Consider the following 496281-nt stretch of genomic DNA (forward strand, 5'->3'; position numbering starts at 1 on the left):
ACCAAATTACTCCAGTGTCATTCACGGGTTGAAGTGGTGATGACATGTGGGTACAGTCTGCCATACCAGTTGCAGTTACATTAACATATTCAACAGGTACAACGCTAGCCAATAGGTCTAATTCCTGCAAAGGTAAATGATGGGGCTGATTTAAAGTCTCAATAACCGTCTTCTGCCACGCTGCATTACGCATAGAAGGCCAAACATATTGCCCATTTGGACTCATACACGTACCATTCTGATTGGAAGTCAGATCCACTGTTTTAACATTCCAAAAACCATCAAAATTTGTTTCATTCTCTTGCAGGGGAATACCAATTAAACAAGTTCTAAAGGGGTTTTCTGCTTGTTGCAGACTTAAACAAAAGTCTGTTACTCCCATGATATTTGCGCATGTCACCCATATGTTTGTCCTAGGCAAGATGTCAAAAATACTTTGGCCAATGGGTAAAAAATTCATCAAGACCGTAAACCAAGTCCACCACTTAAACATGTTTAGTCCTACAATTTCCACCTTTTTTTTTTTTTTTTCACATTCCACCCCACAAATCTGTGCTTTCACAGATTCTGATGATGTATGCTGTCTCCAATCAGCATGGTATTACATTAGTCGTATGCTTTCCCTTGCTTCATGCCCGGTTACTAATCAAACACATACACTCTTTACACCATTTACATTTAAGCTTTGGCTTACAGAACCATTTTACCCCACAGAGCATACATTGGCACAATACCCGTGGGTTACATCCCTTACAACATAGACAGTTTATTCCATCTGCCCGCTCTGAGTCTTCTCTTCCGTCTTCTGATCTTGACATACAGGTCGCACAAACTTGCTAGGGACCCATATAGGTCCTTTATCTGTGGAGATACAAAAATAACCTCTACCGATAAATAACACCGGATTAGGTCCTTCCCATACACCTGAAGCCATATTTTTATACAGAACATTCAAACCAGGAACTGTAGTTGTTTGGTTCCCTCGTGCTGTTTGGTGATGTATAACAACAGGTGGTCCCTCTCTACCCTCCGTAAGGGAGAGACAGTTTAAGGTAAACACCTTAGTCAACCGTTTAGTTACATCTATGTCCTGTGATACTTTCTGTCGCTGAAGATAATCCTTCAGGGTACGGTTTGCCCTTTCAACAACTGCTTGCCCCATTGGGGAGTGAGGAATCCCTTTAACATGTTTAATTCCCCAAGTTGTCATAAACCTAGTGACTAGTTGACTACTATACGCTGGACCATTGTCTGTCTTTATTTCTACAGGTACTCCCATGACAGCCAAACAAGACATTTAGTGTCTCTCCACATATAATGCCTTTTCACCGGTTTGTGCAGTGGCCCATATAAAATGAGAATAGGTGTCAATTGTGACATCCGCATACTTAAGCTACCCAAAGTCAGGTACATGTGTTACATCCATTTGCCAAACCTGAAGTGCCTTCAGACCTTTTGGGTTAGTGCCCACCCCTGAACCAGGTCCATGATGACTACATTGAGGACAGGAGCGGACAATACCCTTTGCATCTGCTATGGGTATTTGATACTGTCGATGTAAAGACTTTGCATTCTGATGAAACATCTTGTGGCTGTTACGAGCTTCTTCAAACTTATTTGTTGGAGGAGTTATTGCCAGACAGCTGACTGCTTCATCAGCTCTAACATTACCTTCGCCCAACCCAATGGTCCACTGATGACTTCTAATATGCATAATACAAAATTCATGTTTTCTCTGTCGAAGAGTACTACGCAGTTGTATAAACATTTCACCAAGATGTTGGCTCTTTGTCTCTCTCAACAAGGCATCTTCAATGCGCTGTACTACACCAACTACGTACAATGAGTCTGATACTATGTTTACAGGTGTACTGTTCCAGCTTCCCAATGCCCAACACACTGCTTTCAGTTCTAAGGTTTGAAGGTTGTCCCGTGGTTCACCGGTGATCACTTGTTTCTGCCACTGATTATCGGATTGCCAAACACATGCAGCCTTCTTCATCTTTCGTCCTGCATCTGTAAACACTGTTGGCCCATCAACTGGTCTTTTTGAGCATAACGGTCTCACAATCCACTGATAATGTTCTAACATCTTCCAGAGAGGTCCTTTTGGCCAGTTGTTGTGTACAACACCTGTATAGCCCATCAAGGCTTCCTGTATGGCTGTTGAATGTCTCAGAAGCCACTCATAATCGTCACCACGGACTGGAATACTGATAACTGCCAGTTCAGTCCCATCAATTTCAACCATCCTGTCTCTTCCTTTTCTCACCAAGGCCGCTACTGCTTCAGGGCGACTTAAAATACGATGTCTGGGTTGCAATGGCAAAAACAACCACTCTAAAACGATCGCCATATTTTCCCCCTTTTTCTTTTGCCATTGCAAAATAAGGGCAAAAGGTGAAGTGGCAACATTACAAACCAAAAAAGATAACGGATGATTCACCATTTGGCGACCACACCAGCCAGTCTGAATCTTGCAGGACACAACTTCTAGGGCAGCCCGCTGCTCTGGTGAACAAGTTCGAGGACTGTTGGCTTCGGTGCCACGCAACAAGGATCGGAACGGTTGCAAATCATCGTTAGTGAGTCTCTTTGTATGTCATCACGGTGTAAGGGAATCGTGAAAAAAACAGTCTTTCAAGTCTATCACAAGAATTTGCCAAATCTGAGGGATCATCATAAAAGGTGGAAGAGCAGGTTGCAACACTCCCATCGCTAAAATCTGATCATTAACCTTCCAAAAATCATGTCCCAGTTATGTGCATCAAGATTATTAATCAGTACTGGACAAGCTAACGAGCTGGTCACTTGCCAATCACCCTCCAAAACAGCATCATGAATAACACCAGACCAACGCTGTAGAATTGGATCTTTTCTCCAGTTCAGCATCGGTGGGGTAGTTGGGCTAACTGGAGGAATTACAGGTATTGAAGTAGTAGGCAGGTTCATTTTGAGTCGCTTTACCAGATTTCTTAATTTATCTATTACCTCCTGTAAGGATTTCTCTGTACTGTTATCACAAGGCTTCTCCCCGCCTTCCTCCTCAGACCCGCCCGATGACGTCACCGAAGGGGTACGTCACCGCACGGCGCTGCTGCCCACCCTGACGTGATTGGTGCAGCAGGACTCGCTGCCCCGCCCTCCTGGGGCGGCCCGGCCGCCTCTTCCGGGTTCGGCTCAGGTACCGCAGGCTCCCGAGGAGGAATTTTCGGTTTGTCCGCTGTCTTATCTAAAAGCTCCGGCACTGTTGAACACGCAGGGGCGGACATACCCTTCATAGGACGAGCATGCCCAACTCTGAAAAATGTAGCCAAGAGAGAAGGCTTAGGTCAATCACCCTTCTGCTCTGTTGGCTTTTCTACCACATCTCCCCCCAACGCTTCTATGGCTGCCGCCGCTACTTTTTTTTTCCGCCTTGATAGTTTCCAGAGTGTTAACTATCGACCGCCACGTAGCTCCTAACGCTTTAGCTTCTTTTCCTTCTTTGCCTCCCTCGATCATAGCATCCCAGAGGCAATTTCCCACTTCTCTCCATTCCGCAATACTAAACAATAACGCGGGCTCGGGGATCTTACTCTTTTTTCGTGCCCAGCGAACTAAGGTCTCCACTTCTGTCTCTTTAACGCCCTCCCCTCTCTTAAGGAGGATGGTAGTTAAGAGTTTAGTTGCCGCGTCTAATTCCATCGCGGTCTTCTCAGAGCTCCCCCCTCTCACAGAAACGATATCAGCGGAGAAGCCCCGCCGCACTCGTTGCGGTCTTCGGTAGTGCCCCCCCCCCCCCCCCTCACAGAGAGGGAATCAGCGGGGAGCCCCGCTGCTATTTACTGTCGTGGTCTTCCTTAGTGCCCCCCCCCTCACAGAGAGAAATTTAGTGGAGAGCCCCGCCGCGATTTACTCTACGCGGTCTTACCACCGGTGGGGGTGCGATCTGCAGCTCCACACCGAACCCTGGACTCCGCTTTTCGCCTTCCAGGTTCCGCCCGCCTCTGACCTCCAGCTCCCTAACCGGACAGATTCCCTTCGGATCCGATGCACGGAGACTGCCGCACTTAAGCGAACAGCATTTAAGCTAAACCGCATTTAAGCGAATAAATGGGTCCCTGTTTGGGCACCAGACGAAGAGAGTCCCCCATGGGGAGTCGGTCAAGTCACGACAATCACACCAGTATGGCTACATGCCGTGCTCACTTCATTAAACAAACAGGTCATATTTATAACTTAAACTGACCGCTCACCCGACTTTACACACAGGTGATTGGATAAAAGTCTCTGGGCCACGTGGGGTCCGTATCGCTGACTGGTGGGCATGCTGCAGGCGCCTGACCAGAGTGTGCCGATGAGAGTGTGATGATTTCGCAGTCCTCGGTCCTTTAAAAATCCCTCTACACTCCCCCTCTGTGGGCAGTGAGTGGGGCACCCAGGAACACCCATCCCAGGGATGGGCACCCTGGGATGGCCTCCCCAAGGGTGATGTGCACCCCCGGGGTTGGGCACCCATAAGGATGGGCACACCCCCAGGGGGATGGGCACCCCCAGGGTGATGGGCACCCCCGGGGCTGGACACCCCCGGGGTGATGGGTACTCCCAGCGTTGGGCATCTACATGGATGAGTCCCCCCGATCCGTGCCAAGTGCCCCCCGAGCGGTGGTGCCCACCCCGTGCCCTTTTGTAGAACAGCTGCAGGCGCTGCAGGTAGAGCTGGCTGAGCTGCAGGCAGCGCAGACCGCAGAGCTGGGAAAGCTGGAGCAAGCGCTGGAGTTGGTGCGGGCAGAGCGGGCAGCGGAGGGGCAGTGGTGAGGCAGCAGGCAGCAGAGGCTGCCCAGCTCCAGGAGGAGGTGGCCAGGCTGAAGGCAGATCTGCAGCACATGCTGCAGCTCTGCGCCCAGTACCAGCTGGAAGCCACCACGCTGTGGATCAACACTCACCGGAGGGACCAGCAGCACCAGGACATCACTGCCCAGGTGGCACAGCTCCAAGGTACTGCAGCATGGCAGGGAGGAAGCTATGGCACGGTGGGATGATGGGCATGGCACTGAATAATGGGCCATATATGATTTATTTAAAGAACGGTGTGCTCATTTTTATCTGAGGAGACCCTTATTGTTGACATGAGGATGTACTAAATCCTTAAATGGGTGACATAGGGAGTGTACTAATTGTCCAGGCACAAGATATGTTAATGTTGTTAACTTGAAGATATACTAAATCCTTGAATGGGAGTGTGCTAGTTGTCCAGGCACAATATATGTTAATGTGTTCCCACGAAGTTAATGAATAGACATGAGTGACTTGTATAAAGAGGGGGCTGAAAGATTCCCTTGGCGTGCATGACTTTGGTGGAGTGATCCCCCATGCACCCAGCACTGCTGAATAAAGATAACCTCTGCTCGCTTGAATACTGGTGTCTGACTCTTCAACTCAGCACAGTGGGGTGGCAACTGCAGTAGGCTGGTGAGCATGGTACAGTGGGTTGGTGGCCATGGCATGATAGATTGGTGGCCATAATGCAGTGGGACAGTGGGCATGGCATGGTGGGCATGGCGTGGTGGGATGGTGACCAGAGTGTGGCAGGGTGGTGGCGGGACACTGCAGCACAGGGTGCTGTGAGGCTGAGGTAGGGGTGCCATGCGGAGGAGCTACACAAGCTGCAGGTGGAGAAGGAGGCACTGGGCGAGGAGCATCAGGCACTGCAGGAGTGACACCACTGCCTCTGGTGGCAGCTCCACAGGTGCCACCTCACAGGCCCCCCGTGTCCCTGCCCTTATGCTCTCCTGGACATGGCCCCATACAGGCTTTACAGTCAGTCATATTCTGTTTTGCCTCTGGAGGCGAGGCGAGGCGAGGCACCACTGCCTCTGCTGGCAGCTCCACAGGTGCCACCGGTACCACCTCACAGGCCCCCCAGGACCTTCATGTCCCTGCCCTTATGCTCTCCTGGACGTGGCACTATACATGGCCCCACTGCCCCCCAGCCATGTCCTGTTGCAGCACCAGCAAGCTATCAGATTGCAACAAGGCTTTACAGTCAGATTCTGTTTCACCTTCCTCCAGAGGCAAGGCAAGGCAAGGCAAGGCCACACTACTCCTTCCCCACCCAGCTACCCTTCTCCCACACTCCTCAGGGCTATTTAACTAGCTAGCGGAACAAGCCACAGGTGCACATCGTCCATGTCAATCAACCCACTGCCGGTGAAGAAAGGCCACAGCTGCATATTATCAATGTTAATTAACCCACTATCTTCATTCCTCTACAATTGTTTTTAACCAAAAAGGCCGTGTCGATGATCCGCTGCAGGGCCCTTGTACAGTCACATTAGAATGCCCAAGGAACTGCACGCTCAATTTTTTACTGTGGTGACATCCAATCGGGCAATCCCAGTGACATCCAATCCGGCGATCCCTGTTATTCAGGCTGCGAGTTCACTGCATAAACTGGGCTTGTTGTGGAGGTTCCTCCCTGCGTTCCTCCCCCCATTTCCTGCCCTCTGTTGCCACCTTGATCTACATTGTTTGGCAAAATGCCCTGGTCTGTTACATCCATGGCACACCAGACCTGAACCATCAGCCCTTCCCAGCCTCCATCTCTTTGGGCAGTCCTTCTTTAGGTGGCCTTCTTGCCCACACGTGTAACAAACAGCAACAGACCGATGCGAGGTCCCTGTGAGTGGTCTCTGCAAGGGGTCCCAGTGAGGTGTCCCTGTGAGGGGATCCTGTGAGGGGATCTTGTGAGGTGTCCCTGCGAGGAGATCCATCAGAGGGCCCCTGTGAGGGGATTCTGTGAGGTGTCCCTGCGAGGGGATCCTGTGAGGGGATCCTACAAAGGGCCCCTATGAGGGGATTGTGTGAGGTTTCCCTGTGAGGTGTCCGTGTGAGGGCATCCTGTGAGGGGTCCCTGCGAGGGGATCCTGCGAAGGGCCCCTCTGAGGGTGTTACTGAAATCTCGGAATGAAGAACTTATCAACACCAATGTGATGTAGATAAGCAGACACTTCTTTATTGATGGCCGGGTGCATGAATGAGTCCTCTCACGATCAACGCACACCATGGTTCAAAATCATACACCTTATCTAGGACTTACTCATACACATTCATTAAGTATTCATGCATAAACATAGTATTTCCCAAAAATCATTAACATACTCTCCTCCCATATCCGATTCTGCGCAGTAAAGGTTAGAAAGGTCTGGAAATGGGTCTGGTGTATTATTCAGGTAGGTGGTACATGAGTCGGTGGTCACATTGTCCCCTGCCGGAGTTACCTTTCACTTAAGGGAACTGTTTCTTGGCCGGTAACGACAAGTTGCTTCACTCGACTCTCCCCAGTTCACATTAATTCTCATTTTGACATTTTAGTACATTCTTCTAGGTTACATATAAACAATCATCTTGAATCTTAAGTCTGTTATCTAAGTTCTAAACATTCCTACTAGGTGATTCTGACCAATTCCTTCGGCCTTGGTACGGGGTTATACAGAGGATTTCATTGCAGCTATTGCTGTACAAATACAAGTTTCATTAAAATATTTCTTATAACTCTATATTCCTATTAAAATAACTCTATAAAATCAAATGTGGTTAATTAATCTAACTTATTAGCAAATCTGCAACAAGACGGGGTGCCTAGGACAGGGTGCTGCAGTCCAGGGGGGGTCTGGGGCAGGGCATCGGCTCCAGGGGAGGGCCCAAGGCAGGACATCGGGTCCGGGGGGGGCCTGGGGGAGTCCCGGGCAGAATAACAGGGATCCTGAGATAGGATGGGGGAGTCTGGAGAGGGGTCTAGGTCAGGATAATGGGGATCCTAGGGAGGTCTGAGGCAGGATACTGGGGGTGGGCTGGGGGCCTGGGTGTTGTGTGGACACCAGATTAATTCTCTCCTGATATTATGAATTGGAAGAACTATGAATTATTATTATTTTAGTGCATTAGTTGTGGTTATTTACGGTTCCATATAAGATTAAGTTGATTATTAGTAGAAAAACACGATACGAGGGTCTGCGGTGGGGTCCTTGCCAGGACACCAGGGTCCAGGGGAATCCTGAAGGAGTCTGGGGCAGGATACTGGGGCCCCGGGGGGGTCTAGGGCAGGATACTGGGGTCCGGAGGGCGAGTCCTGGGCGGGGGGCGGGTCCAGAGCAGGACACCGGCACCAGGAGCTCCGGGGGCGCTATGCCGGGGCCCCACGCTCCCTCACTGCACGGCGTGCTGCGCATGCGCCACGCGCGGCCGCACCAAGCGCGGGGGTGGGGCCAGAGCGGCGGGGCGGGGCCATGGGGCGGGGAGGGGCCAGCGGGGCAGGGGCGGAGCTCGAAGGCACGGCTTGGGCGGGGCGACAGCGCAGTTGCCCGGGCGACGGGGCCAAAGGAGGGGGCGTGTCCTCCGCAGTGGCGCATGCGTAGCGGCCACCGGTATCGGCGAGCCGGGTGCCGGTGTCGCCATGTCGGGCCGCGGGAAGCTGATCGCGGTGCTGGGGGATGAGGACACGGTGACCGGGTTCCTGCTGGGCGGCGTGGGCGAGCTGGACAAGCACCGGAAGCCCAACTTCCTGGTGGTGGAAAAGGAGACCAGCCTGGCCGAGATCGAGGAGACTTTCCGGTAGGCCCTGCGGCGGGGGGGGAGGGGGACCGCGGGGCCGGGCGGGAGGGCCAGGAATGGAGGGGGTCCTGGGGCCTAGGGTGGGTCCCAGGGGTGGAGGAGGTCTGGGGTTTGGGGAAGGTTCCCGGGGGATGGGATGTCCCGGGAGTGAGGGAGGCCAGCGACACGGGGTGGGTCCCGGCCAGGAGTCCCCGGTGGGGAGGAGGAGTCTGGAGCGGGACAGGGGGTCTCAGCAGTCCTTGGAGGGGGGGTCGGTGTCTCAGGGGTCCCTGTCAGGAGTCCGGTGCGAGGTGGGGGGGGCCCTGGGGGTGGGGGGGAATGAATCACGGGGGTGCCTGGCGAGCCCAGTCCCTGACCCTCCCTTCCCGTCCCCAGGAGCTTCCTGAACCGGGAGGACATCGGGATCATCCTGATCAGCCAGTGCCTGGCAGAGCTGATCCGGCATGCAGTGGAGGCGCACGCCCGGCCCCTGCCCGCCATCCTGGAGATCCCTTCCAAGGAGCACCCCTACGACCCTGCCAAGGACTCTGTCCTGCGCCGCGCCCGCGGTGTCTTCAGCCCCGAAGACCTGCGCTAGGGACCCCTATGACACCACCCACCCACTCCGGGGTGCTGCTTAGGGGGGGGTCTGCGGGTGCTGGCACCCCAGCCTGGGGTCCTCAACCCACCCCAGGGTCCCCACACCACCCCAGCGTGCTGCTGAGGGGGTCTGTGGGTGCTGGGGGGGTCCCAGCAGTGCCTGGTGACACTTGCTCAGCTGTCCCGTGACAAGTGCTGGAAGAGGAAGTGGCACCACAGCCCTGCCTATCGCTGCCGGATCCTGCCAGATCCTTGCCTGCTGTGGCCGGTGAGGGCAAGGAGGAGACAACCTTGGAGGGATGTTGATGGTGGGGGACACCCCAAGGGCACCAGGCACTTGTGCTGTCACCATGACCCGCCCCATTGGCAGCACCCTGGGAAGTGGGGCTGGTATTTATTGAACTCCCCGGTGTGCCCAAATGTCTTTTGTGTCTCCCCCTTCAGTGTCCCCAAGACATGCTGTCACTGTTCACTGCGTGCTCTGCTCTGTGGGTCGCACGGTGGGGCTGTGGGAGCTAGCAGCGCCTGGAAGCTCGGTGTCTTCCTGGGAGGGTGAGGGCGGGGGGACTGGCATGTGGCATGGGGACACGCTGTGGGGTGTGGAGGGACAAGAATGGGGCACATGGGAGGCTGTGGGGCACAGGGGGTGGACAGGCTGTATGTAGGACAAGGACACGCTATGGGGCACAGAGGGAGGACACATGCTATGGGGCACAGCGGGGGTGGAGAGAGTGGTGTGTCTTTAGGACATGCTGTGGGGCATGGGGGGAGGACAGGGACACGCTAGGCACGGGGGGGGGCAGGCCATGGTGTGGGGACATGGGACAGGGCTGTAGTTTGGGGACATGCTGTGGAGAGCAGAGACACACTATGAGGCAAGTAAGGGGGACATGCTGTGGGACAGGGGGCAGAGGACAGGCCATGGTGTGGGCACTGGAGGGACTGGGATCCCCAGCAGGTGATTCCTCACACACACCCCCAGCATCCTGCCCCCTAGCCCCAGGGGTATGTGCCCCCCAGTTCCCCATGCCCACCCTCCCCCTTGTCCCCATCCTCCCCATCCTGCTGGCAGTGGAGTCGGGGTGTAGCAGCCCCCTGGGCTGGGGTGTGTGTCATTGGTACCTGGGGAACAGCTTGGGGGCCAGGTCTTCTCTGTGTGTGTGTGTGTGTGTGTTCAATGGGGACCCCCTCTGTCCCACGGTGTGGGTCTGGCTATGACTGGGGTGGGGGCGGGGGTGGAAGTCCCCCAAACGCCTGGCTGCCCCCTAAGGTCGGCGGGACAGCACTGCAGTACTGGGCATATATACACATGTGTGGGCACACACATGCATGGCACACGTGTGCAGCTAGTTGCATGTGCAAAGAAAGCAGCCAATTGCACACATACACGTGCTTGCATGTGCAAATATGCGTGCACACACCATGCATGCACACACAGCTGCATGCACAAATGTGCATGCATGCACACACATGCACATACATTCGCATGCATGGCCACATGCACGAATACACATACCTGTGCATGCAAATGTGCATACACACATTGCACATGCAAATGTGCATGCATGAATGCACACAAATACACAAATCTACACAGACACATACACATGCACACACATGCACACAGACACACATGTATGCACACCTGTTTGCATGCACACCCCCCAACACACACCTGCCTGCACACCCATGCACCCGGGGGGGGCTGTGGGTGCCCCCGCCCATCCCCACGGCCGGACGTGTTGATCCTCTTTGTCCCCAAAGCAGCTTAGCGCAGCTCAGCACCAGGACGCCCCAACACCCGCCCTTGCACACAGACCCGGGTGTGCACACGGGTGCTCATGCCCTGACCCTGGCCCTTCGGGTGTGTACACGTGTGCCCACACTTTGACCCCAGCCCTTGAACACGCACCCAGGTGTGCACGTGGGAGCTCATGCTCTGACACCCACCCTTGCACACACACACAAGTGTGCACAAGGACAGGGCGTGCAGGGCTGGGGCCACACGTGCACACACCCCTGTGCAGGCAGCCTGGCAGTGCAGGCAGGTCATGCAACAGGCAGTAGAAGCAGGCTGGCATGGCAGGTAGTGTGGGCAGCACAGGCAGTGCAGGCAGCCTGGCAGTGCAGGCAGCCTGGTAAGCGATACTCCAGGCATTGCAGGCAGTGCAGTCCCAGCAGCACAGGAATTCTGCAAGCTGTACAGATAGTGCAGACAGGTCATACTTGCAGGTAGCAGAGACAGTGCAGATGGTGCAGGCAGGGGATGCTCCAGGCAGCACAGGAAGTACGGGCAGCAAAGACAGCACAGGCAGGGGAAGAAGTGCAGGCAGGTGAAGCTCCCAGACAGTGCAGGCAGCACAGGCAGTGAAGGCAGCTGATCTCCCCAGGCAGTGCAGGCAGCAGATACCTCAGGCAGTGCGGGCAGGAGACACCCCCAGGCAGCACAGGCAGGGTAGGCAGGCGGTACCCCGGGCAGGGCAGGCAGCGCAGGCAGGGCAGCCCCGCCCGCCGCGGCTCAGCCCGCCGCCGCCCCCGCTGATCCGCCCCCCCGTCCCGGGCCGGGCAGGGGCAGCAGCGCCGGGGGCGGCGGCGCCGGGCAGGTAAGGGGGGGCCGGGCCGGGGGGGGGGGAACCGGGGGGCCGGCGGGGGGGAACCGGGGCCCCGGGGTTGGGGTCCCGGGCCGGGGGGCAGCCTGCGAACGGGGGGTAGTCCAGACTCCTGGGTCCTCTGCCGGGGGGTGGGTCTGGCTGCGGCAGCGCGGGGGGACCCCCCGAGGGATCCCGGGGTAGGAGGGGACCCCGCGTCTCCCCTCTGCCCCCCCACCGCGGGGGGGACCCAGCGGGGCAGCATGGGGACCCCCCTATCCCGCTGTCGGGGGTGTCGGGGTGGCAGATGGGGAGAGCCCCCCTCCCCCTGCCCTAATTAGCTGCAGCTAATTGCGGGGGGGGCGGGGGGGTTGGGGTGGCAGCACCAGCATCTGGCTGGTGGGGGCGCCATATGGTCCCCACCCCCACAGACGGGGAGGCTGGAGGGGACCCCAGCCCTGCAGACCCCGCGGGGGTGCACAGCACAGGGTGTAGGGCACGCGGTGCGGGAGGGGGCACACACGTGGGACGGGGCGGGGGGTACGCAGCTGTCCCACAGGGAGCGGGGCCGGCCTGGCATAGGCACATCACCCCCTGCATCGCCGGGGCCCAGCCAGCCCCCAGTCCCCGAGGCTGGTGAGACCACCGGGACGGGGACACTCTGGTAACAGGGGCACCCAAGCACAGGGTCCTGTGGTGGGGACCCATGGGATGGGAACAGGGACGGGACATGGGCATGGGGACCCCAGGAGAAGGGAACCCTGGGGACAGGGACCCAAGGGTGGGGACAAGCATGAAGACCCCAAGGGAATAGGACCCTAGGGGAAGAGAACCAGGAATGGGGACCTGAGGGTGGCAGGCATGAGTCCATGGCTGATGGGACACAGAGGTGGGGGCACAGGGGGCAAGGGATGGGGACACAGAGCCGGGGTGCCAGCCCTGCTCCGTGCCAGCCCCACTCCTTCCTTCCCGGCTGCAGGCTGCCACCGAGGGCCCCGTCCCCGGTTCCCGGTCCCCATGGAGGCACCGTCCTGCCCGGCCCTCCTGGCTGCCTGCCTGGCACTGCAGCTGGCCACAGGTGAGCATGAGCAGAGGTGGCACTGAGGATGCTGGGGACACCGGGGGTGGCTGGGGGCATGGAGGTGGGAGGGATGCAGTGGCTGGTGAGGACAGTGACCTGGGCCATGGGGACCTGGGGAAGGGGACCCTGGGGGTGGCAGCCATGAGAGGTGGGGACCCAAGGAAGGGCATCCAAGGTACAGGGTCACCAGGGAATAGGGACCTGGGGAAGGGGAACCTGGAGGTGGAGACCGTGGCGGTGGCAACCATGAGAGATGGGGACCAAGGGGACAGGTTCACCAAGGAACGGGGGCCTGGGGAAGGAGACCCTGGAGTTGGGGACCCTACGTTATAGGGACCCTGGGAGTGGCAGCCATGAGCAGGGACCCAGGGGATGGGGTCACCAGAGAGTGGGGACTTGAGGAAAGGGGCCCTGTAGTTGGGGACCCAAAGATGGGCATCTGTGTGTAGGGACCCTGGGGATGGGGACTTGAGAGTGAGGGACTTGAGGGCATGAGGACCAAAGGGTGGGGACCCAGGGGGATGCTGTGACCCAGAGATGGGGGTCCAGGGAGTGGGACACAGGTGACAGTGACCTAGAGGCATGGGGACTGAGGGGTGGGAAGTTGGGAGTGGGGATCATGGACATGGGGACCTTAAGGCGTGCGGACCTGGGCGTGGGAATATGGGATGTGGGGAACCAGGGGCTGGGGGCCCAAAGATGATCATCTAGGGGACAGGGACCTCAGGGATGGCAACCAGGAGCTGGAGACCCCTGGGGATGTGTACCCCATGGGCAGGGAGACAGGGGATGGCTGGACACACGTCCCTGTCCCTGATCCCACGGTGGCAGCAGCCTGGGGCGACGGGTGCAGCAGCTTTGGGAACCTGTTCACGGAGATCGCAGAGAACAGCGCCCATGGGAGCCTGGTGGCCCAGCTGCCGGCGGCAGGGGACACGGGCAGCGCTGGGCTCCAACTCTGCCTGGCTGGTGCCGATGCCATTTGGTTCTACCTGGATGGCCGCAGTGTGCGGCTCAACGTCTCGGCCGAGCGGGCCCTGGACCGTGAGGTGCTGCCACCACCCTGTTCCAGTGCACTGCCCTCCATCCTGCACCCATCCTGCACCCATTGTGTGTCCACCTGCCTCCATCCTCTGTCCATCCTCCATCCACCTGCACCCACCCATCCTATGTCCATTCTCCATCCATCCTGCCTCCATCCACTTGCCTCCATCCTGCCTCTATCATGTGTCCACCTGCCTCCAGCCACCATCCATCCTTCAGTCATCCTGACTCCACCCTGCACCCATCATGTGTCCAGCTGCATCCCTTCTCCATCTGCCATGTCTCTACCCACCTCCATCATGTGTTCATCTGCCTCCATCCTCCAACAGTCCCGCCTGAATCCTCTGTCCACCCTCTCCCCACCCTCCATCTATCCTCTGTCCATCCTCCATCCACCTTCTATCCATTCTCCGTCCATCCTCTGTCCATCTATCCATCTGTACATCCATCCTGTGCTGCCCTCCATCTCATGTCCGTGCTTTGTCTACCTGCTACACCCTCATCCAGCCAGCACCCAGCCTGCACCTACCTGGGTGGGGGACCCCTTGGGGGTGGCCCCATGGGGCAGCCCTCCTGTGTCCCCCTGCCTGATGCCCCATCCCTTACAGGAGCTGGAGTCCCCGGTGTTGATGGTGGCCCTGACGTGTGCCGAGGATGGCTTCTCCCCGGTATGGCCACCATGTCCTTGGGAAGTCCAAGGGGCACTGGCCGCTCCATGGGGCATGGTCCCACTCTCGGTCACCCCTGTGTCCTCCCTCCATGTCCCCTGACAGGTTGAGTACCGGATCATCGTCCAGGTCCTCAATGAGAATGACAACCGGCCTCACTTCCAGGGAGCTACTGTCCTCACCCACAACATCAGTGAGGTGCCAGGACAGGGATGGGGACAGGGATGGGCACCAGGACAGGGGTGGCCATGGCCATGGATTGGGGATGTAGATGGGGATGGGGATGGGGACAGGGATGGGGATGGCCACCGGGACAAGGGGTGGTTGTAGGCATGGGCATGGGGACAGGGATGAGGGTGAGGACAGGGATGGGGACAAGGATGCAGATGGGCACCAGGACAGGGGCATCATAAGCATGGCCATGGGGACAGGCTTGGGCACTGGGACAGGAATGGGGACACAGACAGCACTGGCCATGGGCACAGGCACAGGCATGAGAATAGGGATGGTGGGGATGGGGACAGGGATGGTGCTGGGAGAAGGTGGGGTGCCCAGGAGGGATGGGGATACTCAGGAAGGACAGGGACACCCAAGAGGGGTGGGGACAGCCAGAAGGGACAGAGGACACCCAAGAGGGATGGGGACACCTATATGGGTCTGGGGCCTCTGGTGTGTGTTTGGGGGTGCGGGTGGTGACGGGTCGGTGCCATCAGCTGGCGGCCGTGCACTCGGTGGTGTTCAGCACACAGGCGGAGGACGCGGACGGGGACACGCTGATGTACGTCATCGACACGGCCTCGGTGAGCCCGGGGGCGGGGATGAGGGGGGATGAGGGGGGATGCAAGGCCACGCGGGGGCGGCGGGGGGGGATGGGGCCATCTGCCAGCACTGAGCCCCTTGCCTGCCCCCAGCCCGATGCCAGGTTCTTCCGCATCGACCTGCCCAACAGCGGGAAGGTGGTGCTGGCACGTGCCCTCGACTTCGAGAGCAGGCAGCAGCTGGAGGTGGTGGTCACCGCCGTGGTGAGCCCCCCGTGACCGTGGGAGCCCCTGCCCATGCCAAACTGCTGACGTGGGGATGGGGACCCTGCACCTGCCCTGTGTCCCTGTGTCTCCTCATGCCCATGCCATTGCCACCCCGTCTCCAGGTAACCCCACTGCCATGGGTCTGAGGACCTCATGGCCATGCCATGTCCCCTCTGCCTAGCCCATCATATCCCTGCATCCCTCACGTCCCTACCATCTCCACCCTGTGTCCGTGCAGCCCCACTGCCCTGGGTCTGGGGACCTCATGGACATGCTGTGCCACTGTGTCCCCTCTGCCCACACCATCTCCACCCTGTGTCCATGCAGCCCCACTGCTGTGGGTCTGGGGGCCTTGCAGCCATGCCATGTTTCTGTGTCCTCTTTGCCCACCCCATCTCCACCCCACGTCCCTGCATCCCTCATGTCCATGCCATCTCCACTGTGTGTTCCTGTGTCCCTTGTGCCCACTCCATCTCCACCCTATGTCCATGCAGCCCCACTGCTGTGGGTCTTCAGACTTCATGGACATGCTGTGTCACTGTGTCCCCTCATATCCCTGCCACCTCTACCCCACATCTCCCCTGTCCCCACCATCTCCATCCCAGGTCCCTACATTGCTTGTGCCCATGGCATCTCCACCCTGTGCCCACGCAGCCCCACTGCTGTGAGTCTGGGCACCTTGCACCCACCCCATATCACTGTGTCCCCTCTGCCCATGCTATCTCCAGCCCATGTCCATGCAGCCCTGCTGATGTGGGTCTGGGGACCTTGTGGATATGCTGTGTCCCTGTGTCCCCTCTGCCCATGCCATTTTTACATTTTACATGTCCCTGTGTCTCTTGTGTCCCTGCCATTTCCATCCCATGTCCCTGTGGCCCCTTATGCCCATTCCATCACCACCCCATGTCCATGCAGCCCCACTGCCATGCATCTGGGGACCTCATGGCCATGCCGTGTCACCTCTGCCCATCCCATGTCCCTGCATCCCCTCTTCCCATGCCTCCACGCCATGCCTGTGCAGCCCCACTGCTGGGGCTCTTGGGACTTTGTGCCCATGACACATCCTTGGGGGCCCCTGTGCCCACCCCATACCCAGCACTTCCCACTGCCATGCCACAGGGACAGCGCACACGTGTGGGTGTGACCCTCACCCCAGCACGGCCCCCCCATGCCCGCTGGCCTATCCCCACTGTCCCTGCTAATTGGGGGTGACATGATCCCGTCAGCCCCTGGCACCTGCCCTCAATCCCCCTCATTTCCTTAATGGGCCACTGGCATCTGCCCCCCCGCACCAGTGGGCACTGCTTGGGGGGGCACCACCCCTGTCCCACCCACCAGCACCCCATACCCAGGGCTGAGACCTCTGGGACCCCCCACCATGTCCTGAACTGGTGACCTCATTCCTGCTGCAGCCTGGGGGTTCATGTCACATGGGTGTCCCTGTCCCCTGGAGGTCCCTGTGCCCTGGCCAGGCAGCACCCCTTCCATTTTCCAGCAAACTCAGTGGCTCAGCACAGGCAGGGCTTGCCCCCCAGCAGGGGAGCCATCTGCCCCCAGGGCATCCATCCATCCGTCCATCCGTGTGTCTGTCCCCAGGAGATGAACACCAAGGAGCGGTTCAATGCCTCTGCCCACATCCGGGTGAATGTACTGGATGGGGATGACCAGTACCCCCAGTTCCTGCCCTGCACTCCCCGCACCCACCATGGCCTCACCATCTGCACCAGCCCCGTGTACACCGCCAATGTCACAGAGGGCCAGCTCCAGGTGGGGACATGGGGACATTGGGGGTGGGTGGCCAGGTGGGGGGAGTCCTGCGGGGCTGAGCTGGCTGTGTCCCCCCCACCCAGGGGGGTCCCCTGAGCTTCAGCCCTGGCTCTGTCTACGCTGAGGACGGGGACAGGGGCTTGAGGGCGGCCATCACCTACTCCCTGCTGGCAGGTATGGGCACGGGTGGGCAGGGACACGGGTGGGCAGGGACATGTGGGCATGGTGGGTAGGGATACACGGACACATGGACACAGGTGGGCAGGGACATATGGGCAGGGCACAAAGACATAAGTGGGCATGGGTGGGTGGGTGTGCATGGGCAGGGACACCCAGACACAGGTGGGAAGGTACACGGGCGGGTGTGGGTAGGCGTGGCTGGGTGGGTATGAGTGGGCATGGACATGGGTGGGCAGAGCTGGCCACAGTGCCTGGGTTAGGGGTTCACAGGGCAGTGCCCTCCTGCACCCCCCAGTCCCTGGGGCAGGCAGTGCTGGGGGGGTCTGTGTCGGAGGGTGGGTGCAGGCACAATCCAATTGCCGGGATCCAATGGGACCTTGCAAATGCAAATTGTATAAAGGGATTGAGAAGGGGGGGCCTAATCCAACCCACCCATTACAGGGGGGGCTGCAGCGTGACCGGGGCGGGAGGGCACACTCTGGCACACCCAAGGGTGCTCCAGCACCTGAGGGGTTAAACACCCCATATTGGTGTTCAGTGGGTTAATAAGGGACACACACACCATGTGCCCCTCCAAAATAGGGGGGGTGCCCTCCCAGCCCTGGGGGGCCAGGTATGAAGGTGAGGGGGATGACACACACATTAGGGACCCTCCCTCAGGAATGGCCAGGGCAGGGGGGGGGAGTTTCCCACAATGCCTTTTGGCAGGGTGTGGGTGACGGGGTGTGGGGGGTTCCCCAGCTTAGCCTCAGTGGGGGCCTGTGTGTGTGTCCTCAGGGCAGGAGAGCGGCCGCTTTCACATCGACAACATGACAGGAGCCATCACGCTGCTGCAGGCGGTGGAGAGCAGCCGGAGCACACCCGCTATCAGCCTCAGCATCATGGTGGGGGGCTGGAGGGGCTGTGGGTCCCTGGGGTGGTGGGTGCTGAGGGACACCCATGGCGTGGGGGCTGGGGTGCTGCCAGGCAGCACCCATGGGTGCAGGAGACTGGGTGGCAGCGGGTCAGACCTGGGTGTCCCCCACCCCTCAGACCTGGGTCCTCCCCTTAACACCCCCACCCCCCCAGGCCTCGCAGGTAAACGATGCCAACAAGTATGCAGTGACACAGGCAGTGGTGCGGGTGCTGGCTGCCAACCGGCACCCGCCACGCTTCGCCCACCCGATGTACCAGGCCTTCGTCCCCGCTGGCGCCCGTGAGGCTGCCCTCCTCCTCACCTTCGGCGGCCACGTGCTGGCCCTGCGCGCCCACGACCCTGACTTCCCTGAGGTGGGAGACCAGTGGGCGAGCGGGCGGGGGTCTGGGCAGGGGATGTAGGCAGGGATGCCGGTGGGGATGCGGGCAGGGGTCTGGGCAGGGGATGCAGGTAGGAATGCAGATGGGGATGTGGGCAGGGGTCTGGGCAGGGGATGCAGGCAGGGATGCCGGTGGGGATGCGGGCAGGGGTCTGAGCAGGGGATGTGGGCAGGGATGCAGGCAGGGGATGCAGGTAGGGGCACAGGCAGGGATGTAGGCAAGGGTGCAGGCAGGGTTGCAGGTGGGGATGTGGGCAGGGCATGCAGGCAGGAGATGAGGGCAGGGGATGAGGACAGGGGTTTGGGCAGGGCTGTAGGCAGGATGCTCAGCAGGGTGCCCCCCCCCCCCCCCCCCCGCAGGGTGTGAACCCCCAGGTGCAGTACAGCCTGCGTCCCAGCACCAACCACAGCCAGCTCTTCCAGGTGATGCCCAACGGGCTGTTGGTGGCCCGCGCCGACCGCCTGCGGCCTGACCAGACCTACCACCTGCAGGTGGGACATGGCGGGGCAGGGGGGCACCAGGGTTGGGGGACACAGGGGACACTGGGAGGCATTAGGGTCACCAGGGCTGGGGGGCACTGGGGGGCTGGGGGTACTGAGGGCTAGGAGACACTGGGGGAAGAACCCAAGTGTCTGGGGGCAGGGCAGGAGGGACCCTGTGTCCCCCCTCTGGTGTCACTGCTTTGTCCCCAGGTGCTGGCAAGGGATGAGGAGTCGGGGGAGACAGCGAACACCACAGTGGAGCTGGAGGTGCTGTGGCCAGGGCAGGCGGGTATGGAGTGGGGGGGGCTGCCTGTGCCCCCATGGGGATCCCCTCCTGCCCCATTGCCCTGTGACCCTCCCAAGGGTCCCCCCTGCCCCTTTGCCCTGTGACACCACCCCCAGGGTCCCCCCCGCCCCTTTGCCCTGTGACCCGCCATGGGATGGGGTCCCGTCTTGCCCCATAGCTTAGTGACACACACTCCCAGGGTCCCCTCCTGCCCCAAAGCACCAAGGCCCCCCTCAACAATGGGGTCCCCCCCGTCCCTTTGCCCTGTGACCTGCCATGGGATGGGGTCCCGTCTTGCCCCATAGCTTAGTGACACACACCCCCAGGGCCCCCTCCTGCCCCAAAGCACCAAGGCCCCCCCCAGCAATGGGGTCCTCCCTGTCAGGCCCCCCCAATCCCCAGCAGCGTGCCCCCCGTCCCTTTGCCCTGTGACCTGCCATGGGATGGGGTCCCGTCTTGCCCCATAGCTTAGTGACACACACCCCCAGGGCCCCCTCCTGCCCCAAAGCACCAAGGCCCCCCCCAGCAATGGGGTCCTCCCTGTCAGGCCCCCCCAATCCCCAGCAGCGTGCCCCCCCCCCCCCCCCCCTCTCACCTGTCCCCACAGCCCCGCGGGACCCTTCAGAGATGGGGCCAGGCCGGAGCTCGGTGAACACGGCAGTGCTAGCAGGGGGGCTGGGGGCCCTGTTGCTCCTCACCGCCGCCAGCCTCTTCCTCATCATGAGGCTGATGAAGAAGCGCCAGCGGCAGCAGGAGACGGCTGACCGGGCAGCACTGGCCATCGAGAAGCACCCCAACGTGGTAGGGGCCTCCCAAAAGCCCCCCCACAGCCCAACGTCCCCCAGCACCCACCCTGCACCCCCAAACACCCCCGGACCCCCCCAGTTCTCCCTGCACCCCAAGCCCCCCCATCCTGTCCCTGACCACCACCCCCAGCTATATTCCTAGCTCTACAGCGCGGGGGGTGGGGGTGGGGTCTTCAAAAGTAGAGTCGAGCTGGGAAGGGCAGGGGCCCCTCCGTGCCTCAGTTTCCCCACCTGACGCCTCTGTCCCTCTCTCCGCTCCCACAGAGCCTGAGGTGGTTCCAGCCGGTGAGTGCTGGGGGTGGTTCCAGCCGCTGACACCCCCCCCCCCCCGCAAGGGTGGGGAGACTGCCCTGACAACCCCCTCACAAAGGGTGCTGGGGCAGGGCCAGCACAGCATCACCCTGTTCTGAGCCCCCCCAAAAGGGTGCTGGGGGGTCCCTGTGCTGCTGCAGGGTGCCGGGGGGGTGACCCATGGCGGGGGTGGGTCCCATGGGGGGGACCCCTGACCCCTCTGTACCCCCCTGCAGGTCCCTGCCGGCAAGTCGTCCCCGAGCCCCCCCAACCTCTACTACCCCAACGAGGGGTACAGTGAGGGGGGCGAGGCCGCCCCACCACCACCACCACCACCGCCACCACCACCACCACCGCCTCCCCCTCCGCCTGCCCCGCAGCTCCCCCCAGTCCCCAAACCCCAGGCCAACTCAGTGGGGCGGCCGGGGGGGTCCCCGGGGGGATCCCCACAGGAGTCTCCTCCCCCTGCTCCAGCCAGCCCCCCCAGCCCAAGCGAGGTGGTGGGGGGCGGCGGGGAGGCAGGGGGCAGCCCTGCAGTGGGGGGTCGGCGCGGGGGGCCCCCAGCGGTGCTGCCAGCGCTGGAGGAGGTGAGCGAGGAGAGCCTGGAGGAGGCGGCGATGGGGGGCCCCAGGGTGCCCCCCACCCTGCTGCAGCTGCTGGAGGACTCCATCGAGTGCTGAGGGGGGGGCGCAGGGTGGCCGGGGGGAGCGCAGCTGCTGTCGCGATGGCACCAATAAACACCTGGAGCGACAGCGGGGGCTCCCTGGGGCGGGGAGGCACTGGAGGGGGGGTCACAGCCCCCAGCCGGAGGCACTGGGGAGGCACCGGGATGCACTGGGGGTTCGGGCCCCCTCCGGCTCCGCTCGCCCCCGGCGCGCCCCCACGTGGCATCTCCCGCGCTCCCGTTCCCTCCGCCACGCCCCGGGGCGGGGCCACCATCGTCCCGCCCCTTAAAGGCCCCACGCGCGTGAAGCGGGCTCTGCCCCACGGCCCGGTCGCGCGAGTCCCGGGGTGCCACGGGGTTTGGGTGCTGGGACGCTGGGGTGCGGAGGGCCTTGGGGTCCCTGGGTACTATGAGGGTCCATGGGTGTCCGCTGGCTGCCACAAGGGTCCCTAAGCACCATGGGGGTCCTTGGGGTTGCCATGGGGCTCTTGTCCCGTGCATGGGGTGGGGGTGTCATGGACTTTGAGTGCTGGGTCCCTGGGGTGTAGAGAGCCTTGGGGTTCCCCTGGGTGCCACAGGGGTCCACTGGGTACTATGAAGGTGCCAGCATGCCATGGGTGTCCCTGGCTGCCACAAGGGTCCCTGTGTGCCGTGGGTGTCCTTGGGGTGCCATGGGGTCGCTGTCCCGTGCATGGGGTGGGGTTGCCATGGGGCTCTTGCTGAGGTCCCTGAGGTCCTCAGGCACAGGGGTCAGGGGTTGCTGGTGTCCCCTGGGTGGGGTCCCCATTCCCCCAACCCGTGACCCCAGGGCTGTGAGTGGCCGTGGGCGGCCCTTGCTAAGAGGCTTGTGTGGCTGTTTGTCACTAATCTCCGGGGTCACCATCACTGTCACCCCACCAGGACCCGGCACCCATCCTATGCTGGGGGGCACCCACGGGTGACACACCCAGGTGTGCAAATATGCACGTGTGGGTGAAACATGCCTGTGTTCACCCGGGGGTGGGCACACCTCCTGACACTGGGGACCACCTGTGCTGGAAGCACTGGGAGCCCTGGAAGCACTAGGGTGCAGTGGGAGCACAAGGGCCACTCACGGCCCTGTGCCTGGCACAGCCCTTCCTGCCTTGCACACCTGCCTCCCACTCTGCGCCATCCCCTCCTGCCTCACACACTTCTTGTTTCCTTTGCGCACTCACTTCCCACCTTGCACCCCACACACACATACTCCCCTTTTCCCTTGCACACCCCCTCCACCTTGGACACTCACCTCCTACACCCCTTCCACCCCATTCGGTTCTAATCCACTTTGCACACCCACCTCCCACCCTGTGCAATCCCCACCCACCTTGCACCCCCCACCTCCTACCTGGCATACTCCCCTTTTCCCTTGCACACTTGCTTCCCACCTTGCACACTCACTTCCCGCCTTGCACACTCCTCCCCATCCCACATGCTCCCCTTTTTACTTGCAACCCCCCTCCCACCTTGCACACCCCCTTCTGCCCCAGGAAATTCCTGCCCACGTTGCACCACCCCCCTTGCACACCTACCTTCACTCCATTCAATCCCCTCCTCCCTTGCACCCCCCACCACTGCCTGTCCTACACACTCCCCTTTGCACTTGCACACCCAGTGCCTGCCTTGCACCCCCTGTTCTGCCCTGAGCAATTCCCTCCTGCCTTGCACCCACCTCCCACCTTGCACACTCACTCCCTGCCTGGCACACCTACCTCCTACCTTGCACGCCTGCCACCTACTCTGTGCAATCCCCTCCCACCTTGCACCCTCCCCTTTTCCCTTGCACACCCCCTCCCACCTTGCACACTCACCTTGCACACCCTCTTCCACGCCAGGGCAATTCCCTCCCGCCCTGCACCCCCTTCCCACCTTGCACACTCGCACACCCACCTCTCCCCCCGGCAGTAAATAGCCGGGCAGCCCCGCTAATCCCCCGGCCGCTCTAATCCCCGACAGCTGCCACGGCTGGGAAAGGCCCGGGGGAGGGGGGGGGACACACAGCCCCCCCGCACCCCGCCAGGGACCGACCATCCCCAGGCCTCCCCGCCCCGACCCCCCTGGTGCCTCAGTTTCCCCCGGGCCGTGTCCAGCCCCCACCCGGGGGTGGGCGGGGCAGAGGGGGCGTGGCCACCCCACCCCCCCTCCCGCCCCGGGCACCCGGGGAAGGAGCAACCGGAGCGGCCGGGCCTCACCGGCCCCCGCACCCACGGGCACCCCACGTGCACCCCCGAGACCACATCCCCGAGCACCCCCCGTGTGCCCCCCTCGCCCACCCGCGACCTGACCCCCGCCCCATGGAGGCGCCCCCCGAGCCTCCGGCGAGGTCCCCCCCGGCCGCCGGGGTCCCCCACGCGGGACACGGTTACGAGACAGTGGCGCAGCGCTGCAGCGCGCGGCTCCTGCGGGCCGGCCAGGAGGGCAGGTGGGGCCGGGGGGGGGAAAGTGGGGGGGGCGGGGGGGAGGGGAGAGCTGTGCCACGCGTAGGGGTAGTGCCGTGGGGGGGATGTGCCGTGGCTACGGGGCCGTGGGGGGCAAGTGCTGGGGGGGTTGTAGTGTGTGTGTGGGTAATGCTGGAGGGGGACCGGGGGGGGGGCGTGCCACGAGTCGGGGTGGGGCCGGGGGGAGAAGCTGTGCCGTGGGGTTGCGACTTGGGGGAGCTGTGCCGTGGGTAGGGGGCCGTGGGGGGAGAGCGCTGGGGGGGGGGATGTGTGTGGGGGAGGAGGGTAGTGCTAGAGGGGGACTTGAGGGGGGCTGTGCCATGCGTGGGGTGGTGCCGTGGGGGTCCTGTGCCGAGGGGGTGCGGTTTATGGGGCCTGGGCCGTGGGTAAGGGGCCGTGGGGGGCAGGTACTGGGGAGGAGCGATTGGGGGGTGGGGCTGTGCCACCGGTGGGGGGCCGTGGGATCTGTGCCGTGGGAGCAAGTGCTGAGAGGGGAGGGCCTCACACATGTGTGTGCCCTGGTGTGCCCAGCATTGGACATGTGTGTGCCCTGGCGTGCCCAGCATCACACACGTGTGTGCCCTAGTGTGCCTTCCTTGCACACGTGTGTGCCTTGGCATGCCCAACCTTGCACACGTGTGTACACTGGCGTGCCTGGCCGCAGCCCTGACCTTGCCTGCTGCACCGCGGGGGCGGATTAGAGCAGGCAGGGAGCGGGCAGCGCTAATCCTGCTGCCTGCACCCTGCCTGTGCCCTGCCTGCAGCTGGTCCGGGGGGGTCACAGTGGGTACCAGCACCCTCTTGGGGTGGGGAGGCATCCCCAGGGCCTGCAGGCAGGGTGCCATCCCCGGGGGGCTGCAGGCAGGAGCTGTTTTGCTGCCTGCGTCCCGCAGGGCCTTGTTAGCCGGAGGGTAACGAAGCACTGTGGGCACCGACACCTGCGGGCACCCAGTGGGTGGTGGGTCCCGCGGCAGCGTATGCATGGCGTGGGCTGCTGGATGCAGCTGGAAGGGCGGGGGGCACCCGAGGGAGGGGGCAGCCCCTGAAGGGAGCGATGCAGCCCTTCCCCTGAAGAAAAGGGGGCACCCCAACAAAAGGGGGAGCACCCAGAGAAAGGAGGGGGACCCAAAACAAACACGGGCACCCAAAGGTAAAGCTGGGGGGGGGGCACCCAAAAGCAAGGATGGGTACCCAAGAAAACGGGGTGTGTCTGAAAAAAGGGGCAGAACCCCCAAAAAGGCACAGCAACCCAAAGGTAAAGCTGGGGGGAGGGCACCCAAGGCAAAGGGGTGCACCCAAAAGGAAGGATGGGCAGTCAAGAAAAAGGGGTGCACCCAAGAAAAGGATGGGCACCCAAAAAAAGGAAGGGCACCCAAGGCAAAGGGGTGCACCCAAAAGCAAGGGGCGGCACCCAAAAAAAGTAGAGGTATCCCAAAACCGATGGTGCACTCAAAATACCGGGGTGTACCCACAAATCGGGGGGGCACACTAGAAAAAAAGGGGCACCCAGAAAACGGGGGCGGCATCCAAGCCAGAGGAGAGCACCCAGAGAAAGGGGCCCCCCACATGTGAAGCCGGGGGGTCACCCAGGCAAGGGGAAGGCACCCAGACACGGGGAGCGCGCGCACGGTGCTTGCACACACGCGGGGCTGGCGCAGGGCGGGGCCGTGGGCGGGGCCATGGGGTCTGCCCCGCCCCCTGCCCCGCCTCGCTCCGGCGCTCAGCGCCATGGGCGAGGGGGAGCCCAGGTACCGGGTGGGGCGCGGGGGGAGTTACTGGGGAGGTAATGGGAGGTTACTGGGACGTGAGGAGGCAGCATTGGGGGGATACCGAGGGGTTACTGGGACGTGGAGGACAGCATTGGGGGGATACTGGGGGGTTACCGTGAAATGGAGGAGCAGGAGGGGGGGGGGTTACTGGGAGATGGGGGGACCGGAGTGTGGAGTTACTGGGAGATGGAGGAGGTAGGGTAGTGAGGAGGCGGCAGTGGAGGGGGGACTGGGAGGTTACTGGGGCCTAGGGGCGAAGCGGCGGGGGGGTACTGGGAGGTTATTGGGGGATGATGAGGCAGCACTGGGGAGTTACTGGGAGGTTCTTGAGGCATGGGGGGCTACTGAGTAGTGGGTGAGGGGTACTGGGGTGTTACTGGGGCACGGGGAGACAGCAGTGGGGGGTACTGGGGCATGGGGGGGGCACGGGGTAATGGTAAGGCAGCGTTGGGGAGTCCTGGGGGGGTTACTGGGAGGTGGAGGGGCAGCAGTGGGGGGGTACTGGGGGAATACTGAAGGATGACGAGGCAGCGGTGGGGGGTACTGGGAGGTGGAGGGGGAGCGGGGGGGGGGTGGTGATGGAGGCTCCTGGGGATGGGGGGGCTGTAATGGGGGGTTCCTGGAAGTTACTGGGGGACGTGGGGGAGCGGGGGGCAGGGAGAGGAGTGAGAGGGGGGGTCTCGCTGTGCGGCGGGGGGAGGGGGCGAGGGGTAGCGGGAGGGCACTGGGGATGCGGGCAGGGTTACTGGGAGGCGCTGGGGGCTGGTAGTGGGGCCGCTGGGCGGTGGCGGGGGGGTACTGGGAGGCGCTGGGGCAGGCTGGGAGCGGGGGGGGGGGGGCTGCGGCGGCCGGTCCCGGCTCTGGCTCCTCCTCCCGGGCAGCCTCGCCCCGGCCCCGCCCCTGCCCCGCCCTGCGCCGTGGCCGCTGCGGGCACCGGCACCGCAACGCGCCTCCCGCCCTGGGACCCCCCCCTGCCCCGGGACCCCCCCCGCCCCCCCGGCACCGGCCTGGCCAGCCCAGGTGGGGGTTCGCGGGAGGGGTCCCGGTGCCGCGGGGGGGGCGGCGTGGTACGGATGGGGGGGTCCCGGTGGGGGGCTCCCGCTGGCGGCAGGGGGGTCCCGGTGCCACCCCCTGTCCTGCAGCATGGCCGACTACCTGATCAGCGGGGGCACCGGCTACGTGCCCGAGGACGGGCTCACTGCCCAGCAGCTCTTCGCCACCTCCGATGGCCTCACCTACAAGTATGTGTGGACCCCCCCGACCCTTCCAGCACCCCCAGATACTCCAAACCTGGGGGGGCATCCCCCACCCCATCCCAGTGGGGTGCTCTCAGCCCAGCACCCAGCGTGGCTGGATGGGGCTGGGGCACCCTGGGCACTGTGGTCCCGGGGGTCCACTTGGGGTGCCCCCACCTCGGCCCTGTGGCCTTCGTGGGATCAGGGTCCCTGGGCACCATTGTCCCCAGGGGACCTCCCCTGGGATGTGGCACCCACCCCCTGCAGGGACTGTGTCACTTTGTGGGGGCTGGGGGACACGTGTCTGGGGGGTTGTGGTCTGCTGGGGAGGGGTCCCAGCCATGGTGCCCCCCCCTTCCCTTCATCTTCTCTGCAGTGACTTCCTCATCCTCCCTGGCTTCATCGACTTCACAGCAGATGAGGTGGTGAGTCCTGGCCGCCTTGGTCTGGGACCTCCCCAGGGTGATATCTCAGTGTCCCATCCCCATGGGGTGATGTCCCTGTTGTCCCCCCACAGGGTGATGCCCCCATGTCCCACCCCAGGGTGACATCCCTGTGCATTCCAGGGTAACAGCCCTGTGTGTGTGCGTGTTGGGGTGATGTCCCTGTCCCTCTTCACCAGGGTGATGTCCAGGTGTCCCCTCTTAGCATGATGTCCCCATGCCTCCCCCTGGGGTGATGGCAGGACGTGGTCTGGGATCACCATGGGGTTTTGGGGGTGTGGCAGGGGGGCTGCACCCTACAGCTCAGCAATGGCGGGGGGAGGGGGAACTTCTGGAACATCCATGGGCCCCCAGGGGGGAGGGACAGGGCCTGGGCAGGGCTGGGGGGCACAGGGGGTGGTCCCAGCCAGTGGGGTAGGGTGAGACTGGGAGGCAAGGGGCTCCCCCCACCCTGCTGACGGGGGCCAGAAGGGAGAAGGGTCTGTGCTCCCCCCAGGACCTGACCTCGGCGCTGACCCGCAAGATCACCCTGAAGACCCCCCTCATCTCCTCCCCCATGGACACAGTCACAGAGGCCGACATGGCCATCGCCATGGCTGTGAGTGGGGGACACCCGGGGGGCGCACCCTGGGGTGGAGGATGCCCAGTTCCACGTGGGTGCAGGGGGAGTTGGAGCCCTGGGGGTGGGGCAGGGGGGACATAGGGGCAGGGGAACTTGGGGGCTGCAGGCCCCGCACAGTGCGGGAGGAGGGCAACCCAGGAGGGTTGGAGGGAACATGGGTGCAGGGGGGAGGTGTACATTCCCACGATGGGAGTGTGTGTGGGTGCCCATACCCAGGTGGGTGCAGGCTCAGGGTGCCCACCCTACTGAGGGTCAGGTACCTACTGACCCCCTCCCTGTGCCCCCCACCCCAGCTGATGGGCGGCATTGGCATCATCCACCACAACTGCACCCCAGAGTTCCAGGCCAACGAGGTGCGCAAGGTGAAGGTAAGGGGGGTCCCCGCCACCATGGTGCCCCCCTGCCTGCTGCCCACTGCCCACAGCACTGCCCATGCCCCCTCCCCAGAAATTCGAGCAGGGCTTCATCACGGACCCGGTGGTGATGAGCCCCACACAGACGGTGGGGGACGTGTGGGAGGCCAAGCTGCGGCACGGCTTCTCAGGGATCCCCGTCACCCAGACGGGCAGGATGGGCAGCAAGCTGGAGGGCATTGTCACCTCCCGTGACATCGACTTCCTGGCCGAGAGGGACCACGGCACCCGGCTGGGCGAGGTGTGTGTGGGATGTTGGGGGGATGTGGGGCAGGGGGGTGGGATGGGTGGGATGCAGGGCAAGGATGTGGGACAAGGATGTGGAGCAAGGGTGGGATGCAGGACTGGGATGGGTAACAGGACTGGAGTGGGAGAAGGTGGGATGGAGAAGGTTGGAGGATGTTGGTGGGACATGGGGCAGGGGTAGGAGGTGGGTGGGAGAAGAGGGTGGGATGTGGGGCAGGGATGTGATGCAGGACTGGGATGGGGAACAGGACGAGTGGGAGAAGAGGGTGGGATGGAGGACAGGGGTGGAGGGGTGAGGAGCATTGGAGGACATTGGTGAGACATTGAGCAGGGGTGGGATGCAGAAAGAGGTGGGATGACGGGGGTGATGGGATGGGAACAGGGATGGGGTGGGATAGGAATGGATTGGAAGAAGGTGCAGGGACGGAGTGGAGTGGGATCAAGGATGGACTTGGACAGGATGCAGGGATGGGAGGGAGTGGGATGCAGGCCAAGGGTACAATGGGGTGAGACACGGGGATGGGATGGGACAGAGCTGGGGTAGGGTGAGGTGGGACACGGGGATGAGATGAGATGCGGGGAGGGGATGGGATGGAATGGGACAGGATGGGATGGGGCGAGGCGGGATGGGATGCAGCAGTGTAACACAGGGGTGGGATTAAGTGTGATAGGATGCAAGGATGGAATGCAGAGGTGGGATGGGATGAGGTGGAGTGGGATGCAGGGGTGGATAGCCTGGCCAAGGCCAGATGGCTGGGGTGGGAGCAGCCTGCAGTGGCCCCAGGGTCCTGCCAGCTCCCATGTGGGTGATGCTGGCCTCACAGGTAATGACGAAACGCAATGACTTGGTGGTGGCTCCTGCTGGCATCACCCTCAAAGAGGCCAATGAGATCCTGCAGCGCAGCAAGAAGGGTACCAACCCCACCACAGTGGGGCCCAGCACCCTGGCACCATCCTGGGGGTCACCTCTGTATCACTCATCCCTGGGGTCACCTCTGTTTCCCCAACCCTTGGGGTCACATCCACATCACTCATCCCTGGGGTTACCTCCACGTCATCAGTCCCTTGGGTCACCTTTGTGTTACCCCATCCTTTGGGTCACCTCCACGTCACCCCATTTCCATCCCTGGGGTCACTTCTGTGTCACCCCATCCCCATCTCTTGGGGTCACCTCTGCATGCCCCCATCCCTGGGGTCACCTCTGTGTCACCCCATTGGGGGGTCCCCCCTGTGCCCACCAGGGAAGCTGCCCATCGTCAATGACAGTGACGAGCTGGTGGCCATCATCGCCCGCACGGACCTGAAGAAGAACCGGGAGCACCCGCTGGCCTCCAAGGATGCCCGCAAGCAGCTGCTGTGCGGGGCAGCCATTGGCACCCGCGAGGATGACAAGTACCGCCTGGACCTGCTGGTGCAGGCCAGCGTCGACCTGGTGGTGCTGGTGGGTGGGGGGCTGCAAAGGGGACTGTGGGGGGCCCAGGGATGGGCACCCACCCTGCTGCACCCCACTCCTGCACCCAGCCCCATGGCATCCCAAATCCCTGCCCCAGGGCACCCCAAGTGCCCTCCCCAGAGCACCCCAATTCCCTTCCCAGCTCTCTAACCTCGGGCACCCCAAATCCTTGCCCTGCCCTGCACCCCAATTCCCTGCCCAGCTCCCCACCTCATGGCACCCCAAATCCTTGCCCCGTGACACCCGAGTTCTCTCCTTGCCTGGCTCCCCACTCCATGACACTCCAAATCCTTCTTTACCCCACAGCACCTCAGTGCTCTCCCTGCTTTGTACCCCACCACACGGCACCCCAAATCCCTGCCCTGCTTGCCACCCTATGGCACCCCAATACCCAGCTCCACAGCACCCCAATCCTCCATCTGCCCAGCTCCCTGCCCCACAGCACCCCAAATCCTTGCCCTGTGGCACCCCAGTCCTCCCCCTGCTCTGCACCTTAAACCTCTGCCCTGCTCCCCACCCTGTGGCACCCCAAATCCTCCCCCCAGGGCACCCCACACCCCTGCCCCCCATGCCATGTGTGAACCCCCTAACGCCGTCCCCCCCCATGCCGTGACCCCACATACAGTGTGTCCCCATACGGTGCCCCCCATGCCGTATCCCCTAGGACTCGTCCCAGGGGAATTCGATCTACCAGATCAGCATGATCCACTACATCAAGCAGAAATACCCCGACCTGCAGGTGATCGGGGGCAATGGTGAGCCAGGGCTGTGGGCACCCCACTGTGGAGGGTGGACAGGGGGCACAGGGGGCTGGAGTGCTGGGGGGTCAGCAGGGGAGGGTTGGGGGGTGGGGCGAGGATTTGGTGTGCTGTGGGGCAGAGGGCTGAGCAGGAGGAGGATTGGTGTGCTGTGGGGCTGGGTGTTGGGGTGCTGTGGGGTGGGGAGCTGGGCAGGGATTTGGGGTGCAGGGCAGGGGGAGGATTGAGGTGCTGTGAGGCAGGGAATAGGGGTACCGTGGGGGGGGGCCTGGGCAGGGAGAGGACTGGGGTGCTGTGGGGCTGAGTGCTGGGGTGCTGTGGGGCAAGGAATAGGAGTGCCATAGGGTAGGGGGCTGGACAGGGAGAGGATTGGGGTGTCGTGGGGCTGGGTATTGGGGTGCAGGAGCGGGGTGCCTCGGGGGGGTTGTCCTGTGGGGGAGCACCCCTCGCTGGCAGGTGCCTGATGTGGAGGGTGCCCTCTCGCCGGGGCGCAGTGGTGACAGCTGCCCAGGCCAAGAACCTGATTGACGCTGGCGTGGATGCCCTGCGGGTGGGCATGGGCTGTGGCTCCATCTGCATCACCCAGGAAGGTGCGTGGCGATGCACCGGTGACCCCCCCGGTGTGGTGACCCCCCGGCACGCCACGGCGCCACGGCGGGTGCTGACCCCTCTCCGGCAGTGATGGCGTGCGGGCGGCCACAGGGCACGGCAGTCTACAAGGTGGCTGAATATGCCCGGCGCTTCGGCGTGCCCGTCATCGCTGACGGCGGCATCCGCACCGTGGGGCATGTGGTGAAGGCGCTGGCGCTGGGGGCCTCCACCGGTGAGCAGGGGGGCACAGGGGGCACGGGCACCCAGCACCCATCCTGCTGTCACCCATGGGGGTCCCTGCTGTCACCCCAGCACCCATCCTGGTGCCACCCTGGGGAGGTCCCTGCTGTCACCCCGGCACTCATCCTGCTGCCACCCTGGGGAGGTCCCTGCTGTCACCGCAGCACCCATGTTGGTGCCAGCCAGGGGCTGTGACGGCCGTCCCCCTGCAGTGATGATGGGGTCCTTGCTGGCGGCCACCACGGAGGCACCGGGGGAGTTTTTCTTCTCGGAGGGTGTGCGGCTGAAGCAGTACCGGGGCATGGGTTCGTTGGACGCCATGGAGAAGAGCAGCAGCAGCCAGAAACGCTACTTCAGGTATGTCATGGAGCTGGGGGGGGGGGCACGGGGGGTCCCAGACACTCAGCCCTAACCCCCTTGCTCTGTGTCCCCCCCAACAGCGAGGGTGACAAGGTGAAGGTGGCGCAGGGGGTGTCGGGCTCTGTCCAGGACAAGGGCTCCATCCATAAATTTGTCCCGTATTTGATTGCGGGAATCCAGCACGGCTGCCAGGACATAGGGGCCAGAAGCCTCTCTGTGCTCCGGTGAGCTGGGGGTGGCATAGGGGACAAGGAAATGGGGGGTGGGGGGTGGGGGTGTCACCCTGCCCTGCTGACCCTGCCACCGCCCTCCACCAGGTCCATGATGTATTCGGGGGAGCTGAAGTTCGAGAAGAGGACCATGGCAGCTCAGATCGAGGGGGGGGTCCATGGGCTCCACTCGTAAGTGGGGGATTGGGGGGAGCACAGCGGTACAGGGGGGCATGGGGATGCTGCGGCAGGCACCACGTCAGATCTGGCTCGTGTGCCCTTCCCCAGGGCATGGGGCAGGGGACAGGCACCCAGTTACACCAGTGCCAGGGATGGAGGGGCACCCAGTCACCACAGTGCTGGGTATGATGGGGGGGCACCCAGCCAGTTTGGGGTATGGGAGGTTCCCAGGCCTGCCTTTGCCCAGGTACTGGGGGGGGCAGGTCCCTCCTTGCCCCAGCACTGGGTGTTGGGGGTCCCCGGCCCCCCCTTACCTCAGCACTGGGTGTGGGCTGGTGTGGCCGCACTGGGGGCTGTAGGAACCGATTGGATGGACCCTCAGCCGAGCCCCCTTCGGCTGTGGGTCACCCCCTATGCTGTGCCACTGTGGGAACACACTGGTACTGGGGGTGCTGGTCCAGACTGGGACTAGGGGAGCAGCCTGGGGGGATGGGGAGCCTGAGGCACATGACAGGGTCCAGGACACAGGGGTTCCAGGCAGAGTGTGGGGGCTGTGTGTGGGGGTGTTTCACCCAGGGGTAACCCGCAGCTGGGAGTCAGTGCTGTGGCCCCCCGCCCCAGTGACAGTCAGGGTGCAGAGTGGCTGCGGCAGTTGTTTTAATTCACCCCGTGGGGTGCCCCAGAGTAAGGATGAGCATCCACAGCCACCCCAGCCCTGCCTGGCACGTCCCCCCCTCCCACCTTGGTGACACCCCCTTGCACTGGGGGCTTCTTCTCCGGGCCCCCCCGGGATGCTGCAGCACCTTTGGGGTCCAAGGGGAGGCAAGGCTTGCACAAGGGGGTGTGGTTTGTGCACGGGAGCAAGGCTTCTGGTAGCCACCAGAGCTGGCTGGCTGGCCACTGGGTGGCCAGTTGGGTGGTGGCTCATGGCCAGTTGCTGGTTGGTCAGCCTGTGGGGCTGCTGGTTGCTTGGCTGGGATACTGGTTGGCTGGCCAGGATGCTGGTTGGCTGTGGTTGGTTGTCTCATTGGCCAAGATGCTGGTTGAGGTGCTGGTTGGCTGGCCAGGCTGCTGTTTGTTGGTGATCGGCCAGCTGGTTGGCTGGGTGCTGGTTGAGGTGCTGGTTGGCTGTGAGTGGCCAGCTGGTTGGTTGGCTGGGTGCTGGTTGAGGTGCTGGTTGGCTGTGGTTGATCAGCTGGTTGAGGTGCTGGTTGGTTGGGTGGCTGCTTCTTTGGCCGGGATATTGGCCAGTTTGCCCAGAGGCTGGCTGGCTTGGTGGTGGTCGGGATGCTGGCTGGCTGGCTGGTCGGCTGGCCAGGATGCTGGCTGGCCAGTTGACCACCTTGGCCATGTTCTCCATGAGCCATGACCAGACAAGGTTGGGTAGGCTCGAGCAACCATGGCATTGCTGATGTCTTCAGGGTGAAGCCGGGCAGTGGCTCAGGGCAGCATGTCCTCGCCGGCAGCCGTGGGGTTGCAGCACCTACCCAGTGTCCACCTCAGCATGGACTGAGCTGGGGTGCTGGTGCTGGGCGGCTTGATGAGAGTGTGGTGCCGGTGCTGGATGGCTCGGTTGGAGCACAGTGCCGGTGCCAGGAGTCCAGTGCTGGTGGCCAGCCAGCCTCATTGGAGTGCATTACTGGTGCCAGGTAGCTTGGTCATGGTATGGTGCCAGCGCCAGCCTGGCTTGGTCGGAGCACAGTGCTGGTGCTGGGTGGTGCCGGTGCCAGGAGGCTCTGCCAGAGCGTGGTACTGGAGCCTGGTGACTTGGTCAGCTTGTGATGCCAGATGGTGCCAGGGCCAGATGGTGCCGGTACCAGGAGCCTTGGGCAAGTGCAGTGCTGGTGCCAGGTCACCAGGTTGGAGCATGGTGCTGATGTCCAGCTGGATCACGGTGCCGGTGCCAGATGGCTTGGCGCAGCACATGGTGCCGGTGCCAGGTAGTGCTGGTTCTGGGACACTCAGCTGAGCATGGTGCAGCAGCTGGTCACAGGGTCAGACCAGGGTGCTGATGTCCAGATGGATCATGGTGCCAGTGCTAGGTGGCTTGGCTGGATTGTGGTGCTGGTGCATCCGGGTGGGGGGCCAGGGGGATCGCCGTGCCATGTGCCGGGCCAGGGTGACCTTGTAACCTTCTCTCTCTTTCCTGCCCATGCCGCTGCCATAGCTTTACAGTTCTGCCACGTAAGTACCAGCTAGCACCCCACTCCCACCGGGGCTGCGAGGTGATGGGGGAGGGGGGGCAGGCAGGGGGGGCTGCCATTGATGGGGGACCTGCAGCCCCCCAGTGGAGATAGTGGGGTGGCTCAGGGTGCTGGGGGGGCACCTCTCCATTTACCAGCCAGGATCTGACGTGGTGCCGGTGCAGTGGGGGGGAGGGGTGGGGCAACCGTGAGGTCTGGGGGCCCAGGCCCCCGCCCCACTGCTCATCCCCCACTTCTACCCCACAGTTACGAGAAGCGGCTGTACTGAGGAGGGGGCACGCGCTGGCCCCCCCCGCCCAGAGCTGGCTGGTCTCCCCGCGGCCCCTCGTCACCACCGCCGCTAGTGCCACGCTGGGATGTCGCTGGGGCTGGCTTTGCACTACGGGCTGGACCCCTGGCCAGCCCCTGCCGCTGGCACCCCCCAGCCATAGGGCTGTCAGGGCCCCCCTGCCTGCCCCCCCGGCACCTACCTGGGACCACAGGACTTTTGTGTGGGCCCTGGGGTGCTGCACCCCTCAGGTGGGTAGGGCATGGCACCTGCTGCTTGCCCTCCGCCATGACCCTACTTTGCCCCTACAGGGGGGGCAGGGGAAGGGACTGCCCCCCGCCCCCCCCGCCTCCCATCAGGACTCCCTGCCAGTGCAGAGGGGGCTGCCCCTTTTCCCCTTCAGCTTGGGGTCACTGCAGGGGCAGCAGCAGCCCCCTGCACCTGGGGGAGCCTCCCATCCCCCCGGCCCCCCTGGCAGGCTGGAGGGGGGGGCACCAGGGCCGACACCGTGCTGTATCCAGGTATTAATAAAGTAATGGAGCATCCAGTGCTGCCACTGCCTGTCTCCCTGCCTGTGCAGGCAGCACCGGGGGCAGGCAGCACCGTGGCACATGTTGGCATAGCACAGCATGGGGTAGCACACCATGGCACATGTTTGCATGCCATGGCACAGCCTTACACACGCTGGGGATAGCGTGGTCACCTTGGGCACAGCATTGTGCACTGGCCTGGTCTTGCACGCTGTGACACAGGTTTGCACACCAGGGGCACGAGGTAGCACGCCCTGGCACGGCCTTGAATACCGTGGGACAGGTTTGCATACCACAGGCACAGCCTTTGCACACTGTGGCATGGCATTGCACCCTGTGGCACAGGTGTGCACACTGTGGGCATGTCCTTGCACGCTGGCGCAGCCTTGCCCACCATGTCACAGCCTTGCACACCATGCCATGGCCTTGTGCACTGTGGGTAAGGCTTAGCACACCGTAGCACAGGTTTGCACACCGTGGCATGGCCTTGCACACCATGGCACAGCTTTGCACACCATGGCACGGGTTTACACACTGTTGGCATGTCCTTGCACACAATGGCATGGTCTTGCATGCCATGTCATGGCTTTGTACACCGTGGGCACAGCCTTACACACCATGGCACAGGTTTGCACACCATGGACATGACCTTGTGCACCATGGCACACCTTCGCACCCTTGGCACAGCTCTGACCCTGGCACCGCAGCAGCCAGCCGTGGTGCCCTGTGGCCTGGTGGTCTCACATGGGCTGGTAGTGCCACTCCGTCTGTTCGTCCTGGGGTGGGATGCCCCCTGCTAGAGCCTGGCCTTGGTGGGAGGGGGGCCCTCCAGTGAGCGCAGGAAGGCGAGCAGGGTGCGGCAGTACTCGGCGGGGTGCTGGCGCAGGTGGGCGGCATGGCGGGAGTGTGGCCAGCCCCAGGCATGGGCACGGATGCCCTGTGCCCGCCAGCCCTGCAGCAGCGCCCGCAGCACTGCTGGCTGGCTTAGCCCATCATCCAGGCAGTAGAAGAGGAGGAGGGGGCAGCGCAGGGGGGGGCTGGCGAAAGCACCTCGTGCCCGCTCAAACTCCTGCCCCCCCCAGCACCCCAGCACCCTCAGGTACAGCCAGGCACCAGCACGCACCAGGGCCCGCAGGGACGGCGTGCCCACTGTGCCAGCGATGCCTGTGGGGAGAGAGCTGTGTCAGTGCCAGTGGGGGTCCTCGGTGGCACCTGCAGTGGGTATTTCCCCCCCCAAGCCACACTCACCCTGCGCCATGTCCCCGAAGCCACCAGTCACCAGGCTGTCATAGATGATGCCGCGGAAGCGCGGTGCCAGGCGTTGGCACTGCTGGGGCTGGTGGTGGAGGAGCAGCAGCACCTGGGCAAAGGTGTAGGCACCGGCAGAGATGGCGTGCACCAGCAGCGGGCGGGTGGCCAGGCCACAGCCACCACTGCCACCAGCACCACCGTTGCCACCAGCACCACACCCGTCACCATCGCTGCCACCACCACCAATGCCACCATCTCCACTGTGGTCCAGCAGCCGCAGAAGCTGCCCTGCCAGGCGCTGCCCTTGCCATGGCCACAGGATGTGGCACACCGTTGTCCCCACCACCAGCACGTCCATGCCATGGCGCAGGTAGAGCGCCAGATACCGTGCCAGCCCCCGTGCCCGTGCCCCCAGCCAAGGCAGCAGCAGCAGCAGCGGTCTGCCGGGCGGGGCTGGAGGGGACCCCTCAATGGCACTGTGGTAGAGGTGGATGGTGCCCGAGAAGGATGTCACCGTGACAGGGGGCAGTGGTGGGGAGGCACAATGCAGCCCCACGTCCTCCCTGGGGGAGACAGGGCAGGCGGTGGGCATCAGGGGGACACCTCCAAATGTGGGTCACCCCCCCAAACGTGGGACACCCCCCCAAAGTGGGGCAACACCCCCCAAACGGGGGACACCCCCCCCCCCAGACAGAAGACCCTGCAGTCTTGCCAGGTAACACCCGCACCCTGGGGGGATGGGGCAGGGGGGTCCTGTCCTGCTGCCCCCCTCTGTAGGGTCGTCTCCCCTCCACGTGCTGCCCCAGGATGGGCTGGGACCTCCCCCCCCCCCCACGGGATCCCTGCACCGTGAGGACGTTTGAATGTCCCATGTCCCACAGACACTTGGGGACACCCTGCCCACCTTGTGCCCTCCTCCGTGTGCCCCAGACCCGCTCCCCCCTCCCCCTGGCCTGGGGACCGCGCACCCCCACCCTGGCATCTCCCCCCACCCTGGGGGCACTGGGCACGGGCTGAGCCCCTGCGGAGACATCGGGGCGCTCAGGTCCCTGCAGCTCCCGCCAGACACACACACGTCACCCCCGTGTCCCCTCCCCATGCTCACCCGGTGTCACTGGCTGTGCCAGGGGGGTCCGGCAGCATCAGAGGGTCCGGCTCTGTGAGGGGGTCTGGCTGTGGTGGGGGGTCCAGTGTGCCAGGGGGGTCCGGTGTGCCGGGGGGGTCCAGCAGTGCTGTGGTGCTCTGCCTGTGCCTGGGGGTCCGGCAGTGCGGAGGCATCTGGCTGAGCTGGAGGAGTCCAGTTGTGCCAGCGTCCAGCGGTGCCGGTGCAGGTGCCAGTGCGGGTGCGGGTGCTGGTCCGGGTGCCGGTCCGGTGCCGGTGCGGGTGCGGGTGCGGGTGCCGGGACACAGCAGGCAGATGCTGGCAGACGCCGGGATTAGGCCAGGCCGCGGTTACAAAACGCCTTACACAACGCCAGCGGGCACTGCGCCACCGCCGGTGGCATGGGGACAGGCCCCCGTGGTCCCCCACGGCTCCCCGTGCCCCTCTGCTATGTCAACCCCGCTATCTGGTCCTGGGGGATGGTGGCGACCTGGTGACAACTGCCATGCCCCCTCCCCAGCATATCCGCCGTACCCCCGCCCCCCCCGCCGGAGACAGACAAACACCCCTCCCCCCCTGCCCTCCCCCAGGAGCCACCGTGGTCCCCAGTGCCTCCCTCTGGCATGCTGATGAGGGGCTGGGGGGGGCAATGAGGGTGTAACAGGGGTGTGTAAGGGGTGTACAATGGACCGGGTTCCACACTGCCCAAGCACCTCGGGGAAACCCCACCCCCACCCTGGAGCCGGAGCTTTGGGGTCCCAACTCGAGCAAAGGAGCTCGCATGGTGGCACACATGGCACATGCAGTGGCACAGATGGGGGCACACACAGTGGAACAGGTGGTGGCAATGGGCACTGGCATGCATGGTGCCACACTTGATGGCACACACGGTGGCACAGGTGGTGGCATGGGTACCAGCACACATGGTGGCACACTTGGTGGTGTACATGCTGCCCCCGTGGCAGGGCTGCCTACAATCAGACAGGGCAGAGGTGACCCAAGTGGGTGTCCCCATCCCTCTGCCAGCCCCTCCAGCATTGGCAGCTCCCAGCGTGCCATGCCGTGGCCTGGATGGCAGTGGCGGCTCACCCGAGCGTGCAGTGTGCACCGTGCAGAGCTGCTGACCCACTTCCCTGCTTCCTGCCCGCAGGGCCATCGAGCGGCTGTGCCCATCCCAGCACCTCTGCATCCCCCCCCCCCCCCCTCGTGCCTCTGTCCCCCCTCCTGGCTCTGCCCCATGTTACCCACCCCTGGGGGGCTGCTGGCATGGCCTTGTCACACAGCCAGGTCTTGGGGCTGCCGATGGGGCACAGGCTGCGGTCACCCTAAGCATGAGGGGTACAGTGAGTGCACGCAGCGAGTGTGTGCAGCTCATATGCGCAGTGTGCGTGTGCCCACAGCATGTGCATGCAGTGTGTGCAGGGAGTGCAGTGCATGCCTGCAGTGAGGGTGTGCATTCAGTGAGCGTGCACAGGGCATGCCTGCAGTGACTGTGAGCAGTGTGTGCATGCACTGAGTGTGCATGATGCATATCTGCAGTGTGGTGTGGTGTGCAGTGAATGTGTGCAGCATAGGCCTGCAGTGTGTGTGCAGTGAGTGTGCACAGTGTGTGCCTGCAGCGCCTGCAGTGAGTGTGCACAGCATGTGCATAAAATGGTGCATGCACCGTACATGGGCAGCGTGCAGTGCGTCACGCAGTGCGTGGGATGTGCAGGGAGTGTGGGCTGTGCACAGTGTGGACGTGCGGTGAGTGAGTGTTGTGTGGGCAGGGTGTGAGCAGTGCGTGTGTGAGCAGTGTGCAAGCAGTGTGTGAGCAGTGCAAGCAATGTCCACACAGTGCAAGTGTGAGCACTGTGCCTGTGCAGTGTGTGCGCAGTGTGCCCATGTGCAGTGCATGTCCGTGCAATGTGTGGAAGCCGCGTGAGCAGCGTGTGCTCTGTGTCTGTGTGGTGTGTGCAATCTCTGTGCGATGCGAGCAGTGTGCAATGTCTGCATGCAATGTGCAGTGTGTGCAGGCAGTGTGCGCAGTGTGAGCAGTGTGTGCATTGTGAGCAGCGTGTGCAAACTGAGCGCTGTGTGCAGTGGGAGCAGCGTGAGCAGTGGAAGCAGTGGGAGCAGTGTTTCCATGCCACGTGCAGTGGGAGCAGTGTCCGTGTGCCAGTGGGAACGAGCCGGTCCGGGCCGAGCCGAGCCGGGCGGCTCCCGGTGCCCGCGGCCGTCGCGGCAGGGCCGGGGGCGGAGGAGGAGGAGGAGGGGGGAGGTTTGGAGAGGAGGGGGGTGTGGAGAGGAGGAGGAGGAGGGGGGGTGCAGCCCGCGCCCGCCCCGCCCGCCGCTGCTCTGCCGCTGCCGGTGCTGCCGGTGCTGCCGGAGGTGCCGGTGCCGCGGAGCGGGGCCGGGCCGGGGCCAGAGCCGCGGCGGAGGCCGGTGGGTGCGGGCGGGGCCGGGCGGGGGGGGCCGATCCCAGGGGACTGGGGGTGCCGGGGTGCCCGGGGTGCTGGCGTGCATGGTGCTGGGGTGTCCAGGGTGCCCGGTGAGAGAGTGCTCGGGGTGCTGGGGTGCAGGGGGCTGGAGTGCCCGGGGTGCTCAGTGCGGGGGTGCTGGGTTGCGGTGTGCGGAGGTGCCCTGTGCGGAGGTGCTGGGGTGCAGGGTGCAGGGGTGCACGGGGTGCTCAGTGCGGGGGTGCTGGGTTGCGGTGTGCGGAGGTGCCCTGTGCGGAGGTGCTGGGGTGCAGGGTGCTGAGGTGCCTGGGATGCTGGGTGCTGGGGTGCCCGGGGTTCCTGGTGCTGGGGTGCAAGATGCTGTGATGCCTGGGGTGCTGGGGTGCAGATTGCTTGGGTACCCGAGGTGCCTGGTGTGTGGGTGCAGGCTGTTGGGGTGCTGGGTGGTGGAGTGCTCACGTTGCACGTTGCAGGGGTGTGCAGGGTGGAGGGTTGTTGGGCTACCAGGGTGCAGGGGCACAGGGATGCTGGGGTGCCGGGGTCCTGGCTGCCTGGAGTGGTGGGGTGCTGGTGAGCAGGGGGCTCAGGTGCGCTTAGGAGGTGCTGGGGCAGCGGGGCTGTGTGGGACCCAAGTGTGCCAGGTGTGCAAGTGGGTGTAGCAGAGCTGGGGGCGAGTGTGTGAGTGTGTGTGTGCATCCCATGCTGAAGCGGCAGCACTTCGGGCTGAGGCGAGCAGTGCGCACACACAGAGCCCCCATCACACCCCCACGCAGGCTGGCTCATGCACACGTGCTCACACACGATGTCATGCACACCCACGCCTGCACACCCGCACACGCTCACTGTGCTGGGCAGGTGGGGGAACAGGTGGGAGGTGTGCAGGGGTGTGCACAGCTGGGGTGTGCAAAGGGGGTGTGCACAGTCGGGGTGTGCACAGTCGGGGTGTGCAAGGGGGTGTGTGCAGCTGGGGTGTACATACAGGTGTGCAAGGGGTGTGTGCACAGCTGGGGTGTGCACGGGGGTGTGCACAGGTGTGTGCACAGGGATATGCATGGTCTGGGCTCTGTGCGTGTGCATGGCCAGGCTGGCTCAGGGTCATGCGATGCCGCGTGCATGGGAGGTGCTGCGCTTCCCCCACCACATGCATGTGCACACCTGGGGGAAGTGGTGTGGGGGAGGGGGTCACCCATGGGTGCCATGCTGGGGTGCGTGTTGAGTTTGACCCAGCATGCAACACCCGGGGGACCAGCACCAAGGAGGGCAGCGGGGTGCTGGGGGCTGGGGGGCAGCCCCTGTGCTGGCAGTGCTGGGGTGCGTTGGCAGCAGTGGGTGGCAGAAATGACAGGTCCCCGTGTGCCCCGTGAGCCCCTGTCACATCGCATCCATCCCTGCTGCGCTGCCACTGCTCTGATGTGCCCCAATGTGACACCGTGGAGACAGGCTTTGTCACAAAGATTAGGGCCCTGGCACCAGGTTGGGAGGGCACTCCACTCCCTCGGGTGGCCCCAGCTTAGGGGACAAGCCCCCCCTTCAGCAGCCTGAGGGTGGGGGCCTGCTCCATGTGCCCCCTGTCCCCCTGTGCCACCGCATGCCCTGGGGGTGGCAGGAGCATGGCGGGACAAGAGTGGCGGGACAAGCCATGATGCCCCCCTCCCCAGTGCCCACGCTGCCTGCCCTACCCTCAGCCCCGGGGGGTGGCGGGTGCTGGGGCCACCCACGCCGGGCAGTGCTCTGCCTGGGGGGGACCTGAGCCACGGGGTGTCGGTGGGACCCAGTGCGCCCTGTTCTGCCCGATCTGGTTTGGGCAGGGGCTGCTGGCGCAGGCAGGGCATGGCGCGGGCAGGCTGCCTGTCCCCAGGGATGCTCCTGTCCCCATCCTGCCTTGCCGGTGTCCCCAGACATGGCCCCCCAGCAGAGCCACGCCAGCTGCCGTTGACATGGGCATGTCACCATCCTGCAGGGGACACCAGGGCTGGAATGGTGCCGTGGGGCTGTATCGGTGCTTTGAGGCTGGCTGAGCTCCATGGTGCCTTGGGGCTGGGTGTGCTGTGGGGTTGCCTGTGCTGTGGGGCTGGCTGTGTGCCGTGGGGCTGGCTGGGTTGTCCTGCGGCTGGCTGGCTGAGCTGTGGGGTGTGCCGTGTGCCGTGGGGCTGGCTGTGCTGCGGGGCTGGCTGTGCTGTGGGGTGTGCCATGTGCCATGGCGTGTGCCATGTGCTGTGGGGCTGGCTGTGCACCATGTGCTGGGTATGATGTTGGTGCTGGTGTAACTGTGCCCTCTGCCCTTCTTCACAGCGCTGCTCCCACCGTGCCACTGTCCCAGATGTCCCCCATGGGGCTGGGGGCAGCCCCTCACCTGCTGCTGGCCCTGCTGTGCCTGGCCCCCCTCACTGCTGCCCCGCCGCCCCCCACAGCACCCACCAGCCTCCCAGGACCCCCGGGGACAGCACCGGGACCCCCAGCACCCCGCAGTGAAGCCCCTGTCCTCTCCCTCAACCTTGGCCTCAACTTCAAGATCAAGGTGCGAAGCCAGGGCAACCCCCGCCCCGCTGCCCCCTCTGCCCCCCCAGCACCCCCCTATCCACTGCCCCCTGGCACTACTGGGACCCCTGTGCCCCCGACCCTGCTGCCATCAGGCTTGGGCTGGCCTGACTCCAGGGATGAGCCGGGCTCTGGGGTCCCCCCGGAGGAAGTGGGGGGGTGGGGGGGCCCTCCTCTCCGTGCCAGCACAACCCCCCCGGCATCCCTGGCTGGGGAGCAGGACAAGGAGCTGGAGCTGGACATCGCCATTGACCTGACGGCAGGGCTGGAGCCTGAAGTGGGGCCAGGGGGTGCCGTGCCCCCCACCAGCCTCCTGTGGGCCCACCCCAGCCCCCGCCGCCCCATCCCGCTCATCCCTGGCATCAAGGCCGGCATCTCAGAGCTGGCCAGCAAACTCAGTGCTGCTGGTGAGTGCCACAGCTGAGGTGGGCTGGGGTCCCCCGGCATGGCCCCCCCATACTGAGGGAGCCCGAAACGTGTCTGTCCTCCCCTCAGGGTTTCTGGTGCCCACGGCGCCCTCCAGGGTCGGCCACGAGGTGCCGGGGGGCAACGGGTCCCAAGAGCAGGATCAGGCTGGCAGCGGTGCTGAGCCAGGTGAGGGGGGGTCCTGGGGGAGGTGGGGGGATCCTGACACTCCCACAGTGGCTGGTGTGATGGGGGGGGGGGGGGGGGCTTGGGGAGCCTGTGGGTGTGCATGACACGGTGGGGCACAGGAGGGAAAACGGGGGTGCTAAGCATGCGTGGGGCATGAGTGATGTGGGGTGCACATGGAGGGGAGTGGTGCACATGCTGCCCTCCCACCCTGACCCCTCTCCTCCCCTACAGCCCACCCCCCTGGCCGCCAGCCCCCCCGGGGCACTGTGCCCCCCTCGGCCGCCGCCTCTGCCTGCACCCAGGGCTCCACCTGCGGCTCAGGGGGACCAGATCCCCAGGGTGCCCCCACCACTCCCCTCTCCTGGCCCCCCCACTTCGTGGCCCTGCAGACCAGCTGGTCCGTGGCCACCGCCACCTGGGGCCCGGCCTGGGAGGCCCACATCTACGGGATCGGATGCCTTTTCGCTCTACTGGGACTACTGGGAATCGTGGTGCTACTGGGGGGTCCCTGCAGTCGGCCACCTGCTGCCCGGCTGCTGGGGGGGCTGTTGGCAGCAGCGGGGGCTGCCCGCGCCTTCCCCCTCTTCTTCGACGCCTACGAGCAGCACGGCCGCCTGCCCCCCACCGCTGCGCGCCTCCTCTTCGAGCTGCCTTTCCCATGCCTGGGCTGGGGGCTGGTGCTGGCCCTGCGCTTCCCCTCTCGCTGCCGGACCCCCGCCGTGGTGGCGCTGGGAGTGCTGCACGTGGCGGGGGTGCTGGGCACCGTGCTGGCAGTGGCGATGCTGGGCCGGCTGCCGGGGCTGCTGCTGCTGCCGCGGGGGCTCTTTGCTGGCCTGGTGGCTGCCCTGACCCTATGGGTGCTGCCCTGCTGTGGGGGTGGGGGGCGGGGGGGGGGAGCCCAGGGCAAGGTGCGGGGGGCTGGGGGGCTGGGGGCGGGGGTGGCAGTGGGGGTGGCAGCACTGGGGGCCGTGCTGAGCGCGGGGCTGCAGGTTTTTGGGGCGCTGCAGGTGCTGGGCTGGGGGGGGCCACCCCCTCCCGGGCCCTGGGTGTGGTGGGGGCTGCAGCTGGGCTGTCGCCTCGCCGAGGCCACCATGGGGCTGCCCCTGGCTGTGCTGGCACTGGTGGTGGCCCCTCCTCCCCGGCAGTCCCCTGCTGAGCCCCCCAACGGCTGTGCCCTGAGGCCGCGGGGGGACACGGAGGCGCTGCCGCTCTGTGGGGACCACCCTGAGCCCCCTGAGGCCGACGGGGACCCCACAGCCGGCTACCGGCCCCCCTCGCCCATTGACCTGCGCCGCAGCATTGATGAGGCGCTGGGAGCACGGCCCGGAATCTTCCGTCACGGCACCGTGGCAGGGATCAGCGTCATTGGCACAGTGGGAATCGGCACCGATGGCACGGCAGGGAGCAGTGCCACCAGCATGGCTGGGATCGGCACAACAGGCTTGCCAGGGATCGGCACCACCAGCACGGCAGGGCTCAGCACAACTGCGACACCAAGTCTTGGCACAACCAGCACAGAAGGGCTCACCACAACCAGCGTAACAGGGCTCTGCACAGCTGGCACGCCAGGGATGGGCACCGCTAGCATGGCAGGGATTAGTGCAACCAATGCATCAGGGTTCGGCACAACCACAACACTGAGTCCTAATACAACCAGCACAGCAGGGTGTACCACAACTGGCACACCTGGGCTCAGCACCACCAGCACCCTGGAGCTCAGCACCACCAGCACACCAAGCCTCGGCACAGACAGCACACCCGCGCTTAGCACTACCACCGTGCCGGGGCCCAGTGCAGCCGGCACAGCGGGTCTTGGCACAACGGCTACACCAGATCTCAGTACAACCAGCACATCGGGTCTCGGCACCGCCAGCACACGGGAGCCCAGCACCACCAGCACACCGGGGCTCACCCCTGCAGGCCGCCCCCGGCCCCTGCAGCGTGCAGCCTCCTTGGGGGGGTGGTCTGTGATGTCCCCGGGGGCACGGGGGCGGCGAGGTGGTGGCAGCCCCTCGGCCCAGGGACTGTCCCAGGGGGGGCTGGCGGCGGTGCCAGACCCCAGCCCTACTCGGCGGGGTCCCCCCCGGGCAGCCCCTGTGCTGCGGCCCTCCCAGAGCTGGGCAGGGGGCAGCCCCTGCCCCCCCCCAGCCCCCCGGCCCCAGGGGGGACACCCTGGTGGGGGGGTCCCTGCAGCCGGGGGCGTCCCTGAGCGCCCCGGTGACTCCAGCTCCAACCGCCACAGCCTGGGCAGCGACACCATAGACTTGTAGGACACGGGGTGTCCCCCAGCATCCCTACGGCTGCCATGGAGCCCCAGCGAGGCCAGCAGTGCCCCAGGGAGAGCAGCGCAGAGCCCAGCTTGGCCCACCCAGCACGCTGCCTCCGGGACCCTCCGCCCCCAACTGACCAGGGGACCCCCCAGAGTCAGTGATGCCCAGGAGACACCGAGGACCCTCAGATGCCTGCAGTCCCCAGAGACCCCCAGCTGCCCCCCGAGTCCCTGTGACCCCCAAGTACGGGTGAGAACTTGGGGGGACACCCCCCCAGCTCCCTGAGACCCCCAGCTCCCTGAAACTCCCAAGTACGGGTGACAACCTGGGGACACCCCAGAGTCCCTCAGACCCCCCTGGTCCCTGGGACCCCCTACATACGGGTAACAACTTGGGGACCTCCCATGTCCTTGAGACCCTCAAATACAGGTGGCAACCTGGTGCCCCCCCATCTGCCCTGCAAGTCCCCGAGACCCTCAAATACAGGTGAAAATCTGGGGACCCCCTCCCCCCCCAGGTCGCTGAGCCCCCCTAGTCCCCAGTCTCCCCCCTGCCATGCCCTGAAGCCCCCCCAGTCCCATGCCAGACTCCCAAAGTGCCCCACAGATCTCCCATCCCCCCTCCATGGCCTGGGGACCCCCCGCAGCCCCACACCACATCACTGGCCCCCCAACATGCCACTTGCCAGAGACCCCCCCAGCCCCCCCTTGTGCCCCGGGGACCCCCCTCTGCCAAGGCTCCCCAGCGCTGGGGGGACATGTGGGGCCGGCGCCCCCCCGGCCCGCCCGTGTACCCAATAAAGTGCCACGTGCGAAGGATGTGAGTGTGACCCCGCGGGACCCCCGCGATCCCTCCCCACCTGGGGCAACCCACAGCGAGGAGACACACACACACACCCCGCTCCCTGTCCCACGGCCACGGTGATGGCCCCCTGTACCCCACCGCGGCTCTCTGGGCTGGGACCCCCGACGCCACGTCTCCTGAGCTGGGACCCCCCCAACCGTTCCCCCCGCCCCCACCGGACCCCGCGGTTCCCCGCCGCGCCGCCAGGGGCCACTCGCCCCGGCAGGCCCCGCCCCCGCCGGCCTCCCGGTAGCCACCGCGCGGCGCGTGCCCACGATGGCGGCGGCCGGGGGCTCCGCGCCGGGGCGCACCGTGCTGGTGCGGGGGCTGCCCGCCACCGCCACCGCTGCCGACCTCGAGGGTCTCTTCGGCCGCCTCGGGCCTCTCCGCCGCTGCTTCGTGGTCACCGAGAAGGGTCGGGGGGGTCGCGGGACGGGGCTTGGGGTAGCCGGAAGACGAGGCCTGGGGCGGGGGGAGGGCCCAGGCACCGGCGTCTGGTGGGGCTGAGGCCTGGGGCCGGGGCCTGGGGGAGCCTGGGCGGGGCCCGGGGTCTAGGGGGGCCTGGGTCTGTGGTCTGGGATGTCTGGTGTAGCCTGGGGCTCGGTGTGTGTCTGTGTGTGTGAATCATGGAGAAGGCCTGGGGCAGGGATGGGGTTGGGGGCACCCGAAGCCATGGGCTGGGAGGATTTTGGGGAGGGACGGACTGGCACATGGTGGATGGGAATTAGGGGGGGGCAGGGATGTGTGTACTGGGAGCAGACCCATTTGGGAGCAGGAATTTGGGGGGATCAGGATGGAGTAGAGGGCTGGAAGGGGGGATGTTGGGAGGTGGAGGTCAGGGCTGGAGTGCAGGTTGAGGGGGGTAGTCAGGAGAACTAATTATTTGGAGTATTGGGGATTGGGACAGGAGATCGGGGGGCAGAGGCAGGTTGGGGGAGCCTGTGAGGTTTGGGAGAAGATGCAGGGGGGACTGGTGGGCATTTTGAGGGGCTGAGTTGGAGGGCGCAGGTTGTCAGGGGAGTCAGGAGGAGCCCTGCAGGGGGCAGCTGGAGACTGAGTGTGGCCCCAGGGATGGGAATGGCCTGACGTGACAGCTGGGGAGGAGGCACAGGGGAGGGGGGGGGGCTGCAGGGCCTCACTGCTTTCCCCGCTGCCCCCAGGCACCAAGACCTGTCGTGGCTTTGGCTACGTCACCTACTCCTTGGCTGAGGATGCCCAGCGAGCTCTGCAGGAGGCCACTGTCCTTGGTGCACGTCGGCTCAGCGTGACGCTGGCCCGGCAGAGGCTCAGGGAGGGGAGGAAGAAGCTACAGCAGAAGGAGGAAGCAGCAGTGGGTGAGCTGGGGGTCCTTTTCCCTGCCAGCACTCTCAAGGACTGGCAGCTGCCCTGGGTCCATCCCTGGGCTGTGCTGTCTGTGAGTCCCCACTCTTTACGCTGCAGAGGCCCCCAAAGCTGCTGCCGCAGTCCCCCAAAGACTGAAGAAGCCCAGGGCTGCCTCCAGGAAAGCCCGGCTGATCATCCGCAACCTCAGCTTCAAGGTACAGGGGTCCAGCCCCACATCCTGCCCCCAGCTGGGGCTGGCATGACCACAGGGGATGCAGGGAGGGATTGCCACATCCCTGACTGCCCCCACGGAGCATCCTGGCAGGTGCTGCTAGCTCCTGGGCCCCCCCCAGCCCCTTCCCTCACCTGGCTGGTCCCTCCGCAGTGCTCTGAGGACAACCTGAAGTCTCTCTTCTCACCCTTTGGCACAGTACTGGAGGTGAACATCCCCAGGAAGCCAGGTGAGCCCCTGCCGGGGACCATTTTTGGGGTGGTGCCCCCCCCTGTGTTTACAGGCTGGCCCTGGCCATGGAGGGGCAGCTGTCGGCAGGCACAGAACAGCTCTCCTGGCTCTTGCAGATGGAAAGATGCGGGGATTCGCCTTTGTGCAGTTTGGGAACATGCTGGAAGCAGCCAAGGCACTCCGGGGGATGAACATGAAGGAGATCAAAGGTCTGGCTGTGTTTCTACCCTTTTTCCCCTGCTGCAGTGGGGCTCTCTGGGGTGAGACCCCCTTCCTTCTTTCCCCCTCCCTGGGGGGCTTCAGGAGACTCCCTGGGAAGCCTTGGTTTGCCAGGGGCAACACTGACAGCGTGCCCCCGCATCCCTTTGCTTCCCTAGGGCGGCCGGTGGCGGTAGACTGGGCCGTGGCCAAGGACAAGTACCAGGCGATGCAGGGCAGTCAGCCCGATGGTGAGGGTCCTGGCTCCCCTAGTGTGGCTCTGGGCCTGGCTGGGTGCCCCCCACCTGGCGGCCTGGGGAACGGTTGCCCCCACTGCTTGTCTTAGAGTGGGTCACTGGGGGTGACTGTCCCTTCTCATCCCTTTTTATCACACACCACAGAGAGCAAGGAGGAGGAACCTAGGGAGGGCAAAGAGCAGAGTCTGGGTGATGCTGAGAAGAAGGAGGAAGAACAAGAAGAGGAGGAAGAACAGGAGGAAGGGGAAGAAGAGGAGGAGGAGGAGGAAGAGGAAGAAGAAGAGAAGAAAGATAAAAAAATGGCTGGAAAGATTAAGATCAAGCCTTCCTTGTCCCAGGCACGAGGGTGGTGAGTGAGAGAAAAGATTCTCCTAGCGGGGAAGGGATGGGGGTGATCCTGGGGGTCTCAGCCTTGCTGTGGGGTGCAGGCCCCTGCTGCAGGGCTCTGGGATGGAGCCCTGGGCTTGTCCCCCTGAGGGACCCCTGGACAGAGACCTGTCCCCCCAGCCCTGCTCAGGGCTATTGCGGGGCTAGGCCAGCTCAGCCCTGGCTATAACAGGCCTGGGAAGGGGACAGCAGCCAAGGACAGCAGTGATGAGGAGGAGGAGGATGATGATGATGAAGCAGGCAGCGAGGATGATAGCAAGCAGGAGGAAGACTCAGATGAGGAGGAGGACGAAGAAGAGGAGGAAGGTCTGTGCCACTCTGGGTGGATGAATCTGGCAGGGTGGGCTGCTGCAGGCGGGGTGATTGGGTTAGCAGCTGGGGGGCTTTCCTGGGGTCAGGGAGCTGCTGCAGTGCAGCCACAGGGCACCAACCACTGTATCTTCTGTGGTTCCAGGGAGAGCTGTGCCCAAGAAGCAGCAGGGTAGGGCACGGCAACTCTCATCAGATGTGAGCGAGGGCAAGACTGTCTTCATCCGGTGAGCACTGGGATGAGGGCTGGCATGGGCTCTTGGGGTGCAGAGTGGGGTGCCCCGCACTGTGCTGATGGATCTGGGCTGGGGGCATGCTGGAGAAGGGGGCTGCATGCCATGGCAGCCCCTGACAGTCCTCTGCAATGGCAGGAATCTCTCCTTCGATACGGAGGAGGAGGCTCTGGGGGAGATGCTGCAGCAGTTTGGGGACCTCAAATACGTCCGTATCGTACTGCACCCTGACACAGAGCACTCCAAAGGTAACAGGCAGCAGGAGGGGGGGCATTCTGCACAGGGGGACACAGGCACCCCTCCTGTCCTTGTCCCCTTGTTGAGCCCTTCTCCATCCCCAGGCTGTGCCTTTGCCCAGTTCCTGACACAAGAAGCTGCCCAGAAATGTCTGCAGGCTTCTCAGGAGGAGAGTGAGGTGAGTGGGGCAGCAAGGGACCTCCCTGGGGGCTTGGGGATGGTAGCAGCCCTTCCACTGTGGGTTTGGGGGATGCCTGTGGCATTATCCCTCTCTCTCTGGGGTGATTCCAGCCCCTGGGATCCCTGCCTGGGTGGTGTGAGGTCCTAGCTGCCCCACACACCCCCAGCTGTGCCCCTTTGCAGGGCGGGGGGCTGCGGCTGGACGGGCGGCTGCTCCGCATTGACCTGGCTGTGAGCCGTGAGGAAGCCCAGAAACTCCGTGGGCAAAAGGTGAAGAAGCCAACGGGCACCCGAAACCTCTACCTGGCCCGCGAAGGCTGTGAGTACTGGCCCTGGGGGTGTCCTGGGCACTGCCTGCCTTTCTCACTGCCCACCCCCTTGCCAACACCCCCCATCTTGCACCCCCTGCAGTGATCCGGGCTGGGACAAAGGCTGCAGAGGGTGTGAGTGATGCTGACATGGCCAAGCGAGCACGGGTGAGCCTTGAGCAGACCCCAGGAGTTGTGACAGCTTGGGGACAGCGTCTCAGGTGTTCCAGGGGGGTACAGGCCTCACTCACAGCCTTGTTTCTCCCAGTTCGAGGAGCTCAAGTACCAGAAACTGCGGGACCAGAACATCTTCGTGTCCCGCACGCGGCTCTGTGTCCACAACCTGCCCAAGGCTGTGGACAGCGTCCGACTCCGGCGCCTGCTGCTGCAGGTGGTTGGCAGGGGCAAGGCTGTGCACATCAAGGAGGTGCGTGTCCCCCAGCCCTGCCCTGCTCCGGTGTCCCCTTGTGCTCTGTGTCCCCTCTGGCATGGGTTTGGGGGTGCAGAGCAGGTGGGGGTGCACCCCTTGTTCCCTCTGGGGTGGATTTTGGGGTAGCTGGGGGTGCAGAGCAAGTGGATGTCCCCCCATGTCCTCTTCGGGGAGGGTTTGGGGGTGACTAAAGGTACAGAGGCGGTGTTGTTTCCCCCCCCTGCTGTGTCCCCCTGTATTCTGTGTCCTGTTTGGGGGTGGCTGAGGGTGCAGAGCAAGTGGGTGCCCCTGGTCATGTTCCCTCCAGGGAGGGTTTGGGGGTGCAGAGGAGGTAGGTGTCCCAGGGTGCAGTGGACCTGCAGGTCCTGGTGGTGGCTGGAGGTCCTTGGTGTGGGTTGGCAAGGCGATGCTGTGCCCCCCCCTCAGTGCCGGGTGATGCGGGAGCTGCGGGGCAAGGGGCAGTCCCTGGGCTACGCCTTCGTGGAATTTGGGGAGCACGAGCAGGCACTGGCCGCCCTGCGGAGCATCAACAACAACCCCCGCCTCTTCGGGCCCCAAAAGGTGGGTGCATCCCTTGGGGCAGGGGGGAGGTTTGTGGGGGCTGGCCACCCCTGGGATGGTGGAGGAGGTCTACCATGTCCTCCTCTTCCCAAGTCCCCCTTGTCTCCCATGACCTCATGTGGGATTCACTCATGACCCTGTTGTGTGGGATCCCCACAGCCCCCCTCAAAACCCTACACCTTATGCCCCCCCCGCAAAGCCTATTTCCTTTCACCACCCCCTGCACCCTTACCCCTCATAATGCCCCCCTCCCCAGCACCAGGGTGTCCCCATCCCCTCCCTCTGCCCTACAGGGCCCCATGGGGTCTGCCCCCATCCCCTTTCAGGTTCCCCCCCCCCCATCCATCACCCTATAGCCCCATGGGGTCTCCCCCACTTCCCTCCCACCCTGTGGGGCTCTCCCCATCACCCCACTTGCCCCCTGGGGCCACAAGCAGGGCAATTCCGGGGTCTTGGGGGTGCTCCTGGTCTTATTGGGGGGGCTGCCTCCTGCCATCACCGTGGCCTGCCCCCACCCCTTGCTCCACCCACAGCGGCCCATTGTGGAGTTCTCGCTGGAGGATCGTCGGAAGCTGAAGCTGAAGGAGCAGCGAGCCCAGCGCAGCCTGGTAGGTGTGTCCCCCCACCTTGCCACCCACTTGGAGGGTCTCTGCTCCCCGGGGCTGCTCCTGGCACTGACCTGCTGTTCCCCCACAGCTCAAGCTGAAAGCAAAGCCAGTGGAGAAGGAACAGGCTGCTGCCGGGGTAGCCGAGCCAGCGGGACCCCCTAAAAAGCAACAGGGAAGGAAAAAATCCCTCTCCAAAGGAGCCAAGGGTTCCTGCGGATCCCTGGTGGGGGGACAGGAGGCTGTACCCTGGTCCGGCTTCCGCACAGAGGCGCAGGTGGAGCGGGTGGAGCTGCCAGACGGCACCACAAGGAAGAAGGTGCTGGCGCTGCCCTCACACCGCGGGCCCAAAATCAGGTACGGGCAGAGCAGGGGGGACACCCCCTTGTCCCCCAGCCTTGGTGCTCCTCTTGGTGTCTCTTGGCTTCTCCCTTCCCTCCCTGGGGGGCCGTGGCTTTGGGTGCTGGTGGGCAGCTCCTTGGGTACTGCGTGGCACCCATGGGTGTACCTAGTGCCCACGGGCACCCTTCTGCTCTGCCCCACGCAGGAAGCGTGACAAGGGGAAGGTGAAACCCCTCCCCACAAAGCAGCCCAAGGCCAAAGTCCAGCGGCAGAAGAAGCGCAAGGAGGCCCCTACCCAGGTAGGGATGGGGGGTTTGCGTGCCCCCCCCCAGCTAGTCTGGGGTCAGATCCTTCTAATCAGGGGGTGCAACAGGGAGTGGTGGGGTCGTTTCTCCCACATTACTGCACCCCCTAGGCCCCCCTGTTTCTCTTGCATACCACCCAGCAGTGCTCAGGGACTTTGGCTTTGCCCAGCTCGGCACTGTGGGGTGGGGGTGTCCAGGGACCCCCATCCTCCCCTCTGGCCTCTGCCTGCAGGCAAAGCAGCGGCGGCGGGAGGGTGGGGGCTCCGAGGCCCGGTTCAGCGAGCTGGTGGAGCGATACAAGAGGAAGATCCTGGGCAGTGATGCCCCCACACCCAAGAGGAGCAAGTGGTTTGAGAGCTGAGACCCCTGGCACCCTGACCCCCTGCCCATGGGTGCTGCTCTGTGGTTGGGTGGGTGTGTGTGTCATTGGTGTCACATCCCATCGTGGGGTCAGGGTGCTGTCCCATTGGGAGACCTGCTGGGGTGAAAGGACCAAGCCCTTGTCCCCTCCCTGGGTTTTGGAGGTGCCCCCATTGTCATCCCCCTGGGTTTTTGGGGGTGCCCCCATCCCTCCCCCTCCTCTCCCAGGGGGGTTCATGTGGTTTGGGACCCTCTGGGGCAGGGCTGGGGGGAGGGGCCGTTGTTCCCCTCCCAGCACCCCCTACCTTGTCAGCGACAGGGTGTTGTAAAAATATATAAATATATTTTAATAAAGAGCTTTTTGGAGGAAGAATCCTCTTCTCACCTACAGCTCCTGGGGGTCCCCCCAAGCCCCCCAGCCCTGGGCCAGGCTGGGGTGGTCACAGCCCCCTCGACCTGATGGCCCAGGGTATGGTGGGGCTGCAGCCCCATGGCCTGGGGGGGCAGGAGGGAGGGTCTGGGGGTGCTCCCAGACAGGGTGCTCTGGTCCTTGGTGGGGGGGGAGCAGTAATTGGGGTGCCTGTGGGGTGAGGGGAAGTGGAGCCCCATTATTTAAGACTGGCCCAGTGGGGTTGGGGGGGTCTGTGGGTCAGCCCCCCAGTGGGTGTCCGTGCGGCTCAGCACATGGCTCGGCGGGGGGGAGGGCAGGTGGGGTCCTGGCTGAGTCAGCGGCCGCCGCAGCTGTGCTGGGGCTCGAGGCCAAGCCGGCCTCACCTGGCCAGTGGCCTCCAGCCTCTCCCGCAGCGTGAGCGACGTGCGTCTGGGCCACCGGGACCTGCCACTGCCCCACAGCCACCCCCACGCTGGGCAGCCCGCAGAGCTGGGGGGTCCTTGCCATGGGGCTGGGAGGGGACAGCGCTGGGGTCTCTGGACCAGAAAAATCTTCCTCTGGTCCTGTTGGGGAGGGTGAGAGGGGTCTGGGCTGGGGGGCGCAGCACCAGGAACAAGGTATGGGGACAAGGAGACAAGGGACTGGGACCAGGGATAGGGATGAGGGGGAAAATCCAGAGACCAAGGATGGGGACCAGGCACGAAGGACAGGGACAAGGGATGACGGGTAGCAGACCAGGGATTTGGGGCAGGGCCAGGTGTAGCCCTGCACGGGGGACAGTGAGACAGCTCTGTACTGTCCCCCTCCTTGTGCCATCCTTGTCCCCTCCCTGGCCCCGTCCCTGGCCCCACTTTCCCTGGGCTGGGGGCCGGGAGGATCCAACCATTGGCACCCCACACCCCATGGCTGCTCTGCCAGGCCCAGGGAGCCAGGGGCTCTGAGTCTACCTCCCCACCATGTGTCCCCGGGTGTCCCCCCTGGGTCCCCGGAGGTGTCAGGGTCACACCAGGCCGGGGAGGCCAAGCCGGGAAGCCACCGACCAGCTCATAAACCACTGCCGAGCCGCCAGAGCCTGAGTCAGCTGGCACCGTGTCCTCGCATGCTCCCATGTCCCCGGGGTCCTTTGTCCCCAGCTACTGGGCTAGGGGACACCCCCTGCCCTCCTTTGGGGGTCTCTAGTCCAGCCTGTGGCATCTGGGGGAGACACCCCATCCCCTGTGCTCTGTGGCTGAAGCTGTGGTGAAGCCACCAGGTCCTGGGGGGCCGGGGTGGCTGTGCTCGCCTGGTGGGTTGTCTTGGGGCTTTGATTCATCCCTCCCTGCCCTGCCACATCCCGGGGGACATGTTTTGACCCCCCCCAACACCCTGAACCCTGGCTCCCTGGGGACCCCAGTGGTGGTGACACCAGCACCCAGCCTGGCACCCAGCCTGGGCCCGGTGCCAAGTGGAGTCAGTAGAGACATGGGACGGCACTGCTGGAAAACTTGCTTTATTTTAAATAAATGTGGGAGAAATAAATACAAATACTGAATAATTAATAATAGTAGCAATAATAATAATGGCAATAATAGCAACAAAATTAATAACAATAATAAAATTATTAATAATATTAATATCATAGAAAAGGAGGAAGTCATGCGACTGGAGTTCTCTCTGGTGCTGGTTGTGCCAGACTGGCCGTGCCCGTGCATGGGGACAGCTGTGGCCCTGGGCTGAGGGCTCAGCCCAGCGTGCCTCTGCCCGGGCGGGAGGTCCCCATGGTGTCCCTAGCAGGCGGGGAGGCTGTCGAGGCGGGCGGCGATGCCGTCCAGGCAGATGCGGAGCCGTGCCAGGGCCAGCCCGGCAGCGGTGTGGGGTGCCTCGGCCAACAGGTCGGGCAGACCTGGGGGTGCCGGGGGAGCGTGGGGCAGGGGGCAGCCCAGGTGGGCAGCCAGGGCGGCCAGGAGGCTGCGGAGGTTCTCCATGTCGTTGGCGATCTGGGCCAGCGGCAGGCCGCCTGCTGCCAGGCCACCCAGCAGGCGCTGGAAGAGCTGGAGGCGGTGGTCCATGGCCCCCAGCCCCTCAGGAGCCCCCTCCCCGGGGATGGCCTCCAGCCCGCTGATCTTCAGGCTCAGGGGAAAGAGCTGGGGGGGCAGCAGGGGGAGTTAGGGCTCGGGCGGGGGTCCGCCTGCTGTGGGCAACCCTTCCTGGGGAGCCCCAGCTGGGGCACAGAGCCCCCCCCATCCCACCCAGCCATGGGTCACTGGGGACCCCCCAGCGGGGGCACAGAACCCCACCATCCTACCTAGCCATGAGTGAAGCTCCCTGGGGACCCCCCATCAATCTGGGGCACAGAGCCCCCCACCCAGCCATGGGTCCTTGTGGGTCCCTGACCCTTGGGCCCCAGAGCACCCCCATCCCTGGGCATCCCTTGGGGCACAGACACCCTCCCAGCTGTGGGCATCCCTCCCTAGGGACCCTCCCCATGGTGTTCCCCCCTCGCCCAGGGACCACCCTGGAGCACAGGACCCCCCACCTCACACCCCAGCCCCCTCCCCTGTGTGACTCCAGACATGGGAGGGTCTCATGAGGGGGTGCCCCTCCCCCGAGCCCCCCGCCCCCCCTTCGGGCCAGGCCTCGCCTGCAGCTGCTGGATGCGGGCGCTGAGGGTGCGGGTGAGGTTCCTGGTGTCCGCCCGGACCTTCTCCAGCCGGACGGGATGGCCACTGGCCAGCGGCAGCCACAGCCACAGGACACCCCAGAGGGACATGCCAGGCCACCGCATCCTGCCAGGCTCTGCACCGGGTGGCATGAAGGGGGTCAGGTGCTCCTGCACCACAAAAATGTGTCCCCCCTGTTCAACAGGGGAGATGTGGGGTGCTCTGACCCCTCACTGGGGACACATGCCATCCGCATCCCTCATCCCAGGGGACAAAGGGAACGTCCTCCCGTGGTGGGTTGTCATAGGGAGGGGACACCCTGGTAAGATGGGGGTCCCCAAGCCATGTGTGCTCCCGCAGCCGGCACCCCCCAGGAGGTGGGAGCAGGTGGAGGTGTGTGATGACATGCTCAGGGAGACGGGGGAAGTGGTGCCTATGGCACGTGGACAGCCACATCCCCGCCGTGTGCCAGGCCCTGGGACAACTGGAGCAAGGTGCCAGTCACCGTGCCACCGTGTCCCCCTCAGCATGTGCCAGCACAGCTGTGCCCCGCCACCTTTCCAGAGCTGCCCTTTTGCAAGCGCCACCTCAGCCACCCATGACTGTGACCGTGCAGGTCTGTCACCGGAGTCTTGGTGACAAAGGACGCTGCTCTGAGGTGGGGTGGGGCTTGGAGGGCCAGGAGTGGGTGCTGGCCCCCCAGTGCTGTGTCCACTCCCCAGGGACCCCTGTTCTTAGTGGGCAGGATGAGGCCAAGTGAGGAGCACAGGCAGTGGATGGACTCTGGGGTGGCACGTGTCCCTGTCACCCGGTGCTTGGGGATGGGGACAGGACAGGGACACAGGGATGGGGGATGGACACGGGGGCAGGGGGGAGTGGGCTCCCACCCCAGTACTCACCGGAGACTCGCACTCACTTGCTGAGCCTGGAATGAGAGAGCCAGTAACAGGGGGATATGGGGACCTCTGCCAGGACCCCCGTGTCACCGCCCTGCCGGTTTGGGCAGGAGGGGTCCGCAGGGCTGGGGGACGGGACGGGACGGGGGGACGGACTGCAGCCCCCTGGGGAATGTGGGATGCTCGGGCATCCCCCCGTGCTGGGGGACACGGCTGGCAGTTTCCCTGCTGGCCAGGGCGGGGGCGGAGTTGGCAATGGTCCCTGGGGACAGGGACAGCTTGTCCCCGAGGTGCTGTGCCGGGCATCGAGCAGGTGAAGCCGGCTCAGCACGCTGCCCACCTGTCCCGGGCTAAGGGGGCACCCAGAGCCCCTCGGGGGGGGTCTGTAGCTGTCGGCCAGGCCTAGAACAGTGTCGCTGCACATCCCCTGGGGTGATGGGGGGACACTTGGGGTTCCCCCCACCCTGCAGCCCCAGGGCTGGGAGGTCCCTCGGGGTGGGGCAGCCCTGGTTGCCTGTGGCAGCAGCCTGGGGAGCTGAGGGGGTGTCCCGGAGCCGGGGTGTCCCGGGGCAGGGGTGTCCTGGGGGGGATATCCCAGGAGAAGGGGGAGTCCCATGGTAAGGGTGTCGTAGGGGCAGGGGGGTCCCCAGGACAAGATTTCCCTCGGGGAGGAGGGGTCCCAGGAGAAGGGAGGTTCCATGGCAGGGGGGTCCCACGAGAAAGGCGGGTCCCATCGTGGGAGTGTTACTGAGGAAGGAGGGGTCCCAGGACAGGGTGTCCCAAGAGAAGGTGGGTCGCATGGCGGGGGGAGCCCCATGGCGGGGGGGTGTCCCGCTTACCTGGGCCGTCCGGTGGGTCCGGTCTGGTCGCGACGATGGCTCCATGCCCCGCGGCCCCCCCTATATAGCGAGCGGAGCGGGGCCGTTGCACAACGGCGCTGCCCGCCCCCGCCCCCGCCCGACGGTGGCCCCACTGCCCGTCCCGCTGTCCCGCTGTGCATCCCGCTGCCCATCCCGCTGTCCGTCCCGCTGTCCCGCTGTCCATCCCGCTGTCCGTCCCGCTGCCCGGCCACAGCCCCTCGCGGCGACTCGGGGGTGCACCGGCCAGGGGCGGGGGGCGAGGGGGCAGAAGGAGAACGGGGGTCCGGGGATGCGCCGAGCACGGGGGGATCCCAAGGACACACGGAGCACAGGGGGCCAGGAGATGCGCTGAGCACGGGCGTCCCGGGACATGGGGAGCACAGATGGGGTCCCAGGGATGCACCGTGCAGTGGGGATCCCAGCGCACACATGGGGAGGGGGGTCCGCAGAGGCACTGAGCATGGGGGTGACCCGGGGCACGGCGGGTCCCGAGGGGACAAGCTGCAGCTGCAGGGAGCACGGCCCCGGGGCCAGCACCCAAGAGCCAGGGGAACCCCAAGAGCCTGGGGGACCCACACACCAACACCCCAGTGCCAAGGGACCCTGCCCCACAGTGTGACCCACGGTCTACCGTCCAGCCCCACTGCACAGTGTGCCCCACAGCCTGCCCCATGGCTGGGCAGGAGTCCCCTGCGTGCCTACGTGCCCAGGTGAGCAGCAGCCCCGTCCGTGTGCAGCGTGACACATCCACATGCACCAGCGCCGTGCACACATGCACACACGCCGCCCACACATGCACACGTGCCTGCCAGGCTGGGCGCTCCCCAGGGGCAGGGGGTGCCCCCCCAACTCCATATCCCACCTGGACTTACCCCCTTTTCAACCCAATCTGCCCTAGATTGGGGCATGCATGCTGGGGCAAAAGAGGCTGGGGACCCCCTTCCATCCAGGCTGGGGTGCACTAAGCACCCAGATCCAGCATCCTGCTAGCTGGGCTGGGCGCAGGTGGGTGTGCAGGGCTTTGTGGGGTGCACCCCCCCTCCCTGCCCCACTGTAGGGGTGCCCGGGCATGGGCTGCAGGCAAAGACACGCACAGCTGCATGCACACCTCGGCAGTGTGCTGGGCAGGTGTGCGTGCAGCCCTGCACACACATGCACACACATGGCTACATGTGTGACCTGGCTGAGGAGGGTGTTGAACCCACACTAGGCACACGCATCCTGGTGGTCCCACTGGGGAAGTGGGAGCTCAGGGTGTCCCTCGAGGAGATGGCACTGTCAGAGCAGGTGAGCACCGTGCACCCAGGGCAGCACACACCCCCTAAGCATGCACACACACACACTGAGCACAGGCACATGGGTGCACACATATCTGGATGCCTGCACACATCTGGGTACCACACAGACACCCAGGGCATCTGCACGCGCACACCTGGCACATGCACACTTGGGCAGATGCACACTTGGGTACACAGAGATCTGCCCCTAGCCACAGGTGGGCACACGTGCGCACACATCTGAGGACACAGAGACCTGGCTGTGTGCACATCTGGGCACACACACACACTGGGCACACACACATCTGGGCACATGCACATCTGGGCACATGCAGCTCTGCCCCTGTGCACACTTGGGCACACTCACACATCTGGGCACATACAGACCTGGCCGTGTGCACACCTGGGCACACACATCTGGGCATGCACATCTGTGCACATGCACACATCTAGGTGTACGCACACATGTGGATCCACACGTACTCAGGCAAGCACTCACCTAGCACATGCACCCCGGGGACCCCGGGCACTGGCAAACACCAGCACACCCAGAGTGGCCTGGTGTCCCCAGGGAGGGTGTCCCCAGAGCTGGCAGAGGAGCTGTGGGGTCCAGCAGTGGGTCAGGGGCCAGGGCTTGAGGTCCTCAGCATCCCTCTGCACCCAGCACAGAGCCACTCACCCCTCCCTGGGCTAGGAGTGTCCACGGGTCTTTGTCCCTAAGGACCTGCTGCAGCTCGAGGAGGGTGACAGGGCCACAGGGACCTGAGTAGACAGTCCTCTTCCTGTGGCAGGCAGCTGTGCCCCACAGCACCTCTGCTCGCTCAGGGGCTGCTGACAGGTCCCCAGGCTCTGGCCACAGCCACAACCTCCCTGTACCTTGGTGGCCTGTCCCCTGTGGCCACATCAGGGATGGAGGTGGTGACAAACAGTCCAGGATTGTCACTCCTGAGACCGGCTGTTGCCATGATGTGGACAGGCTGGGTGCAGGGGTCAGGCACCCCAGGACAGGGTGCACAGCACCCCGCCACTGCCATCCTGCCCCTGGGCTGGAGGGGTCCCATTCACCATCACTCCAGACCAGATGCCACCATGGGACATCGTGTGCCCTATGACACCAGGGATGCAAATGAGACCCTGCAGGTGGGTGAGGGCAGGGGGTCCCCCTCCACTGCTGTAGCCTGGCCGGGGCTGTGCCAGCTCATGGCAGCTGCAGTGGGTCCAATCCTGCTCCACAGCCTCAAAAATGCCTACGGGGCCACACTGGTTGGAGCCATTGGCACCAGGAAGGGACAGTCCCCGAGGTGTGCCTGCCATGTGCCCTAGCCCAGCACCAAGCCCACCGGCCAGACTTGCTCGTGCTCTTGCTGGTGACTCAGGGCCTGACACACGCCGCGCCAGCACTGCCCGGGCAGCACGCAGCACGAGAATCCCAGTGCTGCCAAGCCCTGGCCTTTGCTCGCTCCGCAGCCAAGGGGACACTGAGGCACAGCAGGGATGTGCCTGAGGCCACGCAGCTGCACCGTGGGGGTCAGCCCCAGCTTGGCACCGAAACGGTGGCAAGCCCCGGCACAGGGGTGGGGGTCAGGGCACACCAGCAGAGCCAGCCCTGTGGGGAGCTCCGGGCCCTGGCAGCACAGAGCAGTGGGGTCCCTGGTTGTCCCAACCTGGTCCCTGGGGACAGGGCACTGCGGGTGTGGGGTGGCACGGGGACAGACTGCAGGCAGGACACACTGGTGGGTGCCCTGGCTGCAAGGCCTGGGGTGGGGATGGGGATGGGATGGAGAGAGGGATGGGAACAGGAGTGGGGTGGAGGTGGGGATGGGATGGGAGCAAGGAGAGGGATAATGTGGGGATGAGGATGAGGATGGGAATGGAACAAGGATGGGGATGGGGTGCAAGTGGGGATGGGAACAAGGACAGGGATAGCATAGAGATGGGATGGGAATGGGGATGAGGATGGGACAGGGCAGGGGCTAGGCTGGGGTCTGGGAGGGGACAGGGATGGGGAGTGGGATGGGGAACGGGATGGGGAATGGGTAGCGATGGGATGGGGCTGGGACAGGGACAGAGATGGGCCTCCACTATCAGTGAGAACCCTGGGCAGCCCCTGCAGCCTGTCTGAGCTCCGCAGGGGCACAGGCTGCTGCCCCCCACACCCCTGAGCCTCCATATCCCCATCCCTTGGGGCCACTGTGTCCACATGCTCTGGGCTCCCCTCAGCAAGAGGGGGTCCCCAGAGCCTGGTCCCCTCCAGGGCCAGGACCTGAGCCGGATTCATCCCAGGGACTCTCAGGGCCCCTGGGGAGTGTGCCAGGAGCCGGCAAACCCCACCCCTTGGGATGCTCCTGGGTGCTCCCACTGTGTGTCCCCTCCCCGCCCTGTTATTTTTGGTGCAGAGAAGCCCCAGCTGATTCATGGCTTTTACGAGACGGCTGGAGCTGGCGGGATTGCTGCCCGTGGAGCCCGGCGGTCCCGGGGGAGCCCATGGCCAGCCCAGATTAGCTCCCACGTTCCTGTGGTCAGGACTGATGGGCTCACCCTGCCTGACACTGGCCCTATTGCGGGGTCCCCGGCAGGCAGGGGGACACCGGGACAAGGTGCTGTTCCCTGTTGCAAAGCCAGGGATGGTGACAAGGGACAGAGCCCACCCAGGGGGGCTTCAAGCCCAGGCCAAGAGGTCATGGGAGTGCCCTAAGGGTGTCTCTGCACCCTGGGTGGGTGCTGGGTGCAGTGGACTGGAGGCTGGCCGGTGTCACCAGGTGTCCCCAGAGATGCTGGAGCCCCCAGACCCACAGGATCCCATCCCTGGATCCACACACAGGGTCAGGTGGGGACACAGCCAGGGTGGCACAGGGGGGCTTTATTGGGGGGTGAGGAGCATGCCCATGGCATCAGATGCTGGCAGGTGAGGCAGCCAGGACCCGGTCTGGGGACACAGCCGTGAGCAGAGGACAGCCAATGTCCCCATCACATGTCCCTGTCACCCTTCCTGGCAAGCTGGATGGGCACGAGTGTCCAAGGAGCACAGTACATGCTGCAGCACCCCAATGCACCACAGCACCCCAATGCACTGCAGCACCTCGATGTGCCACAGCACCCCAATGCACTGCAGCACCCCAACACACCACGGCACCCCGATGTGTTGCAGCACTCTGACGCACCACAGCACCCCAATGTATTGCAGCAACTGCCGAGTGTGTGGCCCCGTGCATGTCCTCAGCCCCCCCAGGGTGCCCAGCCAGGTGCTACAGAAGCTCCCCAAGTCCCTGTGGTGTGGCTGTCACCGTGCTGGCCGGGAAGGTGCCGGTGGCTGGAGCATGAGCTGCCCCAGTGGGCCGGACTCCGCAAACATTGACACAGCCCTTCCAGGAAAGGGCGGTGGTGTCACCGGCTGCCCGGCAGCTGCTGGCAGGGCCCCAGGTGGCTGCCCTGGGGACGCTGATGCCAAACGGGGTCCCCTGCAGCGAGCACGGCTGCCTGGTCACTGTCACCGTGCCCTGTCCTGCCCCGCAGTCAGCATCGCTCACGTCCCCAGTCCCTGTCCTGCAGCCAGCCATTGCTCACGTCCTCAGGCTCTGTCCCTGAGCCCTGTCCCCCTGCAGTCAGCATTGCTTATGTCCCCGATCCCTGTCCCCAGTCCCTGTCCCCCTGCAGCAAGCATCGCTCCTGTCACCAAGCCCTGAGCCAAGCCCTGTTCCCTCACAGCCAGTGTCACTCATGTCCCCAAGCCCTGTCCCCTCACAGCCAGCATCACTCATGACCCCAGTCCCTGTCCCCTGCAGCCAGCATTGCTCCCACTCATGTCCCCAAGCCCTGTCCCTCCACAGCCATCATCACTCACGTCCCCAAACCCCGTTCCCTCAAAGCCAGCATTGCTCATGTCCCCCATGCCTGTCACCTTGCAGCCAGCATTGACTGTGTCACTGATCCCTGTCCCCCTTACAGCCAGCATTGCTCATGTCCCCAAGCCCTGTCCCAAATCCCTGTCCCTCTCACAGCCAGCTCCTGCCCATCCCCAGTCCCTGTCCCCCACAGTTAGCATCGCTCCCACTCATGTCCCCAAGCCCTGTCCCCCCCCACTGCCATCATTGCTCATGTCCTCAAACTCTGTCCCCCTGCAGCCAGCATCGTTCGTGTCCCCAATCCCTGTCCCTCCCAGGCAGCACTGCCCCCACCCACATCCCCAGTCCCACCAGATCCCCTGCCAGGCCACCTCTCCCAGTCCTTGGGTGCCACAGTGGGGGGCAGGGGCCACCGGGAGGGGCCATGTCCTTGCCCCCCTGCCCCCAAAACCTTTGCTCTGCTTGGGGAGGTCCCAGCCCAGAGCTGGGCTTTGCCTCAGGGGACATGTCCCTTGTGTCACCAGCCTGGCTCAGCATCGTGAATGCATGTGCATATGTGTGTGCATGCATGGGGGGTATGTGTGCACGCATGTGTGTGTGCACGTGTACGTGTGCACGTGTGTGTGCATGCGTGCACGTGTTTGTGCATACGTGCAAGCGCCACATGAAACCATAATGAGTGGGTTGCAGGCAGGCCCATGCTGGTAACCAGGGATGCAATGGGCACGCAAACTGGGAGCACCGGGAACTTGCTGTGCCCTGCTGAGTTCCAGGCACCTTCCCCTGCCTGCTGCCAGGAGCTCTGTCAGATGCCAGGCATGCTGTGCTGCCGGCTGGATCCCGGCAATGAATATTGCAATTACAGGGTGTCACTTGGGCAATTCTGGTCCCCGGGCAGGGGACAGGGCGATCGATCCCAGTGACATCTCCGCATTAACCACGAAGCAATGATCTCTGTGCAGCGCCTCCATCCAGTAATTTGGTAATTAAGCTGTCATTAGCTGTGCAGCAGGGCCTGAAGGTCACGGCTGATGCTGCTGTGGGACGGGGAGAGTCCAGCTGTGCTGGGGACATGAATGTTAGTGGCAGACAAGGGGACAAGGGATATGGTGGTGCTGCACAGCCCCTTGGGATGTGCTGTAGTGGGTTGTGCACCCAGGGGTGTGTGCACCCTGTGCGCACACACACGCGTGCACGGGAAGCCCTGGCACACCAAAATGCCACGGGAGGTGGCCGTGCCCAGCCTGGCCATGGCTCAGCACACGGTGGCTGCCGTCCCTCCCTGGTGGCAGTGAGTCCCTGGGGCCCCCAGCCTGCCAGCACCATGGGGTGCTGGTGTCCCCTCTGGAAAGGGGCAGGAGGAAGACACACACCCCTCCCCCCACACTGGTCTGGTTGTTCCCATCCAGACAGCTGTCACCCGATGCAGCCACTGTGCCTGAGTGACGGGGTGTCCCAAGGGTGCAGTGACCTCCCTCAAGTCTGTCTCACCCCCCGGCTGCCCTGCTGCAGCACCAGGTCTTACCCCAGGACCCCTTTCCCCAGCCGAGTCCCCACACCAGGGGGGAAATGGCTGCTCGCCCACGTGGAGCAGGGTCCACATCCCCAGGCAGCCCCAGTGCCACTGCTCCCTCCCCCAGCAGTGCTGGGGGGGGTCTGGCTGTATCAGGGAGTGGGGTAGCTTTGTGCACTCTCCCGCATTTCTGCACCTGCCCCATGCCCGCTGTCCCCTCTGTCCCTAGGCTGTCCCCATGTCTGGGGGGTGTTGGGGCTCCCCCAGCCCCTCGGACCCTCCCGGTGTCCCCACACTTACCTGGTCTGTGACTCCCTGCAGGCCTCCCCGCCGACTTGATCCCTCGCAGATACTTTTTGGGGTAAGGGCTTCCTGACTGCTGGCGGGAGGAACAGCAAGCCCAGACCGCAAAAAGATCCGAGAGAGACAGGGATGCCCGCAGTGGTGGCTGTGATGGCAGGAGGTGACAAGGAGGGACACAACAGGGATGCAGGGTCTGGGATGCCCGATGCTGCGCAGAGCCCCCAGGGATGGGTCCTGCAGTGGGACATGGCCCCCACACCCCGAGGTCCCTGCCAGCCCCAGGCTGACCCCTGTGCTGGGGATGACAGCCGCTGGTGTCACCCGTGTGCCCAGCACAGGGCACACTGCCACCCCTCCACAGGCATAGGGACACCCCACGTGTATACCACTGCACTGCAGGCATCCACGGGAGATGGGGGGGGCCCTTACTGTGGGCCCCTACAGCACCCCAGCCCCCTGCCCAGGCTGGGGCTCCTGGTGCTCACTGGTCCCTCAGGGTCCCTTGTGCCAGGAGCCAGGATCCTCAAATGACGTTGGTACCACCGGAGCTGGGTAGACCGAGGGGACATGGCCGTGACCGAGTCAGGACGTGGCTAATACTGATGGGGATACACTCGACCCATCCCGGTGTGGTTGTGGCACAGAGAAGAGGAGCAGCCCGGCTGAACACCAGGCAGCAGCAACCCCTGCCTGCGGGCAGGGAAGTGCAGCATCCCATCAGCTGCAGGCAGGGAAGCGCAGGATCCCATCAGTTGCAGGCAGGGAGGGAAGTGCAGGATCATGTTGGCTGCAGGCAGGGAAGCACAGGGTCATGTCTTGGATCGGGTTTTGCTGGTGGAAGATGCTTGCTGGCTGCTGCAAGCCCAGCACAAGCTGTGATCTGTGGCGACCCGCACCACTGCTGCCTATTGGCAGTGAGCAGGCTCCCCAGATCCCTGCCATTGCTCCATGAGTCACATCGGGCATCACCAACGCCAATGGCAAAGCCCAGCTCCTTTTCCTCAGCTGCCAGAAAACCCAGCCAGGCCCAGGAGGCACCACAGCAGCCAGCAAGAGTAGCCGGTGCTCGGCATTACCACAGGCTGCCGGGCTCAACCATCCTCCAGTTCCGTAAGGAAGCTGCTGACAGATGATCCCATCCTTGGTGGCACCGGCTGCTTGGCGGTGGGGCGAGGGCTGCCTGAATTCTTGTGTCTCCGAGCCATATCCCCAGCACTGGCGGCAGGATGAGGCCATGGATCCGTGGCTGGATGGTGTCGGTCCTCAGCTCAGCTCTTGGGAGAGACATCAGAGGTTTTCAGGGTACAGGGTCTCCCTGAGGGCCTTTTGGTGGGGGACACCTGGTGCTGCCACCCATGGCATGGGGCTGCGGCAGAGCAATCCCTGGGGACAGCCGGGGAAAATGGCTCCCAGAGCCGCAGCAAAGCAGCCCAGCTCCTCATCAGCTGTCACGCTGAACCTGAGCTAAGATGACACCATCCTTTGCCTGCAGCACACCTGTCCCTTCTCCATTGCAGTTATCTCCATCCCCTGGCCCTGCTTCCACCCTGCTGCTGCATCTCCATCCCACCACCATCTCCACCTCAGCATCATCTCCATCCCACCATCATCTCCATCCCACTATCGGCTCCATCCCTGCACCATCTCCATCCCAGCACCATCTCCACCCGCGGCCCCGACAAGCAGGGTGTCAGGGAAGATGCTTCACAGAGAAGGTGATGCTTTGCAGGCTGCATCGCCCGATCCCTGCATCTCCCTGCACGGTGGGGCCGGGGTGGGTGATGCTCTGGTGTGCAGCTGAGCCGTGGCATCGCCTGATTCCTGATTTATTTGCAAGCTGCATAGTTCCAGATCGGAGGAGGCTGGGGGGTTGTTGCCAGGCTCCGCTGGCCTTGCCAGCCGTCCCAGTCATGCAGTGGGAGGTGGAGAGACCACCACTCCCCGGTCACAGTTTCCACCCTGGTTTGGGGGGCTGGACGGGCTGGAGGGGGTCACTTTCTGTGGCAGTGGCAAGCTGTGCCCGGCACTACACCTGCTCCAGGGCCTTGCTGAGCTGTGCTGAGAGAGCAAGGGGATGGCCCATGCTCACCTACACCCTTGGGCGCCCTGGGGCTTGCGGGGGGACACAGGATGGTGGCCTTGCTGAGCACCAGCAGCCACATGGGGATGCAGCTGCAGCACACCCAGCAGCTCCAGGGAGCAGGGGCTGGATCCTGCCGGCACCCACCCAAGTCAAGCACCCTGGTCCCACTGGCCCCCAGGACCCCTGTCCTCCCCAACAGACCCCTGGAGCTGGGGACCCAGCCTAGGGGCCAGCAGGCACCCGGGGGTGGGTGTGAGCGGGCGAGGGCGTGGGCGAGGCAGCGTGCCCGTGCCGGTGTCGCACAGACCTTTCTAGATCGCCGCAAGGCTCTGAGGCTGGTTTTGGGGCCCGTTGGCTCCTCTGACACCACCGGCGTGCAGAGGGGACCGCCACCCTACTGCCACCCCCCTGTGTCCCCACCACAGTGCTGGATGGAGCCCAGCATGGGAATCCCCGTGGCTTGGCCAGCCAGCGTGCCCCCCAGAGGCGGTGCAGAGCTGGGGGACCCCTGTGCCCTCCGAGATGGGGGAGACTTGGGGGGGGCACCGCATGCAGTGGGGTGCAGGGACGTGTGGGACAGAGGTGCAGGCAGGTGGGGGGGGGGCTGTGGGATAGGGAGGGGCACCCCGGGAGCATTTCAGGGGGGGCCCACGCAGAATGGAGGGGGGGGCATGGGTGACCCTATTAATGGGGTGCGCGGGAGAATGGGTGGGGATACGGGGTGCTGCAGGGGGGGTGCACGGGTGGCCCCGCTGAGCAGTGCATGGAAGGGGAAGTGGGGGGGTGATACTCGGGGATCCTGGGGCACAGCAGGGAGGGGGTCAAGGGTGGCCCAGGTGTGTACGGCATGGGGTGGGGGGGCCGGGGCACAGCAGGGTGCGGTTCACGGGGTCATAGGGTGCTGCAGAGGGGGTTCCTGGGGATGCGGGGGTCCTGGGGTGCTGCGGAGGGGGTCCTGGGGTCCTAGGGTTCTGCAGAGTGTGCGTGGGGGGGGTCAGGGTGCTGCAGAGAGGGGGGTGGCAGGGTCCCGGGGGTCCCAGGGTGCTGCAGCAGAGGGGCCTGGGGACTCGGGGTGCTAGGGATGGGTGGCCGGGGACCCCGGCATGCATTGCATGGGGTCTCGGAGCGCTGTGTGTGCGGGGTGACCCGGGGGGCGCGGGGTTCCCGGGACCCCTGTGGTGCCGTGGCGGGGGGTCTGAGCGCCCCCACCGTGTCTACTGCATGGGGCCCGCGGGGCAGGGGGTCCCGAGGGGCCTGGCCGGGCGTGGTGCGGTGCTCCCTGGGCACGGGGCGGGGGGGGGGCAGGGGGGCATCCCCGAGAGCTGCGGGGTGTGGGGAGGGGGGAGCCCCGGGGGCGGGGCGGGGGGGGCAGGAGGATCCCGGACCCACCCCCGACCCCCGCGGTCCTACCTGCCGGTGCCGCCGCGGTGCGCGGGGGGGGCCGGGGGGCGGGGGGGCCCCGGTGCGCGGCGGCGCGAGCCCCGGCGGCGGCGATTGACCCGCATTGACGTCACTGCGTCATCAGGGTTCCCCTGGAAACACGCGCGAACTAAAAATAGCCGCGGCGGCGAGGAGGGGGGGTGGGGGGGGCGGGCCGGGGGGGTGGGGAGCGGCCCCCCCGCCCCCGCCGTCTGCCGCTATTCTGGGGACAAAGGGCTAAATATAGCCACGCACCGCCCCCGCCCCGGGGACACCGCCCCGGGGAACAGCCCCCCCAAGGGGGGACACCGCTCCGGGGGACACGGCCCCAGGGGACCGGCACCCACGAGGAACAGCCACCCCCAGGGGGAACACCGCTCCGGGGGACCCCGCCCCGGTGGACAGCCACCCCCCGGTGGACAGCCACCCCAGCTGGTGACACTGCCCCGGAGGATACCGCCCCCGCGCTCCCCGACTCCGGACCGCCCCGTCTTGTCACCTGTCTCGAGGACACCGGGACACGGGGACACTGGGGCATGGGGACACGGGGGCATGGGGACACGGGGATACTGGGACATCGGGACACCAGACGCGGGGACATGGGAACACCGGGACACGGGGGACCGGGGCTGGCCCCGGAGCGGCCCTGCCCCCGGAGCGGCCCCGCCCCGCGGCGGCCGGGGACCCTCGGGAGGGAGGACGGGGACGGGGACAGGGACAGGGACAGGGACAGGGACCCCTCCATGTCACACGTACCCCTCCGCACCTAGACATGGTGTCACACACAGCCACCTCGGCCACGTGGCAAACCCACCCGTGCAATGCTGCCTCATGCTGTTAATTAACCACTTTGCCAATTAGCGGTGACAGCTAATTACCGCACTTCAATCAGCCCAGAGCCGAGCCCCCTCATGCCCCCCGGTACCCACGGCCACCGTGGTGGGGAGCGGGCACCCCGCTGCACGGAGCCCACGCAGCACAAGCACCCTGCCAGCACCCCAGGGACAGGGGACACGGGTGGGTGCGCGCTGGTGACAGGGATGGGCAGCACATGGGGTGCTGTGGGGCAAGCCCACGTCTCGCTTGCTCCTTGCTGGTTGTTGCATGCCGCCCGTGCTCAGTGGGTGCTTGGGTGGGTGCTGAGCATGGTCAGGGGTCCCCACCCCAGCAGGAGCAATGCCCCAGCCTGTCTCAGTGTGCCACCACGCAGCCCTACACGTGCTCCGGACATGGCCAGCTTTGCTGGGAGAGGCTGCAGCAGGGACCCCCACCCCAGGCTTCTTGATCGCCACCCCCCGCACCCCCCCACCCCCCAGCTTTGTTGGCTATAAATGCGCTGAACAACCTAATTAAACTGGCAACTAATTGCAGGGCCGTGCATGGCAGGACCGTGGCAGTTGTCACCGGGTGTCACTCGCTTGGTGGACGCATGGTGATGCACCAGCATGGGGGAGGCGGGGACAGACCCGAGCTCCCCAGGCTGTGCTGGGGTGCCCCTGCACCCCAAAATCCACAGGACAAGGGAAGCTGGTGGGTGCATGGGGAACACGGGGCCGGTGCTGGCAGTAAATGAGCTGTCATTAACGAGACGTGTTAATTACCTGCCTGCACTTGGCCTGAGATGAGCTGCCACGAAGTTGCAAGTTTGAATGAATTTTTTTCTATTCTAGTTCAATTCCAGTTTAATCCCCTCTCCACTCGCTCCCTGGGCTCCGGTCTGGGGCCGGGATGGTGGCACTGCAAGACAGGGACCAGACCCTCTGCGGGACATTGTCCCCTGGGCATGGTGGTACTGGGATGGGCAGGTACTGGGACGGGTTTGTGCTGGGACGGGACTGTACTGGGATGAGACTGTACTGGGCTGGTGCTGTACCGGGACGGGACTGTACTGGGATGAGACTGTACTGGGCTGGTGCTGTACTGGGGCGGGACTGTACTGGGATGGGAATGTATTGGAATGGCGCTGTGCTGGGACGGGGCCGTGCTGGGATGGAGCCGTGCCGTGCCGGGGCCAGGGCGGTACTGGGACGGGTCCTCACTGGGACGGGGCCGTGCTGGGATGGCGCCGTGTCGTGCCGGGGCATGGGCTGAGCTGGCTGGGGCTGTGCCGGGGGGTCCGTACCGGACGGGCTGTACCGGCGGGCCGAGGCCTGTACCGGCAGGTGGTGCCGTTTCTCTCTCCCGTCCCGGCGCTCAGGCTGCCGGAGACCGGCCCTCTGCACCGCCCAGCACCGCCCAGTGTAGCCCAGTACCGCTCAGTACAGCCCAGCACCACCCAGTGCGTCCTAGTCCCGAAGAGCACAGTCCCAAGCCAGCGCCAGGGTCCCCAGAACCAGCACCCCCCACCCCTCCGAGTTCCCAGTTCACTCTGGCGCCTACTGGGCTGCAACTGGGGGCTCTTTTGTTCCTGTGCCAGAGCCACGGGGACAGCACGGCAGCTGTCTGTCCCCTCCACCCCTGCTGCCAGCGGAGCGCGGGGGTCCCCGGTGCTTCGGGGCAGGGGCTGAGTCACTCCTGCCCCGATGCCATGGAGGATGTCGGGCTGGGGATGGGGGGGTGACAGGAGGAGCCCCAAGAGCCCCCCGGGGATGGGGACACAGGCAGTGACGGCACAGGGATCACCAGAGGGAACGATCCCTGTGCCATGAGGGGACTGGGATCCCCTGGCTGGGGACATGTGGTCCCCTGCCATGGAGGGCTCTGGTGTCCCCAAGGACACCATGGGATGCTCCCTTCTTACCTGGGAGCTCGGGGTGGGGAGGTACCCAAGGGGCGGGTCCTGGTCCCTTGGCCATGCCATGATAGGGGGGGTCCCAGCACCTTCTGTTTGAGGGGCACCCCCCCCACCCCACCCCCGTGTGACAGGAAGGGGTCATGAACACTGCCACCTCCTGTGACACCCATAGTGTCACCCGTAGTGGCCGCAGCCCCACTCATGACCAGAGTGTTAATTAGCAGCAGAGGCGATGAGCCCAGTCTCATGTCTGGCTCCAATGATGGTTTCAAGGACAAGCGCCAGAGAGGAAACAGGGAAGAGCCAGGAAAAGTCATTGGACAGGCGGCTGTGCCGGGCTACCGGGGGCTGCTGCCTGCCAGCACCCAGGGGTCCCCACTGAGCCCTGCCTGCCCGCCGGGGACCAGGCAGGAGTCTCCCCATGGGGACAAGGATACTGAGCGGGGTCCCTTTGTGGTTCTGGGGCCACCCAGGGATGGAAGCTCAGGGTGACCCCAGGGTCACCACCTCCACAGGGTACCCTCCAGGTACCTCCTAAAGACCCCATGTGGTGTTCCAGAGACCTCCCCACCCCGAGACACCTTCCAGGGACATCCAAGTGCCTTCCATAGACCTCCAGGGACACCAATGGGATGACCTCAGAGACCCTCAAGGACCCCCAATAGACCCTTAGGACTCCAGTTACACCTCAGAGACCTCCAAGGACCCTCAAAGACCCTCAGAACCCTTCCTAGGTATAGCCAGAGACCTCTAGTGACCACCAAAGATCCCCAAGACCCCCCAGAGATAGCCACAGAACTCCAGGGACCCTCAAAGACCTTGCTGGGGCAGGTAGAGCTAGTCAGGCTGGGGACAGGACACAGGACAGGGATGTTCCATCCCTGCAGCTGCAGAAGGGACAGCTTATGGGGACAGAGGACATTCTGGGGGGGTCCTAGCCCAGGGTGGCCCAGATCAGGATGGAGGAGCTGGGTTGGGCTGAGAGCAGTGGGGGACAGTCAGGGCTGGGACTGGGCTGTCCCCAGGGACTCCAGCCCAGGGGTGGGCTGCAAAATGCAGTGATACAGCTGGGGGGGGAGCAGCCACCCATGTCCCAGCAACCCCTCCCCTCCCGCTCCACAGCCATGTCAGCAGCACCCCCACCAGCTCTTCCTTTAATTATGATCATTTGCTGGTGTTAATTATTGAAACTTGCCACACAGTGCACTCCACTGTAATTGTGTTCAAATTAAATTAGTGCAGCCCTATAATTAGCTCCCCAGAAGCAAGGTGGCCAGCGGGGATGGGGTCTCTGCCAGCAGGTCTCACCAACACCCCCCCCGCTTCCTCCATCACAGTCATCAATCAACAGTGCCGTGGTGCCAGGGACAGTGGCACCGCCATGCAGCTGCCCATGGGGTGGCACTCACAGGTGTCCCCATGGACACATGGCAGTGAGAAGACCAGGGACCAAGCTCAGCATCACCCGGGGATTGGGATGCCTGTGGGCTTGGGATGGAGAGGGCACAGGCACAGCACCCATCATGGGAGCCAGTGGCACCCCACCATGCACCAGGGTGCAGGTGGCAGTGGGAAGCCCATGCGACTTTTTGGTGGGGCTGCTGCCTGCCCCTGCCCAGCTCAGGTCTGGGGGCTGTGGTGCAGGGTTGAATTGCGGTGAGAGCTGAAGTCAGACCTGGGGTCAAACATTGACACCTGGAGTTGAAATTCAGGGTTGGGGTCCAGGATTGGGACTTGGGGTTCAGGTTCAGGGCCAGGAACCACACTAGGGACTGGGAGTTAGGGGGTCATGGTTGGAAACCAGGGGTTGAAGTGCATGGTTGGGACCCAGGGTTGGGACTTGGGGCTGGTGTTCAGGTTGGGACCCAGGGTTGAGTTCCTGATTTGGGAGCTGGGGTTGGGGCTCCATGGCTGGGACCCAAGGTTGAGGTCCATGGTTGGGACCCAGTGTTAATGACCATGTTTGGGAGCCAGAGTGGAAGTCTATGATTGAGACCCAGGGCTGGGGTCCAAACTTGGGACTCAGGGTTGAGGTTCAGGTTTGGGATCTGCAGTTGGGGTCAATGGTTGGGACCTGGGGTTGAGGTCCACGTCTAGGGGCTGTGGACAGAACCCACTGTTGAGGTCCAGGTCTGGAGTACATGGTTAGAGACCCGAGGTTAGAGTCCAAGGTTAATGACCACGTTTGGGACCCAGGGTGGAGGTCCACAATTGCATCCCAGGATTGGGGTCCAGGTTTGGGTCCCAGGGTTGAGGTCCACGGGTGGGACCTGCAGTTGGGACCCCGGGCTGAGGTCTAGGATTGGGGTCCCAGGCTGGGACCTGGAGCTGCAGGAGAGGCTTGGACCAGACTCCACAAGGTTGCCACTGTCCTAGGGGCAGCCCCCACATCTCCCTCCACCCACCTTCCATCCAGGCACCTCATCCATGCCCCTGGCTGGTGCTCAGAGCTCACTGGGGCAGGATGAGATGGGGGTTGGGGCCTCTGGGCTGCAGCGCCCCATGGGTGGGGGACCCTCCCCAAGACCCCACAGCAGGGAGGGCATGCCCATGCCTGAGGCATCTCTCCCTTCCCAGGCAGACGAGGTGACACCCTTGGGGGTGGGAGGGGGTGACACCAGCACAGAGGGACCCCCCCGGCAGGGAGAGGCCACGGCTTGACGCTTGACTACTTTTATTTGGCCTCTGAAGCTTTAAATACAGGCCGGGGGGGCGCTGGCTGCGGGCAGGACAGAGGGGGGGCAAATTCAGCTGTCAGTCAGACCAAGGCAGGGGGTTGGGGGGCTGGGGCCACCCCCCACCCCAGCATCCCCAGGGTATGGAGCTGCGGCCTTCCCCTCAGCTGCCCCGGCCCCCAGGGGACAGGGTGAGATGGGATGGGACAAGGGCGAGACAGGACGTTAGTGTGGTGGCGGCGGTGGGGACGTGGGCCCCGAAGCATCCCTCAGCGGCTGTAGCCAAACTCGTCTGCGTCGTCCGCGCGGAAATCCCCGTAGCGCCAGAGGTTCAGCTGCAAGACAGGGTGCAGGATGGGGCCACATCCAGCATCAGCCTGGAGATGGGGGGGGCTGCATCCAGCATCATCCCCAGAGATGGGGGGGGCTGCATCCAGCATCACCCCAGAGACAGGAGGTACCACATCCAGCATCACCATGGAAATGGGGGGCTGCATCCAGCATCACCCCAGAGACAGGGGGTACCACATCCAGCATCACCATGGAAATGGGGGGCTGCATCCAGCATCACCCCAGAGACAGGGCGTACCACATCCAGCATCACCCCAGAAATGGGGGGGGGGGCACCGCATCCAGCATCACCCCAGAGATGGGGCGACTGCATCCAGCATTGTCCCTGAAGATGGGGGGTACCACATCCAGCACCCCCCAGCCAAGGGGTCTGCAGCAGACCCTCCAGAGGACAGAGGGGCCAGCTCCCACCTGCCCCCCCTCACTTACCCGGGCACTCTTGGCTGTCTCCTGGGCATTCAGGTATTCGGTGATCTGTGGGGACAGAGGCCAGTGGGATGAACCTGTGCCCTCTCCTCTGCCTTCCTGGGGGGGTTTGGGGGTGGTGCAGTGCTGTGCACCCCTGGCAGGGTCTGCCTGGCCATGCTGGGGACACACACCCCACTCTATCCCTCTGTGGCACACATTACCCTGCACCCAGGGTTGGCGGAGAAGGATCCCCATGGAGGGCAGGGAGGTGAGACCCCCAGCCAGCACGGTTCCAAGAAGGCGGCCAGGCACTGGGGTGGATGTGACCAGTGCTTGGTGTCTCCCTTCCCCTCCCCGTCCCCAAGCCCCCAGACAGCCACCAACCACCACCAGGCCAGGACTGATACAGTATCAGGTATGCGAGGGATCAATTACCGTGCAGCTGCCCGTGTGGTAGAGCCCACCCTGCTGAGAGCAGAGTAGGGACCCCTCATCACCCCAGCAGGATAGAGGGATGGATGGGTGGATGGATGGAGAAACGGATGGATGTGTGTGTGTGTGTGTGTGTATGGATGGGTGGATGGATGGATGGACAGACAGGTGGATGTATGGATGGATCAATGCATCCATTGATCCATCCATGCATCCAGATGGATGGATGGATGGATGGACAGATGGACAGACAGATGGATGGACACACCCCCACCCCAGCACCTACCACTTTCTGGAACTGCTTCTCCTTGCGCACCTCCACCATGACCAGCCCCTCCTTGACCAGTCCCAGCCCCACATCGCTCTTGGAGTCAGCGAACTGGAGGGTGACGTGAGGACAACCTGGTCCCAGGTGCTCCACGTTGAGCAGGCACTGGGTGTTCTGGATGTCCCGCACCACGCTGTCCACTGCGTCTGCCCGTGCGTCATCCTGCAGCACCACATGGTGTCAGATCCCACAGTCCCATCAGAGACCCAGAGCCACCCCCTCCCTTCCCTGGGCACCCCCATACTTACATCCTGGGGCACCTGGATGAAGGCGAACTTGTATTCAGTGGCTTGTGCCGGCAGGACGCGGGTGCTGAAGGCTGGAGGCAGAGTGGCCAGGCGCGTGGCAGGCAGTGTCTCCTTCTGTAGGGGCAGAGAGGGTGCCAGGGTTAGAAGGGCACCCAAGGGTGCTGGGCACCCCAGCACCCAGCCACAGGGATGGATGGATGGACGGACGGACAAATGGATGGATGGATGGATTGATGGACAGATGGATGGATGGATTGATGGACAGACGGACGGATGGATGGATGGATGGATGGACATATGACTCTTCACCCCAGGACCCCCTGTCCCAAAGGCAAGATCCTGCCCCTGCCTGATGCTCGGCAGCTGGGGGACACAGCCACTGCACCCCTGCACAGCTGGAGCTGGGGGGCTTCAGTTGGCACCCCAGGGTGCCCCCCACCCATGCCCCCTGCCCCAGCATGGTGAGCACTCACGTTGCCATAGTCAATGTAGAAGATATGGACTTTGGCGGCTGACTCCACCTTCTCCACCCGGGCCCGGTACCTGGAGGGTGGGATTGGGTGTGTGTGTCACCCCAAAAACACACCTCAGCATGGGGCAACGCTGCCCCACAGCCCCACGCCAGGGGGAGCAGGACCTTCTCCTCACCATTCTCCATCGACAAACTTGGCAATGCAGAAGTCTCCACGGCGCGGGGCATAGGAGCCCTCCACGGGTGGGTGGCTGCCCACCTCGGCACGCATGTTCTCCATCAGCTTCTCCAGCTGGGCACCTGCAGAGGAGCAGGATCCAGCACCCGCCTCCAGCCACCCTCATCATTTGCCCCTCATTTAGCCCAGGACATGACTCTTTGGGGGGGCTTCACCTGGCACCCTGATGCTTGGGTATGGCAGGGGGGTCCCCTGGGAGCTGTGTGCCCTCTGGGTGGGGACACACATAGGGACTGCGGGGACCCCAGCCCTGTCCCCGTACCTGTCTCCACGTCCTGCACGTAGAAGTGGAGATCGTCCGTGATCTCCGTCACGAAGACAGGCTTGTAGTTGGTTGCGCGCTCCTTCTCCTCCAGCACCGGCACCACCTCCTCCACTGGGGTCTCCTCATAGTGGGACCATACCTGGGATTGGCAGGGGGACATGACACACACTGGCTGGGGGACCCCATGGCCATGCTCAATGCCACCAGCAAGGGGATAGTGGCTGTGCTAGCACCCAGCAGCTGGAGCATCCCTGGTCCCCAGCACCCTGGATCCCATCCGCCTTGGGGTGGGGACCTCCCTCTGGGCGGGAACATCTCTTGGCCTGGGGACATCCCTTGAGGTGGGGGCATGGGGACATCCCTTGTGGTGGGAACATTATTCGGGGACAGTCCTGCCCCATGCTCACCTTTTCCTTCTTCTGCCTGGCAGCCTCCTCGGCAGCCAACAGCGCCTTGTAGTAGGGGCTGCGCTCAGCAGTGAAGTGGACCTTGGAGAGGGCATGCTCCACCAGAGCCACTGACAGGTTGAGGCCCTCGATGTGTAGCCATCCGATGAAGTTCCCCGCCTTGTCCATGCTCTCCACCTCCACCTCCACCTGTGGGTGCCCGGTGGGGAGGGTTGTTAGCCCTTTGCACACTCAGCGGTAGGCAGGATCCATCCACATACTCGTCCCCACCTCACACCTGCCCTCCCAGCCACTGCCTTCATCCCCACACGTTTGGCTTCATCTTGGCTGCTTAAAACTTCATCGAGCAATAAAATAAATGTCTGGATATGACGGAGTTTGACTGGCCAGGTGGACGTGCGTCAGGCATGTGTCCAGCTGAAGGCCATCCCAGCGCGGGGTCTGGCAGGCAGGGTCCCCTCTGCTATCCCCCCTGGCACCCAGCTCTGCTCCCTGGCACCCAGTTCTGATCCGTGGCACCCAGCTCTGCTCCCTGGCACCCAGCTCTGCTCCACAAACACCCAGCTCTGGTCCATGGCACTCAGCTCTGCTCCCAGCAATACCCAGGGAAGGGAATCAGCAAGAGATAAGGGAAGGAGGGTGCAAGGGATGAGGGCAGGAGCATGCTATCCTCTGCATCTCCAGCTCCCTGCCTGCACCCAGGAGCAACTGGGGAGCACAGGTAGAGCCTGGAGTCATGCAGAGCCAGACAGGGGACTGAAACAGGGCTGCTGGGGCAGGCTGCGCCCCCAGCCCCTTGTCCCCCAACCACTGCTTGTGCAGGCAGACATGCCTGTGCCATGGCTCTGCCTGCATCCCGTCCTATGGTGTCTGCTTGCCAAGGAGACCTGGAGCTCACATGGCACCTAGAGTAAACCGGAGAGCAAACGAGTGTGCAAACCAGAGAGCTTACTGGGGTGTGCAAATGAGTGATAGCAAACCAGGGAAAGCAAACGAATTCGCAAGCTGAAGTGTGTAAACCAGAGGGAGCAAAGTGGAGTGTGCCAGCCTGTCAGAGCAAAGTGGAGTGTGCAAACCAGCCAGAGCAAACTGAAATGGCCACCTTGCACACCCCAGTGCAGGTTGCACACCCTCATGCACCCTGCACACCCCCATGTACCACTTACACTCTGAACATCCCTGTGCACCTTGCACATCCCTGTGTGCATCCTGTGTACCACCCTGCACACCCCCATGCACCCCATGTCTCCTGTACACCCCGCACACCCACGTCTGCATCGCCCCACACACTGCCACAGTGCCCACGACCTCCGGGGTCCCTCTTCTGCCTTCTCCTTACCTTGGGGACAGTGTCTGTCCCCAAATTCAGTGACACTGCCCAGGACCTCTGCAGACTATTCTGCTCTGAGCTGGGGACCGGCGAGGACCCCCAGAGACCCCCACATCTCCCTTTCCAGCAGTTCTGCAGGGGCTGAACCAGGGCCAGCTCCAGACCACCGTGGCAGCATGGCAGGCGTCCTCACCACCCCGTGACAAACCTACCAGGTCCCCTTTCCCAGTGGCACCCGTTACTGCCTCAGCAGCTCTGCCGGGACCGGTAATCTCCGTTAATCCTGTAATGGGAGTTAAAGCCTCAAAACAACGAAATTTGTAAAATAATGCTCCCTGCAAAACACATGGCATCAGCTGGCATCTCACATGGCACAGGGTGTGCAGGTATGGGGGAGCTGTGCAGGAACGGGGGGAGACACGGACACTGCTGGGAGATGTGTCCCCCATTGCCATTCCCGGGCAGCGATCTCAACCATCTGGCACCAAACCCAGGTGCCAGCAGCCAGCACAGCCAAGTCTGGCTCTGGAGACATGTGTCAGCCCTCCTGGGGACAAGCTTGGTGTCCCCCAGAGCTCCCTCTGGTCCCCAACCTGGGGGCCTGTAGCCTCATGGTGCTTTGGGGGTGGGCAGGCAGGGGATGTCATGCAGGCAGGAGATGCCAGGCAGGCAAAAGACACCATGCAGGCAGGAGATGCCGTGCAGGCAGGAGGTGGCATGCAGGCAGGAGATGCTGTGTAGGCAGGAGATGCCGCAGATGAAGCACACAGAACCAGCCGTGCCCAGCATCCTGGGCAGCATCTGAACCCTGCCCCGGGGTGGGGGTCTGCCTGCCTCCTGCCCCAGGCCAACCCCGCTGTGAAGAGCTGAGCCCTGGCATAAGGAACACCCCCCAAAACGGGTCATCCCACCATGAATCCATGGCGTTTCTGCGCACATAAAGCCCCTTTGAAAGCATTCGTGGGGCGGCAGCGAGCCAAGGCTCCCCGCACGTGCCCGGCATGCTGATCGTCTCCACTGCCTGCCTGCCTGCTGCTGCTGCCGATGGAGAGAAGGGAGCCTGGTGCCCCCACAGCATCCTCCCTCTGGGGGGGCTGGACCCCTCCTGGTGTGCCTCGCTGTGCTACAAGGGCTGTGCCTGTCCCCCCCGCCGGCCACGGCAGGTCCCGCCTGGGCTTTTCCAGCAGTCCAGAAATTCGTTTGCTTGGTACTACGAGTGGGTGATGAGCCTCCCCCCAGGCAGGCCACCCCGCCCCGGGCAGGGTAAGTGCCGTGCCCCCCGCCCGTGGTGGGCCCGGAGCCATGGAACCGGCTGCACCGCGCCCGGAGCAAGGCTCTGTCGCGGCCTCGGGCACAACGCTGCATTCCCATCTAGCGGCAACCCGACCGAACGGCAGCAGGACGCGGCGCTGCCCGTGCGGCACCCCACGCGTCGGCGCTGGCCAAACGCAGCCCCTGGGCAGCCCCTTCCCAAACGACCCCTGCGCTGGGCCAGCACGGCTGTAAGCATAGCTGCCAGCAGCGCACCCAGTGCTGGCAAAGCCGGGGCACCCATGGGTGCGTGCAGCCTCAGCTCCCGCACACAGCTCAAACACGCGTGCACAAATGCACACGCTCAAGCACAAGCAACCACGTGCCACACAGACACGTCTCCTGCCAGGATGCTGGGAACCTGGACCCCGCCGCCTGCTGCCTGCACCCACCGGCCTGGCCAAGCAACATGGGGTGCCCCCACCTGCTGGCACCCTGCCAGGAGCCAGGGGTGCTCTCTCCTGCCTGCACCCCTGCCTGCTCCAGCGAGCACTGACCCCAAGTACCACAGCATCGTGAGGTCTCCCGGCGCTGCACCGACCTCCGCTCCATCTGCCAGAGCATCGGCACTTCACTGCCTGCATCCCTCCACCATCGATCCCTTATCAGGGGCTGGTGGCTAATGGTATCTGCCTGGCTGGCAGCTGCTCACCCAGTGCTGCAGCGGGGCCGGCAGCCAGCTGGTGAGCGGCAGCGGGTGCGTGGCTCGACACCACGGTGCTGCTGGGGACAGGCAGAGGGTCGTCGGTATCTTCCTGCAGCCCCTTCCAGTTGCTGGAGCTGAAGCCCAGGACAGGGTTTGGCTCGTAGCCAGTGCGGCCACCGGGATGGCACCAGCCACACCACCCCCCACCAGGGATGTAGGGAGAGGCGAGGTCTGAGCTGAGCAGGAGATAGATGGGCCCTTTGCTGCTTTACAGGTGCCACGTTGTGATAATTTAATTACCCTGCCGTAGCCTTCTGTGTGGTTAATTGTGTTTGGCTCCACTGGTGCTGCCGGACATGGAGCTGTTTCCCCATCCTGAAGCTCATCAATCCTGTCATAACCTTTCCCTGCCACTTAAAAAAGCCTCGCAGCATCCCTCTTCCCTTCCACCGAATGGGCTGTCGGCACAGCGCCTGCCACAGCACATGCGTGGCACAGCCTGGGGCTGCTGGCATACCAAGAGGCAGGATGAGGCCGCTGGGTCACCTGCTGGCCCAAGGGATGCTCATGCCACCTCCAGCCAAGCTGGTCCCCAAGAAGCAGCACCCCATGCACGTGTGGTGTGACCTCCATAATGTTGCAGGGCGATGCTTCGGTGGCAATGTCATCCCCGTCCCCTGTGCCACCCCTCTAGAGCAGGGTCACTGTCATGGGGATGTTAATGGACTCACAAGAAGATCTCTGCTTCAGCAGGGACTGGGTACAACTGCTGGTCTCTGCTGTGGGTCACACAAGGCCACCAGGTCCTGCAGTGCCCAGGGGACATCACTGCCACACCTGGCAGTGGGAAACACTGAGGGGGCTGCAGAGTGGCTCCCCAGGGATGTGCCACCAACATGGGGACAGTGACCCCAGCTGGGCTCTGGCACCCTGCAAGGAACAAGGACAGGAGAGGATTGTGGAGTGCCCCAGGGTGCTGTCACATGGGGTGACCCCAAGAGGCCAAACCTGAACACCCACCAGCCCCACAGGGGTGCCTAGCCAGTTGGGTGGCACTCGGATGACATGCTCCACACAACCAGGGAGCAGGGGGTTGGGGGTTGGGGTAACAGGCCGACCAGTTGGGGGTCCCTGCCTCCCATCCCTGAGCCTCCTCTGCTCCCCGCCCCCAGGCCGTGCTGGGGTGGGACCAGGTCCCTGCCAGACTGTGCCAACAGCCTGGCCCTGCACAGCCCTGGTTTGGGTGCACAGCCCCTGCTCCCAGGGTGAAGGGTGGGCTGCAGTCCCACTCCCTTGCGTGGTTGGTGCTGTTGGCATGTCCCAGTCTTGTGACCCTCCCCATCCCACCCCATTCCATCCTGACACAGGGCTGGGAGCCCCATAGACACGGAAATCCTGCATGGGGTCCCCAGGGATGCCCACCCTCACATGGTGCAAGCACGGCTTTGATCAGACACCAGAGAATCCACATAAGATTGGGGTGGGTTTTACCTGTCCCTCTCCCCCCATCACCTCACCCCAGGTTGCCCACCTCCAGCACCTCCTCGCTGCCAGCCTGGGGGGCTGGGGCACCCCCTACCCAGGACCCTGAGGTCACCCATCCAGCAGAGGAGCCCACCTGCTTTGGCACTGCTGGCAGTCCCACAGGGACCTGCTTGGTGCAGCAGCCCACGGGGGTGAGCCAAGCTGGGTGCCACACTGGGGGGCCCCTGGCCCCCCACCTGCACCCTCCATCTCTTATACTAATTAAAACTCAGCAGAGGCTGCTCTGGAGCTGCCGCTCAGGATGGATCGGTGCTGTCGGCAAAGCCCTCGGCCACTGGCTGCTCACCAGGGGTGTAAAACAACGATGTGGGGGGAGGCTCGAGGGTGGGGGCCATGGCCCCCTGGCAGCTCTCTCCGATCCCACTCTGCACCCCCCCCCATGCAGCCCAGTGGCAATGCGCAGCGGGGTCCCACCCTCACCTTGCAGCAGGGACCACGCCAGTGCCAGCACCCATGGGACCCCAGGGGTGCTGGTGTTTGCCTCCCACTGCTGTCCCAGGGGTTTGTTACCTGGCTGGCACTAATTATCCACCCGCACTGGGACACCCCGTGGGTGCCAGCAGACAGGGGCAAGGCAGAGGTGGGGGCAGCCCATACCCCAAAAAGCTGGTGGCACCCACGCACCCATCACCCTGGCACTGTGCCCACTCCCCAGCCAACAGCGGCGCCAGACCCATGCGCCCCCCCCCCCCCCCCCCCCCCCCCCCCGCCAACCGCTGCAGAGCCGGGTTTGGGGTCTCCATCAGTGTCCTGGCTTGTGTCGGGTCTCAGACTTGTGTCCAGCACGTGCCAGGGGGGCTGCGCCCGGGGGGCTGCGGACCCTTACTCAGCTGGGCAGCCTCGCATGGGGGGGCTGTGGGTGGGGTGGGGGCCGCCAGCCGCGGAAGGAACCGCATCCCCCCCCATCACCTTAAAGTCGCCGAGCTGCTCCGCTAGCACCGCGCCGCCTCCGTCCATCCGTCCGTCCGCCCGCCCGCCCGCCCGTCCATCCGTCCGTTCCGTCCTTCCTCACCCCGCGGCCGCGGCGCTCCCCTCCTCCGGGGTCAGGGGGCTCAGGGCCGCCAAGGCTGAGACCCCCCCCCGGGGGGGGGGCTGCGGGCAGGGGGGGCAGGAGGAGGAGGAGGGAGGAGGAAGAGGAGGAGGAAGCCCATCACCGCATCTTCCTTCCCGAGCAGCCAGACCGAGAATAGCTCCCGGCCGCCGCACCGGCTGAACCGGGGCCCCTCCGGAGTGGGGCGGGGGGGGGGCGGAGGGGAAGGGGGGGGGGCGAGGGGGGGGGGTGTCGGAGAGGCCGGCGGTGCTCAGCATCCCCCGCTGCTGCTGCCGGGCTCCCAACACGATGCGTCAGCAATCCATCCGCGCTCCCACTGAAGGACAAAAGGATGAGAGAGCCGCCTGCGCGGCTGCCGCCCGCACCGCCCGCACCGCCCGCACCGCCGGGGCTCCGCGGGGCCCGCACGCCCGCTAGGACCGGAGGATGCCCGCCGGCCCCGGGGCCGCCACCGCCACCGCACTGCGCGGCCGCTGAAGGCGACACCCGGCCCACGCCGGGACGCGGGACACAGACGAAGGGGGGGGGGTGACGGGACCCCCCCGAGCGGACCCGCTGCCCGCCGCCGCCGGGGCTCTCCCCCCGCCGGCAGCCCCCCCCGACGCGGCCTCTCCTCTCCGCTACCTGGTGTTTTCTCCCCTCTCCCGCGAGGGCTTTTCGCTATTTATTTATTTATTTTTATAGATTTCTAATATTTTTTAATTTTTTTACATTTTTTTTAATTTTTACCTCGATTTTTTTTTTATTTTTAGCTTTGATTTTTATTTTCTCGAATTTTCATTTTTTTCATTTTTTTTTTCTCCCCTCCCCCCCAATTTTTTAAAACATCATTACCGATCCCCCCTGCCTGCCAGCTGCTCCCCGCGGGCGGGGGCCGCCATGCCGCGGCGGCCGGGGCGGCCGGGGCGGCCCCACGGGCGGAGGTGCGAGGCGCGGGCAGCGGCGGCGGCGGGGCTCGCCGCGGCGGGGGGGTGCCGGGCCCCTGCTTAGCCGGGCTGCCCCCCCCTGCACCGCAGCTTCTAGGAGCCATTTTGTCTTTTTCCACCCCCCCCCCCCCCACCCCGAGCCGCCCCCCCCTCCTGCCCCGGCCCCACTCCCCCACCTTTGCTCGGCGCCGAGCCCCCCCGGAGCAGCCCCCCAGCCCCTTCCCCAGGTAGGTACGGCTGGAGAGTGAGGCTCGGCCGGGAGGGAGGGCGCCTCTTTCCTCCCCATCCCCCCAGCACCTATTGTTGCTTTTTTTTTGGGGGGGGCTAAATTTTCATTTTTTCCTTCTCCCTCCCCGGCCCCCCACCCCCCCAGCACCGCGACCCCCACCCCCCCCCTCCGGCCAGCCAGGCCCAGCTTGTCGGAGCCAGGAGAGGGGGGGGGCCCTGAGCCAGTTCTCCTTTTCACGCCGACATCCCCAGACGATGGTGAATGATGAACGTGCCACATCATGAAGCTCTTGTGGCAGGTAACTGTGTACCACCACCGCCGCCGCCGCGCCTGGAGAGCTGCCCTGGTCTCCTACCTGACGGTACACGCGTGGATTCTATACGTTGCCGCCGCCTCCCCCGGACCCCAGAGCTGCCCCTCCGTTTGCTCCTGCAGTAACCAATTCAGCAAGGTGGTCTGCACCCGTCGCGGCCTCGCCGAGGTTCCCCCTGGGATCCCCTCCAACACCCGGTATCTCAACCTCATGGAGAACAACATCCAGATGATCCAGGCGGATACTTTCCGCCACTTGCATCACCTGGAGGTCCTGCAGTTGGGCAGGAACGCCATCCGGCAGATCGAGGTGGGGGCTTTCAACGGGCTGGCCAGCCTCAACACCCTGGAGCTCTTTGACAACTGGTTGACCGTCATCCCCAGTGGGGCCTTCGAGTACCTCTCCAAGCTGCGGGAGCTGTGGTTGAGGAACAACCCTATTGAGAGCATCCCCTCGTACGCCTTCAACCGGGTGCCCTCCCTCATGCGCCTGGATCTGGGCGAGCTGAAGAAGCTGGAGTACATCTCTGAGGGGGCTTTTGAGGGGTTGTACAACCTCAAGTACCTGAACCTGGGGATGTGCAACATTAAGGACATGCCCAACCTGACGCCCTTGGTGGGGCTGGAGGAGCTGGAGATGTCGGGCAATAACTTCCCCGAGATCAAACCGGGCTCCTTCCATGGGCTCAAGTCCCTCAAAAAGCTCTGGATTATGAACTCACAGATCAACTTGATTGAACGGAATGCCTTCGATGACCTGACAGCACTGGTGGAGCTCAACCTGGCCCACAACAACCTCTCCTCCCTGCCCCATGACCTCTTCGCCCCGCTGCGGTACCTGGTGGAGCTCCACCTGCACCACAACCCTTGGGACTGCGACTGCGACATCCTCTGGCTGTCGTGGTGGTTGCGGGAGTACATCCCCACCAACTCTACCTGCTGCGGGCGCTGCCATGCCCCCCTGCACATGCGGGGCAGGTTCCTGGTGGAGGTAGACCAGACCTCCTTCCAGTGCTCGGCACCATTCATCATGGATGCCCCCATGGACCTCAACATCTCCGAGGGACGGGTGGCTGAGCTCAAGTGTCGAACTCCTTCCATGTCCTCCGTTAGGTGGTTGCTGCCTAACGGGACAGTCTTGAGCCATGCGTCCAGCCACCCACGCATCTCCGTCCTCAACGACGGCACCTTGAACTTCTCCCATGTCTTGTTGACGGACACCGGGGTTTACACCTGCATGGTGACCAACGTGGCGGGGAACTCCAATGCCTCGGCCTACCTCAACGTGAGCACGGCCGAGCTCAACACCTCCAACTACAGCTTCTTCACCACCGTGACGGTGGAGACCACCGAGATCTCCCCGGAGGACATCTCCCCCAAGTTCACCAAGCCCGTGCCCACCACGTCGACGGGCTACCAGCCGGCATACACCACCACCACCACCGTCCTGGTCCAGACCACGCGGACGCCCAAGCAGGTGGCGGTACCCACCGCTGACTCCGGCGACAAGATGCAGACCAGCTTGGATGAGGTGATGAAGACCACCAAGATCATCATCGGTTGCTTCGTGGCGGTGACACTCCTGGCTGCGGCCATGCTCATCGTCTTCTACAAACTCCGCAAGCGGCACCAGCAACGCAGCACCGTGACAGCTGCACGGACGGTCGAGATCATCCAGGTGGACGAGGACATCCCGCCGGCGGCGACGGCGACCACGGCGGCTCCCACTGGCGTATCAGGTGAGGGGGCAGTCGTCCTGCCCGCCATTCATGACCACATTAACTACAACACCTACAAACCGGCACACGGGGCCCACTGGACAGAGAACAGCTTGGGGAACTCTCTGCACCCCCCTGGGACCACCCTCTCTGAACCCTATATAATTCAGACCCACACCAAGGAGAAAGTACAGGAAACCCAGATATGACTTTTTTTTGGGGCTTTTTTCTTCCCACCCCCCACCCCCCCTGAAATTACAAATGCAATAGAATGCACAAAAACAGAACAAAAAAAACCAAACTACAAAAAAAAGGAAAAAAAAATAGACAGCAACTTTTGTACAGAGCGGGGGAGAGACTTTTTTTTCTTGTACATGCTTATATATTAAATCTATGGGCTGATAAGCAGATTATATTAAAATTTAAAAAACAAACAAACAAACCATAAAGAAACTATTTTCTAACTCGCAAGTTCTATTTAAAAAGAGGGAGAGAAAAACAATTCAAATTTGTAGAAACCGGAGCAGCGGCAGCAGCGGCAACGGCAGGGCCCCGTGCACGGTACAGCGCGGTGCAGCGTGGCGCGGGGGAGATGCCGTAGCGGGGAGCGCAGAGAGAAGCCCGGCGGGGTGGGATGGGGGGGGACTGCGGGGGGGCAGGGGGCGGGATGCGGCCGGACCCCCGTTCCACGGCACTGCCCTGGCTGCGTGCCACCTTCGCTGGCCATGTTGGCTTCAAAGCAGAGCAGGGAGTGGGACGGCGGTCTGAGCCGCCGTGCTGTGCCAAAATCTACCAAATGCAATAAAGAAATTAATTTTGGGGGTTATTTTTTGGGGGTGGGGTGGGGTGGCGGGGTGGTGCAGCCTGTGGACCGGGGATGGACATCTGCAATGTATTAAAGCAAAAAATTAACAAAAAACCCAAGACAAGGGGAAAAAAAACCCCAACAAACCCCAGGCGGGTGGGTGCTGGGCGTGCGGGGGGAGGCCGGTGGTGGGGAGGGGGGCCAAGGAGCGGGTGCCCCCCACCCTGCTCCGCGCCCCCTTTCCCACTGCACCACATCCTGCAGGCCCCGGCATGCGCCGCCGCACCGGTGTGTGCCGCCGGCACAGGGCTAAGGCTCCTGGGGGGCTGGGGGGCCCCTGCTGGGAGACCTGACGTATGATTGTAGACCACCTTCAGCAACACGCTGCGAATTTTAGTCCCTTTCTTTTTGGGGTGGGTGGGGTGGGTATCCCCCCCTGCCCTTCTCCAGGTAGGGGCAAGGATGGGGATCCCCCCCCAAGCCTACCCCGAGGGCTGCTCGTGGAATGGGGGGGGCTGGGAAAAATTAAGGGCTCGGGGTGGGGGGGGAATGCTCAGCCCGGCGACAGCAGGGGGCCGGGGGAGGCCACCAGCATCTGAGGTGGCTGCCGGGGGGGGGGGGGTCCCGGCGGGGACGGCAAGTGCCTCGTGGGGGTCCTGAGGGGCTAGGGGGTCCTGGGGGGGAGCACGGGCAGGGTCGGGCAGCGAGGGGGCCCTCCCCGGCTGCTCGAGCACTGGAACTACTTTAATTTCTTATTTTAGCTTTAAAAAAAATTACCTGAGGGTGTCACATTTGAAATAAAAGTTGGGAGGGGGAGGGGGGGTGTGGGGCGGGGGGGCTAAAGGCGGGAAGGAGACGCAGAAGTTATATCTATATCTATATCTCTCTATATAAACACCAGAACGATCTGACTGTACTCTGAGAAACAAACAAACAAACAAAAAAAAACAAGTGTATTTTTGTATTTTAATAAATATTGTTCAAAATTTGTAATGCCGTGTCCCTGAGGGGTTAAGCCAGCGGGTTGCGGGGGGGCTGCTGCGTGTCCCCCCCAGCAGCCTGCGGCCTGAAAGGGTTTCTGTTGCTGCTTTTTTGTCTTCCCAGCAGTAAAAAGCTTCCAAAAAATCGCGGAGGGGGAGGTGGGGAGGAAAATGGAGGGAGCTGGCGATGGGGGCAACACGTGGGGGGCTGCCCCAAATTGGGGGTGGTGGGGGGAATGTGCTGGGGAGAGGGGGGGACATTGCCAGCTTGGTGCCCCCCAGCTCGAGCATCCAGCTGGGTACCCAAGTGTGGGACCCCTGGCGTCACCCGCTTTCAGGCACCGCCACGGTGGGCACCCGGTTAAAGACACCGGGGCACCCCCCCACTGCGCAACCCCCCAGCCAGGGCACATGGGATGCCCCCCCTGTCTGGGGGGCTGGGAGGGGGGGGCGGGGCCGTTACCCCTCGGATTTATGGGTTCCCTGGCTGGAAAAATCTTAATTCGCCATTAAAGGAGGGAGCGGGCGCAGACGAGAGGGAGGATAAAGCCGGGAATGAATCACCCAGCAGCGGGTCCCGGCTGCCCACGCTCCAAGATGGTCGGGCAGGGGAAGGGGGATGGAGGCCATCCCCAGCACCACAGCAGGGACAGTGGGACCCCTGGCTCTGTAAGGACACCGGGACGCCAGGACCCCCAGATGCCGCCAGCAGGGACACGAGGTGCCCTGGGTGATGGTGGTGGGGATACCAGGACCCCCGGCTGCGTGGGGAAATGGGGACCCCTGGGTGCTGGTGGCAGGGACATGGGGTGCCCTGGGTGCTGCTGGTGGCAGGGACATGGGGACAGCTGGGGGCAGCAGGGTCCCCAAGATGCCGCCCCCATCCTAGCCTTTGCGGCAGTGCTGGGATGACTATGCCTGCTGGCAGCCCCAGGGCCACCCTTGTGCCATGCCCATGTCCCTGGGCTGCCTCTGGCATTGGGGTTGGAAAAGAAGCTCCCCAGGGACCCCATCACCCGGCTCGGGGATGCTGAGGGGAGGAGATCCCCCAGCACCCAGCTTCACCGGCTCCCGTGCTGGGACCGAGCCCTCACGCAGTGCCTTGCCACCACAGAGCCATCACGGTTATTGCGTCGGGAGTTAAATGTTGGGATTTTAGTTTTGGGTTTCTTTTGTTGTTGTTTTTAGGCTTTTTTGCCTTATTTTGGTGAAATCCGGGAAGGTTTCTATCAAAACCGTATGTCTGGTTTTCTCTTTATTCCCAGCTTTTATCACTCCGGCTGATCTGCTAATGCAAACATTGCTCCCCTTCTTCCTCATGTCAGGCTGAGCTCCCTCAGCCAGCCCCGGCTTTGCTGGGGGGCCTTCCTCCCTGCCGGCACCTCTGCACTCCTCCTCCCCGTGCCAGCCTCCGCTGGGGCCCGGCCGGGCAAGCGTCCCATTAAAACCTTTAATTCAGCAGCAAAGCAGGAGGGGATGGAGTTGAAGTTGACATATTGATTTTATTTAAGCACTTAGCTTTAATTTTAGCCTTAAATTAGAGCACCCGAGTAAATCAGCTTTCCGCCAGTGTAAAAAAGGGCTGGAGGGGAGTGTGGGGGGGTGCGAGGGGTGATTTGCGGTGGGCACGGAGGGGCTGCAGGTGGCCAGGGCATGCGCCAGCTCGGCGGGGCCAGCAGAGGTGGGCTGGGGGCTGTGGGGCCAGCGGAGCCAGGGGCTGCAGGGGGATGGGGCCGCAGTGGGATGGGGCTGTGGTGTCATCAGTGCAAGGGGCTGTGGTGGGATGCAATGGAGGGGGTTGCAGCATGATCAGTGAGGTTGCAGTGTGATCAGGGGGCTGCAGTGTGACCAGTGCAAGAGGTTGTGGTGTGATGCAACGGAAGGGTTGCAGCGTGAGCTGAGGGGCTGCAGTGTGAGCAGTGGGGTGACTCTGGTGTGATTCAGTGGAGGGGCTGCAGTGTGATCAGGGGGGCTGCAGAGTGATCAGGGGGGTTACAGAGTGATCAGAGAGGTTGCAGTGTCACTGGGGGGGCTGCAGTGTGAGCAGTGCAAGAGGTTGTGCTGTGATGCAATGGAGTGGCTGCAATGGCATCAGGGTCTGTAGTGTGATCAGCGGGGTTGCAGTGTGATCAGGGGCTGGAGCGTGATCAGGGGTTGCAGTGTGATCGGCGGGCTGGAGAGTGATCAGGGGCTGCAGTGCTACCGGGGAGGGGGTTGCAGTGTGATCAGTGCAAGGGGTTGCAATGCAATGAGCTGGAGGGTTGCAGCATAAGCAGCATAAGGGGCTGCAGCGTGAGCAGGGGTGTTGCAGCATGATCGGGGGCTGCAGCGTGATCAGTGCAATGGGCTGCAGCGTGATGTGATGGAGGGTTGCAGCATGATTGGGGGGGCTACAGTGTGAGGAGAGGGGCTGCAGAACGATTGGGGCGGTTGCAGTGTGATCAGTGCAAGGGGTTGCAATGTAACTGGCTGGAGGGTTGCAGTGCGAGCAGCCCAGGGGTCTGCAGTGTGAGCAGGGTGGCTGCAGTGCGAGGGGCTGCAATGCAAGCAGGGGGCTGTGGTGTTATCAGGGGGTTGCGGTGTGAGCGGTTAAAGGGGTTGCAGTGCGCACGGGGGGCTGCAGCATGCTTGGGGGAAGCTGGGGCAGTGCTGGAAGTGCCACAGCACCAGAGCCAGCCGGTCCCTGCTCCCAGGGCTGGGAAACTTTTCTCCCTGCATCTCCCACTGTCTCTGCAGGCTGGGGGGCTGGCAGTGCTGACAGAGGGCCAGGGCTGCGGGCAGGGGGCTGGCAGCAAGGGGGCCAGGGCTGCAGGGACAGAGTGGCACTGGAGGAATGCTGGCAGTGCCGAGCGAGGGACAGACGGATGTCCAGGCATACGGACGAGGGCGGGTGGGTATTTGCAGGCAGCCCCGTGCAAGCGCCTTCGTCACCAGCTTCGCAGAGCCATGCAAAAACCGGAGCGACAGGAATATAAAAGCCTTTCATTGGCAGCTCCGGCGGCGATGCCAGGCACGGGCCCCCCCCTCACACACACGCCATCCTCCCGCCGCCCACCCCTTGCGCTTTTTTTTGGGGGGGACGGGAGATTTCAGCTGCCGGAGATGCTTTGCCACTCGCTGCCGACAAGCAGCCTGGCTGGCAAGGGCACGCTGGCCCCCGGCACAGGCAGCAGCCGGCAGAGCAACGAGGCGGGGGGGGGGGGGGGGGGGGGAGGGGGGAGCTGGTAGGGCTGGGGATGCCCCATGCCGAACCCCACCAGTGCATGGGTACCCCCTGCAAACCACCCTATGGCTGCCCCACGGCCACCCTATGGCAAGGTCTCCATCCCGGAGGGTTTAACGAGGAAAACAGCCCGGAGGGGAGCGGGGGCTGAGCAGCAGCTGCAGCATCCCGTGATTAAAACCTATAGGCTTGTTAAGGATAATTTCTATGGCAACCTCACTGGTGGGGACCGGCCTCTACACTGGCACGTGCTAGCGGGTGCCAGTGACTCTGCCAGCACCCTGAGAACGGGATGGGTTGCCCCACAGCACATCCCCGGCACCACTGTGGCGGGAGGTTCCTGACAGCTCCCTACTCCCCCCACCGTGGTGGGCGCAGGTTGGGGCACTCAGCCGGCGCTGGGGGACGATGGGCAGGTGCCGGGGACTTTTCTTTCACCGCCTGCACAGGCAGTGGCAGGTTTCAGCAAAAGCAGCTTGGTAATTAGCCGCCGTGCTTGGGAAAAGGCAAATATTTACTAAATAAGAATATGCACTTTCAGGAAAAAAGCAAATGTCACAGCAGCCACCAAGAAACCCCCGCAGTGACGGGACTGGGGGGGATGCTCCCTGCGCCTGCCCCGGCAGCTGCGGCTGGGAAGCGGTGGGATGCAGAGGTGCCCACCAGCATGGAGCTGGGGCACCCAGCCCCTTGTCATGGCATGGGGCACCGCAGTGGCACTCCCGGGGGGTGCCCCTACCCCAGTGTCACCGGGCAGCCATCCAGGGCCATACCCGCCACGGCAGGCAGCCGTTACGGCAGCGTGGGCTCCCAGCCGCTCGGCACACAACCCGACATGGGGCTCCCGTTAATTATTCTTATTGCTGCGGATATTTTTGGCTCTGGTGCTGCAGATGCGTTTTTTTTCCTTTTTTTTTTTTTTTTTTTTTTCAGCTCGGCGGGTTTGCGGCGGCAGTGTGCCGTTACATGCCCTGAGACCAGCGCTGCTGGTTGGGCCCGGCGGGGTTTGGATGCTCTCAGAGGAAGGACGCAGGAACGGGACAATGTGTTCACACGCAGGAGATTTAACGACCAGTAATTTCAGGCTGGATTCATCAGAGCATGACAAAAAAGCCCGCTGGATTTGGGGCCTGAGAAATTCCACCAACGGGGCAATTTTCTGGTAATCCCAGAGGATTGAGCAACTCCTGCCAGGACTGGTGCAGCAGCCACCACAGCAGAAGACTGCTGGGGTGCTGGGAGGCACATGGCACAGGGGGTAACCCCCCACTGCCCACCTGAGCTGGGGGACACACCTTAACACTGCGATCGCAGTGGGGGTACCCATGGGGATGGCTGTGGCACGTGTGGCTACTGGTGCCGGCATGGTGCCGGCATGCATCCAGATTATCCGAGTGCAGAGCCGTGAGCTGTTGATCCTCCTGGAGCATCACCAGCGGCACTGCGGCTGCTGCCAGCCTCAGCCTCCTCCTGCCCAAAATGAGCCAGGGTGGGTTAGTCACCGGCCCGCTGGCTTCACCTGGCCGGTGAGTCAGCAGCCACTGGAGCCACCGGGTTAAAAATATACCCTCAGCCTCCTGGCAGGCGAAAGGATGGGGAGGAATTTGGCTGCCCCCTGCCCTGGCATGGGTCTCCCCACCCCTGGGCAGCACACATGTCCATGTGCCACCGTGGGAGACTGATGAACCACTGCCGGGACCCCCACCCCAGCGACATGTGGTGGCTGGCTCCTGCCCTGCTGGGTGGGGATCTGGCACCGGCCACCCCTACAGCCCCCCCAGCCTTCTGCTGTCAGTGCTGGGGGGAGCAGTGCTAGCAGTGTGCCTGGCGGTGCCACCCAAGTCCCTGGGGATGTGGCCAGGAGAGAAGTACCCCCTCCCAGACCAGGGCTTGGGGACCTCTGCCCTGCGCCGTGTCGCTATCCCAGTCCCCACCCTCACCCAGGGACATCGCTGCAGCAACTCCCTGCATGGCAAAGCCCCTGCGAGATCCCAGCCCTGGCTGGTGATGGGGACCCGGCACAGGGTCCCCACAGCTGACATGGAGACCCCCACATGTGGCACGGGGAGCTCAGCCAGGAGGAAGAGGAGGATGAACAAGGGCAGTGGAGGAAAGAGGGTGGGTGAGCTGGCTGAGGGCTGCACTGGCAGCACCGCAGCCCCAGGTGGGTAGACGATGGACGGACGTCCTTGTCAAGATTAAAAATACCCAGAAGCAAGAAGCTGCAAGACGTCTGAGCAGCAGCCACCAGCCCTCCCACACGCCGCTGCTCCCCTCCAGCTGCATGCCGCGCGCCGGGTATGCATGGCACTGTCCCCGCTCCAGGTTCCACTGCAGTGAGTGGGGAAACTGAGGCACAGCTGCTGTGCTGTATCCCAGCTCCCACAGCGGCAGCACCGCGGGGCTGTGCTGGCACTGGCCAAGCTGCCACTGCCTTCCAGGCCGCTTTCCCGGTTGTTTTTTTTTCCCCAAGCCTGAGCTGCAGACTGCGGCAAGTGCTTTTTTTAAGGGGGAGAGGATTTTATTTGCCATTCCCCCGCCCCAAGTAATTAGGATTGCAGCACGGGCGGCTGCCGGGCCCATTTGCATAAACAGTTTAGCAACTGCCGAGGCTGCTTTGCATAACGAGCCGCTGTGCTGCACCCCATCCCCACCTAATTGGCCTTATGGGTTGGAAGCTCCTAAATTGGGTTAATGCCGAAGCAGGTCAGGAGGATGGCACAGTGTGCTGTGAGACCCCCCCCCCCATCCCATGTGGGGTCCCCCACGGCTGGAAAAACCTATCGGACAGAGGACGTGCCATTGTGGTGTGACTGCAGCTCTCCAAAGCTCCACCTCGACATCCCGGGGCAGCATCCCAGCTTCCGCATGGCCTCCCTGCTGTGGCCACGTGTTGGCTGCTGCGGCCGGCTCCTGGAGGTGGAGCACATCAGTGCCGGGTGAGCAGCCTCCGCGTCGCGCCGGTAAAGCCTGGCGGGACCCTGCGGACGGCTGGCACCGTATAGACACAAAATAGTCTGCACCTTGGGGAAAGCCGGCAGCCTGGCCGATGTAATTAAATCAGGCACCTTGTCAAAATAAGGCTGCTCATTTGCACAACATGAGCACAAGGGGGGAAGGGGTGGGATGGGGCTCCAGTACCTTCGCAGCATTGCCTTGGCGCAGGCGACTGCAGCTGCAGAGTGTGCCCGTCCAACACTGGGCACCCCACCGCATCCCAGTCCCATCCCATGCCACGCTTTGCACACCCTTGGTCCCCATCCCCAGGAGCTAGCAGAGCCGGCACGGCTGCGGGACGGCCACCCCTTGGGCCACAGCAACATGCTGGTGCTTGGCTGGGTTGTGCCAGGATGTGACACTTAAAGGCAAGGGCTGTTGCAGAGGCTCCAGTGTCACTGAGGGTGATGGGTTCTGCCACCCAGAATGACTCCTTCCTATCACGGCAGGAGAGGTGCCTTTGAAGGGGGAGCACCATGCCTTGGCTGGAGGCAGTTTTTGCCCACAATTCAATAACTGGTCCCTCCTGCGGGATGACGACCCCGGCAAGCACAGCGGCAGGTGCGGGATGCTTGGAGGGATGCTCTCCTGCTCTTTGGTCTGTGGTCTCCAGCCCTGTTTTTTTCTCGAAGGCTCCGGCAAGGAGTGAGGGCTGAGACCTACTGGCATGGGCTCATTTTGTTTTTAACGAGCCCTGCCAGCATCCAGGCCAGAGCTGTTTCTCCCGGAGGACTCTGGCTCCCTGCATCCCAGGGAGGGGGTTGGCAGTGCTGAAGGCAAACAGGGACTGTCACCGGGCTCGTGGCACACAGCAGCGAGGGGCTGGCAGGCAGGCAGGCAGGGAAGCTCTCTGCCTGCTCTGCAGAGCAGTGCCTGCCCCTTCCCAGCTCGGCACAGAGCTGTGGCCTCCAGGGCTCCCGCAAACTGCTGACACAGCAGCTGGAGCCTCTAATTAAAGCCATAATGATAAAGGAAAATGGGGGCTCCACAGCAATCAATACAGGAAGAAACTCCCCCTCTCCTGCAGGGCTTGGGTTGCTTGGACCCCTGTCCTGGGGGGATTTACAAAGCTGATATCGAGATGCTCACAGCAGGATTAGCAATTCCCCATGGGGTGAAGCTGGGTTCAGCCCCACACATGGCAGGGGGACAGGGAGGGGACAACAAGCAGCATAGCAAGGATTTCGTGACAGATGCCTGGGTGCTGCCCATTGCTTTTCTCTCCACCAGTGAGGGGTGTGTGTGCAGTGTGACCTGTGATCCCCAGGCTCCTGCTGCAGCCCCACAGTTTGGGGGAAAAGTGGGGACTCCCTGCTCTGGGCAGGGATGCAGGTGGGTGCCAGCACCTGAGGGGACCCTCATCCCAGGATGTTCGGGTGGCTGCCACATCCCTGCGGGACGGGTGTCCTGCTCCGGGGAGGGGGGGGTACTGGGTACTGGTGCTGGGGAAGGACCAGCTGACACATGGCCACCCAGCCCAGGCCACCAGCAGTTGTTAAGCCCCATCATTGCCTGCAAATAACGAAATGGCTTGCCTGCAGGGTGTCAGCGGCTGTGCGCCCAACATGCCCCCGGGTGCTGTAAAGGAATAAATCCGCTATTCCATGTAATGGATTGTATATAATGACTTGGAGAGGTCACCGAAGGGAGCAGTATTGTTAACAGCACGGAATAATTCCCCTCCTCTTCTCAGCCAGGTCCTCAGAGCTGGCCCTGGGAAATCTTGGACAAGCCACACATGTTGCTGGAGCAGCACTGGTTCATCCGGCAGCACCATCCTGGGCGGCTTTGCCGGCGGAGCCGAGCTTTGTACCTTGGGGTTTTCATGGGCATCAGTACTTGGGGCATCCCCAGTGTGCCTGCAAAGCGTTGGCACTGTGGATGGCACAGCACAGCTCTGCCAACACGGTGCAGCTCTGTGCCGGCACAGCTTTCCAGCTCGCTCCTGCTTGGGTCAGCATGGATGGAGGCAGCTGGTTCCATGCCACTGCGCTGTCCCGGCTAGGGGGGTGCATAGAAATGTGCCAGCGGTGACCGAGTGCTGTGCCAGCACTGGCCCTGGGTGGGTGACACATTGCCAGTGCACCCATTGCATGTTTGGGTACAGGGTGTGAAGATGCATATGCTGGCACAGAGCCGGGCGCCATCGTCTGCCACCCCAAGGAGCAAACCTCCTCCTTGGAGCTCATCCCCTGCCAGGTCTGGGATGTCACCTCCTGTCCCTGTCCCCAGCTTCTTGCATTAAAACCCTGCGTTTGAAGTGCATGAATGAAAGAGGTGAGGAAAAAAAAGGGAATAAAAAATAAAAGGCTTCTTTCTGCTCAGTTCCTGCAGGACTCGAGCATTTAGCCGAGGAGTTTAAAAGCCTGCTGACCCGGCACGCGCCGGCAGCCGCGATTATGGAGAGAAAACCTTCAAAGGGCCCCAGGGGCTGGGGGGACGTGGGCAAGGGAGGAAGAAGATGAGGTGCTGCTGCCCCGGCCAGGCGCTGCCTGCGCTGCCCGTGCTGCCCGCGCCAGGCTGTGCGCAGGGAGGGCGAGCCAAACGCTCTAAAAATATAGGCCTGACCCTGTTCTAAAATTACCGCTCGGCACCCGCCGCTGGCAGGAAAATCGGCCCCGAGCTGCGGATCCGTCAGCGGGAACGGCTCCCGCCGCACCTCCTGGCTGGAAATGCTGCATTGCAACAAGGGCCGGGGGCTGGCAGGGCAGGAGCGGCTGGGGGCGCTGGAAGGGGCTAGCAGGGGCCGGCGTGGGCAGCTGCCTCGGGGACAGGGGACATTTGGGGGCCATTTCCCGCAATTACAGCACCAGGGTTTTTTGCAAGGAGGGTGTTTGGGGGGCTGGGGCCATGTCTGTCCCCCCAGCTCCACACGGGGCAGCCATGCTGTGTGGCCCCACAGCAGTGACACGGCCAGCGATGGATGGATGGATGGATGGGCAGCTGATGGGGGATGTCCCCATCATCCAGTTGCCACGGAAACGGAAGGGAAACCCTCCAGAGAGCATCCATGCCAAACCCCGGGACCCCCTCACGCTCCAGGAAAGCAGCAGGCATACAGGCAAGGACAGCACTCCCCCCCCCGCCACCTTGTCCCCCCACACCCTGCAAGAGAGCTGCCACAGTTTAAGAGCCCCATTGTGCCCAGGGACAACCGGAAGTGTGGTGGGCACCAAACCCCAAAGCCGAGCCGAGGTGGCAGCACCAAGCCAGGTGAGGGGACACCGTGGCAGAAGCCACCCCCAGCAAATCTGAAATGAAGGTGCCCATCATCCCCTCCCTGGCAGCTCCCTGGGATCACAGTGCCTTAATCCTCCTCCTGGGGGATATTTTATTTATTCAAGCCAACCTATTTAGCTGCCATCCTCAGAGGAAGGATTAAGCTGCCGCAGTCTTGAGACACGTGGAATCTGGGGGTTCCTCCAGCCAACGACCCTGGGGCAGAGGGGTACAGGCAAGACCCCTGCCCTGCTGCCAGCCAGCACCATGAGTAGCTCACCCCAGCTCAGACCCTCTGGGGAGTGTTCCTGAGGGTCATTTGCGTCCCAACCTCATACAGATGCTCCCCCGAAACAGCCCAGGTCCCCCCCCAGCTGCACCCCAAACCACAGAGCTGGCAGCGTGGGGCTCACCCTGCCCTTGCTGCAGCTGCGGGAGGGCAGCGCTGATGCCTGACACCTCCCAGCCGTGCCTTGCCGGCTTTTTGCACGCCACTGATTACGGTGTGAGCCAAACCGGTCCCCTCCATCCCCAGGGAACCCTGGCAGCGCCTGCCCAGCCCAATGAAAAGCAGCAGCAGCAGCAGCGTGGTAGCGGGCAACCTGCAGCCCTGACCACCGTGCCTGCCAGGCTTGACGTCCCTGGTGCCATCAGCATCACCCTCCTCCTGGGCTGTTGATCCCCGGCATGGTGCCACCAGTCATGCCAGGAGCAGGGTGAGAACTGCAGCAGCCACCGCGGTGTGCCAGGGGGGTCAAAGCCAGCACCCTTCTCATGGCACCATGGGAGGGGACCATCCCACCACCACCACCGCACCCTGGGGCAGGGGGCTGCCTGCCTGGGGGGACACAGGGGCTGGCTGGAGCATGGCCCCCTCCCGAGTGTGTGCCAGTGCCGAGACCCCACTCAGCTCAGCCCGGGTAGCAGCTAGCCAGCAGCTGCAGCTTTGTTAGAAGCCCGATCAAAATTCCATGTGCATCGAGGCCAGATGGGGTGAAATACTGAAGGGGTCGACACAGGAAGGAGAAACACAGCCGTGGAAGCGGGGATGCTGAGGGTGAGGGGCAGGTGCCCACGCTGTGCCACCTCAGCTGCCCGTGACCACTGCCAGTTTGCTGGCACCGTGGGGCTCAGGAGCCCAGGGCAGCTGCCTTCCCCATGGGGCTGTGAGGTCCTAGGGGTCTGCAAAAGCCACAATGGCAGTTTCCCCCTGCCAATGGGCTGAAGCGGGCAGGACTCCCTGAGAGCAGGCAGGCGGGCGAGCAAGTGTAATGGGATGTGACAGGCTCTGGCTGGTGCGGGGTGGCGAGCACCGGCTAAGCCAGAGCCTCCAAGATGTGCTAAGGAAGCAGAGCGATGCCCCTGGGACGCGGGTCAGCAGTTTAGAGCAGCCGGCTGCACGCCGCAAGACACCGAGGAGGGACGGAAATGCCTGCCGTGTCCCCGTGTTGCTGTGTCCTCACCTCCCCGTGCCCACCAACCTGCGGCGTTCCAGATGAGCGCAGGCTCTCGATCCCCACAGCCAGCTGCACTGCCCTGCAGCTGCAGGCACATCTGCATCTCTGCCCACACCTGCCTCTCTGCCCACATCTGCATCTGCATCCAATGCCCACAGCTGCATCTGTGCCCACATCTGCACCCATGCCTACAACTACATCTGTGCCCACTACTTCTGTGTCCACATCTGCATCTGTGCCCACAACTATCTACAGCCACATCTGCCTCCAATGTCCATAGCTGCATCTGCAGCCACATCTGTATCAGTGCCCACAACTACATTTGTGCCCACATCTGCATCCATGCCCCCATTAGCATCTGTGCCCACAACTGTATCTGCATCCACGTCTGCATCCATGTCCACAGCTGCATCCATGCCTACATCTGCATCTGTGCCCACAGCTGCATCCACAGGCACATCTGCATCCCGCCTACATCTGCATCTGCAGGCAGGCCCCTCCAGGGCAGCCCTGGTTCCCATCCTGCCGGCGCCCCGTCCCCTGCCCAGCACCACAGGGCAGGTGCAGCCTGTACCAGGACACATCCATGTGCTGCTGGGGCCAGGCACAGTCCTGCACTCGAGAGGGATGATGTGGATGGTGCAGTGTGGGGCAGAGCAGTGTGGCCCGGCCAGCCGGGTCCTCACGCTTGTGGGCTTGTCAAGTGGAGGTGAGGCGATGCTCAGTAGGAGGAGAAGGCAGCCAGGGGAAAGCAGGCCACGGTGCAGGGGCTGAGTGTGCACGAGTGGAGAAACCCCTGGCCACGTTGCCACTGCCCACACTCCGCTGGGGAGATGGCAGCTCATCTGCCCCAGCTCCCTCCATTCCTGCCTCAGCCCCTCATTCCTGACCCAGCCCCCCCCAGTTCCTGCCCTAGTTATCCGAGACGGGGCAAGAGGAAGGTGCTGTCTCTCCACATGCACTCCCACACCGGCACCACAGCAGGTCTGTACCTCACACCAGGAGCCCCCCCGCTTGCCTGGGGACGCTTGTTTCATCACACTGGGATTTAAGTGGCAGTAGTTAAACCTCCCGAAAGTGAAGGGCACCCCCCCCACACGGATGGCAGCTGCGTGTGCTGGTGGAGGACCCCCTGTGCGGAGCAGCAGCTGGCACTGGAGCAGCGGCATCCGCTCAACGCTCCGTGCCGGATCCTGCCACCTACCGCGAGTGGCCATGGTGGGGGTCTGCGAGGCCATGGGGGCCAAGCTCCCGCATCCCCCTCTCCGAGCTCCCGCATCCCCCAGCCACAGCGGGACGGAGGCGAGGCCTCACCTGGTAATGATGGCTGAGTTAAACAGAGCAAGGAATTACCGACGGCACTGATGCGAAGGTGCAAATATAGCTGGCAAAGGGAAGGGGTAGAGTGGGGAAGAGCAAAGCGATCTGTGCATAAATTGCAGAGTTTTATCTTGACAGTCACTTGGGGAGATGGCTAAAGGCTGCAGAGGGCATTTTTTATCCTATATTGAAATTATGAATCACGGCGTAATTACACAAAATGGATCTCGCGCTTTGGTTGACACAGAAGTTTCAATCAGAGAAGTTGCATGAGTTAGTGAATTTTAATATCAAGAGACCTTAATGAGAAAGCATTCAAACCAGGGGGAGGCAGAGACAGGAGGCAGGTTCATGGCAAATCCCTGCGCACACCCTGGGTGCTCGGCAGCCTGGATCTGGCCTTGCCTGCAGGATGCGGCCATGGCATTTGCATTCCCCAGGAGAATTGGCAGGAAAAGCACAAAGCAGCACCCAAACCTGCTGCCCTCCAGAGCACCTGGGAGCTGCCCATCCCTCCTGCTGGGAATACTGCCTGGGGTGTCCGGCCACAGCTTGCTGGGCACCTGGATACTTTCTCCTTCAGAAGATCAAAAGAAAGTAATTTACAGTTTTTCAGCTAGGAAGATAAAGCTGCTCCCCTGCAGGGCAATTTATATAATTAGTATTAGCTGAGGCCATGCAAGGTCGTCAGCCGCTCCTGCCGGCACTGCCAGAAGCCTGCCTGCAGACGGACCTCGTGCCGGTGCCATGAAGGTGCTGCATCGTGCCTGCTGCCCACAGCAGCTCCGGCATTTGCCACACATTGGCTGTGCAGCCACTGCACATCCATCATGTATCTGCCTTGTATCCACCACACATCTGCCATCACCCGCTGTGTGTTTGCTGCGCATCCTCTCTGCATCTGCCACATACACCGGGCATCTGCCGGGCAGCTGCTGTGTATCTACCTCACATCTACCATACATCCACTGTGCTGCTGCTGTGCAACCCCACACAGACACTGTGCATCTGCCTTGCATCCACTGTGCATCCATCCTGCATCTCCATGTACCTGCCCCACTTCAGCTGCGCAACTGCCACATGTCCACTGTGCATCCACCCTGCATCTGCTGTGCACCCACCATGCAGCTCTGTGCATCTGCCGTACTTCTGCTGTGCAACCTCAAACAACCACCCTGCATCCGCTGTGCACCACCATGCAGCTGCTGTGCAACCCCACACAGCCACTGTGCCACCATGCATCCACTGCGCATCTGCCCTGCATCTACCCTGCATCTGCCATGCATCTGCCACGCATCCACCCTGCACTCACTTTGCATCCACCTTGCAGCCGCCATGCATCCATCATGCAGCACAGCTCTGCAGAGAGCAATGCAAACCACTGCAGAGGACTTGGATCTGCTCTAACTTTCTGCCTTGGCACATCCCATCTGCCTGGAGGGGTGCCGGTACAGCTCTACCCCAGTTCACCCCATTCGCACGGTGGGTGCAGGGAAAGACATGCCAAAGCAGAGAGGCAGCGTGCAGGGGGGACGACAGTGCAGCACTCACTGGTGCTGCTGGCATGGCTGTGAAGGCAGAGAAGGTGCTGCTGGCTGAGGTGATGCTTCGGCAGAACCCCGTTCTCAGCTTCCTCCTGCTCCAGTGGCAGGGACCAGGGCGAAACTGTGCCCCACTGTGGGGCTGCACCAGCACAGGCAGGTGCTGAGCAGAACTCTCTGGCTGAGCCAGGTGCTGCGCGATGGAGGGCCACTGTTCGCCTGCTCCCCTGAGGAACCCGTGGAGGGGGGACTGGGCTGGCAGCCCTTGCCACAACAAGTTCCTCAGCCAATTTAAACTGAACGGCTGGGAAGAGGCACAAAAGGCAGTGATGCACGATGGATCCATCAGTATTCCTCAGCCAAATAGCCGGGATCCCTGTGCAGGGGGCAGCTGTGGAACCTGACATCCTGAGCTGCCCCTTCCCACCGGAGCAATTCCCACTCTGGGCAGTGCCGGAAATGGCCAAGCCCTGGCCAAGGTGGCTGCTGTAGGGGTGGCCCACCCTGTTTGCACCCCAACCCACCGGACAGACCCCACAGCAGCAGCAAACCTTACTCCCCAGGTGATGAGCTCCCCCTGTGCGGCCGCATGCTGCTTCGTGCTTCCTCTGCACTTTCCTTTTCTGCAAACATCATCTCTCTGCTTGCCTGGTTTTTGCAGGCGTCATTCGCCAGGTGCTTTTTGGGGTCACCGCTTTTGCAGCCTTGCTGGGACACGTGCAGCACCCTTCCTGAGCACCCAGCAGGATGCTGATGCTGCCCACTCTGCCAAGCTGGAGCCCCTCTGTGCCGTGTTGCTCTGTGCCCAAGCCAGCAGAACTACTCCAGACAGATGTGGCTGCGGGAGCAGGGAGAGCAGATGTCCAGTTGTGCAGTGCAGCCTGGCCTGACTCCTACCATGGAGGTGGGGGTTTTTAGTCCAGAACCAGGTCCCCAGTCCTCCCCAGTTCTCCCCAGTCCTCCTTGGTGTGAGACTGGTGGTGTGGAGGAGTGCAAAGGCAGGGCCATGGCAGCAAATGCAGCGCACCCGGAGCCACAGCCACCATCGTGTTCAGAGCAGAGACCATGACTCAGTATTGATTTCCACCAAAAATAATAAAATAATAATAAAAAATTAAAACAAACCAAAGCAAAACAAAATAAAACAAAACAAAAGGGGAGAGCTGTCCCCACCGGTTCAACGCCCAGTGCTGCTGCCAGAAGAAGCCACTGACAGCCTTCCCTGTTGCTGCCTTCAGCGAGGGGAGATTTAGGAGCAGAGCAAACACAATGCCTTGGCGATTTATGGACCGACCACAAACACCCGGGGATGCGCTTGGTGTCACCCAGTGCGTGACGGTGGGCAGCACACAGCTCCCACCCACCGTGGGAAGGGTGAAGCCCCCGAGTGGTGCCGGAGCTGCAGGGATGGGGGTCCCACGGGTACTACCCTGCCCTGGCAGCCCCTAGGCACAGCCAGCTGCGAGGCCCTGGCTCAGAGCCTTGAATGCCAGGGCATCACCAGAGCCTGGCCGTGGCACCATGGCGAAACCACAACGCACCAACACGAGCGCCTCGGAGAGCAAAGCGGGGCCAAATCCGGCCCCAGCACCGCGAGAAGCTTTGCTGGCGCCATGAGCCGGGTCCACGTGGCTTTTCACAGAGCACCAAACCACTTGCAGAGAACAGGGACAAGGTGGCTGCGGTTCAGCAGCACGGTGCAGGGCAGCTCCCCTGACCCCTTGCCTTTCCTTGCAGCCTTTTGGCAAGATCCGTGCCCCTTGGGCATTGCCAGCCCCTCCCAGACCAGTACTGAGCTGGTGCGCTGCAGCCCCCGGCCCACACACAGCCGAGCATCCCCTACCTCTCGCTGCAGCACCAGCTCCTTGGTGAAATGCGTGGCCTCCTCGCTGAAGGGCTCACCCTCCTGAACCAGCCCAGGGAGGTTCCTGGCTCCCCGGGGACACTCGATGCCTGCGGGAGGAAGAGGAGGAAGAGGAGAGTGAGGTGCGTGGAGGAAGCCAGCAGTCACCCACATGCCATTGCTGGGGATGTCACCTGAAATAAAAGTTTTGGGGAGGAAAGGGGCCACTGGAGTCCAGGTGGGATGTGACCAACCCCTGGGACATGGGAGGGTCCCTGTGCCAGCATTTCCCTGGCACCAGGGCAGGGAGAGCCTGGGACAGCCCTGCGGCCTGCTGGGATGGGGACATGGGGATAAGCAGGGGAAGAGCCAGCAGGGATGGCGACACAAGGACAAGCTCCCTCCTCTGTCCCAGGCTGGGGGCAAGGAGGAGCCCCTGTCCCTGTCCCTGCCCCCAGACTACCCACTCTGCCAGAGGAGCTGCCTTGCCTGGCTCTCTCCCTGCTGCAGCTGGCCGCACCAGGGGGTTTTGGGGATCTCAGGGTGCAGCTGGGGTGCGACACTCCACCCATGCTGTGCCATGGGGAGCCCCAGGCTCTCCTGACCATGCAGAAAGCATCAGCCTGCCCATGGTGCAGACCCTGCAGCACTGGAGGCACCAGCTGTGCAGGGTCCTCTCATGCAAGGTCCCGTGCAAAGTCCTGCTGTGTGAGGTCCTGTGCAAGGTTCCCCCTTGTGCAAGGTCCCATGCAAGGCTGTCCTGTGCCAAGTCCTGTGCAAGGTCCCCATCACGCAAGGTCCTGTGCAAGGTCGGTCCCACGCAAGGTTCCCCCCATGCAATATCCCCTGTGGAGCAGCAACCCATCACACTGTGGGAAGCTGCTGTGGGGGCGAGCTGGCAGGACCCCCAGCTGCTGTAAGAGCCGTGCATGGCTCTGGCTGCTCTTATTAACCATACCAGATGTCTGTGCCAATAACTGGCTGAGAGCCCCTGATAAGCAGGTATTAATTCTGCTGTATTATTACAGCCACAGAGGCAGGTCAAGCCCCAGCCCTGCAAACCATTACTAAAGATTAAAATACTTAAAAAAACAGCAGGGAAGGAGGACAAGCACGGCGGTGGTCGCCCCAGACTACATGTGGACCCTCACATCCAGACCTCCTCTCTCTCTGACTCAGTATTCCCACCTGCAAACTGGGGTAACCACCCTGGGCTCCCCTTTGGCAAAGCTGCCAGCACCGACGGTGGCACAGATTATTAAACTGGGAAGTCCTGCATTATTAATTTTATTTTACATAATTCGTTATTAATGAAGTGCCGGGAATTACACTTAGCAGCTGTCTGAGCACTTGGTTTGTGATGGAGCAGCAATTGTCACGTTTTGGTGAGGGAGGTGGGGGGGAACAGGCACTGCGAGGCTCAGCCTGGCTCACAGCACAGCTGATGGCAAAGGCACTGGGGACATTCTGGCCCTGCCACTGACCGGGGACTCCACAGCCCTGCTCCCCACCGGCTGCATGCGGATGAGGATGAGGAAAGGGATAGATGGCTGCGGATGAGGATGAGGAAAGGGATAGATGGCCATCGATTAACTACACACACACCTCTGCCACGACCTGTCACATTCCCAGAGCACCGCAGTAAACCATGCTGGCCTGGCTGGCCCTGCAGTGACAAGGTGTTGTGTCCCCAGGGCACTGGGTTTGTTGTGAGCACCAGCTGCAGCGATTCCAGTCATCCTGGGGGGCACAGGGGATGTGACCCTCCCCTGGAGCAGCCCACCCTGCAGCTGTGAGGTTCCTGAGTTACCAGGTCCCTGTATCACCTGTGACAGCAGCCCTGACCTTGCCAGTAAGGCTCGGGGGACGGTGGCTGCCAAGCACTTTGGGGGTGACTCCAGTGCACCCCTCACCGGTGGCTGTGGGGTTTCTGAGGTCTGGCGCAGTGCGGACCTGCAGCTGCATCAGTGACCAGGTGGCTGCTTTGGACACCGGGGTGGTTGGAGCAGTGGCACTCACTGGGTTGCCAGAACCGGGGCACAGCTTGGTGCCTGCTGGCTTGGCACCCAAAATGCTGCCCTGCTCTGGCTGGGAACACCCAGGGTCACCCCAGGAAAGCCCATGGTGACACCCGCATTGCTGGCATCATGTGAGGCTGCAGCACCCAACCTGGGAAGGGGTATCGGTTCTTGCTTAAGTAATTAATAAAGTGCTGGTTTTACACTTTCCTGAAGTGCTAGGCTGTTCTCCAGCAGTGCCTGATGCAGGTGGAGGGAACCCTGTGCCCCCCCAACCCCTTCAAGATGGGGAACTGGGGTAGACTCACCACATAGCATAGGCATGGGGGCTGGGAAGCTCCCAGTGAATTCAATGTTCCCTCTGCTTGACACTTTAGTGCACGATTAAAACAGGTGATTTGCATCACTCAAAATTAAACCCCTGGGGGTGGGGGGCTATAGGGGAGGCTGTGGGACTCCCGACTCCCCCCGAGGCTCTCCTCACTGCATTGCTCCTGGGAGAGGCACAGCCACCTCAGCTGGGACTGGGGGGGTCTGGTGGGGTCCCCAACTGTGCTTCAGGGACCAGTGGGGTCCCTGGTTGCTCACAAGCCCTGCAGCAGCAGAGCCGTGGGGGTACCCCCCACCTCAGCACTGCAGAGCACCCAGAGGAGGAGCCCGGAGCATTGGGAAGCTGCACTGCTGCCACCTGCACCCCGGCTCTGCATCAGCCTCCTGCTGGACCCCATTGAGGTGGTTCCACTGCAGCCTGGCTGGGGGTGTGATCCAGGAGGATGTGTCCTCGTCCACATCCCTATCCTTGTCTCCATCCCCATTGCATCCCCATTCCCATTCTTGTCCACATCTCCGTCATAACCCCATCCCCATCCCTGTCCCTGCTGTATCCTCATCCTCATCCCTGTCCCCATCCATCTTCATCCCTGCCTTATCCCAATCCCCATACCAAAACCTGTCCCATCTCTGTCCCCATCACTGCCACTGCAGAGCCCAGTGCTGGTCAGGCAAAACCCCCTTTCCCACCCCACCTCCCCGGCACAGTCTCCGAGGGAAGCGAAACAGTTCAAGGGAATGTAGCAGGAGCCTCGCTGAGGTGACAGGGCAGGCAGCTGCCAGCCCCCACCCTGCCCACACCCCCTGCCCCGACCTCGGTGGCATTGATGTCCTCTGCCATGAAAAAATGGAGCAGGAAAGGGAAATTTCTGGAAACGCGGCAAAATGTGGGGCAAGGAGAATGGGGATCCAGTGATCTTTGTTAACGAGCTGGAAACCAGCAGCTTGGTAACGAACTGGCCAGCGGCTGGAGGGCTGGGAGGCTCCTCCCATCTGGGACCATCCCAGGAGCATCCAGCCCCTCCCGTGGTGCAGCTGGGGGGACCCCAAGCACATCCCTGGGGAGAGGGAACCCCCCTCCAGCCCAGGGGGTATGGGCTTTCAGTGGCAGCCCCCCAGCTCTCAGACCCCAGACTGGCCCGGCACTGGCTACACCACGCACGGAGCCAACAGACGGACCCCGGTTGTGAGCAAGAGGAAGGAGCAGAGACACATCTCCTCCTCCTCCTCCTCCCTGCACGCTGGCACTGGGCAGCAGCAGGCGGGCACAGCTCCAGCGTGGCACCGCCAGCGCTGCGGCGAGGCCATGGCACGCATCCTGGCCATGGTGCAGATCCCGTGCAAACATGCTGCTAGCGTCTCCAGCAAGGAGCATCCTTCAGCACCACGCTGGGAGGGGGAAATGAGGAGCCAGAGCTGCCGAAGAGTGTGTCTTCCCTTCCTCCTCCTCCTCCTCCGCCAAGCAAGCAGGGGCTGGGGGAAGGGAGCTGCCACACGGGCTCATGCACCACAACGGCATTTTTTTCCTAAAGAAAATAATGAAGAAATAGCTGAGGAAGTGTCGGAGTCCTTAAACAAAATTAAAAAGCAAAGTGCAGTGTTTCTACAGTGCAGTGAAGGGCTGACGGCTCCATGGCACTGGGGGATCCTGGCACACAAATTCTTCGACCCCAGACTGTGCAGCAGCTCAGGATGCCACTTTGGATCCTCTCTCTGCCTCTGATGCCTCCTAAACCCACATGGGCAATGCCTGCTTTTGGAAAATGAAAACCAAAAAAGGATGGGATGAGCGTGCTCAGCCCCAGGAACACCCTGGCTGCGTGTGGCAAGGGGAGGTGGCCACCTGGCACCCACCGGGAGCTAAGCAAGCCCAGCAGTGAACTCACTCAGCACTTTAAAAAAAAATAAACCCAAAGCTGTGGCTCTGTTGCTCTTCCTGGGAAACTGTAATGTATTAATCCGCACAGATGAGGGATGCACTTTAAAATGCTACAGCGTGTGGCTGCCACCGCTCTCCCCTGGGGTCTCAAAAGAACTCCGCTACAAATCACTTTTGCTAAATGCTTTTGCCGAGCAGTGAGACCCGGTGCAGCCAGCGCGGCGGGGATGGAGGAAGCAGCTGCGGGGGCTGCAGACAGTGCTCCAACCCTGGCCTCACTCCTGCAGAGCTGGAAGTTGAGGGCTGGGGGCAAAGCATCCTGCAACATCCAGGGTATTCTACAGCATCCTGGGGCATCCCACAGTGTCCTGGGGTATCCCACAGTGTCCTGGTGCATCCCACAGCATCCCACAGTATTCCAGGGTATCCTGCAGCATCCTTGGGGCATCCTGCAGCATCCCAGGGTATTCTGCATCATCCTGAGGCATCTCACAGTTTCCTGGGGTATACTGCATCATCCTGGGGTGTGCCACAGCATCCTAGTGCATCCCACAGTATTCCAGGGTATCCTGCAGCACCCTTGGGGATTCCAGCACCAACCTGGGACATCCCACAGTGTCCTGGGGCATTCTGCGTCATCCTGGGGCATCCCACAGTGTCCCGGTGCATCCCACAGCATCCTGTAGTATCCCAGAGTATCCCATGGTATCCTGCAGCATCCTTGGGGTATCCTGCAGCATCCCATAGTATTCTGCAGCATCCTGGGGCATCCCACAGTGTCCTGGGGCATTCTGCATCATCCTGAGGCATCCCGTCCTGGAGTATCTCACAGCATCCTGGTGCATCCCACAGCATTCCACAATATTCCAGGGTATCCTGCAGCATCCTTGGGGCATCCTGCAGCAACCTGGGCACCCCACAGTGTCCTGGGGTATCTCACAGCATCCCGGTGCATCCACAGCATCCCACGGCATCCTGCAGTATCCCAGGGTATCCTGCAGCATCCTGGGGTATCCCACAGCTGGGGGTGTCGTCGTTCCCCACCCCCACCCCTGCCCCAAGTGGGTTGCTGGCAGCCTGGGGTTTGTTTCAACCTCCTGCCACCGCAGGCCAGCCCAGCACCATGACATGTACAGGGTGTATTTCTACCACTCTGCCCTGCGGTGCCAGTGCCCAGGCGCTGCAGGGGGAGTGGGGAGGGGGGTTGTAATGGGTAATAAAGGGGGGCTGGTGCTCCCGCACCATGCCGGGGCTGGCGGAGGGGCCAATCCTGTGCTGCCAGGGAGCGGAGTGTGGGTGGGATGTGTATGATGATATGATTGTCCACGGATAAACTGTCAGGGAGGGTGGAGGGTGGCAGGCAGGACCCCCTGGCACAGCCACGAAGCCACTAATTGAATGCTGCCAGTCTCACGGCCTCACCAGGTACAATCCAGGGAGCCAGGGGCAATTGCCACGTGCAGCATGGCACAGCACCCATGTCCAGCATCACCTGCCTCTCCCCGCCCTCCCGGAGCTCATAAAAAACCTCTCTCCAGTTTCTCCAGGGAATCTCTCTCGGTTTTACCACTGATTTCCCATCTTTCCTGGAGTGGGACGTTTCCAGCCCTAATTTCTGGGGTCTATAAACAGCTTTATTCCCTGCATTGCTGTGCCGTAACCATGACTGGCACAGTGAGCTGGGGAGCAAGGATGGTGCTGCGCGAGGTTAGCCCGTCCGGGAGTGCCTATGCCTGTGTGGAATACCGCAGACTGATATCCGTGAGGATTTATGGACTTGGGGAGAAATAGAGGAGGTGAGCAGAAGGGAGGAGAGGAGCCCTGTGATAGCATCAGTCACCAGGACAAAGCGACCTGATACCTGCAGGCAGCACGCTGGTGTGCGACCCAACTGCCCAGGACCTCTGTCAGATGCCGGTGGCTGCACCGCGGCTGGCAGCAGGTGGGATGCGAGTTGCTGCTGCAGCACCAGACCCTGGGCAGGCGGTCCAAAGGCTTTGGGCTGGATCCTGCTGCCACAACTGGCAGCATGGGGCAGGATGCTGCTGCCCATCCCCAGGGGAGCTGAGCTGGGCCTGGTGGTGATGCCGGGGAGCTGTGCCCCAGGGATGCTGCTGCCATCCCCTCCTTCCCTGGCAGCCAGCAGGCAGCTTCCCCGGCACTGGCAGGCACACGGCTGGCCTCCGAGTCGTGATGGCAACTTGGCTGCTGCCGCAGAGCCCGTGTGGGAGCACGGCGTATTTTTAACACTAGTCCCTACCAAAATAGAGGCTGTCGGGAACAGCGAAACAGACGGTACCGGGGAGGCGGGAAGTGGCCGGGCACTGCCGAACCGTGCCAGCTCCTGCTAACGCAGCCCGGAGCAGGGTCTGCCTGGGGACCCCCTGCCCGGGCCCTCAGTGGAGGGGTGCAGCAGCCAGCAGTGATGCTCAAGGCATCCAGGGCTTGCAATGCAGGGATTGATGGACATGCCAGCTTGGCTTCAGCCTGCAAGGAGCTGCTGCTCTGCTGCATCCCAGCATCGCAGGGTTACAGCTTTTGGGGTCACCATGTCCCCAGGTGGGAGGGAGGTCACCATATCCATATCTCAGCATTTGGGCCCATCACATCCCGACACCCCACCTGCAGTATTTAGGGACAACACACCCTGACACTGCATCAGCATAATTTGGGGTCCCTGCACCCCAGCACTGCACACCTGCACCCTCCACTTGTGGGGGATGCTCTGCCCCACGGTCAAGCAGCAGTGCCTAGACACCTGAGCAGCCCCTGACACCCCTGGGATGTGCCACCATGGTGGGAAGGGGCTCCCTTATCGTGCCACCCTGGTGCTTCCTGCAGTGGAACAAGCCAAGCTGTTGTGATGCTATTCCCGCTGAACTCAGCTGCAATGGACAGCACCTAGGCTGGGGGCCAAGAGGCATCACTGCCTGTACAGCACCCTCTCTGACATGAGCAGCAGGCAGGGAGCGGCACCCCCCAGCACCCCCTGATGCTCTCAAGGGGACTGACCGCAGCTCCAGCGGCAGCCCAGGCAAGTTGGGGAGGCTGCGATCCCCCTGCCAGAAGCCAGAGTGAAAAAATGAGGTAAAACAAACAAAAAAAATCACCTTAAAAATACACCAGTTCTCAAAAAACCAAGGCATGATAGGATGGAAAGGGGTTTGGGAGGTCTCTCATCCAACGGAGGGTGGACTGCGGGGTCAGGACACAGACTGCAGTGGGTACAACCTTGGGGGCTGCAGCTATGCCCTGCAACTCAGGCAGAAACCTCATTTTCACCTCCTTTTCCCCCCAAAGCAGACATATGCCCCAACTTGGTACCCTGAGGGTGCATGGCTCCTCATGGCATCCCTTCCCTGTGGGCTGCTGGACACGGGCCGCCACTTCCCATGGCAGCCAGGCTCACCTCCTCGCCCCCGGCTGCTGAGACGGTGGTGAGTTACAGCAGCTCCCTGGGGAGATGCTCGCAGCCCATATATGCTGATACACATCAGCAGGCGCCCACGGATAAATGCCGTATCTCCAGCCCCACCTCATAAATAGGCAGCTCTGCCATCTCCTCTGTGAGATTTAGGGGCACCCGCAACCCAGCAGCTCCGGGGGTGCAGCACGGCCCCCTCGCCCCTCGGGGCACGCTCTCCCCCGGGGGCAGATCCCGTAACGCTGCAGCCGGCCCCCGCACCAAGAAGGCGTCAGGCTGCAGAGTCTCGCCGGGAGAACGGAACCTGGGATTAAATTAGCACCTCTCTATTTGCACATATTTATAGCACTCAAACGTATATATTTTAGCTGGAAAGACGGGCTGAGGCTCCCTGGAGAGCATCCCTGAAGTCACATTTACAAGGGACCTGTCTTCTCTTTATGATGCTCATTTGCATTTGATGTATCAAAAAAAGGAAGGCATTGATAAAATGCAGATATTTATCATATTTCTGGCTCTAAGTGATGAGCAATGGCACCACGTTGAGTGAGCAGAAGAGGGGCCGGGGAGTACTGGACTAGCACCGCGCCAGCTGCTGCAGTGCTGCTCTGCTCAGGAGCACCGAGAGCAGCTCTCAGGAAAGGCACCGGCTGGAAAACCCCGAAAAAGTAGCAAAAGTAAAAGAGCGTGTGTGAGCAGAGGGTAAAACCCCTCCCAGCCCTGAAGCCCACGCCAGGCTTGCTGCCACCAGCCACCGCTGTCCTGCAGCTTGCCGTGCCGTGGCCCCACTGCTGCCTCCCAGCATCCGCCCACGTTATTTTATATGATGCAATTATTTTGGCAATTAATCAATTAGCCAAGGAGCAATCTCCCCGCGGGGCACAGTGTGGGACCCCTCCAGCAGGTCCCTGTCCGTCCCGTAAGTCCAAGTGGGCCAAGTTAGCATGGGAGGATGTGCGCGGGGAGGATGAATGGGGGGAGGAAGGTGCCTCATCCACACTGGGATGACCCCCCCATGCTGGGACCCTCCCAGACTGGGAGCCCACCCACTGGGACCCCCTGCTCTGTCAGGGGCCTGCACAGTGCTTGCAGAGGGTGCCCTGGGGTGGGTGCTGAGCCAGTAGTGGGGACTGAGGGTGGAGTGGGAACCTTCAGCCCCCCAAGGCACGGGTGTAGTATTGGACCTGATGCCAGATGGGGAGCTTGGGGAGTCAAGAGGACACCCCAAAACCCAGCTGCTGGGAGCGAGCAGAGGCTGGGAGGAGGGCTCTGGAGGCTTGGGGGATACCTATGGGGGATGATGGCTCTGGGGTGCCACGGAGTAGACCATGGAGCAGGGACCTCCATGGAGCAGAGCCACGGAGCAGGGGCTTCCATGGAGCAGGACCACTGAGCAGGACCATGGTGTGGGGCTCAGACAGATGCAGGCACCCTGGGGTGCTGATGCTTGCAAGTAGGGGACAGGGACAACTCAGCTGCTTTGCCCGTAAGCTCAGCTTGGTGCAGGCAGGGTCCCTCCCAGCAGGACCCCCCCTCTTCTCCCCTCTCCTCTCGCAGCGTTTCACCCTCCTGGTGCAGCCAGCAGCTCATCACAGTCTGGGGAGTCCCGGAGCCCCCGCAGCCACCTGACCTTTCATTAGCTGTTTCACTGAATAATTGATCAGGGCTGTGCAGCGCTCATTAGAGGTAGAGCTGCTTCAATAACCAAGTTTGCCTTAGGGTAAAAGTTTAATTTTCCAGTGCTGCGATCTGGGAGAGGTGCCAGCCCCACATCCCACTCCCCAGCAGTCCCCACGGGCATGGTGGCGAGCACGGCACACCAGTGTACACCAGGAGCTCTCCTGCAGCTTTCCAGAGAGCTACGAGTGTGGCTGGGGATGTGGGTGGGATGCCGAAAACACCCAGTGCTGGCCCTGCTGCCAAAGGGCTGCACCCAGTTGGGTACCTGCCATGGCGTGTGTGTCCCTCTGCCTGCATCACCCCAGCACAGTGTGCCAGGGCAGCCAGGAAAGGTGGCAGCAGGGGCTGGGAAGTTATTCAGATTACCAGCATGATCAACACTCCAATTAATAGATGAAAGGGAAAACAGAGCAGGTAGGGCGATAACAGTCCCACCCCATCCCTCCCCTTGCCGGCTCCCACCGTGCTGCTGCTGCCAGGTTTCCACTCTGGCAGGGTGCAATGCCAGCCCTGCCCTGCCTGCACAGCCCTCCTGGGCTCAGGGCCACCCTGAAACCTCCATCCCTAGTGACCATGCGCCCCAGGGGAATGGGCCACCCTGACCCCACCAGGGCTGCACCCGCAGGATGCTGGGCTCTTGGTTCAGAGTTTGCTGCTGGCTGGAGTGACAGGGGGGCAAATCACCCTGTGTGCCAGGCCAAGGAGGGGACAGGGCTGATGCACCAAGCTTGCCGGCATCAGCTATGCCAGCTCTCAGCAATGCTGTCAGGATGAAGGGAGGAATCCAGCCAAATCCCAGGAATATCCACACTGGCAGATGTGCGGGGTCTACAGCGGGGGAAGACAGAAGGGGCGCGTCATCTTCCACACACTAATTGGCATGTTACCTGCCTTTTTAGCCTGTAATTAATGTATACAGCTTGATTAGAGAGCCTCAGCTGGGGAAGGTCTCCCTGGAGAAGAGCTGGGGGAGAGCAGGAGCTGCATACTCCCCCAGCACTAAGGGGAGCAGGAAGGAAGCAGGACAGTTTGCTCCAGCACTCGGGAATTGTCTCCAGCAGCACCATTAGCCCAGCTCAGCATGCTGCAGCTCTGGGATGTGCAAATCAGGATGGTCCTGTGCAATGCAGGATGATCCTATGAACACAGGACAGTCCTGTGCAACTCAGGATGCTCCTGTGCAACACAGGTTGACCCTGTGCAATGCAGGATGACTTGGTGCAATGCAAGATGATCCTGTGCAACATTGGTACGATCCTGTGCAATGCCAGGATACTCCTGTGTGATGCAGAATCCTCCTGTGCAACATGGCATGACCCTGTGCAATGCAGGATGCTCCTGTGCAATGCAGGGTGATTCTGTGTGACATGAGAAGTTCCTTTGCAATGCAGGATGCTCCCACGCAATGCAGGATGCTCCTGTGCAATGCAGGACACCCAAGGAGATGTAGAGGCTGCTGCAAAGGGGTGCAGCTGCATTTCCCAGAGGGTCATGGCTGCCCATGGGCACACCAGTCCCATGGCACCAGAGACCCCAAAATCACCCCAGATCACTGCCTGAGCTTTGCAATAGGCATGATTTGTCCACTTGTTATTTCCTACCTGCTAATGGAGCTGTTTGGCAAAGGGGAGCATGGAGGTGGCAAAGGAGGTGGCTGGGGTGACTCAGACCATAGGTGCCCACTGCACCCCATGGGCACCCTGGCTGCGGCAGGTCCCCAGTCGCTTTGGAGACCCCCAACAGCTCCGTAGACTCCCAGGGCCACCACAAGCAGCCTGGCCTGGGGGGTTATTCACCACTTTGGGAACTTTCTGGAGCAAAATCAGCCCCTGGGAGTGGGTGACAGCCAGTCGGTCTCCACAGCAACAGGGATTAAATATAACTTGCAGCAAGCATGCTCCCCCCGGAGCCATCCATTTCCAGGCCACCCCAGTGCCCTCCCTGCCCCCTCCCCTTTAGTTTAAAAATTACCCGACTAAGCAGAAAGGCTGAGCCGGAGCCTCCCCGACTCACTGGGAGCAGCTGGGAACCACTGGCACCAGCAGGGACAGGCGTATTTAACCACTGGTCCCCAGGGTTGGACAGTGGGAGCCTGTTCACCCCACCATGGGAAGGGGATTAACCAGTGCCGATCCCAGGGTACACATCCCAAGCCCGTGTGCATCCCTGAGCATCAGCCACGGGCATGCCGGTGAGGAAGAGGATGGGGCACACTGGGCTGCCACGGCCAGCACTGGGAACTGTGACAGCTCCTTCCCCGCTCCCATGAAATGGCCACTCATCCATGGGGAGTGGAGCAAAACCCACCCCAGCCACAGCCAAATGCCGGCTCTGAAATCAGGGAGCGTGCCAGCAGGACCCAGGGACAATGCCGGATCCACTGGGATGATGCTCTGCCACCAGCTCCTCGTGCAGGGAGTGCTTGGAGGAACCCGCAGGATTCCCACATACGAAACACGGCCAAACCCAGCGGCAGCCTTTTAAACCAGAAATATTTAAATATATCTAAATTCCTCCTCCCAAGCACGTGGGAGTTTTATCATGTCTTAAAATTTTAATGTCTCAGTCGCAGGCAAGGGGGAGTCTCATTTCCCCGTCTTTTGCAGCTGACTTTAAGAATGGTTAATTATAAATAAGACTGTGTGACTATTTATACGCACAAGCACGCGGAGAAGGACAGGTTTAGGACACACTTCCCACACGGCAGGAGCCAGCCTGGAGCAGGGATGGGGATGCTTGTGCTCCAGCCGTCACCAGGGATGGGCCGTCCCCAGGCGAGAGCATCACTCTGGGGAGGTTTGGTCACTGGAGGGTGACGGTGATGGTCACTGGTGGGACTGGGGTCCCGTGGTCACGTTGGTTATGTCCTACAGACCCCGCAAAACAGGCAGCCAGAGTGAGTGGTCTGCTGGCACCCAGAGCTCAGGCAGACGGAGCAGGGTCTGCACCTTTGGGTGCCACGGGAACAGGCTCTGGGGTGCAAGGGGCTGGGAGCGAGCGGGTGAAGGGTGGGGGGATCGTGGCATCGTTCCTGGTCAGCACTTTGAGCCGTGCTCTGGGAGCATCACCAGACCAGGCACAGTCCTTCCTGCTCCCCACAACCCTTGGCACTCCCCAGTCTCGGTGCCGGTGGCTTTGGGGGATGGCAAAGGGCAGGTCCGAGGCAAGTGGGTGCAGGTGGCACGGGCAGGGAGTTGCTCCTGTACTGCACGCTGGCTTTGCGAGCTCATGCGCCATTCCCTGGCTCCAGGAACAAAGGGGCAGACAACGGCATCCCGGCCCCCACGCTTCCCCCCAGGATACATATTCCTTCAGTGGGAGCGGCAAGAGCTGCTGTTTACAGAAACCTCAGTGTTTTTATCCCCATATAAGATCTATTTATATGCTTATTGAATTTTTCATAACCAAGTTGTGAACGATCGGCGTTCAGGGTCATCCTTTATACACAGTTATTGCCATAGAAACAGGAGCGAGATGAGCCGCCCCACATCCTCTCCCATCCAGGGAGCTGGCAGTGCCAGTGGAGACTCCGCAAACCACCACTCTCACTGGCAATGGGCTTCCCCATCCCAGCACAGCACTGGGAGGACATTCTGGCAGAGGTCACCATCTGCCTGTCCTACTGCCAGCCTAGAAGGTGACACCTTGAAACACCTGGGGATCACGATGCTCTGGCCACTCTCTGCTCCAAAGCAAAGCCTCAGCTGAAGTGTGCACCGCAAGTGGGACTGGTTTAGTGGGGAAATTCTTAAGTTTCTGTAGAACCTCCCAAAACAGCCACTGTGTGTGTGCAGGGATGTGTGCCCTCCTCCCGGTGCATGGGCAAACCCCTGGGGTGACATACCTGGGGTGGCTGCTGGCACCTCCATCAGCCCAGCCCCTCAGGCTCATCCCTGTGTGTCCCCAGGGTCCTGGTCCCACAGCACCGCCACCTCCTCCCCTGTTTCTATGATGCTCCTGGGGTTTGCCACCTGCTCCCCAGTTTTGGTGGAGGAGAGCATCCTTCCCACGCCCACGCCTGCATCACCGCCCCTCGGAGCTGCCCCATGCTGCAGGGAAGTGCCATGCCAGTCAACGCAAGGGCTGAGGAGGACAGAGGGGGTGAGCAGCCACGAGCCAGGCCACAGAGCATTGGAACGTGTAGGAGCCACCCAGACCCCAGCCCGTGGTGGGCACAGCTGGGGGGCAGCATGCTGGCAGCCCCACAGAGGGGACCGGCGGGTGCAGACACCACTGGGATGTGGAGAGAGGGCAGGAGCAGCATCAACAGCCCCCAGCAGCACCCGAACCCTCTGGTCATCTCCAGTTAGTGTTCCCCAGCTCAATTAACACCCCCCCAGGTCGACCTGTTGGCAGCACCAGCATTAACTTCACCCTGTGGCAGTGAGGGAGGACCATGCACCCAAGTGGGGTGAGGACTCCCCCATCAAGCCAGGCACTCGCAGGGGCCAGATCCTGCTCCCAGCTGGGGTGGCGGGGACTCACCTGCGAGCAGGAAAGTGATGAGGCAGGTTTCCTTTGGCATGAAGAGCTTCAGCCGGGAGCCGCTGAAGACATACTCCACCACAGCCTCGGAGCGGCCGGCACGCTGCAGGAAGGGCAGGAACTGCTTCGCCTTCTGGGTGTCCTGGGTGGGAAGAAACTGGGGGTCAGGGTGGGGGGTGCGGCAGGCCAGGGGCATCGGACACTACCCTTGATGTGGCCCCCAATGTCCTGCGGGCTTGGTGCCTGGGTTGGCCTTGCCTGCTCCATGCTGGCTGGGGAGGGATGCAGGATGCAGGCAGGGAGCCAACTTTTCCTGGCTTGGGATGGACTGTGCACCCGGTGCCTGCACCCACGGCTGCAGGGCGCGGGCTCTGGCAGCTCCGGCACAGGGCTGGCTGCCTGGGTGCAGGCAGGAGGAGGAAGGCCAGATACTGCCCCATCCTTGCCGTCCATAACGGAACAGCCCAGGACTCCCCTTTCCTGAGAAACCCCCACTCTGTGCACCACCCACTCCCTTCCCAGCAGCAAGTCGCTGCATATAAATTCAAGCATGTTCATTAATGAAAACTTAATGAGTCTGGGGCTGGCAGGAGGGTGTTGGGGTCCCCTGGTGCGGAGCAGTGCATGCATCCCCAGGTGCATAGCCAGTGGCACCACAAGCATCCCTGTCTCTGCAAGGGGACAGCAAAGTAGCCATGTCCTGGCAGACTCGATGCCAAGCACTGGCCTGTGGTCACTGTCAGCTAAACCCCTCTGCACAGTGCAGCCACAGCCAGGGAACCGCAGACCCCAGCAGCCATCGCAGACCACCAGTGTGGCGGCTGGGTTCGGCGTGGTGGCCTCAGCCGGTATCTCTGCGTGCCACCTGCACCAGGGGCAAGAGGTTTCATGTCGCAAGCTCCCAATTTATTTACCCAAGTTAGAAAAGCAGTTCCCAAAATAAAAGGCAGCCAGGTGGCTTTTTATCTCACTCTGGCCTTAATTTAGAAAAACAAGTTGCAGAGGAGAGAAGGGAGCGTGCCATGGCCAACACCAGGCAGCTCCCAGTCGGACCAGGACGGAGGCAGGAGCTGGTCCACAGCCGGGGCCAGAGCAGGGCTTAAAAACTTTTACTAAGGTAAATGCAGCCTGTTGGTGATGGAAAAGCAGTGGCGTGGGGTGGGAAGGGGCTTGGCCAGGGAAGGTGGGCGAGCAGAGGTGGCTGTAAATCTCTGGAGCAGAGGCTGGGAGCCAGGGCGGGAGGGAGGAGCTGGCATCTGCTGGCAGAGACAGAGCTGCTTCCAGAGCAAGCTGTAAGATGGCAGTGGTGGAAGAGGCAAATCTCCGTGCCCCTAGGGGAGGGGGAAGCTGTGGCACGAGCACCGGGAGCTGAAGGCGCAGGAGATGTGTGGCTCTGCCTGCAGCTCTGCCCACGGCTCCGGCAGGTATCGGTGCTGGCAGCATGAGCAGCTCGCAGAGCAGCAAGAGCAAGGGGGCTGGTGTTTGTGTGCATCCCCATTTTAATCCCCTTCAGTACAGTGGGTGGCTGCTCGCTCACTCACGTGTGTGACCTGAAGCCATCAGCCACGTGGAGCTGGCCCATGTGGTGGCAGTGGCAGTGGCCGCGGTGCTGCTGGTCCGCAACCTGGAGCTGCTCCAGGCACCGAGTGGGTGCAGATCTCAGCAAACCCCAAGTGCCAGAGCTGCCATGCTCCAGCTTCAGCACAGGCAAGGACACTCATCTGCCACAGCAGTGCTTCAGCATCTCTCTCCCAATGCCTGGGGGGTGTTGCAAGGCTCAGGGAGGCAGAGTGCCCACCTGGCAGCTCCCTGGCCATGCACCGACACTTGACCAGCACCTTTGTGCTGATGTCCCAGCTCTCGCTGCAGGCACCCACCCCATCCAGCTGCGAAGGGGTCCCAGGCAATCCCCCCCCCCCCCAGCACCCCAGCTGGGACAGGGCTGGCAGACAAAGACCCTCCCCAAATCCTGTGGCATCACTCCCCACAGTGCTCGATGCTGGATCGCTCGCCGCCACATGCGCTCTGTGCAAAAAAATGCGCCTGGGGAGGTTTTTTTTAGCAGATGTGCAGTCAAGAAGTTAATACAACACATGTAAGTGCAATCTGCACGCAAAGAAAAACCACATTACCCGCCGTTAACCACTTAGGTCTAACGTATGCAAATCTAAAATGAGAGCCGCTAATGAAGGCTACTAATTAGCGGTAATCACTATACAGTCACGATTTGATTAGCTTAAGGAAAAACTAAGAGCTGCAAGAAGGAGCCCACCATGGGGTGGGCTTCCCTGCTCCATCCCAGGAGTGGGTGACTGGGGAAACCCCCAGCTCCCCAGAGCGGGTGCTGGAGGCAGTGAGGAAGAGCCTGGTGCTGAAGACCAGCCCTGTGAGCTGGCTGCTGTCAGCATCAAAAGGAGACAGCGGTATCTGAATGTGCTGGAGAATGACCTTAAAAACCCACCGGGATTTGCACAACACAGAACAGCTCTTCAGTGAGAGGGGCAGAGATGTGCCAGTGCCCATTGGTACTCTGGAATAATAAATGGAGAGCGGCGATTCCTGCATGGCAAGGCATGCTGGCAGCCTGGCACGGGAGGGACAGATTCCCACTTGGTCCCTGATGTCCCCATTAGGGCAGGTTTATTAGGGGCTGTGGGCATTAAGGCTGAGGGGAGCCACACTGCTGGGAGGAAGCTCTGTGCTGCTTCGTGCCTTTCTTGCTGCCTTGTCTGCCAAAGCGCCCTTGCTTTGATTTGGGTGATGCCACCTCCACCATGCAGGTTGGCAGAGATGTCTCCTGCTCACGGTGGGTGCTGGGAAAAGCTGTATGTGATGCAGGGGCTGGGGGTTTGACCCCTTGGACCCTCCCCAAAATGCGCAATGGCTGCCCCAGGCACGGCTTTACAGCCATCACTGGGGCTGACCCAGACCCCACTGAGGGCGTGTGGTGGCTGCCCCGTGGGGGCAGGGAGAGGTCAGGCTCCGACACTGGTCCACAGCATCTAACACTGGGATCCCCAAGTGCACTCTTCATCCCCTCCTGCTGTCCCCACTGACCGGCAGTGCTGACACTCACCGTGTGCATCCCACACCTGCCACCATGGAACCAGTCTTGTCCCTGTCCCTGCAGCAGCAGAAAGCCCTGCGTCTCTTCCGGTCAGCCATGCTGCAGCCCCATCCTGAGCCCAGCTGGCTGGGCGCCCCTGGGACGGCACATGCCTGGCATCACCCACCGAGGGGCTGGGGGCTGCAGTGCCGAGAAGTTGGCGGGACTGGGAAGGAGAAGGGTGAGCCGGTGGAGGGGATGGCTGTGCTGATGCCGGGAGGGATTTCTGGGAGTGAATTTTGGGAGTGCTCGGGATGGCTCTGGCTCCCCAGCACAGGTCTGAGCCGCCATGCCAGCCTGGCACACGGGTGTGTGACTACATGGTGGGTGGCCTTAGGGACGGGTGGCAGCTGGTGCAGAGCTCGCAGTTGCCCAGATAAGCCAGTGCTGCTGTCGCATCCAGCCTTTGGCTTTGTGCTGAAGGACACGTGCAGATGTCCTTCACCGCTGGGGCCAGCTCCTGCTCCAGGGCTTTGCAGTGGGAGGAATGAGCTGAGCATCCTCTGCTGCTGTCCCCAGCTCCACCAGGGACCCGGTGGGCACCTCAGGGACAGCCGGACATGGGCACTGCAGTTTGGAGAGGATGGAGATGAGAAGCTCCCAGACCTGCTTCCCCTGGATCTGCTCTTCAGGGCCGGTGACCCCATGTTCCTCCAGCTCAACATGGGACAGCAAAGTCCCAACCACTCCAGCACTAACCCACACCAATCCTGCTGCAGGAGCTGGCCCGGCAGCCTCTGGAGGGGCCAGGGCACTGGGAGCGCAGCAGAGCACAAGCTCTACAGTGCATGTGTGCAGGAGCGGGTCTCGGTCGGGATGCTCCCAGCCCACCCGGCATATCTTGTTGAGGTGTTGTCATCAGATGTGCCCGCACAGGAACATGGTGACAGAGGCTCTTGGATCTGGGAGGCATCACTGGATAAATTCAGATGGGGAAGAGAAGCAGGGGATCCCTGCCATGCTGGCATCTCCCCCTCCCTGCCCCAGCTGTGCTGAGCCTTGGCTCCTACCTTAAGCACTGCCCAGGGCTAGGCAGGATTTGTTCCCTGCCACGGAGCTGGCAGCCCAGGCTCCTTTCACTGTTCCCGGGGAGAAAGAGGCACCTCCCGGGCACAAAAGAGGCACCTCCTGGGCACGACCCACCCACTCTACTTCACCCATCCCCCTTGGCGGGTGAAACTCCCCCCCAGCAGCTCCATCCTGTGCCTTTTTGGGCCTCACTTCTTCACGATGGACCAGGGCATCCCACCAGGGTGCTGCCAGTTCTGCCTGCTCTGCTCCCTGCCTGCACCTCCCACCCAGGTAGTATCACCCCTGTTACTATTATTTCAACATTTCCAGTGTTTAATTAGCTGCGAATTGAAGGAAAATTATGCATAAATACAGTGAGGAAAAAAATACCATCCTAACTCCACTTTTATGTGAAGCTCTGCCAATTATGCAAAATTATTCAAGGACTTTTCCCAAGGACAGGAGGCTTTCCGGCGGCCGGGCTGCCACGCGCTTGCCTGCACTCCCGTGCCGGAGTGCACGCTAATGCGAGAAGTGAGCTGGCATGGATTTGTACGGCTCTTTGCTTTTTCTCTATTTTTTGGGGCGGATTTTTCTTCTTAACAAGCCTGCAGCATCCCAGGTCCATGAGGAGGGAGGCTGCTTCCCTCTGCAGCTCCCTACTGGCAGGGAACGCCTGTGGGCAGAGTGGCAACGGGACTGGGGAGGACTTGAGGTGTTGGAGAGGAGCAGGATGCTCCTGGGATGCCCTGGACACAGCTGTTGGATGGCCAAACCATGGGAAAGAGACATTTTCCGGCATGAGCTGGGGCTGGAGGACAGGAGGCTGCACCAGAGCTGGGAAAACCAGGCTGAATCCTGTGTTTGAGCTAATACCCTGACTTTCGCATCCTGGTCGCTAAGCCAGCCAGGATGCTTAGGAATGGGGAGCAGGGTAAGGCAGAGCCGGAGATTGGCAGCTGGACCGGGTGGGGACAGAGATGATGGCCCAGGGACAAGGACACAGGGATGGTGTCACAACAGTGGACAGCACAAGCTGAGATCCACAGGCGAGGGATGCACTGAAGCCACCCCATGGGATGCAACAGCATGGGTCAGGGTTGGGGACCAAGGCCTGGGTGTCACTGAGGGTCCTGTGACCACCCTGTTACCATGACCTGGAAGGTGAAACAGCCCAGAAGCCCATGTTTTCCCAATGCTGTTTCTCCACGGAATGCTGCCAGAGAGCCAGGATTGACAGCCAGGAGGGACAGCAGAGCCTGGGGAATCGTGGTGCACACTGTCTTGCCATCCCGAACGCCATAGGTCCTGGGGCACGGGCGCTCACCGATCCCAGTGCGTGCCCAGGCAGCTGGAGGATCGCACCGGTACTAATTTGCATTGAATTATTTCGGCAGTGGTAAAGCACCCACTGCCAGCCCGGCATGCGCCCAAATCCATCACACCGCACAACTGCTGACACGTGGCTAACTAAGGCCTGGATCAATTTACAGAAAACTATTAAAGATTAAAAAAGATTAACAAATCTTCATAAAAGCCGTGATGTATTAGCCTAATTTTGTTTGCGGGGGCCCTTCTCCTGTCCGGCTCCAACCCTTTTGCTGGCTGCCCTGATTGAGTTACGGGGCCTCTTAATGATCCTGGCGGCAGCACAGCCCCGGTGCAAGAACTCTGCTGGGAGTGGGGCTGGGGGGCTTGGAGCAGGGATGTCCCTGCATCCCACTACCACCAGTTTGTCTCAGTCTTCACGGGCAATTGCACCAGCATGTGTTTTTTAGAAGCCTAAAGGCAGCTGAGCCCTGAGGAGCCAGCAGCTCTGCCATGGGGGGGTCCCCAGGAGTGGGTGCTGGCACAGGCAGCATCCTTCCCTGTGCCCTATCAAGTGGAGATCCCAGAAGGACAAGAAACCTCCAGCTCATATGAGCAGCAGACACTGCTGCAGACCCCAGCAATTAAAAGCAGGGCAAGAGGCTTGTACAGGCAGGAATTGGGGTGCTCAGGACAGCGAGGGATTGGGGTGCCCATGACAGAGCTCCATCCCCCCAAGGACACGAAGGACCTTCTCAAGAGCCAGTGTATCAAACCCAGGGGCACGGACACAGCCCCTCTCTGCTGGTTTATGAACATATCCAGCATGGCCACAGGAGCACTGCACAGCGAAACTCTGCAGCACTGTGGGGTCCCCTTCATCCCTGAAGTTTGGGGTGAAGCCAGCATGAGGGACATGGTGAGACCTCCTCACTGTCTCCCGGAGAAGAGAAACCCCCAGGAGAGATCTCATTTTACTCTTTCAGGGTGCATTGGGGGTGACAAGCAGTTTCTGCAGTGGCCCTTGGAGGGCCACCAGCCCCAGCAGAGAAGGACGGGCTGCCCTACACTCAGCTGGGTGCCCCATCTCCTCTGGCACACCCCAGCAGAGGCGGCAGGCAGGTGTCGTTGCCTACAGAATTCCTGCACATCCCACATGCAATGAACAGGACCACGGGTCGTGCAGAAGCGCCGGCACCCAGGACCTCTCCAGCTCTGCTGCAGGCACCCCCATCCCGGCAAACAACCTCTCCCGGCCAGCACAGCTGCTCCCCGCACTGGCAGGTCCTTACCCCAGAGATGTCAGCCACCCGGTGAATTGGCACCTCCTTCTTGCTGTGCAGCCCTTTGCCGTTCTTGATAGCCCTGCAAAAGAAAGGTGGCATAAGCCATCAGCCTGCTGCGGCAGCTGGAAGGGCTGGCATTGCCCCCCGTGCCCACCCAGGGAGAGACCAGCCAGCTCGTTAGCCTGCTAATCCCAATTACCGGCATTCAACAGCTCACCTGAGCTCATCACATACTTGATCAGAGGGCCCACTCGTCCCCGTTACCAAATTAAATTGCTTTGTTCCCCGCACAAAGGGAGGGATCAACAAGAAGGTGAGTGCCCCGGCATGATGCAAAATTTTCTGTTTCTTTCAGTGCTTAATCACATGAAGCATTTCAAATGCAAAATACACAGTGAATGCTCCAACTGTAACGGAAATAAATTCCTTGTAGGTTAAAATAATATAGAGATGATAGGTGTGAATGAAGCAACACCACACAGGGAAGGCACTTCGTGGCTGAAAAACGAGCGGGTGCCCCAGACCTGGACCCAGTTCTGCAGCGGGTGCCGAGCCAGCTTGGCTGTCGGCTGCTGGGCCGGCTGTGCCTGGGAAGGAGGGTACAGCACCGGGATGGGAGCAACCTCTGGAGCTGGCTGTGGAGGGCATGGGTGACATGGTTCTCCGGCAGAGCCCTGGGACCGCAGCGCTGCTGGTCCTCTCCCCCCAGCGCCCGGGGCGCACCTGCAGCCAAGCAGCACGGGGAGAACTGGGGTGCGTGGTTCCCCAGCGCCGGGCTCATCGCCTTGGTGGGTGGATGGCAAGGGCAGCCGCACCAGTGACCTGGCAGCAGATTTATTTGGCTTTCATGCAGTTCACGGCTGCGCTGGCTTATTGCCGGGTGCGGGAGGGAACGGAGCAGCACTGCCCTCAGCTGAGCTGCCTGCGTGGGCAGGGCTGGCAGTGGCAGGTGAAAGGGCAGCACACATTCATTAGAGCTCCTTCCCCTGACAGATTTGTCCTTTTCCAGCTTCCAAAGGCCAAGCTTATTTTCCAGGTGTTAGCAGCTCAGAGCAGAAGCCGGTGGGGAGCTGCTGCCGCCCTGCCTGTGCCGCGCCGAGGGTGAGCATGCCTGCCACCACCGGGGCAAACTCCTAAGGCTGTTTGTGAGCTCACTGCTCGGTGTTTTTTAGGTTGGGGCTTTTTTTAGCCCCTCAGCAGCAGGGTGGCAAATCTAGCAGCCCAAGTGGGGCTAGAAACCAGGTCCCTGCTCCACACCTCCTGGAGGATGCTGCTCAGGCTTGCCAGTGCCCCCAGCCAGGCCAGGTGGAGACTTCAGCTCATCCCAAAGGATGCCTGGAGCTGGAGACTTTCCCAGCAAAGCCAGCCCTGCTTTATCAGCACTGGTCCTCCATCCCCAAGCACGGCAGGACATCCCTCTGCAATGGGAGGGCAGCCAGAAGTTCATCCTCCTTTCACCACCTTTCATCCCCATGCTACAAGATGCTCATGTAATTCAAACAACAAGCTGCTGCACCCCTCAGTCCCCCAGATTCACCCCTTCCCCATGGGTACAGCCCAGGCTGCCAGTGCTCGGGCTCCTGCAGCAGGCTGGAAATGAAAGCTCCTCATTTTTGAAGCCTACCTAACAGCTGCTCCCAGGCAAGAGGCATGAATTTGTTCAGAGTGGACCATGATGACAATAAAAATACAAGGGGAAAAATTCAAAGCCCCTACCAAGGCTTTGTACAGCAATCAATTTGCTGAGCTGGATCATTTGAGGAGCTGTCTGGAAGAAGCCAACCTGTTAAATCAGCAAAAGGATTTCTTCTTTCTCCCTTGCCCTCCTTTGAGACGTCCCTCCCCACTCAGCACTGCACCCAGGGATAAGTGGCTCGGCCAGAAATAGCGCTTTTTTTTTCAGGAAAACAGCTCTTTCCCCAGGTTAAGAAGAAAGACAACGTTAAACAAGTGCTGTAACACCTGGCAGGCTGGCAGCCACTGCAAGGGCAGCCAGGGATGCTCACCCTTGCGCCACGTTGGTGCAGGAACGTGGGCAGTGTGACGGTCCCCCCCGGGATGAGGCCACCCCATGCATGAGCCCCACAACCCCATAGTCACCCCTGCCAGCTCCAGAGCTTCCCCTCCCTGCCACAGGGTTTGCCACGGGGGACTATGAAAAGGCACCTTGCCCTGCAAGGCTGGGGCAGGCAGGTACACTGACAGAGCCCAGGGCTGCAGCAGACTGGCACGGTATCAGCGTGTGGTGCTGGAGCAGCCCCTTGCTGGAAAGCAAGGCTGGGGGATGCAGGGAGGGCACACACCCGCTCCAGGAAAATGTGGTGGGATGCGAAAACTAATGACCTCCTTTCTAAAACACCCCATGCAGCAGGCACCTGCAGCTTAAGCCAAGATCTGGCTCCAGTTTTCAGTAAAGAGCTGGGAAGGTTAAAGGTGTTTTACAAACCCCAAGCAGCAATCACCCAAACTTCTCCAAGCCCCCTCCACCGAGCTCCAGACCCTGCACGCTGATCTTGCCCCAGATCTCTCGTTCCTCTCCGGAGCTTGTCTCTGCTCCCAGAGCCACCAGCTCTTCTGCCCAGTGGGAGGCAGCTGCCAGCCCCACACCGGCACAACCACCAACCTGGGGTGTGCCACGGCTAATGGCATGGACAAGCCACCTCCGCCACCAGCACCACCCCTGACCTGCAGCCCCACACCCAGGAGCGAGGAGGAGCATCCCCACATTCCGGGCATCCCAATTTGAACCCCTCCCATCTGGAGTGTGGCTGCAGGCTCCATGTGCCACATCCAACCCCAGCTATCCAGCTGGAGGATCACCCATGCCGGAGTGCTCCGACATACTGATTTAATGCCAGGCACATCCACTTTCTAAAAGGCACATCCCTGTCGCTCAGCAATGGGGCCCCAAGCAATCTGCCGACCACTGATCCAACACTGCATGGGGCTGGAGGGGGAGAGGAAGTGCGAGAGCCCATTTATCAACCTTCCCCCTCACAAGCGAGAGGCTTGCAGTAAAACTGAGCACAGTCTTGCACAGCGGGCTGGCAGAAACCACGCCGCAACCCCCTCAAAGCTGCTCTCCCCTGCTGTCGGCACAGCACCATCAGCTGCTGCCAAGGATGAGCTGAAATCCCACCGTCCCACTGGGTCCAGCCATGCAGCTGCCTCCGGTGCAGCCGGAGCAAGGCCAGCACCCACGGGGGCACAGCAGCAGTGGCAGGTCTCTTCCTCATGCAGCCATAAGGGAGGATGGGCTGAGGGACAAGGACAGGGGACACACGGGCTGCAGCCAGCGCCAGACTTGCTGTTGGGCTTCTCCCCACAGGGCTGCAAGGCTCGGGCACAGCTGTCCGTGCGGAGGTGTGGGGCAGGGGGACCCAGCTCTGGTGCAGGTGGCACTGGGCTGCAAATGGGGTTGGATGATGTGATCACCTCCTGCAGGGAGCTGGACTGTGCATCCCTGGGCTGTGCACATCTGAATCATGCACACCTGGATCACACGTGCCTGGGCCATGCACATCAGAACTGTGCACAGCTGGACCGTGCACTCCTGAACTACGCACACCTGGATTGTGCACGCCTGCACTGTGCAAAGCTGGATCACACACACCTGGACCATGCACACTTGGACCGTGCATGCCTGGATTGTGCACAAGTGGACTGTGCAACCTTGACCATGCACACCTGGACTGTGCGTGTCTGGGTTGTACACAGTTGGATCACATGTACCTGGGCCATGCACCCTGGACTGTGCACAGCTGGATAAAACATGCCTGGGCCATGAACAGCTGGACCATGCAAAGCTGGATCACACACACCTGTACCATGCACACTTGGACCATGCACATCTGGACCATGCAACATTGACCATGCATCCTCGACCATGCACACCTGTACCAAGCACACCTGGACTGTGAAAAGCTGGACCATGCATGTCTTGAGCATGCAAATCTGGACTGTGCACAGCTGGATCATGTGTGCCTGGGCCATGCATGCCTGGACTGTGCACAGCTGGATCACACATGCCTGGACTGTGCACAGCTGGATCACATGTGCCTGGGCTGTGCACAGCTGGACCATGCACACACCTGGACCACGCACACCTGGACCATGTAATGTTGACTATGCATTCTTGACCATGCACACCTGGACCATGCACACCTGGACTGTGAAAAGCTGGACCGTGCATGCCTGGACCATGCAAATCTGGACTGTGCACAGCTGGATCACACATGCCTGGACCATGCAACCTCAGCTGTGCACACCTGGGACAGGCACACCCACGCTGCGCGTCCCAGGCCCGCAGCTCGGGAAGGTGGGTGCTGACTGAGGAAGGCAACATTTTGCGCTTTGCACCCACCTCAGCGATGTACAAGCACGGGCCGGCTGTGGGCACCAGCGTCACCTGCTCGGGTGCGATGTGGCCCGCACGTGAGGCGCAGGCAGCAGAGCTGGCAAGGCTGCCCGCTCAGGCAGAACACACAGCCCTTTCCGCTCCTCCCAGCTGGTGGAGAAGGCAGCACGCCCCTGCCTGCATCAGCGGTTCTGCCGCCTCCACCGAGGACGCGGTGTGGGGAAGCATCCACATGCATTTTTCTCACCATGATAACCTCAACCTAATTACGGGAGGCCAGAATGTGTCTCAAGTCCTTCGGATTGGCTCAGACGTCACAGGGTTTAAATGCAATTACTACTCTGGCAGACAGGCCGGGGCAGGAAGGCTGTGGCGGCATTCTGCTGGGCTTGCTGCCCTGAGGAGTGCAGCGGGGCCCTTTGAACCCCGATGTGATGCACGCAATGGGCCGTGAGACTCCAAACAACCTCCCAGGCGTTTTGCAAATGTTATCTGCCTTCAGCTGCCTACCGGCAGCTCTGGCATTAACATGGAGAACCTGCCAAGCAGCCCGATGCTTCCCACTGACTCATGGCACGCCTGGCCCTCTGCCAGCACCGATGCTGAGCCCGTCTGCGGCACCAGTGCCGCACCAGCAGCATGGAGGAGATCGGGCGAAGGGGGAGGAACACACAGATGGGCTCAGGGATGATTTTGGCTGCTGGGGGTGGGTCTGGCGGGGAAGCTGGAGATCTCACAGAGCCAGGACTGCCTGTGGAGGGGAAGGATGCTTGCCCCAGCTGTGAGGGATGCGGGGCAGGGAGGTCAGCCCAAGCAGCGGGGCCAGATGGATTGACAGGGACACAGCAGGGATGGGAAGGGGTGGGGGGTGTGGTGCAGCTCTGCACCTCCCTTGGAGACACCCTGAGAGGCAGCACGGGCACCCTGTGGTGTCACGCTGGCATGGCACTCACCGAGCCTCTGCTGCTAAGAGCTCGTCATAGTGTGAGGATCTTTGGTCGTCGTCTTGCCGGTAGCGGATGACGGTAGCCAGGCCCTTGCTCACCAGCGCTTCGGCAATGTTGCTGCAAGAGAGAAAAGCAGGGGGTTCAGCACGGGCCTGGCGGGGCAGAGTGGCTCATCTGCACCGGACCCTGACACCAGAGGGGGTCAAACCAACTGGAGGTGGACAAGGAGACCCCCCACCCCATTTCATACCGCTGGCCGAGGGAAGGTGCTTAGAGCAACATCTCACAATTAACAGGGAATTCCGGGCATGGCTGAGGGGTCCCCGCGTGAGCATGCAGAAGCCAAGCTGCCACGGTGGGGCATCTCTTGGCAGCACCCCAAAAGGCCCGCACCACCCCCAAGAACAGAGGGGTCAGGCTGCGGGAACCTCCTCCTTGATTTTCCCTTCCTATGGCTTTTTTATCCCTGCCATCCCCTCACCGGAGAGGGGAGGTCGGCACTGGCTGGGCTTGGGGGACGGCTGCCAACGGGCACCGTGTGCTGAGGCGGTGCAGTAAATTGGCTGCCATTACACTCTGCTGCTTTAAACAAATTCATAAATTCTACTTCACTGAGCGCATCTGTAATTCTCCTCCAATTACACAGGCAGGGCATGGACCGCTAATTCACTACTGTAAAAAAAAAAGCATATATATATATATATATGTATATATATATGGGGGGGGCTGATCCATTCGCAAGCCCTGGGAGCACACCCTACCCTGGAGAGGGGGAAGGGCAGAGCCATCACCGGGAGCTGAAAATAGGTCTTGTCTCGGAGCAGGGGGGAAAAAAAATAAGGATTCGTAAACGAGGAAATAAGCTGCAGCAGGAGGCAGCTGCAGTGGTAGCGCTCGAAATGCCAAGCAACCAGGAATAAGCACCTACAGCTATTTTGGGCACGAACAGGAGGCTGTGCCGGGGGGAGGTGAGTGCAGGGCTGGTGGCACCCGCAGCATGCCAGAAGCCCCCCCAACACCGCGGTCTGCCCCAACAAGGAACGTCAATGGGGCTGGGCTGAGCTATGTGTGAGGCTCCATCCCTGGGTCTCCACATGCCTCGGCAGCAGCGGGTCACAGCCTGATGGCAATGGGCAGGAGGTGACCCTGTTAGGGACAAGCTGTGGGGATGCCAGCCCTGGTCCCCTGTGACACTAAGGGGGTGACTCAGAGGTGAGAGGCAGTAGCACCCCAAAATTGTGCAAATCTGCAAGAGGTGCCTGCTGGGGTCCTGCCTGCTGAAGGCCGGTGGCAGATGCAGACCTCCCCAGCAGCTCAGTGCCAGCCCGGCTCTGCTGGTGAGGACACCATGCCCTGGCTCCCCCATGCTGGGACGAGCAGCCGAGGATGCTGCTGGAGGGAGCTTAGTCGGGATGGAGTTTGCAGCCCCCCAGGCATCTGCAGCCCAGATGTGAGGAGCTGCAGGATGTACTGGGCAGCCCGTCTCAACTATGCTCCCCGCTTGCCACTGTCTCTTTGCGCTGTCCCACAGCCTCGAGCATCACTCACTGGGTGAGCAGTGACACGCATCACCATGAGAGTTTTGTCTAACACACGCCAGGGTGGACACCCAAGTGAACCTGAGGCCAGAGATGCTGGTGATCAGCACACTGAGGAGAACCGCCCACATGACCCCTGCTGCGGGTGCTGTGCCCAGAAATGCCCCCTCCATCCCATCTCCGTGTAGGGGAGCTGCTGCTGCACCCCCAGGGCAGCACATCTGCAACACATCCCCAGCCTGACCCAGTGCAGGGACCAGCCCTGAACAGCAATGGTCAGCAGCCCTGGGCAGGACGGCTCCTTCCCGTATGGTCACATCCCACCCAAGCACAGGCAGACAGCCTGGGACACCTCTTCAGGTCCCATGTTCCCAACCCGGGGCTTGGGAACAGGCAGCGGCTCTCCAGCCCTGATGGGATTTCCACAATCATGCAAAGCCTGGTTGGATCCAGGCTGGGGGTCTCCATCAGCCCCCCAGTTTACAGCCTCCAGAGAAGGGGACACCCAGCTCTGCCTGCCTGTACCCTGCACCAGCTGGGCAGCTCTGTCCCCATCCATCACTCCAGCCCCATTCCAGGGAAGAGAGCAAGAGGAGCGGGGGGGCAGGATCTGGGAAGAGCGAAGGAGATTAAAACTTAACATGGAAAGCATCAGGAAACAACTGTGTTAGCTAAACGGACAATTTTATTCTGCCCCCAGCACTCATGAAGTCTTGTAATCTTGTTGCCACCTCTGTTTGATGGCTTCATTTATTCAGCAATATCATGGTTATGGCTTTTTATAAGGCAGGCAAAACTGCCAGCATTTGCTCCCACTGTGTTGCTGGGTCCTAAAGGAGCCAGGATGGGCTGGGGCTGCCCACGGGGAGCGCGGCCACACTCCCCCTGGCTTTTTGGTGGCCAGCAGGCTCTGCAAGAGGCGACAGAAAACAGCGATTTGGACTGAAAAGGTGCTGATCCTGGCTGCTGCCTGCCCTGAGCATCAGCCGCAGTGCAGGGACCCCTCCTTGCTGTCAGCATCACCTCCCCCGGGGGCTGCACCCACAGTGTGGGGCCACTGAGCCTCCACTCCCACGCTACCACAGCCCAGCTCCCATTAAGGTTTCAGAGATGACGTTCCCATGGCTGACAGGGACTGAGAGCAAACGGAAGGTGCCGAGCGGCTGCAGAGCTTGTGGGGACGCCAGTGTCTGGCTGCCTCAGTTTCCCTGTCCCAAGCAGTTGTGCTGGGGTGCTGTGCCACTCCAGCACCAGGTACCAGCCTTCCCCCCACAAATGCTTCTGCTCCACCACAGACCCCTGTGTCACCTGTGAAGGAGAATTAGCCTAATGAAGGGTTATCGAACCCTGTGTGGTTCGATCCTCGGGGAGGTAGCCCCTGCCTGCCCCAGCACTGTCCATGCTGCGTGGCCAGACCTCCCTTCCCCTGGGCAGTGGGTCCCACAGCCCAGGTCCAGCTCTCGCCCCGGTTTGTGCTCCTCCAGTGGAAGGAAAAGCCACCTCCACTGCAGGAATGCCAAAACCCAGAGCGAGCACATCAGCTACCCAGCGTGACACAGTGCTTGCAGCAGGTCCCAGGCGGGCACAACCTGCCGCCAGCCTGGCTGGAACCCCATCAGGGCACGGGGGATGCCAGAAAGACCCCCAGGACCTGCCTCCACCCTCTTTAACCCGAGACCCCAGATGGGCCCAGCAGGGTCAGAGGCACTTGGGAGCTCTGCCTTGTGGGGTGATGGGGAGGAGAGTAGCTGCCTGCACTCCACCCCCGGGGCAAGGGCACCCTCCCTGTGGCCTGCTGCCCTGTGCAGCATAACTTGGGCTCTCACGTGCACCTGCTGGAGAAGAGGATGGGGGAGGACAGAGCTTATGTCCTGTCCCTCCAGGGGCCATCATCCCCCTCCCCATGCATCCACCCAGCCTGGAGCCCTGTATCCTGCTCCCCATGCCAGCCACATCCCGCACCTTGTCCCAGCCGCATCCCACTTTCCATCCCAGCCACATCCCTCTCCTTGTTCCAGCCACATCCCACTCTGCATTCCAGCCACATCCCACACCCCATCCCAGCTGCATCCCATTCCCCATCCCAGCCATCCGTGCCCACCCCACCCCATCCCCCAGCACTTGAATCCCCTCCGCTCAGCATGGATAAGCAGCTATTCCTGGCTCTAGACTCCAGAAGTATCCAATATGCATGAAATCAAAGTTTTCATCATTTCCAACGGTCAAAGGGCAGCACGTATTAAAACCCAGAATACTGGGATTAATGGAGGGATCATTAAAAATCTAATGTTAAACCACCTCTGCAACCAGAGTGCTGGGTGAGCCTGTCATGTATCACAGACTGATTAGAAGGAAACGAATCCCAATTTTGGAGTGGGTTAGCTGAGCCTCTGAACGGGGAGAGCTGTGCCCGCTGTGCTCTGCCCTTTCATCCACGCCTCATCCTCCTCACTGCGGTGGATGGGAGTGTATTGGGGCGATGCTGATGGGACTTTATTTGGGAATTTTGGCTAAATCAATCAAGGATGAGGTTTTTAAGCAGCATTATGCAAACTTGTGCAATTTCTAACCAAACCCACCATCCTGAAGAAAATGGGCCGCGACAGCCAGGTAGTGGGCAGGCACCGATGGCACTCTGGGGGTCATCTGCTGCAGAGGTCTCCCACATCCACTGCACCCACTCCCCAGCACAGGCCACCCATCGTAAGGGACCGGTGGCTCTGCACCTCTCTGAACCCTCGCAGGGTGTTCAGCGAGCCTCTCCTGGCATGGGAGCAGGCTGGCACGGCGCTCGCGTCCCCCTGACACACTGAGCCTGGCTCCTCGAAGGATGCCAGCTCCTCCTCGGTGCATGCAAAAGCAGCTCAGTTCCAGCACACACTGGCAAGATAAGAGAGGGAGCATCTCCTCCTCCCCTGGGTGTAAAACGCGATCGGTGCCTGTTGCCTGCAGTTTCCTGGCAGCCACGCAGCATCGGCGAGATCTTCCCACCACCTCGGTCTGCACTCAGCGGCAGCCAAACGGCTGGGGCTTGCCCTGATCTGGCCGGGGAGCTCACCCCGGGAAAACATGCAACAATCAGACTGGATGCAGCTGAGGCAGGAGCTGGAAAAGTGCTAGGTCTGCTGTGCTGTAGGCAGGGGGAAAGGGCCGGTCTCAGAAAAGGCGAATGGCTCAGCCTGGAGCCAGCTGCAGCCTGCAACAGCCACCAGCGCTTTGGGGAGAACGGATAGCCCCAGGGAGGGCATGGAGCTCCCCACAGCCCTTCCCACCTGGCAGTGCTCAGCCCCATCCACCCAGGCCAGCTTCTGCAGCAACAGAACTGCGGGATGGTGCTTTGCGGTGCTGAGCACAACATCCTTCCACCCTACAGTGCAACCGGGAGACCCAGCTGGTTCAGGCCATCTCAGTGCTGGTGCCCACAGAAGGCACTTCAGTCCCAAGGAGAGTGAGTCCCAAGGAGAGTGACTGGGAGCAAACCCCTGCCATGCACTGCAGTGACCAGCAGCCTCCTGCACGACTGGAGTGACGGCCTGCAGAAGCGACAGTACCGGGTAGAAATTGCCTCCCCAGGACTGACCATATTGCACCGAGGCTGGGGGAGCTGGGACGGCAGCACACGGTTGCACCGTGACTTAACTCCAAGTCCTGGTGCTTGCAGCCTCCCTGCCCCGCCAGGTCCCTGCCAGCATCAGGGCAGGCACCGAGCCCTGCCAGCCGTCCGCTAGCCACCAGCAGCCTCACACAGCTCATCCTCACGGCTGAACTCCCAGGGACCAGGCTGGCGGCAGACACCTCCTCCCTGTAGGAGGGAGCAGCTTGCAAAGCAGCAGTGAAATCTGGTCCTTTTCCAGGGGCTCAGGCTGCAAAAACCTACACAGCTCCTGGGCGCCAGCCCAGCTTTACCCTGGCACCGCGGCCCACGCAGGTAGCTTGCTGCGCACATGGCTCCGCTGCAAACAGCAAAGTGCTGGCAGGCGGTCACAGCTCCGGCCCCGCGGGACCCCAGTGGGGTTCAAACCCCCGCACCACGCCATCGGCTCCCCTGGCACGGCTGGCAACGAACCACCCCCGGCTTGCAGCTGCCCCTCGCCCTGAAAAGCCAGGCTGGGTTTCTCTGTGGAGGCGAAAGCATGCATCCCATGGCTTTTGGCTGCCAGCCCACCCTGGGGACAGTGTGGAGCTGGCAGTGTGGCCACTGGCATCACACAGCACCAGTGGTCCCCTAACCTGACCCCTCTGTTTTGCAAAGACGTTTACCTCCCGGACACCCAGTCCTGGCTCCATTGCTTGGCTGGGTCCTTTCCCAAGCTCCACAGCAGTGCCCAGGAGCACTTTGCAGAAAGTCAGCATCATCACACGGCTTTTTGGGTGAGGAGAGGCACACAGGGAGGAAGAGCAACCCCCTGCCCACCCCCACGGCTGCAACCAGCCCTCCATCCTGCCTCTTCTTCACGGTGCTCACATGATCCTGACCCTGCACGGGCAAGGAATGCTGCAGCCCCTCGGCAGGCAGCCTTCATGACCCTGGCCTGGAGAAAGGGCAGAGTCTGGCCCTGCAGAGGCATCTGAGTGCTCTTAGGGGGCTCAGAGAGATGGGAGCGAGCGTATGGAAATGCACATCTTGGAAATGCTTGGACATCCAAAGCGGAGTGCCTTGGGCTTTGGTGAGCTGAGCACCATCCACTGTACGGTGAAAAGCGCTAGGGCTGCACCAGGCGGGGAAACATCTACAGTGCCTAGTATCCCCCCAGCTCAGGGCATCGCCTCCACGCCTGGATCCTGCACAAAATGCTCTCAAGGGCTCAGGTCATGCTCCTCAGGTGGCTGCAGTGGATGCCCACCCTTCACCCTGCAGTGGGTGCCCATCCTGCAGCAGGACCCCATCCTGCACCCTGAGGCAGGTGGCCGTCCCTGTGCATCCTCATGTGAGCAGCTCCCTGCCTGCCCCTGCAAGCACCCAGACCTTTCACCCATGGCTGGGGGACCTGCATGGCCATGATGCTGCAAAGCCTCTGAGCACCAGGATAGTGGAGAAGGTGGAGTGGGTTGGAGCAGCTTGCCCAGGGCCCTGCTCCCAGCAGAGGCACGGAGCAGGAGAAGCCCATGCTGCTGGCCACTTTGGGCAAGCTGCTTCCAGCTCCCAGCAGCCCCTGAACCCCAGCACCCAGCCAGGGGAAGCAGTGCCATGCATTGCATTGAACCACACACCCCTGCTGAAACCACCCTCCTATGCTTTGATCCCAACTCTGAGCAGCTTCCTTGGATACTCCTATATCATTCGTGGAAAGGGGAGTGAAAAAGTGGCCCCTTGTCACCCTCCCTGGGCCACTGGAGAGGCTGGATGCTCTGCGAGCAGCTGCTGGAACTTGCAGAGCTGAGCAAGCATCCCAGCATTGCTAACAACCCCGGCCACGAAATCCTGCTGCTTCTGATTGCAAAACCCACCCCCCGAGGCTGCAGATCCTGGGAGGATCCCAAATTCTTTCCAGGTTTAGAGCTTTTAAGGCTCAGAAATCCCAGCACTGCTTATGGGGGCTGATCCTGGCACTCAACTGGGTGCTGGACACCCAGAAAAGCATGACGGAAGCACCATGATGCACTGCAGCCGAACCAAGCCCCCTCCTGCTGCTAGAAGGAGGACAAGAAGAGGGGAGCAGGAATAACAGCTTAAAGAAGACATTTCCTGACGTGAATTAAATATCATGCTCCAGCCCTGCTCCCTGCTCTCCTCCCTGCAGCCCCTGCACAGGGGACGGGGGGGGGCAACCACAGCCCCCCTGCCCCACTTCAAATAAAAGCATCAGGGGAGAGGAGCTGGAGCTGCTGCACAGAGGGAAGATGCATCCCCCAGTTAAGCCCAGATTAAAGAATGGGAATATGAAAACACAGATGAAAAGCTCTTTGCTGTGGAAAAAAATCTTATTAGGCCATGAAGTACATTTTTTGCCACTTAAAGAACGGAAGAGTAAAAAATGGCTATTTGCAAGCTTCCCCCCCACAACTCATTTCACAGCTTCCCCCACCCGAAAATCCAAAAAGAAAGTTTTTGATCGGCATTTTCACCCACCGAAACCTCTCCAGTTCTCACTGCCTAGCACAGACTGGCAGTGCCAAAAGCATCCCCATGCAAGCTCCCCCAGCCATGCTCAGAGGCAGCACCACCAAAACTCACTGTTTGTGCCAAATTAGCCCAGTCCTGCTGCCTGCAGGGCAAGTATCCCCTTGCACTCGCATGGATTTACAGCTCAGGGCTTTCCTTACATTTGTTTTTAATGATTTTTTGCTTTTTCTTCCAAGAATTTGTGCAATTTGCATCATGGCAGCCTCTGAGTCCCCTGGGGGAAGGGCTGTGGGGACAGGGAGCCGATTGTGGGGTGCCTGCACAGCTGGCAGCCCCTGCTCCCCAGTTACAGCCTCGTTGGTGGTTTGGGGACAGCATCCCCTTCCTGCGTCCCAGTGTGTTCCCTGGGGGAACTGAGCCCCCTAGCAAGGCACTCTGGGGCTCCTACCCTGACCCACAGGCAGCACCCGCTGTGCCCGCTGTTCACGAGCCACAGGATGCAGCCGGGTGCGCTGAGATGCTGTGGGACACTGTGGGATGCTGCTGGATGTCATGGATGCTGCGGGATGCTGCAGGGCATTTCAGGATGCTGTGGGGTGCCATAGAAGGCTGTGGGATGCTCTGGGATATTCTGGGATGCTGTGGGATGCTGTGAGAAGTCACAGGCTTCCCAAAGACCAAAGACTGGTGTGAATCCAGAGCCTTCACATGCATCTCAGGTTGCAGCAGACCTGCCCCATCATCCCCCAGTCCCTCAGGCACCTGAGGGTGCCTCTGCATTAATCACACCTGGGGTGCACAGGCACCCTCCCAACAGCACCCGTAGTGGGATAAGCCATCCCTGTGAGCGCAGACCAGCACAGGAGGTGCCAGTGTGGCCCCTCACGTTCTGGCAGTTGCCTTCTCTGCTGGCCATGGCCCCTTTGCCCTGTCTTCCATGTCAGCATGGCTTTACTATGACAGCTGAGCACGAACCTCTGGCCTTACCTGTGCTCAGCAGGAAAGCACCAGCCAGGAGCAGCAGCACCAGCAGCAGCAGTAAACACTGACAAGGCACACGGCACACCAGGTGCCAGTGGAGTGGGATGGGGAGGGCTGCGGCATGCAGGCACTGGGCAGAGCCTGGCCAGGCAGCAGCACTGGCACTCAGATCCAGCTAAAACTGTCAGGGAGCTGGAAAGGAGAAGCACAATGGAGCCTGCGAAGGCGGCTGGCGCTGCCAGCTTGAAGCTCCTCTGCGGGAGACACCAAGTCAGGCACCGCAGCCAGGGATCAAGCAGGGATACGGGCAGGGATGTGGGCAGGTGAAGCTAGGTTTGTGCTCCTGTTCAAGTTCACGGTGCTTGGAGCTAGAAGCAGGGGCTGCCTGCATGCCAGGCAGGGGCCCAGCACCCTGAGGAAAGCAGATGCTCTGGGTGGGGAACAGTCCCCTGCCCACTGCCAGAGGTGGACATCACCCCCCTGCCATGCTGGGGAGGGCGAGGTGCCACCCCGGGCGTGCAGCTGATGGCTGGCCCAGCCCCCCTTCGGCCTGCCCTGCTGGCAGCACGGGCAGGGGGCTGCAGGGCAGCCAGCTGCCTGCACCAAGAGCAACGAGAGCTAGGCAGAAACCAGGGGCCTGAATGCTCCAAAAGCCAGGCAGGGGTTAGCACCCTGCCCAGGCTGCCCGCCCCGGCGAGTTGCCGGCGTGCTCAGCCTGTCAAGCAGGCTCAGCCCAGTCCAGATGCAGGCGGACAAGCCAGGCTTTCTTCCCTGCTCTGTCCCCAGTGCGGCGTGGGCTGGACGGCACAGACCCTGCTCTGTTACGCCCACGCTTTCGTGAGGGGCCGCAGCAGCCAAGCGACCCCGTGCCCAGCACCCAACTGCACTGCCACGGCAGGGCCAGGGGCAGACGGGAGCAAGGGGGCTGCCCTGTGCCATGCCCGGGGGGCTCACACACCACAGAGACCTCGGTGAGAGCTCACAGCACTCGCTTGGCTCACTCCACTGATGTCTGATTATGGCAATGAAGTCAACGTGAGCAGTGGCCCTGCAAATTCACATCAGGTTTCCTCCCAAAACAGGGATGCGACTCAGGAGCTATTTGAAAGCAATTTGCAGCTGGAGACACTAAGAGCAGGAGGCAGTGCTTGGCGAGATGCTCCTGAGATGGGAAATCCTGCCCCTCCACCGTGCTCGGCACGGCATAAGCACTGCTGGAAGCATCCCAGGGCTGGCAGCCCTGCAGCCACCGGGCAGGGGGAGAGACCGAGGGGTTTTGCACCACACGCTCCCCTCCTCGTTCATCACCAGTGCCCCAAGACCTCATCTTCCTTCAAACAGTCCCAAAGACACAGCTGTCCCTTCCAAAAACCTAGAGAGACATCCTTGGCTGGAGAGTTGGCTCCTCAGGGGCGCAGTTAAAGCCCCACTGAATAAACCAGGTGGGTTTAAAGCTAGTGCAGGCAGCGCAGGAGAGCAGGGCTGCTCCACTGGGCTCCACCATGCCCAGCATCTCTGTCCAGGAAAGCCCTTCAGACTCCTGCTGTCGTGGTTTTCATCCCGGGAGCAGCAGCCTGGCATGGTCTGGCAGCAAGCGCGGATCCTAGCAGAGATCTAGCCCTGGCACGGGCAAGGCTGGATCTCCTTTTCCACTGGAGTGGAAATTAAATCCGCTCCTGAGATAAGCATCACCGAAGGTCACTTCACGAGTGTCTTAATTACACTGGAGCAGGGTGACAGGGAGCTTTCTGGCTTCCCAGGCCACATTGAAGCCACATTCCCCCTGTGCAGCGCGATGCTCCGCAGCTTTCCCAGACCTTGGATTAAGGGGAAGAAAAGCGCAGCACTGCAGCACTTTGGTTGCTTTCCAAAATAGCTGCTACGGGGGAAAAAAAAAAAAGAAAGAAACCAAAGGGCCTATGACAAATCATCCCTGCACAGCTCCCGGAGCTGCTGCCATTGGACACATGCCTTGCAAGCACAACCTCTCTACATCTATGCCGGAGTAGTCTGGCACCCCTGTGTCCCAGAGAAAAGCCACCAAACGTGCCCCAGGCACTGAAACTGTGGGCAGGGCTGGTGAGGGGCTGCTCCAGAAGAGCCCACACCACTGCACCACATCACAAGGAGGCGACATCCCTTGGGAAAGGACAGGCATCCCGGGGACATACAGCAGAGAGAGATGGTTCTCTAAAGCAACACACTGGCCACATGGCTGGCTTGTGGTAGGGGGTCCTCCAGCCCAGCATACCCCAACTGGGGGCGGCAAGTGCAGGGGGTGCAGGCCTGCAGGGCCACGGGCAGCAGGCTCCTGGCCGCTGGCACCGCACAGCCCTGCAGCGAGGATGAGCCACCCTCCATCCCCAGTGTCCCCACAGTGCGCGACAGAGCCCCACGAAGCCCCGGCAAGTGCCGTGCCTGGTTCCCCAGGGCTGCACTTACATTCCTCCGATGGAGACGGTGGCACATGTGCGCTCGGAGAAGGCAGGCACAGTCTCAGTGGCGCTGCTGGCCGGTCGGATGTAGTCCACTGTCACGTTCACCTAGGCAAGGCAGACAGACACGGGGTTAGAGTCATTCAGCCCGGGGGCTCCCCACACACCCCCACCCTCCCCCTGCCCAACCCCCCTGCTATCGGCCGGCCATCCCTTCCACCTCCCCTGCCCAGGTAAAGGAGCCATTTACCAGCCGGCTGCTGGCACTGATGGTGCTGCCAGAGAAACAACATCTGACACACCAGCATGTGAGCCAGGGCCGGGCACGTTAAACCAAAAGCCTCCTGGTGAGGACAAGCTGCCGTGCCGGGTTCCTGGCACAGGCCCTGGCTCTGCCGGGGATACCCTGGCTCCTGCCAGGCACGCCTGTGAGCTCCCTGCACGCCAGAGAGCTGCGGCAGGGATCCCAAGTGTGCAGCTAGCCCCGATGCTTCCTGGTTTACCGGTAATCGCATTCTGGCCTCTGGTAGGAGAGCTCGCCTGTACCTGCAGGTAGATGAAAGCACAGCTCCCTGCTAAGCCGTGGCTGTCAGCTGGGATCAGTGTTGTCGGCATCGCACCGAGCAGGACGCAGAGGACGGTTTGCAAAACGCTTTGGCGAGGCAGGGAGCAGCCTCGGGCGCCCCAGAAACCCGGCCATGCACCCAGCGCAGAGTTGCGCTGTCCCCATGCCACTGCATCGCCTGGCTGGCACTCAGCTGTACCAGGGACAAGCACCGCCACGCTCCCCTCCTCCCGCAGACCAGGGCAGCCGTGGCATTTATGCACATCAGCTGGTGGGGGTCTGCACTGGGTAGGGGCCAATTTCTGCTGGATAACTGCATCTCCCACTGCACCAGGGCTGGGGACAAGCTGATGGTGCAGAAATGCTCATGGGTGAGATTGTGGCTCAGGTTCCCTGCACCACAGCACCCAGGCGTCAGGCCCCCAGCAGCTCCCAGGCATCACATCCCAGAGCCCGTTACAACCAACATTTCCATCCTGCACCAGGCTTCTGTGGTACAGCTGAACCCTTGGGCCAGATCAGGGAGCCGTGCTGCCATATCCACCCCCACCTCCCGCAGCTCTCTTGTCCCCATAAGTTCAGTGACCAGGCCAGTGAAGGTCATGGAAGGCTTGTGCCAGACCCATGCGGCAGCAGGGGCTTTGTCCCAGCAGGTGCAGGGCAGAGGGCTGGAAAAGCTGTCAGTGTTCCTGCTGGAGAGCAGCAGTTCCCCAGAGGGGTTGGAAAGGTAGCGCTGGCCCACTTGCACATCCCAGTCCTCAGCATCGCTCCCTTCCCAGCCGTGCTGCCCGTCCTCCCTGCTCCCAGGATTCAGGGATCTCAGCTCTGATGTGTATCCTGCAACGCTGCCTGGACCACTGGCTCCTCTCACAGCTTCCCCCCCAGGCTGGGACACGTACGGCTGTGGGGCAGCAGCGTGTGGGGCAGGGAGCACTGGGGCTGGAAGCATCAGAAGCACTGAAAGCACCCGCACTCGGCTGCACAGCAGCATCGAGCTGCAGCTCCTGGCCACAGCCACACAATAAAGCACCGGCAAAAAGAATCCAGAATTAAAGCTCAAGTGCTCGAATGCTTAAGCAATCCCACACCTGCACGTGCCATTCCTATGCAAATCCAACCCAATCCCACCGCCTCGCTTCCCCAGAAAAGCACCTTCCTCACTGGTTTACTGGCACTTCAGCTGGAGAAGGCTGAGGCTGCCCTGGGCTGGGGGACACAGGGGGACACAGGGGTGACATGGGGATCCCCAGGGAGTCCTGGTGCTGCCTCCCACCACCCCAGCCCATCTGTGGGGCCATATTTAGGCACTACAGACTTTTTGCCCATGTGTCGCCACACAGCACCATGCCCACCCGGCACCACCAATTTTCAGCACCGGCAGCCTGAATCAAAGACAGGGAGACAGGTGTCCCACTCAGCTGTATGAGGGAGCACCCATAAACTCCTTCAAACTGGCTCTTCCCAAACCTCACTTTTAAAAATGAGCATAAAAATGCAAAGAACGTAGGATTGCCTGACAAACCCCTGTCGTACAGGTGAGCTAATCAAGGTTTGCAGCAGCAAAAGAGGGGGCTCTGCCAGAAAAGAGCCAATTAAGGGGAGCAGTTAAAGCAATTCCTCCCAGTGAAACTATTGTAATAACAACTGTAGGGGAAAAAAAGACGATGATTACTCTGAGAGGCAGCTTAGGAAACCCAGGCTACTACAGGGCTTTTTAAATGTCATCTGGCTCAACAGCAAGGCACAGCTCGCTTGGGAAACACCTTGCTTGGCATTAAGCAAAGGATCCGGTGAAAGGCTGCATCGGCTGCCGAGGACCTCGCACACTGCACCGCAGCCGGCGGGGACACAGCATGTGTGACCCCACAGCTCAGGCTTGAATTGTCATGGGCAGGGGAAGAGCAAGCAGGGATTGGGCTTGGCATCACACCTCAGCCTGCAGCGGGGAAGGACCGTGTTGCGTTGCATTGCGTTGCAAAGCATCACATTGCTCTGCATTGCATTGCACTGCAAAACGCTACTTCGCATTGTATTGCATTGCAAAGTGTTGCGCTGCATTTCATTGCAAAGTGTGGCTTTGCATTGCATTGCATTGCATCGTGTTGTGTGGCATTGCAGTATATTGCATTGCAAAACGTTGTGTTGTGTTATGTTGCAAAGCACTTGTCCCCTGGACAGAGACAGCTGAGGATTGTTGCAGTGACAAAGCTGCTGTGTCCCCTGCTACATGATGCCAGCGCCACTGCATCTGACAAGTCACAATAGCAAAACTCCCTCCCCCAGGGCAGGAACAAGCAGGCTCAGAGCATCCTATGGATTCAGCATGAAAGAACTCAAAACTGCTGCGTCCCCACTGCCACCATCTCCAGCTGAGTGGGACTGTGGAAGGCCAGGATGTGACAGCCCTGTCCCCACACTCCCCAGCAGCTCTGTCCCTGCAGTGACAGCAGATGTGATGTCCGCCCCAGGGCCAGTGCCCCCAGGCATGAGCCAGCCCCACACACCCACCGCACGGAGAGCCATGGCGTGCACGGCACAGCACTGGCCACATGCCCTGCTACCCAGGGGCTGCAGCACGAAGGCTCTTGCAGAGCTGGCACCTCATTTTTGGCACATCCAAGGACCCACCAGTGGAGATGCAGCTGCCTGGTTGTGCCAAGACATGGGCTCTGCCTATGACACTCCAGTCTCTGCAGGGTGCTGAGCTCCGGCTGCCGTATTTACCCACCTCCCAGGGCGCTCCCGAGATGAAAGATGCTGTGCAAGCACCCACAGCACCACGATGGAGCCTCTGGGCGCAGGGATGCTGGTATGGCATTGAAGGACCCAAACAGAGCTCCAGGAGCCACCGTCACCAGCGTGGCAGCAGCAGGAGCTGGCTGCAAACCAGGAATTAAAACCTTCCCATCATTAGCATCTCGGTGCCTCTCCTGCTAATGGCCCAAAGCCTCTGAGGTAGAGCTGTCCCCTATGTGTCCCCTCCAGGGCTGCCAGCTCAGAGCAATTAAAGGCAGCAAACAGGCAGCAAAGCACACCCGAAGCATGCGTTTTGCTTCCTGCTTCCTGGCTTCTCATGTCCCAGCAAGAAAAGGGACATTCCCACTGTGCCAACCTCTGCGCCGTCCCCAGCGCCCACTGGCAGCAGCTTCATGTGCTGGCCCTGGGCAGAGAAGAGACGGGCTGGGAGTACGGTGTGATCCTAGCTTGCTGGTGGCAGCCATAGGCAGGTTTCTCCCCTCAGCTCAGGGAGTATTTTGCAGCACATTGATGGACCTAAAGGCACCATTGACCTGGGAAGGCAACTTGGTGCATGCAAAGGTGCTCCCATTCTCCCATGCTTGCTCTCGGAGATGAGAGAGCAATCTCACCAATCAAGCCAATGCTCACCTCGGGCATGTTGTTTTCACCAGTGGAAAATCAACTCCCAAGAGCATCCACAGCCCCAGCTTGGGCACCTCCTGCACTGCCAGCCCAATCATGGGCATCTCCTGCACCCCCCGCCCTGGCTCAGGCATCTCCTGCATCTCCTGTACCCCCAGCCCCAGCTTGGCCATCTCCTGCAGCCATACACCCAAGGCTCTGGGAGGTGCTCGTCCCACCCCAGCCCCATCTGACTGCTCTCAGCCACGACAGACCTGGACACCCAGACCAGAAGCAGCAAGAGACACTGCAAGCAGCAGCATCCAGCTCTGGAGCTTCGCTCTGGGCTCCCACAGAGCTGCACTGTGCCTGTGCTGAGCCCAGCTTCACCCATGTACCATCCGCAGGGACCGCAAGCTGCAGAGAAAGTGCCCCAGGGCACCTGACTGAAGAGCCGAGTCCATCCCACACCAGGCACGCACACAAGTGGCCGTCACTGCCACCATGCAGACCTGCAGCTCAGTCAGTATTTCGTGGGGGCACAGAAAGTAAAGGTGTGGAGAGAGCGACACGCCAAGCTCCCCGTGGCTGCAGCCCTGAGGAGGGCTGGGGGTAGCCGGCACCGGGGTGGGATGCAGGGTGCCTAGCCGATCGTGCAGGGTCCCCACCTGGCTCTCCCCATCCCTCCTGCACCCATGGGAGCCGCAGCAGGCTCCCTCCCGAAGCCAGCCAGCATCGATGGCGGCCGTCTATCGGCGGGTTTCCAAGGTCAGCTGCAGTCAGTGTGAATTAAATCACTCCGCCAGCTCTCCTCCCTGGAGGAGATCCAGCCCTGAGAAGAATGGCACTACAGAGATTCACATCTTTGTGCAGCCAACGTGTTCAATGTCACCCACCCTGGCTTTGGCGCCACCAGCCCGGGCTGCCCTGGACCTGCCAGCCCCTGCCTGGGCTCGCCCGTCACTGAGGTGCCTGGCACCCTGGTGTGGGGCAAGGGTGGCTGAGCCAGGGCCAGCAAGCCATGTCCCTGTCCCCACGTGCCCTGTGCATTGCCACCAGCTCTTGCGCGAGGGTGTGCAGGGAGGATGTGGCCCCTGGGAAACACGGGGCCATCGCTGCCAAAAACCCGCACTCACACCCACGGCTGGAGGAGGAGAAGGAACGGCGCCTGCAGCACCAGGCAGCATGTTCCCAGCACGTGGGGACTGGTACACGGACCCCAGCATGCGGTTACTGGCACGTGGTCCCCAGCATCACAGTCCCAATGATGTGGTCCCTGGCACGTGATCCCCAGCTCTCTGGCCAGGCTGGTGCTTGCAGGTGAGTTTTCAGAAGCATCATCCCAGCCTCAGAGGCAGAAGGGGGGTGGCCAGCTCCCCTTCATGGCACTGACATGTGGCACGAGCTCGCAGGAGAAGTAAAAATAGTCCCTGCAAGTTTGTGACGAAGAAGGGCTGGGAGATCCGCAGGCGTTTTCAGACAGTAATTATAGCAGAGCAAGTCTGGTCTGCCACCCACCCCTGCCATATGCACCCACTCTGTGCCCACCCGGCGCAGCCTGGCCCCCTTCCTCCCTGCTGCACCCCATGTCCCCATGGCATGGGACAGTCCCTTCTGAGACCCCTGGGCCAGGCTGGAGTGAAGGGAGTATGGAGGGATGTTGCCAGCACAGCACAGAGCCCACCCCTGCCCTCTCTGATCTGCAGGCACCAAACTGCGAGTGCTGCCCACACGGCCCTGCACCCGTCCCTGCTCCCACCCCTGACTGGAAGGATGAGCCCCGCCACAGCTCCAGCCTGGGGAGGGCACCCATAGGTGCAGGCAGACACCCTGCCGGGTGATGCTCTGCTGTGGTCGGTGCCCAGCTGCACCATAACGTGCCCTCAGCACCAGCAAGGGCTGCTGGAGGGAGTGGGGGCTGTCCCACAGCCCTGATTTTTGCCTGTTTTATTTCTCCTCTCCCCTCCTCGGGGACAAGACAAGGGCTGATGCCACCCACAAACTAAACCCACGTACTCCATTGGCACCCTGACCTCCTCCAGCATGGCTGCTGCTTGGGGGAGCCCTGGCACAGGGGCTCGCTGCCAAGCCCTGGCGCCAGGGTCCCCATGGCTGCTGTCCCAGGCCAGCCAGGCTGTGCCATGCCACACTATGCTGTGCCACTCTGGGGAGGCACACCTACCACCTGCTGTCCCCCGTTGGATGGGAAACCATCCTTGGCACTGACCCGTGGCCTGCTCTCCCCTGCCTGGCTGATGCTGATGTGGGGTCTCAAGGCTCGAGCAAGAGGGAGGGGATGCACCCGGGACGTCGCATCCTGTTCATCCCAGCCTGGCGCTGGGATCGACCTCAGGGTGCTGACCTGGGGAAGACACTGCCAGGGGAAGGCTCTACAGCTGCGGTGCAGGACACAGTGGGGAGGCACTGGTGGATTCTAGATGTGCCACGCTCCGGCAGTGGGGTCCCGGAGTAGAGCAGCGATGGCATCAGCTGCAAGTGAAGTAAGAGATAAAGCAGCGAGGGAGGATGAGGCTGGACGGCAGGTCCTACATGCCTGGATGCTTTGCAACCCTCCACCAGCTCTTCCACCCCACCAGGCATGAGCTTGGGCCACTCAGCCACTTGCAGCCTGACCCTTTATCACTGACACTGTTTGGCGGGTCTTGAATAAGAGTGGAGCAGCTGGCTGCAGCCACCCATCCCAAGGCTCGTCTGCCCCTGACAGAGCCCACTGAGACCAGAGCTTCCCCTGTGACCAGATAGATGCCATGTTGTGGCCTCTCAGAGCTGCTGCAATGCCCAGCAGAGCTGCGAGTCCTGGCAAGTGAGAGGATGCAGGAGGCACAGGGAGGGCTGCAGGACACACAGGGGAATGATCCAGCATCATGTTTTCCCTCTGGACCAGCAGTTTCCTTCCTGAGGGCTGTGTGTGCTGCCTCAGCCCAGCCTCACCACCCATCCCACCGCAGGAAGGGTGCTTTGCTGTGCCTTCAGCTTCACCAGGCCCTTTGCTAACCTCCACCTCTCTTTCCCGGATTCTCCCATCACAGTCCCTCCTAGAAAGGTGCGTGAAGAGCCTGGGACGTGGTACAGGGGATGCTCCAAGCCACCATGCTGCAAAGCAGTCCCCGCAGAGTCTGCAGAGCCTGCTCCACTGCCGAAAGCAGAGACTGCAGCCGCCGCTGGGCTCTGGGCTTCCTCTTCCCCACCGGCTCGGGCAGCGCCACTGAGCCCCCCGAGGTTGCAGCCGCAGGCAGCCGAGCCCAGCCTGGCCAAGCCGAGCCCAGCAGCAGCCCCAGGGTAGGACTGACCTTGCTGGGGCAGGCTCTGCCAGAGCCGTAAATAACTCAGGGCTGCAGCCTGGCAGTGGAAGTGCCCAGCAGAGCCATTTGAAGAGCACTGGAAGGAGGAAAATAGATGCACGGAGAGGAAATGGCTCCAAATTTCTGGTCACTACACCAGGAACAACCACATTTGCTCCCTTCACCTTCCCCTGCTGTCAGGGAGCCGTCTCACCAGAGCTGAACGTGCCAGCACACTTCTCCCCTCCCGCTCATCTGCATCTGTGTGCACTGCTTATTCCAAGCAGAAGGCTGTCAGGAGAAGATCTCTCCCAAGTTCGGCACTGGGGAGCAGCCAGCTCCCCAGAAGGCTTTCAGCAGCAAAATCCTCCCCAGCTTCACACGTAGGAAAGCAGTGGCGATGATGCAGCGTGGTCCCATGAAGCTTGGGAGCTGGTGCCCTGCAAAGTCTCCTCGGCACCGGCGCACTCCTCAACACAGGATCCCAGCTCCGGCATGTGGCCAGGAAGACCGGGCGCACACAGTCATGGCTTCCCGAGGGCTGGGTGCAGCTGCTGGCGGTGTGGGCAGCGCTGCCTGCATCTCGCCCCCAGCGCTGGCAGTGATGGGGAGCAGCAGCCACCCCTCACCACACGCTGTCCCCATTCCTCCCAGCCGCACTGCTCTGCAGAAAGTGGGACCTTCCGAAACAGCCCCAGCTGCGCCCTGACCATCACTGCGTTGGGTGAGCCTGCACTGTGCCGTGCTGCCAGCTCTCCCCAAGTTTGCAGGCTGCCAGTTATGTGCAGAGAAAACTGCCCGTCAGTGCAAAAATCTGCAAAAGTCTGCAAAAATCTGCAAAAGCCTTCCCTCCTCCAGGGAGAGGAATGATGTTCCAGGAGAAGATGTTTTCCCCAGTCACATCCCATCCCCTGTTTTTCCCAGGTCTGATCTCCAGTCCACTGGCAGTGCTGGCACTGGGGATACTGCTTTGGGTAACCCCAAAAGGAGCGTCCCAGGAAGCACTCCAGTGCCTCTGAGCTACGCTATCTGACCAGACACAGGCGGATGCGCTGGAAAACTGCAGGGAAACCCCTAGCTGCTGCTTTCCAGGTACGCTGGGGGCTCGGGCTCGTACTCGCAGGCTCTTGCGGATGAGAGGTTTTATCAGTTCGCTGTCAGCCTTCCCTTTGATGAGCCTCCATCCCTGAGCTGCATTGCTAACAAATCCCCAGGCATTAAAAATAAGCTGAAGCTTTGCAGATAAATCGGCGCAGGCGTCCGGATCGAGGGCAAGGGCAGGCTTGGGAAGGGGGGGGAAGACAAGGCACGGCCGCAGTTCAGACGCTCCCCTCCCATCCCTCAGCATCAGCCACGCGCAGCCCAGCAGTCCCCAATTATCAAGCTCTCCATTGATCCAGGGACAACCGTGCATGGCATGACTGCACCCCCCGCCAATCCAGGGAACAGCTACGGCACACACCGGGGACACCGTGCACTGCCAGTCCTCGTGCCGCAGAGGCACCACATCCCTCTGTGCCAGCCCGGGCTCCAGAGGCCCTTCGCTGCAGCAGCAGGATGCTTGCCCCCACAGTGCCAGGCTTTGGGGCTGGGGCACAGGGACCGAGCAGTGCTGCCGGGTACACGCGTCTCACCAGGGCTGGCTGAGCAGGTGGAATTATCCTCAGGGCCAGAGGCATAAAACAATGTATCAGGAACACGTTGCGGTTTTGAGGGTTCACCCTGGCCCTGCACAAGCCTCTGCTCAGTCTCGTGGTTATAGAGGGGGGTGAGAAATGGGGATCACCACCTCCAGCCTCGCAGCAGGGGTGCTGCTGCCCACCTTTGCCCACCAAAGCTGCCCTCCCCAGTGTCACTGCCTGTCAGTGTCCCCAGCCGGGACCTTCCCAGGTCCCCACCAAACCCTCAGCCCCCACCACTAGCTGGAGGCACCAAACACCGGCACCCAGCAGAGGGGATGGCTGTGGTGGCACTGGGGACCCCGGTGAACCGCAGCGCCCCATGTCAGTCGGGGAGCAGACTGTAGGGCATCCCTAGGTGCTTGGGCACCCCAGGGAGAGCCGTCCCCCTACCCACCACCCCCCTGCCAGCTGTAGAGTACCCTTAAGGAAGATCGCTTCTGTGCACTGGGGATATTCATCCCTGAGTTATCTCGTGCCGTCTCCCTCCATCTGAATGATTAATCCCCCACAGCTAATTAGAGGAAAGGGCCAAGAGCACCTATTTAGACTCAATTCAATTGCCTCCACCATGGCATAATTAAAAAAAGCAGCTTAATGGCAGTGCATGCCCAGCACCAAAATCGATGGGCAGCGTCTGTGCGGAGGGAACCAGCCCCATCCCGACACGCACCAGAGATTTATTCGACCATGGGAGACAAATCCATACTGGGGCACGGCCGCTGAGCGCCAGCGGGTGCTGCGGCAGGGGCCAGGGCTGCGGCAGCCGGTTCATCCCACGCCACCGGGCAAATTCCACCACGCCGGGTCACTCCTGCCGCTGCCAGGAGGGCACAGCTCCCTTGCAGGAGCTGTGGCAGGTCTCGCACTGGGTGCTGCCACAGCAGCACAGGGGAGCCAGCATCGGCACAGCGAAAGCTGGCAGGAGAGTCAAAAAAACCAGATTCGGTCTGTTAAAGGGAAAAGCAACAGGCCATAAAAATCCCAGCTTTAGAAACTTCACAGGGCTTTGATGAAAGGGCAAACCAGAAACTATATTATACTTCATCCATCTCTGGGCCCAGGGAATTCGGCTGCAGTTCCTGCAGCCCAGCTCCTTGCCTAACATGATAAGTGCTGCATGAACCAAAAGCGAAGGGGCCAGCACAGCCACGAGGGTATTTCTTCCTCTTCTCCCCTCGGTGCTTTTTCCAGAGGGAGGGGAGACAGAAGGAATTATTTCTGGAAGCAATGGTAGTGGTTTATTTTTATTGCAGGAGCCGGGGGGGAAGCTATTGTGCTGCCCCACATCTCTGCAGGCCGGGAGGGCAGCGCGGCTCTGTGCGGTGGCATGGGGAGGCAGCACATTGTGGGGGGAAACGTGGTGTTCCTGCCGCAGGGATGGGGGCGAGTGGTTGGGAAGGAGGCAGAAAAGGTGAAGGAAAATGGGTGATGAGACCCCTGTCCGCTGTGCCAGGCTGGCAGCATCCAGCAGCCCAGTGGAGGCAGCCGGGGTAGCACAGCCTCCTGCCCCCAGGCTGGGTTTCAGGCTGTCCCAGCTGAGAACTGAGGGTTGTGTTGGAAGCAGCCGGAGCTGGAAAGCCCTTAGGGAGAGAGCGACAGATGGACAGGTGGTGGGACAGGCAGCTCCTGGAGAGCTGGCTGCTCGCCCACCCCAACCAACCCACACCCCTCAAGGCTGCTCCCCAGGGCCAGCACACAGGGGCACTGGCAAGAGTGGGCTGCCTGCTGCCTGCCTGCCTGCTGCCTGCCTGCCTGCTCACTGCAGCCCTTCCCCTGACCACGGCTCACCATCCAGCATTGCAGCCGCTCCCCGGCAAAGCTGCCTCCAGGTCTCCAAGCCCCTGCTCCCCTCAAATGCCCAAGACAACCACAAAAGCAGCCATGGCAAAGCCCATCCCCGCTACTCCAGCCTCCCGCTGCCCACCCCGAGCCAGGGCCGGGCACGGTACCATGCACCAGTGAGGGCTTCCCTGCCAGGGCTTGCAACGAGATGGACATCCCACAGGAGCTGCATGCAGCCAGGAGCAGGATATACTGGGAGAGCAATACACAGCAACAACATTTATTTCTTTCCAATTAATTTAATCTGCCTGGAACTGGTAGGGGTGATGATGACCCCCAGATAGGAGAGGAGAGGCGATCATGGGATCTCGTGGGATCCCGTTGTGCCAAGATGGTGCTTTTGAGGATACTGACCTCCACCACAGCCCCTGCTGCCTTCCCAGCTCTCCTGCCCGCCCTGCATGGCACGCTGCTCATGCTGGATGGCACGCTGCCTGCAGCACAGCCGGAGTACACGCACTGGCAGGTATCAGGATGGGGACAGGAGGGCAGGTGAGGACAGGTGGCTCACTGCAGCCAGAGGACTGTTGTCCTTGCTGGTGAAATGTGTCCCCCCCCATGCCGGGACTGGAGCAGCTGAGGCTGGGCAGGGGCTGCACTCCTGCAGCACCAGGCACGGGCAGGTGATGCGCCGGGGGAGACCCAGTCACCCTGCCGATACCTCGGGAGCCTGTGAACCACCAGCTCCCAGCTCACATGTAGCATCTTGCACATGCGTGTGCAAAGCCCAGCAGGTCCCTGATCAAGTGCACACTGCCCAGGGGCGAGGGATGGCTTGTTCCGGCCCTGCTCCATGTACTAAAGCAAACCAGCTCTGGGATGGCAAAGGGACCACAGTGTCCTGCTGAGGGCACGGGACAGCTGTGGGGGTGTGAGCGGTCGCTCCGGTGGGGGCTGACCAGGCTGCCGGGAGCAGGACCTGCTCCCTGGGATGGGTGCTGCTTCCCTTGGAGTGGGGTGGGATGGGATAGGGTGGGATAGGGGGTACATCCAGCTCCACAATTCCTAAAGTGCAGCTCCCTCTAGTGTCACACCAGCCCTCCAGAGTTGTCGCCGTGCACCCACAAGGCAAGGTCACGGCTCTGCAAGGACAGCACCCACCAGGAGGGTCCCCAGGGTTCTGGAACAGCATCCACCAGGAGGGTCCTCAATGCACAGGGACAGCACCCACAAGGCAAGGTCACCACTGTGCAAGGACATCACCCACCAGAAGGGTCCCCAGGGTGCCGGAACAGCACCCATGAGGAGGGTCACCACTGCTCAGGGACAGCACCCACAAGGATGGTCCCCAGGGTGCAAGGACATCACCCACAAGGAGGGTCCTCACAACACAGTGACAGCACCCACAAGAAGTGTCCCCAGGGTGCAAGGACATCACCCACAAGGAGGGTCCCCACAGCACAGGGACAGCAACCACAAGGCAAGGTCACTGCTGTGCAAGAGTATCACCCACCAGGAGGGTCCCCAGCACGCGGGACAGCACACACAAGGAGGGTCTCTACGGCGCAGGGACAGCACCCATGAGACAAGCCCTAAGCCACCCGTGCAGCCCCGGGGTGCGGGCAGTGGGCATGGCATGGCATGGCCAACAGGCACGCAGCGCTTGCAGCCGAGGAGGCGGCTGATGAAGCACCGGCAGCGAGACTGAAAACTCATCCTGGCCTAATTATTCCTAATATTCAATTCATCAATCTGCAAGGGGATGATCGCGCTCTGCCGGAGCGGCTGCCAGCAGCTCTCTCTCCCAGGGCTTGTCATGCCGTTAAGCTGTGCCAGCTCCTCCCAGGCAAATGAAAGGCAGCAGGAAGGCAGGAGGCAGCTCCGAGCTGGGCAGGGGAGCCCTGGCCCCAGGGGACAGGCTGGGGTGGGCACTGGGGGTGCACGGAGAAGATCCCAAACCTCCAGCACCCTGTGATGGGGAGGGTCCTCACATCCACTGCTCCTTGGGGACACAGCAACACAGCCACAGGAATCACTGACTCTGTCCATGCAGGAGAGGGGGGACAGAAGGTGCTCAGCTGTGGGGCAGCAGCTCGAGGGGCCACCACAGCCCATGGGGACTCGCAGCCAGGGATGCCAAGAGCAAAGCTGGTGCAGTCAGCACAGCTCTGACTGCTGGACCTGCCCGCGGATCCTGGAGATCCAGATCTCTGGAGGATTCAGGAGATCAGCCAACCCTGGGGCTCTGCGGGAGAGACACCCTATGGAAGGTGGCAGGGCTCCCCAGCGCAGGCAGGGCTCCCCAGAACGGGCAGGGCTCCCAGGGCACCCCTGTAAACATGCACGATGCTGGAGCCGTGCCGATGCCACGGGCAGCGCTGCGCATCGGTGCCAGCCCACCCCGTTTGATCTCCCTGCAAGCAGACAGCTCTCAGAAGTCGCTAGCTCCCTGCTGGGGTGTGCTTTAAAAGTATATTAAAAAAGGGGGTGGGAAAAGAGGGATTTTGCTCCAAAGATTGATGCTGACAGTGAGCTGTGAGAAGGCAAGGGCGAGCCACCCCGTGCAAGGCTGTCATTTCAAATCAGAACGCACCGCCAACCTCGAGGGACTGTTTTGATCATTAACGGAAAGGATTTTTTCATCACTTTCCTCAATCAAATTAATCTGAAGTGAAAAACGTGGAGCTGACAAAGGAAATATTTATAAAGCAAACGAGGCAACATCAAAGGCAAGCGGGCGCCCGGCTCCCAAGGCTACCAAAACAGGGAAGGCAGGAGCCCGGCACACGCCACGGCAGCACACGGCAAGGTTACGGGGAGCTTTAAAAATGGAGATTGGCGGCACTTGCAGCCAAGCAGCTCTTTGCTTCTATTTCTGGGGGTCACTGGCTCCTGACCAGCCACTTTGTGCACAGGGACGGTGGCAGCTGGCCGCTGTCCTGCATCCCTCCTCCTGCTGCTGACAGCGATCCAACGCAGCGAAGCAGCGAGGGCACGCTGCCGCCTGCTCCTGCCTGTCCCTCCGAATGCGCTGATCCTGCTGCCCATCCCTCTGGGTGCATTAAGCGTGGTGTCCCACACCACAGCACCATCCTGGGGGTCCTGGGAGGAAGGCAGGACCCTCATCCTCCTCCCCAGCGTGACAGCCCATGCTGCCTGGGCTCGGTCATGGGGATGTGGGGGATGCAGGGAGAAGCCACTCTCCTCGGGGATGGTCAGGGCTGCCCCGCATGGGGATGGCCCCCTCAGTACCTCGGGGCCGGGATCCCCAGTACCTCGGGGCCAGGCACAGGGGACACAGGACCGCTGCTAGCAGCACCAGAAGCACCAAGGGCTCCAGCAGGGCCCAGCAGTGGTGGGGACCTGGAGACTGGAGCCAGGGGCTCTGGCCAGACATCACCCTCATCTCCTGCCTATGAGCATGCAAGGGTGAATGCAATCAGGTTTGGGGAGAAAAAAGGTGGTTTCAAGCAACAGCCAAGCATGGCAGGGTGGGAGACAGCAAACCCTGCTCCACTGTGGTGCAGGGCGATGGCAGCTGGAGGAAAATCGGCACCAGTAACTCCTGGGATGGCTGGCAGTGTGCAGAGCGGAACCCTGCTGAGGCACAGCCCAGCATGGGGCCAGGACCCTCACAGAAACAACCAGGTTTCCGTTTCAGAGACCGGAGCTCTCTTCACGAGTCCCAGCAACATCCTCACAGCCACTTCTGACTACAACAAGTGACAGACTTCGCATTAGAAGTCTCACAAGCTGCTATTTTTTTCTTTCTTTCTTTTTTTTTTTAATATATAAACAGGGCTCTGAAATGGAAAGATGCAATTAGGCATGGAAATAGTCCTCAATGAGCAGCAGCGAGCAGCCTCACTATGAAAGAAATTGATTTTATTTGACCATTTTATGAGCATTTGAAAATTGCATCCTGAGCATGTGCTTCAGTAGTTAAGTGCACATTATATTCTTCATTCCCCTGAATTGCTCTAAACCAGCCTAGAAAAATATGCCACGGAAACAAAGGGAAATATAAAGCGACGTGGGTACACAGCATTCCTGGGAAATGGGTCCAGCTGAAAGCAAGACCGCAGCCCCTCAGAGAAGCCAGCTCAGAGGGTGCTCCAGCTTTGGGTGCACGCTGCAACTCCCTGTGGAGAGCCCCTGGGTCACCCGTAAGGACCCATGCAGCACCACCGGCATGGGCAGTGCCAGCTCCCGGCCCCGCACCAGCACCTGCCTGCACCAGGAATGAGTGAAGACATCGCCACCAGCCCCAGCATCTCCATACCTTCTTCCCAATGAGCTTCTTGCGCAGGAATTCCCGGGCCTCGAACATGTAGGGAATGTCATAGAGGGGCCTCAGCTTCCTGTTCTTGTCCTGCAGCAGGGGCAGAGAGGTGGCACAGGTTAGGGAAGTCCCCCAGAAACACCCTGTGATGAGCATCCCTGTGGGCATGCAGCCCACTCCCCTCTCCAGAGCAGACACCCCAAAGCCGGTGCACCCAGCACGCCCCCACACCTGCTCCCATGAGTGCCATCCCACTCCTGCACCCCATGGTGAGCTCCCCGAGCATCGCTGCAGCCCCAGCTCTGACAAAACTCTGAGGGGAGCCCCTAGCCAACACAAGGACATGCCAGCAGCCACCTTTCGGTAGCAGGCTGAGCATCTCCAAGTTTAAGTGTCAACTCTGTAAGGGGAAGGGATGGAGGGGAATTTGGGGTGGGAGAGGTGGCCAGAGTTCCTCCAACAACCTGACCACCTCCACCGAGCCACTTGGCCCCACTCATCCAGTGCCAGGCAGCTCAGTACCACATCCCCCAGCCCCGCGGGCACTGCCCGGGGATCTCCACTTGCAGAAGGAAGCAGCAAAGGTCTTCCCTCCCCAAAATGCTGTACACGGCACCCCCTCCCCGTGCCCACTGCTTGCCCTGCCCACAGGAGGGGAAAATAAAGCTCAGAGAGCTCTGTAATTAAGAGAGCTGTGCAAACTGGGTACATGGCCTCTGTTCACACAGGCTCCTGCACAAAAGTTGCTTGTTAGACAAGCTCGTTATCAGCCAGCGATTAACAGCACTTGCGGGAGGAGATGCCCAGGAAAGGGAACGAGAGGGCATCTTGCTGCTCATTGCCCATCAGCTGCTTGAGGCCTCTCGTGGCAATAAAATCCCTTCAAAGGCTGAGCAAAAGGGGGAGTTTTCCAGTGGAAAAAGCAGTGAGGATTTGGGAAGGACACATGGGTGGGAAGGGGCCAGGGAACGGCTCCAGCCACGCTGCATGCCTGCACCTGCATGAGCTTCGTGGCAGGTCTTGTGGAGCAGAATTGGCAGCAGTGAGCCTGGTGAGCTATGTAAGATAATGTGTAAGGTGTACAAGATAATCCATACAGGACACAGGGTGCTGCTCACCCTCCCTGGGTCACCCTCTGCCCCTGGGAGCCCCCAGCTCCCTGCAGCATCCCAACAGTCTCTGTGGCATGGCACAGCAGTGTGTCGCCCGGTGGGGCAGGCAGGGGCTCATATCCCAGCCCCAGAAGAGCCGGGGTGGGGACTGAGCTGCCACCAAGGCTGGTAATTCCCCCGACTCCACACCCCAAAGTGCCTGCGGCATAGAGTCCCTCAGCCCCTGGTTTTGCCCAAGGGCTCCCGGCAGAGCTCCAGGCAGGGTCCCTCCTGTCCAGGTACCGTCACCGAGAGCAGCCAAAGCAAGCACCACGCAAGAGCACGGGACAGGTGGGCAGCAGTGTCCCTGGCCACCCTCCCTGTGATGAGGCTCTGGTGACAAATCCTCAGGGCAGAGATGGTGCCTTTGGAGCCACCCCTAAACTGTGCCACTGCCACCACCCCTGGGCACAGCACATGGTGACTGCACAACAGACCTGGCTTTGAACGCGATGCCAAGGAGCTGCCACTGCTCAGCACCGTTCCCAGAGGGAGTGAAGCAGCTTTCCCGGGCAGATCCTGCTCCCTCACTGGTGCTGTGCTGGACTTTGGACACACTTTGCAGTTGGCTGCACCAGCACTGCTATGGTCAAGGTGCCTTTGGGCCCCGCCAGCACGAGGGGAGGAAGGTGGGAGAAGCCAAGCCAAGCCAAGCCAGCCCTGGGAGGTCCCCAGCCCACGCTGGTGGAGGACAGCCCTTGGCACATTGTTTCTCTCACTGGCACGGTGCCGTGGGGCAACAGCCCCCTGCACACCGCGCCAAGCTGGGAAGGAATACACTGAAAAGAGGGAGATAAGGTGAAAGCAGCAGGAAATGAAAGAGAGGGAGCGAGCAGACAAAGACATGCTGGCACTTGCACTCCATGTTCTTCTGTAATGAATGAGGATTTGATGGAGTTTATTGTCCTCCATGCCATTCTCAGGCTGCTCCTTGGAGCCGTTGCCTCCTCCACTCGCATCGTCACTTGCCCAGCGCCACAGCCCCTGCCGGCACAGGTGATGGGATCGGCGCCAGACCCTGCAAGGACATCTCCACCCACAGCAGTGAGCCGGTGCAGCACCCAGTGCCAAATCCATCCCTGGAGGAGGCTCCTGCTCCATGCAATGGCTGGAAACCCTTTGCAGGCAGGGCAAGGGCATGTCCCCAGCCTGGCAGGGTGCGGGACCAGCAGAGATGGGATTTCTTCAGGAAAGGAGCTTTTATGCGCACTGGGGCTCAGTCTGATATTACTTGTGGCAGAGAAAAGCTTCCTGGCGCCTAAGGAGACAGGCTTGATGAGGCCAGCACGGAGCTGTGGTAGGCAGCACGGGATGTGGTGCTAGCTAGCCGGCCCCGAAGCTGGTTTTCTGTCAGGGAGAGAGCTTTCTCCTTGCCCCATATAAAATAAAGCCCCGGCCGAGCACATGGGGATGGCATGGCTGGCAGGCGGCCAGAGGGAAGCCCTGGCACGGGCGGTCGCCCCACTCGGGAGCGTGCTGCTGCCGTAGGGAATGCTGGCACTGCTGCCGAGCTGCTTCAGCCCCGCGCTCGGGCCAGCTCCCCGGCTGTGCTGTGGCACATCACAGAACGATGCATTATTCACACTGCTCCCCTCCCCGGCGAGGTGCTCAGGGACGGATGCATCTCCATTATTTAGCTGGTGCCAGAAAAATTCCCAGTTCCATGCCAGGGCTGGAGTCAAGCCGCGTGACAAATCCTGCAGTGCCAGGAGTGGGGTCTGAGCGGGGATGCCGGGGCAGATGCCCACTCCTCCTGGAGCATTGCCCCATGGACCACGGGCATCCCCTTGGGCCCTGCAGCAGCATACACGAACCCGTCCCTGTCCCCTTGCGGCAGGGCCCTGGCCGTGCGGAGCCGGAGGAGCAGGGATGACTAACTCCTCATTTCACGGTCCAGTGCTGCAAAGCCGTGCCGTACAGCCACGGCCGTCGCTTTGCTGAAAAATCACCACGCGGAGACAGAGAAGTAAGCCACAGGGCTGAGACTAGGGGAGCGCTCAGCCCTCCAACACGGCACATGCCAATGCTCCCCACATTGCCACCTCCTGCCCCCCAAGGCAGAGCCCAGGCTTTGCTCCAGCCCCTGGAGCAGGCAGGGGCTGGGCTGGCCCGGCAGCAGCTAGGGGAAGCGCTGGCACAGCTAGCTGTACGCTGGCAGAGATGAGCGTGCAGGAGCTGCCGCCGGCCACACCACCCACCAGCCCCCCACTCTGCCCCTCGCCATACCCAGCCAAAGCAATAGGCAGTGCAATGCCCCTGGCTGCCAGGCCCTGCTCCCCGTGGGGCCAGGAGAGCCCCCAAAAGCCCAGGAGAGCTCCCAGAAGAAATGCTTGCACTCAAACACTACCTCTTCCCTGCAGCCAAACCCAGGATTGCTGTCCCCGGCCCCATCCCAGCAGCTCTGCGCTGCAAGGACTCCCGCTTCAGGGTCACACAGCAGGCTGCTGCCTGCACTCAACTGCCTGCTCTGCCTGCTAGGCACCTGGAGCATCTCTGGTCCCGAGTCCTCAGGGCAGCTCCCACTGCCAGCCCCTGCAGCCAGCGGCACCCTGGGGTGCCCGCTGCTCGCTGGCACAGCACTGCCACCGTGGAACCTGATGGGACCCGGGTGACGCATCTCTCCCAAGGTCACGGCGAAGCCTCAAGATAAATAACACTGCTCTGCACAGGCAAAGCCCTGTGCAAACACTAATTAATCTTCACTAACGAACTCCAAATTTATTGCTTATTTAAGTGTCTATCTGGCACAGGCTGTTAAGTCCCTAATCCCATCCCGCACGGCGCTGGAGCACAGGAAGAATAGCGGGAGTGAGTGGCAAAGCTCCGGGTGGCCCCAGCATCACCCGGTCCATGGTGCAGCACTGGAGGGCTCAGGTGCCGGCAGCAATCGCATCGGCAGAGAAGCAACCAGAGAGCAGCTCGGCAACATTTGCACAGGGAGGGTACAGGAGCTGCTCACAAAGATGCCCCAGTTTTGCTTTTAAAGCTCCTTTAAAGCTTTTAAAGATGGGATGCACTCTCCATCCCACCCAGCACAGGGCTGGCGCGGTGCAGCCGTGGGTCCCGGCACAGTGCTGGCGTGGGGCTGGTGCTCTGGACAGGCTCCGCTGCCGCTGCTTAGCCAGGGATTTACCAGGCTTGTGTAAAACACTGCAGCTGCATTAATGAGAAGAGGGGAAATGCCTGACCTGGAAGCAGCGTTCAAGTGCTTAAAAGCCTCTTCTCCAAGCGCGGCAGCTCTCTCCGGCACTGCACAAAAGCAAACATTTGCCTTAAAAAAAAACCAGCAAAATTGAAGCATCTCACAGGTCTGCAGCCACGTGAGACCACCCCAAAAAGAGCACCACCAGCACAGACACCCCAGCAACAGTGCCAGCCCCACCACCGGAGCAGGCACCATCGCCGTGCCGTGCTGGGACCCACGGCTGCACCACACTGGCCCTGGAGGAGGCAGAGAGGCTGGGGCTGAGTCCTTACTGAGGCCACGTCGCTGTGATGCTGATGAAAAATGCAAACTCTTCTGTAATTCCCAGCACAAGTAAAATGCAATGGGCTGTGCCAGGAGTCAGATAATAGAAACATTTAAGTGTCCAATACATATCGCCCTTAACCACTGCCCTGTCAGCCACCATTAAATACCATTTTACTGGCCTGTAAAAATGATATTTCATATGAGAGGGGAAGTGGCCCAGCAGATGAGTCTGGGAAGCCGTTCAAGAACTTGGACACATGTTTGAGGTTTTGCAAATAAACATTAAAAATCAATATAACGGCAAGGATGTTAACTAAACTCTATGACCATCAAACATCCAGCAATTATAGACACGTAGGAAGATACTTCCTTTTTGAAACTACATCTCAACTCAAGAGCTCAAACCGCAGCAGCATCCCTCTAAGCCACCTCCCCCGTCACCTTCCTGGACATGGCTTTTAATGGTACACGGGGAAGTGGAGCAGGACAAGCGAGCGAGAGGGATGGAACAGCTCAGCAGGGAGCTGCAGATGCCAAAATGCTGGCCCTGGCTTTCCCCAGTTGGTGGGGAGAATCATCAGCCATTCAAAAAAAATAATTAAAAAACAACAACAAAAAGCATATTAGCCTCATTCAATTAAACGTGTGTGGTGAGGAAGTCGTTTTACTAGCCAGAAAGTCAATGCGCGGAGCTTCATCTTCAGAGAGTTGCTGGAGCAGGGGAGTGATGAAGTGCTCTCCCTTCCTCCTAGGATGTGGAGACAGGGATTAGAATCCAGAAATCAATGTGGATGTGCTGCTTCCTTGCAGGCTGCCTGTGGATACGTGTCAGGAAGCCCAGGGAAAGAAGCTAGCTTTTTGTCTAAAACAGAAGACAAAGCACCTCGAAAGTGGGTGCTGCCCCCGGGGCTGATGAGCACTGGGTGCCAGTGGACCCCTCAGCTTCCCTTCTCCTTAAATAACCACCATGTGGCTTTAAATACCTAACAGACCGAGTGAGTGATGTCTCTCCTGTCAAATTAACATCATTACGCCGTACAGTAGCCAATTAAAGTCTATTTTCAGGAAAGCAGCAGCCCATATCTGCCATGAAGGATTGCATCCTGCCATGGAGGGATTAAACACTGAGTGCCCTCAGTTCCCTGCTGCTGGGGGGTCCCGCTCCCAGCCCCTGGCCCCCTTCCCAAGGGCAGAAGATGGGGATGCCAATGGGTGCAGGCACATTTGGAGCAGCCAGAATCCAAGACCATGGCTAGTGAAACACAGCCCGGCATGCTGGTGGCACCTTCCTGACAGCCCACTGGTTCTGGGGTGCTCGCCAGCTTGCAGAGCAGGGGAGGATGGCCTGATCCCCCAGGAACAAGCTGGAGCTCCCAGCTCCCTGTGCACAGGACTTCAAAGTTTCTTCCAAGAATCCCGGCACAGGATGCTACAGGCACCAGGGCTCACAGGGGGAACCCAGAAGAGCCAAGGGGCTGGGACCCACAGCCCAGCAGCACCACAGGACTGCAGGTGGGGAGAGCTCCCCCTTCCCTGCCAGTGCAATTAGGGAAGCTTATTACTTGTAAAGCAATTAGCATAGCAAATCAACTCCAAGCGACACGTGAGAATAAGCTGTTCAAAGTGGCAAGGCGATATGGAGATTACCAGCTGCCACTGAAAGCAGCGGCCATGGCTGGTGTCCCCTGCTCTGGGATACAGCAGCCCCCAAGGGACCCCAGGATGGGGGACACCTGCCCCGTTCAGAGGCTGCCTGGCTTGTGCCAGGGGAAGAATCTGATCCGGAGCAAGCGGGGCTCCTTCCCATGGGCAGAGGAATCCTTGGGGCGGCAGCAAGGGAGACCTGGGCTGCCTGGTAAATGCCTGGAGTCAGCTCCTGCCGCTCCCCGGCATGGGGAGCGTGAAGGCAAAGGAGGGAAAGGGACACAGTTCATTAGCAGTGTCACTCCTGCGGTTCCCAGCCCTCCTGCCCTAGCACATCCTTGGCTGAACCCAGCACACCCAGCTCGCCAGGGGATGTGTCGAGCGGGAAATCCATCACGGAGGCCGGCGAGGCAGTGACAGCAAACGCGGCGGCGTGCTCCATGCTGGTGTAACAAGCAGAGCTGGCGCAGGGCTCCAAGAGGAGCCTGCAGCTGGTGAGCAGAATCATGCTGTTGCCGAGCGTTTGGGGACAGGCTTTTCCATATCAAAGCCTGTGTAGCGCATCGAAGCTCTGCTCTGCAAAGATGGCAAGGCACGCATCTGGTTCAGTGGTGTGCACGTGGGCGATGCTCTTACAAACGGCATCAGCTCCTTCATGGGTCTGTCCCAGGAGCCAGGCAGCGCTTCTGCAAGGAAAGGGATGACACCAAGAGCAAAAGCAGCTACAGGAAAGTGACAGCCCTGAGGACTGCAGGCACGTGCTGCAGTGAGGAAACAAGGACGAGGGGCTGCCACCGCACCAGAGAAATAAACAGCATCTCTGCTTGGGTGGCCCCAGCTCGCGCAAGCAGGTGCCAATTCCTGGATGCGAAGCGTGAAGTGAGTATTTGGCTTCCCCAGCGCTCTGCCTGCTCTGCCGCCTGCCTGCTCTCCTGCAAAAGTGTTCTCCACTCCTAATTGCCTGCAGAGCCCCTCCCTTGCAGCCGGCACTTCATACCAAGGCACCACGCGCCTCTCAACCACTCAAGTGATAAATGCTGGGTGCCCATGGCAGAGCAGGAGAGGGCTTTTATAAACTGGCAAAAAAGGAGAGTGCATGCCCAGAGACCCCGCCGGAGTGACCGAGTGCTGGCTGAGAGAAGGGCGGTGCTGCAGGCAGCCCTGCCTTGCCTTGCCCTGCTGCCAGCAAGCCCGCGGCCAGCCCCAGAGGTTGTGTGGGTTGCCAGCCCCAGGGGTGGCACAGGTTGCCAGCCCTACCTGGTTGCATCCCCAGCTGCAGCGATAACCATGGTGCCACCACACTCGGCATGGCAGACCGGACCAGCACAGGTATCAGTTGCAGCCCAGCCACAGCCAGGACTTGGGCAGGGGCTGTGCAAGAGTGGAGTCATTTGCAGCAGCAGCTGAGGACTAATGGGTTTGAGGGGCACGGGGGGATGCGGCACCCCCCCGGCAGCCCCCCAGCCAGCCTGGGAGAGCAGCTCCTTTCCAGCTGCTCTCTCAGGGGGCACAGGGAAGATCAGAGCACCTCAGCAGCTGCTTCTGCAGCTAACGAGACTGGCCGGAGTTACAGCTGTAAGAGGATTAACGCCAGCTCTGGGAGCTCTCTGATACTCACACAAAGGAACGCCTCTAAACTAATGGGGGTCAGGAAGAAGCTTCCCCTGGAAGCCTGTTATCCTGCAGCTGCTGCTACAGGACAACTCCCACCTTCTTCTAAATCGCCTGCCTGTGGTGGGAGAGCAGGCAGCTTCAAAAGCCCTGGCCAGGCGCTCCCATCATCTGTGCTGCGATATGGATGCTGCAGCCAGCAGCGCCGGGTGCTCGCCCCATCACCAGCCCAACACCACCTGGCACCCATCTGCTCTCCTCTCCCATAATGGACACCCATAAGGATGCTAAGGCACACCACTGGTGGAGAGTGTGGTGAGGCAGGAGGGCAGTACCATCAGCACGGTGCTCCCGGCACCGACCACGCAGGAGCTCAGGGGAGCCAGCACCGTGGCTGAATCCATCCCAGCACCCTGTGGGTAGAGGATTTTACCTAGACCCTGTTCAGCCCTCGGGTGGGCATCAGAGCATCTCAGGCCCTGGAACTATTCAAACATCATTAGCGGAGTTAGGCTCCTGAGCTGAGCTGAGCCTCCATACCCAAACTAGAAAGAAAGGCCCCCATTTTAATCGCTTTCATTATCAAAACAGGCTCCCCGCTGGAGCCTTGTAATTGGAAGTCTACCATTTTAGCGTGATTTGCATTTTATCAAAGCATATTGAAAGGGCTCACAGGAGTGTTCTCCCCTCGGGTCCCTGGTGCTGCATGGTACCAGCACCATGACACAGAGTGGGGAGAGCCAGAGGCGCCCCTGCACCCCAGCAGGTGCTCAGCACTGCAGGCATGATGCTGCCTGTCCCCCTGGGAGAGGGACCTCGCATGGTGGCGGCAACTCCTGCCAGTGTCTCAGCACTGCAGCGGTGCCAGCTGGGCCGAGCTTGCTGGCAGCTGCCCTTCACTGCGCATGCAGGTGGGTTGAGCTCAGTGCTGACCTTCCTCGCCTCCAAACACAACTGGCAGCAGCAGCCACTTCGAGTCCTCCCTGCTCTGCAAAAGCTCTTCTGCTTCTTCTGCAGCAGCTTCCCCAGCAGCTGAGGGTGCCTCAGCGCACCTGAAGGCAGCTCAGGGAAGCAGGAGACAGCCAGGTTTTTGGTGACCCCGGGCACAACCAGCCAAGCCTTGGTCACTGGCACACCACACAGAGGCACTGAAGGCTTTTCTCCACCATCACGTGCAACACAGAGCTGGGTCTGTGGCCAGACATGGGGCCAGGCTGAATCATGTACAGCATGGAGCAAGTTTTCTGCATCCTCCAGTCCCCTTCCTGAAACGAGCCCAGGGCCTGAGAGCAACCCAGCCTGCAGAGAGGGCTGCCAAGAGGTTAAAGGCTGCTCCATCCTGGCTGCTGTCTTTTCCTATCCTATCCCGTATCCATCCTCCGCCTCCTCCATAAAACCCGACAGAGCCCAGCTCCGGTATTGATGGTGTTGCTGGTGCACGCCACTCCGGTCTCCTCCCCAGGGCGCCGGGGCTGTGCTCACGGTGCGCCTGGGCTCACTCCCGCAGCCTTGCCAGCAACCATCAATCTCCATCAAGCCTGAAGGCACCTATTAATCACATTACAGAGAGGCCCTAATTTAAACCTTCTGCCTACTGCCACACGCTGCCTGCTCATCTCCCTCTGCCAGCCCGTTTCAACAAAGAAGAGTGTGAAGGTCCGCAGCCCGTGGTGATGGGGAGCATCCTGCAATGGGCCCAGGGTGTTTGTGCCACTCCTGGCAATGCGGTGTGGTGAGGAATGGCACGGAGGACTGGCAGCACCAGGAAAGTAGTGGCATCCCCTGGAGGGACCCCCACCGTCACTTAACAGGATTCCGAAGGAGGAAGGGAAAACTTTTCCTCCTCTCTGGATGCACCAGCAGCTGTTTGAGCTGGGAGTCCCATGCACAGAGCTGGTGGCAGGCTGCATCTCGCCCAAAACCCTCCAGGAACACACTGCATGCTGCAGCAAGTGGCATCCGAGCTGCCATGGGGGAGATGCTGGTGGGTCCGGCCCCAGAGTGGAGTGGGGCTTACAGGGCCACAGGATGCAGGTGCCTCGGGATGCCAGCAGCATGGCAGGGCAGCTTTTGGCAGGAGAGGTGCTTACCCACTGCAGTGCTTGGAGCACAGCACAACCCATCCCAGGTGCACAGAGGACAAGCACAGTGCCATAACCGGTCACCTTGGGGCTTCTCTCGCCTGATGGAGCAGCAGATGAAGCAGGACACAGCATTTTCCTCAGGAATTTCCATTGCTGCAGTTAGCGCCTTCCAATAGGCACATGCTGCTCCAGACCTTCAGCGGGTCCCCAGCAGACCCCAGCCTTGTTCCTCCATCTTTCTGCATCCCAGAGAGATGCAGCCAGGGCACGGGCCGACACAAGAAGTGCATGTCCCACCATGGGCTCTGCAGCCAGCACTGCAGCATCCCCCGGGCAAGCAGTGCAAACCATCCCCACTCCCTCTTTGGGCTCAAAGACAAGTCCAGGTGCTGTCAGGACCAAAGCCACCATACTTTTTTTGCAAGAGCAGAGCCTGCGTCTCCAGTTGCTGGCATGCTCAGCACCTCTAACTCCTCAAAAGTGGGTAGGAAAACACATTTTGTTTGTGGATCATAATCCTCTGAAAGCTCCGCACCACAGCTTTGCTCCTCACCCACAAGAACACAGTTTTACAAAGAGGAACAAAACCCGCTGTGCACACCAGCTCCCTGGCTATGGCAACCACACTGGCCACAGCCGCTCCAGGCAGAGGATGTTCCGTGCCCCCACCGCCTTCCTTTGCACAGCTGCTTGCAATCGCATTAGCACCAGGCTTAAATTAATAAAGGTGTTTGTCTTGTCAGTATGTGCTACATGTTGAACCAGCACCCTCTCGGGAACTGCGCTCCCGCAGCGCAGGGATGAGCCCGATCCTGCCCAGGATGAGCTGGCTTTGCCACTGGTGTTGCCCCATTACAGCATTGCCGCTGCCGTAGGCGGCTCCAGTCTCCTGCCTCCTGACAACCCTCCTCATCCCCAGGGAAGGAGCTCAATGTCTTCAGTATCATGCACCCGCAGCCCCCAGCTGAGAGACCCCAATGTGGGGGCACGCTCCCCCTGAGGCACCCCGGCATGGTTTGCTCTCGGTCCATTGAGGGGCTGGTGCTCTGACAGTGGGTGCTCACTCCCCGCTTGCTCCCCGCTCACTCCAAGACAGCGTTCACGTGGCCATCAGCGTGGCCGGTGAAGGAGGGCTGGGCAGCACCGAGGATGGGGATGAGGGCAGCAGAAAGCTCATGTCACGCAGCCACAGCAAAGCCTCCACTGCTCTGGTCCACGGGGAAATAAAACAACCCCAGCAGAAAAAGCCACAGGACAAATGGAAACCGCGCGATCAATAGGATCATCATCTCTTTGCCGGCACAAAAATAAAAGGCGAAGCTGCAGATGCTGTTTCGGCACAAAATATCAGCAGATGAGCACCGGCTCACAGGGCTCAGGGCTGAAACAGGCATTTTTGAGAAGGGCACTGGTAGAGATGTTGCCCTTTGGGCTGGGGACACGTGCCAGTGATGACCCGGACACCCTGGTGCACCTGGAGCAGCATCCCCTTGCAATCCCCTGAATCTCAGCCTGGAGGGGCATCACCAGCGTGTGCCGTGGCTGAAGCACAGCGGTGCCAGCCTGCAAAAGGATGCTGTGTCGTCCTGCTCCCGACACCAGACCACGCACCCACAAAGCCCTCTCCTCCCCTGAATCCCCCCTGCATCAGCCATACCCTTGGAGGTACCACCGAGCACGAATGCTGAAATCAGCTAATGAAAGTTATTTATGAAGCGATTACCAAGTTGGCTGTGCCAGCGCTGAATTAAGATAATTTGTAATTACGTGCAACGCTTTTAGAATACAGCACGCTTATGTTTTTAGTCACTTGTTTTATTAAATTAAATGCTCAGGCTAATTACAGGCATCCTTTGGATATCTCCCTCTCAACTCTCGACCCGCGGGAGCCTGTCACCAGCAGATAGTGCGTTCATTGCTCCAGTGTGTTTGCTCACACAGGACCGTTCGGGGCTGTAATCAGCAACTATAAATTACCTCGTTAAAAACAGGATTACCCTTTGCAAGGAAAGCCTCTGCTTAAACCCATCAAGATTCTTCTGAAAAGTAATTTCCAAGCAATTCAAGTTTTTGTTTTGCTGGCATTAGAGGAGAGCATTTCCGGCTGAGGAATATTTGGGAAAGAACTCCTTAGTTCAGGCTTCAGTGCTGGAGCGAGAGCATCTGAAGGGATGTCTTACCCGTGTGCGCAGCTCTGTCGCAACCTTTGCCCCGCTACAAAAAAGGCAAAGCATCTTCAGGTAGTGGCAGGGAAGGCAGTGCCCTTTCCTACGAACTAATCGGGAAAATCAGCCGAGCACAACGTTGTCCGTCTACGGGGAATTCATTAACCAGCGGCGCTTTGGCAATGCGCACAAAGAGCCACCTCTCCACGGACAGGGAGATAATGTTGTCGCTAATGAGGAAACTGAGAAGTATAAAAATATTCAGTAATTTCAGAAGGGTTTTGGGTTTTTCTTTTGTTTTAAATTTTAAAACACTGCAATGTGTGAATTCTATTTTAAATGAACCTGACTTCACCTGACACCCTCGTCGAGCCAAGGGAGCAGCAGAAAAGCAGCGCAGTGCAAGATGCTCTGAATGTCCCACAGACGAGGCCCCTGGAAAAGCTGATCTAGCTCATTACTGAGCTCCAGAGATGCACCAGCGGCACCAGTGACCCATGGGGAGCCAACAGCCCCAAGCATGGGCAAGGACAGCCAGAGCATCCCCCTGGAGCACAATGGACCAGCCAAGGTTCTCCCCGAAAGGGAGGGTTAAACAGGAGACAAGGGATTTGTTTTCTTATCATTCTTCCTCCCAGCATCAGGTTTAGCTCACCCACGCTCGTGTGCCTTCCCCAGGTACCCTTCTGTCCATAAAATCTGGAGAAATCACACTATTTAATTTGGGTTTATGCTGAATACCCATCCGCTTGCTGTAACGCAGACCCCCAGAGGGCTTACAGAGCAATTTAAGAAATATTTTCCTCCATGGTTTCAACCTCTCGTTGCTCCCCACTCCATGCAGGATCACCACAGATAATCAGCCTGGTGCAAGCATCACCCTGCATCCCCTGGGGCTCCGCTGTGCCAGCAGAGGACCAGCCCCCTGCCCAGCAGCATACCAGCACCATCCTGCAGGGCTGTCAGGGCTGCTCCTTCTCATCCAGGGAGCCGCCAGGGGACAGACCCCTGAGACAGACCCCAGCGGGGTCCCCACTCTTAGCAATGCCAATGTCAAGTCCTGCCATGACCCAGCCCCAAGCAGAGTGATGCTCGGAGCACTGGGCTGCCGGAGGGAGCCAACGTGGGAGGAGACAGTGCAGGCACAGTGGCACGGCATGGCACAGCTCCTGCCCCAGCAAAGGAAGCCAGCCCTGTCCCTGCCTGCCTGCGGACTGGCACAAGGCTTGGTCAGGAGACGAGGGAACAGCCCCATCCCCGCTGCCTGCTGGAAGAAATCTTTGTGATAGACTGCCCTGCCAGACCATGCCAGCTCTGCTCCTTCCCACGCTGGCTCTCCAAACCAGAGGGAAATGAAGGAAGGGAGATTGCAGCGCTAGGGGAGGACTCGCGCCAGCAGTCCCTGGGGATCTGCAGGGGAGGATGACGGCAGCAGCGCCCACCACCACTAGCCCCAGCAGCAGGGGTCTGAGCCAGCCACAGGGTCCCCTCCATGGGACATAACATGAGAGAACAGCTGCAAAAATCACCCCAACATGGTGTTTTTGTGGAAAGGGACCCACGACTCAGTGTGCCATGGAGCACCCCACTTAGCCAGGCACCCCCACACCACGCCGGGCAGTGGAGCAGCCCCTTGCAAAGCTGCCCTGCGCCAGCCTGGCTCCCTCCTCGACACAGCAGCTGGCCCCAGCATGGGTCATGGTGGGGGACCCCAAGGGTCCCCTCTGCCACTCCTCTGACCCCAAAGCACTCAAGGAAGGTGGCTGGCACAGGCACAAAGCCCCAGCGCCCATCCCACCCCACTGACCAGGAACTCAGTAACCAGCCCAGAACGCCAGAGAAGCAGCAGCCCCGCTCCACAAACACCTCCATCCACACATAATGGAGCTTTTATGTGATTGTCACCCAAAAAGTAATTTACTGTCCAAAATCTCACAGGAAAGTGATTCAACATGCTAACTGCCCCAACCAGCACAAGTGCTGCTGGCTGGCTTTGCCGGAGGAGGGATTCTTCCCTGCAGCTCTCTCAGGAGATGAGGGAGGGGAAAGGATGGACACCCTCAGCCTGGATAACACTTGCACTTCCCGACCGCTGGCGCTGCAGACCCCACACCAGGACATCCCCACGCTGCATGTCCCCCAACACCTCAGCCAAAGCCCAGGGCTACCCCGGAGCATCAAACCTACCACAGGCGGGGCTAGGGACTGAGGGCAGTTTGACAGATCATGGGCAAAACCCATGCTGGATAAGAGATGGTGGTTTTGGTCTACCCCGACCAAAGCCAGGCAGCCCCATGGGGCACCCAGGGTCCCCTGTGCTGCCCACGCGTCCTCAGGCTCCCCGGTGCTCCCAGCCAGACCCACCTTGCCTCCAGCTCCGCTGTCACGGCAGCTCCCCGAGGCTCGGCGCTGGCATTTCACACCCTCCCCGGCATTTTGGGCGCAGCAGGTGTGATGCCACGCCAGCAGCTGGGGACAGAACAGCCAGCGGCGGGTATGGGAGGCTCAGCAGCTTGAAATCCAGCCACACGTGTGTTGGGATGGGGCACCACTGCACACCATCACTGTGGGGCATCGAGCAAGGGGTCGGGCGGCTTTTATGTCTCCAGCAGTATTTCGGCTGATCTGCTCACAAGGAGAGTGAAAATGGGGTCACCGGTCTCACAACGGGGATGATCTGGACTCAAAGCCTGGCTGCAGGATGCTGCAAAGCCAGGAGAGGCTTCTGCCTCCTTTTAGCCAGGCTCTAAAACCAAGGGGACAGGGACAGGCTCTGCTCAGAGCAAAAGAGCCAGCAGCTGCTGGCAGACTCCCCATCTCAGGCGGTGGCAGCCATTTCAGGACTTAAGGAAAAACCTCCACACTTCCACCACCGCTAACTCGACTTTCAAATGGTAACTGCACACCCCAAGGGATGCGTAACAGGGCTGTCACTTGATAGACCTCACTGCCCTGGCTTTGGGGTTGCATGGCCTTTCGGAGCATGGGAGGGGACACACATGCATCCGCTTTCGACAGCATCCCTGCTTCTGGCGGTTTTAATTTCTGCTAATCCTCCAGCTTACGAAGTGCAGCCCCGCAGTGCACCGGCAGCCCCAGGTCCTAGGTTGAGGGAGGCATTTTAAGATGTGGGAGCAGCTCAGAGCCCAGCTCGGAGCTGCCCGCAGAAGCCAGCAGAAGATGAAGCTGGATGTGAGTGCACCGTGCCGAACCTGCACGTGACAGAGGGGAAGAATAGCAGCCAGCGAAAACTAGGACAGCAGCGTCCGGACAGGGAGGGAGGCAAAAAGCTTTTAAGGATGGAGCTGCCATCCCCACTGCAGAGCCCAGGAGAGAGGACATCTTGAGCCATCACTGTCACCATCATCATCCTGTCCTTGTGCTCACAGGCCATGCTGCAGCCCCCTTGCCAGCCCCAGGGAAACCACTTTGTACCAATGGTGCAGGCAGGGTCCATCCTCAGAGCCTGCAGCAGAGGGTCAGGGTAGAAAATGCTGAAAGGGCAGCCGGAGCCTTGCTAAACTGTAGCCAGTTCATCCTGCTGCGGACCCCCAAGAGGTGGCTGTTTGCAGCAAAGGAGGGGTGTGCATGCAGCATGCAAGTGGTGCGTGGTCCATGTCCCATGCCACTGCTAGCATGCCCATGGGTGACAATCGGGCTATGCCATGCCAGTGCAGCCCTGCACCAGGAGGGGACAAGCCCTTCCCTGGCACCAAGCCCTGCACATGCTGGGCAGCTCCTCCATGGGAAGCTTGTTTCCAAGGGGCCCAACAGTTTTGCACCTTGCACTGGTGATTTCAGGAGGTGCCAAGGCAGGAACTGTTCACATACAACGCATCAGGGAGGTGACAACCACCCGAGTGCTCCTGGCACAGCCAAGCACCAGCAAAGCCCACCTGCATGCCGGCGCCCAGAGGCAAGAGCAGGCTTGGGGCTGCCCCAAAAGGAGCTTGGTGCAGGGGTGAGGCATTGTCCCCTCTGCTCTGGGGTGTGGGAACAGGACTGCAGCATCCCTCAGTCCCTGTGGATGAACGGTGCCAGCAAAGATCCACAAACGCAAGCTGGAGCATCCCCTCCCTGCAGCCCACCTGCAGGCGAAGGAGCTGGGTGGGCTGCGGGCACCAGCGAGGGGGACACACACCATCCCTTGCAGCACATCTTCAAATGTCTAGCGACTAAATAGAGATCTCCAGAAGCCGGTGCTAATGGCAGGAGGAATATTCATGATTACTCTGAGCTGGAAGAGCGTCGCACGGCACTAGCAGAGGTGTGTGGAGGGAGGTGTTAACACAGCTGAAATGCCAGAGTGATGCAAGGGGGGCTGGGGGAGGCACTGAGCTCTCCGCTCCAGCAATCCCCCTGCTCCAGCAATCCCCCTGCTCCGAGGAGAGGGATGCCTTTGTCATGCTCCTGGCTGGAGGTATAAAAAGCGGAGCCCTGACCCACAGGCAGAAAGCACATTGCTGTAACCAGCTCTAAACCAAGCCGAGCAGAGGAGGAGCGAGGTGGCGGGACAAGGATGCGAGCCTGGGCTGGCTCTTGGCACGGGAAATTCCCCTTCCTGCCTCCAGCCCAATCCTGCTGGGTGTCCATGCGGTGATGGAGCTGCTGGTATCCCTTCACTGTGCTGGGGTGAAGGTCATGAAGCAAAGGCGATGCCAGCTCTATGGCAGAGCCCTTGAGCCAACGTGTGCCCCAGCAGTGCCCTCCAGCATCCCCTCAGTCACCCTGAGCCACCAAGAGGCCATCCCACCGGTCACAGGGAAGGATCCAGCGTTATGCTGGGGTGATGCCCAGTGATGCCAGGTGTGGAGGCAGAGACCTGCTGCAGCCGTGCCGGGCACCAAATTCAACTTCCTTGCAGGACATTGTGGCTCCTCACAGAGCAGAGCGCTGCCGGCAGGGGACGGCTCTGGCTGCCTCCCAGATATAGTGGAGAGGTTCCAAAAGCCATATGCTGCTGGGGAAAAAAATTAAGCCTTCGCAGAGCCAGGTTCATCACATACCTAAAATCATGGGCTTAAGTTTCCCGAGGCACAAGGGTGCTGTTGCTAGGCAGGCCGTTAATTGCACAGTTCAGCAATGTGGCAGAATTGCACAGCTCCTCTCTAATTTAGTGCAATTTAACCATCAATAGAGGATTCACAGTAGCTTCCTGATGAGATCAAAAGGTCAAAGCTTCATTCTCCCATCAGCGTTTTCACGCTCACCCAGCAGACCGAGAAACATTTGCCACAGCCTTAGCACAGTGTCAGACCCAACCGCCCCGAGAAGCTGGGCAGCCACGCGCACAGGACGCCAGGTCTGCCCGTTTCTGCTTTAATGCTTCTGGACTGCAGGCACTGGCGATGATTAAGCCTCTCCAAGCAGAGCAGCTCCCAGAGAGCAAGATGCAAAGCCCGGCTGGAGTGTCGTCCTCTTAAATGCAAGCTGGCAGGTGCCTGGATCCTCCTCAAAGCATCAGTGTCAAAACACTAGGCACTTCTGCTGGGTCAGAAGAATTACAACACTTAAATGTAAGTTGTTTGGGAAGTATTTTAGCACAGCCCAATCTTCAGGGCTTATTACTTTCATGGCATCAATAAGACCAAGCACTTAAGTGCTGCCGCTATTTGCAAAGCATATGGTCTGGAGCTGCATCGTCCTCCCGGCTGCATCTTCCTCCCGGCGACATGGGCCCTGGAGCCATGCGGTGCAAGTTAGCTATTGCCTGTGGTCACGGAGCTGTTGCCTCACAGAAGAAGCTGCTCTGTAATTGTCAGCAAGCTCCTGCCCACCTCCCCAAACCAGCGTCGGCTCCAGCTCCAAGGCTGGCCAGCTGCCCACAGCCCAGCACCAGCCCAGTCTCTGCTCCTCCAGGCTGCTGCTGCCCGCTTTACTGTTTCAGGGTTTTTTCTTTTTTGCTGCTATGCTTTTGCTCTCTAACCCATGAGCAATTTCCTGGGATGCCAGAGGCTGTAATCCATACATGAACCCAGCTGTGCCAGCTCACAAATTAATCCAGCCCCGATCAGTCCTCGTACCTAGCTCCAACAGATCCCCTGGGAGCCAGGCTCTGGCTATGCCGTCGCGTGTTTGCTTTCAGCCGGGGAAAGAACACCCTCCTGCGATAAAGCAGCGGTATTTTGCCAGGGGTCTGGATCAGCCTGAAGCCCCCACCCCAGAATTTAGCACCCTGTGCTGCCAGGAGCTGTATCTCAGCAATCTGGAGTCCTGGATGAAATGCCAAACAATTGCTTTCCCACTGTGGAAAGACTTAGGCAGAAGGGAAGAGAGGAACGGTGGAGAGATGCAAGCTAGCCGTTTTTACACTAGAAAAAGCATGCTACCCGGAGGGCAGAAAACAGGTTGCAAGAACATGCTGACTTCATATGTCTTCTCCCTAGAAGCTATTGCAGCCCCTATTAAATATTGATGGGGGAACTCTAGTGCCCCCACTTTCTGCTCCTGCCTCTCCTCAGATGCACCTCTCCTCTGCCAATATTTAGAATACATTAAGGCCAGATGCCCAAGCACTTAGCATTTTACGCCGCACTGCTCCGCCGGTGTGGCAGGGCTCACCGTGCGCCCCATCCACGCCAGCAATCAGTTCTGTTACACAATACATGGATGAGCTACGATGATCCTTGTAACTGTAATTTAGCGGAGATGAGACACTGATGAGTTCATGGGTTTGTTTCTCATTAATCTTTTATGCTCGTTGAGTGTGGTGCGCTTTTTGTAGTACAAATCCTGCTCAACAAATAGGGAAACAAGATCCGCTTTCCACACGGACCCCGTTGCTCTCACAGGCGATCCCTCTGCTGCCACAGAGCCGTACGGCATCCCTCAGCAGGCGGGGCTCGCCTGGGCTGTGGGAGCCTTGAATTCAACTCCAGCATAGAGATACTGGCCAGCCGGGCACAACCCACAGGCTTTGAGCTGCTGCTGAAAGAGACCATCCTCATGGCACCAACAGGGAATAATGAAGATAAGCTGGAGCTCCTGGGGGAGCTTGGCTGAGCTGGGGGATCCCCCAGGTTCCTCCAAGGCTGGTTGCCTTGAGCCACTCATTACTAGAAGGATGAAGGCACCAATCACGAATCATAGAATCATTTTGGTTGGAAAAGACCTTTAAGATCACCACATCCAACCAAGAACAGTCCAGAGCAATGGGAGAAGTCAGCAGATGGGTGTTAAGCCAAGGAAGCGATGGAAACCACTGCCAAATTCTTGGGAGCAGCCCGGATACCTCCCTGGGATGGACAACAGGAGACGAGTTTTGTAACACAGACTCTAAAAGCAATGTGCCACACAGAGAAGAGGTATCTGATAGCATCAGCCCAGACACATTGCTGCTGCTCTAAAATTGCCCAGAGAATAAAGTTGCAGGCGCACATCCCATGTAGTCTGTGCCTTTGGGGGGTCCCAGCACGGCTCCCCTTCCCTGTGCTCCTGTCTCAGCCCTCAGCTCTTGCTCCCGGGGGGGATTTCCAGAAAGCCAACTCACAAGCCTCCCACCAGGCTGGCAGACCCAGGCACTCCTCCCAGCCACAAACGCATCTTCAAAGGCTGTGCTGACAGCCTGGGCAGGCTGCAGCAGAACCGCTGCACCAGAGACACCAGTGAGCTGCCACCACTGCGCCGAGCAGCTCACGGGCAGGGGAGGGAAGGAGGGAGGCACAAAATAACCCTGCAGGAAAAGTGCTGGAGAAGCCCGAGGAGAGTCCAAACTGTGTCCAAGGGTTTTGGCAGCAATGGAGAGCTCCTGAGCAGGCAGAGCCCTCTGGAGCACCAGCTCACCGCTGCCCATGGATGTGCAGGCAGGGACACGTGCTGGCAAGCATGGTGGGAGCTGCCAAGGAAAATCAGCCCTGCACCACCCCAGGAAAGCCAGAGCTTGGTGGCAGAGCTGCTGCCGCTACCAAACCGGAGAGGGGCTAGGAATGACAAGCCGGGGAACCAAGTGGCTATCTTGTTTTTGGCATTGAAGAAGCTTGTGCTGCCGCGCCATTGGCATCATAACCACCGTGAATTGTGCTGTCACCCGAACAGCTCCATGGAGCTTTGCAATGCAAACCGAGCACTTCGCTCCCCAGCCAATGTGCCACCTTCAAGCAGCCTCCGCTGAACTCCCAACTGCCCCGGCAGCGCAGTGGGGACACAGCCAGCCGCGCCGTGCTGCAACGCCACCTCTCCTGGCAGGGGCCACGGTGTCGCCCGCGCTCCCCAGAACCTGTCGAGCCGAGGATGCCAGAAGAGCCTCTGCAGGGACAGGAGGAACCGCTCCACGTTCACAGCTAACGTTCGAACTTCTGCCAAGCCGAGTGCAGCCACCCTCTCTCCAAAATCCGGCTTGCTGCAGAAAAGCACCAGGCAGACACCTGCAAACCATCTGTCGAGCAGCCCTCGCCTTGCCTCGCACGGCACCAACTGCGGGCGGCTCCCACCGAGAGGGGCTGAGCAGGATGAGGCACCCACAGGCACCTGAGGCTCTGCCAGCAAGACCCGTGCGCCATCAGGTACCCCAAAGTGTCACAATGTTAGAAGAAAAAGCTCATCTCCAAGGATAAAGCAGATGTGATTGCTAAAAACGGGTGTGATGGGATCCTTCCTGAACAGCTTGTTTCCCAGATCTCAAATGGGTTATAAATCCATCTCAAAGAACGTCAAAACCAGTAACTCGAGGGGTCCGGGCTGCCCTTGACCTCAAGGTCCATTGCCTGCCCTTCCTCAGCTGCACACTCCCCAGTAGCTCCTGCTCCAGCAGTGCCGGATGGGGATGGCAGCAAGCTGGGCAGGTCATATATACAAAACCTCCCAGTTTCACATAAATATCCTGGCAATCAGCAAGTGTCAGGGAATGGAGCAGAGAGAAAGTACTGCCGTTTGATGGGGTTTGGGTAAAATACAGGTCTTTCTAAAATCTGCTGGAGTGTGGCAGAGCGCTGGCAGGCAGAATGATGAGGAGCAGGAGCAGCAGTGCTGCCGGGGGCTGCCATTCATCACCCGCCCTCGCGCCGCGCAGCTGATGCTCTGCCTTCATCCGGGCATCGCTTGGCACTGCCCAGAGGCGAGGGGGTGACGAAAGTCACCTGGCTGCGCTGCTGGAAGACAGATTGGACACAAGATTAAAGACACAGAAAAATCCTTGCAAGACTTAAATACCGGCACCTCTGGGAGCCGACAGTTTGCAGTCAAAGACCACGTGAGGAGCCGAAGCCCAGCAGAGCCAAGCCGCGTGGCTGCCCCAGTACCGACCTTCTGCCGTCATTGCTCTCTGCAGCAGGACACATCGTGCCTGGCTAGGTGGGCAGACAGACAGGGACGTGTGCGTTTTGCCCAGCATCATCCCACCGTAAGACCAGAAGAGAACCAGTATTGCAAGCACCCTGCATCCCAACCGAGCAGAAATGCCGAGACCGCCCGGTGGGTCAAGCCTGATGGCTGTGGGCTCTCCCCCACTTCCCAGTCCCCCCTGCAGGGCTGATCCCTGGCTGTGAGGGTCCCCACCAACTAGGATCAAGGACCCCTCACAGGTGACGGCTCCCACTCTCCAGAGGCTGGCAGGCACGAGGGCTGGCTCATCCCTCATCTGCTTGCAGCCCAATGGGAGTCAGCAGTTCCCTGCCTTTGGAAACATATCAGAAAGCCAAGGAACTTGCACACAAGCTCATTTGAGAGCGGGGGGGGGAGTAAAAATCCAAGCCCAAATCCTTCTGTCTTTTCTGAAGCCATTTCCAGCTTCTCTACATTTCCAGCTCTTCAGTGCTTTCTGTTTGCAGCAGCATCTGCTCCTCCAAGTTTGCCCGGTGTGGTGACAGCCCTGACGCTCGTGTCAGCTTTGCAATTAGCTGCCAACGTGCCAAACACAGCCCCAGCAGACACGAGGTTCGCCAGCGCTCCGGCAGCACACTGGCAGCCAGAGCAGGCACAGCACCGGGGCCCTGCCACTTTGAAGACCCACCACCTTGCGCCCAGCTGGAGGGGGCTGGAGGCACCCAAAGGTACCCGAGAGCCCTCCCCAGCACCCCAACACCTGTGGGGTAAGTGGACAGGCGTGAGCCACCATCCAGAATAAACAAGAAAAACTGGACAGCCTCAGCTTTGTGTCCTCAGAAAATACAGCTGGAAGGTGCCCCAGGGCCATCCAGGCAATCCTTGAAGAAATCCCCCACTGCCAATGTCAACCTTATCTCCGTTGCACAGGCACCATGGAGTCCCCGAGCAGCGGCACAGCCAGGAAAGAGCCGAGACATCTCTGCTCCTGATCCCCTTTCCACCTCCTTCCGACTCCCAGGGATGAGGGGCCCCAACGCTGCCAAAACCCCAAGCCCCCAGCACCAACTGCATCCCTCCCCACAGCCCTGCTCTGGCCAGGGAAGACCGTGCCGCACTTCCAGACTTCACAAAAACCCAACCCACCATCAGCAGGATGTTTTTATCCCGTTTTTTTCCTCTTTGAATCAGGGTCCATGTGTTTGACTCCCCCACTCCAAGAGTACTACCAATTAAGATATCAATTTAGATAAATTGGGGGATTGGAGCAGATTTGTACTGCCATCACATCAACTGGGCAAATCTAGCTTGCTAAAGCACAGAGCCACTAACGAGATTCTGTAGTTTAGCTGTCCAAGGGAGTGAACTTCTGATTAAAAAACGCACAGATGAAACCTCCTGAACACTGGGAACAGTGCTGACACCAAGACCCAGGAAAGCCCCAGTCCCTGAGCCAGAATAGTCATCTGCATCAACCATTGCAGCCTGCAGCGCTGGCGCCAGCAGACCTGGCAGGTCAGGGCACCTTGCAGCCGCCGCTCCTCCCCAAGGGTTTGCTCTTCTTCCTCCCATCCATGGAAACAACCAGCACAGCAGGGTTCTGCCCTTGGCCAGATCTAACACACTGGCAACCTACGTCAGCAGAGCCAGATCCGTCACCGCCCAGAGCCCACCATGGGGTAGGAGGGCTGAGCAGTGTGGGACGCTGTAGCAATGGGCATCAGCTGCGGCGATGGGGAAGGGCTTCTCCTTGCTCAGAGGCACCTTGCTCACCCCAAAGACTGGAGAACTCCATACTCTGAGCCCCAGACGTGGACCACAGCTGTGAAACGAGCTCCTGCCTCCAGGTTGTGGGCTTAAACCAGCCCTGGCTCCAATCCGGCCAGACGAGGACCAGGCACTTTCACCAGAGGCGAGGGCAACACCAGCCACACTGGGCACAGCTCAGCCTCCAGCCCAGCAAGTCGCTAAGGCCACGGCAGTGGCCAGACACAGCCTGGGGAAGGATTGCCATGAACACTCCGTTTTTGATGCTGTGCAGCAGGAAGGAGCCACCCTGCATCCTGCTCCCGAGATGCTGCCCCAATCGGGGGCGGGGGGGGGGGGGGGTCCTGGCAAGGGGGCTCTGGTCATCCCCACACACCATGGCAGTGGCACCGCACCTGCAGAGCCAGCACCTGGGCAGTGGTGGGAGATGCGTCTTCATCTGAATACGTTATGTTCCTCGACAGAGACAAGTGATAGAGATATTAAATGCTATCAGCTCCTGCTCTCAGGATTCATTTTGCGCCGGGTGATGAAGGCGGGAGATGAAAGGCTGTAGGATTTTATTACGCTGAATTTTCAGTTTGTCATTTCCCATCTACTCGATCAGATGCCTTGGGACCAATTTGTGCTTGGTGGGATGGAGATGGATCTCCCCGGCAGAGCCACGTTATCTACGTGCTACCTGCTACAGTGGGTACGTGTCTAGCCCCGACTGCAGGCAGAGCAGCTCGCAGCCAGAGCTGCCGAGCCCCGACACTGCTGCAGAGCTGTCAGACCCACGCACAATGCGCTGTGAGTAAAGCCTTCCAAAAAAGCCTGAAATCAAGCCTCCCCCTCCCCAAAAAAAAAAAAAAAAAAAATGTGTACGTGCCTTGAGCTCAGGGTCCATCTTTGCAAGGGCAGTGAGGATGGGGGTCTCCCATGCTGAGATGCCCAAGTGCAGAAAGCTCCAGACCGTAGGAGCTGGAGCAGGGATTAAAGGGGAGCAGCAGCAGCAGCCAAGGGTCCCCAGGCACCGTGGGGCTGGGGGAGCTCTGGGGCAGCAAGCATCACCCTGAGAGCAGCAATGTGCCCAGCCAGGGACAGGGGAGAGGGGCACACAGCTGAGCAAGGAGCCCAGTTTGTCTGGCCAGGGCTTTTTTGGGCAGTTGTTGGGGTTTTTGGTGTTTTTTCCTTTTTTTTAAACTAATGATCTGGAAGGGGAGGGGGCTAAACATTTCATTAATTGCATTCACAGGTAATTAAGCAACCACATAAGCGGAGCCAGAAGTGAAAATGCAGAAGGACCTAAAGAAGGGTAAAACCCAGAAAGAAAGAAATGAGGTTCAGCTGGGGCACCCACAAGCAGGGGTGGCCGAACCTGCTCCTGCACGGTGCAAAGGCACCCACAAGCAGGACTGGGGAAGACCACGAAGGACAAGAGAGCTTGCACTGGTGCCAGGGCCCAAAACCCTCTCGGTTTAGGGGTGCGCAAGTAAAAGACGGGCACAGCAGTGGCAGGCCAAGTACCCAAATGGGTATTTTCTGAACCTAGTCACTACAGCCATCGTGGTCCCCAGGACCAGGGCAGGATGAGCTCTGGAGCACCAGCTGCTCCAGCTCTTGCAGGAGGAAGGAGAGGAGGAAGATGGCAACAGCTCTTGCTCCACAGTGGTGCTGCGTGACTTGGGCTCACACTGGCCAGGCCACGCTCATGAGGACAGTTAATTTCACGCCACCGGAGGGTCTGGCAGCAGGACCTGCAAACGCTGGATGCAACCTAAAGGTGCAGGTGTTCCCAAATGCTGAGGCCACTCCATACGAGTTCCCCAAAGGAGAAGCCAGCTGCAGACCAGAGTTTGGCTGCAATCTGGTGACTTTGGGGTGCTGGGGCACCTGTAGTGATACTCCAGACTTGAGGAGGAGGGGGGAGAGGGGGGAACAGCCTACATTTAGGGCATCCCCTGGGCATCCCCGTGCATGGCGGCAGGGCTAGCAGCAAGCCCAGCAGCTCCCAGTAGGCAAGGAGAAAGCAACCACCCGCGCGCCGGGGCTGCAGCGCCAAAGCAAGGGAAGGATTTTCAGGGAAGCCAGCAGTGCGGCGGGGGACAGCCGCCTTTCTGCAGTCTCCTTGGAGACCGCGATTGCTCCGCAAAGAAACTGTGCTCCTCCTGGCAGCTCTGCACAGTGCCGGTGGGACATGAGGGAGCAGGTCCCCCCCACCACCAGCACCGGTGGCTGCCATGCAAGCGTGCCACTTGGCTCATGGCAGCTCCCGTCCACCCGGTGCTGACGCCAGAGAAACAGCAGGAGGAAGAGGCTAATTTGGGAAGTTATTCATAATTCAGTGTGTACAAAACAAGGCGGCATCCTAGGAGGGAGGAATTTCCAAATTACTGTTCCCACAGCAACCCGGGCTCTGCCCCTGTGCACACCAACAGCTTGGGGAGCCGTGGCACGCGGTGCCATCGCCCGCCAGCACAGCAAAGCCAGCCCTCAGCACATCACTGCCGTGTGGGATAAAAAAAAAACAGCCCTAGAAAAGGTGCCTTTCGTAAAATCCTGGATGAAGGCTGGTTCTCTGCTCCCGGCTGGAAAGCCCTCCTCTCGCTCACAGGCGGGAGCGCTCCCTGCCATCCTGAGAGGCGTTAGATGAGGTTTCTGCTAGGAACAATGCGGGTGCTCGGCGGGGGTCTCAGCAGCTCATGAGTGCATCAACCATTAGGGGGGAACAAAATAAAAGAAAGAAAAAAGTGGCAAGCAGATAAATCCCTGCCCTAAGGAGCTTTTATACAGTTTCAGATCAGTTGCCACCATGCAAAGCCAGGCAGTGCCACGCTCCCGGGCCCATGCCGCAGGTCACAGCCCTGCCGGCAGGTACCGGCTGCCCCCCCCCCCACCCGCTCCGCACTGAGAACAGGGCACAGGATCAAACCAGAACCCTGGCTCCCAGCCCAGCAGAGGTTCTTTGAGTGGAGGTGAAGAGGACTCAGCGTGGGACCTGCAGTCGTGTGGCAGAGCTTATTTTGAGCACTTTCATGTCACTGCCAAGTGCGGGACTCGAGGTCCAGTGCATGCCGGCTTGCAAGATGCTCAAACCAAGCACAGCAGAGACCAAACTGCATGAACAATACGGCACTTTCTGAAGACTTCAGTCACCGGGATTTCTCCATCAGATCTTGACGCTGCAGGTCTCTGGGAGTCAGACCTCAGCGTTCCTTTGAGCTAGATGACAAACGAGTCTGCTCCTTCCAGAGGCTCCCAGACCCCAGCCAGCCCCACGGTGGAGGGAAGAGATGCTCGGAACGGCATAGCCGAGCACCTCACTGAACGGCACAGCAGGGAGGAGAAGGAAAACCGAAGGATTTCGCACACATCGCATCATCTCCAGCAGCCCTGCAGCAACGGGCAAACATCAGGCTGCAGGGGAAGGGGAGGGCAGAGCTGCTGCTGCGCCGTGTGAGCAGAGGACCAGCCCCAGCCCAAAGCATGCAGTTAGCAAAGGACCTAAGGGTGCTGAGCAGCATCTCTACCGCTGCCCCTGTGACCATCCACCGAGGAGCATGAGTTTGCAGGACAGGCCACCCATCTGCCAGCATGCCCCTGAGCGGCACTGCTGTCCCACCACGGACCACCTGCAGCCCCACGCCCTGGAAATGAGACTCTCCCACCTCCCCAGAGCAGAGAGCTGTGATGCACTTGCTGTACAGATTGGGAAACTGAGGCAGGGGATGAGGGATGCATCGGTCTCTCTGCAGCCATCAGAGCACAGGCTCAAACCCTCCCCAAGGCTCCTGCATCTCACAAGATGGGGCTCCCCCAAGAAGAAAAAGGGGGTTACTTGGTGGGGGGAAGGGGGGTCAGGCCAGATGGAAGAGGAGCCTCATGGGGAGGGGACTCCATCCAGGGACGGCCACAGATGTCAGCGATTGCTGCCCACCAGAGATGTCACACCGGTAGGGCACAGAGCAGAGCACCCACCCAATCTCACCCCACGGTCACCTCCCCACTACACATCCCCACGGTCACCTGCGTGCTGTCCCCCTCCAGCCGGGGGGGTCGGATGCTGGACAGGTGAATGGTTTTGTGGTCCCCAGAGTTGAGCTTCACCACGATGGCATCCGCGTTCAGCACCTGCATCACCTGGGGAGTGAGAGAGGCCAAGGTGAACACCATGCCCACAGGCAGCACCAGCCCCAGAGCTGGGCACCGCCGTGACACTGGCATGCACCCCAACCCACCTGGGCTTCAGCCCCCAGCAGATGGCACAGAGTGAGCAGCTCCAACCCCATCCCCGGTGCCCAGTAGGTCACTGGAGCAAATGCCACTTGCCAGCACATCTGTGGTCCAGCTCTCTGAGCCCCAGGAACTCAGTGCTGGTCAGAGCCCCAGAGGGTCCCCAGACAGTGATGCTGCAGCACACCAGCACATTGCCAGCCAAGTGCCATCCTGTGCCAGGGCTCAGCCCCGCAGGGTTTCACTTCAGAAACAAAACCAGAGAAGGGACTGGACCACGAGCATCGATTCCAGATGATGGACAAGCACACATAGAGAAGGGAGCACACCCCACAGCAGAGACTCTTCCACTCCACGATCATGCAACAGTGTGTCCTGGCTGGTGGTTCTCCACACATCCATAGAGCAAATTAATTAGAAAAACTGGTGGCAAAGGCAGGCAGGGCTGTGCAGGCAGGCAGAGGACAGCAGGGCTCAGGACACGCTGTTTTAATCTTCTCAGTTTTCATTAAATGCTGCTCTCCAGCACGGATCCAGCAGCAGCAGGCAGAGCAGGACAAGGCACCTCGGTGTATCCTGCTGGCAGGGCATGGACCTTCCCCTGCCTGCTCTTAGCACAAATCCAGTCCCCCCAGGGCAAAAGATTCCCGTTATTGCTCACCCATAACAGGGGAGCAGAGCCCCACGCATCCCTCCCAAGCCGAGCCAGGGCTGAGGGGTAAGTGGAGGGACAAGTGCACAGCCTTGCTCCACTTGCAGCACTTTTTGCCCCAGCAAGCACATCAGTCCCTCAAAATGTGCTTAGCCAAAGGGATAACAGGATTATAGGAATTAAAATTAAAGCAGACATCGAGGACTGCCAGGGCTCCTCTCAGCACAGCAAACCCCCCCAGGGGACATCCCTACCCAGGGACTCAGCTTCTCCTGGGACCCAGATCCTTTGTTTTTCATAGGCAGAAGGGAGCCCAAAGCAGTTTGCATGCTAAGTGGAGTAATCAAATCTCATGCTTCAGGGCATCCTCACTGCTGGGGGGTCAGGATGGGACCCCAGCAGCACACCGGGCATCTATCCCTTCCCTCCCACAGAAGGCTTAGAAAAAGCACGATGTGACGATAAGATGCTGCAGCCAGGGAAGCTGCAGGTCAAATCCGAGGGCAAATCCTGCGCTACATTACACATCCATCACGCGCACTCCATACTTCCATGTCAGAGCTGCAGGAGTGGCGGTCAGATCTCATTTGTCCTCTGGCAGGAGGCGGCAGCAGGGCAGGCAGCTGCCAGCTCCCAGCACCCCAGCCTCTGGCACAGCCCAGGATACAACTGGCAGCAGGGACTCGCCAAACACGCCTGGCCCTGAGCATCTCCATGCTGGCAGGACCCTTCACCAGGTTGACCTGGCTGCAAGGGGTCTCTGCAGGGGCACGGGATGCTGCAGGATGTGGCCCCTGGGGCACACCCAGTGCCGCAGGTCCCAGGCAGGGCAGCAGCAGGAGCCAGGGCAATCCCCAGGTGCCCCTCCCTCCTCGGGTACCCAGTCCCCTCCTCCAGGCAGGAGCCACAGCTCTGGCAGCACCATCCCGTGCACAGAAGCAGAAGGTGCTTTGCAGCCCCCACCAGGGACCCCGTGGGCAGGAGGGCGGCACGTTGACAACAGCAGCAAAACGGGAGACTCAGCACCCCCTCAGAGGCAGAGTCATTTTTCTTGCTAACAATTTCTCAGCTTGCTGTGGCCAGCTTCCCTTTTTGTATTTATTGTGGCTTCACCTGCCTCAGAAAGGCACTTTGATAAACGGATTGAAAGGATTAATATTTTTTTAAAAAATTTCTGCAGCTCCTTCTTGCAGAGCCTGCATGCTCCAGTACTGCCTCCTCTCCAACCCCCTAGGCCGTAGCCCTCACAGCACACCCAGGCTCCTGCAGCCCGGTGCACGGAGGGGACAGCTGGGTGATGGTCCTGTGGGCAGGTGGGCTCCAGCAACCCACCACTGAGCCCCACCAGGCTTGCTGCCATCACCGCTCCCCCGGGAGCAAGAAGGTCACAGCAGTGCCTCGGTCAATACTTTTCCATGCAAGAAGTTTCTTCTGACGGCAAGTGTTGATCCCAACAAGGTTTACGATTTTCCACCCGAGGGCTTTGCCTCAGCAGCTCTCCTGGGTGTTTAGGGGGCCAAGGACTCCCTGCAACTGGGGGCCACTGTGCCCCACAGCTCCCCAGGGCAGCCTACTCCTGCCTGCTGTGCTCCCTGTAATGAGGGCAGCTCGTTAGTTCTCCTGGGAGAAGGTTCACGGCCAGGCTGCTGCACAGGGAGCATCCCCAAAGCCAGGAGCAAGGTCCTGCACCCTGACCTTGCAAGACGAGGATGGTGGTGCTTTGGGAGCTGGTGTCTAGCACCAAGAGAGAGGCCAGTGCTGCTCCCTGACCAGAAAACTGTTTTTTGAAGGGTTTTGGCAGTATCTGGCACTCAGCACAGGAGAAGAGCAGCTTCCAGGCTGGCTCTGGCAGATCCTGCTGAGATCCGAGACGATTTGGCCATGACGAAAGCTCCAAGCATTTTGCAAAGGAGAGGAAAAAAAAAAAAAAACAAAACAGGCACAGCTCATCCACAGCCACCTTCTCCAGCCTGCAAAGCGCTGAGGCCAGTGCATGGCAGGAGGCGATGCACAGCCCCAACAGCGAGCCTGGATGCGGCTCCACTCCCCCTTCCCAGCACGAGGGGGCTGATCCTGCCCCCCAGCAGGGAGACGGGATGACGCAGCCTCTCACAGCCCTCCAAGCCCCACGTACAAAGCTGTATTATAAACAACTTTTGGCAGAGGATAGTTCTCAGTGTAATGTATTCAACTCTAAGCAGCGCTGTCCCAAATCCCTGGGTGCTCTAAGACAAGCTGACGTAGGGAATTCAGGAAAAAGCATCCAGCCTCTTCACATTTCCATTCCACTACTTTTCTTCTTGCCGCTCACAAGCATCAAATCCACAATCAAGGCCAAGCCTTAATGTTTCCCTGAACCAACCCCTCTGCTCAAAGCACCGGCAGCTGACCGCGACGGCAGCGGGATGCAAAATTAGCCGGAGCTAATTTGCCACGGTTGCTCAACGGTGCCAAGACAGGTTGGGATCTTCCTCCTCCTCTCCCTGCCACCGCCCGCCCGCTGCTGCCCGCCCCCCCCCCCCAGCAGCTCCTACGTCAGCTCTGCTGCTGCAAACGAGCACCTCGGCGTTGTGCCGAGCACGGAGGCGGCTTCAGTGCCAGAGCAGCCGCTGCCCGCACCCAGACCCCTCTGCAGGGCGCTGGGAGGATGGATGGGGGCTCACGGTGCCCCTCAGGGAGCCCGAGCACGTGCCCAGCTCTGGCACCGCGAGGCGTGCGGGCATTTGTCCTGATTTTCCCTGTCACTTACAATTCCCAGGAAGTGAAAAAGACCCAAAACTGACAGTGCCCCGGGGGGGCTTTGGCTGACAGCTCCCTAAACGCTGATTTGCACAGGCCTGCATAAAGAGCCGGTTTTAACTGAAGGCGGAGAAACTCTGTGTCTCCTCCCCATGAAGTGGGACAGCATCGTGGTGTTCACTGTGTTTGGGGGCTCTTACGGCAGAGCCAAGGCAGCCAAACAGCACTGGAGCAGACCCCAGGCTGCAGCGACCCGGGAGACTGAGTGCTCCCCAGCTGGGGCGGACCTCAGCAGAGCAAGGGGGCTGTGCCCAGGACCAGGGACCATCCTGCACACCCTGCCCCAGGAACCTAAGTGGGATGCGGCCTGTACATTGGGGTCCCCTCTGCTCCATGACACCAGGGGTGGATTCCCACTGCTCCTGGGGCGACGGCTGTCCTATGGCAATGCCCAGCACCAGGGCTAGAGATGCCGCTGAGCCCCAAACCCCCAGCAGACACCATTGCAGGGCTTGGGATGAGAGACCTGCCTGCCGCTGGTGGCAGCTCTCCACCAGCGTCCCAGCCCGCACACAAGCTATTCAACAACATAACGGGCATTTTTGAAATGCCAGGAGCATCCACCCACCCCCTCCACCAGCCCTCCGCAAGCTGCTGAGCAAAGCGTGACTAACGGCCCCCGTGCCGGCTCCTGGCACAGGCTCCGGTGGCAGCTCCTGCCAGTGGCAGGGTGGCACTTCCGAGCACGCCAGCGCCTTCGCACGGCCGTCCCGGTGCCCGCAGCAGCCTTTGCCCAGGTGTTATTTCTCACCACAGTAGCAGCATCTTGGGTAGGGACCAAACGTGGTCCTTCTCCCCGGGAACAGGCTCACACTTCTGGGCTTCTCGGACACCCTGTGGGCTGGGCACTCAGGCTCCATTCATATGCCACTCGAAGAGGAAAAGCCCAGAAAACCCTTCACCGCCTGGGGAAGCTGGTGGGATGTTTTGGGGGACCCCTGCTAACACTGCTATCAGCCATATCTGAGCTGACCAGCAGGCGTTTGCAGAGAAGGGAGTAATCTCAGAGTTAAGGCATGAGCCAGTGCCTGCCCAGGCGCATCCCAGAGAACAGGAGCTGCTGTGTAGATCCTGGTGACAGCACCGCACGCCGAGATAATCCAGCTGGTTGCACTGCACAGCTGAGACTGGACTGGCCAGCCGCAAGAGCTCCTGCTCTGCCCTGCCTGGCAGCTCTGGAGCTGGCCCAGCCCCAGGCTCTGCTGTCCTGCAGCGTCAGGGCAGCTGGCAGCCCCCCTCAAGGCAGGGAAGGAGCAGCCCCCCCAGAGCAGCCAGGCTTTCCCCCATGCCTGCAAAGCAGGGGTGTCCAAGCATGACCCCAGCAGGGATGAAGCAGCTGGAAGGATGCTCCAGGGCAGGATCAAACCCGAGCACAGGGGGAAGCACAGGGGTTAAGCTGACTTTCTAAGAAATCCGGTTGTTGCACATTTCTCAGGATTTCCACCAGAACAGAAGCCCCCTGGGCTACAGCTGCTGCGCTGGGCGAGCCAGCAGCGCCACCTAGCGGGCTGCTACCCCCGGCTCCTCCGCAGCGGTGCCCGGACCCTGCCGCAGCCCACTGCCCCAGCCAGCCCTGCCCCGGTGAGATGCCCCTCCGCAGGGACGCCCATCTGGGACAGGGGCACCAGGTCAGCCCCACACAGCTTCCCTCACATCCTCCCTTCTCCATCGGCTGTGCACTCTGAACCAGGCCAGTGCAGGGGTAGGCACGGTTTCTGTGCCAGGAACACTGGCACTGTGGCACTGGGGCATCCCTGGAGCTGCTCTCATGCACGGGGCTAGCAAGGCCCTGGAGCCTGCAGCCAGGGGCTCTGCCCACGGAGCCCCACAGTTCCACACCAGCAGCCCCCGGGATCGGGGCACCTGACACCGCACTGGAAACGTAAGCATTAGAGGGAAGCAAGTCTCTGCCGAGCCCAAACAGCCTTTGGCAGGCAGGGCGAGAGCATCTCCATGACACCATCAGCCAGAGCGAAGCCCCAGGGCACCCACCAGCCCATCCCCATGAACCGTGGCCCCTTCCCCTCCCCTCTGCTTTGTTTCCCCTCTTCCCATCCCAGGCCTGCCCAAGATCCCAGCGTGCACTGGACAGTCGTGCACCACAGTCCGTGGCAGGGATGTAGCTCAAGCACAACCCTCTGGGGTCTGTCCAAGCACCCACCACCAGGCACCCTGCCCCAGCACAGGCAGAGCCCACCTGCCCCGTCCCCTGCCCTGCCACCCACTCACCTTAGCGACAAACTGCTTGTCCTTCTGATCCAAGTTTGCCGTGGGGGCCACATAGTCCCTCCAGATCCTCAACTTGCGCTCTTTGGCGAACCTGGCAGGAGGGGGTGACAGACATGATGCCCAGGCTGGCATCCCCAGAAGGGACGACTGTGCCATATGCTAAATTGTCCCACAAAACCCTGGCAGAGACAGTGGGGCTGGCGCAAGCTTGCAAGGGAAGAAAACACCTACCTCCCACCCGGGAGAGCACTGGGGGTACCCCACATGTAGATGGGGAGAGTGGACTGGAGTCACCCCAGGCACCCTACAGGTGCAGCTCAGAGCACAAGCACCCCAGCACCAGACTCACCTTTCAGCTGCACGCAGCTTGTCAGCGCCACGGGTGTAGACAGCGATGGACCAGTCCACACAGCGGGCAAAGCCCTCCTTCAGCAAGAGCTCGGTGATGTTCCCGTTCTGCAGGGAAGGGGAGGAGGCACACGCTCAGCGGCAGGGGATGCAGCATCAGCATCTACCCCTGTGTCCCCAAGGAGAGCTGGCATACCCCTGCCCCGCTGTGAGGTGGGGCTCACTTTCCCCACTCAGCCCCTTAGATGTCACAGGTCCTCAGAGAGCCCTGCAAAGTTTGGCCACCACACTTGGTGCCCCCAGGGCTACTGGTGACCTCCTCAGTAATACCCACTGCTCCTTGCGGGCTGCTCAGATGGACCATGGTCTCCCACATCCACAACTAAAGAGCCCACAAATCCCAGCTGCCTTGAGCTGCCACCAGAGGCACCAGGACCTTGTGACCACCTTGAGCATCTCCAGCAAGTGATGATCAACAGTCTGCCAGCCCACTGGGACCCTCTCCCACCCCTTGCCACTGTCAGTCCCACTTGCCGGGTGCAGGATGGTGCCCAGGATGTTCTGGTTGTGGCAGCTCTCCAGGACGATCTGTACGTCCCTCTGCAGCAGCCGTGACTCTGTGAAGAACTTCGCTTCGGCTGCAAACGGCTCAGGGACTTCAGGGGCATCCGCCTCCCGCTTGAATGTGGGGCACTGCGGCAGAGGGGGAACAGTCAGGGCACGGGCTGGCACCTAAAGCCTCGGCAAGGGGGTGGGAACCTCCCTGGGGAGGGAGGGAGGCTGCATGCAGCCCCTGTGCTCCAGCTGTAGCTTCTGGGAGACAGGCCGGGGGGCTGCGCACTGGGGTCTGCACACCGATGCTTTTGTGCCACATTGCACTGACACAGCCCTTTAACCGCCCTGGCAAACACCACTGGGATCAAACCAGGACACGGGGACCAGCTCCCAGCATAACTGCACCCAGGGTGCATCCACACTGCATCCACGCTGCATCAGACAGGCAAGGAGGGAAGGGGGGAAGGCTCTGGTGCTTCAGCAACAGCAGCGTGAGAGGGAGCGGAGGCAGGCAGGGATGCTCTGCCCCAGACACCCCAGGAGCCCCCAGCCCTTGGCATCAGCCTCCTGGCACAGCGGGGGAGCCGAGCTCTCTGGTCCACGCACCAGTGGTCACCTCGATGCCAGCAAAGCACGGACGGCCGCTGACCCAGCGACCAGATCCCTGCAGAGTGTCCGACAGCACAAAGCTCAGGCTGCTGCCAGACCTGGCAGCACAGAGCTGGTACCTGCCTAACCTAAACCTGCTCCCATCCCCGCAGGGACACCCCGCACTGGCACACACACAACTATGAACTGCAAGCAGCTTGTTACGGGAAGGTGCGTGCAGAACGACACAGCAGGCAATGAGGCAGCTGGATCCCGGCCTCCATCCCTCCCTGCCCCGGCCTCGTGAGCCTGGCAGCTGGGGCAGCAGGCAGGTACCGGTGCAGCCCCTGCACCAGTGCTAGAGTGCTCAGAGGAGGATGCACAACGAACAATAGCGCAAATTCAGGAGGGAACTTGCTGCAAAGAGGACTGATGAGCATGCCTGCCAGTGGCCAAGCCTCACCTTGATCCCCGAGAGCATGACGGTGACCAGGTAGTAATCAGGGAGGAGGAGGGCTCTCACCACGCTACCATCCCGGACGTGCTCTATGATGGCTGCAGAGCAAAAGCAGAGAGGTTGGTCCTGCAGAGGAGGGGCTCATTGGGAGCCACAGAGGGTGCCGGGTACAGCACCCCACAGGCAGCCAGCTCCCAAGGCCACAGGTGGACAGCAGAGGATGGAGGGCAGGGGCGACCCCGGCACCCAGCAGTGAAGGCCAGAGTTGGTGCCAGCTTACCATTGACTGGCTTCTGGTGCATGGAGTCCACGAAGTGTCGGGGGTTTTCGATTGTATACTTGAGATCTCGGATAGTGTGGGAGCCTGTCCCCTCACTCCACATCCCCTTCTTGGCACTCTTGGCCTGCTCTTCCAGCTCCGCCAGCCTGCTCTGCTCGGGGCTGCAAGGACAGGATGAGATGGGGGTGAGGCCGGGCTCCGGGCACAAAGGACACTGCTGGTTCCTGCGTGTTTTATCACCAGGAACGTCCATCTTCAGGCACTTTTCTGGATGCTTTAGTGATTTAATCACTTACATTTAGGAAAGGTACCGCCTGGGTGAGCTGGTGAGCAATGCTTTGTACCGCTGACAGCAGCAACCAGTAAATCAAACTAAGTTTCTCCAGCACCACAGCACAGAGGCTGCACCATCGATGTCCGAATACCCCCTGCTAGAAGCACCGCCTCTGATAGCATGGGCTAAACCTCCCAAGACAACCCTCTGAGGCTGCTTTTGTGCCCCACCGATAGAAAGGCAGCCTCAGGGAGACAGGGACCCAGCATGGCAAGAGCATGCTTTGGGAGAAGAGGAACGACAAACCCAGGTACACGGCTCATGTGCCATACCAAACCACAGCCGTCCCCAGTCCTGCAGGCACAGGTGGCTGCCAAAGGCAGAGTGCAGCAACAGCTGCTTCCCAGCGCTGGCGGCCAGCCCTGCTGTGCACGGTCCTAACTCAAACAAATTTGGTGATATTTTCATAGCATTCTTCAGCTTCAGGCAGAGCTGCAACCTGATGAATCTCAGATTCACTGCAGAAGCACTCTACTCAAGTAGCTGATAAGCGAGGGGCTGAGAGTCACCTCATGCACCCGTTAATTAACATACCCTTTGAATTAGGAGAGCAAATGCAGAGCAGCAACACACTCCAGGCGACATTTAACTGCAGGAAGCTCAGTCCTGAGCTAACTGTGCTGCTGCATCAGCCCCATCACACTGGTGATGGAGCTCATGGCAGCAGCATCGCCCAGCCTCAGAGGCTGCCTGTCCTGTTCCTGCACTGTCACCACGGGGGTCAGGGTGACCGGCCCCACCAGGCATGCTGCCCGCTGGGTGCACTTGCAGGAGGAAGTTGAAGGAGCAAAGCAGCAGAACCCCAGGAGCTCAAAGCCACCAGAAGGTCCCAATGGGACTGCCCAAGTCACCCCAGCACAAGTAGCGGACAACAGCACCCAACCTGCACCCCAATTTCCTTCCCTCTGGCACAACAGGCCAGTCCAGAAGCACCTGAAAGTCCCAGGCAGCAAATACACAGGGGACCTCAGCCACCTCTCTGGCTGGAGCAAGGGGGTCCCCACACAGCAGGAGTGGGGCGGCTCTGCTCTCCTCAGCTGCGCTGCCACACAACTGTCCTCCCACGGGGTCAGTGGTGTGGCCACAGCCAATGCAAGCCTGCAGTGAAGCCAGGCGAGGGGGCTTTCCTGGGGAAGGCTGGCTGGAAAGCAGAGGTGAGCACAGAGGAACCAAGTCAGGGCTGGGGTCCTGCCTGGCTCATCACCCTGTTTTCCAGGTGCCTGGGGAAGCACCAGCCGCGGTGGGCTAAGGGCCATCCCTATGGCCGTGCAGGCACAGCTTCCTTCGGGGGTCGCAGCTGCACAGCCGCGAGCAGTGGCAGCCAACACAGCCTGGCTGCTCACAACCAGCCTTGCGTGGGCTCACGGTCCCCCTTTGGCACAAGTCGCAGCAGGGTCCCAGGGGGACATTTCCAACAGGAAGCAAGAGAAAGTCAGTGCAAAACCCCATCAGACTGGCAGGCGGAGGCTTTCCTCCTTCGCTCCACCTCTGCAGCTCAAAAGGCAAGTGGGAGGCACAGAACCAGGACAGGGCAATGACAGCCGGCTCTGGCTGAACCCCGTTCATCCTACAAACACTGCTGGTCCTCGCCAGGCTCCACCACCAGTGCTGCACACACTCCCCCACCAGATTCTCATCTCCAGCCCCAACAGCCCCACAGGCTGGTGGCTTCTGCAGCCCCTCCAGCACAGCTGCAGCAGCTTTTGTGCCTCTCTCTGGCATCACTGCCCCGCAGTGGTCCCCAACCATGCTAAAGCAGAGCCGCTGAACTCTGCCAGCAGCACCCAGAGCCCATCAGCATGCTTCCCAAGGGCATGGGACAGGGACTGTGTCCCCAGGCAGGCAGCAAGCAGGATCCACCAGCACTCAAGGCTTCAGCCCTGGCAAGCCTGGGTATAAAACAACCCATCCATGCTCTTGGCAATGCTCGCTCTGTTTACTCATCATACCTGTTTACAGGCTGCATTACCAAAAACGCCGGGTGGAAAGCATCCAAGTGCACCAGGAACAGTTTTAGGAAGAAACACAGCGAGCTTCCAGCCCAGCAGGCATAGGGATGGAAATAGCGTACCATCGGTATTTATAGCAGCACCACAGAAACAACTCACACCCCTGGGACAGGATACTCAGCGCCTGGGGCCATACACAGCTGATGCCAGGCTTTTCCCTTACTCTGGGATGCAACGGGGCCAGGGCAAAGCACTGGCATCACCTCCAGTGGCATCGGCACAGGCATCGCACCACCCAGATGTAGGACAAGGGGCAGGAACACCACAGCACCACCTCTCTAGCGTGAATGAAAACACCTCAGCTCTATGCCGGGCATCATCTTCCAGCAACCAAGAGCTTCAGAAGTTTTTCTGCTCTGCAACCCAGGGCCACAGCTCTGGTACTTCAGCATCCAAGGCAAGACGACACCAGGCTCTCATACCCCAACCCCTCACCAGCCCAAAGAAAACAGGGTCACTGTGCTGGGACACCGACACCTGCGAAGCCCAGGCACCACAGAGAGATGAGAAGCAGGGGCTGGTGCCCGGCCCAAGCCAAGGAACCCAACAGCTCTGTGCCCAGGTAAATAACTGCAGAGAATCAGTGTGGATGCACAGCACGGGCTCACCGGGGCAGCACAGGAATGCAGCCACATACGTACTTGTTGGCTCGGATCCCTTCCCGGCGGGAGGCCAGCCCTTCGGCCACGAGGGACTCAGCAATGTTCTCGCCGCTTGTGTCTGTGGAGAGAGGAGTCAGTAAGACAAGCCATCAGCACGCAGGAGAGCTCGGAGGCACACAGACCTCTGGTTCTGGAAAGCATTCCCAGAACAATTCCAGCTAACAAATGCCAGAGCAACCCGGGAACAAAATGCTCCCGTCACTAGCCCAGTGTCCCTGCAGCATGCAGCCTTCGTGATGCATTGAGCGGACCAGTCCAGGGCTGTTCTGGGGACACCCTTTCCCACAGACCAGGGCAAAGCAAGTGGGAAGGTGGCGCATTGCTCTGATGCACTACTGGGCTGCAAGGCTTGGCATCACCCAGGACCACCTCCGTGGGAAGGGGACATCCTCAGGTCCCCAAGGAGGCAGGCAATGCCTTCCCAGCACCAAAGGGGCTCTCTGGATTTCCAGCGAAGGCTGTGCTGCCAGTATGGCCTGTGACAGGTCCCTCTGCACAAGACATCCTTCCTCTCCAAAAACATGGAGGTTTCCACAGTTACCAGAAGCCAGAGTCCCTGGGAAGGTGGGGGACAAATGCCATGGTCTGGGGGGATCCTGGGCCAGGGAGAGCAGATAAAGAGGAAGATTTGGGCAAAATCTTCCAGCTGCCCATGCAGAAGGGAGGGAGCAGAGTTGTACAGCCCTAAGCAGCAGTGTGAGGTGGCCAGGGAGGGGTTCCAGCCAGTGCCCCCTTCCACAGCACCTCCGCTCCAGCTTGGCTACCACCAGCAAGCAATGACAAGCCCCTACCCCTCCCAAAGCCCCCACTCCTCCAAAGCCCAGAGCCGCAGACAGTTACTGCATCGCTGCCAGGGAAGGTGTCGCAACGTTTCCGCATTAATAGTATTTAAACCTTGACAAACTTCATCAGGAAACATTTTATGCTTCGTTTCTCACCTCCGCGATGTGACAGCCTGGGATTTAAGAATAAGGACGACACCTACGCAGGAGGCACAGCATAAGAGCCCTTAACGTGGCAGACAACAAGGCTGCAGATGACTGAAAGGGAGCACTTCACTGATCGCAGTGTTGCAGAACAACAAAACCCCTTTCAAGGTCGGTTTGTTGCACAATGCACTGTCAGGACCTGCCACGCTTCCTGCTAAAGGACAGCTCATGGGGTGGGAAAGCAGCAAGGAGCAGCTACTCTCTGAGGAGGGGATCACCATCCCAAAGGGCTTCCCAGACCCCCAGCCCACGAGCAAACTGGAAGCTCAGGAATGAGCACAGAGGCAACTTTGATACCTAGTTACTCGCAGTCTCAGGGGACAGGTTCATCATGGCAGCATGTAGGGTTCTGCTCCCCTTTTTCACAGTCTGGGGACCATGGGGGTCTCACGGTTCCACACTGGAGGGGGACCCCCACAGGGACACAGGAGGTGCTGGCTGGAGTGCACCAGGATGCGGCAGCAATGGGAATCTAGCCCTGGGTTGTCCTTGCAGCAGCGATGATGTGCAGGTGGAAAGGGGGTCTAAGCAGGGCTACTGCCCACCCTGGCCACATCCAGTTGAGTCAGAAAACCTCTGAGGAGAGAGCTTCAGCCTCCCCAGGGAGCTGCATGGCCACCAACGCAGCTGCTGAGCCTCTGCAGCAGGGAGGCAGGAGCCAGCAGCGATGCTGGGCTCTCTGGCCATGCAGTGGAGCTGATGGTTGGCAATCCTCATCTTGCCCAGCCAGAGGCACTGGCAACTCCTGCCACAGACCCAGAGGGAGCCTCTCCCTGCACATTACGGGCCAGCTCCTTTATCCCTGCGCCTCCATGCAAACCCCCCTTGCTCTGTTCATGCCATGCTGCCTCAGGACAAGCCCTGTCTGTGGCGGTGAGCAAGTCCCAGCCATTTGCTCTTCGAACCAAGCTCCTGCTTGCACCACAGGAAAAGCTCCGAGTGCCACAGTGACGCCAGGGGACATAACTGGAGACAAAGATGCCTCACGACACCTGCTCAGCCTCTCCAGCCCAGCCCTGCACAGCCAAGCCACAAGCAGCAGAGTCTGCAGGGACATGGGGCCGAGAGCACCTGAGCTCCCAGTCTGTACTGGAGCTACCCCAGAGGATGCACACCCAAAATTCAGTAGCCCCTGAGCTCCTTTACAGCCCCTTGCACAAGCCTGGTCCTCCCTTCCTTCCCCAACTGCAACGAGTTACCCTGCTGAGCCTCCCATGGGAGAGGAGGCTTCCAGGGCACCAGGGATGAGACTGACCTGTACCCTGGTCGTATCCCAAATATCCCACTTGTGGAGCTGTCCCGGCTCCACGCTGAGCACAGAGGTATGTGGTTCACTCTGTGCATCTCTTGGCCCTGTGCTGAGCTGGTACATTCATCTACCCCGGTAACCCTGAGCCCGGTGGCACTGGAGGACAAGCTGGGTCCTGGTGAGCACCTGCTTCCCAGGAGCCCACCCACGCTGAGCAGATCTCTTCCTCCTTCTTGAACCTTGAGGGCTTGAGATATCCAACCATGAGCTAAGCCCATCAGAGCAGCACGGTCCAGAAGCCAGCAGCAGGACACTGTAACCTCTCAGCCACTTGCTCTCACCATTACCCTCAACAGACCAAGCAATGGCTGGGGCTAACCACAGGGAGCAAGAGCCCAAAAACTCATCCACCAGCACAGCTGGAACCAAATTTGGCCAGGGTCATTGGCAGAGAGGACATGGCACCTGGCAGAGTACAGTCTGGTGTCATGCTCACTGTGAGAGGGGACTTAACCAGAGCCTAAGCCCACCTGTGCCAGCACCGAAAGGGCCACCCTGCCCCAAGCTGCTCCAGGCCAGGGGCAGCACTGTCTGCAGGCATCGCACAGCGTTTGGGCTGAGTGGCTGGGCCAGGCTTTGCTCCCAGCCCTCCGCCGCATCCTCAGGAGCCACAAAGCTGGTTCCTTTTGAGAGATTCCAATCAGCCAGAGATGAGCAAGAGATTTATGACGCCAAAAAGAATGGCATGGGGAAACCTGTGGGAACTCACATGGCTTGTGTCCACATGCTGCAGTGCATCAACCAGAGGCAGCAAGCACAGTCACGCTCTGGCTCTGCACAGCCCCACAGGCAGCCGGGACCGCTACCGGGCATCTCTCCCCTCCCAAAGCTGGAGCTCCACTGAAAAGCAGGCGTGCATCCTCCTGCTGCCAACACCGCATCCCAGCCCACCCACTTGGGCTAGCTCCGGCTGCAAGCACTGCACACACCACAAACCTCACTGCATCCTCCCCACCAGCCCCCCAGGTGCCCAAGGGACCCCTTTGTGCTCACCTTTCCCCAAGTACACCATCCCGTACTCCCGGCCCTGTGGTGTCTTGTACTCCACGGTAAAGCAGACCTCCTTCCCGATCAGCTTCTTCCGCAGGAACTCACGAGCTGGGAACCCCCAGGGCTGGAGGGAAAGAAGTCGAGGTGAGTCAATGGGTCAAATGCAGCTGGGGAAGCCCAGAGCCTCCCCGCCCCGGGGGCTCACACTCCCCTCCACATGTGCTGCATTACCCAGGGCTGTGCTAGAGGCTATTTGCAGCCCACGAGCTTGCAGAGGAATAAACCCTGCTACTCCGCAGGGGAAGTACCTCCACTTTTCCCCTCTGTCCCCCCCCAAAAAGAGGTCACTGTTGGTTTTCCAGCTGGCCTCACAGTCCCCAGGTGCAGCCAGACCCAGCCAGCCAAGCCCAGGAAAGCTCCTGGGGCAGAGGGAGCAGGGCTGGAGCTGCAGCAATGTCGGGGGGCTGGACCAGCCCCAGCTCTCAGGGACAGGGCAGGGGCTCCCCCGGCTCCTACCCAAGGCTGCATGGGTGCCCGTGGTGAAGCAGCAAAGCAGGACCAGCCGTGCCGGGCGGGGAGGAACAGGCTCTTGCATCCCCCCAGCACCTCCCTGCACCACAGCAGGAATGCACCGGAGCCCTGGCGAGCTCAGCCCCGCTCCACCGCAGCAGGTGGGTGGGAACACGGTCCGGAGGAGAGAACATGACGTGCTCATAAACAATTAGCAAACCTGACAGGCATAATTTTTTAAAAGACTGACATTTAAAGGCTGAAGCAGTGTTTAGAAGACAAACTCCCCAAGGAGAGCAATTAGCTGCCAGCGCTCTGCACCACCCCCGGGGCTGGGAGGATGGGTGGCCGGGGCTGTGCTCCCTCTGACACAAACCCATTGCTCCCAATCACTGTGCCCTGCGTGCCGGTACCGGCAGACCTCTCTGCACCCCGTCTGCCAAAGCAGCACCCCCACAGCACGCCTGCTGGGCATGTGTGCAGCCATTGCAGTGTGAGGAAAGAGAAGTCTGCCCCAAAATCCACACTGAGGGGCTGGAACATGGAAAGGATCTCTCAAAAGGATGACTGAAGGGACTGTTTCATCCCGTAACCCACAGCCACAGCAGCCACGTGTCCCCGCGCTGGGCAGAGGGGCAGCATTGGCGAGGAAGGAGCTGCCTGCACCTCATGGGATGGCAGCAGCAGGTCTGAGAAAGGGCAATGCCGCTTGTGATGGCAGAGCCAAGGGTGCTGTGGTCTGCAGAGCTGGGCCAGCAGTCTGGAGGGCCCCCATCCAGCTCAGTCCACAACCCCCATGGCAGGAGAACTGCGTGACACCGCTCATGGGAGGCACCCACCTCGTCCGGGGTGTCCTTGGCATCCGGCTGGCCTGCGGCAGCACGGCGGGCAAGGTTCCCGGCACGGATGTTGCTGAGGTTGATCTGGCGCTCGGGCGGCGGCCCGCCTCGGGGCTGCCCACGGACGATGATAGCACAGCCCGACAGCACCTGTGGGGAGGCAGAGGGGTTACAGGGGGTACCCTAGCCCCAGCAGCCGGGAGGCTGGGGAGGCAAGAGGTGATGAAGCTGAGCGTGCAGGCATCTGAAGCTGCGTGGACAGGCAGGCTTCCAGGGACGGGTCCTGCCCCAGGCAGGGTATGGGAAGCTCAGCACTGCAGGGCACGATTTCTCATGGGCCTGGCAGAGGCAGGAGCTGCCCCAAGTTTCCTGCTTGGAGATGCAGGATGGAACCAAGCTCTGCACCCTGCACCTTCCCAGTGGTAACCATCAAACGTCCCATCCCTTCCTTCAGAGCACAGCACAACTGAACACAGGGTGATCCCAGTGTGGCGGGTAACACAAGGGACTTGGCAGATCAGGATTTTACTCCCTGTGCTGACCTGTCAGATGAGCCCAGCTGGGCCATCTCCCCCTGCTGCTTTGGCTGCTGAGCGCTCAGAGCCAGCTACAATGGGCAGTCCTGTCCCATCCCATCACACCCACCTCCCAGGGCCCTGGCAGCCCCATTGCTCCCCACTGCCACAGGGGGACCCCCACATTTAGGAGGGCACCATGCCCACAGCACCCCAAGGGCTCCACACAGCTTCTGGCACAGCACAGAAGGATGCAGGCAGGGAAAAGCTGGCACTGGCACTGCCCTGGGGCAGCCTCAGGGGGAATGTGCCTACAGCCAGCCGGCCAAGAGGGACACAGCTCTCAGCATGAAGGCTTTAACCACCTGAGCTGCTTGGCACAGCTTCGGCAAGGCTTACAAGAGTGCTGAGCAAGGACCATGCTCCAAGTGGATGCTTACACCTACTGTGATGCTAAGACCTTTACCGGCAGGCACCTGCGATGGGCTGGCCACACCCTGCGCCTGGCTGGCAACCTCAGCCAAGTGACTTCATTGAGGTCAGACAAATAAACCCGTGTGGAAAAAACTGCTGGGAGAATCCCCCAAAAATGACAGACCACCAAATCGGATCTCTCCTCCTTGGACCTGACAATTACAGGAACTGCTATCACCCCGCTCTGCAAAAACCCCAAGGTTTCTCAACAGCTCCATTCCTGTACAAGACCCCAAGCCACCCACGACATCAGCAGGGCCAGCTCCAGCCACCAAGCCAGGGTCCCAGCCAGGCAGGGAGAGGGTGGCGGGGCTCACCCTGTTCCCATCAGATACTGGCTCCCTGCACGCAGGATCAACACTGCTGAGGCGCTCGCAGAAAACCACCAAGTTGGATTTCAGCATGTGCCCTGGCTTGCTGCCCACCTGAAATCTCTAGGGATGCTCGCAGCACATCCCAAAGCCAGAGGACTCGCACCCCGGCACAGCAGCCAGCCTGGCTCAGTGCCAGGGACACCAGCTCGCACAGAGCCTCACGAAAATGAGCCACATCATGCCAACCCCAAGGGCCCGGCTGCACCATGGCATAAGCTTGCTGCCCTATGCTGTGCTGCACGCCCGGGCCCACGGCAGAGACCAGCACGCTATGCAAGCTACTGGGAATCGAGCTCCAAATGAAGCCCAAGCTGCACACAGAGCGATCCCCCAGCAAAGGCTCAGCACTCGATACTTAAGGACTTAAGAGGTTTCATCACTGTAATTAACCTTAATCTTTAATTTATAGGGCATGGGGAAACAAGTCAGATGCTGTAACTGTTTTATCCAATTACCAATACAAACCCTGGATCTGGGGACAGGTTTGTTGGTGAAGCTGCTCTGGGCTCCATGGGTGTGTACAGTGCTTTGGGGTGGGCATGCCACCCCCCACTCCAGAGCGCCCTGTGCCACTGTCCCTGCCCACAGAGCAGCCACAATGCCTGCCCGCCACTCACACCACGTGGTCATCAGGCTCCCCAGTTGGGGAACTGCTCCAGATGAAGCTTCTGGCCAGGCTTCAGCAGTGATGGGACCAGGAGACCACCCCAGCACCCAGGTTTCACCCTCCCCAAAGGCAGCAGCCCTGGGTCCCACCTGCCAGCCCAAGCCACGCTCTTCCTTGCTGGCAAAATTCAGCCCTGGCACCCCATCAGCAGTGCCCCATGCTCCAGCCCAAGAAAGCTGAGCTTAAGCCAGGCTTAAACCCAGCTGCAAGAACTGTCGTTAGTGCAGGCTGAGCTGACAGCATGATGGACATGCCCAGGCCAAGGCATGGCACAGGGATGTGGGTTGGATGGACCCAGCTCCTGCTGCAGAGGCATGCCCCGGGCACAGGAGGGGACAGGGGACAGCACCGGGGTCCTGCTGGCACAGGGAGCTACAGCTGTGGGGCACAAAGGGTTAACAACCCTCACAGGAACGGGAAGGAAGGTGGTGAGAAGGGAAGGCAGAGTCCCAAAGCCTGGCCAGGACCCAGCCCTCCCCAGTTTTACCTGGCGACTCACCAACCCAGGCTCCCCGCTGTGGCTCCCCCAGCTCCTCAAGTCCCCCAGCAGGAAGGAGCCCCCACGGGACAGAGCCTCAGCTGGGCTCCCAGTGCCTCTTCCAGCTGGGGCGGGGGGGGGCAGCTGCAGAGCCCCGACGTCCATCACATCCCTGCTCTTCAACCCTGCAGGAGGATGAGCCCCCTCCCCACTCCTGAACTCTGCAGTCCCAATGCCCAACCAAAAGGTGGAAAAAAAAACCCAAACCACCAAAAAATCCCCAAACCCCACCCCAAAACCTCCAAGTTCAAAAAGTTGTGAACCGCAGCAGAGCCTGTGGACGGCACCGCTCCGGCTGGCCCTGGCAGCTCCTGGCTCCGTGGCAGCACCATGAAACAGAGCGGTGCCCGCAGACAGCCGGGGCACCCTACCTCTCCGGGGTGTCCCCTGGGCACTGACTTTGAGCTAGCTGCCCTGGAAAGGGAAGGGTGCCCTGGGGCAGCAGCTGGGGTGCCCAGCTGCCCAGGCAAGGCACAGGGCACCAGGGCAGTGTGTGGCCCCCTCGGGGAGCCCGTGCCCACCACACACAGCTGCCTCTCAGCCAGCCCCCACAGCCATCCTGCCCAAAAACCACGGGCACATCCACATCCCCTTGGAGGGAGCCAGGCCAGGACGAGCAGCCAGGTGAGGTTTTTCCTGAGCATCCCAAAAACTTGCCTTTCGGGCACGAGGTGGCACAAGGCAGCGGGAATGCCTACCCCATGCCATCGGTGAGCTAAAGCACAGGGAAAGCAGCGTCCCCAAAGCTGCCCCCGCTGTGCAGCGAGCCCCGGGGGGACGTGACACCCCCAGCAAGGTCTGCTCCAGATGCACTGCCAGCACCATCGGCCACCTCCCGACCAGTCAGTGTCCGGGCACAAGGACTTGGGGGGTTGGGGACACGGGAGGTAATGGAGCGGAGAGGGCACCGGGAAGGGAGGCAGGGACCAGGATGCGGTGCCAGGGCCCGATCCCAGCGGCAGCTGCCGGAGCCCCGACCTTTGCTCTGCAGGTCCCGGCTGTCGGCACATGCGGGGACCCAGCGCGGAGGGGCTGGAGGACCCCAACCCCCGCGGGGACACAGCCGGCAAGGGAGGGGGGGCGGCACGTGGAGCCCCCCGAGGGGCGTCCCCGAGGCGGGGTGTCACGGGGCCACCGCCCGAACCGATGAACCCCGAATTTCCTCGGGGCTGCAGGGCTTTCAGGGCTGACAGCAGAGCAGGACCACCAGCCCCCCCGGGGAACGGGCGGGGAGACCCGAAAGCCCTTTCCGCGGCCACGGCCACCCCCGGGCCCAGCACGGGTTGGGGGCCCCAGGCGCAGCCCCCGCCAGCACCACGAGTCTGGGGGCGCAGGGCCGGGAGCCGCGGCAGCGCGGAGCAGGGCCCGGCAGCACCGGAAGGCGCGGGGCGCCGCGGCCCGGGGCAGAGCACGAGGTTTGGGGAGGGGAAGCGTGGGGCGGAGGGGGGGGGGGGGGGGGGGGGCGAGCACCGGAGGGGGCTGCATGGGGATGTCCTGGTCCCCGGGAAGGGAGGCGGGGAGCAGAGGGGGGCCCGGAGAGAGGTGCGGGAGGCGCGGGGGCCCCGGGCACCGGAGAGGGCTGCGGGATGCGCGGGGGCCCCGGGCACCGGAGAGGGCTGCAGCCCCGGGCCGGGCCGGCGGGCGTACGAGGTGGCGGGCGGAGCGGCGCGGAGCCCCGGGAGGCCCGCGGAGGGCGGCGGGCGGGCAGACAGCCCTTACCATCTTGACGATGCCGCGCTGGACGGTGAGGGGCGGCGCGGAGCCGCCCTGCCCGGGGGCGGCCGCGGAGGCCATGGCGGGGCGGGGGCGGCAGCCGGGGCGAGCGCGGACGGAGCGGCCGGGGCCCGGGGCGAGCGCGGAAGGGATTCGCGGGGCGGGACGGAGGGGGGCGGGGCCTGGAGGGCGGGGTCTCCGCGCGACCACGCCCACCTCCCGGCCGACGGCCAACGGGAGGCTGACCCCGCCGCTCGCTCCGCCCCACCCCGCCGCCGCTCGGCCAATGGAGACGCGCGGCTCCGCAGCACCGGCCCGAGAGGCCGCCGCGGGGGTGACGTCACGGGAGGCACCGCCCCTCGGACCTCCCCCGCCCCGCCGAGGGGGGCGGGACTTCCGGGGCACGCGGCACCAGGGACACGTCGGCAAAGGGCTGCCCGGGCTCCCACGTGGCCTCCCGCCGCGCCGGGGGCCGGGCTGGGCCAAGGCACCACCCCTCCCCCCCGCGTCACTGCCTGCCCGCCGGCGGCACCGGCCGGGAGGTTGGGGAGGGGCTCGGGGGACGGCCCCGCGGCAAGGCGGGGGAGATGTTCGTCGATGGGGTCCCGCAGTACGGCCCCGCGGGGGGCGCAGGGAACGCGGGTCACCCGGCGCAGCCCCGTGGGGACTGGGGGTTGCCCAGCACGGCCCCACGGGGCGGAGGGGGGGTGTCGGGAAAGGGGGGGTACCCCAGCACAGCCGCACGGGGGAGGGGGGGTCATGGAAGGAGTTCCCCAGCACCGCCCCGGGGGGTGGGGGTCAGGGGAGTGGGGACCCCGTGCTGGCTTCCCCTCACCTTCCCCATCAGCAGCTCCGTCTCCCCCGGCGTCCCCACCGGCTCCCCCAGCACCAGCGGCCACGCTCGGGGAGGGTGCAGAGCCACAGAGCCCCCTGGTGCCTCCCCCCTGTGCCCGGGCAGGATCACGGCACTGGGTCCGGCAGCACCTGCCACCTCCCGACGAGCAGTTTTAGGGAAAACATGGAGAACAGGGATACACCCCCCCGGGCCACTTTCAGGGTGAGCTGCCCGGGAGCATGGTGGCTTGCACCCACCCTGCGCCCCCTCCCCAAAGCCACCCCCGCACCCAGCAGGCGCCCAGACCCTGCCAGGAGGCAGCAGCATCGTGGCCAGTGGCACCCTGTCCCACGAGGTGGTCCGGGGCAGCGCCACTGCACGGCGAGGGCCATCTGCCCCATGGCCTCAACCACCCGAGGTCACCCATCGCCATCGTGTCCTGGCAGCGGGGACTTGCAGTCCAGATGTGGCTACGGGATGCCCTCCCGCTGGGGACGCTGGCATGGTGTGGCCACCTTTCTTGCAGGTGGGGCTTTGGGTACAGACCTCACATCTCTGGGTCCCCAAAACCCCTCATCCAGAGCAGAGGGTCCCAGGGAGTTGCCTGCAGCCTTAGCAAGTGACCATCCTGGTGGTTAGCGCAGGGACCAGCACTCTGCCCCGCCTGGAGGAGCCATGTGGAGATGCCCCTGGTGCTTACCTGGCTGGAGACACCATCCGTGGCCATGCCATCCCCCAGTGGCAGCTCTGCCCCCGGCATGCCAGTCGCAGGGTTCGGTGACTGCCCCATGACATGCCCCTCGCCGTGGTGCCAGGGCACGGTGCAGGGCAGCGCTGGCTCATCGCACCCTGCTGCAGCTGCCGCTCAGCTCGGCGCTCGCCTCTGCCAGTTCGGGAATTGCCAGCCCGGTAATGAGTCGTGTCATTTGTGGGTGGTGGAAAATTATTATCCTCTTTTTGAGTGGTCACGTAGGTAATCCAGACAATTGCATCTCTCTGCAATCCCTGCTCCGGGGAACAGGAACGGAGCAGCACTGGCTCCTCTCATCGGGCTGCTGGGAGCAGCTGCAGCCATTGCTGCCACTGTGACCATGGTCCCATGTCCCACGGGGCAGCTGAACCCTGTGGCACTGGGCACCGAAGTCCCCTGAGCCCATGCTCCCAGCCCACTCCTGCCTTGGGACCAGGGGTGCCCCAGCACGTGGTCCCATATGGCACAGAGACCACTGCCAGGGTGGCACGGCGGCCACAGTGGCGGGGAGGGCAGCAGGGTCTGCCGGTCCTGGTATACCCCGCAACAGCCCAACACCCCCCAGGGGAAGCGGGCACACCAAATGCTTCGGGGCTCTGCAGGGGAGGCTGGCAGGGGTCAGGGCTGTGCCACCCTGCTGGTGTCTTCTACCTCTTCAGGCCATATGTCGCAACCTTAATGTTAATAATATTCTTTCCATGCAGGGTTTGTTTCCTGCGCGTGAAGCCTGGCAGCAGCACAGCCTTCGGCCCCTCTGCTGGGGTGTCCCTGGGGTCCCGCTCCCAGGGTCTCGCCCTGACACCACGCTGCCCTTGCTGAAGTTTCCCACCCTGGATCAGGCCAGTCTGGGAGGGATCCTCCTCCCGTCTCGCTCCCCACTTGCTGCAGCCCTCCACCACTTTTCATTTTCTTGCTTCAGCTTGTATTATGATAATTTTTTTTCACCACTTTTCCTTTTCAGTACTTTGCACTGATGAATCCCTGAGCGCCAGGGTGAGAGCTTGTGCGCAAAGGGCAGAAAATCGTGTCCTCTGCCCAAAATCCTGGGAAAACTGCTCCGTTACCCTGATTTACAGCATTTCTGGGGCCACTCCTCACTCACCCTGCTGCTGTCCCAGCTTGCAGATGCATCCCGCCAGGTTAGACAAAGGGGCACCAGCTCCTGCTCTGGAGGGGGCATCTTCAAGCCCCAGGATTGCCTTTTTTAGACAGAATATTTTAATAATCATTTTTCTGATCAAAAAGAAAGTTAAAATGTAGGTGGAAACGCATAGATAAAGTAGGTTTTCTTGGTTGGCTGACTCATCTGGGCTTTTAGCTTTCACGTGTGCTTTCTGGAGGAGAAAAGAAAGGATTTTTTCCAGAGGAACAGTCACCTGCTGCAGAGACAAAGCCCAGAAAGATATGTAACAGCATTGGACATGTAGAAAGGAGCTACGAAGAGGAGGGAATAGCTCCTCTCCATGCTGGGGGGATCACTCTGGGGTAACCGAATTGATCCCACTCTGCCACAGCACCCAGCTTTGGTACCGTGGTGGGATTTGAGGACTCGTCCATTGCCGCTGCAGGTCTCCCACCATCACCAGCACTCAGCCTGGGTGGAAACTGGGGTCTTCGGGGAGGGACCTGCCTTCATCACTCCTGCCCAGCCACCCCACCACTGCTGCAGCTGTGTGAGACCCCTGCACTTCACCAATGCCCTGGCCACAGCGCTGTCACCATGTCCTCCAGGTGCCAGAGAAGCACCCGGGCTTTATTTCAATACATGGCCCATAAATATTTTGTGTCAGGCGCTGACATTTCAATACAACATGGAGTGATGCATTTTGCAAGTAAATGGGGTGGAGGCAGCGTGGCTGAGGGGTGTCCGAGCCCCATGGTGGCAGTGCCAGCTGGGTGCCAGCACAGCAGTTCTGCACCACAGGTGCCAGAGCAGGGTTGGCCAGTGTGCAGGGGCACGAGACTGCGGGAAGGGGCTGCTCGTTGTCCGCAGGCTCCCACATGGAAACCCCAGCTAAGCCCCTCCAGGGAGCCCCAGCAGCGCACAGGCTGGGTGCATCACTGTGACACCAGGTGCCAGAAGGGACCTGGCTGGGGACTGTGCAGCCACGCAGGGGTAGGGGCATGGCTGGGGGCTGTGTGGCCACGCATGACGTGTGAGGTCCCTGAGGAGCCCCAGGGTTTTCCAGCCTCCTAGGCAACAATGGTGGTCTGAAATGCATCCCTGCAATGCAGGATGAGGCTTGCAGGCACATCCCTGGCTCTAGTATAGAATCATTTAGGTTGGAAAAGACCTTTAAGATCACCATGTTCAACTGTTAACACACCACTGCCAAGCCCACCACTAAACCACATCCCTAAGAACCACATCTATGCATTTTTTTAAACACTTCCAGGCAAAGGCTGCTCTGCTGCTTGTTAAATGGGGTCTCCCTCTGCCCCAGCTATGGAAGTGACTCTCATCTGGGGTGAGGAGGGACAAAACCAGTAACTGGGTGTTGGAGCGCCTTAATGACACGGTCTCCTCTTGACAGGGGTGGTAAGTAATTCTCAAGTACGCTCCAAAGCCTGTTATCTCAAGCATTAATATGCCCAGCACAGGCTCACGACAGCAGTAATGATGTCCTGCTGCTTTGCTCTCGCTTGAACAGGCAGCAGGCAGTCTGCATGGGACGAGGGCTCTGCCGCCCCACCTCCCTCTCCCACCAGTGATAGCCCAGGAGCGAAGCTGCTTGCTGAATGCTGGATAAAATCCCAGGCACGAGCAACAACTCACTAGTGAGTGAACATCTTGCTGTTAAAAATCTCATGTAATAATTGGATTCCCTGTTCTGCTCCCTCTGTGTCCCTGCTCCTGTGCAGTGCTGATGGTACTGTTAATGACTGTGAGCTCTGCTTGCAGAGAGCTTGTCCCCTGTGTCCTCCCAGCAACTCGTCCCTTGTTCCTGTGGGGTCCCTTTTACTATCCCTTGTCCCTTCCCAGCCACACGCTCTGAGCCCCCAAACCCCAGCACATCTCCGTTTCCTCGCTGTGAGCCCAGGTACCTGATGCCAGCACAGACCTCCTGGTGCAGGGACCAAGGGTCCATTGTCCCTGCTCTGGCTCGTTAGCACTGACAAGCATCCCCCATGCTCCCAGGAAGGGAAGCTGCGCATCACCCTCTCCCTGGACCGAGGCCGTCTCCAGATCACTGCCAGCTCCCAAAGGAGGAAAAACCTTCTGGACATCTCCGGTGGGTTCAGGGATGGGACTTCGGGAGGGGAACTCGTTCCTAAGCCTCTACTCAGCCTCAGACCTGCTGACAGCAGCTCGGACCCACCGTGCAGAGCTGCTCTGCCCCAAGTCACAGTTGTGCTGGGCAGGGTTGCATGCCCCTGTTCCTCCTGCCAGTATGGCATGGGAGACATGGGGAGAGGACTCCAAAAGCATGTCCTCAAGGCCCCACTGTCACCCACTATGCTCTCAGGCTGCATCTCCCTGGGGAGCTCCCTAAGCCTCAGGCAGGTCCCAGGACAGAACAGGACCCTGGACCCAGCCCCATGCTCCAGCTGCTGAGCATCCTCCAGTTAAAATCCCCAAATTTGGTTGGCAGGAGCACAGAGGAACCTTTTTCCTGAGTAGGGATAACTCAGAAATCCCCAGCCACCTGCAGTTATGTTTGATTGCAATTACAGGTTAATGAAGGCTTGTCAGAGCTCACGTCTGCCCAGGGAGCTTGGGGTTTGAGGTGACCCTTGGGGTCTGCTTTCCTGGCCATCCCCTGGCCTGTAGGATTCACCAGTAGCCCTGGTCCTGGGTGTACTCACCTGTCCTGCCCCTTTGCTGCACAGGCCACCAGTGTCACATGGAAATGCCACCACTCAGAAAATACGATGCCAGTGGCTGCAGCCAGTCCCCCAGTCCTGCTGTGCTGCTCCACTGTGAGCTGGCTCCCCACAAGCAGTGTTTTCTGTTAGCTGGGAGCCAGCTCCTCACCTGCCTGACGTGAGCTTGCTTAATTTCACATAACGAGAGGTTTTAATCAAATCATCATGCCATACTAAGTCAAATGTCTTGCAGAAATCCAATTACCCTGTATCATCACAGGTGTTTTTATCAGCCAGACCTGAAATCTACCTTAAAAAGGAGATGGAGACAAAGATGGAGATGAAGATGATGGATCTGCTTGGCTGGACCCTTGTCCCATGCAAACACCTGGCCATACCAGCAGCTGTGGCACACACCACCTCACTACTGAGCTGGTGCCAAACTGGCACCTCAGCACCTTGCCTGGGATATGCCCTCCCCTTGGGACATCCAAAGGATTGCACTCACCTCTGCAGCCCCCTGTTCCCCCAACATGCACCTGCTCCTGCTGGCCGTGGCAGCAGGGACCTGGGTGCTGGTGGGTGCTCCCCAGGGCAGGAGAGCCAGGCACCGGCTTGCTGCAGGCAGCATAGCTGTCCTACGTGTCAGCGAGCCACACTCTGCCTGGTGCCACCTCTGAGAGGGGATCCCATGGGACATGGCAGCCCTGTGATGGTGCAGGGGGCTGCTGAAGAGATGGCGGCTTTGGGGAGAGACCCACAGCACTGCAAGATCCTAGGGTTTCCAGCAGGGCCATGGACAGCTGAGAGGTCCCCAGCGGCTCCCCCACAGCCTGTGCAGGTCTCCTGCCTCCAAAGCCTCTCAGCATTGTCCAGTGTCTGGCAGCATTCCAGCACAGACCCAGAGCTGCTCTTCCACCTGAGGACCCTGGGGAGAAGCAGGGAGATTTGGGCAGACCAGCCACTTGCAGGGATGGGGCATGAGAAAGCAGAAATTACCTCTTCTCTGCCCCAGACTACCCACCTCACTGGTGGCCTTGCCAGCCAACTCCAGGCACCTTCAGAAACCATACTGGGAGCCTCCCATGCCAGAACCTCTGCTCCAGGCAAATGCTACAGGTAGAAAATTGCCCATTACCAGGGAAGTGGGGAAAAATCAATTTCTGGCAAGGGAATGCTTTTCCTAGGGCCAGGTACTTAATTTTCTAATTTTTAATGTGTTTAAATGTACTTGTTCGTTGGAGAGCAGGGACCACCCTCAGCACTGCCATGCCCCTGCTGCCCAGCCATGCAGCAGGAGGCTGGGGAGGGCATCCCTGGGGCTGGCTGGAGGGGTGGTCCATGGTTCCAGGGGGGATTTTTAAGGCTTGAGTGGGTGCTGCTCTTCCACATGCCCTTGCCTGGGTGTCTGAGCAGTCTGGGATGGAGCCTGCAGCAGAGGACAGTCCAGAGGAACATTGTGCTGCCACTGCTTATACAGTGTGAAAATACCCCAAAATACCCTCTCTCCAGGGGTTCCTGTATCTGCCTGCCTGCCTTCTCACTTTTTACCTTGCCTTGCTGTCCCTTTCCTCGTCCTTCCTCTCCCTCGGCACTAAGCAGCACCTTGGGCACAGCACACCCTAAATACCTGCAGTATTTGCCTGCAAGGGACAGAGGGTTCTCCATCTCTCCACTTCTCCACCTCTCTGCCTCTCCATTTTACCATCTGTCTCTTTCCATCTCTCTACCTCTCCATCACTCCACCTCTCCACATCTCCATGTCTCCATGTCTCCATCTTTTCCTCTCCATTTCACCATCTTGCCATCTCTCTGCCTTTCCACCTCTCCATCTCTCCATTTCTCCATGCCTCCATTTCTCTGCCTCTCCGTGTCTCCATTATTCCTGCTCTCCATTCCATTTCCCCACATCTCCATGTCTCAATGTCTCCACCTCTCCATCCCTCTGTGCCTCCATTTCACCATCTGTCTCTCTTTCCATCTCTGCACCTCTCCATCATTCCACCTGTCCACATCTCTGTGCTCGTGCCATGCTCGTGCCAAGCTTCCACATGGTCAGAAGCAATAGTGAATCAATCCCTCCCATTCCCCCCTCTCCCCACCTCTCAGCCCTGCCTGTCGATGCTGCCCAGCCCTGCACACTCGCTGCTGCACTCAGTCCCACCCTGCAGCCGTCCTACATCCCTCCTCCCTGCAGCGGGGCCCAAAGCCAAGGCAGGGAAGAGGGTGCTGTGCTCCTGGCTGTGCTGGCCTGGCTGCTGCAGCTCTGTCTTGGGACTCCTGGGTCCCAGGGGAGAGCTCTCCTGGCAGCTGGAATGACCAGGAGCTGATGAGAGGGGACACTCCGGTGCCCACCAGCCACCATGGTATATGATGGCACATATGGTCAGGAGGTGATCAGCCAGCAGGGTCCCAAGGCCACTGGGCCAGTACCACCACGTGCCAGGTGCTGAAAAGCCAGGCATCCTAACATCCTTGTCCTTCCCCTGGGAAGAACAGCGTCCCCATCCTGCCCCTGGGGTGTTCAGCATCCCTGTCCTGTCCTCTCTGTCCTCTATCCCTCGCCTGCCTGAGGGCAGCATGGCATTCCCACCCTTCCCACACACCCCCCCACACACCCCAGCATCCCGTCCTTTTCCCCAGGCAGCCATCCCTCCTCCAGCTCCCTGTGGTGCAAAGGTGCTGCCCGAAGGCTGATGATGCTGGCTGCGGCGAGGGCACTGCCCAAAGCCTGGCTGCCCACAGCAGAGCCTCAGCTGGGGGCACAGTCACAGAAGCTCACATCTGGGCAAGCAGGAGCAGAGCTTGGCAGCCCATGGCACCTGCCGCAGGTGGGGTACCAGGGCATCTTCCACTTGCTCTTCATCAGGGAGGCACCGCCTGGTCCTTTGGGCAGGTGAGGTCTGTGCTGCTGTACCTCCCTCCCCCACGCTGGCAGAGATGCAACCACTGAGCACCCAAGGCAGCACCCTTAAACCCTCTCCCACCCTGGGCGCTCACTTCCTGCTGCAAAGGGTCAAATCCATGAAGGAAGATCCAAACCAAAGCCAAGGTCCTAGGATCAGCATGGGGGTCGTGGAACAGGGTGTGAGAAGAGCCTGACCAAGAGTCCCCATGCACCATCAGGTGCTGGCACAGGAGGTGCCTGCCCAGGCCCAGGGGAAGGCTGGAGAGGAGGGACTGGCATCCCCCCGCCAGTTGCTGCCCAACCCTATCCTGCTGTGCCCACCCCTGTCCCCAGACCACCCCGCTGTGCTGCACACCAGCGCTGGCTACACTTCCCACCACAAAATAGATGTCTGCAAAGTAAGATGTCTCTTACTTGAGGTGTGGAGGAAGGTGGATGGAAGGAGATGTGCAAGGGAGCATGAAATGCAGACAGCATGGTAAGACCTGGAACACCTCTCCACCTCTCCATGGCTCCATGTCTCCATGCCATGTCTGCATATCTCTGTCTCCACCTCTCCACCTCTCCACTTTTCCGCCTCTGCCTCTCCATTTTACCATCTATCTCTTTCCATCTCTCTACCTCTCCATCACTCCACCTCTCCACATCTCCATGTCTCCATGTCTCCATCTTTTCCTCTCCATTTCACCATCTTGCCATCTCTCTGCCTTTCCACCTCTCCATCTCTCCATTTCTCCATGTCTCCATTTCTCTACCTCTCCATGTCTCCATTTCTCCCACTCTCCATCATTCCACTTCCCCACATCTCCATGTCTCAATGTCTCCACCTCTCCATCCCTCTGTGCCTCCATTTCACCATCTGCCTCTCTTTCCATCTCTGCACCTCTCCATCATTCCCACCTGTCCACATCTCCATCTCTCCACCTCTCCACTTCTCCATGTCTCCATCTCTCCATCTATGTATCCATTTCTCCCCCTTTCTGCCACTCCACTTCTCCATGTCTCCACTTCTCCATCACTCCACCTCTTCATCACTCCACTTCTCCATGACTATCCACATCTCCATGTCTGCACTTCCCCACTTCTCCATCTCTCCACATCTCCATGCATCCATCTTTCCAAGTCTCCACTTCCCTGCCTCTCCACCTATCCACCTCTTCATGTCTCCATCTCTCTACCTCTCCATCTATGTCTCCATTTCTCTCCCTCTCCATCACTCCACCTCTTCACCTCTCCATGTATCCATCTTTCCACCTCTCCTCCCTCAACTCCCCCGCGCCGTGCCCTCCCTGCCCGTTCCTCGCCGCCCCTTGCCGCTACGGCCGCCGCGCCCGAGCCGTGCCGAGGACGCACGGCCCGGTGCCCGCCGCTCCCGCTTGCCCCGGACCCGCAGGGCTCCGCGGCCGCCCCGGGGGCTCCGGGCGGCTCCGCGGGCCCGATCCGCCGCCGGGGCAGCGGCGGGCACCGCTCTGCCCCGCCGCGCCGGCCCGTGCGCCGCGCCGCTCCCGCCACCGGCGCGCTCGGCCCCGGTGCGCACAGCCCCGGCGGGCCGCGCTCGCCGTTTCCGGGCCCGCACGGCCCCCGCCGCCCCGCACGGCCCGGCAAGGGGAGGCGGGGGGCAACGGCGGGGCCGTCCCGACGCCGGCTCCCCCCTGCACCGAGGCTCAGCCCCGCGCCCCGCTCCCCTGTGCCGCGTTACGCACGGGGCTCTCCCGCGCCGGGGGACTCCGTCGAGGCTCCCCGGCGGCCGGGGCAGAGCTGGGGGTGGGCCGGCCGCGGCTGCCAGCGCTCCCCGCGGGAGCTCGACCCCGGTTCCCGGGGTGGGGTGGGGGGGACACGGCTGGGGCGCCGGCGGGGGCAGAGGGGCGGCTCGGCGGCTCCCCAGGGGCCGGGGCCGGCCCGGGCCCCGCAGGGCTGTGGTTAATGTGTAATTCGGAGCATATGGCATTTTCCAAAGGCGGGCAGTTGTGCGCGGAGCGCGGGGGCCGGGAGCGGGGTGCTAATAACGCTCAATTACTCGCGGGGCCGGGCGCGGAGGGCCGCGGTGCAGGGCTCCTCGCTGGCTAATATTTGCTCTTCAAATATTTTACTTGAAAGGTTTACAACGTGGTTTGTTTTTTTGTGTGTGTGTGGTTTTTTTTTTTATCTCCCAAGAAGGGGGCCATCTGTGCCGGGCCCTCGGGTTGCACACCGGGGCAGTCTCCGCGGTGCCCATCCACCCCGGGCCGCCTTCTATTTGTTCAACACCAGAAAAAAAATAATAAATGTAATAAAACTAAATCTGGATTTATGATTTAATCCCAAGCGCTTTACCATATGGCAGCTGTGTCTGTCCCTGTTTGCTCTGCGGGAGGCGCGGGAGCGAAGCCCCCAGGGGCTGCCCCGCCGGGGGTGACCGGGGATGCCCGGGGACGCGGGACGCGGCGGAGCCAGCGCTGTCCGCCGGAGCTGGTGCTGAAACACCGGCGGCAGCGCCGGTACCGACCCACTGCCAGGCCCCGGGGGGCTCCGTCGGGGCTTGCCCCCCCGCCCCGGGACGGGCGTGTGCTGGGCGCGGCCGCTCGGTCACCGTCGGGCCGCCCCTTCCTCCCCATCCTCCTCTTCCTCCTGCCCCGTGACATCACGGCCCTGCTCCCTCATCAGCCGACCCGCATCACACCGGCACGGCAGCACCCTTGGCTCCGAGGACAGTTGGTCCAGCTCCTTCGAGGCTCCGCAGGTACCTCTGTGCGCCCCTCCGGGCACCCCTGCTCTCAGCCAGATGCATATACACACGTGTGCACAAATACATGCACATACGTGTGCACATGGCAGCGTGGGTGCATGCAAAAGCACGCACACATGTGTGCACAGCTGGGCACACAGAGACAGGAGCATGTACGTGCTTAAGAGCATGAGTGTGCATGTGTGCATGGATGTACGTGCACAGACACTCACACTTGCATGCACAGGTGTAGCACGGGGCACGCTCAGGTGTGGGGAGGGCTGCTCTGGGGCAGGGGGGGTTGTGACTTCTTGTCCTGTGCAGGCATGGGAAGCAATTCCCAGTAGGAATTGGGCAGTGAAGGTGGCTTAACATGGAGAAGGCTTGAGGCTTCCTCCAGGAATGATCTGCTCTGGTCTAGCCTAGTCAAGCCCCATCTCATTTACTCCTCTCCTTGCCTCTGCGTGCTGCACAAAGACCAAGCTCACTACCCCTCCGAGATTCCTCAGCGGGACCCAGGACCAGGACACCAGTTGTGGGCTCACAACTGGTGCAGCTTTCCCAGCGTACCCGTTTCTCCAGGGGGAAAGAAATCCTCATGTCACCTCCTGGCCCAGCACAGCCAAGACCTTGGCTGGGACAAAGCCAGGGAATGCTGGTAGGGGCTGTGCTGGCACCCGAGGGGACACGCGTCCTGCTGGTACTGCTTGTTCCCTCCTTCCCAGTGCAGCTTTGCTCCAGGGCAGTCCGTCTCTTTCCTAACGAGAGGGAGACTGGGTGCACTGCACATTTTCTTTTCACCTGCGGGAAATCTGCTGTTGTCCCTGTTGTTTGATTTATTTTGCTTTTCTTGATTTTCATGATCAGGGTCAGTGTCTTCAAACAGCATTCTCAGGCTGTGCAGGGAAGCAGTGCCAAGGCTTCAGTGGGATTTGGGGACTGTTGCAGGGAAAGACCCACGCTGGGGGTGTCCAGGATTTTTCAGGGTGTTTCAGGTGAAATCCCAGGCTAACCAGGGGTGCCAGACAGGCTGCTCAGGCTTTGGCAAGGCAGCGGTAGCAGCAGGAGCCGTCAGTCTGTGTGGCATCTCTGTGGCTCAGTGTGCTGCTCATTAGTTACCACGAGAGTTTCTGCCTGAGTAGACAGCAAAGGGATCAGGGCTTTCCTTGGGAGAAGGGCTGGCACCAGCATCCTTGTGAGAGCGTCTCTTCTACCCTATTTCACGGGGCAGGGTGCTGTCCCAGACCCCACAGCACCCCTTGCCGGTGCCTGGCGCTCAGAGCTGTGCTGCCTTTCCTCCCATTTCCATGGGGCTGCAACCTCCCATGTCCCTGGTGACACCAGGGATGAGGCAGTGGTGATGGACCCCTCCTGCCCTGGCTCCCACCAGAGCTATCTCCTCCAGGAGGAATGGCTGCTCTCACTTCGTCGTGGTCCTCAGTGGTCTCAGAGACACCTTGCTAAGTTCCTCTGGGCAGGTGTCCTGCAGGACCTTCTGCTGTTGTGTTCCTGCCAGGAAGTCCCCAGAATAGAAGGAGGTGGGAAGACTGGGGGGAGCAGAGGGAGACCTGTAAGGCAGGATGGGCATGGTGGGCACAGCTGCAAGAATGTGGGGTAGCACAAGGGTGTTGAGTGCAGTGGTGGTGGTAGTTCACAGCTGAGGAATCTGTGCCTAAATCCGTGGGGCTGCCTTTGGTCAGGATTTGGAGCAAGGCAAGTTGTATGGGGTCAGACAGAACTGCTGGGCCTGGGGAAAAGCTGTGGGAGGGTGTGTGCATGCATGTGGGGAAACTCAGCCTTGATCTGATCTGGCAGAGGAGGTGGCAGAGCAGTGGAACGTCTCCAGCCAAAGGAGGGGTGACTCTGGTTAACCTGGTTATCACCTGCCAATCTCTCCTTGGTTGGGTTAGGTCCTCAGTGCCACAAACCCAGCCCCACACCATTGGCTGCAGCTGAGCTGCTCTGGATTTATAGCAGGGCAGTGGGAGCATGGGGCCAGACCATGAAATAAATAAATACACCAAAAGACAGCAATGCTGCCAGTGAGGACACGATCCCATGCACGGGCACTTGTGCCTGGAGCCACTGGCAAGGGAGCAGGGAAGGGTTAAAGTGGGTAATAAATGGCCCATGAACCAACACCGAACCCAGAGCTCCTGATCCCATCATCATCTCTGCTCCTGCCACCCCCTACCCCCCATCATCCCAACAAGGTGCAGGACCCCAGCACTCAGCCGTGGCAGGGTGAGCTTGGGGAAACCCTCCATCCCCCATGGCTTGTCCAGGGGAATGCGGGCAAGTGCTGGGACACAGCCCAGCCAAGCCAGCTCCGTTGCATGCTGGTGGCTGCTGGGTGCAGGCAGCACATGCAGCATTCCCAGCATCTCCCCAGCCTTTTCAGAGCCCGAGTGCCTCTTGCAGCCATGCGAGCACTTTAAAGCCTGGGACCCTTTGATCCACTGTGCCTGGAATGCAATGATTTCCCAAGCAGTCAGATGCCCTGGAATGTTTCCATCCTCTGCTCAGTATTTCTGCCCTTGCTCCCTCTTCTTCCAGCAGGGTGGGCAGGGGACGTGGCTGAGCCCTGGACACCATCACTGATTTATCCAGCCTCCGGACCACAACTGTCTCCTCTTGGCAATTCCCAGGCACCAAAAGCCCTGAAAAGCCTCACCACGATGCCACACCAAGGTGCGTGATGTCGCTGTGACGGGGCAGCTCAGGGAGCATGACTGCAGCATCCATGGTCCTGGGGGAATCAAGGAGGTGCCATGTCAGCCCCTGCTCTGTCACAAATGAGGCTACTTTTCCTGACAAAGCCTGCATTGGGTGCTGGTAGCTGATACTCCTGGGGCTCCACAGAGTCCCAGACCTCCCATGATGTCCAGTTCTTCCCTGCCCACCTGAGCCTGCCATCCTACCTTGAAGCCACCACCTTCCCCTGCTGCCTCAGCCTGCAGGAACCTCCTTCTCCCCATGCTGCTCCACTGGGTATTTTCTCTGCCAGCATCACCTGGGCCAGTCTCCCCGTTCCCTGTCTGCTCCTGCCACATGCTGCCTGCATCCACATCCCAGCAAACAAGCCCCGTGTTGCTCCAAGCTCCAAGCCCTCCTGCCCAGCACCCTCCAAGTCCCCACTCAATGTACAAGGGTCCCTGAGGCCACTGGTCCTTCATCCTGTAAAGCCTCGGGCTCTGATGCTCTCGTGTGGAGCCAGGGAGAGAAGAGCAGGCAGCATCCCTCCTCACCCTGTCTCCCATCACCAGCTGCCTGGCCTCTCCCCAGGGCCCAGCGGCGTGAACCAGCTGGGGGGTCTCTTCATGAACGGCCGCCCCCTCCCTGCCTGCAAGAGGAAGAGGATCATCGAGCTGGCGGCATGCGGCTTCCGGACCTCAGACATCTCCCGCAGCCTCAAGGTACACCTGGGTCAGGAGGTGTGGAGGTCTCCTTCTCCTCCAAATCCTTTTCCTGCTGAGCCTCTGCCCCAGCCACCCTGCCTGCAGGTGTCCAACGGCTGCGTCAGCAAGATCCTGGGCCACTACTACCGGACGGGGGCCGTGGAGCCCAAGTCTATCGGAGGCAGCAAGCCTCGCATGGCCACACCTGAGGTGGTGGCCAGGATCACCCAGCTGAAGCTGGAGCAGCCCTCCCTCTTTGCCTGGGAGATCCGCCGGCAGCTGCACGCTGAGGGCATCTGCACCAGCAACAGGACTCCCAGCGTGAGTCTCTGCCAGGGGGAGCTGGGGCCAGGCACTGCATGTGGGTCTGACCCCATGGCTGGGGTGCTGAGGGGTGGGGTGCCTCACCTGGGGTGGGCAGGGGGCAATGGAAGGATGCACAGGGAAGGGCTTGGTGCTCGGTGAGGAGGCAGAGGAAGAAGCAGATGGGGAGGGGGAGCAAATCACACCCTCCCAGCTAAAGCAGAGCCCTGCCGGCCATCCCCAGCAAGCCCAGCCGTCATCTCAGGCAGTGGGGTGCTGTGGTGGGGTTATTATAAGTGCCACTGGTCAGCAGAGACAATGAAATGCAATCTGCAGCCTCAGCGTGGAGACTTGTACTTCCTAATGACAGACCCACCCCTATAAATCATCCCTGAGGTGCAGATTGCCTCACATTAAATATTGTTAGACTACCGAAATTAAAGGGTTGCCGGTATCAACAAACAGCAGAGCAGATGGGCATGGCCCCAGCGCAGAGAATCCCTGGCACGTGCTCAGGCGTGGCTGCAGGAGAGTACCTCGGAGATGAGCTCTGGGGCATCAGCCTTGATTCCTCCCCACCTCAGTGCTGCCTGAACACATCTCCAGCTCCCACAGAGAGCAGAGGGATGCCCAGCACCCCTTGCTCCCACTCCTGGGGGGTCCTGAAACCCCTGCCTGTGGCACAGCCCCATCTCCCCCTGCCCAGGTCTCCTCCATCAACCGGGTGCTGAGGAAATTGCCCAGTGACCTGCGGCTGGCAGCTGAGCAGGGTTTTGTGAGGGACGCGCCACCACAGGGTGAGCCTTGCTGGGGGTGATGCCCTGGGGAGCAGGGGCTGGGGGCTGGGTGAATCCCACAGGAGAGACCTGCTCTGAGCAAGCAGAGAGCTCCTGCCACCACCCACCTCCCAGCTGCACATGCACGGACGTGTGCATGCACGCACAAACATGCACACACACGCATGCATGTGCACACACATGGCTGCCCCGCAGTCTTGCACTGACCTTGTACCCCCAAAACAAAGGGACTTGTCATCCCTCCCTGACCCCTCCCAGCCCCTCCCGGGGGTCCCCCCCACCTTCTGCCTTTCTGTCCCTGCAGTGTCTCCTCTTGCCGCCTCAGCGGCCCCGCAGCCCCTGGGCTGCCACTCACCCACCGAAGCTGGTGCTGCCATCTTCCCGGGGACCCAGCACCCTCCACGGGGCTCCGCGTCTGGCCAGCGGCTCCCACGGAGCACCCAGCACAGGAACAGGACAGTCTTCTCCAACCAGCAGTCAGAGACCCTGGAGAAAGGTGCGACTCTCGGTGGACACCAGCCGAGGCCGGGGCATTTGGCATGCCCGCCCCGAGCTGCTGCAGAGTGCCAGGATGGAGCAGGGCCATTCCCAGCGAAGGGAGGGCATTGCCGCTTTCTGGATGGGCTCCTCCCGCTCTGAATGGCACAGCCATGGTTGTGGTGCCCCGAACCGCTCCGAGTTGCAGGCACCAGTGCCCGGCAATGGACAGGCTGTGGCTGCACATCCCAGCATTGCCTGCCGAGGCATTGGCGGGGTGGCTGTGTCGTACAGGCTGATAGCATCCCAATCCCTCTTGCAGAGTTTCAGAGGGGACAGTACCCAGACACCATCACCCGGGAGAGACTGGCCGTGGCCACCCAGCTCCCTGACACAACCATCAGGGTAAGAGGACACTGTGGGGACACTGCTGGAGCCCAGGATGGTGCCACAGGGCAGGGGAGGAGAGCACAGTGCTGCAGTGTGACATGCTCCATAGCACACTCCCTGGCACACACCCCTCACACACAGATACCAGGCACACTGTAGCTCCAGGCAGACAACCCTGTGCTGCTGGTGAACCTTCACCGGTTCATGGCAGCCCCTTCCCCTCCCAGTCACCAACCATTGTTGGTCATCTCGGTGCCCCGAGCAGCGACAGCAGTGAGTCCCCCCACTCTGCCAAGGCAGCGCTGCCCATCCACATGGTCACACCACGCTACGCAATGCGCACACACATGCACCCATGTGCCTCCCATGCCCTGTGCTGGAGAAGCACCCCAGAGCCTGGCACATGCTTGTAGACCGTCAGGATGCAGAAGACACAGGATCAAACCCCTTCCTCTGCTCATGCCATGGCCAGGGATGCAGGAAGAGGCCATGACCCAGGGCAAAGAGTTGTCCCAAGGAGCCTGAGCGCTGCCTGGGGTGCGGGTGCCACAGTGTGGGGGCTGGCATCCTCAGCTTCCTCCTTCCTCCCCAGGTTTGGTTCTCAAACAGACGAGCAAAATGGAGACGGGAGGCCAAGCAGAAGCTGGAGGCTGGCAGTGCAGGTGACAGTCCAGGGGTGAAGGGAATGGGATGTGGCACATGATGCCTGAGGAGAGGGCTGGGATCCAGTGCCCACTCTGAGAGAGAGCGTGGCTGAAATTTGGCGCTGAGCACCGGGACACCTGGGTTTGCTTCCCAGCTCCAGAGCCCTGCTGGGAGTTGGGGAGAGGATACAGCCACTCTCTGTGCCTGCACTGGTAAAAGGCAGCCCTCCCCATCCCAAAGTCAGGGCCGGGAGCCCACACGGTCCCTGAGCCAGCACACTGCCCTCCCTACCTCTCCCCAGCAGGCTCCTGGTGCAACTGGATCCTACCCCATGGGGCAGCCATGGCTGCTTTCTGCCCCCCCTCCACAACAGCCACCGGGTCCGCACAGGTAGGAGAAGGCCAGGGCTCCCTTCCCATGCTGCAGCCTCCAGCCGGGGTGATGGGGAGGCTTTGCCAGCTCCCCAACAGGCGCTGGGCACCCTCTGAAGCCCACGGTCCCATTGCCCAGCTGCTCTGAGCTCTCCAGGCACTGCCTTCCCTGGGGAGCCATTTCCGGAGCCATCCCAGAGGGTGACAATTTGCAAGTCCCCTCAGGGGTGGCCTGGTCCCAAAGCATCCCCATGGATGCCCTGTGACATCCCGCTCTCTGCTCCCCACGCAGCACCTCCCAGCCACCCCCGCTGGCTCGCCGCAGCCCCTCCATGGCCACAGCCACGGCCATGGTCACAGCCACGGCCTCACTGCCTACCCTGGCCCCCCGGCCCTGCTGCACCTCTGTGCCTCTGGCCCCTGTGCCTGGGACGACACTTGCTGCGGTAAAAGGGATGGGAGGGGGACTAAGGACCCCCAAGCACAGCCAGGGGTGGGGGCCAGCAACAGGCTGCAGGACCCCATGGGGTGCTGGGGGGTGTGGGGAGCTGGTCCCCTTCCCCACCTGGCCCTGGCCCTGCAGTGATGTGGGGTGGCTGCTGTGAGGTGGGTGTCCCCTGCCACATGGCAGAGCAGGGCTGGGGGCAAGGTGACACTCCCCAGCCCCATGCACTGCCTGAGCCCTGTTTCCATCCCGCAGGCCTGGCTCCCAGTGGCAGCCCCCCTCCAGCTCCTTGGCAGCCCCTGGAGGGTCCCCCCTTCACCATGTTGCCACCCACGGCTCACCTGCACCCCACTGCCAGCCTGCTGCCTGGAGTCTCACTGAGCACCCCAGTGCCGCCTCTCCACGCCAGCTCACCGGAGCCCCTCGCCTGCCTCCATGCATTGGGGTGCCCCTGGCTCTGAGGGTCCCCAGCAAGATGGGGGGCTCCAAGACACCCTCCAATGCAGTGAGATGAGGATGTCCATGCATGGGTATGCATCGGTGACAGACGGGCCACCATCAGCTCACTGCCTGCCCCCTCCAAACCAGGACTCCCCGTCTCCCTCCTGTGAGCTGAGGCCTCCTGGGTCCAGCGTGGCAGAGGGGGGGTGCTCAGGGGAATGCATCCTGCCATGCCACCCAGGCTCAACTGTCAGGGCTCAAACCCTTGTGGGCACAGCCACGTCCCTGTGGCTGTGGTTGGGGTCAGGCAGTGGGAGCCAAGTGCCTTAGGGGCCCCCTCAACATGCTGGAGTGTTTGTCCCCAGGGATGTGTCATCCCCTGGGACACTGCAGAAGGTGGGCAGTGTCACTGCCCTGCTTTGCTACTGCATCCCCCAGTTAGCATCCCCCCATTTCAAGCTTTCCCCCCTCCTATATACAATACCGTTAAATTACCCTGAGAAGAATTAATTAATTCAAGTGGGGGGCACCCTGCTCTTCAGCAGGGGCTTTTCCTGGTGCTTCTGCAGAAACCTTTAGCCTGGTCAGAGCTCTCCTAGCCAGAATGCTGGGGAGTCTCTGGAACTGGGGAACAAAGGGCTGTGCGGGATAGGCAAGAAGGGAAAAACTTGCTGTGGCTGTTGTGAGCCCCCTGGCATAGTGGCTGGCGAGCCCCCAAGCTGCGGTATTGCTTGAGCTTGTCTCAGGCCGTTGTCAGGCAGGACTGCCAGCACAGTCAGGACCAGCTCCAGCCATCCCAGATCCCACGCTGGGCCTGCCACCCTGACTCAAGACTTTGCAGAGCCGATGGGTCCCAGCTGCATGGCAGATCCATGATCTAAATAAAAAGTTTTGGGCTTCTGTTTGTTAGGAAGTTGAATTTAATGGTGCGGCCAGCATAAAGGCATCCATCACTGGCATGGAACATGGCTGCAGGCTGAAGAAATGGTTTTATTTGAAGGATAACAGTTGTTTCCTTCAGCCAAAGGAAAACAGTTTGGGGGGCTGAGCCCGAGGCAAGGGTCCTCCCTGTTCGCAACCTCGGTGGGACACTGCCCGGCTGTCACCGTCCCCCCATGCCCACGGCCCCTGGCTAGGAGCCCAGCCTCAGCAGACCACTCTGACTGCAGGCTGCAGTGTGCCAGCTGGGCAGCCCAGGGGTCGTCTCTCTCCCCCAGGACAATGTTGGGCTCTAGCATAGTTTGTGTCTATAAGCAAGAAAAGATAATTTCTAGAAGAGAAAAATCTTCTATGGACTTCTCTAAAGTAAAAAACCATCCCAGGAGTATACAGCCATGTTATGGGAATCGTTCAGACTTGCAAAAATCTCAGGCCTGAGGATGTTAGTGAAGGCTTTTGCTTGCCTGCACAAACGGCACACCAGGTGCACCAGCCGGAGCCCAGTCTTGGCTGGCTGGCTGTCCCAGCTGAGCTGTGGCAGCATCCCAGCACCAGGTCAGCATGCTGCTGCCTGCAGAGAGGTGGCTGAGACCTGCCAAACTCATGGCAAGTATTACTGACCAGCTACCTTGCGGAGAAATTCTCACTGTCCCCATTCCCACTTCTCCAACACCTGAGCAGACTTGTAAGACAGAGGTGAGCAAGGATGCCCTGGGCATCCCTGGGCCTCTGGCACCCTCAGGCCACAGCTCTGCCCAGCAGCTCCTTCTCCCCATGCACTGCAGCCTGTGCGATGCCGTGGGCTACCCAGCACAGCTGGGGCTGCAAACAGCTGGCACAGCCCCAGGCAGCTCCACAACACACACGGAGCCCATGGGAGTGGGATTTCAACCATGTCCAGCCCAAGGATAAGGATGGGGACAGGATGGGTGGCATTGCCATGATGGCAGCAGACCAGAACTGTGCACAATTCTGTGCACTGCCATGCCCTGGCAATACCCAAAGCTGTGGCCAGGTGATGTGAGGCTGCAAAACACCCGCTCAAGTCTGGGACTTCCAAGCACTTGTGGCAGCTCCAAAGGAGCCTTTCCTCCCAGGAACATGGAGCGACTCGGCTGGGTTTGGGTGCATTTTTTCAGGGGTTGCAGGAGGCTGGCGGCTGCAAGCACCAGCACTCAGGCTCTGGAACACCGCTTAGCAGTGGAGCCACGATTTCATACCCAGCCCTTCAAAAATATTTAAAAACGATGCTGCTGGACCCAGCAGGAGAGACCTCGGCAGACCAGCGCAGGATGCTGTCACTGATGTGCCTGTTCACATGGTGTTTGCAGGGGCCAGGTGGGCAGGTGGGTCTGCAGGTGCCCTCCTGGGGCACCAGAAATGCTGCAGGGTGCTGGGAGCCTGTGGGGAGCCAGCCCTCGGGGTGCATGGCCATAGGGGTGGGGTGGTGCAGAGCTGACCCCCCCCTCAGCCCTTTGGCATCTCATGCAAAGGTGCCACCCCATAGAGATCCCTTGCTGGCAGCTGCAGCGTGGTAGGGGGCTCCTTCCCCAGCTTGGGGTGCAGCCCCTGCCCTTTGCTGTGACTGTGCAATGCCCTGGGCACAGGCAGGTTTTGCAGCCCTGGAGAAGCAAGCAGGCAGCAAGCTCTCCTACCTGCTCTTCTGCCTCCGGGCTCCTGCAGCTGCCAACAGTGTTGAGCAAACCAGGGAGCTCGGCATGGCCAAGGGGACATGTCCTGGCCACACTGCTGGAGGACAGGGGACTGGGGCACAGCTGGGCATTCGCCGCAGCGAGGGCTGTGAGGAACGGGCAGGGCTGGAGGCAGCCAGGCACAGAGCAGGCAGCAAACTGGCAGAGCTGCAAAGGGCATAGCAGCACGTGCACTGCTGTGCTGCTGGCTTGGAGGTGGCAGTGGTCAGTGACAAAGGGACATCCCCCAGCCTTACAGCCGGCATTTCCAGGGCACTTCGTCTCAGCCTGAGGGTGACGTCCAGGGCAAGATGGAGGAACTAGTGCTAAATGGAGCATTAAATCATTTGCAGTGTGGCTGTTCTCTTGTTCCCTGGCACTCTGAGAGCAGGGTGAGTGGGGCTCCAGCCCTGCAGTGCACCACGCTGTTGGGTGCAGAGGGGTTGTGCATGTTGGACATAGAGCTGAGTCCCCGCCAGACTACTGCTCTAGGCTGTCCCCAGGGAGATGGAGACACGTAGCCATCTCCAGTGCCAGCACAACCGTGCATGACCCAGGGGAGGGAGCCTGGTGGTGGGAACCATATGGGATAGGTCATCCAATATCACCCACCTTGCAGGGATTAACCATCCTCCAGGATCGTGGCAGTGAGCCAAGGCACTGGCATCATCTTGTCCTCTGCTACAAAGCAGCTTTTGAGGCTCGAGGCTGCTGCGATCATGGGGAGGCTGTTTCACAGCTGAGCAGCCCAGTGGCTGATGCACCACTGGCTGGGATATGGCTTCTTCTGGTCCCTTCTCAGTCCCCAAGGGCTCCCTAGCTATGCTGGAAATGAAGCCTGGTGCCCTTTCATCACGGGGTCACCTCAGGTGCATCTACTGCTTGTCCAGCCTGATGTCTCCATCTCCGCCTGTGGCCCCACTCTCAGGGTCTTTGCACCATGAGCGATGCCAGCTCCAAGCCAGCACCAGTCCAGACCGTTGGTGCTGCACCCCAGAGCCACATGCTCCGGGGAAACCTTGCACCAAAGCACAGGAGATCCCCAAATCCCATCCTGTCCCCCTACTTTTCACTACCAAAGGCAACAACCTGCAGCAGCTCCGGTGGCATTCAGGGCTCTGGGGCAGCAGCGTTGAGCCCTGAGAACCTCAGCTTCCCTCAGCCCCCAGGGCTGTGAAAGGACCCGGGTCCCGTCTTCCTGACCCAGCTCCTGCTGATCACTCACTCCCTGGCCAGGCACCCCTGGGCTGGGTGGAAGCCCCCCAGGAGGATGGGTGCTGGTGCACTGAGCACTTGCCTGAGCCATTACAATGGGACAGCCAGGGCATCCGCACTGGGACACCCTGAGGTGGGCAGCCAGCGCATCCCTGCAGGGCCAGCCCTGGTGGGCAGCCAGCACACAGCTTTGTGCAGAGAGTGTGTTTTTGCAGGGCACAGTTTGCCAGCATGCCTTATAGGGATGCATCCTCTCACTACCCCAGCCACACATGGCACTGCTGCTGCCATTTCCCACGGGATGCTCCATGCCGGCTGCCTCCTGCCAGCCAGCCTTGGGCATTCCAGAGGCAGCACCTAGGACCAGGCTGTTCTCACTTCCTCCAGTGCCCACAGCTCGGCCCCTCACTACCAGATCACAGCTGTCATTGCGCTGCCAAAGGCTTGGCTTTGCCCAGTCCCACTAATTACAACCCCATTAGCACTCCCACAGCATGCAGCCTGAGCCGACCCCGCAGGGCTTTCCCCCAGCATGGCCCCAGTCCCTGGGGCTGGCAGCCAGCATCACAGAATCCTGTGGAGGCACCACTGACCCCAAGAGCACACCAGCACAGCTATAAAAGAGGTCAGATCCCCTCCTGTCACCAGGGGACAAGGAAATGAGCTTGCAAACACATCTCAGAGCCTCTGCCCACCTCCTCTGCATCCTAACATAGCGCACACAGGGTTTTATTAAGGCCCAAATCCCCACACCCTGAGGTGCTTCTGGAAGATGCATGTTGGGGAGTCAGTTCTCAGGTGGCAGCCAGAGCCAGCCAGAAACGTGCCGGGCGCAGGGTACAAAGTGGTGGTGTTTAATTACTTGATATACAACAGCACATTATGCAGCCATATGCCCCCTCCCCGAGAGAAAGAGAACTATAAAGTTTATCGAAGGATAAAAAGGAGAATCCTTCCTGTCCTGCAGCAGTGGGGCTGCCTCCCAGGCTCAGCCCCCACTGCTGGCTCCAGGCGAGGAGTGGGGACACTTGGGGACATGCCACCCCAGCAGGTCTGGGCAAGCTCTCGCAGATGGCACATGCAGGTGGGGAGGGCAGCCAGCACGCAGTGCTGCTGGCGTGAAGGCAGGACACCACAAAGTGGAGCTGCCCGAAAAGTCCTTGAGATTCAAGTCCTACCAGATAAACACAGAGACGAGGCCACTCTGGGGAGAAAGGAAAAACACCCCTCCCCACCCCCCCAAATAAAACAAAGAAAACCAAACAAAACAGCAGTTGTAAGAGATGTCTCCAGCTCATCTGGTTCCTGTGCCACCGGCCCAGCTAGCGCTTGGAGAGCTCATGCGATAGCCAGTCCAGCCCGTCGTAGAGCCCCGTGCCCTGGGTCGCACACGTTGCCTGCACATACCACTGCAGAACAGAGGGAAACAGAGAAAAGGGCTTTGGGCTGTGCAAACTGTCAGCCCGCTGCACCCCGGGAGCAGCCCCGTGGGCCCAGGGGTCCCTCCCACAGGGACAGGGATGCCATCCCAGCCACTCACGGTCCTGCTGCGCAGCGTCTGCAGCCCCAGCTTGTCAGTCAGCTCGCTCACTGCCATGGCGTTGGGCATATCCTGCTTGTTGGCAAACACCAGCAAGACGGCATCCCGCAGCTCATCCTCCTGCAGCTGCGGAGAGAGCGGGAATGGCTGAGCGCGGTGAGCCCTCGGTGAGCCCTCGGTGAGCCTCTGCAGCGCCAGCACCCCGGCAAGTGAGACCCAGCTTGGATAGACCCAAAGAGCTGGGAGGGCTCTCCAGCTCCTCAGTTCACCTCCGGTATCTTGGCCACCCTCCTGCCTGCATCGTTGTCTGGAGGCCTCAGTGGCACTGGGATGCTCTTTCAGGAGCACCCATGCCATTCACAGAGGGGATGCCCATGTTGGAGCATGGGGCTGCAGGGGACGAGGGGCAGAACGAGAGAGGAACCGCTCTCCGAACAATGGCAAGCAGGCAGTGGGCATCTGCCTGTGTCTTTTCCCTGCTCTCAGGCTGTGACACGCTTCGCTCTGAGCCAGCTTCCCTCCCCAAGGAAGCTCTGCCCCCTCCAGCAGCCGCACTGATGAGTAAATGACCCCCACCTCACAAGTTGGCTTTCAGACGTCGTTTCTGGATGCTGCCCCCCCTCCCCATGTGCCCTGGGCACTTGGCTAGCAAAGCCCTAAGTAAAACGTAGAACCGTGTTTTCTTGGCCATTCCCCCCCCCCTTGCAATTGCTCCTGATTGCTGCAGATCCAGCCTCTGCCTGGCAGACGAGTCACTGTCAAGTCCCCAAGCCCACCTCTGGATAGATGGCCCTAGCTCTGCGTCGCAGGCAGAGCAGAGCCAGGTCTCATCTTGCACCCACCCAGGCGCTGGTGCAGAACTGGGTCAGTGGGGGAGGGCTGGGGGATGCCCACCTCCCTGCCAGACTCAGTCCCTGCCAGCACTCACCATCTTCTGCAACTCATCGGCAGACTCCTGCACTCGCTCTCGGTCATTGCTGTCCACCACGAAGATGAGACCCTGTGGGAGAAGCCAGGCTGGAGTGGGCAGCTTGTACAGAGGGGGACAACCCAAGCAGGCTGCAGGCACTCCTGGAGGGAGAATGGACCTGCTGCTCACCTGCTGCCCCCCATGCACCCCCCCTGCAGAGCCAGAGCACCCCAGGGACAGTGCTGCCCCCTTGCCTGCCCCTCTGCCGGACCCCTCTGCCATGCCCCACTCCAACAGGGTGATGGGGCAAACACCCATGTGCCACCGCAGCAGGGCCACTGCACTGGGGACCGGGATGCATTCCCTGCTGCCACTCTCACACCCCATTTGGGCAGGATCAGGCCACAAGCCCTGGGGACCCTGGGCCAGCCCCGCGCAGGGGGAATAAATTACCCCTGCCCTACCCATGTCCACCCTGGCCCGTGCTCCACATACCTGCGTGTTTTGGAAGTAGTGCCTCCAGAGGGGTCGGATTTTGTCTTGGCCACCCACATCCCAGACAGTGAAACAAATGTTCTTGTACTCCACTGTCTCCACGTTGAACCCTGCGGGGGGAGAAGGGGGGGCGGGGGGGCAGGCAGAAGGGGCAGGGGAAGAGGGTGCCCACTGTCTCTGGTACAGGGCTCCTCCTTCTTTATCCCTCCTCCCCCCGTGAGGGATTTACACACATAGATGAGATCCCCCCAGAGCTGTCTCCTTTCCAGGCTGAGCAACCCCAGCTCTCCCAGCCTGTCCTCGTACAAGAGATGCTCCAGCCCCTTCACCACCACCATGGCCCTGCACTGGACTTACTCCAGCCTGTCCCCATTCCCCAGCACCAGACCCAGCACCCCAAGGTGTCTCAGCAGAGCTGAGTGGAGTGGCAGGAGTTCCTGACCCACCCTCAGCACTCTGCCCAGTGCAACCCAGAGTCTGGTGGCCCCAAGCCACAAGGGCACGTGCCTGGTGCTTGCTCAGGGTCCATCCCATCAGGATCTTCCCACCAGGGCCTTCTCCCCAGAGCTGCTCTCCAGGGCCCGGGGTTGTTCCTCTCCGAGGGCAGGACTTAGCATTCCCCTGGTTGAACTCCACGCAGTTCCTCTGCCCGTTTCTCCAGCCTGCCCCAGATCTCCCCAGATGGCAGCATGACCACTCCTCCTAGCTCAGGACCATCCACAAGCTTGCTTGAGGGTGCTCTGTCCCTGTCACCCAGGTCACTAACAAAGATGTTCGGCAGCGCTGGCCAGCATGGCACACCAAAGATGACCAGCTTCCCTGTCTTGGCAGCTCGGCCGGTTCCCTATCCGCCTCCATCAGCTTGTGGAAGACACTACGGTAGAAGGTGCTGAGCACCCCGCTGAAGCCTTCGCACCCAGGATCTGGCAAGACACCACCCTGCCCTGCTCTGCCTGCCCAGCTTGGGCAGACGGGACCTGCATGGGCTGAGCAACCTCCTGCCCATGAAAATGCCCCTGTACCCCACGGGCCAGGGCCACCCCATGGGTAACAGCTCAGGCTCCATCGCCGTGGGGCAGCAAAGCTGGGTGGCAGATTGGGGCTCACACCCGCTGCGCGGTGGGTCAGGGCAGCTGCCTTGTGCCCATACCCGCGCTGGGGACTGCAAGGGACATCTTGGGGTGCAAGCCAGGCTCCTCAGCAGGCACCGCTGGTGGCCGTGCCCCAGCCAAGCAATCGGTAACTGGGGTAAGGGCTGGGCTGACACCCAAGCAGCCCCCAGTGGGCCGGGGTCGGCCAGGGGGACCCACAGGAAAGCGGGGTACCCGCGTGGGCATGGCCTGGGGGATGGGGGGGGCAGGCCCTGCCCGGTAGCTGGTGCCCGGCGGGGGCCTGGCCGGGTGCTGGCTGTCAGAGACAGGCAGGGTGGGGGGCCCTGCCCGGTACCCAATGGGGACCTGGCCCGGTGCTGGCTGTCAAGAGGCAGGGTGGGGGGCCATGCCCGGTACCCGGTGCTCGGTGGGGGCCCTGCCCGGTGCCAGGGCACTCACCGATGGTGGGGATGGTGGTGACGATCTCACCCAGCTTCAGCTTGTAGAGGATGGTGGTCTTGCCGGCGGCATCTAGGCCCACTGCAACGAAGAGGTGGCGTCAGCGGCGCCGGTACCGGTACGTGCCCCATCCCCATCCCCATCCCCCGCCCGGCCCTGCTTCACCGCCCCCGCGCGCACCCATCAGGATCCGCATCTGCTTCTTGCCGAAGATGCGGGAAAAGATGGCGGAGACCGTGAGGCCCATGGCGGCGGCGGCGGCGGCGGCGGCGGGAGGGACGGGACGGGACGGGACGGCGGCGCTGCCACCCCGTTGCCTCCGCGCTCCGCCGCGCCGCAGGCCCCGCCCCCGCGCACCGGGCCCGCCCCCGGCCCGGCTCTCTGCACCGGAGCCCCGCCCCGCCCTCGGCTCCGCCCCGCCCCCGCCCCCGCCCCACCCCCATAGCCCCGCCCCCTCGCGCGCTGTAGCCCCGTCCGGCGGAAGTGGCGTGCGGCGCTGTGCGCGTGCGCAGCCGGTACCGACCCGGAGGTAAGGGTGGCGGCGGCGTGCGGGTTGCCCTGGAAACGCCGCGGGGCCGCGGGACCCCCACGGCCACCCGTGACCCACGGGACCCCCACGATCACCCGTGACCCGCGGGCTCTCTGCCCCACGGGCGCCCGTGACCCACGGGACCCCCACGGCCACCTGTGATGCACAGGGCCTCTGTCCCCGCGACCACCCGTGACCCGCAGGCCCTCTGCCCTCGCGGCCACCCATGATGCACAGGACCCCCACGGCCACTTGTGACCCGCGGGGCCTCTGCCCCCACGGCCTCTCCTGTACCACGGCTGGGCTGCCTCCAGCCCCTCTGCCCCTGCCCCACGGGCCCCCCTGCCCCACGGGCCCTCCGCCCCATAGGCTCCCCCTGCCCCACAGGCCCTCTGCCATGGCGCTACAGCCTCTCCTGAGCCCCCCTGCACCGGCCCTGCCGCCCCCTGCCACTGCACCGCAGCCCCTTCACCTCAGCAGCTGCCCCCAATCCCTGCCCCGTGCCTTGCTCACCCCCCACCCCAAGCCCCACCACATCCCTGTCCCACCCACTTGTACTCCCCTCCCCTCTTCCCCTGGCCCTCTGCCACAGGGACCCCCAGGAGCTGCCCCCGCCTCATTCCCAGAGCTGGCAGGGGCTGGGTTACTGTCACAGTGGGCGCTTGTGCAGCCCAGGGACAGGCCGGGGAGTGTTTCTCTTGGAAAGTGAAAATCGACCTATTTATTACATATATTAAGAAGTCCTGAGGGAGAGCAGCTGCAGCCGTGCTGCTGTACGAGGCGTTAAAGCATTTTCTCTGGCTCTGGTTGAGAAGTTTGAGGCATCAGAGTAGCACAAACGCATTTCCCCCCAGAGCAGGACCCCTGGGGCAGTGGGTACTTGGCAGGGCTGGGTGCAGGGTAGCAGCTGCATTGCAGAGTTATTAACCACGTGGTGTCCTGGCGGGGGTCAGGATGTGGTCCTGCTTAGCTACGTGCTCCTGTCGACTGCCAGTGTGTCTTTGCTGCTCATTTACCTTTTGTGCTGTTTTTCTCCTTTCAGATTGCATGAATCATGGAGAAGTTTGGCATGAACTTTGGAGGTGGCCCGAGTAAAAAAGACCTTCTAGAGACTATTGAATCACAAAAGAAGCAGCTTCTTCAGTACCAGGTTCGGCTGAAGGATGTCGTTAGAGCCTACAAGAGCCTACTCAAAGAGAAAGAAGCCTTGGAAGCCAGCTTGAAAGTATTGTCCGTGTCTCATGAGGCAGATATTGGCTTGAGCGGTGCTCAGCTTGCGTCCATGGCTAGCTCCAGCCTGCCCTTTGCTGATTCTGCTGATGACAGGAGCTCAGTTCACAGTGAGGATAGCGTAGGGACAGCTACCAGCGCAGACACTGCTGCCAGTCTGGCCAGTACCAAGGGCGAACCGGGGCCTGAGGATGATAAGCTCGCGGCTGCCACTTCCTCTTTTAAATCAGAAGAGACAAGTGGTTCAGAGAGTGGCATCAGCACAAGCAGTGGGGATGTATCATCTGCTGCTAGTGAGGCTGATAAAAGAGTGCTCCAGCTGAAGACGCAGCTGGCCACCTTGACCAGTGCTCTGTCAACAGTCACGCAGGAGAAGTCCCGCATGGAAGCCTCGTACCAAGCAGACAAGAAGAAGATGAAGCAGGACCTGGATGATGCCATTAAGAAAGCAGAGGATGAGACCGAGAAGTTGGAGACAGAGCTGAAGTCTGTCCAGGACCAGCTAGCTGAGACAAAAGCCCGTCTGATCACCCAGCAGCACGACCGAGCCCAGGAACAGGGTGACCACGCTGTTATGCTGCGAGAGCTGCAGAAGCTGCTGCAGAACGAGAGGACCTTGCGCCAGGATACAGAGCTGAAGCTGGAGGAGACCAGGGAGGCGCTGGCCGGCAGGACGTGCATGGCTGACCGCGCGGAGGGGTATGAGCTGCAGATCAAGCAGCTGAGCCAGGAGGTGGAAGACCTGAGGAGAGAGCTGCAAGCTGTTCAGGAGGACAACAAGAAGCCAGATCCCCGGATACAGGATCTGCAGGAGGAGATGGCCAGCCTTAAGAACCACTTTCAAGTGCAGCTGTTGCAGGAGATGAAGAAGGTAATTCCTTGTCTGGGCCCTGGAGCAGCTCACTGGGTGGGATGTATCAGCAGTGACTGGGGTGGGGTGTGAGGCTGGAGGAGCACAAATTCCCTTTCCTGGTCCCTCAGAGTCCGAGAATTTTGAAATAAATGAGAGCATCACAGCTTTGATTGATGGGATGATAGTCCCAGAGGAAAATAAAAGCTGTTTATGCTGCAATGTATAAGTCATTAGTCAGGGGGTGGTCACCATTGGATCTGGGAGCAACCTTTGAGGTGATTATGTGGTGACTGTCCTCCACAGTGTCATTTGTTTCTGAATATGTTACCGTCAGGTGTGGCAGTGGCTGAGCTTGGGAGGAGGGATCTTTCCTCTGCCCCTGTGGCAGTGAGTGTGGTCTTGTCTCTGTAGAGTATCTAAGTGCAATGCAAGGTACAATTACAGGAGCTCATGAAAACTAACCTTCTTCAGTGAAACTCTGAGTGCTCTGGGGAAAGAAGAAGGATAAATACAGGAGAAAGGCTCTGGTGTGTGCATGCAGGGCGAGAGCGAAGAGCTGAGAAGAGGGATATGGTGGAAAAGAGGAACTTGTGTAACTGCGTGTTTTGGGGCAAGGTGCTCAGGGGTTGGCATCAGGGGTTTGGCACCAGTAACCAGATTTGCATCTGGAAACACTGAAATGAGATCTTCCTCATCTCCTTGCACTCTGGAACACGTTTTCTTCTTTCTAATCTGAAGCATCAGGCTGGTTTAATGCAATTTGCTTTTTTTTTTTTTTTTGGAAGTGGTCTCTAACAGCTTCCCTCTGGCAGAGGTGAAGGTGATCTGACTCTGGCTGTGTTTTAGTTCACGATGGTGATTGTCAAGTGCTGCCATTCTCCAGAGCACTTAACAGTCAGATCTCAATGCTGTAAAAACCATGAAACACCAGGTGTTTGCTGTAGTTACTCAGAAACCACTGAATTATATTATTATCAGTGCAACGAAGCATAGGATTTAAGTAAATTGCAGTAAGATGCATGAAAGCTTTAGAGCATGCACACGTTTTTAAAAAATCCTGTAGCAGACTGTGGCAAGGGTTTGCTGCTTCCCTCACTGCCACACACCTACAGCAACGCAGATAATGCTGGTAACAGGAACTCTGCAGAGCCGGGAGCAAAACCAAAAATGCTTTTAGTTTAGTTTATCCCAAAATAAATATCCAAAAAGGCAAGTCAGGGTTCTAGGGAAAAGGATGGCCCGCACTTGTTTGGAGTTCAGCAGAGCAGAATTAAGCCCCTGTGTAAACTGGAGACCTCCTGTCCAGAGCATTGAACTAATCTAACCCTGCCATGTCTCTTTGCTCCCAGACTGCACAGGCAGAGGAGCAGCTCCGCCAGCATGCCCAGATGGAGGAGCGGCGAGTGGCTGACTTGGAGGCCCAAGTCTCTGAAGTGTCGGAGCTACTTGGCACTTACGAAAAAGCCAAGCAGAAAGACCAGGCGATCATTCAGAAGTTAAAGGACCGCATTGTGCAGTTGGATGTGGAGAACAAAACCCTGGCCATTGCTGCCTCCAGCCGATCCCCTGTTGATATTCACGTAGAAGAAGCCAATCTTGATGTTAATGTTCTAAAGGATAAAATGGAGAAGCTGAAAAAGCTCTTGCAGGCAGCAGCTAAGAAGAGTCAACCCACCCTGGACATCGAGAAGCTGTGTGAGCTGGAGCTGCCAAAGGGCACTGAGGCTGGGGATGGTGAGAAAGCCACTGCTTTGTACTATCAGCAGGAGCTGAAGCAGCTGAAGGAAGAGTTTGAAAGGTACAAGATGAGGGCACAGGTGGTTCTCAAGAACAAGTCAGCCAAAGATGGCAATCTGGCTAAAGAACTGGAGGAAGCTCAAGAGCAGCTGGCTGACCTGAAAGAGAAATACATTGCCCTTCAGCTGTCTTCTGATGAAATAGAGAAGCAGCACCAGCAAGACATGGAAGCCAAGAAGCAAGAGTTGTCCCAGCTGCAGCAAATTCATAAGCAGGAATTAGAGCGATGTCAGCTGGACTACAGGGAACGGGCACTGAAGCTGGAGGAGGAGATGCACAAACAGCGGGATCGAGCACTGGCGGTGCTGGCAGAAAAGGACCAAGAGCTGGAACAGCTGAGATCTGTCGTGTTGCCTTATGGGTTTCAAGGATCCAAAACCTACCTGGCATCAGGGACTGACGTTACCAGCGATGACTCACCAGGTAATGATTCCTCCGACATTCTTCCCCAGGCTTTTCATCTCTCCACCACCAGCGAGCCCACCTTCTTCTTGTATGCAGAGCAGCTGGCTCGAAAAGAAGTGGAAATTGTAGCACTGAGGAAGCAGAAGCACAAGCTGGAAATGCAAGTTCACCAGCTCCAGGAGAAAATCTTAGTTGAGGAGGAGAAGCACCAGGACCAGGTATCCGCACTTCAGAGCGAAATCGAGAAGAATTTCAGAGATAAGAGCAGAGAGGGAGCCAACCTGGAATACCTCAAAAACATTGTTTATAGATTTTTGACACTGCCAGATTCTCTTGGTCGCCAGCAGACTCTAACGGCCATATTGACTATTCTGCATTTCAGCCCAGAGGAAAAGCAAACTATTACCAAGCAGTCAGCTTACAGCAGCTGGTGGCTTTCTGGGAAGAGATGAGATGGTGTCTTTTATTCCTAATTGCTTTTGCATAGTAACATGTTTCTGATTATTAACTAAGACCACTTCACTCGTGGTGTAACGTCTTTCCGACCATGCGAGGGAATGGGGAGCTTTCAGCAAAGAATTTGGTTTAACTAGTGCTCTTAGCACTAATTTGAAGTAGAATTGTGCCAACTATTCCAATAGGATCACAGCGCTCTTGCTGTCTGGTGTGAGAATTTGCTCTGAGTTGGAACTTGATTTTTAAAAAAAGAAAGTAATTGAAGATACTGATGCTTTTTTAAACACAATTTTATAGTATCGCTACCTGTCAGGCATGGGGTGAGGAGCTCTGTTAGAGTGGAACTTGCTTGTGTCTTCAAACACCAGGCAGGCTTGTGACTCAAAAGATTCAAAGGTGGTGGGGAAGGGGGTGGGGAAGCACTTAACACGGTGCTAAAATAGCATAAGACAAAGAGCTGAAAGCCTGCAAGAAGGATGAGTCTTTACCTACCAGCATCATCCAAATGCAGAAAATCTTGAGCAATTTCTCATCAGTTTTTTTTACCTAGAGCCAAATTTATACCAGTGGATACGGCAGCTCCTGGTGGCACGGGGGACCAGCCGATGGCACAGCATGTTACAGTGTGCTCACATTACTGACCAGGGATTCTCTCTGCAGCTACCGGTGTTTCCCAGGAAGGAGGAAAGATATCCTAGGTATTTACATTTGAACCCTTGTAACTGCGGTGGTGCATGCAGTGATTCCACACCAGTGCCAGACCAGAAGGTGCTATGTAACAGTTCTTTTCAAGGCAGATACCTGAGCTTTCTGACCCTGTTTGAGATGGGAACCAGGGTGCTGCAGAAAGCAAACAGAGGAAAGGCTGAAATAGGCCCGCTGACCCTTAGCAGTTATTTTCTGAGCGTTTGGGAGTTTCAGTGAAGTTTTGATGTTCTGCCACGTTTTTGGAAGCAGGGCATTGCTGCTGCTGGGATAGAAGAAGCAAGCAGCAGTGAGGGGCAGAAGCTCTGGGGGCAGCATGTGCCCTGAGCTTGGAGTAAACACTGTGAGGATGAAGGCCTGACCAGTAGCTGTGTAGACCTTGAAATTCTTGCGTAACTTCCTTGCAAATTGGTGAGCATGGCAGGAAGGAAGCCAAAGCGTTCTGAAACACTGCTGGCTTTGGTGGACCACTCTAAGCTCCCTGCTGGTGTTCCTGCCTTTTGCAGTTGTGCACCGGATCTGCTGGCTCCTGACTGCGTAGGCCCAGAGTGACGGAGCTGAAAGCGCTGGCTCAGTGGGAAGATGGCTGTAATAGGCATTTTGGGGACGGTTGCAAGAGTAAAGCCGGAGTGTGTGGTTTGATTATTAGTAGACTGTGTGAGAAGGGTCGGGGCCTTGGACACCTGTGGTGTGCAGCTGTGAGCGTGCTGGGGGACGGGGAGGGCAGCTGGCAGGCTCCGTGCGAGACCAGCACTGGCACAAGCACACTCCTCTCCCCTCTGCTGCGGCAGGAACGTGACTTCCCTGTTGTTGTTTGAGCTCTGTGCTTGGGTACCTGGAGAGCCGACAGGCTGGGGAAGGGGAACGCGCTGTTTCACCCTCAAAGCTCATATTTTCACCGGTCAAGGGCAGTGGCTGGCTTTACCCTGTGGCCTTCCCTTTGCCTTTCGTCTCCCCCCTGCCAGGCTGATGGCTGAGACAAGGGAAGCAGCTGCCTGTCTGAGGGACGGACTGGGTCCCCGGGGATCTCCCCAGCCGATGCCCTGGGTGCTGAGGCCACTAGATGGCACCCACCAGTTGCCCAGTCCCCAGGGACAGGGACACTAGGGTGCAGCATCCCGCCTGCTGCAGCCACCCCCGGCACTGCCAGGGCCTGATGCCGTGGGATGGGACCTGGCTGTGAAAGGCGACGCACAAGGAAAGCGGCAAGTAGCATGAGAAGGCTCAGCGACCGTGGCCAAGCCTGGGTCCTGGCTGGTCCACGTGGCCGTGGGGGCAATGCTGTATCTCAGGGCAGCTCACACAGGGCCTTTGGGCTCTGCAGATGGGAGAGGTTCTGCGGGGCAGCAAGGCGGGTTTTTCTGTCCAAAATGTTGTCTGCTGCAGTGAGCTGCTGCTGAGGTCTGGGGCAGGTTGCTGACGCTGTCTGTAATGAAGGGTATGCAAGGTCAGGAGAAAAAATATGAGCACGCCAGCTATTGTGTGTCCAGTGCTGCCTGTTGGCATTAAGTTATCTAAACCGGGAAGGAGCATCTCTGCAAGGCCGGAAGAGCTGTGCTGGCTGGATCTCCTGGAAAAGTGCCCATCAGGAAGTGTTTGTGCTGTTATTTAAATGGTCACTACTTTCTTAAAACCAAGGAGGGATGTTTTGCTTCCAGAGAGGTTGGGTGGTTGCCTGCAGCCCTGGGAACCAGCTACTCCCAGCTGTGCTTCTGCTGAAGCTTCTAGAGCTTTCTCAGCTGCGTAGGCCAAATCTCACTTGAGTTTTGTTTTCATGCACCTGCTTTGTTTTTAATTAAAGCTTGGCTACTGAAGCACAACTTCCCAGTCCCAGAGTACAGGGAAAGTTTTTGTAAACACTGGCATTATGTCTTGTTTTAACAATCCCCAGGCTTCTCACGAGTCCTGGAGCTGAGTTAACAAACAGGTTGATTTAGCAGCTCTCAATGCCAAGAGGGAGCTGCTGTGCCTCTGGGCAGCATCGGTGCCATTGGCGGCTTGCACCGGCTCAGCCGGGTGGATGAGCCATTGCCACTCCAGCCAGACAAGCCCCACTGCTCAGCGCAGGTTATGCTTGCTCCTGAGTGCACGGTCCTTGCATGGCTGCAGCTTTGCAGCTGCTGCAGCTCTTACTCGAGCGAGGCCAGCACAGCACACGCCGTTTTTCTTGCAGAGGAAGTGGGCTCCGAGAGGCTGCAGGAGCCGAGCAGGGCTCCCCAGCCCCTGCACCCTTCCCCACCTCACAGCGTCTTAGCACGGGGAGCCAGAGACTGCGAGCACTTCTGCAATTCAAGTGCCTGGGATATGCGGAGAGCTTAAGCAGCTGAACAGGGTGGAGTCCTTTCCCCTCTCAGTGCTGTGCCAGCGGTCCTTGTCCTGTCAGTGGCGGAGATCTGCTCCACAAATCTCACCTTGCTGAAGGTGAGGGCAGTGCTCCGTTTAATGCAATGCTTGGTGCCAATTTCTCCTCAGAAAATCCTCAGGGAAAACCCAGGCGGAACCTTTGCCTGCTGGAGGTCTCGGGAGGGAATGACAAAGCCAATCGGTCAGCAGTTACTCATGCTGGCATGGACACTGCCTCTGCGCAGAGGCCAGGCTGAGAGCGTCAGCACTAGGTCCCACGCAGGATCCTCATGTTGCTCTGATGGGGGCAACTAAATAGAAATTGGAGAGTTCCTTCCAGGGAGCAGTCTTGGTCTTGGTCTTGGTCTCCTCACCTTTGAAACACTTCTCAACGATATGAGTATTGGCTCAGCCAAGGGATCTGCTGAGAAGAGCCCAGTCTCTGGTCCCAGTTTGGAAGGGTTGAATCAAGTGGTGCCTCTGAAGCCATGGAGATTGCTCAGCATCTCACCCTGCAGCAGCAGGAGCTGTTCCTGCAAAGCCTGAGGGTGATGATGCTTCCTCCAGCTTTCGCTTTGCTGCCCAGGCTGAGGAGAGATCCCTGTTTGCCCTTTGCCTCACACTTTTCTGGAAGAGCCTCTACCTGGAGAATGAAGTAACCAAGCATAGATCCAAAGTGGTGGTGGGTTTTGTGATGGTTGTCAGATGCAGCAGGACCCACTCTGCTGTGCCCGGAGCAGTGGGAGCTGTCTCTTCCCTACCTGCAGGTCTGGCCTCCTCCTGTGGTCCTGGGCAGGAAAAATTGCCAGCCAAACTGGAGAGAAACTGGCAGGCGGGAAGGCTGCAGCCATGGCAGTGGCGGTGAGGAGAGAAACAAAATAGGGTCCAGCTGGGACCCTGTGGAGCTACTGCCCAGTGACCAGCGGGGTTTAAAGAGCATTTCCTCACGTGATGGAGGAAAAAAGGAACAGCTACAAAGGAGGCAGCCATGGGGGAACATCTCTAGGAGCTGCCAAAGCAAAGTCCTCTGCATTGCCATCAACCTTGTGCAGCTCTCCCAGTGCAGTTCCTTTCTCTGTCCCTCTCCAGCCCCTCTCCCTAATCCTCCATCCTTCAGACCCTCCCCAACATCCCTCCGTCTTTCCTGTCTTCATTCAGCCAATGCCCCTGAAATAAAAGTAAAAAAAACTGTTTGAAGTGTAACTGCTGTTTGGTCACCTGTGGTTTAAGTGGTGAGCTGTGCGTGGGCTGGCTGCCGGCGCGTGCTTGTGCAGCGCTCTGCCCCCAGCCTCGCTGAGCGTGCAGGGCTCGGCGCTGCCTCTGCTTGCCGGACTGCAGGGCCTCTTGCCCCATGGTGCTGGGGTCTGCCAAAGCCACCCACCCTGGCTGCTAACTGCACAGCCCAGCCCAGCTGCGGCATTCCCGTTCTCTGGGCTTGCAAAAATTGTGCTTGAACGGATGTGAAAAAATGACTTTTTTGGCTTGTGAATTTGACTTGTTGTTGCAGTTAGATCATTGGGAAGTGTGAGCATCGCTGGAGGTGCGGACACAGCACCACTGCAGGGTATGAACACCCCACTCTGCCTTAGGAACAGTATTACGTGATGGCTTGTGACGGACAGAGATGCTGTATTTGAGCAGAAAGAAAATGTAGAGAGAAGATTGGGTTTTGTGGGTTTTAGTGATCCTTGCCCACACACTTCAGTGAAAAACATTTTACAGTGGGGTGGTTATTGAGGGGACCTGGCAGGTCTCGGCTGGGCCTGAACGGTGCTGGATGTGGCTTGGCCCAAGGGGATATTTAGAACCCCCTTGATTTCAAAATTGCCAAAAACTTATCAAAACCGTTGATTTCCCGAGGCCTCTGTAAGTATGGGAATACAAATACTTCATTTCTGCACCTCCAGTCCCGTGTCGGTGCCTGTGAGCAGACGCAGAGGGGCTCCACGCTGGGTACGTTTTTACCAGCGTTTCATGCACATCTGCGGTGTGCATGTGTGGGCCTTGGCTCCTGGCGCTTCCCGCTGTGGGCAGCCGCTGGCGCTGGGGCATGGCCGCAGCCTGCAGCCTGCACCGGGCCCTCCTGTCCCTGTGCGTGCCTGGCCGCCTGGTGTTGGCAGGGCAGCCCTCCAGTGGCACGCTGGCGTAGTCCGTGGTCTTAGCACTGGTCATGGCACTGGGGCTTGCTTTACACAGGTTTCCTCTGCCCTGCTGACCCTTTTCCCTTGCCTCAGTTTCCCCTTTTAGCAAGAAGTCTGCCCGTGCCTGTAGCAGCAGCTGCAGGGGTGCCTGTCCGTGCTTGCACACGCTGTTTTGCACAGGGGATGGAGAAGGGCCCCAGTGCCTGCCGGGAGCTGTGTCTTGCTGCACTCTCGCTCCCCAGCGTGCAAGAGGGAGGTCCGAAGGAGGCTGCCGCTCGCTCGCCTGGGCTCTGCGAGGACAAGGGGCTGATCCCCTCCCTGCTCGCAGGGCTTGCACATAGCAGCCTGCATGTCTGTGGAGCAGCTCCTGCCGCCCTGGCCGGGCAGGTTCCTCCAGCTGTGCCGTGCAGGCACCACTGCAGCCGTGTCCCCGCAGACAAGGTGTGGAGTGAGCCCAGCCAGCAGCGGCTGTGGGAGCTGCTCTGGTGCCATCCTCTGCCATCCTCTCCGGTGCTGCCAGCTGCTGGCCCGTCCCCAGGCTGTGCCCGGTGGCAGAGAAGAGCTGGGAAGGCTCTTGGCTCCCAGCTGCTTGGCCATGGCCAGTGAAGAGGAACACCTGTCGGCTCTCTCGGATAACCAGGTAAAGGCATCCAGGAAACCCTCTGGAGAGACCTGGGAAAGCTGCTGCCAAATGCTGCAGACCCTGGTCAGGCTTTGGGGGCTTCCTTCATGCTGGAGATGGGGAGCAGCGCTCTGGGGGTGCTGCAAAAGGTGGCCGCGGCAAAGGGGTCCCAGCTGCCTGGCCCAGGGCTTTGCAGGCTTGTGCTGGCCGGGGCCCGAGCGGCGCTCCTGCTCCGCTGTCTCTGCGTGACTCACCGGCCCTGGGAGCCATCCAGCTCCGGCAGTCTCGCTGGTTCCTCCATGGCAGCCCCTTGCCGCCTGGGAGCCGCTCTCGGCAGCACTGCCTGGAGCAGGACGCGGCTTCTTGGCGCTCCCCAGCCCTGGGCAGGGGAAACCCGGGTGCCGCGGTGAGGCGAGCTCAGGAGGATGCAGCAGGGAAAACCCCTCGTGCAGCCAGCGCCGAGAGGCCCGTCCCATGCAGCTGCGCTGCAGCACTGGCGAGGAACCAACCGCTGGCCCCACCACTTTGCCCACCACCAGCGAAGGGCTTCAGCTCCTGGGCACAGCCTCTTGGGGAAGACACTTCTGCCTCAGCTCTACCGGCTCCACGGTGACATGTTGGCACCGGCCACCCGCTGCTGCTTCAGCCAGGGACGCCCAAGGGAGTGGGTCTGCCTGTGCTCCGCGTCCTCCCATGCTGTGGGGCAGCCGAGGCTCCCCCTGCGGCCCCGCTGCCGGACACCTGAGCCCCTGCCCTCAACCTCTCTCCTTCAGGTCTTCGTGCTGACGTGCATCTACCTGCCGGCCTCGCTGCTGAGGTGTGTTCTGTCCCCCGACCTTTTGGCCATGGCTGGGCCCGGCGGTGCTGGGGGGAGGCAGCCACCATAGCCCTGTCTGCATGTGGCCTCGTGCCTCACCCGCACCCCACTCAGCCCCTGGACCTGGGGCGCATGTCTCTGGCCTTGCAACCGGCCCAGCACCCTGCTCTGTCACCCCCACACCCCGTCCCTGCCAGCCCCAGGGGAGGCTGAGCTCAGAGTCCTGGCTGGGATGGATTCACCAGGAAGCACCACAGGGGCACCATCTGCTCTGCTCTGCCAGGACATTAACCGCTGGCCCCATCTCTTCCAGCCTCCTGGGCAGTGGATCGGTCCTTGCTGTCACCTCCTGGCAGAGGCAATGCTGCCACATCCAGGTGAGTGCCACCAGCTCCCAGGGTGCACGGATGGGTTTTGGCCCTTGGCTAAGTCCAAGGCAAAGCTGGGCCAGCACTGCTGCTGCTGGGCTTAAAGCACAGTGGGGCAGGGAGAGGGGCAGGAGGCGCGGGATGCCCAGCACCGCAGCACTGGCAGCCATTCCCAGCTCCACTCCGGGCCAGCAAGGGAAGGGACATGGCCGCAGCAGCTCTGCAAAACCAGGGAGAGGCGGCTGGGGCCAGGGTGATGCTGCCAGCCAGAGCTAACGCTGTGTCCCGTCCCCCAGCTTCGCCCCCTTTTCCTCCTCGCCCTGGCAGATTTCCTGGCTGCTGCTGTGCTGCTGAGCACAGCCACCATCCAGCTGCTGCCAGCCCCGCTCTTCATTCTGGCGTACGCTGCCTGCCCCTATGGACTGATGCTGGCCACGGTAAGGGGGCAGCTGCACCAAGGGCTAGGCACCTCCTCTGATACCGCTGGGAACAGCTGGGACCCATCTGCAGGCTGGGGTATCCCTGCGGACGTCCTGGGTTGGGGGACTCTTTCTCCTACTGAGAAATAGCTCCTGTTCCCCTTGCCATTGTCCTGAGCCATCAAGAGTAGTTCCTTGGGGAAATGTGCCTAGTGTTTCTCCCCAGTCCCAGTGAGATGAGCACCACATCACCCTGACAGCATCCCTCTTGCCCCTGCTGTGCCCTTCTGCCAGTGCTGGGATGGCCAACCTGAATGCAGTCTCTCACGTGCACCAGAGCAGAGCAGGGCACGGCTTTCCCGGTGCAGACGTGCTTTCACCTTCATGCCCAAAGTCACCCAGTGCCTGCGCCTCCGCTGGCTGCTCTCCACCCTGCCTGGTGCGTGGACCCCGCAGTGGGCAGTGTCGCTTCCCTCCTGCCCCCAGGCTCATCCCACTGGTGATGGGGCTTTTGCCTCAGCCACACACAGGGACAGGGGCCAGGAGAGGCTCAGCACTGCGGGGCCAGCTCTGCTTCACTTAGTACCTACCAACCTGCCCAGCTGCATAATGCACAGGGTGGCCATCACTGCAGCTGCAGGCCTGCTGGCAGGACACCCTGTTCATGTCATCTAGAGCCCAGCACAGACAGATGGGCCAGGGTGGCCAATGCTGCCTGTAGCTGCCCGCCCCGTAAAGCTGCCGGCCGGTGAGGCCACCCGTTCCCCTCCCCAGGGTGGGCGCAGGGGCAGCGCGGGGCCATTTGCTCTTCATGCCACGTCTCTCGCACAGCTGCTCCCTTGTTGCACAGCTGCTCCTGGCCCAAGTCTGCTGGGGGGACGGTGGGATGTCGGGGTGCAGAGAATCAGGAGGCAAGAGGGAAGGTGCCTTTGAGGTGCTGGGCACAGCAGGAACCTGCTCTCCCTCTCGTCTCCCAGACCTTCTATGCAGTCTCATTCCTGATGGTGGTTGTCTACGCGTATGAAGCCTACCGCACTGTCCAAGGCTGGAGAGCCTGGCACGTGGCAGCTCTGCAGGTTGGTGGCCCCAGCCATGGTGCAGCCAGGCATTGCCCTTTCCACACACAGCTGCTCCGGCCCTGTGGGGACCCGGGGAACCGCAGCAGGGGTTCAAGGGCAGCCCCTTTCCCTGGGATGTTAGCAGCTTCCCCTGCACCCTGTGTCCTGGCAGAGTGGGGCTGGAGCCCGGAGCTGCTGTGAGACCCGCAGCCCCAGTCACCAGAGGTTTGCTCCCTGCAGGAGCGAAGCAGGTGCCTGGAGAGCGTGTGGCAGGGGCTGCCCTACATCCTGGCCTGGTAGGTGCCAGCTGCCAGCCCTGGAACCCCCAGCACCCCGAGTGGGGCTGTGGCACAGCACCGGCCCTCCCAGCTCTGCCTGGGATGGGATGGATGTGCTCACCTCCACCCCTCCCTGCAAGGCTGGTGCCGGCGCTCACACTCCTGGGACAGCTGATCGCGCGTGGCACCTCCTTCACCGACATTGCGCCAAGACACATGGACCCCATCGTGCCATGGAAAGGCAACAGCTCCCACGAGACCTACAGCCTTTACTGCTCCAGGTACACTCCCCACCTGCCACCCTGACCCCGAGAGGGGCCCGCAGTGTCCACCCCTGTCTCTTCCCAGTAGGCTTGGGCACGCTGCAGCCCCTGCAAGGCATGCAAGGGACACCTCTGGGTGGTGAAGGCTTTGGGGTGGGGGATTAGGGGACTGCCACCGATATCCTCTGTCCTTTCAGCTGCTTGCTCCTCATCCACCGCGCCCAGGATATCTGCTACAAGGTGAGCGCTGCTAGGTGCCCTGCCGTTCCCGTTCCCTGTCCAGCCAAAGGCAGGTGGGCTCAGCAGGACACTGGGAAGGCAGTGGGACAGTGGTGTGGATGGGGCAGTGGTGTCCCTGCTCAAGCCAAGGCAGAGGGGTAGCTCCCAGCTCCGGCAGAGCCTGATGCTGGCTGCTCCTGCGCCATGGGGCTTGCGGCGCGGCTCAGCCCTGCCCCTGTGGAAGGAGCCGATTAGGGCAGGGCTGATTTCCCATTGCCTCTCAGTATGTAGGTAGGAAGGATGTGGGCCTGGAGGAGAAGATCATCTTCTTCTTGTACCTGCTGCTGGTGCTCAGCTGCTGCACGGTAAGCCAGCGGCGCAGCAGGGCGAGCGCAGGGTGCAGCCGCAGCAGCCAGCGCTCCGGCTGATGCCCTTCCCGCTGCCCAGCTCCTGTACCACAGGGTGAAGCTTTGGTGCCGGAGGAATGCCGCGGCGCCTTTGCTGACCTTGGAGAAGGATGGCTTTGCTGGCAGGAGCATCCGCAGCGTCACCAAAATATCTCACTACTTCCAGCTGGTTTTTCTGCTCTGCTGGGCACCAGGCAAGTCAGAGCGGGGATGCCCCGCAGTTCCTGCAGCCCTGGCAGGCCTGAGCCACCGCAGCTCCTCTTCCAGTCCCTTTATTCCTGGGCTGAGACAGCACCTGGGTCTGAGACAAGAGGCTTAGACTGAGTAACTGCAAAACCCCCGGGTGTCTGTAGGACCCTGTGGCTGGGCAGACCCAGAATGAGAGGACAGTCCCTGGGTTCAGCCCACGCTGCTCTTACAATGACAGGTTTTTGCAGTGGCATTTCCTGAGCTGGAGGGTGGATTGTGTTTGATGGAGCTGTTTTTTGGCAATATCTCATCCCTTGGGGGGCCCATTTATGCTTTCAGCCTTACAGAAACCTGTGGCAATGAGCTCCCCAAGGTCCTTGGGCAGCACGCTGAGAAGGACCTTGTTGCACACACGGGTGCCTGTCCTACATAGACCCTTGTGCCGTGGGAAATAGGCTGTGACAGAGGCAGGGCATTCGCCACTGAGGGAGGGAAACCCCAGATGAAGCATTATCAGAGAGAGGGAGGCCAAGGAGTGTCCTTTTGTCTTCCACCCGCAGCTTTCCTCCTCACCCTCCTCTCCTTCACCAGCGTCAAACCTGCCTCCGTCTTTGTCCTCTATGTTGCTACAGTAAGTAAAAACCTGTTTCCTGGGCTCTGGAGCTGGGACATTTGTCCCCATCAGACGTGTAAGTGGTGATGGGGTGGGGGGTGGGGGGGCTGTGAGACCTCTGCTGTCCCGGTGCAGTAGTGGCAGGGCTGCCGGAGCACACCGGTCCCCGCTGACCAGAGGGATGCCTCCCTGGGCAGTGTGAGCTCTGCAGGCGCTGCCAGCCTGCACCGGGGACACCCAACCAGGTGCCACCTGGGACAGACACAAGGCAAAGGCCCCCGGTTGCTAGTGGCAGCCCTGGTCCCAGCCCGGCTCTGCCGGGGCTCTTCCCCCTGCTTTGGTGGTTGGTATTTTGCTTCTCAGCTCTTCCCAGATGCGTGTCTTGTTTTAGTTGACCGTGGCAAGAGGAAAGCCACCTCTTGTGTCCCCGTGTCACCCTGCCTGTACACTTGCATGGGCTGATCCCACACAGCTCCTCTCCAGCATGGAGAGGGCAATGGGGTTTGCCATGCTCCTGCCGCGCAGGGCAGCCCAGGGGCAGGTACAGGCAGCGCTCACCGCTGCCTTCTCTCTCGCAGGCTCTGACCGTCTCCCTCCAGGGATTCCTGCACAGTTTGGTCTACGGCTGGCTGAGGCAAAACTTCCGTCAGGAGGTGGTGGGCAAGAGACCCTCCCTGCAGCACCAGGGGCTCAGAGCTTACTATGATGAGTCCCTGGGGGCTGTTCCCTAGGCTGCTGCCTCGTCCTGGTGCCTCCGGGCTGCCCCAAGCCTTGACAGGATTTGCACATCCCCGGCAGTTCCCCACAGCCCATCTGTAGCCAGGCAGGATCTCTCTGGACTTGGCTCTTCGTGCCTGGAAAAGTTCAAGCAAGGCGCAGGCAGGTTTCCAGCAGCGGTGCGGGGCTGCTGTGGCCCTGCCCCAGTGGGAAGCCCACCTGTAGCCCCTCACTGCTGGAGGCAGCCCAGCTTCCCACCACCTGCACCATGCAGGCAGCAAAGCCACGAGCAGTTGCTGCACAAGTGATGGACCCTGAGAGGTGGGACAGGAGCTGTCTGGAAGGATGCTCCTGTTCTTCACCACAAGCAACTTGGCTGTCAGCAGCAGTAGGGCTCTGCAGGCTCGTGTGCAGTTCAGGTGCTACAGAAGGAGGCTGGTAGCATGCAATTCAGCAATCCCTAGACTTTCCAGCAACTGAACATCAACTGCAACTGTCCCGGGGAAGGTGGCGGTTCTTGTCTTGTTTCAGTGTTACACTTTCTGCCAGAGAACAATCCAAATTCCTTCACAGGGCTTGGGAGAAGGTGCTTCCAAATAAAGGTATTATGGTTGAGGTACTCCTAGGCTTTGCGGCTGCTAGATAAGTAACAGGCGGCGAGCCAGGTGGCTCATGCCTCGTTCCTGCCTTGGGGGATGGTACTTGTCCAAGGCTGTGTCAACGGAGATGAAGGAGTCATCGCTGGGGGTGATTCTGCCCCCACAGCCTCCTGCCAGGCCCCAGCTTCTCCACCACCAAGTTAAAATCAGCCCGACTGCTTCCTCACACTGCCTCTATTGCGTGAAAACGAACTGTGATGGGGGCGATGGGCAGGACCATGCTCACCCTCACCCATCCATTGGCTAGCACGGACAAATGGACACATAACGTAACAAGCAGCTTGGAGACTTCAGGCCCAGAGAAAATAGCCCAGGGCAGGAGCCAGGGTGCTGTCGAAATCTGCTGAGGCTAGGGATGGAGACAGTGCTGAGATGGGCTCAAGTACCGCTGAGCAGAGGGGCACAACAGCCCCTGAGGGCTGCGGTGGGGAGACCACGGAGCAGGTGGGGGCATGGACCGACCAGGTGCTGACGTGGCAGTGGCTCCTTCCAGTGCATCTGCTGGAAGCATCCCCTCTGCCACCCAGCAGCATGCTGTTTGGTGATCACTGGGACTCCTGTGCCACCAGAAGTGGAGGTGAGGAGTGGGGTGAGAACTCAGAAACATTTAAAAATTGGTTATTACCAGAAGCACAAGGCAAATGTTGGTGAGGGAGGACTGGGACAAGTTCCCATGTTCGTAGTACAGGCACGTGAACCAGGGCACGCAAACAGGGCAGAGCAGAAAAGCCTGTTAGAAGATGGAGGGGTAACAAGAAAAATGGATGGTGCACGGAAGCAGAGGTAGAAAAGCAAAAAGGATGATAATGGGTGTGGTTTGCAGGCAATGCAGTTTGACCTCCTTGGGAGGAATGCAAAGCTAAAAATACATTGTTGAGAGGAGTAATACCTGAAGGGGATGTTTGGGCTGTTGAAGAACAGCTACAACAGGAAAACGAGCCAGTGGCTCCTGAGCACTGCACAAGATAAGGGTGCGTGCTCACGCACTGACCCAGCTCCAGGCACACCCTCTGGCCCCCGGGGCCCTGTGGTGTGTGCTGGGACAGATGAAGGTGCAGCAAGGAAGTCAAACAACTTGTTGGGTGTCCGGGCAGGGCAGTGCGCACATACAGGAAGGATCGCTGCCAGACAGTACAACCTGGTGTCTGCTTTGGTGTGAGGCTGCGAGCACCCAGGGCTTCCTCCTGTGGGTACCAGGTGAGAGCCAGAAGTGGTGTGGTATGACCCTCTCCCATGCGGTTGTTGGGAGAGAAAACAATTAGACTGAGGCTTGCTTAGAACTAGGAACAAACCTGCTGCTAGGGCCACAGGGGAGGGAAAGGCTCTGCAAGTAGGAATGGGAGCAAGCAGGTGGGAAGAGCAGAGGTGGAGGTGCACAGTGATGGGGAGGACAAGTTGGGTTGGCCTCAGATCCCACTCCAGCAGCTTCCCAGAGGAAAGGAAGGGCTGGAAAAGAGTTAGGAGGTTGGAGGAGCAGCAGACAGACAAACCTCAAGACTATAACAAAGGTGATCCTCCCCATCTCCTCAGTAACACCGTGTTTCTGTAAAAACAGTTGGAGAAGCACAGGGCAGGCCCACAGCCAAGGCTGCGGGCTGGGCACCATCCGGGCACACAGCGGCACGGCTATAGTGATTCCAACCCAGCAAAGGGGAAGGAGACAAAACAGCACCTATGGAGGGTGTTGAAAGGAACAGCAGATAGTCAGAATGACAAAAAGCAAAGAAATAACCAGGTAGAAAGAGGTGAAGAGTTGGATTCAGGAGTGCCAGTGTCTCTGGAGTGCCAAAACCAGCCAAGGACAAACCCATCCTTGAAGGAGCGGTGACAGAGCTGGGGGGAAGAGAAAACAACGTACACAACAGCAGCAACCAGCACGTACAAGCCAAAAGTACTCAACTGGGTACAAAGAAGGGGAAAAGACAGCAGCCTGAAGTGAACCTGAACTCTGAAGATGCTCAGGAAAGAGATTTGTCTGCCCAGGAAGCTGGTCCCAAGGCTTCTGACCGCAGGACCCTCCACCCCACGCAATGTTTGCTTTGTGGATGCCTTGGATGTGCCATGTGTAGGGCAGAGGGACGTGCAGCAGCAGGCAGGTGTGAGTTGCCCTTTGCAGGGCTGGGCTTAGTGAACCCTACAGGTAAGTCTGGCAAAGGGGACAGGAGCCTCCATGTTGACCAAGAGCCCCAGATGTCTAATGGAGACTGAGAAAACACCACACCGAGGGCCACGAATGACCAAGCTCAACAGCACCTCTGCAGAGAAACCCCATTCCTAAAATTAATTCATCTACTAAGACTTAAAACCAAGACATAGCTTAATTTATTTTTTTTTAAACTAGTATTTTCTACTATACATTAGTGCTTCGGTCCACCACAGTCACTGCAGAGCTATTGCACGGACACACACACAAACTCTATATACAGAATATACACTGTACAGGCAGGGCTGCCACTAAGGAGTATTGTACAGAATTTGTTACTACAGGGAGGGATGGCCGTGTCCCCTCGCTTGGCCACTTCCAGGCTGGAGATGGTGGGAAACTGAGCAGCCTCTGCTGATCCTGCACTGTCTGTGCCTGGCTCTGGAGGAAAAAAGGGTTCAGCCACCTCCAAGACTCACTGACATCTCCCCAGCCCCGAGGCAGTGCAGCAACAGGCAGAGTGAAACAGCACAGCTTCCACCCAGAGCACTGGGTACTGCCCACAGCGTGGTGCAGGTCTCGGCTGAAATGCTGAACTCTCCTAGCATGTGCAAAGGTCCAGGGCTTCTTACAGAAAAAAAGTGCATCAGGCTGCCAGGGCCAGCCTAAAACCCATTCTTTAGGCAAACATTCAGGCCCTGGCCAGACTGGCAGATGGTGAAGTGCAGTTACAGTAGCAACAATCAACCCCGGGGTTACAGTAAATCCATTTCCAAGGCAGCTGGCAGAAAGACTGCTCTCAGGCATCGGGCAACTGCCTCCAAAGCCAGTAGCAGAGCCTCAAGTCTTTCTCACAATCAGTTCAGGAGCACATGCAAGTCTCTCTCTTTCCCAAGAGGTGAATGGGAGCAGAATGACCAAGCTGGAAGCTGGGCTGTGGTAAGAACCAGTTGTGGTGAGAGCTGGAGCAACTGCTCCTCACTAGCCTCAGCACAGGGCCAGCATGCAGCTCCCACAGCGGAGCCCGTGCACGGGCCACTCTCTGAGCCCCCACTTGGCAAGGCTGACAGGCTGCAAAAATCAGATTCTCCAAAATGTTGTCGGCAAGCAGGCTGACCACATTAAATATCTCATTGCCCAAGGCAGAGCTCCAGCTCCCTTGTACGTTATTAGAGCACACAAACTTGATTTTTCAATCAGAATAAATAACATTTGGAGGCCAGCTCCTCTCTGTGGAGCTCCAGTAGCTACTGCTATTCAGCCAGCACCCTACTGTGAACTCTGGAGAGCTCTGTTCCTTGCAGATGCACCAGCCCCTTCTTCTCCATCTCTGCCTAGGAGGAAAAAAACAACAGCATTCCACATCCAACAATTCATCCTCCCACTCCCATCACAGCTGAAGCTCTTGCCGGCATGAGTCAGGCTGCTGAACGGGCAGGGACAATTTTTTCATATCATTTCTATGTGGGGGACTAGCATCTCCCTCATCAGAAACAGTCCTGAAAACAACTACCACTGACAGGACTGGTCCTGCCTCTTCCAGGCAGGATGATGGCGGTGAAATTTTGAGAGCCCAAGCGCTAAAGGTGGATGTGTATACATGTGCAATGTTTTGCACAGCCTATCACATGCTGCTGGAAGCCTGGCTGGCACTTTCTGACCTACTAACAGCCACGCAGGGCAATTTCTCATTTACTCCTGCTCCTCAAAGCAGGACTAGACAGAGTAGTGCATGCTGTTCCCCGTTTCTGCTGCAGTTCTGACCCACATGCTCACGTCCTCAAAATCGTACACAGTTGTGAGCAAGGTCCAGATCAGGTCATGCTGGCTGCATCAGGGAAGAAGTTTCCTTTCCAAATACAACTGCAGGTGCCCACAGCTTGGAGCAGGGTGGGAGGGCCCTTCCTTCTCCAACAGTCTCTTCACTGTGCTCAGTGGTGGTGCAGCACGGTCTGAAGATCCTCCGGCAAGGAGCCGATGATGGTGTCAATATACAGGCCCACCCGCTGCAGAGTTTCCTCCTTCACAGGGAGGTGCTGGCACCTGGCTCTTACCTACAGGGAGAGAGAGAAATTTTAAAATAGCTTCACAGTTTTTTCTTTCCGCTTTGCCTTTGGCTGAGCAAACGTCACGTTGTCTCTTCAGTGCAGTGCATGAGACAACAGGCAGGACACTGTCACCTGAGCCTCAGGGAAATGAAAAGAGTCAGAACTTTTATTTTCTACACAAACACTAAAGTTTCATGACTGCCCCATTTGCCAATATTAATCAGGGACTGAGAACAGTTTTCTAAGCAACAAGTGTGATCCATGTCCCTGGTCTCTCCCTGCTACAGAGATACAGACAGAAAGGAATGAGTGCAAGATGAAGGGAGGAAAACTTACCAGCTTCTCACGAAGTTTCAGCACCAGGTCTACAATCTCCACCTCAGACTTGTCCTTCATCCAGGCCACAATGTTCTAAAGAGAGAAAATAAGTTTTCTTCAGGGACATATCTTCTTTACAGAAGCTTTGATCAAAGCGATACCCCTCAGTAAAGCCTGAAATAAAAGTGAGGAGGAGGTTTCTCATCCTCTTTCACAACTCTTCTTGCAGAACTTAAGCCTGAATGAGCAAGACTGAGCTCTCCCCACTTTTCTGACCATGACAGCATCAAGCTCTTGCCTGCAAAGGAAGAATCAAGGAAAGATGCAGCAATATGCAGGCAGTGCAGGACTCCCCTCCTTCAGTCAGCGCTGTGAATCTTGTGCTGCCCTCAGAATTTAAATCTATTTGCCAGAGTTAGCCCCACTGAAAAAGGAGACAGCTTTGGCATTCCCCACACCATGCTCCAGGACCTGCACTGCTGAACAGTGAGACAAGCACTGCAGCTGAAGGAGCTGCTCAATTTAAGAAGTTGTACCAGTAGTCACTACTAAAAATCCTACCTATTTTCATTAGGCATTAAGGAAGCCAGCAACAGATGACGCTTCCAGTCCGGCACTGTTGGCTTGGGAAGGGCCTTATGAATGAAAAACAGTTGATAGAAGCAGCCAGAGCAGGACCTGCACTGGCTAACAAAGTAGGGGAGCAGAGTTCCTCATGTTCTTGTTCCCCACATTTGCTGTTATTCCCGTACACTGACAGACATGAGGCAGAACTATGATTCCCACGGGCACAAAGCACTGCCCCCCATCCATCAGTGTGGAGTCCAGATGCATCAATAAGGGTCCAAGGCAGCAGTGCCCTCATCTCCCAGGTTTCACACCTGTCAAGGTATCACCTGGCATCGGTTTTAATACCTGCAGCTGGAACATACCGCTTCGCAGATTGCCTCTAAATGAAGGGCCTCCAGCTTCTGGGTCATTTCCTTGTGCCTCTGACGGTACCAGCCATCAAAGTTGGGAGACTTGAAGAAACGCCTGCAGAAAGAGAGGTGATGTTGAGGAGGGGACAGAGGGGGATCCAGAGAAGCATGCTGGCTCCCTCTGCACAGAGTCCCCTTCCTACTGCAGCAGACACAGATGTGAGAGGAAAAGACGTTCTGATTCAGTATGATGAGGGATGGACCATGAGCTAATATGCTCTTTTCGTTTCTTGTCTACTCCAGAGGCTTCTGTTCTGTCAGGCATTAACAGGATACAGCTGAGCAGCTTTAGCAGATTGTCACCAACGACAGGGGCGATCCTGCCAGGCTCTCACCTTCCTTCGCATCAAATCACGCCTCAGCCAATGCAAGAAGTGCCATGCTCTGCCCTTCGGCACCCTTATTTTGGACCACTTTTCCTTTGGAGTTATGCTAACTAGGATGGTTCAACATGGGAAAAAAATTCACAATCCTCTGCAGTATCTTGCTTAATTCCCTCTCCTTTCCTGATATTTAAAGCTTTCAATCATTTGTTAGCATGGAACTAAGTCCCATCTAATTGGTGATTTACATTTCTCCTACGTAAACAAGGTATCATTTAGGCTACATCAAAGGATGTATAATTTACACCTCTCTAATGCAGTACAGTAATAAACTTTTTTACTGAGCTACGCAGGAAAATGAACAGGGGGCAGCACAATACCTGTTTTCATCTCAGAGTGTAAGAATTTTAGATTAAATTCAAAACAGGATTGAAAAGCCACTAACTGGAAGAGTTGTGTCAGCAGAGAAAAAAAAAAGATGAGAAAGCTTAAGATGCCACATAGAGCTGAGTAACAGCCACTTTAGCAGCACATTCTCTGCAATTCTTTCATTAACAGCGGAGTACCTCAGATGCTGCATTTCAGCATTTTCTTCTATTAAGACTGGCCCACTTAGTATCTCTTCAGGCTACTTCCTCAGGCTACCTGCAGAGAGCACTTCCAGAAGAACTCAGCTGATGTTTGTATAGTTTCTTTTTGCAGCTTCAAGGACTCTTGCTGATGCACTCTCCACAGCACAGTGGAGTCCTAAACCCAGCCAAGATCTCAAGATGCCACTGTGATACAGACAGATTTAATTTTTAATTCAGGGTTTGACTTAGGAACACAAGAAATAGTATAGGCACAAAACCTCACACAGTTGAGAACCCTGGAATGTGTAAACGTCTGCATGTACATCAGTTGCCTGCAAACCACAACCAATTTATTGAAACAGTTTGTTTGTTACAATTTTTCAAAATATTAGATAACCAAAATTAAATCTGTCTACCACATCATAAGGAGTGAAACTGCTTGTTTCTGCTGAATCTATTAAAGCACAAAATGGTACAAACTTTATCACAGCAACAAAACATACTAATAATCCATGATTAATGATTCTGCTCTCTTTCTGGCATTTTTTCCCTTTTCCATATTCATATATCTCCCATTTTCCTTCCCACTGGGTATCGAAATTCTGGATTTTCCCTACTCATATTGTGATAAGTGTTCTCCACCCCATTTATAACTAACTATCCTTTATGAAAACTACGGACAAACTCTCCTGCATGCTCTCTTAAATTCTACCCTGAAGAAACTACACCCTTTTGTGTTCTAACAGCATTGCCATCACGCAGTAAAAATGCAATGGCTGTTGTCCTGAATGCTGTACAAATACATACAATCACTACTGGACGAAGACCAACAAGTCTTTATACCCCATCTGCCCAGGACCAGTGACTTCAAAAAGAAAGATTCCCTGGAGGACAGTGACATAGCTGATGTCAGAGATGAGTCTCCTTCCTCTCCAGCAGAGAGGATTTAGTTTAAATTCCTGAAGGTGGAGAGTTGACAGCTTCTAAACCTGACTGTATCTACTTAAGAGACTACATAAAACACAGGATTTATTCTGCCCTGCATTTTCTCCTCCTGACCATTATTAGTTTATCAGTTCTTCATAGGCATGAGTTTTTCAGGTGACCAGTCTTTGCCCTGAAATCCCCTTTTTGCTCCCAATTCTAATTCAGGATTCGATGTCCATTGTAACTTGCACCAGCTGTTAAAGAGATAAAGCAAGTAACTACCAAAACCTTACCTGTAGAGGCCTAACCAGTCACCCTTAAGGACACAGGTAAGCTGGGGACCCGCATGCTCGAGGGTCTTCATGAAATCTTCCTGACAGAAAGGACGAATTTGTGGAGGATTCTGCACAACAGAGAAACCATATTACATGGCGCCCAAAAGAAACTGGGGGGAAATGAGGTCTGTTATTTACAATGGAAGAGGCTGCACAAGGCAGACTTTGTAACTATGAGAACAAAAAACGCACAGACATCTTAACCAGCCTTGCTAGTAAAATTCAAATTAGATTCACAATAGTTGAGCTTACTGCAAAACAGGAAGCATCTGTCTCAATGTTTGTTTCAACTTTTTTTTTTTTTAAAAAAAGGAGTAATAACCTTCTCCCTTCAATGAGAGAAGTTCACATAGAGTATCAGAGTATGTGATCAGCATATGGCATAACTATTCCCAATCCCCGCAGTCAAAGGAAAGCAGAAGGAACTGGAAAATTGAACATACCTTCCATGGAGTAATGGCTCTCTGCAGAGGCATCAGACTTGCAATATAATGCTCCTAAAAAGAAATAAAAACAAAACAAAAAAAAAATTAAAAAAATTACAACAATCAAGGAGCCTCTTGTGTGGTCACTAAATTTGACAGTCTGCTCCAATGCATCATAGGCCCAATCAACAGCCTCATACTCTGGTTTTTCTCTTCACAGTTGCATGTTACACGAGCCTAAGTGTTCCAGCTTGTTTCCCACCAGGGGCTAGGTCACAAAACTCTGCTGCAAGAATCCCAAGCATGCCATACGAGAAAAGGTCAGGCGGGAAGAAGTTGGCAGGAGGGACTAGAATCTGAGAAGATGCTCTGTCTTCCCACGTACTACCTCCTGAGATGACGTAGAAAAGAAAGTGGAAGAGCCAAACTGGGGCAATGGGACAGGCAACAAAGAAGTACTACCAGCTTTCTACTGGGACTAGGCAGGGAAGGCCCTGAAAGGAAGCATTTGCTAAAATCTGCCTTAAGGTGGTGATCACCACATGGACAGGCCTCTTAAGCTCCACAGTAAAGCTTCCCAAAGCCAAAAGGGAGGGCTTCACACTGGCAACGGGTTTGATTCCAGCATTAGATGGGAAGAGGAATGTGTTGGGCTCCCATCCCTTCCCTATATATTTGCTTTGACTAGCTGTTGAGAAGAGCGAATAGTTGGCATTACAATCAAGTAACAGAGTACACCTACTACGTTGCAGGAAACAATTTTCTGTCTTTACATACAGTGTGCTGCATGTGCAACCTGCAGAATTTTATCCTAATTACTGAAATTTGTGTTCGAGAGCCATTTATTTCCTTTCCGTGGAGTAAAACATTCTAGAGCGCCACACCCTGAATCTATTACAGATGCTTGAGTACAGGTGAATAAAAGAGGGCAAGGGCAGACTTGTCACTTGGGCATCCCCAGTTCACCTCCCCTCCCCTTTACACCACCCTGACAAGTCTCTGCTCAACTCACCAGGGGAATAATGAAGCTCTGAGTGAGCTCCAGGAGGTGACGCCTCAAAAGTGCACTCTGGACTTCAGACGGGCGTTTCCGCTGAATCCCCTGCAAGCACAAGCAGTGCATTCACAAAGGTGCTGTTCTCTTATCATGCAGATGGATGCAGAATTTGCAAATGCTGCAGCTATCAGCAACCAGCCCAGTACAGTCTGGAAAGCTGTACTGCCCAAAATACATATTCCACTCTCTAGTTAAATTTATCACTCACATTTCACTACATAGAATCTGGTTTTTCAGAGTTTGGTGGGGTTTTTTAATAACAACTGTTCTCACTTAGGTTATCATTAGCACCAGCATTTAATCCATAATATCAAGTGAAAAATTTAAAACCGGCATGATAAACATGTCCAACTATACTTGACTAAATCATTACACGCTGTAAAAAGACTGTTCCTTTTGGAGAGCTTTGTCTGTTTAAACCAAGCTGTCAGAACAGTTTTCCCATAATGACATACAGGATGTAGGATAGAGTGGAAAGTGCTTACCTTTAGTAATCTTTTTATCAGGGTTTTGTCTTTGTGAAGGAACGTTTTATAAGAAGTATAGATTCCTAGATTGAGAAAGAACAAAACCAGGAAAAAAACAGAACTGAGAAACAAATTTTTGCCCAGATATCTACAGGAGGCACTATTATATAGTGCAGGGATAACAGAACTGAAATTCCTAGCACAAACCCTGGCAGCTGTGTGTGTGTAATTACAAATATTATTTAAAAAATATTACAAAAATTATGAAATTGCTAATGCAGCCAGTACTCACAGCACGATTAAAGGACACTGAATTCCCTCAAGGACTTTCTAACGCTAAGCTTATGGTGATATAACTTAATGGAGTCAGCTTATGGCCAGGCCTGAGATGAACAGTTAAGTGACAGATAGCTGTATCTAGGTAAGCAAGTTCTTTTGACATCCATCACGTCTAAAAAGCACGTACGGTACATAAAATAAACCCAGCAAAATCAGAAGCTGTTCTCCCAAGACTAAAATAATTTGTTCAATTAATTTGTATTGGCTTTTTCAATTGCAAAACAAAGATGTATAGTTTTTCTATTAGATGGGGCATGCCACTACTGTGTAGCGGATCAAATGTAAGATGATAACACCAAAATGTCAATTTGTTGAGATGCAAAGAATAATGTATGCAATGTTTGCATGCCTGCAAAACCCCCATGTGGAAGGGTAAACAAAAGGAAATTATGTCTGACAAAAGGACTTACCTGGTTTTGTGTCTAGAGTTTTTAGTTTAGCTAGCTTCTTCACCTTAATTTGCTTGGGCAGGTCTCCTATAAAAAGACATGAAGTGACTAGTTCAGGCTCTGAATCTACCCTCATAGCCACAGGACGCACATGAGAGACTTCACACTCAAGAACATCCAGTACTACACTTGCACATCTTAAATCATATCCTCCCTTACCTCCACCCTCACATAAGCCTTCTCATCTGCTAACTTTCCAGCTAAAATTTTGGAACAGGAATGTTAAGGAGGCATTGCAATAAAATTAACTCCTCAACCTAGAGACTTTCTTGGCTTTATAGATAATAATCAGAGTCTCTTTCTCCACCTCTCTCTTTTCTCTGCAATGTTCTCTTTCCTGCCCAGGAAGGACTTCTTTTATTAATGCTTCAGAAAAACACAGCAAGTTATCCTCTCAACGATTTGTCTTCACCATTGTTTGCACTCATACTGCACACTAACTCAGTTTGAGTCTAGACTTCCCTTTGGTTTCTCAGCTCTCACAGGAATGAAGATGCATAGAATGACAGCTAGCACTGCAACTGACTGTCAGCTCACTACTAGCCTCTAACAAGGTCTACCAGCACAACAGGACTTTGATTCCACCCTTACCTGACATTCTGAGCTCCCCAACTCGAAGAATGTGTGGCCAGTGCTGGAGAGTTTTGATAAAGAAAGGGTTTGTGACTCCCACAACAATGTTTGGCCTAGAAAGAGGGGGGAAAAAAGCAGAACAATGCTAACCTCGGGGTTTCCTTCACACAGGCAGTGGCAAGTGGATAGCAAGGGTCTACTGGCTACTTACGGAGCTTGTGTCCTGGTCGTATACTCTTTAAATTCACTGTCATGGATAGTAAAATAGGGGCGGTAGTCACAACAGTACCTCAGAGGAGCAAGGCAACTGTAACAATAGATAGAATAGCTGCCATATAAACTGCACAAAGGAGGAATGTGTGTTTACATCAGGTTTATGTCCCAGAGCAGTGGTTTCATCCTGCCAGAGGTGACACTTTGGAGGAGCTCCAGGCTTTTTTTTTTCCTAAAGCAGAGTTCAAAGCCAAAGAGACAAAGTTCCTCAGGGATATGAGCCATCAAGTCTCCCAACACGGGAAATTCACTTTTACTCTTCTCTACCATTGGTGGAATATGAGCATGACTCTTTTGCTATGCTATTTGTCTTACATGCTTTCATAGGCAAACTAAATCTAACACCACTGATTTGGCAGAAGAGGGGATGTGAAAGAGAAAAGCTGCCAGAATTCATTACTACAGTTACCTGTATCTCAGAATTTGCAGGCATTACCTGGTAAGTGCCAGAACCATTTCTGAAGAAACTGTAGGGGATGGTGCCATTACAACAATTGGCTCTCCTAGTAACATCAGCTCCCACAACATCTGGATATGAATTAGCACTGGCTGGAAACACCTGTTAGTGAAAGGAAGAATGATATGCTGAGGTTAGAAACGCAGTTCAGAAAAGATCAGGCACAGTTATTGCATACAAGCCTACCCAGATGCATTTCCATCTGGGAATTTGAAATCTAGGATTGATTTTTAGAATTCCACAACAGAATGCCACATGTCTTTGCACATGCTCTTGCTCATCCATTTTATACATGTTTAAAGGAAATGCTTTAAACAATGTAAAGCAACCTGCTGATCATATTGCTTAGGTGAAAAGGCATACTGAGAGCAAAGTAAAACGCACATGGATTACCGCAGATGTATGTCTATTAGAATAGCACCTATAATGCTGAAAAGTTTGCTTCAGACACACAATGTGTATGCTTCAGAGCTTAAGCTGATCACCAACTGAGGTCAAGAAAAGAAACCCTCTTCTAACCAGGATACAGCAGGTTGTGTTAAGGGCAGCGCACACAGGTTTAAACACTGCACAAGCTTTGCAAATCCAGCATTCTAAATGACAATGCAAAGCAGCGATTTTTGATTCTTCATTATCCCTATGATTTATAAGATACTCTGAGCAGGGAGAGGGGAAAGCAGATGGAGGGGAGAGGGTTGCAAGGATGGTGACTCTCACCTGAAAAGATCCAGTTCGTGAATACTAGGGAGAACCAGTGGGGCTGGTAACAGATTCTAAATGAGGGGAAAAAAACGAAACAAACCCAAACCTGTTAGTAAATGAAAGCATCCTGACTGAAACGCCATCTAAACTGACCACATCAATCACAAAGTAACTCCCTCTACAATATGCACAAAAGAAGAGAACAAAGTTAATGCTTAGAGGTATGAGCCACAAACAGATCTGGATTGAGCATTCAAGGTCCAGATAAATTTCCTTTCCTATAAGATAATCAAGAACCTCTTCTTTTCAAGATGTGAAAGACTTCCCATGTCTGCTCCTTTATTTTCCAGAGTCTCCTCTGGCAGAATACAGAACTTAAGATAGAGATAGAGTTTAGTAATATGGATACCAAAAGTTGTGAAAGATAACAACATTATTCAAAGGAGAGAAAAAGGGAAAAGATGAAATGAACAAGAATCAAAACCCAAGCTAAATCAAAGCAGTAAAGATGCTCAGACAGCAAATGCTGCAAAACAACACAGAAGACCAAGGCAGCGTCTCGTGGAGACCTACCTATGCATGAATTCCCAGGAAAGGCATGGTGAACAAAAACTGTGAGAACAAAGCACATACATAACTTGAAGCACACAAATTCTGTGCAGAGAGCTCTGTTTTGATAGACACAGGCATGAGAGCATGCAGTTTGAACCAGATGGGTATCTGAAACCACGTTAATACCGGGCCAAAGTGGTTTCAAACAGGATTAAGGCTGAAAGAGTTTCAGTTCTTCTCCACCCTCCTTCCTTAGTCTAGATTCTGCTCATCACTGGCTTGTGTCATGCCACACTTCATCTCACCTCTTGATTGAACTGCTTCACTGGGCTTGATCCTGGCTTATCCACCCTTGACGGGATTCGCACCTAGATTACAATTAAGAACAGACATATTATCCAGGGAGATGGAATCAGCATGCACACACACTTTGCTTTCTTCCTTGACAACCATCCACATGAGAAAGTTTCCTTAATTACCAATTCTAATTGCACAGAGGTTAGGACTAAAGGGAAAGAACCTAGAGTAAAGAGCAATTTTAACACCTAGAAGAAATGGGAATACGTTTCCCTTCCCAGTTTGCTTCAGCCTGCTGCTGAGCACAGATCACCAGTGACAAGTACCTGAATGACAACTCCCATCACTGGAAGATTCAGAGTTTGTCCTGGCACAGGAGGTGGCCACTGATCAATCTCATTGCACACTGCAGGGACACAGGTAAAGGAAAAAGTTTAATCTGAAGGTCAATACAGGTAATTCAGCTGGTCCTATGAGTTCTGTCAATGTAATTATCACTCATTCATAGCTCATGTGCCCCCTGGCTAGTTACAAACAAACACTGTATCAAATAATTATGCAAGCTTAGGTCAGACACCAGACTTACGTCTGCACCATTGTTCCCAGTGCAGGCCCAGCAGCACTATACTGTTGATAAATCATGATTAACTTGAACAGTGCCATAAAGACCTAGACAGAGATGTAGCATTAGCAGTTTTTTTCCTCTCTCTGGGAATACATTGCATGCAAAACTGACAGCATCATCTATTAAGGTTGTCAGACAGTTCCCATTAATGCATCCTTTACAGCTGTTTATAATTTTGACAAGCCAACCACTTGGATGAAAGTTTTTCCCTGTTGGAATTTGTTCCAGAATGAACTAATCTGGAACATTTAAACTGTCTTTCAGGAACCTCCTGATAAAACCTCTTAAAAGATTTCAACATGCAAACCCTCCCTCCTAAATCTGACTGCTCACCTGCCTCCAGGCACGGCTCCAGCTTGTCAAAGTATTCTGGAGCGATGAGCTGCAGCAGTGACTGGAACAAGTTCACATATGGAAGGCATGACACCAGCACCAAAGACTGAAAAAAGGCACATTTAGGAGTCAGAGTCCACCTGACATGATAATTTCTAGCACAGCATATGCTTATATTGCTTACTTGAGGGCTACACTTAAAAACCAACACCAAAAACATGAAAGAGCTCAAAAGCAGCACTTTTACCAATGGAATTCTTGCTAGCTACCTAGTCGTAAAGCCTTCAGGCTTTGGGAGACCCTAGGTATCCACACAGGCAAGGGTTTTTTTGTTTAATGAATAAGCACAGCTGGCAGCTTCTACCAGGGAGCCACGGCAATTAAGAGGGATGAGATTGCGACCTAGCAAAAGATCAACTGGAGGAAAAATAACAATAATTGCTGGTAGGTTCAAAGCTAACAAAACAGCTGTTTCACACAGCGAAGTGCAAAGAAGCAGATCGCTGAAATTGAAATTAGGTAGATAAGCAAAATAAAGGAATTCTGGGGAAGAACCAAGTAACTTGAAATACTGCTGATTTGTTTCCAGCAATGCTTTTTGCTGTTGTTTTGGCTTCTTTCTAATGCTTCTTTGTGAAATATATCACTATTTTTTACAAATTTTCCAATTCAGTCCTGATATCTGATACCTGAAGGACAGGTTTTCAAAGGTCATTTGTTTGAGAAGATGGCATTTTGATCTTTTGATGTGAAAAAAACACTATTGAAAGAGTAATTCCATGGATCTATGGAGAAAAATGGATCTTAAGGTCAAAGTAAAATATTTTCCTTCTCTAGAAGATGACTGAAATTCCACTCTTTCAGGCAGTGATCGTAAATATCTGTCTGAATAATACAAAGCACTCTGCATATTTATGCTGAAATAAACATGCAGTTTATATTATTTTTTGCAGTGTCTGTGTCAAAGGAATTCAGGGTAAGAGACAAGGTTGGTGAGGTACCAGCAGTGTCGCTGCTGCTAGTTAGAAGCAATCAGCTCAGCAGGAAATCCATTCCCAGATGGCTACTAGGAAGAAGAAAAATTAAAGCAATAATGAGAGTAGGGTTAAGGTATAACTAGCACAGACTGCAATAACAAAGTATATCCTCTCACTATCTGTGACACTAGAGTAGGTACTGAAGCAAATGTTCGAGTACTTCCAGATCTCATGATTCAGACAGCAGGTCACTGCTCATGTGATTAACGCACCATGGCAACCCATTCCAGGTTTGTTTGGAATTACACTTTCCACATATTCCTGTTCCCCACGACCTTTGCTGTTTCCTGCAGAAACACTGTGGGTGTCACGTAGGAAGTGTACTATTTTACAGCTATGGATAGGTGCCTTTTTACAGCTATGTACCAGTTGAGAGTAGCAAGCTATCTGGTTTCAGTACTCACCTTCTGAAAATAACCTCTCTTCATCGAGCTGTCCTTGACTTGCCTGAAGTATACATAACCAAAGTAATGAGCTGACTCCCGCTGCAACAGAGACCAACAATGCTGTTATTTAGAAACTGATTACTGCTATCACAAAACTCCCTCAGCCACTGACCAAACAACATACCTCACTCCTGCTATGATACAATTACAGCATACCCTTCTATTTACCAAAGTTATCCATGCTCAGCTATCTGGAAGAGTTTACCAAATGGGTAGAGAGGAGATACAAACAACTAAATTCACAAAAAATTACAGCCTCCACATAGCACCTTTCATCAGCCCCTTTCTGCAGCACCTTTAGGGCCATCATTTAAAGGGTTAATCGAGGAGGTTTCCATTAACACAACCAGCTAAGCCAACCCACTGAGCTCATCCTGGCACCCCTTGCTGCTGCTGATGCGCTCTGACTGTCAGTTTTCTTTGCCAACTGAAGGATAACGTATTGTTGAGGAAGGAATACATCATCTTCTGAGAGGAGGAAATGTACCCTACCATACCCGCTGCACTCCGCTTTAGTCAGGCATTTAAAGCAGTACCAGTCAAACTTTGCTCAGGATGAAACACACAGCTTTCTTCGTAGCACCCATGAAAACAAACAGATTTAATACAAATCCCCAGCAATCATTTCAAACATGCTATGCCTTCTAAGTTCCCATAGACATCAAGGAGGAAGGACAGTCATCAGTGCCAAACGCAAAGACCATACTTAATATCATTTTTTGAAGTCGTGTAGTTTAAGGCATTTTTCTTTTCCCAAATATTATACTATCCTGGGCTGCACCAAAAGGAGTGCAGCCAGCAGGTCGAGGAGGGGATTCTCCTCCTCTACTCCACTCTCATGAGACCCCACCTGCAGTACTGTGTCCAGCTCCGGGGCCTCCAAACGTAAGAAGGACATGGAGCTGTTGTAGCAAGTCCAGAGGAGGCCACAGAGACTGATCAGAGGACTGGAGCACCTCTCCTAGGCAGACAGGCTGAGAGAGGTGCGGCTGTTCAGCCTGGAGGAGAGAAGGCTCCGGGGAGACCTTACAGCGGCCTTCCAGTACCTAAAGGGGCTGACAGGAAAGCTGCAGAGGGACTTTTTACAGGGGCCTGTAGTGATAGGACAAGGGGGAATGGTTTTAAGCTAAAAGAAGGTAGATTTATATTAGATCTAAGGAAGAAACTCTTTTACTGTGAGTGTGGTGAGGCGCTGGCACAGGCTGCCCAGAGAAGCTGTGGCTGCCCCATCCCTGGAAGTGTCCAAGGCCAGGCTGGACAGGGCTTGGAGCAACCTGGTCTAGTGGAAGGTGTCCCTGTCCATGGCAGGGGGGTGGAACTACATGGTCTTTAAGGTCACTTCCAAACCATTCTATGATTCTGTGGTTAATTTTCCACAACAGAATCCAGCACTTTGGCAGTTTTGCTTCCTTTACTTCTTCAAAGCTAGGTGAATCTGTGAGGCAGCGCCCGATTGCTACAAAGCAATATATGCAAGCTGGAAAAATCTCTAGATCAGAATTCAGGAAAAGAAATCCTCCTACTCCCTCTCAGACCAGCAACCCATTTCTGGATTGCATATCACAAAAAGATTGCAGAAGTGTTAAAAAGGCACATGCACAGGAAGCATCATCTCAAAGGAGAAAGCAGAAGAGGACAAGTTGATCTGACGGCCATCTGCTCCATTAAAAGAGGCAACAGTGCTCAGCACATCCTTTCTCTGCATGAAATGGACAGTTCACTGACAGAAAAAGCACAACTAATGGACACTCCTGGTATTAGTGCTTGGGTAAGGTTAAACCAGCCTGCACATAGCAAACCAAACTGTGGATTTGTGGCATGCCAATTACTGTGGCTGGTTTTATATACGTAAATCCTGCAACAAATGAAAAGAACTGCCATCACTCAACAAAAGGAGGTAAACAGTTAATTTACCACTGACAAGGATATTCTTATCTTGCCTCATGGAAACGTGCACAGGTAGCTGTGCACTCTGTTGGATCTCACCTGTGTGCCATCATTTGTCTTTTTGCTGTAGCTAGACATGACCACTGCTTTAATCTGGGTACGCCCTGATTCAGTTCTATCTCTCAGAGTAGCTCGGATTCTCAGCAAAGCCCTCTATGAGTGTTAACACAGAAGTAAGTCCCTGTGCTAAAAGCTTTCTCCTTTTCTGACTATTCCCACAGCCAGAGAAAATGAGTATTTAATACACAGAAAACAACTCAAAAGTATATTTGGCTTTTAACCCATTAACACTACTCTTTACTTAGCAGGTGTAAGTAGTGCACTGAAATGCAACTGACCTGCAGCGTTAAGGGTGCTTCTCTATTGTACTCGCCATCATCCTCGTAATGAGTGGTCCTCTGTCCCCCAGACTGACGAAGGCGGAAGCTAAATTGAGTATCTCCCAGACCACCTGAGATAAAGATCACAAATGCTCAGGAAGAAGTTTCAGTACAGAGAAAGCTGGAAATTGCTTAAATCTGCAACGCTGACATAAACAGGGATGCTGACTTACAAGGAACTCCAAAACTGAGAATGCAGAGTAACAGCATAAACCCACAAAAGTCAGTACAAGACAGGAGGAACACGCAAGAACTGATACCATTAAGCTAAACCTTGCCAGCGTTGCTGGGAAACTTACAGACATTGGCCAGTATTATCAATCCTGAGTAGCTGCAGCCACCACTTCTTATCCACTCTACTGAAAAACCTGCAAATGGCCTTAATCCAAGACCATACAAACACAGATTTAAACGACAACCCCCTGCACAACAGTTCTAGCAACTATACTCCTCACCCTGCCCAAGCATACTTTGTATAGCAGAAAAAAGAAACAGCACGAAGTCCTCAGTTTTCATCATTTGTTTAGGATGGGCAGGAGTAGGGCTGAGTATGTACAAAGAGGTCAGTTGTAAGGAAAGTTAAACACGCTAAGCTCACTGAACAAAACCCAAGGCTAAACCAAGTAAGGTGCTACTTACTGGTGAGAGGACATACTCCCTTCCCACTGCACGCAGGTGCCATGCTCCAAAGAAGAGTAAAGATTGTGTGGGTGGGTGGGGTGGGGGGGTGGGGGTGTTATGAAGATATTACTATTAGTAAATAACTTACTTCAATAAAAGGGACATTTAGCCTGAGTATTCACTAAGCTCTGAAAAACTAGTGAAAGTATATCCTTAAAAACATTTAAACCTGAACTGGACAAAGCTGTAGAAAACTAATAGTCAAGAATTTTCTTAAAGAAACCGGTAGCAGGATGAATTAACATGCTTATTTCTTACTGCCACCTTTCTGATTTATAAATACAAACTTTGGGAATACTTCTTCTGTGAAAGCATCCTCTGCCCATGTATTTCTCTTCCCTGAGCACTTCACTCACAAATGCAGAAATGCTGACAGTCAACAACTGCAAATCTCAGGGAACTCATCCTTCATGACTATTTTTTATATTTTATTGGCACAGGGGAACCATGAGTGTGCAAGCTTACCAAGCAATTGTCCGGTCACCCACTAGATCACAGATTCTAGATGGAGAGAGCAATCAAAATGACAAGAAGCGTCTCTGTTCAGAGCTAAGGGCTGGGTGCTCCTTGATGTCACCATTCTAGAAGATACAGCCCATCGGTCTCTGCTGCATTAGAGGTGATGACTCACTCTTTCCATCATGCACCCGTTTCTTTCGTAACAGCAGCAAACCATCCTGCAGGCTGCATGCAAGGCCAACAGATGCTACCTACCTGAGTAGGAGTCTGGAAACGACAAGTAGCAGATACTAGTTTTCTGCAACAAACAAAAACACGCAATAAGAAAACCTCCATTGCCGCTACTCAATATCTTTAAAACCAGAGGGAAAAAATATAAAATAGTTATTACCTCTTTCTCCGTTAGCCTAAAGTCATACGGATACACCAACTGCAAAAGAGGCAAGAGCCAGTACGTCAACCACTCTGTTCCCCCCATCTTCTACATAGATCTATAAACATTGCTTCCATACAGTTAAGTGCCTTATTTTTCCTGAAGTAGCATATCCTACAAGAAGGTAAATCCACCCATTTACAAACTGACTCCCAACAGGCCACTGCACTGAACCTGTCACAGAATCTGTATTTATTCTAGCAGATTGCGAGACAGTCCAAATGACTTATGTTTTACTTAGATTTTAACTTGAGAGTTGACAGCTCAGGAAACAAACAGCCCCACCACCCTGCTGCTAACTTCTCCGTACACATTCCTGATGTGCAAACATCTGTTTTCTCTAAAGCAGGCAGGAGAGGACTATTCCAATGCTGCTTGAAATTACGTTAACATATACTTAACTCTCCAAGCTCCAAGTCTGGAAACCATTAATACTCAATTTTGCACCTAAATACAAGTTTTAAAATTGTCCAGAATAATGTCCTATAGAGAAAGTTTTGAACTTTGTTGTGTATTACTAGTTGTCATTTGGAAGAGGGTCACTTTTTATCTTCATTTTTTAAATCTTGCTAAAAAAAACCCTTACAGTTCACTAAACCCACTAAATATTCCGAAGGAGTGAGGAAGGCTGGCATCTTGAGCTGCTGGGAGGTAGAAACAGACTTCACAGCAATGAAATGAGAAGGCAAGACAGTAGAGACAGACTAAGAATGGCTTTAAAAATGAAGTTATGCACAGATGGGGTGAGGTCTGGAAAGAACCACTGAAGAATGGCACAGAGAGTGTTAACAGTCGTGGCTGGGGAAACAACCTTTGCAGCAGCATTCTGCCAAGATACAGGCAAGGGAAGATCACCATCCTCAAGGGCAGAGGAAAGGAGGCAGTAATAACCAAGAGTGGACAACGGTTCTAGCCGTACGAAGAGATTAGAAAACAATATATCCTACGTACAGTAAACAATAGGAAGTCTGGTGTTAGACACAGACTTGGGTGTATATCCTAGCCTCCACAGTGAAAACGGTTACTTAACACCCCTGAGTGCCTGGTTGGCTAGAGATGCTGTTCACAGTAACCAAAAAGAACATGGGCAGCAGGAGAAGTTTGTGGGGATTCAGAGCTGTGTTTTAGCCTCCCTGATTTGAGATCTGTTGTCAGAAAGACAAGCCAAGGCTTATTGTGTACAGAAAAAGGTGGGTCTGGCATAGGCTGGAAGATTCATGCTTTGTCAGCATACCAGTGACAGCTGAATTGCCTTACACCCAATTTATCATCAAGCATTTCAGATAAGGGAGATCGACAAGAATTTTAAAGCATCTAGTTAAAGACTCTAGCTTTGCAGCTGAACTATGTAAATGCTGATAACACTGTTTCTGCATTTACTGTAACCCAATAAAAGAGAACTCAAGACTTCTCAGGTCAGGGCTGAGGGCAGCACTGCAAGCAAGGTCCACTACAGAAACAATCGCACTGAGAAGTGAGAAATGACACAACTATGGCAAGAATGAGTTTCACATGTCACTGGGCAAAGGACAGAAACCAAAGTACTTACAAATATGCAGAGGTAACCTATACAGGGTTTACAGCACTTACTGATCGGGAAATGCAGAAATTGCTGGTGGCTTTAAATAAGCAGAGGAGAAAGAAACTAGCACTGAATGAATTGAAAAATGGAGATCTGCTTGTCAGACTTCTGCAGCTCCCAGGCAGTAACTCTGCTTCAGGTCAGTGTGCGAGTCATCTGGTACTCAAATCAGGAGCTCTCTTCAGTGCTCAACTCTTCTTACAAGTCTATAAAAAGCAAGGGTGGCACCATGCCAGAGCGCTGGAAGTTCACTGAGCTCGCTCGCTTCGCTCTAACAATTCCCCACTGATTCCTTGGCAAGGTCATCTAATCAACTTCAGAGAGTGAGCCAAATTAACAATTAAAAATTACACTGATTAGCCTTTGGTTAAAGCGTCTCTGAAAGATGAAAGCTACAAAAATACAGGAGCAAAATTATCACATGCGAGCTACTGCGACGAGGCAGCACATGAAGGCACAACTAGAGAATGAAGGCTTTTTAGACATTGAAGCATGAAGGGATGCATTACAACTACACCACAGGAGAAGAAACACTTCTCTGCTTGCTGTATTTTTGCATTAGGTGACTGAATAAATTCTTATGGTTATGACTAATTTAATGATCATACAAACATTTATTTTGTTAATTCCCCATGTAACAATGGACAGACCAGGAACAGAGACCTAGACATCTGATGCTGAATCATGAAGAAGCTCAGGAATCTCACATCATCGTGCTTTCTGCAATAGCATCGCAGCAAGCTCAGATCTGATGATCTAAACTTAAGTTCAAGAGTCAAGACAGACTTCTAATTCTGCTGCTGCCTTTTCTGGGGGGGCGGGTCATTCTGCAAGCAAATCAGACCAAAAATGGATCCTGATGGCTCCTAGCTCCTTTGTGGGTCCAAGTTTAAGATACACTAAGCATACGTTTCACTTGGAGATGTGTGCTCAGCATTTGGGGGGCAGGCGGGGGTGAACCATACTCAGATGCTTCTCACTGAGCATAGAAGCGCTGATGGACCCAAAAATTCAGACATTATGTTTCTGAAAAATAGGCCTTAGCTGCTATGTCTTTGCCTTCCTTTCAGCATAACATGTTGTCTGACGTATTTCTATGTGTGGGGTGGGGGGAAATCTCCAAATGTTTACAAGATTAAAAACACACTCTGAAATAGTAAGAATCCTAGCCACAAGAACTTTTCAAAAGCAAAAAGACAGCAAACAAAAAGAACTTTTTATTTATAAAAGTCTCTGTATATCTCAGAAGTAGTCCAAAAGGGCTCAAATTATGTCATAGCTTATGATGTAATGCTCTCTCCCATCAATAGTGGATTAACAAGCATGGAGGCGACACATGTTGTTGAAAACAGATCCTTGCACTAAAGCTTTGCTGTTGATACCAGCAAGGGTGCCAAGTGCTCTGCTGCTGTCATAGCAACACAGAGAACATCCCAGAAAATTACTTCTGGTGACTCTGAAGTAACCCAGCTTCACAAAGTGCCCGTGATTGGGAAAGCTTGGGGAGGGAGGAGCCACTGCCATTGTGAAAAGGGATATTTCAGAACCACAGAGATGAATTTTCAGCGTTTCTATGACAGCAGCACCAGAGAAGTCAGAGCCCTTGCAGGGTCGGATGGCAAGCAGCTGGTGGGGAGGGCTGCTCCGGTGGGACACAGACTGCTAGCCAGAGAGGATCCTCTCAGAAACGTGTCTTCCTCTCTCCCTGGTGTTTCTGCCATCTGTAGTTGACTATTTGAAGACATGTAAATTGGTGGATGAGGCAGAAACAGTAATTATACCTAACTTCTACATTAACCTGTGTTTTCCTTTGTAACACCTTTTCTACTGTGTATTTAAACAGCTGCAGAGTGGGACTCACTGAATTTCAGGCCAATGATATATCTACACTGCGAGATGACTTCACAGAACAGAAGTCATACAATATTCAGAAACCCAAGCAGACCTTGAACAAGCTCTTGGCTATGAAGTTGTATCCACAGAGCCTACCCCACTCCAGGGTAATTTTACCTTTCTGCTCAGTGTTATTGAAGCACAGACAGACAACACGCACTAATCAGGCTTCAACAATGCAGCTTCCATGTAGATTTGGGCAGCAAGGGAAGAAAAGAGATGTTTACTCTGGAAAGAATCCTATACTCAGGAAGAAGTAATCTTCAGGAAAGAATGACAAGGTCTCAGTACAGAAACCGTGACTGAGACAGGCCCGCTTCTAAAGTGGAACTGCAGGGGACACCCTAAGGTTGGACTACGCTTGGTATGTCTGCATCTTCACACACTGATTTACAGAGATCATGTAGAAGTATGGTGCAACCTCCAGAACGGGAGGTTACTCCTCCTCCTAACTCACTTTGCTGTGAGCATGTGAGGCAGCACAAGTTATTTTAAGTATTTGTAGCCTGTCACTCTGTATAATCCTCTGGTTTGTGAACAGCCTCTGTGATTAAATCACTCTTTAGAGGGCTATACATTCATCCACAAAACCACAGAGCACTCTGTCAAGATCTAATCTCAGTCAGCTACACTGATCTGGTAATGTCTACAGCAAACTTCCTGTACAAACTCAGCCAGGACTGAAGTCCCACAGGGCTGGGTGCCACAGACGCATTTTTTCAACCCAGAAACTTGCAGTCAAGAGCCCGAATCATAAAACTCCCTCTTCTCAGCTGCAGACATCTGCCTGCTTGGAGACAAGCTGCAGGATCTCGACCCAATCTAAAAAAACTAAGGCAACAGATGGAAATAGGAAATAAGCAGGAAGATAATGACACCATTTGACTACTGACAATAGTGACATTTACACTTTTTCAACATTTAAAAATAATTTTACCTGGAATCCCCCTGTAAGACGCTAACAGCTTAGGCTTTTTAATTTTCCAACCCCACCCAGAACGGAACATGGGATGTTTATTACACAGCTTCTCCTCTGCCTGGCTTTCTTCCTGGGCATCTCACCCAATGCAGACCCAATTCCTTGCCCAAACCCTTTACTCGGAGATAGAAATCCACAATGCACAACCAAAGGAAAAGTGAAGGTGGGGTTGCGTCATTGCTCAGGCCAGATGCTGAGATGTTCCCAGCCTTCTTGGTCATTTATGCAAAATGAGAAACATTTCCCCATCAATACTTCTGCAGGCAAAGGAGGAAAACAGAGGAAAGGAAGAAAAAGAAGAAAAATACCTCTCCAGGGATTAACAAACCATATTACTGCATACCTCAATCACAAAGTCCCCTCCTTATAATGCTAGGCAGGTAGTAAAACCAGTAAGAGAGCATCTTTGTAGCTGTATTTTAAAACACACCTATGAAGAATTAAATTGTAAATGCTAATTATTATCCCAGTATTCATACCCTTTTGGGGTATATCAGGTCTGGTTTTGCAGGAAAGACTATAGAGCATGTGAAACTTAGGTCTACAGCAGCTTGATTTTATTTATTTTCAGGCTTCATGAAAAGAAACATAGTCGAGCATTTAAGAAAACAAAGGAGCAATTGGCTAACTTGATCTCTACTGCTTTACATTCCTTTCAGAAGCTTCAGCATGACTTTAAAAATTTAGTTCGGATCCTCTGAAAAACAGTGTTAACCTCCTTATACAAAGGCAATCACACAACAAATATCAAGAAATTTGAGACAATGCCTTAGGTTCAGAATAATACAGACCTACCCCTCTCCCTTATGTAGCATTTTCTTAGAACACCAACCAGCTCTTGCCTTCAGCCACCTTACAAGCCTTAGGCTCTAACTCCCTTCAAATCCTCTTTCAGAGGCAATAAGGGAATAACGAAAAACTGTTCCAGCCTCTTCACTCCCAATTCATCCTCTCTGGCCCCTCAATGACCCCCACAGGTATATCAGACCTCCTGGGAAACCTCTGACACCACAGGTCCTCAGGGTGACAGAGCTGCCTCAGCACCCCACTCCACTGCACCCCCTCCTCGCCCCATTGCTCCCCCTCTTGCCACCCATCTCCCAACTCCTTTCCTATCACTGTCCTACGATGTCCACCTCAACCCCCCCTCAGTGCCTGCTGACCCCACACCCCAGACCTGTATTTCTGAGCGAGGTTCACCCCTATCCCCCGCTCCCTAACGCCAGCCCTTCCACGGGCTGACTTTCCACAGCCCTTCCTCCACCGCCCCCTCCCCCTCGGCAGTCCTGCACCCCTCTGCTCGCCTCAGCCCCCCCTCCCCAGCCCCCCGGCCCCTGCACACAGACAGCAGCACCTTGGGCTGCCCTGGCTCCTCCCGGCCTTGCACAGCCAGGTGCTGCCCAGCCCCCCGAGCCCCCTGCCCGCTCCACACACCGCCTCCCCCCGCCACCACAGCCTTATCCCAGGAGGCAGCCCCCTCCCCCCCCGTTCTGCCCTGCTTCCCCAGGCGCAGGGCCCTTCCGCCCCGCCCGCCCCCAGCCGCCATTGCCCCCAGCTCTGCCCTGTCCCCACCGCCCCTCACACCCACACCTTCGCCCAGACTCCGCCTGCCCCACACAGCCCCCCTCCCCCCCCAGCCCCCTCTCCTCCCCTCCCCCACCCGCTGCCTGCCCCCCTTCCCCGCAGCTCCCGGCCCTGCCCGGGCCCAGGCCCGCCCCACACACCCCGGCCCTGCCTGGGCTCAGGCCCCCCGGCCCTGGCCGCACCTCCATGGCCTGGCCCAGCTCCAGGTCGAAGGTGACCACGCAGACACAGTCGAGCCAGGCGGAGAAGCGGGCCCAGGGCAGCGGTGAGGCGGCGGCGGGCCGGCGGGGCCGGGGCTCGGCCCGGCACAGCGCGTCCATGGCAGCGCCCGCTCCGCCCGGCCCCGGCCCGCCCCGCCGCGGCCCCGCCCCGCCGCGCCGCGCCCCCCGGCGGCCCGGAGGTACGGCACCCACCGCCCCCACCATCGAGACGGCTCCGGGCGCGCAGAGCGGCCCGCGGTGGGGTGTCATGGCGGGCTCGGCCGTGTCCGGGGGGGGTGGGTGGTCTGCGGCCTGCGGTGCCCGGCGGCCGTCGGCACACGAACGGGAGGGGACGTTGCCGCCGCTCAACCCACGTCACCCTGCCCCGCTCCTGCGCCTCCCGGGGGCTGCCGATCCCCAGAGCTTCGGCCCCCCGCCCCCAGCCCCTCGCTGGCCGTGGGCTGCAGCTCGGCCGGCCCGGGCCTCCCCGGCGGGGCTCCCCGCCCTGCTCCGCCGGGCCAGCCGCCCCGGCCCGGTGCCCGCGGCTGGGCCCGGCCGCTGGACCCCTGCAGGCTGGGAATGGCGCGAGGGGCTGGGTGTGCTGGCATCCGTGGGCCTGAGGGGTGGCCAGCGGAGCCGTGCCTGGCCCAGGCTGGGTGTTTGCCAAAGTAAATGGCAAAGGGTGAATTAGAACCCTAGCGTGCTCGGTTTTATTAGGTTTAAGGCATGTGAACTCTGCGGCACGGGCTGATGCCATCTCATATTTACTCGGTGCTAAGGGTGGGAGGACAGTGGTATCTAGGAAGTGCTAAAATATCAGTCATACATAACAGTTTCATGGCAGATTTCCTGGGGCACTGGCTAAAACCTAAAACCCATGCACTTTTTTTTTTTCCCTTCTCTTTTTGTCTTATTTATTGCTAGGCTACTGTTCAGCCAGTTTCAGTCACGGAGCAGATAAGCACCAGGACCAGAGTAAAGAGAAAGCACAAGGAGAAAGAGTCTGCAGCAGCACTGACTTAGGCTTACACTGACTTAGTCCCTGAGCATCCCACCTGCACCCTGTGCCTCCTAGAGAAGCTTGTTGCTGAGTTACGTGATGGAGAAGTTGGTCTTTGCTCATGTGAACAGTAATCTCAATCCTAATGTTAGCCATGTAAGCTTGGCTGTAAAGCCTCACTACTGGGCTAAAAAAAATTTTGTTGTCTAATTTTATGGGAAAAGATGTGCACATTTCTGTGCACTTCCTTAATAAACTGCATCGTGACCTAAAGGTACAAACTGGGGGTAATTCTGTTGAAACCAATAGAATCATTTCAGATTTACATCATTTTAGAGGAAAATCTGCCTTAGTAACTTTAACTATGAGATAGAGATTCTTTTACCACTATGGATGAATTTATGTCCTTTCCTTTGGCTATTTTTTCAATATCCTGATTAAAATTCATTTTAGGATTCCAATACCTGCCTGTCCTGCAATATGACTCCGGGAAATTGGCTCTGTGAAGAGAGAAATGGAAACCTTGGATCTGTGCTGGCATTGTGCCTGTGATAGTTTCCTGGTCAGAGTAAAGGTGTATGTTTCAATATTAATGTAAGTCTTTCAGCTATCATTTTTATACTTCTCAGATGTTATAAGTACTTTCATTACCCTTTATATTCACAGTAAATTTTTTTCTGCTTGGCAAGCCAGTAATGTATGTGTGGCTGCAGTGAAATCAGCTATATGAGACCCCTTGGAATAAGATTAAAGGTGATTTTTATTATGGCACAAAGGATTGTGGGGCAAAAAAAAGTCCATCATTTTTTATTCAGGCTATTTTTCTTACATTTTCATGATGCCCCTCTTCTGGCAAGAATCGGCTATAAGCTTGGTGGGTTTTTTCACTGTTTTCTTTGACAACTTGTCCTACACATTTAGCAAGAAAGAGAAATGTATTGGGAGTTTCTGAGATTGTAAGTAGGACCAAAGCAGATGTGTATGTTATGCTGGACCTCTGTGGAGACCTCACCAACATTTCATATGATCATGGTGGCGAAATTGTCTGATGAAGAAAGTCCTCAACAACATGAAGACTACAGAGCTTGTTCTGCTTATGTGCAGGTATTGTGACAGCTATATGACTGGACATAACATTAATCTCAAACAAGTAATGTAGTGTATTGTAACAAAAGTTCTTTAGATACAGTATGCCGAGAGCCTATAATAAGTAATAATATTACTTAATGTTACAGTTCATTATTTGTGTTCGTGTAGCACCTCTGCCCCCTAGTAATGGGCCACAGCTGCATTTAGCAAGGTGCAGTATAATCCAGAGGTGATTATATGGCTTAAGCATGAAGAAACAGCATATCAAGGTAATCAAAGAAAGGGGGGGGGGGGGGGCGGGGAAATGAGGAGGTGATGCACAATACATGATGGTCCTACCACATCATTAGCCTAACTGTGATATTACTGTTTGGAAAACAATTTGTGACCGCGTGTAGCTGCTGTGTCATAACACACACAGGATATCTGAGGAAAGGCTGGGCATTTGATCTTTACTTTGATATCTCCTAATAATTTACACAAGCTGAGGACATGCCCCAGAATATTTTTGGTTTAATGTTGTCTAAACACAAGAGCTTTTACAATTAATTTCCTCAGCTTGTCTTGAAACAAAAACAGGGAAGAGTTTAAGCCCTGATGGGTATCAGGCTCTGCAGCCCTTTTGTGAGGGGTAAGGAGGGTACTGGTCCTCCACTCCTCTGGGCTTCTGCAGAGAAAGCTGCAAAGTGGTGTTTTCTCCCAGAGGAGAATTTAATCAGCTCAGCGTGGAGGGCTGGGCTTTCTTAGCTTGTTAGTCTCTACGAAAGAGCTAATCACAGGCCCACAATTTCTAGCCTTTTAAGCACCTATATGCTCCTGTACCATATTTGGGCAATAAGGGTTCAGCAGAACTCGAGAACGCTGCAGATCTGATCCTCTCCAAAGCTCTGGCCTCACTGGAGATACTGTGCCGCAGAGGGCCAGCATGTCGTTTTTGCACGGCTCCTAAGCAACCTGAGTAAATAGAACATTTCGCAACCTTAACCACAGCGGTTGCTACACTTTCATCTATAATTATCTTTTGCATCAGAGCTCTCAAGAGCAACCGGCCTACCAGATTTTGCAGGATATTTTGCATTCAGCTTCAGTTTGTCTGCCTTTTCTCTTGCATTGCCAGTCAGGATAATATTCCCCAGACAAGAGGAGAAACATAAATACCCTGCAGACTAGAGGAACGTGCAATATGCTGAAAGCCAAGAAATGTTAGCTTGCCAGCCCCACTCCTGATTGCTGTTTATATTCTGCACACTTCAGAGCTTTGTTATTTGAACAAGGCCATATAACTTGCCCCCAAAGGCAGCCAAATATAATTCTTGGTGTTTGGAAAACCTAACACACAAATTATGTTTAGGAATACAGCCTATGATCCCAGTAGAACAAACGAGGACTCTTCCTCTTCTGCCTGCAGTGTTTCTCAAAATTAATGTCAAAACTGTAGCTTGGCGATCCGGATATAATGTCTGTTCTAGGTGCTAGATCATGCTTGATTTCGAAGCCAAGAATAGAGCCCAGCATTCTTGATCAGCGACATCCTATTTCTGGTTCTGCAACCTCCTAGCAAAATGTGAGTCTGCTCTAAGGGTGAATCTTAGTCAGGCCCAGCTTCATTCCTCCGGTTCTAGAACTGGAGAGCTGTGCTCAGGGTCTGAAGCCAGCCTGAAATGCTCATTGTGCTGAGGATCTGAAGACACCCATATCTGTACCCTGCCCATGCCTTCACTGCAGTGATCTTTGGATTTCTGACAAGAACTAGGGGTTTTTGTGCTTTTTCACTGAACTTTGAATTTAGAATCAAAACCTCCCTGGAACAGGGTTCAATGCTTTGAAGAAACGAACAAACCCGTGCTAGCTAGTAGTCCAGCAAGCCACACAACGCACCACAATTTCCTATGTCTTGACAGCTTGATATGTAAATCAGTTATTTGAGTTAAAGAGTGGCAGCTTTGTGAGCTCAGAGGTGTATGTTAACGGTGTAGTTTTGGTTGTGAAATACATGCTCCATGTGTAGAAAAAAAAGTGAGTGTTCACAGCCTTGTAGTTCAAAGAGTGAAAGTTTGCATACAGGATGAAGATGCAATTACGCATACTTGGGGTGTAAGCCCAATAAAAGCAGGATCAACCACCTGAGACCACCTGTGGCATTGGTCTGAAGCCTGGATTTAATTCTGCAACAGCACAGGTCATGAAATCACAGTGACAGGCTGTCTTTGTCCGGAGCAGCAGGGTGAATTCTTACCATGCCCTTCGAGAGCCTGTTTGACCACTTGCGAGAGTGAGTTTTATACATTGCGTGCTTACACAGTTTGGATTGTTTCTAAATTGTCCATATCCATTACTGTTAGCCTTAACAATATGCAAAATGACATACAAATTGGCATGATGACAACTTTGCTATCTCAGAGAGCTTGCAGCTGATCTGCTGTTCCACAAGGCTTTTTGACACAGCACAATGGCAGACTCAGATCTCTTTCCAAGACAGGGAGAGTGAGGTCACTGGCCAGAATAGCGGCTCCGTCCCAGCACTGAGTTACTGTTAATTTAAGCAGAGCTGGCACCGTTGTACCTTGCTCCTTCTTTCTGTTCATTCTGTGTGACTTTTGAAACAATCGGTGGGGAAACCAGGCTGATAGAAAACACCCTGTAAACAGCAAAGCTGTTTCTTATTCACAGGCATCAGGATTTTAAAGTAAATTCACTTTATGGTGAGATCACCATACTAGTTTAGTACAAAATGGTAAAATTCCTTAGGAATTTTACTATAAGACTGTGACAGAGGAAGTCCTTTTCTGAATCTATTTTTGCTGTATTAGAAACTGGATAATCATAAGATCATTCAAGATGCGTGGTTTTAAGTGCACTGAGTATGGACAGCATGAATTGCTATAAACAATTGCCCTGGAAATGCTAAAATGGTGGGAGGAAGGATACTAAATGATCAGCTTCTTCCTGTTTAGGAAACCTGAAACATTGGTGAGAGGATAATAACATGATAATATTTTTCATTACTTACTTCATTAAAATCCCGGTGTGGATTTTAACAGCAAAGGATGTGAAACCCAAAATAACTGCATATTCATACGTGCACAAGTAGGCAAACACTGATTTTTATATCTGTTTGAACAAGAAGGAGATCACGCCTGTATTCAGCATCTGCATGTCAGCACGAGTAGCCACAGAAAAGACCGACAGCTTGTTCGCAGTAGAATATAGCTGCCCTCGTAAAACAACCAGGGGCTCGGGCCTGCGGCTTATTTTCCCTATGTAAGTAGCTCTCCCTGTTCTTGTACCTGCCTGAGTCCTGGACGAGCAGAGGTGAGCTGGCAGCCCCAGCCCATGCTTGCTGCCAAGCCCAGACAGTTAAGCTGTATTTTAGTGTGTTTCACAGGGCTGGAGGAGGAAAGAAGGAAGCTGTTCCAAGACTGGTACTCTAGAAATCAGCTGGAGAAGACAGGGTCTACAGCCCCAGCCCTCCTGTGCTGCGTAAGGAAATGAATATGCTCTGTGGATGGCTGGAAGACTTGGGAATTCGCTTGGCTAGCCATCATCATGTCCACAGAAGCCACAAAAAATGCTTTATAAGCTCATTGCACTGCAGACAGAATGGAGAGAGAGCAGAGAATTGAAACTTGTGAGGCAGTGCTAATTTTTTTCCTTATAAATGGCCAACAAAGTGTAAATTACCATAATGGTAATTTATTAAAAATTATGATTTTTAATAAATTATAATAAAATATTATAATTTTAAATAAAAATATAACAATTTTTTATAAATTAAAAAATCTATAAATTACCATACTGGTAATTCATATAAAAAAATACCATGCTGTACAAGCTCTTGGAGCCCTTGCCTTCAAGCCCTTATGGTGAAAATACAGGCATAAATTAGAAATGTTGCCCATTGAGTCATGGGTGAATTTTTTGGTGGTGTTTCTGTGGCAAAAACCCCAAACCCCATAAACAGGTCAGTATAAAAGTAGTTTATTTTTTCGCATGCCTTGCAGGCAAGCCCCACTCTTTCCCTGTTATCATCTCAGTCCACAGGGCACGTTTGCCACCGCGGCTGTGCCAGCAGGTAGATCCATCTGTAGGGCCTGAAGCAGCGGGGCACCCGTTAAAGTTTAACCCCATGTATGAATATTTGCAGGGTCAGAGCCTAAGTAAGACCAGCAAAGGTGAGGAGATGAAGCTGGAAGTCTCATGGCTGGAATTCAGTTCACATGAAGGGGAGAGCTGGATGGGTTCCCATCGGGTTCCTGTACGGCACTGGCACTTGGGCGGCAGTTTATCCACGTAGGAAGACAAATCTGGGCAAGGCAACAATGAAATGTACTTCACGCAGCAGGCCAGCATGACTAAGAGGTGTCTTTCTCCCCGGCTCTGTTTTATTCCATCCTTTGGCTCGTCCCTTTTTCCTCCTTCGACAGGCTCCCTCCTCCTTCTCCTCACCCATCGCCTTCTCCCCGGCGGTGCCGTACCGAGTAACCCCGATGTGGGACCCCCCGGGCCGGTGGCAGTGCCCCCCTTCGCCCGCCCTCCCCCCTCCCTTCTCCCCCCGGGGCCCCGCCGGTGCTGGCTGGGCAACACGGGGCCTTACCCCGCCCGCCGCTCCTGCCTCCCTTTCCTTGCGGGCCGCGGCCACGGAAGGGCTCCCGCTGTCCCCGCCGGCCCCGGAGTCCTGCCCTCCTCCCGGTCTGGCCCTATGCCGCCCCCGCCATGCCGTGAGCCGCCTGCCCGCCCCACACCGACACCCGTCCCTCCGCCCGCAAGGCGCTGTTCCGGGCCGTGACCCGGCCCGGGGACCGGCCCCGCCCCGCCCCCGGTGCGCGACCCCGCCCCCTCGCCCCCGCACGGCCCCGCCCCCCGCTCTCCCCCCCCCCTCCCCCCCCCCCCCGCAGCTCTGGGCAGCAGCGGGGCCGCCGCCATTTTGGAGGCAGCCGGAGTGCCTGCAGCTTGCAGCCTCGCCGCCCGCTGTCAGCGCAGCCCCGGCCGCCGCGCCCCGCCTCGGCCGCGGCCCATGCCCGCCGGGCCGCCGGCCCTCGCAGCCAGGCAGCGAGCCAACGGCCTCGCCGCGGGGCGGAGGGCAGGCCCGGACCCCCAGCAGGTGAGACCCGCGGCTGGGCCCGCCGCCCGCGTCGCCGCCCGAGCTGTCACCGCCGCCCGCCCTCCCGCCGCCACCTGCCGCCGCGCCGGGGCCGGCCGTGCCGAGGGCTGCGCCCCGCCGCGGGCCGCTTCCGCCTTCCTGCGCCGGGGCCGGGGCGCTGGGCCCGGCGGGCCGCGGAGGCGGTGTGCGGCCTGCCGCCCTGCCAGCCCCGCCGTCCCCGCCGCCTTCGTCCCCCGCCGCCGCCTCGGCCCCCTCGGCCGCAGCGACACCCCCCTCCCACCCCTCAGAGCGCCGGGCGGAATCGGTCACCGGTCCCGTAGCGCTGCCTGGGCTGCGGGGCCGCCCCCCGCTGTCCCCGGTTTGTTTTTCCCTGTTGGCGGGGGCTGGTTTTAAATAGCTCGTAGCCCCGCCGGTGCCGGCTGTGCCGCCCCCCCAGCAGCTCCGGTCACAGAGGTCTGTTTTCCAGTCCTTGCGCTCGGCTGTGCCCGGGTCCCACCGTGTCGTTTCTTGCGGTATCTGGGTTAAATCGGACTTTCTGCGTGTGTCAAGAGTTTGCTTTGGGTATTATTTTTTTTTTTTTGGGGGGGGGTCACGGGGACGTCGACCTGGTGGGAACAGGTAATGGGAACGTGGGGATTCGGGTGTTCGTGACTCATGCCTGGCCAGGGGGTAATTGCTGAAGCTGTTGGGAGAGGTGGTGGTGGCAAGGTCAGAGGCGGGGGTCAGGTGCCTGGGGGGACCTGCTGGCTTCGGGGCTGCAGAGCCCGGAGCCTTGGCGAGGGACCCTGTCAGCTTGGCTTGTGCAATATGTAAAAATAAATATCCCTGTCCTGACAGAAACTGGGGTAGGAGTTGTAGCAGCAAACAGAATCACTACAACACATAATTTTCCAGAAAGATGCTTTCTTGAAGAGGCTAACAAGGGCTCCCTTCTTAATTCGAAGGCCTTGTTTTGCACGAGTTAAAAAACCCAACAAACTAGGAAGTGAAAAAGAGAAACTGAGAGAACTTGGGAGAGGCCTCATATATTTCTTGTATCTTGGTCTCTCCCACTTAGTATTTTGAAAACTAAAGCTTGTTTTTATGATACACTTATTTTCTCTCTCAAGAAACAAAGGAGAAAGTTGTCGTTCCAGGCCTGTCCAGAGCTACACTTTTGAAGCCAAGCACGTAATCAATTACTAGCAGATTTTTTGTTACAAAGCACCGTTTTAAGAATGATGGGAGAATGAACATTTATGATTTCTCTTATTACTCTGATACTTAAAAGCAAACAGTCTGCAAAAATGCTTCAGTGGTAAAAAAAATCTGGTGGATGGTAGTATAGCAATTTCCATAGCAACCAATGGTGATATCATGGTAAGCAAAGTTAAATTTTGGAATGTGCAATAGGAACACACAATGATCTGTACTGGTTTGAGTGATAGCAATAAACGTTTGCTGAGGAGAAGACGACTGACTATCGGATAAGAACAGAATAGTTTGAAAGTGAAGGCCTACTTTGTTTTTCATGCGTTCAGTATGCAGACATTTCTTGTGACTTTTGTACTTCGTATTATGTTGCAAATCCAGGGACCTAGGACAACGTCCTGTCTAGAAATAGTGAAAAATTTGTAACGCTGCAGCAGCTTTCTGGGAAGAGCTTGGTCTGGAGCAGAATGGTATCAGACAGGTGGTGCAGAAAACTGCATTGAGGTTTTGGGAGGTACCTGCAAACCTCCAGACTTGTGAGAGCGTGGCTGATGTCAAGCGTCTGTTCTGGGGCTGGCAGGGAGCACTGAAGCGTTCTTCTGAATCTGGAATTCAGTAAAGGCTTGGTTGTGTTGCAGGAGGAACAGGTTGAATTTCTAAGTTGGTAGTTAAGAAATTGGAGGCTGTCAGAAAAGAAAACTATCGTTAAGAGCTTATGTTTTGGGTTTTTAGATTTTTTTTCTTAGTAAGTGAGTATCCTTGGTCCATGGGCTTAAAATTATTTTAGAAAACTCCAGGCTGCTGTCACAAGTGGTGTAGCCTGTTTTGCAGTGCTTCCCAATGAGGGATGGCTACAGCCCTTGTGGACCCCTTCTGCAGATGGGCCAACAGTGCTTCTGTGTGGGGCTCCTGCCCCCCCCCCCCCCCCCCCCCCCCCGGGCTTACAGTTTGCTGGTTGGACTGGGAGTCAGCTGGAGTGAATTAAATTCGCACTGTTCCCAAATAGCGAGATCCTGAGTTAGAAGGAGGAATTGTTTAGTTACGCTTCCCCTCCTCTTTGGTAGGGAGATATCCCCAGGTGTAGCTGATCATGTTTTTCCATGCTCTGTGGAAGGAACACTTCATTTGTGTTCTCCCCTGAGTTTTATTGGCTATCAGCTAAGGTGTCAAAGGGAAACCAAAACTGTTCTTCCCTGAGATACAGTAGGATGTCAGTGGTACGGAAGAATTTCAGGAAGGAAAGGTGTTATGTTTAAGGAGAGTTCAGGGCTGGGGAACAGAAATGAGCTTTCTTAACTCTGTGTTCCTGCTAATAAGGTGTGGAGAAGTGTAAGTGTAAGAGCTGTAGATTATATGTTAGGGAAAATGACTTCATGTACATAATCAAGTAGTATGTTTTCTTAACACAGTGGCTTGGAGTCTAAAGTGTTAGTGCCTGAAGGGCAGTAGCTAGAACAGTGTAATAAGCTCAGCCATAAAAATGGGCGAACTGGAATGCCAAGAAATAGAAGAGTATCTTGTTATAGTAAATATTTCTGAAACAATAGTAGAGTGACAAGAATAACTGGGAAACTTGGGTGTAAATGACACAGGAGAAACAGATGAGGTCAGCGGGTTGAGAGCTAAGTAGGAACTGAGTGGGTGACAGAACTTTTGAGAACTTTATAGGGAGGAGTACCTGTGGGAGGTCTTGTTTTGCTGGATGCAAAATCACTGAAAAACTAGTTGAGGAGAGCAGAGTTAATAGACTGTATTAATGAATGATGTCAGCTCTCCATCTGAGCAGTCAAATATGGAGCCACAGTTGAGAGCAGCAGTCTTTCACTCTTAGCCCTATTTATAGGGTAACACAGTTCTGTTCTTAATTACGTTTTATGGGCTGGGGAATCGGTTTGACTGTTTGTTACCTCCTTTTCACGGAAAATCTACAGATGTCAGTGGGTTTATGTAAGGATCAGGGAAAGAATGTGGCCTCTGTGTGACCAATAGTAGCAACAAAGGAACTGAAGTGTCTTCTTTGATTCAATATTATTAGAAGCAAAAGTATGTTGTCTTTTCTGTCTGCTGCTATGTTTTTAGGGTGCTTGTTTCTTTAATTGCACTTTTCTCTTTCCCTCTGGGCATCTGTATTCCTCCCACCATCCTCCCCTCCCCCTGTGATGGACTTCTCTGCTCCTGGTTTTAATCTACTAAACAGTCAGCAGTGCAATAACCAATATTGACATTATTATTACATGCCTTGGCTATTTTTACCTGCGTGTTAACTCTGGTATGGGGGGAAGCTCGGGCAAATAAATATTAGTTATCTTGGGAAATGAAGCTTTCATAGCTAAGGTTTAAAATCTCAGATTAAAAAAGCTCAGGTTTTGGTGGAATTTGAATGCAACACACGTGTGGCGTACATGGTGTTTGGATCAGGTCTGCAAATGGGAAGTTTGACATCACTGGCTAAATTAACAGTGACGTTCTATCTTTTTGCTTATTAATGCCATTTAGTCCTAGATAAAGCTGAGACAGTGCAAGTAGTTACAATAATAAATGGCTACATAGCAATGCCTAAAGCCTAACTAAAATTGTCATCTTTGGCAGGGGTTGCTTCAAACCAAGCTCCATGTGGCACTGAGCTTCAGAAAGAGGGTTGTCAGCAAAATTAGGATGAGCCAGCTTAGGAGAACATAATGTCAAAAGAAGGAAGTTAAAATCATTAGCCTGAGCATGGAAGCTCTGCAGCTGTTGAGCTGTAACTGCTGACTGTTACTGATTTTCCCCTCTCAATTTCTCTTTATGTCTACCTGGTTTCTTGTTCTGTGCCTGAGCTGTAAGCTCTCTGGGGAATGGCCGTGCCTCAGGCGTGTGTGGTGCTTTAAGGACACAATCTTATCTGGACAGAAGGGGAAACCGGAAGGCATAGGAAAATAACATTATGGTTAAATGGCAAAGTTCAAGAAGTTATTTGAGCCAAATGGGCAGAGTAAGTTTCCTTGCCTAGGCAAAATAAGAAAGTTCCACCACCTTTTGTTTTGGTAGGTGGCACAGTAGGCAATCTGCATGGTTTGCAAAGAAAACTTTCCAAACATATTGATTGTGTGAATTCAAGGTTTGTGTTCAGTCGGCAATGTCTCTGCTGTTCTTTCCGGTATGCCTATGCTAGTTGTCTCTATTTATTTATTTAATTTTATTTTATTTCAGTTCTGCAGTTTGCTGATATTCAGAGCATTGTGGCCTGCAGTGACACTGGTATCTCTTAAGTCACTTTGATTCAGATTTTGCTTGGTAGAATTAGGAGCAATAGCAGGGAAAAAAAAAAAGAAGCAATAGCAAAAAACTGGCATTGCTTACTGGGAGAAGGACAAAAAAGTGTGAAGACTACAGTAGTGGAGATGGGCTTTCTTGCTGCAGCCTACAGGAAGGAAGAAGGAAATAGAACACAGGATACTTCAGTTTCAGTTTTGTCTTTGATTTCTCTACAGTAGACTTAATTATGTTAGCTGAGAAAATGCATGATGGGTATTCCTTGACATTTTGTGATAAGCGACTTAGATTCTCTTCTGCATAGCAATTTCTTCCTTTCTTTTCATTCCTCATAGTCATGCAAAACCTACAGATTGTTTTCAGCTTCTCACTTTCATGTGCAGTGGGGTGGGATGAGAAAGGTTGTGTTTCTTTAGATGTTTACTTTTCATTTTCTTTGTTCAAAAGATCCTCTGGTATGCCATTTAATGTAATTCTTTTATGTTAAAACAGATTAATTTTTTTTTTAGAAGGATAATTGAGACTATAAGCTAACAGGTTGTAAATTGTATTCTGTCTGCCTGAGCCAGAGGACTAAGGGCGCAGTTCCACAGCGACATCAATGGGCCCGAGTCCAGGTTGCCATGTGTCGGCATTAATATTTGTGTGGTATGGCACCTCAGAAAGCTGAGTGGGCTGAGCGCTGACCCTTCTTGGAGGGAGCAGTTTTCAGCTGGATCAGCTTCCTCAACCAGCTCGATGTGTAGTTGCATAAACAACGCTGACACAAGGGAGGATTGAGGAATGCATGACCCAGGAAGGGTAAGAGTAGAAAGAGCAGGTCTCTTGCTGTCTGGATTTAAATAGGGTGTGGTTCAGTTTAACTAATCTTAAATTTGTTGTGCAACATTTTCCTGGTTTGTCCCTTTGTGTTAGTGCTGGTTCTGTACTTGCAGGGAGGCAGTCTGGCAGAAGACTACCTTCCCTTCCCCTGTTTGTTTTTTGCTGGTTTATTTTTCTGAACAGACGAGCACTGCTGTTGGAACATCTGCTGGGCAGTTTAAATATGAAGGGGTTGGGAATAGTGGGGCTGCAGCAGTGTTAACAACAAAAAAAAAAGTGTTAACAAAAGCTGTGATTCCATGTTGGAATAAATCAAGCTAAGCTTAGTAAATAGAATATCCAGGTCATCCTCAGTCACAGAACCTCAGTTCCTGAGCCAGAGTACCCGATTAACAGTCAACAGATGCTCAATCAGCACTCTATTTAACAAATTAGAAAATACTTAATGATGGATTACAACTTAGTTCTGTTGCATGTTATCCTTATTTTTTTTAATTTGATATGGGAGATTGTTTTTCTTAGTGCTCAGTGGTTTTCTACTACTTTCGCATTCTCCCAGTCCTTTACTATATCACTTTTTAGCATTACATTGCTCGTGGTATATCCAAAATTTTATTTGATCTTATCTTTTTAAATGTCTTCCGTGACTTTCTAAGCCTTCCCCCCCCCCCCCAACGTTGTGTTTCAGACTCTGCCTTCACTTTCAAGGGGCTGGAGACCTCTCACCGAAGTTTGCACATCTATGATGTAAATGCCTGCTTCTGAGGTAACCATTTAGGATTCCTTTTTTTAGTCAATGGAGAGAAACATGCTTACTTGCTTTTGATGCAGAAGTCTAAAATAGAGCTGAGTTTTGCTGTAGAAGTGCTCGTTTCTCTTCTACTGCAAAGGGAGTCTGGGTGACTAATTCAGGTTAGTCATCCATAGTATAAATATCTACATGTTAGGTGAGACAGATCCTGCTGCAGAATACTCAACTTGATAGGCAAAGATTCTGATGGGGACCTTAGTGAGGTTGCCTTCACACCCTCGATGGATTGTGAGGTGAATGAGACATTAGATATGTTTTGCGGTGTGCAGTGCCCATAGCTCTGCTTGATGAATCTCCTTCCTCTTTCATAGCTGACTGATAAGTTTGAGGTTGAAAGCAGTGTCTATAAATGATCCAGAATCATATGGTTATCTATTTAAAATCAATAGAATAAAACAAACTTAAGTTTTTGTCATGTATGTGACCAGCATAGTTGATTTTCCAGATTCTCTTTGAGATGTACAGATGCTACCCAGTGGAGTAGCTGGCTATGTTGTGTTTTCTGCCTAACTGGGGTCATAAATAAGCAGAAAGTTCCATGGTGCAGAAGACAGGATTTCTCCATATCTCTTCAGTACTTAGTATGAAGAGGACTCTAAGCTGAAAAGAAGTTTTTCATTTAGTAAATGTAAAATACTGAGTTTTCCCCTTGTACTCTCTCTAAAGACTATTTAATTATGACCAGTCTTAGAGACTGCTATATGTCCTGAGTTTTGTGAAGACTCAAGGATGAAGTAGCAGAGGAGTTTACAAAAATATGAAGGGGCTTGAGGATGCCAAATTTTGCAGACAGGAATGTAATGTTTTAGGGATGCGATGCCAGGAACAAATGCATGTTTGATTTCATTGATGTTACACTGTACCCACTGTTTCCTCTTACAAAATAGGCAGATAATTTCATTACTTCTGTTTTTCCTGTTACTTCTGTCATCTTTGTTCTTAGCTAACTGTAGTCCCTATAAAATAACTGTTACAAGTAATTAGTGTTCATATCTGTGGTGCTTTCAGTGTGGCAGCCTTCATCCAGTGTATCCGTGGCCTTCCCAGTCCTGTCTTTCCCCTCCATTTTAAATAACAGCACTGCTAAGGAATGTTGTGTCTTGCAGAAAAAAACCTCACTACTTCATCTTCACTTTTCACAAGTGAAATTTTTTGCTCAATTGAAGTGAGCTTGTAAGTGCTGTTTTATAAAATACCTGGAAGAAAATGTTGGAATGAAGTGGTGCAGTTCCCAAGAACAAAACTTTTATTTTTAGTCCTAGAAGAGAACAGCAAGTAGAAATATTAGTGTATACTTGTGGTTTGGATATATGTTTGAGTTTTTACAAGGAACTGTGAAGTGAAACAGGATCACCTAGTAGTCACAGTAGACATTTGCCATGTGAGGAAAATACTGTTGCGTAATTGTGGTTTGTTGGTAGAGGTGGTTGCCTGTGCCCTGGTCATGAATATATTATTTCGGGAAAAGCAGAAACTTTACCAAATCACTGACAACCAAACAACAGACCTAGTGTTTGGAGAAGCAGGAAGATCTCAAAGGCAGTTGATAAAAAGAAAGTGTCTTCCACTGACCTATGCGTTTAAGCTTTAATATGAAAGGCAGTTCTTGCTGGAAGGGAGTCACTACGATTTATTGGCCGGTTTAGACTCTGGCTGCCTAATGGGGAAGAGATGGGGGAAGACCGGACAGTGTTGATGAAAGGTCTGTGAAAATTCATCTCAGTGTGTGAAGTAATAAGCCAAAATAGCATTGAAAGTATAATTATTGGAATGGATGCTATGCCTGAAAATGCAAAATATTATGTGTGTTACTGTTAAAGACAATTTTGAGGTATGTGATTAAAGAAAATAGCAGGGCAGAGAAGATAAAAACCATACTGGGTAATGTGCTATATTTTAATAAAGCAAGGGGAAGTCTGATATTATGTGTGGAGTTCTAAATGTGTTTCTTGTTCACAGTTTTTGGTGTATATGTAACTTGTCAAGCTTGATGTCAGGGATATTGATTAGGCCAAGGGTTACTGTGTTTTCTGTGTTAAATAAGAGGGGAGAACATTTGTTTATGTGTAATGATGAACACTACTTTGATACACTGTGAAGTATACTGATGGGATTGAGAGAAGACCCTCCTCATGCTCCTGTAGCCCCACGTTGTCTTTCCTGTACCTCATTCCGAGGCAGCAGATGCTGCCGCTGTCAGGGACTGAATGCCACAAACTGTTTCTCTATAGTGGTATTTCATAATTGAAGCCCTAGGAAGCTTCCCTTTCCCTTACCACTTCTTTGCTCTTACTTGGACTGATGCAGAAGTGGAGGGAAATTTAGCTTAGGCTCCTGACGTTATGCCTGCACCATGTGGCTGAATGCGATGCAGAGAGATCTATGGACGAGTTGTAGAGGTGGGAGTCCTGTTGCCTCGCCTCTGGCTCAGTACAGCACCGATGTGCCTTCCCTGTTTTTGAAACTTGAGCTGGTATCTCTGTACAGCATTGTATGGCACATGTAAATGTACCGGCTTGCTAAATTGGGAGGGACATCTCTTAGTATGGTGCTTTATCTTGCTCTTCAGATATAGAAACAACAAGAGCATTATTTAAAATGTCACTATGGCATTTTCCAGCTGAGGAAAAAACCTCAACATATCACACCTCCAGAATTTGTAGAAAGCAAAAGGAACTCTTGTCTTTAGAAAGGACCAGTAGTTTTCTGTATTCTTCATAGTTGTCAGGTTGTAAATTAACTGGAAGATATTTCACTTGAGCAGGGTTGCTGGTGAGACCCATTGAGGTGCTGGGTGCTCTGTGAATATTACAATGGCAAGTGCTTTCGGCACTGGAGAGGATGCTTGGCTTTGCAACAACGGGGCAGACTTTTCTGCTGCTTATAGTGTGATTTGCTTAAAACTCAATTTCCAACTTGGGAATTATTATTCAAATAGATTTGGAGTGTTATATGCAAATTAATATTTTGCCGTGACTCCTTGTAACAATATTTAGTTGCAACACCAAGCAAGCTTGAACAAAAAGTTTTATGGTAGTCAGAGATGATCACTAAGATGATACTTTATTCCTGTAGCGATCATAATTTGCATTCTCTGAGGTATTTATAGAGATGAAGAGTACCTACTGATGATCTTTTGTGCAAGATTTATGGTAATTTATTTTCCCAAAGTTTATAACAATCCCTAGAAGTCTTTATTAATCTTGGAAAAATAAATGTCATTCTTTTCAGCCACGTGAAATCTTCACCTTGTCTTTTACAGATTTAGTGCTTTTTATTAGTGTTTTGGAGTATGATTAAGGCCATTTAGTTACAGTGTGAATGACTTCTTAGAATGTGTGATTAAAGCCATAATTTGACATGCATTTAAGCTGGCACTACTGCTGAAAATCTATCCGCTTCTTGCTGCTGCTCATACCCATTCATCCCTTTTCTGCCCTCCCTCCTGGCTGGCACAAGCATTTGTGCAGCAATGTTGTGAACCATTTTGCGGGAGTGATCCAGTTGAAATTTTCCATCCAGTATTAACAGAAAAAAGGAAAACTTTTTTTTTTTCAGCAGCGCAGGTTTAAATATATGGCAAACTGTGGCCTAAAATCATGATCACGTGATTCTGGTTTGTGATTTGAAGAGCAACCTGAGCTTTAATGTTTATTTGTCCAGGTAAAGCCCATTGAACTCTGAAGGGTGAGTCTGAGACTTCCAAATGATTGTTTTCCTTTTAAGATGTTTTATGACGAGTGAAGCTTAGCCTATAAATACAATTCAGGTGGTGCTGTGCAGGGGAAACAGACTGGTGGTCCATTGTCATACATAAGATTTTTTTTTTTTTCTTCTGAAGTGTCTTAGTATTCATTTTAACTGTAGAACTACTTAAACTTTGTGTGGACTGTGTCTATATGATGTCCTGGAAGATGAAGGAAATTGAAAATATATGTTGTTTAATATCCTGTTGTAAGGCTCTGGTTTGTTACGGTTTTGGCAAAGCGATACTATGCCTTGTTTGCATGTAGCTTGCTTGGTAGCACAGGGCAATGTCAGAATATTCTGGTAAAAACTGCAGCATGCAAAAGGCTGAACTGTTTTTACGTAGATAAAGGCACATACATTTTTGAAGCTTTGAATGTGTATAAAGGACCATTAAAGGAATGTAAGCAGTTGTTTTTCTTGCTCATTTGAGGACATCATGATACCGATAAAATAGATGTATCTGAAATGTACAGCTCTTGATCTCCTTGTAAAGCACAACAGGAAATGTTAGTTTGCAAATGCTTCTGCTTTGCTATCTAATAGTCTGAGCGGAATGATGTTTCTTTCGTAATAATGCCTTATTCTGTGTGTGTGGCAACAAATAAAATACCTAGGGTCTGTAGATCAATGTGGTAAATGACTTCAACAAACTGGGTTTTCTGAAAAAAGGTGCTGTGTGCCCCAGTAAACGCCAGCATCTTACTTTTGAGATGCTAGTCTAATTAATAATAATTATTTCTGAAGGTTTTAACTGTGGTGATCCAGGAAAAAATATAATATGTTGCTTAAACAACATGTAGTAAACAGTCTCAGTGGCATCAAAGTCTTGTTTACTAATGTAAGCAGTGCAAGGGAATGAGGAGTGGAGTGTCTGAGGAGTCCTGCAAGAGATGTAAATCAACACTTAAAAAAACCCCATGATTTTGTTTTGCTTGTTTAATAATGATTGCGTGTTAGCTTTTTAATATTCAAATCAAGTTGCAAATCTTACACTTAAAGGTTGATCTTTAAAGTGAAGCACAGAAATCCCCCCGGGGTTCCTTGAAGATGCTGCTGCCCTGCTTTCATGGGGGAGACAATGTAAATGGAGAGTAGTAGCTGAAAATATTTGACTACTCATCTTGTTAAATTATTAGTGATTGAGTGAAGTGCAGGGTAAAAATCGTGATACCTATGCCCTTATAGATAATGTGAAGCTGCTAGGCTGTGGAGTTTTTTTCTTTGGTGTGTGCTTAGTTCCATACGCTTTTGATTTACCTAGAAAAACCCCCACCTTTTGTGTGCACTTATGTTCACAGTGCATTTGATATATTTTTCTGTCTAGCTTTTTCCTGCATTTTTTGAAGCACTGCAGTTCCTTCCTTGGCTGGGTGTGTTGAATTTAATTAAAAATGTAACATTTAAATAAAGAAGTCGTGCAACTTTTGTCCTTAGCATGGGGTAGGGCATCAATTAGAAGGCTGTTTAACTAGATACTAGATGAGGATAAAGTTGATCATCAAAACAAAGTACTTCTTGATATCATCTCTTTATTAGGAAACTTCAGAAGCATAGAATAATTAGAAGTAGCTCTTAATTTTCTGTGCATATTTGTACAACAGACAGGCCTTAATAATTTTTTGCCTACAGCAGTTTTTTATTAAAAGAAAAAACCCAACACAACCCTTACTGTGCTGATAGACCAGACTTTGCAGTAGTTGTGATTTACTGTTTTGTCCAAGGAATGTAAACGTAGATGTCTCTTTCATTTGTCAGTTAGATGTTAATTAAAAAAAAGAAGAAATTCATATTGCTAGTTCAGAAGAGAAAAACAAATGGAGGCTCTTGGCTAACTGGTGAAATACTATTTTGGTTAAGAATAAATTTAACTGAGAATTATATCTAAGTGTTTTCCAGTCACCAGCTTGGACTAAGCAATCTCTCAGGAAGCTGAAACGCATCTTTATTATATGGTAACATTTGAAGTTTAACAGAATCCTTTGTTTAGTGTTTCCATCTTCTTCCCAATGTGTTTGCTGTGACTGTGGACCAATGGGAGTGCCCCTTGTAGTACAGGTGCCCTCCAAGGTCATATACAGTTTCTGAAGCGTGATTTGGGGCAGAGATTTTCCCCTGTTGTTTTCTGATGCTGCAGTTGGGCAAGAGAGTCACAAGGCAAACCCTGAACAACGTGGCAGGAGAGTGTAGTGCCAGAATGCTGCAAAGACAACTGTTAAGGGAAAAGAAGCTGCAGGTACCATGGCAATAGGAGTGTGTTAAGAGCTGGCTGGACTGCCCGCAGGGTGGGTGTATGCAGCAGGTATGGCACAGGTATCCATGTTGGGAAGTGTAACTGTTGCTGAGTATACAGTGCTGGATTCAGTAGTACTGAAACACTAAAATCCAGATACTGAATCTTTCCTGAAAATGCCATTAATAAAGTGTATTTTGGCCTTTGCTTAATTGGTACCACGGGGCTGGGATACCAGGTTGCTGTAGTGTGAAAAATTTTAGTTGGGAGATTTGATTCTTCTCATTGTTCAGGAGGCATTTGCTTGTGTTTGGCAGGATGATTACCTGTTTTTTCCTTTTTGAAGTAGCTGAAGCTTGGAAGGCAGAAGCAGATGCCTGTGCTGCAGCTCAGGGGTGCACTGCACTCACTAGAGGAAGCTATTTCCACTCCAGAATACCTTGACAGGCCATTCTGCCATTCAGACAAAGCTTTGCTGGCCTTCTGCTCTGAAAGTGGCCTACAGGCAAAATACTATTTTCTTTTTTGTTTTTGTTTTTTTAAAATATTTTTTTCCCTCCCAGAGATGCGTCCTTCACCTGTACAAAACAGAAGCTTCTGACTGACTGTTCACCTCTGAAAGTTATGAGACTTCGAGGGGGTAGAAGGAAGATGAAGTATTGAAATACTGATAAACTAAGTCCATGTTTTTTTTCACTAAGACTGAAACATGCTATAAGATACTTAAAACCTGTGAAAACTAGTATTTAGATTACCCCAATATGAAGATAAAAGCTAACTACAAAGCTAACTGAGTACAATAGAGACAATTTATAATTTTGTATGCTTAGTTGTAGGAGGGAATAAAGGCTGTAATTCATTTCTGTGTTTTATGTTCTTGAGACTTTGATGTGTACATGTGCAGTCAGAGCTTGGCAGAAGTTGCCAAGATCATAAGAGTTTTATGTCCAGTGGGATGTGTGTGCTAACTGGTGTGTGTGTGGACAGTTGCTGGAGCCATCATTGACTCTGAGGACTCTAGTCTGTCCTGCTTTGCCTTTTATTCAGAGTTTATAAAAAAGGTTTGGGCAAATGACCGAGGGAAGGGAACAAAGGGAATAGTGATGAATCAGAATATATTTATATAAAATTGTGATGTTAAAATAGTTGTTTTGTTCATGCCCTGCAACTTTTAAAGGTGTCTTGAAACTGCAGTGATGCCTCTTGCAGAGTTCTGTAGAGAACCCTTTATAGACAGTGTCCCTTGGCTTTATTTTCACTAAGCCTATAGCTAGTTGTTTCCAGTGAAGATGAGCACATTGCATGGTCTTCGTTTGGGAACAGAGAAGGTTGGTTTGGACTCATTCAGGCTGCTGTGTTAAGGACAGCTGCTCAGCTCACCTTAGTTGCTCATCTTACTGCAGCTACTGCTTGTAAAATTGCATTCTTATACCTAAAAGGCCTACTTCGGTTTGCTATGTGAACTGTTATTTATTTCACAGGCTGTGACCCAAACCTTGGATTCTGGTTTTTTCATGGCTTTGTGCTTTGTCTTTTGTTGTAGAAGCTACAGTTTGTGTGGCACAGTTTGTGTTGGAGCAGGTTTGCCTAAATGTTTGATCTTGGGAGATTAAGGCTCTGTATACCTATAGAAGACAGATTTGTGTCTCTTTTACTCTTATGCTTTGGACTTCATTGCTTGCAACAGATCGTACTTAAAATAATGCCTATCCATGTTAGCATTACTCATGAAAGCATGTGGAGCATGTCAGATAACGCTCCATAACATCTATTTTTGTTGTTGGGTTGATGTGACACTTTTATGCTTGATGAGGGACTGACGTAAAGCCTGCCAAGACTTGGCTTTCAAAGGGTGTCTGCAAGTAGGTTTCTAGAAAGAAGAACATTCTTCCAGGTGAGAGGCTCCTCTGTAATAAGTTTGAATTTTCTGTTACCATCAAAGATAGCATGACTACCAAGGGCAGGCATGATACCAATTTGAATTTAGAGCAGTGCATAGTGATGGAGTCTTAAGTCTTTCCAAATTATAGGTTAGGTGGGCTAGAAAGAAGTAAAATGTTGGTGAAGAGGCATTCTGTATTTCCTGCCTTTAACTTTCTATTTTTTCTTTTGCCTTCTTGTGGCTCTGTGGATGGCTACTTCGCAAGAGAAGTGTAGCTGGTAGGAAGGGGATATGTGACTGCCTGAAAGGGATTTATTTGTTCTCCGTGTAGTGGTGGGCTTCAGCAGCTCCAGTGCTTATTAGATACGGCAGGAAATCCCCAGTCCTGCTTTAGTTGTCGGGAGAACCTCAGACCGCTCAGGTATAATTTCATAATAATCTAGAAAAATCACTTCTTGAGCTGTAGTATTTATTTATGCAGCAAGCTTTTTTTTTCCTCCGTTGGGGTTTTTCACCGTTACTCATGCCTTGTGTGAACGTGAGAGGAATTGATAGAGGTCTTTGATTTAATCTTGGCTGTGTTATAAGATGAACAAGGAAATTTTTTATCAGCATTGTTTCATCTTGGGAACAAGCACTGAGAGTGTATTCCTAAAGAGTCTGAATTAGGATTCTAAAGAGGTTGAGAGCAAGCTCTAGAAAAAAATGAGTAGCTTGTGGTTCTCTTCCCCTGACAGACTGCAACGTAGATTCTGAGCATTTTGAACCCAAAGAAGAGTAGATGGCTGTAAGTCATCTATTACCTGTATTGTGGGTGTAATTCAGCAGCATGGTGCCGCATCCAGGCTCTGCTGGAATGGGGCTTGTCATCCTGTACCATCTCCACCTATGTTAGGTTGCTGACAGTGATGGGTTCATGGAGCTGGAAGGTGAGGGCAGGATGGTGATGGGACAGGAGGTATGGATCAAGGTGAACTGCAGCGGTAGGTAGAGGCAACAGGTGACAGCCAAGAACCTCATACTGGGGACAGGCAATTGCAGTAGGGTGTGAAGGGATGGCAGCCTGGGGTGCGGCTATGCAAAGCAGCTGTATAGCATTGATGCTTCAGTACCAAAAAGTTGGAAGTAGTGTGATGCAGAATACTGTAACACAGGTAGTCTGTGTAGTGGAAGCAGCTGCAGGTCTTTTGACAGGTCACAGCAGTGAAATCCTCAAGAAACCAAAGTGGTGTGTGCAACAGCAGAAGAAAAGGAACTGCTGAGTGCTGTTAGTGCACAGGGCCTTAGCAGGTGGAGAGAACTTGAGGTATTGAAATACATTCAGAAGATGCTAACATCAGATGCATGCTCTCTGCAGTGTAGGTTAAAACATCATCAAGACTTCCATCAGTTTGTCCAGGCTAAAATCCCTTCAAACACAACAGCTGGTCATAGATAGGAACTGGAGAAAGAGTTATTTCAAAGATACTGTTAGTGCCTGGAGTACATTCTTCAGTTGTCCTGAATGGATTCAGTAACAACTTGTTCCTTGTTTCTGCTCTTAAATGCGTAATACTGTTCTGGTCACCTCCAATGCAGAACTGCAGTTGTGAAGTGCCTGCATCCTCAAAAGCTTGATTCTTCCCTCTTTGAATGATGCATGCTTACTTCTCCCTTGACAAAAAACAGCACATCTTCTGGAAGGATGAAAGGAAATGCATCTGGGATGTGCTGTGTGACGCACAGCTGTGAGGAGTGCTTAACAGACCTGCAGTGCCAACAGAGGGACCTCAACAGATGGGAGAAATGGGCCAGCAGCAGTCTCATGAAGTTCAGCCAAGGGAAATAATGCAAGCCCTGCCCCTGGGGAGGGATAATCCCATGTGCTGCCAGTACATCCTGGGGCTGAGCAGCTGCAAAGCAGCTCTGCACTGAATGGCCTTCGGATCTTGGTGGACCCAAGGCTGGCCAGGAGCCCGCAACATTCCCTTGCTGTAAAAGTGACCAGCAGCCCTCTGGGGTGCATTGTGGAGAGTGTTGCCAGTGTGTCAGTATAGGTGATCCTTCTCATCTGTTCAGCACTGGTGGGGTCACATCTGGAGTTCTGGGACCTGTGCTGGGTTCCCCAGGACAAGACACATGGACATAGTGGAGAATGTCCAGCAGAGAGCCACAACGTTGATTAAGTAATCGGAGCATTCTCCACTTGAGGAGAGGCTGGGAGAGCTGGGGTTGTTCATCCTGGGGAAGAGATGGCTCAGGGGGGATCTCATCAGTGTGTGTAGATCCCTTGTGGGGGGAGTGAAGATGATGCAGCCAGGCTGTCCTCAGTTGTACCCAGAGAGGACAAGAGGCAGCAGGCACAAATTGAAATAATGGCAGAATGCCTGAACATAAGAAAACATGTTTTTACTGCGACAGTGGCTGAATCCAGGCTGCCCAGAGATGTGGTGGGGTCTCCGTCCTTAGAGATGTTGAAAACCTGCCTGGATGCTGTCCTGGGCAGCCAGTACCATCTGACCCCACTTTGAAAAGCAGCAGGTTGGACTGGATGATCTCTGGAGGTACACTTCTATCTCCTCTGTTCTGTGGCTGTCACTGTTACAGGAAACTGCTGGCTTGTGTCCTCATTAAGGTAAAAGCTGCCAAGCTGTAAAGGGTGCTGTGCATAACTGCTCTTAATTTGCGTGAAGCTGCCATGCCTTTGTCTTGTGGAGTCTCTTGAGCTTTACTGTACAGAGCAGCAATCGCTTCAGGATTATTGCATGCCCTGAGACCGCTGTTGGGTTGTAGCCCTCAACAGGGACAAGCCGTTGCCTTTGTTTGCATTGTGTTTTGGCATAAGAGTCCACGATGCTTCTGGACGCACGTGTGTTGTCTCCTATCGCAGTGCGAGCCCTGGCACCTGCTGAGGATGGTCTGTGAACTTGTCGGTGCAGCTGTCGCAAGCCCAGGGTTACGCAAGTGTCAGCATCCAGTTCTGTGGGATGTACCACAGTGCATAAAACAATACAGTTGCTCTTTACATACATCTGTTTGTTCAAAAACAGTCTGAATCGTTCTTGCGGTATGTCCCCAGTGGGTACGTGCCAGATCAGAGTCAGTACTGCAGAGAGTGGTTGATGGTATTTTTTTCTTTGTATTTCCTGGCTTTTGCAGAGTTAGCTTTAGCTGTGCTGTCATTTGCCAATTAACTCTGTATCAATTTCAGTTTTGGATGAGGCTTAATGGACTGGTTCCATGGTAGTCCATATGCTTGCTGATTTTCTTTTAAGCTACCTCGGGTGGGAAATACTCTTCACAGAAAAAAGGAATTGAGTTTTCTATCTGAATGTGCCCCAACTGTCAGAGGGAAAGTGAAGAAAATGAGGATGTAGAAAATGGGAATAAGGAGGACAGGCCCTTCACCCAGAAGCATCTTCTAATCAGTGTGCCATTTGGTTTGGTGGTGGATGCTTTTGCATCTACAAATAGCAGTAGTGGTGCCTGGCCTCTCTGGGTCAGCCCTGTCCTATGAGGTGGTGGAGGATGTTTTGCAATGTTGGGCAAGGTCTGAGTCTGGCACTTTTCTCAGCCTTCCTGAGGCTGTGCAGGTGTGGGGTAGCCCTGGCTCTCCAGGGGCTCAGGTGTGGAAACGTGCTCAGTGGCTGCTGCAGGCTGGCATAGAGGCTTTGAAATTATTTTCTGAGATCTCAATAAAATTTCTAAATAGAACTTGCTTCCAGCAGGAGAACATGGTTTAAGATACTGCTGGAAGCAAGTGGAAAAAAGCCTTGAAGAAGGCTGTGAATGCTTAAGGAAACATGTCAGATTTCTGCACAAACTCAGTGTGCAGAACTGGGGGAACACAGTGAAACTTCACCTTCCACTTGCCAGCCGTAGTTCAGTTTCAGTTGCAAGCAAATTGGGAACAACCTCACTATCCCTGTTCCTGCCTGTCCTTTTCCTCCTTAACCTGAAATACCTATTTGGATAATATGAAGACTTTCTTTAGGAAGGGAGACTTCTGGTCACCAGACAGCTTTTCTTCTGCAGAGGTGTTACGTGGTATGTGGGTGATGTTTGTGAAGTGATCTTTTTAAATTGAGAAATGTGTTTTGTTTTGTTTGTTAAAATGGTAATAAAAGAATGGCAGAAGTGAGACCAAGCATCTTTATAGTTGGTAAATTTACTTATTGCTGATTCCTTCTGGCACGTTAGGCTTATGTGAAAGACTGCCCAGGAGATCTGTAGCCTTTTCATTGGTGCAAAACATGTTACTTTTGGAGCTCGCCAGACACATTTCTTCTGGCTGGTTAGCCAGTAACTCTCTTGGTAGGTACCAAATAACTTAGTAGTGCTCCTTTACACTTTTTTCTTTTTGTCTACGCACACCCACCCACTCACCCCAGCTTCCCAAAAACCTGAGGCCTAGGAGTGTGCTCCTTAGCAGCAGGCTGCCAAAGCCTTCTTGGAGAATTTGGAACCAGACACTTTTTTCCGTTTAGTCTGAAAAGTTGTTTCTCTGGTAGTACAAAAAGAAATGTTCTCAGAGCTCTTGTTATGCAAGTTGAATTTCAGAGAAAATGGCATGCAAATAGTCATCAGTATAATTGGGAAGCTCCTTTCTAAGAAATCATTAAGTTGGTGTTAAGTGGTAGTACACATCAGGAGCCTTGCTTGCAATATCACTAATTCCAGAAAGAACATTGCTTTTGCCACATGCACAGCTGACATACCTTAGAAGTAAGACTTCTGGAAAGAGCATGTTTCTCTTGTCCCCTGTTTGTAACATTATTTCTGTGCATATTCTTTATGGATTTTTGTTATTTCGGTACCTTGCATGTATCTTACACAGGATCATCTGTTCAGATGGCATCCTAAAATGCTTGTATAGAAGTAAGAAAGACATTCTTCCATTTTTCTGTTCAGTTCTTAGCAATAAAAGCAAGCAAGAACAGGGATGATATTCTAGAGGTGTAAACAGTGTGGCGTGTTTTTTTACTCTGAGTTTTTGACTTTCTTTTGCAGGAATGCCATTCACCAGAGTTCATTAGAGTAGTAACTTGAAGCACTTTTCAAGACAGTGCTCGTCGTTTCATGGGGTGTCCAGTGAGGCTTATCTCCTTTCATTTGCAGGTTTGGTCGCTAAATTACTATGCGCTGGACCCTGTAAATACACTTCTGGGAAAGAGTGAAGAATCTTGAAAACTGGTGATATGCTTGGGGTTCCCGGGTGTAGCTGTATTGCTAGCATGTTGAACGGATGTCAGATCTGGTGTAAGGAGGTGGAGGTTGTGTGTTTTTGTAAGCCCAGCTGTGAGTCTTTTAAGACTGGGGAAGTTAAGTTGAGCAGTCTTCATAGTTCAGTTGTTTGGTGGTTGTTTATGAATTCAGTGCTGAGTTATGATGTTCAGATTGCATTGTCTGTGGGTAAGTACAGAAAAATGACGTGACTGTAGTTTGTTGTCCATGCATTTGATTAGGCTTGGTGTCTTGTTAGACTTCTGTAGGAGTTTGTGCCTTTTTGGCACAGTCTTTTGAGAATGCTTGGTGATGTCCTGGGCACTAAATTCATCAGAGCAGCTCCCAGCCTGAGGTGTTTACTGCCTTGCTAGATTTTTTCTGCCTCCTTGGCACCTTAGGCTGGCACGCCAAGGGCTTAGGTGAGCAGTGGTGCTCACAAGGGAAGAGATGGTGTAGTGTGAATTCAGAGATTGGCTTCAGCTGTTGTAGAGCTGTAATTCAGAAGGCTTGTTTTAGTTGGGGCAAGTATTGGATACAGGATTAAATTATTTCTCATGTGCCTTTTTCCTCTCACTGTGACAAATGTAAGGCGTTGCATGTGCTATTGAACAAATAAATGGGAACCACTGACAGCTCTGTTTTTATTTTTGCAAATGACGGGATGGGTGAAAATAGAGGACAAGAGACCCTGACCTCTCCTGGCAGCAAGGCCTGAAGTGTGGGAGAAGCATGAGAAATTATGACAAAAAGAAAATGGTGGAATGTACAGAAGCTTCAGTATTTCCAGGTTCTGACGGAGTTATTATAGACTGCCTAGTGTGCCATGTTTTCACTGAAGTTGACTCTTTTTGTGCCTTGAGTCAGGAGAATGGTAAGTTTTAGGTAGTGTTTTTATACATTTATGTGTCTTCTAGAAATACATGTCAGCCTTGGGCTCCATGTGATACTTCTATTTTTTTTCTAGCGAGGGATTTTGTAGTTGCTGACAGTTTTCATTCTGTCCCCACATCCCCTACACATAGCCTGTGCATGGGTTGTTTTGTCACAATGTACCTGAAAAGTTTAACGAGGTTGTTTTTTAGCATTGCAGAATTTGAGCAAATGTTAGTATTCTAATTCACTGAGGATTTTGTATATTAAAAATAAAAAATACAATTCTGACTAGAATGAGTTTAATCTGCTTACTTTTCTTTACCACCTATAATGCTGGCACAGTGGTAGTGACTGTACTTAACTGTGGATGGAGGTTTGTTGTAATTTTACCTGAACTTTCTTTGGTCTCTCCGAGCAGCAGCAAAGCTGAGTGCAAGGGGGAGGAGGCTGGTGGTTTAGCAGGAGCAGCAGTGAATGGGCTATGGTTTTCTAGAACAAGAACTTGGATAAACAAGGATGATTATTTAGTGTCTTGTGCCTATTTTGATATAAACTGGGTCCAGGGTGATGGCTTTCTGTCTCCCTTCTCCAGTAGTCACAGGAGGAAGACTTTTCAGGTGTGTCTGCAGACTGTGGTGTATGACTTGAGACATTTATAGTGTGCTCTGCATTTTGGAGGGTGTTTAGCTAACTCTTCTGGAAAGTTGGGCCCTTTTTAGGCAACTTAAGTTGTGCAGTCAAAAAATCTTAACCCGAATTATCAAATTTCTGGGGAAGATCTTGGTGATAAAAATAGTGAAAATGTAAATTCTTGTGAGGTAACAGCATGGTGTTATGTATTAAACTGGCAACTTTCCTCAGCTTGTTTAGTTACTGAGTGGCTTGACAGATTCTTAAAATGGATTATAGCTGATTTAAAGTATCAGCTTGGGAGTGTGAAAGAGCAGTATGCTGCATTGGCAGGGGAAGAAAAATTGGTTGAAATGACACTGTCCCCTGCCTTGTGAATCACTGGGCTTCAGTGTGACACTTCTGTTATTAATGCTAGGTAAGAAACAGTAGGATGCTTTTTGGGAGCCTTCCATACCTCTGCAAGTGATTTATTGTAGACTTCAGCTTCTTTCCAGCCAGCACATTTGACAATAAAACACTGTCCTTGATTTCTTCCTCTGCCACAGCTCTGGTGTCTTTTGGCAATTCGGCATTTTATTGCCATAAATAACTGCACTAGATAATCTTCAGCTTACTTCTAGTTATCTGGTTATGCCTGACCTTGTGAATGGGGCCTTCTGCAGTCTTTATTGTCTAACTCAAAAAACCATAATGACTTCATGTTCATCCTGAGTTGTACTTAACAGTTTCGAAGAGATTTTGTGCAGGTTCTGTCACGGTAACGTGCTGGTTTTGTGGGTGGGTCAGCTTCTGTGAAAGACATCTGCAGTGCTTGGCCAAAAGTTTAAAATAGTAACTGATCTCGGTTACTTCTATAATTACCAGTATCATTTCGTGTATTTCATGATTTGCATATCATTTTGCAAATGTCCAGATGGAGAAGGAAATAAATATGCAGGCACTCTGAACTTGAATTTGTAATGGCTGTTTTTTAAACTGATATTTGCTGTTAAGTGTGTGTGTAAAGTCTGATAAATGAATTGCAGAGGCTGGGAGCAGATATCGGTAGAGGGGAGCAGGCTGTCTGCTCCTGCAGTTAGGATAGAAAATTAATTCCAGGGAGAGTGGAAAAAGGCAAATATTCTGTAGTCTCTTTGAATGAGAGCGTATATACCCACACTAATTATTTAAAGGAGTTCTTCTGTTCTTATATGAAAAATACAACAATATTAAAATGTTAATCTGAGATTGAACTCGTTACTGACTCTTTAAATGGTATTTCGTACCCTTTATGTGACTGAATGACTGTGATAAAGTAGCTGAGATTGGACTCTAGACAGTACTGTTTCTGCAGAAATACTGTTGATACTGAAAATTATCTTAAAGCTTAAGGGGCTGATCAAACCTAAGATTACTATTCTGCTCTCTGTGGGAAGTATTAAAACCAAACCAGATCTTTGCATGAGAGACCAAGTAGTAACTCAAACAGTAACGAAGAGTTTGAGACACATGTGGAAATACAGGCCCCTTGGATCTTACGCTGTAAGTTTGTAGCCTGTGAAAATTCAGGAAGATGCAACTGGCCTTGTTTCATCTTGTTCCAAAACAGCCATCAATTACTTCAAATTCAGCAAGGACAGCATTTAGTCTTTAGTGAGAGGTGAAGCTTTGTTGCAGAATGTACATCACTTAAAAAGGATGGTAGCTTAGTTTGGTTTTGTCCATGAATAAAATTTTGTTTCTTTGGTGTTGGCTTTTTTAAAATTTCAGCAATTTATATAAAACTTTTAAGTGCTCTGAAAATGTGCAGGGAGCCAAACTCTCTTCTGAAAATGATGTGAAGTGACAATGGAAGTTGGAACAAGATTTTTATTAGGGCCTGTAGGGATAGAATGAGAGGGAATGGCTGTAAACTAAAAGAGGGCTGATTTAGATTAGATATTGGGAAGAAATTCTTTACTGTGAGGGTGGTGAGGTACTGGAAGAGGTTGCCCAGAGAAGCTGTGGCTGCTCCATCCCTGGAAGTGTTCCAGGCCAGGTTGGATGGGGCTTGGAGCAGCCTGGTCTAGTGGAAGGTGTCCCTGTCCCTGGCAGGGGGTTGGAACTAGATGGTCTTTAAATGTGCCTTCCAATCCAACCCATTTCATGATTCTGTGATTCCCTGTAACTTTGTTTACAGCATAGTTTCTGAAAAAATACCTGTTTGTAATGTTGAGTGTATACTAATAAATGTCAGAAGCATCCATGAACTGCGCAGTGGTCCCTCTAAGCTGTTGTATTTATTTGCTGTTATAACTAGTGACTATGGGAATATTTAACTTCCCATATTATGGTTGAGTTTCAGAAGAGTTGATGAATGGATTTTTATTTATTTTATTTTTTTGTGGGAAATGAAGACGTGGAAAAGACCAAACATCATCAAAGTGATCTTGGGGCTGCATGTAGGTTAGCAGCAGAATGCAGGATTTTGTGCATTACAATTGGTCAAGAATATCTGGAGTAACAGTCTCGGTCATTTGATGTTTGGCTTAACTTTGCAGTTCTAGCTGAGGATTAGTGTGGCACCCGTGCTCAGCAGCACACTTTTCTGGGATTCTTTTCCTTAGTGCCTATGAATTAATTTCCAAATAAGATATCAATGCTAGGTGCGAGGCCACAGCTTTGTCAAGCTGTCTTGATGCCTGTGGAGCAATGCAGATGCTAGAGCTGACAGCAACTTGTTGAAGACCCAAGGATAAATTATTGTGGTTTGTGGAGGGTGAACTCTTGACTGCTTTCTAGAAGACATACAAAGTATTCTGATTTTTCAACCATCTTTTGGAATAATAAATAAGCTTTTTTATTATTCTCTTTGGTAGTTTTACAGCTGTTACACCTTTTATACCTGAATTCCTGGCAGTGTTGTCTTGAGAGCAGTAGGGTTAGGAAAAAGTTGGTGATCTCAAAAAAGCCCAACTTCAGAAATTTGATGCAAGTGTTGATTGTATAAAACCCCGTGAATGGGCATAGGACTGTCTTAAATAGTTCTTACATTTGTCACTTGTTGCACCAGAGGGGAAAAGATGGAAGGGATGACTGCTTCATGCTGGGCTTTTTCTTTTCCTTTGCATTATGATAATTTTTTGTGTGACAGCTCTTAAAGTAGGTAGGAAGTGGCTGAATGAATTCCAAAATATAATGCAAGCGGTGATAAAATTGGCTGGAGAATTGTTGGTGGCTGATACTGTTTTTAAGTAAGCTATGTGTTCCTTTGTTGAACTCTCTAATTGCAATGGAGATACCCTGTAGACATGTTTTTTTCACTCTGTTTGGATAACTAAAACACTAACTTTACTAATAAAGTCTTTAGGGACATTATAGCTTATATAAAAGGTTGAATTTAGTTTATCTATCTTGGTATTTCTGATCAATCATATGAAAGTAACTAAAGCAGTGGGAAGACTTTAAACTTCTTCAAAAATAGCTACTTTTTATATAGTATTAACAAAACATGCATCTTTTTTTTCATATGCTTACATTGTGCTGCTGGCTACTGTGAGATGCTGCTGGTACATAAGGGGAAGGCAAGAGTCTTGCTTCTCTCTTGCTGTGCCCAAGCCATCAGAAGAGCTAGCCATAGATGCTCTTTTGTAAGAGTTAAATATACCTTTTGATTATTTTTATCTAGGAATTCTCATTCTCCTCATTATTTTCCTCTCCAGATATATTTTCCAGATAAACAACCCTCCTCTGCTAGTATTTAATAGAAATGTTTATGTGGATTCATTGCAGGGAAACCTCTGGAAGAGGAAGAGGTATTCCAGCCTCTGGGTGCCTTGGTGTGGTTTGGTCACCTCTTCCTGTGTCCCCCCAAAGAGGACTAGCCTAAGGAGAGCTCTCTGCTTACCGACAGCTTCCTTACGTGTGCTCTGTTTTTAATGTCTTGATTTTTTTAAGCAGAGGAGCACTGCAAGAAGCATCCAAGCTCTCCTGGTGCCCATGGTGCTGTCTTGCTTGGATTCAGGCTGACTTCTGGAGGCTCACAGGGTTGAGTCTGAATCGACCTTCTCCAGCAGAGATGTCAGGAAGGCAGTCCTTTCTGTGTAGTGCCTATTCTGTCTTGGTTTTCCATTGTTATATGTGTTACCTTGGCACATGCTACCCAAAGTAATAGAAGGGTACATATAATAGATTGTGCAGATCCTTCAGCAAGTATTTTTTTTAGGTGGAAATTTCCTGAAGAGGCTCAGGAGGTAGTTGAGAAGCTGAGATATTTTTAACAGTTTTTCATGACTTGCTAAAATGTAAATGCTCTTTCAAAGGTATCGGAGAGGTTTTTATAGTGGATTTTAGGCTGCTTGTTAATGAGCTTTTCTTAGTTATCTGAATGGATTCCATAAAAAGGCTGTGGAATATCTCTTGAAACCCGGCTGTCTTAAGGAACACAAGGAGAAGCAGTGATAGGGAAGATAGGCTCTACTCACAGGATGTTGGAAGAAAAACGTATGGAAAAGCTGCAGTACACTTTAGTTTCATAGTGGCTTGGAACTAAACTGTATATGAACTGATCTTTCACTCCTGATTGATACTTTAATTTGTTAATATGTTTGGAAGCATGTCTTTCTATATGAAAGACACAGCTATTTTTAGTTATTTTGGATATTTGGAAACAAATGCTGTCTAATGAAAGGAGCTGTAAATGAGCAGTCTCTTGAATTCCTTTAGATTTTGCTCATACTAAACTTTGGGCAAGTTACGTGGGCATTTTGCCAGTGTTCTTTCATAAAGTGAAAGTGGTTCAATTTTTTTCTGCCTTGTTGGTTCCAACAACTGTTCAAAAGGTTTGGCTGGCGTGTGACTGCTTTGAAGCTGGAAATCATTAAGAAATGCTAAACAGTAGATTTATCAGCCTCTCATTCTTTGTATAACAACTTCACCGGTTGCTTGCATACCTAAGAGTAATCTGTTTTTTCAGGGATATGTGATTACAAGACAGGTAATGATGACAAAGTAATGACACCATGTGGTGCCATGAAATGCTGGGCTCATCAGGGTGATGGTACTGTGCAGGTACGTATTAGTCAGTGGTGCTGAGCCCTTGGAGGCTCTTCAGCACAGTGCCGTGCCTTTCCAGTGCCACAATGTGAAAGTAGGCTCTGTGCTGTGCCTGGGAATGAGGATGCAGGGGAGCCCAGGGGTTACTAGCACATGTCAGGCTGGATCTGTTTATGTCCGGTCTCAGGTGGTGATGTGTAGCACATATGAAAAACTTCTCTTGGTGGAATTGAAAGCTAAATTAAAAGAACAAGACAACTTCTTCCAACCCCAAACCCCACCATGAACTGAAATATTCCCCACTTGACCCTCTCCCCCTAAGCAGCTACTCAACAGCAGCAACTGAGCAGCTGGCTTGTTCTGTACATTATGAGGACTTCAGTTTGTTCTTTCACAGGGTTTCCATCTGCATCTTTGAGCAGATGAGTCCAAAACTTCATTACCCGTTTAAAGCAGAGATCTATAGAACTTTACAAAACTCTTTAGCTTTTATGGCATGGCAGTGAATTCTTTTGATTAGATTGTCATTCACAATAATCAGTTTCCTATTGATTGTTTTTAGGCATGTTGCCTTACCAGTGAGAAGTTTGCAGTGAAAGTAATTTGGAATGTGTGTGCTGGAGGCCTGGAGAACAGGAGCAGGTCTAGCACAGTGGCATCTACAACCATTTGATTTCCAAAGAATCAAAAATGTGCTGTTGGAGTAAGGAAGGTAGTCAGCTTGAATTTAGCCTGATTCAGAGCTGTATCTCCCCAAATGGAAAAGCTGTGTCCTACTGTTGGATTACAGTGGCATTAACCCATGTTTGAGTGTTTCTGTGAAGTGATGTGGTTTTCCCAAATATGAGAGCTCCTGTGACACCAGTAAGACTTGGGCTGGTTCTGCTTTTCTGAGGCCACACGTGCTCAGTTGTTTTATTGTGGAGCCTAAGAATGCTTCTGTCTCCATACAGAAGCATTTTTAAAAGAATGTGCTACTAGCTGTGCGTTCACCTTGCTAAGGCAGTATCTGTACTGTAGGGAGTCGTGGCATACTCTGTTTTGAGTATATTCTAGAATTCATAGCCTAAGTTAGGTTACATTTCCACTGAAGTATGTGAGTATAGGGAGTGTGTTTGATCTACTGGATTTATTCTCTCTGCCCTGTTTTTGGAACTCACTGGACATACCAGTAGTTGTTTTGAAGTGGATAATTTCTTCTATAAGAATTGAGACACTTTGTGTTTGACACCATAGAAACCTGTGTGTGGTTTGACCTAAACTTATATGGGTATACTATTTTTGAACAAATTTTTGAACATGTATGTGTATGTAGCTGGCTGACGTGCGATGAGTTGAGCAAAAAATTTAAAATCGGTAGGAGAGAAGGTAAAAAATATAAACCAACTATTGTGCTTTCTTTCAAATTGGTTGTCGGATAAAATAAAGTACATGTCTTGGAAGAGAATAAGGCTGGAATCTCAGCAGTATGTGTTCAGAATGTAAGAAAGTAATTAAGCACATTATCCAAATCTTTCAGCTGTGTTGAAATGTAGTAGACCCCCTTGTCCTACTGCTTTTACCTGGAAATCTATTAATTATTTCAATTCAAAAAAATAATTGAAGAAATTGAAGAAAAGTAGAGGTAAATGTAGCATAAAAACTAAAGATGACAGATCTGTGAGGTTGATGTCAGTCACTTGAAATGTTAGAGATTAAATCCTTCCTCTTGTTTCAAGTTAGTAAGGCAGTGTCACGTGGGCTTGCTCCTACTGTTCTGTAGTCTGGGAAGGGCATTTCAGTAAGGTTGACTTGATTGTGTCCTTAAGAAACACCGCTGTGAAGTGCACTTTTGGTAAGAATGAGATGGGTACTTGCTCCTGTTCTGTGTGGGTCTTGTGTGTGGACTTTGTGTTAAAGCGTGGAGGGAGCAAAGGATGCTGTATGTGGATTGGCTTGCTGTTCTGCTGACCACCTACACATAGATTATGTAAACTTGTGAACACGCGCCTGACTTTTGGGCTCAGTAAATCCAACAGGACTGCTTGTGTTGGGATTTAAGCACAAGTAACAGATTTGGGGCTGAAGTAACAGTGTGTAACTTGTGGAGCTGTGCAGTGAAGTATGGTTTAGTGTGACCACAAGTGCAACAAACAAAAAGTGTCAGAATGGTGCAGATGTTCTGAATGTCCATAATAAAGTAGTTTCTAAATAGTAATTGCACTCTACCAGACTTAAATTAATTACTCAGAATTTTTCTTCTCACCCTTTGCTTTTAAGGAGAAATATAGCAGATATTCACAACTACAAATTAATCCCTCAAATAGTTTGACTCTTTTTGTAGAATCAAAAAGCGTAGCTTTTTCTCAAGCTCTATTAAGAGTGTTCTTGCTGTGTTCTAAATACATCTGAGTTGTACAGTCACTTTTTTGGAAAACAATTCAGTCTGTTTTCAGAGCAGTACTTTAGTTGTTGAGCCTCAGGTTAGGATTTTAAATCTGTGCTTTATGTTTAATAATGTTTAAAAGACTTTGTAGGAGAAATGCTGGGGGAAAAAGAAACCATCAAATTTACATACCTTAAATATGCACAATAAAATAGTGAACACTGTTCATTCAAATTGATTACTTTGGTTTTGGGTGAATATTGTACATGCGGTTAAAGAATTACTGTTAAGAAGATGAGAAAATACATTGTTCTTTCTGCTAGTGCTTGTCTATGTTATGTTGTCATGCCTTCTCTGGGTTCTGATGTGGAGGTTTGCAAGACTGTTTGGACATGTAGGGTATTTGCCCTAATAATTCACCCTCATAATAGTGATTTGATATGAACTATTCACTCTAGTAATAGGGTGATTTCCCCCCTCTACTCCACTCTGGTGAGACCCCACCTGCAGTGCTGAATCCAACTCTGGGCCTCCAGCATAAGGACATGGACCTGTTGGAGTGAGTCCACAGGAGGCCAGAGATTGATCAGGGGACTGGAGCACCTCTCCTAGGCAGACAGGCTGGTAGAGCTGGGGCTGTTCAGCCTGGAGGAGAGAAGGCTCCGGGGAGACCTTACAGCGGCCTTCCAGTACCTAAAGGGGCTGACAGGAAAGCTGCAGAGGGACTTCTTACAGGGGCCTGCAGTGACAGGACAAGGGGGAATGGCTTTAAGCTGAAAGAGGGCAGGTTTAGATTAGATCTAAGGAAGAAATTCTTTACTGTGAAGGTGGTGAGGCACTGGCACAGGCTGCCCAGAGAAGCTGTGGCTGCTCCATCCCTGGAAGTGTTCAAGGCCAGGTTGGACGGGGCTTGGAGCAACCTGGTCTAGTGGAAGGTGTCCCTGTCCCTGGCAGGGGGGCTGGAACTACATGGTCCTTTCCAACCCACTCCATTATACAATTCTGTAATGTGAGTGTACTCTTTTTATTGTGATAGTGTGGGAATGTTATAATTCGATGTAGGGACTGACTGCTGTCATCTGCTATTTGGTGACAACACCCCCCCCAGTACAAAAGGAATACTTGGGTTTGGAGAGAGGCTTGGTCAGTTGTGGGGAGGAGCTCGGCAGGCTAAGCCAAGATTAGTTCTCTTGCCTGCTTCCTTTCTGTGAATCACCTTCTGAAACCACTATGAACTCTCTTCTGGAGGCGAGTGCCTGGCTGTCTCTGTAGAGGTGATGGGGGCCCCAGACTGAATGTGAAATACTTGTATTGTTGCTGCAGTTATTCTTGGAACAAGTGAAAATGACCGTTAGGTTTCCTTGACAACCTATAAGTTTCTTTTGAAGTGATGTCAAGAAAACAAGCATGTTCTTGAATGAGGTACAAGTCTCACAGCTGAGTGGAGGGCTCTGAAGCAAAGGGGCTGTTAACCCCTGCTAGTCACAGCTTGGAATGAGGGTTTGTGTTTGCCCCATGCTGCAGAAGCTGGGGATAACTGAAAAGAGTATGTCTGACATGGTTGTGGTGATGGCTTCTCAAAGAGCGTTAGTCACCTGCAGTCTTCTGCAAATTTTTCTTCTGGCTGAAAGGTTGTGTGGAAGTTTCCTTAGGGGGGGAAAAAAAGTATCTTTGGCCCTCAGTTACCTTTGGTTAATAGTAACTTTTAAAAATATTTTTCAGGATAGGAAGCTTGAGAAGGAATTGACACTGGATGAAAATAATTTTCTGAAGCTGGGTATATTCCAGGAACTGTAACCCAAATGTTTCTCTGTCCGTGGGGAAGATTTCACATTTGAAATAACTTCTACTGAAGGTAGGTGCATCTGCCTTTCCTTATTAAGCTCAGTAATGGCACCATGCTTTATAATGCTGTATTATGTATTCTGGTGTTTGCTGGTGAGTTTGTTCTTGATATTTAATATCTGGAGTTGTTTGAGAGGGAACTGTAGTGTCACTGGAATGGTACTGCTGATGAGATTGAGGTTATGTACAGTCAGGAATCTCAGTTCTTCTGCTGGTATTGAGTCTGCAGTCTAGTCATGGTATGTTGGTCAAATTACTCCCTAAACCAGGTTTAACTGGTAAGTGCTTCTCAAAACTTGAGCTCTAATTTCATGTGCATAATTGATGGAAAGAAGATGGGAATATTTTTTTTTCCTAGTGGCTATCTATACTTTTGGGAACTGCTTGTTGCTGTTCCCCAGAATTAACAATATGGAAATGACATGTATTATGTTTTGTCATTGGAGTAGTGAAAGTGAACAGGCCATGATTACTCACAGGTTTTTGTGAGGTGAGAAATTGGAAGCATCCAAGAAAATCATCAAGCAGGCAGTTTAAAGCACACAAGAGGAATTGCCCTTTCATGCAGCATGTAATTACATTGGGGATTCACTGCCTTAGGATTTTTTGGAGATGGACTGCTTGCCTGGGGAAGCACTGCAATCCTTTGTGGTGCCAGCAGTGGAGCTGGCTGACATGGTCATTTTCCTGTTGGTAATTCAGTTAGGAAAAGCTTTCTTAATGCTATAAAGGCAAGAGGTTTTACATAAAGAAAGGCTTCTCGGGGAAATAGGTTATGAATTAAAGGCATTCTGAAAACTCCTGAAAGAAAGAGGAGACCCTAAGTTTTGTTGCAGGAAAGTGCAGGATTTAGGTGAGCTGTAAATAAAGATGCTACTGCTGATGGAATTGGTTATATTTATATTGCATGTCTGACTTGATGGCTTGAAACTGGTGAAAATTGAGGATAGATTCAGACTAGACATAAGGAAGAAATATTTCACTCTGAGGGTGGTGAAACACAGTTTGTCCAGAGAGGGATGGTGGATGTCCCATACCTGGAAACATTCGAGGTCAGGCTGGACAGGGCTCTGAGCAACCTGGTCTAGTTGAAGATGCCCCTGCTCACTGCAGGGGGGTTGGACTAGGTGGCCTTTAAAGTCTCTTCCAACCCAAACCATTTTATGGCTATGAAAATAGATGAAAGCTGTCTAGGAACTAGAGCATATGGATGGTACCCAGACATTCAGTCATCTATGCCAGGGAAATATATAGAAACAAAAAACCAAGCAGCTGGAATTAAGTGTAGCCCAGTGTGGCAAATTACAGTCATGCTTGAGGTCTGGCTGGCTCAGGAGCCTCCAATACCTGCTGCTGCTAACGATGTACTTGGGAGAGGTTTAGAACAGTATAAATGTAGGATTGACTCTGCCACTTTCTGACAGTCACCCAAGTTAATGACTCTTGAGAAACAGCAGTAGCTGTAAAACATTTGAGGGTCTTTTATTAACCTGGTTTTTACAAACTGGTGTAGGCAGCTGAGTTTTTGAGCTCAGTTGAGCTTTTGGACTCCATAACCATCCACAGGGTTTCTTTTTCCGATGCAGAACGTACTTAGTGTCTCATTCTGCCCGCTGGCTACTCAGTAACTTTGTGAGGTCCCGGTTCTTGGGTTTATAGGAAGCTGTAAATAACAGTCTATTCACTTTCTTAATACCATTCATACCTTTCTCTGTATCTATTGGTTTTTTGAGCTGTAGTCATGTATGAAGTAAAATTTTATGCATCTTTTCATTAGAAGCTGCACTGTTTCATGTTCTGCTCGATCTTTAAGAGAAGCTAATCAAACCAGCTGTACTTGTTTGAGTTCTTCTGTCTCCTCTTGAGAGAAGCAAACCAGACCAGCACTCCAGGTGCAAACACACAATAGGCAGATGATGTCATGCCTTCTGTTTACTTGCTTATTCTTTCTTGTAATAACTTTTGATGTTAATTTTACCTCTTTGACTGCTGCTCTCTATTGAGGTCCTTGAAACAGTGGTTCCAAGATAATTTCCAAATGGTTGTAACAAACAGGAGCTGTCTTATTTGTATGTTAAAATGTCACGCTTCTTGAAAAAGATTGCTGTGCATCACAGAGGAGGGCTGGTCGGTTGCTTTGTCCTCACTGTGGCACTTGGGTCAGGCGAAGCCCTCTAGAAAGAGGGGAGATGGCTCCTTCTGGGATTGTCTGAGCATACTTGGGGGAAGAAGTTCCCAGAATGTGGGGGGATGGGCCACGCAACAGAGTGTGAGTGTGTGAAAGTTCAGCAGGAAAGAAACTTATGGTGCAGGAGAATGTGGGATACATCTTGGGTGAGCAAGTGGCAGGTGGACAGCCTGGCTTCAGAACTGGTGGAGAATGAGAGACTTCCTGAGGATCCAGGGGACACTGCAGATATTGACTGGTCCCAGAAGGCTCCTGGGTTAGACTGAACTAACTGCAGAGGAAAGGATTCACAAGCTCTGGAACATAGTGGATGGGACAAATTGCTTATCCCTTGCTTGTCCTCTTTTCAAAAAGACAGATTCACCTGAAGTGATGCCGTTGCTGCTCAAATACCTGTTGGTGATGTTCATAAACCCTACAAGTATTTATTTTCCTAGTGTGTCCATAATAAAGATTTGGGCACTTCCAGCTGAAAGTGCTGAATGGCCACAGGTCCCTGACCAGAGTAATGTTAATTGAATTAGTGGTTGTTGTTTAGTCGTGGGTTTTCGCCCGTGATTAGTACTTTTGTCAGCACTGAGTTAAATCTGCCATTTCATTGTCTGGCTTTTTATTAACATGAAATAATTTTGCAGCTGTTTATCACAGCTTTGGTGGGTTTAAGTTAAATAATCTTTCTGTTGCCATTAAATGTTGCAACCTTGCTATTCTTTCTATTAATCTTGAGATTACTTAGAAATACATTGAGCAGACCTGTTTCTTGTGGGACCCTACTTGCTGTCTTTTTCTTTCTTTTTTTTAACTTGCTTTTGATTTATTTCTTACGTTTTAACTAGCTGATTCCCAAAAGACAGTGAGCTTTTCTTTCAAGTTGTTTGGAGAAGCTTGTGCAAAATACTCCTGTGGGAATTCAGATGAATGATCATCGATTGTACTGTCCTTGTCCTTTTCTATGTTTTCATTGTGGGTTTTTAAAATTGCGTAACAGTTTGCTTAAAAAGCTAGTTTTAGGCTTGAAGTTCACCAGGTTAAGTAAAGTGATACTTTATTCCCTGCACGTAGTTGTTCAGTAGCTGTGTTTTAAAGGTGCAGAGCTCTTGGGTTAATGCCATCTAGTCCTGGTGATGTTACCATCTGACTTGCAGGTGTGTTCTGTAACTATCTCAGATACTGCAATTTAAGAGAATTATCTAGATTTTTTTTCTTCTGCTCTGTGTAGCAAAGCTTAAAAATATTTATGTCTATAGAGGAAATAAAGGAGATTCTGTATTAAAACTTAGTGAAAAAATCATGCTCATGTAATAATAATTAAAATTCATATCAGGAATCCATGCCTGTCAAAACTAAAGAGACAGACTTAATTAAGTGGAACCTAGGAAGACTCTTCAGCTGTAATGTAGCTGATGAAGTTATGTTTGTCCTTCATATTTTTATAACAGAAAGTATGTTACAGGAAAGTCAGAAATATTAAAAAATACTTACTTTTTGGAAATAAGTAGGATAATGTACTTCTCTCAGCATTTCCATGTGTTTCCACTTAGTAACTAAGTGGAAAATGTTAAATGTTTAACTTTGTCAGGAGTGGGCTTAAATAGGCTTACATTTTAAAAAAAATACCAGTAAATCTTGGTAATTTCCTCCCAGTTTCCAGAAGGAGTTGCCTGTGATGATTGCTGGCCTTCCATGTTCATTTTTACTGGTCTTGGAGTGGTGAGAGCATTCTAAAAGGTTGGAAAATGCTGTGGACTTCTTGTATGTGTGCCCATATTCAGTAAAATTCAGATAATAGAGTAAGACAAACATTCACCCAGAGTTTTAGGGGAAGTAGTACATGCAGTGTTTTTTGGTAGTGGTTGTTTTGGGTTTTTTTGTTGGTGGCAGTCAAAGAAGCATTGCAAGATGCTGTAAGTTTTGTGATGTGTAGAACTACTACTAGTCTTTCAGTCAGTGAATTTCAATCACCTATTATTTTTGCAGACGCCTTTGGACCTTTCCTAGAAAAAGGGGAGGCCATTGTACCAAACTTAATGGCACTTGGATGAAGGCTATAAAAAGACACCCTTTACCTGCCCCCAACAGAATTGTTAAATCCAGGCCATAAATTGAAAATCACTGGTAAGTGGAAGGATGAGGTGAAGTGAGACCAAAGGGGTACAACAGTCATTACAAGCCTTGCAGAGGAGAAAAGAGAATTATGGGGTTCTGCTTGTATAAGGAGTAAGACAAAAAATAGCAATTTGAAACATGCATAGTAAGGCGAAATAATTTTTTAAATTTATGTTGTTAATCATCTATCCCAGATGCAGTGTGCAGTCAGGGGTTGCCTTGTGTGGTGTTCTGCTTCTTGATTGAAGCCTCTGCATACCTTCTAAATATTAAAAAATTCCTGCAGTGTCTTGTTGGCAAATAGCAGGTGTTTGAGTGACAGTTTAATTCTACATGTATCAAATTTAGAAATGTTCTCTGTAAAGCAGTTAATCTTAAGAAATGGCAGCATATCGTTACAGAAAACTTGTTTCCTTAAATCATTATGGTTTTTCCTTTCATAACATACTCCAAAGTTCCTCATATTATTTCTGAACTCTGAAGGGCTTTGAGATGTCCACCTGAAAAAGCAGAAGATCTTTCTTGTTTACTGTTGACATAGATGACCTAAATTAAAGTACTAAGACCTGAGATGTAGCAGGCAACAGGGGAAAAGGTATTTTTCATACCTGTGTGTTTGGGCCTCATCTGGATTAAAACCTGAATGTACCAGTGCTTTAGTGCAGTAGTACAAGTACCTAATATATACAGTTAATTCATTTTAATAATAAAATGGAAAGATTGTAATATTTAACTTTTTCAGAAAAATGTAGGAAATATTTCATTTACCTGTTCTTGTACAGAATTACAAGACTAGCGAGCTTTGCCTCCTCAGAGTTGTGTATATTACATTTCTTGCACACAAAAGAGGAGGAGGAGGAGGAAGGGATTGATCTGAATAAACTGAAGAGAGCAAATGTTGCTGTGACAAAATCTGTCCTTCCCCAGCTCACACAGGTGAGCACTGTTAGAGACTAGGTTTTAAGATTAGTTTAAAAAAAGTTGCAACAACTAATTTACTTACTGTTTAAAAATCTAAGACAAGAAACACCTTCTTGTTCTCCATCTGCTTAGTAGCCTAGGTTGGGGTTTTTGTGTTTGTTTTTTTTTTTCTTTAACACTACCCAGAACAAGGGTGGTCGCTCTTCCCTGTGTCTGGAAAGCACCTGCCTTTCTTAAAAGTTGTTCACTGTCATAAATGAAAAAAATCCAGTCTTCTATATAAAAATGTTATGAACCTGATGTGTTTCTTATGGTGAATAGTAATATGAAATTTGTCCTTTTGTTTTCTTTTTAATGATGCAATTTGTCAGAGCTTGCTGCTGGTGGCAGCCTTCAGTGAAATGGCTTGTTCCTTCAATGTGATCAAGCACACCCAGCTTTCTAAAAGCCTTATTTTTGCAACTCCAAGCAAGAACAGAAGAAAGCTAGCAAATTGGAGGACTAAATTGTGAATTTTATTTTGACACTAAAGGTGATTGTCATAGGACAGCAAGGCACGTGATGAGTTGTAAAGCTCTTTCTCCGTACTGCTTGTTTTGCTGTCTGTAGTTTGTTCCTGCCAAGACCAAGTTATCAGTCCCTCCTCTTTTGCTCAGTAGCTGTCTTTCAATAAAAGTTTTCTAGCACTCTGTGGTATTACAGTGTTAAAGGTGCTAAGGGCAGTGAAAGTGCTATTTATGCATAAAGATTTAAAATATACCTAGATTATTTTGAGTGTAAATCAAAATGTGATCTTGAGGAAGCTGTTTGGTGAACTTGTTGCCCAGGTAAAGCTACCTGTCAACTGTGCTGATGTGATTGAATTAACTGCTTGAAAATAAGCAACTTGGATCTTCTATTTTACATCTATAAAAAACCCGAATTAAAAGTTAAGTGTGAACAACAGTGACTCTTTGATGTAATTTGGAGACAATTGGAAGGTGTTAAAGGTCAGTACCACTAATTGCTTCAGAGCTGATGAAAGCACTTGGGGGAATTAAGGCTTCAAGTCCCTTATAGACTGGTATGAACAGCATGTCTGGCTGGTTGGGAGGCAGAATTGCTTGATGGCCTTCTATCAGCTCCTTCAGCATTACCCTGATCTGTATTGCTATGAAGATGTTTCATCCCCACAGACTGAGCAATCCATATAAAACCCAGTTGGGCTGGCAAGCCTGTGGAGCAGTCCAGGCTCCTGCTGCAATGGGGAGATCTCTAGTCTCTAGCTGCTGCGTTTGCTAGATGTAAGCAGGTTTGTGGTGTTTCTTGCTGTGTTTTCCACTGTTGAAGAAAACTTGCAGACTGGACAAATGTCATTATAGCAGTTATAATGAGTACATTTAATCCCCCCCCCCCCCAATATAGGAGCTAGAAACAACTGTAAAAGAAAAGTAGCAGGAGTTATCTTGAGCAGCAAGAATGTGAACCTTGACCCTAACATGTTTATCCTCATGTTCTCATACTCCGATTTAGCTCTTTTTTTTACTTGTTAAGGAAGGAAAGTGAAACTCGAGAAGCGGTGTAACAGGGATTGTTTTCAATATCAACGTGGCTGTGAGCAGCCTCTTGGTATCTCAGACAAATTCTGCCATGGCTACAAATAAAGGCAGGCCGGTGGTGGAGGATAACAGCTTGATGAAGAAATACCCAGTAATGGAAAGCTTATTTTAAGCTGTTCACGGCTGTTAATCTTTATAACATGCTTGTGCAACTCAGGACTTCCCCAGTTTTACAAAATTGGAAATTAAATGTAGGGAGAATAAGGGAATCATGGTAGATGGCAGGAACAATCTTTTTGTGGTATGAGGTTAGGTGAAAGAATGACAGCTAAATAGTTGAATATGGTTAGTATAATGAAAAAATACAAATTCATTTTGAATGATAAATATTTAGTTATGATCCAAAAAGCACTTAGGTCTCCATTCCCTTCCTTGAGTTCATCCAAAGAACTTACCCATCATCTTCAAGAAAAAGTTGTCGCTTTTACCGAACGCTCCTTTTGGTTTGCATTCTTTTGCTTTAGGTAAGTTTTATAAAGGTACTATTTTAGTGTAGAGATCCGTTTAAAACAAGACTGAAGCTTAACTTGTAACTTCTTATGTATAGAAAAAGCTATAATATAGCTTTTCACATTTCTTGAAACTTACCTTACAGAGCAACTTTCTCTTAATTAATCTGCTATATGCAGCTTGAAGTTTTTAACTTATCCTGCTCCTTAAGAAATACATAAGGATTGTATATGTTAAACAATTTTAACCTAAAGCAGTGATTTTAATGTAATCACTGTAGTCAGGTAAGACTGTTTACTACACTCTAGCTGTGTGATGAATATTGTCTTTATACTTTTACTTTGTTCTGCTTTTAATAGTTTTTCAGAATTGTCCGGTGTTGCTTGAACAGTTTGTTTGCCATGCCATGTCTGTGAGAGATGGTATGGAGAAAGTGAATGTGAGGCAGTTGTGTTTTGTAACTCAGCATGGGTGGGAAGAATGATACGTATTCATAGGCGTATTCATAGGCATATTCATAGGATGTATTTGCTGATAATTACCAAGCATGAGATTTCAGGTGTGACGTAAAATTATCTGTGTAGAGATGATGACAGAAGGTTGAGGCAGTTTCCCCAGAAAAAGATCGTTCTTGCCTTGCTTTCCAGCATTCAGGTCCTGTACTTCTGGGAGGGGGCTGTTCTCATTGAAGATTGGCATAGTGCATTCATTGCTTCCTGCATTGATAAGGCACCTCAGTGCTATTTTAGGTGTTCTTTCAGGTGCTGCTTTGCTGTTTCTGAGAGGATCCAAGGTATGAAGAAATCCTGACCAAAGAAGTTAATGTATTTCAAGAAAATTGTAAAAGCCTCTTCATTTCCAGAAAGGAGAGGTAGTCATTAGCCAGAAGCTGATGTTGGAAGCTGAGGCTTGGCCTCTGTTTAGCTGCTTGCCTACGGAGTTAATAAAAGCTCCCCTTTCCTTCTCAGCCCTATATTGAGGTAGGAAAACGAAAAATGCATCAGTGTGCCTGGAAACCAAAGCCCCACTTTCAGAACTGATGCAAAGAAGTGGTTGTTTCAAAGTAGTGTAAACAAACACTTTGCAAAATGATAGTTGGGGAATTCTTGACAGTACGTGAAGATGCTTTCAACACTGAAGATGCATTCTTGAAGCAGTGTTAAAGGTTACATTAAAAGTCTGCCCCAAACTTTTATATAATGACAACTTGTGGGGGAAAAAATGGGCCTTCTTCATTTGAGAAACTTTTCCCTCTTGCATAGCTTCAGAATGGAAAGCTCTTTCAAAATACAAACTTCTGTACTTCAATTAATGTCAGAATAGGCTCTTTCATCATCGAGATCTAAGGAAAAGGAGTTTGTTGAAATACAGCAGTTAGAAGGATTTTGTTCCTAATAAAAATACTTAGAAAATCCAATTCTTATCATCCCTTTAGCACTCCGTGTTAGGTGGCTGCTTCTAACACTCCTGTATTTGGCCTTGTTACTTACTGTTACGTCCCTGAAACTCTCAGCACATTGGAGTTTCATTGTAGTATACTCTAATGTTTTTCTTGACATAAATGACTGTAAATACATGTAAGAAGGTTTATGAAGGGCAGTAGTATCTGCTAATTGACCGTAAATGATTTGGTATATGTTGATATAGCAGACTTAGAAACCTTAGAGAAATGTTTCTCCATACTGCTTTGTGATGTCTCGTAGTGTTCAGTCTGTTGTCTCCTGACTTCTCTGGGTTTTATGGAAAGTATCAGTCAATCATTGCTTGAGATCTGAAGCCCAGTGTCGTCTTCACTTAGGGATGAAGGTCAAATAGTTTAGCAGTTAACAGTTAGAGAGGGATAGAAGTAGGACAGGATGGTGACAGAGATTCAGTATCTGTTGACGAAGCAGTTACTGTGTTTCTGTTTTGTCAACTATTACTTGTGCCAGGAAGGTGTATGGGAGGTTAGTGGTTATCAGGGAAAAGCAGCAGGAGAAATGACGCAACTGTATGAATATACTATATCGATTTTTTGATCAGAAATGTCAATAACAGGTCTCGTTAGAATCTGCTAGAGCTGTACAGCAAGCCTTGCCTTGAGTGGGGACCTAATTAAAAGTAAATAAATTTTGAGTCCTCTTAGCAGACTTAATGCTTCTTAGTTGTTTTGTATCTGAAGACCTGAAACTATCCATGAGATGACACCACATCAGTAAGGTATAAGGCCAAAAAAGAAAAAAAAGTGTGTGTTCTTTGGAGAAGAGAGGCATTTATCAGCTTTTCTACAGATGTACATTTTAAAGTAAGTGCACTTGGCTAAACTGGTCTTTCAGATCTGAGCACCACAACGCACTGTAAGATACTGCAGAAGCATGGGAAGAAAGCTCAAAGCTGCTGGAGGGATGGCTAGTTGTGCTTACCTCCTCTGTAGGGCTCCCTCCCCTTGCTGCTGTACACGTATAGGTGGCTTGGATGTAGTAGCTTGTTGGATGTTGAACATGGTCATGATACTCTTATTGGTAGGTTTTTGGGGATACCAAGAGGCCATTGATGGCCTACTATTCTGAGGACTGGTACCTCCTCAACAAGAATGAAGAAATGAATGCAGAAAGCAGTTTACACTTAAAGAACAAAAAGACCAAGCTGAGCTCTGTAAGAAGATTCAGCAATTCTGCAAGAGGAAACCATGCAGACTGCAAGATTATTCAGCATAGGTAGGATGTTTCTTCTCCTCCTCTGACCAGCACGTAGTGCCTTAGTTATTGGGGAAGAGGCAGGGTCCTGGAGAGGGCCTCTTCTGTTTCTGTCCTCATTCAGTTATAGCTGTGCACCATCAGCTTTGATAAGGACCAAGCTGCTTGTGGTGGACAGAGTATGCTTCACTTCCTAACCTTTTATTACCTACACGGGTCTGTTCAATGCTACCATTTGCAAAGCTTTTGCACTAGGGAGTAAAACATGCCTTTCTGCTTCTGCGAGCCCTCCCATTCATGCTGTGTGAAAAGGCCCGAGAGAGCACTGCTTTGTTAGGTTATTCAGAAGTTGCATTAAGCACCCCCACCAGAGCCTAGAACTAGAGATCAGAACTCTGTTTAAAGCTTAATATTGGGAAATGGTTAAAGCTGGCAGTTAGCATCCATTTCTCTGTGCTCTTTTGTCCTGGAAATCTGCACATTTTTTATTTTTTGCCATCAGATGCCTAAGATGCCCCTGACTTGATTTCCTGGGTTTGTTTTTTTATTGGGGTGTACAATGCCATAAATTGCTAGAGAAAATAGGATACTCTTTCATATTCCTGTGTCTTCCTCCCATTTCTTCTTCTGTACAGTTACCTTGTGATTGCTAGTGTTTAATATTTTAGTATTTAGAAGTTCCTCAAGTTTAATTAGGTGTCTTGAAGACAGCATAAACAGGAAACAGCACTGAATCTTTGTAAGTCATGTATTGCAAGAAGAAATTGTATTTACCGTTTATTGGGTGCATAATACTCAGCAAGTCTAACTGGTTTTGGTCTTTCTCAGCTCATTTCCTGTTATTCAGGGGAGACATGGAGAAGGCTGAGGTACTCAAGTTTTTTTTCTGCCTCAATTTGCAATGGTAATCACTCCTCCTGCATCTCTCAGGCCCCTGAACCTCAAGGCGGTCCCTCCCATCACAAGTGAAGATCAGGTTCAAGGTGACCCGAGGAAGCTGAACATACGTAAGTTTGTGGGACCTGGTGCAGTTCATCCCTGGGTCTTCAGGGAATTGGCTGATGTAGTTGCCAAGCCACTTTCAATCATACTTGAAAAGTGGTGTCAGTCAGGTGAAGTCCCCAGTGACTGGAAAAAGGGAGACATCACACTCATTTTTAAAAGGGGTAAAAAGGGAACTGCCAACCAGTCAGCCTCATCTCCGTGCCTGATAAGATGACCAAATGGATCCTCCTGGAAGACATTGAAACATATGGAAGACAGGGAGGTGATTTGAGACAGCCAACATAACTTCACGAAGGTCAAATTGTGTCTAACTAATCTAGTGGCCTTCTATAATGAAGTGACTGCATCAGTGGACAAGGGAAGAGCTACAGATGTCATCTACCTAGACTTCTGTAAGGCCTTTGTTACGGTCCCTGACAACATTCTGGCCAGCTAATTGAAGAGATGCAGGTTGTGGATGGACTGTTAGATGGGTAAGAAGTTGACTGGATGGTCATGTCCAGAGAGTTACAGTCAGTGGCTCAGTGTCCAAGTGGAAATCTGTAACAAGTGGTGTCCCTCAGGGGTCCATACTGGGACTGATAATATTTAATATCTTCATCACTGACAGTGGGATTGAGTACACCCTCAGCACGTTTGCAGATGACATTAAGCAGAGTTAATGGAGTTGATTTGCTAAAGGAAAGGGATGTCATTGAGAGGGACCTTTACAGGCTTCAGGAGTGGTCCCATGTGAACATCATGAAGTTCAGCAAAAGGCCAGGTGCAAGGTCCTGCACCTGGGTTGGGGCAACCCCAGTATCATTACAGAGTGGGGGATGAATGGATTGAGAGCAGAAGTGTAGAGGGGGACTGGGGAGTACTGGCGGATGAAAAATTGGACGGGAGTCAGCAGTGTACTCTGGCAGCCCAGAAAACCAACTATACCCTGGGCTGCATCAAAAGTAGTGTGGCCAGCAGGCTGAGGGAGGTGATACTCCCCCTCTGGTGATGAGACCCCACGTGCAGTACTACATCCAGCTCTGTGGTCCCCATTACAAGACAGACGTGGGCCTGTTAGAGCAAGTCCAGAGGAGGCCACAAAGATGATCAGAGGACTGGAGCATCTCTCCTAGGAAGATAGGCTTCTAGGAGAAGTTGGGGTTCTTCAGCCTGAAGAGAAGGCTCCAGGAAGACCTCATTGTGGCCTTTCGATATCTAAAGGGGGCTTTTATGAGCCTCTTATGCCTCTTATGAGAGAGGCTTTTTACCAGGGCCTGTAGTGACAAGACAAGGGGCAGTGGTTTTAAACTGAAAGAGGGCAGGTCTATGTTGTACATAGGAAATTCTTTACTGTGAGGGTGGTGAAGCACTGGAAGAGATTGCCCAGAGAAGCTGTGGCTGCCCCATCCCTGGAAGCATTCAAAGCTAGGCTGTATGGGGCTTGGAGCAACCTGGCCTAGTGGAAGGTGCCCCTGGAGTTTAGACCAGATGATCTTTAAAAGTCCTTTCCAACCCAAACCATTCTGTGACTATGAATTTGTTAGTGCTAGGAGCTGCTTATTCAGGCTTTGTTGTACTTCTCAGCTGCCACAGGTACTGTAGTTCAGACCCCATACATGCGTACTGTTTCTCTTGTGTCTGACTTCTGGCCTTCCAGGACCATTCATCTGGCTCCTGTAGGTTGTGACTCATTCTGTTGGTTCTTTAGGTGGGGTAAGTGTCTCTGTGGGGTTTTTGTGTATGGTACTTTTCTTCTTTCAGGCTTGTGGAGATGTTAGGTGGATTACAAAACCTCACTTGGTTGCCTGGACACTTGCTTTGTCCTAACTGTTGGTTTCAATATGCCCTGAACAATCATTTCCATATCTTACTTGCTGCAATTTACTGAGTAGCCTGTAAGAGCACTGTAGCTAAAAGAGATTTTTTTGACTGGAGTGAGGGTGAAGAAGAGTCTCATGTTGTTGCATGTGCTTTGGGCAACATGATGGGAGAGGCCCTACTGCAGGGTGGCATCCCCTTCCCAGCTGTACCCAGTCCCAGCATGCTGGGAATTGCATCAGTGTCTTCCAGAAGCCCAGCTCTGTCAGCGAGGACTGGGAGAGGCTGAAACTCCTCAGCAATTCTTCTCAACCTTTGTTTTAAGAAGGTTGGAAAGAGGATCTGCCTGCTCTGTGCTGAGAGAAGAGCTGTCTTGCTTTCCTAAGGACCAGTTTATCAGTGTCTCCTATAGATTAGACTACAGGTTTTCCTATAGATGTATTAAAAGTTTTGAAAAACTATAGAATTGACAGATTTACAGTGGGTTTAAATTTGAAGAGTGAGATTTACGTGTGTATTCCACATATATGTATGGAATATATATGTATTTGGGTTAACTGTGCACCCAAACATTCTTAATTTAAGACCTTTTATGCCAGCTTTTCACTCAGTGAATTTGTAACTAAGCATAGTTAGTTAAAAATATCTGAAGAACAGTTTGTAATGAACACACTATACAGCCAAACAGCATTACTGTCACAGCAGTGTCATGTAGGTTGAACATTCAGATGTCTGTTCCCAACTCAGAAATTCAGTTTCTTGAGTGCATTTTCAGTAGCTGAATGGACAGATGCAGAAGCTCTTGCTTGTGGCTGTAATGTAATTTAAAAGTTAACCTTTTAGATTTATTTTAATATATTGTTGATTTAAACAGCTCAAATTAGAAAATGCTTTTCTCTCTGCCACCTCTCCCGCTAGTTTTTGAGGGGAGAAACTAGTTCCCAAAAGATTGGAATCAACCTAAACTTAAGTGAATGGCAGTTTGGAAGATTGTTAGGAAATGGCAGTGGATAGGCATGGTGGAGATCTGGGTAAGCTTTTGTTTTGGACAGCTTACCTGCACTTTTGCCCTCAGAAACTGAGCTTGGACTGTCACAAATAAAGCCTATAGCCTTGATATTCATAGGTAGCTTTACAAGAAACATGATGCTCAAGGTTTGGCTAGAAGTGGTTGATGCCTTATTTTTAAAAGGAACTTGATAAGTATAAAGGGGTCTTCTGGACGTGATGTTTGATCAGGATCTCAGTTCTGTTTCTGCTGGGATTGGGACCATGTACTTCTCCATAATGTGTATGTGAGCTCTGTCTCAACGTGCTGGAAGTCCAAAGCCAGCAAGTATGTGGGGTGTACAGGAAGACTGCAGAAAGACAAAGGTGTAAGGAGACTGTACTTTGGATGGCCTGATAGTTCATAGTTTAAATGTTCCCTTCATTATCTAGTATTGCAACACCACTACATTCGAACAGGGCTTCATCCCATCAGCAGCTCTGTGTCACAAGAGGCAAACATGCAATGGTTTTCTTGATTTCTGCTAAATCTCTGTGATAGAGACATTAAAAGAAAGAATTATGTTGACATGGAAAAAAGCTCTCTGAAATTGAAGTTATCTGTGACGAATTTTGAAGCACTGAGTGGAGCTCTAATTTGTTACCAAATATCTTGTGTAATGGAGCTATTCCAAGAAAAAATAGCCTTAATTTCATAAGGTAATCCTTCTTTTAGAGATCCTTAGACACTTAGATGCACAAGTGAAGAATCCTTGAACTGAGGTAGGGCAGAAAATGCATGTCAATAATTTAATTGGTAAAAATGAAAAATCGGTGTTCCTTTTAATATGTTTCATTTGGTAGTTCCTATAAGCTCTTCAGTTGGAGGTTCAGTATGAAAGCTGCGCTGCAAAGTTGTAATTAAAAAATTTGGGTCTTCAGCCTTTTAAATTGCCCTGCTGTGGTAACTAGAAAGCTGTGTCTCGCTTCTTCAGTAAACCTTCCTGGAGGAAAAACTTTTGTTTTCTGTTTGTTTTTTTAAAAGGATAATTTCAAAATTCTGTCTTGGATATAGTTATGTAAGCAGTGGAACCGGCAAAAGATCAGGCGTGGTAACGTTTTTGGATGCTGGAAAAAGCAAAATGAATGGTTGGAGCAAGTGTTCTGCTGCTGCGGAAATAGCAATGTGGGTTAGGTTAAAAAAAGCACTGTGATCCTGTTGTATAAAATCACATGCTTATATACAGATAATCTGGGAATGTAGCACACTGACATCTCTCATCCAGTGTACTTCATTTTGTCAAATGTGTTTTAGCTTAATGATATTATTGCAGAGAATGTTTATCTTGCTTGAGCTATGCTTATTGCCTTTGTCAATGGGCAATAACAGTTACTCTCATTATCTTTCACGTTAATGATTGTTTATTTCTTGAAACAGTCTTTGATCCCCAAAGCCTGCAACATGGTGCCATTTCTTTGTGGTCCCTCATTGCACTTGATCTTCTGTGTAACATACAGACCTGGGAGTCGACCATCTCTTCCTACACAGGGCTCCTTCCTCTTTTCCTTTTGTTAGACCTCTGTATGTGTAGCAGAGCCATGGGGTTTCAGTGAGGATGAGACAGTGTCTGGGGAAGAACTTAGTCTGAAACACTGTATGGGAGCCAGAAATGAAAGGCAGTACACAGATTCTCAGATAGTTAAATGACTCTAGCTGCTTTTTGAAGTACAAACATCTCCTGATGAGGAAGTGAAGCTATCTTGTACTCTCTGAAGATACTGCAAGCGTTACAGGGGAAGAATGAAGATTACTCCTTATTTGCTCCCTGTAGGGAACAGTAAAAGATGCAACATTGAGAAATAAAACCAAGAGCAGTAATTTAAATTGTGCCAAACTAATCTGAGCTCTTTCTTTGGCAACAGATACTCTAGATAAAAGAAATTCAGTAAATCTTGTTTCTCTGTGGAGATCAGTAAGATACTTAGTACAAAAGCTGGAACAGGATTGTGAAAGGTTGTGGCTTGTTGAGGAATTGTGGTGAATTAGCTGATCCTGAGGTGAGATAGTAGATTTTCTCTTGCAATTTTGCCCTTTAACATCTAAGCAAGAGGAAGACCACTGGAAGAGTTTCTTAGGGGTAGTCTGAACACTCTCTTGTCTTGATATAATTGATAGCTATTCTAAAAGCTGAAGTGTATTAGGGAAGCTAACTGGAAAATAATTAGTAGAGCTCACATACAGAAAAGTCAAGCTAACAAAGAGGTAAGAAAGCGTTAGGGGTAGGAGTAGGGATGAAAATGAGTAATACAAAGTGCAATGCTTTATATTTAGCAAAAACTGAAGGAGAATATTCTTCCTAACCTATATGGCAGTAGTAAAACCTCATCTGAAATGCAGTGTATTATTCTGGGGACACGCTGAAGACTCCTGCAAACTGCAGCAGATACAGAGAGGGGACATAAGACAGGATGATCTGAACCACTGTGAGCAGGGTTGGGGGAACGCCGCTCAGGCAGAGGGTCCCTGAGGCACTCTCAGGGAGACTTGGAGGGGACAAAAAATGCAGCTGGGGCAGGGTTTGATCTCTGCTTGTGGAAAGTAACTCACTGTGTGTCTGTGGGACTAGGCTCCAGCTCAGGTTGGTCTTTGTCATTTTTTGTTAAATGCAGTGTCTTTCTTTTAGCACTTCTGCAAAGAACTGTTTGAAAATCTTTTCTATTTACTTGGGATTATGTAAAATGTCCACATGAAACTTCCTGTGAGGGAAGGGGATGGCAAGGAGGGTTTCCTTTTGGCAAGTATTTACAAGGACTTGAGATCCAGAACGTGTAGGAAAAGAAGGCTGTTCCTTCAGTTTCTATTTCTAGCTTGGATTTATAGTAGCGTTTTGGCATTTCTGTTATTGGTAAACACCTGTAAGTCCCAATCCCAAGATGCAGTAAAATGTGCAGACCTATGCTGGTTGAAAGGTGGCTGTGGGGAGATGAAGTACTGTCTGTTTTAGGATGGTCAAGAATAGAATTTAGGCATTATTTTACAGACCAGATTTTAGCTGCCCAGCCGTACACCCTTTAGATAGTATAAATTACTAGTCTCTAAACCATATTTTTTTTCCCCCGGTAAGGTTATAGTTCAGAATTTTGGAGCTTCCTACAAATGCAGTCCTGATACAGATGCTCTGTATGTTCCTGACAGCATGGAGGTTAATGGTCCTGCTGACACCCTGCTCTGGAGTTGCAGGGCTTACAGTTGCAGATCACACACACACACCCCTGCTCCCCCTCAAAAGACCACTTGCAGTTTTATACTTCTATGACGTCTATAAGATTAATAGTGTTCTAGGATTTCATAAAGTTTATATTTGTTAGCAGTTCAGCTCTAGGTTTGCTGATGTTATTGCGTATAGTGCTCAGTAGTGTTTTTCTAATACTTTCCGATTATGGTCTATATTTATCTCTAGCTGTTACATATACATTGGAGGCATTTCTTCCACTTAAACAAATCGATTGTTGCAATTATGGCTGATGAGCATGACTCTGAAATACAAGTAATGCAAAAAAATCCCAAACCCTTTAATGCAAATTTTTACAGTGCAGTAGCGTGGTTTCCCTGTCTGTGACCAGCCTTGACTCTAATCCAGCAAAGCATTTCTGTGTATGCACATCATCTTTGATTTTCATTTCAAGCTACTTGCAGTTAAAGTTAATTCATGCATATATTGTGTCCATTGTTGATATCGTACAGCTGTAAGCAAAGTAGTATTAGTTTTCTGGTGCAAAAAGTTGTTAATTTTGCTCAGAGAATTTAACTGATTTTTACAAGCTGTCCAGCAGCTATGTTAAGGTATTCTGCTCAGAATTATAAAGCAGGAATAAATAGCGAAGATGGAATATTAACTCGTATTCTTTTGCATTATAGCTAGTTGTGTCCCATCAACATGTTCTGGAAGTTTGATTTGAACACAACATCACATGTGGACAAGCTGCTGGATAAAGAAGATGTGACACTTCACGAGCTGATGGATGAAGATGACATCTTACAGGAGTGTAAGGCTCAGAACCGCAAGCTGCTGGACTTCCTTTGCCAGCAGCACTGCATGGAGGAGCTGGTCAACCTCATCACGCATGAGCCCCCTGTGGATATGGATGAGAAGGTCCGCTTCAAGTAGGTATTAGTTTTCTGTCCTATATGAATAAAACTGAATGAGAGACCTTGATGTTGGAAAAACACTGGTGCAAGATGGGTGTAACCTTTTCAGTTCTGGGAGAAGAGCTTTTGAGTACTATAAAATATTTCACAGCATTTTGTTAATTGTAGTGAATTTTCAGAAGTTTCTTTGTTTTAATGGTTTAACACTGAGTTTGTCAAAAAACCAAATCTCTTGCTGTTTGTTCAAAACTTCGCAAGTGAAATAATTGGTATCTCAAAAGTACCTTTAGTATGTTTTTATCAAAATGGCAAGCAAAGAGCATTCTGCTCCAAGTTAGAAATTTCTGAACTTGATTGGTTTTCAGTAGTCAAGCCCACAAAAGAAAGTGAGCTGTACAGTGAATAAAAGATATAATATTTTCAATGTGCTGCATATGCAAAACCTGTGGATTTCAGTGATCATATAGTTAGGGAGAGGGCCTAACTCTGTAAAGAGCCTATTTCTTATGTTGGTGAACTCGTCGGATGTGTTTGGTTCTCACAGCAGGTTGTGTTGATACATTTTTCATTAAATGTATACTTGAAAATATTTACATTTTGGATTTGGGAAGTTTGTTTTTCTTAAGTTTATGTAAAAACAAGAGGCTTCTCTTTGTATAAATAAATAAATAGAAACAGACAAGTTTGTCACTGTGGGAATGGTTTGGTGCTGGTTATTGCTGCTGTTGCTTGAAATCCACAGAAGAAGTTGATTTATTTTTTAGGTTTATTACTAGGTGAGATAGTGGATCAGCTCTGTTAGGTGACACTTTCATGGTGAGTGAATGCCATGAATTATGTTATATAGAATATTATATGGCTGCATTTGTAAGGCTTCTGCTGTGAAAGGTGAATTACTAGAAGGAACCAGAAGTGTTAGCTTTATCCTCTTGTCCTACAGATGCAAATTTTGTACAGATACTCTTAAACCAGGGATGTGGTGCACAACAGCCTTCCGACTTTTTGCATTTCCTGTATCAGATTCACGTGTTACAGCAGAATAACTGGCTTTTCATGGGCCGGCTGGCTCTGTGCTTCCTGCAGCCCTTTGTTCATATTGTTTGCACAGCTAATCAGAGATGAACTCAAACCCAGAAGGTCTGATTGAAGAGATGGGTGATGCTTTCCCTTGTGCTAAGAGTTAACGAGCAGAGGAAATGCTGAACAACATTAAACTTGCAGTCCTTTGCTGGAATCTGGGTGTACGTTGTTCAGGAGAGAGTGAGGAATTCCAGAACCATGCCAGTACTAGTTCATACATTGCCCACGTCACTGCAGAATACTACTTCAGTTAACCAGACTGTATTTTTAAGTCCTGTTCTTTTGAGATATTTTTTTTTTTGGTGGCTGCTATCAGAAGGTGGTTCATGTCTCTGATCCTGTATGCTGAAGGGTGGAAGTGAAAACCTTTTCCTATTGCAAACCAAACAGATTAAGGGAAGGTGGGGACAAACACAGATAACTGAAGAAGAAAACCCTTAATGCAAACCAGAATGAAGAGGGAAGCTCAGTAGGAGAGCGTTTACTCCCAGGCATCCTTGAATTTCTGGGCAGGATTATATGCCTTTTCATCAGCTTTTGAAGGTAGCATATGATTAGGCAGCTCGAGGCCCTGGGTTGATTGAGGACAACACATGGACAAAAGTAGACAGTGGTGGGGAGAGGCCAACTTCCAGTGTTGCTGTCCCCCTATGCTGGCAAGGTAAAAGAAAATCTTGTGTTGGCAAGGCTTTAAGTTAGCAGTCTTGTTCACCAATCTCTTCATCAGATGATGGCATTGTATCTTCTTCCTCTTCCAAGGGCAGCCCATAAGGTGCTTGCTTGAAAAGCCAGTTTAGTGTGGTGGGAAGTGTGGTTCTGCACTATGGACAGATAAGAGAGTCTTTGATGGCAACAAGAACTGCATAGTGACCTGCTTGCCAGGATAAGCAGAGCTGATCCTTATGAAGTTGGTTGTTTTGGAAATACTACCAGTACCATAGATAGACTGGGCAGAGAAGCGTTTTCAAAGTGTGGTGAGGCACTGGAGAGGGAAAGAGGGTTTCAGCTTATTAGAAACTGGGGACACTTTTGGAATAAATAAAGGCTAAGCAGGAAGAATGGGCTCTGTCTAAATCTAAATGGAATCCAATTTTTGGCTCTTAAGAAAAGATTATGAAAGTTTCTAAACTGGAATGGGGAGAAACTTTATAGGTTCGGAAGGACGTGCAGCTCAGAATGATGTGTGCTGTGGAAATGGAATCATCAAAATGCTTTATTTTTGAAATGTCACTAGGATGGAAGTTTATAAAGTTCAGAAGGGAAACTGCAAAGAGGAAAACTCAACAGTGAATCCCCATCTGAGCTTAGCATGTGAAACTAAGCAACCAGATGAAGACCTGTGGCAACCAAAGAAGTGTATAAACTGTTTGAAATGTAATGTCTATTTCTAATGAATTTGTTGACATACTGGGGTGTCTCATAAACCTGTTGAGAACATGCAGTAATGAGAGTACAGCTTGTAGGAAAGGCAGAGTAGATTCTGCTGGTGTAAGAGTGGGCTTTAGGGGATAGAGGGCTGGGTGTCGAGTGAGGTAAGTTAGCGTGGAAGCCTTACGGGCTGGGATACTGTGCCTAAATAGAAAGGGTGGTTATATCTGACAGTGTGAAACTTGGAGACCGTAAAGGCTGCAAGAGCAGAACGTGCTTTAACAATGAGAGGGTTCATTTATCCCCCTGTTGACAGGATATGTATCACAGGGAGGCACGGTGCATGATTTTTTAGGAATTGTGAATGCCTTTTGCATGGAGCAATGAGCCAGAAAAAGGAGAAATAAATCTTCATATACCCTTGTGGGCTCTAAGAAATGTAACTGTTGTAAAATCACTTTGTAATAGTAACCATAGTGTACTCAGATTTAATGTCCTCATAGGAACAAAAAAGACGTAAACAGCATTGTCATGGGCTTGGGGTTTGTTTTTCTAACTCTTAGGAGTGGAGCTACATAAATATGAGGAGGCTAGTTAGGAAGTAAATGATACTGTGTAAGGGTAAAAAGCTCGCAGCTGGCCTGGAAACATCTTGGTGGCTCATGGTAAATGCAGAGCTTATATTTCAAAGATGTAAAAAAAAAAAAATCCTAATGTAGAAAACTGAGTTGGTTAAAAACAAATAACTCACTGAAGCTAAAAGTGCATCCTCACGAAAAGGAAGCTGTATCCAGATATGGAAAAGGGTATAGTGGTAAGAATCCGTGAGACTGCATGAAGGGGTTTTTGGGAAGCAGTTCACTAAAGGCAAAACCACTACTACTCTAAACCTAAAAATAAGGAAGCCTTTCTGAGAATGTGTGGGGCAGATGGGTGATTCAATGTAAAGGAACATAGGACCACAGCAGAAAATAAAACTACATTGTCTGTGTGCATGCTCATTTCAGAGACTTCTTGGGAGATTCCCAAGTGGTATCTTCCTTTACAAGGGAATAGTCTTGAGGAACTGTCTTAAATTGGAGCATCTGTGAAACAGAATCAGTAGAATATTTTTTAGGAGTGGCTGGTATTCACCTTAGTGATTTGAAGGAATTAAAATAGGGAATTTCTGACCTGGTCAACCTTTAAACAGTTGTCCATTAATGGCAAATAGGGCACCAGTTCTTAAGAAGGGCCTCTGAGCCCATAAATCTGGCTTCTGCATTGTGCACATGGAAGAATTTATGGTATAGCATTATGATTCATAGACACCTTTCTAAATGCAGGCACTCAGCCATCACACAGTACTGCTTTTGTTCAGGAGCTGAGTTTGATGGAGTCAGTGAAACACATGGATTATGGTGATATGTGGCATAAGCACAGTCCAAAAAGATAAGGTCCCTTATCAAAGACTGTTGAAAACAAGCTGTCATGGGATAACAGAGAAGGGTTCTGTCATCAATTAGTAACTCCTTAAAGAAAAACACAGATGAGGGAAAAAGGCTACTTCCAGCTTTCTGGTTTTGCACTGCTGATCCTTGTGCCGTTTGATATATTCATGCATGAAATAAGAGGGGAGAAGAATTCTAAACATCAAAAGTTGATAATGTAAAATTAGTTAAAGGTAGTCTTAACTTAGTTAAAAGGTATAAAAGTTTCATGATATTATATGACCAAGCAGTAATAAAGCAAATGCAGTCAGTGCTGATTGTGCCATGATTAATGGCCCAAATTACATGTGCACTTTGATGGGCTTCAAATTAGCTTTCACATCTCAGAGAAAGCTTTGGAGTCCTCCTGGGTAGTATGCTGGATATATTCGATAAACGGTGAATGCAAGTGTGTATTCATGACCCAGGGCACAAGGCTCTACATGAAGCAATTCAGTGTATGTACTGGAGAAGTTATTGTTGTCCTGTAGCACGTGTCTTCACCCTTTATATGCTACCAGAGCAAGAAGTATTTTCCTTGTTAAGAACCAAATGGAACTGTGATGAGTAAAGTAAGGCTTTAAATTGAGAAGGTTGAGGTATGGAATTTCTTCCAAAATAAAAATTCTTACTCAGTGAACTTAAGAAAACCGAACCAATAACAGTTATTAGGGTAAAGATGGGCACAGAGTGATGCACTTGAAAGCACAATAACTGAAAGGGAGCTCCAGTTGAACTGTGAATTGAAAAGAGCAGAGGGCCAGCACAGCACCCCGCCAGTTAAGCCATGTGTACAGCACTGGGATGGAAGTCACATATGCACAGCTCCTGGGTACAGCTAATGCAAACCCATGGGAAGAACAGGCAAGCGGTCAGTCAGCTGAAGAGCAAGCTGCAGGTCTCCTCACAGAATAGGTGCAAATGTCAAGAATGGCCATGTGGGATCAGATGAAAAGGTCTTCCTTTTCTGGTACCTGGTCCCTGACAATGGTCCTAGCAATGCTTTTATACAGTGGCGTGCTCGAATGTGCTGTACTTGAAATATGAGCATATCGTCAAGTCACACAATGACACAGTGGTTTTCCTGTCTGTTCCTTTTCTGTGATTTCCAGCGATCCATGTGTGTGTTTTGTCACTCCAAGAACGGAGCTGATATTTCTAAAGACCTACAATGATTCTACAATTTCTTCCCTGATAGGTGGTCACCCGCTTAGGAAACGTTGCCAGGTATATGAAACATGCTGTGTCTGGGAAGGTGGGAGATCAAAGCTCAGAGCACAGGGTCCCGTTTTGAGTTTGGAAGGTGCTGTTAAGATTTGTTCCTGACTTTCTGTTAATGAGGGTCAGAGCAGAAATTTTAAGTAATTTTGACTAAGAACAAAAAAAAACAGATAAATGCTCAATCTGGGCTCTGTTACACACTCCCATGTCTTACTGCAAAGGTGGTAAAGGTGTGAGAGGCACCCAGTCATTTCCACAGCTCTTTTCTGTGTGTTTTTTTTTTCCTTTGAGATTGAGGCTAGGGAAAAAAAAAAATCTATGCATTGAAAGATTGTTTCAGCTTCACTGTTCTGCAAAAGTGAAGGTATTCCCTTTGTGTTGTAGGAACAGTGGTATTATCGCAGGAGTGTTTTATATTGATCTAGGAGTTGGCTTGTGTCTAAAGTTACGAAAAGTGGTAGATCTTGCATAATTTTTAAAAGTGGGAAATTTGTTCTGTGTGTGTCTTGTGGAATGGCACAGTTTTTATTTAGAAAGTGAATGTACTGATTAAAGAATGAAAGTGCATTTGCAGCAAGAGTATTCTGTAGTTTTTTTAATGTTACTAATTTAGTTGGCTGCTACTAAAATACATAATAAAGTTTCTTTTTGTTTTTGTGGAAGGAAAAAGAAAACTGGCTCTGCTTACAGAGAGAAAGTGCTCAAACTTTAAAGGACCAGTTTTATTTTTAATCTGTATCACTTGATTATAAATGAAAACTGCTTTAGGAAACACGGATAAGAACCAGCACTCAGTGGGAAGTTTGGTGTTCAGAATTGCTGCTTTGTGCTTAGTACCGCTGAACCACTTGAGCACACCCTGTCAGACTCTTTAAACAATTAGTGGGGTAAGAGTAAGTCATGGTTTAAAAATAAATTCCAGCTGCCTTTTGACTCCAGAATCATATATATCATTGAAACTGTGAAAATAGCGTTAAAGTTAGTGCTGGGTTGAATTTCGCAGCACTAATGAACTGCTGTTTCTGATTACAGTAACCTCTCTGTGATGGTGAGTAGGTCTTTTTTGAAGGAATTCTCTGAAGCCCTTTTTATAGATGAACAGTAGGTAGAAGATGAAATTAAGACCCTAATCTAACAATGAAATGCTGAAATGAGTTGTTTTTTGTTTTTTAAATAAAAATAGCTGGATGAATTTTGATGTTGTGGCGTGTGTGCAAGACAGCCTCCCATCCCCTGCTTAATCCCTTCATTGCATGAGTAATGGAGAGACTGAATCAGTGAAATGTTTGCAAGACAGTGGCATGTAGCTGTACCCTACAGCTGGCTTTTAATGTTGAAATTCAACACTAAGAAACTTTGGTCTTCTAGCAAAACTCCTCAAAAAGCATGGTGGTTTTTTTTTTTTATTGACTTTAGATTATTGCTTTGTATGTGTGCACTTTGATATTCAAGACTTTGTCTAATTATCAATGTAATATTAATTATAAACACATTGGTATCTTTTCTGATCATACCTGTGACCTGGAAGAGTAAGAAACAATGTCAGGAAAAAAAAAATTCATTAGCTGTCAAACATAACTTCATATTTTAAGTGAGCAAAATTCTCTAAAGCAGGCACAGTAATGTTTTCTGAAGAACAAGTTAATTTTATAGAGGATAAGAGACGTTACTGAAAAAATGAAACTCAAAAGGTTGGCTATGAATTGCTCACTTGTATATAGTGTATGCTCATTTGTTAGGAGTTTTGTGTTAGATCTAATGTTCTGTCTCTAAATTCTAGGCCTTGATTTAAAAACAAACAAATTAATTTTTAATTTGACTCCAGTAGTGGAAAGAATAATTTCTCAGAAACATCACAGAAACCTGCTAAAATATGCATTCTTCAAATCAACCTCAAATTTTTGGCTTGATGTTAGTTGTGCAAATGCATTATTGTTAAAAGATTTAAAGAGATTTTAAGTGTATTGAAACTGATTAAACATCACTTTTAAAAATCAGAACTAGCTACAATTGGAAGGCAGTTGAGATGCATAATTCAGCGTCCAAAAAAACCACGCGATGTGTTCAGGAAATAGTGTTTCCTTAAAACGTGTCATTAATGTAGATGACCCCTGTTCCTCGTGTGTTCATTCCTCGCCCCTCCAGCAGCGGCAATCCTCCTACTGTTTATAACTTTAATAAGGGAAGATTTTCTTGAGAGTTTTCATTTCACCTTTAGTTGCTCTGGTTCTGTCCTTCCAGATATCCAAACACAGCCTGCGAACTGCTGACCTCAGATGTGCCACAGATCAATGACAAGCTAGGAGGGGATGAAACTCTGCTGAATATCCTCTATGACTTCTTGGATCATGAGCCTCCTTTGAACCCTTTGCTTGCCAGTTTCTTCAGTAAGACTATTGGGAATCTCATTGCAAGAAAAACAGAACAGGTAGTGGTTAGATTTGTCCTGATACATAAGCACCAATTAATTTGCTAACATTGTTTGTGTTTTGTGGCAGTATCATTGCTATCCTTGTGATCTCATTGTATTCTTAGAGTTGAAAAATAATTTGTTATACTCTTTATGGTTAGAGTAAAAATGTAGTATCTGAAAAGTTCTTTGGATTTCTCAGGTGAGGGAGTTGTTGGCTTGTATAGACACCTTTGCATAGTTTTGGTTTCAGATCTACAGTAACTGGGATATTCCTGTGCCATAGCTAAAGCTTTTTTTTCTGTTCTAAAGGCATGTTTGATGCACCCTTTGATCATGGCACAGAATCATCTCGTTGCGTAAACAATGCCTCAGTCTCATGCCTGTAAATGGGGTGCGGGAAACATGAGCTGAGCAGTGTTTTAGGAATACGTGCATTCCAATTCAAAATTGATTTTTTAAATGAAGGCTCTCAAGAGAGCCTTAGTGGAATGGAAAATTCTCCAGCTTCACCAGCTTCTTGACGCTCCTATTTCTGTGGGCTTGGGTTTCTTTGTGTCATAGAGGAAAGAAAAAAATAGTTTAAAAGATTTGATTTAGTATTTTCTTAAAATGAGAATGTTATTCTCTTCTTTTGCTCTCTGGAGCGTTTCTCAACCTCGTAGCCATTTTGCATCAAGATTGGTTGTTTGAGACAAGAAGGTGAAGTACAGGAAGTTCAGTGTGCCTTGTCTGTATGTTGTACTAGCAACTGATGATGACACTTTTATTTTTAGGTGATTGCATTTTTAAGGAAAAAAGACAAATTTATTAGCCTGGTGCTAAAGCATATAGATACATCAGCAATGATGGACCTCCTGCTTCGTCTAATCAGCTGTGTGGAGCCCGCAACTCTACGACAGGAAGTACTGAATGTGAGAATCTACTGCATTTTTTTTCTTTACAGGATTGGGAATAAGGGGGTTTGTTTGTTTGTGTCTTAAAGGAATAGAATTCTTTGTCATTTATTATGAGAGCAGATCCACTCTTCTGAAAAATATTTTTCTTAGTACTAGAGTCTGCACGTTGGTTACTTTGGGTACTTCAGCCTGTTTGTGGCTTGCATGGCAGAAGAAGCTTGCTTCAGTCCCTGGCAGTAAGGGATTTTCTACTCATTTTTCCATGTAGCAACCATTATTTACTCTAGCTGTTTTTGCTGTAGAGCTTTGACAAAGGAAATTTGTAATCTTTCCCAGTGTTCAGGATTTTAGACTGATCTTTTGGGACAGTAATTTGTTTTAATTCCTTGCCATGTTCAAGGGTGTATGTGATTGTTGTAGATGATATCTTGTGCCTCCTCCTTCCCATTCCTCTTTAATATGAGGCCTTATAAAATATCTTACTGAGATGCTTAGTTGCTTTACAGGTAGTACAAGTTTTTCTCCCTTCGCAGCCCAGTCTGGGTGAGGCTGTCTCATCCCCTCTTTAATGGGCAGATGTGCAGGACTGGAGGAAAATAAATCCTACTTTTAACTCTCTCTCAGTAAACTAGAAGAGCACTGTGCCATATGGAAAACTGTACTTGAGTCACTGAAGCCCACACCAGCATTTAGATGTTTGGCAAGCTTTGCTGCCTAAGTCTTCTCTGTCCAGAGAATTGACCACACCATAGCTTAGCAGGTAAATGTTCTTCGCAGTAACTCATGATAGATGATTGCCCTTGCTCAATTCCTCCTCTCAGCCTTACGGTACATCATGCAGTACACATGATGTTACAGAGAAGGAAAAAAATAAAGGCACAAATCAGTCCTTACAGACTTGTATGGGCATTCATCTGTGAAAGGAAGATTTCAGTTTTTGACAGGAAAGTCAGCAATTCAATTGGTTAGACATCAGATAGTAATACCAAGAAAGGAGGTGGGAAGTAAAAAAAGCCTTCAAGAGATGGACTGACATAGGATGATGGTGATGGGGGATTCACAGCAAGAGAAAGCAGCTTTGCAGAATAGGTTCAACCAGTTTCCAGCTCATGATGGCCTCATGCCCTGAGGGGTGAGGGCAGGGATTGCTCCCCTTTGTTCAGCACTGGCAAGACCTGTCAGGGTCATAGAATTGTTTGGCTTCGAAGCAACCTTAAAGATCACCTATTTCCAACCCCCTGCCGTGGGCAGGGACACCTTCCACTAGACCAGGTTGCTCCAAGCCCCATCCAACCTGCCCTTGGATGCTTCCAGGGATGGGGCAGCCACAGCTTCTCTGGGCAACCTGTGCCAGCGTCTCACCACCCTCACAGTAAAGAATTTTTTCCTTAGATCTAATCTAAACCTGCCCTCTTTCAGCTTGAAGCCATTCCCCCTTGTCCTATCACTACAGGCCCTTGTAAGAAGTCCCTCTGCAGCTTTCCTGTCAGCCCCTTTAGGTACTGGAAGGCCGCTCTAAGGTCTCCCCGGAGCCTTCTCTTCTCCAGGCTGAACAGCCCCACCTCTTTCCGGAGGCCTAATACTACATCGGGCTCTCCAGGTTATGTTCCAGCTACTTTCCAGTACAATGTGGATGTCATCTGAACAACAAAATGCCTTCTGCATTGTGTTTGTGTGACTTAGCAGAAGCTGATAACTTTACTGTCTAAGTAAAGTTTGAGAAGAACTATTTTTCACTGGAAAGCGCTGCTGTCAAGGGTACATCACTTAGGGGTGTGAAAAGATCTCTTTTCCACTTGACATTACTATGCTGGCAGAATCCTTCTGTGAACTTCATTTGGTTCATTATAAGGTTCTTGATGTTAATGGGAGGGTAGTGTTTTACAGTGTCAGATTATGAAGATGATACCTTAAGTGTTAAGTTAAAATTCTGTTCTGCATAGCAAGTCCCACAGCACCTCTCCTTAGAGTTCTGAAGTCCACATTGTTGCTTTGACTCGTTAAATCAGACACTACCTGATAACTGCAAGAGTCTAATTCCTGGCCTTTGATGGCTTGGATGTGATAGCTGGATGGTGCTGGTGGCTCTGTTCTCTGCTTTTTTTTTCTACTGAATGGACCTTCTAAAGTGTGTGATTAAGCTTCCTTGTATACCCCTTGCTCAGATGATGTTAGCCACGGTGGACGTTCTCACTGTCCTAGTGCATTTGACTCCCAGTGCCGAGTGAAGCTGGGGCAGCAATTCCATGAGTGCTGTAAGTTGGCATTGCCACAGAAGGAGGCATTCCTGCTTTCACCTTACTGCTTGTTTTGCCCATCCAGCTCCTCTTGAATCATTGCCAGCTGAAGTTGTTCATGTGGTTGTAAGGTGACATGGACTAGGGAATTGATCCAACTGAAAACACCTCTCCTTTTATTTGTGTATTTTGCCAGGATTGTTTTTGGCCAGCTCAGTTCCTTGATTTGGTTTGGTGGTTTAATTTATTATTTTTTTTTTTGCATAGACTTGTGCAATGATAAGGGAGGAGAAAGGAGCAGAAGATAAGTGGATGAGTATGAGCAGAAAGAAGGTGGCAGTGCCATTTTGTACGTTCTTTAACCTGTTTGCAGAACAACAGTTCATGGTGGTTTTCCTCTTTCTCTTCCTTGATCTGTAATTGAGGGCATACAGTTAACACAAAAATAGGATAATGCTTTATCCATTTCCTTCTCTTCATGCATGACAGAGGAATGCTTTGTTCATGTAGCTCAGATTTTGTTGTTTTGGAGAGCTGTGCCATCAGGAAAAAACCTTGCTAGCACAGGCTGTTCATACTTCTGTCCCAAGTTAGACAGAAGCACCACTGTACAAGGGAGCCTCTAGATTCAGTAGCCCATAGGTTGGTGTGATGTAAGTGAAATAATGTGTTTTCTGCATTGCATCTTTACAGCCCTGTCTCCTCTCTGTTTCTGGACTCTCACAACTGAAAATACTAAAAGAATCTTAATCAGAAACCTCTAAGGAGGTCCTTCCAGCAGGCTTGTCTTTCAGGCAGCTGCATTTTGATATCCTTGGACAAATATGACATTGTGCAGATGGATGACAGTGTATTCTCTTAGTTCGATGTCATTTGATCCTGAAATGTCTCTGTGAATTTGTGAAAGGAATAATATTGTCTTTAAATAATTTACTTGTGCAACGAGAAAGTTCACATGTGGGTTGCTTCTTGAAGCATTTTTAATATCAGGACAGATAAGTGGCATCAAAGAAATCTGTCCTCTGCCTGCATGTTATTAGTATAAAATCTTACCTAAAAAAATGCTGAGAGCCATGACCACTGTGAGAAGACTTCATGTCTGATTTTGCTGGCATGTAGTAGGTATTAATGTGAATATCTCTTCTGCACTTCATCTTTTCATGCTTGTCTTAGTGACAAAAGGTACAGCTTCTGTTGTATAATCTTAATGGAGGAGAATTAGGCTGGCTTCCTTATTCTGGACTGGAGGAGAGAACCTGCTGTGGCTCAGCTGTAGCACAGTGAGTCACTGGGATCTCACCACAAAACCCCACCTTGGGGTTGCAGAGTGGGTTACACCATTCCACACGCCTGACACAGTTTCCTTGGTAATTGGGAGAATGTGATCCCTGTTACTCTGAAGACAAATTCTGCTTGTCCTGGCTGGATCCATGTCTTCTCCCTGCATGTGAAGAGTGCGCAGGCATGGACCGTGGCTTCTGCAGAAACCCCTCGCAAGCTTAATACCTCTGTAGGTGAACTGATCTTCCAGTTTTCACCACTTGTAGCCAGGGTATCATGTACCCTTTTTGTCAGGGTCTTAACATGGATACTGTTCATAGCACAGAAAAAAGACCTACTGCACATTGTCCTGCTTTTTTTCTGTTGCTTTCACAGTTAAAAACCTGCAAGAATAAAAAGGGTATATTCTTCATGCTGTTTTTACCCTAAAGAAACAGTAGCTCCCAGGGCTTGGTTAGACTAACACCTGTATCTTTCTCTTGTAAAAAAATTGTCCTACTGCAAGATCGGTCCTCAGCTGAGGAAAGATTAGTATCAATACTTCAGTGAAGTGACTGTTGATGTTGTGGTCCTTGAAAGATTAGACAACTTGGTCTGTTGATGGCTGCAGAATCCCTTGGTTGACTACAGTCTTAAATAGTAAAGCACAAACTTTCTTTCACTGTGGCCAATTAGGAACATCCAAGCCAGAGTCAAACTGTTACTAGGTATATTTTCAGCAGGTTTTAGAAGACTTAAGTTGGAATACCTAATATAACAGACTTTCTTAAGCATTGACTTCGCAAGACCTCGAAGACTCATTCATAGCATAGCGCAGGTTGGAAGGTCCCTGAGAAGGTCCAGTTGCCTCTGCAGAGCAGGTCCCATTAAGTAGATTGCTCAAGGCCTTATCCAGGTTTTTCAGTATCTCCAGAACTGAAGACCTGTCTGGGCCCTCTTCCAGTGTTTGATCACTCTCAAGTGGAGATTTTTTTCCTAACACCCGATTGGAGTTTCCCTTGTTGCACCTTGTGCCTCCCGTCACAGCATCTCCCGAGAGCAGCCTGGCTCCATCATTTCTCCCCACCCCACTTTGCAGTCAGAGACCACAATAGCGTCTCCCCTTCACCTTCTCCCCAGGCTGAGCAAAACCCATTCTCGGTCTTTTGTCTGGCCTCATGTGCTCCAGGCCGCCATGGGACCTGTGTGCTATGGCAATGTCTGTCCTGTGCTGGTGAGCCCCAGCGTGATCCAATATCTTGATGGGTCTTGCTGGTGCTGAATGAGGGGGAGCAGTCTCTGCTTTCATACTGCTGGCTGCCCTCAGGCTGTCAGGGGCATGGCGCTGACTCCTGGTGTGACAGGTCCACTAAGGACCCTCTTGGCCTTTTCTGCAAGCTGTTTCTGGGTCATTGACTCCCATCTCATCATTCCATCCCCTGTGTAGGATTTTGCTTTTTTGAACTTCTGAGGTTCTTCCCAGGCCATTTCCCAGAGTCACAGAATGGTTGGTGTTGGAGAGTGCCTCTGGAGATCACCTAGTCCAGCCCCCTGCTAAAGCAGGTTCTCCTGGAGCAGGCTGCACAGAGTTGTGTCCAGGCAGGTTTTGAATGTCCCCAGGGAAGGAGACCCCACAGCCTCTCTGGGCAGCCTGTTCCCATGCTCTTGTCACCCTCACAGTAAAGATATTTTTCCTCATATTCAGGTGGACCTCCCTGTGGTGCAGTTTGTGCCTGTTGCCCCTTGTCGTGTCACTGGGCACCCCTGAAAAGAGCCTGGCCCCGTCCTCTTGGCACTCGTCCTTAAGATGTTTGTAGACATTGATAAGATCCCCTCTCAGTCTTCTCTTCCCCAAGTGAAACATGCCTAGCTCTCTCAGGCTTTCCTCAGAAGGGAGATGCTTCAGTCCCCTCCTCATCTTGGTAGCCTCTGCTGGCCGCTCTCTAGATGTTCCCTGTATCAGTTTCTCCACCTTGTCTAGGTTCCTCCCCTCCTGCATATTAGCTGCGCTCCCTCGCAATGTGGTAGTCAAGTAGGTGTGGGAGAAGGTCTGCGTGGTTGAGCAGGACACTGCTGCCTGAGCTCAGGCATGCGCAGACAGCGCCGATGTGATGGAGCATCCAAGAGAGGCAGTGAGAGGCTGCCCGAGCAGGCAGGGATGTTGCTAGGAAAGCCGAGGCTCAGCCAGTATTGATCCTGTCAAAGGCTGTGATGGGCAGCACAGGGAGTGATCCAGGGCTTCACCTAACAGGGCCTTGTCGTTAACTTGCGTGTGCCCGAGATGCCCCTTGGCAGTGGTATTAGTGTACATGTGGCATCAGGAGGAAAGATTGGTCATCCAAGGGCTGGATGAGCCTTGGCACTCTCCCCACGCACCAGGGGAGTCTGAGCTTCTGGCAAGCAGCATGGTTGTTGAAAGAGTAAATCTGGCTGGTGAGCGGGTTCTTTACTCCCTACCTAAGAGAGTCTCCAGCCATGCTCATCTCCCGCTTCCCCTTCTGTTGGTGAATTGCACGCTCACGTGGCTCTGATGACTCCTTTGAGGAAACCTGTTCCTTCTTGCCTGTTACTGCCAAGCCGTTATACCTTTTCTGTAAGTGCACATTTCCTGGTGGTGAAAGAGCTTTTTCATGTTGCCAGCTTCCAGCCACTCATGACTCGGAGAGTCTCCATCCTCTAATTCCTGTGTAGTCTCTGGCTGTTGGTGGTGAGACACTGGCACAGGCTGCCCAGAGAAGCTGTGGCTGCCCCATCCCTGGAAGTGTTCAAGGCCAGGTTGGACGGGGCTTGGAGCAACCTGGTCTAGTGGAAGGTGTCCCTGCCCCTGGCAGGGGAGTTGGAACTAGATGGTCTTTAAGGGCCCTTCCAACCCAAACTATTCTGTTCCTCCTTCCATGCAAAATTAGGGTCCGGAAACCCTGACTCTTTCCATGGTCTCTACAGAAAAACCCTGTTGAAATTCTTTTCATGTAGTAATATGAACAATAATATATAACAACATAATACTACATTTTCTTTGTACCTCCACCCATAACTCCTGTCACGTGGCAGCACAGTGCTTAGATGAGAGTGCATCTGCTGTGGGTAAGGGACATTATCTCCACCAAGGAAAAGCACAAGGTGCTCCCTGCTGCCTGGGACCTGGTTGACCATGCCCTCCCTCTCTCAGTTCTACATGGGTTGAGGCCTCCCATGTGTCAATGTAGTTGCCTCAGGTGGTGGTGGGGACTGTGCCCTCTTGCATGTCACCACTGTGGTCGTGCTGATTTGCAGTTCCATGCAGCCTCGACCAGCACCTCCATGCCCCCTTCCATGCCTGTGGCCTCATTAACTGCCAGGTCCCAGTTTGCCTGGACCAGTTTGCCATGTCCCACTTGTTCTGCGGTGCCTGAGCATACATGATATAGGTGTTCCCCAGCAGTAAGCAATTGGGCAGAAACCCAGTGCTCCATAATCAGGTGGCAGCAAACAGCAGCCTGGTCTGTTTGCAGACAAATCAATTGTCTCCTGCTTGCTTGCCCTGTGTCTTGCAGTCTTCCTTTTCCTGTAGAATAATTCAAGTTGCACACATATGCAAGTTTTCTGTCCGTAAATTCCTTACAAGTGTGTCATTCATCAGTGAGAGTAAATACACTACTGGGTTGCATGTGGTCAGAATAGTTTTCCTACACTATCACTCCACATTTGGGTGTTGACTGCCATTCCTGACGCTGAGCAGGAAAAACACAAGGAAGCATGTTGATCTCTGTTAGTTTTGCATTTCATGTGTGACTCTTAAGGGAGATGCTGAATGTAACACTGTTGTGCTTCAGTCTAGGTAGGTAAGCCCTGCAAGTGTCACAGCTTTTGTTTGAGGAGTCCATTAAAGAGTATTCCTTTCCTTATGAATGTCTTCAGTCCATCTCTTAAACAGCAGCCTCAAGACAGAGGAATTGTTGCCTTCCAGTTTTACTAGGTGGTGCTTAATTCACCAAAGTTTGGTATTGCTCTTCTAATCTTAACACGTTATTTCAGTTGGGATTTTTTTTGCTTTTGAATTTCATTTTCTGTGTTCCTTAGTTCCCAGGAACAGTAATTCCTTTGCTCAGATGACTGCTCCTGCTTCCCTCCCCAGTACCTCTCTCTGTGGCCATCCAACTCCCCCCGGAGCCCATTCTTATGGCAGTCCAGGCAAAAAGAGCAAACCTTATCATCCTTGCTTACTGTGTGACTCCCAGTTTTCATTAACAAGGCGCATAGGCTCAACTGATTTGGGACTTGAGGGAGGATGCTGATACAGAATAAAGTTGAAACTACGGTGGAGAGCTGGGATTTAAGTTGCTATGCTCTGCAAGGGGAAGTGTATACATTTAATGCAGGGGTGTTTATTAGTTTTCTTCTGGGCTGTGGAAGTTGTAAGGGTAGAAGAAACTTTGGTAGGTAAAAATTCCTCTGCTGATACAGATTGGCAGGTAGGTTCTGCACGAAGCAATAAACAGGCTGAAACACACTGTACCATATCTATGCAGCTTACTATTTGAAGAATGGAAACTTGCAGGTAAAAATGGGTATAAGTGTTTGGGATCTTTTTAATGAAGTTGTGCAGTGTGTTAATACTGTGGGAATACCTGGAGATTGCAGTCGAAATCTGGGCTCGTAATCATGGTGCTGTGCAAACACGGGGTGTAGAATTGATGATGAAAAATGAAAGATGCCAACATAACAGAGGAGAGATGGGTAATTTTATCGTTACAGAGAATGCCAGTAGGCATAATGCATTTGAGAAGCTGTTTTTTAGAAGATACAAGTGAGGAGAACTTCATTGATTTTGATGAAGCCATTTTGGTAAATTGCTAGTTGACAGCTACCTGAGCTGTCATCAGAAGACTTGAGTCTCAGGATTTGAGAGAAGGGTTTCAGTAGTCATATCCAAGCACAGGGAGATGAGAAAAGATGCTTGTAGACTAAATGAGCGAAGAGGTAATGGACAGTTGCTTTGTTAGTGGAATGGAGATGGCAAGATGTATTAAGACACATCAGGGATAAACTCTACTGTGGTGGTCCTCACAAGAAGGTTTAGGAGTTTAATTTTGATGCTGGAAAACTAAAAACCAGTGGAAGAATCTGAAAAGATAGGTTGGTAGAGAGACTGGTGAGGAAGAATATCTTAGGAATCCAGTTTTTTGAACTGGATAAACTGGATATCGGGAAGAAGAAAGTACAGATACTAAATCTGAAAATAGGGTCTTGAATTAAATACTTGGTTTTGCAGCTGTGTGCTGGGTAGATTTTTGGGCAGTGTTAGTTTTTTTGCAATAATAAGATGCACCAGAAAGGAGACTTAAGTCAGACATTTCAGACTTAGTAGGAAAACAGCAGTATTATTTATGCGAAAAGTCACTAAAAATGGTGGTTTGGAATTTTTCTTTTAAGTCACTCATAGTTCATAACTCAACATGGCATTGGAGAGGAGAGGATGAGATCGGTAGGAAGGTTATTAGAGCAAAGCTGGTAACAAGTCAATGTAAGGATTATAGTTGAAGTCATGTGAATAGAAAACATAAAAATCAGCATTCAATGAGAGAAGATAGGCACAGAGCCATCTTAAACAGAAATGGAAGGCAGGAGACTGTTCATTTTCTCCATGACTCATCTGGAGAGTGATGGAAGATTATATCATTGCAGAAACCTCCAAAGTCTGTCTTTTAATTAATGTTTGGTCAGTTATTTCAAAAGCAACTGTGAATGCATTAGTTTGACTGAGTAGTTTGATTTATGTTAGACATCTAGCTGTTTGCCTGGAATGGAAACCGTAGAAATGTAAGTGAAAATGATTGGGTGGAAATGAGAAGTTGAGCTTGCATATGAAGCTGGGAAGGGAAAAACTGGAATGTGTCATTTGCAGATGGTGTACTTGGTTTGCATGCAGTCAGGAAAGGGAGATGAAGTGATAGCTTGTGCTAAGAAAAGGAAGTAGTCTGAATCTGGTGTAGAGCAAGAACGTGAGACACAATAGCATTGTTGTGTCATCTCAAAGTCTGAGAAATTATTTAGTGTAAACAGTAGTAAGGCTGTAAGAATAGGAAATGGTAGGAGAAGAACATGTTGATAATTACACTAATGCTGCTTCAGATGAGAGTGTTCATGACTGATCTGTTCCGTGTTTTCCAAGGGTATTTAGGCTTTTAGTTCCATGGGCAAGGTAGTACATACTGATGCAAATTAAAATGCATCTCTGTCTATGCCTAGGGGAGTTTGTATACTGCCTGTGGCTTTGATTATGAAATAGAAGGAAAGGGCTTTCCCTTCTTGAAAAGCCTGTGTTACACAAGACTTATCAAAGATCCTCTGGTTTTGAATTCTGTGATCTCAAACAGGGATTTTCTTTCCCTCTTCCTTTCCTTCCAGTGGCTTAATGAAGCAAAGATTATTCAGAGACTTGTGGAACTGATCCATTCAAGCCAGGATGAGGACGTGAGTATGACAAGACTAAGTTTTGTCTTTGTGGGTGGTGGGTCTTATAAGTTCCAGAAGACTCTTCTGTCTCTTCGATAATGCCCAGGTGACTTACAGAGAGAGAAGACGAGAGATGATCTGTATGAATAGACATCCTGTCCGTCTTCTGGTTGCTCTATAGCAAAATGTTTTGTTGTACTTTTAGTCTTGACTTACTCTATTACTAATTTCTTAGTTCATTCTGCTGCTGCATCAGTTCATCTCAGTGTCTACAGTCAGTGGTAACTTGGTTTTAAGTAGGAACCTGCTGTTTGAAACAGGCTGTTAAAAAACATCTAAATTAACCAGTTCACTGTAATTTTCAATTCTTTTTAGACCATAAGCAAGGAGGTATTCAGTTGTAAAATCTACAATACACAGTTCTCTGAGCCCATGGAAGAGAAATGCTGAGTATTACAGAGTGCTTTTTCCCCCCTTTTTTTTCTTTCAATAATGTTCACAAAATGTCCAAGCCAGGAGCTCTAGGTCTGGATTTTAGTTTCCTACATTATCATTTCACATTTGGGTGTTGACTGCTGTCCCTGATGCTGAGCAGGAAAAACACAAGGAAGTGTGTTGGTCTCTAGCTGGCCTGCTTTGACTTAAATGGGGATGGTGGCACTTATCCACAGCTTCCTGCAAGTGCCAGCAGCAAAGTGAACTGAATGGCACAGGATTCTTATGGTGTAGTGTTAGTACCAACACTATGATTCCTTTGTCTCATCACAGCAAAAATTACCCCTTCTGGGAGAAAAAGTTGGAAGTAACATGCTGATTTGTATGCCTTCAGCCATGCTATCTTATTGGTGAATGCTTAATTACAGCATAAGATCTTATACGTATAGTGGCTACAGAGAGTCTTTGATTGATAGCCAGAATGAGATGATTAATTTATCAAAATACTACTTTAAAGCCTTTAAATACATAATAAAGAAGTTGTACAGGGTATTATCAAGCTATTTATTTTTCTTCATGCAGGAAACCTCTGTGTAGTGAGAAGTAAGAATGAAATACTTGTATTTGAGATTTGCAAGTTAACACACTTGGTTGGGAAGATGTAAAAAAAGAATCCTCACTTCCTGAAAACTTTTAACTGCATTTAACTATTAAGTTCAGAAAGACCTCCTCTTTGATTTTAAAATCTGTTAATGCTTCTAATAACTCATGTTGTATTTAACAGACAAATAATGTAGAACATGGAGGCACTTGTTTTGAAAAACTACGATTTAGTCAGTTTCTTGCATTCCCAGCTATGTTAAATTGTCTCTGATTGCCAGAATGAGCCAAGTAGAGATGTCAGTACTGAAATGTATTCTCTAACATTGTTTACAGAGGCAATCAAATGCTTCCCAGACCCTGTGTGATATCATAAGATTGAGCAGAGACCAGAGCAATCAGCTCCAGGATATACCTGAGCCTGATCCACTTCTCACAGCACTGGAATCGTAAGTACTTGTCAGAGGACTGTTGATAAACTACTTTCTACTAGAATTGTCACTTGCTGATAGCTCTCTAGAGACACAAACTATGCATGTGAAACCTTTGCTTAACTCTTGACATTTGTGCCGACCGTTTAATACTGCTTTTAAACTGTAGCATCACTTAACTGCCTCTGTGGAGATCTCTGAGTTTTGTAGCTCTGTATGAAGGCAAATCAGGGTTAGCAATCCCCAAAGCTCACAAGCTGATTCGAGATGAGGCAATACTAGTGAATGTGTTAAAACACTCATAGTGAATTTGGAGGAAGGTGAACTGCGGTGGCAATAGTTAAGGGAAATCCCACAAAGACAAATCTTAAAATTCCTGTATGGACGGTGTTCTTGGAGGTTTAAATTGGGTATTGGGAAAAATTTCTGCACCAAAAGGGTGGTGAAGCACTGCAGCAGGCTGCCCAGGGAGGTGGTGGAGTCACCATCCCGTGGGGGTATTTAAAAAATGTGTGGATGTGGCTCTTGGGGGGGGACATGGTTTAGTGGTGGACTTGGCAGTGCTGTGTTGACAGTTTGACTTGATCAAAGGTCTTTTCCAATCCAGATGATTCTGATTCAGTCATACTTGGCTAATCAGTAGCTCTTGTTGCAACTGGTGCAAGTGCTGCACCATATAGACAGGTTTCAGATCATCAAGTTGCTGTTCTTCAAAATGGGGAAGCAAACGCTGTGATAACCGAAAGAATTCATAGTAGCTTGTATGTCACTGTGCACTTTTTGTAAGGGGCATTATCAACTGTCTTCCAACCTTTGCCAAGGTCTGCTTACATACCCTGAGTGTTCTCTGGCATGCTGGTTTGGGCTCCTGAGTCAAGTATCAGTTGTAGACTCCATAATTTATGTGAACCTTGGGTTGCCTGCACTTCTGCAGAGATCAGGTGGTGCTGAGATACAGCCCGACAGCCCTCACCAAAGATTGTCTGCATGCCTGTTACTGAGACTGAATTATTAATCTGCCTGGTTTTATTCTCCAAATCTGGTTGAACCCTGAAAGAAGTAAGCCTGCACACTTTAAATGCCTCCCTAGTCTTCCCTATTTGAATGATACTCAAAATATCATTCCATTTCCTTGTGGTGTTAGGGCTAGATGGTGACAATCTAGATCTCTCTCTGTGTACGGTCCCTGTGGATCTCTGAAATACACTAAAGTTAGTGTCAGCTACTACTTTTGCCTCAAAACACTGTCACCTGTGACCTTCACAAGCTCTAACCACGTCAGAAACATTGTGCAGTGCTTTCATTAGAGATGGCATGGCACAACACAGGTACCTAATTGTTTCTGCACTCTGGTGATAAACTTTGCAGACACAATCTGTAAATAGAGATACTACTGTCTTTTATTAGGCCTGGTAGTTTGGCTGGAAAAAGTGGGAAAGCTGTTCTGGTTTGTGTTTTGTCATGTTTGCGGGTGATCTTGTGTAACTTACTTGAAGGTAGTCACTAAATAATTGCGGGGAGCGGAATCTAGTGATTTCTGTCATTTGGAAACTGTTGGGGTGTGCTGGGCTCTTCTAAAGGTGTAACCTAGTGATAAATGGCACTAGTGTACAGTTGGCAAAAGAAGCATTTGTAGTTTTTCAGGTTTTCTAAGTTACTTTTGGTAGAAGGTATTCCCTTGAAAAAAGGATGCAAAGATGCTTGTGATCCCAGCTAACAGTGCCCAGCACTTCTCAGAACCTTTGATTGTCCAGACAACTTGCAGTGAAACTCAGAAGTTTTTCATTTAAGTTTGGTGGCTGTTTTTTTAAATACAGAGCTAACTTCTTCAGTATTACTGGGGGAATATATTGATGAGAAACTTTCAGAGTATTTTTGTTAGGAGTAATTTCCCAAATAGTGTTAGGTATGAGTTGTGTACCATAAAATGTTGATTTTTTTGTTTACTCTATTCCCTTAGCATTATTTCTTTGTTCTTTGTGATGTAGTTTTGAATTATTTATCTTAGCATGCTTGCCACTTCCTGTATTTGCTTCAAACCTAAAAACATTACTGGAGATTCAGTGTGAGATTGAAACCAAATAAGGTTCTTTTAGGCCTGAAGGTGCCGTTTTGACAGAAAAGAAACAAGAGTTTGCATTGAATAGTGTAGCCTCTGTAGCTAGGGCTTAAAATTCCTCTTTTACATGTTTTTGTTGAGCCAGAGCTTTCTTAACTTATGTGACATTGCTACTGTTTTCTCCTTATTCTGAGCTGTCAGTTCATACATGAGTATTGGGGCTTCTGTTGGTTCAGGAGCAGATGTGTGTGGGTAAAAACAGGACGTGAATCATGCTGCACACGAACACTGGAAAGCCACAGTCCCTGCAGATGTGCAAAAGATCTTCCATGGGCTTGACATGTAACTGCCCCTGCAAGGCAACGCTCTTCCTTAAATACTTCCTTTCCTTTGCTGTGCCTGCAGAAATGAGGCAGATCTGGCCTTTTGTCCCATGGCCTGCCATAATACTGTCTTGTTAAATAGCACAATGCTGGATTGTCAGTGTAGATTGCAACCCTGATTGCAGAGCCTTCAGCATCTTATCAGGTCTGTATTGGTTTTGTAATTGGTGTTAATGTTTGGAGGTTAGCCTGTCTCCAGTTGGGTCATTTCACCTGGGAAGCCCAGGACCTTTAATGAGGCTTGTAGTTCTGTGGAGAACATGGTACTTTCAGACTTTCTGGGTAATTTTAGACTTTGCTGGTAGTTTTCGACTTTCTTGGTAGTTTCAGAGAGGGATGTGGAACCCTGCCGTGTGTGGAGCAGAAGATTGCTGCCTGTGGTCGTCTTTCATGAGAGCCTTTGTGACACTAGTGGTGGGATTTAAGCAAGCTTCCTTGATTACACAAAGCTGCAGTTTGAAGTTTGTCTCACACTTTACTCAGGTGGTCTTTAGTATTCTTCCCCCTCTCTCTTTGCGCTCCCTGTCAGTCACATTCATCTTCCTGGTGTTCTCTGGGTATGCATTTTGCGTGTTTTAAAGCACCACATGTAACTTCCAGGAGATAAATAAAAATGTCTTTGCACTTTGAAAAGACACGTCTAAAAGTCATTATACCACTTCACCATTTAGAAGGAAAAAATACTTTGAGCAAAAGTGATTTTTTGCACAACTTACCTTTCTGCTGAAGGTCACCTATCTCGCTGCTTTTCTTGGCCAATTTTTCTGAGTGTTACTGGTAACCTTTTTTGATCTTTGGGTAACTTTTATTGTTTGTGAATCATGAATTAATGATGAGATAATAGAGCAAGAAGGAGCTGTGAGCAGTTATGGAATAGATACCAAATCTAGATTTTTCAGTAACGGCTGGCTGTATGCAATAAAAGTGAATTTGGTTAATTACAGTAAACTCTTACTTCTTTTTCCTGACTCTGCCTCTTGTGCTTGTGCTGATGGAGTGTATTTAGATGCTACTTATTAAAATAATTTTCTTATGCATTATGCATGTATTTTTACATTTTTACCTCATTTTATTTATACAAATGTAAATGAGACATTTTGAATGTTAGAAAATAGTAAAAATGAGGCTGTGAACTTGAGTAATACTGTTTTTAGCTGGACATGTGACTTAGCCAGTCAAGAAGGGCACTTGCTGAGTACTGGATTTTGGAGAGCTGTCATTAACATCTGCAGAATTAGCATGGGAAAGGGTCTGAATGCAGAGGTGGAAGCAGTCAAGTAACTGTAGATGAGTAACAGTGCCAGCCCGAACAGAGAGAAAAGTGGGCTGTTACCTTTGTGCTAATTATTCTTCAATTCTAAGGCCATTTCAGAGTAATTTGTAATGCTGGAAAGGACCAGTATCATTATTCATTCTGACTCAGCAGTCTTCAAGACTTTGCTTGGTGATCCCTCCACCTGGCCCCAAATCTGTCAGTATTTAGAAGGCATCTTATCTTGGTTTAAGGGCTCGGAGATGGTGAATTGATTAAAATATTTCAAGGGGATAATAGTGAAGACTACTGAAAAGGTGCATATGATTTACAGTTTGCATTTGTTGGTCTCTGTTTCCAGGTCCTGGATCTTACAATGCCACTGGCAGACTGTAAGGGTCAACTTCTACTTCTTGTTGTCTCTGTCTTCTGGATTGTGATGGATAATTTTAGACTGTCCGCTGATAGCTTCATATTGTCTTTAGTAAATTAAATTGAGTTTACACTTGGGTTGTCTTCCAGTTTATAACTTAGATGTATATCCTATTGATAAAGGAGAATGACAATTGGTTTGGAGTCCAGTTATAATTGGGTCTTGTCTTAGTGACAAGTAAGCAAGTTCAGAAACCTGGTGTAGAGCCATTCTTGTCCTATGAGACTTCAGAGGGGTTGTATTTATTCTTTCTCAAAGAAGACTTGCAGCCTTTTTCTTCAGAAGACCCAGAAGTGGATATTTTGTGATTAAAGCAACTGCCAAATTACTTCTAATTTGTATGCTGCTAATGTGTGTGTGTTGATCAACAGGCAGGAATGTGTGGAGCAGCTCCTGAAGAATATGTTTGATGGAGAACAGACTGAAAATTGCATAGTGAATGGAACACAAGTTCTTCTAACGTTGCTGGAAACAAGGCGCTCTGGGTAAGTTAGCACTTACTTCTCTAGCAAGAACAATTTTAGGAATTCCAATCTAGTATTACTTAAGCAAAAAAGGAGATCTTTTTTTTTGGCCTAGTGTGATGTGCTGTCTAGAAACAAGTGCAACAAAAGCTGTTTGGTTTCTTTGATGCAGTAGCTGTACCTCATGGCAGTTGTACCAGTTGGCAACTGGGCCTTTTTGTGGGCTCTTCAGTTTTCTTGCATGTGTGTAGCAGTCTTGTCTGTAACATCAGAGATCTTAAAGCAGAATGTGTGCAGAGTAGGGGAGGGAATGGTCTGTCATGCATAAACTGTGTGATGATGTGTGTATATATATGGTTGTATAGTTTTGGTTTTTTTTAAATTATATCACCCTTTTATTTCTTACGGAGATGGAGGAGAGAAAAGGCAAAAGAGTTCTGGGAAGGGAGACATTGAAAATCTCTTTTTTTATAAAGGAGAAAAAAAGAGTGAAGGAAATAATGGAGGGTTAGGAAAGATGAAAGAGAAAGACAGATGGCGGCACTGGGCAAACAAGTTGCTAGTCAGAAAGTCATATGCGGAGTTAAAACTGAAAAGTTTAAATACTAATTCTACCATGTCTTGTGCCCAGGATCTCTGAAGGTTTGTGAGTTGGAGGCTTAGGTGTTCCTATCTACCCCATTCCCTGCCTTGCTGGAATTACATCTCTTGACTGAAATGAAAGCATTTCTTTTATTTCAATGTGAGACTCTGCTGTTGGAAAGGGCTAGTAATAGTTGTTGTAATTTACTGCTTGCTGATAAAGAGGTATGGTTATGAGCACAGCTGCCTGCCTGCTCAGGGTTTTCATTGGTTAGTGTATTTATATACATCTTTTTCAACACTTGTGGAAGGTTTACAGTTTTTAACGAATGTTTATAGTAACTCTTGCTTATGTAATTTACTTTTCAAATGTTTGGGAAGTTTTAAAAATGATGAAGCACTTCAGTAATTCGTCTCTCAGCTCTGCAGACAGCTTATTGTCTGTCTTCCCACTCATCTCATTCACAGTTTTGATTGTGTGACTAGCATATCATAAATGATACATTAATATAAATGTAGTTATGTAAATATATTCAGTAGCCAGAAATTACTATTTTTCATATTCATAGTTATTTTTCAAGAGAAAATGACCAACATGGACAGTGTGACTGGAGACCATTTTAAGATTTTGTCAAATCTTAACTGTTGTGCATTTCTTCTTTACAGAGTGGAAGGACTGATGGACTCATACACTCAGGGATTTGAAAGGTCTTACACTGTCAATAGCAGCATCTTACATGGTATTGAACCGAGGCTAAAGGATTTCCACCAGCTGCTGCTCAGCCCTCCCAAGGTAGGGCATCCCAGCATCTCTCAGGAGCAAATGGCTCCTGAAGTGTGTTTCAAGGTTTCCCTTTCTTTATACAAAGGCTTCCTGGATATTTTCTTAAAGCACCCTATGCTGGAACAGGCAGATTACTTCTGAAGAAGGATTCATGCTTAAAGTTTATAATTCAGGTGCTTAGGGACTAGGCGGTAGGAATTTTGAAAACCATTGTATTCGAGTAGAAGTAGGGAAGAGGACTTCTGTAGAAGAAGAGAGAAGAAATAGAGATACATTGGGACTGTTGTAAAGATGGTTAAGGGGTGAAGAGAAAGGAGCTTTCAGTTAGTGGATATTTTGATGTTAATCTTCAGTTTTGGAAGTAGAAGTCTCACCATGATTGCATGACACTGTCCTCTGTATGGGAAAATGGTTTTGGTTTACCTGAAGAGAGTATTTATGAAATTAACTCGTTATGTTTAGTCAAATCGTTGTGCATATATGCTTGAGGAAATGTTGATCTTTGCTGAGGTACTCATTATCCATTTCTCTGATAGAAAACAGCAATCCTAACTACAATTGGTGTCTTGGAGGAGCCACTGGGGAATGCTCGTCTTCATGGATCTCGTTTAATAGCTGCTCTGCTTCACACAAACACTCCCAGTATTAATCAGGAACTATGCAGACTCAGTACCATGAATTTATTACTTGTAAGTGCAACACTGTGACTAGGGAGAGGGGGAATAACTTTACACTGGAAACAATTTTACTTTCCCTTTCATCTGTTCAGTGCAAGGTAGTTTGCTTCATGTGTGCTGGTGTCAATTGTTTTTCTAATCTACTGAAAGGAGGAACATCCGTCCTCAGAATAGTATTTGTAATACAAATACAGTTGCTTAGTATTTTGAACTGAACCTTTTGCTTCAAATTTATTGTTACAATAATTAGTAGTTGTATCAGCTCTCATAATACAGAGAGCTGATCTTTTTGTCTAGCTGTGAACAGGGACATGTTCTGAAAACTGCTGATAGAACCTGGACAATCTTTCAGAAAATTATTTTCATACATAGAAATTTAGTTAATATTTTTCTTACGATGAAGTCAACCACAGAATAGATAACTTTTTTTTTCAGCATGTCTGTGCTGTGAGCCCTAGCTGTGTAGGAGAGTATTTCCCATGTGCTCAGTTTGTTGGAAAGTATGCATTACAGCAGAGCAAACAGAGCACATTCAACCATAAGTGGATGCTAAGGTGTACAAGTAAAATTGTTTTAGTGGAATTGCTGATTATACAGCTAATTGAGCAGTGTTCAAATATCATTTGATTGTTAAGAACGGAAAGATGTATCTAGAGTGAATTCTTTTGTTTCTCTTTTTTTTTTCCCCAGGACTTATTTTTTAAATACACATGGAATAACTTTTTGCATTTCCAAGTGGAATTGTCCATAGCAGCTATCCTCTCGCACTCTGTGCAAGAGGGAAAAACTACTACTAATGACCTAGAAAGCAAAGAAGAGGTGCTGAATGGAAATGTGGCCACAGAGAACTTAAAGACTCCAGAAAACAATACCGAGAATATCATGGTTACTCATGTAAGTCTGGTCGTGTCACCTGAGAATTTTAGACTGATTGATTCAGTCTGCATATGCATTAACAAGGAAATGGTATGACGAACTGTTCAAGAAGATGGAGTTTATTTAAAAGTGTCTAGCTATAACTTGATTCTGTCAGTTCTGGATGGAAGTGTACTTGCTTTTGTGCATTTGTTGTTAGCATCCAATTACAAAATAAACATACCACCCATCTCATTTAATGGGCTTGTTGAATCTATTTTTATTTAATTTTTTTAGTAAAGATGTATATAAACTTTGGACAAAAAAAATAGCAACTACAACTAGCTGACTATGTTTTAGCTTCTGCATGGTGGCCCTAATGATGAAAATTTTTTGTTGTGTTTGTAACATGACAATGTTCTTCATTGCTGCTTATGTGAAGCCCAAAAGCAGGCTGAAGATGTGTGTAGGTATTGCTGTTTTCCCTGGATCCTCTGAGGAAAAATTTGAGAAAGAAGAAACTTGAGCTCTTGGGAAAGATAAGTGCTGAACTTTAAGTTCTTGTTCAGTAGGAGTGAAGGAATGAACAAAAGTAACTACAGTTCAATACAGACTTTTTAAGGCATGAGTCTTACTTTGGCAAACTTTTGAAATGTTCTTCCTATCTCTTTTTTTTTCTTCTTTGTTTTTTTTTCCCTCTAGCTGTTCCAGAAATGCTGCCTAGTGCAAAGGATATTGGATGCCTGGGAAGCCAATGACAAAATACAGTAAGGGATTTCGGGTTCAGAAGGCTGCAGATTTAGAATGTTGCCTTGAAATATTCTTTCAATTATTTGGATAATTTACAATTTAATGGTGTAAAAAATGATTTGGATTATGATTTGGAATTAGTATTATTTGCATGTTAAAAACCAAATTTACTAAATAGGCATATGATTTGAAAGCATGATTTTTTCAAAGTGTCTATAATGTCTCAGCCCAAACACACAATATGCCTCTTTCTTGCTTTCTCAGGAAATTACATGGCATAGAACTTTTTTCTTTCTTTCTTTCTTTTTTTTTTTTTTTTAAATGCATAATTATATTCTCCCTAGAGTGAGCAGCTATGTGGAAACTGAGACGGGCAAGCATTTTTGCCCCAGATTTGCCCCACATTTAATATTCTAACTTTATAAACTACTTGGATTTCATGCTGATTGCAGCAATCATAAGAACAAGTTAATTTTAAAAACCCTAAAACACATTGAAGTGAAGTGAAAACACTATCTAGACTTCTGTTTCTTTGTCCATCTAAATGCTTTGGTCCTCTCCCATTATTTTGATCTCTTTATGGCTTCAGAGTGCCTTGTAGTCCTGCTGTAATTGTTTTAGGCTTACTGTCAGGCCATAATTGCTGGGTTGAGTTTTGGTTTGACTTTTTTTTAAATTTGGATTTGTTGGGTTTTTAGGGGTTTTCCCTCTTGCAGCCCCTAGGGCTGTTGATAAAAAATTTCACTGATAGTTTAATTACACAACTATCATTGTGCACAGTCTTGTAGGTAACAAAAATATCTGTGGCTGCTGCTTAAAAGTTTCCTAATTAAATTAGACAGGAACTAGAGCTCATACATATTTTATGCCAAATAGTTCCAGTCACCATATTGGAAAGAATTTTAATGGCAAGAAAAAAATACTGAGTTAACAAGAGGTATCTCAGATGGTGTGCTTTAAGGAGTTTGATTTATATGAGGTTTATTGTACCACTCAGTGAGGAGATGGAGTCAAGCACTGGGAGCCCCAGGGTCAGCGATTCCAAATTAAGAGCTTGGGAATTATTTCTTAAAAATCATCAGCAAGAATGGTGGTAATATATTTTCCTGTTGGAACATGGAATTTCTCCCTGGGTTCTCTTAGTTTTAGTCGTTCCATATGTTCTTGATGAAGGACTTTGTAACTATTAGAATTTAACTTCTAGGTAACCCACATAATTCTTTTACTGCAATCCATTTGATCTGCCTGCATAATTAGAATTGAAAATAAAGTAAGCCTGGTCATCAATGTGAGCTTATAGGAAACGTCAGTTTCCTGCAGCACATCTTTGCCTTCCTACTGATGTAAGTGTAGTAACCACCAATTGTGGCATGGTTGATAAAAGTATTTGAAAGTGTTGAAATAAAAGTTAATTTTGCATGTTTGCTGTCTTCATTCTAGCAGTGTGTAGGGTCTGCTCAACCAAGAAAACATGTTGTATAGGTACTTCCACAGGACCAGGCAGATACAGCGTTGCTGTATGCTGCTCTTGTCACCGTAGGCTTTAAATTTTTGAGAAAGCTGAGCTTTGCAAGTTTGCTGAAAAACATACATTTTTATGGAGAGCAGTAGGGCACTGCCATGTCCCTTGGCCCCATCCACCCGTGGGTTTTGTCCTCCAGAGCTCTTGTGCAGGTCTGTACAGGGCCCTTGTGGATGCTGGTGTAACCCCTTGGGTGTGCCTGCATGGCCCTGGGGGTCTGGGGGTACCCCAGCTGCAGGTGGGCTCTAACCTGAGGCTGGGGGTGCTGGAGGTGGCCTCAGGCTTGCGGCAGGACTGCTGCAGCTGAGGTGCTCAGCAGTGTTTTGGGTACGGGCTGGAGCTGTTCGCTGTCTTGTTGGGTTGGGGTTGCGAGAGAAATTGCCATGAACCTGTGTGCAGAAGGTTGTAGCACGGCAATGGGAACTTGTTTCCAGGTGTTCAGTTTGAGTAGTTCTCAACCCTGAATTTTGGGGTTAGTGCTTTCCTTATTTTAGGATGTCTGCTATGAAGACAGGCTGAGGGAGCTGGGGCTGTTCAGCCTGGAGAGGAGAAGGCTCAGGGAGTCCTTAGAGCGGCCTTCCAGTACCTAAAGGGGCTTGTAGGAAAAATGGGGACAGATTTTTTAATAGGGCCTGTGGCAATAGGATAAGAGGATATGGTTTTAAGCTGAAAGAGGGCAGGTTTAGATTAGATCTAAGGAAGAAATTCTTTACTGTGAGGGTGGCGAGGCACTGGCACAGGTTTCCCAGAGCAGCTGTGGCTGCTCCATCCCTGGAAGTGTTCCAGGCCAGGTTGGACGGGGCTGGGAGCAACCTGGTCTAGTGGAAGGTGTCCCTGCCCCTGGCAGGGGGTTAGAACTAGATGGTCTTTAAGCTCCTTTCCAACCCAAACCATTTTGTGATTCTCTGTATGTACAGATACAGTTTCTATTGGCTTTGTACTCTGGTTTTTGGTGCAGGAACATGTGGAGGGATGAGGATTTGTTTTCTAAACCATCTAGTCCCCTCACCTGCAAATGTTCAGCTCCAGCATTAGGAGAAAGCCCGAGATAATTTCACAATAAACTTTTTAGAGATTCAGGAGATGATTACACTTTTCAAGGGGTGTGTAGGACATGCAAAAAAAAAAAAAAAAAAAAAGCTTAAAATGTAGCTGTAAGTGCATGTGATCAGGAGAGCTGATACTGTCTGATGGCTTTGCTGTATTTGACCTGTCAGCTTAGACTGCTGCACACAGATGCCCCCGAGCAAGGGTAGAGAAGAATTTACATGAGCACAGCATGCCATCTCAAAATTAGCTCTGATGTACTTAGTTCTTCCTCTCTCCCAAGGAAAAATGAAAGTCTTTATTATGCATGGACTCTGTTAGCATCTAGGAAAGAAACCTTTGTTTTACAGCTGGAGGCTTAGTGACCTGAGGTGGAAACTTACTGTTACCCTGTTTGTAAGGGGATTATTTTTGTTCAGTTTGATTCCAACCCACCAATTTGATTTGTGGTGGCTTGAGTTAACCTTGGATGCTCCTTGGGCTACATCAAGAAATAATAATTTCTGAATTTGACTTGAGGATTTGGGAGTTTCGTTTGGGTTTCTTTTCAGCACCTGCCCGTTTAAAGGCAGAAATGCTGTTTCTAAACATGGTACTGTGAAATTTCTTGCCAGGAATCTGCCACTGGATTTAGGTTTTTGTTCTCAAATCTCATCAGTCCTTCTTTGGATACTGTAGAAAGCACAATTAGTTCAGGCTTTTCATCCCACAATTTTTAGATTGCTGCTTTGCTATTTAGTGAAGGAGAACCAATGAAGATTCAAAGAAAAGTGACTTAGGAACTGCCTGGACTTAATGGTGGCTTCTTACACTTTTTTTGTAAGGGGGAAATCTAATAGTTGTAGATTACTGTCTTTTGTTCTCTTGAATTCATCTGCTTAATACTTCAATTGCAAGTGAAACTCTCTAAAGCTTTCTCAGTAGTAGTGATGTAAATTCTTACTGCTGTGAGTTTTCTTTAGTGAAAATTATAATCAGATTATTTATTTCTGCAGCGGTCTTTCAGTATACCCGATTAGCTTCCTCATTGTAACTGGCTTAAATTTTATCACGTGTATTCTGAACTGGATGAGCGATCTCTTCCATCTCAATACATGAGAAAATGCAGAAAGGTTCAGTTCTAGCTAAACTCCTCCTGTGCCTTGCCTGCATGAGCAGAGGGTGTTCCTGCTGAGTCTCTGCTGCATCTTCTATACTAACTCTGCTTGGTGTAATGTGTACATATGTCAGACTGTTGCAACAGTGGGGAACTCTTAGCATGGCTAGGTTATGAAGGCGGTTATGACTGTGACCCTGGGATTCCTGCTGCCTGGTTATGTTGCTACTGGCTGTTTTCTCTTTTCAGGGCAGAAGGTGGAATGAGGCGAGGCAATATGGGCCACCTCACCCGGATAGCCAATGCTGTAGTACAGAATATGGAGAAGGGCCCCATGCAGACTCAAATTAGTGAGTTCATTAAAGGTACGTGCTCCTTTCTCTAGTCCTTCTTTTTTTTCTTGATTAAATAATACTTTCAGGCCTTTTGGAAAGACTTTTATTGCACGTATTTTGTGAGGGTCCCTTTTATAATGAAAATAATTTCCAGTTAAATATCACAGTTTCCCGTAACTTAGAAATAATGTCTAGGCCAAATTTGGTTGCTCTTTGTTTTCATACAATCATATTGAGATGGAACTTTGTTTTTGCAGCCATATACTGAAGGTATCCTTTTAGAGCTAAAGAATACTTCTTTTCTTCCGGATTTATGTATATGTTTATAATGCTTATTTACAGCATTCTAGGGTGGTGTTCCTCTACTTCCTTATTATTGTATTTGTCTGAAAGGAAGGGAGACACAAGAATAAATGATGACAGAGACCCTCCATCTTCACTTTGTTGGAGATATTCACATTGCCAGGCTTTGTCCATCATATCTTCATTGGATTTAATTTGAGAACTAATTCTAGCTGACATTTTTGTGTGAGAGGAAATAAGATTTTCCATCTGCATCTATTAAGGGAAATAATGAACGCAAATGTGACTTGAGTTTTCACTTTTGGCATATAACAAACATATCAAATGGTAATATAGTAACTCGGTGTGTTGTCATATCCACATGAAATTTGAGAAGTTATAAATATTTTAGTAAAGACTGCAAGTTTCACAAGTCCTGGTTATTTCTCTCTCTTGTTTTACTGTACTGGGTCTGGCTGGGATGAGGATAACTTTATTCATAGCAACCATGCGGTGCTGTGTTTCAGAGTAGTGACTAAAATGGTGTTGACAACACAGCAATGTTTTAGCTCTTGCTGAGCAGTGCTTGCACAGCACCAGCACCAAGGCTTTGTTATCCACTCTGCCCCCCTGCAGCAAGTAGACTGGGGGGGTGGACAAGAGGCTGGGAGGGGACACAGCCAGAAGCCAGACAGCTGACCTGGACTGATTGAAGGGCTATTCCATGCCATATACTCAGCAGTAGGAACTGGAGGAAAAGTCTTTCTGAGGTAGCTCCTGCTCAGAAACTAGCTGGGCATCAGTCTGCTATTGGGAGATGGTGAGTGAGTGCCTTTGCATCACTTGGTTTGGGTTTTTTCCCCTCTTTTCTCCAGTTATTAAACTTTATCTTAGCCCATGAGTATTTCTTGCTTTTGGTCTTCCAGTTCTCTCCCCCATCCTGCTGTGGGGAAGACTGAGTGAGCAGCTGGGCGGGTGCTTAGTTGCTGGCTGGGGTCAACCCACTACAATCACCATGAAAGAAAAGGAAGGGAAAAATGTAGAACTCAAGTCACATGTTTACAGTTTTCAGAAAGTTGTAGTAGAAATTTTGCATCTTTAGGCCACTGTAATTCCACAAGTGAGTTAAGTCCAGCAATATCTTACTGGTTGGCCTGATGAAAGATGTTCCTTTCTCTGCAGAATTTACCATTTTTAGAAAATCATGAGTAAAATTTAATTCACTTTGCAGAATGTTTGCATAATGCATGCATTACTTAGTTCATGTGCAGGTTTATGTGTCTGCTCAAAAACTTGTAGGTAACCAGTGGGACTAAATGACTGGCTTTGATCCCTTCTTATTGAGATGTGGTAATCTTTATGGTGATCTTTTTATTACAGAGCTACCTGAAGATTGCAGAGGGAGATGGGAGAGTTTTGTAGAAGAGACGCTGACAGAAACAAACAGGAGGAATACAGTGGATTTGGTGAGAACAGTGATATGGTGCATATTTCAGATAGATGTACTATTTTCTGGACTTAAATTTTAAAAAGTGATATCCTGGGTTTTTTCTTCTTTTGCTTGTTTTTACGAAGAAGATGTACAAGGGTAGAGCGTTTGTAGAAAACGTACTCCATAATAGTTTTTCAGGTAGCACAACTCTGATAAATGTTGGAAAACTGGTGCATGTTTGTGTGTTATTTCACTGGGACAGTTTCTGCCTTCTGAGGAGTCTGTTTTTTGTTTGTGTGGAACAAAAGTATTTGAGCTCTCTCTGCTTTGTTGTGCTTATTGTTTTGTCCTTTTTTCAGGTGAGCACTCACCATCTGCACTCTTCCAGTGAGGATGAAGACATTGAGAGTGCTTTTCCCAATGAACTCTCTCTCCAGCAGGTGAGCTGACAACATGCTTTTCACTATTCCTGGGAAGCTTGCTTCTCTGATTTGCCCTTAATCCTTCCTAGTATAGAGCAGCTTTCTAGATTCTACTCTGAGTCAGTGTGTGTTCAGCTTTTTTGTGTTTTTCCAGTATAGTTACTTACATGGTTTAGACTCCAATTTGGAATAAATTTGGCTCAGACTGCATTCAAGTCCCAGATACACGATGTGCCTCACATTTCTGTGAGGCACTGCATATTTCTTGCTCTTTTCCTGATTCTCTTCACTCTGGGTGGTCCTGATGTTGTAGACCAGTTGCAGCAACTTGCTGTAGTTCCCAGCCAACCATGTAGTGTGCATCACCTACCTGCAGTAGAATGGGAGCTGACAGAGGGGTTCTACTTCCTCTTGGGCTATGCAGACTGTTAAAAACTGAAGGAGCCATACTAAAATGTTAGCAGTAAGCGGGAGCAGTAAGCAGTAAGCCTTGACTTAGGAGGAAACAGAGGTAATTAAAGGTTCGCTTGCATTTAGCAAAGATCTCGGGATCCTCAAAATCTGAGGTATTCTGCTAAAGGTCCATCAAATTATGGAAGCTGCTTTTCAGGATGAAGCATTTGGACAAGATTCTCCAACCTTTCTTGATACTAAGAACATAAAGAGCATTAGTAGAACATATTTAGTAGGAAGCTACCTATGTGGAATAAAAAGACAATCTTGATCTGAAATCTAATTAAGGGTAAAAATGAGCTGAAAGTAGTTTATAGTTACTCTGTTGTCCAGATACTCTGGCTGCTCTTGACGTTATAAATACCTTTCTTTTCGTCAAATGAGACTTAGAAAGTACATTAAAAAGGAAAAATGCGTTGCCTTTGTAAAAAAAAAAAAAAAAAAACAACCACCAAAAAAACCCACAACTTTTTTTTTTTCTTTTACTCTGATAACTGTTACTAGAAATACCGACAGGAGCCCACAGGACTCCTCAGACAGGAACACAGGTCCTTCGTATTGCCTCCAGCGAGTTCACAACAAAAGTGCAGCTGCAGAGATGCGTGTTTGAATTACTTAGCTGTAACTGGAGTGGGCTACCTACCAGTATTCAGAATTATCCTCCAAATAGGAGAAATTATCTGAAGGGTTGGGGGGGAGCAATGCATAAGAGCAAGTGTGAGATTCTATTTAGAGACAGAAGCAATCCTTTTCATAAATAGAGAATGAGGCATGGATGAGTAGGCAAGAATGTCGCCAAAAGCGTATCTGTGCAATTATCCTGGGGTGCTAGCTGAAAAATAGAAGACCCAAGCTGCTGTGGGAAACCCAACGTAATATGTGGGAGTGTTGTCTCAAAGACCTGGGGAATAATTTTTCCATTCTCCTTGGTAAATGTCCACTTGGAGGTAGTGAACTTCAGAAGTGATTTGTATTAGCAAAAGGTAATCTAAAGGATAGTAGTGAGAATGATCAAAGGTGTAGAACGTTAACACAGGAAGAAAATTTGAAAGAATTGGTCCGCTTTGTCAAGAGAAGACAAGGTCATATGAAGACATATGCCTCATCCTACAAGGAAGAGGATTTTCGAGGAATTGAAGAGTACCTTCTTGGTGTCCATGGTGGGCTTAATTTGCAGCAAGGTGAATTTCATATTGCATTGGGGAAAATAAATGAAAAGCACCAATACAATGTTCTAATAGAATAATGAAGCCAGCAAATGGTTTCCTAGAAAAATGTCATTAACTCTCTTTGGAAGAAGTTAAGAGCAGATCAGAGAAGCATCTGTCCAGGGCTTGCAGAAATCTGTTTGATCCTGCTGTGAGAATGGGGGATGGTGTAGGTGATTTCTCAGAATTTGTCAGTTTTGTATGATACCAGTGTTTTTCTAGAACATGTGTTTTCAGCCAGCTTAATTGAGTATCTTTGAATATCTTAATGATAGCTCTTTTGGGGTTCTGTTGCTCAGGCCTTCTCAGAGTACCAGATCCAGCAGATGACAGCTAACTTCGTGGATCAGTTTGGCTTTAATGATGAGGAGTTTGCAGACCAGGATGATAATATCAAGTAAGTTTATAAAACTTCAAAAGCCTTATATTTAGCATGTAAGCCTCTTTGCATATAATCTTGTTCTGGTTCAGGTTTTAAAATGAACCGCACTGTATACCTCCTTCAGTTTGAAACAAAAGACTGATCAGTGGCTTGAAAAACAGCTGACCTTTTTTTCCTTTCATAGGAGTCCACCCTTGATCTCCAAAGACCGTTTTAGAGCTAAGGAGAAGTACTTCTTCATTTTGAAGAGAAACATTAAATAAAACATGCAACTATTATCTGTCCATATTCTAGAATAAATTTAATTGCACAGAAAGCAAAGCATTACAGCAAACGCTAGGCAATTACAGAAATATTTTCCAGTGGCATTAAGTCTTTATTGAAATTAGGAGTAGAAGAGAATAGCGTTCTGATGAAGTCCACAGGAAAATTTAGCCATTATCTCCCTTAAAAAAAGGAAGCATAGATAAGGCAGGAGCAAATAACAGTTCAAAGAAGGCAGATGTAGGTGGATTTAATGATACGTGACTTGCTGAATTCAGTGTTGGAATTTGTGCTGCTTTTACAGAATAACTACTATAATCTAATTAAAACTGCAGGTCATTGTCTCACCTTGAAAATTGTACCTAAGGAAATTACTGGGACTGTAATTATCCTGCTTGTCCATAATGGTTCAGAAATTGTAACCATTTAGTATAGTTACTGGTAGAAAAGTGCTACAGGAGGATAACCCAGTGTGTTTCCTGCTCATCAATTTTGCCCATTTGCCATCATCTCATTGCAATGTTCATCTCAATCAAAGGAATTATTTGTCATCCAAGGTGACAGGGAGAGTATGTGACTGCCATACCCACTGTGCATACTGTCCTACGGCTGACACTCATAGGCCAGCAAATGTTGAGTCTGTTCTCTGAAGAACTGCAGGATCCTGGTGTCTTGGAATCCTGACAGAAACTGGAATCTTTTAGCCCAGAAAGCTCAGGGTATGCCACATGGCTCTGACTCTTCGGCTGCTCCAGATTTGATTTTTTGAGGATTTTTTTTCTGGTTCTGCTCAGACCATATTTTTAGCAACCCTTGGCTTCCATGAAATACCTTAAATGAAGTTATGGTGTGGAAATAGTTCCGCTGCTTTAGAGTTGCTTTCAGGCATGAATCAGAGTAGAGTCATAAGATCCTTAGGGTCTTAGGAACTCCATTAAGGTGTTTGCCAAATAGTTGGGAACTGTATTCTAACATGGAGAAAGATTTTGGAGTCCACCTTTCTGAGCATTGTAGATGTCAGAACTTCAATAAGGCCCAGAAGTTCCAGACTAGAATGAGAGTTAAAATGAACGTGGATTACTCTAGTTCTACTCATTTTTAAAAAATAAAATACAATTTTAACCTCTGTGGGACAGCAGCAAATCTTGAACTTGTTTGTCTGCGTGGAAGGAAAGAGTTAACTTATATGAGGAGCTGCTGATGGTAGCTAATGTCATTTTTAAAGTGAACATGAAACAGAATGAAATCTGTAACTGGGATGTTATCCCTCTATTTGTGATTAGAAAAGGAGAAGAATACACTACAAAGCGGTTCCGACACTGAACTTTCTGAGAGTGGTACTTGTCATCTCTTCTCCAGCTCTTGAAAACTGTTGCAGATACTAATTTGAATATTTGAAGAAATACTAATAATGATTCAATGTCCTGGTTATTTGCGCGACAGTATTTTTTGCTAACTAAACAGGCATCTTTAAAAAGAAAATAACACTGTCCAAACTTAGAGATGCGTAGATGCGGTCTGTTGCCCCGAACTGCCAGTCGGTTTGAGTTTTTTGGCCTGTAGCACCCTCTGCTGTTCTTCCAATAGATGCTCTTAGGTCTGCATCAGAAATTGGGTTATTTACTAATTTTTGCAGCATACATGTCTTAGTAATGCATTGGGGTTGTTGAGCCGCTCGTATGCTAAGATTCCCTGAAGTTACTGTAATTATGTTAAAACAGGTGGGTGCAGTCCCTTATGGATAATTCTGGGTGTATGCCTACCGTGCAGAGTTTGGTCCTGTCTCTGGGTCTTGTCTCATGCTGAGGAACCCAGTGGAATTCCTGGGCGAACGCAGGACTGGAATTCCAGAGCAGCTGGGTGCAGCTCCTTCTCTTTTTAGTTAATTATGAGGTTTGGGGTTTTTTTCTATAAGATTTGGATCAGCTGGAGAGACCTGGTGAAAAAATTAAGATAGTCTTTATGTTCCATAGGTACCATGAGAGTTGCAAAATAACAGCCAGACATTGCTGTGGTTGCCATGAAGCCCCAAAATATCCTATCAACGTGATAATGACAAAAATTTTTCAATTGAGTATTGAATCAGACCTAAGAATGAAGATCTGAAATATTCTTTCATCTCGAAGAGAGGAGACCATTGTGCATAATACAGAAGTGAATATTCAGGGAACAAACACAGAAGGCATTTAGTGGTCGTATGAAGTGTCTCTGTGGTTAGCTATCCTCCAGTCTTGTGCTGGGGATGCAGAAGTGCTTTGTTACTCCATGCCATCACTAAAGTTTCTTTCCCTTCTTTTTGCAGTGCTCCGTTTGACAGAATTGCAGAGATAAACTTCAATATAGATGCAGATGATGACAGTGTAAGTGGGTATTTTGGTATGAAACAAATATTTGGGATTAAATAATTATTTATTTAATAGAGCAGATCTGCCAAGGTTATGCTTGAATCAGCTGTTGTTGTTTTGAAAGAAGAAGATTTGGTATGTTATTTTGGTCAAGGAGAAGGTGTCCTCATGACTGGGTTCATTTAAGGAGCTCAGGGTGTTACATGTACCCTCAGAGAATCTCCCTACAGTTTACAGCTTTGGTGAGGATGTTCAGTAATAGTACTCTTTACATTGAAGGAATCTTCACACCCCCCCCAGCAGTGTCAATCTGTTTTCCTTATTTTCACTCTGATCATCTTCTCGTAGCCAGACTAGGAAAAAACGCAAATAGAGAGCACTGGGTTTCTTAGGGGTCTAAATACTGCCATGCTGTGCCTTGCCTTTTCTGTTTATTGACTTAAAATCAGTACTCACTGAAGAAGCTGGACAGTGGCTAAAAGAGGTGATGCCAGGCTCATTCTCCTGACCAAAGCTTGGTTTTGTCAATACTAAGACTTAGGTTTCCTTAGTCTTAAAATACTTCCTTTTTCACTTAAACAGTACTACAGAGAGTTTTTCTTCTCTCTTCTGGTGCTCTGTACAGTGCTTTGTTGATAAAGAAAACTTGTTTTCTTTTTGAATTTGCCAGCTAAGTCTACAGCCACCAATAGCTATTTATATGCTTTGCTTAACTTGCTTTTTTCCTGAGTAGGCAGTTTTTGTGTGTGATGGAATTCTAATGCAGTTCCAAGATGGTCAGTTTGTGAATGTATTCCTAAGGCAATTACTTCCAGACCTCTTCTACAGTGACTTTATATTCCTGCCACTGTGAGGGATACAGAGGGGAACAGCTATGAAGCAGCATGCAGGAGTTCCTGCTGTTCTGGAAGCAGTGCTGGCTGAGATACTGTTGTGTTCCTTTCTTGATCTATCAGCTGGCTGCTTCTGAGCATTCTGTGCTATTGTAACTGTTCCACAGCTGAGTGTTGCTTGTTGCACAACTTGGGACGTAAAATGAAATAAATGCAAACACCTTCATAGTATTAGTTGTGTACAAATGCTGTTCTATGAACTTCCTATTGCTGAAGTTCTTGTTTCCAAAGAATGAATGGAACTTGATTTCTTCTTAATATTATTTTAGCCTAATGCTTCCCTCTTTGAAGCCTGCTGCAATGAGCGGATCCAACAATTTGATGATAATGAGGAGGAAGAAGACATCTGGGAAGAGAAGGAGATAACCTATGCAACGCAAGTTAAATCAAGAACACGGTAAGGTGAAAACAAAAGATCAAAATCTTTTTTTTTTTTTCCTTCCTAAATGCTATGAAACTGTACATTTCAGTTAAGCACATGCTTATGTCATTTATGTGCTGTGAGGCTTTTTTCTAAAGTCTGAGTACTTTCCATGTCACACTTCTGCAAAAAGAGATGAGGGTTTGTTTTGAATGTGAAGCAAAGATCCAGTTGGAGGAAATGCAGTAATGATTGAAACACCTAGTTACTGAGTCTATTATTAAAGTTAATTAAAAAAAAAATCCTTAGTTTGAAACACTTAGGACTTATTCTTCTTCTATTTGGAGAGAAGGAGGTTGAAAGAATTGTAAGACTGAGGGTAATAGACAGTATATTCTTTTTCAAGATGTAAAAAAAAATAATGTTTTGCACAAGCATGAGTGACCTCCTGTGGTGCATATCTGACATTGCAAATAATTTACAAATTTTCATCTCGTTGATATAGTCAGTTATTAAATAAAGTTATTTCTGTAATTCCAAGTCTGAAAATATGATGAAATGAGACGGGGAAATTGTCAGGACCTTAACATTTATTTGCCTAGCATCAGTAAACTGATTGTCTTGCTCATACACAGAATTGACACCACACTAGTATTCCCCTTGTTTACGACTGTTTTGTCTGCTCATATCACTCTCCAGTCCTGAATATGTCACTGCACATATTCCACATTGCAACTCCGCAGATGCATTCTGACAAGTGAAGCACTTAAGGACCTTAGTGTAAATCTCTAGAGGAATGCCTGCTATTACCTGTCTGAGCTTTGCATCTTTTTGGGAAATAAGCCCTGTAAAAGGCATTCAGACTTGGTCAGCTCACAGTTTGTGCTTTCTGCCTGGGGCAGGGAGCAAGCAGATGAGGAATGAACTGGCTGCTCTATGGGTTTTTCTAATTCTGAGTTCTGCAATTTAGATTTGGAGCGTCTCAGACTTCAGAGAGTTCATCAAAAAGTGATCTTGAGAACGGAGATCATGATGGCAGTGTAGACTCTGAAGAAGAGGAGGAAACAGAACAGCAGCCACCTCTTTCCTCAGCAAACAACAACAAGAACAGTGTTTCTGAGCAGAAGGACTCTGACTCCTCTGAAGGTAAAGAGTTTCAAACAGCACCATCCCATTTGAACTGAGATCTGTAACATCTTTGCAGAACAGCAGTTTGCAAATTGCCAAGTTTCTATGGCTATTCTTTAATTCCACCTGTGCAGCAGATGAGAAGTGTGAATGTAACTATTTGCCTCTGAAATACTAGTGAGCTTGAGTCCTGCCCAGCTGCTTCAGAATAGCAGTGTGATGCTTCAGTTATGCTAAGACAACCACACAGGTACAAGTACAGTAATAATACTAGCTTTTGGTACAAATTAGCGGAGGATTATGGCATTAACTCCGTACATTATACTACAAGAGTTTTATGCAGACCCTTGCCAAGCATCTCCACACACCATGCATCTGCATTCTCTGCCTAACTGCCTTTCTGGTTTTCATGTGTGTGTTGCAAAACCATTCTTACACTGCCTCGAAGGAAGGCTGTAGAGGGACAAGTTTTTCCCAGATCACAGTGCAAACAATGTTAACATAAATTCATGTTGTCAGTAGAACAGATTTGGTCAACTAAAATACAGGGACCAAAATGTTTTCCCAAACATTTGTTTTTCATATGGTGCAAGCATTTTCAGTTTTAAAACGTTTCTTTTTCTCGGTGATGTCTTTGTATTGCAACTATGAGCGTAATGCATATTTATTCCAGTAATAGCTCTGTACACCCATTTGGTAGTGTCAGATATTTTCAAGTCTTGCCAGGAAGAACCAGTATAAATGACACAAAAGGCAACCTGTGGATAGTGTACATTAATTTAGTTACCCTTTGGGTCTGGCGGATCCCCGTAGCAGCCCTCCTAGTGTGCTTCTACTGGTAGCTAGAAAGGTGTTGATAAGACACCAGCATTTTGACTACTGCTGAGCAGTGCTTGCACAGCATCAAGGCTGCCTCTCCAATCTTCCTCCCACCCTCACCAGTAGGCTGGAGGTGAGCAAGATCTTGAGAGGGGGACATAGCCGGGACAGCTGACCCAAACTGACCAGTGCGATATTCCATACCGTACATCTGTTCAGATGTAAAAGCAAAGAGAAAGGAGAAGTAAGGGGAGGACATTTGTTACTTATGACATCTGTCTTCTGGAGCAACTGCTACATGTACTGAAGCCCTGCTTCCCAGGAAATGGCCAAACATCACTTGTGGATGGGAAGTAGAAAATATCATCTTTTGTTTTCCTTCGCTTCTGCACATGTGACTTTTGCTATTACTTTGTTTAATTGCCTTTATCTTGACCCACAAGTATTTTTTCCCATCTTATTTTCTTCCCCCCATTCCATTGAGGAGGGGAGTGATAGAGTGGCTTGGGGAGCATCTGGTGTTCAGCCAAGGTCAACCCATCACATCCTTCTAGAGACATTACTTCAAATTTTGGTTCAATTTTTGAGTGAGTGTAGACTTGGTGGATCTCTACTACTCTCACTTTTGTTGGATGCAAATCAGTTGGCACAACAGATCTCTGCAACTCATTCCCTTTCTTGAGAAAAGGTAATTAAAATGGTTTTGTAGAATTTGTGATTTGTAGGAATAGAAATACATTCTAATGAATAGGGCTGGAACTGTAAAAAAAAAAACCAAAAACAAACCCAAACTGTCATCTTAGGTTTGCTCAACATCACTTCTGTGATAGTAAACATTTTAATCCATGTATCAATTCCTCACTTGTAATTGCCAAAATTAAACAGTTAGTGATTGAAGTTGTTGAAAGCCATGCCTCCTAGTTTTTGACAGGAAACTAAAGTGCTTAAGAGTTCAGCTGAAAATCACTGGCTGGAAGAATGAAGACATTCATAATATCATTTTATTTAATTGATGCTTCTCTCTTGTGGATAGTACATTCATACTTACCAGAAGAGGGATTGTCAAGCTGGTTGTTTATAATTTGTGAGACAGGCAGCTTTCTGTAGGTTTCGAAGGAGTACCGTTGGATGGTCTTTCCTTTTTTGTCTCTGGGATCACTTCAGAATATTTGGGGGATTGCCAAAGATTCTGAAAACTTGTGGGAACTCCAGTCTGTTGCTCTGTCTCCAGGGTCTGGATGGACAGCTGTGTTTGAGCCCGTGAACTCTAAGCCCCCCACACCCTGTGTTGCCATGGATGTTGGATCAAGTGTATGGGATTCAGCAGCCCCAGAGAACACTGCACCAGAGGAGAAAGGATGGGCAAAGTTTACAGACTTCCAGCCGTTCTGTTGGTAAGAGGGGCACACGTTTTTTTCTGTTTCTTTATAACTTCTGGATGAAGGAATACTTGAAAGATGGTTTGGAGTATATTGACTGTAACTTTTTCTTCTTCCCTTTCCCTTTCCCTTCCCCTTGTGTTTTAATACTTTTGTGTTTTAATACTGTCCAAGTGTTCGGATCAGGGCTTCATACTTCCCTTTGCCTTCCAGTGCTTCTAAATGGTGTTAGCATTCATGTCTTATGATACAGTAAATGACTCATGTCACTGCTGCTACACTGTGAGTATAAAATAAGTAAATAAGTTTTTTAGAAGTTAAAAATACTTATGTAAAGAAAGAGTTAGGCCCTAGTGATTTCTTCTGTTGGGGATATTTAGAAGCAGAATCAAGGTATCTGTACTTCATTCTTAAGACTTTTTCCCCTACTTTAGCTCAGAATCAGGTCCACGATGCAGTTCTCCTGTCGACACAGAAAGCAATGATTCAGATGGAAACCCAAAGCAGAGTCAAGACAAGAACTGTAAGTGAGAATGTTACAAGACAAAGCAGATGTATTATTTAAGCTGTTTGAAATTCTGTGTAGTGTACCATGCCTACAAGGGAGAACTTCCCTCCAGTGTCATCTGCCTTATCTTACTTGAAAGTTCTCTTTCATACAGAAATCAATCTATTAAAATATTAACTCCGAAATCCTGAGCGTTTGTTGGGATAATATTTAGCAAGAAAAGGATGAAATTTAAGTTAGTAAGAGTTGATGTCACAGAGATGATTAATTTATAAACTGAAAGCCCTATTTTAACTGTATGCTTGATTATAAAATTACTTGCTAAAAATTAAAAGGCTAGGGTAAGTTATAGTATCAGTAATTGTGCCGAGCCAGTTGGTAACTTCAGTCTGATGTTTTTTCCCTTATCCTTTCTGAGCAAGGAAAAATAAAATTTAACAAAGGACTTGGTTCCGTTGAAATTAAACTTTTGTCTGTGGTAACAACCAAAAGGTGGATAATACTGAAAGGGACAGTATGGTACCTTTATCTGCTACATACATTTTCTGGGATACTCTCCCAGCAGAGCTGGAGATTCAGCTCAGTAGAGTTCAGACCAGCTGTGATGACCTTTTTATGTATGTGCATCGTTTAAGTCTACCCAGGTAGAGGTCTTCAGTCAGGCACTGGGTGTTACATCAAGTCATGTGAGCAGATGCCAACTTTGGCAAGAAAAACACTTTCTGAGACAGCAACACTTCTTTGCCACTTTTGTGAGAGGCTTTCCTTCCATGTGGAATTGAAACCAATGAACACTTCAAAAAGTATAGCTGCGTACATTATACCACAAGTTCCCAGAGCTCGGGTCACAGTCCGCAGGGACCCCAGGAACTGTCTTAATCATCCCTTCAGAGTTGGTACCATTCAACAAGTGAAGAAAATAGTCTCCTCTGCTGTTTCTATTAAATACAGACATGAGATGGCAGGTGGAGAACGCTCATTTGTGGGGTTGGCCTTGTTTTTTCTTATTTGCAGCAATAATACTGCATGTGGTGGGATCTGCACAGAAATCATAATCTCAAAATCTGCCATAGCTGTGAACACTCTGGTTTACACCACCCTGCTTACGGGAGGTTGTACCTGGGGAGTTGTTCCTGTGGTTTTGTTCATTTTGCAATGCAAATTATTTACTTTTCTCAGTCAGCGCTGCCTCTCCCTGTGTTTGGAACGTCTGTGTCACAAGGAAAGCTCCACTGGTGGCCTCAGACAGCAGCTCCTCTGGAGGTTCTGACAGTGACGAGGAGGAGGATAAAGCTGATATCGTCACAGAAACCATCAGCACAGGCTCGGGCCAGGAAACCATCAAGCTGACTATGGATGCTAAAAATGAGAAGGCTGTTTTCACCAGGTGCGAAAGGAATCTCCTTGGGCTGGGGTCCTGCTCTGCCCTGGTTTTAGCCCCCGTGTCGCTGGGGTTGATGTATTACTTTCCCCCTTCAGACAGCGCTGTCCCAAATGTCCCATGTGAGGATGTCTTACAGCTTTCTCGTCACAGTGGTTTTGTTTTAAGAAAATACTTATCACGGGTTTATTTTAAGAAACATGCATGGCTTGTTTTGGTCACTCGGCCATCTCACAGAAGCATGGCCCGGCTGGCTGGCTGGCTGCACAATAGATCCAGGCTCAGGTCAGGGATGCCAGGTCCGATAGCACGCAAGAGTAAAGCAAAGCCTCACATGATGGCAGTGCAAGGTCTGACATGAAATCAGTGTGTGGTCTTGGAGGGGGAAGATTTAAATGAGTCAAGCTGTCATTTTGCCCTTATTGTCAAAGTAGTAAGTTACAGACAATAAATGATAAAAAATGCAAAACGCCAGAAAAAGATACAGCAAATCTCAGGTTGGTTAGCTTTTGGGCAGCAGTGTGGTTGGAATTGCATGTGTTTGAATCTAGCCTACTCCAATCATTTGAGATAGGAAGTTGGTTTTCAAAACATTTAAGCATCTAGTTCACTGTGGTGCATGCAGGAATATTACCTAATTCTAAAATATTTGGGTTTCTTCCTCATATTCCTTACAAGTTTGTAGGGTGCGATTTAACAACTTGGAGTACCTGTGTTTTATGCATCTAGTTCAGGAACAGGTATTTTACTTTTTAGAATACACCATGTTTGTTGTTTGTGGGGTTTTTTTGAAAGTCAGTGTGAGCTGCTTGCATGCGTACACACTCCAGCAAATAGCTACTAGGAGTTAAAAAGCAGTGGCTCAGGAAACAAGTGGGATTACAGAGCTAAGTGAAATGATGGGAGGCAGTTAGTTAACCGAAGGTACGCTTGGTTAGGCAACTCTGAATTAGTTTTTAGTAATGTGGCTGGGTTTTATATTTGATGTCGACCTCGGATGCTCTTTACTCTTCATACTTGGAATGAGTGAGATGCCTGAGATTTCTTTGCTTGCAGTGATTGCATCTGAAGAGCTGTTTTGATAAATGGAGTTAGTTTGTATGTGTAGGGATGGCATGGCCAAGCAGACTGGCTTCACAGAAAATGAAAGATGAGGAAAATGCAAACACTGCTTGCTGTACTAAAAGCAGCATCTCCTTTTCCACTTTTCAGTGCATTTGAATTATATCTAATTAAATCCATTGGCATGTGTATCTAAAACAAACTGTGCTCCAGATGTTTTTCCTCTCTGAATGCATGGTGTGAGCAGAGTATACACACGTGACTGTCTGGATTCACAGTAGCGGTGTAAATCTTATTTGGCATGTTCTTACATTTTCCATTTATTTCCTAGTAGGTAGGAATTTTTTTTTTCCCCTGATTTGGCTGGTTAGATGTTGTGGGCTATCCTGTGGTTTCAGGCAGGCATTTTGAATGTGTTTTTCTCTCAAAGTAAGTGTTTTTATCTTGAGCACTTTCAATATGGACCAGACTTCGAGAACCTGCTTGGTTTTGCATGACTGCAGTTCTACAAGACTAATTCCATTTTGGCAAAGAAAGTAAATACTTGAATAACCACAGTCTCCACTTAAAAGGTGTCTGTAGCTTTCCACAACTATAATGGCAGCCAAAAATCGAAATAGAAGCTGTAGGAAGACAGAAACCTGTTTACATAGATTGTGATTTCAGCTGCTTCAGATCTGTTTAGTGTCCAGGTTTCTCACAGTATATGGATTGCAGTCTTGACCAGTGACAGTAATGGAAACTTCTGGTATCCTCAGCTCTTCCAAACCAATCTGCCTTCTGTTAGAACAGATGCAGTTAAACTCTGACTGCCAGTAGTGAACATAGTAATTTTTTTCCATGTTCCTTAATGATTCCAAGGAAATGAAATATGCTGAAAGTTTTAAGAATATTTTGGATTGACTGTGGTTCTTGATCACTTTCTACAAGCACTTCCCCACCGGTCTTCCTTCTCCTTTTTTCCCCCTCCCTGCAATACTGACATCTACAGTGGAGATCTTTAATACCTGGAGCTACACAAGGACTCTATAGATTAAACAATCACTAGGGTCATGAAAGAACCAGATGTTACAGTAAATGCTTCCAGATGTTGCAGTAAATGCCTCTAAATACCCTCCATGATCATCTCAACTGCTAATGCTTCTCTGCCTGCCCAGACCACCCCAAAATTTAAACTCTGGAAAGTTAATGATTTGTCCTTGCATGGCTTAGCAGAGTGTTCTTCATGGCAGTTTGCTTAAACTACTGCTATGAATATTGGCTACCTTAAACAGCATACAAAATAAGGTGTTTCAGATGTATTTAGCTAACTTCCTTTCCCATATCTGATTCTATATGGTAGTTTCTTGTAAAATAATGAGTAGCTTTGCAGAAATTCTCCTACTAAAGATCTTCCAGTATTGCCAAATCTCGCTCTGTGATAACTTCAGAATGTGTGTGTTAGACTTGGGAAAGATGTTTTTTACAGTGTATTAAATCATCTGCTTTTTTTGTATATTGATCTGAATTTTGTGTGGAAAATGCTGTGTTCAGTGATTGTACTCTTTGAAATAGCTTTTAGATGTTCCTGCATATTCTCCTGGCAGGAACACCGCTTGAGGACACAGTTGCAAAGTTAACACTTTTGTCTGTTTTTTCAGCAATCTTTACTGTTTTCTTTTTCTTCCTTTCTTTGCTTTCTTTCTATCTCTGTCTCTCTTGCTGCCTTTCTCTCTTGCTGTGGGTATCTCTCAGAGTATTTAGACCTGCAGTCAGAGGGTATGTATGACGGTGATCTTCTCAGGGTTCCAAACATCCACCTGACAAGTAGTTTCTCCCATTAGTTACTTCATACTGGGCTGGAAAAAAGCGCTGTTGGACCATTGGACTGGGGAAGCTCATCTTTTTCACAATCAGATAAAACAGATCCTAGAAATTATATTTCCAAAATGTGCGTTTGAGGTTGTGTATAGTCCTTTGTGAAAGTATGCGCACAGTCAACATAGCCATTGATGAACTGTTAAAAAGCAAATAGTGTTTAGTGGTTTCATGCATCCTGTCCTTGAGCTTCTGCCATTCCACCTGTTTGTGAGCTCTTTCTGCAAATAGGATTTTTTTATTATTTTAAATGGAAGGTTCACGCTCTGGTCAAGATGACTGTAGGAAAGCCTTGCTGACTGCAGTTTGCTAGTGCACACGCTACTAGAATTGCTGCCTGAATTAGGTGGGGTAATGGTCAAGACTCTTGAGACTTTCTCACAACAGCACTAAGAAATACCCTACTTGTATGCCATAAAATAATGGTTGGTATGTTTTCCAAAGGGTCTTTGGTTGGGGATGGGTGGGTTGGTTTTGTTTTGGGGTTGGTTGGTTGTTTTGGTTTTTTTACAAAATACTTATTTTTTCCCCAACTTTTTCTTTGTTTTAAATTGTGGGGTTTTACTAATTATTTTCCAGAATGAGTTTCCTCAGTCACAGTATGAGCTTGCAAGACTTGGCTGTAATTTCTGGATGAGATCAGAGACAAAGAGAAATTCACTGTAATAAGCATGTCTCATAACTGTTGCATTTGAAGGAGGACTATGTTACAGCAAATGCATAAACTTTCAGATCTAGAAAGAGCAGTTACCTGATGAACACAAATACCATCCTGACTTCTCAGGGCAGGAGGTTCAAGAGACGCAGCTTAGCATGTGCCTGCAGCCTCCGGAGACTAAGGGCTTTCAGAATTGTAAGCTGTGTGGTATTTTAAAATAGTTCTAATTGTAAGATGTACTGACTTAACTTACTATTTTAATAATTGACAATGCCATTTTAACAAACTTTGGAAAGTCTTCTGCCTCTTCCATAAGCAGGCGAGTACGCATTGCATTTATCTCGCAGTACGTGCTATCAGGCTGTATTTTTTTGCCAGGAAAATGTAGTAATATTCAAGCTGTTAATGAGTGATCCGAGAGGTGTAGTCCATGCCAGTATTGACTGGCCAAGTATTCTCGAAGCTGTTCAGAGCAAGTGCAAGCTGTGAAGGTCTCAGAAATTTCTGCAAGGCTTTGCTGAAGTTGTAGAGGCAATCAATGAATGAGAGAGGTGAAATGTGAGGGCTCTGAAGCAGTGTGAGCCTGGTCAGCTCCACGCTGCTCATGTTTATCAGTCTGTAGGTAGCAGAATAAACAGTATGAGACTTGCATTCAATGGAGAAAGCAGAATAATGGATGCAAAAGTGTATACTTTTTATGGGAAATTACTTGCACTTCCATGTCTGTATGCTTCACTTTTAATTGTATGATACTAACTGAACCTAAGCTTTTGCATTTCTTCTTTCTGATTTTCAAAAGCTATCTGAAGTATTTTGAAGCTGAATTGTTCTAATAAGGTTTCTGAGCAGCTTCTTAAAAGATGAGCTGCTCTTAAAAAAAATAATCCAGCTTTTGCTGTGTATGGTGATAGTGGACATGGAACGTTGTAACTTTGGATTTCTTTTTCAGTTTATTAACTTCACCTGAAATGCTTTTTTCCTTTATTTTTTTTTAAATGTATTTAATGGTTAAATAGGTTTACTGTCCCCCTCTCCTTAGTGCCTCCTCACCTGACTAGCTTGGATAAGCAACTGAAAAAGAAAGTTTAGAGGGGAGGCTGGAATCCATCTGAGCAATAGTGCTTGCTGTCTGTTAAAAAATGTATTTCTTCTGTGGCTGTGTGATACCAACTCTCATTTAGTACATTTGTCACTTCTGGAGGCAGACGCTGTAGGTGCTGCAGCGGTTTCCTTAGAACTGAGGTGAAAACGAGACAGTGCTAGCGATTTCTTCACTTTGCAGAGATTTCTGCAATTTCTGTGTTACAGTGTTAAACCACTGTAAAAGTCTCCTCTTGTTTCTGATCATACACTGTTCTGGGGTGAAAGCACTTAACTGGCATTCTAACAGCAGTGACAACCCTAAATTGCTGAAATAGCTCAGAAATAGCAGCTGGCAGTGGTTTGTCCCATTGCTCTGGGCATGGGGGCTGGTGGGGCAGGGGCTCCACACTGCACGGGGGGTCCCAGGGGCCAGGCTGGCGCTTGTGCAGGGTGGCTGTTGGCATTGGCCATCACTGAGCAAGGGGTTTCAGTGCAGGCAGCTGCTTGCACTCAGAAGAGAAAGTAATCCTCCAGTTTCCCCAGCTGAATGGAGTGACGTTGTCACAGTGGATGTTTTGAGCTCTCCCATTTTGGGATATGTTTTTTCTTTTCTGTGCCTGCCGACTGTTTGTCTTGCATGACGTCATGTTCGGATTCACCGTTGCATGTGACGAGCATGGAACATCAGCACAAGAAATGGTTCTCTTGCTTCTGTCTCCTTTCTCTGCCTAACTGCAGGGAGTCAAACAGATGATGAGGGGAAATGGGCATGCTGTGGGAAATGGGGCACGGAGCATGACACCACTGTTTTTGTAAAATTTGGCTGCATATCCATGTACATTTATTCAGAAAGAAACATAGAAGTGACAAATCTGAGGTCCCATTTCACCAGAAAACTCTTCCAATCTAAGGTGAACACTTAGTGCAGTAATTGGCATAGATGGGATCTTCTAAGCTGACCTAATTGTTGGCCTTTTTAATGCAGGTTGTTTGTAAATTTGGAAGCTGTGTTGTGGCTTGGTCTAATAAACAGCCAACACGTGATTTTCCAGCGTGTTGAGAAGTATGTATGTAGCATGGCTGCCCTTGCATCTCTTGCTTTGTCTTTTGGTTGGTTGTTGCAGAGCCTGGTGTTTAAGAACTTGCATGTGGGCTCAGCATGAGACGTGTTTAGGTTTTGCTTTTCATACATGTCTTGCTTCTTTGTTAATAGTACCGCTGTCTTTCCTAGTGTGTCTTCATCATGTTTTATTGTCTATGATACTAATTGTTTACCAAAGAGACTAGAGGATATCTAAAGTGTATCCCAGGAGCCACAGTAGTGAGCTTCAGAGGTGGGTAGAATTGAACTCCAAGGCTGTTTCACTCGGTATCAAATCCTTCTTTCCCAAAATACCTAAAGCTCTTTGATCATTTGGGACTACAGCCTGAATTCTTTATAGACCTTTTGGCAATGAGATGTAGATCAGCATTGCACTTATAGTCAGGAAGAGCCACATTAGGTGCTGTGGCACGTGGATTTCCATCTGGCGCTGCAATTCTTAGTCAGCTTGGCTTATTTGAACCAGCAGCAAAGCTGTTACAGCTTAACTTCTCTTGCTAGATCCAAGAGGCTCTCAGTAAACAGACCAGTGGAAAGACAGGGTGAGAGTGTGGTGTGTTTGGCAGCAGTGCTGTCGAAATGAGTGTCAAACAGAAGTTTGTGTGGTGAAACCGGGCAAGAGAGGTGTTCAGAAAAATTGCAGCATTGAAGTATTTTCCTCTATAAAGCTGGTAGAAACCTACAGGAAGAACTGAATTGTTATCAAAAATCGAGATCCTGATGTTTTCATCTTCATAAATAGAACAGCATATCGCTTTATTTTAACTGGGTATCAGTTTTGATTTAGAATGGTTTTATGACAGCTTCAGTGATGATGAAGTGTGAACTGTGTTGAGTCCTGTTTTTTCTAAGAAGAAATTGCGCTTAAAGGAAAACAGTTGTGTTGTCAGCTTTAGGAGGCTTTGCATTTGCAGGATTTGGGCATTAGAGCAAAAAAGAATGAACAACCATTTTGTAGCACCTAAGGTCTGGAATGAGGATATATAATGCTTCTTGTTTACATGTATTATATTACATGTGGTAAAAGCTGAGAACTCCATGCTATCTTTGTAGTGGATTTTTCTCTAAGAAGTTTATGGAGTCAAAATATATGCATTGAGAGTGCTGCAGGTTTGCAGTAGTTTGTGAAAAGCAAATCTCTGCAAAACATTCACAAGTGCAGGATGACCAAGTCCCACACCCTGTGCGGGCTCATCCCAGTTGGGCTTCCAGCAGGAGGTGCTTTGGCAGCTAGAAGCCAAAGTTCATTTTCTGAAGTCCCTTGTCTGAAACAGTGTGTGTGCATTTAGGAAGGGTCACTGGAAGTCTTCTTGAAACCAGATATGATACTGTCACAGCTTTCCATCTCTTCTCGTTGTTGGTGTAAACAGAAGACCTGTTCACATTTCCCGGTGGTGAGGCAGTATACATGTACATGTGCATCTATTTTGCACAAGCATCAGTGACTTTGACCAGAACTGTTTCAGTAACCTTCCTTGTCTAATACATGTACACATCAGTTAACATAAAATAAAGCTTTGGAAGAAGCAGCATTTAAAATACTTAAAATTATTATTGTAATTTATTGCATAATTATTCTAAGTGAAATCAGAGTGCTTGGCAGTACACATCACCCAGAGGAGATGTGATTGTACCTGCCTCAAGGAATTTGCTGCTTTAGAAGACAAACCATAGATGATGTTTTAAGATACGAAATGCATCAGGATGAGTAAACGAGAATAACTGACTTGTTTCCCATTCACCATCTTTACGATCCCTTGCCGTGCCTCAAAGCAGTCTGTGAAATGTCATTGGAGGTTATTCCTCAGTTCATCACCCTCAAGTGACTGTAACCAAACCTCAGCAAATTTCACATTCTGAAGGTGGCTGCTGCAGGAGGTATTCCTTGCCAGGGTCTGTAATAGCACACAGGTATTCACACCTCTGGAGATTCCCAGCTGATTCATTGCTTGCTTGCTTCACTTTGCAAGACCCTAGGCAATAGTCCACTGCTGCTACAAAGTTTCTTTAGACCCCAAGATGATCTCCTTAAAGCTCTTCTGCAGAAGCCCTGTTGTATGAAGGTCAAGACCGTCCTGCTCAGAATGCTTTGAGCTCAGCTGTGTTACATGTACAGTGAAGCAAACTTGGTCAGCTCTGTTAAGCTTGATGTTCACTGAGCACCCAGGTGAGGAAACCACCACCAGACTGTGCCGGGGCTGTCTGGAAGCACCCAACCAGTGGTTAGGAGGAGGTATCTCCCATCTTATTTTACGCAAACTATGTTTGAACCTTCTAGAGGTGAAGATGGCTGGGCCTGGTAGTGCGGGTCATACCTTCTAGTCTTATTTTCTGACAAGACTGAAGAGTATGGACATTCAGCTTCTGCACTGGAGGTGGTTGGATAACTCAGCCAAGCATAGCAGTGCTGGCGAGAAGAGAGGGGTCTCTGTTACAAGTTACCTCCAGAGTAGTATTTACAAATTTGGTGGTTAAGTTGCAGAATTTGGCTACGATGTTGAACTTGATGAACATAAAGGAAACTTGTCTGGGCACTCATGTCAGAGAGCCCAGTGGGCATGACTGTAGGTGGCATTCACAAGTTGTTTGTGCTGAGTGCTTGTCCATTTTGGAAAAAAGACACAGTTCTGGACAGACTTATGCTTGCTGTTGGGAAAATTTGTACAAGTGGCTTTGAGTTGGAGCTTAACAATTCCTAATTCTTTCTGAAGTGGGAAGTATTAGAGATCTGTTTGCAGAGCTTAACTAAGGAGAGTCTACAGTAGATATAGAACTAGATGGTCTTTAAGGTCCCTTCCTACCCAAGCCATGCTATGATTCTGTGCTAACTCTTCTTCCTTAGCATGCCTTAAGCAACCTCACAAGAGGACAGTTAGATTCTTTGCAGGTAATGTGCTCTCTGTGCCTGCTTTCAGCCCCGTCAGGGTTTGGAACATGTACCCAGGTTGTTCGGTGCTGGGGAAGTGGACCATTTGATGGACTGCACTGGCAGCAGAGTCATACCAGACTGGTGTTTAAGGGATGCAACTAGCTGCTAAAAATAAGCTGGCCAGAAGAATACTAATGCAAAATATTTATGGGTACTAGAGTTTATTCTAGGCTAGAATTAGACACTGTTAGTAACCCTCCTGCCTGTGCCATAGTATTCTGTGTTCCCCATGAACTCCCTGTTTTGTTTTTACCCAGTTCGTCTGGCCCGTAAGTGTCCTTCTGCAGAGGTTTGCCTGTCCAGCTTTGCTTTTCCATGAGCCTGTTGAAGAGAGAGAAATTTCCCTGCCCTGTTAGTGGTCAGAGAGCCTCAGGACTTCATAGCATCGGAATCCTTGTGTCATGGAAATTTTTGTGTTGAATTTAAGAAGTTTATCTTTGAGCAATTTAAATCTCATGAGCTCCAGCTTCTTGTGTGGAAAGTCATTTTCTAATGACATTTCTGGCAACTTAGCTCAGTCCTCTGCTGTCTCATCTATCCCCTGCAGTTTCTCTAAGGTATATTTTTGTACTTGTGGTATTTCTTTTTAAGAGCATGTTAGCCCTTTAGGAAGATAAATGTTTTGATCTCCTTATTCCTCATTTTTTATGTCTTTTTTTTTCAAGAGCACACAGAAAAGTGGCTACAGAAATAGAACCTTGATCTCAAAATCTCTGTCACATGTCTTAATTACCAGACTGTGATTATATGTATGCATTATAAACTCCCCTGGCAGCTGGTGGCAGGCTTCCAGCTCAAGTCATCTACTGAGTTTTCCTTCCATTTTTGTAGGCTTGCTCTCTGAAAGAAGGAGAAGAAATCATTCTCAAAACTAGGACTGAGTTAAAACTGTGAGGAAGATCATTCACATGCAAGCTTGTCTCTGCCTTGGAAGGCAAAAAATAGATACGTTTGCAGAAATCATTTCTCCAGTTAGAAATATGGGTCTTTTAAATACAAATGTAGATTTGGATGTTTTGTGCTAGCAGGTTTTTTTCCTTTTTCAGGAATTGAGCTTCTGTTTTGTTGTAGGGATACGTCATTGGAAATGTTATCCCTCAGGTGTGGTAATCTTGTCACCTGATGTGTTACTGAAAGCAAGTTAATTTAACTGTGTTTGGCTTATGAAGATAACCACTCATGGACATCCAATCAGCTCTTTTTGTCTTCCTCGGGATTTTAGGTTCTGTACTTAAAGTCTTTTCTAGGTGCACATGGAAGTATGAGGTGCCACTCGGGAAAAAAGCCTGTAGAGCAGAGAGCAGCGTGGGTGCCTGTATTAGATCAGAAACACACTTGCCGAAATCAGCAGCTTAAGGAGCAGTGGGCTTGGAAATGTGCTTGGTGGTGTTGCGTAATGGAGGGCAATTCCAGGGGAGGTGAACTCCTATAGGCTGCCTTTCCCACCAAAGGCTGCACTGGAGGATCTTCTGGGGTCCCATCCAGCCCAGGCTGTTCTGTGGTCCTGCGCCAGGGGTACTGCCAGTCTCCAGTTACTGCCAAGGCAAGCAGTCTGCTTTTGGGTTGTTGCTCCCAGTGGTACTGCTGACTTTCTGGACCCTCTTTAACTTGCAGAGTCTTGGCTGAACATACTCCACGTTTGCATCCTTCTGGTGCTTGTTTTCTGTGTTTGTAGGAGAGCACACCAGCCAAGGTAGTGGTGGAGGGCTGTAAAACATCTGGTTTGCAGACAGTGGGGATGTGAGGGAACTCTTAGGCCAGATTTGCTGCAGGAAATGGGAGTGCCTTTCTTGAGGAGCTGTTCTCATGCATATTTGATGTCTTGTTGATTTTTAGGAAACATAGCCTCCAGGACGTGTATGCTGCTTTTTAATTCGTTTATTTTCAGTCCTTATTTCTTTATGGGATTTTTGTGGCCTGTGCTAGGAGAGGAAGGGGAATATTGTATTTTCTCTGTCAGAATTTAAACCCCATTAATTGACATTTTAATGTGAACTTGAATTCTCCCCACACAGTGATGCAGACTGCATGGTTATTGATAAGCTGGCCATCACTGACATTGCAACAACAAAAGCATCCAAACCCCTGAACAACATGGCCCAGCACTCAGAGGAGCACCAGAACACCGCCGCTGTTGTCACAGCTGTCACAGAAACAGCCACAAAAGACAGGTAAGATGGTCAAAACCCTCCTTTACCAGCCTGTGACAGGGAATCTGTTTTTACCATGTCACTGAATGTGGTTATTCTACCAATAGTGAATAGTCAAAGTTACACAAGTAGTACATCTGGAGTGTCTTGAAGAGTGTTGCACTGCAGGTAGAGTAGAGCTATTACTGTGTTATATTGCACATGTCTTTCAGTTTCCCAAAAGTGCTGTCAAATCATCTCTTTTATTAAAACATCAGACTTCTCATTTCTTACTTATGCATAACAAATACTCAGATAGTATGTGTTTCTGTGTTCAGGTGAACGTACAGACAGTTACAGTAAAATGTTATGAGGAAATGTGGGAATGTGTTTTGATAACTGAAACTAGAAGTAATCTCAAGGAGAAATACTCATAGTTCTTTGCAAATGTGACAGTTTAAGTCTTTTTAAATTCAGAAAACAATCCTTCTGCGTATCTAGTTCTGTTACCTCCATAGTTCTGCTCTGGCTCTAGAGAGGCATGTATCAATAACGAGGTGCTTCTGCTGTTTTGCTCAGACAACCTCTCTTGAGTGTCTCAATCCTTCTGGAGCACGTTTGCTATTAGATTGAGTCTCAGATGATGGTGCTTAGCTGAAGCCGGACATCTGGACCATCCTACAAAATTTCTTCTGTTTAGGTACTTTTGGTGAGAGGAAGAAGTTCTAATGAGCACTTTGAGCTTCATGCCACCAGTCCACTCAACTGCACTATATAAACATCTGTCCTGGTTGTCAGCACTATTGCTTCTTGTATAGAATCATAGAAACATAGAACAGTTTGAGTTGGAAGGGACCTTAAAGACCATCTAGTTCCAACCCCACTGCTGTGGATGGGGACACCTTCCACTAGAGCAGGTTGCTCCAAGCCCCATCCAACGTGGCCTTGAACACTTCCAGGGATGGAGCAGCCACAGCTTCTCAGGGTAACCTGTGCCAGTGCCTCACCACCCTCACAGTAAAGAATTTCTTCCTAATATCTAGTCTAAATCTACCATCTTTCAGCTTAAAGCCATTCCCCCTTGTCCTGTCATCACCCCTTGCCGTATTTCCCCAGTACAGCTACTGCCTAGCATTTGACCGCACAATTTACAACCAGTCTCACACAAACTCTAGTGCTAGTGCAACTTGTACTGGGTAGGAAGCAGAGTATCCCACCGGATCATTGTTCTCGCCACCACACACCAGGTACTGTCAGGGCCTTGAGTGCCTTGAGGCAAGAGAAGCTGCACTGGGACCCAAGGGTGACTGCGCACTCGGGGGCAGAAACCCTGCAGACAAGGTGCCCAGTCCCATGGGACCACATCCAGTGATAGTAATTCATGTCCTTGTCCTGGGACAAGCCACAGAGTCAAGTCAGCAGGTCTGCAGCAGCAGGGTGTAAAGCTGTGCGTATGACATAGCTCTGGCAAAGACCTAAACCCAGCGCCCAGGCTGCTGGTGGAGGGTGCCTGGAGGGGAAGAACCTAGATGATCCTGATCAGGTCAGAGCCTTCTGGTGGACTCGGAACCCTGACAGTCATGTTCCAAACTTCTGCTTCAATAAAGTAATGAATGTTGTGTAATTAGCAGTCAAAGCAGACTTCTCAGTTTCTGTTTTGAATTTTAAATGTAGTATTCTGTAACAGAAATGGAGGAGGTTCTCATTAGGAAGATATTAACATTTTAGCAGGCAGGAGAAACAAAAATAGAGGAAGGATGGCTCGAGTATTACCAAAGAGAAAAGTTTCCAACCAGGTTGAAAGTAAGCTTTAGGAGTGCATATGTTCCAGTAGTTGTATTTCTCTAATACTGCTCTTTGGTTTTCTCTAGGAAAGAAGAAGTCTTGCCCTGTGCTGAAGCCACATTAAATGGCCCTGCTTGATGAAACAGATGCAATGGGACGTGTGTGATCCAGGCCAGGCTGCTACCTGGTGATGCAATTTGTCAATTTTTTTTTTCATTTTAATTTTATTTTTTAATAAATGCTGCATTGATGAGAGAGCTGGCATTCAGGACCAGACACACAGTTTCAACACCAACAATCTGTTCTGAAAGACACTTGCATTGTCTAAATGTAGCATTGATCAGTTAGTCATCACAGGAATGATGGGGTTCTTCCCAAGCAAGCCTTCTGCCTAATTTTAGTTCCTTGTCCCCTTCCCTCTCTCCCTTGTTTTTGTTTTGTATTTGGGGTTCAGTCCTATTTTCTTAGTGTTATTGCACACAGTATTCAGCTTCTCTTCAGAAAGGTAGCAGGTCTAACGCTGGGACTTGGACAGTGCACAAGAGTCCCGCAGTCGTGTGACCAAAGTTCCTGATGGAGCTGTCTTTGGGCAGCATTTGCACCGCTTTTGTATAGCAATAAAGCCTTATCAGAAACATTTCATAGGAGGAAAAGATGCAAACACTTTAAATGGGATGAAGCAGGGAGGGATTTTATTTTACATTTTTTTGGGGTAGGAGGGAAGTCATTGACATTGTCCCAAGCCAGAGGCCAAGTAGCTAACTTGCTGTAATGCTGAACTGTCTTGAGAAATGGGACGTCTCTGCATTCCAGTGAATTGCTCAGTGCTCTCTCCTCTGGAGACGTGACAGTTCACTGCAGGATCTTGGGTCGGTTAGCAATTGGTCTCCTCTGTCCGAGCCATCAAAACTCAACTTCCCGGATGTCATCCTCCGTTGGCTGGAGAGTATGCAAAGAAGGTAGCATGTTGTTTGCCAGCTAAGAGGATAATGATCCACTGGACTGCTGCCATGCAGGAGCGAGAGCAGATATGGCACAAACAGGTTATCAGGTGTTTGCTGGCTTTTTGGAGACTAATGTATTTTCAAATTATTATGGAAATCCTTTTCTGTTTGTTTTGTTCTGTTTTTAAAGTTTTTAATGGATGCAGGAACAGCAACACTTTTGCACTTTGTACCTAGTTGACAACATTGGAGAGTGACATGGCCCCAGCACAGGACTCCTGCTGTTACTCCCCAGGTAGTTGGTCATGGAGAAGTTTGGGGCAGGGGGACACACATACCGCTGCCTCGGGATGGTAGAGTAAAACAGTATGGAGAAATGGACTGCGTTCCAAACTGCCTGGGAGCAAGGTCAGTTGAAGGTGTGTACTTGACTCTGGAACACAGAATCTTCTGCGTAGGCTGAAGGACCTACTCGTGTAAAGACTGTACCAGTTTCAGACACAGGTCTGTACTGAGTGGTGCTGGCCTCTGCATTGAGCTTGTTCCCAGACTGGACTTGTGCACATAGATCATACGGGTGTAGATGTTGGGCCACTTGCAGAAGCAGGCTTGGGCTGGTAACAGCAGATTGCCACGACCAGTGCTCCAGTGCTTATTCTCTACCCCTGTAGTCTAGATACAGAGCTGGGCCTGCTTTTGTGTGTAAGCTGTATGCTGAAATCCACCTGTCAAATGTTAAATGCCGCTTATTTTATTAGTCCAAGACCTAAGCTGGAAAATCATTCACTTTGGAATAAAAGCATGAAGCTTGACACATAGGTAGCCAAATAGCTTATTTTCAGATATATTCTCACTTGTGCATAACGAGGGACTTTACCCTGTGAGTATGAAAAAGTACCTCACACAGATCTGTTGTTATGAGCAAAGGCATCCTAGCCGGACTTCAGTCTTTTTAAAAAATACTTTATTTTTAACTGTGATATGTATGTAGTGCATATGAAATTTTCTTAACTGTATTGAGAGGTGGGGGCGGGGGGGGGAGTGAGATGAACAAAATGTTTTCACTGTTAAGAGTCAGTCTGTTCTGCTGGATCAGTATCCGACGGTGACGTACCCGCAGCACGAGGTTATCCTTGTGTGCCCAAAGATAACGTATTTTAATTTTTGCTCTTAGGGAAAATCGAGGATTTGCTTTGCTGGAATACCAGGTATGGAGGTTGCAGTGCAGGAAGCAGGCTGAGATTACTGTTTGCATCATGGAAGTGTGTGTGCTAGGGTTGTGGGCCGCTTGTATGCTGCTGACATAGCTGTGATTTCTCTCAGCTGCAGTTACTTGGTAAGCAGGTGCTTTCACGGCACAGTACTGTTGTTCTGGAAGTCTTCTCACTGCTTGTAATTTAAAATAAATAATTTAAAGTTACGTTGTGCTGGGAGGAAAAAAAAACACCTCACTTTCTGCTTTGGTTACCCTGCTTGCTGTTTGGAGATCAATCCCATTCTTAGCCAGGATTATCGGAAATGATTAGTGGGTTTGAGTTCCTAATTGGAGACACATTAAAGTCTTAATTTTCAGAGGATTGGTGCTAGAGTTTTTCTGAAAATCAGGTTCTCTTCGGGCATTCTTTAAACACACAAAAATGATACTATGAAAACTGAAAAATCATTTGTCTTAACACAGTATCAGTGCAGCTTATTCCAGCAGCTGGTTGAAGACCATGTCTGGACTTTGGTCCCATTAAATACCAGGTGATGGCAATAGTTCTCTTCCAGTCTTCTCATTCACGGTTCCTTGACTGGTGCTTGCAGGTTCCACCGTGCTACAATTATGACCAAGTCCATTTAGGATCAAGATTAAGGGGAAATGTCTGTAGCAGGCACAATTTGATCATCCTTCTGGCTTGATACATTTTCAGCCACCTTGTGAAACAGATAAATGATCTTTGCTTTAGGTTACGTCATGGACAGGGGTCACTTTGCATCACCTCAAAGCTGTGCAGGCTGATGTTGCAAGAATACTGATTAGCTGTACCCACCTGATCTGTTCATGATGCTTTCGTTTGGAAAGCAGCAACCTCCACCTGAAAAGTGATACAGAACAGCTGGCAGCAATACGTCCTAAAATGTTTCAGAGAGATATGCAAGGTCATGTCTGTCTGTGCCTTCTGTTGCAGATTCTGAACTTGTCGTTCGTTAGCTTTTGACTTTTGAGTCCATAAATTTTAATGAAAGCTTTACTAATCTATTTAAACATATCCAGTAAGCAGATCTAAAACCACGTTGTAGTTACTGGGGGACTCATTATCTTAGTTTATTAATTTGATTACTTGTGTCCAGTTACTTTTGTGATAAGATGTTTTACTGGTAGTTAACTACATTGGTAGAAATGCACAAGCTCTCTTGCTTTTGTGACAGTGAATGATTCCTCCACGTTTGGGATTTAAGCTCTGAATTGTACCTCATCGCTCCCATAGGATTGTCCTTCACAAGCAGCCAACAAGCTGATCTAGAAAAAGTTCCTTATGCATGGTACGTTGGAGTTTGCAGTTCAGAAAGATCCAGGGTCAGATGATGGTTTCCTTGCCTGGCTGAAATGATTTTTATAGGTAAAGTGTGCATAAATTTCTTTCTCGTAAGTCTGAGCTTCCCATCTACCTGGAGTCACAGTGGATATGTAGAGAGGCTGGAGGGCCCTGCTGCCTGTAATCTGTGGCCTCCCTCGGTCCCCACTGCTGTCTGAGCTTCCTTCCTTGCCATCCCAGACTGCTGCCCGATGCTCTGCAGGGCATCTGGGCTCTGTCACTGCTTCCCGTTTTCGGGTGACTGTAAGGCAGAGCATGAAGTGACTTGATGGAGCCCTTTCCGCCGGTCAGGCTGTGCCTCAGGCGGTGCCAGCACTGTGTCTTCATGACTGTTGTTCACAGTGGCATCTCGGGGCACACTGGCTGCTGGAGAGCTGCGTTACCTTCTCGCCAAGTAAGCCATGTGCTCTAGAGAAAGCCTGCTACCCTGGGCGGGGGGAGTGGGATTTGTCTACTGAAAATGGATTTATTTTAACCTAGCTGTACCCTTTAAAAAAACCCCTCGGCTTGCTTAGGTACTTGGTCAGAAAGCAATGAAGACTAAACTGAAGTTATATTCAGCACTGTCCTTCCTCATTTATATGCAGTATTTTGAATCTGTCCATATCAATATGGTATGTATAATTTTAGGTTTGATTATGTATACTGATGAGTGTGTATATAGATATATATTTGCAATATGTATTATTCCATGTATATTTATACACACACAGTTGGATATTGTGAGAAACCTAGTGAAGCAGATGCTCAGAGCACAATGAGCCTAACTTTTGTATCTATGTACAGCTCCATGATCAATAGCAAGCCATCGACAAACATTTCTTTGTACAAGACCAAAACCAGCAAGGCATACCTTACCAGGGGGAAATGGCTGTGCTGGAACATTCTAGTTCAATGATTTTACCCAGCTGGGCATTGATGTGGTGGATTATAAGAGAGCAGCAGCTTGTCCGGTCATCCCGCTGTTGTTGCTGGCATCGCTGCTGCTGCAGAGCCATGCCCACGTGCTGTCACTCTGGCAGAGGAGGGGGCCTTTTCTGCACAATTAGCAGTTAAAAAGTGATCAGTCATTGGCTGACCCTAAATAATTCTTGAATCATAGCACATTTGTCTCTGGCTGGTTGGATTGTGGGAAAAATACATTCCTTTGGATGATACGGCTGTTCAGGAGTCCTGCCATCATCTCATCAGATGACTGTTTCCAGATGTCCAAACTCCTGTGTTCAGTACCTGGGTATTAAACTGGGGTTGGAGCACAGCTGTAGGGCTTGCAATCAGAAAACCCCTATCCTGCAGAAAGATCAAGTGTAACTAGTTTGGAGCCATGAAGATGCGATCTGATAGCAGATAAAAACTCAAGTGGTTTGGATTAATTTATTTTTGTTGCTTACTGGGGGAAATGTGGAGTTGGGTTTGTGAGTTTGAATTCCCTTGCTGTCCCAAAGAGGTGAGGCACTCTCTAAAATTGTATCTGCTGGCTTCAAATTAAAGTTTAGGTGAGAGAGTCTTTTGAAGGAAAGCGATCAAGGAACATGACTGTAGTTTATTCCGCAGTTTCACCAGTCTTCTAACAAAATTTTCCCACGCACGTAAATAATTTATTGCTTCTTCTCTTGAGTCATAGCAGTTATGGCAGACAAAATCGCAGTTATTCATCTGGATAGTACGTCCTCAGCAAAGCCTGATAACAATTTCCTGAGCATCCTGACCAAGGCTTTGTTGCCCATATTGCTTTTTAGAGAGCTGCAGCTGGCAAGCAGAATGGAAAACCAGTGGGTGCACAGATTTAAAGAAAAACAAAACAAAAAAAGAGGGAAGGAAACCCCACCACCACCCACAACAACAACAAATCCCACAGTGTTCCCCTTAGCATCTATTCAAAAGGCTCATCAGACATCCCAGTTTGCCATCAGAAAGGTTTTGGGTATGGTGTGGTATGCAAGGTGGGTGAAAGTTAAGGGACATTCCTAAATAACATACCTAATGGAAAAATTTTAAAATGGCTTTATTGTTGTGTGCTAGCACCCAAAAGTAATTTTTCCAAAAATTAGCTGGTGAGCTGTAACTGGAATCGTTATTTATCAGTGGCATAACTTAGAGCAAATCTCAGTGCCAGTCACTAAGATTTATACCACACCATGTGCTCCTCAGTGTTTCAGTCAGCTTAATCCTTCCAGCCACAAAGCACCTTGATTTGCCTCCTGCCTGGTTAGAGCTGTGCCGGAGAGCACAGCCTGTGCTCTGGAGTCCTATGCTAGGACTTTTTGGGTTTTACACTTCTTTCTTTGCACTTCTTTCCTGACATCTTAACCCTCTTCTGTAGTATTTTTGGCAGCACTTACTAGTAAGTTGGTGTTTCTTTTCAGTCTTCACCTTCTGTTGTGCTAAGCGCTGTCTTACTGCAGTGGTAACCACATGAAAGCTGGAAGAGCTTCATTTTCTTCAGCTGTTCAGTTTATCTGGAAACAGCTGCTGTATGTCAGCGTCCTAATTTCTGCAAATGTTAAAGACCAAACTGGTTTGCAAGTCACCGTGTAAGAGGTGCAACAGATTCTTGCAAGTATTCGGATACTGACTCTGTGATTTGATGTCCCCTGAGACTTCATGGGAGAGGAAAATCCTGTGTCCTGGCTGCCAGGTTAATTATACTTGATCAGTAAGATCATTTGGTATTTTTGCAATGTAATACTTGACTTTTTTGATGCCATATCACAGCCCATTTTGCAATTTTCAGTCATTTAAAGAACAGGTTTTCTTTTCCTCTTGCTTTTCCCAAAGCAGTGGTCTCACCCTGAATCATGTTTGGGAACTATAAACAATGGATTTTCTTATTATGAGACATTTTGTTGTCATTAGAAAAGAGACAAAATGAAAACTGCTGTTTACAGTGGCATGCTAATTTTCTTTGTTTGCCTTTTTTGGCATCATTTCTCTCTGAAATCCTATTCTGCTGTGTATGCTGTTCTGGAAACATCTGTATCTCCAGTTGCAAGCTCTCACAAGTCAATCCTAATGCACTTACCTGATCTTTTGCCAACCCGAGCTTTAAAATAAAACATTTTTAGATGCTCCTCCCTGAGGTGAAATTCAATTTCTTAATCTCATCCCATTTCCTTGATGTTAGGGGAGAGCACTCAGGAGAGGAAAACACCAAAAGCTGTGCAGTACAAAGGCGGTTCATGATTTAGGAGTGTGGCTGTTGAGCTGTGCTGCAGGAGAGTTTTTCTCCAGTTTGGACATCACGGGCCATTAAAAACCAACCAAACGGGTGAAAGATACCCCCTTGTTCTGAGAAGACCTTGCAGCTTTCTGTTCAGATTGCATTAGATGGGGGCTTTATATTAAAAAAAAAAAAATTATGCATAGGAAAGAGCTGAAGGAAAATGGAGAGCTGTACTTGGGTGTATCACTCTTCATGACATGTCTTTTGGGGGCTTGCTATTAATTGGCTTAAACTGGGACACGTTGCACTCAGTACTGTACACAGAACATTCGCCGTGGCCTCGTAACTGTAAATTGATGCTGCACACTTCAGAGTGCTTTTAGAAATGCTGTTGCTTTTGTTGCAGAGTACATTTCACATCACTGCTAGCTTTTGGCTCTTCAACGCATATCGTGCTACTGCTTCTTGCTTTTCTAGTCTTGTCCTAACTTGAGTGGTTTCCCTAATCAGGGTGTAAAAGGATTTCTTTAAGCCTTGTTACTCAAACCACCATGTAATCCAGAGTATGGTTGTGTATGATGTCGTTAATGCTACAGTTGGAAGAATTTAGTTTTGTTTTCAAGAGCAGTGTGGGCAGGGCAGAGCTGAAGGCTGGCTGAAAGCTAAATTAAAACCCGGGCTTTGGAGGCTATCAAGTGTATTGACGTTGCATGCAGTAATATGTATCTTGAAAAAATTTTGGGTTTAGGCATTTATTTGTAACTGTTCTCTGTTGGATTCGATAGCTAACTAATCAGGTTGCAACAGGATTTTTTTTCCCTTCACTCTGCTGAGATTAAACTTGAGTCTGCGGCACTTTGCAGCTGTGATAGGTACCTCTTCTTTTTCAGATCGGAGCCCCTCGCAGTCTCTGTGCTCAGGAGCTGGAGCTCGAGCAGAGCACAGTTCTCTCTGTGGAGCTGCCTACCTTGCTGCTGGCACAGGCCACGAGAGGGGAGAGCTCTGCGTTTCCGAGACGAGACGGATGGTATAACCATTGTAAGATGGGATAAGGCTAACATTAGGCGAGTGATTTGTTTTCCTTTTCCTTAATAAACGTGCTGGTTTGGTAGCTTTGTGGCTAGAAGACACCTACGTTGTTAGTTTCTCCATCAAAGCAACAAACCTCTTATAAGCCAAAAAAAAAAAGTCCCAAACTCAAGAACAACCCAAACCACTTGGAGCCTGTTCAGTCTTAGAAAGAGACATTTAGTAAATATCATTTCTTGGTAAGGTTGCACCAGTGTGTTCGCAGAGTCAGAAGAGAGGGCTGTGTCTCAGACTTAGACTTGGGCGTTGTGAGTTCTAAACACATTTCCATTATTACTAAATTTTAAAGTAACTTGGGATGAGGTTTGAAGTATTAATTTTACCTTTGTATGACAACTTGCAAAAAATAAATCCTTCTGGTCAGGGGAACTGCGTGTTTTTAGTTTCATTATGGACAGTGCCTTAGCCTGTGTCTGGAATTGTGCATCGTTAGTTCTTTTTATAGGTCTTAGTTAGCAGAAGTGGACACCCTAGAGGTACTTGAAGTATTAGACCATTTTCAAAATTCAGTTCATCGCAAGTTTAAGATTCTTTGGAAAATGGGTTTGATAACAATTCCTGATGATTTTTTTACTGGCTGAAGTTTCCAACTTTATGGGGAATACTGTTTTGTTTGGGGTGAGGAAGTGATTTTTTTTGCTGATGGTTTCCCTCTGTGGTAGCTGCTGACAAAATGCCAGCTGGTAGGAAGCTTCCAGTAAACCTAAGCAGGCATTTTCTGTTTACATTTACATACAAGCTTTCTGACAAATTTGAATGCAGAAAATAAACAATTTGGCTCCTATATGTTAACTTATCTAAAACTCTCTTACCTCATTACTGGAAGGGCATTGTGGTGACCAGTCTGACCTCCCTGTTCATTTTTGTACAAAAATTAACTGTATTTCTTAGTGACTGTTATCTGTCACCCTTCACAACAGAAGTATAAAGATGTTAGTGCATTATGCCTATATGTAAAATGTATTTTTATACTTGATGCTGATCAGGCGAGAAGAAATCCTTCTCTCCCTGAAGTTGGGGGGCTTTTATAAAGAACAGATCCTTCCCTGTCTATTTTTTATTTTCTCAAATTGTTTGAACAGATGTAAACTACTAAAAAAAAAAACTTTTATCATGTAATTTTGATGCTCATAGCTAGTTTTTCAGAACTTTTTCTAGAAATGCTTAGAGAATCTCCCACTGCTGGTGGATTTTGAGTAAGCTTGTCTCCTGCAGTAAGGCATGCTGTTGCCAGACGCTGCAGAAGTGTCTTCTAGGCTAAATCATTAATGGAACTAAACTTGAAATGTAATTAACTACAGGCACAGCAAATGCTAATTGAAAACTTCTCATCGGGTACAGCATGGAGCTGTTTCTCACTCATCGGTAAGCCCCCAGAAATCCTTTGCCAAAATGCTGAACACTGTGTCTGAGCCAGCCAGCGCTGAGTCGCTGGCAGTGAGGGCCAGCTCTTGCTGTGTCCTCATTTGAGCGCGTCCTAGGGTGTGTGTAGCCAGGTCTTTCGGATGCTGCATCCGCGTGGGCTTTGATTTACAAAATAGGTATTGGAGAATCACCTGCGGTACTTGCACTGGAGGCTGTGTGAGAGGAGGGTGGTTGTGCTTCTGCCGGGAGCCCCGAGCTGGCACCCTGGTGGCATGGTCAGCAGTCCTCAGGTTTGGTGGTCCTCACCGCCTGGCAGTGACTTTGCACTGAAGCTTTTAACTCTTTTTTTTTTTTTCCTGCTCCATCTCATCTTCAGACTAAGGCTTAAACACCAAGCAGTGACTGATTTGCCAGGACAATCTGGAAAAATGGCTTTATGCAGGAGATAATCTCTTCTCACCTAAGGTCAGGTGATGTCCGTCTCTTGCCCAGCAGTATGTTCTCTCTGTCCGGGCTCTCTCTACGTATCAGCACCTCTCCAGGTGTGTCTGCTCAAACTGTTCAGGCAAAGCGGCTTTTGTTCTCAGTGGCACCTGATGGAGCAGGGACAGAGCCTTTTTAGGGGATTTGTTGGTTATCCAGAACGTGCCAGTATCGGTTAGGATAACACAGGGCACTAAAATTGCCTTAAAGTGCATTTGCCACACATGTAATTTAAAGTTCTGCGTTCTTACTTTTTCAGAATCAAATAACATAAAGAAAACCATTAGTTACCTCATGCTATAAATCTATGTAAATTTTGACTGTAACATACAGATCACATGAAAATATGCATGCTATATGAAAACATTAGAAGTTAAGAAAAAGCAAGTAGAGTATTTAGGAAATAACACAGTAAGTTGTAATAGTTAATTCAGTGTTCAGTTCTATACATTATTTGACATAAAAACATTATCTTTGTAAAGAATATCTTCACATTCACTTTCAAAGCACCATTCTCTTTTTGCCTGAGACTTTGGACAGACTTCTTTCTTTCTTTCTTTCTTTCTTTCTTAAAATAAATTGGCTAAAGCACAGGGTGGGAGGGTTCAAAGTACTGAGGAGTCCTTTGTTTTCTTTTAGGAACTTCTCTTCATATGACATGTATCCTATTAATTTCTAAACAATTTCCAATTTGTTGCATCACATTGCTCCTGCTTGTAAATCTCTGAACTCCTTTGCCTCTCGCAGTGTATCTGCTGAAACTTTACAAGGAAAAGGCATTTGTGCTCACTTACTTACCCACTCCTAGCTGGGAGCTTTGTTTTTTTTCTTGGTAACTTCAGTTTGTCTCATTTCTCACACTTTGATACTTTACCTTTTATGGTACCAATCCACAAGACCATCCTTCCCTGGCCTGCCTTCCCCTGAAGTGGTGTCATGGGGATCAGGAGTAGAATCGCATCATCTTGCAAATACACGTGTCGTCTTTCTTGGTTCTTGCAAACAAACCAGGTTGTGTTTGCAGCATCTACAGCTGCTGCTCTGATGGAAACCTCACGTGAGTGTGGGGGTTGGGATCACCTGCTCTGCTGTGGCCAGGTCAGGTTTGTCTCCCCTGTTGCCAGCACTGTCGTGCTCCCACCCTGAGCCCCATCCTCGCTCCAGCGGAGAGCTCGCCCCGTTCACATTCCAGCTGATGACCTAGTGCCCTTGAAGGAGTGAACTGCCTCTAGGGCAAAACAATGATCAGCAATAAAAATTCCAGATGTAAAAACACCGGTGCCTTTGGTTTAGTTTGGAAGGAGTCATCTCTTCTCATTCCAGCTTTGGAACTAAGTCATGCTTCATCTCCCGATAGCCAGGAAACAGGGAAAGAGAATGTGATGCGCAGAAGGATCCCACCCTGTAATATTAGTAATAATTTCCAAATACCCTGCTGTTGTTCCGAGTGCCTTATCTCCATCCAGATCCCAACAAAAGGTATTTCTGTTCCTTGTGCTCTTTTCTCTTATGCCTCCCTAACCTCATAGCTACTTACGATGCTTTGTATATCACCTGCTGTGCGCCACCAAGCTTCCCGGCTGTGTTCCACGCGTGACAAGTGCCAGGCTGAGGCTGCTGAGCTCTCCTTCACTGGAGGCTACAGCCAGGACCCCTTCCCTGCCTTCCAAGGGCTTTTGTGTGGAGTCTGGCTGTGAAGATGGTTTAAGGACTGTTACTAAAAGAGCAAGTGCTTGTGGCATCAGGAGATACTGTAGCATTCTCGTTGCCAACTTGCACGTCAGTATTTCACAGAAGAGAAGGAAAGATGTGGTTTGGGAAATGTGATCTCCATGCAGCAGGTCCACAGGTTGCCTTTGAGGATGGGGCTATGCAAGGAAAACAGGCTGCTTTTTCTAAAGGGTAATAGAGATCAGACGATGGGGGCTAGTGCAGCAAAGCATTTAACGTGGAGTAGTAAAGGTAGATTTGATGTACATCCTACTGCTTATTCAGAATGTTTTATTGATATCCAGCTAAACAATGTACATTGAATTTGTCCTCCAGGTGTTAGAGAAACTATGCTTAAAAGCACCTAAGAAACTGATTATACATAATTTTGTGTTTAAATATAACTAATATTTAATAATATTTTATTATTTAATGTGTAATTTAAACTAAAACCTCATTTGTCAATATGGGCATGTAAATATTTTCCCCTTACGAAGTATAAATATTCCTTATCTGAATTGTTTGTTGAATGAAAAGCAATTTTTCTGCAAAACAGTCACTGAGAAATACTTGGACAAGCTTTTCCCTTTTATTCATACCTTTAGTAGTAACATGGTATCAGTATAACTGAAAATAATGGAAGCATTAAAACATTCTGTGTTAAATTGATACATGCTGAAATAGGACCTTGCTCTGACCATTGAATTCATCACAAGCCAGTTGGGCAGTTGGGGCTGTTATTTATGGATCATTTTTCTTCGGTGGGATCTTGCAAATCCACAGCCTCTCGGGTGAGGGGAGGTGCAGGTCAGGTCCAGAGCTGGCTTCGCCGTAAATCAGAATTTCTAAAGGAGCAGTAATACGACAACTAATAGGTGTACTAGGAGATGCAAGAATATATATTTACCTAAGCCATTCTGTTGCGTCAGTTGTTTGCAGGTTGTTGACCGGGTGGCACTGGCAGGAGCTGTGCTGTTACTGGTGGCACTGGTGTGGCACGACTCGTCCTTGAGCGTTCGCTGGCCTGGCCTGCGAGAAGCCCAGCAGCAGAAATGTCGCTGGGCTGTAATTACTGAATCATTGGAGCGTGGCTTGGGTTAGGAGTCATGAAGCAGTAAAACTTCTTTGTCCTGCATGATGCGCGTGTGTGCTGCTCGCCGCTGCTCCCAGGGCGGTGGCCAGGCTGGCGTTCCCCACACCCAGCCCTGTGCTGGCGGAGCCAGAGCCCGCAGGGAGCCCGGGTGATGGATCTGCCCTCAACTGCAGGGCAAAGGAGCGTCCGCCTCTCCTGCAGGGTTCTGATGGCAAAGGCTTCACGTAGGTCTGTAATCCACCCTTAGAACTGGAGCCTGACACAAAGGCAGCAGCTGGAATTAGGTTTTCCCTGGGCTGGGCTGAGCTTGCCGGCTGGTTTGGGTCAAAGGAGGCGCCTGGGGGAAGCAGCACAGTGTCTGTGCCGAGGCAGGTGCTGCAGGGATGTCGGAGCAGCCTGGAGGCCTCGCAGCCAGAGCAAGGGCCAAGTTTCAAATAGCACCTGAGCACCCCACCCCGCTTTGTCAAGACTTTTAAGCATCCACGGGGCCGTTTGCTTTTCCTGTTGGTTTCCTATTTGGCTGGGGATGTAAGCAACTCAAGACGTGGGGGACTTGGACCACGAGACAGAAGGGAACAGAAGAGACCTTTTGATTAAAAGAATTACTGGGATTTAAAGGAAGAAAATAATTTCTCCTACCAGCCTTGTTGTTAATTTAAAAAGCAGTTTTAGAAGTGACAAATATCCTTCTGTTTGCTTCCTGTGCCTGAAATACTTTTCGTGCGTTTTTACAAATTCTCCTTGAAGCAGCAGCTCTCCTCTTTGCTTGCAGAAGGTTGTGCCCATTTTATTTGTGAAGTGGGAGTTGCTGGGACAAGGGCTGCACTGGCAGGTGGCTGCAGAACAGGCAGGAGCAGATCCTGCGCAGGGTAAGGGTTCGGTGGAAGGAGATGCTGGCCAGAGTGCTGGCTTTGTATGTCCTTGGCTCTTTATTCCCTCCGTCTGCTCTTCATCTTCGGTTATTAATGTATATAGGGTCTATTTATATATATATATATTTCTATATATATATATATTTCTAAATTCACTTTAAACTTATTTTTCTCCGAACTTTCAAGTTTGCATATACCTTCTTGATTAGTAAGCGTGCACCTTCTAAAACGGCTTAATCATTGGTACAAATATAAAAATCAAAGGTACTGGGCACATGGAGGAAGGTTTCTGGAAGGGCAGGATTCACTGGGGACTCGCTTCCACAGGGTTGAGGTGTGAGAACAAAGTGACTTGATACGGCTTTTTCGGTTCAAGATAAAATACTATTTTATACTTGTTGCCATTTTCTCTAGGTAGGTAAAGTTGTATTTTCAGACTGAAAAAAACCCACAAACGCTTAAGGGTGGTTTTTGTTTTGGCATTTTTCTCAGTGAGGCTCATGGAAGAGGTGGTTATTGATTTTTAACTTTTGTTCCGTGTCTGTTTCTGTCTTTGCCTTTTGTATCCAAACCGGGTTTTGACAGTGTTTAAAATTTAGATGAGCAGCTTCAGTTGAAATGTAAAGTTTTATAGAAACCTTTTTCTTGATCTGATATTTTGTAAACCATTTCTTTAATGCAGCCCAAGTACTGGCACTAGATCAGTTTGGCAGTGCTTAAGACAGTTGTCTCAGATTATATATGTGTGTGTGTGTACAGGTATACATGCATACATATATGTATGTACATGGAGTGGGTAATATGTATTATTGCACATTAAAATATCCATGATTCTAATTATATTTTTTACTATAGGGCGTATCTGCTTAGACAAACGGACTTCCTTTTTAGGCTCTGATTTTCCTAACTCGACAGGACACCATCGTTTAACCAGTTAATTTGCACTTAGCATATTTAAAGCAATCAGAATATTAAATATTCTTTGCCACCTTATCTTGGTCCACGGTCTGTTGAATTGGAGCTTCTGGAATTGCTTCTTTTGGGCTTTTCCGTCACTTCCATCGGTTTCTCTTCTGTTTGGCATTAGGCTGCAGTTTAGACTCGAGGCAATTGGAAATATTTGGCTTTTTGACTGTTAGCACAAACCACTTATTTAAGGCCTGTCCACCCTAGAAGATCCACCAGTTGCCACCTTAGGCTAAAGGACCCAAAATGCTTGTTTAAACTAAAAATAAACCACACCGTTGGGGTTTGTTTAAATAATGACTTATCTCCAGGAGAACTGGGAAGTGGTAGTGACTGCAGCAATGCCGGTTGGAGCCTGGGAGCTGGCAGGTTCATCCAGGCATCTCTGAAAGGGAATGGAGCTCCGGCCAGGGAGGCTGCGTGACCACCCCGGAGTGCCCACGGCCGTGCCCCTGCTCCTGGGCTTTGCTCTCAGCTGCAGCTGCTTTTGGGAGAAGACCGTGGAGACGGCCACCTCCGCAGTCCCCGTGTCACAACCAAGGTAGAGCTGAAGCAGGGGCCGTGGGGGTTGTGAGGTGAAACCTTCCTGGACCCCTGAGAACAGGAGATCCTTTAAATCCACTGGCCTGACGTGAGGGAAGGCGCTGCAGCTGTGGGCAGGGTGGGGATGGGGGCGTTCGTGTATCCGAGAGCTCAGTACCCAAACATGAGCCCAGATTTTCAGCGTAGCTCTGCGCCTGCTTATCTCCGCTCTTCTGAAAATCCAGTCGTTTTGTTTCAGTGTCCTGGGAGCTCAGTTTCCCTGAAAGAAAATCTGCTGATGACCTGTCGGGAAGTCCAGCTGCTGTGCTTCCTGGTGGAGCGGCTCAGGGACGGGTTTTATGCGCAGGCACCCAGGTGGCCTGGAAAAGCAAGCGTTAGGGGCTGGAGTGATGCCTTTCTAAAAAAACCCAACCCATAAAGCGGTGGCCGGTAGGTAAGACGCACTCTGTATAGCAATAAGAAACACTCGCCTGCACAGATGGTGTCCTGGGGCTGTCACGGTGGCCGTACTGGTGACGGCTGTGGGATGAGAGTGTGGCTGCTGTGGGGAGGGTCCTTGCGGAGCCCAGGACCCTGGGGCTTGACACCGGGGAATGTGGAAATCCCATTCTAGCTTCACGTGGCCTTTCCTCTAAACCGGGAAGGGGTGGCAAAGGGGGGTGCCCAACTGGGTTAATTAATTTAGTGCAATGACATAGGGGAGCCTTTTTTCTCATGATGCCTACTGCCCTTAAATGTTGAAACCGGGTCTTTGTAAGCAATGTCTGTGTATCTATGTGTATATATGAGGGACAAATTTTAAATTACTGCCTTTTTTCCCTGTTTATTTTTCTGAGTAATTCCAGATGTACTTTAGTCTCTCTACTGTCAAAACTTTTATATTGTAAATCTGATGCTGGTGGCTTTTGGTTATTTTGGTTTTTGTTTTTGTAAAAAAGAAAAAAAAAAAAGAAAAAAAAGAAAAAAGAAAAAGAAAAAAAAAAAAAGTCTGCATCTCTCTATGTTGTCAGTTTTAGGCTGTAAATTCCAACTACCAATAAAAGCTCAAAATTCACGTGCCGGTGGTGGATTCCTCCATCCTGCAAGACACACTCAGCCTCTGCTGTGCCACATCCCACCCTCTACTCGCATGAGCGGGACGGCTGCACTCCCCAGCCTCGGCCCCGGCGGGCAGGGGATGAGCGAGGGCCGGCAGCCTTTCGGGGTGGTGCCGCAGGGTTCTCCAGCCCGCGCACCCAGGAGGGCTGCCGGCCCTGCTGCAGGAGGGCCGAGGAGGAGGTTGGGTGGCTTCCTGCAGCCCCCAGCCCATGCAGAGGCCGGGGTTGCTGGTGTCCAAGTTGGCTGTTGGTGGCATAGGAGGTGAAGGTGGCTTTCTGGCCTACGGTGTCTCACGGGAGGATGGGCCCGGTGACACGCTGCTGTATGGCAAACGTGGCTTTGGCCTCCAGAGCGTGAGTGGTGCTGTTGACCGGGGGAGCGGTGCCGGGGCAGGTTGTTGCTGGTTCTGGATGAAACCCCCAGCGCCTGCGGGCTGTAACGGCTGCCTGGCTAATGGGGGAGGCACTGAGGTTCTCCCTGCCACTTGGGATGGTGCTTTCGCTGACCCCAGTTCAGACTTGGCCAGGCCCTGATCGGGGCACCTTGGCCCCTAGCGACTTTGCCAGATGTTTGCCTCTGTACCTGACTGGTCCCCTTCTGTTGAACTGTGTAGCTGCACGGTGGGAAGATCTCAGTCCTGTGGCTTCTTGTGCCAAAATCCTCAAGTTTTCACCCTGAAGAAAGCTGCTGGTGGTGCAGGTAAGGCTGCAGCAGCAGTCGGCGCTGAGGTGGAGCAGGGCTGGTCCCCCTCACTCCCCCAGCTGTGGGCATCCCCTCCGCTGGGTCTGGAGTGACCTTTCAGGACTTTGTGATGATGCTGAAGCGTGAAGCCTGTCATTTTTTAAGGGTGCCTGTCTTGGTGGCTGCAGCCAGGAGCAAGTTTGAGAGCTGCATGAAGCCGCTGCTCCTGTATTCAAAAAAGCATTTTGGTTGGTTCTTCAAGGGGAGCTGGACACAGGCTTGGTACCAGGTGCCTCCTGCCCTGGTCCCTCACTGTGCCTAATGCTTCCCAGCACCGGCTGGTGATGGGGGCAGCCCGCACCATTGAGTGTGGGTTTCTTTCCAGCTCTCCTTTAACACCGTTTTGCATCCCCAGCTGCAGCGCAAGGCAGCTCTCGGTGTGCATCACGGCAGCAGCTCCACGCTGGCCCCAGCACCATGTCATTGTGCTGCTGTTGCTCCCTGGGAACAGTAGTTTGCCCAGCAGGTACCTGCATGATGCAGTGGAGCCGGGTCAAGGGGCCACCCCCAATGGTGCATCAAGGCCAGAGCCCACCAGCACAGCTGAGCTGTGGGGATACTGGGGTCACCAACCCAGTGTCCCACGGAGAAGAGTAAAACTTGCCAGCACAAGCAGGGGCAGGTACGACACTGCTACCTCACAGCACAGGACAAAGGTCCTTGTTTGCCACAGGAAGGCAGCGACTAGTGTGGCCTCTGCTTGGGTGAGTCCCCAGTGCTGTGCCAGCCTCTCTCCATGAGGGACAGCTGAGTCCCCGAGGGACAGGAGCTGTGGTTCCCGCAGCGCTGGCCCGGTGCCCTGAGACATAGCTGGTGTCAGTGGCAGTGAGGCAAAAGGGCATGTGTCATATTAATTTTTTTATTAAATTCAGTTAGTTTTCTCTTTATATAATAACCTTTTTCCTCTAGGCACAATACAATACAAGGACTCTTGTATGTTTGACACAATGTACAGAAACTTCAATAATCTACAACTGCTCAGGTAAGTTACAAAAACCTCCATGTTACACCAGCTACCTGCCACAGCCATTATTGTACAATAAAACAAAGAGGGGAACCGGGGGGGGTTAAGACTGTACAAAGATCTCTGCACTGAAATAAAACATTGTACTCCTTTAAAAACAAGACAGGTAGAAGAGCTGGCCGAGCTTGCGGGGGCAGCTGGGGGGTCGGGCCCCAGGAGACGCAGTGGATGCAGGCAGGGAGGGCAGCAGGTCCCGAGCGCCCCGGCCCTGCCTCTTTGCACCTCCTGGCAAGCAACGCTCGGGTGGAGCGGGGCCAAACCTCACCGTGTTCACACCAGTGCAGGGAATGGATGAGGTGCTGCAGGATCTGTTTCTGTACCGAGATTCCCCTTTTGCACTGACACTGTGACAGCGACAAGCAGGGAGGTGGCAGCGGGATGTGCGGTCCCCAGCAGCACCACTCGGCCGCCAGGCTGGGTGTGACGGTGCGGGCAGAGCACAAGCCGGGGGGGCTCAGGGTGGGGTGGCGGTAGGGAGGGCAGTACTGTGTGGTGCCCTCGGGGCTGCTGCCCCCTCCTTCCCGCAGGAGGGCTCAGGGTTGAGGGGGTGACCTGTGCAAAGAGCCCGGGTGGCACCTGCCAGCACAGCTGTGACAGCTGTGTCGCAGCCCTGGCATCGCTGCCAGTGGGGACCCTCAGCCACAGAGGCTCCTGGCTGCAGTGGAGCTGGACCCCTCATCCCAGGAGCCGGTTTGGTCCTCCCCCCATGCAAGGGGACAGAGGGGACTGCACCAGGGCAGCAAGGCTGTGGCATGTGGCACCCCCATGGGGAACGGGAGCCCCGGACACAGCCTCAGCCCGCAGCTGCCTGCTGGGAGCAGAGCGGCCACAGCCACGTCCCCTCCCAAGACACAGAGCCTAGTGCCTGCAAGCGCCATCCGCCAGCGTCCCCGGGTTGGCAGCGGCATGCGCGTTTGTTCTTGTCCAGGCCTGGGACAGCTGTCCGGGCCGCGCTGGCCCAGCACTCGGGCGAGTCACCTCCACCAACACCAGCACCCTGAGCTGCACATCCCCGGTTCCAGCAAGGCGGGAGCAAAGCCCAGGACACGCTTAGGCCAGCTACTGCGCTATGGGGCGGTGGGCGCCAGGTCAGGTGGGGGCAGGGCTGGTTCTCCCCCGTGGATGCCCTGGCAGACATGCAAGCCGCGGGGAGGACGGGGCAGCAGCTCCTGCTTTCTCCAGCGGCGTGGGGTGTGGTGGAGGCGAGGTGCCCCCCCTCCACCGGCTGAGGACACCCCTGCTGCCACAGAGAGCCGGAGCGGGGCTACCCAGCACGGGGGGTGCACAGAGGACACGCAGTAACTACAGGGCTCAGACAGGCCTGGGAGGACAGAGCGGGACAGGCTCCCGCCCGCACCCCCCAGCCGGCTTCAACGCAAAGAATTCCTCCACTACACAGTCCTACCATAGTGTAACATACCGATCCTGCCCCGCTGCCGCCTGGGGGTGCGTGGCCGCAGGCCGCCCAGCACGGCACGCCTGTGGCAGGTGGGAAGGAAGGCCATCTCCTCCTCTCCAGTCAGTTACAGCCCCGGCTCAGCTGCGAGCATGGGTGCTGCCCGTGCTCCACGTGCTGGGGCCCGGGAGACGCTGTGCCTGGAACAGAGGCTCCCCTGAGCCGGTCTCACGCGTCCGACAAGCAGCTCTGGATGCGGTCGATCCACTGCTGGGCTAGCTGCACGTCCTGGGCACAGAAATTGTAAACTCGTTTTGTCGTCTTCAGCTGCAGGGGAGGAGAGGGGAGGTGAGCGGGGCCAGGCGGCTGCGCCCAGGGAGCCAGCAGCATCCCCCGGAGCAAACTGCCGGGCTCCTTGCCCCAAGGTGCAGCTCCGTGCCCCACTCACATCGAAGAAGGCTTTCTCATCCACCGTCTTGGGGGCCCCCATGGAGGGGGTTCCTGGGGTGATGGACTCCACCTCGGCCAGGTCGATGACCCCTTTGCACTCCGTGTCCATCCGGCTGTCATAGTACCGCAGCTGCAGGGAGAGGCCCCGCCCCTGTCAGCACGCCCAGGGGGAGGGAGCGATGCCCGGACAGACCCTGGGGCTCACCCGCCCCTCAGTACCTGATGTTTGGTTTTATCCAGCACGAACCAGCGAGGCTTCCACGGTTTCATGAAGGCTCCTTTCTTGTACAGCGACCCCTCGTAGGACCTGCAGGGGCCAGGCAGCGCGTTAGGGCAGAAAGGAGAGAGGGGCCAAAGGGCAGTTCGGTCTGTGGCACCCCAGCATCAGTGGGGACAAGAGGCGCTTTGGGTCTGCACTCTGCAGAACCCACACACCCTCCCCCCGCCCCAGGGAGGGAGCCCCCTCCCAGCACCGCGGGCAGCCCCTGGCACCCCAAGCCCCCCTCGTGCCTGTTCTCGCTCTCTGACATCTGGAACTGGCTGTAGAGCGTGCTGGTGCTCTTGCGGCCACCCTGCTTCCCGCTGGAGGGGGTGGAGGTGCTGCTGGTGTCGCTGTCGAGGCTGAGGTTGAGGGTAGAGCCCACGCCGCTCTCCTGCAGGTACACGCCAAGCGAGCGCCGGTGGTGGGAGAGGCCGGAGGACATCAGCAGAGAGCTGGGGGTCTGCGGGGAGCAGACAGCACAGCATGAGGAGGGGGATGGCCCTCAGGCACATCCAGCCTGGGGGCTGAGCACCAGCAGCCCCCCTCAGCCCCGGGCTGCAGGAGCAAACACCTGCTTTGCTCAGGGCGCCCTTGGGCAAAGCGGACGCCTGCCCTCCAGCCCTCCCCGGGAGGTCACACAGCCCCCACCTACCCGGTTGCCCTCCTGCCGTGCCTCGGTGCGCTGGGAAGCTTTGACCTTGTCCCACGTGTCCTTCCAGCGCTCTGGGACCTGCCCCAGCTCCATCTCCAGGTTGTGCAGCTCCTGCGTGGGGATTCAGGCATCAGCCCAGGAGGGGCTAAGACTCCTGGGACCACTGTCCCAGGAGCTCAACTGACTCCAACCCTGCCACAGCCCTGTCCCACTGTGTGCACGGGGCAGCGCCACACCTGTGGGGACACCATGGCAAGTCCAGGCCAGGGCCAAACCCAGTAGCAACGCGTAGAAGACGCTGCCGCCAGCCACGCTCTTACCTCCAGCAGTTTGGAGATGGCATCAGGCTCCACGCGGCTGCGGTTGTCATAGCATGGCCAGATGATCTTGCGCTTTGTCTGGGGGGCACTGGTGTCCTGCCGATCCGCCTCCTCTACGTGCTCCGGCTGCCCCTGCGTCAGCTCCCAGTCATAGGACGGGCCCTCAGAAAGTGTCTCCTCCGTATAGTAGTCCCATACCTTCAGGTTGGAAATGTTGCTGTACGGCCTCAGCACCTGCGGGAGAAGTAGGGTTATGCTCGGGGAGGGCAGCGGGACACAGCCCTGGCCACGCTGCAGGGACAATCTGCCCAGAAAGGTGATCAGCCCCTTCACAATGAGCTCTTCCCAAGGGCGATGCTTTCTGACCGGTAACAAGAGGCAGCTGATGCTGGAAGGAAAAGGCAATGCTGGGCCAGAGAAAGGCAGAGCTGCTCCCAGCTTTGGGCCAGGACTGGGCTCAGACCAAATGACAGCCCTGAGCTGCTCCGCTGCAGCCTGGCCACATCAGCAGAGCGCAGCGCCCCACCTCCTCCCCCACCCGGCCCCAGAAGCTCCTGAGGATGGATGTTCCCAGCTTGTGGCGGTGAAGAGCAAAAAATGAGACCCTGACAGCTCCAGCTGGGGACCTGCGCTCTGCAGCGTCACCTGCGTCACCCCAGCTCCTCTGCAGGGACACGGTTCTAGCGCCTGACTCATCCCATATGCCCCCCGCAGTGGCAGACACCCTCCCCAGGGCTCCGGCATGGCAGCCAGGCAAGAGAGCCCACCCGGGTGGGCGAATGCCATGGTCCAGCCAACAAGGGGATGCTTGCTCGGCTTCATGCAAGCAAGGAGACCCTGGAGTGGCCCCGGCAAGCCCTGTCCAAGCCCTGTGGCGCACGGGGGCTCAGCTGGGCTGGACGGACACAGGGCAGGAGCGCAGCTCTCACCTCCCCATCCTCAGGGGCATACATGTAGTTGAAGAAGATGGGGGCTTTCTTGTTCAGCCGGTCAATGTAATCCCAGATGGACTTGTAGACCTGCTGGCTCTTCCGCTCACCCTTCTCCTCGTACAAGAGGCCTGTGGAGAAGAGGGTGAGGAAGGGACATTATTTGGGGCAAGGCGTGGGGCTGCCATCCACTTGCAGGCCCTGTGCACTGTCCTCACCCAGCTCGATGCGCTCGTAGTCAGAGTCCAGCAGGAATGTCCGGAAACGGTTGGAAATGTAGTGGTAGCTGAGGAACTTCAGGTAGTACTGGCTGAACTCAAACTCCATAGGGAACTGCAGGTGGATCTGCAAGGAGCAGCACGGGTGAGACCTCCCAGGACCCACAAAGTGCAGGCTGACTCCAGACTCGTTCCCCGCACACGAGGAGCCAGCCCTGGTGCGGGGGGAGAGCCAGCTGGTGCAGAGCTGGCGCACTTGGAGCTCACCTGGTGTACGCAGTCCAGGAACTGCAGGAAGATGGGGGCAAAACCGCTGCTCTGACTGGCCAGGGTCTGGGCTCCGCGATGGCTGAAGCGGTGCCCAAAGGACAGCCACTCCTTCTCCACAAGCAGGCGGAAGCCCTCCAGTGTCCGGTAGTAGGGGTCCGACAGCAACTGCACTAAGGAGACCACCTGCAGGGACAGCGGGGCTCGAGATGCTCGTGGGGAGACGGCCACGGGTAGCTGTCACATTGGGCAGCTGTCGGGCTCCTACCTGCGTGGTGATGTCCCAGCCGTCCTCCAGGCTGACCAACACAGAGGAACCCGTGTCCAGCAGCTCGACCACCAATACCGAAATCTGCAGGATCTTATGGATCTGCCAAGGTAAGGGCCAAGAGTTACTGCAGTGCAGGAAACTCCTTTGCTGGACGTCGTGCAAAGCCACCTTTTCTCGTGGAAGCGGATGAGCCGAACGAAGCAGAGCACAGAGGTTATACAAGGCCTCCGTGTTCAGGCCCTGTGCAGCACCCTTCGTCAGCAACAGCAAGGCCAGCGGGGCACCACCGCCGCACCCCAAGCAGAGCTGTGGGTCCCTCGCTCCCTCCAGCAGCCAGAGGGTCCAGCCCCACAGCAGCTCCACAGTGGGACCAGTCCCACAGAGCAGCAGCTCCCTGGGTCACCCTGGCTACTGCTGGCACGGCCCTACACCAACCCCTTCACAGCGTTCCGCCGTCCTGCAGATCCTGCCCCGCTTCCCCGGCCGGCAGCTGCCGCAGACACCCGCAGCTCTCGTGTCCAGCACCGCAGAGCGGCACTCTGGGCTATTCTATCCTCATTTCTTGCACCAACCTTGTTCCCTTAGTGTCTCCCACTTCATGCCACAGTGATGCTCTGGAGAGGGCACCTGGACCCCCATTCTCACTTTGCCAAGAGCAACAGTCAACAGCAAAGACTCCTACGGACGAGAGCCCCTCCAGGCTTTGGGTGACAACTGACCTGGGACAGCCACTCGGACTCCTCCAGGGACCGCAGGTAGGCGACACTGGGGTCAGTGGAGGGGCAGCCAGGCACGCAGGCCTTCATCAGCTTCTTGAAGCTGGCCTTCACCTGCCGCACGTCGAACACCTCGATGGGAACCACCTCCCAGTGCTGCAGCGGGTCCGGTTTCACCCCCTGAGGGAGGAGAGGATCAGCATCACCCCGAGACACCCCCTGAGCAGACCCACCACCACCCATCCTTCCCAAGGATGCTGCTGCCAGGTGTCAGGGTTACCTTCAGCTGTGACTTGTCCCCGATGATGTAGAGCGAGGCCCGGTGCTGCCGCAGGAAGCTGGCCTCCGAGGGGGTGCCGTTGTGCTGGGCACCCAGCAGGTCTTTCCCAGCCAGGCGTGATCCGATCTCCATGTTCAGGGCATAGCTGCTTATGCGCCCGCCGGCTCGGATGCTGCCCCACTTGCCTGCAAGACAGCCAGCAGTTAGGCTGGGGGCCCCTGGCTGGCTCAGGGGCTGTGCTGGCATCTGCGTCCCCCCAGCTGGGCTGGCCCAGGGGCCAGCAGCTCGCCACGAAAGCAGGAGCCGAGCTGCTGTCACCCCAGCACCCTGGGAACACATGCCGGGAAGGTGCTGGGAACCAGGTTTGCTTTTGCTCCTTCTCCTTGCTGGGTGCTGTAGGATTTCCTGCCTGGTGGATGGAGAGACCAACACCAGCAGCTCCACGCCCCATCACCTGCGCAGCCCACAGCGCACTCCTGCGCCCACACCACCAGGACCGGCCCCTTCCCCACCAGCCAGACCCCGTCCCTGGCCACCACCACCCAAGCACCAGCAGATGCGCAAGGAGCCTAAAGCAAACCTGAGAGGACACTGCGGGGTCAGCTGGGGACTGGCCCGGTACTTACCGCCGGCACCGCGGGCCGGACCAAGCTGGCGACATGCTCAGTGGAGGCGTTAGCGGGCTGCGGTGGGGGGTTACTGGGGCATTAGTCGTGTGAAGGGTTGGAGTGTGTGTGTGGGGGGGTCAGTCGGTGAGGTTAGCACCCGGGTGGCGGTTAGGCGGCTGGCGGTACCGTACCTCGGGGCGTCTCGCGGCCCTTCGCTGACACGCACTTGGGGGTGGAGAGAGTGATGACCCTAGCTCTGTGACCGAGCCCTGAGAGCACAGGACGAAAGCAACCTCAGCGAGGGCAGGGGGGCGAGGCGGACCCACGCTCTCGCTGGGCAGATGCGGGCCGGGCGGGAAGAGGCGCCCGGGGACCCAGATGAAGCAACTGGAGCAATGAGTGGGATGAATGAGATGGCTCTGGGGTGCTGCAGCGGGTCCCTCCCTCCCTCCCTGCAGCTGCCCCACGGCAGCAAGCTCAGGGGGAGCAAAGGGGAAGCATCTACTCTACAGCAGCTGCCCCGAGCCGGGGGCCTCTGCCAGGCCCCCACGAGGCAGAATTCACTCGCATGTCCTCACCTCCGCGGCTAATAGTACCAGGCCCATCGTCCTTCCCTCCCATCACCTGCTTCATGAGCGATCCCAGCTTAGGCTGTCTCTTGTCGGAGAAATCTGTAGCACCAACAAAATGTCAGCTCTCGGCCTCTGTGCTGCTCCAGAGGGGTCCTCCCTCCTTGCCTCCCCACAACTGCTCGGGAGGGAGGGGAAGGGGCCAAAGAGAGAAAGCAGCAGCAAGCAGGAGCGCCCGGGGCCAGGACCAGGAGGCCAGCGCGCGGGAAACACCTTCCAGCTGGAGCCACAGCAAAAAGGCACCAGGCGCAGCAGTGTGAGCAGGGGCCTGTCCCTCCTGCAACTCTGCCCCGGGCACTTTGCCCTGCGGGGGGATCACCCAGTCACTGCCACAGTCCGGCAGCCCCCTCGCCAGGTCTCTCCCCTGCCACCCCCAGTGCTGCTCCGACCCTCTCTCCTTCAGCCGTGGCTCCGGGCACGTCCCCCCACGCCAGGGAAGAGGCCTCAGAGGGGCTTTCAGCAAGCTGCCTCCTCCCCGGGCTGCAGGGAGCCCTCGGCTGTTCCCCCCCAGCCCCCCTGGCCCTCAGTCAGCTCTGCAGCAGCAATGGGGTGGAATGGCTGAGACACAGGATGAATGACACCCGAGCACGGCAGGGCAGCACGGGCAGCTTTGCCCCGGCAGGGAAGGACAGGCTGCTCGGAAAGCAAGGGAGGCAGAGACTTACCAAGGCTTCCCGTGGCAGACCCCGAGCACTGCTGCTCGCTGCGCTGGGGTGCAAAGGGTGCCGAGGTCGCAGCTAGCAGGATCTGTCCCCACCCTGTCCTCAGCGAGCACCTGGATCTGAGCACAGTCTGGGGCTCCCAGTGCTCACAGGTCCAGGGCTACCGGATTTCCCAAAACCCATTCCCACCACCAGCCACGGAGGCCCAGCTGGAGCTGGGAGCTCTGGAGAGCGCGCTGGAAAGGCTCTGCTGCCTCCTCTGATGGGAGTCTGGAGACAGCAGCTCACCTGGCTGCCCAGGCTCGGGGACGGACGGCACGACCCATGACGGGGGCCCTGCGCACACCAGCAGGAGCCCTCCTGCATCCCTGCTGCTCTGCAGCGGTGGCCGCGCTCCTCACCTGAGCTGTTCATGTGCGCAGAGGTGAAGCCGCTGAGTGTGTTGCGCCCGCTGGCGTCGGCGTAGTGCGGCATGGAGTTGATCACAGCCTGCAGGTACTTCTCCTGCTCCAAACTGGTGGAGTCCGTCTGCGAGGGGCCTGGGAGGAGAGCCACGAGCGTCACCACTCTGCCACCGGCACGGGACCCGAGGAGGGGTCTGCAGCCCACTCCCGGCACGGGCGCTGCCCAGGGGCAGAGGGGACAAGCACCTGCAGTGGGGGCGTTCTGGGACTTGAAGAGGCCCACCACACCCTTGCCATGCAGCCCCCCCGAGCGCAGCAGCACGGCCTTGGTGCGGGAGTTTCGCCAGCACACGACAGGGAAGCGGTTCTGGCGGTAGCAGCGGGAGATCCGCTGGATCGTGTTGTCCTGGATGCTCTGCGGCACGATGAGCAGCCCGGGGTAGCTGCAGGAGACAGCGGAGGCTCTGCAGAGCCCAGGGGGGAACGGTGCAAGCCCTGCCCCCAGCTCCCACAAGCCAGGAAAGACCCTCGCTGTCCTCTCCTGACCCTGCGGACCCCCCTCCTCGGCCACGGCCCCACTGAGGCTCACCTCCGGCAAATGGCATACATGCGGTTCACAGTGGAGATGCGGAAGGGCTCGTTCTTGGAGCGGGTAAGGCTGCTGCTGAGGGTGCCCAGCCCCATCCGCTGGTAGTCGCGGCAGCAGGCTCGCTCTACCAGGTGGTTGATGGTCATCTTATCTGAAGGTTTAATGGTGGTAGTGGGGGTCAAAGTGCTTCGGTCCATCTCCTCAGACACTGTGGAGACAGAAAGGGAGTCTGGGTCTGCCCTCGGCAACAGGCACGGTGTCCCACATGCAGCTGGAGGATGGGCTGGAGGCATCTCCCAGCCAAGCAGAGACAGCACAGGGCAGGAGCTCCCTCCCACCACCTTCATCCGAAACAGGAGAGCTCAGCTGCCCTGTCCAAAGGGCTGGGCACCGAAGCTTAGAATCAGAATGGTTTGGGTTGGAAGGGATCTTAAAGACCATGTAGTTCCAGCCCCCTGCCATGAGCAGGGACACCTTCCACTAGACCAGGTTGCTCCAAGCCCCATCCAACCTGGCCTTGAACACTTCCAGGGATGGGGCAGCCACAGCTTCTCTGGGCAGCCTGTGCCAGCGCCTCACCACCCTCACAGTAAAGTTTCTTCCTTATATCTAACCTAAGCCTGCCTCCTTTCAGCTTAAAACCATTCCCCATTGTCCTGTTGCTAAAGGTCCTACTAAAAAGTCTGTCTCCCCCTTGCAGCAAGCATCTTTACTTGTCAGGTTAAAAGCGCAGTGTCAGCTGCCTGGGTACTGACTGTCAGAGCAGTTTTCTTTGGTGCTTTCACATCGCATGATACCACCGAGAGATGAGGAACAGCCCAGCACCAATCGGTCCAGAGCTCCTCCACCACACTGGTCTCATCTCCTCCCTCAAAGGAGAGCAACCACCTGGGAGAAGAGGGCAACACAGGTGAGACCTCGGCTCCAGCAAGGCTTTCAGCCTGCAACACTTCCATCCAGGCAAAATCACTGTCAGGTGGACACAACCCTTGGTGGCTGCCCTCCACACACAGCTTTCCTAATGCTCCTAACGCATTTCCTAATGCCAGAACTAGAGAACAATGATGGATCTGAAAGACCTCTCTCTTCTGGGCCTGAACACAGCCGGTGTTTTTTGCTAATAACTTCAATGATGGACACACCAAACGCTTGTGTAATGGTTGTGGCAGAACTCGAGCTGAAAAGCACTGCAACCAAACTGGGGAGTGAACAAAGGGAAGTGAACAGAAGGAAAGATCAAAAATCAGCCACGTCAGTCGGCCAGACCTGCCTCACACGTGGCAGGGGGAACTGGTCCCCACAGACACCACTTCCCACTGAAACCCTAAATCCCATCCACCACATCTTCTCTGACAGGCCTTCCCACCTGGAAAGGTTGTAGTCTTCAACGCAGAGGACTCCTGTCTCTTCCAGTTCTTTGTTACTCTCAAACCAGTCAACCTCTTCTCACATGTAACCTAACCTGCCTTGCTGCAGCTGAAATCTGTGACTTCATCAGAGGAGCTGAGGCCACAGACCAAAGGACTTGCTCCTTTCTGCAGGGCTTGCTAGATATTGGAAGTATGTCGAGTGGCCACCACCAGCAGATGAGAGCTGGCAGACTGTCGAGAACTGGGAGAGACAACCCTAGTGGTGATCCTCTGCACCAGGGAAGCTCCCACGTCTGCTCCTCTGCAGAGTGATGGCCGAGACCTCTCCTAGCTGGAAGATGCTCCTGCTTCAGCAAGTGCCCCGCTCCCCACAGCCTCCCTTCCCTGCTCAGGGTGCTCCCAACCTGAGATCTCATCCTCGTTGTCCTCTGGGAAGTGCTGGCTGCTCCGCTGCTCCCACATGGGCGGCGTGTATTTCTTCCGTGTCACGTACTGGCGGCCAATTGTTTTCTTGGCATTTTTCACCAGGTTTTTGGAGAGCGTCCTGGAACCAGAGAAGAAGTTGAGGCCAGGTGACACCACCTCCCCCGCGTGCGTGACCACAGCCCAGCACGGCCAGAAGAGCAGCCCCTGAAGGGTTAGAGACACCAACACTCAGTCACACCGAGAGCAAAGCAGAGACAGAGGCATCCCTCACCACTGGCTAGAGGCATGGGGTCAAAATCACTGTCACCACAGGAGGGGAGATGTCACCTGCTAGCTCCCTGGTAGGGAGAAGATGGCTTCTCAGCTGTAGGAGGCCACCAAGCCAGAGGCAGAGCCTACAAGAGCCTACAGTGCTTGCCTTCTCCTGGCTGGATGGCGCAGCCAGGCTGAGCAGGTGCCCCAGCCTCCCGACCCGACAGGAGGCCAGCCTTGTCCCGAGCTCTAATGCCATCACCTCCACATGGGAGCTCCCATCAGCAGTGACCTGGCCTTGTCCCGAGCCCTAATGCCATCACCCCCACATCGGAGCTCCCATCAGCAGCGGCCTGGCTCAAGTCACAGCAGGGGACAGGGGATCCACCCCGGGGATGCTGCCAGCCTGCCCTGACACAGGGCTGCTCCTCACCAGGCAGAGGGGAGGCAACTTGTGGAAGGTGACCTGCTCAATGCCACATAAGGGACAGGGAGAGAGCGCAGCTGGGCTCAGCCACTCCCGAGGGCAGCCTGGGGAAAGCAGGGAAGGGACACCTTCCAAAACCCACAGGTGATTAGGCTGCATGGCTACAACAGGCTTTGCAGACAGAGCTCCAGCAGGCAGGAGTTGCTGAAGGCAGGAATGGCCTGCCCGCACGCAGGACCTCACGCTCACCACTGTCTCGGTGAGCCCCTGGGCTCGAAGGGGAACAAACGCAGGACCTGTGGGACATACATTAGCCAGGGAAGAGGCCACATCCAACCCAGGATAACAGCTACACTGATGCAAAGATCTCTAGAAATTCACCTTTATCAAGACGGGCCAGAGTGAGAGCAGCAGGTCCCTTGTTTTGCTTCACAAAGCAGATGGTGAGGAAAGCCAACTGCTCCCTACATTTACCAAGGGAGGGGAAGCCTCAGGACCAAGGGAGAATGCCGTCCTGAGAAAAAACGCTCAGGTATGGAGGCTAGGAACGGGAGGGCTTTCTAACCGGAGGAACAAGATTTGCAGATAGTGTGGGGCACTGGAAGCAGACTCGGAGGGGGGTGACAAAGCACACCTTGAAGTTCAGACAGGCTTCTGAGACTGTGCCCAGGCCCAGAGCTGGACCCGGCAGCTCTAGAGGTCTCTGGAGGTTAGCAGTACAGGCACAGCTCCCTCAGCATGTCCTGGGATCCACCAGTGCGCCACAGAGCACTAGGATGACTGACCAACCAACTGCCTCTGGAGGCCACGGTGCTGCGACGGTGACAGTGCACACCCCAAACCTGAACGTCAGACCGGCAGCTTGGAAAAGGGCATTCCCCGAGTGACAAGCCCACAGCCCAGGTCGCATGCAGAGCAGGTGAGAAGAAACCCTGGGAGCAGTGAAGGCTGCAGCCTGAGCCAATGCCACCTCGCAAGCTCCCGCCCAGGGTGAAGGCATCTTACGTGGTTGAATGGCCAAGGTGCCCAAGGGACATGACCCCCACTGTCAGGCCCTGGAACATATCGGTCACCTGCTGGGAGCTGAGTCACAAACACACGGGAGAGATGCTTAGACTCCAGGGCACACCAAGCGCGAACACAGCACCAACCAGACCCCAGCGCTACAGCGTCGCTGAACCTAGCCACCACGTGCCGGCACGGGGTCTGGCCACAGGTCAGCACCATGCACAGAGCTTTGCCGCTGCCCCTCAGCACTCCCCATCCTCCGGCACAGCAGAGTCTGCTCTCGTGCCCACTGGAACCTCTCCCATGAGACGTCTCCTCGGGGCTTGCACTGTTTTGGCCTGGGCAACAGGGCTGGGAATGCCACTGAAGCAAACACCCTGCTCCTCGAGTTTGACTGGTCCTCTGCGTGGAGCCAGGAGACCGCTACCACACGTGCAGCATGTCCCCCCACAAACAAGTGGAGATCCTGAGCAAGGAGAGGTCTGAGCAAGGTTGGCTCAGGGACCCTGACCTCCAGCTCAGGAGTCCACGCCCCAGCTTTTCTTGAGTGACCCCTGCTCAGCAGCTTGCTCTGGGTGGACTGGAGGAGGGAGAGGAGAAGCCCTGCAGTGCCTCAAAAGGGTCAAGCGCATCCCCACGTGCTGGTCTCCCCACGGCACGATGGCGCGGGTACCTGAGTGAGGGGTTCTTCTCCTTGGCCTTGGGCTGCATGGCTTGCTTGGGTGACTGGCCCACAGTGAAAGCAAAGGTGCCACGCACGTGCTGGGGGTAGCGCAGCTTGTGCAGGTGCTTCCTGAAGATCTCAGCGCTGTCTGAAGCCACCTCCTCATCAAAGGCAATCTTCAGCAACTGCAGGAACAGCAGAGAGCAGTCACGGCGCACAGCTGGGCCAGGGGACTGGGAAGGGCTCTTCCCACAGCACAGGGCAGAAGAGCTCAGATCCCAGTCGGGAGCAGCGACTGAGACGGGCACAGGCCAGGCTGCCCTGTCTGTCCGTCCGTGCCAGTTCCTCTGTCCCACACCCTTCCTCCTGCAAAGCACTCTGTATCCAGCACCTCCGCTCCTGTTGTGTCCCTAGACTCAGTCACCGCGGCTCTGAGCACGCAGACAGTGTTTTAGCTGCTCTCCTCCCAGCATTGCTTTACCTCCATAAGTCTCTCAAAGATGGAAAATGTTGAGTAACTACTTGCATTGTCACATCTCACCCTACGGTATCTCTCTCCAAGATGTGCTACAAGGTTTTGCAGTACCACCTCCCAGGGTGCTGCGTGGGGACGCCTCGCGCTTTTCTCAGGGTTCCAGCAGCAACTGGAGCAGCTGGAAAGGAGCCCTGAGCTAATGAGCAAGAAGTTGATCCTGCATACAACAGGACTGCAACTGGAGCACCTCCCCTATGAGGACAGACTGAGAGAGCTGGGGCTGTTCAGCCTGGAGAACAGAAGTCTCGGGGAGACCTCAGCCTTTCAATACTTAAAGGGGCCTACAGGAAAGATGGGGAGGGACTCTTTATCAGGACCTGTAGTGATAGGACAAGGGGGAATGGCTTTAAGCTGAAAGAGGGCAGGTTTAGATTAGACATAAGGAAGAAATTCTTTACTGTGAGTGTGGTGAGGCGCTGGCACAGGCTGCCCAGAGAAGCTGTGGCTGCCCCATCCCTGGAAGTGTTCCAGGCCAGGCTGGACGGGGCTTGGAGCAACCTGGTCTAGTGGAAGGTGTCCCTGTCCATGGCAGGGGGGTGGAACTACATGGTCTTTAAAGATCCTTCCAACCCAAACCATGCTATGGAACACAGCCTACTGCTTGCTCTGCAAAGGGGCCTCTGGTTCCGCCCCTCAGGTGCCCTGTCACCCGCAAGGGGTTGTCTTTAATCCCCCCAAACCACCTCAGCCTGGGCAGTGCCTTGTGCCAAGGGATGGTGCCAGCCGTGGTCACATACCAGCTGGGTCTCCCCAGCAGCGTGCTCCTCAGCTGAGACAGTGCAATGCAAAGGAGCAGCGCACAGCCCCACGCGGTCTCACCTGGAATGTGCACGAGCGCAGCTGCAAGCCCTCCTGGATGAACTGATCCACCTGGGCCTGGATATTGATCTTCTTCTCTTTGGTCAGTGAGGCGATGGGGAAGGATCGGATCACCACCTGCTCCCCCACTGGGCACAAGCACGGGAACAGGTTAGCCGCATCCCACTGCCTCGCTCCAGCACAAAGCCAGGCCACGCTGTGGCCTCAGTCTCCTCAGTGGCCATCACCACAGAGAGCCCCACAGGATAAAGCAGCCAGGCACACTGCAGCCAGTCCATGGCGACTTGCAGATGATGCCTAGGATGGGCATGAGTAATTTATTGTCTGCCAAAGGTGGACAGCAAGAGCAACCACCTCCTTTGTGGTACTGGGTGCAACCATCAAGCTTGCGGTGGTTGCGGCAGACCCCAATAAGACCTAGTGCTGGCTGGTCACTTGCCCAAAGCAACCACCTGAGGCCCTTATCGGCAGCTCCTGCAGCAAGGTGAGCTGCAGCCACTGCTCCAGGAGAGCTACCAGCCACCTCCTCCCCAGGCATCATCAGCCCCTGAAGACAGAGGATGTGGTGCAGGCAAGACCCTTACCCAGAGGGTCCGTGGGAGTGCCTTTGAAGATGATGCGGTAAGTGGTGAGGAAGATGGCTCCTTCTGCAGGGAGAAGAGGTGGACCACCAATATTCCCTCCAGCAGCTTCTTCCCGTCCATCAGGCATGAGGTACACGCGGAGCCCTTCCATCACACACTCCTCACCCACCAACAGGTTGGGACGCAGCAGCTTTGGCTACAGGGATGTACAATAGGAAGTTCAGACCAGTGGAAGGGGACATGATAGCCACACACAGCACCAGAACCTCTCCCCGGCTGCGGCAGGCCAGGTCCATACCTTCTGGATGGGAGGAAGCCTCTTGCTCTCCCTGTGCACGGCATCCAGTGTCTCTATGTGCATCTGTACAATATCTGCGGACAAACACAAAGGTAAGAGACTGTGAGCGAAGTCCTGCCCTACACACCACCCAGGCAGGCTGCCAACCTGCCCTGCAGCACTGCGTGTGCCTTCCCTTGGCCTTCCCACCGCTTCTTGCAGAACCGTCTCTTGAGCAGACCCCCCGCCCCGTTGATACGGAAGGGTCCCCAGCGAGGTGACACAGCTGCCCATTCCCAGCACTGCCGCAACGTGTATTACCAGGGATCATGACATGCAGCCCCTTGAGGTGGTCGTTGGTGACTCCACTCTCTGTGCAGACTTTGTCCACAAAGCGGTTGATGAATCGCACCACGTAGTTGGCCACATCAGAACTCTCTGCATCCTCAAATCCACTTTCTGTGTCATAGCTCTCAGCCACACTGCCAGCAATGCTGCCGTACAGGAGGAGGGAAGAGTTAACCCAGAACATCTCTCTGCTGCTGTAACTCACACCAAGCAGAGCCCAGAGGAGTTTCCACTCCTAATACAAAACACCCCTGGGGCACTGCAACCTGCATCAAACCCCGATGGCAGCTGAATGATCCAGATGCCCCAGGCACTGCACCGAGAAGCTCCCATCCCCAGCTCTGGTTGCTCTGGTGCCCCTGCAGCACAGCCCTACCAAGCCTTCCAGCCCTGCTCACCTGTTGGTGACGAAGCTGTTGCTGACACTCTCCACGTCCCCCAGCCCAGAGCTGCGGAGCAGGCGGTTCTTGCTAGTGTCAAGAGGCAGCAGCAGGTAGCTCATGCGGTTGGCGTAGTGGATGGCCTGGCTGAAAACTGTGCTCTCCTCCTTCTGGATGAGCTCCTGCTGTTTCTCTCGGCTCATGGTGGGCCAGAGCCTCAGCTGCTCCGACGCTATCTCCAGGGCAGACTTGGCTTCCTGTGGCCCCTCTGTGCTCTCCTGAAGGAGTTGGAAGCAGATGTTAGCCGTCTGCACAGACAGGGGACCTGCCAGCCTTCACCCCACTGTTCCCACAGGAATCTCCCAGAACCAGGATGTAGTCCCTCAGGCTGGTTCAGCACCCTTATCAGCCCGTGGACCTCTGGGGAGAGCTGCAGCAGTTCTGCAGGGACACTGGCACTGTGGCCACTTCCTCACCTCATCCGTGTGGTTCTCCTCGTTGTTGTCCAGGTACAAGGCTCGGATGTGGTTCTGCACATCGCAGTAGAACATGGCCTCCCAGAACTGGATGTTGGTCCACACCACATGCTCCTGCACACAGCTGTAGGCAAACTGCGTGATGCCCGGGCTCAGTTTCTGAGGAAGCAAAAGGTGGAAAAGAGCTTCATATAAACACGGCCTCTGTGCCAAGGTCTCCTCTCCAGGCAATCCTTGCTCTAGCCTGTTGCTGGGAGTGGCAACATACCCTTGGGCCTGCAGGAGGGACATCTGCATCACAGCTCCTCCAAGCATCCCCTGCAAACTCTCCTCAGACTTGCCCAGCACCCACCCAGAGCCCCGCAGGGCCTCACGCTACGGATGCTTTACAGGAGGTAGAATCTTATCTCAGCCCAGCTCGACCAACAGATTGGGCTGGCACTTCGGAGCAGCCCCAGTTTCTGAGCGCCCTTCCCGCAGGTGTTCCAGCTATCTTTGGAGCCCTGGGTCCAGAGACTGGTGCAGCCAGCCTGGCCAGCCTCGCAAGCGGTTGAAAGCTACTGGGCAGGACGTTGTACTCTGAGAAGCAGCGAGGGGACAATACGCCCTCAGGCTGGCTGCAGCGCAGGCTCCCTGTCCTTCAGCCTGTGGCCTCCAAGGCCTTCCGAGTCTGCAAGGGCCGCACAGGGGGTCAGGATACTGCAGGTACTCACTCGGCAGAAAGCGGTGACCAGCGGCAAGAGAGCGGCTGCAATCCCATGCTCGTCCATGGCAGTGCAGTCCTGGGGAAGAGCAGAGATGTTAAAAGGGGATTCGCTGCAAGACCCCCTAGATCCACTCCAATTCCTGCGCGGTGCTGTCTCCCACATGGGGAGACGAGCTCCTTCTGAAGCGATGCGCTCTCCCCAGCTCTCTCCTACCTGCAAACAGCAGTTCATCATGCGGATTATGAAATCAAACTGCTGGTGATCCAGCACCGCCCGGTTCTGCTGCACGTGCAGGTTCAGCTCCTGGGTCAGGCAGTGCCTGGCTGCTCGGCCCTTCATGGCACGCAGCACAGCAGGGAATAGCTGCAGAGGAAAAAAGAAGTCATGTAGCAGAAAGACAGGGCCCAGCGGAGCTCTGGTCAGGCAGTGAGTTCAAGGTCAGCACACAATGAGGAGGTGCAGGACAGGCTTCATGTCCTGGTTGTGCTGGCTGACACCAGGGTGTTTACAGACAGTCATCCGCACTCGGATGTGGAGGCGAACCAGAGCAAAATTCCGCATCTGGCCAGCTGGAGCACAGCCCTGGGAGGTTCCTGCTCAGGACCTCAGCCCCATTATCTCCGCGGGACAGACCCTTGGGGCACCGGGAGACACAGAAATAGTGCTAAGCTGGTGCAGTGGAGTGATCAGCCAAAAGCCCAGGAACACAACCAGGAGGAGCAGTGGAGAACATATGGCAACAGAGCTGGGCAGCAGAGATCGGGACACAGGCAGGGAATGTCCACTCCAGCCTGCCAGGGAGGAGCAGCAGAGCAACCCCCCGGCTCTACCCCCTCAACCACCTTCAGGGGCCCCCTCACCTTTTTGGCTTCTAACATTTTGTTTTCAAAGACGTAGGAGATGCAGTTCCTGACCACCTCCAGGCGACGGGCACTGTTGGCCAGGGCGTTGCCGTTGCGCTCCATGATGGCAGCTGGGGAGAGAACTGCCTGTTAATTCCATCAGGGCAGGACTTTCACCCCTGGGAGGGAAGAGACGGGTGCCCCCTCCCCTGCTCCACAAGGGCAAGGGTCTAGGCTCCAAGAGCTCATGCTGGAAGAATACTACGGGGCCTTCATCCATCCTCTCACACTGGCTGGTAAGACTCCAAGGAGCTCTAAGCAGCCCAAGGGGCAGAAGCCGACAAGGACAGTGCTGCTGCTTCTCCAAGGCACATTTTGCTCATGTGGGACCCTCAGATATGCCGTAGTATGAAGAGGAGCCAGCAACACCATGGTAAAGCTCCTCCTGAGCAGGGTTTCTCACCACAGGGAAAGGCCCTCTGCACACACGTACCAATGGGGGGTCCCGATGGCACCATGCATTTCTTCTCTGCCTTCACAGCAGGAGGAGCTGTCTGCAGCTTGGCAGTGGCCTGGTCGATGATCCACTGCACTGTCCCCTCATCCAAATGGGGAAAAGGCTTCTGGTGGAGACGCAGATGACAGCCTTCTGTGGGCTTCTGCACCTTGTGCATGGTCACCGCGGGGTACGGGTTCTCCTGGCACAGCAAAGACAGTTTCTTTTCAGGCGTACGTCTGTATCATGTGTCCTCTCCCAGGCCAGGAGCTACAGCAAGGCAGCCTTCAGCAACCTCGTCTGCTCTGAGGCCAAATGGCCTCCCAGCTGGTATCTACAACCCCCAAAAACCTACAGCCCTAAGGGCAGGATGTCTGGGCAGCAGTGCTGGCATGCTCTGCTCCCAGAAGCTGCAAGAGCAGCTCGCTTTGGCCCTGACCACAGCCACGAGCAAAGCACCATGCAGGAGCTCCATCCTGAGATGGCCAAGAGCCCCACAGGCACTGCTCTGCTTTCAGAGGACCTTCACTGGCCTGCCCTGGATCAGACGAGCACAGTTGCTGCTCTGGAGCAAAGGCATGGAGTGCATGATGCCCAGGCCACCTGAAACCGAGGAATCCCACTCCTGGGAGCAGCTCACACCAGGCCAGACACTTCTGCACACATCAGCAGGTGCCCTGCCACATGTGACAGCACAGGGTAGGACAGGATCACACACCACAAAGGATCAGTCCCAGCAAAAGCTTACAGAGGGAGGACAGACCAACCAGGGCTCCAACCCAAGCTCTCCCTGCCCCATCCCTTGGGTCTCCAAGACTCACATTTTTGTAAAGTTTCTCCGCCAACTCCTTGATGTGCCGCAGTATTTTCTGCTTGTTCCCCTCTTCTGCACGCATGCGCTTCACTTCGTAAGCCACAAGCTGGGAAAAGAGATGGGTGAGAGGGGCAGCTGCCTGCTGGACAGGATCTGGCCACCCTTCCCATCCCCTGGCTCCAACCCACAGCGCAATGCCGCAGCCAGAGTGTTACTGCAGATTCCTGGCTCATTCCCTCCAGGGGAAGGGAGAGCTGAGCGGAGCAAGGATGTGCGGGATGGTCAGGCAGGGGGTACTGCTCCCACACTGCTGCTTACCTCATCGAACAGGTCAATCGAGCGGTACGGGGCCCCCCGCTCAGTCACAAAGCCAGCAAACGCCATGCCCTCCAGCACCTTGGTGAGGAAGTCATCCTCCGTCAGCCCCCTCTGCCCAAGGAAGGCTGCCTGGAAGAGGGGAGAGTGCACACTCGTCAGCAGCGCTGCCCAGGCATAAGTCACTCCAGTTGACATGGCAGTGTGGGTGATGCTGTTACTGCTGCAAAGAGCGGGTGCCTGGGTGGCAGTGGGACCATGCCATCTCCTTCCCTGCCCAACGTCAGCACAGGGACAGAGTTTGCACAGAAACCTGTGCCTCTGGCCTGCAAGCGAGAGGAGCATTTGCAGCAGGACACAGTTGATGGCAAGTGAAAGGCACAGCATCAGCCCCCGTGTGCACCCCAGGGGAAGCAGGGCCACAGCGTCCTTTGGGAGCTGTGTTAAGGACCTCATCCTGAGCAACGCTTGTTCACCTCACCTCTCTCCTGACCATGGCTCTGAAGGCACCTCTCACCATCCCCAGGAGCCCAAAGCACCAGGTTTCCCGTGTCTGCAGAAAGCCCTTAGGACTTGCCCCTCAGCTGATGAGCATGGGAGCTGACCCCACCCAGAACCACCAGCTATGGCACATCACTTGCCTTCAGAAGCAGCTGGTGGGGAACAGCTTTTGGTCCTCCAAACACCCTTGCCCGCTCGCTGCACACTGACTCACTGAGTGGGACAGGATGAGGATGCTACGCAGGGACTGCTCTTCCGCAGCCCTGACGACACTACGGACCTCTGGACCACTATGCCACCTACACTCGCCCTCCTCACCCCTCTGCAGAGGAGCTGGAGCAGCCTCTTTCCAGGGGAAGGAGCCGAGAGGTGCAGAGCTTGGTACTGGAGTCACAGGCACTGCACCAGAACATGGACTGCTGAGTGCCATGGCCCTAAACCCACTGTGAGAGAAGCACAGATGTTGCTGTGACCAAAGCAGCTAAATAAGTGAAACTCAGGTTATTCTGTACCGCATACTGTTGCTACACAGAGTGATTTTTATGAAATGGAAGTTCATTATACTTTATTCATTGTAAAGCAGTTTTATGAAAGGACATTTTCTCACATTTACTGCATGTTTATGATTTTATGGCACTAGTGAATCTTTGTCAGGCACCTGTTGGGAATCTTTATTGAGCATAAAAATATAGCTCAAAACTCCTATGAACACACTGCTGACTCAGAGACGAGGCATTTTACAGCGCAGAGCAGCACTGGTGATGCACGAGTCCAGGCCGTGCACAGTGCGTGCGTGCTTGCATGCGCTCTCCTGGCACACTTTTGTAGGTACAAGGTGTTGCCCCCTTGGCCTTACAACGGGCTGGGCAGAGCAGGCAGGCACAGGCAACAGGAAGGCTCCTGCCTGCTTGTCCTCAGTGACCTTGACCATGCAGCAGGGAGGGCACAGATGTTTGCAGGTTGTGTGATGTGGCCACGGCAAGCTGCAACACTTGAGTCCCTCTACTCTTGCTCCCACAGTCTGTTGCCTTCTCCTGTGTTAGGTCTTCTCCATGGGTACCCAAACTTCTCCCTGCTCTCCCTGCCCTCCCAGCCTTTCTGGTACAGCTAACACCCCAAAAGCACCAGGGGAGGCAGGCCCTGCCTTTGTCCTCTTCCCAGATCTTAAGAAAATCCCTAGCTCCAGGCCAGGATGTGAAGGACAGCTTCCCATGAGCCTCAGAGGTTGCTTGACACCAGGCACAGGGGACACCAGCTGCACTGCATCTGACCACCCACAGGCATAAACAGGGAAGCACTGTCTTGACCCATGAGACCTGGGGATGGTCAAGGACAAACACGGGATGCAGGTGGACCCAGGATTGGCGTAGGACAGGTCACTTGCTGGAAACACAGGACTGTCTTCAAGATACAGCTGTATTAGTGCACACCTCTCCACAGATCAGCTCTCCCCAACCTCTGCCCAGCCCACCTCAAAAAGTTATTCCATAGGACAGAATGAAAAAACAATTCTGCCGTGTGGACAGGAGGCCGTAGAGCAGGTGGAGCCAAGTCACTGCAGAAACAAGCTCCCTGCATTCCCTTGCTCGCCAGGTCCCAAAAGCTTCCTCCCTTCCCCACCACACAACTCCCAGAAGTGGCTCTTTTCCCTCTGGGAGCTGCTTCCCATCCTCAGACTGAGGCCAGGCTGGTGGACCCGGCATGCCAGAGGTGCCTGCACACGTGTGCCCGTGCCAGCACCTCACCTTATGGAATCGGATGACTGGCTCAGGATGGATGCGGATTATGTGCAGACACCAGCGATAGCCTTGAAGCAGCTGTGCAAACAAGCGGAGGAAGACAGCACGGATCTCCTTATCCTGTGAAGAGGGAAGGACAGCATAGTCAGTGTGGTCAGGCAGAGGGTGCAGACAAGCCAGCTCATGGGGGCAGGAGTTTACACCCAGCAAAGAGGCAAGGGGATCAAACCACGTGTCAGGGTCAGGTTCTGCTGAGCAGGGCAGGAAACTCAGCAGAGATTCCAGAGAAAAAGGTTGGATTCGCTGTTCTGTCCCCCCTGCACAGCACCCCCGATGCTGCACACAAGAGGAAAAAGGAGCTCTCACAGCCCCAGGCTTTGCTGAAGTGCCCGAACATTTGGTGTCTGTCTCCAGTCCCTTCTCCAGCGCAGCAGTAAACCCGGTAGCCCCTGTCCATGGGCCAGCTACCGAAACGGCACTGCTGGCTTCCAGGCCATGGCTCAGAGCTGTGGCCTCAGTGTCCTGGCTGTACTGCGCTTTGCCTCCTAACCTCAGCAACATCAAGATGGAGATGGGCTTGAAATTGTGCCTGTCTGCTCCACACCCAAGAAACAGGGTGTCCCAGGAAGGACAGCAACCTCGCAGGAGGGGTCCCCCTTCCTCCCCGCTCCGCTCACCTGCATTTTGAGAGAAGAGGCAGAAATCGTTGAAGGGGGGAATGCAAGATCTGCCACCTCCAGCTCTGGGTCCAAGACCTGCACAGACAAGGCACAAAGCACACTCAGGCACAGGCCTGGGAGGGGGTCTCTACCTTCACAGCTGGAAAAAGCAAAGCATCATTCCCCAGAGACCCAACAGCACCCACAGAAAAAGTCCAAGGGGCTTGAAAACAAACCTACGTGGCTGGAACCACCAGGTATCAAAAAACCCTCTGCTGTGCAAGGGAAGCCTCAAGGCCTGACTCTTTCCTTGTGAAGCCCCGCTGCCCAGAGCCCAGACCTGGGCACAGCTCGGTGGGCTGAGGGCAGTGGGGAAGGGGGAGCCACTCCAGCTCTGCTGGGGAGACGTATGCCGCAGGAGGGCTGGGGGCTCAGCACAGAGAGGCTGCAATAGAGCCACCCCCCCATCTCCCCCCAGCCACAGGCGAGGAGCAGAAGCTGAGGCATGCAGCATTTGTTTGGCACGGCTGTCCTGGGCCCACTCTCACATGGCCAGCAGTCTCTGGGAAGACATGAGCAGCCAGAAAAGCTTCAGGGCGGCAGCTGCTTCCTGCCCACAGGCTGCGAGCCAGCCGCCCGATTCCCAGAAACCTTTGGCAGAAGAACCCCCGACTCCAGCACTACCATGCACCGAAGACCATCAGGATCAGGAAAGGTCTCCTGTGACACGGCCAGCAGGACTCCCAGGGTATGGACCTCTGCTCTCAGAGGAGTCCCTGCTGCTCCATTCCCAGCAACCCCTGGAAACGTGTCATTCCCGAGGTGCTCACACCCCGTGGATGGGGGAAAGGCTGCAGCACTTACCATAGAGAGGGCTTCCCGGGTCTGCTGGAGCAGTGGTTCAGGGAGCAGGGAGATATGTACACATTCTGGGACATTGACTGTCCCACCGTCCAGGTCTGCGATAACAACATCCAGCTGGAAGAGGCAGGACAGGCATGAGAGAAGGCCAGGCTTTCTGAGACACCCTCCCCACCACCTCCTGCTGGGTGATGGAGAGCTAGCGAGGGAGTAAGCCCAGCTCAGGAGAGGAAGGTTTGGGAATGGTGTCTGTCTCCTCTCCCATCTTCTGTGAGCAGTCTACTAGCCCTCAGTGGTTATTTTCTCTTATCTATCATCGCCAAACCCTTGCATTTGCCAACACACAAGCTATAAAGGGAACCCATCGCTTCCTGCAACGAAGGTGGCAGGGGGAGGACAACCTGGCAGGAGAGGGATGAAGGTCTGCTCAGCAGGTACATGCCACATCTCTGTGACACCAGACCCCTCGGTACCTTATCAGCCTGGGTGAGCTGTGAAAACACTGACCCTGGCCCAACACAGAGGCGATCCTGCTTAACCAAAGTGGCGCGCTGCAGTTCGTTCAAAAGGCTGCACGAAAGCTTGCTTCAGTTTAGATCAGACTCATTACGCTTTGCTTTAATTCAGTTTCTAAACTGAAGTCTGAAGTGCCAACACAGCCTCCTGGACCAGCGCTGCCAGCTGACTTTCCAAATCCAACCCTCGGTTAACCCCAGCTGTTTGCGTGCAGGCTCTGCAGCCCAGAGCCCCATGATGCAGGGCCCAGCCAGCCCTGCCCGGCTTGTGCAGCACGCCTGGACTGCAGCCCGGGCTGGCCAGCCCGAACAAGCAGAGCCTGTGCAAGCCGGTGCGCTCAGCCTGCTGACCCAGGCACTCTCAGAACAACATTTGCTGCTATCTGAGACTGTTGGCACACAACCTCTGCTGCTTCCTTGAACTGCTTCTGCTCCTGGCACAAGGGACAGGGTACACAAGTCTCACCAGCTCCTGCGTCTCCGACTGGAAGATGGAGTGGACTCCGATAATGAAGGGTGTCGGCGTGCTCAGTACCTCAAGGAGTTGTGCAGGCAAGATGGGCACGTACGTGAAACTGCAACCAAAAAAGAGCATCGCTGTAGCCAGTTGAGCCCTGCTCTCTACCCAAGCATCATCCTCAACACTGGCAGATTTTTTAGTAGGGCCTGTAGCAATAGGACAAGGGGGAACGGTTTCAAAACAAAAGAGGGCAGATTTTGATTAGATATCAGGAAGAAATGTTTTGCTGTGAGGGTGGTGAGGCACTGGCACAGGCTGCCCAGAGAAGCTGTGGCTGCCCCATCCCTGGAAGTGTTCCAGGCCAGGCTGGACGGGGCTTGGAGCAACCTGGTCTAGTGGAAGGTGTCCTGGCCCCTGGCAGGGGGAGTGGAACTAGATGGTCTTTAAGGTTGCTTCTAACCCAAACCATTCTGTGATTCTAAGATGCTCTGGCCCTGGTCTTATAATCTAAGTCTAAGCGAGGGAGAAGTTTCCAGCAGAGCAACTGAACTCCAAAAGAAAGCTTTCTTTGAAATACAAATAGCCTTTCTGCAGCCTCAGGGTACGGCAGGCCAGTGTGGAAACAGTGCAACAGGCACTGGCAGCAACAGTGGCCTGTCTATCTTGGCTGTCCTACCTGGGTGATGTGCAAACAGCCCCAGTGGTGCCCAGTCAGTGAGCCAGTGTCCCCTTCCCTGGCCAGGCCCCGTGGGTCAACAGCATCACTCGTTCCCCAGGGTTGGGGCAAGGGGGGTGCCAGCCATCCCATAGGAATCACCGTGGCAGCTTGGCCACCACCACCGGCATCTTAACAACAGCCCTGTATGCACGTGTCCTTTCTAGGGAGGGCAGAATTTGCACCACAGCTTTCTGGAAGCCTCCCAGTGTTCAGCCCCTCCATTCAGCAAGACTTTGCACCTGGGGCTGGAATGGAGGGCTGCCAGCAGAAGCGATGCACTGGGGCTCTGTGCTCTGCTGCAACACAGCTGAGAGAAGGGAAAGGGGATGGATTCTGGAGAGATAAGCACCTCTGGCCTCTCCCACACGCACCATGGGGTGATCACGCACTGCTGGACCATGTCCCACAGCCTGACAGGTTTGCTTCCCTCTGTCAAGAGCTGCCACAGCTCAGAACAGTGCATGCTAGCTGCTCCTGGAGCTACAGACACTGCTGATAATGCCTCACTCCACGCTTCCAGTGCTAGAGCTCCAGTCTTGCCCTAGAGAGGAGGGAGGGCAAGGGTGGGAAGTTCACACCCTTTCGCTGCTGTGGACGCACTCTGGAATTACATGGCTGTGCATGCCAAAGGCTTCGGGAAAGGGGCTTTTAGCACAGCCAGGATCTGTGGGCATTCACCTAGCTGACGCTTTGCCAAGAGTGCCCAAAACGCAGTTATACCAGCTATGAAACTAGGAGGCAGCAAGGGTGTGAAGCGAAGGGGAGTCAGGACAGCCAGCACGGGCTTGGCAGGCAGCTGTGCCCCAGCTGGCTCTGGGGTGCTGTTGGAGCACCAAGGGGCTTCAGGAGCTGTGGGTTCCCTCACCTGTACTTGAGGGGGAACATAAGTGCAAGGAGAGCCCGGCAGGCATCGGTCAGCCTCTGGTAACTGCTGGAGAGAAACAGGATCTTGTGTTCAGTAAGCGCTGCACAGAAGAGATACAGCACATTGGTGATGCCTGGGAAGAAAGGGAGACAAGAGCACTCAGAAACGAGGGTTCCCCTCTCATACCCCACCAGAGACTACCAATCCCCACCCCCCATCTCCACATTCTGCCCAACAGAGGAACTCAACACCCTCCTGAAGAGCCACTTTGGGGCCGCCCAGGTACACGCTCCCCCAAGGAAGCCCCTCTTCTGAGAGATGCTCAGCAGCTCCCTTGAGCTGCCAGTGTCCTTTAACCAGAGGCGCAGGGCTACCAGCAGCACACCTCTGGGCACTCCCTCCTGCTACCCAGGCTGTTTCTCATGAGATCTGGCCACATGTCCGCAGCCGAGCTGCCAGACTCCTGCCCTCCTGGGAAAGGGAAGGCAAAGCGGGGCCAGGGAGGGCTCAGTCTGAGGTGGCTGCAGCTGGAAGAGAGCCCTGAGCTGGCAAGCCAGGCTCAGGAGCACGGTGGGAAGTGACGTGCAGGGAACTCCAGCCCAGGACTCAGCCAGCTGGCTTTGGCACTGGATGCGATGAGAAGGAGGCATGGGGAGAAGTCTCACCAAGCTGGCGGAAGAGCAGGGCCACGCTGCAGCTGCTGACAGGAAGCGAATCATTGATGGGTGTCTGGATCACCTGCCTGTCCCCTGCTCCCAGCGAGATCGTCCTCTGCAAGAGAAAACAGACTCAGTCACTGGGCATCCACCCAAGCAAGAGGCGACCACAAGTGTGAAGGACAAGCCAGCTGTGTGCCGCCTCTCCAAGCCGGCAGCAGCCTGAATACCTGCCGTGCACAGGGCCAAGGCCGCCGTGCCCTCGGCACAACCCTCGCAGCCAGTGGGGCAGCGTGTCCTACCACGGCACACTGCCTCATGGCAGCACAGCTGGAGCAAGGCTGCTGCAGGAAGAGGGAGGAAGACCCTGCAACAAACACACACCGTGTGCCTGACTGGGGCCACAGGCTAAGGGGAGGGATGAGACCTGCCAAAACAGCTGGCATGAACAACTCCTCAGTGGCTGACCACGAGACCTGCACTGGAATGTAGCACACGAGAGCTCTCCAGGACCACGCAACCAGAGCGGAACTGTTCACCTGTGCCATGCCCAGCCAGCGCTGCCAGGCAAAGGAGCAGCACCAGCTCCGCAGCCTCTCCCGTCAGACAGGGAGTGCCCAGGCAGTGCCCAGGCAGTGTGAGCAGGCCTGATGGCTCCTGGTAGAAGGGCTGGGGACAGACAGACTAGGCACAGTCTCATTGCTTCTTCTCCAATACCATTTTTTTCCCAGACCTAAGCTCATTCCCAGTGGCACAGGGAACACAACACATCCCCACCCTCTCTCCAGGCCGCAAGGACTGGGGCAGGACCAGATCACTGGCCCTCTTCTCCTCTTTCTACACCTCTCTAGGGAAAACACTCCCCTGCAATAGCAGGTTTCGCCATGCAACCCACCTCCTTGCTCAGCCCCCTGCAGCCGCAAGAGCTCACGCCACCACAACAGCCCAGATATCTGCTTCTGAACCGCCCTTCTGGCAGAGCAGAACAAGCACCCCTGACCTGGTCTTCCAGACCTTCCAGAGCAGGTCACCATGTTTTCACAACCCCCAGGGGAGCGTGCTCATGGAGAGGCAAACAGTGCACAGCCAGCCTGCTGCGGGGCAGGAACGCATCTCCCTTCCCCGGCGCCCAGGCACACGCTCCCCGCTGCCCATCAGCGTGACACAACGCAGACACACGCACAGCTGAGGGTGCTCTGAGACTAACAGTGCCCGAGCGTCCACCGCTGCACCAGTGGCAGCCTGTGCCACCCTCCAGAAGAATAAAAGAGAGGTCGCTAACGAGGAGAGAGACCCAATGAAAGAAAAGGTGTGCGTACCGCTGCTTCGTCGTCCGCGTCAAGCTGAGATAGAGACAGACAGAGATAGCACAGTCAGTTAGAAACACACAAAGACAGCAAGACAACAGGGAAGACGAACACAGGCAGAGGCCAACAACAAGCAGGGACCAATAATCTCGGAGAGGAGAGATGCACACACGCACAAAGCAAAAGCAAGAGCTACCACACTGGAAAAGGGTGTCTGGACACAGCAGGAGAACAGGTAAAGCACGGGAAGGGAAGTGCCACCAACAGACTGTCCTTCCCGTAGCACACTACTTGTTCCCACAGCATGAATTGATCCTGCAAGAACCGGGAAGTGATAAATAATTGTGCCAAAAAGCACTGTTCAGCGAGCCACAGTGGCTCGAAAAGCCACCCTGTCTGAACAGTCTCTCCTCTCCCGTAATGCTGCTTACACGTCCCGCTGGGGAAGAACCAGATCTGGGCAGATCGCGCAGGAATGCTATGGCTCTCGCCCTCAGCCAGAGCAAACCCAGGATGCTTGGCACAAGTCACAGCCCCCTGGGTGTGGGCAGCACCCTGCTTTCTTCTCTGGAGGACTCAGATATGACTGGCATCCATCCCCCTCCTGCAAATACCAGGACCCGCATTGCTCTGGATTATTAAAGGAAGCACCGAACCTATGGCGGGAGCCCAAGGGGCACCGCTCCTGCCCAGCAGAAAGCACCAGCCCAAGAAGCCTGCACAGACACACAGGTTCATGACAGCAGCCTCCTCTCATGGTCACGGGCTGCAGCGGTGGAAGAAAGCTGTCTCTAAGCACCAGCAACCTGCAGTGCTGCCCCAGCCTTGCAAAGGCTCCTCCACTTGAGTGCAGCCTGGGTGAGAGAATTAGATGGCATTTCTTGCTGGGGGAAGTGGAGCTCAGCTGGAAGTGAAGCCACTGCAGGAGACAAGTGCACATCCACAGTTACGTTCCAGGCATTAGCATGGCAGAAGAGCTCCAGGGCATTACGCTGCTCTCTCTGAATGCTTCCTGCCAGAGGGTCCAGCTGGGCTCTCTCCACTTCTGTCAGCTCCGAGTCAGCTCCAGTTAGCACTTCCCTACCCATCCACTGCTCACACGAGCGAGTGAGCCCAGCTGGCCTTCCTAGAGCAGGAGGAGGACTGCTAGAGGAACACATGGCTCAGAGGGGAAAAAACAGGAGGAGAAACTGAGTTCTGAGCACAAGCGAGGCTGTTGCTCCTCAAGGCCTGTCCATCAGAGATGCTGGCCATACACAGGCAGAAGCCAGCGGTTTGGAGAGCTCCAAGCTGCTCATCTGGCAAACGTTAGCCTTGCTTGGCCCGTCTCCCTACAGCTGACTCGTCCCTGCTCTCACAGATGGCCCGTGACCACTTGGCTCTGGAGCAGCTCTCCAGGCAATCAGGCAGGGCTGAGCGGAGGCGCAAGACCTCCCTGAAGCAGGAATGACCAGAGGCCATGGCGATTGTTTGCACAGATCGATCAGTGACTACGTAAGCCAGCTGGCAGTCGAGCCACCCAGTACTCCCTCCTGGAGAGAGCAAGGAGCCCAGATCAAGCTGCCTAGTCATGGCAAGCTGCAGCTAAGCAAAGCAGCAAGATCTTCTCAGCTGATGTAGTTGCTGAGTGGCTCCAAATCACAGAGGTTTGTTGTTTCTACTTTTAAGCACTTGGGAAGGCACTGCCTGTGCTAGCCAAGCACTTGTCAGTAGCAGTGTACTGCAGCAGCTCCTCAGTTGCCAGTGCACCAAGCCAGACTCTGCCCACGAGTCAAATCAACCTTGCTCAGCTCACCCCAGCACAGCAAAGCCAGAATACAGCTGAGCAAAACATCCCTGCTTCTGTCAGAGCTGCTCAGGAGGCAGAAGCACAGATAGGTAAGAGGGAAGGGGCAGGTGACCCACCTGAGCTCCGCCAGTGATGGGGATGGTACATGTCAGGAGGTTCCCGATGACATTCTCCAAGGACACACTCAGTCCGTCCACGTAGATGGTATAGATCAAACCCAGGCTGTTCTGGAGAGGAAAGCACAGCACAGCTGAGCGTCGGGGTGGGAAGCAGATGCATACAGGTGCAGCTGGGGAGGCCCTCTAGTTTGGAGCACCATTGCATGGAGGGGTTCCTGGTACTTGCTTCCAGACAGAAACACACCCTGTGACAGTCAATTCTCAGGTGTAGTGCTTGAGGTCTTCCCCCTCAGACCTCTCACAGTGAGTCCTCATCAGCAGAGTCAGGATATTAGCACGTGCTCAGCTTGCTTCCAGCCAGCAACACCTCCCCATTCCAGCACTGACCCCACCAGAGCTGTCCCCAGATGCGTCCCTGGGCTAGAGCTCAGAAGGAGCAGTACAGAGGTGTTTCAAAAAGCTCCACAGACAGAGGTGCCTGCAAACAGCTGGACTTCCCCAGCACCCCCAAGCACACCCAGTCTCTGCAGATTTGCATCGGGTCTCCCAGAAACCCCAAGTAAGGGATGGGAAGGAGACTGACCTCTCCACACAGGGCTTCCCAAGACACCTGTCCGGGCCCTGCTCTGCTTGCGGTCTGCCCAGCGTTTGGACACTGCCCGTAACAACATGCTTTAACTTTTGGTCAGCCATGAACAGGGCACTGAGACTAAATGATCATTGCAGGTCCCTTCCAACCAAAATATTCTATTCTATTCTGGAAGCAACACCAGCTCCAGTACAGAGGGAGTTAGGGGGCACAGGCACAGGGCAGCATTCAACAGAAGCTATAATACACAGATGAATAAGGAATTTGAGGAATTTGTCTTCAAGGCATCCTCTGGGTGTTGTTTTTTGTTTAACTCAAACCATCTCCCCATGTCAGTAAGGAAAAGAGAAAACAAAAATACTGATGCTTTGGAGAGAAGGGGCCAGGCAGGCTACAGATTAACCGAATGAAGAGCAAGCTCACACTCCTGCACATTCACAAACAGTGGTGAAGGCTCCTGGGGTAATGTGTGTATGGCTTGACCTCACCCTGAGCAAGAGGGATTCTCATAGTTCAGCATCGTGCTGACCAGAGGACCAACGGGTCCAAGTCTCGGGCTGCACAGACCTCTAATCAGAGAAGGGAGGGAGCCACAACAACCCAAGTCTTACGCTGGGGAAGTAACAGGCTGCACTTCAGACTCAGCCAGTGAAACCTGTCCGTTCACCCAAAAAGCAAAGGCAGGGTTTCCACCTGTTGACCTTCTCCTGGCAGGGACAGGGAACAGCGACAGGAGAGGCAAACCCTGCTCAACAGTCAAACGCAGCATGTCCTGCCATGAGCTGAGCCTGAAAGTGGGGCTGCTTTGGCTCCCCTCAAGCAGGTCAGAGGTGTGTGGCACTCTCTGCTGCAAAGCAGACCCTGCTCCCACAGCTGCCACACTCAAGAGACCTTCAGGGGATACCCAGGGACATTTCTGGTTTTGTATCCCAGCTAAGGGGGAAACGACCCAAGGCCCAGAAGAACAACAGGACAGTAGTGCTCTTGGTGCTCATCTGTTCCTCAAAAAATCCCGAAGGCAAATAATTCAAGCAACTGAGCAATGAAATCAGGCAGCTAAACGTGCAATGCAAATGTTACGGGGCCTCCTAACAGCACCAGCCAGGGAAGACGAGCAGTCAAGTACACAAGGACCAAAATGAGCCAGGAACAATTTCAGCGCAGTCCCCAGGGGAGAAGCTCTGACAGGAAAAGTCTGTCCTTTGGAACAAGTTAGCTGATCCACTTTCTTCCAGAGTCATCCCCAAGCAGAATGGCTTTTGCCACAGCCCAGCTGACCTCACTCTGCTCGCCCAGGCTTGAGAAAATGAACAGCTCCTGTGTTTCCAGTTCTACAAAGGCCAGGTGTGGTAAACCCCATCCCAGATGTGAAGATGACCATTTGATGTAACTGCTTGCAACAAGGGAAACGGACTGATGATGCAGGCTCATTTCAGATCACATGCTATGCTCCCTTCCATCTCAGTCTTACTGTTCCTGCTTGCTGGAAGGGAGCTGCTGTTTTAACACCACCCATCTGCCAAGACAGGCTTGACTTAGGCTCAGACAACTTCCCCAGTAAAATACCTAAGTGTACAGACTTTTTTACTGCAAGGGTGGATGAACGCTGATACAGGTTGCCCAGAAAAGCTGTAGTCTCCATCCTTGGAGATACTCAAAACTCAGCTGGACGATACCCTAGCCAACCTGCTCCAGCTGACCCTGCTTGAGTAGGGGTTAGTCCAGAAACCTCCAGAGGTGCCTCCAACCTCAGGTACGTGGTTTGGAGCTGTGAGTCTGTCAAGCCCTGATTTTCTGCTGTTTGAAGCAGCTCCAGGCCAGAGAATGGAGTGATTTATTTTTTTCCCTGTCAGTTATTAATGCCTTGAGCACTGAATGCCCTGAGGGAACACCATGTGCTCCCATTCAGAGAGCTGGCTGTGAACAAGAGGTTCAAGAACAGGGTAGAGCCCAGAATCATATATCCTCACAATGGGAGGGGAAAAAGGAAGGACATAGCCTGGCCTGATGGAGAACACTGCCCTCCTACAAGCCCAGCACCTGGACAACCCAGCAGAGAGCCCACAATAAATGCTGGGGGGATTCTCCCTTCGAACCAAGGGAGCAGCAAGGCAGGCAGGTTGCTGGGTCCAGAGGCTGCTCACACCCCACCTGCCCCAGAGCTGCAGGCACAATATGCATGGAGGCAGTTTGTAAACACGCCAGCTTGCAGCCTGTGCCCTACCGAACCTTTTACAGCCACATAATGCAGCAGGTTTAAAGAAAATAAAGATGGCAAAGATAAACGCTCCCACAGGAATGGGCTGTTTGTCACAGTTTCTCTATTAAAAAAACTGGGTCAGGGCCACCAGCTGCTTGGCGTGGCTGAGTCCCTGGCTTGCTCTTCTGCAGTCAGCCGTTCAGGTTCAGCTGCTGACCCGCCTTGTGGAGCCGGACCGGGATGCAGAGAGCAGGCTGGGGACAGGCTGCTCTCCCACGGGGTGCTGTGCCAGGGTGCTCCTACAGTTCCTGCTCCTGGCAGCGACTACCTGGCTCCTGGCTGCTCCCAGAGCCAGGAAGTCTTCACTAACGTTGCTCTCCTCTCCTGCCCAAGCAAGGGCCCTGCTCCCCCCTGCCCCAGCCGCAGTGCATTTCGGACTTACCCTGAACACCTCTGCATGGTCCAGCCGCGACACCAGCACCAAGCTTTTGGGAGCAAAGAGCTGCGCAGGTTGAACGGGAGATGATGGTTCCTCTTCCTCCTCCTCCCCCTCACCATTCCTGGGGTGGCTCTGAGGCTAGAGAGACACACATGAGCCAAGTCCCAGGGTTAGGAAAAGGATGCTCTTCCCTCTCCCAAGCTTCTGACGCCAATGCCCAGATTCCTCCAACACAGGGAAAGCAGGAACCACTGGCCAAAGCCAAAGGCAGCCAGATGCTGTTAACCACCCCTCCCAATCTGACCCCCGCAGCCCACAGTACCTGTGCACTTTCAACAGCCTCCCAGAAGGTGAAGCAGGCACAGTAATGCCGCTCTGAGTTGATGTCGGTCAGCACAGCCACAAAGAAGGTGGGGGGGTTCCTCTCCGTGAAGAGCTGCCAGCCGCTGGGCTGGCAGAACTGCAAGAGAGGGCAGGGAAGGGCAGTCAGAGGGGCTGCCCTGCCCGCACCGCTGCCCCTCGCTCCCCCGCATCACTTCAGCAGCGGGAGCCTGGAGCTTTGGTGGGCTGGACAACGTGAAAGCAAACCACCAGGTGCCAACACCACCGGGTAGCAACTCCTGGGGACAGGGAGCTTGGTGTGGCACCACATCACCTATACAGTATATAAGAAAATGGCTGTGCCGACTTTCCCAGCAAAGGCTGCGGCACCCACAGCCGCCACAGTCCGGGAGCAGGGAGAGCACTGGCCAGAGCATCCCATCCCCTCGGCAGGGGACAGCCGTGCAGGCGCCTTCCCCTCCTCTCCACAGGGACAGCAAGAGCTGCTTGGAGAAACCTAAGCTGGGAGGAAGAGTGATGGGACACCCTGGCCAAGCTGGGCACTCTCCACCACCTTACACCCATCTTAGAGCCGCAGGAGCTGCCCCAGCACAGGGGCCGTGAGGAGCTGGGCTGCGCTGTGCAAGGCAGCCACCTGCAGCCGGCATCAAGCCTGCGAGGCTCGCTGGGCTCTGCAAAGTCCCCGCAGCCCACCACGGTGCCAGGCAGCCGCACACGGACACTGCACAAACTCTAGGAAGGGAAGGAAAGGTGACCGACACGCTGCCAGGGCTGGGCTGAGCTCCCCACTGGACAGGGCTGCCTCCAGGCACCGGCATCTGCTCCGGGAGATGGCACTCCTCCCTCGGGGCCAGCAGCTGGAAAACACCCAGCCCAGGCTGCACCCACACCGAGCTTCAAGCAGCTCCGAACACATTTTACCTGTTTCTGGGGACTTTCCAAACACCCTCCCAGGGCTGGTGGGTAATTCCAGCCAGTGGCCCCAGGACTGCCCCTGGATTTTGAAGTCTCAAGGGATTTTTCTTTATTTCCTCAGCATTCTACATTCGGCTGGTGAGGAGCGGTGGAAAATTCCTGACACTTTTGGGACCTCACTGTGAGCGGGACAGCTCAGCTCCTTCTGAGGCTGCAGCCCAAAGCACTGTGAGGACAAGGCAATTTGAGCAAAACCGAGGATGAGAATAAGGTAGCAATGAGGCCAGAGCGGCAGAAAGGATGCCACAAAGCTGCAGAAATCACTGCTCCAGCCCATACCCCTTGCGAAATCAAAGCTGGTTTCAACCTGTTGAAGTTTTCCGACTGTTCATCCCTCCACGTGCAGGCACACACTGCCGCACGGACCCCCCTCTGCTCCCCCGGGCAGCCTGGTGCAGCCACAGCCGTAGGAGCCGGACATCCTCCACACTGCACAAGCTCGGCTTTCTTCAGCTGCCCAGAGGTACGGCAGCGGGAAGGTGAGGCAAAAGCATTCGTGCAGCTGCTTCCCAGAATCTGCCACAGATGTCCCTGTAAACATGAGTCCCACGGCCTCTTCTTCCTGGTGCCATTTTCAAACCAGCCTGCCTCCTGCCCAGTTCCCCTTGTCGGCGCGCCCAAGGGGTATGGCTCAGCAGCTATCAGGGCAAGCACACAGCGTCACTCTCCCAACAAGGGGGTTCCTCCCTTCGCTGGGCTCTGCAATGAACCCATAGCTCACCGCTCTGCACAAACATTTCCGAGACATCACAGAAAGGATAAGACCAAAGCACACAAAGCTTCTGCCCTCGAGGAGTTTGCTGCTGGGTCCCACCCAGCACCTCCCGACTGCTGCATCCTGGTGCAGAGGGATGCACTTCATGACCGTGGTGTCATGAAGTGCATCCTGTGGAGACAGGTATGTGCAAGCCACATCTCGGGGGCCAAGTGTGCTCATCCTGAGGCCTGAGAAACGGAAGTCCATATTCCCTGGAGTGCTCCTCTACCCAGGATGACATCAACTTCACCATAACCAGCAGGCACAGGCTCAGCTCCACTTGCCTTCTGTGCCAAGGAGTCTCAGCCCATTCCAGAGGCAACTACACCACCGCTAAATAGGTGCAGGGAAATGATGGCATGACACAAACGTGAATACACTTCAACCTCTTCACTCAAGGTTACACCTGCTCAGGCCAAGGCATAGCTCCACCACCTCCTGTCCCTGACGTGTGAGCTCAGCAAGGGCCCCCAGAGCCCTGGGTCCCACCATGAAAGATGCAGGAGACTCCTGACACCCACCTGGGCTCCAAGCCGCTCTGGGACTCTTCCCAAGCCACAGGATAAGAAGTCAGCTTCCTAAAAATAGCACCTGCTGAGAGCACGGGTCACTTCAAACCACAGCAGGTGACACCCCAGATCAGGTCATGCTGCTGGGGTATACGCCCAGGCTATGGCCTGGAGTCATTTGCAGCCCCATTTGATTGCACTCAATGCTCCTCGGCCGATTTATCCTGCAGAAGTCCCTATCCCTGCCCATGACAGGGGGGTTGGAACTAGATGGTCTTTAAGGTCCCTTCCAACCCAAACCATTCTGTGATGCTAAGTCAACATAAAGCAGCCACATGTTTGTAAAGCACCAGGCACACAGACATCTGACCTCCACAACCACTGCCTCATTTCAAGCTAGATCCTCTAGAAAGGACAAACATTCTCCATGAAAGACAGGCACAAGTTGGCTGGTGATTAGAACAAGTGACCCTCAGAAGCAGCCTGACTGTGACCAGCGGTGGCATGCGTCACTCTGCGACGCGGAAAGTGCCATAGTTAAAGGAAGACAAAACTATGCCCCCCCACACTGAACTAAAGATCTCCGTGGGTGCTCACCCCATACCCATTCCCCCCACCACTTGGGCAGACCCAGCACTCCCAGTGGTCTGCCCCAGGCGGTATGACCCGCTGCCCACACAGCCCACGCCTGCCGACGCAGCGGCGTGGTGCAGTAACATGGCACATGCTGCCAGGGCTCCATGCTGCCGCCGGGACGTGCAGGACCTGCTCCGCACAGCGAGCACTGCAGCAGCCATGCTCTCTCTTACAGCACATCTCGGTGCTGCTGGGTGCCCGTGGAGAACAAGAGCGAGCTGTAGAAGAGAAGAAAGTCTCAAATCTTGGATGAGTGAGGTGTTGATGGAAGTGACAGACCCGGAGGATGGGCTGCAGCTCCCCTACAGACCAGTGCTGCTGGATGCCCCAGCTGGGATGCACCAAAGCCTCTCCAGAGCAACAGCCCTCCGTTTATTTGGAAAAAACCCACAGGAAGGCAGAGCTGCGTGCCGGGCTCTGCAGACACTGCCTAGAGCAGTTTTAGCAACAAAACCAACCTCTCATGACAACATGTTTGTGTCTGTCTGGCAAGCCTTGTTTTCCACAGCATTGCACGGATCAGCGCTGCTTTACCACCTTTTCTTCTTCCACCAGTTACATCACAAACTTGGTCTTTCCCAAGTTTGCAAGGATCCATTTGGCAAGGATCTAGCCTACCATGTCCCAAGACATCCTCCTAATCATTTATTTCCACCCTGGAAAGCTAAGGGAGGGCAACACAACACTGCAGCAGAGCTGGCTGCCAGGCAGGAGGGATGACACGAGGAGCCACCAGTCACCACCACCAGGACAAGGAGCTGCCCACTCCACTCCTGATCAAACCCACGGCGAAGCGTGGGGACGCCTCTCCTCTCTCCTGAGAGCAGCCAAAACAGCCGCTGGCTGCACGGGCTCAGCTGCTGGCTGCCCACCTCAGGTCCCTCCATGCCAGGGGCAAAGAAAAGATCTGTTGGTTGAGATGGATGCACCAGATGAGGCTCCACTCAACCACCACCATCTTACAAACACAAAGCAAGAAAAGAAGCTTTTCTGCGAGCAGCCAAGTACATTACCACCCCCTGGAATTACAGACCCTGGCCCAGGCCTGCAGACCCTGCCCCACCAAGACCCCCACGGGGGGCCAGGGCAAGGATGCAGCGTTCTCCTACAGATGCCTCTGCCCAAGTGCTCCCGGCAGCCAGGCAGCAAACCCGGTACAAACCTATGCTCACCGTCACCAAACAAGGAGACTGAAGCTGCAAACACGCAGGCAATTACCTGCTGGTTGGAAAACAAAAGGCTCTCACTGTTTAACCTCAGAGAGAAGCAGAAACCCCAACACTCTCCAGTACGCAGGTGCCAAGAGGGAACACTGGCATATAGAATCATAAAATGATCGGGGTTGGAAGGAACCTTAAAAATCATCTAGTTCCAGTCTCCAGTATGCTGGCTCGGGTGCCAGTGCATACTGGCAGAGGCAAAGCGTGTCTGGAGGCTTGGATGGACCCAGTAGGTGTGATGACACAGTCTGCACTACGTAACAACCGTCCACAAGCAGCCTTAAGACATGGGAAGTCCCAGAGTCACAGAATGGTTGAGGTTGGAAGGGGCCTCTGGAGATCACCTAGTCCAGCCCCTGCTAAAGCAGGTTCTCCCAGAGCAGGCTGCACAGTCACGTCCAGGTGAGCTTTGTCCCCAGAGAAGACGACTCCACAGCCTCTCTGGGCAGCCTGTTCCTGTGCTCTGTCACCCCCACAGTAAAGAACTTCTCCTCATATAAATATAAATAGCACACTGTGTTAATCAGACCTGCGGGGCTGTGGTACAGAAGGATGTAAGGACCAGTGCTGCAGGTGGGATGTGAAAGGGAGAGGAGGAACTGCACTAACTGTGGCCAGAGCAGAAGGAACCAGTGGGCACAGTGCACTGCAGCACACACTGACAGCCACTGGTCCTAGCAGGGATCACCACCCCTGTAACACACACCTCGCTCGGTACCGCCGCAGGCACTGCAACCAGTAACCCCGGTTACCTGTGGCTGGTATACTGCAGTTCCACCGGCAGTAACAGCCCAGTTCTCCCAGATGCCCCAGGGCCTGGGATTCTGCTCCCCCAGGCTGCCCGCACCAGGCTGGCGAGGGCAGCTAGCACAACCCACCGCGGACTCGAGGGCTGCCGGGAGAGAGTTCTGGCCTGGGAGGGAAGGATGCTGCCACAGAGGAGACACGTTCACATCCTGTGTCTCTCTTCAGAGGAACTTCCACCCATTAAAATGAGATATTTTTGTTTGGAAATGCTGTCAGATGGCGCGCAAGGGCAGAAGCTACAAATCCAAGCTCCCTACACACTCCAGAAAACCTTCTCCCCCAAAAAGCTGTTAAAAAGAAACATAGCAGTGACTGCAACGTAACGTACCATGCAAAACCCCCCAGAGTGGGCTCAGTCAAATTTTTGGAAGCTGCCTTAATTTCAGCCGTACGTGCTGTTCACCCAGGATGCCTCCTGACAGCTTGTGGGAAGCCTCAGAGCCACCCCTGGCTCCCAACAGGACGGGGCTCCAATTGTTTAAATTCCAGGGATTTTTTGGCTGGACAGTTTGACCCTTGGGAAAAAAAGCAGCTTTCCTCTTTCTTGGGACAGTTCCCAAGTCCCCTACGGACAACCAGGAAACACTAACCAGAAAAATAATATATATTTTTGCCTCAGACAAAACAGCACATAGAAGTCCAAAATTGTGCTGGAGTTACAGTGAGCACGCAATAGGAAGATGAGCTGGCCACCACCGCTGATCCCAGTGACTTGCCATACTTGCTGGTGGGCACATGGCATGTGGTGGCTGCAGTGGTAACTGCTGAAGCCAAGTGCCCAGGACAGGGCAGAGGAATGAGGACAGGGATCAGAGATGTGTCCCACTCCGCTCCACAAGCTGGTTGCACACAAAGATGGAGATGACCACCAGCTCTGGATAAGGCCATGAAACATGGTGGGCAGCCAAGAGCAGGATGAGTCCAGATGGGCAAGCAGGGGTGGCCACAGGTCTACCACTCAAAAAACGAGCAATAAAACAGCACAGGGAACTTGCCCAAGGCCATGAAACGAGACACTGGCTGCGCCACCAAGGCAGCCCTCACATGGACAGTGCACGTTCAGAGATTCCAACTCACAGTCCTCAAGTGCCCATGACACTTCTGCTCTGAGGAAATGAGCTCCCAAGGCCAAGGCCATTCCCTCAGCAAAACCCCGGGGAAGCACAGGCACCTGGAGCAGAAACAGGGCAGGTTGCTCTTCACTATAGTGGGTACCCAGGTCTCCTGGCCAAAAGAAGTGCTCTGGTCAGGGCTGCAAGCATGCCCTTCAGCAATTCCTGCTCAAACAGGGAGGTGCAAACCCTCTGCGCACACCAACGGAGGCAGAAAGGGCTGGCTGCTCCTGGCTGCCTGCTCCAGGGGAGGACAGGGGCTCTCAGCTGGCCAGTGTCCCCGCACTGACCATCACATGCCGGCCTTGCAGGCGCCCACACTTCCCAGCATGGAAAAGGTACTTGCAAGGCCTCGAGGAGCCTTGGGGCGAGGATAATCCCAGCACCGCGGGGCTCGTAAGGCAGCGAAGGAAGCTCTAAAGCCTTGTCTGTGTCTGGGTTTTGTACCTCAGCTGGAAACAAGGAAGCAGGGACAGAGAGAGCAGCAAGGAGGAGGAGAGCAGTTTAGAAGGGGACTCAGTTCAGGGGTGAAAAGGGGCCTGGACAACGGGCAGCCCAGCCCACTCACTTTTGCTGGCAGTGCGACACCAGCTCATCTCCTTCAGAGCTCCTCAATAGCAGCACCAATGCAGCAGGGAAGGGTTTGAGAAGAACGTCCACTCAAATTTAGCAGCTGAGGAGAACAATCCTATTATCCTTGTTAGTTAAAAGCTGGTTTGCAAAGAACCCACGCAGTGCCAAATTAGACTGGGTGTGTCACTTTATGGGTACGACCCAGCAATGATTGCAACCTCAAAGGACTCACAACAGCAGGCGAATGTGTCCGGACGGCTGCGGAAGGGATCTAGGGCCCAGGCACCCTCCTCACCGGGCGGATGCAAACAGAGCACACCCGGGCCTGCCGGAGGGTGAGCCCATGCTGCCAGCCCAAGGAGGAAGGCGGTTTGCTCGGCAAAGCACTTGGAAGAGGCCTGACAACGGCAGAGTCCTGCTGTTTGTGACGGGGCTATTTATACTGACACTGCATCTGTGCAGCTCCTCTAGGAAGCATTCCAGCGTCCCCAGCAGCTGATCCCAGAGGAGGAGGGGGAGCAAAGTGGCTGGGAGCGGAGCCAGCCCCAGGCGGGGTGCACAGCAGCGACTGACTCTGGATAGCTCTGCCGCAGCATGGCTGGGAGGTGGCATGCTGGATCCCACAGTTTTCCAGAGCTGGAGCTGTGTTGGGGGGCAGGTGGGAACCCCTCTCTCATGGGCTCCCCCAGTCAGACCCAGCAGTGCCCAGTGATATGCATGCACATAGTGCCATGACATCACCTGCCCCACATGCTGGTCACACTTCCCCAGGGTCCCAGTCCCGAGGGACAGCACACTCACCAGCTCGATGCCTTGGGGAAAGGGGTTGTCCTCCCAGTCCTTCTCCGGGAAACGCTGGAGTATCTGTCCCTGTCCATCCCCACTCCCTGCAGAGACAAGAGGGGGATTAGAAGGCAGGCAGCAAGTACCCAGCTGGCAATTTCAGCTTCCAGTAACGCCAGGCTGGAAGCAACACCAGGATGCTCTGGCACTGTGTCAGCCCAACACAGGCAGCACAGAAGAGACCCTGGCCCCTTCCACAAACACAGCTGTATGGCAGCACTGCCCCTGCTGCAGCGAAAAGCGCTGGTTTTAATAGAGTCGAGAGCAAACAGATCACAAACTTGTTATCTGAAAGTGTGTAAGAGGCAAAGCAGAAGTGCAGCAGATCTCTGGTCACGTTCAAGTTTCCTTCCTTGTGTCGCTAACACAAGATCATACATACAGATTTTGAACTGTAATTCATTGCTCGTTATCTACAATCCGGCACTTGACATTTTCCCCGAACAATGGCATGACGCTGCTCAGTTTTACTTTCAGGTTCCCCCAGAGCTGCCATTTCCCTGTGGCTTTCTGGCACCTGAAGCCTGCCCCACTGCTGGGGGGCGCGCTCCCACCCACGCCTGTCCACCACCCCACATAACCCAAATAAAGAAACCTGCTGTTCTCCCAGATCATGCCCTTATCTAGCTGGGCAGGCAAGCACAGGGAACAGCACCCTGGGGAATGGGCCAGCCCTTCTGGTAGCAGCCAGCTCTTGGGACAGCCTGAAGCAATGGCTAAACCACTGCTGAAATTCCCGCTGCGTTCACAGAGCCTGCAAGGCTGGGGAAGCACTTCTATGCTGGCCGTGTCCTTTCAGCAATGAAGCTGCTCATGGTAAAATCCTCCAGTGGATCAAGCTGGAAATCCTGAGGAGGATCTTGCTCCTACCACAGGCTAGGCACAGCCAGGGAGGCAGGCAGCACCTGGAAAGGGGGGCTGTTTCAGTCCCTTGCAAAGCTGCTGAGGGACTACTGCATCCACTGCATTGTCCCGGGGGACCACCACCTCTCCTGTCCCTTACAGCAAGGCCTGCTGTCTTTGCGAAGACAAGCACCACCAGCCTCCCTCTGGCACAGTTGGATTTTGGCCTTGGGACTGCTGATGGGTCCAGGTAACAGGAGAAGCTTCACCAGAAGACGTGCACCACCGAAGGACTATTTCTGGCACTGAGACCTGTTTCTACCACTCCACTTACCACCAGCCAGCCACAGCTGAATTTAGCAGAACAAGGCATCAGAAAAGTTACCACTTATAGTCTGATGACCAAAATGGAAAGGTCAGTGCCAAGCTGTGAAGAAAATAGCATCAAGCATCAGGTTAACCAAGTCTCCCCCCTGGCCAGGTCCCAGGGACACTGACAGCATCAATCGCTGCACGGTGCTCACAGCCAAAAGCATTAAGACCTGCCTCCTCCAAGTGCAAATGACCTGGCTCAAGCTTCACAGACAGGAAAAATCCTTTTAGACGCACACGTCAGAATTACAGCTTTGCAAGAGTCTGCCCCTGGCGAGCACCCCCAGACCTGTGCCCTCTGCGACAGCTTGCTCCAGCAGCCTTGATACAAGTGCACGTGTCTTCACTCTCACTCTCCTGGTTCCAAGGGAAACAGATAGAGATCATCCTCAATGCAAACGTAGAAATTACTCCAGAAGTTGTTTAGAGCAAGGGGAAACATGATCTCCTTGGTTTTCTCAAAATCAAGTGCTGCCACGTTATTTACCGATATGTGAGCTAGGCACATCCCGATTTTAGCAACTGTCATTAACAAGCAGTCTGACTTACAAATTCTGGCCACCCAAGCCACCTGGTGCCTCCAGAGCATCACAGGATGTTTGGGTCGGAAGGGACCTCTGGAGATCTCCTAGTCCAGCCCCTGCTAAAGCAGGTTCTCTCTCCCAGAGCAGGCTGCACAGTCACGTCCAGGCAGGTTTTGAATGTCCCCAGAGAAGGAGACCCCACAGCCTCTCTGGGCAGCCTGGTCCCATGCTCTGTCACCCTCACAGTAAAGAAGTTCTCCCTCATATTCAGGTGGAGCTCCCTGTGCTGCAGTTTGTGCCCGTTGCCCCTTGTCGTGTCGCTGGCACCCCTGAAAAGAGCCTGGCCCCATCCTCTTAGCGCTTGCCCTTAAGGTGTTTGTAGACATTGACAAGATCCCCTCTCGGTCTTCCCCAACTGAAACAGGCCCAGCTCCCTCAGCCTTTCCTCAGAAGGGAGATGCTCCAGCCCCCTCATCCCCTCCGTAGAGCTGCTGGCCCCTCTCCAGCAGCGCCCTGTCTCTCTGGAACTGGGATGCCCAGCACTGGACGCAGCACTCCAGGTGCAGCCTCACCAGGGCAGAGCAGAGGGGGAGATCCCCTCCCTTGCCCTGCTGGCCACACTCCTCCTGATGCCCCCCAGGGTCCCAGGGGCCTTCTTGGCCACACGGGCACACTGCTGGCCCAGCGGCAACGTGCCGCCCATGAGACCCCCCAGGCCCTTCCCCGCAGAGCTGCCCCCCAGCAGGTCAGCCCCAGCCTGTGCTGGTGCACGGGGCTGTCCCTGCCCAGGGCCAGGACCCTACACGTGCCTTTGCTGAACTCCATGAGGTCCCTCTCCGCCATCTCTCCAGCCTGCCCAGGCCTGGCTGAATGGCAGCGCAGCCTCTGGTGCGTCAGCCGCTCCTCCCAGTTTGGTATCACCAGCAAACTCGCTGAGGGTGCCTCTGTCCCTTCATCCAGGTCACTGATGAGCAAGTTGAACAGGACTGGACCCAGCACTGACCCCCGGGGAACATCATGAGCTACAGGCCCGCAGCCAGACTCTGCGCGTTGATCTCAGCCCCCTGAGCTCTGCCGTTCAGCCAGTTCTCAACCCACCTCAGCGCCCACTCGTCCAACCCGCACTGCCTGAGCTCCCCTCCGAGGGTCTTGTGGGAGAGTGTCAAAAGCCTTGCTGAGGTCAAGGCAGAAACATCCACTGCTCTCCCCTTGTCTACCCAGGCAGGTATTCCATCACAGAAAGCTATCAGGTTGGCCAGGCATGACTTCCCCTTGGCGAATCCATGCTGACTGCTCCTATGACCTTTCCTCATCAGCTCCTTAGGCAGCCTGTTATGATTACTCCTTGCCTTCCTACTTCCCATCATTCAACACACGCAGCGTCCAAGCCGCTCACTGGCCATATCAGGCTGTCCGATCAGTGTGTCCCTTCCTCTAAACGGGAGCTGAACCAGCCCCGTCGATTCTTCTGCTGTCCCTAGCCGAGATGCCTGGGAAAGCACGTGTGCCTGCAAACATCAGCTTTCACACAGCTGCTTCACTTTGCATCTTCCTTCCTGCCTCCTCCTGCCACTGTGCTGCAAAAAGGCCGGCACAACTTAAGGTGACACCTGTTCACTGCTCCTGGGGCAGCCTGTTATGGTCTAAATTAGCGTTAAGTTATATTTGGAAGCTTATGAGATGTTATCATAATACAGGAAATTCTAAATAAGCAAAAAGTTAAACACTCAGCTGACACAACACAACCAGATGACCTTAACTCTCGGGCAGGCCAGCAGCAGTGAGCACTGGCATGCCAGGGATGCTCTCCGGGAACGGATGGTTCTCAGTCTGGTGGGGTCGTGGCCAAGCGAGGGACTCCCCATCGCCTCCCTCACTCCTGGTGTCTCTTAACTGATGTGACAAGAGGAACTGGCTGTGAACACCGTGCAGAAAGACTAAGCCAGGACTCCCATCTCCTGAGCCACGGGGCCCTGTTTCCAGAGTGTTTCCAGTCCCCTGCAGAGAGGTGTCCACCTCCCCTGGAAAACTCACCCAGCAACTGCCTACCAGCTTGCAGGAAAAAAGCTTCAAGGTTGTGCTGATTCACAGCAAGGTGCACAGCAGCCAGCACAAAGATGTCACAGCCCCAGCTGCCCAGCACAGGTGATCCCGGTCTGGCTCCCAGTGGCCAGGCTCCTGGGAAGCCACGGGGTCTGGCCACAAGGAACCCAACCAGGCAGCAGCTTCTCCAGCCACTGCGGGAGCTGGACTTTTTCTCTGTGGAGATTGCTGCAATGACAGGGTGAGAAGAGTTGCAGGAAAAGTTAATTTTCACATGCTTTTTAGGCAACAGATCTTGTCTGGAACAAGTCCTTTTCCAGCGCTTGAACCTGAAGCCCTCTGCTCTCAGGTTACTGAAGCACAGGAGGGTGTTTCACCAAGCAACACGGTACACCCAGTACAGTCAGACTCCAGAAATCAGTCCTTCTGCAGGCTCAGACACAGTTCCCACACCCCTGAACCTCACAAATTCAGTATGATATAATACAGGGGAACGCGAAGCTCACAAGTCCTCAACACGTGAGCAAGATGTGCTTCAGGCTTCCTTCGCTCCTGGCTTCCAGCACAGAGGCTGGGGGTGCGTAGCTCTGCCAGGAGAGAGCAGGGGGATCGCTCCAAACACTAAAACGGTTTGCCAGTGCACCCCAGGTACAGGGAGATGGACTTCAACTTCATCACCTCTTTGAAGTGGTGTTAAGCAGAGGCTTCCAAGAGCTGCTCACTATCTCAAAGCAGAAATTATTTTGAAAGTTCAGCTGTTTTAAAGCATCGTAAAATACTTTACGCTACAAAGCACTGACTGTAGTTACTGAAGTGGCTTCCTGCAAAACAGATTTAACCCCTAAGGCATGAAGCCACAAAACACAACCTGCAAGGGGACCTGAGAACTTACTGTTAAGATCTGTGGTAAGTGATGCAACATACCCAAACCATGCCTGCAAGCCTGCTCCATCAGATGCAAATGGACTGGACTACTAAGAAAGTCACTAATGGTGCTCTTGGCATGAGCAATGATCCACGTAAGCCTCACAGGGCCGCAAGCAGGATCAAACAGTGGTTGGGCAACCACCCCACAAGAAATAGGAGCTATTGCATCAACCAACTTTACGGTCTGACTAACCTGCCAGCACACCCTTCAGCAATGCTCCGTTCCACCTGCAATGCGAGGTGGTGGCCCCTGGCACAAGGGCACAGGAGCACAGCTGCCAAGTGCTGGCCAGCAAGAAACGGGGCATTGCAAGGTGTTGGGAAGAAAACAAGCACTCTCTCTAGAGAAGCCCTGGGGGAGCGATTCTCACTCAAAACGTGTAGGTTGTATTTAATACAAACCAGCACCTGACTACCCAGGATGGCTGGAAGTAAAAACCAAAAGCACTAAGTTCAGCTCCTGTGGAAAACTAATGAGACTGTCGGGAACAGCGTGATGTGCAGAGCGAGGTCCGGGAGGCTCTGGCAGGCTCTACATTCCCCTCTGCAGCTTTCCAGGGTGACAGGGAGCAACACATCCTCGTTGCAGTCCATCAAAGCTGAACCCAAGCCAGATCATGCTTCAGCACCTGGCTGCATGACGCCTGTGACAAGAAAGCAAAAGCAGGAAGCTCCCCCTGTTCACGCCCGCTCAGCAAACAGGAAAGGTCTGCCAGGAACAAGAGAGGGAACAGTCCAAGGCTGCAATCTCTGCAAAGCCTTGACAAGCATCATCAGCTCCCCAGGCCATGCCCAGCTGCATCATGGCACAGAGCACTGCAAACGTCGTGGTCTGACCTGCAAACACACAGCAGCGCATGCTGATGGTGTGGGAGCTGCAGGTAACCCTCATATCCCACCACCCCAACCCACAAATCTATCAAACCACGTGTGACAAGCTATGGCAGTTCTTATAGCGAAGAGCTACAACCACCTTCCCCATATCTCTGCCTCTCTTCCCCTGTGTAATGAAATTCACTTTGTAGGGAAAAATAATTCAACAGCTTAAAAAGGGAAAAAGCCCACACAATCTTAGTCAATAGCTTCCAACTGTCCCAAGTGGAGACGAGCAGGAGACAAGCTGCTGCAGCCGCCAGAGCTGCGGGAGGACGGTTCAGCAGGATCCTGTCCTAGCCAGAACAGATGAATCCTCACGGGGACAGACACCTGCCTACAGCCTAGCAGCTCCCACCAAGCTCTCAGAGCTGCGTGGTTCCCCTCTCAAGCATGCCAACCAGGAAATACCACTTTATTTTTCACTTATAATATCCATATCTGCTGTTTCACTTTCAGGTACAACCTCTACAGGCCAAGTTATCACTAGCTCTTATTTCTGCTGCTCTACCCATCACACCTCACCCCAGAAGAGAAGTTCCAGAGGCAGGCTACAGACCAAACCCCTTCTCATTTCTTTCACTCTTAGTAAGAGAGAAGCACCTTTGAGATCTTCCATAGTTGCAAGATCTTCACATCCAGGCTTCTGCATTCATCCTGCTGGCCTCAAAAGTGAGAACACCTCTCACGCTGACCTGATGAGAAAGGCAGGACTACCACTTAGCACTCCTGTTAACTGCATGAGTGGAGAAGTTGGGGGGCTGGGGGGTAGGGTTGGAGAATAAGGCAGAAATAGAACCGAGCACAGCAAGGCATCCTCATTCTAGAGACCGAGGTCCTCCCCCAGTCCCACCAAACCCACCGCACCAGCGGGCACAGCAGCCCCAGAACAACACGACGAGTGTCTGCTCAGAGGACAATGACCGTACTGTTCCCTCATTACATATTTATGAAAGGAGCACGAAGAATGGCTTTTCTATGGAGGAAAACAAAAGGGCTGTGTGCGGTGCTGGTGGGGCCAGGGCTGGCCTGCTCCTCCCAGCCACCAGGGCAGACCCACGTCTACATCCCGGGTGCCCTGAGCCCTCCCCTGGGGAAAGCCCACCCACCCCAAACCAACCAAGCAGACTGCCCTTGTCCCCGCGCCCCAGCAACATCCCACCAGCACGGGAGGAGACGCCCCAGTTCCCACTGCACCATGCCACCCTGGCGGTGCCGACCACAGCGTGCCATCCACCCGTGAGACATCTCAGGGGGCACAGCTCGGTCCACACAGCTGGTGGGGGAGAGAAGCCGCTCTGCTGATACATGTGTACATGAAGTGGCACTTTCTGGACTGTCACTGTCCCCCTTCCAGCCGCCCCCAGGAGACCCAGCCCCTGCTGCAGGCATGGCCGCCTAGTCTGTCTGCATGGGAGCAGGGGGTAGCAAGCCAGGCAAATAAATAATCCACTCATGAGTCTTCATTTTTTTTTAGTGCAGTTTCACAGAACAAGAAACTGGGGAAGAGACAAAACTCAACCCTTTCTCAGACTGCAGGAACACCAGATGCCTGCACAGCAGCCAAGGCACGAGCACCTCACACATGGCCATGGGCCAGAGGCAGATGTGAACCAGATACAGAACATGCGCCTGGCAGCAAGTCTGCAGGACAGGAGCAGGATGACACAGAAACTTTCAGCTCTTACAAAGGTCCTTTTTGTGGTATCTAAGGCAAAAGTCTCTACAAAGAGACAAAGTCGCACGCAGAACACCAATTCCTGTCCTGTCCTGAGTAAATTAAAAAAAGCAAAAAAAATTAGGGAAAAGATGAACTCATTCTGTGTTTAGCCATCGCCTTGGTGATGTTTGAGGACACGTTTGATTCTCTGTAAACACAAGATGATAATGATCAGAAGGACAAACAGTTTGGAATGGGACAGAACTGGGTGGTGAAGCAAACTGTCTACATGCAACTCCAATCAAAACACGACCAACTCATTGTTGGGAAAGCTCCTTACAATGATGGAACACCTCCCTTCTTGGGTCCCTCATTCCCAGATAAAACATCCTCAAGTAGAGTTATTGGGAACATCTCTTCCCGGCTGGCGCAGAGTGGTAAGGACCCACTCGTGTTTTCCCAGCACGGCGCTTCCACTGAAAGTCACGACTCTCGGAGGTTCTTCTGGATGAGCCGCTTAGTAATGAGATGTTTATAGAGAGCTAAAATTAAAGCCTCTGAAGAACTGGACGGCACTGTTCTCCCTTACAGAGCTCTTCACCATTCTATTTCCACACCGCTCCTTCCCTGGGCCCCCACTCTCGAGCTGTCATTACCTTCCTCAAACCTGTTCTTACTCACTCTCAAATTAAGGCTGAGAAGTGTCGGTGAGACACTCCATCTTCCCTCAGCTGGCGGGTGCATGGCACCAGCGTGGCGAGCAGGCAGCCTGGGGGTGGCTGGGGACTGGACTCCCCGCCCTGGGCAGCGCCGTGCTGCAGGGAAGCCAGCGAAGCAGCACCAGGACCTGCAAGGTAGTAACTTGACAGGGTCGGGCATGCTGGCAAACCCCTGCAGGGCAAAGAGTTGTGGCTGGAAAACCCCAGGAGCTCCCACGGGGCTGCAGGGATGGGGAGCTGGTCGCTCTCCCACCACCCCAGATCCCTGCAGAAAGGCCCGCTCAGCAATCCCAACAAGGTGGAAGCCTCTTGGTGCTCTTGCCCAAGCATGATGCTTTCAGGATGACACTCAGCTGCCTCCACACATGCCCCAGAGCAAACAGCTGAACTGGTCAGGAAAGATCCCAGGATCTAGGACTGGTCTGCTGAAGGAGGGCCCAGCTCAGCAGGACCTCTTGTTCAGTACAAAATAAATCATCCTGGGCAAGGAGCTGGAGAGAAAGATTTACTACCACGAAACAAACTGCAGATTTAGAGACTGGGCACGGTACATGCTGATATGGAGCGTCACTCCTTTGTAAAGCTTTACTGTTCTTTGAGCAGATGCCAAGAGGAGAGCTGTATTTATCTTTAGAAACATTAAGGCATAAGAGGAAGTCATTAAAAAAAAAATATCCATCTGTTTCCGAGAGCTCGTCCCAGGAAAGTGCTGTTCGGGGCCCGGAGGGTTACTGGCAGGGAGACAGAGATAAGCGTTTTACAGCTGCCTACCACTTGTTCACCCATAGCCATTTCTGGAAATGCTCCCTGGCGGTGCATAACAGGAAGCCCTTCATAAATACTTCAGGCTTGACACGACCAGCGGAGCCTCCACGCAAACACACAGCCCCCAGCCCACCCAAACCACCACGCACTGTGCCTTGGTCACTGCCGGCTGCTGCAGAGAGCACCCACTCCTCCCAGCCTGCATCCGGACCCAGAGGTCCCTTCGGAGGAGCCCTCCACAAAAACAGTCCCAAGCTGCAACAGCCCAGGAACTGCTTTAAGGCATAAACATGCTGCAGAATCAATAGCTGCAATGTGACAGCGCCAGCCGCTTGGATGGAGAAGGCAAGACGGGTGTCCAGGGGCTGTCTGCAAGCCCGGAGGGACCAGGAGTGATGTGGAGCTATGGAAGGTGCTGAAGGCACTGGGAGCAGCATCCTCCACCCAGTGCCACCAACTGAAAACACTTGCGTGAACTTTGGCTTTTTGTTTTTTAATTCTCTCTTGAGGAAGGAACTGGCTCCAAACGGCAGGTCCTGGCTGTTCAAGCTGTGTGCTCCACCTGGAGCATGGAGGCAACGGCCACACAGTCTGAGGCACAGGGTGACCGGACACGGATTCCCCATCCCACTCCTGGAAACATTGCAAGGCTCTCCCTTAATCTAACCTCACTGAAAACAACTTCGCCTGGCTTATACTTTGCAGGCTGAACTCCCAAATCTCTGTAAACCAGAACTCCAAAGCCAGCATTCTAGTGAAAGTTTCTGGAGAATCCAGCTTGCTAAAAAGAAAAAAGAAGTTGTATCCCAGCACAGCACTTGTGCTGCAGAGGGAATTCCCCCATCTAGCAGGAATGCTCCAACATCTTTTCAAATGCCTCTCTGGAAGGACCAAGAGCAGCAGCAAAGCATCAGACCTTACCCAGGGGCCTGCACAGGACTCAATGAGGGGGAACATTTCCCGACACTGACTGCCCCACTTGGGCACACTCCACTCACCATGACCTTACTGACGTGGAAAATAGTGGTCCCTAGTGCAAGCAAAGCACTCCAAATGAGACCGCCTAACACAGGGCATCTTACAAATTCAGGTTCACTCATCTGAAAAAAAAAATCATGGTTCTCAATTTCCCACAACTGTCATGGAGCATTTGAAGATTGTCTCAAGTACTGCTTCCTCAGCAGAGCATCATCGGAGCAGGACAGCTTTGTGGACTGGCACACCAAAGCAGGCACGCCTGGGTGGCTGGGCAGCAAGCACAGGCAGGGATGCTGCAGGCAGCCGGACCAAGATACACCAGGAAGATATTCTTCTCCTCCAAGCTATTTTAGGGTTGGTACTGCCCCACCGCTGATGCTCACAGGGCTGTGCCAAACACGTGCTGTGCCAGCTCAAGCAGAAAGGAGAGTGGTCTGACTCAGGGTTGTCCACCTGCAACAGTGGGTTGATGGCCTTTTTGGGGTTTTTGCAGTTGCGGGAAGCAGCTCTACCTGATTTAGACCACTGCTGGCACAGGCTCTAGCTGTTTGCTGATGGGGGGGTTAGCAATGCTCTATGCAGATCGAACTGCTATGCAGGCACTGCTCAGCAGCTGGAGGAACAATACAGGACAGCGGGGACAGTTCTGGAAAGCACCTTCCCCTTGGCAATGAGCACATTGGTGGGCCTCCAACATCTTCCTCACACAGGGTGAGCCTCACCACTTTGGGTGCCCCAGGACTGCCTTGCACGTATTAAAGGTGGATAAAGGTTTCAGAGCAGTGTGGAGAAGGGAACAAGGCACAGCAGCTGGGAGTCAGTTACGGCTTCAGCCAGCATGGTGCAGGGATGAAGGGAGAAATTTATCTTCTCTCCCAATAGGTATTTTCAGTGCACAGCTGTTGATATTTGGGGGATACAAACCTCATGATTTACCCATGTTCCTAATCAAACACTCCACGACCTATTTTAGAGCAGAGCTGCTCTCCCTGCCACCCCTCAAGTCATGCATGAACCAAAAGGACAACTGCCCAGGCAGCACACTCATCTCAGCTGGTGCAGCAGGGGGGACCCTGTCTGCCCAAAAAACTATGCCCACTCTAAGTGGGAATCATTAAGAAATCCACTAACAAGCTTTATCAGCGCAGCACTGAGTTTGATCCTCACCCTTCCTGGTGCAGAGGAGCATGAACCGAGAAAGCAGAAGCAACATTACATGCCAGCGTCACCTTAATGATCTTTTTTTACCCCACTTCCTCCTCACCCCAACGAGGCTGTGGTGAGATGCTCAGAGCTGAAGAGCAGGCACAGCAGCCAGACGAGCTCAGCTGAGTTGCAAGAGCTGCTCAGCAGCACAATACGCTCCATCCATCCCTTTCCTTGCCCTCCCCAGCACCCACAGGTCGATGCCTGGAGCAGGGGCTGTGCAGGACACATCAGCACTCCTGCTCACAAACCTTGTCGTGGAAGCTGTGGCATTCACATGCAATACAGGAGCAGCGTGAGAGTCAAACCAGGTCGTAAAAGGGCTGTGTTAGCCAGATTGCTGCTGTCTGGACGTGAAGGGGCTGTAGGTCCAAGTAGATGTGGGGTTATTTACATGAAATAGGCCCAAAATGTGTCTCCTCTCCAATACAGGCTAAGCAAAAAGAAGATTTTTAGACTGACATGGTGCCAGCACGCACAGCTCCTGAGCACATTGGTGTTTAAGGTATACTGGGCCATAATGTGAGAGGAGACCTTGCTGCATATAACCAAATTCCATGCTCACAGCAACACACAGCTTATAAAGCCCTGTGTCTGAAATGGAATTAGATTCCACAATTAACCAAAGGTTAACCTCCGAAGAATGGAGGTGGCGTTTGGATGCAGTCCAGGGCTCAGGCTAAGCTGAGCAGCCAGGCAGCAACCCTGGCTGTGACCACATCCCCAGCTCAGCCAGAGGAGCAGGCTCATGGCACAGGACGTGCCCATCATTATCCCCACAGCCCAGACTTTCACCCTGCAGCAAAAATAATGCCTTGCTGGGCTAAATGGGATGGCACTGAGCGCCGTGGCTGGTGCAGCACCCATGGCAGGTGCTGCTGTTCAAACCCTCCTGGGAGGAGGGGACCCAGCGCCCATTGGGAGCTCTGCACTAGCAAGTGACTGCATTTGGATGCAGAGACAGAGCTGGTTTCCCCTGTCCCAGTTTTAGCATCCCTCCCTTTGTGCTGTCACAGGGCTGGGATGTAGCACCCGCTCGGCCAGCCCAGCCGCAGCCAGCAGAGCTGTCCTGCCGAGCAGCACTGTGACAATCCCCAGCCATCACCCACAGGCGCAGAGCAAACAGCGCAGCCCACGCACAGCTCCACGGGCACGTGGCGGGGTGAGAGGAGAGCTGCTAAAAGTGTTTTGGGGAGGAACCTGTTCTATTTTTACCTGATGCCAAATTCCAGTTACCTCCCAGGGGAGCTATCAGCCGGCTCCACTGGCACCCTGTCCCAATAATTACAGGGCCACACCACCAACATTTACCCAAGACCTAAAAACAGCACGTGCTCTGCCAATGGCTCCTCCTGCCCCGTCACAGCCCAGCAGTGCCAGCAGGGACCGACCAGTCCCTCCACAAACCAGCTCTGGCCGTGCAGACGGGACATGGCAGCTGGGCACACCCCAGCTCACGGGCCAGCCGTGGGCACACACTGCGCCTCTGTGACCCACCATTATGTTCAGTCTTCAGCTATAGGACCTTACAGCCCTGCTGGCAGCAGGGGCTTTCCAGCACTCCGGCCCACTGTGCACAGAGGTCCTGGGAAGAATCACAGAAAGCAGCACAGTCACCTCAAAAACTGCACGGGAGCCATGCATATCCCAAAACACTGCACAGCGCTGCTGAGCTGTGTGGGGTATTGGCAGGTGTGCCGACATGCCACGTCCTCAGCCTGGATCACAGCTCTATGGCATCAAAGCACATCACTGGCAGTAGTAATCCAGCACCAGAAAGCAAATTTGAAGTTTTAACGAAGAGCGTCCAAGTGCTTCAGCACAGTTCAAAACTCGGTGTTAGATAACCCCCAGCCACGCGTCTGTGATGAACACTATGACACAGGCATTACAGGTTTCCCACTCATCATGAGAATCCCCACTTCACATTTGACTGAGGTCTGTTTGCTTTCCACCCTTGCTGCCAAGGTCCTTCTAACAGGGCTGCATCCCCAGTGGGAGTGAGCACAGCTCCATCACTGGCTCCGGCACAAAGCAGCCCTGAGGATCCTGCTGCAGCTCCTCACACTTGCACCGGGGCAGACAGTACGTGCTGCTGGGGCACAAAAGCTGCCACAAGTACAACAGCCACCCCAGGACAGAGCTTTAGTCCCTACAAGGTGGCTCCAGAAAGGAGGAGCACATCCTGCTCAGCTCAGCACCAGCCAGCTGAGTGCCGTAACACTCTGACCACCAGCCGGTCCCGTCCACGTGGGTCACACATGCCCTGCTGCACCTTGAGGCTTGCTGGATAGCACAGGCTCTGGGAGAGGCTCCACACCATCACCTCCCAGTGCCTGGCAGGGACGGCCACCATGCTCCCTCTCCTGGGACACTAGCACTGGCTTCCTGCAGGGATGCACTTCCAGCGTAGCTCTCAGCCTGCAGAGGAAAAGCTGAAAGCAGCCTCTGAGGTTCCCAAACACCCGATGGGGAGTGTACATCAGCCTGCAGCAGCTGGCTGACAAGAGGTGCTGAGCTGCACCCTGCTCCCGGGCGAACCCACACCACCCTGAAAGCAGAACCTGACGGGCAGCAGTGCCCAAGCACTTGCAGGATGGCCCTGGCATGAACCCCTCCACACTCTTGCTTCAGTGCGATCCTAAACCTGAAGCAGCCCTCACTTCCCAAAATCCTCCATGAATCCCTGTGCACTGCCTTGGACATGCAGCCAGTGACCTGCCCTGAGGTCCACACCTTCTCCCAGCACCATGGTGGAAACGACCACCGAAACCATCCTGCTGCTGCAGCCAATGCCAGTGGTGTTCAGCTCCCAGCGCCCAGCAGCACAGGGATCAGGACCTAGATGAGAATGGGGCAGCTGAGTGCTGTGGGCCAGACAAGTAACACTGCCAGAAGGAAAACTCCTGTTGCAGGCAGTGGGCAGCAGGAACGGCAACATGAACAGCAAGTGAGAACAGCCCTCGTGTCACACTGGGCCCCTTCTGAGGCACGCCACAGGCAACGACGGATGGGACAAGGGCAGGAGCTGCCCTGACCCCCCACTGCTACCCCTGCTCAGCGAGGGGCAGCCTGCTATGAACACTGGTCAGAGCAAGAGGGGACAGGTACGTTCCCGCAGTGTCTCACCCACCTGCAGCACTGCCCATGCTGCCCCGGCCCTCCCTGATGGAGGCTGCGAGCTCCTGCACGCAAAGTGCAGGAGCAAAGGTCAAGGGCAGCTCGTCTCCCCGCCAGCCCAGCAGGCACTGCTCGCTCTCCTCGCCAAGAGCAGGAGCTTACAGGAAGCTCACAACTGCGGAGCGGGGTTTAGGGCACGCCAGGCTTTCCCCACCAAAACGCCTGTCAGCACCACGCTTTCCAGTGGTAGGTCAGCCCCGCTCAGTGTCACGTACAGTGATGAATTTTCACTGTTCTGAACTCTGACCTAAGCACAGGCTTCTCCCATTGCACTAGATCATTCTTGACTTTATTCGTGTTTTGAGACGAATCTGCTTTATTCCACTCCCTGATGCTCTCCAGAAGCATGCAGTCAGTGGTGAAGCATCACCACACAGATCACAGACTTGACGCACTGATCAAGACACTTCTACATCTTTCTATCATCAAAGCCAGCGGAGGGTTTGTTTAACCCCAAGGACTGAGAAATGAGCCAAACATGCCCCATGCCTATGGAGCAGCAGGACCTGCCCCTCACCAGAAGCCTCTGGATTGCAGGCGTCCTTCTGCTGAACTCCTACAGCCCATCCCGTGGCCATCTCCAGGCAAGCATCACTGTCTGCCAAAACCGCTCGTTAATTACTGCCTCTTTTTTAGTCAGTGCATTTCAGTCCCTTCTCTAATAAGTTCAGAGCATTTTTTTTGTTAGATATAATCTCCTTGTAATCTCACTTCCAACACATTTCACAGATCTGAATGAAAAGGCACACATTAGGCCAAAAGAAAGACCAACCAAGTTGGGACAAAGCACGGTGCATTTAAAAGTCACCCTGACAGAAGCACTGAGGATGGGGACCCCCAGCTGCAGCCACAGCCAGCTTGGAGATGGAAAAGCGAGCTGAAGACATGGGGCCAATGCACCAATCAGGGCCAGGTCACGCAGGTAAGGACATGCCAGCCTGCGCTCACTCAACTCCCCTCTCCCCAGGGGGCCACCACCGGCCACCTTCAGCTGCCAGGCTCAGTTATCCCTTGTAAACACCATAAACACAAATCCCTGTTACATGCTCCAGCCACTGCTTCAGTATTCCCTGCTCCCAACAGCTGGTTTGTTGGGAAACTGCAGTGACAAATACATGGAAATCCCAACTGGCAAAGAGATGCAAAGGGATAGTGGGAGCAAGATACAGCCACACGTGCACAGCAGAGAATGCAACTACCTCCAAGTTTCAGGACAAAATGACCAAATGCCAGCACCTCTCCTGTCTTAAGGGCACACTGTCCATCCTGCTGGGCAATACACTGTAAAGCAGACAAGGACAGAGGGGAAAAAATCAAAGAAGATCAAAACCCAAAGAGATTGAAATGTTCTTCACTGCCTCTCACACATGAATACCCGATGTCCCTCCTTTTTCAAGCATGCCAGGAAAAAAAGAAGAATGATCTGAGCACTAGCTCAGCTTGTCTCGACCCTACAGAGATCATTTACATCCAGAGTTTGCCAGGATCAACATCTCCCACAGCAGCAGAAGGAGCTTTTGTTCGCAGTGCCCCGTTCAGGAGGCGGCTGCAGGGAGGAATGAGGGGGTCAGAGCTGCTGTCAGGCTAGGGAGCACGGCACCTTCAGAGCAGAAAAAACACACTGTGAGTGACAACACCAAGAACTGCCCGGATACACAATACAGAAACCAGAATCAAGGTTAGTGTCCCCAGGTGCCTCAGCCAGCGAGCTGGCAGTGCTGGTACTACAAAGCAACTTGCACTGAGTCTTGAAATGGGAGGCAATGTTCTTATAAAAATGTTACTAACCCTGCTAGAAAGCACTGCCATTAGCATACTCACTTTTCTGGCACAACTTGTGGACGACTGACTGGCCCTGCTGAACATCCACAGCAGGAACTGCCATCGGGAAGCCAGAGCTCCGTGGTGCAGTCACAAAGGCTCTTCCAGAGATCACCGTGCTCAGTGCAGCCAGCGGCGTTTCACCTGCCCTGGAGCCATTGTATGAGGCAGCCTTGCAGAGATCCTCCATCAGCTCTCCAACTCCAATCAGCACTCGAATAAGAAAATAACCTGGCCAGGTGGCGCAAGGTGAACCCTCAAACAGCCATAATCTGCACAAGTCCAATACAGTCTCCCACCAAACTCCTCTGCAAACGCCTGGTGGGGAATGGCAAGTTATTTTGGGTCAGAAGGTCTGGAGCATGGTTAAGGCAGCAGGTGCTCATGGGCTGCATAGGCTGAGGCTGCTGCAGGTGGACAAGCAGGTGGCAGTGGTGGAGAACCATCCTGCTGCTGGCCAGCACAGCCTCCAGCTGCAGCAACTGCAGACCAACAGACCAGCTGAGATTGCTTGCAGGACTGAGTATTTCAAGTTACAGCACTTACAAGCAGCAAAGGCCGGGGTCTGCAAAGTCAGTGCTCAGGCCAAGCGCTAAAGAGGAGACCGGGATGTGACAGACACCCGCCTGCCTTGCTGAAGAAGGGAGGGGAAGCACCATCCCATAGCATCTGCTACAGGGCATGCAGGAACTCACCTGCCAGCAGCCAGCCTAGAGGGGAGCAACCCAGGACTGTGGTCTTCCTTAAACTGGAATTTATTTCAGATGGATCCAGTTCTTCCCCCATCTTCTCCAGCCTGGTAATGACAATCATGCCCCACACCTTCCTTTCTCTTCCTCCTCTTCCCACACTGAGAACTGCGCTAGCTAAGAGATGTCGGGATACTCTGCGCACCGATCATCACCAGAGTGCCACAACTAACAAGGACACAACTCTCATTGTCCCACTGGACTGGAGTATCTCCCTGATAAGGAAAGCCTGAGAGAGCTGGGCATGTTTAACATGGAGAAGACCGAGAGGGGATCTTATCAATGTCTACAAACATCTTAAGGACAAGTGCCAAGAGGACAGGGCCAGGCTCTTTTCAGGGGTACCCAGCGACACGACAAGGGGCAACGGGCACAAACTGCAGCACAGGGAGCTCCACCTGAATATGAGGGAGAACTTCTTTACTGTGAGGGTGACAGAGCATGGAACCAGGCTGCCCAGCGAGGCTGTGGGGTCTCCTTCTCTGGGGACATCCAAGACCCACCTGGACGTGACTGTGCAGCCTGCTCTGGGAGAGAGAACCTGCTTTAGCAGGGGCTGGACTAGATGATCTCCAGAGGTCCCTTCTGACCTCAACCATTCTGTGATTCTGTCCATGGGGAGGGGACGGAAAGCTGAGGAATCACCGAGCTCTGCTGCTTCAGCACAGACCCACAAGCAACACAGCCATCTGCTTCACGGCTCCTCGAAGCTCCGAAACACAGACTTTCTGTGCAGTGCAAACCCTTCCCGAGGGGCCTCCTGCTGGGGCAGGGTGCAAGGAGCAGAACAGCAGCTCACTGGCAAGGGCAGAAGAACAGGCAGCGGCTCAGCACCTTGCCCGAAATGCCCATGCTGCCAGCCTTAAGCCCAGGCTACCAGCCCTGTGTGCAGGCAGAAGGAGCACCTCGTGAAGGAGGACCTGCCTCGGGGGTTAACTCACCCAGGGGCTGCCAGCGCCAGCTGGGCAGCAGGAATAAGGGAGCTGGGGCAGAGCGGAGGGCTAAGGAGAAGTGAAGCAGAGCTGTTCCTGCAGGAACCTCTTGGGATGAGCCAGGCAGCCCAGCCTGAGGACAAAGGGGCTGATGCTAACGAGAACTGAGAACACCATCGACTACAGACTGCTCTAGGATGGAGAATTAACAGCCCCACTTTGAGCCTTCAGCTTCCACCTCCACAGTTTCCCAGCAAACCACGCACCTTCTGAAGTGGGTAAAGCCCTCCCAGAGGCAGCAGCCCCCTGTCCCCAGAGCCGACCCAGCCGGGCTGACTGTGCAGCCTAGGTGCAGTGCCCCTCTGGGAGAGGAACCCTACTCTTCCTGGGATCAAGACTGCAGGATTGCTGTTCCCTTGACCCCACAAACACCTTGCCAGGGATGGGATGCAGCAGAGAGGCATGCACCTGGACTGGCGGTCTGCCCCTCGCAGCTCAGGAGCAGCAGGCAGCTCACCACCTTTAATCCCTTTGTAATTAGCAGACAAGCAGGGAAACGGCTGCTGCAGCAGGCAAATCCAAGCACTGCAGTGTGCCAGCCAGCCCTGAGCCCTGTGAGGAAGATTACCAGGATTAACGTGTCTCCAGCAGCTTCTGCTACCAGCTACCTATGGACATCACCAACACGCAAGTGGGGCTTGCAAGTCCTGGGTCCTCCCAAACCCAGCTAGTGTTATGTACACAGCCTCATCCTCCACACAGAAGGGATTACCTAGAAAGCCTTTAAGAGGCAGGGGTGCCTTCTGAGGTCACCGGAGCTGAGAGGGAAGGACAACAGCACCACACCAAGTGTGCCCTACGGGTGTCTTTCCCCAGAACTGGTCCCAACCTGACCCGGCTGCCAGGTCAGAGCCACTGGTGCCACTCAGCTCCTGCTATGCCAGAAGCAGGGACCAGCACCTCTGGGCCAGCTCCTCAAGATCAGCAGGGCATGCAGCTCTTCCCAGCTTTATCCCAGACACTGGCCAGCAATCCTGTAGATGGTGACTGCTCTCTGCTTGGGGAAATCAAAAGGCATGCCCCGTGCTCAACCAGCACAGTGGATCCCAGTGATCCCAGCAGGAACAGCCTCCCCTCTTCACAGACTCCAGACTAGCAGAATGACTGATTCCAGCCCCAGGGGAGAAGCTCCTAGGCAATCTGAAGCATGTGCATCATCCCCATTAGTGTGGGAGACACACTGATGGGTAAGGCAGGGTAACACCATTCAATCTAATTCTTACCAACAGGAAACAAAATTCTCCTCCTCCACCCAGAACCAACAGACCTGAGGCACAGGGCAGGCAGCAGAGCAAGTCATTCATTCCTGGTCTGGCTGCCTGTCTCTGGCCACACCTGCAAAACTGGGTGCCTCCCAAAAATTTGCTCCTGGAGAGCAGAGGACAAGGCTAGAAGAGTTTCCATGTGGCTTGAGGAGGTCCCCCATCTCCACAAGCCTAAAATGCCCCATCTCCTCAGAGAACTCAAATGAAATCCTAAGATAATTCAGAATTGATTTTGAGGGCAAGAGAAGACAGGAAAGTCTAAGAGGAGTCTTAACAGATTAAGACCTGCCCGCTGAGTTTGGAAGAATGACTGTGAAGCCAATACACCATCAAGAGAGGGGACAGGAAAGTGGCTCAGTGCAAACATGGGCCTGGCAGATGCTCAGAGGTGATGTCGTGCTTCGCAAGAGTCCCAGCTGCCCTCGGTTCGGTGAAAGACGCAAGAGATGCCCCCAACCCCAGGACAAAAGCTGGGCTTCCCCCAAAGAAATCCCCACAGCCAGTTCAGCACCAAGAGCTTCTGCCACGCAGCTCTGCACCCATGCACAACAGCTGGCAGGGCTCACACCCAAGCGGATCATACCTCTGCGGCAGCCTGTACCGCACTGCCACACATGACCCCAAAGCTCAGGGAACAGCTGTAATGTTGCTTTTTCATTGCTTAAGGCAGGAAGACCCAGACCAGCCTCAGCACAGTGTGTAAGGATGGGCACGAACCCCTGGACTCCAAGCCAAGGGCCACATCTTCTACTTGTGAGAACTGAACTCTTTAAGAATATGGAAATAAAACACTGCTCCAATGGGTGACAGTTCAGGCAGAGATGAAATCCCCATCCTGTAAAGAGCAGAGGGGAAATTCAGCTGAAGCAGAAGTGCAATTTGCTAAGATGCCTGCCCTGCAGCTTGCTCACTGCCTACAGCCACGCAAGTTGAGTTTTGAGCCTTGAAATAACTGCTCAGACTTGAAACAACAATCATGTATCCTCACTGCTGTTTTGCTGGAAAAATTAAGCAACAAACTGCTATATGGACAGCACACTCTGAACACCTCCATGATCCAACTCATCACTATGCCTGTCCTCTTTCCCACAGCATCCCACTGTGCACGGCAATGCTGGCAGCGAGCGGGGCTGCTCACCAGACGGTGCATGCATGCACTGCAATGGATCGAAGTCGGCAGCATACTTCCTCCGGACCTAACTGAACTCTCTGTGGTCCTACAGCTGTGGCTAAGCTACAGTCTGTCTGGCAACCCATTTCTTAACTATAAAAAAAGTATGGCTAATGCCAGTATTGAAAAGTCTTGAAGACCTTCAGGGTTCCCTCAGCACCCGAAGATGCCGTGACCATGCAGGCCAGGCAAGACCTTGGTCCCTGCTTCCAGATCTCCTACCTCACTTCAAGGCCACCATCTTCCCTTGCAGCTCCAGGACTTGTCACCTCAGTTGCTCTGCTCCCACGAATCCCTCTGGACATTCCCACGTTAACAAGTTTTTCATCCGTTTCTCTTCACTAAGCCTGTTCCACCCCTGAAGACAAAGATTTCCATGAGGGCAACTAAATGCAAAACAAAGCAAGTAGTATCTTCTGAACTCCCCTTTCACCCAAGCTTTATAAAGCATTGTGAACACTCGAGGACACAGAGTTACTATCCTGTCTCCAGCAGCATCAGGCACACAATCAGCTGTTAGTTAAGGACTTTTTGTCCTGTTAGTGAAGTACAATCTAGGTTCCAGTCTATCCAAACTGAGCTTATTTTCAAAAAGGAAAAAAGTGATCACAGTCTCTTAACTCACCAATGCAATGCCTAAATTCACAGAAATAATTAATCTCAAATTTTTAAGTTACAGCAGTTTTGCCATCAAATTATATGCAAGCCTGAACTACTTGGCAGCATCCCTCCTACACATACTATAATGCCAATTATCTGAGCCATCGGTGGCCTTAGGTCACTGTTACAAACTCTCGCAGCTTAGATGGGCAAGGAGAGCTCTGGGCACAGAGTTCTGTACAGCTTCTTCCCATTTTTAGTAATGCCCCGTCAATGAAAAATTACTACACTTAGTCCACAATCTGGGCTGCCCAACTGTGCTCAAGATCCACGCTGGCAGCTTCCAAGGAGTCCAAAGGATGCCTTGCCTCCCCTGCAGCCTGCAAAGGCCAACACCATCCATCCGTGCTGAGCCAGCTCCCAAGGGCTGCTGCAACCTGCTGCAACACAGGGCGTGAGCCAAGGGCCTGTCGGTGCCTAGATGCCCAAGTCCCCGTCGTTACACTGCTTCCATGGAGAACCCTGGTGTACAGGAGCAGCAGCCAGGACACACTGCCTGCAGCCCATGCCAACCCCCGGCTCCCAACCCAAGCCCCAGGGCAGAGCTGCGAGCCCCCACTCCCTGCCATGGGAGGCTGCCCAGCCAGGGAAAGCCATCAGTACAGAGTGCCACCCTAACCCTGGCCTTGGGCACAACCTCAGGCTCCCCAGCCCTTCATTTAAAACCTTTGGGTAGCCATGAGTCTACGGCAAATAACATGAGAAAGGAATTTTATCGTGGCATTTTATTGTCCTTTTCTCTCAGGAGAGAGCCCAAGCCGTGGTTGCCCACCTGCCCTCCCAACAGCTTGTACTTTAACTGCAGAAAGGGGCTGTTGAGACCCTTTGCTCCCAGAAAAAAGCAAGTTCCAGAAAGCCCCTCAAACGCTTTCCTAAGCTTTATCACAGCGCAAAACCCAAACTTTCCAGCAACCAGGTAAGCTTACGGTGACAGACATGAAGCTTTTTTTAATCCAACCCATAGAAACAAGATGTACGTGGGCACACGGGGCTGGGAGACAAATCCCACAGGCAGACCTGCCATGCACAGGGGCAGGCAGCGCTGCTCTGTGCACCTGCAGCAACACTGGGCCGGAGAGGGAGCAGGGAGTTCGCATGCCTGCACAGGACTGGGATTCACAACACCCAGCACTGCACAAAACTTGGTCCAAAAATCACGGGGAATGGGAAATGTGCTCAGCTGACTCCGAGCAGCTGCAACATACCCGACCATCACCACTGGCAAACTCTCTTACATTTGCTCCCCTAGATCAGATTTCACAATATATCCCAATAGACTTGAGGAAAATAAATTGTCCCCAAGACGATTCCAGTAGAGACAGGCCACAGCAGGATTTAGACCACGACAATCAAAATCCCCATGTTCAAGCATTTTGGCTGTTTATAAGGAGATTCTCACCCTGGAGGGGCCAAGAGTCCTATTACAGAGAATATTTTCATCAGCTGGAACATCACCAGTGGCAAAAATGGCCAAATCAAAACCGAATCTGCCTAAAATAAGAGATTAAGTAGAGAAACTGCATGGGGAGGAAAACCTCCATAGCAGCTCCTTGAAACAGACCCTCTGCCCCATCACCGCCTCATTCCCAGTGCCCAGCTGGGCTCTGGTGTTTATTTTGTGACCATTACAGCACAGAAACACCTCCTATCACACAGGAACAGACAAGAGTTTGCAGGCAGGTTTCCTCAGACACATCTGAACGTTGCTGTGCAAAGAGGAATCTCCATACAGCCAGGTTTACAAGCAGTGGCCACCGCAGCAGCAGTGCTGCAGAGGGATGGCCTCCGCACTGGGGGGATCTTGCTGGCTGTCTCCAGGTTACGTGGTTGCTTCAGGGGGACCACACCAAGCCTCCTCCTCCTGAGAGTACTCCCACTCCCCAGGCTCTCACCCCAAGCTCCATCGATCAGCACTGTCCCCAGGGCTCCCCTCTGCTCAGACCACAACGCCAGAGCATCAGGGCCACCCCAGCTCCCCTCTTTACCCCGCATACTGCCTGTACCAGGCCATGGATCTGCCGGGAAGGATGCTTTCCACACCTCCTCCCGGGCACCCAACTCTGAGAAACAGTGCAGGCTAGATAAAGGAGATGGAAGAGGTTAAGAGAAAAGCTCAGTGAGACTGGGAATCTCCTTTAACACAGCAGCTTTTTAGTACTATCAGCAAAGCAAGCATTTGGGCTGGAGGCTGCACATGTTGTCCACCCAAGAGCCTACAGAGCCTGCTGCCCACTCACTGAGGTTACTCAAACCCCACACGCAGCCCACCGAGCCACGGCAGCAGTCAGTCCAGGCTGGAGCAGGAGCTCGGACGAGCCCACTGCCTCCCCATCCCTCCGTCCAGACCCAGGGAGGGGAGCCTCCATTTTCCAGCAAGCACTTCTGGGAAGTGATCCAAGAGCAGTGAGCAATCTTCCTACTCTGCCCCTGCTCCAGAGCCCCTTCCTCATCCTCATTTTGCCTGATGCCAGGGCAAGGAGACAGGTTTTTGCTTTTGGGGTGGTGTACAATGACACTCCCAATTTGAGATTCATGGGAGCTCACCCCCTGTTTGCAGACACCATGGGGCCAGGGGAGCTCTCTTCCAGCCACCCTGGCGCTTGGAAAATTCCAAGAACCCCAAAGCCCTCATGGGCTGAGACAAAGCAGCAGAGCCAAGCAAAATAACCTCGTTGCAAATGATTTCAGTGAAAGAAAAAGGGAGGGCTGCAACAGGAAACGCTCTCAGGCCAGCTGCCGGTGGGAAGGACAGCGTGCTCCCCTGGGGATGAGGCTACCAGCAGCCACATCGGTGTCTGTGCATCAGCACGGCTCCCGGTGCTTCCCAAACCTAAGGTGACAGGCAAGGCTGCCAGACCAGGTAATCAATGGCACCCAAGTACGCACAGCAATGTGAGATGCAGCAGTTTCCAAGACCCCAAGAATTCCCATTTTGGTCTGAATTACTCAGTCGCAGTTTGGGGTCTGACTGGGCAGCCCTGGCCAAAGCAGTACAGCCTCATCCTCACACAAGGGCTGCCTACAGGCACTCACACACATTTTGGACTTCCCTCACCCGTGGGTAGTAGCCACAACCTCGTGCTGAGCTGAATGGGTGCATTACGTGCCTTCCTCAAGGCCACACAGAAAATGAAGACTATGTGCACAGTACAGACCCTGCAGGACACTTCCCCAGAGCAGCCAGCCTGCTGCCCTGCTTCAGCTGTAGCCGAATGCTCACAGCCTGGAGCATCTCACCATCAGTAGCACTGATGGGTGTGTGGAGGAAACCACAGCAAACACAGCCAGACTGACTCTGAGGGACTAAGCAAAAAGAACAGTGAGTGGAAAAATAACTTTTGTCCTTAATACAACAAGGGGAAAAGAAAACCAGAGTGAAACATTCATGCTACAAGAAAAAAAAATAACCAAAGAAAAAAGAAAACCCAACAACAAAATGAAATAAAACAACAAACCAACCACATCGTAGTCCCACATTAACCCTTCATCAAGACAGCACTGCTTAACTGACATGAGTGCCACACACCCGGCCGCAGACAGACACACGCAATGTGTCAGAAGGAAATGGCAGTTTCGAGGGACTGTGAAAACCACCTCTGCTCACCCTGGAGGCTGACTGCTATGCTGCTTCTCTCGGGCAGGAACTGGCCTGAGCATCAGCTCGGAGCCCAGCCCCAGCCTCACCACCCTCCTGCATCCCACACCTGGCTCCTGCCCACAGCATCAGCAACTCCTGCGCTGGACGGCTTCTCCCAGAGCTGGAGAAGCCAGACCTCGAGTCACGTCACCCTTTAAAAGCTGCAGCTTGGTAAAAAATTATGTTCCCCAATCTCTCAAACTGACGGAATTGATTTTAAGTAGATGCAGGGGTTGGACTGCCCTGATAAAAACTGCAGTAGAGCAGGGCTGAAGGCAGGGAGGGGGGCAGCAGCTGTGAGCAGGCCGGCAGAGCATCCCGCAGCTCCCCGGGGAGGCACAAGCTGTCCCTCTGCTGCAGGAGGCCAATGCCGCCAGGCTGCCGGGTGCACGAGCCAGGCACTCCCAGCAGCACCAGGGAAGCATCCACAGCCGAAGACAGAAGCTAAAACCAGCAAATTAAGAGCGAGCAGTGTCACAGCGCACGCAACAGTATTGGCAAGTGAAATAACACCCGTGCTGCACGAAGCCACCGTGAAGACAGGTCTCCTCCCGAAACAGAAAGGAAACGGCTGCCTGCCAGGGCAAGGAGCAGCCCCGGCGGGGGCACAGCACGGCACGCGTTCGATTGGAGCCCCTTCTTCACAATGCATTCACTCAAGCACACCAGCTCTCCATCTAGCCTCTCCGGGTGCTTTCTGCTTGGCCCGTCCATCCCGCCACACAGCAGGAGCTGCAGCACCACCACCCCCCAAGTCAGAGTTAGGCGGGGGATTTAGGGTTACCCACAGCCACACGGGCAAAGCCTTCACTGGCTGACGCTTCAGAAGCGGCACTGACTGCTGCACTGCTGAATGCTTATTTCTGAGACGCTGCCACAAGTCAGGGAGCACGAGACTCGTATGCAGGGATGTTGGGATCCTCCGCTGCCTCCAGTAAAGCATTGCACAGTCCCCTCTGTCAGTGCAACTGAAGGTAAAAACAACAAAGAAATCAGATTGCTATATTCTCCTGTGGCTTTAGAGAGAGGTGACACACAAGCCTTTTACTGTGGCTTTTTTTCAGCCAAGCTTTAAATGGTTCAAGAGAACTTATTTCAGGTTATCACGGGAATGCCCCGTACAACAATGTGCATGGCTGCCTGCACACTCAGCTCCGCAGAACTCTTCTCTCCAATCATACTTGGCACCTTCATGGCCCTGGACCCTTCCTGAACCCAAGGCAACGCCAAAGAGGCAGCAGATCTCCCTGGATCCTAGGGGAGAGACTTGGCATTTGCGATGACATTTTGAGATCCACAAACAAAACACCTTGAGAAACACAACAGACTAAATCCCTAAATCATCTCTTAAAACATGGACTCAAATATCTCACCACTGTAAGCCCCGTAAACCAGCCAGGGATGGGGAGCCTGGCCCAGGGCTGCAGGACATGCCATGGGGTACAGAGGCAGATGCTCCCATTTGGTGGGGAGCATTTGGAGGGCTTACAGAGAGGAAAAGGAGCTGCCAGAAGGTCTAGGGTGGAGGGAACGTGGGGAAATGGGGATGAGGAGGCAAAAGGGGCCAGCTGCTGGTGAGCAATGGCTTGCCCGGTGCCCAACCAGTACAGCCCCTTCTGCCCTCTTATACACCCTATTGCACCCCCCTTCCCAGGTGGGGATTTCTGTTGCGCACACATGGGCATTCAGGTGCCAGCAGCTGGAGTCAGGCCATGAGTGACAGGCCAAGCTCTCACCACAAGTGACAGCTCGTACGCTGGCATGAGCAAAGATCACAGGATGTTCGGGTTGGAAGGAACCTCTGGAGATCTCCTAGTCCAGCCCCCTGCTAAAGCAGGTTCTCTCTCCCAGAGCAGGCTGCACGGTCACGTCCAGGCAGGTTTTGAATGTCCCCAGAGAAGGAGACCCCACAGCCTCTCTGGGCAGCCTGTTCCCTGGCTCTGTCACCCTCACAGTAAAGAAGTTCTCCCTCATATTCAGGTGGAGCTCCCTGTGCTGCAGTTTGTGCCCGTTGCCCCTTGTCGTGTCGCTGGCACCCCTGAAAAGAGCCTGGCCCTGTCCTCTTAGCGCTTGCCCTTAAGGTGTTTGTAGACATTGACAAGATCCCCTCTCGGTCTTCCCCAACTGAAACATGCCCAGCTCCCTCAGCCTTTCCTCAGAAGGGAGATGCTTCAGTTCCCTCCTCATCTTGGTAGCCTCTGCTGGCCCCTCTCCAGTAGTTCCTTGTCTCTCCTGAACTGGGGTGCCCAGCACCAGACACAGTAGCAAGTCAGACCAGCCAACACGGTTGAGGACACAGGTGCATGTATGCTCCAGAGTGAGACACCACCAGGGTCTGGGGGTCCTGGTCAACTGCTAAGACCATCAAGGCATGGGGTTGCGCGAGACCCATTTGCACACGCGTGTTATCTGTGCACAGGAGGCAGCTGGGGGGAGCCAGGACCTGGCTGCAGCTGCTGGACGGGCTGTGTGTCTACATCCAGCTCCTGGCGGGATGCACAGGGTGGGGGTACACAAAAAGCTAGCAGACAGGGCAGTTCCTCTTTGTGCACCCAGTCCCAGTGCTGCTCTTTCATATCCCCTTCTCGCACCAGCTGCGGCAATCTTCACACCAAGCAGGCAGGTACAGAGGTTGTGTCTATATAAGGGAAGACAGCTAAAAGCAACACGCTACTCTGAAAACCCCAGCTTCCTTTTCAGTCCCCTTCAACACAAAAAAGCTTTTTTTTTTTTTTTTTTTTTTTTTAACAGTGACAAGAGCAAACAATACCAGGAACACAACTTCATTCGGCAGTGCAACAAGACAAACAAGGGCTAGGCAGGAGCAGCGTGCCAAGTGTCCCCTGAGCTCAGGTGGCACAGCAGGAGGGTACAGGCTACTCCATGAGTAGCCCAAGACAGGGAACCCTCTCTTGTAGGCTCCCCAAATATTTCCCCAGTCCCTCATAACTCATGAGGAGCCTCAGGATAGGGGAGGTTGACAAATCCCTAATGCAAAAGTACTGGCAGCCGATCTATAGGGAACAAGCTACTACAGCAAGGTCGTGTTACTGCCTAAAAGCTGTCGTGCATTAGCACAAAGGAATGAGCTGCTATGATGGACGTTCATCATCCTGTGAAGTGGGAAATAAAGGAGGAATAAAGCATAGTCACTCTCCTTTATTTGTATTTTTAAAATGCAACAATGCAGATCACTGATTACCTCTTCCCAGGAGAGATGCTAACCTTATCCTGTTAGCAAAGTTATCTTTTTTGCTTCAGAAATCTCAGTCCTGGAGCAGGACACACTGTCCTATAGGGGACACTGGCACAACCAACAGGAAGCCACAGTACTGAAATCCCCCGAGACAAGACCAAAACCCGCCAGGAGCCTGAGGAAAAGGAGAAGCTATGGATGGGGGAGAGCTCCAGGAATGAGGTGTTCCTACTGCTTTCTACCCACAGAAGCAAAGAGCAACCCAAGTCACGGCAGTTTCATCACAGAAGCCTTCTAGAAATTTGAAGGCCACCATGCTTCAGAGAAAGCCTGCTGTCATCTTCAGTAAATACAACAATTCACCACAGAGTCCAAGGCAGCGCTGGGGAAAACATGCTGCCTTTAAGCAAAGGCCCTCTATGAAAAACAAATGGTGACCTCCACCATGATGGAACCACTGGTCCTGGGTAGGTCTGCACTGGCTTGGATCTAGAAAAACTCCTGAAGCCAAGCTCCTGCTGGTCACCACTGCCTGCACATTGGGTCGCACCATGGAGCATGACTTGTGCCCACTCTGCATCCATCTAACCTTGAAAGTGCAGCCCGGTCATTGCATGGTGCTCAGCCAAAAAGTCCATGGCTGGAGCTGGCACGGTGTGGAAGGGGATCCTCAGTGCCCATGCATTCAGCTACGGATCTGCTCCTGCCACACTCCCAGCCTTGCTGACACCGGCACCCGCATCCTTTCCTGTCACCAATTTGCCTGTGCTGTTACTTCCACAGCACCAACTCAAAAGCCCTTTGGAGATCAGGGGAGGATTTAAGAGCCCATTCTCCCTAAAAACCCTTTTGACCTGGTCAGGCTATTCCCAGACAGGGAACCCTGTGAGCCTGGATATTTAATTTCTGTCCACTCACCCTTTCCTTTCACCCCAAACTGGGTCTGCATTTCCAAGCAGGAGCCCACACTGGTAACTCCACTTTTAACTGCCACAGCCCTGCCAGCCCAGCAGGAGCCGGCTTTGTGAAGGACCTGTTTCTGAGGTTCTCAGTGATGCTGTGCTGGGGCTGGAGTGGGCTGTGACCATGGCGGGGGTACCCAGAGCCCCACTCCCCCATCCCTGAGGGTCAGGTTCCCAACCAGGGACAGCTGCTGGGCTGACCACATCCCGCTGTGGTACAGAACATGCTAATGCTCCCTCCCACCTGTCCTCCATGCCCATGTGTCTCAGCTGGCTGGCCAGAACTGCCAAGCACCGTAACAGGCTTCACTGCAGGAAAACACTGGTAAATCCTGGGATTTAACACCCAGTAGTCTCTCCATCTGGCAGAAGATCTGCAAATGCCACAACAGCCTTGCCCTCCTCATCTAAGCCTAAGAGTGCACACTGTGCTGCTGGCGGGGCCTGGCAGGACAGTCCCCTGGCTTGTCACTGCAGCCGGGGACATATCCACAAGGTCACCCAGCGCTGCTGCCTCGGGGGACCCACACATCCCTACTACACCTCTTTGGCTCTATGCTGTCCTGCAGGGCAGGACACGCTTTCTTCCCTTACCACCCCACGAGCTTTATCCTTCTCTTGCCATCCATCCTTCCCCACAGTTTTTAGGTTTCCTGTCCCTGTTCTCACCATGGTGGTGGTGGTGTTTCTCACACAACTCATTCACCTGCCCACAGCATGTAAGCTGAGCAGGTGTGCTGCTCACTCCTCCACCCTGCCAGACTCCTAAGGAGAAGGCAGGACAATGCTGGCAGGAGCCATGCACCAAGGTGCCACCCCATCCTGCTGGTACCTGCTGTCCGTGCTCCCCAACCCGCATCTGGGTGCATAAGGTCATCACCAGCGCTGCCAATGTCCCTCAGGTCAAGCTTCATGGGGTGATGATAAAGGAAGCCCAAGACTGAACATCCACCCGAAATGAAAGCCCAGCACAGCTGAGCACTGGAAAGAGAAGAAACCACCCGGAGCATCCTGGGACTTGGAAAGTTGACTGGTGGAGGAGAATTTCCTGCAGTCACAGCCCTGTGCACACAGCTGGGGGGAAATGCCAGCCACAAGTACTTTCTGAGACAAGATCCAAAGTATTTCCTACCCTCAGCCGTGGGCACTGCCCTCACCCACCAGCCTTCAGCTCCTCACTCAGCTCCTCACCCCCCAGCCCTGCAAGCCAACCAGTGCTGAAGATTGACTGACTGAAAAGAAAGCAATTTTAATAACCTATTTTAATATCAGTTTAGAGCTGTAATGAAGATCAAAAGTACTACAAGTTATTTTACATTTGTCCCTTGTTACTTTCCCACAGGGAAAAGGCGGCATGGAGCATGGTGTGCAGCACAGCGCGCTCTGCAACGTGAGCAAGCCGCCCAGTCAACTAACTTCCCTGTCCAGAGGAATAAATTACATCTATATGTATCAAAGCAATTCCGCAGCTTATCACAGATAATAAAATGCTGGATGTGCCATTTACCATTTTCTAATGTCTATCCAAAGGCTTTTTTTATTTGGGATTTCTGCCCAGCTACCTACAAACAGTGGTATTCAACCACAATACAGACACACATATAGATACATGTATATATAAATGAAGCCTTTCTCAAGCCCTGCAGGATTGGTTTCACTAACTTTGAGATGACTATTGAACTGTGATCTCTTGAGAGTATTTTGGGGTCCATGCAAGAATCTGCACTTGTCCAAGCATTTGATTTTAACATGCTTGGTTTTCAGATGGAACGCTGGTGTCACACAAAGAGATGGTGCCCAGGAGAAAAGGGACTGCTGCAGAACAAACACAATGTTAATTGTCACATGTGTGCTTCTGATGGGCCAAGAGCTACTCAAGAACCTCAGTGATGCTTTTATCTTTCACACTGTTACAGGGAACAGTGAGGAAGAGGAGGGACAGTGACACTGGTCCCCCTTACAAGACAAAGGGTGACAACCATAGTCCTGGCTGAAGGGGAAAGCTGATGAGATTCTAGGATTAACTCTTAATTTTACATGTAGCCTTCCTGGAGCAGAGGGTCTCCATTCTCCCCTTGGTGGGCAGTGCTTTGCTGTGTCCACACACAGATGACCTCGAGAACATCACCAGAACATATCCATCATCCACAGAAACAGCTGTGTGCTAGACCTTCAAGTTGACTAAAGTGAGCAGTTATTAGGATCCAGCTGGTAGATACCACCCTCCCTCCCTCTAGTATATATTCCCTGAACTACCAGGACTAGTACCCAGGTGAGCTGGATCATCCATCCTCTCCATTTGTACAAGTACAAATACATAAAATTGCATCTAGAACTGGGCCAACAGCTGAAAATCATGGTTGTGGACAAACCACCCAAGGTGAATTCACGCACACTGCACACACACGGCAGCCCATGGCTCACACCCCAGCAGCAGCTCTGTTCCCCAGGCACGACATGCATTCCCACAGCATTACTCTCACTATAAACATTCTCATCTTCTGCAATGAAGCTCTCATCAAGCAGCACTGGCCTTCAGATGACAGCTAGTTTTCCTTGCCCCCTGAGTGTGTCCCCTAAACCGCTGCCTCAGCACTGCAGGGACAACCACGGAGCCTGGGAATTGGAAGCAAGATTCCGGGATCAACAAGGTGGTGAGTAGGGTACTCAAGGGAGATAATACTGAAAATACTGTTACCCACTTCCAAACCGTACAAGCTGTCCAAGGAGGAAAATGATGGAAATGCTTTCAGGAAAATGCTCCATTTGAACTGGAAGTGCTTCAGCCCCACAGCACACCCACTCTGAAACTGGAAGTCAGATGGTATCAAATTCTATAATTACCTTTTAACGCCAAGGATGTGTCTCCTTTCCATGGGCGGACAAAACTAGAGCGAAGGGTGTGATTTTTTTGGGGAGGTGCAGTTGTTTGAGGGGTTTGGGGTGGTTTCTGTTTTCATAACTCAACAAAGGTATCTCTCCCCTCTGAGCTACTCCCAGTGCTCTCGTCGGATCATGGCTACAGAGAACCTTTCATCTCCCAAACCGAAATTACTACCTCAGACAAAACCCCCAACACCATATCACTTCAGGCAGTCACACCATTATCCTGCTGCGACGAGAACAATGCATTTACTTTCACACACACTTTCTCGACCTTCATTCCCAAGATGTTTACTTCTCACCTTCCACTTCACATGGACTCGCAAACACTTTACACACCCACAAGCTATGAAAGAAAACAGCACCTTTTATGGTGAAAGCCAGAAAGCCTGGGTTGGAGAAGCCCAGGAAGCGCTGATACCAGACAGCATCACTGCCCCCACACCTATTCCTTACCCTGCTACAGCCTGATGTATGATACTCACTCCTCACGCTGTTTGGCAGGACTCCATGGCTCTCAGCTGCTCGATGACTGAACAGCCTCAGCTTTCCACAGCACTTCCTACTGCATCCTTAGCTGGGAACAGATTTCTCTAAGCAAATGATTCAGGGGACCAAAGTCCCTGTCCTTTCATGAAATGCTTGTCTCATTACTTTACCCAATGACAAGCCTGCAGCATCTGAATTTCTAGAGAAACACTAACAGCGGTGCAGTTCCACCTCTTCATTCTAGCATGCTGAGACCACGTCAGATGACAGATTATATTTGTTCTCCTTGGCCTGATGCCACCTGGGATTTGTCACGTCCAAAAGAAAGGGCCAAGATATGCCCACAGACACATGGACGCTTATGAAGGGCCTTTATAAAAAAGTTGCCACTTTTTCTTGGGCAAAAACCTTCTCTGAAAAGGCCAAGACCATAATGAACTACAGGTTATGACACTTTTCTTGGGGAGGTCTGCCTAACTTCTGTATTGATTACATATAATCTGGGCAACACTCAGTCCATTTTTATAAAAAAAAAAAAACAAAACACAAACCAAAAAAAAACCTGGTTCTCTAAGGTTTATTTTCATTTGTTCTCTAACAGGTCTGGCACAGACTTCCTCTCCTTCAGGTCCTGGAGGAGCCCATGTGAGCCAGCCTCTTCTGCACCAACCTCCAGGGCTGCACTCCGAACAGATGAGAAAAACACCCCAAAACCCAGCCGTGTCATTCTGTACTCTGCCAAGAATAGGGAAAAAGCAGCATTAATGTCACTAATAAGAATGGTATTAAATGCCCTCTTGAGCATCCATCTCCGTGATCCTGCTTCAGAAGATGGCTCTTTCACATGGCTAGTCGCTCCACGGTGCTGAATTCTGGCCTTACGTGTCTCTCTCAGAGATATTACTTGAGAAAGTCCTATAAATAAAGCCCTGAAGCTGGCCAGAAGAAGTGGCAGGAATCTCTCCTGCTGCCAGCACCCACAGGCTTGGAGCGCTGCAAACTCCACAACCGGTGCCGAAGGATCACATAGGCTCAAACCACAGTGCCTGGGAAGCACCCACCCATCATGGAGCTGCCCCGGGGCAGGGCACTGCAATAAACGAGCTGGGGCTTTCCAAGTCCACATCTCACCTACTTCTCATGCTCCCTGCTATCCCTCAAACGTCACATTAAACTGGGAGACTGCAAGTGGGTAAGCAGGTTGCTGCACACTCGAGGAGCGCAGTATCAGAGCTGGTCCCGGGTGAACTAAGCAGCTCAAGCAGCAGTTGGAGCTGCTCCTTGAACAATTTGTTCTGACGAGACACAGGTCCAAAACATACAGCAAAGCTGGAGTTTGTACATCAGCATTTAAAGCAACGTACAAAATCCTGACATCCTTGATGAAGAGGAATTTCCAAGAGATGCAACATTTTTAAAAGGTAATTCTGTAAGATGACAGTTGTCAAGAAAACTTAAGGTCAAAAGATGAGAATCAACATTTCTATCTTCTACGTTAATATGATGGTAAAGTAACCTCTGTTACCAGGCTTGAGAGGGAAAAAAAAACCAACAAGGATGCAAAAGAAAGATGGAGATGGTAAGGTTAAAACAGTAAAGATGAAGATCATGATGTGAAATGAGCAAAGCAGCATTCAAACACAGCCAAACACCAGCCCAAACAGAGAGAGAAAATAAAAAGTTAAGTGAAAACATGGACCAGAGTCAAGACAGCTGAGAGAAACTTGGAGAGCCTGAAGCCAAAGACAGAAGATCAAGTAGTTTAATTTACTGAACCAGCAGCAGAAATCCCCCACAAAGAGAGCCATGCGCTGCTGGGCTGCGAGAAAGCAAGCACTTGGGTTAGGAGAGACAGGTCACAGCTTCAGGACGCACAAGGTTTGTTTGCAGTGCTGCTGTCCCCCTCCCCTCCAGCCAACTGGGGCCACGTCTGCTGGCCTCGCACCTCTGCCGGCACAGCACTCCGGAGCAGCGCTTTTGCTTGCCGGCCATGCTTTGCAGCACACACACACAGGACAGTCCAGCACAGCCTCGGCTTTATGGAACATTTCTGAGGAAATTCTCAGTCAGAACTTTATGCTTTCCCATCCACAGAGACACCCTCATTGTGCTGAGCCATCAAGGAAAGCAGCATGAGAACAGACTGGAAAATTAAAAATGCATTCAGTGACCAAAACCAGCCAGGTTTTATCCTAGAACTGAAGTAACAAAACACAAAAGATCTCCCCTGATGCCACAGAATTTTTGCTCCCAACTAATTTTTAAATAAATAAAATTACAAATAAAGGCGTTCCTCTGACTCAAATCCCCAGGACAAGTAGAAGACATGGACACTGGCTGCAGAACACGCATGTCAATTCTCTGATACACTCCCAAGAAACATCAAGAAATCTTCTTGGCTTGCCTGTACTTAAATCAACTTTAAGATGTCCACCGATATCCACGGTGCTCAATAAGGGCTGGCAGCTCAGCCGGTGCTTGCAGCCGAGACAACGCTTGGCTACCTTAACCCTCCTGGTGCAGCCAGGCCCCCGTGGCCGAACCCCTCTGTCGCTGGCTCCACACCCGTGGGAACAGCAGTCACCCGGAGCTGCCGCAGCCAGAACAGCATCACCCGACCCACCCCAACACTGGCATTTCGGGACAATCCTTCTGAACTGATCCCCCTCCCCAGCAGACGGCAGAGAGGAATGGCACAGATACATGCCTAGAGGAGGAGGAGGAGGGAGAGAGGACATGGATAAAGCAGCCAGACTGGCAGCGCTCCTGAGGCGAGTGCTGGGAGCAGCACAAGCTCTGGAACAGAACTAGATCCACCACTTGATGTCTGCTGACCCTGACCAGAAATGGTCACAGCCGACACAATGCCAATGGCCCGGCACACAAGTTAGATTGCTACAGCCCCAAAAGCCACAGGCCAAGTCGCTCAAACACTCCTCACATCCAATATGCAAGCTGCACTCCCCTTTGCCCCCAGGCTCACAGCTTCAAATACACAGACATTTTGCTCGGTAATAAAACCAAGACAACGTTGATATAACAGTATTCCAAGTGTTCAGAGATAGAAGAAGCCCATCCTCCTCTAGCCAAGCTCCTCCAGCCAAAGGCAGCTCCGTGGCTAGGAAGGTCTCAGATGCCAGTGGCACAAACACACTTACGAACATGACACAGAACAGACACACAACCTCAGAATTTCAGCCCAACACCTTGTTAAACACACTGGGCTACATGAGACTATATAGCGCTCACATGCTCAGATGCTTGCAGGTGTACATCATCTTAGTTACCGCTTAGCCTGCTTAAACACATTTTAAATTCCTTGTCATGCCAGATGCACAAGCCCACCTGAACTGAGCACCCCAAGCTGAGCATGACAGTGGAGGCACAGTCCCGGCACAGACAGTGCAGCAGTCCCGGCTCCAAGGGATTCAGGAAGCCCCATCCTCAGCTGTGTGCTGTGCCTGTTCCTCCTCCCCAAACACAGGCATCCCAGACTGCTCTCACCAGCCAGAGGCCGGAGGGCAGGGCTCTGCCCTGCTCCCTCAGAAAAATCCCCAATTACTATTACGGAAAATTTAGTTTCATTCTAGACAAATCACAGCAAGAGCTGAGGAGCTCTCCAAATATTTTTTGTGCTTTAAGATAGTGGCAACTCCTTTCTCTCAATTTCACATCAGCTGCAAATGTTAACAGCATATGGCTCTCCCCCAGCCCATGAAGGGAGGCTATAATTAACATCTATTCCAAAACCTGCTACCGTGGTGCCATACTACCCAACTCTCCCCTGCACAGTTTAGCATAACCGGTTGTTTACTTCCTTCAATTTCCAGCTCACAAAAGCACCAGCGCTCCCATTGCCACCGCTTCCTCCTGTGCAGCAACAGCAGCATCCCCCACCAAAGCGACTGCATGTGTCTGGGGAGAGACGGCTCTCAGCCCCTCCTCAACTGCACTATCCACGCTTAGTTTGTATCTGCCAAGGTTACGTCCATGATTTCACTTCAGAATTCAAGTATCCCTCAAAGGGAGAAGGACACGATCACTCCTCGCTTCTTCGGGGAAAAACAAGCACTTTGTGCACCCAGTCAGCTGCAAACTCCACAGACTCTGCTATGACACACGGCTCACTGATCTTGATCTTAACCACGTCATCAGCCACACTGTAGATGTCCCAAGGAACAAGGCTGCATCTTCTTTATCTGATTCAAAATCTCAAATAGATCTAATGAGCACAAACTATCATACTGAGAACAGGTGCCTAAGCTGGCAACATGGGCCAAGCAGCTGCACACAAGGCATGGACTTAACTGCCGCAGCCTGCACAGCAGCTTCCATCCAGTGATGAGCTGGTCAGTGCAGTGAGGCAGCACTCTCTTTCCTAGGCTTTCCCAACATCACTGCATACCTAACACATCACTAGACGCAATGATTAAGCTCCTTGCCTCACTGATAACCCATAGGAGTCACTCCTGCTGATAATTACTGCATAAATCAGCATGGGTCTCACTCTCCTCATTAGGAAGGTCAACTGGAGCAGTCTATCTCTGGTACACCATGCTTCACTATGGCACATTGTCTGATCTCCTTCCTAACTAGGTCTCACTAAGTTCATGTTTATCTCATCCAGGAGCCTATCTCCCCTCATTCCTAATCACCTGCCTTTCCAAAGGAACCCATGTGGTACCAGTCCAGTTGCTGACCAAGCCCAAAGTGCCATCCAGCATACTGCTTCCTCACCGACAACATTCATCCTGCGCCTCTCGGATGATGTGCGGCTCCACAAGAACTGTAGTTTTACTAATTTCTAAATACAACTCATGACGCATCCCCTTGCTGGTACCCCTGCTGCCACCGTAGCCACTCCTCCAGAAGAAACTGAAGCAAACAATTGTCCTCTGGCTTCACCCCGTTCAGCGCTGAAAAGAGATGTTGTGTTCGAAGGCGAGTGCGGAACTATCTCCACTCTCGGCTCAGCAGCAGACACGGCAGCAGCTGTGCTGACCGATTCTCCCACTCCTGTGCTCCCACAGCCTGTAGGGGAGTCCCCCAGCCCCACCAGAGGGACAGCCAGCACAACAGGGGCAGCCAGGACAGGCAGAAGGAGCAGAGGAGATGCACACACTCTGCACCATGTTACCTGTCCGGGGTTCAAGCTCCTCTGGCTCACCTTGGAGAAGTGCATTTCCAAGTTCACCAACTGAACAATCCAGCTGAAAACCTGACAGATGAAGACAGAGGTAACCAGCACCAGTTGCCACAGCTGTGCTCGGGCACTGCACTGGGACACGCAGCTATCCTGCAGCAGTGCACACTGCGCGTACTGACACGAGCATGTTTACACTGCAACAACTGCCAGGGTGTTACAGCCAAAGGGGTACCTGGTCTCACCACTGTGCCTCGCAAACACCTGCTGGCTCCCCCCACAGCTAGCACTCCCCAACAGCCTGACCAGGCAGCCTTGCGTGCAATTTACTACAGGCTTTTCCAGGTCTTGATTAACAGATGAACATCTCAGTTCTCAAATCATTAGATGCATGACTGCAGGTATCTAAAACAAAATCCAAACAAGAAATATTTGGGTAAGGTCCCTAAAATAAGGGCAGGAGCCTTTTCCCACTCTAAAAGAGCAACATTATCACAGTTTTGGAGAGGAGTGGACTTGGAGGCTGCCAAGAGGACCAGTGTCCACGAGGCTGGCTGGCGCTGCCCACAGAAGCAGTGTACGCAGACAAGAGACCCAGGCTCACCCCAGGCTCTGCAGGAGATGCTCCCCTCCGACCAGAGAGCTGAGGCCCAGCGGTGCGCCACAGCTGTGATCCCTCAGATCAGAAGCTGTCCAAGCTCAGGGCAAGGGGAACAGTAGTTCCAGACGGGCACTGGTCCTTCTCTCGGCTTCGATGCCAGAGCAGTTCATCCTTGCAAAGGGTGTGACCCCACCAGACTGAAAAGCGCAGCTAACTGGGCAATCAGCATGGTTCAGAGACCCCTGGTTTGGGGAGGAAGGTGCTGCACCGAGAAGTGGTAAGCAGCCTGACTAGTTTTCTGCTCTACTTCCTACAGCTACCCACAACACAAAAATACATCTAATGAAGAGACAGGCCCAGTTTGTCCTCCCAAAAAACTTCCTGCTGCATCATCTTGATCAAAAAGCATTCAGAAACATAGAGATAATGTGCAAGACTATCCAAATCTCAGTTACAAGGCAGCAGCAGCTGCCAAATATGCAGGCTGTTCCCTGCAAACTGACACGTGGCACTTTTGAGGCATGCCATAAACAAAAAAACTATGTGAATCAGTGCAAAAGAAAGGCCTTTACTCCTGGGAGATGAAGGGCCCTCACATGCTGCTCTTCCACGTGCCACTCTTCCACATACCCTGACATCCACTACCTGCCCCTCCTCACCAGTAACTGCTGCCACCTTACCAAACGCCCTGTGCCTCCTCTTTTACCAGCTACAAAACTAGAAGGGCTGAATATGCCTTGGATATTGGAAAGACAGGATGATCCCTGCCCCGAGGTGCTTGCAGGCTCTCAAATGTCTGGTTTGACATAACAAGTATTTAGTGGTCAAAACAGTTATAGCCACATAGAGGAAAAGACAAGCAGCCCAGCCCCGGAAGGCTTCATGCCACAATCACAGCAAGAGGCAGAGAAAAAGCTCCCCTGGCTCAGCAGTTCTGCCTCACCGCTCCTCCGATCCCCCCAGGCATCTTGGGGTAACCAAACCGAAGGGGTTTTCATGGTTATCTCCTCCTCCTGCCCCAGGGAGCTCCCACAGGGCGCACAGCTGGGCAGCCTGGGGAACTCCAGAGCACCTTCTACCTCATTTTTGATTGTGTTTTTAGTGTCCATTAAACTGCAGCTGCTTTTCAAGCCTAGTGTCCCAGTACTAGAAATGGGAAAATGAAACTTGCTGCAAACAAAGTCTTCAGATTCCCGCTGACATCGAAATAAACACAAGCTCGAGTGAGAAAAATGAAAAAGAAATTTGCAAAATTCTCACTACTGGTAAACAAAATATTACTCACAGTTAAAGAATCTGGTTACAACATATGTTTTAGACTGATGCTTCCTCCTCATGGCCACCTACTTTCCCAAAACTGTGACACAGGTGTCATGCAGTCACACAAACACCAGTTGCCCTCTTGGCGATGGTCACAACAACAGGAGTTTCTGGCAATGAAATCCAGCTGGCCATGGGAGCGTCTCTTCACAGAGGGGTAGAAACAACTAGATCAGAGGACTAAAGCATTTGTGCCAATTTATCCTGCACAGGTATTGCTCCAGGGCCAAAATTACTCATCCCACACCGATATAAAATACATTTGTTCCCCCATGAAAAAGGAGAATCACCCAAAATGGCACAGAGAGAATTTTCCATCTTGTCTTAGGAAACATCGCAGGTTTTCAACTCATAGAGGTGAGCCCGTGGAAAGCTTTACACCGAGATGCTTCTTGTGATGTATTTAAACCATTTCAAAGCATCATCCCACTCAATGACCTTTGAGAAACAGAGCTGCTGACCGCACAAGACAGGCACACGGGCTCCAGCTGCCCTGGCACCTCCAGTGAGGCTGCCAGCATGCATCGACCAAACCAAGCTCTGGCAGCCACAGGAAACAGCCAGAGAAAGCAGTACAGGGTAGGGAGAAGTGATGGCAAGGAGAGAAGAGAGACCTCGCCACTCCTGCACAGACAGTGATCCAGCAAGTAATAAGCACCCGAGCAAGGCCCGGTGCCAGCCAGTGTGCCATGGCACAGCTGCAGCCCGTGTACAGGCTGGCGATGGGCTCACCAGACCTTGCAAGAGCAAGGTTTCAGAAGTCACAAGACTATCACCCAGGAGTACCCACGCAGGCGCACGCTGCTGTGACAGCAGCAGAAGACAGGCTGTGGCTCTGCTGCTGGGACAGCTGGAGCGTTGACACCTATGCACTACCAACACCACACTGCCAGCCTGACAAGCAGGATGGACTTACACAGCCGTGAAGAAAAGGCAGCAGAGTCCACACGGCACAACTGATGGCTTTCAGGGCCTGCCACCTCATGAATCTTACAGCGACTGCAGGATTAATCTCTTCTGATCTACAAAAGTACCTCAAGGAAACTGGAAGTGCTGAGACCTAGTTAAGACAGGGCACTGCTTTACTAAACGCACCACCCTATCCATCAGACCTGGCGCTGGCTAAAGGAAGATCTAATCCCACGTCAGTCAGGCATCTGACTCCCTGGTGTTTGATCCACAGCACACAGAGCTTCTCTTCCTGGGCAAAAGTTCAAAGAGAACAAGACAAGTATTAATAAAGCATTTGGGATCAGAGGAGCTGCAGTTCCCAGACCGACCGGTGCAGCTGGGATGCCGTGATATGGGGGCTGGCGGCTGCCAGGAGTAGGGTGACCCCCTTCGACAGACATCCACCTAATCGCTGCAACGCTCTCTCATTTCAAGCAGCCAGGTAACTGGACAGAAGACAGGCATCTTTGCACATGGCATGCACAGGGATTACATCCTCTCTTTCCGAGGTCGCCTCTGCAAGTATTTATGTAGCAAACAGAGCTTGCTGTTCGCAATCGCTGGAGGCATTTCAACGTATGGGTTTTGGGGTTTTTTGTTAGATGTGCGTGTTACAAGAAGCCAGTCTGAGTCAAACCAATGAGTCACTTGGTCGGGTCCATGCACAACAGAGCGAAGCGTATTTTTACTGCCAGTTAGAAATGCCTCCCACTCGTGAGAGCTGCACAGACATCTTGCAGAGCAGAGAGCCTGGCACACTCGGGCTGAAAATCAACTCGAAACACAGGTGGGACAGTAGAAGGATGAGCCGAGAGAGCTCTCCTTGGCCTAGTGGGTTTACTTCAGCTTCTCTACCTCTGCACTCCAGGCATCAGCTCCAGCCACACAGTGAAAGCCTGAGACGCAGAGAAGCTGCGAGCACCTCAGAGGAACACAGGACGCATCACGCCTGCGTCCTCGTTACTCAGACCGTCTGCACAGGGCCTGCACCACCAGAAGCTGCGTCAAGACCTCACAGAAAGAGAGAGCACCAAGCACAGAGGCAGTTTCCTCTCAGCGTCCACCCTTACCTCCCACAGAAGCTCAAAAGCCGAATTAACATGTCCAAACCCCAGCCCTGACTGTGGGAGCAGCGAGGCATTCTGAAGGAGTAATGTTACAGAACAGAAAGAGTATGCCAAATGTGGCATGATGCTCCAGTCTGCACAGCTGCAAAGAAATACAGAAAATGCTGCAGCCTCCCCACCCCAGGCCTCCGAGCAGCCTCACCAGCCTCCACGCTAGCCCCTATGCCCTCGCAGAAAATCAGCATCCCTCCCAGGCTGTCCAGGTCTTGGGAAACAGCAGCAACTTCATTTTCGGACCAGAGAGCAGCAGGCATTGCAGTAGGGTCTGAATCTACCAGACCCCAGCACGCTACTCCCCTGGGGCAGCCAGCCCCCTGGAAGTTAGGTGGCAAGCGGTGCGGGGACATGCAAGGTTGCCATCCTGTCAGGGAGTGATGCCGCACGGCCTCGCCATCGCTCCAGGCCTCCAACAGCACACCCAAGGTTGGAGTAGATGTGGCAGTCCACAGGGAAAAACCCAGGGAGATCCTGAGCTGGGGGTCTCGGTCCCTGTCACCTCCCACCCACCCAGCTGAAAGGTTTTCCCTCCTCCCCTGCTGCATTTTACCTGGGGGGGGCGAACCTCAGAGGCTTGGCCAGAATCTGCAGCACCCAGCAAATGCCAGGGCTGGGGAGGCCTGCACAGCTGCAAACTCGGGACACAGATAGAAACAGCAGCAGATCATCAATGGCTTATTCAGAAATGCACGTATTCTAAATCCCCCTTTTTTTTCTGTTTGTTTGTTTGTTTTTTAATTCCCCGCAGGGAAGAGGCCATGCCTCATCCAGTGCTCCATACAAAAAACTTCAAGATAAGCCCTTCATCCATGCTAAACATGTTTTGAAATTGAGCTCTTCTGGACTCTCAGGCCATGAGGGATACACAGAGAAAAGTCTCTTGGATTCCGAGGCAAAAAGCAGCCAGAAGTCCTGGCTGTGCAAAGCAGTCATTTGTCTGCATCAAAGATAAGAGCCAAGAGATTTAAAAACATCCATTTACAGAGAATAATGTGAGCAATCATGACACAATATAACAAACACTCACATATGAAAAGACCCATTTCCCACTGCCAGGGTGCATTTAGCTCCATACATTCATCCAGAGCTGCGGAAGCACGAAGCCCCTCTCCCGACACAGGCGCAGGGAGCAGGAACTGCCTAGGTGTACAGTCGCTGTGGCTGCAGTCACAACTGACCAAGACACATGGACATCAGCATCAGGCAACTGCAGCTTCTTCTCACTGTAGTGTCAGTGCTCTGCTTCCCTGGATGCCATACCTGCAACTGAGCAGCTCGGCACACTTAGGGCTTGCAAAAACAGGACGGAAAGCAGGCAGACACCCACCTGCCTCATGATAAACACCAGACAGCCAGAGGATCTCACACTGTACTGCAAAGACATCACTTTCACAGCCAGACAACACGTTTCTTGAAAGAGTTAACTCCTTTTTTTCTCATCCTTCCAGATGACCACAAGGCCAGCAGAGACTCTAGTTCCAGCGGTCATCACGACTATGCACCACAAGCCTGCACGTGATGGGGAGGACCAGGCCCCTTCAGGCAGGTAATGCTCTGCACCAGTAGCAGATGCCAACTGTCAGCCCCAGCAAGAACTGCAGACTCGCCAGACTCCACCATCACAGCTCCCAGAGCCTCCAGTGAGCCCCACACTGCTCTGCCAAACCCTGCTTGCTGCTCCACTCCAGCCCTTGAGTCCATCTCTCTTGCTTTCAGTTTTGTTCCCACAAAACTGCGCTAAACTACATTAACATCTTATGAGGACAGGCTGGTAGAGCTGGGGCTGTTCAGCCTGGAGGAGAGAAGGCTCCAGGGAGACCTTACAGCGGCCTTCCAGTACCTAAAGGGGCTGACAGGAAAGCTGGGGAGGGACTTCTTACAAGGGCCTGTAGTGGTAGGACAAGGGGGAATGGCTTTAAGCTGAAAGAGGGTAGATTTAGGTTAGATGCAAGGAAGAAACTCTTTACTGTGAGGGTGGTGAGGCACTGGCACAGGCTGCCCAGAGCAGCTGTGGCTGCTCCATCCCTGGAAGTGTTCAAGGCCAGGTTGGATGGGGCTGGGAGCAACTTGGTCTAGTGGCAGGTGTCCCTGTCCCTGGCAGGGGGAGTGGAACTAGATGGTCTTTAAGGTCCCTTCCAACCCAAACTATTCCATGATTCTATGATTCTGTCTCTGGAGATGACGCAGAGCTACCTCAGGTCCCACCACCCCAGCAGACCTCCCATTCACCATCCCTGCCTGACCATTAATCCTACTGGCTCATGAACATCTCGGCAGCCACAGTGCCCAGCCACATGCAAACACGTCGCTGCTGCACACACGCATCCAGTTGCAGGCAGAGCAGAGCCCTCTCCCTGCCCAGGCGAAGGGTCCCATCCAGCTCCTGTGCAGCCAAGCCTCCTGGTCACCATGTGGGTTCCCCCCTGCATCGCTTGGCCCTGCTTTGTTTACATCTGGCAGGGAGGTGCTGGCACAGCACAGCACAGCCGTGGCAGCAGCAGCCTGCCACCCAGGCTACGGCTCTGCTGAGACTAACCCAACCTGTAAAGCAATTAGTCACTCACAGATGAGAGCGGCGTGCCCTTCTTCCAAACATTATCTAAGCTCCCTGTAGAGCAGGGGAACATGAAAACAGGACAGCACGCAGGGAACAAGCATTGCCATATTGATCCCAAAAATCAAATAACCGGCATCAATCTTTGCATCGTTACTGGACAGATCCTGGGGGAGCTCAGGAGGGCTTGGCACATCGCTCAGACACATGCCTTGCTTCAAACTGCCCCTCACACAGGTCAGGAGAGCACTTGGGCACCCGCACACTACGATGTGAAAGGGTTTTGCTTTAGATGTCACTGGTCAGAAGAGACATCTACGCGGTGCTCACCAGTGGCGTTCTCTGGGTGAGGATGTCAACTCCTGGATACCTCACTCTGGTGAGGTCACCTGTGACTACATTATCTCAGCACAAGGAGACTCAGGCTCTGCAGTGGAAGCTCCCCATGGTGGCCTGGACACATCTCCTCCCCACCTCGTAGCTCTGCCATGCTTGAGGAAGACAGCTGCATGTCTTCTGTCAACCACCCCCGATAGAGGTGCCAAATTCTCTGCCATGCCAGCAGCCAAGGGCAAAAAGCCCACCCAAGTTGTTATGAAGTGGAGCAGATCACAACCAGTTCTTACCACAGACAAACACCCTTGGCTGCAGAGCGATGACCATGGGCCCCGAGGCAGTGCTGACATCTCCATCCACGGTCATGGGGAAGCAGCAACCCCACAGACCTCAAACAGCTCTGCTAAGCTGAAACACAGCCTAGGAAAGGCCTGCAACTTTCAACTACATAGCTAATTAAAACAGGACTACAGTCTAAAAGCACTTGGCTGGATGCAGAGCTAGTAATGCTATACCTATGCCTGCTGGTTCAAGAGCCTCTCAGACCCAAGGCTGGCAGCTGAGGGCAGGTTCAGGGTAGACACAGATGCATTTTTACTGGGACAGCCACCACCAGACAAGCGCTGCAGCTGGCAGCAGGTTTTTATACTACCAAAACCTGCTAATGGTTTCCAAGTTAAGGCAGGATGTTTTGCCAGGTCTGTAACCAGCCCAAACACAAGCTCATTCAGTCCAGTTCTCTGGCCTGTATGCTACAGATGAGATTTAAAATTGAAAAAAGAAGTGAACATTTAAGTCAGATGAATGCAAGTCATTAACTGTAAGCTCTTTCCTTTCTAAGGTCCCACTGCAATTAACCGTTTCACCTTGCAGAACTGTCCAACTTCCCCAAACAAACCACTAGGAAGATGCATGGCATTTCCTGTTCCCTTCTGAAACTCAGGTTTCCAAGACTCAAGATAAGGAACACATGACTAAAGCACTCACCTGCTCCGTAAGCCCCACCGTACCCCATCACTAACCACTACAAACCACCACCAGGTTTACACCGCAAATATCAGCCACAGCTACAGGAGGGAGGCTGAGATGAGCAAGAAGATGCAGAAGAAAATGCTCAAAGGCCCCAGAGACAGCACTCAGTGAGGCAAAGATGGCACAAGTGTGAAGCATCACCACAGCCCTCCATTCACTCCCGAGAGGCCACCACATCTGCTCCCAGAGGGTGCAGGCCTGGGCAGCCCACCTCCTGCAGCTCCCCCAGGCAGAGTCCGACCTGAGGGCCCTGGCAGGAGAGAGAAACTCCTTCCCACTCTGATGCTACAGGACACTGTGACACTGGGGGAAACCACCTGCAATAACAATAACAAAAGACCCCACCATGTCCATCAGACACTGCTCAGAAAACACCAAAGCTCTGATCCAAGCTGCTCTCCAGCCCAAATGCCTTCCTGAACCTGAACCTTCAGTGGAGCTGCACACTGTGCTACCCGGAGCTCCTGCCTTCTGCAGGGCAGCTCCTGGCCTGCTCTGGAACCTGAGAGAGAGGATGAGTGTCAGGATCTGCGCCGAGTACTGCAAACACTTGTATCCATATGACTGTGCAGCCGCTCTGAATGTTAACTAAGCTCTCAGCCTCAACAACTTCCCATAATAATCAAATCCACAGCTTAACAGGCACTGCGTGGAAAAGGATTCCCCCTCCTCAGCTCCAAGAGCACGCTCAAAGCAACTCCAGGCAACAGCCTCTTCTGCTGCGAATGTGCAATTTGGAGAATAGGCGCTCTTGTGTTCTGCAAGAAAATCCTTATTTTAGGTAAACGTAGCCTCATTTATAACGCTGACTATGCTCATTTTTACCAAAACTGATCGGGTGCAGGAAGGCAGCAGAAAACATCAGAGAGAGCCCTCAGAACCCAAATTGAAACCCCATGACCAAGAAAACCAAGCCCAGCACCTGAAGACAAGAACAGACGTGGGCCGAGGTCTTTAAACAGCCCTGCGGGTCGGGAGCCTCCAAGGCAGCGGCGTTAAGGCCAAAGCCAGCCCGGCACCGTCCCTGTCCGAGGGGATTCGGGTCTGCCCAGGAGGAGCGGGGCTGGGGCAGCCTGGGCACTGCATCCCAGGGAGCAGGGGGCCAAAAACCCCCACCCCAGGCCAACGCCAGCCACCGGCTCCGGAGCGGTGATGGCTCAGCAACGGCACCGCTGCTGGGGCAGCCTCTAAAATGACAGAAACTGTAATTTAACTCAGCCCAACGACGCGCAGGCGTTCCCGTCTGCCGGTCCACGGGCAAACGCAGGGAAGCCCCGGGGAACGGGCAGCGGGAGCTGCGCACACCCAGCGCCGGTGCTGCTCCCTCGGCCCCGCTGCAAGGGGCGCCACGGAGGCACGGCACCCCCCGGCTGAAGGACCCCGGAGCCGCCCCAGCCAGGCCCGCCCCAGCCGCCGCGCCCGGTACCGGCCGCGGTCCCGCCCGCCGGCCCGGCCGCCACGTAGCGCGGGCGCGGCCCGCGCCCCGGGCCTGGGCCCGCACCCCCGGCGACGCGGGCCCGCGCGGGTCCGTCCCGTTGTCACCCCCTGCCCCCCGCCGGTACCCGGCCCCGGGCCCCCGCGCGGCGCCGCCCGCGCCCCTCCCCCGCGGCGGGTGACAGCGGTCGCGCCCCCGCCGGCACCGCGCCGCCCCGCGCCGCCGCTCACCGCGCTTGCCGGGGTCGTAGCCCACGAGGACGAAATAGTCGGCCAGGCGGGCCATGGCGGGGGCGGCGGCCGCTGCCCGCGCTCACAGCCCCGCCGCCGCCGCCGCGCTCCCTGCCCGCCCGGCCGCCCCGCCGACCGCCGCCATCTTGGCCCCTCGCGCGGCCGGCCCGGCCCGCCCCCACTGCGCCTGCGCCACCGCCACCGCGGGGAGCGGGCCGCTGCACCCCATTGGGCGCGCCGGGAGGGGCGGGGTGGGGCCCGGGCGGGGGGCGGGGCGTGTGGAGGGCGGGGCCACGGCACGGGAGTTCCCTCGGGGCGGGGCGGGGGACGAGAGGGGATGGGGGGAGCACAGGTGTGCGGGACACAGGTGTGCATGGAGATGCATGTGTGAGACACGCGTGTGCAGGGACACGGGTGTGAGGGGACACGAGTGTGCTGGGACATGCATGTACAGGATATGAGGGTGTGAGGACACACATGTGCACAGACATGAGTGTGAGGGGACATGGGTGTGCAGGGACATGGGTGTGAGGGGACAGGGTTTTGCAGGGACACGGGTGTGCCGGGACACGGGTGTGCAGGGGATACGGGTTTGCAGGTACATGGATGTGCAGAGACTTGAGTGTGAGGGGACACTGGTGTGCCAGACACAGGTGTGCAGGGACATGGGTATGCAGGACACAGGTGTGAGGGGACACGGGTTGTCAGGGTACACAGGTGTGCATGGATGTGCATGTGCAGGGCACGTGTATGCAGCGACACAAGTGTGCAGGGAGCCCAGGTTTGGAAGGGCCTCTGGTGTGCACAGACACGTGTGTGCAGAGACCCCTCCTGAGTGCACTGAACCCCAGTGTGTGCAGCCACCTCGTGCTGTGTACAACCCTCCGGTGTGCTCAGCCCCCCCGAGTGTTCATGCCCTCCCCGTGTGCATGGCCCGCTGATGCACACACACACAGAGCTGTGCACGGGCCCTTAGGTGTGCATGTCCTCCCCCCCCTCCCCGGTGTGCACAGCCCCCAAAAATACCCTTCCTGCTGGTGTGCAACCCCCTCCTCCTCATTTCACAGAGCCTCCTTTGCTCTGCACAGCCCCCCAGGGAGTTAGCCCCCCCCAGGGAGTTTGGCCCCCCAGGATGCCCGGGTGTGCATGCTCCCCCCAGGTATGCATGCCCCCCCCCCAGGTGTGCAGGACCCCCAAGGTGTGCATGGCCCCTCGAGGTGTGCGCTACTCCCCCAGGGTGCCAGACCTCCATATGTGCACGATCCCCAAGATGCTGACTCACCCAGGTGTGCACGGGCCCCACCAGGTGTGCAGGACCCCCGAGGTGTGCATGGCCCCCCCAGGTATGCACTACTCCCCCAGGGTGCCCGACCTCCTCCCCAGGTGCACACGGCCTGCCCAGATGTACACGGTACCTAATTTGCCCAGCAGCCCCAGGGTGCCCGACCCCCCCCCCAGGTGCCGGACCCCCCCAGGTGTGCACCACTCCCCCAGGGTGCCCGGCCCCCCAGATGTGCACGGTCCCCCGGGTGCCCGACCCTCCCCGGTGTGCACGGTCCCCAGGGTGCCCAGCCCCTCCAGGGCGCCTGACCCCAACAGGTTTGCCGGACCCCCCCAGGTGTGCACCACTCCCCCAGGGTGCCCGACCCCCCAGATGTGCACGGTCCCCAGGGTGCCCGACCCCCCCCCGGCGTGCACAGTCCCCAGGGTGCCCAGCCCCTCCGGGGCGCCTGACCCCCCCAGGTGTGCCGGACCCCCCCAGGTGTGCACCACTCCCCCAGGGTGCCCGACCCCCCAGATGTGCACGGTCCCCAGGGTGCCCGACCCCTCCAGGTGTGCAGGATCCCTCAGGTGTGCACGGGCCCCCCCAGATGTGCACGGTCCCCAGGGTGCCCAGCTGCTCCAGGGTGCCCGACCCCCCGGGTGTGCGGGACCCTCCCCATTACGCACAGCCTCCCAAGTGTCCCCCCCAGGAGGGACGGGATCCCGGGGCGCTGCGACCCTGTCCCCGCAGCCGCGCGTGGGGAGATGCCGCAGGATGCCGTCTCCCGGGCGGACGCCCCGGCAGCCCCTACTTGCAGCGTAGCCGTCCCGTCCCGTCTCGTCCCACGCTGGCCCCGGGGCTCCCCTGTGCCACCACCCGGGGGTCCCGGGGCAAGGTCCGCCCGGCCGTGGCCGTTCCGCGGCGAGGGGGTCGGCGGGCACACGCCGCGGCACGGCCGCCGCTGGAGCGGGGGATGATTCATCGGAGAAAATCCCCGTTCCCACTCCCACGTGGGAGCGGGACGTGGGGTGCGTGCGGGATGGGGGGGCAGCTCGGCACCGCCGAGCCGGGCACAGGTCGTCCCCCGGGCCCCCCGCACCGGCAGTGGGGGCAGGAGCGGGGCAGCCCTGCCTGCGGGCAGCAGCCAGCCCGGCAGCGCCCGGCCCTGCCAACGCCAGCGAGTGGCAGCGGCCCCGGGGGGGTCCTCACCCCCCCTGGCCCCGCGGGGCTCTCCTCGCCCCTCACCGAACCCGCCTGCACCCACTGCTTAGGGGAGCAGCGGTAGCTTAGGGCAGGGGGCTGGGGGCAGAGGAAAGGTGTATGGAACATAGAAACCATGCGAGCAGTTACGGGATGTAGGAAAAATATCCTACAACACCCCCACGGGCAGGGAGTGCAGGGACTGGGTGGGCTGGGCAGGCTTTGGCAGATGGCATTTCCCCTCCCCAGTGTCCCCAGGGGACACCAAGCTGGGAGGGGTGCAAGGAATGGCGAGCCCTGGCAGCCCCCACAAATAGGGTCCCCTCCGCACCCCCACTCTTTGGCTGGCATCGGTGTGATGCAATCCTGCATGGTTCTTGCAACTCCTGCCGGTCCGGCGTCACTGGCCGCTGTGTGCCAGGGCCTGTGCAGCTCTGTGCCACAGGCACCAGCCCGGTCCCCACCTCCCCACCCCGGGCACCACGGCGGGGTCCCACCAGAGCCCACTGCCAGACTGGCACCGCACTGGCTGGAGCATTCCCAGCACCACCACTGCTCCTCCAGCATCTGTGCCATGCCGGTGACAAGCACTGTCTGTCACACCATGAGGGGTGGCGGGTGGGGGCACCCTCCCCAAGGGCAAACTGGGATGAACCCTGCTTTGTAATGGGGGTTTCTGTGTTTTCTTCCCCTTCCCCACGGTTTCCCCGTTGGCTTTGCTTTCCGGCGTCACCAGTTTGCCGCTTCTCACCCACAGTGCCAGCCTGGTGGGGAGGTTCTGTGTGCCATGCTGGGATGAGCCACTGGGAACGGGTCCCCCATGCTGGGATAGCACTGTGCTGCTGTGCAGACCCCACTCCAGGACACGGCCATGGTCCCACAGCACAAGGGTATTCCTTGGGGACACCGGGTCCCATGGTGCTGATGCAGTGGGTGCCCAGTGGCAGAGCTACAGGCACCCTTGTGCTGTCTGCAGCAGTGTTGCTCTGCCACTGGCCTCTTTCCAGGCCTTGTGTTAGTTTTACCACAATGCTCCCAGTCCTGGGGCTCCACCACTGCCATGTCGAGAGCTGCCTCCCCAATCCATAGACCCAGGCAGGGATCTGGCACCAGGGTGACTTTCCCCACATCCCCTTGTCCCCACACACTTGTGTCCCCATGCACAGGGACAGGTGCTGCCGTGGACAAACCCCCTGACTCTGATGGCAGTGCCAGCCCTGTCAGGGCTGTGGGACTGGTGGGCACCCACTGGTGCTGGAGCCACGGCCAGATCCCAGCCCCAGCTCAGAGGCAGCAAGGTCAGCCCTGCAGCAGCTGAGGAGGAGACACAGGTCAGGCAAGACCCAGTGCGGACGGGGCTCTGAGTGCTGCCCTGTGGAACAGTGACATGGGCTGGGGGATGCACCGAGGCATCCATCTGACCATTGGCAGCATCTTGGTAGCTCGGTGACAGCCTTGGGGACGGGCAGCAAGAACTCCCTGCCGAGGACAATGGCAGGGACGTGGAACCAGAACAGTGCCGGAGGGTGGGAATGGGGAAATTGAGATGAGCTGCCCTGGAAGTGCCTGAAGGTGAGATGCACGTGGGGTGCATCTTGCCCTGTGTCAGGGTGGAAGGGATGCGGGGCTACTGGTGGCAATTGGCACTGGCAGGGATCAGCACCAGCAATGACTGGTGCCAGTGGAGTGGGCCATGGTCTTGCCCACCTGCAGGGCTGCGGTGGCAGTGGCAGCAGCTGCTGCAGGGAGCCCTGCGGCACAGGGCATGGGTGTGGGGATGGGCACGGGGACATGTGCAGAGGGGACCCCAGGCACATGCAGACCCCAGCCACAGCTGCATCCAGGACCCTCATGGTTGTCAGGCCGTGAGCTGCTTGCAGTGCAGCTATAATTCAGGTGCCCCAGGGCTCTGCGGACAGACCTGGCTCCCTGCCAGTGGTGCCCCTGGGAACGGCCACAGCCAGCCTACCCTGGCAGCCCAATGCCCCGAGGTGATGCCATGGGGTCACATCCTGTGGTGGGGCACATCTGGCTGGGCACTCACCGTGGGAGTGCTGTGGTGTGAGTGATGCTGGACCCGTGGTCTCCCCACCATGCTGTGAGTCCCCAGCCCTGCTGCACCCATGGGTGCCATGTGGCTGGGGGCTCCCCATGGCCCCACAGCCCTGCCCAGAGCGAGTGACACAGGGCCAGGGTCTGCGCTGGGGTCCTCATCCCATCCCTGTGACAGAGGGCAGGGGATCACCAGGCTGCAGCCCTGCCCAGGGGTCTAGGTCCCAGAGCTGCTCCCCATGGCAAAGCTCAGAGCAGGTGCTGCAGCAGGGAGGGCCCTGGCCACAGTCCCCAGCCATCTGCTGTCTGGTGCAGCCTCAGCTGCAGGCTGTGCCCACATCCCCCATCCCACGTGTGGTGGGACCCCCCAGTGCCCAGGCCAGCATCCCACCACTCCCTGCCCTGCACCCCGTGGCTCACTCTCACCAACAGTGCTCTGTGCCCCTCTCCCTGCTTTCCTCAGGGCTGGTTTCTGCTGCGGGAACACTGGGGACACTGGGCATCCTGTGGGCCCTGAGGACCCTGGGGATGCTGGGGATACTGGGAACCCTGAGGATGCTGGGGACACTGGGGACACTGGGGACCCTCCCCATGTTTGCAGGGCCAGAGGACATGTTCCTCCCCTCTCCTATTTCTGGCTGTTTCATGGAGCCACGGCACAGAGCCTAGCACTGTCAGAGCAGCTTTGTCACAATTTTCCTGGCCAGAGCACAGATCCAGAGCCCGTGGCTGTTGCGAGCAGCATTTCCCAGTACACCCTGGCAGTTCAAACCTGGATGGGCTGGGGAGGCTCTGCCCTGCACCCCCTTATCCACCACCAGTACCCGAAACCTTTATCTGGGATTAAAACGCCTTGAGCCGGGCAATGGCAGGACATCCCTGTGCCCGGTTGCTGCTGTTCCCAGCCCTGAACTGGGAGCAATCAGGTCTGGGGAGCTGCCAGTGCAGAGGAGCCTGGCATGTCCCAGTCTGTGCCAATTCAGGCAGGGAGAGCTCTGGAAATGCCAGAGGGAGGACATGGTAGACCCTGGGTGCCCCAGGGACCAGGTATACTCCCAGGGGGCTCAGCACCTCCCCAGCAGTCTTGTGGGGGGTGGTCCTGGATGGGGCAGAGGTCCTGGCCATGCACGCATCGCTGTGGGGCTCTGACCAGCTGCTGCTTGGCCCCGCAGCCCCCAGCTAGGGTGCTCGGAGGGTGCATTTCGGGCAGCAGAGCCCTCACCCTGGGCACTTCTCCCTGAGCCGGGCAATGTGCCATGCTGTGAGCAGGCAGGTTTTGGCAAGGTGTTTGCCGCTTGTTCCCTCCTTGGCTGAGCCTGCTGGCAGGTTTCCACATAGCTCCTTGGGAGAACTCCCCAAATTCACAGCTCAGAGGGGAATTCCTCAGCGAGCCCTCCCCATACACCCCCTCCATGCCCACAGGGCTCCCCTCTGCTGCCCTACATGTGGGGGTCAGTCACAGAGCAGGGGGCTCTGCCATGGTGGGGGATGCTCAGACATGATGAAGGATTGCTGTGACGAGGGGTGAAGCCATGACACAGAGTGAAGCGCAGCACCCATGTGAGGACCAGGAGAAGCCCTGGGTGCCCAGGCACAAGCGTGGGTGACTCAGCACAGCCAGGACAGGGTGCTGCCCATTCCTGCACCCATCGCTCCCAGCCTGGCAGCTGCAGCAAAGGTGTTTACCTTCATGCTCACTGGTGTCACATGTGGAACAGTGCTGCCAGCCCAGGCAGGGGCTCTGTGGCTCTGGCCCCCCATCCCAGGCAGCCCCCATCACCCACACTCTGCTGACCCCCAGGCAATGCTGCCACCCTGGAGACTCATGGGTGCCTAGGGGACATGGCAAGGGTCCCAGCAGGGCTTGGGGATGGTGTACTGGCCCCTTGGCATGCAGCCCCTGCCTGGGGACCATGGGGCAGGGGAGTGCAGGGACCTTGCTCTGCCTCCCTCCCATCCCTCCAGGGGTGCAGCAGGGGCCTGGGGGCCATGCTGGGGTGCATCCCACCCCACTCCTGTCCCATACACCTGCCCCCAAAAAAGCACTTTTTGGCAAGCAGGAGAGCAGAGCGGGGCTGCTGCCACTGCCCACAGCCCCTGTCCTTCCCTGGGGACTCAGCTGGGAGGCAATTAAGCTAATTGAAACTTAGCAATTGATTCCCATGGCTGGAAGCCAGGCTCAGTGGAGTGGAGAGGGCGAGTGCTGCCCATCCACAGTGGAGAGCCGGGGTGGGCAGGCAATGTCAGTTCCCAGCGTGGGTCCGGCTGTGGCATGACCAGGCAATAGCAGGTCCCAGTACAAGTCTGGCTGTGGCATAGTCGGTGATGGCAGCTCCTGGTGAGGGTCTG

The 496281-nt window shown here is 54.3% G+C and overlaps 16 protein-coding genes across 41 annotated transcripts; 10 read left to right on the top strand and 6 right to left on the bottom strand.

The window, feature by feature from the left end:
* Positions 1-8374: 8374 nt before the first annotated feature.
* ATP6V1F (ATPase H+ transporting V1 subunit F) lies at positions 8375-9646 on the top strand. The gene is made up of 2 exons (XM_080393891.1): positions 8375-8595; positions 8971-9646. The coding sequence occupies exons 1-2, from the start codon at positions 8438-8440 to the stop codon at positions 9170-9172; spliced, it is 360 nt and encodes a 119-aa protein (XP_080250017.1). The 5' UTR covers positions 8375-8437; the 3' UTR covers positions 9173-9646.
* Positions 9647-10337: 691 nt separating this feature from the next.
* Positions 10338-23383, top strand: LOC308066504 (cadherin-related family member 5-like). Of its 7 annotated transcripts, none has more exons than XM_080393879.1 (16): positions 10339-11777; positions 12742-12840; positions 13675-13892; positions 14496-14555; positions 14661-14753; positions 15269-15355; positions 15467-15577; positions 17177-17347; positions 17431-17521; positions 18305-18411; positions 18596-18796; positions 19183-19314; positions 19516-19594; positions 20199-20389; positions 20662-20682; positions 20925-23383. In XM_080393879.1, the coding sequence occupies exons 2-16, from the start codon at positions 12780-12782 to the stop codon at positions 21366-21368; spliced, it is 2067 nt and encodes a 688-aa protein (XP_080250005.1). In that variant the 5' UTR covers positions 10339-11777; positions 12742-12779; the 3' UTR covers positions 21369-23383. The 7 variants fall into 7 exon arrangements, with proteins under 7 accessions (XP_080250008.1, XP_080250005.1, XP_080250006.1 ...); XM_080393876.1 differs by having other exon boundaries at positions 10340-11777; positions 20199-20392; XM_080393878.1 differs by having other exon boundaries at positions 10341-11777; positions 13678-13892; positions 20199-20392.
* Positions 23384-23530: 147 nt separating this feature from the next.
* IMPDH1 (inosine monophosphate dehydrogenase 1) lies at positions 23531-35346 on the top strand. 2 transcript variants are annotated; one of them, XM_080393883.1, is made up of 16 exons: positions 23531-23792; positions 26720-26818; positions 27189-27237; positions 27752-27853; positions 28171-28245; positions 28325-28531; positions 29361-29448; positions 29778-29977; positions 30654-30744; positions 31242-31337; positions 31427-31570; positions 31791-31935; positions 32019-32162; positions 32256-32339; positions 34495-34511; positions 34778-35346. In XM_080393883.1, the coding sequence occupies exons 1-16, from the start codon at positions 23665-23667 to the stop codon at positions 34873-34875; spliced, it is 1767 nt and encodes a 588-aa protein (XP_080250009.1). In that variant the 5' UTR covers positions 23531-23664; the 3' UTR covers positions 34876-35346. The 2 variants fall into 2 exon arrangements, with proteins under 2 accessions (XP_080250009.1, XP_080250010.1); XM_080393884.1 differs by lacking the exon at positions 34495-34511.
* A 148-nt stretch (positions 35347-35494) lies between these two features.
* LOC308066507 (uncharacterized protein) lies at positions 35495-38382 on the bottom strand. Its single transcript, XM_080393889.1, has 3 exons — positions 37686-38382; positions 36578-37143; positions 35495-36493 (listed from the first exon to the last, which is right to left on the bottom strand). Exons 1-3 carry the CDS (start codon positions 37856-37858, stop codon positions 36126-36128), a joined length of 1107 nt encoding a protein of 368 aa, XP_080250015.1. The 5' UTR covers positions 37859-38382; the 3' UTR covers positions 35495-36125.
* A 1013-nt stretch (positions 38383-39395) lies between these two features.
* PRRT4 (proline rich transmembrane protein 4) lies at positions 39396-46150 on the top strand. Its single transcript, XM_080393874.1, has 4 exons — positions 39396-40106; positions 42413-43065; positions 43154-43252; positions 43484-46150. The coding sequence occupies exons 1-4, from the start codon at positions 39652-39654 to the stop codon at positions 45520-45522; spliced, it is 3246 nt and encodes a 1081-aa protein (XP_080250000.1). The 5' UTR covers positions 39396-39651; the 3' UTR covers positions 45523-46150.
* Positions 46151-46598: 448 nt separating this feature from the next.
* Positions 46599-53229, top strand: RBM28 (RNA binding motif protein 28). The gene is made up of 19 exons (XM_080393875.1): positions 46599-46780; positions 47526-47699; positions 47806-47903; positions 48074-48149; positions 48268-48360; positions 48529-48600; positions 48751-48955; positions 49166-49299; positions 49448-49529; positions 49674-49783; positions 49877-49950; positions 50136-50271; positions 50364-50428; positions 50529-50687; positions 51117-51251; positions 51785-51859; positions 51948-52213; positions 52404-52497; positions 52736-53229. The coding sequence occupies exons 1-19, from the start codon at positions 46642-46644 to the stop codon at positions 52862-52864; spliced, it is 2316 nt and encodes a 771-aa protein (XP_080250001.1). The 5' UTR covers positions 46599-46641; the 3' UTR covers positions 52865-53229.
* A 118-nt stretch (positions 53230-53347) lies between these two features.
* LEP (leptin) lies at positions 53348-62163 on the bottom strand. 4 transcript variants are annotated; one of them, XM_080393885.1, is made up of 5 exons: positions 62042-62163; positions 57629-62005; positions 56793-56818; positions 55875-56087; positions 53348-55377 (listed from the first exon to the last, which is right to left on the bottom strand). In XM_080393885.1, the coding sequence occupies exons 2-5, from the start codon at positions 58320-58322 to the stop codon at positions 55021-55023; spliced, it is 1290 nt and encodes a 429-aa protein (XP_080250011.1). In that variant the 5' UTR covers positions 58323-62005; positions 62042-62163; the 3' UTR covers positions 53348-55020. The 4 variants fall into 4 exon arrangements, with proteins under 4 accessions (XP_080250011.1, XP_080250012.1, XP_080250014.1 ...); XM_080393886.1 differs by having other exon boundaries at positions 55875-56063; positions 57629-62163; XM_080393888.1 differs by lacking the exon at positions 62042-62163 and having other exon boundaries at positions 55875-56029; positions 57629-57655.
* Positions 62164-73477: 11314 nt separating this feature from the next.
* Positions 73478-202288, bottom strand: SND1 (staphylococcal nuclease and tudor domain containing 1). The gene is made up of 24 exons (XM_080392791.1): positions 202124-202288; positions 197837-197986; positions 196491-196611; positions 193179-193257; positions 190195-190355; positions 189921-190012; positions 188849-189007; positions 188316-188422; positions 187967-188057; positions 182080-182193; positions 154920-155009; positions 139954-140054; positions 128935-129045; positions 123631-123703; positions 116914-117055; positions 103098-103207; positions 76645-76833; positions 76235-76376; positions 75911-76034; positions 75736-75805; positions 75263-75376; positions 74973-75176; positions 74276-74320; positions 73478-73830 (listed from the first exon to the last, which is right to left on the bottom strand). Exons 1-24 carry the CDS (start codon positions 202196-202198, stop codon positions 73765-73767), a joined length of 2730 nt encoding a protein of 909 aa, XP_080248917.1. The 5' UTR covers positions 202199-202288; the 3' UTR covers positions 73478-73764.
* LRRC4 (leucine rich repeat containing 4) lies at positions 80121-103089 on the top strand. The gene has a single exon (XM_080392796.1). It carries the CDS (start codon positions 83963-83965, stop codon positions 85919-85921), a length of 1959 nt encoding a protein of 652 aa, XP_080248922.1. The 5' UTR covers positions 80121-83962; the 3' UTR covers positions 85922-103089.
* A 94-nt stretch (positions 202289-202382) lies between the features above and the next one.
* LOC308066021 (uncharacterized protein) lies at positions 202383-224957 on the top strand. The gene is made up of 2 exons (XM_080392812.1): positions 202383-202659; positions 203246-224957. Exon 2 carries the CDS (start codon positions 210894-210896, stop codon positions 212340-212342), a length of 1449 nt encoding a protein of 482 aa, XP_080248938.1. The 5' UTR covers positions 202383-202659; positions 203246-210893; the 3' UTR covers positions 212343-224957.
* A 110-nt stretch (positions 224958-225067) lies between these two features.
* ARF5 (ARF GTPase 5) lies at positions 225068-229106 on the bottom strand. The gene is made up of 6 exons (XM_080392822.1): positions 228910-229106; positions 228730-228810; positions 227180-227289; positions 226703-226774; positions 225775-225900; positions 225068-225643 (listed from the first exon to the last, which is right to left on the bottom strand). Exons 1-6 carry the CDS (start codon positions 228974-228976, stop codon positions 225557-225559), a joined length of 543 nt encoding a protein of 180 aa, XP_080248948.1. The 5' UTR covers positions 228977-229106; the 3' UTR covers positions 225068-225556.
* Positions 229107-229213: 107 nt separating this feature from the next.
* GCC1 (GRIP and coiled-coil domain containing 1) lies at positions 229214-234267 on the top strand. The gene is made up of 3 exons (XM_080392794.1): positions 229214-229258; positions 230301-231359; positions 232691-234267. Exons 2-3 carry the CDS (start codon positions 230313-230315, stop codon positions 233993-233995), a joined length of 2352 nt encoding a protein of 783 aa, XP_080248920.1. The 5' UTR covers positions 229214-229258; positions 230301-230312; the 3' UTR covers positions 233996-234267.
* A 6103-nt stretch (positions 234268-240370) lies between these two features.
* Positions 240371-248041, top strand: LOC308066022 (transmembrane protein 116-like). 2 transcript variants are annotated; one of them, XM_080392814.1, is made up of 12 exons: positions 240377-240478; positions 240584-240627; positions 240941-241004; positions 241292-241432; positions 242392-242490; positions 242713-242768; positions 242891-243031; positions 243211-243253; positions 243517-243597; positions 243680-243833; positions 244389-244459; positions 245020-248041. In XM_080392814.1, exons 1-12 carry the CDS (start codon positions 240425-240427, stop codon positions 245170-245172), a joined length of 1101 nt encoding a protein of 366 aa, XP_080248940.1. In that variant the 5' UTR covers positions 240377-240424; the 3' UTR covers positions 245173-248041. The 2 variants fall into 2 exon arrangements, with proteins under 2 accessions (XP_080248939.1, XP_080248940.1); XM_080392813.1 differs by having other exon boundaries at positions 240371-241004; positions 244389-245137.
* A 97-nt stretch (positions 248042-248138) lies between these two features.
* Positions 248139-273225, bottom strand: DENND6B (DENN domain containing 6B). 6 transcript variants are annotated; one of them, XR_013929001.1, is made up of 21 exons: positions 271616-273225; positions 265354-265392; positions 265218-265260; positions 263781-263893; positions 261454-261534; positions 260013-260118; positions 259381-259460; positions 259063-259125; positions 258221-258276; positions 257483-257605; positions 256985-257080; positions 256792-256886; positions 256162-256227; positions 255431-255495; positions 254901-254990; positions 253907-253960; positions 253422-253531; positions 251259-251361; positions 250888-250961; positions 250345-250419; positions 248139-250014 (listed from the first exon to the last, which is right to left on the bottom strand). XR_013929001.1 is itself a non-coding variant. In XM_080392798.1 (20 exons), the coding sequence occupies exons 1-20, from the start codon at positions 271901-271903 to the stop codon at positions 249892-249894; spliced, it is 1869 nt and encodes a 622-aa protein (XP_080248924.1). In that variant the 5' UTR covers positions 271904-273223; the 3' UTR covers positions 248139-249891. The 6 variants fall into 6 exon arrangements, 3 of the variants coding, with proteins under 3 accessions (XP_080248924.1, XP_080248926.1, XP_080248925.1); XR_013929002.1 differs by lacking the exon at positions 250888-250961 and having other exon boundaries at positions 251242-251361; positions 271616-273224; XM_080392798.1 differs by lacking the exon at positions 250888-250961 and having other exon boundaries at positions 271616-273223.
* A 5427-nt stretch (positions 273226-278652) lies between these two features.
* Positions 278653-384776, top strand: PPP6R2 (protein phosphatase 6 regulatory subunit 2). 2 transcript variants are annotated; one of them, XM_080392793.1, is made up of 25 exons: positions 278653-278823; positions 284777-284854; positions 308573-308705; positions 326345-326590; positions 333955-334141; positions 334900-335037; positions 344907-344972; positions 346326-346438; positions 350919-351032; positions 352260-352386; positions 352914-353066; positions 353745-353948; positions 354612-354676; positions 358574-358689; positions 360322-360407; positions 360733-360813; positions 362756-362853; positions 365405-365462; positions 366610-366737; positions 367672-367847; positions 369880-370042; positions 370462-370550; positions 371715-371922; positions 382623-382778; positions 384608-384776. In XM_080392793.1, exons 4-25 carry the CDS (start codon positions 326364-326366, stop codon positions 384657-384659), a joined length of 2805 nt encoding a protein of 934 aa, XP_080248919.1. In that variant the 5' UTR covers positions 278653-278823; positions 284777-284854; positions 308573-308705; positions 326345-326363; the 3' UTR covers positions 384660-384776. The 2 variants fall into 2 exon arrangements, with proteins under 2 accessions (XP_080248919.1, XP_080248918.1); XM_080392792.1 differs by lacking the exon at positions 284777-284854.
* A 6167-nt stretch (positions 384777-390943) lies between these two features.
* Positions 390944-489599, bottom strand: SBF1 (SET binding factor 1). 9 transcript variants are annotated; one of them, XM_080392781.1, is made up of 44 exons: positions 489417-489599; positions 442734-442819; positions 435324-435461; positions 435005-435139; positions 431771-431881; positions 429878-429901; positions 428568-428673; positions 427903-428035; positions 426326-426434; positions 425348-425461; positions 424502-424579; positions 423831-423944; positions 421588-421716; positions 421277-421375; positions 420453-420657; positions 419978-420090; positions 419331-419480; positions 419124-419192; positions 418411-418569; positions 417953-418212; positions 417528-417700; positions 417228-417301; positions 416930-417125; positions 416346-416473; positions 415001-415176; positions 414325-414402; positions 412619-412758; positions 410845-411052; positions 410502-410698; positions 410253-410390; positions 409139-409231; positions 408752-408829; positions 407953-408137; positions 407676-407852; positions 406954-407055; positions 406686-406871; positions 406419-406545; positions 406201-406331; positions 405272-405505; positions 404952-405062; positions 404548-404759; positions 404257-404344; positions 404036-404167; positions 390944-403914 (listed from the first exon to the last, which is right to left on the bottom strand). In XM_080392781.1, exons 1-44 carry the CDS (start codon positions 489469-489471, stop codon positions 403816-403818), a joined length of 5850 nt encoding a protein of 1949 aa, XP_080248907.1. In that variant the 5' UTR covers positions 489472-489599; the 3' UTR covers positions 390944-403815. The 9 variants fall into 9 exon arrangements, with proteins under 9 accessions (XP_080248907.1, XP_080248908.1, XP_080248909.1 ...); XM_080392782.1 differs by lacking the exon at positions 489417-489599 and adding an exon at positions 448961-448991; XM_080392783.1 differs by lacking the exon at positions 429878-429901 and having other exon boundaries at positions 489417-489598.
* Between the last annotated feature and the right edge of the window lie 6682 nt (positions 489600-496281).

The sequence above is a fragment of the Falco punctatus genome (assembly GCF_963210335.1).
Source record: "Falco punctatus genome assembly, chromosome: 6".
NCBI classification, from domain to species: Eukaryota; Metazoa; Chordata; class Aves; order Falconiformes; family Falconidae; genus Falco; species Falco punctatus.

Bases quoted from the DNA above. Each gene is read 5' to 3' on its own strand.
- ATP6V1F (XM_080393891.1), top strand. From the start codon at position 8,438: ATGTCGGGCCGCGGGAAGCTGATCGCGGTGCTGGGGGATGAGGACACG. The intron at 8,596-8,970 runs GTAGGCCCTGCG...TCCCGTCCCCAG, and splicing joins GAGATCGAGGAGACTTTCCG to GAGCTTCCTGAACCGGGAGG.
- LOC308066504 (XM_080393876.1), top strand. From the start codon at position 12,780: ATGGAGGCACCGTCCTGCCCGGCCCTCCTGGCTGCCTGCCTGGCACTG. The intron at 13,893-14,495 runs GTGCTGCCACCA...CATCCCTTACAG, and splicing joins AGCGGGCCCTGGACCGTGAG to GAGCTGGAGTCCCCGGTGTT. The intron at 18,797-19,182 runs GTGGGAGACCAG...CCCCCCCCGCAG, and splicing joins ACGACCCTGACTTCCCTGAG to GGTGTGAACCCCCAGGTGCA.
- IMPDH1 (XM_080393883.1), top strand. From the start codon at position 23,665: ATGGAGGCGCCCCCCGAGCCTCCGGCGAGGTCCCCCCCGGCCGCCGGG. The intron at 29,978-30,653 runs GTGGGTGGGGGG...CGTATCCCCTAG, and splicing joins GCGTCGACCTGGTGGTGCTG to GACTCGTCCCAGGGGAATTC. The intron at 31,338-31,426 runs GTGCGTGGCGAT...CCTCTCCGGCAG, and splicing joins CATCTGCATCACCCAGGAAG to TGATGGCGTGCGGGCGGCCA.
- LOC308066507 (XM_080393889.1), bottom strand. From the start codon at position 37,858: ATGCCTCCGCACTGCCGGACCCCCAGGCACAGGCAGAGCACCACAGCA. The intron at 37,144-37,685 runs GTGAGCATGGGG...TGTCTCCCCCAG, and splicing joins GGCACAGCCAGTGACACCGG to GGAGGACGTGGGGCTGCATT. The intron at 36,494-36,577 runs GTGAGTGTGGCT...CTCTCCCCACAG, and splicing joins CTTCGGGGACATGGCGCAGG to GCATCGCTGGCACAGTGGGC.
- PRRT4 (XM_080393874.1), top strand. From the start codon at position 39,652: ATGCGAGCAGTGTGCAATGTCTGCATGCAATGTGCAGTGTGTGCAGGC. The intron at 43,066-43,153 runs GTGAGTGCCACA...TCCTCCCCTCAG, and splicing joins CAGCAAACTCAGTGCTGCTG to GGTTTCTGGTGCCCACGGCG. The intron at 43,253-43,483 runs GTGAGGGGGGGT...CCTCCCCTACAG, and splicing joins TGGCAGCGGTGCTGAGCCAG to CCCACCCCCCTGGCCGCCAG.
- RBM28 (XM_080393875.1), top strand. From the start codon at position 46,642: ATGGCGGCGGCCGGGGGCTCCGCGCCGGGGCGCACCGTGCTGGTGCGG. The intron at 47,700-47,805 runs GTGAGCTGGGGG...TTTACGCTGCAG, and splicing joins GAAGGAGGAAGCAGCAGTGG to AGGCCCCCAAAGCTGCTGCC. The intron at 48,956-49,165 runs GTGAGTGAGAGA...TGGCTATAACAG, and splicing joins TTGTCCCAGGCACGAGGGTG to GCCTGGGAAGGGGACAGCAG.
- LEP (XM_080393885.1), bottom strand. From the start codon at position 58,322: ATGGGGCAGGCTGTGGGGCACACTGTGCAGTGGGGCTGGACGGTAGAC. The intron at 56,088-56,792 runs GTGAGTACTGGG...CCTGTTGAACAG, and splicing joins CAAGTGAGTGCGAGTCTCCG to GGGGGACACATTTTTGTGGT. The intron at 55,378-55,874 runs GCGAGGCCTGGC...CTGCCCCCCCAG, and splicing joins CCCGCATCCAGCAGCTGCAG to CTCTTTCCCCTGAGCCTGAA.
- LRRC4 (XM_080392796.1), top strand. From the start codon at position 83,963: ATGAAGCTCTTGTGGCAGGTAACTGTGTACCACCACCGCCGCCGCCGC.
- SND1 (XM_080392791.1), bottom strand. From the start codon at position 202,198: ATGGCCTCCGCGGCCGCCCCCGGGCAGGGCGGCTCCGCGCCGCCCCTC. The intron at 155,010-182,079 runs GTGACCGTGGGG...CCCCTGCTGCAG, and splicing joins TGGAGGGGGACAGCACGCAG to GACAAGAACAGGAAGCTGAG. The intron at 123,704-128,934 runs GTGAGTGCCATG...TTTCTTTTGCAG, and splicing joins CTCTTAGCAGCAGAGGCTCG to GGCTATCAAGAACGGCAAAG.
- LOC308066021 (XM_080392812.1), top strand. From the start codon at position 210,894: ATGGTAAGACCTGGAACACCTCTCCACCTCTCCATGGCTCCATGTCTC.
- ARF5 (XM_080392822.1), bottom strand. From the start codon at position 228,976: ATGGGCCTCACGGTCTCCGCCATCTTTTCCCGCATCTTCGGCAAGAAG. The intron at 228,811-228,909 runs GTGCGCGCGGGG...TCTTCGTTGCAG, and splicing joins GCAGATGCGGATCCTGATGG to TGGGCCTAGATGCCGCCGGC. The intron at 227,290-228,729 runs GTGAGTGCCCTG...CTCCCCCCGCAG, and splicing joins CACCACCATCCCCACCATCG to GGTTCAACGTGGAGACAGTG.
- GCC1 (XM_080392794.1), top strand. From the start codon at position 230,313: ATGGAGAAGTTTGGCATGAACTTTGGAGGTGGCCCGAGTAAAAAAGAC. The intron at 231,360-232,690 runs GTAATTCCTTGT...CTTTGCTCCCAG, and splicing joins TGTTGCAGGAGATGAAGAAG to ACTGCACAGGCAGAGGAGCA.
- LOC308066022 (XM_080392813.1), top strand. From the start codon at position 240,708: ATGTGGCCTCGTGCCTCACCCGCACCCCACTCAGCCCCTGGACCTGGG. The intron at 241,433-242,391 runs GTAAGGGGGCAG...CTCGTCTCCCAG, and splicing joins ATGGACTGATGCTGGCCACG to ACCTTCTATGCAGTCTCATT. The intron at 242,769-242,890 runs GTAGGTGCCAGC...CCTCCCTGCAAG, and splicing joins CTGCCCTACATCCTGGCCTG to GCTGGTGCCGGCGCTCACAC.
- DENND6B (XM_080392798.1), bottom strand. From the start codon at position 271,903: ATGACACCCCACCGCGGGCCGCTCTGCGCGCCCGGAGCCGTCTCGATG. The intron at 265,393-271,615 runs GTGCGGCCAGGG...CCTCTTTTGCAG, and splicing joins AGCTGGGCCAGGCCATGGAG to TTGGTGTATCCGTATGACTT. The intron at 259,126-259,380 runs GTACTTGTCACT...ATTGTAATCTAG, and splicing joins TGATGGGAGTTGTCATTCAG to GTGCGAATCCCGTCAAGGGT.
- PPP6R2 (XM_080392793.1), top strand. From the start codon at position 326,364: ATGTTCTGGAAGTTTGATTTGAACACAACATCACATGTGGACAAGCTG. The intron at 354,677-358,573 runs GTAAGGGATTTC...TTCTCTTTTCAG, and splicing joins GAAGCCAATGACAAAATACA to GGCAGAAGGTGGAATGAGGC. The intron at 360,814-362,755 runs GTGAGCTGACAA...TCTGTTGCTCAG, and splicing joins ATGAACTCTCTCTCCAGCAG to GCCTTCTCAGAGTACCAGAT.
- SBF1 (XM_080392781.1), bottom strand. From the start codon at position 489,471: ATGGCCCGCCTGGCCGACTATTTCGTCCTCGTGGGCTACGACCCCGGC. The intron at 405,063-405,271 runs GTAAGAGCGTGG...ATCCCCACGCAG, and splicing joins CCATCTCCAAACTGCTGGAG to GAGCTGCACAACCTGGAGAT. The intron at 403,915-404,035 runs GTGAGTGGGGCA...CCTCCCCTGCAG, and splicing joins ATGAGAAAGCCTTCTTCGAT to CTGAAGACGACAAAACGAGT.